Source organism: Callospermophilus lateralis, chromosome 8 (assembly GCF_048772815.1).
Source record: "Callospermophilus lateralis isolate mCalLat2 chromosome 8, mCalLat2.hap1, whole genome shotgun sequence".
NCBI classification, from domain to species: Eukaryota; Metazoa; Chordata; class Mammalia; order Rodentia; family Sciuridae; genus Callospermophilus; species Callospermophilus lateralis.
In genome coordinates, this window is record NC_135312.1 from 5,223,182 (window position 1) to 5,796,809 (window position 573,628).

A 573,628-nucleotide genomic window follows, 5' to 3' on the forward strand; every position below is an offset into this window, starting at 1 on the left:
TGTTGGTGGACGTTGGGGTGGCTTCAGGCTGTGGCCGTTTCAGGGAAATCAGCTGGGAACATTGGTGTGAGTCTTCGTGTGGACGTGTGCCAGCACCTCTCTTGGCCATGCATCTGAGTGGGCTGGGTAGCTCGTGTGGCACGTTAGAGCAGATGTTGTACGAATCTGCATCCGTTTTCCAAGCAGGTCACGCCACTTAGAGCCCCACCAGCAGCGCGAGCTCCAGGTCCCCGCATCCTCACCACAGTAAGAGCCCTGGACACGGCAGTCATTCCAGTAGGTCATTCTGATTGCAGGTTAAGTTGGAATTTCACGTCTGTTCTCTCGATTGCTAACCACACAGCTTTGGCGATGCAGCTGGTTATATCTTTTACCCACCTTTTATTGAGTTGCTTCGTTATGCTTTAGTTTTGAGATTCGCGGTGTATCCTGGACTCGAGTCCTTCATCAACACACGGTGTGCAAGTCCCCCCTCTGGAGCTCATCTCTGCATTCTTCTATTGGTGTCTCTTGAAGGACAGAAGTTCTTAATTTGTCATCGTTTTCCTTTATGGATTTTGCATTTGGGGTCCATCTAAGAAATCTTTGCTCAACCCAAGGTCACAAAGAGTTTATCCCGTTTTTTCTTCTAGAAGTTCTATGGTTTTAGGTTTTATGTTGACATCTATGATCCTTTTTGAGATTTTTTTCTTGTATAGAGCAAGCTGTGGATCAAGATTCTTCTTCATAAGCAGTTGTTACAACATCATTTTAAAAAAAGGCTTTCTCTGAATTTTCTTTACATCTTTGTCAAAAGTCATTAAATGCCTACGAATGAATTTATTTCTCAACTCTCTATTCTGTTCTATTGATGTATTGTGTATTTGACACCAGTATTGGTCTTGATCACTGTAGCTTTATGGTAAGTCTTAAATTAGGTCGTGTTGTACATATAATTTTTTTCTCTTACAAAGTAAGTTGATCCTTTGCATTCTCATATAAATTTAAGAATTTCTTGTCACTTTTGACAAAAATACCTGCTGTGATTTTCATTCAGATTGTGGTGAATCTGTAGGTCCAGTTCAGGGGAAACACCGAGTATCCCAGCTCCTGAGAACAGTGGGACCCTCCTTGGTTTCAGTCCCTCTGGACTCTCCCAGCATGTCTAGTGGTTGGCAGTGTGCACTTGTGTCAGGGTCATCTGTAAGTTCTAGATATTTTAATATTGCCAACCATTGCTGCTTTTCAAAATTCCAATTTCTGTTTTTTTTCATTGCTAATATATAGAAATGCAATAGATTTTTATGTTTCTGTCAGTGTGTTTTGGTTGTATATAATGATGAGGTTCATTTAATCATATTCATAGACGATGGGGTATAACTTGGTTCATTTTCATCCTCAGTACTTCTACTTTCCCTCCCCTCCGCCTGCCCCTTCTCCTCCACTGTCCTTCCTTCTGTTTATCTGTCTGTTTATTTTCATTGGTGGATTCCCTGTGGCATATTCACAGATATACACAGCATATTTGGTCAACTTCATTCTGCACTTCCTCCTTTCCCCGTGCCTCCTCCTTGCTGCTCACCACCCCACACCCCCATCCTAAGAGCCTGCTTAACTCCCTCATTGGTTTTAGTGGTGTTCTTGAATCTTCCGTTAGGTTTCTATTTAGATGAACATGGTGTCTTTGAATAAATACAATTTGATGTCTTCCGTTTTAATCTCTATGCACTTTATTTCTTTTCTTGTCTTATTTCACAGTGTAGGAACTCTAGGATGAGGATGAGTAGAGGTTCAGTTGGAGCAGATGGAGCTGGCCAGTCCTCAGTTGGGTTTTCACCCTTCAGTCTGTGAGCCGTGGAGTTTCCACCAATGCCCTTTGCTTACCACGTGGGGGCTTTTCCTTCCCTTCCTACTTCATTAATCATTATAGTCAAAAATGGATACTGGATTTTGCCAAATGCTTTGCCCACTCATTTATGGAGATGGCCACATGTTCTCCTTCCTCATCTTTCTGTAAGTGAATTGCATTGTAATGTGAATTGCATTGGCTGATTTTAAAAAATAGAATCAACTTGGCGTTCTTGGGATAAACTCAATGTGGTCATGATATATTTTCCTCTTAAAAATAGCATTATTGGTTTTATTTGTTGGAATTCTGTTAAGAACTTTTATATCTATGTTCATAAGGGATATTGATCTGTAGTTTTCTGTCTGGTTTTGGAAGCAGGGTACTGTGGAGGGCACTGATAGAAGAGTATGAAGAGAATTATTATTATTTCTTCCTTAAATATTTGGGCAAACTCACCAGTAAATTTTAGTGCTTGGTGCTTAGAATTTCTTTATTAGAAAATTTTTAGCTAAAAATTCAATTTCTTTGAAATGTAGAACTCATCCGTTTCTTCTTGAATAAACTTAGGCTGTCTGTCCTTCAAAGAATTTTCTCATTCATCTAAGTTATTGGCTGGAGGTCCAGGGTCCTCTTAACTTGCCTTTCTCTTACAGGGTCACGCATCTTATCAGAAATCAACACTTTTTCTTTCTGTGAATTGTCTGTTCACTTCTGAGCTCCCTTTTTTCTCTAGAGATTTTATTCTCCCCATGATTTTGGAAACATCTATAGAGACTTATGTATCAGAGATAATAACTCTTTGTGATTATTGTGATTTAAATCCCAAATATCCCTCAGTGTAATGTTTGAATTTTATGTTTTTTTGTCTTGCAAATGTTTTTGAGAGTTATTATGTAAGAAATCTTTACCTTATTGCTTCTAAATTATTAAATGTATTTCTCAAGAAATTCACAGAAGGGAGCCCATTAGATGCGAGCCAGGCGATTCAGGGGCTCTCCAGGCCCCGGGGAGGGGTGCTGAGCCCCTGAGGTGAGAGGGAGGCGTCCACAGCCCGCTGACTGAGAGAGGAGTGTCGCAGCGGCACGTGGCATTGCGTATTGCGCCATCTCTGCAGGGCCTGGCTGCCCAGGCTGGACGAGGGGACGGACATCTCCTAGGAATCCTGTCCTGCAGTGGAGCTGCGGTGGGACAGCCCGTGGGAAGGAATGGCAGATGGGACCCAGGAGGACAGGGAAGGTCAAGGCGGCTTCGCAGGGACATGTGACTGGGGGAGGACGCTTCCTGAGCACCTGCTGCGTGGCCGGCCCTGTGCAGGGCGCCGTGGGGAGAGGAAGGCTGCAGGGCGCGGTCAGCCCCGGCCGCTGTCCCAGGAAACCCCGCTGGCTGCATCAGGCAGCTTCCCTCCTTAGACTCAGGCTGCGGGAGGAAGGTTTCCGTCCCCCTCCTCAGTCTGCCCCACCCTCAGTCCGTGTGTCAAGTCCCTGAGGGCTTATGCGATGGCATTAGATGGTGGGTCCGGGAGGTGACAGGCTTGGATGACGTAATAAGGCCCGCCTGGGGTCCGTGCCCTGATGAAGGGGGAAGAGACAGAGGACCTCAGGAACGAGGCCAGAGCCTCACAAGCCAGCCTCCGCCCCAGACCTGCCGCCCGCAGGACGGTGAGAGGGGAGGGCACTGCCCAGCCCAGCCTGTCACACAGTCCAGAGGGACGGAGGCAATGGGACCTCAGTGACACGCTCTCCCTGCTTCCCTGGGGTCCCAGATTGGGCAGGTGACACAGGCGTCACTGGTCATCCTCACCCACAGCAAGCTCTGGTTTGGAGGGAGAGATGACTGGAGGAGGCGGGCACCGGGACGCTGGCCGTCAGGGACAGTGACAGCGAGGGCACTGAAGGAGGGCAGCAGGGCGAGGCTCTGGGCGCAGAGTCCGTCAGCACTGGGAGCCGCGGTCCCAGCTCAGGGGAAGGGCAGCTGTCGTCTTCTCTGGGGGTCACCAGCAGGGACGGGGCACTGCTCCGGTTCCAGTGGCCACCACAGTGGTCCTCAAGCCCTCGGGGGCCCTGGAGTGTCCCTTTAACCTGGTGCTGACAGCTGTCTGCCACACAGAGCTTCAGCCAGGGGACACCTTGACAAAAGCGGTCAAAAGAAGAGGGACACAAGGAGGAGAGACCCTTGCTTTCCCCGGGGAATGGGGTGGTTCAAACCAGGGCGCCACAGTCCCTGAGCGACAGACGCCCAACTGTCAGGGAGAGGCGGGAGTGGAACCCCCAGCCAGTGGCCAAAGCCCCCAGCACACGGGAGCCGTCTGGAGACCCCACGCACCTCCAGAGGCGGAGGTTGAAGATTCCCGACCGGAAGCCCAACCTGGTGATCGGTAAGTTAGCAGAGGTCACTCCCCTGATGTCACTCATGGGAAGCCACAGTGTGCACACTGAGTGGCAGTACTGGGGACGTCTCCAGATGGCCTTGGCCCCCATGGCTGAGGTAGGTCCTGTGGGCAGGGCTTTATGTGGGGCGGTGAAGACCCCAGGCCCTCACCTCGACGGGGTGCTCCGAGGTGCTCAGACCCTACGCGCCCAGTCCCCGAATCTGTGAACCCTGCACAGGGTTAGTGGGGCGTCCCCTGCCAGGCGCTGACTTGGGATGCAGACTCAGCTGTGCCACCACCTGGAAATCCCGCCCCTCCTGGACCAGTGGCATCTCCTCACGGCCTCTGCAGGGCCTCTGAGGACGAGGATCATTCCACAGGGAGACAGGATGCAGCTGGCCAGGACTTCCCTTTCCCAGGCTCTTCTCCACAGAGCAGCCATTTGACCTCATCTTGCTCCTCATAATTCAGCAGCATTTGTCTTCTCTTTGCTATTCAGTCCTCCAAGCCAGGCCTCACCACAGGGCCTTTGCACTATCTGTTCCTGAACACTGTCTCCATAGTGTTCAGCTCAAGTCCTCAGCTCATTCCTGTGGTCGGGTTTCAGCTCCAGTGTCCCCTCTGCAGGGAGGCTCTCTCGGACCTGTCCACCTTATCAAAGCGGAGCACGCCCATCTGGCCTTCCCCAAAGCCTGTTTTGTTTCTTACGTCCCTGTATCAGGCAGCTTTCTTAGGAAAAAGCAACCTGAACGTGGAAGAGCAGACTCCGGCTGATAGAGTGCCGAAGGGGAACGGGCTCAGCTCCATGGCCAGAGGGCCTCCCCTTTTCCTCCTCTGCTCAAAGCTTCTAAGAGCTTCCTGTCTCAGGCAGAGAGAAAGTTCATTCCTCTCTGCCTTGTGAAATCAGAGTGCTGGACCCAGGAGCCCCCTGAACCCTACTTCTTTCTGCTCTCTGTTCAGCCACCTGGGCCCTTGCTTTACCTTGAGCAGCCAGCTACCCCAGGATCTTTGCACCTGATGATTTCTCTCTCTGGAATGACCTTGCCCAACATCCACGCTGTGGCTTCACTAGTGACCCTTTTGAAAACTGTGATGCCCTCCACCTCCTCTTGTGTATCTGTGCCCTGGCTCTCACAGGCTGCAACGTGTTGTCGTTTGTTTATTTCCTGGCTTTCTGTCCATCTTCCCCACCACGTGAGAGGATCTGGGTCTGCGCTGAGGCCTGCTGTGTCCAGCGTGGCCTGCGGCGCGGGATCTCCACTGCCTCTAGACCGCCACTCGGGGTGGAAGGCCAAGTCCCTTCCTGACTCAGGGTCGTGAGGATGACGAGATGCCATCAGGACAGGGTTGGGCACGCTGCCCGGCGGTGCTGGCCCTCTGGGCCTCCTCCAGTTCAGCTCACAGGCTGGACTTCCCACCAAGGCGAGCAGCCCAGGGTTTCCAGGGTCCGCCTCCTGCGTCCCCAGGGCTGTGCCGAGAGAAGCCAGGGGCACCGCTGCTGCGCCCTCTGCTGAAAGGTCCCCGGAAGCAGCAGGGACCACACTGGGTGGCTGAAGGGCAGCGAGGACGAGGACAGGAGCTCAGCGGCTGGCTCACCGGCAGGTGGGTGGCCTGTGACCTCGGGAGCGCCCTGATTCTGTCGTCAGAGCACGGGCGGAGGGCTCTCCACACTCAGGACCTGGGCCCGGCCTCTGGAGTCTGGCAGTGGTGGTGGTTGCTGTCCCGTGTCCACGTGGCAGGGCCATGGTGCCCGGAGACTTGGGGGAGCCCTCCTCTGGGCTCTGTGGGGGCCTGTGGGTGACAGAGCCCTTGTCGGTGGGCTGTGAGTCAAGCAGGTGGCACTGCCCACCGTGCGGGGCCTCGTCCATCAGTGAGGGCTCCGAAGAGGCCGGCACCCGGGGAGGAGCAGCTCTGCAGCAGGGGCCTTTGTACCTGAGTGCACGTGGGCTCTGCCCTGGGCTCGGACCTCGAGCCTCCTGAGGGTCAACTTCTTTCTGTACAAACCCGTCCCACTGGTTCTGCTTCTCCGGGGAGCCCTGACCAGTCCATCTGCACACTGTGCATGACAACGACCCCAGAGTCAGCCACTCATCACCGCAAGGCAGCGGGGTGGGGGGCAGAGGCGCAGCCCTGGGTGCTGGACCACCCACTGCCCGCTCTCTCTGTAGCTCTGTGGCCTCAGGAAAACCACTAGGCTGCTCTGTGCCCCAGCTTCCGCTGGCTGGACTGACACGGGAAACAGTGCCCACCTGGGTGACCACGAGGACCACACACAGGTGCCCTGAGTGCTCAAGGGCTGGTTTCCTCAGGGCAGGGAGGGGGTGGGGAAAATGCACAGAACCGCTTAGCGCAGCAGCCAGCGCGTGGGCCATGGGGCCAGGCGCGGTCCTCAGAGCCTGCTGGGTGGCGCTGTCCACCCAGCTGTCATCTGTAAGCCAGCAAAGCCTCGTTCTGACTTGAGTCTGGGTTTAATCAGGCCCAGGAGAAGCCAAGACTATTTTTCAATCAAGAATTTATCTCGTCAGGCGGTCAGATGCCTGGGAGCGTCAATCACGGGAATTGGCTGCAAATCCAGGAACTGAAACGTCTTGGTGACGGCAGGTCAAAGGGCACAGACTGCTGGTCGGTCAGGATGAAGACACCTGGCGCTAACTCACAGCACGGGGACCGCGGTTAACACCCCTGCACTATAGACCAGGACCTGCAGACAGACTCTTCTCACATGCACACACCCACACACCGCACACACACATGCACAAACACACAGTGCACACACCATGCACACAAAGTGCACACACTCACACACCTATGCACACACACAGTACACATGTGCGCACACACACACTCACAAGCACATGCACACGATCACACACGCCCACACACGGACAGCCATTGTGTGAGGAGGTACGTGTTAATCTGCTCGACTGGGGCAGTCCCTTTGCCGTGTGTGGCAGAGCGCCATGTCTACACTTCCCACCTCTACCAGGTGAACACCTAGGGACAGGGCAGACATCTAGGGCAAGCGTCACAGGACGCCACACACTCAACCCAGGGTGATGCATGAAGTCCTGCTCGGGTCCCCAGGCTCTTGAAGCTGCAGGCACAACCTCATTTGTAAATTCACGCCTTGGAGACTTGATGACCTTGGGCCTGGGGTTCTCACAGGCAGTTTTAGGAGCCTGGTGCCTAGCCAGGCCTCCACGTGGCGGGCAGTGTGACAGTTTACTGAATTGCATATGAAATGACAAGTTAATATCAGCCAACAGATCTTTAAAATGGAAGCATTTAAACAGACTGGCAGAGGGCCATTTTTTTTGTGTAGAGTTGTTAGGGCTCGTGCCTATCAAAGCTTCCAGCGCCCCATTGGGAATCCCACAGAGGTTCTGGAAGACTGTTTCTAATCAGTGTTTTCTATTCAGAGAGGGAGGGTGGCGTAAACCCTCAGCCCCATGAGGACACCCTGTGTTTAGCTCCGATCTTACTTCGCAAACACTTATGGAGCACCTGCTATGTTCCTAACACCAGGTTGGAGTGGATGTTAAGGTGTGTTCTGCAGCACGGTGGGGTGATAACACTCCAGGACCATTCGTTGCCTCTTTTATAAAGAACCAGGAGAGCGGAGTGCAAAGGTCCCCAGCACAAAGAAAGGGAGAATGTTTAAGGGGATGGCAAAGCCGAGTACCCGTCCACCTCGTGGCACATTGTGTACCTGTGTGGAATCATCACGCTGCGCCCCATAAATACGCACGACCACTATGCCTTAATCTACACTCAAAAATCACATACAACCACGTGCTGTCTCCTGAAGGGGCCGGCAGTCCCGCTGCCTTCACAGGTCTCACAGCGCACATCGGATGTCAACAAAAAGTGACCAGCTCTGGACCCTCCTGGGCGGGAGCAATCCGTGGATTAGAGATGAGGCATGAGGCGGGGCTTCCCTGGGAGGGAAGACCACATCGAATCACACCATGAGGAATCTGCTGGTGTCTCGGAGGCAAAAATAACGCGTCTTCCTTTGTCTCCAATTCTGAACTAATGCAGACAGAGGAGAGGGACAGGCAGAGATGGAAAGGCCACCGTTAAAGGCCGCGTGGGCTCGTGCTCCCAGGCGGAGGTCACAGGGGTCTTCTCTGTCTTGGTCCCTGAGTGAGGAGGACGAGGTCCCAGGCACAGGAGCTGATGGCCAGCACCAGTCTCTGGCCTCGACACCGGCAGCAGCAGGAGCAGCTCAGGTCCCAGCAGCGGCCGCGGCAGAGCGAGGTGCTGTGAGGGTTTCTTCCAGCCCAGGCTTTGGTTGAAGGGCTTAGCATACAGCATCTCATTGAACCCTCCTGGGACTCACTTCCAAAAGTGCAGCAGGGAGATGACAAATGACACACTGTGATGTTTGTGATTCAGTCCTAAGGAACTCGGTCGCGCTCCGCACTTCTGGCTCTAATCCAGGTGCTCTGGTTACCTGAGCCACCTCAGCAGATCCTTCAACCTCCCTGCAGGTCAATGGTCACTCTCCACCTGGGGGAAAGTGCTGGTCTCCTCCACCTGCTGTGTGGACTCTGGGGTCCCTGGCTGGACGAAGCCACACCCAGGAGCAGAGGTCCTGGTCGGTCCCCCCCCCTGCTGTCTCTGCCCAGCGGGGAGCCTCAGCCCCTGGGAGGGTGGAGAGACCAGAGGCCTTTCATTCTGAGGCTTGTCCTGTAGCCTCTGGGGGCTCAGCTGTTTTCTCAGGGAGGATAAAACCCAGAACAATGGCAACAGAAGACCGTTGAGAAGGCAGGGCCAGCAGAGCAGCCGCCTTCCCCAGGAGACCGCCCTCAGAGATGGCAGTGGGGTGGGACCAGCCTGTGCCCTGCGGCCTGGGCTGTGTGATGTGTCCCGTGGGCTTGTTTCCAGGAGCAGTGGCTCAGGGCTGAGGCGGCTGAGGCCACTCCAGGGCTTGCTGTCTGCCTGCCCTTCAGCGTGGACCCCAGGTGCTGCGTGGGAAGGTGACAGTGTCTTTGGGAGCAGGGCCCTCTGTGGGCACCAGTCTGCTCTGAGCTGCCAATCACCTCATACTTTGGACGGGGAACATTTTAAGGGAAGGACATTCATTTTGGCTCTGGGAGGGGAGAGCCAAGGCTGGGTCTGGTGGTGGCCTTGCTGGCGGAGTCCCAAGGTGGCAAGGACAGAGGGTGTGTGCTCCCTCTTCCCATGGAGCCGCCAGGGCTCAGCCAGGGCTCCACTGAGGACCTCATCTCTCCAGCCACCTTCCAAAGTCCCTCGACCCTCCACAGCTGGATTGAGCTTCCACCCTCTTGATAACTCAAAATGGGGATTAAATTTCAACCCTGGACCCTCGGAAAACACCCCGACCATCCCCAGAGGGTGGCTGAAGCAGCCCGGGCTTAGGCCACCAGAATTTGTCTCTGAATTCAGGGAGCCCAGCCCTCTCTGGGGCCTGGGGGTGGGATGTCCTGGATCCACAGACAGCAGTGATGGGTCCCCAGGGGTTTCACCAGGTGGGGACTGAAGCGGCCGGCTCACTGCTGCGCTCACGGGCGCTGTCCACATCGTAGGTTGGATTTCCCCAGGAGCAGGTCCTGAGCTAAAGATTCAGTGCACGCAGCTATTCAGGAAGCCGGGAGGGCGGCGCACGTCTGCCAACTCAGAAGGCTGAGGCAGGAGCATCGCAAGTTCAAGGCCGGCCTGGGCCACTGAGTGAGACTCACGGTTTGGATCTGAAGTGTTCCCTGAAAGCCCATGTGTGGACGGCTGGGTTCCCAAGGCAGCGATGCCCAGGGGTGGGACTCTTGGGAAGCGGGAGGTCACGAGGACGGTAACCGCATCAGTGAGTCGACCCATCTGATGGGCCGGTGATTGGAGCAGACTCCTGGGAAGAGGAGGAAAGTGAAAGCAGGTGGGGCCTGGCTAGAGGAGGGAGGTCACTGGGTGTGTCCTGGGGACTGTATCTTGTCCCCGGCCCCTTCCTCGATCTCACTTTCTGCTTCCCAACTGCCCTGAGCTGAGCAGCTAGCCCCTGCCATGCCCTTGCCTCAGGACCTTCGCCTCCCTCAGGCCCCGAGCAGTGGAGCCAGCCACGGACCCGACTTGTGAAGCCACGAGCAGGTGAAACCTTTCCTCCTCTTGTTGCCTTGTCAGGTGTTTTGTCACAGTGATGAAAAGCTGTTCAACACAGGAAACCTGACTCAAATAAAAGTAAAACGCGCTGGACGGGGCGGCGTGGAGGGGCAGGCTGCCTTCAGTCCCGGTGCTGGAGGACGGGGTGGGGGAGGAACGCCCGAGAGCCCCGAGGGGTGCGGGGAGAGGCCCAGGGAGCGTGTGGTCTTGGTGGCATTTCAGCCTGCTGACCATGAGGAGTGGGAGGTGACATCTCAGGATTTGTGTGGCCCAAGGTGAAGGTGCTGGGCTTCTGTCCTCCTGCCCTGCTCGGGCACTGGCTGCGGCCTGGGAGGGTGGCAAGGGTTGTTCTAGGCTTGCCCAGCTCTGCAGGGCCGGCCCCAGGGCAGGGCAATCCCAAGCGGTCACAGGGACAGGGCCCTGAATGTCAAAGCATAGAGTGATGGTGTACCCAGAGCTGCTGGAAGGTTCCGAAGGCCGGGGACGGGGTACCACCAGGGCTGCTCTGAGGACAGTGTGGCGTGGGCCTGCGCAAGCCCCTGACCTGGGCAGTAAGCAGTGCAGGAGGCAGGGGTGCTGGGCTTTGAGTGTTCCTGGCTCAGCCCGCCCGCCACATGCGTCTGCTGTGTGGGGTGACAGAGGGCATGAGGCAGTGTCCCTACGTCTCCAGCATCATCTTTTGTGATCATAAAAATTTTTTAAAAATATGATAAAAAAGTTCACACAGCCCTGAATGGGATGAAGGAAAAGAGAAGTCCCCGGCCCCAGAGCCACTGCCTCTCCCCCGGGTGGCGGGGGCGTCCTGCAGAAGCAGGGCTCCACTCTGACTACCGCTCTTTATCCTTAGACCAACCAACTTACGCATGATGTCTGTGTGCGTTTGTGACTGGGTGTGCAAGTGTAGAGAGTGGCTCTGGTCTGTCTTTGTTCTGTCCCTGGTCTGTCTGCTCTGCCCACACGGCCCCCTCCTGGGCCTCCCGGTTCTGTTGATTTGGTTTTGCCTGCCTTTGTTGGAGGTAAACTGACTATAAACAGAAATCAACTTATGCCTCCAGCTCCTCAGTTGCTCAGGCTCCTTCCAAGGCCCTGAAGCTAATTTTGAACTTGCAACTCATATTTGGGTTCCTTAAAGAAGGTCCCCAGAGTATGTATGCTCAAAAATCCCTTAGAATCTAGATCTGCCCCATAACTTCATGACATCTACTGAACGACACTAAGATACAACCCTGTGCGACGACGAGGAGGATAAGCCTTCTTATTTTGTCACCTGCAGACTCCTCCCATTGTGAGGAATGAGCTGTGGGCCCTGCCAACAGTTCCCTCCACCTTCGCCCGTCCCCTGACTTCCATCAGCTACGTCACAATCTCATCCTCTGTTTCCTCCTCCATGAAACGGGGAGACTGACTGTCCCTGTTGGGGGTCAGGGAAATGAGTGTGCACAGCTGGGCGTAGACCAGCACTCAGTACCGCTCATGGCTAGCATGAAGGGAGGGTCAGACCTGGCCCCTGCTCTTTCCTCCAGTCTGTGAAATTCCTTCCACTATTTCCCCAGCTGTTTTATGGAGGCTTTATGTTGGCCATAATTTTTAATTTCCAGGAAACGCCTTCCTGTTCTTCTCTTTTTTCCAGAGCGGCTTGCCCTGTTGTTTTATGGCTGCAGTATCTGTTTCAATCTCTTTGAGGCTATGAATTCAATAGTTTAACGTTCTCTTCTGTTGGGGGAGGACTGCTGTCTGGGCTCACCCTGGACCCCTCTCCTGTGCTATTGATTGTCCTCCACGGCTGACCGTGCTGGCCTGACCTTCAGGTTTTCAACACAGGATCCAGCCGAGAGCCCAGGTGGCCCTGTGGGTCTCTGCCAAGTTCCCGTGACTGGGTTTGATCCCTTGGCTTTGCCCACAAAGGGAAGGTTTGCTGCAGGTTTTGCACCCGTTGGGGGGTCTGTCAGCCACGCTGGTCTGCACAGATGGACTGACAGACAGGGTGGCACCCCTCTGCCCAAATGAGATCGGGAGGTTTTCCCTCCAGGTGCATCTCTGTGTCTTTAGAAAGCAGAGCCGTGATTTGGGTCTTGGAAAGAGGAAGTGATAGACCCAACCTGATCTTTTATTAAAATTGGGAGCCATCTTGCCACAAAGCCATGAAAAGATAATTTTGGCTTTACTATAAATTACTGCAAATTCTGAACCTGCTTGGAATGCCTGCCCGTGCCTTGAACTCACCCAGGCCTGGCTCTCTGACCAGATAGCAGCCCTCTCTGACACTTAGTGACACCTCATAAATATTGGCCTTCCCTGGCCAGACAATGACCCTCTCTGAGGCTCTAATGGTCCTCATAAATTCTGATGTTGGGGCCAGCAAAAAATGTGAACTACCATTAGTGTGATGCTTGTCAGAGTTCTGTTATCTGTAACCCCCCTTTGTGTAACTTTCTGGGCTATAAAGCTGGGCTGCGGGAAAGCTGGGGTGCTGTCTTGTTCCCGCCGTTTTGGGAGGGAGAAGCAGCCCGGCTGGTCGAAATAATAAGCTTGCTTTAATTTGATTTTAATTGGAGTCGGTGGTCTTTTCTTGGGTCCTGGTCTAACAGAAGCTGTCGTGGGGTGGGTAGAGGAGCTGTGGCATGCCTTTTGTTTCAAAACCTTTTTGAGATGATTTTAGGCTTATCAAAGAGCTGGGAGAGGAAGAGCCCAGGGATGGCAGTGGAGCTGGGAGGAGACAGGAGGGCGTCCATAGCTGGCCGTCCCCGTGGGGCATCGCATGGGCTCCCAGGACATCCATTCAAGCACTGCTGACGGCCTCTCAGAAGATGGGCACTGTGGGGCAGGGCGGGTGTGTTAAGGAGGGAGATGGCACTAGAACTGGTCTCTGGGGGGCTCAAAACCCAAGTGGGGAGGCACAGGGAAGAGGACTAGGGAGGAGCAGTCGGGCCCAAGGACTCTGTGGCCAGGCGCCCCAGGAGTTCAGGAGAGGTCTCATCTGGTGAGCTCAGGACCGAGGGGACGGCCTTCAAGAGACGAATGCTGGACCGTGTCCACCCAGAGCCAGAGCCAGAAGTCATCACTACAGAGAGAAGGCGTGAAAGGCAAGGAGGCATGAAGTCAGGCGTCTGCGCAGGAGGGGCGTCAGCTCCTGTGGCCTGGGTGGTCACTGGGACAAGGGGCAGGTAGACCATTTCTCTCTGGGTAGAGAACTTTCTGTATTTTCCTCCTGGTGAATGGATTGTATCTCTATAAGTAAATAATGATGATGAGGAGGATGACCAAGTGGGGAGAGCATGAGTTGCCAAGCTCCATTTTTCTGTGGCAAAGTGGATGCAGGACTGATATGGTGTCCCCCACCCCTGCCTTGATTTGGACCTTAATATCCCCTAAAGGCCTATGTGTAGAGCTCAGTCCCTGGGTGGCACTATTGAAGGTGGAGGACCTTCAGGAAGTGGGGTTCAGAGAGCTGCGTGGCTGGGCGCGCTCTCTGTACCCTGGAGCTGGACCTGGGTGGTCAGCTTCGCCGCATGCTGCTGTCAAGTGGCCTCCTTCTCACAGGCCACAAAGCTGTGGTGCTCCTGATCATGGATCAGCACCTCTAAAACCACGGGAAGGAAGACAAAACCAAACCCCTTTCTCTTTGTAAGTTGACTTCTCTCAGGTATTTTGCTGTGGTGACCACACTGACCCACCCCCGTCCCACCCTGTCTCTATGCTGGATTAAATCTGAGCCCCTTCACTTGGAGAGGAGTGTGGCCCCTCCCACCCACCCTGAATGAAGAACCAGTTTGTAGGAAGGAACATCCAAGAAACAGTTTATTTTCAACAAGGAACGCAGACTTGAACAGAGCCAGGAGATCCACTGTCCCCAGGGCTGCTTCCACTCAGCTCCCACCTCCGACTCAGCCCAGTGAGAAACCCTAACGGCCCAGGGTCACAGTGAAGAGAGGGGCGGCCATTGTTTCCTGGAGGGGGCAGGACGGTGCCAGACGGGGACCAGAGACCAAGAAACGGGCCGAACACAGACTGACGTGGGCAGAGCAGGCTCCACAGAGCCCCAGTCCCAGGGAGGAAAACAAAGACTTTTTTCCTAAATAAAAATATAAAACCTTGTCATATGTTAAAATGTCCCTTAAGAATCTAGGGATGGTACCTAGACAGCCCCGAGGATCCATTTATCTCACGTAAAAAATGAAAAATGGGAACCCCATAAAAAAGTAAAAGCAATTAAACTCTAGGCAGGGCGTGCCGACAACAGAGCCTCGGGGAGAAGACGCAAGGAATCCCAAAGGCCAGCCAGGCCGGACCCGCAGAAAACCACCCTGCAGCCCAGCCCGCGCCAGGGGTCTCTCCAAAGGACGATGGGGCTGCACTGACATGGATGATGGTGATCACAATGGTGGCGTCCAGTGGGTCGTCCACCGTGCCGGGCCTGTCACCCCGCTGTTGGTCCTTTTATTCCATTTTAAAGTGAGGAGACTGGCACTCGGGCCATCACGTGCCTGGCCTGCGATCTTCTGGTTGGCCAGCAGCAGGGCTGAATTCTGCAGGCCAGCCTGACCATGCTCCAGCCTTCACTGCCAAGCCTCAGCATCTCCCAGGTCCAGGGCAGGCTGCCCCTGACTAGGCCAGAAAGCAGTCTTTAGCAAAAACTTTCTCTTAGCACAGACTTTCCAAACATGCACAATTCCTAATACAGCAACAGGAAGCTGCCCATCAGGGCTGGTCAGGTACCCTCGGAACAGTGAAGCCCACTAGCCCATCTCCAGCCCCCCTTGGAAGGAAGACGTGGGTGCACGAGCGGGTGGGAGTTCTGTGGCAGGGCTGAGTTTTGGGGCAGCCTGGTTGACACTGTGGGAGTAAATGCTGACCAGTGACCTGACTCCAGCAAAGGGCATTCAGAGGGGTGGGGAGGAGGGAGTGAGACTGCTGCAGATAGAGGTGGGAAGGTCTTCTGTGAACCCAGGAGGAGCATGGTGACCGTGGGCACCAGGCTGGTCTGCACCGTTCCAGAAGGCAGGGTGTCTGTGGCCAGCCGAGGATGTGAATGGAGACACGTCAGGGTTGCTCCAGGATTTGGGAGTAGAATTGCCGTAGGAGGTGAACACGTCCAGCATTTACGCTGTCCTCAGGGATGCCATCTTCTAGAGTGTCATCTGTCAAGCCAGGATGGGCCCAACTGCAAGGTCTCAATGGTCTCATTGTCTCATTGCTTTCGGGAATGGGAGTGCACGTCAAAGATGAGATTATACGTTGTGTGTATAGACAACTCTACAAACGCCTAAGGTCTTGCATGTCTGTTATCCAACTGGATTCTCACAATGACCTTGTATCTGGAAGTGGGGCAGAGAGCTGTTTGACCCCTTTGGCAAATTCAGAAAACTGAGGCACAGAAGATGTGACTTGTCCAAGGTCACACAGCGAATCAGTGGGACGCAGGGACCAGAACCCAGACTTTCCAACTCTAAGTCCAGGTCTCTTTCTGCATCTGATGTTTTCAGGGTGAGATGGGGACCGTCTTAGCAAGGTCTGGGCGGGGCTCTGGGTGGGCAGGGCAGAGGCGCCCATGGCCCACTGGGCATCTGCAGGTGGAAGCTTAGCTGCTGCAGCCCCGGGAACAGGCGTGGGCCAGGATGTTGTTGTTGCACCCGTCCTGGAGCTTGCTCTGGGTCTGACTCACAGCTCGGCCTTCCGTGTCCAACATCTGGCCACCTGGTCCCTGCTGCCGCCTGAGCCTGCAAACAAGAACAGCGTGGAGCTGCATTAGTGTTGAGGAGCTGGGGTGCAGCCGCAGGTTCAGGGGAGGCACCTGGGCAAGCACAGCCTTGGGCCCGCCTTCCTGCGAGGGGGGCAGGATGCTGTGCTCCACATGCTCTGTGACCTGCTGAACGCACAGAGCCTCGGCTTCTCTGTCTGAAATGGAGATGATAATCCCATCTCTCGGCTCCCCGTGGAATACAGAGACTGTATAGAAATTCACCCAGTTCACAGCCAGCAAGGTGCTGGGTGAGCCCCCCAGCATGGTTCAGGGTGTCCCTGCTGAATGCCTGCTGAGGTGCCCCGTCATGCCTGGGAGCGGGTGTACCCTGGCAAGCCAACAGCCATGATCCCCGTCTTCACAGGTGTACTGTCTAAAGGGGGAGATGGACACTGATCAAACAATCCCACAAGTAAATATCAGACAGTCAAACATGGACAGACAAAACACCCCGGGGTAATGTCAGGGACTGGATTCTGAACCCTGCATTTCTGAGCAGCTGGCCACCTGGCCATCGTCCACGTATCTCAACATCCTCCCTTTGGGATCTTCAAGTTCAGGTTCATCCTCTCCTGTACCACAGCTGCCACTGTCTGTGATTGGTGCAGGCCAGAGACAGAGTTGAGCCCTTCCCGGGGGCAGTGAGGGATTTTAGAATGTCCCTCAATACCCGCTACTTGGGTCACATGGCTCCAGTTGTTGAGCTTCGTCTGAGCCTCAGTGTCCTCGTCTGAAGGTGGAGATTCTACTGGGGATTGGCGGGAGGCTGGGGGTCGGAGAGCGTGCGCAAAGGGTCTTAATAGGGCTGGGAACGACACAGATGGCTCCTAGTTCTACCTTGTTGTTCCGGCTGAGAGCAGCCTGGCAGGACACTAGCGGGCTTCTGCCAGTCGGCCCAGAGCAGGCTGTCAGTTACCGCTGACCTCATGAAAATGATGTCAGCTTACGCAGCAAGTGTCTGTGTGCTTGTCACTGCAGGGCACTGTAAGTGACCTCAGGACAAGTGCAGCACAGCCCATGCCTTGGGTGGCCACAGCTGTGTCTGTGAACGTGTGTGACAGTGTTGAGCTGAGCGTCTGTGACAGCGGAGGTATTGGAGTGCGTCCTTTAGGTGACACAGAAGCACCAGGGACAACACTGTCTCATGAGGCCGTGAGTTGTGGCTCCTGTCCCTTGCTCTGTCCCCACAAGGCCTGGGATGGGGCTCTGTTCCTCTGCCCCTACAGCTCCCCAGGCAGGATGGCTGGCAAGTGGCCATGGCTAAGGCCCATCATCTGAGGACAGGACTGGGCTGTGAGGCAGGGCCTCCTGGTCTGGCTCACAGGGTGATGCTGCAGAGTTCTCTGCACATGAAGGACAAATGAGCCCCATGGGGATGGCCTTTTAAGTGCCCAGCCCTGGTGTTTGGGTGTTTTAGAGCAGGGCATGCCTACACAGCTCGTGTGGGGGGCCAGCGTGGCCCCCTGCAGACACGAGCTTCAGTAGTTATTACAGGACAGAGTCGAGACAGTGACAGGGGGCCCGTGAGTGTCAGGTGGGCTCTGAAACCTCATGGGGCTCAGGAGAGACTTTCTGCAGGAGACAGCACTAGACGGGCTTCTGCGATTGGCACGGTGGGTGAGTGAGGGGACACGAGGGCCAAGGCTAGGAAAGGGAAAGCACACGTCAGCAAGGACCAGGCCCTCCCGAGAGCTCAGGGCTTCCGCATGGCCCATCCTCTGGGCCAGAGCTGTCAGGAGGAGCAGCGGAGTCACTGAGAGCTGGGGGAGGGGCCAAGTGCAGCTCAACGACGGGGTCATGTCCTTGCAGCTCAGTCCCAGGCTCCCGTCTGAGCAAGAGACATAATCAAGAAAGATACGCCCCTGTTGTGGACCTGGAACGTCCCCAAAGGCTCATTCAGCTCAAGACTTGGTCCCCTGAGCAGCAGTGTTCAGGGATGGGGTGTTGGGCAGTGATTGATCAGGAGGACTCCGACCTCATCAGTGATTGACCCTTGGAAGGATCCGTGGCTCCGTGGATTACTGGGCCGTGGCTGTAACTGGGTGGTGGACCTGGCTGAGGGAGTGGGTCTGCCCCTTTCTCTTGCCCTCTGCCCCCAGAAGCTATGAGGTGTGCGCTTGGCCCCACCAGGGTCCTTTCCACGCTCTGAAGGAATTTGAAAAGCTCACGCTGCAAATGGGGGTTTGTGAACGGAGACAAAGGCCCAAATCCATCACGCTGCACCAAGGGCTCACTTAGAGGACGCACCTGCGGCCCAGGAATCTGACTCCGGAGGAAGTGGGGAGATCTTACACACACTACCAGTGGTAGCTCAATTCCATTCATGCAAATTGGCTGGTTATCTCCACAATGACAGGGACATTTAATTTCTCAGGAAACTCATCAGATTAATCGTCATCTTTGTGACCAGAATCCTGAGTGATGGGTATGAGCTCTCCACCTTTGAACTCCAGCAGTAAATGCCTGGGGGAAGTGCTCTGGGGGAGGACCCCGCTCAGCAGAGGGGCTCCGCAGGAGAAGGACACGCTGCAGTTGGTAATGAACCAGGCTCGAGGCAGTTTGCAAAAACGAAGCCCCATAGAGGAGAACAAGAGAATGCTGGCAGGCAAACCAGTTTCCACGCTCTGACCACGCCAGGACGGGTCCAGCTCAGCGCCACGTCGTTCTTAGGCAGCCAGCCACAGGTGAGGCCCCACCTCCCATTTGAGAGAGGCCGGCTTCTTTGTATGTTGCAGTTTAAAAGGCAAAAGTGTTTTGCAATGCTCTCACGTGACCCACGTCACCGGCTGGTCTCACCTGACCCTGTGGTGTTGGGTGGAGGGCTGGAGGGAAGAGCAGCTCTGCGGCTCCGGCCAAGAGCTTGCCCTCTCCTCCAGCCTCTCTCCTCATCTGTACCCAGGGGACAACTGAGTCTCCTCAAAGAGAAACTGAGGGTCAGTAAGGCCTCCTGACATGGCACCAAGGACTGTTTCCTGATGATGACCCCCGACCCCCAGCTGGGTCTGTAGGCCTCATCCTGGACGGGGGTCAGGGCAGAAACCCCTGAGGAGTGGTGGGTACCATTGGAATATGCAGGAGTGGCTAGGAGATCAGGACCCAGGGTGGACGAAACAGGGCAGCAGGCTGTGGGGGGGCGAGTCCAGCTCCAGGGATCACAGTGGGGGGGCAGAGGGGTCCCGTTATAGTGAGATAATGCAAGAAGGTCCAGAGGTGGAAGGACTGGGTCAGGAGAGCCGTGACCTAATCAGTACATCGATTCCTGATGGGGATTAACGGGGTGGTAACGGTGGGCAGGTAGGTGTGGCTGGAGGGGACATCACCAGGGACCTGCCTTTGGGATATACATTTCATCCCCCATGAGCGGAGTCTCTCTGCTTCCTGGAGGCCTGTCCTGACCTGCCTTCCCCCACGGCTCTCTTCTGCCAGGATGCTCTGCCTCACCAGTGGTCCAGAGCCATGGAGCCAGCCCTGCAGGGACGGAGACCCCTGAAACTGTGAGTCCAGCTGAGCTTCTGCCCCCTGTGCTGTTCTCGTCAGGTCTTTTGGTCACAGCAGTGAACAAGCTGATTAAAAGGCCCACAAGCCGGGAACCAGGGCATGGACCCAGCACCTAGAACCGGGTCCCTCTTCCATTGGGCAGAGCCACAGAGTGCCATCTGAGGCCTCACAGCCCCAGCACGGTGACCAGCCAGGGGCAAGTGCCCAGCACGGTGTGGGGGGTGGGTAAAGGTGTTGGCGGCCAGCCTGCGCCTCACCCTCATGGCAGCAGTGTGCCCAGGCTGGGGGCTGTCTCAGCACCCCAGGGGAAGGGAGGTGGCGGAGATTAACCCGAGTACACAGGGTGTCCTAGTGGGACAGTAACTGGGTTGCCAAGCTGGCAGCCCTTGTGGACCTTGGACGGTGTGAGCTCATGTGCAGGGGCCTTCTGCCCTCGTGGCTGAAGCAGTCGGGACACGTCATTATTTTGTGTGTATGTGCGTACCCCTGGGCTTAAACAGATGAAGACAGTGTCTGACGCAGTGCTTACTGAGTGGCAGTGTAAGTCTGTACATTGATCATTAGCCAACTCTCCTGCCGTGCTCACGATCCCATAGGGTGAGGGTCCAGTCGTCCCTCCTCCGGGGCTCCTGGGCGGTAGGTCTCAATGCCCTGCTATCGTTTGGACCCGAGTGACCCCTGAGGCTCCTGTGTTGAAGGTTCGGTCCCCAGGGCAACGATGTCCAGAGAAAGGGCTTTGGGAGGTGATGAATCACGAAGGCTCTGCCCCCTCAGTGGATTAATCCTGTGGTGGTTCATGGCTGAGTGTCCGTGGGAGGTAGGAGAACTGTAGGAGGGGGACTTAGTTATGGGGAGTGGGTCCTTGGTGGCTCTATTTTGTCCCCGGACCCTTATCTCCACCCCCACTCCCCTCTCTCCCTCTCTGCTTCCTGGCAAAGCAATGTAGCAGCCGTCTGTGCCCCGACATCCACAGTGATGGAAATGGTCCTCTGTAAGTAAATTCCACTTAGTGTTTCCTAAGGGGCTCTGAGGGGTTCAACATCCTTCTAGTCCCTGATGGGATTTCTCTTCCTCAAGTAAACTCCATACAACTCGCTGTTTCCCTTTGAGGCTCCTCATTTACTGGGATGATCACCTGGTAGCAATTCTTATCTCATAAATTCAATAAGAGCCCTTGGCCAGAAGCTGTAGGATTCTGTCTGCTTTATCCTGTGGGGCCTGAAGCAATGTGTATTTGAAGAAGCCTTTGCAGGAAGCCAGCTGAACTGTGGGTGGGGTGAGAGGTGGCAGAGCAGGGTTTGGTCGGAGTCTCCCTCACTCTGCCCCTTTGCTAATGAGATCCGCTCTGGAGAAAGGAAGGGGTGGCGGAGGCGGGTTCTGAGTAGCCAGGGCTGGTTCTGTTGGCATCTACCCACCCGGGGTCGGGAGGAACAGCACCCACCCAAGGGGGAGAAAGGGACCAGAAAGTGGATGAGAACTGGTTGTAGGTCACAGAGCTTTACAGAGGTGCCCTGGATTTGAATACAGGACCCCGCGGTTCCTGTCTTCCCAGCTAAGCACCCCTCCCCATGATCCTTCCTGGCCACTGTCACCAGAAGACTCCTCTAGACTCAGGGGTGAGGCTGAGCGGCTGTGTGTCTGCTGGGCTAAGGGTGGTACTTGCTGGGTCCTCCTTGACATGGGGAGGATACGGGAAGGGCCTCCACTGGGGGCTGACGGGTCGGTGGCCGATAGTTCCACTGGGCTGCCCCTCTTGGCACGTGGCAGGGTGACACTTCCCAGCTCCCCTGGGGTTGGGTGGGGCCGTATGACTGGTTGTGCCCGTGCTTGAGTCGCAGTGTGTACTGCTCCTGGGGGCTAAGCATTTAACCAGCTGTGCCAGCCTCTGGGGCACCCTGCCCTGCTCCTGATGCCCGCCATGCTGCAGGTGCCCACGGGAGTGAGGAGAGGAGGTGGCGGGAGGTGGCGGGAGCCGGCGGAGCAGCACCCCCGCTGAGCTCCACGAGGGACAGTGTGAGCAGGAAACAGAACTGAGGATGAGATGGTGTTGTATGGTGAGTGGAACCCCAAGCGACCTCCGGCCGGTCGCTCCCGAAGTCAACACACACTTGCAAATCCAGGCGGCAAGGAGGATTAACTGTGGAGCAAGTGAGATGGATCTCAAGCCCAGGGCACGGCATTCGGCAGCTTTCAACACTCAGGAATCACGGTGAGCTTTGTCCGTGTCCTGTTCATTTTCTCTGTTTCATCTTTTATTGGCTGCAACGAACACATCAGGATCAGCCAACCTCTTGAAACCAGGCCGCAATTTCCTCTGATTGAAACCTGAGCGAACCTGACACGGCCCTGATTTCCCATGCAATTTCTTGATTTCGAGTTTTCGCTGCACCATGAAGAGCCTGTGGACTGAGCAGCCTTGTGGCCGCCTTCACTCCCGCCTGAAGGGCCTCCTGCCAGTTGCAGGTCTCTGAGCTGATTGTCCCAGGCCACTTCCCCTCCTGTGGGTGCAGGTCTTGGGCCCAGCCTCCCTCTCCACCTGCACCTGGTGGGGAGAACATCCTCCAGGCTCATCTGAGGTTCCCAGCCACCATTCAAGTGAGAATCGTGTTTTTATCAGTTTCACTCCCTGAGAAACAGGAATTAAATACCCATGGATAGACCTGGGGGGAGGATGGAAGGAGGAAGGGGCTGCAGGTGCCTCCCGAGGCCCAGCTTACTGGAGGTGGCGCGACCTCTGCATCCTCAACCAGACACCAAGGTCTGGGCCGCCCTGTTGAGCCCCAGACCAGAAGGAGCCTCCGTGTGCCAACCTTGAATTCAGAAACCTGGGCTTTTTACGTTTGCTGTGTCCCGGCAACGGATGGGGTTTGAGAGGCTTGTGCCAAGGGCTTTCCCCACTTCACAAGCCAATCTGCAAACACAAGGAGTTGGGTCTCCCTTTCTCACTGTTGAGGCTGGTGATGAGATCAAAGAAATGTCAACGCACTTTGCAAATGGCACAGACCTTGGTGGGGTCTAGGAGCCATGGATACCCAGCCATCTTGCTGGCACAGAAGGGGAACCTGAGGCTCAGAGAAACTTAGGACCTCACCAGGTCACAGCACCCTGGGAAGCAAGACCAGGGTCTGCCCCCGTCCATCAGGTTCCCAAGCCCAAGAGGAGTCCCACTCCTCGATCATCCTGCCACGATCGGTGCCATCCACAGCCAAGAACTGACCAAGGGGACGGCAGATTTCAGGAGTGGCAAGATTGAGAAGCCCAGGATTAAAGGACACAACCTAAAACCATAAAATCACATAGGGATGTCGATTGCTGTTACTATCAATGGAATTAAGTGTGTTAAATGCAGTGTTAGAGTTTTAAGGTATAATAATATCCTTGCGGGTTCCAGAGGCAACTCTAAGATGATTTTAAATCTAAAAAGAAGGGGACAAGCCCCACTGTGCATTTCTCAAAATAAAGGAGCTTAGCCGGTCCCTGGAAGCAGGTGCTCCACCTGGCTTATGGCCTTTTGCTGGTTGAGACCAGTAGCCAATAATAAGCTGCTTTTGCAGGACACTGGGCAGAACTGATTTTGATTTTGCTCTCTGTCTAGAAACTAAGGTCCAGAGAGGGTAGGCCCAGGACACTTCCTGTGTCCCTGCAGCAGGCGCTGGTGACTGTGCCTTGGCAGCCTGCAAGGCTTGGTATTGCTCCCCCCATAGGCTGCAGGCATCCGGAGGACCTGGGTCCTGCCAGACTCACTTCTGCATCTCAGGGACCAGTCTAGGATTATGGTGTGATTGTCAAGTGACTGAATGCGTCTCCTGCAGGGGCCGGTGTGGTGATGGTCTGCCCCAGTGCCCTGGCCCTCAGGGGTTATGCAGATGGCGGCTTCTTCACTGTGGCAGGAGCTGCAGGGACCTTCCCTTTGCCAAGAGCCTTTTCCAGCCGAGGAAGCAGGCAGACCTGCACCGTGCGGGAGACAGGAAGTCGCACAAAGTAAGCCCACTAGTGTCCTTTGGCCAGGGAGGGAGGGCCAGGCGTTGGATACTCTGGGGTAGGGACAAGGGCTGGGAGGGTCTGCAGTGTTAGGAGATCCTATGACTCAACTTAGCACCAAACAGAAGCTGCTCAGTTGGGCACAGTGCTGACCGCAGACAAGGCTCAGGTGTCAGAATGAACAGGCATGTTCAAAAGAAGGTCCAGGCCTCCTCTGTCCACTTCTGGTTCAGAAGGTGTGAACCAGCGTGCTGTGTTAGGGGCAGGACACCACCAACTAGGGGCTTAAAGCAGTCGAAAGCTCTTCCACGGCTCTGGAGGCCAGAGACAGACACCAGGGTGTGGTGGGCTGGCTCCCGCAGGGAGGGCTGCGAGGGAGAGCCTGGTCCTGCGTCTCCTGCTGCTGGTGGCTGCTGGCCTCTGGGCTGCAGACCCACCACTCTGTCCCCGCCTTCCTCCCCACATGGCCTTCTCATGGGTCTGGGTCTCTTCTCCTATTAGGACACCAGCCATGTTGGACTCAGGGCCCTTCCTACTCCACAACAGCTTCATCCTAACTCATGACATCTGCCAGGACCCTATTTCCAGATAACGTCACATTCTCTGGTCCTGGGGGTTAGGACCTCAACACACCTCTTTTGGGGTACACAATGCAACCCATACCAGCTGCACAATTATAAGGTCACCCCAGATGATTCTGACTGGGCTCCTGGGCCCATGGTGCCCTCCACAGAAGAGGCCCACACCTGCTGCACGTGGGCAGGGGCAGTCTGTGGAGGCCAATGGCCAGGTCTGCAGAGAAAGAAAGGAGATTGACCCACAGGGCCCGGGCTTGGTCCACAAGCCAGGCTCCGGGCTCAGCATGCCCGGATATGTCCTCCCACATGGCACACGGGGGACACTGGGAAGAAGGGCCTTGGTCTAATTTTTCAGATACTTAAGTGACAACACAGCAGGTGCCTCAAACAAGGGATTGAGAGAGAAGAGGAGGACACACGGTCCCACGTTTTCCTTGGTTTCAGGCAGCTTGTGCATCCTGATCGACTTTTTTACAGTGGAGAAACTGGGGCAGGGCGTGCTGCGGGGGAGGGGATGTGTCTCCCATGTGACCAGGCAGGATGGGATCTGCCAGGGAGGGGGCTCGAGATGCTGGGGCAGCGTCTTGAGGGGACAAGGCCAGGCCCTCCCACCTGAGTACCTTCATACTGCAGGTGAGCAGAGGCACCCCTGTCCTGGCAGCCACCCAGGGAGCAGCCAGGTATGCAGCGAGGCAGATGCAGGAGCAGGACGGCAGTCCCGACTCACCCGTGCCCTCTGGCCACCTCATCCATTCCACCAGTGTGTGTCAACACCGTTCCCGCCACCCCTCTGTTTGGAAAATGACTCCTACTCTCTTCCTTGACTTTGCCAGCACCTGCAGACGGTGCCAGCCCTCACTGCAGAGCCATGACCACGAGTCTCCAAGGGCCGCTCGGCACACCGGGCAAGTCCACGTTTTCCTAATCGATTTCCCTCTCCACGCGGGGGGAGCATTGAATTGGGTGAAGCTACAAGCAGCCAGACTCAACCCCTAAATGACCCCAAAGGAGGAGCCCATTCCCATTTGCTTTCAGAGGGACACACTGTGGAATCCAAATTGAAGCATCTTCTGGGACACAGCGAAATGTGAAATGCGTTGCTGCCGGCTCAGGCTCTGCTCTGCTCAGCCGCTCCCATTGCCAGCCGGGCACTCGAGGTGCAGCTGGGCCATTCAGAGCAGATGCCTGACCCAGGAGGCTGCCTGAGCCCGTGGTCACAGACGGTTTCTGAGCTCAAGCTCCTGGGCCCAGTTGTCTAGGGCTGGGGAAGGGCTGGGAGCCTGCAGCAGCCTGGACTGCCCAGGATCTGCAATGGCCCGTCACTACGCATGGTGTCAGCTCCCCTTCTGCAGCCCTCACTGCGAGCACACCCTGCGGTGCCCTGTCCTTCACCTCCCTGCCCACTTTGGGAACTCAAGCGCCTGCCCATCCGCAGGTCCCCACCTGTCCTGCAGCCTCCCTTCTCTGTGGCTTGTCCCATGTCTCACCTGGGTGTCTTTCCCCTCTGCCTTGCTCAGGACTCAGGTGGCCCAGTCCCTCCAGAAGCTTCCCTGATCCCCAGGCTGGGCCAGGACCTGTGGTGGAAGCCACAGCCCAGGGCTGCCTTTCCTGTCGCGTGACCCCTATGCTCTGTCGTCTGTTGAAAATGGACGGTTGACCTACTGGAGGGGAGGGGATGCCAGGGTGCCACTGAGCTCTCTCTGTCAGCCCTGGGCCTGGGTCAGTTGGGTCCCATGGGGTGTCCCTCCCGTGCCTCTGGTCTGACAAACCGGCCTCTGGCATTTGAGCCCCCAGATCTTAACACCAGCTGGGCCCAAGTCTGTGTCCACCTCCTTGGCTGACCAGCTCCTGGGGGACATGCCGGGGCCTCGGGGCGGCCTTCACTGACCACGGTTCTCCCAGGAGGGGGTGGCCGAGCTGGACGGCTCTGCCGGGCTCAGTGTGGACTTACTTCTCTCTGTTGAATATGATGAATTCCTTCCGCACTGTCTCCAGACACTGCTGCAGGTGTCCGTTCTGTCAGAGAGCACAGAGAGGTGACTGAGCATGGAGCACTGTCCAGGGACACGCGGCAAGGGACACAAAGGAAGGAACAGGAGCTTCAGGTCTGGCCATGCGGGGCCCAGCCCAGCGCCTGGGGAGGTGCGGACTGAGTGGGCGGCTGCTTCTGAGGGGGGATGGCAGACCAGGGTTTTTCTCAGTTTTAAGCTTCACATCCCCCCCCCAAATGCCACGTTACAGGACGGTGGAGTGAAGGTCCCCAGCTTGGCTTCCCAAGCCCGTGGGTGGTCACTGGGCCTACGGGAGAGAAGCATGGGGGAGGAGAAGTACAAGACCGCGGTGCAAGGGGCTGGGGCCAGGAGAATCCTAGGGCTCCCCCAGGAGCAGGGGCCAGGACCCCCCACACCACAAATGCTCGCTGACACTGTCCCAGCGGCCCCTAAAGCCACACACTGATGCAGGTGGCGTGGGAAGCACGCTCCCCTCTTACGCTCCTCGCGCTCGAAGGGCAGGGGGCTCTGTCTCTGCCACACCCACAGCTGCTCAGGGCTGAGTGCCCCGAGACTTCAGAGGTGACAAAGGTGTTTATTTCCTTTTAAAATCATAGGAAAACAAGGAACCTTGGCATCACAGACTATATTCATCTTGATATCAATGCTTTAAAACCAAACCAAATTTTTTATAGGGAAGGGGCTGTTGAGGGTCAAAATGCATCCCACCAAATAGACTCAAGTCCCGAGCCCTGGTACGTGGGCACGTGGCCTCTCTGAAACGGGATCTTGCTGGTGTGATCCAGTTGGTGACCGAGAGTGGGTTAGGGTGGGTCCTAAAACCAGTGACTGGTGTCCTTCTGTGAGAGCCATATGGAGACACAGGACACAGAAAGAAAGGGAGGTGAGGATGGAGGAGGGTCCCCACGGCTGCAGGGCAGGGAACAGGATATCCAGCCCCTGCCCCTTTGCTGCGCCTGGCTCAGCACTCTCCCCCAGCCCTGGGGACACTGCTGAAGCACTCACCAGGGGGCAGCTGTCCTTGGTGCCATCTTTGGACCTGTGCTTTGCCAACCTCTTCTTCTTTTTGTGAAGGGGCTTGGATTCTAGAATCATCTCTTCAAGTTCAAATGTGGGGTCACAGTTCAACCTCCCTTTCTGAAGCGGGAAGAAAACAGGTCACCAGGCTGCGCTGTGACGGCGCTCCCACCCCGTTCTCTCAGGAGCCATGTCAGACACTCTGTTCCTGGGATGAAGGGGACACTTCAGCCCCTCGCTGCCCCGTTCAGTAGATTTCCTGATTCACCCCTGTGCATGGTTTTCAGGACAGTGAGCTCAGTTTCCCAATCTGATTTTCTCCACTGCTTAATTCATCACATTCACATCCTCATGTCATTTTTATCTTTTTCTAGAAATACATTGATTACATAAGTATTATAAATCACTTTATAATCATTATGATAGTTTTGATTATTTCATTTAAAAATGCCATTCATGATTGACATCTGCCCCACTCCCGGTCCTGGTGGCCTGTCCCCCACACTGGAGCCCTCGAGCCCTGACTTGCAGGCCTCAGACCCATTTCCCTAGAAGTCATTCTCTGTCCTAAGACCCATCCTGGATGACTGGCCCAGGTGCCAGTCCCCCTAGCAATGTGGCCCAGCGGCTATGACATCTGCAGCTCCAGAGTCACGTAGGGAAGACCCCCAGAGCTGCTGCTTTTTTACTTTGAACTGGTTTCACACCTGCCCGGGGACTCCGTCCCTCGCCTGCAGTTGGACAGCAGGGCCTCCCTTGCAGGTGCTGGGCAGTTGCCTCCAGGAAGGACTTGAGGTGGGCCAGGCGTGGAGCCCGTCCTCCCTGCTTTGGGTATTCCTAGACTGTTAGGACCCCGGTTGCTCTGACTGGGCCAAGAGGAGCAAGGCCAGCACAGCCCCAGGGTCCGCCCGCCTGGCCTCGCTGGGTGACGCGGAAGGCCCTGATGCCTGGCCTCTACCTCTACCCGTGTGAACTGCGGAGGCTCAGAGGCTGCCCAGGGCTCACTGAGATGGCGCATGCCAAGCTTCCAGCAGAGCAGCTGCCTGACCGTCAATAACCGCCCTTCTGCTGCTTCACAGGCCCCCCTGCACCTCCCCTGGGTTCCCAGCTCACTAGCCAGGTCGCCCTCCTGCCATCCAGGCTGCCTCACTGGCTTGGTGCCCTCAGGGCCCGGGTGGTGGCCTGAAAGCAGGAGGCAGAAGGGCCTTTGCAGACAGAACTGGGGCAAGTGCTGGCCCTGCCCCCCCTCTGAAGATCACTGAGCCCCTCTGGGCTGAAGAATGAGGGAGGTAATGCGGACCTTATGGTCTGCCTGAGAGGCCCAGACAAGCTCTTGGGCCCTGCTCGCCACCGTCCTTGTTATCGTCAGCTTCTTTCTCAGTCCCATGCACCTTTCCATGGGACTGCAGTGAGACCCTGTGGATCACCCAGTGCTGGGGTCTCCTCTCTGCTCGGGGCCTGGGGCTCCCTCCATCGTCACCAACTTCTGGCACATGCTGAGCCCCCGTCCCTGATTGCACGCACCTGTCCTCCTGCACGCGCAGCTTCACTTGGGCCCGCTCTCCCCTGGCCTGTTTGTCTGCTGTCCCTCCATCCACACATCCACACCTGTGCATCCCAGGACTTAGCCTCACCCAGATCACCCCTGGGATGCACTGCCCAAGTGGCGTGAGGCTTCCTGAACACAGGCAAAGCTCAGAACAAGGCCTGGCACAGAGGACATCTCAGTCGCTGCGTCACCCACTCGTTCACCCTCAGGACAAGCACACACAAGGCCTTCTAGGGCCTTCTATTGCACCTGTTGCTCTGCGTCTCTCAGACAGAGGCCAGCCAACACTGCGCTCTCAGGGGACCCTGGGCACCTGTTCAGTGTGTGTGACCGTGTGTATGTGAGTGTGTATGCGTGTGAGTGACTGTGTAAGAGAATGTGTGTGACTGCAGGCAAGTGTGTCCGAGTGTGTGTGAGTGTGTATGAGTGAGTGTGAATTTATGTGTGTGTGACTGCATGAAGTATGTGTGTGAATGTGCAAGAATGTGTGAGCATGAGTGCATGTGAGTACGTGTGAGCGTGTGTATGAGTGGGTGTGTATGAGCGTGTGTTCCTGTGCATGAGTGTAAGTGTATTAGAGTGTGAGTGTGCATGGATGTGAGTGTGTGTGTGAATATATGTAAGGGTGCGTTGGGAGGAACTTGAGCAGTGGCAGGTGAGGGGTGGCAGAGGCAGGTCCCTTCCCACAACGGCTCACCTGCCAGATGTGGCAATGCCATACGTTGTCCCCAAGCACCTCAGAGCTTCCCAGCACACATCCCCAGGGTTTTGGACGTGGCCAGGGGAACAATTAGCTGGTCAACAGGGTTGGCCATGCAGGGCTGCCTTGGTACTCGGGCTTCAGCAACGCGGATGAGTGGCAGGTCAGAGGCCCTGGGAAGTGCCAGCGAGTTTCTCTGGAGTTCCCAGGACACATCCCTGAAGGAAGCCAGCGAGGGAGCTGAGGTGGCCACCAGGGGTCTCGGGGTCACCCAGCAACGGCGCTGCGGGTCTTTCATGAGAGCTTGCTCTGCCAACCCCATGTGACCCTGCAGCAGCCTTGTGGCTTTACTGGCCCAGGCTCCAGGAGGGGTCCCCGTGACAGATAGGAGCAGGCTGCAGAGCACTCGGTCACAGAGATAGCAAAGCCAGCCGAACCTGTGTAGCCAGCGTGCCAGGAGCCCCATTGTCAACAGGGTCAGCTTTGTCCCCAGGGGTACTCGGTGGTGCTGGAGACACTTGGCCGTCCCAGTAGCGTAGAAGCAGGGGAGCTGCTGAGCGACCCCCAGGGCAGCCCCCACAGAGTTGGCCCAGGCTGAGCCTGACTGTGCCGTACTGAGGTGCCCGCTCTGGTCTGGGAGCTCCCACAGTGGGCACCATGATCGCTGCCCTCACCAGGGCCCACCTGGTGTCTGGCACAGGACAGGCTAGTGCAGGTGCTGGGGATTCAGAGCAGGTGACAAGGGCACTGTGGTACCTGTTCTGACTGGCCAGTGGGACGTGGTGGAAAATGGAAGCTGTTCTCACTGACCAGTGGGCCATCGCCTCTGGAAGCACAGACATTGTCACATCACATGCAGACACACTCACACACACACACACTCAGACACGTTCACACAGACACAAACACAGATGCAGACACAGAGTGAGCCAAGCAACACCTGAGCTTTCCCAGGAAGAACAGTGGGGCAGGACCTGCAAACCACTCCGTGTTAGCCTGTCCTGGCCCAGCCGAGGGGCGGGGAGCCAGGGAGCTCTCAGGCTGCCCTGGGGCCTGTGGGGGGGGGGGCTGGCCTGCTTAAGGACAAGCAATTGTGCAAGGCAGGGACGGGACACCTGCTTGTTGGGAGAAGGCAGAGGCCCAGGCAGGCTTTGCCCCACAGGCTCCCTGTGGAACGCTGGGCAGGCCATGGAGGAGCCAACTCTGAAACCTGAGCCTACGTTGCAACACGTTTGTGCGAAGGGAACTGGAAGCCCTGGACTCGGGGAAACTGATTTGGAGAAACATTACGCATTGTCATTACCCTATCATCATCATCGTCATCTTGCTATTTTGCAGTGCTAGGGATCGAATGGGAGACATTAGGGGCAAACCTCCCTGGCATGGCGGGCACCCCCCCCCCCGGCACGGCTGGCATCCCCCCGCATGGCTGGCATCCCCTCAGTTTACTTCCGGTCATTTCCCCTGTGGTTTTATTCTGCTGCAGCTATAAAATCTTTGAACTGCTCTTTGAAACCTGGGCTTTGTGCCACCTCCAGGTGCGTCATCCTGGTGGCCCCTCTGCCCGGGAGTCTCAGGACCCTCATGTGCCTGGCTCCTCTTTCATTCAGCTCTTTGCCAAGCGTCCCCACCTCCTCGCCTCCCCTGCCACCTCTCCCCTCCTGGCCTTGGCGTGTTTTGCAGGCTCACTGGTGGGCAGGCCCGTCTCTCTTCCTGTACTAGACAGTCCACGCAGGCAGGACAGCAGACCAGCTGCTCCCCGCAGTGCCTGCCTGCACCCCTGTGGTATGTGAGGAAAGAGGCTCAGCGGACCTTGAACTCCAGGCTCAAGTCCACCCTGAATCCCAGCGAAACGTGAGCCCACTGGTGCTCCAGTGGCCGTGGCCAGCAGAGGGCTCACTGGCCAGCTGCAGGGGTCATGCTTAGTGCCACAGTGGGAACCTCTGAGGGGAAGTGTGACATCAACGGGACCCCCACTCACATTGGGTACAAAGCCGGGTGTCAGCGCCTTCTCGAATACTGCGTCCCAGTTCATGTCAGCCAGGTAGGGTGCGCTCTGAACGTCACTGAGGCAGGACAGGCGGCTCTCGGGGTCCTTGGTCAGGAGCTGTGGTCAGAGGGCAAATGTGCTTCCTTGAACTGTGCGTCCACTCAGAGGGTGGGGGTGTCACCCGGGGACCATCAAGCACGAGGTCTCCCGGCTTGTCAGCCCATCAGTGTCCTGCCCTGTCTGGACTGCAGTGGCAGCACCAGCTACACGCCCCTCCCATAGCCAGGGAGGACAGCCAGGCCAGGCAGCTTCTGCAGGTCGTGGGCCGGGGGCTATGGGCAGGCCTAGATTCCCAGCCTCCACACTCCTTTCTGGGACTAAGTGCACACAGGCCTCCTCTCCCGGACGCCTGCAGACTTCCCGTCAGAGACAAGGAGGGCACCAGCCCTGACCTAGGACTTCAACCTGGTAAAGGAAGGTGCATTTCTCCCTGGATACCTAGGAGGTGACCCAAGGGGGGTGGCCCTGGGTACAGCCAAGGGGACTGTTTTTAGCTTCTCTTCAGATGGACCTTCTGCTAGTAAGGGAGAGGCAGCTCGACACGCTCAGAGGCTCCCCCTGGGCTCCAGGCGGGGCTTTCCGAGTGCTCTGGGTCACAGGTACACGGAGCATAGGGCTAGAGGTGAAGGAGCAGGGGCCTCTCCCTGGGGTGCCACTGAAGGGCCAGGTGGCCTCAGTGAGGTGCCGATATTCTGCACCTGTTTTCTCGTCAAAGCAGGAGAACGTGGCAGACCCTCCACGCCAGTCCCTCCAGGCCAGTCCTGCCATGCCAGTCCCTCCATACCAGCCGAAGGTCAGGGTGAGACCCCATGGTTGGCCAGGACCTGGCATGTGTCTGGGGAACTGTCTGCAGGTGGGAGCCAGAAGTCGGACCCCTCCCCACACCACCAGTTCACTGCCATTTGTCACCTGTCATTGCAGAAGTGTCCCAGCTATGGCTGCTGGGTAGGCTGCTGCCACACCACCTGAAGCCACCTGGCGGGAGTTGTATCTGCTGGTCACAGTGGCTCTGTTTAGGGGCTGTCCCCAGAGGATGGGTACAGGTTTATGCAGGCTCCATCTCAGTGCTCTCTGGAGTCCACCGTCTAGAGCAGCTGTTCTAGAGCATGCCAGTGGACACACCCGGGGCCAGGATTCTGCCTCGGTGGGTGGGTAGGGAGGGCGGGTTCTGGCAGCGCGGGGGACTTCTGGATGCTTCTGGTGAACAGTGAGGGTTGGGAACCACTGCCTTGGGACCAGGTGATGGGTTGCCTTTAAGATACCATTAACTGATTGGAAATTCACAGGCCACACGGCTGCCCCAGGACTGAGGCAGGAGTGAGGAGGACTCGGGCTCTAGACCTCCCTCCCTCTGCCTTTAGCAGCCCCATGGCGTCCACTGCTCTCCTGAGCCTCCCTCGCCTTTCCTCTCTCTGGTATGGGGACAACAGCCAGCCCTGACCCCGGGGGTCATAGGGATGAAACGGGAGCCGTGGTCCTCAACCCAGGCCCTCAGTCCCCACTGCTGTACTTCTCGTGGCTGTGCCGACCACGCGGAGGACTTGAGATGCCATGGCAGGACCACGGAGTCGACAGTCAGAGTGAGAGCCCTGGACGGCAGCACCCGTGGGCTCAGGTTGCGTAGTTAGAAGATGGCTTATTCTCACAAGGAGGGAACCCAGGTCTCCTGACTGTGCCAAGCTGGAGCCGGCCTCAGAGCCATGGGGATTAGGTCAAGACAGTCAGCTGGGCCCCCGCAGGAGCTCTGGGGTAGAGCCAGAAGGTGTGCATTTCTCACAGGCCCCCAGATGGCAGGTGGTGCTGGGCCAGGCCTTGCACCAGGGGACAGCCTCTTCCTCTACAGCAGCAGTCCCTGCCCCACGTCAGGAGATGCCCAGTTGCTAACAGCTCCGTGGGCTAAGAGCCAGATGCATCAAGCATTTGTATTTATCAGGAGCTTGTAGAGGAGTGAAAGGAGCCTGTGGCTTTGTGATCTGTGTGTCCTCATGGTGTGGCTTGTGCCTGCGTATCAGAGCCCAGCTGGGCGTCGACTCCGTGGTCCTGCCATGGTGTCTGCACTCCTCCACCTGCGGGCACACCTGTGTCTGCCCTAGATGACCGCAGGCAGGGCTGCCCTCCCTTACCTTCTTGAGCAGGGCCACCATGCCCTTGCACCACGTGGACGAGTAGTGGACACGCTCCACCTTGAACATGCTGAGGATCTCATCAATGGGTGTGGCCGAGTGGATCTCATACGGCCTCTGAAACCAAAGGACCACAGCCAGGTCAGAGAGAGCCCTGGAAGGCAGCACCCATGGGCTCAGATTGCGTAGTTAGAAGATGGCTTATTCTCTCTTTCAGGCAATGGTGGGTGTTCATCTTTCATGGTGGGGCAGGTGGCCTGGACATGTGTCGAGCACAACCGGGCCCAGGGAGCAGTGTCAGAACCCAGCAGGTGGGTGGCGCTGTTGTGGCTACAGTAGGTTAGTGACTCTCTGAGGTCCCCTGGCCCATAAGTGTCAGGCACAGAACTCACACCTGGCAGCCTGGCCATAGTGCTTGCTCTGGTCATGGGTTCCTGTGTGGACTCCCACCACCCCCCTGGCACCCAGGGACACCTCCAGTCACAGCTCCCACCCACTGGTGGACCTCAGTCACCAGCTTTATGTCCTGGTTGAGTGGGAAATGGTCATTCTTTGGGTCTGGTTGGCTTAGGGGTGGAGTGACCTGCCATCCTCCCTCTCCCGTGTGAGGATGTACAAGCTCTGCGCTCTGTGCAAGGTGTACCATGATGCCACCTGCTTTCCAAGCCGGGCCACCAGCAGCGTCTGACTTAGCTTGGAAAGCCTGTCTCGGCCGTGACCATGGAGACGCAGCTGCTGGAGCATGAGTCCCCTCCTTGCCCTGAAGGACGGCTCTCGCAGAGCCCCTTCGCCCTCCCCGTGGCTTTGTGGTCCACCTGGTTCCAGGTCTGCACAGTGAGTGACTCAGGGCTAGAGAAGCAAAAGCTGGTGCAGGACCAAGCTGGTCCTGGAGACATTTTGCAGAGTGAGTTCTAATTAATCCACATGGACCTGGATGTCTAGGGTGGAATTGCCGCATTCCTATTGGTGGTAAAATGACCGCTATCTCCTCCAGGAAGCCGAGGCTCCTTGAAGTGGGGGGTCTATTACCGTCTTCCCTGTTCTTGGAGCCCTGGGTCATGTCTGCCACTGAGCAGGGTCCTGGAGCATGAGGGCGGGGGTGCTGCATCAGGCCATCCACCGGAGGTGAGGGGCCACTGGCCATGAGCCAGGCAGCACCTGGGATCTGAGGGCACACAGTCACCTGCTCCTGCCGCCGGGGCTTCAATTCCACAGCGCTGGTGGTTGACCGGGAGCTGTCCATTCTGTTCTATAACACGCAGAGCAAACCCAAACCCGTGGGCTCTCTTGACGGCTGGTGAACACTAACTTTCTTCAAATACGTCTTTGCTTCCAGTGGCCTGTTCCCATCTGCAGGGGCCGCCTGCTGCGACCCAGTGTCCTTCACCAGCAATGATGACCACATCAGAAAGAGCAAAAGCCACCTCAGTTGAGGCTGCTGTCCATGTGACCAACACTCCATATCCTCATGAGTTAGTGACCATAAGTGTGGCCATTTTACAGAACACAAATCAGGGGCTCCACTTTCCAGAGCTGGTCACTGAGCTTAAAGCCCAGGTAGGTGACCCACTGAGGCATGGCCACAAGCACTGCTGTTCTAGGTGGAATTGATACCCCCCACCCCCAAAGAAATCTCACGGTTTGAAGTTCAAGCCTCCAAGACCTCAGAGTACAACCTTGTACTCTGAAGTTAACATGGGGTCATTAGAGTGGGCCCTGATCCAATACCACTAGTGCCCTTATAAGAAGGGAAACTGGGCACTGAGAGAGGGGCACACAGGGAAAAGAAGAGGGAGGAGACAGCCGTCCACAAGCCCAGGAGAAAGGCCCGGAACACACCCTGCCCTCATGGCCTGCAGGAGGAGCCGGCCCTGCCAGCACCCTGGCCTTGGACGTCCAGCCTCCAAAGCTGTGAGATGAGGAAGGCCTGTGGCCTAAGCCCTAGGCTGTGCAGCTTTGTTGGGCAGCCACAAAAGCAAATGAGACTCCCACCCTCTTCCAGCGAGGTCTGACGGAGGGGTCTGTGCTGTGCGCTGATGGGCCCTCCTGTGGGACTGCTGGGGGTGGGGAGTGGGGTGGTGACGTTGCTGGTGCACAACAGACAGGCAGCAGAGCCATCTGGTGTGGACAGAGGGCTGCGAGGAACCTGGGGGCTCCTGTGAGTGCAGGGGCAGGGGGTGCTTCTGAGTCCAGTGGGGTGAAAGGGTAGAGCTCGGGACCACCACCGGGACATGGGTCAAGGGCTAGGAGCTGGGCTTCTGGGCTGCTCAGGGTCACGTCTCCCCTTTTTCTTCTCATTAAGCTATCACCCACCCTGTGCCGGCCCATCCTGGGAACCCAGCTGCTGAGAGCCCGAGGACACTGGAGACCACGTAGTCTCACCTCCAACTCCAGTTTGAGGACTGAGGTTCAGAGATGGAAAGAGCTTCCCAGGGCTCAGATGATTCCCTCTTCCTGCTCTACCTGTAGCGCCCGACCCCCAGCTGCAAATCCAAGCACCCAGGGAGAGAACCCCCCGAAACAAATGAGAAGCCTCTTGTGGCTGCCATGTCATCTCCGTTTCCTTCTGGCCTGCTCCAGGCACTCCTCAATCCTGCTGTCCCACCGACCTCCGAGGGAGCTGCCCTCTCTGTCACCCTGCAATTCCCTCCACTTCTAGAGGGAACCAGACGGATCCCAACCAGGACCAGCAGGACCACAGCACACCTCCAGGCCAACGTGTCAGTGCTTTCAGAAGCACAGAGGCCTGCGACGGAGGAGCCAAGACTTTAGGCTGAGGTTTGGCCTACGTCTGTCTGAGTGGGTGTAGGGAACCAGGTCCTCTGACAAGAATACTGGGAAATGCTCAGATCGATATTCTGTCTGCTGGAGAAGAATTCTATTGATGCTTAGTTCTCACTCACTGGCCTTAGGACATGTTGACCCAGAAAGCCAGTTGTATTTATACAGTAAAGTAATTGCGTGCACAGCTGGTAAAGTGATTTTAGCAGCAGGACACTGGATCTACTCATTATGGAGTGCAGGTGTCTCTATTCCAAGAAACTCAGTTTACAAAAAAAAAAAAAAAAAATGTCAATTTAAAAGACAGAGAGGGAATGAAGAGGAAAAGAATTGCCAGAGACCTATTATTTTACCTGCTAGAGCTGAGCTGGGCTTTGGAGACCATTTAATTGAATGCTCTTGCCCCAGAATTCCACTACAGAACAAGGCACTTTAGATCTCTAACGCCTGACGCACGCTTTCCCCCTGGAGCCGTCCAGCCACCTCTGCTGGGCCCTGGAGTCCAGGAAACACAGCAGGAAGTCCCTGAAGGATTCAAGAAGCCCTACTCTCCTGTGGAAGGAGGGCAGTGGCCTTTGCCTCCCGGACTCCTGATTCTGGGAAAGTAGCTGTGAGCCTTACTAAGTAAGGGACAGTCAGTGCCCAACCCAAGGGCCACCTGGACCCTCCCTCAGGTGGAGCCGCCCACCAGGTGTGCGCCTGGTGGTTCTCAGTTCTGCACCCCAACCTCTAGGGGGAGCTCCAGAGTCTCCTCTAGTCACTGGCCTCTGCTCATGCCCAGTTTCTCCATCCGCCTGTCCCCTAGGAGTCCCCAGGATAAGCGCTAAGGTCAAAGGCAAAGGGAACACAGGTGAGGGAGGTGGTCAGTGGGCAAGCAAAAAGGAAGACCTGGCACCACAGAATATCATCCCCAAAGAAAAGGGGGCAGTGAAACACCACGTCTCTGAATGCCCCTCCTGTTCCCCCAACAGCCAAGTTGAGGGGACAATGAGAACAATGTCCAGACACACTGCATCTTGAAAGACCCTGCTTTCTCATGCACACAGGGACGAGGGCATGCTAGTGCCATCTCTAGAAACTGACTTTCCTGTGTGTGCAAGACAGCTGCTCCTTGGGATGCTGGTCAGACCAGCAAACTGTGCTGGCCCATGCAGATGACGTCACCGCTTCTGCACCTGACATACAAATGCCCCCTCTGAGTGGGGACGGGCGCAGGACTGAGGGCACTGTGGAGAGGGCACTTGTCCAGCCAGCTGCCCCTGGAGAGAACACCGTGAGGGAGAGGAGGCACGGGTTGGTGAAGCACCCTGAGGGACAGAAGTGCTCCCTGAGGGACAGAAGTGCTCCCTGCCAGCCTGTTGCCACCGAATTCTTTGTGAATGGCCACTGGTGTCCTGTATGTGTTCCCACATCTCCTGACCTCTCTCCCTATGCCGGTTGCATTAGAGGGCTGGTTGGTGACCCAGGGTAACGGGGAGCCTGCTCTCCAGGTGGCCTGGCTGGGGCTTTCCCTCGCTCCGCAGGCCTGTGGGGAAAGAGCTGAGAGTCCCCTTTGGCTCTCGGAAGCTGGATCCTGCCCCTGCCTCCTGCCTCCTGCACACCAGCAAATTCGAGGGCTTCTCAGTGGAGCTTTTGACTGCAGCAACTGTTCCAGAGTGAGTGCAGAGTAGCCCTTTGCATAGGCCCATTGCCTTCCGGGGAGAAGTTTAATCCAGACATAAGTATCTGGGACCAAGGTTTGCACTGTCCATAGCAGGTGTCCTTCATTCAGTTACCCTGTGCCCATGCCCAAGGCCCCGGGCTGACCATGTGCTTTGTCCTCTTCTGTTGAAACTGACATCTGGATCTCTGAGCAGAACTCCCAGGAGAATGAAAAATGAAGCCATTATTTTGAAGCAGCAAGATTCCCTCCATCCCTGGGGCTTCTCGCCAAGCCTCATCTTTGACTGTTCTGGTCCTTTCTGCTGGTGGGCGTCCAGCCAGCGAGGGCAGCTCTGGCCCAGGTCCCTTGTGTGGTGGGTGATGTATGACTAGCAACCGCTGGCAGACGCCCGCGTGCTCTGGTCCACAGTGTCGGGAGCCTCAGGTCCTCCTCTGAGCACGTCTATCCACAGACCCAAATGACGCAACCAGAAGCAAGTAAGATTGTGGGCTGTTAATTCTTTATTCAGTGCTGGAGAAAAAGAGGAAATTCACATTTCTTTCCTTTTTTTTTTTTTTGCATTCTAAAAATGCCACGTACTGTAATCTTGTTTTTGAGGAATTTAGGGAAAATAACTGAGATCAAGAGCAGAAAATAGTGGCCTGAACCAGAGGATGATGACTGATATTTGTCCTCCTGGAATGTTCACGGCCCACAGATGGCACCCATCATTCATTCACACCATTACCACTGCCTGTGGGGACACCCACCATGAATGACCCTGCCTGGCCCCCGGGGCAGCTTCTGCCAACAGGCTGCACACAGCTGTGAGAGCAGGTCACGGCCGCAACCGGTGGCAGGAGCTCTGAGCTCCAGTAAGACCCAGGCCCGGTCTCCCACAAGCAGCGCACAGACCCTCTGACCGCTGCTCCAGAGAGGACTGAAGGATGGTGTCCCCACCATACAGTGGAGAAAACTGTGGTCCTGAGGGGCGAGGTGGCCTTATTTTCAAACAATACTGGTTCTGGGAAGACAGGCCTTGGAAGTAGTTTTAGTCATAATGCTTTCTTCACGAATGAAAATGTGGGTGATTAGTTCATGTACAAAACTCAACTCAAAGTGGATCAAGGACTAGGAATTAAACCAGAGACCCTGCACCTATTAGAAGAAACAGTAGGCCCCAGTCTCCATCATGTGGGATTAGGCCCCAACTTCCTTAATAAGACTCCTATAGCACAAGAATTAAAATGAAGAATCAATACATGGGATGGATTCAAACTAAAAAGTTTCTTCTCAGTAAAAGAAACAATCAGTGATGTGAATAGAGAGCCTACATCTTGGGAGCAAATTTTTACCACCTGCACATCAGATAGAGCACTAATCTCTAGGGTATTTAAAGAACACATAAAGCTAAACACCAAAAACCCCACAAATGCCCAATCAATAAATGGCCAAGGACCTGAACAGACACTCTTTAGAAGATGATTTATAAACAATCAGTAAATATATGAAAAAGTGTTCAACATCTCTAGTAATTAGAGAAATGCAAATCAAAACTAAGATTTTTAGCTCATGCCAGTCAGAATGGCAGCTATTAAGAACACAACAATAAGTGTTGGCGAGGATGTGGGGAAAAAGGTACACTCATACATTGCTGGTGGGACTGCAAATTGGTGCAGCCAATATGGAAAGCGGTATGGAGATTCCTTGAAAAACTCGGAACGGAACCATCATTTGACCCAGCTATCCCTCTCCTTGGTTTATACCCAAAGGACTTAAAAACAGCATCAGGGACACAATGTTTAGAGCAGCACAATTCACAATAGCTAAATTATGGAACCAACCCAGATGCTCTTCAGTGGATGAATGGATAGGGGAATTTTGGTATACATACATAGTGGAATATTACTCAGCATTAAAAGAGAATAAAATCATGGCATTTGCAGGTAAATGGATGGAGTTAGAGAAGATAATGGTAAGTGAAGCAAGCCAATCCCAAAAAACCAAAGGCTGAATGTTTTCTTTGATATGAGGATCTTGACTCATAATGGTGATTTCGGGGGAGCATGGGAGGAATGGAGGGACTCTAGATAGGGCAAAGGGGAGAGAGGGAGAGGGAGGGGGAAGGGGTAGGAAAGACGGTGGAATGAGATGGACATTTACTACCCTAAGTACACGTATGAAGACACGAATGGCGTGAACATACTTTGTATACAACCAGATAGGAAAAATTGTGCTCTATGTGTGTAATATGAACTATAATCCATTCTGCTGTCATATATAACAAATTAGAATAAAAAATAAAAAACAAAAAAATAAAATATGGGTGATTAGTTGGTTGTCAAGTAGCTCTGTTACTCATCTCAGCTATTAAATGCAAATGAACTAAAATTAAAATGTGTACCCAACGCCCCAGCCCAGCTCTACAGCACAGTCTCTACCCTTAAAGGGCCTTGGTGGAGCCAGGATACCAGGCTCATTCAGAGGGGAGCTGGAAGCCGCAGGGCTTCTGACCCGGTGTTAACCGGCAGCAGAAGTCAGGGCTGGACCAGGAGCCTGCAGAGGGCCCTTTCTCATGCTCAGGGCCCTCTGGTGACACACCGCGGTGGGGACAGAAGCCCACAATCCACCCAGCCCACATGAGAACCTCAGTCCCGCTCCATGGTCCCTCTTGTCCCCACGCATCTCACCCAGCCCCGCAGCAGCTCGTAGGCCGTGACGCCCAGGGACCACCAGTCGACAGGGTACGAGTACCCGGGGCCTCCGTCCACGTACACCTGGAAGACTTCGGGGGCTGCCAAAGACAAGACAAAGAGAACACATGGCCAGTTACAGTTGGTGACCACGACCCTGGAGGGGGCGTGGGGAAAGAACCCGGCTTCTTGGGAGGTGCAGCCAGGATCCTCTCTCATGGCGGTTCCTGCCCTCGGTCAGCCAGGAGCAGGCTCCAGGGCAAGGTGCAGCATCCCAGGAAAGAGTGACCTTCTGGGCAGAAGGCAAACAGGCGCCCTAGATGCTCCTGCAGGAAGGGCGGTTCACGTGGCCACGGTAAGTGGGTGCAGTGAGCGGGTGGGTTGAGGGACGGGGCGGGCGAGACCCGCAGCGAGGAGGGAAAAGCTGAGCCTCCTGCCCAGCTCCCTGGCCAGGTGTCCCCCGGGAGGCTTGGGGTTCTTTGTGCCTGGAGCTGCCTCAGGAGCGGTGCTCTCTGGACACAGGGGGGATGTGATACGAAGCACCCAGAACAGGGGAGTGCACTGGAAGGCAGATGGCGGGTGCCAAGGGCTGGGGCAGGGGAGCGGGTGGAAGCAGCCGCCTTAGGGTTCTGGGTTCCCTCGGGGTGTGATCCTATTTGGAACTGCACAGGACTGGGGCCGACGGCATGCCACTGAACGTCCATTTGAAGTGGTCGATTCTGTGTTCTATGAATTTCACAACAGAAGACACAGTGAGAGATGGGAAGAGGGACAGAGGTGGCCCCTATCCTGCAGGGCACGGCGGCTGTCCTGGGAATTCCTGCCCATAGCTCCATGTTTCAGTTTCCAGAGATGACAAAGTCTGTCCCAGGGAGCCACATGGGTTGTGCTTGAAGCCATCTGGACTTCATTTCCAGGCTGGCACTAGGCATGGGGGGTAGGTGAGGGAGAACAGGGCGGCTGGTGGGGAGGGCAGAAGGGCCTGGGCAGCCTGGGCACGATGGTGAGGAGGAGGTGGGGGCAGGGCCAGGTCAAAGGAGCGTGGAGAGGACTTCTGATGAGGTCAACTTCCTGCCTGACAGAAGCACTTGTGGACACAAGACACAATCAGACAGGCGCTCCCCTCCTTGTGCTCCTAAGCAGGGGATCCAATAAAATAACTAAAACAGACACATGGAGGGAGGGGCACCCATCAACACTAGGAGGAGCACACAGCAGGGGAGCAGATAAGGGGACAAGGAAATTCCAGACCTTGAAAAGAACAGGCCAACCCTCCCCACCGGAATCCAGCTCTGGGGCCCCTTCTCTTTGGACAAGTCTGTCTGTGGCTTTTGCAATGACCCTGCGGCTGGCTTGCCATCTCTGCGTCCCGTTCTCTGCTGAGCAGAGACCATGCACCCAGCACCCCTCGACGGTCTGACCAGAGGCCCTGTCGAGACTCTCTGTTGGTTTTCCATTTCATTTGGTGCTCCTTTCCCTTCTCCAACTGCATCCAGGATGCGCCAGCGTCTGCCACCCTACACAGACAGATTCCAAGAGGGACCCTGAGCCCAGCTGCACAGAGCTGGCAAGTGCTCTGCTCTCCGCTGTGTCCCTGTTTGAATTAGGCTCACGCCTAGGATCTTTCAGTTTAAAACATGCTCTGGGCCTGGAGGGAGAATGGCAAAATCCGGAGCTTGAGGAAATGTCCCCTTGGGTTATTTGATCTTGACAAAGGCCTGTGGGAAACAGGCAGACAGTGGCTGGCTGGAGCAGAGTTCAACAAGCTATCCGAACTCCCTTGTCTATAAAATGGGCATTAATAGCAGAGGTTTATTCATTGACTGTCCTGAGGATTAACTAGGCTAACACAAGCCCGCCGCTCAGCAGGATGCTCAGCAGGATGCCCGGACCAGGGTGCTCTGTAAACAGCAGGCATGATGAAAGGGGGCTGAGGTGCTGCTCTGCTCTTCCTTAACCGCCCCACCACCTGCACAGTCACCCAGACCAGAAAGTGGGTCTGTCCTGAACTCCATCCTCCTCAGCCTCCTCTGGACCCTGAGGGTCTGCATTTTCAGCATCTTTTTGTGGGTCCCTTCCTGTGACCCCCAGTTCAGCCTGCCTCCAAACTCAACAAGCTGACCTGTTCCCGAAGCATCTGAGAGAACATATTTACTGGTTTTTCAACATGTGCTGGGCCCAGGCTGTGTTAGCCCACGTCCCACCTGGATCCCAGGACCTAGCCAGAAGCTGAGCTTGAGCCCACAGGGGCGTCCCACCCTGAACCAAAAGCCACACACCTGTCCCCCTTCCCTCTGTCCCGAGGGCTCTGGGAGAGGAGGAGTCTACGCATCCCCACATCTGGACAGCTGCTGGACAGCAGGACAGCCCTAAGCAGGGCAGCCCTGAGGAATTCAAGGTAGGAACTGCAGGTGACTGATCCTCCCAGCTGTCATGACCAATCAAGTGACAAACCCCCTCCTCCCGCAGCGCTTGGGGCTGATGATTGAACAGAAGCAACACCTATGTCATAACTCTTATGCCATCAAAATGACCGCTTTGGTGGCCTAGAGTCACAGTGCTTAGCCTCGAGGGCCAGGGCCAGGTTTAGAGCTAGAACGACGGGCACAAGCCGTGTACCGGACAGCAGCCTTTCACAGATGGGTGAGCGGCGGCAGGCGCTGTGTTGGGGGTCAGTGCACACGCCTGCCTACCCTCCCAGCTGCAGGGAGATGGGGGCCACGTGAGCTCCATCTTCAAATGAGGAAGCTGAGGCACAAGGGGGTGTGTGGAGGCAGCACCCTGAAAAGATATGCCCAAGCCCCAATGCCCGGTACCTGTGAGTGGGACTATATTTGGAACAGAGTCTTTTCAGATGTAATAAAGTTAAATATCTTAGGGAAAAACAAAGGACCCTGGATTTAGGTTGGGCTCTAAACAAAATGATTGATGTATTAAAAGACACAGGGGAGTGGGGTCTGGGACATTGAGGAGATAACTATGTGCAGAGTCTGGAGTGATACGGCCACCAGCCAAGGACACCTGGAGTAGCCAGGGGCTGGGAGAGGTAGGGGCTCCTTCCCTGAGGACTCCTGAAGGAGGGTGTCTCTGCTAGGGCCTTGGTATCCGACTTCTGGCTTCCAGAACTGTGGGAAAATAAGTCCTGTTGTTTAAAGGCAAGGAACTGGCCGAGGTCACCTAGAAGCTCAGCAGAGCTGCAATGAGTGTCTCTGGGCTTCAGAGAGCAGATCCTTTCCCTGTACCAGGGACCACCGGGAGGGGACTGAGCTTCTGGGATCACTGTCTGATACATTCTCTGCTTTCTATTCCTCCCTCCCAAGCTTGCTACTCAGCCAGTACCCAGTAGGTGCTTAATAAATTCATGTCACTAGCTCTTTCACCCTATGCCACAGAGCTGGTCCAGCTTGTCCATGTTTGTTTCAGAAGTAAACGCAGCTCTCAGGCTCTTGTTATGTCTGTGTGGCAGAGGTGACGGGTCCTCTGGAAACTGCTGGGCTGTGTCCCCTCCTTGTTAGAGTTGGCTCCTGGCTCAGGAGGAAGAGCAACTTGCCCCAGCTACCCTCTTACTCCCTCTAGGGGTGACTCCAGGTTCAGGAGTTTGCATTAATGCTGCAGGTGATGCAGCTGTTCATTCCAGGAAAGATTAACAATAGTGAATAAGAGTAAATGAGAGCACTCCTAATAACACGATATACTGTCATAAAAGTCATGGGAGTGCCATCTCCTTCTCTCTGAGAATATCTTCTTCTTCTGTATTTTATCTTCTCCTCCATATTCTCCTGCCCTCTCCTCTTCTTCTTCAATACAGGGGATTGAACCTGGGGTACTTTATCACGGAGCTACATTCCCTGCCCTTTGTTTTATTTTATTTTATTTTTTTTCACTTTTGAGAAGAGTCTTGATAAGTTACTCAGGAGTGCCTCAAGCTGTCAATCTTCCTGCCTCTGCCTCTTCAGTCATTGGGATTCCAGGCACACACCACTATTCCTGGGTCATACTTCTTCATGTGTGATATACATGAGCCACCTGATGAGATGAAGTGAGTGGAAGGCATTGCAATGTAGCTTTAGGCTACCAAGTAAGAGTTACACTGTGATACTGTTACTGTTGATCTGATAACATAGTGACTAATGGGAGGGTAAGCTATATAGTATAGATACACTGGACAGAGGCATGATTCACAGCCTGGTCTGGACAGCATATTTTATCACACTACTCAGAACAGCACAAACAATTTAAAACTTATAAACTGCTTTTTTCTAGAATTCTTCCTTTAGTATTTTTGGATCACAGTTGATCTTGGGAACTTGAGGCTGTGGAAAGAAAACCATGGCAGGAGGACAGCTATATTGTGCCACTGTGATTGCCCATGCCCTGCTGGCTCCACCGGCTCAGCTCTGGGCTGCTACTGGAACACCTCATCTCTCTCCGTCCCTCTCTCACTTCCCTAATTCACCAGGCCCTGTCATCAAAGATGTAGCTCCAGGGCCACATTCTCCAAGAACTGACCTGTTCAGACAAGGCTCTTCACACATGTGTGGACCCTCAGGATGGCGCACTGTGCTGTTATTGTCTTCTCATCCTGGGCCACCTGGGGGCTTCCTCTTTGCCCCCACACTCTCTCCACCTCTTTCTGCATTTGGCTTACTGGTCTGCTTTCCCTCTGGGCTCAAAGCTCCTTGAGGGCAGGGAACTTCTGTTTTCCCCGGTCCTCCATGCCTCTCCTGGCATGAGGACATACAGGGGAATCTGTTGACTGATTAAAAAGATCAACAATCATGATAGAAACAACAAGCATCCATACAGCCCTCCCCTCAGGCCAAGCCCTGTTCCAACCTCTTTACACACAGTTTATAAATAAGCTAATCTTGAAGGAGCAGCAGCCATGTGCAGGAGCCTATTGTAGGAACTTAGCAAGAATTCATCCACCTTCCAAACAACGTGGAGTCTGAGCCAGCCGTCACGTGTCCTACTGAGGAGGGAGCCCTACGCTCTGGGTCAACATTGTGAAGGACTCTTGGGGCAGGAGAACACTAATGACACAGTGAGCAGATCATCTGAGTAGGCTGTGCCCACACCCAGCAAGGCTGTCCAGGTTCAACCTCTGCATAAGCCTGCTGAGATTACGGGTGAATGGAATTCCTCCAGGTCATCTAGGAAAACACCAGCTGAAATTTCTTCCAATGCCCCATCAAAGGAACAGCCACGAGCAAGTCTGTCAGCTCCCGGAAATGCAACTGCAAACATCACCACCTGTGCACAGCTTTTGTGTGGAGCTTTGTAGACACAAAGAGTTCTACCTACATACAGTAAGCCATCCCATCCTGGAAGCAACCCAGGCCAGATGAAGAAACAGGCCCAGTGAGGCCCAGGGGCAGGTTCAGTGATAGAGATAGTGAGTGGAAGAGCTGGACAGGAATGGAGATAGTGAGTGGAAGAGCTGGACAGGAATGTCATTCTTATAACTCAAAACTCAGGCTCCAGACAGTGGTTCCCTTGTTACTATGAGAATGAGAAGCAGCTTTGTTATAACACCAAGAGTTGCCATGTTAATGTGGCCATTTACTGAGCACCTACCAGGTGCCGGGAGCTCTTTATGATTCTTGTCCTCCCCAGAGAGCTAACTCGACTCACCGTGCTGATGCCAGGGACCTACTGAGCTCAACCTGCTTCTTCTCATTTTATCCTCAGGAAGAACTTGCGAGGTGAGTACTATTATCATGTCTATTGCAGGAAATTGAGGCTTGGAGAGATTAAGTGGCATGTCCAAGGGGACCCAGCTACTGAGGCTCCAGGCCCAAAATGAACCTGGTCTCCTCCATTCTCCAGGGCTAACCACAACAACAGTCAGAACCTTGCTCTGTCTCCTGCGAAGTCCATTCATTTCCCAGCATGATCCCATCTTTATGTATATGATGAAAATACAATTCTATATAGTAAATATATATATACACACACACGTAACTCTGCATATATCTTATGTTTTATAGTGCAACACCTCTCCACAATTGATGTGTCAATTCAGTTGGAATCAAAAGCAAGTGCATTTATGAAGATCCAGGGACTTCACATTTGAGGAAATTAGGGTTTCGATACAACTCAAAAGAAAAAATAAGAGTCTCTCCATTGTCATGCACGTTAACAAGATGAGTGAAACTGTTTGGAGACTGGTTCTCCATCCCCCGCAGCGCCCGTCTCCTTCCCTCACCTCCCGAGGACTCATCCACCTTCCGCTGTGTGCTGCTTGCTCTGTGGGTTCTTGGGAACCATTAGCACACCGCTGGGCACTGTGGAGCCTTGGCTGTGCCCCCGGCATGGCCCAGGGCAAGTGAAGACCAGCTTTACCTCCTGCCAACCACCTCCACCAGCAGCTGAGTCTCTCTTTGGAAGCAGATTTGAAGTAAAAAGTGACTTTGGATTCCCAGGGCAGCAGAGCGCCACATAACTGGCCTTCCAGAGGGCGAGGGCACCCAGGGTCTGATGAAAGAGGCTGTCTTCCTTCCCCTGCTAAATGTGCGCACGCACTTGCTGGGATTGCCACCCTATGCTACCCACACGGACTTCACTTCTTCACTGGACCCAAACCACCAACAGCACGATGACTTCCTACAGTGACCTTGTCAGCCTGCCGCTCCAGGGCCGTGAGCGCTGCTGAGGGTCCTGGCGGCTGCGGTGGAGAGGGAGATGCCCGTCTGCCCCGGGCCTGCGCTGACAGCTTCCAGGACCTAGTTCTGCAGCCGTCACTCCCTGCTGGGCTGAGGACAGAGAACCCACGTTCCAGCCTGGAGGGGGCAGCGAGGGACTTTCCCTGGTCCCCCCAGTGTTCTGCCCTGGGAGGCAGAAGCTGGAGGAGTGAAATGTTTGGCCCAGCCAGGGCTGGCCTGCAGCTCCCCTTCCCACTGAGACTTTCACGGCAAGACCATGTCGCCAGCTTGACCGCCCGGTCCAGGACAGCCGGACTGTGCAGCTGGCATCTCCGCCTGCAGGTCCCTCGGGCACAGCATCCACCTGCCACGCCCACTCCCCCTCACGGGCCCCTCTCCTGGCTTCTGTCTCAGCCGATGGTCTGCTCCGTGGCGGTCTGAGGCCGAGGGGTCAGGCGGGCTGGCCCCTTGCGCGCCTCTGTGTCTGAGCACTTGATTCCCCGCCAGCCTCATCACTTTCCCTTTCGGGAACTTCCTCCCTAGCCTCCTCTGCCCTCTGCTCTGCTCTTCTTCATCTCTGCCTGCCTCATGCACTGGCCTCACCACCTCTGCCTCCACTCTGGGAGGCCCACCGCCCCCTGCCCCTGAAAGACCTTTCCAGGCCCACAGGACCAGCACCAGGGAGCTCGAGGTGCCGAGCTTTTACCACTGAGACTCAGCTCCCAGCCTCAGGCACGACGGCCTCGGGTCATTTGTATCTCAGTTTCCTGTTTGTAGGAAGGATAACGACATCTGCTACATCAGCCTTTTGGGAAAATGGAGCCTTGTGTATTGTTCATTGAGCACACAGTACCTGCCCAAAACGCTCTCCCATTGAATGACTGCTGGTTACTGACATGCTCAAAGCACTGGCTTAAAACCATTTCTAGTTTTACAACTGACTGTTCAACAAAGGTCAAAATCCTTATCACTAAAACTTTCTAAAAACAGGCCCTACCACCCCATGGCCTCCTACCCGGCCACCCTCCTTTCTCCATCCATTGTGCTGACTTTGAAGAACAGGACGCACTTTTTAACCTTCTATGACTTACTTGCCTGATAATCTCCACTCTGACCTTGGTACTCATGAACTCCTATTTACACTTCAAGACCCAGACCAAATTCATGCCCCCTGGGGAATAGTCATGGAGGCCCTTGTCATCCCCCTCCTGGACCAGCAATACAGCCATCCACGCTCTAGACTCTGCCAGACCTTGCCCATTCCTCCCAGCAGCATGCCCAGCGCGTGCCCCACAGCATGCCCTGGCTGTGTCTTAGTAAATGACACTCACACCCTCTTTCCTGGACTTTGACCTCTCTGAGGACAGGGGCAAGACTAAGTCAGCCCCAGACTCTCAGGGACTCTCACCAACCTGTTCTGGAAGTAAATGCTCTGTGCATCACAGTGGCAAAGAAGTTGATGTCACAGAGTCCTGGCTTGGGATCCTGGAGGCTACCTTTACTGGCTGTCCGTCATTGTGCAAGCACTTTACACCAGAGTAAGTCTCACAATAACACGGCATAACAATGGACCCCACCCTGTAACAATATATATAATAAATATATACATACACATAAGATGTGACAACTTCAGTTCCAGGGGTGGCACAAAGCATGTTCCAGACAGATGTGAGCTAGTTTTCAATACTGAGCAGGCAATAAAATGCATGTGTAAATGAAGGCCCTGCTCCATAGAGGCACCAGCTGGACATGTCCCCAAATGATTCAATAGCTCTGTCATAATTCTATGCATTAAAATGTACCAAGAATCTGTGGAAAATAGAGGTGAGCAGCAGGCTTACCTCTCCCTGGGTTCCTTGGGGTAATTTAATTTGCTCTGCTCATAGCTAGCCAGATGAACTTGGGTATCACATGCTTGCATAGTAATTTGAGATAAAAATGAAACCACCACATCAATCTGATAATTTTTCTCTTTCTGGGGATGTTATTAGCATTAAAAGCAACAGAAAAAGGGTTTCATTAACGTGTAAGAAACTGCTCAGCTATTGACCATTATTAGGACTTCACAATTGGCATGGGAAAAGGAAGAGGGGAAGTTTAGTTGGCTAATGAGTAAACAGGGACACACTGATAAGATGCAGAAATAAAACACAAACCAACACCAGAAAACCACTTCATGGTACTGTGTCAGAGTCAACTAGTAGATGGAAAAATCGGTTTCCATGGAGAGTGATAGTCTAGCTGGAAACAGAGGGTCAGGATCAGTGCAGTTTACACAGTTAATACGCAACACTGGGGATGAGCTTCTAAATACCATCTCAGGCTGATAGAAAAATCCACTTACATACAGGTTGAGTAGCCCTGAACTAAAATGATTGGGACCATAAATGTTTCGAATTTCTGACCTTTTCAGGTTTCAGAGTATTTTCACATACCTAAAGAGCTGTCTTGGGGATGGACCCATGTCCAAACATGAAATCCTTTTAAGTTGCATATATACCTTATACATGTAGCTGGAAGGTAATTCTTTATAATGTTTTCAGCATGCTTGTGTTTTCACTGTGATTTGTCACATGAGCTCAGGTATAAACTTTTCCGCTTGTGGAATCATGCCAATGTTGAAAGTCTTTTGAGTTTTGGAGTATTTTGACTTTCCTATTTTTGTTTTAGGGATGCTCAGCCCATAGCTCCAGTCTCTTAAAGGACTCCAGATTCTCTGTTTATATGGGACATTAATGCTTTCTAAAAATTTTCCATTGCACTTGCCGTAGGGACCGGAAGCTCCAACATGGCGTTCGGTACCGCGTGGTCCGGCCCTGTCTGTGAGTAGGGCTCCTCTTCCTCGCTTGCGTGGCTCAGGTCAAACTAGTTTTCTTTCAGTTCTACGGGTCACGCTCTTTTTGCTTCAGGGCCTTGGCAAATGCAGTTCCACCTCCACGCACTGCTTTGCCATCTCTTTAGAACAATCATGACTCGTCTTTTAGGGCCCGGCTGGAAAGTTAACTTTTTTTAGCAAAATTGCTTTGGGCCTCTCCAGTCTACTGCGTCTACCCTATCATCATCTCTCTTTTCCCTGATAATTCTTACAAAGATTTTAAACAATTTTGTTCGGTTTACAATGTCCAAGTTGGAGTGTCGTGCCCAGCTTAGCGATGGGAAGAAGCTAGAAAATGCACATGACCCTAACTTTCCTGGAACCCACTACCTTGAAGTCTGGAGAAAGTCTGCCTCCAGCAGAGAGGGAGGTGTTGCCTTGGAGTGCTGTGGAAAGAAGGCAGGGCTGCCAGCTGGAGGGTGGGGGACTTCAGCTGAACTGCTTGATGAAATGCTCAAGGTCGTGTTTGGGCCTAAGTGACAGGATCCAACCAATGTTTTTCCAGACACCAAGGGAATCTGCATCTTCTCACAAGGTCTTCTCTATAGCCCTCACTGAGTGGTCAGGAAAAAGACCAGGCCAAGAAAGGAGACGGCAGAAGCTGACCTTGATGGCCCAGGACTTAGGGAAGAGAATAACTGCTGTGACAGGAAAGGTAAGGAGTGCTTGACCCATCGCCCCGTATCTTGATGGAAAAATGTCTTAGGCTCTGGAGGAAGGCAGCAGATTCTTCAAAAGGCTCAGGCAAATACCCATGAAGGTAGGGGATTGAACAAAAATCATAAAACTCTCCAAGGGAAAGAGAAAGAAAATCATTCTGAGCTCAAGACAGTGATCTCCTCCTTTGGGGAAAGGGACAAGATCAGTGAGAAATACCTGTAGGAGTCCCAAGACCCATAGACACAGACCTTCCTGACTGAGCCTGCACCAAAACAACGATGATCGCGTACAGCCCCCACCAAACAAGATCAGCAAGTGTCAGGTGCCGGGATGCAGGAGCCCACTGCCAGGGCAAGGCGCACGGAGAGGCAGAGGCCTGCAGGCAGACCTCGAGCTGAGGTGGAACAGTGCCATGGAGAAAGATACTCACTCGTCTAACTCTAGAGGCGCTGAGGAGAACATAGCAGAACAAAACCCATGTCAAGCTCAACGCCTGACCAGATTGACTCATCCCCGGCCCACACCAACGCAAAGGCACAGAAGCAGAGAAGTCATGACCATTTCTAGGAATAGACACAGTCCTACACAATGTCCAGATTTTAACCCAAATACGGGACATGTGACAAAGCAAGAAACAAAACCCAGTAGAACCATATTCAGATATGAACTAGGTGTGGAGACTGATAGACAAAGAATTTAAAATGTGTCACTCTCCCTATTGGAGAACTGTGGAGCTTGTATTAACCACAGGAACGTAGGCATTCTGTGCAAATTCAATAGGTATTTCAGCAAAAAGATGGAAAGTATGAAAATAGTCACACAGAAATGCTAAACACACACACATACCAAAACAGAGTGACAGTCATGAAAAATGGTTCAGAAAGGCTCATCCACAGACCCAAAGGGAGGTCAAAAGAAGTTACTTAAAATGAAACTCTTAAAAAGAAAAAAATGGTGGTAGTGGTGGTGGTGATAGGGACAGAGTATCCAAAGGCTGTGGAGGAAGTTACCAAAGGTCTATTTTATGTATAATTGGAATCCCAGAAACAGAACAGAGAAATACAGAATGCATCAGAAAAAATTTTTGCAGAGATAATGACCAAGAATTTGCAAAAATGATGAATCATCAAACTACATATTCAAGAAGTTGAGAGAACATCAACAAGAAAAGCATTAAAGATAAAAACAAAACCTGATACATCAAATACATCAGATCTAAAAACCAAAGATTAAAAAAAATAATCTTGGACACAGCTCAAGAAAAAAAGCCGTATACCCACAAAGGAATAGAGATAAGAATCACAACAGATTGATTATCAGAAACACTAAGTCAGAGGCAATGGAGTGACATAAAGAAGACCTGGAGGAGAAAAAAGCTGTTCACTTAAAACATATATCCAGTTAAAATGGAAATCAATAGTTTCCCAAGAAAAAAGTTTTTAAAAAACAAATAAATTTACTCCAAGCATACTTGCATTGTAAAAATGTTTATAGGAAGTCCTTTAGGTAGAGTGAATATGAGGTGCTACCAAAAGAAAAAGTGAAGCTACACATCAGAAAAAGAATGCCAGAAATAAACAAAAAAGGTAAGCATAAAATTAAATTTAAAAATTTTTAACCACTATAAAATATAATTGAATATCTGAAGCAAAAATAAAATCAGTGAATTTTGAATTTATAGTAAATAGCACAAAAGATGTATGCAAGGATTTGAGAGCATGTTTTTTAGAGATTCTTACATTATTCATATTCAAGCATAGATTCCAGTTAATCGATAATGCACATTGTAAATCTACATCAAACTCTGAATTGTTGATTTTAAAAAGAGGTATCAATAATAAGCTAATAGATAAGTTAGAATGGAATCATAAATAATCATCAAGTAATTTAAAATAAGGTAGAAAAAAGGAACAGAGATAAAATACAGTGAGTAGAAGAAAGAGAAAGATGATATACTTAAATTCAGCCATATCAATAATTACATTAAATATAAATGGCCTAAATATCAATGGCAAGGCAGAGATTATTAGAGTAGATAAAAAATGCCATCTATATGAAGTACACTTTAAGTGTAAAGACACAGAGACAGGTTAAACAAGGGGCAGAAAGAGGAATTGATGGGAGTGTGCAGGAGGAGGCTTATCCTGTCCCATGAAAGAAAACTTTTAGCATCTGTTTTTGACAATGTCATGCATGTACCCTGAAGTCTGCCATGGTCAGAGTCCTTACATCACGATAAACAGCAAAATCTATAAATCAGTACTTTTTTCTTCCTCACCTGAGGACATTTGTTAAGCACTTACCAGAACACTACCGAATATATCATGCAAACACTAATCAGGAAAAGGCTGAAATGGCACATTAATATAGTTGTCCCTCTGCATCTGCAGGTTTCAAATCCAGATTCAACTAACCACAGAGTAAAAACATTCAGGGAAAATGAAAGTCTGTAATGAGCATTGTCAGCTTCATTTCTTGTTATAATTTCCTAGATAAATACAGCATGACATTTTTTTCATAGTCTTTATATTGTATTTATTATATACAATAATCTAGACAGGATTTCAAGTCCACAGGAAGAAGAGTGTTTATATAGTACTACACTGTAACATAAAAGGGCCTTGAGCATTTGTGAATTTTGGTACTCTGAGTTGGGGGTGTCCACTCAGAGTGAACCAGTCCTTCACAGACAGTGAGGGACAACTGTGTCAGGCAAAGTGGACTTTAGAACAAGAAATGAAAAAGGCATTACATAATGACCCATGCGGCAATCTGCCACGGAATGTAACTGTCCTAAGTATGGAGTCCCCTTGCATAGAGCAACAGAATACATGAGACCGTAGTGGAAGGAAAATAGACAAACCCACAGTTGGAGTTGGGAGTTTCTACCCTGTTAACTTGGTAACTGATATAAGAAGTAGGCAGAATGCAGCATGGATAGATAGAAGACCTGCGCTACACCGTAAAGTGCCTCAATCCCACGTTTAAAGAACGGTGACCCACAGGAACGTAGGCATTCTGTGCAAGTGTACAGACTACTCACCGAGACAGGCCATGGCGTGTTGTAAGACAAATGACATCCGCAAGACAAGTGAGAAGAAAGGGAGAGAAATCACGTCAGGTCTTTCCCCTGATCATTGCAGATTACACCAGACGTCAATGGCAGAAGGGCACATGGGAAAGCCCAAATATTGTCAAAATGTTTGTAACTGAATGAAAATGGACACGTAAAACATCAACATCTGTGGGAGACTGCTAAAGCTGGACCTCAAGTCTGTAGCACTAAATGCTTACGTTGGAAAAGAAGAGAAGTCTTAGTCAATTATCTAAACTTCTATTTTAAGAAATTAGAATATGGACAACAAATTAATGCCAAAGTAAGTAGAAGCTAGGAAGCGATAAAGATAAGAGAAAAAAACAATAAATAGAGGAAAACAATAAAGATAAAACCACTTCTTTAAGAAGACCAATACACTTGATAAACCTCTAACAAGAATGACAAGGAAAATCAAAGAGAAAGCAGTTACCAACTTGGGGATGGCAAAGGGACATCGTTGCTGAATCTTTATTCATAGGCCCTGGTTCTAAGTGTCCCCTTCTCTAGAGTGACCATATGAAAGGTTATTTAAAAAGTTAAATGAAATAGGCAAATTCACTCATCCCAGTGGCACATACTTGTAATCCCAGCAGCTGGAGAGGCTGAGGCAGGAGGGTTGCAAGTTCCAAACCAGCCTCAGCAACTTACTGAGGCTCTAAGCAACTTAACGAAACCCTGTCTCAAAATAAAAATATAAAAAGGTCTGGGGATGTGGCTCAGGGTTAAGAACTGGGTTCAAACCCTGATAAAAAAAAAAAGCAAATTCTTTGCAAGACATAAACTATTAAATCTCAATTAACTTATTTCAGGAAATTGAATTCATCCTTAAAGGCCTTCCTGCAAAGAAAATGCCAGATCCAAACATCTTCACTGTACAGTTCTACCAAATCTACCAGATCCAGGCAGAGAAAACACCACCCTACGCAAGTCCTTGTTTCAGAAAATAGAAAGGAAGACCCCCACCTCATGCTACAATGCCTGCGATACTCTGATGCCCCAACCACATGGAGTTTTTATGAGAAAATAAAAGGACAAGATTCCTTAGGAACCAGATGTAAATATTGTGAGCTAGACATGAGCAAGCAGATCCCAGCACTGTGTAAAAGGAACCAGACATCAGGACAGATGGATTTATTCCAGGAATGTGGAGGCTGCTTCAGCATTTCAAAATCAGCCAGTGTGTTTCAACAGACTATAGATGTTTGATCATCTCAACAGATTCAGAGAAGCTCTTTGACAAAATTCAAAATGCATTTATGATGAAAACTACAAACTGAAAATAGACGGGATTTCTCAACCTGAGGGAGAACAGGCACAAATACCTCACGGCCGACAGCAGCTGACTGGAGGAGCCCCAGATGATTCCCAACCGCGCAGGCCAAGAGCTTGTGGAAGGAAGTCTTAGCCAGAGCAAGCAGGGGGCTGCGTGAGGAAGGAGAGCACCCGCCCTGCAAAGAGGAAATGAAACTGTGGTTGCAAACATGGTTGTCTAGGAGTAATTCCAAAGAATTTACTTTTACAAACTGCTAGAACTGATAAACAAGTTTAGTAAAGTTGTAAGATACAAGGTTCATACGCAAAAATGATATCACTTTAACTTTGAAATTAATGATTGGGAACCCATGATTTTAAACAGCGGTACTTGAAGTAGCACCTAAAATCCATAAAATACTTAGGTATAAGTCTAGCAAAATATGTGTCAAATCTGATGCTGAAAACTAAAACATATTTGCAAAAGAACCCAAGAGGACTTAACTCATGGAAAGGTATTCTGTGTTCACAGGTGGAAGATTTGTCTCTCTATGAAGCACTTCTCTCTAGAATGTCACACAGAGTCACTGTAATCCTAACAAAAACCCAACAGGATTATTCTCTTGTAGAAATCAACAACCTGGTTCGAAAATTCACACGGGAGGGCGAAGGACATAGTAGAGTCAAGAAAGCTTTGGAAGGGTTGATGGTTTGTCCCTGATGTCAAGCATCATTACAAAGCTACAGGGAAATTATCAGTCCAAGGGTGGACGTTTGGCGGGAGCAGAGCAGAATCCAGGGGGAGACCTGCACATGTTTGGTCAACTGAGTTTGACGAAGCCGCAGAGGCACCTGGATGGAGAAGGAGGGTGCTTTCAACAGCGGAGCAGGAACCACTGGTCGGCCATAGGAGATCCCCGAAGCTTGGTCCACACCTCACACCACGTCCACAGGTTGAGCTACGTAGGCTCTGGCTCTAAATGGGAGACCCCAAAGTGTAAAACTCCCACAAGAAAGCATAAGAAAAAACTTTGTGACCTCGTGTAAGGAAAAGAGTTCAGTTGTGACAGAAAATTCAAGATCGATAAACGGAAAGTTGAAGCTGGACCTCACAGACATATAAAACTTTTGCTTTTTAAAAGATTATTGAAGACAATAGAAAGTCAAGCCACTGACTAGGAGGAAATATTGCAAAATACCTCTCTGATAAAGGAACTATATGCAGAATATGTAGAGAGCTCTTAACACCTAATGAGAACAACAGAAATCCGGTAAATTACTGGGCAAATGGTCTGAACAGGCACATCACACCAACAACATAAGGACGGCAAATAGGCAAATGGAAAGAGGCTCAGCCCTGTTAGTCGTGAGAGAACTGCAAATTAAAAACACGCCCCGCCTGTTAGAATGGCCAACAAGAGGGCAGGAGGAGGCCCTGCACTGTCCAGGACGCAGGGCAGCTGCATCTCCCACCTGTGGCTGTGGGAGGGGAACTGGCAGCTGCTCAGGGAAACCGGCTTCTCGGAAAGTTAAGCCTGCACTTACCACCAGAGCCAGCAATCCAGGGGAGGGGTTCACGCTAGAGAAGGGGGCACTTATGGTCTATAAAAACCCTCATGTGGATGTTCATCCTGGCTTTATCCACAGCTTTGCAAAACTGGTCACAACTCAAACGCCCTTCACCTGATGAGCGGACACATGTGCAAATGCCAAGGCGGACTGACTCCCCACAGAGAGGAGCCAGCTGTGGGTACACACAGCACAAGCAGGACCCCCACCCCTCCCCACCCTCCAAGCCTTCTCAGCAAGAAAGTCACGGAAAAGGCCATGCCCACGTGATGCCAAGCCCACGGCCTTCTGGGACAGGCAGAGCCATGGGTTGAACACCAGCCCCTGGTGACCGAGGCCTGGGGCGGGGGATCCTGGGAGGTGAGGGACTTTCGTGTATCTCGGTTGCAGGGTTCAGTTCACCTGAGCGAGAGCCTGAGAGAGGGAGCGCAGTGCCTAACAGCTACCCCTCAAAAATGGGCACCTCAGTCTACAAAGGTAGCAGCCTGTGCCTGTCCCCACCACGGCCAGACCAGTGAGGGTGGGGACACTGCCTGGCACGCAGGCGCTCCTCGAGGAAGGAAGGAGTGACACCTGCATGGCCCACTCTCAGGAAGGGCGGTGGGCACGGGCCTCCCTGCTGGGGCTGAGCGCCAGCTGCTGCTGCCTCTGGCACAGGAGCAGCTCCCCCACTGTCCTCAGCTCCATCGTCAGTATGCGGACAGTAGGAGTGTTGCCGGAGTGACCTACTGTGGCACCCTGGTGGGCTCACTGTGGCTGCCTTGGGGAGAGAAGCCGAGGTGTGGCGAGCCCCATCTTCCCCCGTGCACCCACCCTCCCTGGGCTCCGCCCACTGGTCACGCCCATTGGTGAGTGAGGATATCTCTGAGGCCAGCTGATTGGGAGCTCGTCCTGCAGGGAATGCGGGCGTGGCCTGGGCTGGTGCTCAGCACATGCTCAGTAAGCAACCACCTAAGTAGCCGGAAGGGCAGGGGTATCAGCTGCCAGGCTCCAACACCTGCCATCTGTCAGGCACTGTGCCTTGTGCCTCCTGTACTGCTGCCATCATGGCCCCTCCACACACCCCAGTGGGACACCCTGCACCCACCGCGAACCCCACTTCCCAGATGAGGACACGGAGGTCTTGCGCACTGGACGCAGGCGCTGGGCATGCACTGTGCCGGGCACTTCGTGCGCCTCTGTTGGGTAATGAGATGCAGCAAGTCCAGCACCGGCCCCTAGTGGAAGGCATCCAACTGCTCTGTGCGGGAGCCCTCACCTCTCTTGGGCCCACCCCTGGCAAGCCTGGCCCTAACGCCTGGCCACGGTCACTGTGAGGGCCTACTTAGAGTCTGGTTGTGACTGTCCCAGCAGTGACTCACACGCTTGCGCCCCAGGAGCACTGGGATCTGAGGACCAGGCGCCATTGCTCCCCTCTGTAGTCCCAGCGCCTGTGGCTGGCCCCGCATGCCCTGGAGCCCCGAGTGGCGGCTGGAACATTTCTGACTTCTAATCTGACATACTGCAGAGAGATTCCCCCCCCCCCTCACTTTCGAATCCCATGTGCTCTTTTAATTAATGAAAATTCAGTTCTATGCAAATGTTTCTTCTGGGACCATCCTTTGTGAGCAGCCTTTTGGGAGCTAACTCATCAGCCTCTTCCCTGAATCCGTGTTTGGAACATTCTGGGAACTCGTTATTGGGCCTTTGAACCAAGGAGCTCAAGTGAGCGAAATCAACAAGCCCTCCACTTGGCACTAGGAGTCGCAGGGCTGGGAACCGCAGGCTTTGTTTATTGAGAGCTCTTCACTTCCCTGTCTCCCCGCCAGACACCGCTGCCTGGTGCTGTTCGCCTTGCGCCTCTGAAAATGCAGCCATTTGGAAAAGCAGGCGTGCTCCAAAGCCCATGAAGGTCTCTCCTGTGCATTCATTCATTAATTCAGGCCTGAGGCTCCTCTAATTAGGACACTAGCAGCCCTGAGTCTCATGCATAGCTGGGACAACATATTTATTTTGTGTCTGACACTACAGCTCTACAATATCCGAGCTCAGTGTCATAAAGGTAAAAACCTTTTATCTCGGCAAAAGCAAAGACTTCACATCCAAATAGATGCGGCTTCAGACTCTGGCCCCTTCACTTACACCTGTGTGACACCAGAAGGGCCAATTGGCCGCTCTGGACCTCAGGCTCCTTATATACCAAATGAGAGGGATGGAGAAAGCTCTCAGGAACCTTCCAAGGATGAAATGTAGCAACAAAGCAGGCCCCATACAAGTGGGCTTCTTCTTCCTTTGGCAGCTGGGACCCCTGTGGGCGTATCCAGCGGGTCCACTCTCCTCTGCTTTCCTTCAGTGGGAGGCCAGGGTTTGAGGTGGAGGAAGGCCATACAGCTCTCCAGGGGCGGGCTCAGGAAATCTGCCAAGCATGGAGTCCAAAGCAGGCCGCCTGGTTGGAGCTGGTAGCACACTGCCTTGAATGTCCCCAGTGGTCCAGGGGCTACATTCCTTGGGATCATTTTGCTTTTTGGAAACAGCCTAGAAACAGAACTAATTTACAGGATTACACGGGAGGCTCCAAGTGGGGGTTCCTACCGCCATCTCCCCTCTCTCTTCAGCCCTCCCTTGGGGGGTCCCTCTCTGTCTCTACCTGACCTTTCCGGCAGAGCTCGCCTGCTTCCCGCCTGGGATCTAGCCCCTTCCTGAGGTTTGCTGATCTTGGTCCTGGAAACTGCACCACGCACACCTCCAGCCCTCCTCACTCCTGGAGGACGTCGACTACTAATACGAGGTCCCACGGCCACCTCACCTGCCCTCACTCCCACCACACCTCCAGCCTGCTGCTGCTGTGACCCCCTCCACAGGAGCTGGCCAGCCCAGAACCTTGCCTCGCCCCCTGCTGCCCCGTCAGCCCTGGGGGCCTGCCCATCGGATTTCTCTTGACTCTGAAGGCAGTGACCTCCTTGGTTGAATAGGCTCTGGATCCTTCTGGAAAGGGATTTCAGAAAGGTTGTCGAGCAGGGAAGCCTTGCGGGAGTGGGCAAGCATCCACCCACGGCCGGGGTCTTCACAGGAGCCGCTAGTGAACACGCACGTTGTCAGGCCCTTCTGCTGGAGGAGCCGCGACCCGAAGGCCAGGCTGCAGCCGCGCTGCTGAGTGTGGGGGTCCACCAGTGACGTCCACCGGGGCCAGTCACCCAACCTCTCTGAGCACCCCCCGCACCCCTCCCCGTCTGCTCACCTCCTAAAGGGGAATACATAACCGTGCCAGCCTGGTGTTTGTGAACATCAATGGAAGCCATCGGCGGGAAGCGCTCGGCTCTGTCCCGACAGTTAACACTATGACAAGCCGCCTGTGGCTTTGCCATGTTTTTACAATGTCATCTATTTATTTAATAAGATGAATGAAAAGAGCTTAGCTTCTGAGATGACAGCACAGATTTGGAATCTCCAGATCTGCACTAAACGCAAAGCAAACAGCTATATCAAAACCCCTTGATGCATCTGCTTCAAAACCAGGTTGTCCCCAAATACAAAACACTGCAGTGACGAGGGCTCCACAGGAGTGAAGCCTGTCAACAGGAAACAGAGAAGCCACAGAGCAGCAGCTGGTGGACAGAGGACAAAGAACCCCAGGCGGCCAGCAGGGTTCCCTGGGGCCTCAGTGGAGCTGGGGGAGCCCCGGGTCCCTGTGGGAGAGAGCCGGGGGACCAGCATCGGAGCAGCGGGCCCTAGGGAAGCAGGGGAGGGGAGCAGAGCCAGGCCTTAGAGGGCAGCTGCCTCAGGCCGTGCCTCCTCACGGCCCATTCAGCCAGCAGAGTTCTCCTGAGCCACGTCATCTTCTAAAAGTCCACAAGATTGCGTTTCACTTAGGAATGAGCAACAGGAAAGTATCAAATTCCACACAAAGTCATTGTAAGCGGAAGGAAAACGAAGAACAGAAGAACACACTCACAGGGCAGGTCCCAGAAAGAAGGGCCAGTAAAGCAGATCAAAAGTGCCATCCCTGCCGCTTCACCAGAGCTGAGTCAGGTGGGTGTTGTTCCACCAACGGTCCCACAAGAACCGGGCTGTCAAGCACCCTGGCCCCATGTGGTCCCTTCCACACAGCTGCACAGGTGACTTGCTTTGACCGACTGAAGTTCAGAAAATGTGACACAGCCATGCTGCTCAGCATGTGGGGATTGTGTGCCTCATGTTGAAACTACTGCCGCCGTGACAGGAGGCCCACCCCAGCCCCTGAGGATGGGAGACCACATAGAGAGAGGCCCCTCCACCTGAACTGACCCCCAGTGGAACTGACCCTCCGCTGGGGCCGAGCACATGTGACAGATTGAGCCCAGCTGAAATGCAAACAGAGCACCCACCAACCAACAGAATGGTAGAAATGACACCCTGTTATTTGTCCAAGCCTCTAAGTTTTAATGTGGTTTGTTGTGCAGGAATCGGTAGCTAATATAGAATTCAGAATTAACAACCACCAAAGACATTAAACAAATTTAAGCAAGACAGGAGAGTACAATACAAATCAGAAAAAAATGCCTCAGAAATCAGTCAAGAGAACTCGGGAAACAAGAGACACAAAGGGAAAATCATTTCAGAAGGAAAAACGTCATGGAAAGCACACAGAGAGACACACAGATAATGCCTTAAGAGAACCGTCGCAGTGAGGTCATTTTAAAAGAAACAGAGGAAGAGGTAAAAAGATCTGAGAGAAAGTCACAAATATTGAAGATTGGCAGAGAAGAACCAGCGTGCAGATAATAGGCACCTTGGCAGGGGGAACTATAGCCAGAGACCAGGCACCTACTGAACACAACCCTTCCACGTGTGACAAGTCCCCAGGGAAAACCAGCGGGAAACCACACACTGAAGGAGCACCGTGTACCGAGGCATGCAGGCCCAGAACTAACACAGGCCACATTCTGCAATGCTCCTGGCTCTAATGAAAAAGGAAACATGGTTTTGCTCCTACCTGGGCAGGCTGGACCCGAGGCTCTGGCTGAGTAGAAACTCCAGCAAACCCAGGGGCGTGGGTCTTGCAGAGGGGACAGCTGGGGAAAGGCCCAGGGCTGGAGAGCAGGGCACACACTGGGAAGCTGGGGTCTGGCGTGGGGCAGCCGAGGAGGGGAGGCAGGAAAGGCTCAGGTTGGGAGCACTCACCCATGTAGGGCTTGGTGCCAGCCATGGACCAGGCCTTCTCTGCTCCTCTCACCACCGTCGCTATGTTGAAGTCCGTGATGTGGACATGGCCTGCAGGAGACAGATCACCCCAGTTAGCAAGAGCCTGGCTGCCGGCCTGCGTCGTTGGGAGGCTTGTGGAAAACGTCAGGACTTCTGCTCAGAGAGATGTTTTCTCAGACATTTCAACACTGCCATTCTGTGTGCAGGTCTTAGAATTTGGATTCATTTGTACAACATACACGTTACTTATAAATACTGAGACTGAGGGGCAGTATGGAGATTCCTGGGGAAGCTGGGAATGGAACCACCATTTGACCCAGCTATTCCCCTTCTCGGACTATACCCAAAAGACCTAAAAAGAGCATACTACAGGGACACAGCTACATCAATGTTCTTAGCAGCACAATTCACAATAGCTAGACTGTGGAACCAACCTAGATGCCCTTCAATAGATGAATGGATAAAAAAATGTGGCATTTATACACCATGGAATATTACTCAGCACTAAAAAAATAAAAAAAATCATGGTGGCATTTGCAGGGAAATGGATGGCATTAGAGCAGATTATGCTAAGTGAAGTTAGCCAATCCCTAAAAAACAAATGCTGAATGTCTTCTCTGATATAAGGGGGGTGACTCAAAATGGGATAGGGAGGAAGAGCATGAAAGGAAGACTACCACTAAATAGGGAAGAAAGGTGGGAGGGAAAAGGAGGGAGAAGGGCAGTTGCACGGAAGATGGAAGGAGAACCCATTGTTATACAGAATACATATATGATGTTGTGATGAGAAAAAGAAAAAACAGTGTGTCACATTAGATTGGATAGAGAGAAAGGATGGGAGAGGAGGGGAGGAGTAGGGGGAATAGGAGGGGCAGCAGAACAGAATAGACAATATGATTGATGGATGTACATTCCATGTATGTATCATATGTCAAACACATTCTGCTGTCATGTATGACTAAAAAAATAAAAATACATCACATAGGGTTTTTATTTGGTTTTCTTTCCCTTCTCCCTTTCCTTCAAAAGTTTAGTACTTGCATCATAAATGTAATGCTAGCTCATTATAATAAGTTAAAGAAACAGAACATGATTTTCAGCCCACTCTCATCCCTCCCCAGTGACTCTCCCCACCATGCGATCACTCTGATTCGGCTAGCTTCTCCATTAGTTTTCTGTTGGCTTAGGCACATACGCTGGGCCTTTGGTCAGCTCTTTCAACAATGAGATCATGCTCCATGGGTCATTCTAAAAGCTACTTTTGCATTTAGCCATGTACCATGGATATCTTTCCACATTCATCTGCTCAGGTCTATCTACAAGACCTACAATCCCTTACCCTTTGTATTTGCTCTCTGTTGCTATAACAAAATACCTGAAATGTGATAATTTATTTTAGAAAAGAGGTTCTTTTAGCTCATAGAAAGGAGGCTAAAAGTCCACGTGTGTGTGGTCTCATTTCTTCAGCCTCTGGAGAGGGTCCTCTTGGCTGCATCATGACATGTGGATGATATTAGGGCTGGAGCCCATGCAGAAGGGGAAGACTACCTAGTGCCACAGGAGGCCAGAGAGGGATGCTGGGGCCAGGCTCATTTTTATAACTTGTTCTTGTGAGAACTGACTCACTCCATGAGATCAGCATGAACCCTGAGAACAGTGGCCTAAGGACCTAAACCCCTCTCCCAGGCTCCACTTGACAGGTTCCACCTCCTCTTGCTGCCACCAGTCTGAAGCCTACTCACGGAGAAGGCGGAGCTTCAAGTGAGCAGGGCAGTGGCCTCGAAGCCTGATCAAACCCTGCCTGAGGCCAGGCCAGGCCACTCCACTGGGCTTCGGGGCCAGCAAGGAGCCAGAGAGGGCAGGGGGAGTGTACAAGGAGCTGGGGAGGGGTGGGGGGTGGACTGCACGGCACGGGGCCTCTGGGCTGCGGTGAGGACCGGGGTTTTCAGTGCACACAGGGGCTCTGCTCTGCTCTGCTCTGCTCCAGGACGAGGACAAGGACAAGGGCAGGGAACCCGGTGGCTCACTAGGGAGAGAAGACAGGCAAACCCTCTCCAGTCGAAGCTGCTGCTCTTTAGGGCCACAGCTGGTACAGGACCAGACCTCACGTTGGCCCTCAGGACTCAGGGAGGAGGACGCTACCTGAGGGTCCAGAGAGAGCCACCTGCCCAAGTTCCTGCAGCTGACGGTGTGGACTCCTGCGGGGTTTCCAGGACCCTCACTCCACAGGGCCCAGTCCAGGGCCCTCATCTGTGTCCTCCGGGCCCTGAGTCAGGGGGCCCTGCTGCAGCGGAGGCAGACCCGCTGGCACACACCCTGGAGTCTGCGCACAGCGGTGACACCCTGTGTGACAGACAGCAGGATTCCATTTCTGCTTCCCCAGACTTGCTAATTGATGGACGCGTCACTCCCTGGCGCGTCCTCTGATGGTTGTGAAGATGTAGGAGGTGAAAATTAGCGTTGAAAAGCTTTCCTACGAGCGCCTTCTTGGGAGAATGGAAAATTGACTGCAAATGTGCAGGTGAGAACCGGGCTGCAGGTTATCTGCTTTTCATAAATGGAAAATATCCACGATTCAGAGGAAGGAGACCGGGGCGTCGCGAGGCCCGTTAGCGTGGTTCTAATGAGGGAATCAGCAATCAATAATGAAGACGAGCAGCCCCGCTCCGGGCTGTGCTCGGCCGAGTGCACGGGAAGCAGCTCACCGCCCAGCCTTGGGCACCGTGCGGACGTGCTGGGCTTCGCCCGCTGCCTGGCAGATCATTCTCCAAACCTGCCCTGTGAGCCGCCCTTGATCTCCTGCTTCCACTACCAGGAGCCTTGTAGAAACCCACAGGGGCTGGGGTTTCCGTGTCATAGTCAGTTTGGGTGACGGTAACGGAGTGCCCCAGACAGGGCGTAAGCCACAAGCACAGCTGCTGGAGTTTAAATGGTGTGGGTGACAGCAGCAGGCACCCTCTCAGAGGCAGAGCAGCCCTCCCAGACAGCCAACTGTAGACGGTGGACCCTGTGTCACCTTGATCTTGGGCTTTCCAGCCTCCAGAAGGGTCACACAGGTCTATTATTTATGGACGGCCCAGTCCAAGATCTTTGGTCACAGCAGCAGGAACAAACCAAGATGCACGCCCTGCTGGTTTACGGGTGGCCTCTCCTTGCTCTGTGCTCCCACAGTGGAGAGAGTGCTGGTCCCTTTGTCACCGGATAAGGACAGCAATCCCACAACAGGTGTCACCTGTGACTTCATCCAAACCGTGTGCCCAAACCATCACCTTGGGGGTTGGGGTCTTGCCATATGAACTAGGGGACACATTCAGCCCACTGCAGACCAGGTTAGGCCCCTCCTCTGGATGACCTTGCTCCCCTCAGTTGTCACCCATCCTAGTGTCCACTATTCTGTGTCAGTCAGCTCTGGCCTAGTCTGCAGAAGAGATTCTCTGAGTGTTTGTTGATTGACTGACTAACCACCAAATAACAGAGTGGGCACAAGAGGCCAGGAGGCAAACCCGTGCATTCCTCCTTCTAGAGACAGACCACGCTGCCACACACCAGTGCACTTTGGCTCTCCACCTTCACTGCTGTGGCAATGGCACGTTTTTAGCCTGACCTCAGACAGCAAGACTCAACCGCCCTGCCCAGGGTTTTTGTAACAGCCAGGCCAGGGTCAGGTTGGTGCCACAGGGAGCGGCTGCCAAGAACAGGACACCCGGGAGTGAGTCGGAAGGCTCTGTGTCATTCCTCCAACCGTCCTCTGGGGGCACCTACTGCCTGTGTGGGGGAGGGGCCGGGCCTGCAGATGCTGAGCACCTGTGACCACAGGTCACGGAACTAAAGAAGGAGGATGGGGACCAAAGTCCCACAACCCCACAGTGGGGCTAGAATTGCTGATGTGCAAAACCACCACAATGTTTCCCAGGTGACAGTGGCTTATGCCCTTATGCGCAGGCTGGTTCCGGGGCCTTCCCTACAGGACAAAGCACCTGGAGCTCTCCCAGGTGTGGCCGTGTTCACCTGCTGATCCACAGAGATGAGCCAACACGGTTCCTGCTCTGCCATGCTGAGCCTTTGCGCTGCGGCCTCGGCCTCTGGGATGCGATGTCCACTTCGGGCACTTGCCAGTGACTGAAGGCCACTGCAGCCTGGAGCAGCTCTTGCCTGGGGCTTAAAGGGTCACTGCAGGAGGAGATGCCTGGGCACAGTCGGCTCTGCAGGGCGGGTCTTGTTTAGTTGTTGTGACACCTTTTAGTCCTGTCCTCTGGAGTCACTTTGGTGGGTGCCTCACCTGCCTGGAAATTCCTGGGCGTGGGTGTAGAGAGGGGCCCACAGCCGAGGGGGAGCAGGTGTGATGGGGGGGGTGGATGTTGGGGGAAGGCAATCCACAGGCGGCTTCTCCTTCCCAGGAGTCTCACCCAACTTGGTCTGCCCCATCTCTGCTGGCCTATGGGATCCACATTAGGCCGGAGCCAGAGGTCAGAGAGGTGCTGCTGAGCCAAGCGACCGGAAGCCAAGGAAGAGGAGGACCAGGGCTGCTGGCCCAGCTGCTCCGCGGAGGACAGGCTCCTCCCGCTCTGCTCGCTTGCTGCCAAGAATCACCACGCTGCTCCGTGGTGCGCAGATGGATCCCCGGCTGAGGGACTTCGGCCAGCTTCACACCACAGGGCTGCGCTCCTGGGACCAGCGCCCTCCCTCTTCCTGCGTGACCATCACGGCTCACACTGTGGGACGGTGGCAAGAGGAGGGAGAAACAAGCTCCCAGGCAGGAGCCTGCCCAAGCTTCACTGGCCGCCTGGCGCCTGGAGATGGATTTTGGAACGTGTTTTGCCTGATACAGGAGGCGCAGGAAGCAGGGCCCAGGAAGCAATCTGTCTGCTCCAGGCCGCCCACCCGGGGACACAGGGAAACCAGCAGTCGGGGTTGCTGAGCCAGGGCTGAGATTTGGGAGGGGCACTCCCGCCGGGCACTGTTCCAGCCCCGCCCCTGGATGCCCTGGGACTCCATGAAGCTCCGCCTCGGCGTGCAGTCCAGCTGAGGGCCAGTGGAAACCCCTGCCCCAAGGCTTTGGTAGAGCTGCAGTTTGTTTCCATAACCTCTTCTCCACTCTGTGGCTCTCCAGGTAACGTTGCCGGATTTCTGCGCTGGTCAGGTCTCACGGCTGACCACCTCCCTGTGGGCTCTTCCTAAACCATGACCTCGGTCCCGGGTTCTGCGATGAACTCCAGGGAGTTTAGACCACAGCCCTCCCCGCTCAGGAGTTCAGGAGTAACCCAATTCGCTCACTTGGTTCCACGGGGTTCCTCTTGGCGGAGCACAGACTCCTCCGGGTCCCCAGGGGTGGGCGGGGAGCCCCTTCTGGCTCTCACACAGATCCAGCCTTCCTCAGCACAGAAGGGGGCGTCTTGGCCTCTGTCTGCCACGTTCTTGTTTTCTTATTTGTCAAAACTGATAGACCCAACCTGATCTTTTATTAAAATTGGGAGCCATCTTGCCACAAAGCCATGAAAAGATAATTTTGGCTTTACTATAAATTACTGCAAATTCTGAACCTGCTTGGAATGCCTGCCCGTGCCTTGAACTCACCCATGCCTGGCTCTCTGACCAGATAGCAGCCCTCTCTGACACTTAGTGACACCTCATAAATATTGGCCTTCCCTGGCCAGATAATGACCCTCTCTGAGGCTCTAATGGTCCTCATAAATTCTGATGTTGGGGCCAGCAAAAAATGTAAAGTACCATTAGTGTGATGCTTGTCAGAGTTCTGTTATCTGTAACCCCCTTTGTGTAACTTTCTGGGCTATAAAGCTGGGCTGTAGGAAAGGTGGGGTGCTGTCTTGTTCCCGCCGTTTTGGGAGGGAGAAGCAGCCCGGCCGGTCGAAATAATAAGCTTGCTTTAATTTGATTTTAATTGGAGCCGGTGGTCTTTTCTTGCGTCCTGGTCTAACAAAAACCCCACGTGGAGAAGATGGGGTGCGCGGCTTGAGCTTTGCGCCTCTCTTCATGTACTGAGATCTGAACCCCCAGGACCTCAGCATGTGACCTGGTTTGGAAACCGTGGCCTGCAGGTGTCATTAGTTAGGACGGGGCTGTGCTGGAACAGACCGGGCTCCCATCTGACCCACGTTCTGATAGGAAACCAGGACTCAGACATGCACACAGGGGGGACATTGTGTGAGGACTAGACCAGCCGCTGCCTGCCCAGAAGCCACCAGGAGAGGGACCTGGAGCCCGGCCCTGTCCTCACTTTGACTGTGGACTCCCAGGCCCCAGACCTGTGAGGCAGCATTGCTGTGGCTTAAGTCTCCCTGTTTGTGGGACTTTATTACGGCCACCCTAGAAAGCACAGGGGCTGTTATTGGGTGGCCTCAGTCTCTCGCACCAGGTCTTTAGGACCCCACGACCCTCCCCTCCACCACCGTCAAGCAGAAGCCTCCTGTCCACAGCCCCCAGCCCTCCCAAGGGCACCTTGAGCAGTTCTAAACCATCCCTGGCTTTGTCCCCAAACTCCTGAAGCCCCTTCTAGAGAGATGGCGTCCGCTGTTGGCGGCCCAGACTCAGCAGCACACCTCTGCCCCTTGCTTGTCTGGGCCCCACTTCCTTCTCGGCTGCCCCGGCCCTGCCTCTGAGCGCCGTAAACAACACCTGCCCACATTTTGAAATTCCTGGAGTCTCGCCTCCTGGCACGCTTTGACAAGGGAGGAGGTGTCCAGCTCTCTGTGACACGGCTGCTGTCACCAGGTGCGGAAGAGCCAGGCCAGGGTCCTGATCTCCACTGTGTCCCCCCAGTCCATGTGAAGAGCAGGTCCTTCTGAAGTGCTGGCCCCCAAGATGCTCCCTGGACCCCATTCACGGCCCTGGTCACAAGGTGGGCGTGCCCTCCTCCAGGAAGCCCTCCCTGGCCACTCTGTGGCCTCTGCCTTCTGCTTCCCTAGCCCAACCCCGGCCCTGCAGGGTCACGTTGGCAGTTTAGGTTTCTGCCCCGCCCCCCCGCCCCAGTCCTGGCCACACTAGGACACCTGGGAGCTGCAGTAAGTCCCACTGCTCAGCACCGTTCTGCAGGTTGGCTTGGCGTGCTCTTGAGTGCTTGTTGGTGATGGCAGCGGGGACAGGACTGCCACCCCAGGCCTCAAGGTCTGTGGCCACAGAGCTGGGCGTCCTTTGGTCCCCAGCTCAGCACCTGGGCTGTGGCAGGTCTGCATGACGAAGGAGCCACCTTCCCGAGTGTGGAAGGACATGAGGATTACGTCCCCTTGTTGTCATCCGTGAACATCGAACCAGGGCCCTCCGTGACACCACAGGGCACAATGTGCGTGCTTCCCTTCCGGCTCTGGCTCCCCTCTCCATCGCTCTTGGAGAAGTTGAGCTGCCCCTGTGAGAGGGACTCACCCACCCCTCGAGCCCATGACCCGCTCCATTTCCCCGGTGGCTTCTGTTGGTCTTAGTGGTAAGTGACCGTGTTGGCTACCTCACCACTCTCTGGGTCACCCCTGGGGCCAGGCCATGCTGCAGTGACCCCCCTTGACTCTGGTCTGGCCAGCGACTTGCTCTGCCCCCTGGGATGCTGGCCGACATGACATGGGCAGAGGCCTGGGGGACTGGGCAGTTCCTGCAGCCGTGAGGGGGCCAGGTGGGGTGACCCTGCCAGAGCATGGGCCGGGAGGGGCCGGGATGAGCTGCGTGGTCACGCGCGGGCCAGCGTGATGATCAGCCGGCCGCCAGTGGCCTTCAGTGCTGGGGACCCAGACGGGCCCAGCCAACTGGGCACGGGGCATCTTCACCCTGCAGCCTGCGAGCAACCGCTTCCCGTGCTTCCCGCTGCAGCGCCGGGGTCACTTACTGCCAGCCTCACGATGCCAGCTGGAAACAGCCGCTGCTCTCCTCCCCTGCACCTCAGACCACTGCTGCCTTGGGCCCTTTGCCCTCCTGGGCTCCCCAGCCCCCTGCTCCACCCCACCTGACGCACGGTCTCTGCTGCGGCTTCAGAGGCCGCCAATCCCGGGGCGAATGGAGGGGCGGGTTCTGAGACCCGAGACCACCCGGAAGGTCGGGCCGCAGAGCAGACAGGGCAGCAGGAGGCTGCTGGGTGCGTGAGATTTGTGTGACGAGCAGATCTGCGGTCACTGACATCATTGGCAACACCGCTGACCAGTTTGTTCTCTGAGATGGCCCTTAGTGACAGCAGTGAGGGACTCCTTAAATAGCAACGCTGAGCTCCCCTTTGCCAGTGGCTTGGTGATGTGGTTTATCAGAGGTGAGGTGGGTGTCACCAGTGTGGCCTGTGCCCACCGAGGAACACGCAGGCTGCGGCTCCTCCTTACGTGCGCTGTTGAGTGCTGCTGTGACAGCAGAGGCTCAGGAGTGTGAGGTCCATAAATAGAACTCACGAAATCAACGGCCAGAGAGGCACATGACTAAATTCTTGCCCCGAGATCTACAAAAGGCGCCAACGTTTTCCTGGGAGACAGCAGGGTGGAAGCCAATGTGGGTTTTCACCTGGCCTCAGAGCCAGGTGTCCCCTTAGCTGGGGGGCCATCACCACTGCCCCTGCTTCTGTGGTCTGAGCTCAGCTGCCCTGAACAGAGAGAGGGGCAGGGGACACCCGGCCTGAGCGCTTCTGCTCCGGGTGCCGCGAAGGCCAGCCTCGCTGCCTCCCTTTAGACCTTCCTCACCCGCAAGGATGTCCACTGCTTCTACTTTGCAGCTGGGAGGGCAGAGGTTCAGGGGCACAGCCACTGCCCAAGGGCACACAGCTGACTGGGCTGAGGACTGGCCGAGGACTGGCTGGGGCTCAGGGGCGCGGCCACCTGCCCAAGGGCACACAGCTGACTGGGCTGAGGATTCTGGGTTTTGCTTGCTCTGCAGCCTTGATTTGGGTTTCAGCTCTGCCGGGTCCCTGGCATCTTGAGGCAGTTGCTGACCCCTCAGGGGCCTGAGCTTTCAACCCCCCCGCCCCAGAGTGCTCGGCTGGTTTCTGTGGCTGGAAAATTCACCTTGCCCCGACTCCTGCACCCCAGTGCCCGTGTGAATGCGCCCCTCAAATCTCATGTGTTGGACACTCAATCCCCAACTTCATGTTACTGGCACCTGGAGGTGGGGCCTTTGGGATGTGATTAGAGAATGTCACGAAGGTGAGGCCCCATGGTGGCTTTAGTGGCTTCACAAGTAGAGGAAGAGATCCCAGCTGACAGACTTGCTGTGTCTCACCATGTGCCAGGTTAGATGCAGCTTGGGGCCCTCACCAGATGTCAAGAAGATGCTGGCACCATGCCCTTGGACTTCCCAGCCTCCAGAACCATGAGCTAAGCAGACCTCTGTTCTTATAAATCACCTGGTCTCTGGCATTTTGTTATAGCAACAGAAAATGGACTAAGACAAAGGGAATGTGCACTATGGGAAGGGACACCCCCAGCCACATGTGAGTTCATGGAAAGTTCTAAAGGAGCTTCCAGAGAAAGCTAGGGTCTTATCCTGCAGGGGTGGGAAAGGGACAGGAGGAGCTGAGTAGAAGAGGTGACAGACTTGTCCCCGAGTGAGTGCCTCAACAGCCCTGGAAGAATCCTGCTCCCCACTCCAGCCCATGCTGCGAGAGGCCTGGCGGGCTAAGCCCTGCAGCCACGCCAGGGATTTGAGTTGAGGCTACAGTGAGGTTGGCGGCAAAGCTGCCACTCGTCCCCAGTGTGGCCGCTTGTCTGTCCGCTGGGCGTCTTGGGCCATGCTCTTGACCTGTGGTTCTTAGACCTCACCAGGTGTCACGGCCCAGACTGCTGACCTTGACAGAGGCCCAGGCTCGCTGAGGACAGGGCTGGCCCTTGGTGCCTGCAAAGTCCCCACAGGTGAGCCAGGTGGGTGAGCCGCTGACCTGGTGGCTTGCCGCTCCAGATGTGGCCTGTGGACCTGCAATGTGGGCCTTGCCTGGAGCTGCAGCATGCAGAACCTCGCCCCAGCTCAGGCCTCAGCCAACCTAGGAGGGACCCTGGTCACAGGCACAAGGGAACTTGGAAGTCCTGACAGCCATTGACCAGGGACAGCCTCGGGGACTCTCCACACCCAGCTCTGGCTTGCCAAATACTCCATTGTGTCCCATTCCCATGGCAACCCCAGAGGGGCACTTTTTCCTATTTTACAGAAGATGACACTGAGGGTCAGAGAGGTGAGTGACTTCTGAGTCACAGGTCCATGGATGGGGACTGGGATTGGAAACCCAGAGGTCCATGCTGGTCCCCACTGCACCCCGTCACCCTTAAGCCAGAATATGAACAGCAACGACTTCAGAGCCAACTTCCCAATGAGTTCAGCTTAACTCACCGTGGCAGGACCTAGACCAAGAAACGACACGATGTTCATCCACCAGGAAGGAGACAGACAGGGCCTCCTCGTCGACCCTAAAGTCCAGCCCCAGGACAGGACCCCTAGCCCTAGTGCCGAGCCTCCCCCGAGAGTCCCTGCAAGAGCCCGCGGGCTTACCGTGCTCGTCCAGCAGGATGTTGTCCGGCTTGATGTCCCTGGAAAAGAAAACAGAGCGGCTGGCAGTGTGTTCCTGGGGACACTGAGAGGCACGTCACAGGCTGCGGGGCAGAGGTGACAACCCCCTGTGTGCTCGTCCCTCCCCGCACAAGGGCTCAGAGGGGGCGGGTGTGACCTGCAAGGGGCCCTGTCCTCCTTCCTGCCCTCTGGAGCAGCTAGCAGGTGGAGAATGTGCTTCTGAGCGTCACTGATGGGCGGCCTCCTGCCCCACCTCCATGGTCTTAGGAACCCTGGATGCGGACATTTAGATGTCAGTCTTCACCGTCACCCTGGACTGCAGAGTGGCCGGTGGTCTGTGTCCGCCCTGTGGGCGCCACTGCCTGGCCGACCCTCCTGGGTAGCAAAGAGCCTCGCACAGCTCAGCCAGGGCTGGGGGCTCTGGAAGGTTCTGCGCTACGTCCTCATCATAGCAAAGGCCCCCGACTCCAGCTGGCTCTCTTCGGCCAGGGTCTAGCTCCCTGCTCTTTGTCCCTGGCTCGGCTGGTCACTGTGAGCACAAGGAAACCCTGGCAGGCTCCGACATCCCACTCATCGCTAACGGCACGAGCCTGCTGATGCTCCGCAGGGAACCAGAGTGGACAGACACACGCCCCACACGGGCTGTGGCCAGCAGATGAGGCCCATGACCGCTCTCTCCACATAACAAGCAGTCGCTCCTGCGCTGGTCAGGTATCGCGGAGGTCACGTGTGACAAGGCCGTGTTGTCCTGGGAGGAAGGGGACCCTCAGCCGTGTTCTTAAGTTCTCACTTTCACTGTGACCTTTGAGCCGCTGGATTTTGATGAGATGAAGTAAATGGGCGCCTGCTGCCAAGTTCACCAAACCTCTGCTTGAATAGGGGATCATTTGGGGAGGTGGTTGGGGAGCCCACGGGGTTCCCCTGGGAAGGACGATCTTGAGAAGGGACAAGACAAAAGGCAGAAGACCCCACGTCACACAAGCTTGGACCCAGTCAGCAAATGCCGGCTCCCTCCCAGGGGCTCCCAGCAGGTTTCTCAGAAGACGTGAGAAGAGGGGAAACGAGGTGTGTGTCCAGCATGTCCACACGCAGCTGAGGCTGGAGCTCCTCCCACAGTGTCCTGCGGCTGGCGTGGCCTGGCTGGGCATGGGGGCCAGGCAGGAGGGGGCTGTGGTCCAGGGCCACAAACCACAAAACCCCTGGGAGGGCCACGGCCCCGAGACAGTGTCAGCACCAGGACAGAGGTGGGGTGCGTGGGATGACAGACCTATGCCCGGGCGTGCGCGGGGTTGAATAGTGTCCTCCACTCCCGTCCCCCGCCCTCAGAACACCACCACCTTCTCTGGAAACGGGACCTTCTGGATGTGCTTAGTCAAGGATGTCAAGAGGACACTCTCCCGGATGTAGGGCCACCCCTAATCCAGTGACTTGGGTCTTTACAGGGGAAGGAGACGGGGGTGTGGACACTCAGAGGAGATGTGGGGCAGACCCTGGGTGACACAGCCACAGGCCAAGGAGGCCCGGGGCCAGCAGTGGCAGGAGGCCCGGGAACCTCCCGTGGGCCTGTGGAGGAAGCACGGGCCTGATGAGTGTGTGTGTGTGTGTGCGTGTATGTGTGTGTGTGTGCGTGTGTGTGTATGTGTGTGTGTATGTGTGTGTGTGCGTGTGTGTGTATGTGTGTGAGTGTGTGTATGTATGTGTGTGCGCACGTGTGTGTATCTGTATCTGTATGTGTATGTGTGTGTGAGTGTATGTATATGTGTGTGTGTGCGTATGTGTGTGTGTATGCATGTATGTGTGTGTATTGTGTATGTGTGTATCTGTATGTGTATGTGTGTGTGAGTGTATGTGTGAGTGTGTGTGTGTGCACGTGTGTATGTGTGTGTGAGTGTGTGTGTGTATGTGTGTGCATGTGTATGTATGTGTGTGCGCATGCGTGTGTATCTGTATCTGTATGTGTATGTGCGTGTGTATGTGTGTGTGCGCGCGTGTGTGTATCTGCATCTGTATGTGTATGTGTGTGTGAGTGTATGTGTGTGTGCGTGTGTATGTGTGTGTGCACACGTGTGTGTATCTGTATCTGTATGTGTATGTGTGTGTGCATGTGTATGTGTGTGCGCGTGCGTGTGTGCGTGTATATGTGTGTGCGTGTATGTGTATCTGTATGTGTATGTGTGTGTGAGTGGGTGTGTATGTGTGTGCGTGTGTGTGTGCGTGTGTATGTGTGTGCGCGTGCGTGTGTGCGTGTATATGTGTGTGCGTGTATGTGTATCTGTATGTGTATGTGTGTGTGAGTGGGTGTGTATGTGTGTGCGTGTGTGTGTGCGTGTGTATGTGTGTGCGAGTGTATGTGTGTGTGCGTGTATGTGTGTGTATCTGTATGTGTATGTGTATGTGAGTGGGTGTGTGTATGTGTGTGTGTGCGTGTGTGTATGTGTGTATCTGTATGTGTATGTGTATGTGAGTGGGTGTGTATGTGTGTGTGTGTGTGTATGTGTGTGTATGTGTGTGTATGTGTATGTGTGTGTGTGTGTGTGCGTGTGTATGTGTGTGTATGTGTGTGTGAGTGTGTATGTGTGTGTGTGTGTGCATTTTTTGGTACTGGGGATTTAACTTGGGGTGCTTTACTACTGAGCTGCATCCCCAGCCCTTTTTCCTTTCTATTTTGAGACAGGGCCTCACTAAGTGGCTGAGGATGGCCTCAAACTTGTAATCCTCCTTCCCCAGCCTTCCGAGTAGCAGGGGTGATAGGAACGAGCCACGGCGCCGGGCAGTTCAGGTTATTGTAAACTACCAATGTTGTGGTCATTGGCTGTGACAGCTACAGGAAGCCAGTGGTGGAAGGAGAAGGGGCCACACCTCTGGAGGTAGCCAGGGCACCCACTCACCACAGAATAACTTTAGACAGGGCCACCACCCCTCCAAGCCCCCACGCCCTGCTGATGGCATCTTGTCCATGAGGATTGGGGGACAGACACAACCAGCTTGGTCACCAGACCCCAGACTCCAAGGAAGGGGGCTGTCCTGTCTAGGGGCCCAGCTTGGCACTGGCTCCCTGGTTCTGACCACGCTCACCCAGCCCCGCTGCCCGCTGTGCAAGTCCCGCCTCTCTGCCTCCTTTGCTGAGTGCGTAAGTGTCTGGATCATGGCCGGTTCCTTCTACAGCCCTCTCAGCCCAGAGCAGAGTCTCAAGCATTTATGGGTGGCCCTCGGTAGCTACCAGGGACAAAGAATAAGACAGACCTGGCCCAAAGGACCTGGTGTCTTGGCAGGCTGGGGACAGGACAGAGAGCGTGTGAATAAGTGTCAAGCAGGCAAGTTGGGACAAGTGCTTTGAAGAAACGGGACCCAGGTCTGGAACAGAGTCCTACAGGGGCCTGACTTCTGGTGCGCAGCCAGGGAAGCCTCTCAGAGGGGTGGCACAGAGCTGGCATGCCAGAGCAGGGGCGGCTGGCTCTGCACGGTACAGGGGGCAGGTCTGGCTTTGCAGACGAGGTTGGGGTGGTGAGGAGAGACTGTTGCACGGACAAGCTTCTGGCCCATGGAGTATGGCCGAGGTGAAGGGAGGCACTCCCTGATCTGTTGTAACATGGCAAAGTGACTGCCCCTGATTATGCTAGCCAGTGCAGACTGGGTGAGGACCGCCTTCCTGGCTTGGGATGGAAGCTGCCAGGTGGGAATGGGCCGTAGGCAGGACATGCAGCTACCCCCAGAGTCTGGTGGCCTCTGGCCAGTGAGTAGAAGGAGAATGGGGACCTCGGACCTCCAGCCACAGGGACAGAGCTCCGCCCACCACCGTGAGAGCTGGGAGAGGATGCTGGCCTCCAGGGAAGAATGCAGCCCAGGGCCACCGGCTTGCAGTCCCCTGAGACCAGAAGCAAAGGAGCAGGAGAGCTGGCGGCACCCTGGCCCGTGGCTGGAGAGGAAAAGCGTGGGTGGTTAAGCCACCAAGCTGTGCGGACTGGCGAGGCAGACGCAGCACCCAGGCTGAGACCCTGTGGTCTTGGGTGGGTTACTCCAAGCCTCATCTTCCTGGTCTGGGAAACGGTGGTGACAGCAGCCACCATGTGCAGTTGAGTGCAGGAACCCAGAGCAGCCATGCCGCAGGTCCAAGTGCCGAGGGTGGCGCCGGGCCGCGAGAGGTTCTCCTTAAAGGAGAGAGCTCTGAATCTCCAAGTTTGAGCAAGATGAATTTGGTTGCTTTTCCATGAGACTCATGGGGCAAAGCCGTGCGGAAGAGGCCGCGGGTCCGAGGCACTGGGAATCTAATAAGCAGAGCGTTTTATGGCAGAGCATCTTATCAGAGCTGCAGGGCCGTTTCCGCTAGGCCTATTTTTCACAGTGATTGTATCTCAGCTCCAGAGCGGCCTCCTGTTGAAAATGGGCTCCTACATCCAGAAAGGGCATTGGAAGAGCGGTGTGGATGGGGACGGATGGGACGATGTTTTCTGAGGCCAAACTCATAAATTCAGAGCTGGCAAAATGACACTGTGAGACAGAAAGCATGCATGAGAGGCTACCCAACCCTGCTCTCGAATTATCCCCGGCCCCCAGATAAAACGCGCTGTCAAATGTCAGCCAGGCCATTTTACAGCCACAGGGACGTGGCCGTGATCCAGCAGAGCCCGTGCCCAGGCTGCCACGGAGGGTCGTGAGGACGCTCCTGCCCGCACCCCTGTGGAGCCTCTGAGGGTGCCTGCTGCCATCTTGCCCAGCAGCAAAAGCAAGAGCAGCCCAGTGGCGAAAGGGCTGGGTGCTGGGCTGGTGCAGTGGACATCTGGGTCCGTTTCACCCAGTGCAGGGGACGCGCTGTCGGTGTGCATGGGTGGTCGGAGGGGCAGACAGACGCAAGAGACCAGTCCCCAGCCTGCCTCTTGCTGGCCGTGGAGACGTGAGCCCACCGGCCACCCCGAGCCTCGGTCCCCCCAGCTGTATGCTGGGTGGTTACACCTGCTCCATGTGGTTCAGCGAGGATTTGGAGAGCTAGTCCTCTTGGGAGGGACCGGAGCAGGGTGGCACAGGGAGGCAGACCTGCTGCTGCCATAGAGCAGGGCCAAGGCTGCCAGGGCTGAGGCCCAGCCCACAGTGCAGGCGCTGGGAAGGAGATGGGAGGCCGTTACAGGGAGTCACCTTGGCCGCCGACCCCTGGCTTGGCCAGCACTGATGGGGTAAGCTGATGGGGGGCAGGCGGCTGAGGAGCTCTCTGACGTTGGACTCCATTGGCAGGGATCCAGCTTGTGGAATCAGTAACAAGAATGTAGACGCATCGCTGCTCACTGAACGCCCTCCTTTCTCCTGCTTCCTGTGGCGGCAGGGCTGTCATGGACCTCACCCGGGCACCAAGCCTCATGTCAGTGGCAGGGCTGGCGAGGTTGAAGCTGTCCTGGCCGGTGTGCACTGAAGCCCAGTCTGTGGATTTCACAACGTGTGGCAGGGAACAGGGCTGGGGACGGTGGGCTCATTTTACACGACACTTCGCTCAGTGCTGACACAGCTCCCCGAGGCAGCCGTAGGAAAGAGCCATTCAGAGAGGGTCGACCGTGTGCCAGGCTCCCTGTGGCTCTCCAGAGACCAGACGCCAGCAGAGGAGGGGCGGTTCTCCAGATCTGTGCTCTCGGGCTGGGGTGTGGCCTGGAAGGGAACTAGGGATCTCGAGGCCTAAAGCCAGCAGCACTGATTCAGGGAGACACGCACAACAAATACTTCACTTAAAAATGACATTATTTGCATTTCTGAGTGCTTTTTATCTGGTACAGAAAACCTGACAAATAAGGCTGCGATTTCTCTTTTAACATGACCCAAATGGCCTCCCAAAGCCGAACTCGGCCCTGTCCCTCCTCTACCTAAATCCCCTTATGGTCTCTGTTGCCTACAGCACTGGTGGGCAGGCCCTGGGATTCTGTGTTCCAATGTGACCTCAGAAATGAAAAGGGAACAATGAGATGTGGTTGTCAACATCTAAATCTGTCAACTAGGGGTGCTGGGGACAGCCGCCGGCTCTGTCATGGTACGTGAATGAAGCAGTCACGGCTGTGCCAAGGGTGAGAAGCAAACTTCAGAGGCACACGGGGCCTGTCTCGGAAGCTCTGCCTCACAGAAGGCCCATGCTGCCACTCAATCTCCCTCTGGCTCCATCCTTGAGGCCGAGCCATGCGGGGGGCTGGCTGCTTTCCTCCTGCCGAGAACACACACCAGCACGGTGGGCGCTGTGCCCTCCCTGGGGCAGTCAGCTTGCTGTTCCCAGGTGCATCTCATGGAGATCTGGGAGCCTTCAGGATTCACACACATGTCCCGGGACACACTGGGTTCAGGGGATTCCTCCGTGCAGGAGTGGGTCACGTTCCCAACCAGCTCAGACCGCATCAGTTTCCCCAGTCGGTTCTTAGAAAGCAGAATGGCGAAGGTCTGTCCAGAGCTGCCTGCTCACCAGAGGGCAAGCTTCTACAGACAGAGCCATGGCAGCAGCCCTGGGAAGCCCAGGAGCGTGGGAGGGAAGTGCCCAAGACAGCCTGTGGGGACTGATGAGGTTTTAAAGGCAGGAACACAAACAACCACTGAAATCCTTACTCACTGAGCTGTGCAGGGCTCCGTGTTCCTCATCTGCGAAACAGGGAATCAGTGAGCTAATGTACTGCAGGAACCTAGCCCAGGTCCCAGCAGGGGGAGGGCCTCAGTGCTTCTCCACTCTGTGCCACCCCCACTTAGCAGGAGGTTGGACGGATCAGGAGGTGGTAGACAGGAGGACAGATAGCTGACTCCCAGGTGGCTGTGCCTGTCTCTCACCTTCGTGCAGTTTTACCACCCACAAAGCCCTTCCTGTCCTGCAGGTCACTGAACCTACCTGCCGGGCTCAGAAAACCAGCCCTGTCTTCTTTGTATGAGGGAAGAAGCTGGGGGCTTTCCCTCAGGCCCAGGTGAACAACGGCCGCAGCAGGATTTGAACCTGGTGCTATCCTTTCCCAGCCTCTGGGTGGGGCAGAGACGTTGGGCAGCAGAGCCACTTGACTGACCACAAACACATCGCAGTCCTTGTGCCTGTGAGCTCCCTCCTGCAGCGGACCTGACCCATCTCCACCAGGCCAGCCCTCTGCACCTGCCAGCTCTCGGCATGGTGTCACTGCCTCTGAGAAGTTCCCCCAGAAGCCCTGGGGACCAGGCTGCTGTCTGCGTTTTCCTCTTCGTTGCTGCAGGGGGACCACATGGGTATCTGTGCCGGAGTGATTATGTCATTGATGTTTCCTCTCCCAGTAGGAGCTGAGTCCACTGGAGCATGGCCCACAGCTGGCCCTGCAGGCCCGGCACAAAGCCCGACACACAGTAGGTGCTCAGTGGCAGTTGGAGACATTACTGAATCTGTCACTAATCAGGAGGCACCAGGTGGACCCTGCCTGAACTGCATGACATCTCAGTCCGCGGGTCTTGAGAAAGACCCAGGCGTATGTGCATGTGCCATTTAGCCTCAGGTCCCTGCTTGGGGCTCAGGCTGCTGGTCCAGACAGGGGACCCCACACTCCCTGCCGGGGCAGCTAATCACAGCCTGGTGTTCCCCAGACTCCGCCCCCTCCATTTTACTTCCCTGGCTTTGGGCAGCGGGGGAGTCGCCAGGGAGACTCGGGGCCCTTTCCTCTGGCCCAGCAGCAGGTCCTGGCTGCACCTTGGGGCTGCTGTGGCTCTTCCCCAGCACCCCGCTTCTGGGAAGATGCCAGAGGAGGCCCCCGTTCCCACTGAGACAAGCGCTGGTGAGAGGTCAAGTTTGTGTCCTATCTACGCTCAAGAGAGGTTCCTACTGGAGTCTGAGCGCGTGTGGCAGGGAGCCCCAAGGGCTGGAGCTCTTCAGGGTACCCAACACACAGCCATTGACACTCACCCTGTGCCAGCCAGCTCGGGTTGGAAAGTGCTCCCCGAAAGTCCGTGTGTTGGAAACCTCAGGCCCAGCTCATGTGCTGATGGTACTGGGATGGGGCCCATTAGGATTGAATGGGAGGAGCTCCCAGGATGGGACCAGAGGCTGGACCAGAAAAGGAGGAGAGAGCCCACCTACCAGCATGCTCTGTCTCCCATGTGACACCCTGTGCCACTGTAGGAGGCAGCGACAAGGCCTCCTAACAGATGCCAGCAACTCCACACTGGACTAGCCCACGGAACCTGTGAGCTAAACCCTTATTCTTTATAAATCACCCAATCTACTGCATTCAGTTGTAGTAACAGAAAACACACTAAGACCTGGTGCCTGAGTTAGCTCACAATGAAAGGCTGTAAGCCCTGGCTGAATCCTGGGAGGGTTCTTAATCTCTAGCCCCAGCATGAGGCATAGCCTCATTAAGCCACGGGGCTTCAGTGGCTGCCCTGGCCCCTTCGGGAAACAGGCAGGATGGCTGTGTCTTATCTGCTGAGTCCTTCAGGCTCCCGTGGGGCCAGGCACATTCAATTTGATTGGCATGATGGGGGTGGGAGATAATCACCTTGTGACTCACAGCCTGAGGACACTGGTGTGGGTGTGGGGCACGCTGGCACAGCAGGTGCAGATTAGCCAGAAAAGAAACAAGCAAATGCCCCCAACACTTGCCCACTCACCCGTGGTGGCCTCGGGACCCAGGGTGCCCCCCATAAGGAGGGATGTCCCTGCTTTGATTTTACTAGGAATGCAGAGTCTGTGTTGAGACATTATGGTGAATTAATATTTTAAGAGCTGCTATTTTTAGGGCTCAGGCTCTCTGTAACGATCTCCCAGGGGGACATGCTGCCAAGATGCATAAGTCACAGAGCCCCAGACAGTCCACGTGGGGAGGGAACTCAACTCCATCTGGAAGGAGCCATCCCTGGGCTGGCAGCCTCTCTGTGCCTGGGTCTCCCCACCTGGGCGGTGGGCTAATTGTGTCCACCCATCTCTGGGGGCCGTTGTGAGAATCAAGTGCAATGATGCATAGAAAACAGTTCGTCCAGCCTTGGCCTAATAAATGCATCCAACATTTAAGAATGCTTATATTCCCAAGTCAGGAAGCCCCCCAGGGTCCCAAGGAGAGCAGCAGCACTGAGGCCAGTGGAAAGGCATGTGGCTTTTCTGCCAGGTGTTGAGATTCGGCTTCATGGATGACACAGAGCGGGACCTGGGGACTCTCTCTTCACTCCTTGCCCCACAGCCCAGAGGGAAGGAGCCAGGAGCCCCTGCAGGAAGGAGGACGGTCCTACAGTTGACACATGGCTCTGTTGTGGGTGCTGTCCACGGGCATCACCTGTTCTTACATCAATCCTGTGTGCTGTCACCCCACCTTATAGAGGAAGAATCATGCCCATCATCAAGAACACGAATAAGAATGAATTGCGTGAGGCCGTGGGGACAGGCACACTTACATGTTGTTGGTGGGGCTGGAAATCAGTGCAACCACTTTGGGAAGCAGTGTGGGGATTCCTCAAGAGACTAGGAATGGAACCTCCACACGACCCCGCCATCCCACTCCTCGGTCTTTAGCCAAAAGACCTAAAGTCCGCACTCCACAGGGACACGGCACATCAGTAGTTATGGTAGCACAACTCCCAATAGCCAAGTTATGGAACCAGTCCGGGGCCCGTCCACAGGGGAATGGATAAATAAAATGTGGTCTGTAGACCCATGGAGTTTTACCCGACAATAGAGAAGGATAAAATGAAGTCATTTGCTGTTAAATATCTGGAACTGTAGAGTCTCATGCTGAGTGAATCAAGGCGGACTCAGAAAGTTGAGGGTTGAATGCTTTCTGTTCTAGGTGGGAGATAGAGAGGGGAAGGGAATAAGAAAGGGGACCCCATAAAAACAGAGAGCACAAGAGCAGAGGGAGGGGAGCCAGGGGGAGGGGAGCTGGGCAGGGGGAGGCACTGGGGACAAAACCCACAGATGATGCTGTGTTCATAAGTGACATACTACAGTGGGTCCTGCTTATAAGTATATAACTATAATACACTAGCTAAAGTGATGATGATGATGATGATAGTAATAATGGAAGGGAGGTCAACAGAGCAGAGCCAACAAATCAGCGGGAGGCCGGCAGAGGAGAAGGTGCTGGGAAGGAGGTGGGTCAGGTCGCCTTCGTGCAGATGTGGAAAAGCACCTGGTGCTCATGTATGCAATGAGCCCCAGGATCACACATGGTTATAATGCACCAATAAAAAATAAGCTGGATGTGTGGCACACACCTGCAACCGTAGCTGAGTGGTGACTGCACACAGCAGGGTGTGCTGGAGGGGTGGGTCACTGCCCTTTGGAGTACAGATTTTGTCCCTAGGCTGAGCTCTGCTTCCTGCTGCCATGTCCTGAGTGGCTGCCCTCTGCCGTGATTTCTGCCACTGGTTCTGCCTCACCTTAGGCTCAGAGCCATGGAGCTGCTCTCTATGGACTGAGACCTCTGAGACTGTGAGCCAAAACAAACCTTTCCTCCTCTAATTGTTTTTGTCCAGTCTTTTGGTCACAGTGATGGAAAAGCTGACTAAGACAGGAAACTTCATTGTGTTCATGAGTGACATGTTACTAGTCACTGTCCTCAGGGGGTCAGAGGAGTCACCGCATCGCCAATCACAAGAGGAACCCGTGAGGTCTGGAGAGAGCGTCTGACACCAGGGTACACAGACCTGGGACAAAAATGCAGCGGGTGGTTAGGAAGCAAAGCCAAGGAAATGGCCCAGAGAACAGAACAAAAAGCTCCAGAGACGAGATGAGAGAAGGCTGACCAGGCAGGAGTCGGTGCAGCAAGGCGCATTCAGCATGAGGAGGTGCAGGGGACAGAGAGCAAGGCCCGGGGGCCGGGGAAGGAGGCGGGAGCCGCCAGGAACCTGCTCACGCTCTGCACACAAGGGCCAGGGGCTGTCCTGTGGCGTTGCAGATGCTTGGAAGGGACAAAGGGCTCCGTGTGGGCAGCAGGAGTGTAGGGGGTGAGGCTGGGCCGGCAGGCAGGCGCAGGGGAGGACACGTGGCAGGGGTCCGCTGAGGCCTCACCAAGGGGCTCGCGAAGACCACGGAGGTGGGGGGCTGAGGGGTGGCTAGGGAGTGACTGAGGTGGCACAGACCAGCCTCACTCAGTCTCACTGGACTGCGGATGAGGAAGCTGTCCTCTAGATCCTCATTCAGTCCTTTAATTAGGTTCAAGGGAGCTCAGTTGTGTCCTGTATCTGACGCCAGGCGCTGGCTGATCTGCCCTCTTAATGAAGAAGGGACTGGCGCTCTTGGCAGGCAGCAGCATCTGGCCAGCCCTGACCTTGGGTTGATTTCACTGTATTTATTTTATGGTCTGAATGTCAAAACCTAACTCCCTATTCAATTAAAGGAAGTGGGGGTCCTTAGGGGGTGGTCAGGTCACGGGGGTGGAGCCCCCAAGTGTGGGTTAGCGCCCTTGTTAAGGAGGTCAGAGGAGCTGCCTGGCCTGTTCTCCCAGGTGAGGACACTCAGAAGCTGCCATCTGTGAGGACCAGGCCCCTCCAGGGACCTTGGGCTTCCCAGCCTTCAGAACTACGAGCAGTGTACTGCTACCATTCAAACCCATATAAGGTAGACAACCATCTCCTATTCATGACAAGCAAAACATTTCTTCTTTTTTATGTATATATATCTATGGTTTTTAGTTGTAGTTGGATACAACACCTTTATTTTTATTCATTTATTTTTATATGGTGCTGAGAATCGAACTCAGTGCCTCACACCTGCTAGGCAAGTGCTGTACTGCGGAGCCACAACCCCAGCCCCAGAGCATTTCTTCTTTAAAGGACTGGCAGGAAGTTGTCTGGAGAGAAGGTTAGTCTGTTATAGAAGGCTATTTAAATACCAGCGCCAGTAGTGTGCAGATAGGTGAGAGTCTAGAGGCAGAGGATTAGTCTCTTAGATAAGCTCCTGTAGAAAATCACCACAACTGGGTGGTCCAAAATCAAGGTATCAGCAGGGCCATGCTCTTAGGAGTTTCTAGGGGAGGGGGCTTTCTGCCTCTCCCAATGCAGGTGGTCCCTGGTGCCCCGAGCTGTGACAGTACCACTCCCTCCCCTCCCTGCCTCAACTCCTCAGGGCCCTCTCCCCTCTGTCTCTGTGTGTCCTTCACTGTCTTGGGACACCACTGGATTTGGGGCTCCCCCTAATCCAGTATGGCCCCCTTTCCATCTCTACATGAATAACGTCTGCAGAGATCCTGTTTCCAAATGGAGTCGTATTTCGAGGTCTTGGGCAGAAATTAATTCTAGGGGACCTCTTCCATCACTGGAAGTAGACTCTGGTGGCAGCAGATTTAGCAGAGATCATAAGGGTTGAAGCTATTGGCAGCATGACTGTGGGGGACACTGACAAGTCCCAGCCAGGGGGTGACACACTCAGACTGCAGGGGAACTGAGGTCAAGATCTGGAACAGGCGTCGGGGGGGGGGGGGTGTGCCAGAGACACTTCCTAGGGGCTCAGCAGGACAAGAGGGGAGCTCACTGGTACAGGCTGTCACGAGTCGCTGGGGTGGAAAAGGCCGAGGAAGGTCTTGCTTGAAGGAAGGACAGGGATTTCCTGAAACACGTGTTGATAATTGGGCTGGAAATTCCCGGTGGAGAGCATGGCCATGGAGGTGGATAGGTGCCAGCTGTAGGCCTGTCCTGGGCCCTCAGCTTTCCTGGCCAGCCACTTGGTCCTATCCGTAAGAAGGTGCCTTAGGAACCCTTGGAGACTGAGGGGAACATGCCCTATGGCACCTGGCTGTTCCTTGGAGTGGCAGAATAAGAGTCTTACCAAGAGAGCTGATTCAGGAGCTTTACTTGCTCGGAGAGGAAAAAATTCTATGGACGGTGCACAGGACGCCAAGTGGCTGCACAGTCAGAGCCTGTGGGCAGCCCACCCGACAGCCAGCGCCCCACCTGACACCTGACCCAGTCTGGAGAATTCTCCCACGGGGAGCTGTAACAAGAAGGAGAGTTTGGAAGCTCTGGAGAGACTCCCAATCTGCCTCCATGGAAGTCAAGATGGACAAATGGAAACAAATGACCAAGCCCGGCTACTAAGAGGACAAATTCCTTCTGCCCTTGAGCAGGAAGGAGGCGCTCTTGCTGTGTGGCTTTCGTCTGGTTTTCAGCATCTCCGCCCTGGGTCCCAGCTATGGAAGACCCTGACCCAGGGCTGCATCCTCAGCTCGTCCGCTCTCCAAGGTCCTGAAGGCCCGGCTGCTGCTGGCTGTGCAGCCGACCCTGCTGATCTCCCCAAGGGTTTACACTTCCCGAACTTCTCACACCACTATGCTCTAAAAACGGGTTCCTGCGAACCCTATGACTATTTCTCCTCTGGAGAACTCGGATTCCTCCAAGTCCCCGAGTCATGCAGCCTCTGTGACACCTCCTAGACACTCAGACACTCCCTACTCCTACTTCAGCATGAGTAGGGCCACTCCAGACCTGTTCACTGTGCGTCTCCCACACTAGAAGGGGGTGCTCCATGGAGGTTTATTGCATAGATTGATTAATAAATGGATGAATATGGATGGATGGGTGGATGGATGGAGAGGTAGATAGGTGAATGAACAAATGAAAGAATGACTAAACAAATGAATGAGTGGATGGATGGATGGATAGATGTAAGGAAGCAATGCAGAATCAGGGCATGGCGGAGGGAGCATCGGGCCTCTCCAGCGAGGTTCCCTAGGCCTCATAAACCAGCCAATAGCCAGCAGAGCACTGCAGTGAACCCCCAGAACTCTGGACTCAGTCATGGGTTTGACCCACTCTGCCCCCTCTGCCTGGGTGACCTGGGAGGCCTTAACTTATTACAGCTGTGCTGCGCCAGACAGTGTGACATCCGCTGCCTCACTCCACCCTCAGCACGATCCAGGGCACTGTCTACCTTTGGCATCAGGCAGGCCTGGGCTCCTGACCTGCTCCTCCAGCCACTGGGAGAAAGAAGCCCAGCTCATGCCCCCCCACCGTGTGTCTGGAGGGAGCGCCCTCTCTGGCCTCCTAGCCACACTCAGCACTCCGTTCTGATCCTCCTGGGCCCTTCTGGGTTGTGCTGCAGTCCTGGTCAGCCCCATCTGTCGTCCCCTCTGCCCGTGCCTGCTTGTGCTCAAGTGCATCCAACAATGGGATGGACACCCCTCCTCAGCCCTCCAGCTGTGAGATTCTTGGTGGCTCCACATTATATACTAGAACCCAGGACACAGGCTCTCTTCATCCCCCACCCCAGGCAGGAACCGCCTTGAGCCTACTTCTTCCCCAGCCCAGGGACACTTTCACATGAAGGGGCACCAATCCAGCCCTATTCTCAGCCTCACCAGCTCATTGGCCTCCTGCAGCATCCTAAGCAGAGTGTTTGAGCACCTGCAGTTGTTCCAGGTACTAGGGATCCAGGATGGGCGAAAAGAAAGCAGGCGGTCCCTGTTCTCGGGAAACCTGTGCTCCACCCCAGGGAGGCAGACCATTAACTGAAACAGCTAACGAGCTGCGGGCTCCCAGTGAGAAGTGACGCATCTAGACAAAGGAGAGACAAATGGACGCGGGAGGCGGGGTGACAGCTGATTTCATGTGTTAACTTTGCTGGACCGCTCTGCCCAGATGCACAGTCAAACCTTATTCTGGATATTTCTATGAGGGTGTTTATATACAAGATTAATATCTACATTAGTGGATACAGCCCTCCATTATGGGGTGGGATTCATCAAATCAGATGGTACCCCAAATAAAATAAAACCCTGGCTTTCACTGGTGAGAGGAGTTCTGCCCGCAGCCTCCAGGACTGAGCTGCCACCCTGGCTGTCCCCGAGCCTGCAGTCTCCTGGCTCGACCTGCAGACTTCAGACTTGGCAGCCTCCACAGCTACGTGGGCCAGTTTCTTAAAATAAATCTCTTTCTAGATACAGTGTGTCCAGCCTCAGGGAGAGGTTGGGCCCAGGATCCTGAACAGGAGTCCCCCAAATGCCCGAGTGTTGAGGCCTGGTCCCCAGAGTGGTGCTGTTGGGAGGTGCTCCCGACCTTCAGGATGCGGACCTACTGGGAGGTCTTTGGGGCATCGGGGGCGTGCCCTGGAGAGGGACTGCAGGATCTAAGTGCTTCCCGTGCCTTTTAGCTTCCTGGGCGATGCAGGGAGTTTGCTCCGCCACATGTTTTTTGCCGAGATGTCTGCTTTGCCAGAGCCCAAAGGACCCCTTGATCACAGACTCCAACCCAGGAGCCAAAATAAAATGACAAGTGATTATCTCAGACATTTCACTGTGGTGCTGGAAGCCAGCTTGGTCACTCAGGTCCCCTGTATAAAATAGTGTGAACTGGCCAAGAACCTGTGCACATCCTCTGTATGGTGTAAGTCGTCTCTAGAATACTCACAAAGCCTAATGCACTGCAAGTGCTATGTGAGCAGATGCTCACCTGCAGTGTTTAGGGGATAATGACAGGGAGGAAAGCCGATGCGCGTCCAGTACAGAGGCAATATTTTTCACATTTTAAGAATTTGTGACTGGTTGAATCAATGGATCTGGATCCTGTGGATATGGGGAGCCAACTCCCTGTATACATCCTATTGACTCCGTTTCCCCAGAGACTGATGCAGGGGAAATGGGTGGACTGGTGTGTTTGGCTGCAGCGACTTGGCAGCTGTGGTTGGGCTGGGAAGCTCTGGACGTCTGGCGTGGGCACTGGCTGCTGTCCCCCACCTGCTCAGCACCTTCTCTGTGACCTTGTGCTGCTTGCTCCTCCCTCCTGTCCTCTCCTCTGTCCTCCCTAAGTGGGGGTTGGGGTCAGCCTGGCCCTGGTTCTGGAATGTCTCTTAAAATTCTCTCCATCACTCAGAATTTGGGGCAAACTTCTTTCCTCTGAATTTTAAACTTCCAGAATTTCACTCTTTTAAGTGTGACTCAGGAATGTCTTGAGTGGATCCTTGGTAAGTGGCACGTTTATCACCCAAGTAGTCATGACTGAGGAGCAAAATAAATGAGTAAAGTGACTACAGGTGATGTATTGGATACTCAAAACAGTTGAAAGAGAGGCTTTCAAATGCCCTCACCTCAAAGAAGTGATAGCTATTTGAGGTGATGGATATGCGTTTAGCCTGATTTAATAATTCCTCGATGTGTTCATGTGTCAAAACACTACGTTGCACTCCAGAAGAACATATAATTATTAGTACAAATAACAAAAATTAAGGGGAATAGAATCAGAGGCCAAAATATTGCCTTTCTCACCAGGAAGAGTAGTGAGGGAGGATGAAGCAGAACAGGAGGGCCAGAGGGCCTGTGGCCTGTGCCCAGCCAACAGGCGAGGTGCCCACTGGCCGTGGGGACTCTGGGCGAGCGGAGAGCTCTCTGCATGGAGAGGGTCTGCTTAGTCAGATGTGTAGCACCAGGAAGAGCAGAAGACGTGGTCTGTGGGCAGGACAGAGCCGAGCAGGCAGGATTCCATCTACCGCTCCTGGTGGAGAGGGCCAGGAGCCCAGAGAGGCCTGAGTCACACTAACAGAGCTTCCTCCAGTGGAACAGAGGTCAGCACTGGGGCGGGGTGTCCATCAGTGCAGTGGGGCCAGCCACTGGATCGGTACACTGAGGAAACACACCCTATGGGTTAAGGCTGCCCAGGACAAAGGGGCTGGCGCTCTTTCCAGCTTGACTGTCTGAACAGTCTTCTGACCCCTGGGCGTTTCCCGGACTTTGCACTTGAACTGCATGATCAGCTCTTCTGGGACCCGAACCTGCTGCTCACCCTGCAGATCTTAGGACTTGTCGGCCTCCAGAATCACTTGCTGAGCCTCCTCTCCCGACACCCACCCCACTGGCTCTGTTCCTCTGGAGAACCTAATTCAGTGGGGCCAGCTGCACCCGCCAATGATCAGAAGCTGGGCTTCCTCCCCTCACCCCCTTCTCTTCCTGGTGACTCCTTCCCATATTGAGCCACGGCTCCAAAGCTCCTCCTCATCCTCCAGAGCTCTTGCTGCTCACAGGCTGACCCCACAGCTGTTCCAACCGCATCTTCCAATTGCTATGAGTTAGTATCCTGGTGAATCTTTGTAGAACTCAGATGAAGGAAAAGAGGATCCATTGCTGGAGCCGAGGGCCTTATATCTTGAAGGGGCTCAAGTGTTCTGGACTCATCTCCAACTCTGCAGGGCTCATGGAAGAAGACTCAGCTTTTAGGCTCTGTAGCATGAGATCTCTTGCAAAAATCAATCTGAATTGAGGAAAGAAATAAAGATGTCTAGCGGAGAGGAACCGCTCTGGTCTGATAGAAGCCCCTTCCTTCCTCCTGCTGAGGCCAAGGGCATGAAGCATGCACATACAGTTATTTTTGTTACGGTAGAGATGAAGCTGAAATCTTATTAAATAGTCCACTGATCCAGGAAAGGTGGGAACAGAGCCATCGTCTCCTTTTAAAACATTCGGAAATTTGAGGCCTCTTCTAGGATGAAATATTGACGACACTTTCCTTGGTGGATGGTATTGTAAAATAGTAATGGCACTGTCTTGGATGCACAAGGGAGCCCAGGGGAACGAGGTTCCGGGAGTCCTGGGCTACCTGAAGCACCAGGGCTCTGTGACAAGGAAGGCTGGCCCCTTAAGGAAAGCCAAGTGCAACACAGCCCAGCCAGCCCGGAGGCCCAGGCCTGGGGGCACCAGGGTCTCAGCACACTTGAAAAGAGCCCACTCCTGCTTCATGGATGGTGGGAAATCACCAGAGCTGCATCTGACCTTCTGCTTGTCCCCTCCCTGACGCCTCTTGCTGGCGCCCTGGTCCCCAATCCTTTGTCTTTGACTTCCCCAAAAGTGTACCCCTCTGACGACCACTGTGCGTCTGTCATGCATGAGGTTGGTCATTTGTTGGCTCATTTTCATTGGCTTCTGCTGCCCCTTGTGCTGTACCGCCTGCTCTCCGCAGGGTGCGGGGGCCCATGCTGCTCAATCCTTGCCTGTTTCAGGGCCACAGAGACCTGGCTGGTGCCCTGTGCTCATCTGTGCATGCTCTGCTCCCACGGAGGTGCAGCCACCCCTGGGTGTTGCCGCCACCTGCGAGACTACCCCTCCCTGCCCCTAGCTCCATAGGCCAGACCTCGTGAGGGCACATGAGACAATGCATTTGAAAACACTCATCCTCACTGTATTCCAGAAAGGTCTGACGGGTGACTTATGCAAATCCCCACTGGGTCACAGCAGATGGTAAGGACAACGGGAGGGAAGTAGAACACACGCCCCTGGCAGCCTGGCCTCTGTGCAGTGCTTTGGTGTGGACTGGAAAAGAGCGCCCTCTCCAGGCAGAGGCCCGTGAACTATGTTCTGGGGCTCAATCTCGTTTTTATAAATAAAGTTTTATTGGAACATAGTTACTCCTGTTCACTGATGTCCTGTTATTGTGGCTGTTTTTATGCAATAGTGACAGAGGTGAGTGACTGGGGCAGAGACCCTCTGTGAACCTGGACTACTTACTCTGGCCTTTAGGTGAAGCTGGGCACAGCGGCTGGATTCCAGCAGCCACACGCCCCCAGCTGCTGGCTCTGTCACCTTCATATCACCTTGTGAGGAGGCGAGGCAGGAATCAGGCTCAAGACTGGCAGAGACTCTTCTGGACCAAACTTGAGGCAGGCTCCTCTGGGCCCTCTCTTCCCCTGGGCCTCATCCTTGGCCTCTGACTGCAGGCGGCCAGGTCCAGGTTTACAAGAATCCTGTAGCGTTGGTTGCATTAGAAGCCACCCTTGATACCAGATTACCCTCGGGATCACATAGCAATGTCCCTGGCCTGCCATCAGCAAGAATCTCACTGCCTCCGTCTGGCAAGAAGCCCCTACCCTTGAAGTCCCTCCTAGTCACTTTCCACCCACTGATCCCCTCAGGCAGCTCCTGGGCTCTGATCCCTGCCTGTCCCTGCTGTTTTTGGATTGATCCTGCTGCTCCTCGGATGTCCTGAGTCTTGACGTTCACTGCAGTAGCCCTGAGTGAAATGAAGTCTTCCTTATAGTTTTAACAAGAGTCAGATTTTATTTATTTTTTAATCAAGAAGTGCATGCCTTGGCGGGGGTCCTGTGGCCAGGAAGCGGAGGCCCCACGGCGCCAGCTCAGCTCCTCTGGCAGCAAAGCCCCGGATGGCGCTCGGCGTCACCTGCCTCTCTGAGCTCAGAGCCTCTTTCACACCCTGGACCTGGCCTTGAACACCAGAGTCCCCGCTGCCTGAGGGACAGCTTGCTCCTCGCCACAGGGTGCCGACGTGCCTGTGACACAGTGCTCACTTGCCTTCGCCACCAGGGCCACCATTACTCATGCTTCAGGCTGTCACTCTCCCTAACGGGTCCCCCAAAGCTTCACCCATTTCCTCATTCATTGATGAGTTTCTGCACCTCCGAGGTGGCCGGTGCTGAGTCAGCCAATGAGATGTCACGGTGAGCAACAAGCTCTCTGCAGGAGCGCACAGCCCAGTGCCCGGGTGACCCGGTCCTGTCTGCGTGCTCCTCCACCGCCGCGAGGCAATTCACTGGGCCGGTAACTGGCCAAGCATGGAACAGGATCATGATGAGATGCTGCCTGAGAGCTGGCCCCAGGCTCCGGGAGTGGACTCGCCCTGTCGGCACCCCTGCTCCGACCACAGCAGCTGCTTCCCGCACAATCGGGGCCAGTGAGCGCAGAGAGCAGGAAGGCTCAGGCTGGCTCCCCTGCCCGGAGGAGGTGGTCTCGCCCCCCCTGCCGCCCAGGAGGACGGAGGAGGTGCCCCCATGCTCTGAAGTCAACAGACCCCAGATAGACGTCAGAGGGATGAATGGCATCCTGTCCCTGGTGCACACCTGCTCAGGCTGTGAGCCTGCTGCCGGCCTCTGCCCATCTGAACAGCAGAAGAAAGGACGAGAATGAGAGACGCAGATTAGCTGGAATTAGGTTTGGTCCCTAGATAACTGGGGCTTAAATAAAGAAGGAAGTTATGTATCTTCCATGTAGAAATCTAGAGGTGGCCAGTGCAGAGCTGGCTCAGCAGCTGGGGCCAGGGCATCTTTGGGAACCAGGGTCTCACTGCTGTCCTAGGGGTGGTGCCCTGGGTGGGGCTCCAGGTATCACGTCTCTCTCCAGATAGCAGGGTGGACCAAGGGTGGAAGAAGAGGCCAAGTGTCAGGGGAGTCTTGTGACACTCCTTAAAGTGGCCTGTGACATTTCTGCTCACACCTCATTGGCTGGGAGCCAGTCACATGACCACCAGGAAATGCGAGGGAGGCAGGAAGTGTGGCACCTATTCTGGAAAGTCCCGTGCCCAGCTGCAGTTCAAACCCTACAGACCTGGGAAGAGTGGCAGGGCGGGCACTTCACCACCTCTGCCCCGGCAGGGGAGTCCTCCCACCCGCCCAGCAGCTCCGCCGCAGGGACGCATGGGCTTGCTTGCTGCGTCCTCAGGGAAGGGCACGAGAGCAGCGAGTTTGGGGCATATTCTTCTGAGGCCTCCAGAGGGTGGGAGAAGCAGGATCCACTCTTGAGCCCCCATGTTAGGGAGTCCCCTGCCAGGCTCCCCAGGAGACCATTCATGCTCCATGACAGGTCAGGCGTCGGCCACCAGGACTACCTGGTGTACACACTCCTTGACCTTGGACATATTCCTGTCCTTCTCGGGCCCAGGGTCCTCATTTATGGCTGGCCATAGCAGTAGGCCTAGCTCACGGGTGGTTGTAGGATTAGTGAGTTGTTGAAGGTCAACCCTTAGCACCAGACCTGCCAAGGGCAAATTGGCTATTGGTGTTATTCAGACACCTCCAGGCAGCCGGTATTGATGGCCAGTCAGTGGAGAAGGACTAACGTGGGGATTATGAAACTTTCTTCCCATCTCTCTCCTCTTTGACCCAACATATCAGAGAAGCCAAAAGCCCAGAAGAGCGGGGAGTCAGGGGTGGGTATCACAGAGGCAGACCCTGCCCTCACACTCACATTCCAATGTGAGAGAGGGGGAAGAAATGACATAGCAGTAGAGCCCCTTCCCAATGTCAAGTTTTTCAAGTCACACTGGGCAGTGATGTGGGAGGGGAAATCTCCAACTCTTGCTTCAGATTCCGGTTTTAAACTGGACTAGGCTAGATTTGTAACTACACATCTTTCCTGGGATATAATGGAATCTTCCTGCTTTAGTCTGTTTTTCATTGCTGTAAGAGAATACCTGAGACTAGGTGATTTATAAAGGAAAAACGTTTACTTAGCATTTGGTTCTGGAGGCTGAAAGTCCAAAGATCAGGTGGCCACATCTGGAGTGGGCCTGGAACTGCTTCACAGCAGAAAAGTGGAAGGGCCAGAGGGCCCCCGCAAAAGAGATGAGGCAGGAGGGGCAGCCTTGCTTTCAAAATCCCACTGTCTCATTTCAGTTCAGCCCTGACAGCGAGAACTCCTCGACTCCTGGAGAATTAACCCAAACCCAAGAAAGTGACGTCGTTCCTGCATGGAGTTGGAGCCCTCGTGACACAGACATCCCTTAGAGGTGCCCTCACGTGTCCACTTCAGCCTGAGTTTGGGAGGGGCCCCCATCCTCCAGCCCGCACTCCCCAGGAAGGGATCTACCGCATAGAGAAGAACATGCACCACGGGACCGAGGGGCAAATAAAGAGAAAGATACAGCTACGTGACCGGGAAGCCTGACGGCAGCATCACATACTAACCCAGCTGTGCCCACATTTCCTTCCAAAAGTTAAGTCGTACTCTGCCCAGTTTGGCAGCCCTCTGGGTGGCTCATCTGTTGACATTTACAAGCCAGACAGGGTTGCCCTGGGGCGGCAGAGGCTGCCAGCCCTGCAGTCCCCGCTCTGCCCTGTGTGTCCTCTCCAGCATGCTATGCGAGGAGAAAGGGGCCGCGGGAGGCTGGGTGGCCGGCCACTAGGTTGGACGGCTCCACCTCCTTCCTCCTCTACAGGATGCAGATTCCAGCCAGCTTCCCCGTCACCACCACTCTGGGCTCCAGTCCTGTCCTCAGGGGCCACCTAATTTAGGCATCTTTCCCCTTCCATCTGACAAAGGAAAAGGCACAGTGAGCTGTCCCAGAGCTGCCCTGTGGAATTCCAAACCACGGGAGTGACTAACTGCCTCTCTGCTGGACGCTGAAACAACATCTTCAGCGAGTAACCTTTCTGTTTCTGCTCAGTTCTTGGGGGAAGCCCGAGTTCCTTTCAGGAGATCAAAACTAAAATCTAAAAAGAAGTGGAAGTGGAGAGAAGGGGGGTGCAGGCTGCCGGAGCCGACAATGTGGGGTTAAACCCCGCTCACTGCCCTCATAAACCTCCACAGCTTTTACCCTCCCCGGGCCTGGGCATCACAGGGCAAAAGCGGGAGGGGTGTGGTTAGGGAAGCCCGGCAGTGGGCGGGAGGACTAAGTGAATCCGGCGCCCTAAGGCGCTTAATAGAACCTGGGGATGCACGGGGCGTGCAAGAGATGGTGGCCACCCTGAGGTCCGCCACGGGGAGCGCCTACCCTGTGTTACTTCTTGATCCTGGTAGCCAAGGAATTTGGATCAACTTCAACAAAGACAAGATCAGATTTGGGACCCAGATCCACCTGAGTAAGGTTCCAAGACCTTCCAAAATATTACAAAGGCCACCAGGAAGCCAGACGCATCAACTGCCACCTGAGTGCCACCTGGGCCAGGTGACCGGCGCTTGCCCGCCTCTTGCCTGCTGCAGTGGGAATGCTGCGCACGTTTCTTTCCCTCACACGTGTTCCTCTGTCACTTCCCAGGCAGCAGCTTCTCACAAGCCATCTGATGTCACCTGCACTGTCAGCCAGGGTGTCCGCAGTCACCCCATTGAACAGATGAGGGAAATCAGGATAAAGAGATCAAAAAGCTGGTTCCTGTGATGCAGAGAGTGAGTGGCAAAGCCAGGCCCCATCTTGGTCTTTCTTCATAAATGTCTCCCCCTGTTTTAATTTATCTTCCTTGTTGAACCCTTCACAAAGGGAAGGGGAGGGGAAGGGGACAAGGGACCCGGTTGTGAAGGGACACTCTGTGTCTCAGCACTCAGGTCCTTTCTCTCATCCTGCAGTGACTCAGAGGCCCTGACCCATTGCCATTTCAAGGGAAGAGGCTGGTCGGGGGCCAGGGGTCGAGGCGACTTCCCCAGAGAGCCCAGCTACAGTGAGCTGAGCAGGATCTGACCCTGCAGTGGGCTTCTGTTCACAGAGCTCTCGCTCCTTCCATTCCTCGGCCCCTAGGTCCCCTGGCCACACATGCAGCTTACAGACACTAACACATGGCGGGAGGACACATCCAGGGTCTCGGCAACCTGGGCTGCACCAGCTCTCCCGCACATCTGCAGACACTGGCGCGTGCAGTGCTCAGCCGGTGCTGACTCAGGTCTCCTGGACGCTGCCCTGGGCACCCAGCGCCCTGGGCAGGCTGACTCTCAGCAGCACATCTTTGCCACATGCAAACACACACACTCAAATTTGTGCCAATTTCCTCTTCCCCAGTGACTCACTCATCAGTCCCTTTTGAAAAAATGAGTAACATCAACATGAAAAACGAGCTCCCAAGTTAACTTTTCATGTGTGTTGGAGTGTAAAAATGCCACCTGCTGCCACACTCCACAGAAAGCCTCTGGATGTTCGTGCGGTTGGTGGGGCTGGAGGCTTCCAAGCAGAAATGTTCCTTCCCCAGCTCAGCATCTCAGGCCGTGGTAAGGAAAAAGGGCACGGCTCTTGAAGAACGCAGGGAAAGGGCTGGGGCTGGGGCTCAGTGGTGGAGTGCTGGCCTAGGTGTGCGAGGTGCTGGGTTTGATCCTCAGCACCACATGAAAATAAATAAAATAAAGGTATTGTGTCCACCTACAACTAAAAAAATTAAAAAAAAAAAAAAAAAAAGAATGCAGGGACAGGATGAGGGAGGGAATGCCGAGGGATTTAAAAATGAGAATGAAGACAGTTTACAGATAAGGCTTCCCTTAGAGAAACTGTAGAGGTTCTCATGGCTCAGTTCACTCCCTTCTAGAAACACCTAGAACCTCCCATGTGCCAGGCACTGTGCTCACTGCTGACAGGGTGAGGTGCACAAAATGGTTCAGGTGAGTAAACCCACAGCCCGGAGCGGGAGTCAGATGTCCAGTGGGACCTTCTGCTATAGACGTGTGCAAGGTTCAGTGGACACACAGAAGGAGAATGATTACTTTGGTCAGGAATTGGGAAGTATACTAGGAGGAAACAGGCATTTTATTTTCCAGGAAGTGTTAATAAAATTGGGACACTTGGGCTAAGAAAACACCAAACACATGAAGGCCTAAAAGCTTAAGTGTGGGCGGTAGACGGGGTAGGACATTCTATCTGCTCAGCAGGGGTTGCTGCCCCTTCCTCTGGGAAGCCCCCACCAAGGTATGTGATCCCAGGGGGGCTGTCTGTGAAGTCAGACCACGAGAAGGGTGATTACATGACTTAACTGTCTATATTAGAATATTCTCTCGCTCTGGCTACAGGATTTCATTCAATGACTCAGGCAGAACCAATCAGAAGCTTCTCTGAGATAGATTTGTGACTCAAGAAGAACCAATCAGGAGCTTCTCTGAGATAGATTTGTGACTCAAGAAGAACCAATCAGGAGCTTCTCTGGGATTTGGTGAGAGAAAAGACCTTCCCCTTCTACTGGCATGGTCCAGATGGCCCAGTTGGCATTCTGACTTCATCCTGACTTTACAGCAACATAAATTGGCGAGAGCCCTGTTGCTGCCTCACTGGGAGGCAGCTGTCTACAAAATAAGCTAGAAGAAACCTAGAAAGCACAGTATCTGTTTCTCTATCAAACAAACAATATCAGATATGCTGATTTTCCAAGTTTTTACATAAAATATTCTGTTTTCATAACCTTCTAGTTGGGTTTTTATTACTTTGCATTCATCCAAACTACTATGACAAATTACTGTCCCTTAATAGCTTAAATGGAGCAAGGAGTTAAAAGAGAGTTAAGGGTCAAATCATGGTGGGCTTTGAACAACTGGACTAAGGAATTCTGACTTCATCCTGTGGGCAACTAGTCTTTAAAAAAAAATTTTTTTTAAATATCACTAGAGTGATAATTTAAAGAAGCAAAGTGACACAGTTCGCCTTTGTTTCCAAAAGATGTCTCCAGCAGAGGGTGAGTCAGCCTGTTTCCTATTCACTAATTTATGTAAATATTGGGAAAGTCTCAAAGTACTCAGTGGAGGTGGAGAGAAAAGAATGCACATTCTGAAACTGCTAATTTCACTTGACTATAGCAGGAGGCAGTTTTCCTCTTCAGTAACCAAGATTATTTAATTAGCAATGAAAATTGAATTCTTCTATGTTAACTAATGGGGTAAACACTTCAAAGGACATTTCTCACCCAGCAAATCCCTACAGGTGACATGACATGTGTCACAATTAGTAAGCACATCGATTAGTAAAGGAAACAAAGGCTCAGGGGGAGTCTCATGGATGCGTTTCTCTGCCTGCGATTCTTTGACTGGTGAGAGCAGCTTAGCGCTGAACTATTTGTTCCTCATGATCCAGGCCTAGAGGTTGCTTTGCCTTGGCCTAAAGGGCTCAGGCTGGCAGTCCTTAGAGTTTCTAAAAGAGATAATGCTAGGTGATTATTATTAGTGGCTGAGCCACGGCCCAGGGTCTAGAGCCAAGGCCCAAATCTGCCTTTAAGGGGCAAAGTCTGCCTGGCCACCTTGGGAAACACGAGGCCTGGACTCTGAGTCACTCTCCAGGGTCAGCACTTGGCTCACCCCAGGGCCTTGGCAAGTCATAGCCCTCATCTTCCATTTTCCATCTGTTAATAAGTAGCATCCTAAGATAGAGCCCAAGCTAAAGACAGACTGCAAGAGTTAAGTGAAATAACGCAAGACTTCAAAGTTCACGTTCGACCATCCAAACCAGTCTATAAAAGACCCACTCATGTCGGAGGTGTACGCCTTGATGGTGCGCACTCCACGATCCTGACAGCCAGGCTCTGTCAGGCACTGGGAGGTGTTGATGATAAACATGGCCAAGCTTTTAGGCGCAGAAACCTGGTGGGAGAAACCCACAGTGACCAGTTCCTGTTGTCCTTGAAGACAACAGGGACTGGTCACTGTGGTGGTGGAGGCGTCTTAGGAGGGACCTTGGAAACAGAGAGGGTGAAGCACTGAGCTCTTCTATGGGTTTTCCCCAAAGTCATGGAGGGGATGATGCCTGAGTTGGAGGTGACATCATAGCAACAGTGTTTTATAGGCAAATCACCCAGACTTGGGAGATGATTCCCAAGAGGGAACCTGACAATTTGCAAACAGATCTGAGAGCATGAGAGCTGGCGTGCCCCACCCAGGGCCCAGGGCTTGCTGGCTGTCTGGCATCTGTGTTTGCCTCCCCAGCTGCAATGCCAACCTCAAGTCCCAAAATCCGCCGCACTTTCAGCACCAAGGAGAGTTCCTGCAGCACCACAGGCCATTCTTAGTGCTCCAAAGAAAACCCCGGGGTGTACAGAGCTTCATGATGACAAAGTCTCTCCCCACTAACGAGAACATGTTTACTACTGCAGAGAGAAACTTGGTTTCCATGTCCGGGTGCTTAGAATTTCCAGGTCCCCTTCCTGGTGGTGACAAGGAGGAACCTAAATCAGCCAGGGTGCTACAGGTTAACTCTAATGGTTAACGCCTTCCAGAGCAATTCCATTTCAATTTCTCACTTTACTTCAGTGTCACAGGAGTTCACCTGTGTGGCCATCTGCCACTGGCCACCCTGACCTCAGCTCCTCCTATTAGAATCCCTGCTCGGTGGCTGCTAGATGTCTCTTTCCTAAGTGTATCACTAACTAATCTCCATCATCCACAAAATAAAGTCTACACTCTTTAGTTTAATAATTAAAGCTTCTCATTAGGGAGCTAGTCCAGATGGTTCTTCAAGAAATTAGAAACAGAATCAATGATCCAGCCATCCCTCTTCTGGGTCTGTACCCCACACAACTGGAGGCAGGGTCTTATCTGTGCCCGCAGGTTCACAGCAGCAGTGTTCCCAATAGCCGCAAGGTTGGAAGCAACCCTGAGAGCCACCGGCACATGGAGGGATAAATGAAACATGGTGCATCCATACAACAGAACATCACTTACCCTAAAAGAGAAGCAGATTCTAATGCATGCTACACCACACGTAAAACTCGGGAACATTCAACTAAGTGAAGTAGGCCAATCACAGAAAGACAAATACTGTATGATCCCACCAATATGAGCACAAGCAAAGTCAGATTCAGAGGCGGGAAGTGGAGCGGTGGTGTTCAGGGACCAGTGGAGGGGACAGGGGGTCTTCCTGTTTAGTGGGTTCAGGGTTTGAATTTTGCAGGATGAAAGGGGCTCTGGTATCGGCGGTGTAACACTGATACTGTACTAGAATTCTACACTGCGTGTAATCTGCCACCAATAAAAAGAAATGTCCCAGCTGAGCTTTCCAGCGTCATTCCCCACCCAGCTAACATCCACTGATCAACCCTCCCAAAGCATCCCTAGGCCTCCCGCCTCAGTAACGCCCCCAGCCTACACCACCTCTGGTCCTCAGAAGCAGCCTGCCCCTCTAAGGGGGTACACTCACCTACTGCCCAGTCATTTGGTCTCACCTGGCGCCCTCCCCAGAGCACGGCAGCCCTCCCTATTGTCACCATGGGTGTGTCTGAGCTCCCCACCCTGACCTGTGGGGACTGGCATGGTTCTGCCTGTTTCTGTCACTCTGGAATGTGGCTTTGGGTCTGGCACCCCACAGTAGACTCCTTCCAGGTGGACAACAGCCGTCCTCTGGGTTGGTCTCTCCAGGTAGCTGGGCTGACATGGGAACAGCCATGGAGGTTTCTGGAAGTATACTTCTCAGACCTCCAGCAAGAGCCCTGCCTTCTCTCACCCGTGGGGTGGCCGCCCCCCTGCTCCTGCCTGCAGGCCGTCTTCCACCCAGCAGCCAGTGTGAGATGGGAAGAGGAGCAAGCTAGGCTCCACTGAAGGCCTGGCCAGCCCACGCCCGTCCCGCTGAGAAGCTGCAAGACTTTCCCTGCCCACAGGTGAAGGCCAAGGCCACGGTCCCCATCGCCCTCACTTCCCGCCACTCTCCTGGTGCCCCCACTGCTCTCGCCCTTCTGGCTCCCCTGCAGCTCCAGAGACACCCGGCCCACCTCCCAGGGACCGCCATCCCTCTGCCTGGAACACCACACGTAGGTCGCCACACCTCACGCCCACTTCCTCCAGCTCTCTGTCTGCGTCGGAGTGGTCCTTCCCCGATGCCCTCCCCATCCCACACTCACCCACAGCATCTATCACCACCTGACACCTGACAGTCAACACTGCAGGTCACGTCTGCCTCCCTCCCCTGGAGAGGTGCGCCAGGAAGGCGGGAACTGGGACAGTCTTCACTGCTGCCTCCTTAGCCTTGCATAACGCAGGGGTGGGTGGAGGAGTGAGTAGATAGGTGGGTGGGTGTGGGAGTGAACAGGGGGTGGGTGGGTGGGGGAGTGGATAGGTGGGTGGGTGGGCAGTGAACAGGGGGTGGGTGGGTGGGGGAGTGGATAGGTGGGTGGGTGGGCAGTGAACAGGGGGTGGGTGGGTGGGGGAGTGGATAGGTGGGTGGGTGGGCAGTGAACAGGGGGTGGGTGGGTGGGGGAGTGGATAGGTGGGTGGGTGGGCAGTGAACAGGGGGTGGGTGGGTGGGGGAGTGGATAGGTGGGTGGGTGGGCAGTGAACAGGGGGTGGGTGGGTGGGGGAGTGGATAGGTGGGTGGGTGGGCAGTGAACAGGGGGTGGGTGGGTGGGGAGTGGATAGGTGGGTGGGTGGGCAGTGAACAGGGGGTGGGTGGGTGGGGGAGTGGATAGGTGGGTGGGCAGGTGAGTGGATACATGGATGGGGGAGCAGTTAGGTGGGTGGGTGAGTGGACAAGGGGGAGGATGGACAGGTGGGTGGATAGCTGGGTGAACACCTCAGCTTTCCCAAGACTGCTTAGGATGCCAGGTCTAACAAAAGGGAGGTAATGCCAAATTCCAAACTAGGAGTCACCAGCCCATAAACATGGAAAACACACGGTGGCTTCCTTTCCCCTTTCCTCATCTCAGTCCCTATCAATGCTGCTATAAAGCGTTATAAGGTAAGGCTGACGCTTAGTGACCCTTCGCTGAAGATCCCCTCCACACCAAGGGAGCAGCAGCAGAACCCTCCATGGTCAGCGAACCTGCCAACATCTTTCTTTGTCAGTTTCTCCCTTTTTAGAACGTTCCCTCATCTGCCACCATCAGAATGCTGTTCAGACTTCAAAGCCGCCTCCTCCGTGAGCCCAGGCAAAGGTGAAGTGTAGCAGCTCCCTTTGTTGGAAGTCTCAGAGCACCTGCCGCAGTCTCTGGCTGGGCACAAATCACGAGTCTCCACACAGCTTGTAGATTCAAACAGCAATTCTTTATTCCCGAACTCACACCGGCCGTCTACAAACACGCTCTGGGGGAATCCACGGTCTCTTCCCAAATCTCCATTCTGCCCTAATCCACTCTCTCCCAAATCCACTCCGCATGGGCTTCTGTCTCCCAAAATATACTGTTTTACCCTAAGCACTCAAGAGGAACTCAGCAGCAGGATACGCCCTATTCCAAAAGAGAAACACCCTAATCTCCTATTATACTAAACTGCCCTATTCTAAAGGGGAAACACCCTACTCTCCTATTATGCTAAACTGCCCTATTCTAAAGGGGAAACACCCTACTCTCCTATTATGCTAAACTGCCCTATTCTAAAGGGGGAACACCCTAAACAGGGATCCTGCCCTGGTCCTTGAGCAAGGTCACCTTTCAGAAGTCCTTCCACTAGACAGCATGGGAGTAAGCTGGCAAGGAATTTGTCATACCTACTTGGCTGATGGCTCCCAGCATCTCCCCCCTTCTGATTAATTAAACAACAAGTAATGTGGCTTAAGGACCGTGCCTGGTAGGTTGTCCAGTTCAACATATGGCTCTTACCCGTCATTGGAAAACTGACCTTTAGGTAACTGACCTTTAGGCGTCAGCCTCCTGTCTTAGGTTGATACCATTGCAACTGGATCATACCCGTCACTGACTACCGGTCCAGCATACAGCCATACTTGTGGATAGGTCTATGCACCAGTGGGGGGGTGAGGTTCTTTGCCTCACCTCTGTTGGCCCCCAAATTTGGCCTTGGTGCCAGTGGGGGAGTGAGGTTAATGTGGCTTAAGGACCGCGCCTGGTAGGTTGTCCAATTCAACATATGGCTCTTACCCGTCATCGGAAAACTGACCTTTAGGTAACTGACCTTTAGGCGTCAGCCTCCTGTCTTAGGTTGATACCATTGCAATTGGATCATACCCGTCACTGACTGCCGGTCCAGCATATAGCCATTGGCCCCCAAATTTAGACCATCACTAGCAGAAGGGAGGAGGATACAGAAATGCCACGACACCAAGCCAATTGACAGTTCCTTTGGAAAAATTGCATCATTGGTGACACCATCAGCAAAGATCACTGGTGACACCATCAGCAAAGATATGCCAGCATTACCACAATTTGCTGCACTAAACGTAGTTACATAGTCCAGGCAAGTTCTGTAAGCAGTTCAAAGGGGAGGAATCTATCAATTTGTCCGTCTCCTCTCAAAGTCCGTTTCCTCCCAAAGTAAGTTGACTCCTTGATTGAGCATACTTGTTGAGTTATATTCATTGGGATGAAGATAGGAATTCTGGCAATGATGCTAAAAAGACATTATCCTGAAAAGAATTATTAAATATAATGAAAAGGAAAGGTGAAAGTAAACAAACAGATCTGTTAACCTACTTAAAAAACAATCCTTAACAGCTGTTTACCTGATTTAAATTAGTAAACAAGCAGATCTGTTAACCACCTTAAAAAGAATCCTTAACAGCTGTTTACCTAATTTAAATTAAGCCATTTAAATCACGTGAATAAAAAAAAATAATAATTTGGATCCATTTTCTCATGAGCGCTCCTCATATATGAAATATGGACATACGCACACACAGACATATAACACAAAACACAAATGTGCAAACAAACGTACAACACATAAGATAATAATAAAGGCCTTGTAGCTTTACCTAGGTGAAATCTCCATTGCAATGTTTAAAAACTCCACAGTCAAAAAATAAAACTGATCAGAAAAACATTAACCTAGGTTTGTATGAGCTCAAAAAATAAAAATAGAACCTTATGATGTGGGAAAAATGCAATAATAAAATAGATATTGAAAAAAGCATCCTGGTTAATCACAGTCGCAGATGTAAGAATGGCCAAGCTGGAGTTCTGGATATCAGCTGTTATGGATTTGAGTCAAATCATCTTCTTTTCGATTCGTAGAAATTGCTTTAGTTAGTCTTTCTGGAATCCAAATCGGCTGCTGTTCTTCCTGTGGAAAAACAAAAAGAACCCCGACTCCAGAAAATCACTGGGTCAGGATCTTTCCATTGTCCTGTTAGAATATCTTTCCAAAGAACTTTAGGCTTATGCACATTTTTTGGATACATATGCCTTTCTGCAGCACTAAGTCCTGATGAATCCAAATTTAAAAAGTTTAGGGTAAAAAGTGTTATTTTAAGTTTATCTTTGGGGGATATATACCCCTTTCCAATTCCCTCTTTTTGTTTTAGTAAGTACGTTTTAATTTTATCTTGAATGTCTGTATCTAATAGTTGTCTTAGCTTTTTGCATTTTCTATCTGAAATACCTTTACTTTACATTTTTAACCATTTTCTATCTTAATTCTATCTTCTAGTTTTTTTTTTTTTTTTCTTAAGGTTTGTACATTCACCCTTAGTTGCTTTTTTTTTTCTTCCTAGTTTTCTTTTGTTCCCTATTTTGTGGGTTTAAAATTCTTGTCTTCTTATCTTTTTTATCTTCCTACATCTTCTCTTTTTTCTTACCTTTCTGTACTTCTGTCTTAAAGTTTTCCACTTAAAATTTTTAATCTTCTTTATCTAAATATCTTTTATCCTATTATCTTCCCATTATCCTGGTTTTTTTTTTTTTTTTTTCTCTGTCATGAAGGCATCTTAACCACCTTCAATTTAACCTTTTAAAGCCTTTTAATTATCATCTATACTGTACTTTTAAATGTACTTTTTCACCACCTATAGCTTCACTCTTTTAAATGAGGCTTAGATTCTGTTTAAATCACTTAATGTTAGTTTACATGGCTGCCCTTCAACCAAAGGCCTTTTTTACTCCGTTAAGAAGCTTTGTCTCAATCTGCCATGTACAAATATCTTTTTCTTCTTACTTCCTTTCTCACACTTTTAAGGTAAGTCTAGTTTCCTCAAAATCTTTTTAAATGGCATTTTACAACTTTTTACTTTACCACACAGAGATTATCTCATCTAGAAACATTTATTTTTCTATTAACCTTTTATATTAAAATATATTTTCACATCTTCAATCTTTTAATATCTCTTTTCTAGGCATTAACCCTTTTTATAAATTCACATTCTGAAATAACCCTTATAAAATTTCTGAATTAGACAAATTACTCCACTTTAAGAAGATGAAAGACTTTCATGTTTTTTATGATACTATAATACTGTAATTGAAACCCAACTGAAACTTCTTATACTCTTTGTATATAAATTACACCTGATAGACTCTTAACACTTAGTAACCTTGTTTCAGCAAAGACACAGACTAAAGCAAAATTAAACTTTTTTCCATTCACCAATTTATGAAGACACACATAATGTTTAAACATATTACCTTATGGAACTTAATAAGTAAAGAGTACTTGATTTCATATTTAGTGGTTGATATTTTAACACTTTAGCTTTGTAACTTGGTCAGATGTCTGTAAAAACCAAGATCTTAGACAAATGTAGTAAACAGAACTAGCCATCTCTTTCTTGTTGAAGAAAAATCCTTCTACAGGATACCATGATGGTCCCATTGATATATTTAACAACTTCTCGTTTAAAAGCCACGGGCTGCATTTTTGTATTGTATCAACATATGCCCTAGCTGTTCTTGGTCTTACTGGGGTGCCTTTTTTCTCTAACAATTTTTCTTCCTCAGAGGTGAACAACTTCAAACTTTGAGTCAACCATTTTCCCCAGTTTGCCTGAGAAAGTTCTAGGAACAGGCAACTTGAAATAAAGACAAAATAAATCAAAACAAGAACACATTGTTTTTTGAAATGCTCACCCATTCTTTTGCTCTCCTTCAGGGGTGAGTAATTTCACTTACTTCCAATTTTCAGGCGTTCCGCGTACGAGCCACCAAATGCCGCAGTCTCTGGCTGGGCACAAATCACGAGTCTCCACACAGCTTGTAGATTCAAACAGCAATTCTTTATTCCCGAACTCACACCGGCCGTCTACAAACACGCTCTGGGGGAATCCACGGTCTCTTCCCAAATCTCCATTCTGCCCTAATCCACTCTCTCCCAAATCCACTCCGCATGGGCTTCTGTCTCCCAAAATATACTGTTTTACCCTAAGCACTCAAGAGGAACTCAGCAGCAGGATACGCCCTATTCCAAAAGAGAAACACCCTAATCTCCTATTATACTAAACTGCCCTATTCTAAAGGGGAAACACCCTACTCTCCTATTATGCTAAACTGCCCTATTCTAAAGGGGAAACACCCTACTCTCCTATTATGCTAAACTGCCCTATTCTAAAGGGGGAACACCCTAAACAGGGATCCTGCCCTGGTCCTTGAGCAAGGTCACCTTTCAGAAGTCCTTCCACTAGACAGCATGGGAGTAAGCTGGCAAGGAATTTGTCATACCTACTTGGCTGATGGCTCCCAGCATCGATGCCGCAGTCTTTTGCTGGGCACAAATCACGAGTCTCCACACAGCTTGTAGATTCAAACAGCAATTCTTTATTCCCGAACTCACACCGGCCGTCTACAAACACGTTCTGGGGGAATCCACGTTCTCTTTCCAAAATCACACTCTGCCCTAATCCACTCTCTCCCAAATCCACTCCTGCCTAAATCCACCCCGCATGGGCTTCTGTCTCTCAAAATATACTGTCTGACCTAAGCACTCAAGAGGAACTCAGCAGCAGGATACGCCCTATTCTAAAGGGGGAACACCCTACTCTCCTATTATGCTAAACTTCCCTATTCTAAAGGGGGAACACCCTACTCTCCTATTATGCTAAACTTCCCTATTCTAAAGGGGGAACACCCTAAACACGGATCCTGCCCTGGTCCTTGAGCAAGGTCACCTTTCAGAAGTCCTTCCACTAGACAGCATGGGAGTAAGCTGGCAAGGAATTTGTCATACCTACTTGGCTGATGGCTCCCAGCAAGCACCTGTCTCTGCATCTCTCCGGGTTCTTCCAGCCCTATTTTGTCTTTGCTTCCAAAATAGAGAGGAGGGGAGGCTGCCCCGATTGTAATAATAAAACACAGATACATGTGTGCAACTGCAGGTGTGCATGTGCATGTTTGTGTGTGCTCGCGTGTGTGCGTGTGTCCTGGCACCTGGAGGTGAAAGCCAAAATGTGGTAACTGCTATTTTTAATAATCATGAGAGTCTCCCACAAGGATTGCATCTTCTCGAGTGTGGGGCTTCCCTCTCTCCTTCCTTCCTTAGTATTTTTCTTTTTCTGTGTCTGTCTCTGGTCTCAGAGCCCGAGCTTTGAAGCTTCTCCATTACTGCCTATGGAACGGCCCAATGAATGAGAGAGACTTGACCGGGACGGGAAGGGGTGATTCAGTGCTGCGGGGAGGGCGCGGGGAAGGTGCGGGGAGGGCGCGGGGAGGGCGCAGGCAGAGCTTCCGAGGCCTTGGTGTTCTTGCTGCATGCTGACGTTCCCCCAAAATGCTGGCCCGACTCCTGATGCTGCGCTCTTCGTCTCGCGTTTGAACATGTTCTGTAAAACAGCCTCTAATTTATTGGATCCTCTTAGAGATTTGTTTTTGGTTTTCATATCCTGCTCCCCGATTTCATCCACTTTCTTTCACATTTAGTTGAGACCCAGGTCCTTATTTCCAAAATTTATTATCTGGCATAAACACTTTCCGCCCAATTGCGGGTGCAATTTGTCCCTAGAAGATGGAACAATCCCTTTAAGGAATAAATTGGATTCTCTCATATCTCACTTTTCTATCATCACGAAGCCATAAATTACCAAAATGCTCGCCTTCAACAGAAGGGAGCCCAAAGCTCTTGCCTCGAAATAACCAAGTGACTCCTGGAATTGAATTGGAATTTCATCTAAATGACATTCTGGCATGTCTTCAATTTTTTTTTTCCATGTGAATATTTCTCTCTAGCTGATGACCTCAGAACCACAGGGGGGTTAAGGATCACGAAGCCGCTCTTAAACCTGATGGGAGTTGGCAATCTAGTTTTAGTTCAACGGGAGGAGAAGGGGTTTGGGAAGTTCTTCAGGATATGAAAATATGCCATATCAATTTTATCCTAGGCATGTTAATTTCTATTATTGACGTTGCTGGGGGCTTAGTATGGGTAGGCAGAACCGTGCCATGTGTTCTCTGTAGATTATTCCATCATCTTCACACAGGTCCCTTTTAAACCAACTGGCTAAGGAGTGGCACTGGGATTCCAGCTAGGTGGTCCCATCTAAAGTTAATTATGCTTTGATTTTCTTCATTAAAGGGATGATGTGCTCATTAAAGAAAACTTCAAAACGGAAAAAGAAAGAAAGGGGAAGGACACGGAATCTCCTTCCGTCCCAGTGCACTGGGAGTTGCTTCCCGGCCCTTTTTGAATAACAACCAACGTTTCTTTCCGTGGAATGTTATAAACAATGCTCCTTCTCTCAAGACTATAGAAATAACCCTTTTGGCTGCAGCAGGGTCCTCCTAGGAAGCATCCCATGTGGGCGAGAGAGCCTCCTGCTGTCTTAATAGGACGTACGCAGCCTACTCCGCCATTCCTTTTCTTAGGTTATCTCTAAACCATTGGTTATCACAGCAATGCCATGATAAACATCCTTGTGCCTAAAGCTTTCCTGCAGCCTGGACTAGAGTCTTAAGACACGTTCCAGTAAGTCAAGTTCACGGGCCAAAGTGTGCTGATATTTAAAAAGCACTTGACCCTTCCAGCTGGATATCTTCCCCACGGGGCAGGGGCAGTCTATGCTGCCTTGGGGAACGCACGCTCAGGTCTCCCAGAGAGTTCCCTGGAGTGTCTCACATCAGGAAGCAGGCTCCTTTCCCCAGAGGCAAAGTCTCATCTAGCGGTCATCGGGGGCTCACTGTGTCCCTGCAGAGGATCTGAGTTTTGAAGAAAGGATCCCGTCTGTGTGTATCTGTCAGGGTTTCCATCTTGTTCTTTAGATACTGAGTGGCCAGATGTGGCCCTGAGACTTGGTGGACTTCAGCCTCCCTCTTGGCAGAGAGAACTCACTCCTTGGGCCAGCATTCTCAGTTGCCTGGGCTTCAATCGTTCAGTCTTGAATCAGTAACACATTAAACCTCTTGTGTTCCAGGAGCCAGGAAATTGAGACAACCCTGAAAGCATGGGTGCTGCAGGAGAGGGGGCCCTGCTGCCTCTGGAGCAGACGGGCATCTTCACAGGGCAGTGCTCTTGCAGCTGGAGCGTGACGGTGTGGGCGAACGGTGCCCTGAGAGGCTATGTCCAAGTCCTCACCCTGAATCTGCAAAAGTGATGTTACTCAGAAGCAGGACCTTGGAAAACACAACTAAAATACCTTGAGATGAGGTCATCCTGGATTTAGGGTGACTCTATACCCAGTGACCGGTGCCTTCACATGGGAAAGGCAGGTCTGAAAGAGGGAGACGCGGGGGGTGGGCGGTGGAGAGGGGAGGATGCTGCCATCAGTCACCCCATGCCAGGAGCCACCAGCAGAGGTGCCAGGGGGCAAGAGCCATCAGAGAGAATAAGGCCCTGCTGGCACCTTGGTTTTGGACTTCTGTCCTCCAGAATTCGGAGAGAACTGATTTCTGTTGTTTTAAGCCATCGAGATATTGGTGACTTGGTGCAACAGCCACAGGTCACGAACAGAAAAGAGCAGCAGGCTCCTGACACCTCTCCCTTCCTCACCTCCCTGCCGGCCTCTACCCCGAGAGGTCAAGGTCGAGGCCAGGGTCCGGCACACCTCCTCAGGGCTGGCCTGTGTGTGGAAGCAGAGTGCACAGGCACAGCTCTCCCACCACCAGGCTCTCCCACCACCTCCTCCCTGACTCGTCCTCTCCCACACTGCAGCCCTGTCCTGGGGGTGACCGGCCCTGGTGAGCTGGTGTGCCTGCTAGCCCCTGCCATGGCCGACCATTCTCAGTGTCTGCTCTTCTTGGGGGAGCCTCCTGGCACTTCTGGGTGTGATGCATGGACGTCCCCCTAATGCAGCGATGCCCCACCAGGACTGTGCTGCCTGCAGAGCACATCTGACAATGTCTGGAGACATTTTTGGTGTCACTGTTCCCAAGTTGCCAAGTCCAAACTCACTAGGAGGAACGGGTTCTGCTTCACTCTGCTCTGACTGTAGGGACACCCTTACAGAGAGGTTTGGGGCCCTCAGCCAGCTAGAAGGTGGTGCTTGGGTTTCCTGCAGAGTCCTGTTCCTCAAGGAAGCTCTGCTCTGGGGTGGCATGGCTGTGGGTTGGGGCAGGATTCTGGGTTGACGTCCCCCTAATGCAGCGATCCCCCACCAGGGCTGGGCTGCCTGCAGAGCACATCTGACAATGTCTGGAGACATTTTTGGTGTCACAACTTGGGGGCTGGGGGAGTGCCTCAGGCGATAAGTGGGTGGAGCCGGGTGAGTGGGCCACTGGGGTCTGTGTGGGGAACCGGAGGAGGGAGCTGAGGCAAGTGGAGAGGGCAGGGGTGAGTGTCTGCCCAGGGGGTTCATGTAGCCGTTGTTGCAGAGGCTCACCTTTGCCGAGCTCTTACTAGGTACTAGGTTTACATGCGACAAACCTTATTTCAGTTTGTTCTCTCAGCATCCCAGGGAGGCAGAGTGTTAGGTTCCTTTGGTGAGTGTATCTCATTACCACAAATTTAGGGGCTTACAGCAAGAATGTTACCTTCAGTTCTGGAGTTTGGAAGTCCAATGTGTAACATCAAGCTGTCAGAAGACTGTGTTCCTCCTGGAGCTCTTGGGAAATTCTGATCCCTTCCTTTGTCCAGGTCCTAGAGGCAGGCACCTGTGTTTCTGGCTCAGGGCCCCTTCCCTACCATCGAGCCTACCATGGTAGGTAGAGGGTGAGTCCCTCTCTGTTGCATCTCAGTGGCTCCTCTTCTGCCTCCCTCTCCCACATTTAAAGACCTTTGGTTTGGGTGTGGTCCAAGTGTGCCCCCAAGCATTCAAGTATTGGAAGTTAGGTCCCAGTGTGGCAACGTTAAATGTGGGCCCTTTAAGAGGCGGAGCCTAGTGGGAGAGTTTTAGGTTATTGGGGTGTGGCCTTGGAAGGGATTAACATGGTTCTCAGGGGAGTCTGGCCTCCTGGCTTCTCATGCTCTGTCCCTCTCAGACATGTTTCCACCCTGCTATTTGGACTCTCAACCTCCAGAAGTATGAGCATAAGAACCTCTTTTCTTTGTTAAGTACCCAGCCCCAGGCAATGGGAAGTGAACTAATACAGTTAGGTCTACCTGGCTAATCCAGGTAATGTCTCTATCTCAGGGACAGCCGTGGATGAGCGTCTCAACCCATCTGCACCTTGATTCCCTTTCCCACTAGTGAAAAGTTGATCAAAAACGTTGAACCAAATCAACTTCCATGAGTTTTGAATCAGTGCTATGTTCGAAACAGTGAGCAAATGGTTGCTGTGCACAGCTTCATGTTTCTGTGACCCTAGATTTGAAAAAAGACCAGGAGAAGAGAAAGTGGCGGGGGACCCGAGCCTTGTGTGAGGTGTGAGGAAGTTTCCTCAAATTGGTTCTTTTCCTGTGGACAGGTGCAGTTCAAGGCGCCTGCCTGTCCACCAAGACCCCGTGACCCGTGCTTCCTTCTCTTTATTTGACTGAAGGTTGCTGGAAAACATTTCTTCATGTGAAAACATCATGACTATAAAACAGTGCTAAGCAAAACCGGAGAAGTGCTCAACACCGAGTTTGAGACGTCTAGGGAACTCTGGCTGTCATAGATGTTGGGTCCCCACTAACTTTTGAGGAGCTAGCTCCCCAGCTCTCAGAAATATCTCTCAGAGAAGTTCCCGACAGCAGGGCAGGACGTGGGCCCTGCCTCCTGCATGGGGCTTGTGGTTCTGAGTGGCTCTGAGGAGACCCTGCCCTTCCTGCTCTTCTCCTGACTACGGGCCAGGCCCTGTGTCAGGTGAGGAAGATTAAAAAGGAGCTAGAAAAGGAGGCATAACCTGCCAACACCCAATCTCACTACTACATGGGGACACTATGGTACCGAGCTCATTGTTATAAGGATTAAATGAGATGACTTTGCGTGCGTGTGCATGTGAGTGTATTTATCTATAAATAAGTCATATGTGCTACATATGTGCAATCACATGCATGTGCCACATGCACCTAGAAACACCCCCCCACACACACATGCCACCTTACACACATAAGCATGTGATTTCCAGTGGTCTCATCACACAATACATTTGATTCACTGTCGTCCTGGTTACTAATTGGATTTTGGATAACCCGTTCCTCTGGAAGCCTGGTGTAACTAATCCTGCCCTGGATGAAGAATCTTCCTGGAAGCACATTCTAGTGCTTCTGATCTTCCAGAAAAAATCACTCTGTGACAAATTGGACCACATCACCCCCATGCTTCAAACCCCCACGCTTCGATACAAACAGGGCCCCTTGTGGTCCGTCTCCAGCACCCCCTCCCACGCAGGGTCCACCCGCCCAGGGCCTTCTGCATTCCTGTCCTCTGGGCTAATTCTTGCTTGTTCCCCCAATTGCAGGCCAAGCTGGCAGAGTCTCTTCCTGCCCACTCTGTGCTCCTGCTCCCCACTGTGGGCTGGGCTCCCCGAGTACCTGCAGCTGCTGAGTGGGGACCCACCATGGTCTCATCCTTGGTGGCAGTCTTCTGGCCCCCGAGACGGGTGCCCCTTCCCCTGGGAAGCTGCTCAGGTGCAGGGGCAGCATCTCAGCATTATCGACTGCCCCCAGGGGCTCACTCTGCTCGGACCAGATAGAGGCTCAAAAAACCAGGAGACACTTTAGATGCCTCAGAGAGCAGATCCGATTATTTGAAGACAATGTCTTATTTTGAACCACGGTAGTGTTTTCCTGCTTGAACACTACACACTCACCAGGCTCCACCCTAAAATACCTTGTATTTTCTGAAGACCCACATCACCATCCTCAGAGGATGGAGATTTGCACAGGTCAGATGGAACTCCTGGGTTCAAAGTTAGGTCCTCCAAAGAAGAGAAGAGTGAGCTTTCTAAAAGAAGCCAAGACAACCACGTTCCTTGTGAACATTTTCTCATGGATTTTGCATGATAGCCCAGTGAAGTCCATGCCAAGAGGCCATTTTACAGATCATGAAACCGAGGTCCAAAGAGCTGAGTTGATGGAGTTAAGTAACTCACCCACGTCCACCCATGGCCACTGATATGGTTTGGATCTGAGGGGGTCCCCAAAAGCTCATGTGTGAGGCAATGCAGGGAAGTTCAGAGGTGAAAGGATGGGGTAATGAGAGCCTTAACCCGGTCAGTGAGACTGACCCCAGTGGTGAGTGAAGGTGGGTGGGGTGTGGCTGGAGGAGGTGGCTGTCCCTCTGAGGTTTATAAATGGTGAGCTGAGCTCCGCCTCTCTGCTGCTTTCTGGTCATGTCCTGGGCCGCTTCTCTCCACCACACACTTCCACCATGATTTTCTGCCCTGAGCCCTGAGGAAGGGAGCCAGCCTTCTATGGGCTGAGACCTCTAAAACTGTGAGCCTCAGAATGAACTATTCCTCCTTCAAAATCGTTCTTGTCAGGTGTTTTGGTCACAGTTCTGCAAAAGCTGACTAAAACAGCCGTCCAGCCCACACGTGCACTTACGGAGTGGTTCTCCCACTCCCAAGTGTGCCCACTGTCAATCAAGCCACATCTGTCTGTGGATATAAAGTATGGGGATTGAAAGCATCAGGCACATATGCAGAGCGGGGTTTATCAATTCAGCTGTTGAATTAATGCAAAACACCCCACAGCATTGCCATTCATCCCTATGCAGAGCATGAACAGACTCACATAATTTTGAATCTGTACACATTGGAAAAGGGATTTATGAACCATGTGGGAGGGGAAAGATGACTAATCTCTGCCAAGTCTCTAATTTTAGACTGGGTAAGGTAATTCAGCTGCACAGTCAGGGTTCTCCAGAGAAGCAGGACCAACAAGACATACCTAGATGTGTGGGGGCTGATGACTCAGTCCTCTGTCTGACGCTGGAGGCCCAGGACAGCCAGCGTGTGACTGCAAGACCAAAGCCTGAGAGTCGGGAGGCTGGGCACACAGGTGCAGCCTGAGCCTCAGCCAGGATCCCGCAGCAACATCCTGAGGACAGGAGGGTGGCATCTAGGCTCCCCATGGGAGGTGGATTCCTCTGCCTCCTCCATGCTCTTCCAGGCCTGGGGGTGGGTGCTGGGGGATGCCTGGCCACAGTCGGGAGGGCCTCTTGCTCTCCTCAGCTCACCTGTTGAGATGCTGATCTCCTCTGGAAACCCGCTCCCAGACATCCCCAAATACTGTTTCGTGGGCACCCCTTAGCCCAGTCAAGTTGACACTAATGTCACACATTTACTTAAGGACTCAAAGAATTCTTCAGATCACTGAACAGTCCCTTCTCGGGGTGTGTCTGAAATCAAAGGGCAGGTGAACCCCACGGGAGAAGTGTCTTTGAGAGTGAGTTTAAAACATTGCCAAAAGGAAATGGCTCCAGCCAGCTGTGCTCCAATGTGACAGTCCCCTTTCTGCTGGTCGGTCCTGGCCTCTGCTCTGGGAAGCTGGCATCTGCCTCTAAAATGTCTGTATGATTCTGTATCTCGGGGGTCTTGGGGACATGGGTCATTTAGTGCAGAGTGCAGGGATGGCTGTGATAGTTCACAAAGGACCGTTACCAGATGGGTGAAGAGCTCGCTCCTCTTGGGCCTTCAGTGAACAAGCCACAGGAGCATACAGTGCCCTGGCACCCTTCTGACCAAATGGCACAGCGCTCACAGACCGACCCCAGAACCACGGCGCCTCGTGCCGAAGCTGGTGACGGTTGGGTGAAGCAGCCTCACGCTGACCCTCTCTGCATGTCCCAGAACAAGCTCTCTGCTGCCCACAGCTGTGCTCCTGTTTCTTCTCCTCCTCCTCCTCTCCTCCTTTATTTCATTGTTTTCATTGTTGTTATTTGTATCAAAATTGCACAGGCAAATGGTCAAAGACAAATAGTTCTGCAAGTTTTGCTATAATACAGCTACCATCCCTACCATTTTCCCTCATTTATCCTTCCCCGTCCATCCACCAGGCTGTAATTGGGACATTTAACTCCTTCTCTCTGCATGCTCGATTTGTATCGTCCTTTCACTTTTTAATTTCAGGCTCTCTCCGTTGACAGGGAGGGCTTGACAGCCTTTCTTCTCTCCAGTCCTTGAGACACACACCCATCCTTCCCATCCCCTATTTTCTCAAAGGAATAGTATCGTATTTTTAGTTAGATCAATTTTCAGGTAATTATAATTAGGTATTATGTACACAGATGACCCATTTAGTGAGCTGAATGATACGCAGAGGCAGTACAAAATCCACTGTAGAAGATTTTCATTCCCTAAGAATAGTAATTGTTTTACTTTGAATCATTGACTTTTTAAAATTAACTTTTCCCTAATTCCAACTTCAGGTTCTTTACCAGCTAAAACCTCTCCTCTGGAGGCAGCCCTCAATTCTCTCCGTCCTCCCTGAAGAAGTCCCTCCTGGGGTCTTTGACCTACTCAATCACAGCTGGCCTAGGGCTGCCCTGAGGGACAGTGGACACCCTTCCACGCCATTCCCGGGACCTCCTGGCCCCTCTTCTTTGCTGGGCTCCAGCTTTCTGGATCATTTTTCTTCTTGATTGGTCCCTTCACTTTTGAGTCCCTCTCATTTTCTGGTACTCGAGAGAAGGCGTTTGGAAAGCACGGGTCTTGGAGACCTGGAAGTCTGGAAGCACAGCTTTGCCCTTGATTGGCATGTCTTCAACGCCTCCTGGACTCCAGGAAATGCAGCCCGCCCCATCCGTCAGCCTGGAAGCTCAGCCTCTCCTCTCCGGTGCTTGTCAGATCTGAGCAGTATCTTGCTGGGCTCCAGCCACAGCCTTGCGCCCTTGGGGTTCTTTGAACCTGGAGGCTCATGTATTTTAGGTCTCGGGGGTTTTCTCTCATGATTTCCTTAATGATTTCTTCCTCTGTGTTTTCCCTCTTTCTCATGCTGAAATTTCTGGGCTGGGCCTCTAATTTTTTCATATTTTCTTTCTAGGGTACTTCATGGGAGTACCCTAAAGAGACTTTGTTTTCCAACAGAGCTTCTGTTTTCAAACATATAATTTGCAAGAGCTCCCATGTTCTTGCATTTTTTTAAAAAAAATGCCTTTTCCTGTTTTATTCTTGCAAAACACTCTCCTATCCCTCTGAAAATACTGATCCTAGTTATCTGGATGCTTCAGAGCCTCCAGGTATTCCTAGTTCTCCGGTTTGTTTGGGTCTTGATGTTCATGTCAGAGGATTCCCTGGATGTCTGATAATCCCAGACCTCACAGCCCTAGCTGGGAGCTGATAATGAGCAGGGACTTCCAGCTCCACTCCAAGGTGCCCCGGGCCACCTGTGACATCACAGTTGCTCTCCTCTTGGCTTAGTCACATTGCCACGGAAACCTTTGAGCTTCCTGCTGGGGATGGGCCCGTAGCCATCACTGTCAGACCCCGGTAGGAAAGAGGAGTCGGCCACCTCGGCATCTGGCATGGACATGTTTAGGTAGTCTTGCTGTTTTTAGAGCACCCCAACCTGACCCTCCGTCACTCTCTTTAGGGGACCGGCCCTCAGCCTCCTGCCGGGGCCGGGGTGCCCGAGAGCAGGGGTTCCACCAGCTCCCCGGGCCGTGGCCTGTTTTCTCCCCCCTTCCCTCCATAGCATCTGCTGCCGATCCTGGAAACTCCAGGGGATTCTGAGGTGTTACCAGTCTTGGCTCCCCCTAAGGACAACTGAACCCCCAGTTTCTGGTGTCCTGAGTCATCTGTCGCTCTCCGTCTTCTCTCCAGTGCCCTCATGTGTGCTACAGTTTCTGTTCAGTGTCCCCATCTTTATGAATTTAAACATCATTTGTTTCTGTCATTGCATAGGGACTTTGGGAGGGAGAAAGTGTCGGGGTGTGTGTGTTTCCTTTGTCTTCTTCACCCAGAAGTCCAAGTCCTTGTCCCCTGAATCTTCCCAAATCACTCAAGTTAGGAGCAGACGGCCCAGGGCCAGAGCCCAGCTGCACACCTGGAGCCCCACCCGCCCCTGGGCTGCAGGCTCCCCACCTAGGAAACCGCTGCTTCCCAGTCGCTCCTGGAGTTCTGCATCTGCAGACAAACTCGCTTGGCTCACCCTGGTGCTGCCAGGGAGGGGTGAGGTCCCCAGGGAGGCAGCAGACACTCAGAGAGTTTATCCAAAGCTCAGAACCAGCTTTCCAAGGTGAAGAGACCCTCCCCAAGCCCAGCACTGACTTCAAAGCATGGAGAGGAAGAAGGCAGAACCCCTCCTGCTCCCAACTCAGTAGAATAATGCCACAGTGACCCTGCCAGCCGGGGAAGGAGGGACACAACCTCCGTTCTCCCCAAGACACCCTGGAGCAGGGAAGCTGAGGCCAACCGACCACGAACCCCCATGCCTTTCCAGCCGTGGGCACGGGGCAGTTGTGCAGGCAACAGGCAGAGTCCACCTCGACCGGGCAGTAGGGTGGGCTTCGGTCTGTAGAGAATGCGCAGCTCTGATCAAGCCGCGGGGCTTTCTCTCCTCCCCAGCTGCAGCCACTTCTAACTAAAGTGAGGGGTAGAGCCCACCCACGGTTCCTGCAGACCGCGACCCGGCTCAGACTCCCACCAGCAGCCGGTCACCTGTGGATGATGTGGTGCCTCTGCAGGTACTCCAGGGCCAGGGCCAGCTCACAGATGTAGAGCTTCACGGTCCCCTCGGTGAAGTGCACGCTCTGCTGCAGGTGGTAGCGCAGGTCCCCCCCCAGCAGCAGGTCCACCACCATGAACATGTCCTCCTCGTCCTGGAAGGAGTACCTAGGGGCACAGAGGGACAGAGAGAGTCAGGGCAGAGGCACCACCAACGTCCCCAAGACCAGTGCCCCTGTCTTACAGGAGAGTAAACTGAGGCCCAGGGAGAGGCGCTGCGGGGAAGCGGCAAAGGCTCTCGGTCCCCAGGCACCTCCCCACTGCAGGGCCTCACTTCTTGCATGGCCAAGGTGATGGCCAGCATTGGTGCCCAGGTGCTGGGGGACAGTCTGTGCTTCCACCAGCCCTGGATCCAACACAGTCTCATGTCTTTCTGCTGCTTTCATTGGACGCTTTAGGTCCATGTGGCTGCAGCTTGGATCTGGAATGCTCCCCAAGGCCCTGATTTGAAGGCCTGGTCACCAGCTATGGCACTATGGGGGGGGGGTCTTGGAGGAGGTGGGGCCTAGGGGAAGGAAGTCAGGTCCCTGGCAGTACGTCCTTGAAGTGGACGTTGGGACCCTCCCTTCCTGCCTCTGCTTTCTGGCCACATGCTCCCACCATGATGCTCTGCAATGCCACAGGCCCAAAGCAACAGGCCAAGTGACCATGACTGAACCCTCTGAAACTGTGACCCAAATAACCTTTCCTCTTTTGAAGTTGATTGTCTCAGGTACTTTGTGACAGTGGGGGAAACGTGTTATCAGGATGTCTTTCCTGTTCTTTGAAGACGCTTCCCTCTCCCCCGAAGCCCCACATACCCATGGTGCTGCTGCGTCCTACACAGAGCTTGGTTTGCTGTGATGCTCTGGGACACCCCAGGCCAGGAGCAAAAGGAACTGGCAGGGTTTACTTTACGGCCTTAGAAACTGACTAGTCAAACCCAGCCCCAGAAGTCCCACATTGCAACTGGGAGCCAGCGGGAGAGGAGACCCGCAGGCCTGACGTACTCGACTGCTGTTCAAACTGTTCAGGATCTAGGCAAGAAGGGGGAGATGTCCACTGTGCCCCCCAATCGTGAATCTCCCAGCTGTGTACCTTGTCACAGGCGTTGGGCTGTGTGCTGGGGATCCTCCCTGCAGGAAGGCACGGTCCCTGGGAGAGGGGCCCTGGCTGACTCTCACTGACGGAGCAGGGACGGGTGTCCAGGTGTCTACGGGGTGCCATGGAGATGAGGAGAGGAGGAGTCAGCTCTCCCGCAAGTGTGTGTGGGCTGGAGGGAACAGAAGGTCAGGAAAACACGGCAGGACTGACCAGAGGGACAGCCTGAGCCAAGGCCAAGAGGCTGGTTCAGGGACCATTATTCACACACTGAGCCACAGCCATGAGCCACTTGGAGTCACCATATAGTCACAGCCAGGCCAGGTAAAGTGAGGTACAGGCCTCACTGTTCATAGAGGAGAGATGGGAGGAGTCGTGGGAGGACGCATGGTTAGTCCCCTCCTGGACTGTGGGGTCGAGGACAGGCCGACGCTGCCTTCCCGGCCTGCTCCAGGCTCAGAGATATTTGCCTATCTCTGGGTCTGAAGATACCATTTCTAGAAGCTTCAGTGAGAAAAGGTTGCTTTGTACAGAAAACTTTAGTTTTTAAATTCTATTTTATGTGATTTTAAGGTTTACAAAATCAAGAAGTTCAAAACATACAGAAAAGTGATTCTATTGGTCCTGAGTCTTGGATCTATTTGCCTGCACAGGGCCAACATCACTCATTCGTTCAACCATCGTTTCCTGTGTGCCTCGGCTTGCCAGGTTCCCTGCGGGGCCCGAGGGGAGGGAGTGACGGAGGGAGTGACCGGCAGGCCGGCCCTTCTCTCTATGAGCTTAGATGCTTGAGGGGGAAACAGGGGAGCAGTCTCTCAGGGAGTAAACTCAGAGAGTGACAAGGACCACGAGGAAATGAGGTGACCAGGTGGGCTACCTTGGGAAGGGGGTCTGGGAGGCTCTGAGGATTGGAGCAGGGCTGGACACATGGACAGGAGCAGCAGCAGGGTGGGGTGGGACACTGAGCTGAGGAACAGTGAGTCCAAGGCTCTGAGACAGGACAAAGCCCAGGGAGGGACGGGAGTGAGAAGCCAGCGTGGCCACAGAGAGCCAGAGACTCAGCCAAGGCCTTGGGACCTCTGGGGCCAAGCCCTCTGGCTTGAATGTCCCGACCAAAGGTCCTGTTGAAAACCCACCCACTGGCAAGCTTTGAGAGGGGACCATCAGGAGGGGACTTGTGCCCTGGGTTAGAGGGTCAGAGGACTACGGGTTGTGGGAGTGGCCTGGTGGTGGAGGCTCCTTGGACAGGGGCCGGCTCTCCACGTGCTGCCTCCTTCCGTCATGACCCAGCGGGAAGACCCTGCCAGGTGCCAAGCCGATGCCAGCCTCATGCTCTGGGCTTACAGAACGGGGAGCTAAATAAACTGAACTTTGGGTGGTGAGTTTCCCAGTCTGTGGTCTTCAGTTATAGCAACAGGAAATAGACTGACATGGAGGGAAGGACCGGATCCCATTCCAGGAAGACGGAAAATCGCCTGGGGGGTGAGGCGAGGGGGTCACCTGCCCCGCTTCCTCCCCACGCAGCTCTCTCTGGCACAGGGCGGAGGATGGCTGAGAGGGGCATCCGGGCAAGTCAGCAGGGCTCCCCAGAGGACTGGCTGTGGTGGCCGAGGCCCTGTGGAGACTGCAGGTGCTGGGCGTCCAGGACCCCGGGAGCGTCTGGGGAACAGCACCGTGGCTGCTGCCCACCAAGGGACAGCTGTGGTCCCTCTGTTTCAGCTTCACTTTGGGGTTGGGGCAGCCACCTGCTCTGGCAGAGGACAGGTGGTCCAGGACCCTCTGGGGACACCAGCTAGGGTTTGGGTCTGTTTCGGGGCATGCTCTGCCTGGTGATCTCTGCTCCAATGGACACGCTGCATGTGTATAGGACTGTTCACAAGAAATGTTAAACTAAGGCTGGCCTGGGACCTCAGGCTGGGGACACGGGCCTTTTCCAGATGCAGCTGCTCCGAATTCACCCTTTGAATAATGAATGTGGCCTGGAAGACCACAGGGAGAGCCCAAGGAAGGGGCTCCCCACACACTGGAGCCCGGGAGGGAGGGCGCCAGCTGACGCCCTGGTGGCTGGGAGGAGAAACATCTACTCTCGTTTTTCAACGTTTTACTCATCTGGGTGCCTTTTCTTTTCCACAAAAAGTTAAAAATAGATGTTCCTAGTTTCTTTAGAATCTCTGCTTGATTTTTGTTAGAATGATATTTAATTTACAGATTAAAGAGAATTAACATGTTTACAGTGTTGAATATTTTTTTAACCATGAACATGGGATATCTGTCTTCTTTTATGTCTATCAATAAAGTTACAATTTTCTACCTGAAGGTCCAGTATATATATATATATTTTTTCATCCCAAGATTTTAAAGGCAGTTTTATTGCTATGATGAATATAATCTTTTTTTTTTTCTTTTCCTTTTCTTTTTAGTTGGCTAACTGGCCGTTGGGGAGGTAGGAGCGTACTCTGACATCACGTATGTTTATCTTGTATCCAGACACCTGTATCCATCTCTCAGTTTTAACCCTTTTTCCACTGATGCTCCAAGTTTATTTGCCACATAAAGATGACTAGATCTCCTAAAAACTGCCCTGTTATATTAGTCCAGCTCTTATTATGCCTGATATTTCCTTTTCTTTCTTAGTACACTAGCCTGGGGCCTCCAGGGAAATGCTGGGTATAAGACAGGACTGTGGGCACTTTCATCCCACACTGAACTTGAATGAAGCATTTCATCATTAAATGGTTGCTGTATGGATTCACATCATTCATCTACATAGGAAAGTTCTTTCTATAAGGCTAAGAATTTTTATCTTGAGCGGATGAAGATTTTTTAAAATGATAAGCTGTCTTTGCATTTCTACCTATACCCGACCTCTTGATAGACACGTGTGGGCACATGCACACCTTTCACTGAATCAAGATGCCATTATTTCATTAAGGCTTTCGAATCTCGTGCTCCAATTCACCCAGCCCTTATTTTTGACTTGAGCTATTTGACATTGTGCTTCTGTCACCTGGATCTTGCCTTTGTTTGTTTTCTTTTGCCATAATAAATACCCGAGGCTGCGTAATTACTAAAGAATAGAGGTTTATTTGGCTCATAATCCCGAAGGCTGGGAAATCGTCTGCACTGTGCCGGTATCTGTGCAGAAGCTGGTTGGGCTTTGTGCTGCACCCCAGCCTGGAGCTGGGCCTCCCAGGGCGAGGAGGGCAAGCTGCCAGCTCAGGTCTCTCCTCCTGGTCTCACAAAGCCACTAATGCCGTCAAGTCCCACCCCACGACCTCACCCAAGCTGAATCACATCCTCAAAGCCCCACTGCCAAATACCAGCACCACATGACTTTGGAGACTAAGTTTCTAAGACACGAATTTCAGGGTCACAGTTAGATCACAGCAGAACTGGAAGAGTCGTTGGATGCATCTGCTAAGCATGGAAGGGTTTAGAATTCAAATACAACACGCCTCCCAGATGCTCAATTTGTATTCGATAACTGACGGGCTATGAAACATTGCATTAATAACCAGCGTGCTTTGGACTTGTGATTCGCAGTGGAACTGTCAGAGGGCCTCTCATTCAAAATTCCATCAGATGGCTTTGGAGGAACAACGTGAATCTTCACAAGGAAACCTGCAGACTGGAATGAATTCTAACGAGGAAGACCAAACGTAAAAAGAACAATCATTTAAGCAATAATTCAAGTTGTGGCTTTTCTTGCTACAGATCCATATTTTGCCCTGGGCCACAGACCCGATGTTCCCAAGGAGACTCGGTATGATTCCTGGAGAACAGCGGATGACCTCTCACTGACCCCTCTGTGGCTTCCAGTGGTTCTGCTGTCTGCCATTGTCCTTTATGCAGCTGCTTGAGCTACAATCATAATTATGTCCTCGAAACAGCGCCGCACATTGTCCTGGACATCTGGAGTAGGCAGATGAGAGCAGTACAGCTGACCGCGGAGAAGTCTGGGTAGGAGGCTTTCCCTGCAGGGCCGCGAGGGCACACCCTGGTCTGGCTATTGCAATGTGCCAGCGTCCAGAATGCAATGTCTACCCTTTTATTTTTTATAAAATCATCAATTAACTATCTTGATCCAAACAGGATTCAAGTGACTTCATGAAACTCATAACATGATACAATTAAAAATATGAGCCAATGATTAGGTCAAAGAATAAAGTAAATCCAAGAAAATCAGGCAAAAGAGCCCCCAACTTACGCCCAAAGATCCCGTCTGCTTGCCTGAGATGGGCCACGAGTGTGTCTTCAACCTTCCCAGAATCCAGAGCAAAGGGAGAAATAAGACTAGCTTCATGATTCAAGGAAGATGCGAAAAAATCATTTAGGAAAAGCATGATTTTTAAAGATTGACACAATTATAGATATTCATGGGCACAGTGATCTTCCAACACATCTACAGTATGCAGAGGTCAGATCAGGGTATTCAGCACCCTTCCACCTCGAACAGTCATCATTTCTTCTTATTAGGACTATTAAAATTCCCTCTTCTAGTTATTTTCAAATATACAGTGAAAAGCATGTCTTTCCTACCACTGAAACCAAAGGGAAAATTTCCCCACTGGATTCTTATAAAGATGGTGTCCCACGATGTGATTATATGGGAAAGATTGTCTTCACAACCCTAAAGTCTCAACACCACTTTTTAACAGGGTGACATCAGGGCAAGTCTCAAGTTACATCCAAATACCGAGAGCGACATGTGAGAACCAAGTGTGGTCAGTTGGAAAAATCATACTAAGTGTCTGTTGCCAAAGGGGATGTGGGTCTTAGGTACAGCAAGACCTGCTCGCTGCAAAACAACCAAAGCCACCCACCGGGTGCTTGATCGTGGGACTGGAACACCGAGAGCATCCGACATGGCCACGCAGGCTCCTCTGACCTATTTATTGTGTTTATGTTGAAGTCTAAGAAACTGGGTTGAGAGATCCAGGCTGACGGTGATCCCTGTCATTTCCACTCTAGACTGTCAGGAGCCGCTCTGGGTCAGTGTGTCCATGGAGAACGAGTGGCTTGCAGAGCAGGAGGCTGGAGCTGACTGAAGGTGCTCACGTCCCGAGTGGGGAGTGGGCAGGAGGCAGATGCAGGCTCATCTCCTAGACTCGGGGGGGATGGGCCGTGTGGCAAGGGGAGGCCCAGGGAGGGCAGGAAAGGGCGTGAAGTGCTGCTGGAGAACGGTGTCAGAGCAGGGGGCTGGGGAAAGCTGGGTGACGCTGGCGAGTCCCTCGGCTTCTCTGAATCCCACTAGTCAAAAGGAGCTGATGGTACTTCCACCCAAGTGCAGAAAGCTTACCAAGGTCTCCAGCATCAGGAGCCCAGAGCCTGGAGCCTCACAAGATGGCACCCAAAAGTCCTCAGGTCTGCGCTCGTGCACAGGAGCATGGGCCTGTGGCTGTTCTCACGATTTCCTGTCCCATTCTTTTATCCTAAGACCGTCATAAAGGAAGGCAAGTTTCACGTTTCCTGTGGAACTCAGCCCAAGACAGAGGCCTGGCCCCTGTTGCCACGCAGACAGAGGTGGCCGCTCTGCTCTGCCTTGTTCCTGACCTGTGCACCGAGGGGGGTGGGAGCTGCTCACTGTCCATTGTCCTGGTGAAAGCACTTTCGCTCCCCCTTTGTCCCACCTTTTCCCTCCGGATCTCTTCCCGGGTCCTTTTCTTCCTGACCCAGGTTTGATAAGCCCCTTACCACCTGCAGATCCTTTAGAAGCCCAGGGGGTGTAAATTAAAACCAATGCAATCTCTACACCCGGAGAGCGGCTCTGCACTCACACCGCTCAGCCCCGAGGCCCGCAGAGCTCCTGGGTGGCAGGAGGGGGTCCGGCCTTGCAGCTGGCCTCTGCCTCATCATGCTCCTGCTCCTGCTCCAAACTGTCCTGAAGGGCTGGACCGCGTGAGCGTCCCTGAGCTGTCACCTGGACCTGCGGGAGGCAGAGGGCAGCTTACCCGCTGCCTGGACTTCCTGGGAGGGAGCAGGAGATGAGAAGCAGCCTGCTGGGAAGAACAGGGAGAGCCGTCACGTCCGAGGGCTGCAGGACCTTGGTGGCTCAAGTCGAGTTCAAAAGAAGATGAAGACGAGCTTATTGTGAAGGTCATTGAAGAGTCACATGTATCAGCAAGATCCAGGTTTGATAAGCCCCTTACACTTGCCCGGGGTGAGCGGGGGGAGTCTGGCACCCGGGTGGGACTTCTGCAGCACATTTTCAGCCCCCGTCCTGCTCAGTGTTGAATCTCTGGTAATCGCTGGAGGTGAGCCCTTCATCTGCACCCAGGAGGTCGGAGAGGAGTCAGGTGGTCTGTGGGTGCCACAAGGTCAGGACCCAGGAGATGAGCCTCGCAGACTGTGGCCTGTCCCGACGGCTTGGGTTTTCCCACTGGCCATCTGTTTTTATTAACTTCCTCACTGTGACCAAGAGACCGGACAAGGACAACTTACAGGAGGAAAAGTTTCCTTTGGCTCACAGTTTCAGAGATTTCAGTCCATGGTCCACCGCCTCCACAGCTCTGGGCCAAGCTGAGGTAGGACATCATGGCGGATGGGTGTGGCAGAGGGAAGCAGCTCAGGTCACGGCGACCAGCAAGTAGAGAGAGCCCCACTCACCAGGGCCAAAATATATACTCCAAAGGCACACCCCAGGGACCTACCTCCTCCAACCACACCCTACCTGTCTACAGTCGCCTCCAACCACACCCAGATGATCCATGTCAGTGGATTAATCCACCGTTAGTTTGCACCTCCCGTCATCTAATCATTCCACTCTGAAAATTCTCGCCTCGTCTCACACGTGAGCTCTTGGGGGACCCTCATATCTGAACCACAACACCAACCCCTGGAGCCAACTCTGGGCACTCAGTGACTTTTGCCGCAGGGAGAAAGAGTGGAGAGAGAGATTTGTTTCCCGTGGTCGAGTGACATTCCACGGCTAGAAGCCTAAGAAGGTCCAGGATTCTGTGCGGAGCCTTTCCGTTGGCACCGCCTCTGCTATGAACAAACTCGAGCTGTGGAGGGTACCTCCGTTTGTGGCAGGCCTGGGCAAGGTGGGGGGGGATCCTGTCCTCAGCAAGTAAGAGGCGAGCTGGCCTGAGATGCCCCCGAGGCACCAGCTCTCCCACGGGTTCCGGGTGGTCGTGTGTGTGGTCAGCACGGCTGACCTGTGGCTGCTGATAGAGAAAGTGATCGTCAGGAGTCTGAGGCCCCGCTTCCCTTCCTGAGTCTGGAAACAACTGGGAGATGGACAGGAATCTGAGAGATGGAGGTGGAAGCATGCGCTTGGCTGCGACTGGAGAAGGCGGCTTTCCACCTGCACCCTGACGGGCTTGCTGCTGCTTCAATCTGAGATGGACCAGCCTCTCAGCCGGGAAATGGTGGTGACTTGCAAGCCCCTCCACCAGGGGACTCCAGGTGGACACTGGCCGTGGCAGCGAGCAGGCAGGAGGCAGGTCCTTCACAGACAAATCCCAGGGCATGGAGGGAGCCCAGAGGGGCTGGGCGGGACCCGGCTGCTCCTTCTCCCAGGCTGGCCTGCAGAGAGGCCACTTCTGCTGCCTGGGCTGGAGTGAGAGGCTGTGAAGAGAGGCCAGGGTGGTCACTCAGACTAATGGGAGTTCAGAGTCTCTGACCAGAGGAGGCCAGGCTCCTGTAGGCGACGGCCCATCATGTGGCAGAGCTCCCTTCCCCGTCACCACACCCCGTCACCCTTTCTGCACAACCCCCACTTCTGTGGGCCACAGCTGACCACGGGCCACTCAGAACATAGGTGCTGTGGCTATTTGTGACACAGTCATTCTCGAAGGTGCATGACGCTCTGGCAGTGAGCTCTGGCAGTGAGCAGATGCAAGGGTACTGTGCTGGAGCTTCTGCCGCTGGTGGGGAGGGGCAACAGGGAGAGCGGACAGGCCCCCTGAGCATTGGGCAGCAGACGTGGTATGTTGTGGCTGGGATCTCTTGGCTCCTCCCACTCGGCCATTTCCTGTGTCCTCTCAGGTGTGTCTCTCCACCTCTCTGAGCCTTGAGATGTCTGAGGTCGAAGGTGATGCACAATGGCACCCACCGAATGAGTTGTTGGGGGAAGGAAGTGAGTTCACTTGCACAACGTACTTAGGAAGGGGCGCGTCACAGAGTAGGCACCTTGTCAGTGCTAACTGTTGGCACCAGGGGCCAGAGTCACCCGACTCAGCCTCCAGGGTTAGGGAGGGGCACTCAGGGTCAAGGAGTGACAATGTAAGCCAGGGCTTCTTGGCCTCAGCATGATGACAATCAGGGCCAGCTCAGTCTCCGTGGCGGGGGCTGTCCCCTGCACACCTGGGCTCTGCCCGCCACATGGTGGCATCCAGAAGGTCCCAGAAGAGTGCTCACCTGTGCTGCCAGACGCATCCCTGGACTAGGGACGCTCCCAGGAGCATGGCACGCAGATGGCCCATGGGCCATGGCTTTCACACAAAGGGACTTTCATGCCTTCAGTGGACCTTGAACAACATCATGCAAAGCGATTCCGGTTCAGCTTGTGCTGTTGAGCTGTGTTGGGAAGCCCAGGGACTCGCCAGCGTCACCCAGCTTTCCCCAGCCCCTGCTCTGACACCCTTCTCCACAGCACTTCACGCCCTTTCCTGCCCTCCCTGGGCCTCCCCTCGCCACACGGCCCATCCCTCCCGAGTCTAGGAGATGAGCCTGCATCTGCTTCCTGCCCACTCCCCACTCGGGACGTGAGCACCTTCAGTCAGCTCCAGCCTCCTGCTCTGCAAGCCACTCGTTCTCCATGGACACACTGACCCAGAGCGGCTCCTGACCGTCTAGAGTGGGAAGTGACAGGGATCACCGTCAGCCTGGATCTCTCAACCCAGTTTCTTAGACTTCAACATAAACACAATAAATAGGTCAGAGGAGCCTGCGTGGCCATGTCGGATGCTCTCGGGTTCCAGTCCCACGATCAAGCACCCGGTGGGTGGCTTTGGTTGTGTTTTGCAGCAAGCAGGTCTTGCTGTACCCAAGACCCACATCCCCTTTGGCAACAGATACTTAGTATGATTTTTCCAACTGACCACACTTGGTTCTCACACGTCGCTCACGGTATTTGGATGTAACTTGAGACTTGCCCTGATGTCACCCTGTCCACAGATTGGATTGCGTTTAGGGTTGTAAATATAATTTTCCCCATAAAACCAACAGCTGGGAACGTATTGATAGATGCACACGATGCTGAGGTAGGCAAAATCGTCCACATTCAACTGGTTTTGACTGTGGAAGTGACAAATTCATGTGGCTCAACCTAACACAGAGCAGCTCGCCATTTAAACCACCACGGTGACTTCCTGACACCTCTGGAATAAACTCACGCTTCCTTGACCAGGGGCGCTCACTGTGCCCGTTCAGCCATTGGACAGTTCTGCAGAGATCCTACTCCTCAACACAGTTTACCTTACACTCTGCTCCCCACATCTTACAGATCACTTGATTAGATATTCTACCTTTGTTGATCTATTGGGTATAGAATTGCAATGCAACTTTAATTTTCTTTGATTAAAAGAATGTGTTCGAGCCAGGCACAGTGGAGCACACTTGTAATCCTGGTGGCTTGGGAGGCTCAGGCAGGAGGATTGCAAGTTGGAGGCCAGCCTCAGAAGCTTAGTGAGGCCCTGACTCACAATTGAAAATAAACAAAGGGCTGGGGATGTGGCTCAGTGATTAAGTGCCCCTGGGTTCCATCCCCAATACCAAAAAAAAAAAAGGGGTATTTGTTTGCTGAAGCTGCTGCTACAAAGAACCACAAACTGGTTGGTTTAAACACAGAGACTTATTTTCTTACAGTTCTGGAAACTAGAAGTCTGAGGACAAGGGTTGGTTCAGTCTGAGGCCTCTCTTTAACTTGTAGATGGCCATCTTCCCCGTGTCCTCACATGTTGTCCCTCTTTGTGTGTCCTAATCACCTCTTCTTCTACGGACACCATCCATATTGGATCAGGGCCCACTCCAGTGACCTCACTGTGACTTCATTACTTCTCTAAAGGCTCTGTCTAAATACAGTCATATTCTGAGATAGCAAGCGTTGGGGCCTCACTACATGGATCTGAGGTAGAACAACTCAGAGTAAGGCTGGTGTATGTTGGGTATCCATTTGCCACTTGGGCCTGTTCTTATTCATTGCCCATTGTCTGGACACCGTTTCTTACTTATCTGTAGATGCTCTTTACATATTGGAGACCAATCCTGTATTGAGCATACCTGTTGAAAATATCCTCTCCGAATCAGTGATTTGACCTTTTCATTTTTTTATGCCGCTTTAATTTTACTCCTGTCCATTAGTTTGAACTTGTTAATTGTGTTTTACTTCCTGTCCCATTTGATCTACCCAACAACAGAGGTGAGCTAAAATGTTCTCACTAAGTATCGATTTACTACTTTTCCTTGTAACTTTAGCAGTTTTTTGCTTTAAAATGTTTTAGGTCACTGTGAGGAGCATCAGGTTCAGAAATGTGACTCGTTCTTTTTATCAGGCTGCGGTTGTTTCCAGGAAAAGCCTTCTTCCTGCTAAGTCCAATCTGCACTATGATCATTTCCTGGTCTATCTTTTACACCTTTGTTCCGTCTCAGTCGCGGTCATGAGGGCGCTGCTGTTGGTGTGACTCTCGAAAACAGGCCGCGCACAGGGTCATTACATACCCAGGCAGGAGCTGGGTGCTCCCTGGAGTCTGGCCCGTGGGATCCTATCGTGGTGACGGTCGCTGTCTTCTCTTCCTCCACACCTGCCTTTGATTCAGTGGGTGGCTCTATTTTCTTGGCTAGGGACCCTGTCTTTAAACTTCAGTGCTCACATTTAGACCACAGCACCCCTCTCCAGGAGGCACTGAAATAAACAAGCCCTCTACATCTCCCTTTTCTAACCACAGCAGGGCCTCTGAGTGGCTTTCCTATGACCGTTCCTTCCTGGGCATCCTTCGTATCAGCGTTGCCAGAGCCACTTTTTAAGAAAATTAAAAAAATTTTAGAAGTGAATCTGCCATGATCTTCCTCGGTTTCCTTGTCGCCCTTTAGCCCTGCTCCTCCCGCTCTCGCCGTCCGCCTCTGGGTTCGGTTCCCGCTGCTCTCCGCGTCCCCTCTTCTGTTTGTGCCACGAGTGTGGCTCTTTGCTTTGTTCTCATGACAGGACTCACACAAAACGTCCCCAGAACAGGCTGCTCTATGCTGTCATCACACGTGACCTCTCGCCCGACGTGTATGACCTCAGTGTCAGACTCACGTCTCTTCTGGGATTTGCATCCCCCAACAACGTATTGTAGCTCGGTTGTTTTGAAGAGTGCTGTCTTTTGACCTTCCTGGTAGGGCTTGGGTTGCTTTATATCCCACCCGTAAACCGCGTTTGAGAATTCTGAGTTGACTCTGTGTTACTCACACCATTGAGGTTTTTACTTTTTTGTTATTAATTACCATTTTCCTGTTTTACCTTTAAAAATTCCCCTTTGGTCACCCCTGTACTGGCCAAACAGTGGCAAGGTTCCTTTAGTGCTGGTTTGTCTGGGAAGCCCAGCCTGGCCGGGCGTCGCCCTCTTGCTGGGCAGTTCTTCACGTGCTCTGCCCGCCCGCTCTCTTCTGGCCTGCAGGGCTGCCCGGGAGCTGCCGCGGGCCCTCAGGGGACACCCTCCAACGGAGCACTTCTCGCTGCTGACTGGAGCTCTTCCGTGGTCTCTGGCTGTTGATGATCTGGTTGTGAGGCGTCTGGTGAGCCCCCTCTGGGTGGAACTCTGTGGTCACCTCTGGGAATCCTATACCTGGGGGTTGTCTTTTCCCGGGTTTGGGATCTTCTGACCATTGCTTAAACACACTTCCTGGGCCCGTGTCTTCCTCTCTGTGGGTTCCCATGGGGTGAAGGGTGGCTCCCTGGTGGTGCCCAGAACGTCCCCGGGCCCTCTTCCTTCCTTGCCCTGTGGGCTCCTCTAAGGGACAAGTACACAGTGGAATGACACTCAGCCTTCACAGGGAAAGCACTCTGTCATCTGCAAGGACGTGGACGGACCTGAAGACATCATGCTAAATACAGAAATCAGGGCCTGAGTGCGAGATCTGACACCCGAGCACCCAGGGTGAGCAAGAGGGTGGAGCGGCAGTTGTGGCTACGGGGTGGGGTCGTGACCAAAACGTAGGAGATGTCATGTAGACCCGAGAAACCGGTCCTGAGATCTGTGGCACAGCAGGGTCTATAGCCAATGATGACGATCATGCGTTTCAAAATAAAAGATACCCTTTAAATGTCTCACCATAAAAACTGATTTGTGAGGTGATGGACGTGTTAGTAGACTTAATAATTCCTCCTTGTACACATACATCGAAACATTATATCGGACCTCATGACTGTATGCAAATATTTGTTCATCAAAAATGATATTAATAGAAACAACCACTCTGGAAGATGGAGATTCCTCCCAAGAGGAGGATGGAACCACCATATGCCCTGGCTATCCCACTCCTGGGTATTTATCCCAAAGATCTGAAATCAGCCTACTGTCGTGAAAGATGCACACCAGTGTCTACTGCAGCACGGTCCACGAGAGCCGAGATATGGAGCCTCCCAGGTGCCCATCCACGGACGAGGGGGTAAGACAGTGTGGCATATGTCTAGTGGCGTCTGACAAAGTCACAGGAACGAAATCATGCCGTTTGTCGGGAAGTGGACGGAACTGGGGAGCATCACAGTAAGTGAAATGAGCCAGATTCGGACGGACAGGGGCAAATGTTTATAGTCCTCACAGGGAAGCTAGAGAGGGAAAGAAAAGGAAGGAAAAGGGGAATCTCGAGGAAAGGGAAGATCCGTGGAGTAGAAGTGAGGGATCAAGAGGGAAGGGGGAGGGAGGTAGGAGTGGGGGACAGGGGACGTAGCGAGCAGACTGTACTAGGTGCCTGTGTGGATGTACCTCCACGCATCCAATTCCATATATAACTATTACGCACCAGTTAAAATAAACAAATAAAAGATGATAGAGCAGAGGAAGAAAATCAGGGGAGGAGGAAGGGGGAGAAGGGGGTTGTGTTGAGGATCGACTTGGAGAAAACTTTGTCATATGCACTTACGAATATGTCAAAAGGAGCTCTACCATGATGTATAAGTAACTGTAATGTAATAAAATAAATGAGTAAATTTAAATGAAAATAATTCAGACAAGAACAGAAAAAAATGTATAGCGCAGATGTATGTGATGTGTAAATAATAACGAAGACCCCGTCCTGACAGGTGAGGAAACACAAGGCTAAGAGAGTAATCCATAAACTGGGCCACTGTGCCGACCCCCACACGCTTTCTTTTCCAAGAAGCAATTTACCTGCAGCCCTGCCTGGCTTAAGTGGACAGGCCATGTCACAATCCTCAGAAAACTGCCTGTTATCTATCTGCAGGAGAAATGCAGGCCCAAGGTAATGTCCACGGGAGGAACCCAGGACTTTGTGACTGGATCCTGAGACTCAGGGAGGTAAGGATAGTTCCTCCTAACAGTGAAACCCGTAAGAACGTGTGGTTAAGAGTCCAGTTAGCACTGGTCAGCGCGGGCACGGTGACCTAGCGTTGCCATGGCAGTGGGGACTTAAGAGTCAGCGGTCACCCTGCTGTCAGTCGAAAGTCAAGAGGTGAACCTGGGCGGGACTCTCTGGAAATGTCTCTGGGATCCCCAGTAAAACGTGAGTGCCGGAGAGGCGCGTGGTCCCTCTCCTCTCTGAGAGGGCCCACTCTCTCCCTTGAGAGTGACCCTTTTGCTTTTCCTGTCCCTTCAATAAACTCATCCCTGTTACCCTGAGCGACAGGTCTGACATCTTTCTGATTTGATCACGAGAATCGGGGTTTGAAGAGGGGTCTTCGTGCTGCCTCAGGTTCTCAGAGGGCCCCCGCTCCGTAACACAGCCACTACACAACTTAAGAGGCGGAACCTGTCCCGTAGCCCCCAAGCCCCGCTGGTGGCCCCCTGCCTGCATCCTTCTCTCCTCCATGTCCCAGATGGAGATGCTCTTCGGAAATTTAGATCTACCCCTGTATTGCTTTTTATAGCATTAATATCATTGTGCATATGTATATAATGTGCGGTTGGGTTCAGCATGTTTTTAAATTTATCTCATGGTATGATTGTCCTGTAGTGCTCCAGTATACACATGATAATAGCTGAAATGTTGATCGTAGTTATAATAACTGTGATAATATAAGCAATAGAGCTGCAGGCTCCAGTGCTTACGAGGAATAGTTCTGGGTTTTCCAATTCATGTGTGTGTGTGTGTGTGTGTGTGTGTGTGTGTGTGTCCTCACCAGAGCCCATCAGAGACCTCCCTGTTGCCTTCCATGCTGATGATCAGGTGTGGTTCCCAGCAGAGCTCACCCCTGTCTACCCGGGTCCGCGGCCTCCCCTCTTCGCCCACCTCGCAGCGTGAAGGCACCAGCCTGGGGACGTGCATGCTGCATGCTCTGCTCTCCAGGCCTCCTCCTTCCTACACAGGAAGTTGTCCTTTCTCTGAGCTCAGTTCTGCACTGAACGTAACTTCTTTGTATCATGTATCTCCCAGCCTCTCCTGGTGTTTCTGCTGAGGGGCTGTTCACATCCTGGTGGCCTCGCCTTGCTGGGTGGGCAGGGAAACTCCCGTCCCTGACTCACTCCCCAGGGGGCCTCGCTGTAGCTACAGGACTCCCTGTCAGTGACCAGCAGTGACAGGTCCTGCACAGGGGCTTCTCCGTCAGTCCCTCACTGAGGGCAGACAAGGCAGGCAGCCGAGGAGATGCCACACCCGGCATTAAAATCAGCCCCACCCCTGGGTCACCACTCTTCTATTCATCCAGCAGATGGTTGGCAAACCCTGCTGAGTGGCAGGCCAGCTGGAGGTAGCTCTCCCCGCTCCAGGGTGGCCAGAGGCATTGTTACTGATGGCCAAGGAAGTGTCCCAGAGGGCCCCATCACAGGCTGTCAGCACCGGGTCATTTAGAAAACCTGAAACTGGCAATCCGACCATTCCACACACGAAAGAGAGAACGGAAGGCTTGTGAACGCTCTCAAGCAACCTGGCAACTTGCACACCACGAACACCAGGGAGGGGTGGGCAGAGAGGTCCCCCTGAGGGGCAGTCCCTACACCATCTTTTAATTTGGGGGAAAACACATCCTTCTGATTCTCTCATCACAGCCCCGTAGGCAGGTGAGGAGGTTGCCACCCACATGTCACAGACGGAGACAGTGAGTCCAGGAGACCGCTGACAAGAGAGCAAGCACAGAACCTGGCTCTTCAAGTCCTCACCGCCTGTCCCAGGGGATCCGTGGAGACCCCCCAGGACCGCGACCGCCGCACTGGTGTCCCAACGCTGCTAAGGCGACTTACGAATGCACTGGCTGCATAAAACACCTCCAGATAATTTTTGTTTTTGTTTTGTTCTGCAAATGACCTTCTGTCTAACTGTCCTTCCACTGTCTTTTACTGAAAATGTAAGTGAGACCACACACTCCTGCAGATGGTTCCGATGGCGTGGGTTCTGCGAAGCCTGCCCGAGAACAGGCCAGGGCCTCCCCGCGCCCTCCGGCCCAAGGTTCCTCAGACCCTGAATAACGCCTCCCGAATGGTTCCCAGCTGCCCTGTGTTCACCTCAAGGGTTTGGAGCTGGGAGAACTAACTCCGGAAGACGGAGGCTCCTCGGGAGACGCCCCTGGCTGCTCCAGGGTGGGCACCACAGCGGGGTCCAGGCCAGGGATCAGCAATGTAGCAGGTACCCAAAGAGGGTCCTGGATCTGGGTGACCTCAGAGGAAACGTGGAGCCTGCAGACAACCTGGTGCGGAGGGAGAACAGGGCTGGGCCTCTGGACGGAGCCGGGTGGAGAGCAGGGCATTGGCCAGGGACGGCTCTCTGGGCAGGGGCTCGGGGTGTCCCAGGGGCATTTCCCTTCCGGGTCCTGTGGTCATTGTGAAGTCCTAACACACCAGCAGTGTTAGGAGGAGTAGGCCAGGGAGGCCCGAGCAGGAAGGCTGTGCAGTACGTAGACCCGACCAGGACTCCACTGACGTCGGAAGAACTGACAGCAGCGCACGAAGACCCCCGTGTGGTCAGCCCTTCAGCTTGACTCTCGGCAGGGACGCTGAGTGTGACGACCCTTCTGCTTGGGTGCCTCGTAATGTGACAGAGACCCCGGGAGAGCACAGTCTGTCTCCAGGCTGCGGCTCTGGGGTCGTGAGGAGGGGAAGCTGCGTGACAGAGGTGCCGACCCCGGATCAGGGCGCACGCCAGGGAGCCCGTTGATTTTTAAAGGAAATAAAAGCTTGATAAACGTGACGGCAAGTCTGCCGGGCTGTGGACCGACCATGCCCTCACACGGTGCTGCAGCGTAGGATGCCCTGGGGCCTGGATGACCCGGACGGACGGGGCGGTGCGGGACTCCGGCAGAGCTGAGAGCTGCCGCGGGCAGCGCGTGCTGCAGACCTGGGCCTTTCCGAACAGCCGGAAACCCGTCATGAGCTCCCCCGAGCTTTTTGTTTTAAATTGTACTTTTATATGTTATATTAGTGCCATGACCATGATACATAACAGTGGGACGCGCCGTGACACATTCACATGTGCGTGTAACAATACTGAGCACTGCCTTGCGTTAGAGGGCGCTGTCAGAGCAGGTCAGCTTTGTGAGCCCCTGCGCAATGTCCCCTGAATGCTGAGGCCGGCCAGCCTGGCTGGTGGCTGCAGGATGATTCTCAGTCCCCTGTGGGTCCATCAGTCCTTTGGGACGTGCTCACGCTGGCCATGGGGAGTTTGTCCCACTACACACTGACCAGCATGCCCCTGACCGTCCAGCAGGGCCCTCTTCACCTCAGTGCCCTGCCTGCACGCTCCCTGTCTGCAACTCTGTCCGACTGGCTGTCCACACCTGGGCTTCCCAGACCCCTGGACTCTCCTCAGTCCCTCTCCCTGAATCTCAGCCTGGAACCTCCCTTGAGTCTGTAAATGGGGATCGTCACCACAGCCCCTCGTTACCTTCCCCTCCCTCGGGACACTGTCCTCCAGGTCCTACACCCAGTGTCTTCCAAACCACCACGACGTGTTTCCTTGTTGGCTGCTTCAGACAGAGGGGCGAATTCCATCCTGACCAGAGGCAGAAGCCCCTCCCCTGCCGTCTGACACAAAGGCGATTTTCCAAAGAAGTGTTTATGCAATTAAGGTCCACGGCGTGGACTGGTGGCCGCACTGCAGAACTCCAGTCCAGTGAGGGGTGACGGTCACCCACCCTAAGCCAGCGTGTGGACCATGTGGACCATGCACACTGCTCATCAACAAGGCCACTTCAGAGGGTGCTGGCCACTCGGGGTGATCCCGTGGTGCCTGAGCGGCCGTGGGGGAAACAGCCTGACCCCTGATGGCCAAGGGCGTGTCTCTGAGGTAGTGAGAGGCAGAGGGCCGGCAGGGGTCCCTCAGCTTCCTCCCTGGCCCCAGGGAACTTGCGTGCCGTGGTGTGGAAGGGCTGCCCATGGGGCAGGAGGAGCAGGCGGCTGCCACCCCTCCCTCCACAGGGACACAACAGGCTCCAGGGGGACTGGCCACCCTTCCCACGGCTGCAGACCAGTCTTGGCTGCCCCAAGGGGAAGGGAAGGCCCTTGAAACAACAGCTGTCCTGTGGCTGTCCCTGCTCCTGGAGCAAAGAGACCGTCCCGCAGCACGCCCAGCACAGAGGGACGGTGGCGCTGAGGAGGACGAGGCTCCGACACCCTCTCAGGAGGTGTGGTGCCAACAGCACCCTGGACAAGCCCAAGTGTACCGAGGCTTGGCCTCCTTCCTGAGACCCCTGAGACCCCTGAGGCCACTGTCCTCTCCCATGTGCTCTGGGTCAGCTGCAGCCACCAGGACGGTGATGGGGTGAGCTTCCCCCCAAGACGGAGGCCCACTGTGCACACCTCCAGGTAAGGGAAGGGGTGCTGAGCTGAGAACAGGGAGCGGTGGGCAGGGAGGCGTCAGCGCAGCCTGTCAAAGTTCTCTTCCTGCTGCTCAGTGGTAACGACGCACACCCACTGGATTGAAGAGCCTGTCCATGGCACTGCACCAGGGCTCGGTCGCCCTGGACACCAGGCGCACTTCTGCCCTGGCCACCCGCTGTGCACGGGGACCTTGCAGACCCTCTCCCTCACAGTTTCCGTAGATGGCTGCCACGCGGCTTGGTCTTTTGCAAGCAGTGCACGTTCTGAGGGTGAAGTCCTCCCCCAGCTGTCCACACCATCCTGACTCCAGCGTCCAGCATGGTCTTCAGGGTCCCCATCTTGAGTCCTGTGTTGGTCCACAGGTTGCCCCTCTGGTTGGCCTTCCCTTAGCCTGTGTGTAGCGGCAAAATGCACCTGAGAGTGTCTGATGGAGGTTCAACCAGAGATGCGAGAGGCTGGGGAGCCCCTCCAGGACGGGTGACCAAGGCCCCCTGTTGAGGGCCACAGCCGAGGCGGGATGACGCATGGCATTTTTGCCAGAAGAAGTGGTTGAGAGGTGACGCCAGCGAGCCATTAAGATGATGACTTTTGAGTTCTCGCGGAGTTCCCGTTGAGCTCTCCCGGGGATTCCTGAAGAGTTCGCGTTGGTTGGGGAAGTGCCGGAGGAGGGACTTTCCAGTTGCTGGTTCCTGGAGGAGCCGCTTGGCGTTCGTGAGAGTTCCCGGGGAGCGTGTGTGGAGTGTGCTGGTGGAGTTCAGAAATAAAGTCTGTTCCTGCTTGTGTGGCTCGTGATTTGTGCCCAGCCAGACTGCGGCAGCTCCCCACAGCCTGGCCTCACCCTGCTTTGCAGAGTCAGCGTAACTATTGTCCCTCGTGTAGGAAAGGAGCCTTGGCCTCACAGAGGTCAAGGGGAACAGCTAAAGATCACAGAGATGGATGGAAGGGCCCCCGACCCCCACCACTTGCCTGCACTCCCCTGAGCAGGCCAGGCCAGGAAGGGCCAGGCGGGAGGACCTAGCACAGGGGAGACGGAGCCCGGAGCCCTGCTGCGACCTCCTCTTTGCATTCCTCGCCAACCACACGGCTCTTCAAGGTTTCATCACCTTCTCCCAGAGTTGACACCACCCCTTAATTGAGTCCCATCTGTGAATCTAATTAGCCAGCTGCTGTCAGAGTCTTCCAGATCATTAATTAAACCAGACCTACCTCTTACCCTCTGCCGTCCCCTGCAGCCTTCCGTGGGCTCTGAAGGGAACTGCTGATTTTAACCCCACGTTTTATGCTCAGTTTGCACGTCGAGTTGGGTGTTGCTACCAGCTCACAAAGTGAATTTCTCCAGGGACAGAGTGGGAGCCAGCTCCAAGCAGGGCTGATCAAAATCTAAACGCAAGAAATTGCTTCCCAGTGCTGCTGCTTTGTTGTTGTTAATATTCGGCAGTTCAAAGAAGTATCAATATAAGGCACCACAGTGGCCTGGCTTAAATCCTGGGGGATGAGAAGAGAATGTGTGAATCAGGAGCTGTCTGCATATTATCCCTTTCAGGAAGGACGTCGACACCCAGAAAATCACCTTGAAGAAGTGACTCAAAATAAGGGCAAGATCTGTCCACGCAGATGCGCGTGGTGTTCAGTGGTATCAGTGCTGGAGCTGTCTGAGCCTGCTTCTGATGACAGGGGAATGGGTAAGCAGGCTTTGGTGTCTCCAGTGGCGGAATAGTATGTACCACTAAAATCAGCCCTGCACTACTACAGGGAAAGCATTCGGCCTATTCCAGTAGACCATAAAGAAGATACAAATTTAAAGTCTGCAACAATTACATGTTTCTATGGCCAAAGACCACAATGACCAGAAAACATAAAAGGAGTCCATTTGTGGGAAGGTGCATTTCCACGTTAGAGGCTAAGCCGTTATTCATTCAATGACTGAAGGTCAGCCTGCCAGCCTTCAAGACATTCCTGCCCACCTGCCCTGCGGCTCCCTGCAGTGGGCCCTCGAAGTCTCCGGGAAGCTGGCCCCCAGCACTGCCGTCAGGCTGAGCCTTTCCCCTGCCCCACGCGCTCCCTGCCCCGTCTGAGGACACCCGTGCAGAAGGCAGGTGCACAGCAGGTTGGAAGGACAAAGGAGCAATCTCCTCTGGGACTCCAGACCCTCTGCCCCGGGGGCTGAGCTTCCCACCTCCACAGCCGAACCCTGAGGTGGGTCCACCCCACTGCCCCGATTCTAACCAAAGCCCAGGACACTGCTGGAGTAGGAAAAGATGCTGTCCCCTGCAGGACTGGAATGACTGATGGTCGGTACCGAATAAGAGGGCCTCAATCGCTACCTCACACTATATGCAAAAGAGGATCGAAGCTAATGTCAGCTCTATCAGTCACATATATTTTCTAGAGAAATCTAAGAAGGCTACCTTCGACCTGTGGTAGGCAAAGATTAGTAGTGGACAGGAAATAGTGGACGTAAAGAAGAGACCTGATACCTCCAAGTTCACCCAGGTAAAACCTTACTGTGATCTCACAAGGAGAGCATGGAGGGATTTAAAAGCAAGCCATCAACTGAGAGAAAAGATTCGTAAAATACATACGCAATGAAATGACTTTTATCAAGAATATATAAAGGACTTCTACAACTCAACACTTAAAAACAACAAAACAGACAACCGGTCTGGGCGATCATTCACCAGGAAGAGACAGAGGCACAAAGAAGTAGATGAAAAGTTTCCTACGTCCTTCATCACCAGGGAAAGACAAGTTCCAAGCATAAGGAAACCCCAGTACGTGCCGACAGGGAGGGCTGTGGTCATCTACTAACCACCCCAGGGCCGATGAGGATGTGGGGCAAACCAACTCTAGGCAGAAAATTCTGTGATGGCTTTAAAAAACTCTGCCCAGTCTTAGAAAGTGAGATACCTGCTGCCCGCTACTCAGCGTTTCCACCCGAGTGCTCACAGGAGAGAGAAGAAAGCTCAGAATGCTCACAGCAGCCCTACAAAAACCCACAGCCTGGGGACCGGTCAACAGAACAGAGCGACAGAATGTGGTATTTTTCTTTCTACTGTAAACTACACAGTGATAAAAGGGAATGAGAGGACTGAATCTTAGAAACATCACACGGCATGAAGGAAGCTAAGCACAGCCTTTTCTCACTGTAAGAAAATACCTGAGATCACTGACTTATAAAGAGAAAAGGGTTGTTCTGCTGCCAGTTCTGGAGGTTCCCGCCCATGGCTAGTTGGCCTGGAGCTCCGTGTCTGTTGTGAGGCACCAGGTCACGGGGAGACGCTGCTACTGAGCAAGACACTCACCTCCTGTCAGGAAGCAGAGGGGCACCACACCCTCGAGGAACGCATCCTCAGCCACCCAAGGGCCTTCCCTATGCCCACCTCCTCCACGTCCCATCACTCCCAACAGAGCCACAGCTGGGGACCACACCTTTGGGCTTCTGGGGATGTTCAACATCCAAACTATGTCAATGGAGGTGGCGATGGCAGCTGAACGAAGAACCCAGCACTCTCCTCATGCTCCACAAGTGCAGGAGGACTGGGAGACACGCCACCCTCAGACAGTGGGTCACTGGATACATCAAAGGGAAAGTTAAACAATTCTTGAAGCAAATGAAAATGGAAGCAGAACTCACCAGAACTTAAGAGATGCAGCCAAAGCAGTACCAGGAGGGACGTTCATAGCAATAGCAATGGATGCCCAGATCAGAAAGTATACTTCAAATGGATACTGATGTACTCACCCCAAAAGGAAAAGAAAAGTAGAAGGAACACAACCAAAATTAGTACCATGAAAGAAATGTTAAGAATCTGGGCAGAAATGAACAAAATTAGAGAAAAAAAAAACATGAAAAATGAATGAAACAAAGAGTTGCTTTTTTAAAACAAATAAAATTGATGAGTCTTTGTTAGACTTAAAGAAAAGAAAAAAAAAAAAAAACACAGATGTGGCCGAGAATGTAGCTCAGTGATATGGTGAGTGCTCAGAATGCACAGGGTCCTGGGTCAGCCCCTACCTGCCCACCCCCCAAAAAAAGCAGGAGAAGAAGGAGATGAAAGAAAGCAGAAAAAGAGAGGAAAACAAAAATTAATTAAGTAAAATCAAAGATGCACAGGAGACATTATAGCTGATGCCAAAGAAATACAAAAGATCATGAGAGAGTTCTGGGAACTCCCAGGCACCAACAAATTGGCAGACCTACATTCTAGACACCTACAGCCTACCAAGATTGAACCCTGACGATGTAGAAAAGCTGAATGGAGATTAGATCAATAATAAAATTCTCCCAAGTTTAGGACCAGATGTCTTCACAGCTGAATTTTGCCAAACTTTTAAGAAACAGCAATTCTTCTCAGATGAGTCTACAAGGTAAAGGAGAGGAAACTCTTCCAAACTGGTTCTATGAGATGAGAATTACCCGGCATAAAAATCACACAAGGACATTTAAAAAAAAAAAAAAAACAGTCAGGGGTGTGCAGGGAGTGATGTTGATCAAACTGGATAACACTGTGTGCATGTACGAATATGTTAGAAAAAGTCCCACCATTATGTACAGCTGCAATGAAACAATAAAAAAGAGAGAAAAAAAAACCACTGTAGACCAATGGAGATGAACATAGATGCAAAAATTCTCAGCAAAATGCCAGCAAATTGAAACCAACAGCACATCAGGAGGATCATTCACCACGATCAGTGGGATGTGTCAGGGAAACGCAAGGACGGTTCAAGGTACGTAGATCAAGAGCCTGACATATCCATCAGGAGAGAGAGAGGTCTAGCCCTTCCATGAGCAGAGTCAGCTTCCAGCAGAGAGCTCACCTGTTCCCTGCCTGTGCAGCCCAGGCCGACCCGGAGCCTGCGCCTCCCCTGAGCTGCAGGTGCACTCGAGAGCCCAGTGAATCAGACTGGTGCGTGCCAACAGAGTGGACACGGGGCGGGAACTGGTACCAGCAGGGATGGGGGTCAGCAGTTTGTCGGAGGCAATGAAACGGAGCGAGTCCCACCTTCTCCTGGATCACCATATGTGCTGACCGGGCGCGCACCAGGGATTGTTGGCTGCTGCGCATTTACATTTGATTATTATATTTGCCGTTTTAATTAAAGTTGAATATTTCTGCTGCTAATACTGTCAAGAGCATCACTAACTGCCATCAATTCTCAGTGCTTCTTCTGATAACAAAATTCTGACCTGCTACCAGAGCCTTTGTTTAATCCAGATAAAGATGGCAATCCTTGTGATAACAATGGTCATAAGGACTACTGCTTTCAGTGTCCACTGTGTATCAGCAGCTGTCCTAGCTGCTGGTCTATAAGAGACAAGGCATAATTTTATGTTTGGTACTACTGAGGTTCATTCCTGCCTCAGTTTTTTCCTAGGCAAGTTACACTGTTTGATAATTGGCAAGTTACTAAACCTCTCTGATCCTCAATATCGTTATGTGTAAAACAGCATACATTGTAGAACACTTGCATAGAGCCGTGAACAACAATAAGTTAAGCAGCATGATGCGTGGTCGGGACTTTCATGTCCCTCACGTCCCCATGGTCACTATCTTTTCAAATCGCCTGAACTGGCACTGCAACTTCCTAATGACCTTGCTACCTCCTTTCTCTCTCCACCGGTGAATGCACGGTCAGTCTTCCCAACCCTGCATCTGAACGCACGTCTTCCCCACGTGCATAGACTTCTAAAGACCCCCATGTGGCCTGCAGGACGATTCCCAGGCCTCATAACCTGGTGCCCGGCCTTGACAAGCCAGGCCATGCTGAGGTGACGGACGCTGCGAGACGCCCCCACCCCCGTCCCAGGCCGCAGACTCCTCTGCACCTGTTGAAGGCAGAGGCTGTCCACTAGCATTGTCTCGGCTACACAGAGCCACTCTGCCAAGGTGACCCTGTCCTGGGGCAGCTCAGTGACGGACTGGTCAACACGGGTGTAGCAAGCCTGGCCCCGTAGCCCTGACCTGGAGAGCTGCCCAGCCAGGACACCGTGGGGCATCTGAGGCTTTATCATGGACACGGGGGCCTTGGCCTCTGCTGCAGTCTGGCTCCTTCCCTCTGTTCCCTTCCGCAGATGGCGACCCCCAGGGTCTTCCCTAATTAAACACCCGTCCACCTCTTCTTGGGATTTCCACCTCAGAGTCTCCTTCCTCACAGCACAGGAGACTCCTCCAGGCTTCCCTCCACCTCTCCTGCCTGCCATGTGCCCAGCTGACCAGCTGACCCGCCATTGGCTGACCACACTGTTGGCTGACCAGCTCGCTGCCTTTCCCTTCTTTTCCAGAAGCCGCTTTCCAACTCAGCAGCCTTGGCAGCCCGCTGCAGCAGGGTTCGGGTCAAAGGGCACCTTCTCTGGGAAGCGGGCCCCGCCCATCAGTCCAGGCAGAGCCAAGGCCTGGTCCTCGGGGCTGTAGGACGTCCATGTCTCCGGGAGTGTCGACCTTGCTGGACGGCGGTCCCTGTTCAGCCGCCTGCTTCCCACACCAGCTGGTGCTCCTTCTGGCCCATCGCCGTCTCCGTGGTGCCCAGCAGGTCTGGGGCACGCAGGAGCTCAGCAACGTGCTGAACGTGGGGGAATCACCGCACGAGGTGCCGGGAGCCTGTGGGTGGTGGGAGAGGCTGCTGCTCATCAGCCTGTTGGGGAGCGAGGAGGCTTTGGAAGCTCCCTCCCTTTCAGAAAGCCTAGGGAGCTATGCCTTAATGCACAGGTCTCTGCAAAGAAGCATGCTCATGTGGCAGTGGCTGGCTCTTTGTCACCTTGACGACTTCCGACTCAGGCTGCTGATGGAGAAGAGGAAGTTAATTTCGCTCAGGTTTTGCGATTAGTCCAGGATCTGGTGGCCCCCTGGTTTGGCCTCTGGTGACATGCTGGATGGTGGCATTGTAGGCGTAGATGGTCCCATCTTGAACAGGAGCAGAGAAAGAGGGTGGGTGGGGCCGGACTTGCTCTTTGTAACAAGCTTCTCTCAAGAGCAACCAGAGGGAGGGCCGCAGAAACTCCTCAAGCTTCAGGACCTGAAGTCCTCCAGCTGGGCCCCGCCTCCTGCAGCTCCACCTGGGCAGACCCTGGTCCTCAGGGCTCCATGGAGCTACATTCACGCTGCCCAGTGCGTGTGCTGGCTGTGGCTTCCACGCTCTTCCACCGCAGGCTGAGGACCCCAGGCAGCTGGCCAGCAGGACCTGGCCCCAGCCACCCCCAGGCTCTGCACACTGGGCTCCTCTGGGTGGCGTCCCCTGACCCAGCCCCTCCTCCCACAGCTGACCCCATGCTTCTTCTGCAGGAGCCCTTCCTGGGCTCTGTGAGTGGGGCTGGGCGGCCAGGCTCTGCAGTCTGGGGCTTCAGGTTAACCCTGCTCCCCACCTGGCGTCCCCACTGGAGCTGCTTCCTAGGGAGGAGCCTGCCCAGCCCCCTTCCGGGGGTGCACTGCACCTGCAGCACCCTACAGGCTGTCAGAGGGTGGGAGGAGAGTCTGGAAGCCATGGTGAAGGGACATCTGAGCGCTTCCTGAGCCCAGCATCCTTCTCGAGCCGCGAGCACCAGCTCATTCAGTGCTTATCTGAATGACTATGAAACAGCGCGGTCACTCCCTGTGCCTTGGGGAGAGCGAGGCCCAGAGATGCTAGGTGATGACTGAGGCCCGCGGGGCAGAACCAGGGTGTGGATTCCGGCAGTCCAGCGCCAGGGCCTGCGCTGCAGAGCCGCCTGTCCGCCGTGACTTTACAGTCACTCAGCCAACACACACCCCACCCCGAGCACCTGTGCCAAGTGTGGTCCTAGGTGCCAAGAACACTTCAGGGAAGAGAGGAATGAGGATCATGTCCTTGGGGAGCTCCTCTCTGAACGAGGCTGACCGCAGATGACAGGTCAACGGCAAGCCTCAGGGGCTGCTGAGTGCTGGCGCGGGGGGGGGGGGGGTGTAGATTTTTGAGGGTGGTGACTCTAGATGAGGTGACCAGGAAAGGCTTTCTTGAGAGGGTGTCATTGAGCAAAGGCCTAAAGGACAAGGGGAGAGTGTGTGCAGACCTCTGGAGAAGCACCTGTGTCCTGGGAGGAAGGAGAGAGAGTGCAAAGGCCCTGAGGCAGGTGGGCAGCCGAGGAGCAGAGAGGGCACAGAGGGAGGGCGCAGCAGATGGCGAGGGCCAGAGCTCGCGGGGTTCTAGGCCACTGTGGGACTCCGGTTGTCCCCTGCATGTGAGGGAACGGCTGGGTGAGTCGAGAAGACAAGAGCAACGTGACCTGGCTGAGGCTTCCCAGGATCACACTAAGCTGCTCTGGAACCAGTGAGAGGGGCAGGCAGAGCTGGGGTGACCAGGAGAGAGGCTGCCCCACCCAGGAGGGAGAGAGGTGGCCTGGACCAGGTGCACGCCGGGAGGTGGTGAGGACACTGGGTTCCGGCTGCTCCTATGGGAGGGGCACAGTGTCCTCATGGGCCAGGTGTGGGGCCAGGAAGGAAGAGCAGCAAGGGAGCCCCGGGGTGTGCGGCCTCCGGGGGGCCCTGGGGCAGCAGGCAGGGGAGGCGCGAGCGGGCTCACAGGCACGCTGGGGCCGGGGAGACGGCGCAGGCCCAGAGCCTGGCGGGCTGGGGCTGGTCGCGTGGACACAGACCGGGAGAGCTCAGTGAGGGTGTCGGGCTCGCGCTGCAGTGACACCCTTGGGCATGTCACTCTCAACCCAGGAGGTGTGAGGAGCTCGGACTTGGAAGGCCCCGTGGTCTGCCCGTCACCTGCTGGTCAGCCAGGACTTGACCCAGGCCTGCCCACCGCTGCGCCCATTCTGCGGCCGCCGCTCTCAGCATTGTTCCACCCTTTGCTGCAACCCTCACGACGCTCGGAACTCGCAGCCTCCAGTACCCAACCATGCCCAGCACCGCCACAAGTGCTCTCTACAACGGGCTTGGTACTCTCAGTGAGGCCGTCAGTGGGACAGAGAGGGCAGGGACTGAGCAGGTCACTCAGACAGTGACGGCGGACCTGACCACAGCCGCCTCTCCCCAGTGCACTGGGGAACGAGGCGGGACCCGCGGGAGGATTCCGGGCTCTCCCTGCTCTGCACTGGCGGCAGGAGCCCCGTGGTGGAAGCAAGGAGCCTCATGGGGCTGCTGGCGAGGCCAGAGTGGCCGCTGTGCAGTGGGAGGAGCCCACGCTCTGGACATGGAGGTGTCTGCTCCATGCTGGTGCCGCAGACCCAGTGGGTCAGCAGACCCCCTCCTGCCCTCACACAGCCCACTCCTTGTAGGAAGAGGAGAAAAGAAACGCACCATCCCAGGAGCATTCTGAGGAAGTCGCGTTCACCGGAGCAGAGACCTGTGGAGCCTGGTTCCAGAGCCCATGTCCGCTAACAGGAAACCGCAGGAACCCAGGAGTCACTACGCAGCCAGGGGAGGCCTCCGGGCAGGCATCTGACCTCCGCCTTCCAGTTGGAAAAGCAGTGAAGGGGCCTTCAGGTGGACGGGGGCTGCGCTCAAACCTGGCTGAGTGTCTGCAGAAGGGCGGTGCTTAGGGGGCCCCGAAGGGCACGCTGGGTGTACAGGAACTGCAGAGCTGGGCGGGCAGGGCCTGCTGGGCATCCCCCCTTGCATACACCAACCCTTCCAGCTCCGCGTCCACCAGACAGCCTCAGGCCCCCGTCCTGGGAGCCCACGCCTGGACTCCGCCGATGGTTTTCAGCCTATGATAAAACTATCTGTCAATTGAATTTTACAGCTGTGAGAGGCAGCCTCTGGCTTCAAAGACATTATGTGTGTGAGATGAAGCACTTGCAAATCCACGGGGCCATCAGAAGCCACTGATCACTGTGTGGTCCCGGGAAGGTCGTGTCCTCTCTCTGGGCCTGGAGCCTGCGTCTCTAGCACAGATGGCCACCCGATGAGATCAAACATGACCACAGAGCTCACGTCCTACAGCTCCCTCCTCGCAGTCAGAGCAGTGTCTGCCCGTGGTGTCCGCTGCATGTTCAACGCCTCCCAGAACACCCCAGGAGGCACGCACAGCCCGAGAGACGAAGCGCACGTGTTCTCTGTGGCCAAGAGTGTTCAGAGCAGCTTTATTCACAACAGCCCAAATTATCAGCGACTCAATTGTCCAATAGCCATAGGATAATTTAATAAATTGCAGTACATTCATACAGCAGAACGGCCGTGCAGCAGAGAGGCAGAATGGATTTCTGACTAACAAGAGTCGACCAGGGAGGTTCCAACCTCAAAGACATTATGCTAGTGAAAGAGGTCAAACCTAAAAGGAAGCTCACTCTATGACTCTAGGCACCCACAGTTTAAAAGGGGCCATGCTCACGGCCAGAGCTGGGGCTTGGAGCAGCGGCAGCCTTCTGGGGAGGTCCTGTTGGGGAAGGGGAAAGAGGGGCCCTCGGGGCCCGACCTGGGTGGTGGGCACGAGGTGTGCATGTGTGCCGAGCCTAGCTGAGCTGAATGGGTTAGACAAATCCACTTTGCTTTACCTGGGCCACCTGGATTTAAAAACTGAGTTTACAAAATCCCTTGAGATGTTCCCTAATGAAGAGGAAGAGGAGATCAGATGACAGCAGTGGTCTCAAAATGACACAGAGCCCTGCAGAAGCAAGCCATTAGCCTGTCTTCCAGACACCACCGCATGCGTGTTCCTATGTACTGTGGCAACCAAAGCAGGCCACGGGCCTGCCATCTCCCACCTGAGTCCTGAGAAGGCAGGTGAGAGCCCTTGGTCACAGCCCACAGAGACCATGCCCAGAACTCCTGTCCCAGTCTGATGCTTTGAATGATATCTACCTGCCCACGGCACCACCCACTTACTCATCATAGACTCTTCTGTAGCTAGACAAGTGCCTCGTGTGCAGAAGGTGCTCAGTATTTTTTTTTTTTAAGGGAATGATGGCATCTAGCAATAAACCAAGAATCTTTTCAATGAAATGCTGGTTGAAGCATGAAGATAACTCAAAAGAAAAAACCCAAATCATAACATTTGCTTTATTTCATGAGTCTCATCTTTTAATTTGTTTATTATCTTACAAAATATCTGTGTAACACCTGAAAAATTCTATCAAAGAAAAACCACGTGTGGGGTCAGAGGACAAGACCCAACTGGTCAAGTTCATTAAAGCCGTCCAGCTTACATTCTGCTCCAGCTAGATCTTAATGAGAAAATATTAACCAGAAAATCCCCGAATGTTTGGGAATTTTGAAATATCTTTCTTAAAACTCACGGGCCAAAGTGGAAGGTACTATGGAAATTACAAAGTAATTTGAACTGAATAATAATGAAAATATGACACATTAAAACTTTTGTGATTCAGACAAAGCAAGGCTTGGAAGAAAATTGTAGCCTCTAAGTGTATTGCTAGAAATGAAAAAATACCCTGATGATGAGGGATCTGTACATCGAAACAAATTGGGTTAAGGATGTTAACTAAGGATCAGGAAATATTTTTTAAAAGACAGAATCAATGAGATAGAAACAAACATACACCATGGAAAATAGAAAAATAGAAAACAATATCACAGAAAATAGGAAAACAATATCATTGATATGGGGAATAAAAGGGGCATCACCACAGATCCCACGGTCATAAAAAATACAAGAAAAAGGTATGAATTTGAAATCCAGGTGAGATAAGAATTTCTAGGAGCACAGGGTTTACCAAAACTCCTGTGAAGAACTAGAAACTGAGTCCTCCTGGTTCTGTCAGAGAAAAAGAGAAGTTTTGCCAGTTCTGGGGCTCCAGGCGGAAAAGCCACTCTGCTCTCCCAGTGGAAACAGAATTGAAAACGTGCACTGTCGGGGGCCAGACCAGGTGTACAGAGGCTTCTCCAGGGAGAGGTGGAGGGAGTCCCTCCAGGTAGAGGGACAACACAAGCCCTGCCCAGGAAGCCACAGAGCAAGCGTTTGACCCTTGAGTGGGCAGGTGGCTTCCCAGGAGAGAGCAGGAGAGGGCACAGGTGGAGCAGCCAGGGTGAAGTCTGCAAGTATTTTGCCAGGTGTTTTGGAGCCAAGGAGCAGAGCAAGAACAAGCCCTTCCGCCGACTGAGATGATGGTGAGGGCAGAAGAAAGGGGCAGGCGAATGATCAGGAAGAAAGGGTTCCACGTTTACTATCCCTGACTGAGCTCCAGGCCACCCACGGGCACGCCATTCATCACGCCGTGACCCTGGGCTGCTCTTCCACCAGATGGGGAAGCCAAACCCTGGGCAAACAGGTGGACTAAGGTCACACAGCTACAAGTGGCACCGCTGCGTGCTGTGTCCAGGGGCGACTCCAACAGCCCAGTTCTTTCCCTTCATTCTTCCCCTCTCCAAAACGACAGTGCAGAGAGAGAAAGGGTGAGCAAACAGAGAGACAGGCTGGGAAGAGACCGGCCAAGCAGCAAGAACGAGGAGGAGGAGGACGGATCTGAGGAGAATCTGCACATGGGACCACTCATCAGCCACCTGGGCAGTGCCACTCTCTGGGATGACAGCAGTGACAGTCAGTACCATGGGCACAGGGAAAAACTAATGGGAACATTGTGTCCATGAGCTTCAGTTTTGATTTTTATAAAATGGGAACACGGAAACCAATGTCATTGTGTTCCTTGTAAGAACAGAAGATCCCTCCATCAACAGGCTAGCAGAGGTCCTAACAGGCTCCTCAGAGTGGAGCCCTTATGGCCAATGAGACCAAATGTCCAACAGGTGGGGAGGAGGGAAAGGAGGGTGACTTTGAGCAGAATGACATCTCCTGGCAGAAACCCGTTTCCCTCTCCTGTTCCTGGCGGCTCCTCCCCAAGGATGCTGGGGAGGCTCCAGCCTGAGCCTCCTGGGCTGAGCTCCTCTGCTCTCTGGCCAGCCAGCGCAGTGCACCTCCCAACTCACCTTGCAAGTGAGGACGCTGAGACTCAGGGCTTAGTGACTTGCTGGGGACTCATGGTGGGGATAGGCTGTGCCACCCCCTTCTTGGTCCATGACTGCCAGAGAAGACAGGCTTCATTTATGGTGGGTGGGTTTTCCTGGTGCCTGACTCCTGGTGCAGCAGTGTATTCGGGGTGCTGTGGAGGCGCCCCTCATTTTAACATGAAAGGCTTTGGTGTCTTATTTTAGCAAAGGCAAAATGTTGGCATCTATAGAAGGGACTCAGAGGAGGACTCAGTAGAACAATCTTGAAAGCAAAGTAAGAGTGGTCCCTTTATCCCCGACCGTGCAGAGAAAGAGTGTGAGCTCAGACACGTCCTCCAAAACCTGGGCAGTCACAATTATGGAAACTCACAGAACCAGCCTTACTGCCCACCCACAGATGAATGGATATGTGGCACATACACAACGGAGTTTCGCTCAGCCATAAAGAAGAGTGTAATTCTATAATTTTCTGGTAAATGGATGGAACTGGAGAAGGCGTGCCACGTGAGGTGGGCCAGACTGAGAGTCAGAGGCCGACTGTCTCTCTCACTGTGGAAGCTGGAGAGAAATGCAGAATTAAAAAGAGGAGGGTAAACAGTGGAGAAGAGGAAGACGCCGGAGGGAGAGAGAGGAGGGGTGGGGAAGGAGAGGAAATGCGGAATGAAACTGACCCAGTTACGCCATGGGCAAGTGTGAAGGCATCACGAAGAACTCCACTGAATGTGTGACTACAGTGCATCCAATCAAACACCATGAACAAATAGAAGGGAGACCACGGAGTAGAGGAAGGGGGGGGAGGAGAACAGGGGAAAGGGGTGGTTCTGGAGGTAGAAATGGACCAAATATGGCACGTGCACTTATGAACATGTCAGAATGAACCCTGCTATTCTATGGAACCATAATGTGGTAGCAAAAATATTGAAAAAGAAAGAAGCCTTTCAATTAGCTCTAACACACTCACAACTTTACACAAATTAGTCATCACCTCCTCTGTCTCCTTGTGAAAGAAGACGTGTCCTTTACTGCCCAGGACATCAAAGCCACCAGACTCCCCCAAGCATGGCCTTGGTAGCTGGAGACTGAATTCTGCTTGGAGAAGGATGTGTCCTTCGTTCTCCTTGACCTGTCACCTGGTCCCCGAGTGCCTGGCTCAGGCTAGGACGTTGTCCTGCACCAGGCAGAGCCGATGATCACAAAGGATGCAAGAACATGAAGGTGAACAAGCTGCAGCGGGTGGCCACTGTGGAGGCCTCTGGAGGTCAGACTGCAGGGGCCCTGCCGCGGTGCTCAGGGCTGGAAAGGCACCCAGGGTTTAGGCCTTGGTGACCTCACTGCAGATGCTACCTGGAAATGGAGGGAGAGACAGTAAACCCCGACATCTGCAAAACGGATTCCTAAGGGATACCCTAGACAGGGCTGAGGGACCGTCAGGAAAGGGCTCCTAGGAACACACAGAATGACAAGGACAGGCGAGGGCTGCAGACAGTAGAGTTGGTTCAGTGGCCTGTCATCCTAGCCAGATGGCCGGAGGGAAAGGGTCCGTGGCCACAGACCAGGTGCCTCCAGGTACACGGAGGTACCACGTTTCACTTAGTCACGAAACATCCATGCCAGGTGCTGTTTCTCAGAGGACAATGATGAGCAGTGACATTTAGAAAGGTCAGTAGAGAGAGGAGGCACCTGTTGAATGGGCAGCAGAGCCAGGACCAGAGCCCAGGGCTGTGACTGGGTCCAGCCCCACCTCCTTCGTGTCACTGCCACGGGCAGACAGACATGCCAGAGGGCACTGGGGAAGCCATGGCCCCAGCTTGTGACACCCCCCCCCTCCCTGACGTGAGCAGTCCCTCCATCACTGTCCCCAGCACAGCCACGTGGCTCACTTCAACCGCGATGCTGCAGCAAACACAAAGCCTGCAGGCGCTTGACCCACAGGTGTGCTCCTGCGCCCTCCTGCTGCGCCAAGCACCAGGCCCTGCCCAGGACAGCGCCCTGCTAACCTGCAGCATGGGCCCGCTGTCCCCGGCCAACACCCAGATGCAGAGCCACACAGCAGGTTGGTGGCTGCCTGCAGATGCTGCCAGAGCTCGGTGGAAACAAAGAGTGAAGCCAGCCCCAAGACCACGGGCCAAGCGGCCGGTAGCTGTTTCAAACCCCACATTCTGAAGGAGTTTGTCTGCAGCAAAAGTTCAGCAGTGGACATGCTGCTATGGGGGCTCTCCACTGGCTGGATGATCCAAACTGCCCAGAATATAGATTTTTAGTCAAAGAGGATGCCCCCCGCCGTGCGACATTCTGGATAAAATTCTGCTTCACAAGGGGCTTCTCAGCAGTCTTTGAAAAACAACTGACTTGTCTGACCAGAAAAAGGGCGAGCGCCTCCCTGCTGACCGGAAAGAGCCCCATCTCCCCATGGCTCAGAGGTGGGCCAGCCAGCCCTCTGGGTGGGGAGCTAGCTGCTCCAAGCCACGGAAGGGCCCGTCTCCTGGGCTGCCTCGGCCCAGACAGAGCTTCGCACCTCTGCTGCCCAGAGAGCTGCTCCCAGCCTGCGAGGGGTCAGATGGACTCCTTGTCCCCTAAGAAGCAGACTGTGCTGCCACAGGGGGCCCCCTCACTCGTGGCCTGCAGCAAGGGGACACAGCAAGTGCACAATAAATGGGGGGTGTCATTGAGGTCACATCTGCCGCCTGAGCTCAGTCCTCTTGCGTGGAAGACGGGAGGACCATAAGAACAGCAGCAGCGTCTACTCTCTGAGAGGCTTCCGGAGGCAAGAAGGGACAGCGCGTGTGCAGTCGTGTGCGCGTGCTGGGACGCTTAGTGTCTCCGTGGGAGAGGGCGCAGAGGCAGGCGCACCAGCTTTAACTCCGGCTCTCCCACTTGCTAACTGCACGTCCTCACAGTTTCCTACTCTGCTTGCTCCTATCTGAAGTGCGAACGGACACGCTAATTGCATGTTTGGCTGTGAGGTGCCCCCGGAGCTCCCGGGTGAACGCAGGGCCATTCAGAGGTGAGATCATCACGAGAGCTGTGACCCAATCAGTCATCCTGGCATGACTGGACCGGCTGGGTGGGGGCTGAAGGCAGGTGGGGTGTGGCTGGAGCAGGTGGGTCACTGGGGCCCAGCCCCGGAAGGGGGCCTATTCCTGTGGCCGGTTCCCTCCTGTCTGCTTCTTGGCTGCCACTGTCAGGACAGTGCTGCTCCTCCACACCCCACTGCCATGGTGTGCTGTGTCACCCTGGCCCAGGGCAGTGGGGTTGGCCCCATGGACAAATCTCTGAAACGGGGAGCCGGAAAAAAAAACCCCTTCCCTCCTCTAACTGTTCTTGTCAGGTATTTTCTCACAGCCACGCAGAGCCGACTGACACACTCACGCAAAGTGTTGTCTTAGGGTCTAAAGAAAATGTGTGTAAAAGGCTAAAAACAAATGCAAACCCACAATGAGATGCCAACTCACATCCTAGGGTGGCCACACACACAAACACACACACACACACACACACCCACAAGGATGTGGAGAAAGGGAACCCCTTGCACACTGTTGGCAGGGGTGCAAACTGGTGCAGCCACAGCAGAACAGGACAGTGGCTCTTCAAAACCAGAACCAGAGCCACCCCCATATCCAGCAGTCTCGATTCTGAGTCCTCACCCAAAAGAACCCAAAGGCAGATTTCAATCCTGCAATATTCGCAAGAGCCAGGAGGCGAAGCCCCAACGTCCAGGGACCCATGAGCCCAGAGGGGGAAGGGGCTGCGTCCACTGGTGGAAGGTTATTCAGGCCTAGGAAGAAGCCATCCTGCATGTGTGGCACTGGGGAGGAACCTGCGGACGCCGGGCTCAGGGAGCTCCGGTCACAGAGAGGACAAGCACCGCTGACTCCACTTACACCAGACCCTGGGGAACCAAGGCAGGGACAGGAAGTAGCGTGGGGACTGCGGGGGTGGGGAGGGGCATTGTGGCTCAGGGACATCCAGTTTCAGGTGTGGAGGATGAGAAAGCTCCGGGGTCCACTGCACAATCCACGAACCTCATACCACCGAGCTGCACGGTTGAGTGGCTGAGAAGGCAAAGGGTTTGTGTTTTTCTCTATTACAACTAAAATATGAAAAATAAAAAGCTAAGACCCATCTGGCCCCAGTCAATGCTCTGTCGATGCTTATTAAATTAAGGAAGGAAGGAAGGGGGGCTTAGATCACTGGTATAATTCATTCATTAATCCATGTAGGCAATGGAGTTCAATAAGGCTCAGCTTGGACCTTAGCTCCCTAATAAAACCCACTCTGAACCCCAGACTATCCTCGGTAGTATTTGGGGGATGGCCCCCAGTGGCCACAGTTCTCTTGGCAACTGAAATGGTGAAGGCAGAACCGTCCATAAACCACAAGATTCAGCAGCACTACGTAGCTTGGCCGTGGCGGCCGCGCAGCTCCTTATGGAAGCGTGAGAACAGAAGGACACAGCACTTTATGTGCATATTTTGGAAAAGTCCTTCAGTGAGTCGTTGAAGCATCATCCAGCAAGAATACTCATTGCATAAAAGTACAAATGTCTCCAAATATCCAGCGGACTACCAAGAACCGCAAAATGGACCAGCACAGCTTTTCAACGGGACCCTGTGCTTGGAGAGTGAAGGGGCAATGTGTCTCCTGGAAAACAGACACCTCCAGCCACTGTCCGGGTGACCTGAGACACAGGAGGGCAGCACCGTGGCCCTGGGGATGAGGGCGCAGCTGCAAGCTCAGAGCGTCTGCACCCGGAGCTCACCAGACAGAAAACAGGCATCTGACACAGAGCGAGGACCCTGCCGACTCCACTCCCCAGTGGGGTTACCTGGACAGAGACCTCACGTCCCTCTGTGCCTCATCTTCTTGTCTGTAACATGGGAACCAGGAGCTGAATTTCCAGCAAGAGGACAGATTGCCTATCCTGAAAGCACCCAGGGCGTCCCTGGAGCAATGCAGGGCGAAGTCACTGCATCCGCCTCTGAGGCTGCCAATGGCGAACAGAGTCTGAAAATAAGAGGGTTTGAAGCTGATTCATGGCTGTTCTGGGCAGATTAGCTGAGCGCAGAAGAAAAGAAGCATGGATTTTAATCACCCCAAGGTGAATGGATTTCCACCACCCTCTACTGTGTGCGAAGAGACGTCCTGGAGATGGCGTGAAGCCACACCTCTCCTAGGGCCACATGCCTGGGGATACAGCTGGATAGGAACCAGAAACAAAAGGCCATCGGCACACAGCAGTGGAGAAGATGAAATGGACAATAGTCCTCGTTGGCCAGGGCCGGGGGAGGCTGCTCTGAGAGTCTGTGACCCCTGACCGGCCACCCTACAGTTTTGGCCTCCAAGTGTAATCCACTGGCATGACCCTGAGACCCCCAAGCTCAAGAACTGGGAGTTGCGCTTGGTTGTCTGTAGTCCAGGTGCTGGTCAGGACCAAGGGCAAGGTCACTTTTGTGGGGACACGTGTTAAAGGTAAGGATAGCACACTGGAATAGTGGGGTGTGGGGCAACGATCCTCAGATCTTCTTATGATGCTGCGTCACTCAATACAGCACCCAGGTCAGGAGAGCTTCATTCACAAGCTCGGTTAACAGAAAATCCCTGAAAGAGCACATCAGGAACAATTGGAGACTGTCCCAGCCATGCACAAATAATGTGATATAGGAGAGTCTGCCAGCCTAATACACCACCCAGCAGAACAAAGAAGGAAAACTATGTACAGCTTTAGTACCTGCAGGAAAGAATATGTAATCAAATTCAGTGCTCATTCATGATAATAACAATCTACACACAATGAACAAACTGAACAAAGATTTCTTTCAAAAACTTATAGCCAAATATGTGAGCATTCCCTCTAAGGTCAGGACCAAGATGTTGTACCAATGGTGTCAGCTATTGCAGCATGATGAAAAAGAAAGTGGAAAACTATGAAGACTATCAAGGAAGGAGCATAACCATCATTGTTTGATTATATAATTATATAATTGCTTAGAAAAATACCAGATAATCTAAGACAAATTATTAGAATGTTTCTGCATATAAGACTAATATGGAAAAATAACTTATAATCCAGTTGCCAGCAACACACAGCATATACAGCCTTAAAAAGAACAGAAGTCTGTTAGTTAGCTTTCTGTCACCATGACAAAATGCCTGAAATAAATCAACTGAATTGCAGAAAAGGTTTTCTGGGCTCATGGTGTCAGAGGTTTTGGTCCATGGTCATTTAGCCCTGCTGCTTTGAGCCTGTGGTAGCACAGTACATCACGGTAGAGCATGGGATGGAGAGGGCCTGTTCACCTCCAGGAAGCCAGAAGCACAGACAGGAAAAGGAAAGGCCTGGGCCCCCAATATCTCCTTCAGGGCACACCCCCAGTGACCTAGCTTCCTTCTACTCAGCCCTGCTCCTAAAGGACCCACCACCTCCCAATAGTGACACAGGCTGGACCAGGCCTCTAGTACAGGGACACTCAAAATCCAAACTAGAGCAAAAAGTGAAAGACACTCGGGATTAAACCCCACAGTGGGTGTGCAATTGTGTAGGGGGGCAAATCACGGCCCTTTGACAGCAAGCCCTGGGGAAGCCTCACCCGAGGGAGGGAAAGCCCCGCTCGCCAGTTCAGCTACTAAGTCGCCTCTCGCACCATCCTCAGCTCCACGTTTCTCCTGCCGTTTGGTAGTTTAAAGAAAGTCGACTAATCGACGGTAAAGAAGAACAGAGTGGAAGAACAGAGTGGACGCCCAGACACACCTGAGAGGAGCAAGATGGAGACGCACGGTCGGGACCCGAGGCTCAGCATCGGGCTATAACTAGAGGACAGCGAGATGCCAACAGGCAGGGACCTGCAGGCCAGGGTCAGATTAAAGGACACAGACGCGGCCCACACAGAGACAGGGTGGCCAGCGGCAGACGCGGTCTTTGAAGATCAGTAAAGAAAGATGCAGAAAAGCACAACCATGAAGGGGCGCCCGGCGGGGCTGACTCTATCCCGCTGAAACTTCTGTGCATAAAAGGTACCAGGAAAGAAGCCAAGATAAGCCCCAAACTCAAGGGACATATCTACAATGCAATTAATTGATTAAAGATTAATATCCTTGCTGTACAAAGAATTTCCTATGTTAACTTTTTAAACATGAATGTTCACAAAAATTTTAAAAGTATAAAAGGGGTAAGAGAACAAAAGAGCCAACCTGAATAGCAACAAAATATACCCGGAATTTTAAGGTGGCTCCTCTTTTGAGGAAATTCTCACCAGAGAATTTCTCACCTCGATAATCAAAAATGATCCAGGAAAAAAAAATGCATCATCACAGTTTTCCTAACCCACGAGGGAGAACTGAACTGTAAAGAATATATGTGGATTAAATTCCGGAAAGTGAGGAGCCAGCCACAGGAGAGGAAAAGGACCCCTTTGGGGCTCATCTCTGGCAGGACAGCAGCAGAGGAGGAGTCCCCCGGTGGAGTCGCCGGAGTGCAGGGGAGTTGGCCAAAGCTTCAGTGAAGTGACAGTGACATGGAGCAGGGACCCGAGGAGCACCAGCCACAGAGGAGGTGGGGATGCTCACCTTCTCTGCCCCAGGATTGATGTCAAGGCTCAGGGGACAGAAAGGTTGCTGCTGAGACTTCTTCGTGTAGGAACATGGGGGCTTACACCAAGGGCATTGCAGCTGCCTTCTGAAAGTGGCGCAGGAGAGCAGAGAGGCCAACCCCAGGTCCATTGGATGTCACTGCCCTGGCGAGGGCTGCACAGGAGAAACCCTGCGAGACCCAGGTGGAGATCTGCCTGCCCCTTGGCACCGAGGGCTTGGAGGGACTGGGGGGCAAAGAGCCCCTTCCAGTGGGGCAAAGGCCAGCAGCCAGGCTGAGGAGCAAAGAGGAACCTCCCATGGCTCAGGAGGGACAACCCAGTCCCACGAGGAAGAACTTCTAGAATCACTGGTGCTACATCTCCAAGCCCAACAGAAGGGGGTCAGGAGCCCACAGCCACAGCACCAGAAGCCAGGAGTGGACTCAGACTGAAGCGGGACATGGTGGGGTGAGGAGAGCCACAGCAACCTGTGGGACGTTACGAAGACTCCAAAGAGCGAGCTCCAAGGCTCCAACCTGGAAAATCACGCACGCCGCTTGCCTGTGCTGCAATGCCACACTAATCCCCACCAGGCTGCTAGTGAGACACACGAACAGAACACCATGGAAAGAAGAGAGAGAGGGTTTTCTCCCATTAGCATTTTAATGTCTGGTTGGATTTCGTCACAAAATAATTACATTCCAAAAGGAAAAATTCTGCCTTCTTAGGTTGGAGGGATGGTATCTTTCAGATATCTTTGCCTCTTCACTGATCATTGAAAACACTCATCATCTACTTATTTTCACCCGGAAATAAATATGAAGCCTCTTTTATTGTATTTGTTGCTAAAGTGTAATTTTGAAATAAAAATATTAAAACTGTAACAAGGCGAAGACCCAGCTCAAGGAGAGAGGGATGATTCAGCCCTCTGGCTGTAGTCACGGGCCCCAAGAGGGACATGTTCTCTTCTGAAAACAGATGTTACTGAGTCCAGTATCTACCGTTTTCTTACTCAAGATTTCCAGAATGCAATCAGAATTATAAAACACAGCAAAAATATTCATGATTAAGGAAATATGTATAGACTACTCATACAAACAGTGCCCAGAAGCTGAGTTGTTAGAGAGACACCTTAAAATAACAATGAGCACCCAATGATCTGGAATAAAAGCCTGCTAAAAGGTGTGAGGGGATAAGGAGCTTCAACAGAGATGTAAAGCTGCAAGAAGAGAATCAAATGGAATGCTAGACATGAATGAGCTAGTATCAGAAATAAAAAAAGAAAAACCTCATTTGGTTGGCTGAAGAGCAGAGTCAACTATATAGGAGGAAAAAATCAGTTGGTTTAAGACAAGGCAGTAGAAAGCACTCAAAGCAAAATACATGCATCACACAGAGTGAAACAAACAGGCTGCAAGAACACCAAGTGCTATAGTTTAGGTGGACGAGGTGTCCCCCAAAAGCTCTTGTGTGAGTCAATGCAAGAAGGTTCAGAGCTGAAACGATGGGGTTAGGAGAGCCTTAACCTAATCAGTGGATTGAACCTCTGATAGGGATCAGCTTGGTGGTAACTGTGGGCAGGTGGGGTGAGGCTGGAGGAGGCAGGTCACCTGGGCAGGTTTTGGGGCTCACATTTGGTTCCTATGAGCCAAGCTTCGTTCCTCTGCTTCCTGATTGCCAAGCAGCTCTCCTCCCTCATGCCCTCTGCCCTGATGTTCTGCCGCACCTTGGGCACAGGGTGATGGACTCACAGGGTAATTGGCCCTCTATGGACTGAGAACTCAGAAACTGTGAGCCTCAAATAAACATTTTCTCCTCTAAAATTGTTCTTGTCTGGTCTTTTGATTGCAATGGTGAAAAAGCTGTCTAAAATACCAAGCACAAGAGTCAAACATCTCAAAGTCAAAGCCAAAAATTTTTGTGGTGTGTGTGTGTGTGTGTGTGTATTTGTGTGGGTGTGTGGGGGGGGCAGAAAATAACAAGTAGGTTCAATTTAACCTTTGTTTAAGTGACAACTGACTTCTTACTAAGAACAATGATGCTCAGAAGACAGTAGAACAACTTTTGATGTAGAGAGAAAAAATATATGTCAACTGACGCTATATCCAGTGAAAATGTCATTCACACATAAAGGTGAAATAAAACATGCCTGAACAATAGCTGAAAGAATTGGTCTCAAGCAGATCTGCATATTAGAAATGCAAAAAAATTAATTAAAAGAAAAATAAAAGGGAATGATGGCAAGTGGAAGATGAGCTCTTCCAGAAGGAATGAAGAGCCCAAAGAGAATGAGGCCAATATAAATCCATATGCACAGCTTTCCAAGTGATCTATTGAAAATGAAAGATAATGACCTGTGGGACTTAGAGAACCACAAGACAATAAGGACGGGGTGGGGTGGGGTGGGCAGGTGTCTTTTACTCCCACTGTCTTGCATTGTTCATTCAGAAGAAAGTAGAATGTGGATGTGCACTGTGGTAACTTAGAGACACAGAGGGTCATCTCTAGAGTGGCCATTTTAAAAGTGGTCCAGTTAAAAAGTCAGTACAGAACATAGAGAGGAACAAACAATTGGTATTTTAAAATAGAAAGCAGGAAAAGAGAGAAAGATGATGAGTAGATAGGCAAACACTAAACAGAAACCAACAGGGAGGTCAAACCCAGTCCCGTGGATAACTGCTGAACGCAGGTGGGCTAAGCCCGCCAAGGAAAGGCAGAAACCGTGAAAACGGCCATCAAGGAAAACCCCATCACACTGTGATGATGAGAAACTACTTCACGCCATATACCAGGACAGGCTTAAGGTGGAAGAGTAGAAAAACACCACCAAAAGTACAGAATGGCATCAAAGTACAAGACAAAGCAGGTGTCAAGGTAAGAATATGACTGGGTTAGGGACCATTTCATAATGACAAAACACCCATCTTTCAGAAAATAGCGATTCTAGATCCATATAAGCTTAATAAAAAACTTGAAAATGCACAAAAAATATTTGAAAAAGTTAAAGGGAAAAATGACAAATTCACAAAATGTACGAGAATTTTCACAGACCTTTTTCAATAAAGCAAATAGACCAAAGATCAATACTGCTTAAGGAGACTCCCACACCACAGTCACCCTCTCCGTCTAACTCTGGTTTGTAGAACACTGTGTTCAACAACTCAGAACACCTGATCAATCCAACCACACAAAGAACATCCCACAAACGGACCACATTCTAGACCATAAAACCTGTCTAAATAATTATCAAGGGGTTGAAATTATACAGATCTATTCTTTGATCAAGACACAATTAGATAAAAGTCAATAATAGAGTTATGTGGAAGACTCTCAATATTTAAAATTCAGTAGTGGATCCATTTACTCATTAACTACTCCACACGTCACACAAAGAAGAAATGACAAGGAAAATTTTAAATACTTTGAACTAAAAGAAAGAAAAATATCACTTTTTTTGAAAGCATGACTTAGAGGGAAATTTATACCTTTAAATGCTTGTGTTTGAAAAGATTACCAAAAAAGAATAAAATCTACAATCTAAATTTCTTCCTGACGAATTGATCCTAGTAGAAGGAAGGAAATACTAAAAATAAAACTGAAAAATCAAGTAAGTAGAAAGGAGATGGAACAGAGTAAATTCAAAGATTCTTGTTTGAAATGATTAATGGAGTTGAAAAACTCCTAGTCATACCAAAGCAAGAGAGAGAAAGACAAAAAGTAGAAATTATAACATCAGGAAATGTTGCGTGTCCTGGGGACAGTTCAAAAGATGATCACAGGGCACTCCGAGAAACTCTGTCCCCATAATGGTGGCAACTTGGATAAAATATTTCTTGAAAAAAAAATACAGCACAGAAGAAACAGGAAATCAACTTCCCTCTGTAAACAAACTTAATATTTAATAAATCCTAAAAGAAATCTTTAGGCCTAGATGGCTTCACAGGTAAATATGAGCAAATATTTATTTATTCAATCTTCTTGTGAATAAGGAAGGGGCGCCGCAGACTCGGCCAGCAAGGACAGCCGAGCCCGAGGCCAGAACTTGAAACACTGACAGAGGAGGGAAGAAGTCACAGATAAGGAGCCTCAGGAACACCCACGGGAACATACTCAGCCTAACGACGGGAAGTCGAGTCCAGCAAAGAGTGAAGGTGGTGACCAAGCGTGGGTCCTTGGGCAGGCGAAGCTGATTTAACGCTCAGTACTAACCAAGGAAACTCAGTGTGTAACTGACCGGGAAAGAAGAGCCGCCTGACCATCTTGACCACTTGGAAAACTAGGCTTTTGCGGTTGCTGTGGTCAAGGCTCCGTGCCGTCATGATCTCAGCAAACCAGGAGCAGAAGGGACCGTAACAGAAGTGTGATCCTGGAAAACCTGCAGTGAGTGTCACACGGAGGGGTGCAGGAGGGACAGCCTCCTCCCCGCACCAGGAACAAGCCACAGACGGCCACCTCACTGCTCGGGCACCCAGTCGGCCTAGAAAGGCCAACGCTACTCCAATGTCGGCGTCACCACAGAGGAGGAGCACACAGGGGGCAGAGAGGGAGCAAGTCCCCTGGCCACAGCCGACATCATGACGTGCCAAGAAAAACCACAGGGCCGAGAGCCCAGCGCCTCCAGCGTGCGTAACTCAGCCCGGGCACATCCCACCAGGAGCTGAGTCCTGCTGCCCCCAGCCGTCCCCACACTCAGACCACAAGCCAGGCATGCAGGGAGGCCAGTCACCTGGCCAGTGTGGAGCACCCGCCTCCTCTGACTCCACGGGCTGCTTGGCTTCCTCTGGGTGGCCCCCTGGGTGCCCCTCACCCCTCAGCCCACCACTCACCCAGCAGCTAGCGAAATCCTTTTACTAGAAATGAGAGTCCCTCTTTGCTGGCTAACCCCCCGGTGCTTCTCAGAAGAGCCCCGTCCCTGCCCACGCTCCTCTGTGGTCCTGAGTGCTGGGCCGGGGCGGGCCGATCCCTGCTCTCACCTCGGGTGTCCCGCGTGCTGCCCCCGCTCTCCCACTTCCACAGCCCTCCTGGGTTAGCGACTACCCTTCAGCCTCCAGAACTTAGCATAAACGTCACCTCTGAGCTACCTCCCGAGTCTCTCCATGAGCCTGAAGCAACCCCACCCCCTCCTGCCTTTCCCGGGGTACCACCTCCTTCCCTCTTACAGCACCTGGGAGTGACGTGGTGATTAATCACTCAGCCACCCTCCCAGCCTCGCTCCGCTCCCCTTGAGGTCAGGGACATTGGTGTACGCTCCTCTTTGCCATGGAGCCGCCGCAATCCCTGGTGTGCTGTAGAAGCTGAGCGCCCAGGTGTTGAGCCGACACTTGAGTGGACCATTTATGGTGACCTCTGCTGGGGGGACACTGCCTGCCCACTACCCATGCTTGAATCTGTGATGGCCAGTGGACTCCGAGGGGACTGCCACCAGCATGGGGCCTGTGTCTGTTTCCTGAACACATCCCGCCCACACCTGCCTGCCTGCCTTCACACGGGCTAAGATGCCACCTGCCTGCAGGCCGGGGTCACCCGCCCCCTCCATCATGAAGCCCTCCTGTCCTGGGTCCTCTCTTACGGGAAGAGAGGCTGGCTTTCTTAGCGGTAACTGGGACTCTCACCCCTTCAACCACTTCTCAGTGGAGAACTAGGACCATCTGGGCTGCCTGAGCGGTGGCTCTGTCCACTGGCCCAGACACAGACCTGCCAGGGGGAGTCCCCCTCTCCTGTGTGTGGCCCGTGGTCCACTCCTGCAGCCCTGTGGCCACCCCAGACCTAGTTTCCCTGGAGCTCAGTTCTGTCCCTTCTGCTCCTGCAAGACACTCAGTCCCCTGTTAGCTCTGAACAGCTGGCGTGTGACAAGGACAGGATCCAGACCCTGGGTGTCTGAAAGGCCAGTGCCTCACGAGCTGCCTCCCTGTCCTCGGGTCTGCGACTGCGTTTAGGAGCGGGGAGCTGCACGGGACCCCATGGCATTAGCCGTTGAGCTTCTGAAGTACAGCGGGGGTCAGAGGTCCACCTGGAAGACCTTGTTTAGCAAAGAGGAACGGGGACAGGCTGTGCCGAGAACAGTCTCCTCCATGTGGACAGGGTCTTTATTGCAGTGTGACTTGGATTCATTAGCGTAGGAGGCCAGCTTGGAGAGGCCATGTCTGCGAGACGGGCTGTGGCCTTCTGTACCATACGTTCTCGTCCTCTGGCAGGACCTGGGAGAAAGCTGGAGGCTGAGCCTGACTTGCCGTCCAGGATGACCTGGGTGCCCGGTGCCATCTGCTGTGCTCACCACACATGGGCCCATTTCACCTCCCCGTGACAGCAGGAAGTGCCCTGTTGTCCTTCCCTTTCTAACGGGAAGGAACCACGGCACGGGAAGGTCCCATAGCCACCTCACCCCTGCCACGTCACACAGCCAGTGAGTGGTGAGCCGGGATTTGAAATCAGGTATCCAGATTCCAGAGAGCAGCCCTTGACCTGCACCATTCTGCCCACACCTGCTGCCCACCAGGCACTTGGCACAACCACTTCGTGCAGCAGGCAGCATGACCACACCCCGTGGAGGAGGAAACTGAGGATCACAGAGGCTGAGCTTCTTCCCCAGGTGGCCCATTAGCAAAGGCTGGAGCCGAGACCACCCCCATCTCCACATCCACGCGTCTCCCACCAGCCCTGGGGAGGGACTGTCCTGGGGGCTTTAATGTCACAGTAATCTCAACCTCCGTGTGTAGAATTGCCTGGCACTGTGTGTGGTTTCTAGAAAGTTCTCAGCAAGAACACTTCTCTCCTTTCTAATTATGTGTTGTTCACACTCGTTCTTTTGGTTTGATCTGCAGATTGTATTTTCAAACTCTTTGGGGATAAGGATCTCTTGGAAGAGTGTGTCCTGCTGGTTTTCCCCACTCAGCCACTAGGGCTTTGTGTGCCCATGGGCAGGGAACAAGCACATGATTCTGTTCCAATTTCTTCCCTTCAAAGACAATGAGAATAACCTCGCTGATCTCCCATGGACTGTTATGGCCCCAACACCAAAGCCAGGTGCTTTGTTAAAATAAAGGCTAAAGCCTGGAGGAGAGAAGAGAACCGGTCCAGCCCTGTTATTTTTGCACCTATTCTGCAGAAGTAAAAAGGGAAGAGTTTGAAGACCTACCAGGTAAGTTTTATGAATTTTGATTGGCACTAACTCAATGAAAACCGAGTCTCTTCTCTGTGCCAGGCGCTGAGCTATGGAGTAGTGACAGCCCTTCCTCACGGAGGTTAGCTACTCTTCCTCTGGACCCGTCTATAAAAGATGCACAGTTAACAAATAGCTGCCATCTACCAAGCTCGTCTTGTGGTTGGCACCGCAGGGTGGGCCTGGCATGGAATAGCTCACTCAGACCTAACTGTTACTGTGCCCATTCTACTGGTGAGAAAGGCACGGCAGGCGGAGTTTTAACATGGTCAGTGAGTAGCAGAGTTGTTCAAAAGAACAGGCACTCCTTGGTGCACACAGTGCTCCCCACAACCCTCTTCCAGGCTCTACTGAAGAGTAGTTCATTTATAAGTGAGAGGAGGGAGCAGAACCAGCCTCCCCAGGTACCAGGAGGCCGGCCAGCCCGACTCTGGTGGGGCATCAAGAGCGCAAGGCACGAGTTAAGTCAGGCCCAGAGATGGGAGGCTGCCCCACACTCTCCCAAGAGGTCTCACCATTTGATGTCCCATCTTCCTTCTGTCCTCCTTGTGCCCACGCACCTCAGCTCCTGATCTCAGGCTTCTCCAAGTCCATCCTCCAGACTGGGTGACCCCAGCCTCCATGCGTGTGGCTTGTCCAACACTCTGGCCTCTGGGTCATGTGGTGATCCATCCCCAGTGACAGTCTCTCCTACTGTCTACTACTTTGGCAGCACCTCAAATATGACCATCAAGCAGTCAGTCAACTATTGAACCTCAGGCTCCAACCCTCCGCTCTCTGACCACAGCCCCTCCCTGCTGGCTTCCTTTTGCCTTCCCTTCACCTGCCCTTGAACTTCGACCTCATTGAGACTTCCATCCTCTCTACAGGCTCCACATGTCAGCCCTCCTTCCTCTGTCAGCTCTTCAATCTGCCCCCCTCTGTCAGGCCAACCATTCTCTGGCTTTCACCCATGGTGTGGTGGGAGGTGGGTGGGGCCCAGAGCAGCCCTGGAGGGCAGAGGAAGCTGTGGGACAGCTGTCCACACCCGTGCCCATCCTCAGCATCCTCCTCTCCAGCCCAGCAAAGATGCACACCACAGCCTGTCTCACTGGGCACTTGGGCCCCAGTATCCCCGACAGGGCACAGGACAGAATTTAGGGAATCCTTGAGCGACTAGCTGGCGTTAACACGCCCTTTGGTTAGGAAGCCAAGGAACATAGCTGACAAGCAGGGCCGGGCGCTCTGACAGGGGGAGGGTGCCCTTCATGCCCCCCAGGGACTCCGTGTGGCTCTGCCTTGCCCTGCCTTTAGATTTCCTTATTGAACACATGAATAAAGAAGCCCACAGATTATTGTCATTATTTATGTATTTAACACAGTGACTTCTACGTGTTTGACTTCCTTGGTGATTCTGATTCTACCATCTACGATGAAGAGCTCAGGGCACGCCTGCTTTGAGCTTCTGTGCTGGGCTGTGGGCTGGGCGCTGGCAGGAAGGGTCCACATGCGTCCACTGAGGACGGCAGGAACGAAGGAACCTGAACGGGGAAAGAGGGACGCATTCTCCCACCCTTGTCCCGGGCTCCTTCTCCTTCTCTGCTGGCTCTCCTGTCGGGCCCAGGGTTCTGCCCATCCTTCCCCTCCCTGAAATTCCCTCCCTGGCCCCAGATCCCAGTGCTATCGACCTCCCCGCCTTCTGCTCCTCCTGCCAGCTTCCCCATGCTCCTCCTCCATCACGCGCTTCCTCTCCCTCGCCAGGGAGAGCTGCTCCAGACCACGCCCCCTGTTCACCACCATCCAGTTATTGAGCGCCGGCTGCATGACGGGTGAGGTGGCCGAGGCACTGAGGAGCTGGTTTGGGGCTTTTTCCTCCTGGGCTCCAGGAAGGCAGGTGCCAAGTCACAGCGAGTGTGACGAGGATATGACAGGGGGCACCTGATGACCATGCCTGCTGGGACCTCCCTCTGTCAGATGACCTCAGCCATGCCACACAACCCCACACAGGGAGCTGGGGGGACCTGGGAGGCCCCACCTGCAGCAGTGCTCGACTGTCTTGCTTCCTTAACTGTCTCTGGACGTGGCCACACCCTTGTCCATAGGCCCCATGTGTGCACGCAGCCCCCCTCCCCACCGTGGTCAAGGAGTCCAACCACTCCTTCCCCGACCCCCCACCTCCACGGACTTCTTTCCAGTCCAGTCCTTAAACGCTGGGGTTCCTGAGCTCCCCTCTGAGGGCTTTTCTCAGCTCATCTGGGGAAGTGCCCGGGATTCACCCTCCTGGGCTTCTGCAGCCACAAGCTGGCACTGCACTGGGGGAGCTGCGGTGAGCATGCGCAAGGCTGTCTTCCACACCAGCCCACGGGGGGGTGGGGGTGGACCACGCTCAGCACACAGGCCTCTGGGGGCTCCCAGGCCCTGCACAGTGTTCACCAGGTCAAAATCAGTTTCATAAGATTCGGACTTAATGTGCCAGAACTTTTGCACTCTCTTGAACGTGTAGTGGATGTTTCCAGAGTTGGAGACACAAGGTGGCGAGATGCTAAGTGGGATTGGGCTTCACACTGTGCCCTGGTTCATCCTTTGGTGTACTGCACTTCACCATCCTCTCAGTTTGTCCTTGGGACTTCCTCTGTGCCTTCTTGATCTCCGTGACCTCATCACCAACCACCGACTCATTCATCTGGAATCCAGATCTTCTTACTCTCATTGAGAAACACAAGAGCCAACTACACTTTGTCATCTCGTTTTATGGTAACAGAAAATAATTTCAAAATACTCTTTAGAAAATAACAATAAAGAAGTGGAAATGTTACCTAAAGTCATTATCTAGTGATATTTTACTTGAAATAAAAATTATTCACAATCTTTTTTACATCCATTCACAGGTCATCTGCTTTAGAAAACTCGAATGCCCACCTCCTCAGCCCACAGCTGCATCACCTGCATCTGAAAGCCCTGAAACAGACTCTGATGAGTTGTGACTTTAGAGGAAGCTGCTCCAAAGAAACCGGGCCCCAGACTAGGAAACTGCACTGAAAACACACAACTACCTTCTGTCCTTCAGCTTTATAGACACAAATACGTTACTGCATTTTATGGAATGGAGCGTTTTAGAATCATAATGTACTAGTTAGGTTTTCACGTTATGGTGAGGCCCATTCATGATTCAGAATTTAAAGAGAACGGAAATAATTATGTTTAACAGGGAGGAACCCAGTGTATAAGAAGCAGAGGTGACTCGCTCACAGACCTGGGGCTGGAAGTCCCTGGTCAAGACACTGCTGGTAGCTGGTGAGGGCCTCTCTCCACTTCTAAGATGGAGCTCCACGCAGCACCCTCAGGGCAGATGCCATGGGCTAGTGTGGCAGTAGGTGGGAGGTGGAAGGGCAAGCTGGCCAAACACCAGGTGAAGCCTCATTTATAAGGCCCTGAATCCCATTCACCAGGGAGGAGCCCTCATGTCCCAAGTCTCTCTCATAGGCCCTAGCCCTTAACACCAGCCCACTGCCAACACCTGCAGTTTGGAGGGAACGTGTTCAACCATGGAAAGACCCCAGAAGACACAGGCAGGGGCAAGGGAACTGATGGCATTTGCTGCATCCCCATTTCCCTGCTGAGCCACGTTATCTTCCTCCCACCCAAATGTGTCTCCCTGCAAAGACGGATGGTATGTATAGGCATCTCTTATCCATCTCAGTAAAGAACACCATCTTCGCAAGTCTGAAATCGTATCTATTGATATGGCGCATTATGTAGGGCTCCCTCTTCCCTGGTCTTCCGTTTCCTATAAGAATTTGGCCATCAACTCTGTCAATTTTACTTCCTTGACGTCTCATGAGCGTGTACCTATTAAAGATGCTAGATGCATTTTCATTTCTGTGAAGTCGGGGTGAAGAATGTAGCTTCCTCTACTGATGGAAGAAGGAGTCCTACTATTACCTCCTTCCAATCACTGCCCTGGGGACTTCAACACTGGAAGAGTTAGAGCTGTATAGCAGACCCTTACCTACCATCCTGGGAGACCAGGATGTAGCAAGAAGAAAGATGCCATCCAGGTTGGACGTCTCTGAAGAAGAGAGAGGGCCAGGCCTCCCCAGAGCAATGTTCCAGTGGAGAAGGAGGCCTAAGTGATACTAGAGACCCTGTCACTCAGATGTCCAACAGGCTCTGAGAGGAAGGAAGGGATGCAAACAGCTCCTTTCCAGAGACTTCCTTAGAGGAGGGACTTTTAGTAGAAATTCTTATCTGTATGGCCAGCTTGATAAGAGGAGAGGGAGTGCTTCTTCCTGCACCTTCCGTCACACGCACCACCCCTTAAGCCGAGGACTGTTCATTTAGCTACCATTCAACACCAGCTCCTCCCCTGGAGGTCTGGCCAAGGTCAAATCACTTACCCTCCTCCTCTCTCTTGAAAACCTTCTGGGCCTCCTCATTGTCCCCAGTTCCTAAGCCTCGCTCAGGTGCTCCGTGATCGGCTTCCTGCCTGTCCAAGCTCAACTCCAGTCGTTTGACCTTTTGCGTCTTGTGTTCTTGTGATTTCAAGCCATGCACGTGTGAGATGCTCCCCTTGCTTCATCCTAACACAGGCCTGTCCTTGCTCTTCAGCACTCAGCTCAAATGTCACATTCACCAGAAAGCCTCACACACCCCTTCTAGGCCACCAGAGGGGACCCTTTTGCATTCTTGACTTCTTGTCAATCATCACAAGAGAACTGCAAGCTCATTGAGAGCTGGGGCTCTGTCCCATGGGTGGCCGGACCCCTGGAGTACATCACAGTGCCTGGCACACAGTCAGAGACCTGGGTGGATGAATGGATGAAAGCAGAGGAGAGACTTCAGCACCACGGACAGCCCCAGCCCTTTGCTGTGATGGTTTCCAAAGCCCTGGGAGCGGGTCCACTGGCCTGGACCCCTTCTCTCTGGGACTCAGGACTGCAGGGGAGCCTGGGATCCTTTAGACTGCCTCCATAGCTCTTAACCTCGGGGTCCGGCCCATCTAACAGTCGAGTCGACATCCAAACAATGTCTCAAATCCCTCCTGTTTCCCGCAAGTCTAACCCAAGACAGCACCAAAGGCCTCCTCACGGGGCCCTTCCACACCTCAGCCCACCTGCCCCCTAGCAGACAGAGTCATCTTTTAAGCTTACAACTCAACTTCGGGGATTGAAAATGGGCACCAAGTTCTCTGCCATCAGCCCCAGCAAGAGGTGGAATCCACTTTCTCCAAACCTGGGCTGGCCCAGCAGCCTGTGGAGACCGTAGGATGCAGAGGCTCTCCGTGCAGCTCCCAGGACGGGGCTGACTAGCAGTGGTGTCGATGGAAGCAGCTTACGAGGCCCTGCAAGAGTGACCCCAAGACCCTTGGCCCCCTGACGCACCACCACAACAGGGCGGCAGTAATGGTAATAACGGCATCGGGGAAGAATCCTCAGGAGGCCCGAGGACCGTCTCCTCAGCAAGCCAGAAACCAGCCGAATGGATGCTGACTGTACCTTCTGGCCTCCTGTCCTGGGTGAGGACTCTTCAAGTCCTGCCTTTCTATCAGGGGACTGTGACAAATGCCCTTCCCCAGACATTACACTTAAGAAACAAGTCTGACTGTTGATGAGATCTTATTTTCTCCAAATTATTAAAGCCATCAGTCAGATGGCTCTTGGATGCCACATTATATGACTGTGATATTTTTCCTGCCCTAAGAAACTCCCCATAAGTACAAGGGCCAAACCCTGTAATTGAGGCCATATGTCACCCCATGCCCAAATGCTTAACTTTCCCTCCTCCCATGTCTCCTGCTCTTCAAAGCATCCTAAGGGGGTGGAAAGGAACAGCACTCCTGCCTTGCTTCAGAGACGGCAGAGTCCGCGGTCAAGGTCACTTTTCAAGATGCCTCCTCCCCTGTGCCGCTTCCACCTCTTCTGCCCCACAGCCCTCCTTCCTCATGAAATGTAGGAGGGCCTCCGGGAGAACTGGAAATATTTCAGCTCTGTAGGTCAGCATTATTTTTATGAACCACATATTATATCCGTCAATCATAATCTTGACTCCAAGTCTGAAAGAATGCAAAATCATGCCTCCTCCAAATCAATTTAATCTTTAATTTAAATTGCATACTGCGGAAGGGGGCCAGAGCCTGGTGTTATCCATGCGGCAAGGCGTAATCAGCCAAAGGAAGCTGAGCACCGGAGGTTCACACCCGCACGGCAGCTGGCCTTCGCTGTGCCTGGGACATTTATTTACTGTGTCACTCGCACACACACACACGATGGATGCCCTGAGCAGATGCAGTGTTACACACACACACGCACACACACACGTACCACCTGAGGGATACTACTTACTGAGCCCTCACCTTGCACAGGATGGAGCACACAGGGGCAGCTCCTTGCACTTACAAGGGTAAGCGCTGAAATACAGCCAGGTGAGACTTGTTTGCACAAATTAGCACTCTGTTCATGTTACATGCTGGTTTAAAACTTGATGGCTTCCTGATAAGCTTGAGATACAAACTGAACTTCTGCAGCTGGTTCAGAGAGCCCCAAGGCCCCACAGCCTCACCTGCCTCTGCGCTGCCATCGCCCCGGCCACTCTGACGTGCCTGGCACTGACAATGCCATCCACCTTCCCCTGCTGTGTTCTGCCCTCCCTGGGTTCTCACTGGAAGCTCCTTATCTCCCTGCCCTCTTCTCATCTTTTCTGTCTTCCAAATTCCAACACATTTCTCAAGTCATAGCCCCAAATCACTCCTGCAAGGAGACCTCTCTGACTGCAACCCGCAGGCCAGATGGCGTCCCCTCCTGTAGTCTGAGTTCCTCAACCTTTCCCGATCCTCAGTCTTTCCAGTGAGTTCCACTGAATCATAAGCTCCATGAGCAAGGGCTGTACCTGCTATTCACTGACATATCCTTAGCACCCAGTGATGCTCTTTTTTTATTTTTTTTGGTCCTGGGGATTGAACTCAGGGGCACCATCCACTGAGCCACATCCCCAGCCCTATTTTGTATTTTATTTAGAGACAGGGTCTCACTGAGTTGCTCAGCACCTCACTGTTGCTGAGGCTGGGTTTGAACTTGCAATCCTCCTGTTGCAGCCTCTTGAGCCACTGGGATTACAGGTGTGTGCCACATGCCCCACCAGGGTACTCTCTGTAAGATTGGTTTTCAGTGTGATCCCTCTGCACCAGCAGCACAGGCATCCCCTGGGGACTCATTAGAAATGCAGATCCTTTGGGCCCAAACCAGATCTGCAGAATCAGAAACTCTGAGGCAGGACCCTGCAGTCTGAGTTCCAACAAGCCCTCCAGGCGGTCCTGTTACCCTGAAGTTTGAGAACCACTGGCCTATAACACGTAGGTGCTTACAGAACAAGGGGCAGAACTTACCCTGTGCAACTAGGAAAGACACAGCTAGAACCAGCAGGTTGACATTCTTTACAGGCTGCTCTGGGTAAGTGATAGGCAGGATTTCCTTGGGATTCAATTTCCATAAAAGAGTGAAGTTCATCGATAGTGAGGGCAGAACTCCAGGCTGCTGGGGTGCAGGCTGTTTTCTGGCTCAGAGGCAGAACTCTAAACGGTGACCTGGACACTGGGGAAGGCAGCCCGAGTCAGGCAGGGTTAGCTGCTGCTAAGCTCCCTCCCATCTGCAGGACTCCTGGAGACACCAACTCTGCCTGCCCTGGGGTGAAGCTGAGCTGGTGTAGGTCAAACAGCATCTAATGTGGAATAAATATGACAAAGCTCACCAACACTCCCGCCCCAGGAGTATAAATGACAATAAATAAGAACCCTAATAAATCCAAGTAGGAAGCTACTTGATAGAACAAAGGAGCCTCTGTCTCCAGGAGGCCTCAAGAGGAGAAGCGCCTGGATTGAGAATCAGAAGAGCCTGCCACCTCTGAAGGGCGGGTCCTGCTGCCTGCAGGCTCTTCATTGGAGCCGAATGAAAGGTCATCCTTGGAAGACCCAGGAAGTCCTGCTGTCAAACTAGAGAAAGACGGAAAAGCTGATTGAAGTGAGACGGTCTTCACAGGGTCTCCAACAACCATCCAGAGCCCCCTGCTCGGAAACTGCCCCTCACACACTGTCCCCACAGACAGCGGCACTTCGCCCGCTGACCTGGAGCCCAGTTGTCCTCAGAGTTGTCGGCCCGCAGTGAAGGGAGCCACCACACACCAGTGTCATTATCTGGTCCTGAAATGAACACTGGAATGACAATCCCACGTGGCACATGACTTGCTTCCATCCAAGAGACTTGGAAAATATCATGCAGACCTCTGACCCATCCATCCCCTTCAGGCCTCCCCTGCCAAACCTGAACAGGTGACTCAACCTTTTCTGGGTTCGGTTCGGTTCATCCATCAACAAGAGGAGATCCTCCTCACCATGCAGTTTGGAGAAAACAAAGTCTTCTCTGATTTCTCTCAAGCCAAAATGCTCTGTTGCTCCCTCTGTGAACCTTGACGCTCTGTTCACACCTCTCGTGTAATAAAAACAGAGATCTGGAGCATCGGTCCGTATGTACTGAAATATGATGTTAGGGAAAAATGGAAACTCAAGATTGTACAAGCAGTTGCTTCTGAAAATGTAAAAATGTGTATAAGCAAAAGGCTAAAAGGAAATGCCAAAGAATGGAGGCAGAAATCATGAATCACACGTGGTTTTCAATTTTTTTTTTCTTAACTTTTTTTTTTTTTTGCATGGTTGCCAAGTTGTGATCACCAAGATAGCGGGATCTTGGTGTGGGGCTGGACAGACAGACCATGGGAACAGGACAGACACCTGGCTGCAGACCCACAGTGAGAAGGACCCGTACCTGGCACTGCCACCAGTGGGCAGGGCACCCTCTATCCACCAGCCACTGTCCTCAGGGACTGGACTAAAGGACCCTCTAGGAAGAACAAATGGAATCTGGACCTAAATATCACCATATGCAAAAACCAACATTTCATGTCTACACAGACAGCGCTCAGACTCAGACATCGAGCGTGAAAAGCCACGCTAGAGACTGTTAAAAAAAAACAGAAGGAAATATCAATATGGCTTGGTGACTGGGAAGGACTTTTCAAAGCAGAAGGAAAATATACTTTAAGAAAAGTATTCATTTTTAATTCAAATAAAACTAGAATTTAAAAATCACCATCAATACAAGCTGCAAGCCAGGCGCAATGGTGCACGCCTGTAATCCTAGCAGCTTGGGAGGCTGAGGCAGGAGAATCTTGAGTTCAAAGCCAGCCTCAGCAAAAACAAGGTGCTAAGCAACTCAGTGAGACCCTGTGTCTAATAAAATAGAAAAGGGGTCTGGGGATGCGGCTTAGTGGTTGAGCACCCCTGAGGTCAATCCCCGGTTACTCCTCACCAAAGGGAAAAAAACACAAACGTCAAGGAGATAGTCAACAAATCTAACCCCCCCCCCCACAAGAACCATCAGGAAAGAGATGGCCTTGTTGGAAATGGGCAGTGGCATGAAGACAGAGGGGAGGCCTGGCCGAGGCAGGGAACAGGACACTCCTGGAGAGGGTCGTTCAGAGGCAGGCTTCTCTGAGCTCCCCTAAAGTCCTGTCCCCTGGAAGCCCAGAGCTGAGCAGAAGCCCTGTGCCTCCGCCCCTTCAGCAGCAGGAGTCCGGGAACCTGGACCCTTGTCTGCTCATCTCGGGGCTTTCCCCAGCTGGGTCTAAGCCAGAGCAGGGAGGAAGGAGGGGAGGTGGTGTTTATCAGATCCCAGTTCCAAAACCAGGGAGTCTGATTGTATTCCGATGTTGGGAACGAGTCGGCGTGACCAACTGAGACTTCTACAGCTGCATGAACTGCAGGGACCGGGGGAAGCGGGGGGGTCATAGCTGGCTCTTGCCACAACCCTGGGCAGGGATGACGGGAGCTGGCAGAGGTGGAGGCCAATCAGGCGTCGGAGCCAGTAGGGTGGCCACTGCACTGAACCGAGGGGGCGGGGGGGGGGGACAGGAATCGAGGATTAAATCAAAAGGAGAAGAAATGATGGCAGGGAAGGCCCCGCAGAGGTGCAGACGCCTAGCAGCTCCGTGACGTTGACACCCACACACACGCACGCACACACACACACACACACATACACATACACACGCAGAGGCTTCACAATGACAGGTCACACACAGCACGGGGTCCTATACCACCCTCATGGAGCTGGGAACCCCATCATCTCATGCTGTCTCCTGGCACCTTGGCACTGAGCATCATTCCTGTGTCCTGCCAATGCTGGCCCCACCAGTGTGTCCAAGACAATTATGTGTGTCATGTGATCCTCACGAGTGACAACAAGCAACTGTGTCTCGGACTCACTACCTCGCACAGCTGTCGGACAGTGTTCCACGTACACAGCTCGCCGTGTCGGGCCACGCCAGCAGCCGCCTCCCAGCCCCAGGTCACCCCGTCGCTCGCCTGCACCGAGGGCTGCCGAGGGCTGGCCTGCCCCATGCCATCTAGGAAGGTGGAGGGGATGGTTGTAGACAGAGGAAGTACAAAGAGGCAGACGCGTGCTTGGAGAGGACCCCCAGCGAGCGGTCACTGACCCTCTGCCGGGGTCTTGCACGCTGGTCCCCTCTCGGCCCTGGCCTCTGCGGGCAGCTCTGCTCTGAGCATTTCGGTCCCACAGTGACAGCAGCCCAGCCTTGTGCAAATATGACATTTATGTCCAAACCGAACACATAAAATGTCATTCTACCCTCAGCCAACACAGCGCCTTCCAATTATATCATGTTTTAAGGGACAATGACAAATGTGGGCGAGATTGCCTGGTGGCCTTTGCCAAGGTAACGGAATTGGAAAGTCAGATGAAATCACAGGACGTGGGGCTTTCTGACCTGCCAGGCGCCCGCCCGCCCGCGTTGACTGGGCAGTGGAGGGAGCTTCTCCGGAGCAGCCGAGGGGACGGGCCCAGCCTCTGGACCGCCTTGTGGGCAGGCACCACCACGGTGCAGAGTCGTGAACGATTTTCTGAGAGCTCGTAAAGTTGACGGTAGCAGCATTCTTCAGCGACTTGTCACAGATGAGCACTTGCGTGGACGAGATCCCAGCGGTCCTGGCTCTCTTCCTTGGTAGCCGAGCCACGTCAGGCAGGGTTTCTGCACCCGGTGCCTCAGTTTCCCTGCTTGTGAAATGTTGGTAGTAATCCTACCTCCCTGCCTACCAGTCATGAGGAATTAAAATGTGCACGGTGCTAGGACAGGGCCTGAAGTGTCGCAGACATTCAGTAAAGGTCAGCCTGCAGTGCTATGCGCACATGGGGTCACCACGTCACACTCCATTCAGAGCTGGCACACGGAAGGCAGAGCAGCTCAGCCTTCTGTGCCTGACGCAGGGCCATACCCCTCGCCTCCAGCTTCCTCGTTGGCAAAGCCGAGGGTCACTATGACCTCCCAAGGTGGTCACGAACTAATATGGCAAATGCCCAAGAAATGGCAGTCCATAAATGAGCCCCAAGAGCTCCATGCACTGGACTGACGTCATGGAGACTTGTCCTGGGTGGTTTTAGAGTTTGCTTGATTCACAGTGAGTTCATGTGAAAAGGACTCGCATTTTTAAACAGTGGGTGAGATCCTCTGTGGGGTCTCCTGGGGTGGCGGAGGCCCACCCACAGGGCAGCCGGGCAGGAGAGAGGGCTGATGGGCAGGAGCCACACCTCCCAAGTTCACTGCCACACCATTCACAGCCGCTGAGGGCCCCTAGGACTGGGGAGGGGACAAAGATGCCATGTCTCTGTACAACTCTAGGAAAGAACAAAATCCTGTGACTTGAGGGAAAATTGATGGAACCCGAGACCATTTAGTGAAGTAGGCTGCTGGGGCCGGGAAGACAGGCACTGTTCTCATTCATAAGTGAGCCCCAGGTGGAGCAGCAGCCACCACAGGCTAAGGTGGGCAGGGCTTGGGTCGGGCTGGCCCAGGCTTCCCCGGTGCCTCAGCCCATGGTGACCACAGTTCACAGAGATCGGTTGTCTATTCCACAAAGCACCAGAAGAGGAGTTCAAAGGTTCCCAGAACAGAGACGAGAATGATGCTCCTGGGGACGAAGTGCTGTCACACACATTGCATACACATACCAAGGGGTCGCACTGTGTGCCTTAAATGTGTACAACCACTGTGTCCAATGAAATCAAATACATAAACAAAAAGAGCTACTAGTCTGGAAATTTCTTTTTTAAATGTCCCTGACTGGCAGATCCCCTCCCTAACAAGCCACCTCCTGCCTTGTGCCCAGCCGGGAACCAGAGCCTGAGCGCTCCCTCTTCCTCCTCAGCTGCGGGCAGAGGCCACCCCGCCTGCTGTGGTCCCTCCGAGCAGCTCAGGGTGAGCAAGGCCTGGAGGTTCAGAGGAGGAAGCTGGGGTTGGGGGAGCCTTCACCCAATCAGTGGATTAACCCTAATGGGACACCTGAGCCTGACTGCAGCCGGGGAGGGGGTGGCTGGGGGGTGGGCATGGGGCGGGCCTTTGGGGCGTGTGTTTGTGTCTGGGGAGTGGATCCTCTCTGCTGTCTGACCATCATGTGAGCTGCCTCCCTCCGCCACTCTCCCACCAGGATGTTCTCGCTCACCTGGAGCCCCGAGGAGTGGAGCCTGCTGTCTATGGAGGGAGACCTCTGAGACCAGAGCCCCAAATAGACTCTTCCTCCTCTACCACTGTTCTTGTCAGGTCTTTTAGTCACAGCAGTGAAAGGCGGACTAAAATCATGCGACCCCCTTCTCCCAGGTTCTCTGTCCTTGGAGGGGAGTGATGTCCACAGTTGGCAGGCCACTCGGGACTGTGGACGTGGACCTTGGTCCCCTCGGCTGGGAGCAGCCCCCTCTCCACCACACCTGTACCCTTCTCCTCTAGCCCTGGACCGGGAAGGCGCTGTCTCCTGAATTTCACCACACACCCGAGGAAACCTTCTGGGGAGTAATGCATACGGTGGAAAATGAGGTCAAAAGATGAATGTTTGACAGTTACCACGTTAAAAAGCAAAGATGAGCTTGCTCTTCAGGCCTCCCCGAGGCTCTGCCACGTCACCAGCTGTGTGACTCTTCAAGAGGGGTATAAGACGTGTGGAAGCACTTCTAAAACCCACGTGAGCTTGCAGGCCTCAGGGTAGAAAGCGCTCCTGCAGCTGGGGCGCAGCCCTGTTCTAAGTAGCCCTAAAATCTCATTCACGGTTTGAAAACCTGCCGAGGTCTCCCGCAGGGTGGGGCAGGTGGCAGCAAACCTCCAGCTGCCTCCTGCCTGGGGTCTGAACTGGCACAGGGGGGCTGGCAAGTGGACTAGCCCACAAGCACAGTCATCCACACAGCACCAGAGGTCACGGGAGTGAGTGCAAGGGCACAGGATGGGCTCCAGCGAGGACAGGACAAGGATAGGAAGAGTTAGTGATCTTAATGGAAGCCGCACAGAGAGGGTGGGAGAAGGAACAGCTCAGACAGGCAGGGAGACGAGAAGCCAGGCCCGGCTTGACCATGGCACGAGGGGCAGGAGAGGAAGAAGGACTGGCCAGTGGGGCGCAAGGGGTCGGAGGATCCTAGGGAGAGGTGAAGGAGCCGGAGCGGGAGGAGGAGCAGGTACCCGCCCTACAATGGTAAAAAGACTCTACTACTATTTTTGAGCACCCATGTATTCTAATCCCTTTAATAGGCACCTGACATTTCTCAGATACTGTTGAAATCTCCCAAGAGCTCTCCGAGGTGGGGTGCACTCTGGCGTGGCTTGGCAACACAGTAACAGCACGGGCTTCCAAAGCAGAAAGCCCTGGGCTCAACCCTGGCTCCCCACTGAAGGCTGTGTGACATTGGGCGATTTGCTTAACTTCTCTGAACCTGTCTGTATTCATGAACAGAGGCTCTGTAGTCCACCCTGTGGTAATGTCGGGAGCTGACGCAGCGTGTCACTATGCTTGGCATTGCTTTTGCAAGCACTAAAGAAGCACTCCTTGACTGAGGAAGTGGAGCCCCAGGGAGGAAAGTGGCTCATCTCGGGTCACATGGTTGGTGAGTGACAGAGTGGGCATCTCACCTGTAGGCTACCACCAGACTTCAAAATTCGTCCCTTGGCAAACCTGCTGCACAGTCATAATAATGAAAATAATGACAACGCTGAAGACGGACGGCCAGTAGCCACGGGGCACTCACTGGGCCTCCCAAGCTCTCCGTGTGTGTGTGTGTGTGTGGACTCATGTGGCGTCCACGGCAGTCCACCGAAGCAGGCACCAACTAGTCCGTCCATTTAATAGATGAGGAAACTGAGAGGCGGGACCTGTGCAGCTTGAGCTGCCCTGAAAAGCCAAGGTCCGTCGTCGGAGATTAAAATGCACACACACCGACAGCAGTGCCAAAGACAAAGCACTTTACTGCAAGCTGGCGCTAGCTTATATAGAAAGTGAGAGTCAGTTATCTAAACCAGGAAGCCCCCGGGGCCAATCATGGTAAAGGTCAGGTCATCACCTGTTAGGGTCTGTAAACAAGTCAGGATGGCACCTGGCATTCTGCCATTGGGAGTGGTTTGTGAAGTGACGCCAGCGAGCCATTAAGTGTGGAGATTCCTGATTGGTCGACTGCTGTATCTATTTTATGTTAATTAAGATAAGCTGTGTGGAATGTGTATATACCCCTCCTGTCCTACAATAAAGGGCTCCCACCCCTGCTGTATCAATGTACACAAGTTGCTCGTCACTCCCCGGTTATTTTGCTGCAGCCGGACTGCGGCCAATACCTAGGGCCCACGCACATCCACCCTGCACAAGATTCATGGGGGGCACGAACTGTCCACGAGCTGGGAAGACGGGAGAGCCAATTAATTGGTTTTCAAAACAACTTGTTATCCGCCCACTGTCAGCTTGCCCACCACCATGTTACATTAGGGGCCCCTTATCTGAAAGGCCTGGGGGGGGGCTCTTAGGGAAACTCCCAACATGCCCCACACGGGGAAGGAAATGGCTCCTTCCAGAGCCTCTGGGGGCAGCACACACCCTCCCTGAGCTGTGCACATGAATGGGCCCAGGCTGGGCCCCCCAGGGCCTGGGCCTGAGGAAGAGGAGGTGTCCAGCCCTTCAGCACTGGCCCTGACCACACCCACCAGCAGGAAGCCTGCATTCGCGTTTGCATTCACAGGCTGGAGGCTTCCCTTCCAGGACGATAGCTGGTCCTTTGCATCTGTGCTCTGCCGGGCTGGGGCTGATGCTGGATCTCTCTCTCTCTCTCTCTCTCTCTCTCTCTCTCTCTCTCTCTCGGTGGAAGAGCTTCGGTGATGCTGGATTGAACCTTCCAGGAACCGCATGGTTGCATCCGACCCAGGCAGATGGCCTCCAACAAGTCCCACGTCGGACCTAAATTCCCGTATGAGCAATGTGAAGCCTGGTGCCCTCAGAGACACCCTGGGACGGTGGGGACCGCGGGCTTTGGGAGCAGACGGTGGTGGCCTCTCCTGATTCTGTTTCCTCTTCACCTTACAAGTCGGGACAAGGTCCTGGAAACTTCCCATCGACTTCCTTCAGGTGGATGGAGGCTTTACAAATGCTCCCTGGCTCCGGGTGCTGCAGGACAGGTGGAGGAGGATCCCGCCAGAGCCCGGCACTCAGAGGCACTCAGGGCTCTGCAGCCGCTGGGCATCACAGCGCCGTCATCAGCAATCCCGTTCTGGGCGAGGGCGTGTTCCAAGGCACCCAGGGAACTGCACACATCACAGAGTGGACCTCTGGAGTCATGGAACCAGAGACCCCAGAGGAAAGCCTGGCCCCTGCTTCCTGGGGCACAGTGGGGTGCATAAAGGACCACACCACGCTACTCCCTAGCACGCCACTTCCCTGTCTGTTGTCTCAGTTCTGGCCACTGGTGGCCCCACACAAGAAAGGCCCCCTGTGCTTCCTCATACAGGTTGCCAGCCCCTCTCCCTCCCTCCCTTTGCATCTGTGCTCAGCCAGGCTGAGGCTGACACTTGAACTCAAGGGTCGAAGTTCAGGCTCACATGTCCTCTGCCCTGAACACCTGCATTAAAGAAGCAGCCAGGGGCAGGCGGTAGCTGGGACAGTGGCTGGTACAGCACACTGCACAAGGAGAGGTGGCGGAGGAGGGGCACCTGGCCAAGCAGGACTTTGACAATCAAACAAACATATATGGACTTTATTTCCTGAAGGTGAGTCAAGATGAATTGCATAGAGGAGAGGAAATGGTTTCTAAAAATTGTAGTTTAATGAAGATTTCCCGTGCGGTGTTACAATTTGTCTGACACAAGGCAAAACAATCCTGCTTACCTGATGGGCTGGATTCTCATCTCTCTACCCACAGTGTTCATCGGCTTTGTGTCACTGTGACAAAGAGATTACTGGAAAGAGGACAGATGCATTTGGGTTCATGGTTTCAGAGGTCTCAGTCTGAGGTCACCTGGCCAGTCACTTGGAGGCCACAGAGGGGCAGCGTGTTACGGCAGGAGCATGGGCTGGAGCAAAGCTGCTCAACAGACGCAGCCAGAGACCAGAGAGCGCGAGGAGGGCTGGGTCCCCACCTCCCCAGGGCACACCCTAGTGCTGAATTCCCCCAACCAGCACCTCCCAAAGCCCCACCCCTGCCACATGGGCCAGGCTGGGGAGTGAGACTTCCACACCTGAGCCTTCGCAGGATATTTACGAGCCAAACCATTACACCCATGTGGGTGACCCATCCGCCAGGCTAAATGAACCCCCCCTTCTCCCCTGCTCCTGCCAGGTTCCCAAGAAGCCCTGAGATGACTCAGTGGCCAGCAGCACTGGTGACATCACAGGCAGGAAGCCAAGCCTGGGTGAGTGGGTGGGGGGGGGGGGCCTTGGGGCACCACGCCCAGAGCTATGCCTCCAGCCCTTCCTGCTGAGTGGCTGTAGTCAATTCATCTTGTCACAGCCCTGCCGCTGTGAACTGCGAGCAGAAATGGGCATGTGCCACTTCTGACTGGACTCTTTCTGGCCCTAATGGGAGCAGAGTTCAGGGACCACCATCAGTCCATACACCTGGGTCGCCATGGTGAGCACCCCTCCTGCCAGCCCAGGATGGACCTACTATAGTAGGAGTAAGAAATAGACCTTTGCTGTTTTAAGCCTTTGGGAAGTGGGGGCTGTTTGTTACTGCGGCATAGCTGAGCCCTGCTTGCCTGATACAGTGGTAACTGTAACATAATAGCAACCCAGAAATGTTTTGTTTTAACATGTACAGATGGTCCCTGACTTTCAAAGGTCCTACTTAATGATTTTTCAGCTTTACAATGATATGAAAGTGACGTGCCTTCGGTAGAAACTATACTTTGAATTTGGATCTTTCCCCAGGATAGTAGTAAGTGGTGTAAGACTCTCTGTGGTGCTGGGCAGCAGCAGAGAGCCATGGCTAGCGGACAGCCACGTGATCTCGGGGAGAAACCCCCAACTCTCTCGGTGCTCGGGGTGGCTGAGATGTGAGGTGCCGTAGGTCAGGGGAAGGGGACGCATTTCGACTTAGGGTATGTTCGACCTACAGTGGGTGCATTTTTCAGCTGTGTGTCTATTGCCACAGCCATCGCTGTGGACGCCGGGCCCCAGCTTCTTCAGTCTTTTAACGTGGCAGTCCCAGTGGCTCTCCAGGGAGCTTAAGACCTTCAGCCTTGGGCTGGGCTCCATGGTTGGTCCCTCTTCCTCCAAGGCTCTGGCTTCTTGCACTGAGCAGCTCCTGGTCCCTTAGGTTCTCCAGCCTGCAAACGGCCGTTGTGGGGCCACTCAGCCTCTCATTGGTGGCCGACCTAATAGCCCCCTCCTGAGGATGCTGGTGTGCTCCCTCTCTGAACCCCACCCTGCCCTGCCTTCCCCTTTTCAGACGCAGTCTCAGACTCTTTCTCAAGGGACGCTCCAGGTGGCCACTACCAGATAGTTTCCCTCCTGCTCTGCTATAGCAGCTTGGACTGTGACCAAGTGGCCAGGCGGGTGACCAAATCAGTCCTGGGCAAATCAGGACGGTGGCAAATCAAAAGAGAAACAGTTCCCAAGAAATGGAAGAGGAGGGACAGTGGGGGTCTCAGGGGCAGAGGCTGTGGGGCGAGCTTTAACTTTACCTCAGCAGTCACTGTTCCCAACCCTGGGGACCAGCAGGCTCCATCATGGGCTCTGCCACTGAAGCGTGAAAGCAACGTACACATGATGACAGAAACGAGTGGCTGCATCCCAAGAAAACCTGATTTACAAATGCTGGAGGCCCTCCAGACCTGGCCACAGTCCAGAGCTGACCAGACACCCTGGTGCACACACAGCAGGACAGACTGACTGGTCCTGAGGCTGGACCGTCACCCTGGCCTAGGAGTGGCTGGACAGGTGGGAAGAATGAGACAGAGAGTCAAAGAACAAGCACAGTGGAGGCCGGAGAGAAGAGGCTGGTGGAGGCCCCAGACCCAGCTTAGGGTGGGTGTGGGTCAGGCTCACTCTTAGACCACCCCTGTCCCACGGGCGCAGAATGGCCCTGGGGGATGTGGGCTCACTTAAGCAGAAACAGAACTGGGGTTATGGAAACGCTCCACAGATGGGCCCTCCCCACCGCCTCCGCAGCTGCTCCCACTCTGCCTGTGTGCATGACTCACTGTTTGTCATTTCAATTTCCAAGACCTCCATTCACCAGCCCTCCATCTGCCAAGGCTCCCACTTGCCAGGCCACCCGCTACCACCGCTGGGAGGTAATGACTGTTTTGGGGAGAAGACACGCCTCTGTGATTAGCTCCAGACGGGCACAGGGCTGTGCTCTCTCCAAGAGATGACCAACAACAACCACTGACCACATTATCATTTCAAGAACAATATGGCGGCTCAGAGAAGGCGCATCAGGAGCAGGGGAGGTTTACAGAGCGATGTTTAGTGGGGTATCCCTGCAAATGAACTCTCACGGGAAGCCACGGCTGCTCTGTTACTGGAACCGTTGACTGTTGAGGGAAACTCGGGAGTCACAAGGGAGATTCCAATTTATGGCCTCAGGGGAAGAAAGGCTCAGAAGGCATTGGAATACAGGGCTGATTTTATTTATATGTTTATTCTTTCTGGGCTTGTTGGCATGGGGAGGTACTTGACTATGACCCACAATAGCTCCGTATGGCTGTCACAGGCTTGAGAAAGCAATGACAAAGGACACAGCAGACCAGATCCGTGGGTTTCGTGCTATAAGGTGCTTTAGTCCGACCCCCATCTGAAAAGCCCTGGCCTGCCCTTGACTGGTACTGAGACTAGTCCTCCTGACCTTGGTGGAGAAAGCCCCAGGGACCTGAATTGAAGGGACCCGACGGAGAGAGGAAGGGTGGGGAGGGCAAGTGAGAGAGAGCTCCTGCTGTGGTTTAGGTAAGAGGTGTCCCCAAAACACACGCGAGACAATGCAAGAAGGTTTAGAGGTGAAGCGATTGGGTAATGAGGGGCTTAATCCAAACAGTGAATCAACCCACGGAGACGGATTAAGCGGGTGGTAAGTAAACGGGTGGGGGGTGGCTGGAGGAGGTGGCTGTGGGGGTGTGATTTTGGGTCTACACTTGTCCCTGGTGAGCCGAGTTCCCTCTGGGTTTCCCTCCATGCCCTCCCACCCTGTGTTGGCCTCACCTCGGGCCCAGAGCCATGGGGCTGGCCACCTGTGGGCTGAGACCCGGGAACTAGGAGTGAAGGGAGAGCGAGGAACGAGAGAGGGATGAGTGAGAATGAAAGACGGGGGCGAGGCAGAGGTACACACTGAAGAGTTCAGGGGTCAGAGCTGACAAATGAAGGCCGTCTCTCACAGACAGAGAGGCAAACAGGCTTGGTTCTGGGACTTTTATGGGCAGGCTCAGGAATCAGAGCTGGGCGGGTCCCACGCAGTGGTCGGGGTTGGGGTGGCACGAGGGAGTGGTGAGCCTTTCTCACAAACGCCCTGGGGTGGGAAAACAAGACTTTTTTCCTTAAAATGGCGGCTGTCACTCCAGATGGCCATCCAGGTGCTAAGCAAGGACCTTATAGGGAGCCCCAAATAAACTTTCCCTCCTCTAGAAGTGTTCTTGCTCGGTCTTTTGGTCACAGTAAGGAAAAAGCGGATTAAAACAATTCCTCTAAGGGTGGGCCGGATTCTCCCTGGTCCAGAGGGTGTGGTGAGATCTCCAGCCAGCTCTGGGCCTGCTTCTGCACCTATTCCATAGGCTCCACCGGGTGCTCAGGGTGCAGAGGGGCTCGGAGTCTCCACCCTGGCTGCACCTCAGAGCCACCGGGGGAGTTTTCCAATGGCCACTGCCTGGGACCCAGCCTCAGATTGATGGAAGCCCCAGGAGCGGGTCTCAGAACCTGCAATTTGTCCACTGACAGAGGCTGGGAATTCAGAGCCCCTGTGGGGCTGTGTGGGTGGGTGCTCGCCATGGTTCTCCCTGGTTCTGCAGCTACACCTGCATTCACGGGCCCCCCAACTAGACGTGAGCGGGAGGAAGAAGCTTCCCTTTTGGTTCTGAACCATAGCCAAGTTCTGCAGACCTGCTTTTGGCAGAGCAGTGCGCTGAGGCGTGGGGCTTTGCCAATATATTAATAAAGCAGCACTCTCCCATCTGCCGAGGGATCCTTGTGGACCTGTTCCATCGCCCCGAGCCCTGCAGAAGAGTGGCGTGTGGGCAGAACCGGGCACCATGATGCCCTCACAAACAGCACGCAAACTTGCAGCTGCTTTAAAAATAGAACTGCTTGTTTCCAGAGATCTCGGCCAGTTCTGTGAACGACTTTGGTGGCTGACAACATCCACCTGCAAAACAACATGAGGAACAGAAGAGAAATGGAGTCTGGACCAAGGACTCAATACTCAAGTAGTCAGCAAAGAGGAGGAAGAAGGGCAGAGGGCACGGACCCCAAAGCAGGAAAGGGATCCCTGGGGCGGTTCCCGGCGTGGCCGGTCACAGGGTGCCCTCGTCTTTGCATACAGACACTTAAATTTGAGAACTAGACAGTGTCTGTTTAGGAAATGACGCAGCTGAGACCTGAGACTCCACCCAAGCCTGCCTGTCTGCGGGACCTCTGTGCCATGACACCTGGTGGCTTCGCGAACGTGGGTTTGCCCAGAGCTGCTTTCTACCAGAGGGCAGAGGATGCTGTGTGAGTCAGCTTCCACACGGCAGCAATGGCTGAGCAGAGTGCCCACGAAGAGGAAAGGGTGGTTTGGGTGCACACCTGGGGAGGCTCCAGGTTCCAAACGGAGGACCCTGCTGCTTTCAGTCCCCTGGCAGGCAGCACGGCATGCTGGGAACACATGGCAGACTGCTTACCTCACGGCCAAGAAACAGACCTAAGGGGAAAGGGGAGAAGCTGGAGTCGCAGTTCTCTCATGGTACGCCCCTAAGACCAAAAGACCTCTCTTTAGGCCCCACCTCTTAAAGGGTCCACCACCTCCCAGTGCACCTTCCTGCAGACCTAGCTGACTGCCCCTCCAACACAGGAGCCTTTGGGGAACACTTGGGATCCAAACTACAGCAAGGACACAGCCAGACACAATTTTCATTTGCAAAAAGGTGGATACACTCTGGTGCCTCAGGAAATATACATATTTTTTTTTCCCCAAGCACTGAATTCAAAACCAGCATCTCTCAGGTAGAACTGGGAAGGCTTTGCAGAGACCCAGCAGCAGGGTTCCATGACACAAATAGCAGCTCTCCAGGCAGAAGCCATGGGGTGGGGGGGCATGCTGGTGAAGGGAACAGACATCCACGGACCAGATGCCAGGGAGCCCCTCATGTCAAGGCTCGGAAGAGGCCGTATTTGTGGAATGAGTCGTGAGACTGGCTAATTCAATAATGTTTTAAAGCTTAGTCAATTTGGAGAACCAAAGGGAAGTGAAAAGAAGATTGAATTTAAAGAGGAAGAGCAAAATCTTACTAAAATGAGTTCTGCTGATTTGGAACATGCAGTAATTCTGGGAGGTAAAAGGAGACATTAGCAGTGCAGATTGACGATGCAACTGAGATTGCAGGCGCCTGTTCAAAACCACAGAAGGCACCAGTGGGTTCACATAGCAACAAGGATATGCTAATGACAGCCCTTAATATATTCATTAAAACAGGTCCCCAAGGTCCCTCTTCTGTCTACACCTTATTAGTCTTCCTGCGTGGTGCCACCCTTGGTGCACACACCTGCCTGACTTAGGTTGCTTCTGTACAAATAGCCACCTTCCAGCCTAGATTACGGTGAGACTCGGTCCCGCGCCTGCCCTTAGTTGGACTTGTGGTTGAGAAGGGGGCCCACACCACCAATCTGCTTTCTAAAGGTTTCGGTAAGCCCAGGACTCCCTGGAGATTGATATCCAGATGCAAAACCTGCTCCAGGCTCCGGCTCCTTAGAACCCTTATTCCTCCCGGTACAGACCTTAGTGGACAAAATGGGACCGTCACAGGGTTAGAGTGATTTTCCCTCAATGTGTCTCCTGCAGAAGTGCATCATCAGGAGGGAAAGAGGGCAGCGACCACCTCTGCATGAACACGGGACTACGCCAGCCTGACTCTAAGGTCTGCCCTGGGTCTCCTAAACAACAGAGCCACCTGAACCCTGGGTGAGGACACAGGGCTGTGCACAGTATGGAGGCCAAGCCCCTGCACATCATGCTCCTCACCTCTCCACCTGGGCTGCCTGCCTCCCCTTGGCTGCCTCTTGGGACAGGGTGTGTGGTATTTTCCCCGCACCCCCCGCCCATATGCGTGTGCGCGCACACACACACACACACACACACACACGGTCAGGTTTGAACAAGCAGTACGTGGCTGCAGGTGCTGGGCTGCGAGGTCCGTCTCCACCTGTCACTCCTCAAAGCAGGTGGCTCCCCAGACAGCGAGGCGCGGCAGCTCACTTCTGTCTTCCAGGCCCGCCATGAACACTCACTCAGAAAGCTCCGACCCACTAAGGCCAGTGAGTGACCTTCTGAAAACGCTGTCAGAACCAACTGCCTTCTCCTCCCAGCAAATCAGCTGGTGGGAAGGTGGCCAGAGAGAATCTTGATGATTCTTTAAAAGGCCTGGACAAAGTTCAAAGTCAACTCCAGTGATTAAAAAGAGCCCCTTTGGGAAACAAAAAGGCGAGGAGGCCACCCTGCAGACGGCAGCACAGCTGAGCAGCCCCAGCGACCCGCACTGCCGCCTCCCTCCTGCGCCACCTGCCTGCATCTGAGTCGAGCCTGCAGGTGTGCGCGGCTCTTGGACCCAACAACATGAAGGTGAAGACCGTTTCTCAGGTCCACCTGCTCATGGGAAGGGACCAACTGAGGTCCTGGCAGGCTGGACACCTCCTGCTTCTAAAGACATTTGGAAGGAAAGCGGGGGACCATTCTGCACGGCTGCCACCATTCCTTCCAGTCTCAGCCACGTGACCCAGGGCGCTGCTGTGGGTGCCCGGGGGTGGAGCTGGGCTGACCAGGGCTTGGGTGTTTCCTCAGCTGCACTTTTGATCCCTACATCAATTCCTTCCTCCTTCTGTCTTCTTGCTTAGCAACATATTTCGCCTTGAATTTTTTAAGATTTGTAGTAGTAGCTTTAAGTTTGTTTTGGAATAAAACCATTGGAAAAAAAAAGAAGAAAGAAGGAGGCACGGAGGAGAGAAGGAGGGGAAGGAGGGTGGCAGCTGGCACTTGGTGGGCTTCAGCAGCAGTGTCACTGGGGCTGTGGCCTGTGTCCCACCCCACGCCACCAGCGAGGTGACCTGGGGGCCTTGGGTGTGGCTTTGGATGCAGAGCAAGAAAGCCACTCGCTCTGTTGCACTCCTGTTCCCATGGAGGGCAAGGCTCCGTGTGACACTGTCCTTCCCACGTCCCTATTCCTTGTCAGCCGCCATGGTAGATAAGGAAGGACCAGGTCAGAATGGTGGCAGGTTTGGTAAGTGGTTAGCCTTTAATGGCATCACATCAGTTTCTTGGTGTGTATTTTTAGGATTGGCTTCAATTTAGGGCAATAGAAGCTAGTTTTTTATTTATGGAGAAATACCACGTTTTCCAAATCCAGCTCATATAAACAAAAACGGGAATTGGTAAGAAAATGCCAAGTCCGTAAGGGTGTGGGTGGTTCTCAAGTACAAACAGCTGCCCTTGAGGCTGGGAGAGACCCCGGGCAGTCGGGCCTTCCAGTGTCCCTCTCCAGACGTCCTGGGGCATCACAGGCTGGCTGGCCCGTTGGGAAGCTGGCAATCTCTCTGCAGCAACATTTCCACAACTTTCCCTGGCATGAATGGGCCTCGGTGGCAGGCTGCTGGGCACTCAGGAAGGGCAGGGCTGTGGCAAGGCGGGCAGGCATGAAGGAGATGGGAGCGTGTCTACTAAATGCCCGTTTCCCCACTTCGGGGCGAGTGAGCAGCCACAGACTATCCTGCAGAACACACTGGCAAATCAAAGGCGTGTGCCCTCCCATCAGAATGAAAGTAGGCTTCTGTTATGAGTCATGGACAAATCAATTAAAACTGGAAACCGAGCGATGGAATTCCTGACTCCAGAAGCATTTAAGCTCGCCATCCCATTGCTCTGGCCCCACCTGAACAGGAACTCCAGGGCGACTTGTCATCATGCAGAGCTAAGGACGAGGTCAAGAGCAGAGTCCCTGCCCTCAAGGGTCACACAGCCCCCTGGGGAACAGGTGGCTCCTGTTCCTTCCAACCTTCTCGGCTGATGTCCCAACCTCGGGTCAGGTACAAACATCCAATTCAACATGGCAGCTGGGCTGTCAGGGAGGATGGCTGAGGACCAAGAGCAGTGGGTGGGGTTGTCTTTCCCAGAGGCAGCCACAGAGGGAGGGAATGGGGGAGCAGGGTTCACTTTGGGAGCTGAGAGTAGGAAGATGGGGGATCAGAAGGCTGGGGCCTGGCCCTCCCACTTAGATGCCCCTGTGTTGGAAGGTGGGGTCCATACTCACATGTGAGAGCTTAATCTCCACACACACACGTGGCATTTGGAAGTGGGGCCTCTGGGAGGGATCTGAGGTTAGATGAGGTCCTGGGTGGGCCCCACAGTGACATCAGTGGCTTTATAAGGAGACAGGAGGGACCCAGACAGCGGCTTGCTCTGTCCCACCCAGGAGGCCCTCACCAGGTGCTGCCCAGGCTCTTGGACTTCCTGGGATCCAGAGCCATGAGTCACATAACTTCTGATCTTTACAAATTATCTAGTCTTACCGTTTTTTTTTATCACCACAGAAAATGGACTAAGACATAGGTGGCCCTAGAAAGGTCAGACACATAGAGCAGAGAGCAGAATGGAGGTTACCCGGGGCCGGCGGAAGAGGAGCCGGTGGGGGCGGGGGGGTTGGTGGGAATGCACAAGGTTTCACTCACAGGATGGATAAGTTTGGGGATGCAGTGTGGAGCGTGCTAGCTGATGGGCAGCCATGCGTGTCCACTTGACCAGGTAGAAAGACTTTGATAAAAGTGGCAAAGTCTCTGATCATGTAAGTCACGGTGTGACTTTGATCTTGCAGGGCCCTGAGGACCAGGCCACCATTGCTGTGCAACCATATGACCTTGCCCCCTGGGGATGGACACAGCAGGAGTCTCACCGGGGATTCAATAGCATGAAAAATGCCTTATAATGGTCCCTGGTGATGGGCTTTCCGAGAAAATACCACTTTGGCCGTGGGATCTTGAAGGTGGTGGACTCTCTCACTTACCACCTGCCTCAGATTGCTCTCCCAGGAGGAGCAGCACCCACAGCCTTGACAGCAGAGCTGCTTCCCTGAGAGCAGACCCCACCCTGTCCTGCCTCTGTCTCTGCTGCTTGGTGAGAGTCCTGTGTCCTGGGCACAGCAATTCTCTCATCCAACAAGTGCTTCCTGAGCAACTACTATGTGCCAGGCATGGTTATGAGTGCTGGGGACACAGTGATGACAATGTGGGCAACATGCCGATAAGACAGGACCTCACACACATGATCTGACAAAAGTAAAGGGGTCGCCTGGCAGGTGTCTGGAGAAAACCACCCCAGGCAGAGGGACCTGTGGGAGGAGGCGGGCCTGGGTGTGGGGCTGCCTTGTGAGCTGCAAACCCCAGAGGACCCAGGGCCTCACCGTGCCCCATTGAATGACACCCCCCATTAAAATGCATTACATTCTAATGCAATTTTGGTGGCTCTTTGGGACACGGGCTTCACGTAAAACTGCTTGGTCACTGAACAACCTCAGGTCTCATCTGCACGTCCCACTGGCAATGACCTCCCACTAGCAATTTCAGGCACACAAATTGTCAGAGAACTTACAGGTCATGATTAATACCAGGGTTTCCTCAGGAGGAACGGTAATAGCGTGTATCCCTCTAGCAAATCTTAATTTCCATAAGGCTTTCATCCGCCGGATCTCAACAGAGCTGAACCTCACAAAGCACAGGAGGGAGGGAGGCATCGTATAGGGGTGAGGAAACTGAGGCTCCCAAGGATATGCACCTAGGAACAGGGAGGACCAGTCCACGTTGGCTGCTCCATCAAGTCCACGGTCACCACGCTCCCCTCTTGCGGGTGGGAAAGCACCCTGTTCCTGGAGGGAGGGAGGAACTTGTTCTGATATCTTGGAGCCTCACCCCGGGACTGACGCACAGAAGATGGGTCTCCAGGGCACTCAGACTTTGCTGTTGGATTCGGGACCCCAGAGCGGGGTCCGGCTCATCACCCAGGCTCTCAAGAACCGACTGCTGAATTCTCAGGAGTGTTGAAGCCGGTCGACATCATGGCAGAAGAGTGAAACAGACCACAGTGGAGCCTTTGCAACTTGCATAATGACAAATGCTGCACCTCAGAGCCTGACGTGCCCTGATGACCCCGGTCCTTCTCCCCAGGGAGCTGGGCATTGCCAGCCCACCATTGCTCCAATCCCAGCACTGCCCTTCAGGAGCTCTGCGATCTCCTGTGAATAACGTGAGCCCCTAGTGCTCACTTTTCCTGAGTGGAAACTGGAGATAATAACATCTGCCTTTTCAAGGTGGGTCTTGGGATTAGTTGAGATGAAATATGGAAAGAGAATCGGACCAGGGGTGATCAATAAATGGCGCTGTCACTACTGTATTGAATAAGTATGAGATGCATTTGACACTCCCATGGACCAAGGAGGACTCCATTGACACAACAACCCCTGGGAAGGCGTGAGGGCGTGAGGAGGAGGAGGGGCTTAAGGAGGAGGGGGGGCGTGAGGAGGAGGGGGGCTTAAGGAGGAGGGGGGGCGTGAGGAGGTTGGGGGCGTGAGGAGGAGGGGAGCCGGAGGAGGAGGAGGAGCCGGAGGAGGCACACAAGGTGCCGCGTTGTACACAGGAGGTATCCCGCGGACAGTCCTGGCTCTCCACAGGACCGTAGATGAATCCCAAGAACTCCGTGATGGACCACTGGTCCCCTACTCATAGGAATCTCCCGACACACCCTGGCCAGCTCCCTAGGCCCAGCTGCTTACTCCCGGGTCTTTGCTTGAGCTCAGTGTGACGTCTGGCTCCTTCCACAGCCTTTGCACAGCCCGCGCTGGCCCTCCGAGTGTCAGGATGCAGCCTGCGGCTCACAGTCATAGCCCCCACCCTGCCTGCCCTCCTCGAATAACTACCCTGTGCCACTGTCAAGAAAATGCGGAAACCGGACATCTTCCAAGTGTGAGCTGAAGCCACCAGTGCTGCGGCACAGGCTGCACAGCCCAGGTGACGGGAACCCCTGGACAAGTCAGCATAACTCTTCCCTTGGGTGCTGGAGGTTACCATGGCGATGAGGATGTCACAGTGGGTGCGGGAACTGAAGACGTCACTAGGAGGAATGGGGAAGAATGCACCAGCTCTCTCCTCTGCTTGTCACGGATGCACAGGACAGTAGATCCCCAGGGCATGGTGGGTGTGTCCCCAGGCCACCAAAGCACTTGTTCTGAGGACTTTGGGGAGCCCCTGCAGAGTTTTATGAAAGAAGCGGTGGACTGAGTTGGCACTCAGGTAAGACGTGCTCCACTCAGGGCAGACTGGTGATGAACTGCCCAGAGGCTGAAAGGCAGGTTGGGGGCTGTAGCCATGACCAGGGCCAGGGGTGAACTCTCCAGAAATGATCTGTTAACAACTGGCAGTTGCTGATGAAGTCCACGTGGTATCCTTTGTCAAAGGTCCCCTGGGGGCATCCAGCCTCTGTCCTGCCCCAGCCCCCGCCTGCCCCCCGCTCCAGCTAGAACAGCTCTGCCCCGACATGGAGACCACACTTCATCTTAACTGAAGATCCCAAGAGTAAGGTCTGGCCACTGATTTGAGTGGTTCTTTCTTGGCTCAGAGTGGTAGGAAGGCATCTGTATATTGACTGGTCCCATCAGCGCTTCAAGAAGGTTCTAGAAACGTGCAGTTGCTGTGAGAGCCGTCTGACTGACATGGAACATCTGTTCTTATCCCGTCCTGCCTGGGTCCACTGGTGGCAGTGACTGGTGGCAGGTGCCTCCCTCACCCAATTTCAAACGAACCACTTTGATGTGTGCAGTGAACCCCCAGCCAGGTGGGTGGAGGCGACCCCGTCCCAGGGCCTGAAGACGTGAATGGACCACCTGCCGCTGGCGTTCGGTCAGGGTCACGGCCTCATGGCATATCTCAAGATGTGTCCTCCCAGGCTGGCCAGGCCTCCCGCCCCCATGCTGGAGGAGGGTGGGAGAAGAATGGCCCTGTCACCTGAGGACTTGAGGCCCCCCGCGCCGGGGGGGGGGGCACACTGCCCAGGACTTGGGGAGGGTCAGGGGTCCTCGCATTGGATCCGAGGAACAACACTAGGCCATGCCATCTTTCACTTCTGTTTTACAAATAAGGAAACACGGGAGGGAGGCTGCTGGCCCTCGAGGCCCTGGCTGCCTGGACGGGCGGCTCCCCGAGCTAGAGGCTGGAACTCAGGTCAGGAGCCAGCGTGGTCAGGTCCCGGAGGGGCCCCCTCTCTGGCTCAAGGAGGACGACCTTCCTGCTGCGTCCTCACTGAGATGTCTCTGCTTCCTCTCGGGAGGCCACAGTCCTAACCAGATTAGCTCCCTGATGACCACATCCAGCCAGATGACCTCCCAGAGGCCCCCTCTGCAGACACAGTCCCCTGGGAATTAAGACTTTGATATGTGAATGTGGGGGACACACTTTGGCCGACAGCTGCCTCACAGCTGCCGAGAGGACGGGGAGGTCAGATGCTTGTCCCTTCCCCAGGCTTGCCCCCCCTCCCGGCCACCAGGGCCCCCCGCACATGGTGCCCCCACGCTTTGGGCTTCCTCTTTCCTTTCTCCTTGGCTGTGATTGTCTTAAGCACAGGAGAGCAAAACAGCTCCGCTCTGGACGGGGGAAATACAGCCCCCGACAGCTCAGCCTGCGCTACCGAGGCTCGGGAGCACCAATCAGTCACTCTTCAGAGCAAAACTGACATGGAAACTAGTCAATGCCGGGTCTTCGCCTGTGCCAGCTCCGGAGCCTGTCAGCCGGATAGAAGGATGGGAGGCCGGCGAGGCCGCAGTAATTCACCCTCGGGCAACGTGCTCAGGAGCTGACGGGTAATTAACATAAAGCACTGGTGTCCCCATGAACCCAGAGAGCAATTCCCACCACGTCCCCTCAGCAGGGGCGAGAGAGGCGGCAACAGAAGCCTGCAATGGGGTCTGTGCAGGCAGGCGGCGGGGTGGGCACAGGCGGTGAGGTGAGGAGGCGCAGGGTGAGGAGGCACAGGGTGAGGAGGCGCAGGGTGAGGAGGCGCAGGGTGAAGCAACCCAGGTTCGAGTCCCATGTCCTCCCCTGTGAGTGCTGTGGCTCATGGGCCATCTGCAACTGGGATTGGTGGGGGCAGGATCACAGGATGTGCCGGAGGCCACTGGGAGCCCAGAGGAAGCCCAGACCATGTCCAGGTTCCAGCAAAGGCTGGGGTCTCTTCCCCCGAGATGAAGACAGCAGGGCAGGTGGACCTGAGCCTGGGCAGCACACCAGCCAACGCAGGCAGTGATAGTGCCGAGAGCCCGCTGTGCAGCCGGGAAACAGGCAGGGCTGCAGAGGCCCGGGCAGGGCACGGCAGGCGGAGCGGGGACCCCGCAAGTGGCCGGCACAGGCTCTGCTTGTTCTCTGCCTTCCCTCTGGGGACCCCCTTCCCTCAACATCCGCTCACAACACTCGGGGCACCCTCCTGCCCTCCTTCACAGGAATGGGCCCTGACCACCCAGGCCCATCACGGCCTCGGGCTCTGCGGGGGCTGCACAGCCACTACTGGGGCCAGCGTCCGCCGTGGCTCTGAACACCAAGCTAACAAATGCAGGGGACAGCAGGAAGACCAGGTCAGCGCGAGTCCAGGCTTAGTTATGGGAGCCAAGAAAGTCCTGTGAGCTTCGGTAAGGTAAGCTGAGTTTCTGTCCCCACAGTCAAATCAACCCTGGCCCACGGCTCATGAACTCAGTGCTGACCAGCGGACCAGGACTCTCTTCCTGTTGATGGGGACTTGTTAGGTCATCGTCTGCCTGCCTGGGTGCCTACCATAAGCTGTTGACTTACTATCTATGCCATCATCCATCTGCCTAATCTATCAGCTGTCCGCCTATCTCTCATCTGTCTACCATCTCTGTATCATATATCTGTCACCCAGTACACACACACACACACACACACATACACATACACAATACACACAGACACATACACACATACACATACAGACACACATACACACAGACACACACACACATACACATACACAATACACACACACACATACACACACATACACATACACACACATACATACATACACACATACACACACATACACATACACATACACACACATACATACACACACACATACACATACACAATACACACACATACATACACACATACACATACACATACAGACACACATACACACACATACACACACACAATACACACACATACATACACACACATACACACACATACACATACACAATACACACACATACATACACACACACATACACACACATACACATACACAATACACACACATACATACACACATACACATACACAATACACACACATACACAATACACACACATACATACACACATACACACACACACATAGACACACATACGCACAAACATAGACACACATACACATACACACACACATATACACACATACACACATACACATACACACATACACACATACACATACACACATACACACACATAAACACACACATACACACATACACACACACATACATACACACATAGACACACATACGCACAAACATAGACACACATACACACATACACACACACATATACACACATACACACATACACATACACACATACACACACATAAACACACACATACACACATACACACACACATACATACACACATAGACACACATACGCACAAACATAGACACACATACACACATACACACACACATATACACACATACACACATACACATACACACATACACATACACACATACACACACATAAACACACACATACACACATACACACACACATACATACACACACATACACACATACACACACATACATACACACATACACACACATACACACACATATACACACATACACACACATACATAAATACACACATACACACACACATACACACATACACACACATACATACACACATACACACACATACACACATACACACATACACACACATTCACACGTACACACATACACACACATTCACACGTACACACGTACATACACACATACACACACATACACACATACACACACATACATACACACACTCATACACATGTACATACATACACACATACATACACACATACACACATACACACATACACACACATTCACACGTACACACATACACACACATTCACACGTACACACGTACATACACACATACACACACATACACACATACACACACATACATACACACACTCATACACATGTACATACATACACACATACATACACACATACACATACAGACACACACATACACACATACACACATACACATACAGACACGCATACACACACACATACACACATACATACACACATACACATACACAATACACACACACATACATACACATACACATACACACACATACACACACACATACACACACATACAGACACACATACACACACATACACACATACACACACATATACACACATACACACATACACATACATACACACACACACATTTATGGCCTCTTTCAGTGGACAACATTTTCATTTACAAAACATACACTCTCACAGCTTTTCTTTCGGTAATTCTCAAAACAGTCCTTGCAGTGAACAAGGGTCTCAGTGTGTCCATTAGCAAGGGAAGATGCTGAGGCCCAGAGTTTGGAGGTGACTCCCAAGTCAACCATGGATTTAGTCCTTCCTTCTAATGGTGGGAGCTCAGTGCCACCAGAGACCAACATTTACAGAGAAATTTCTTATCTTTCCAGCACTGTCTTGTTGGAAAGCCCTGTGTCGGTGTGTAGTGGCCATGAGCTCTCCTTTAGCACGTGTCCTACAAGCTCAAGCGTGCATCCCAGTCCCTGGGACCCTGAGCAGTCTCTCCTAAAGGCTGGGCTCCAGACAGTCATCTAAGCAGAGCCTACACTGGCAAAACCACCAGAAGCTGCCTAGTTATCCATGGGAGAGGATAAAGGTCAAACGGCTCATCATTCTTCTCTACAGTGGAATATTACACAGTCTTTGAAAACACATACTGTAAAGTGTCAGTGATAAGCTAGTGCTTCTGCCAGATCATCAGTTTGAAAGAGTTAGTTAAATACAAAATTACTATTCATGTTTCTCACACCTACAGCTCACACAGACGCCCACCATTGATATGAAAACTACGAGAAAAGGAATAAGAAAAGAAGATCAAGCCCCAAATGCAATCCGCTGAAAGGCAGGTTGGGGGTTATAGCAACGACCAGGGCCAGGGATGAACACTTCTCTGAGAATGATCTGGAAACAACTGGCAGTCGCTGAAGAAGGCCACGTGGTGGGATTCTGGGCAGCTGTTACTTTCTCATACTTTTCTTATACCTTCTTATGTGTTTAATCTTCTGTATTTTGCAACAAATGTATACTGCTTTTCTGATAAGAAATGTGTTTTTAAAAAATTCTCTTGTCCAGCCATCAAAGTCATTTCCCTGCGTGACGAGTGTCGGCTCACTGCCTAGAGCCAGGATGACCCTTCAGTTATCATGTGGACTCCTCTGGGCCACAGCTAGGCTGGGCTTTCCCCATGGAGATGCCCGAGTCTGGGCATGTGCCATGCCTGCCTCCGGGTCCTCAGACACAGCAACCTGGGGTCCTTCTTCTTCTCCTACTACCCAGGGCTCAAAGCGCTTCTAGGAACAGACAGCCATCAGCATCGTGGACGTCCCCATCAGAGTCTCCTTGTTGCCTACCAGGTCAGTGCAGTGAAGAGCCCTGGCCTCCTGGAGTAGCCATCTTGGCTCCTCCACCAAATCCCGCTCAGGAAGCCTTTGCCAAGGCCCCCCACAGGGACTCCTGGAGCCTGAGCACCCGGAAACAGCTGCTTCCAGGGCGCGCATATCTTAGAACAGACCAGCCATCCAATAAGGCGGGCGCGTGCCAGCAAAGACCGCTGGGTCAACACTGAGCAAGGCAGAAACCTCGGCTGCACCCAGCCTCTGGGTCACAGAGGGCCTGGGGCTTCCTAACTGCCACCCAGGAGTTGGCTGGGCCCAGGAGCAGACCAGGACGTGACTGCCTCAGGAGGAGAGGCCACATGCAAAGGCCCAGAGGCAGGGACCCACCTGCAGGGAGGGGTTTCTAGGATGCAAATTTAAAGTGGAGATAATGACCAGGGACAAGATAGAGAGTTCTGGAAGGTGAACCATAGCTGGCCTTAGTGGTCCTTCCTGCCCTCAGTGCTAAGGTGGCTTTCTAACAAGTCGGACTCCACTGAGAAGTCTCTCCTTGACGTTCCCTTATGACCTGCCACACGTTTTCTTCTCCATCTGCGTTCAGCTCTCATGCATCAGGAAAGAACATGACTGACCCAGCGAGTTCCCAGATTTCATCAGAAAGGGTGACCACAGACACTTGAGAACGCCTGCGCCAGACATCTCTTTCCTCTCTCTGTAGCTGGGGAGGAGGTGCCCGGGACGCGGCGGGCGCCACTCACCACAGGTTGACCAGGAACGGGTGCTCCAGCCCCTGCATGACCTGCAGCTCGCGGAAGACGTTGCGCACCTCGTCCCTCTCGATGCACTTCTGCTTGTTCATGTACTTCATGGCGTACATCTTCTTCGTGTCTCGCTTCTGCACGATGCACACCTGGGCAACGGGCAAAGGAGAGCGTTCAGGCCCACGTTTAGGAAAACCAGGAGCCACTGTGTTTCCACCCTGGGATCAAGTCCGCTGGCAGAGCAGCTCCAGCTAAACTGCACCCAGTGCCCAAGGGCAGTTGGAACCCTAGGTTCCTGCCCCTGTCTAGGTGCTGGGGAGGTGGCCTTGGGGTCAAGAGACAGAGGGAGCAGCTCACAGCCCTGGAGGAGGCCAGAGGGAGGGCCAGTGACCGCAGCCCTATCTGTGCCCCGCTGACTCCTGTTGCCCTCCCCACATGGCGCCCCCCTGCCCGACTTCCACACCCCAGCCCTGCACTTCTTCGCCCATGGACTGTCTTTTGCGGGCAGAGCTCCCATTTGCAGCCCATAAGACAGACCAGCAAAGCCAGGGAATTGGGGTATTCAGTCCGTGGCTGATGGGATGGGAGGATCAACACCCCAGCTCCCCTGCCGGGTGGGTGGGACAAGTCTGAGCTGCTGTTGGCACTGTCCCGTGTCTGGGACAGACTCCCCTCACAGCCCCCGCCCCCCCCCCCGCCCTCCCTGCTCCCTGGGATCACCCACGTGGTGCATCATCACTGCAGGCCGGGTGCTGTCACCTCTGTATCCCCTGTAAGCCCCCCGAGAACCACAGGGATAAAGCCTCCCTCCCTCCCCCGTCCACAGAAGGAGGCACAGCCCGCGAGCAGGCGGCGACCCACCAGGCCCAACAAGCCACTGCACACTGCGCCGGGCTCAGACCCATGGCCTCTGACTTTGAGTGACTCCCTAAATCCAGGGCAGAGGTGGCTTCCCAGGAATCAGTGCAGAGGGTGAATGTGGAAGAAAGGAAGAGGGTGGGGGCCAGGAGAGTCCTCTAGACAAAGGGATGGTGTCAAGGAGGGCAGGAACCCAGGGAGACACCGTGAGCTGTATGGTTTGCAGCATGCGCAGGGCTGGTGTACGTGGACGAGAGTGACCAAGATGGCGGGGCCAGATGTCCCCAGAAGCCGGGGCAAGCAGCTTCCTTCCTCAGCGGCTCTAACACACCCACAGGCCAGGCAGCCTGAATGGCAGGAACACGTTGTCTTTCCCTTAGGAGACCAGAAGCCCAGGTTCAAGGTGTGGGCGGCCCCGCACTCATGGGAGGATTCCCTGGCCTCACCTAGCACTCGCCACTCTCCCTGGCTCTCTCTGGTTTGCAGCTGGAGTGCTTCAAGCCCTGCCTCCCTCTTTGCTGGGCCTCCTCCCAGGTGCGTCTGCCTCTGTTCCCAAACATCTTGTAAGGACATAAGCAATTATATCTATACCTTACTCTTCTCTTTCCTTGACCTCAGCCACCTTCAGTCAACTGTAGCCTGAAAATATTAAATGGAAAGTTCCAGAGATAAATCACTCATTAAACCTAAGTTGCATTCTAAGTAGTGTGATGACATTTCACCTCAGTGCCATGGTGGCTTTCCAACAAGTCGGACTCCACTGAGAAGTCTCTCCTTGACATTCTGTCATAACATGCCATGCCTTTTCTCAGATAGACAAACCTCTTCTCCATCTCCCAGGACGTATCATCGCTTTGACCAGTGTATCCATGCTGAATGTGCTCTTTCCCACAGTCACTTAGTGTCCCTCTTGGTGATCCAATTGATGGGTGCACTACTGCAGTGCTTGTGTCCAGGTGAGCCTGACATGGCAGCCTACTGCTCGGCTACCTCATGGTGCCTACACCTCGATCCATCCCATCATGCAGGCATTGAACAATCAGGTCATCACAAGAAGGATGTGACAGTAAAATAACGTACTTAGAGAGAAAAGTATATAAATTGTAAACTGTGCCAAAAGTCTGTACGTGTAAGAATAAATAATATACATAGGATCTGTTCCATCTCAGAAGCATCGATACGCAGGATCATAGATATGCAGGATCCCTAGTCCGAGGTTCCAGGAGGACATGACTGTGGGACACTATTCCGCCCAGGGCAGTTCCACTGCTGTCTCTATGGACAAAGGAAAGGAGGCACAAAGGCTTCCAGACCTTTCTCCAGGTTCCAGATTCAAGCCCAGCTGTCCGGCTCCCCAGCGGCCCTCCGTCCACCACCCCCTAGAGAACAAGGCAGGTGGAGAGACACTGGCAATAAGGCAGTGGGCTCCTGGCTAGGAACCCAGGCTTCCTCCGGGCACTGGGGTGCTCTTCTGTTGGAGGTGGGCCCCTTCCAGCCCAGAGGTGCGTAGTTTACTCGTGGAAGAGGAGGACGGCTGGGAGAGGCCCTGAGTGCAGCTCCAGCTCTGGTCCCCTGAGCCTCAGCCTCAGCATGCGGGGAGCTGAGGGAGCAAAACCCACGCTGCCCACTGGGCAAAACTGGAGGAGGCCAAGGGGGTGGGGGCTGGCAGTACAAGGGGGACGAGGGACGTCAACTGCAGCTCGACGCGTTCACCAGTAGACGTCACGGGACCTCCAGGCAGTCAAACAAGTGGCATGAGGCTGCACGTCCTGGGGCTCCCATTTCTAGAGAACTTGAAAATACAAAATGCAGGGAGAAGAAGGTTCCTGGGAATGGAGCAGAGGTCTGATCCAGCCCGCCTCTGAAGGCAGCGGTGGCGGAACTGCCAAACTGGACCTCTCACCCCTGCACCCCTGTTCTCCCTGGCCATCTCAGAAGAGGAGCTCAGCTGATGCTCAGAGGCTCATCAAGCTGTGGAGGGAGGCTGCAGGGGACACTGGAGACACTCAGTGGTCACCAAGGCCCTCAGGGAGGGCGGCGGGCCCTCACCTCAGCTCAGAGTTGCTTAAGAATTGGAGGAGACTCTTCAAAAATAGGTGGGAGAGCCATCTTTGGTCCAAGAGCCCACGGTTAGAACGGGGCGTGGAAGGTGGACATCCCACACCAGGGGAAATCAAGGCTGCTGGCGGGGGGTTGGGAGGGAAGGCAGAAGTGTGGATCTGCAGGCCCAGGAAGAGGAGTCCACCAAGGGTCTTGGCCTCTGGGCACGGGGGGTGGCTGGGGCCTGTCAGTCGTAGGCCTGGACCCCTCCTGGGTATACTGAGGCCTTGGATCTGCCCCTGGGGGGCATCTTGGGAAGCCTGGCCTTAGGGAGCTGGCCGTCTCCTGCTCCTCTGGCCGACCCTCAGTGGGGCTGTTCACAAATCCTGTCTTACTTCCTCCTGGGCGGGCCAGGCTGGGAAATGAGCCCAAAGCCTAGTGCCTGGGGGACAAGTGGTGTCCAGAAGACAGAGGCATGGAGAAGGGTGGGGTTCCAGGCCCTCGGACCAGGGTGTGGATTCCATCTCTACTGTGTGACACCAGGCAAGTCACCCACCCTCTCTGAGTGTCAGTCGGCTCATCTGAGCTTCTGTGGACGCTCTTGTTCACGTGAGAACACAGCAGGAAGCCAGCAGTCTGGACCTGGAAGGGCCTGGCGGAACCCAACCAGTGCTGGCCTGCTCCAGTGCCGTCCACACTCCAGACTGGGAACTGAACTTTGTCATTCTGTCACCGGTCTGCCCTGGGACCGCCAGCACAGACTCGGGGAGCCCTGGCCCTCGACGGGGTCTTCTCTGACGTAATGAAGGTCTAACGAGGAGGTCGCCCTGGGTTAGGCTGGGCCACACCAGGTGACTCCTAGAAGAGCAGAGACGCAGGGAGGCACCCAGGGCTGCAGCCATGTGTCCCCAGGGCAGGTCAACACCTGGGGGGCCACGGGAAGGCAGGGTAGAGGCAGGGCACAGGCTCCCGTGGCCACACCTCCACGGTGGACTCTGGCCTCCAGGACTGTGAGGTACAGAGCTGGGCTACGTGACAGTCGGCACACCGCGCTCTCCGCAAGCCTCACTCTCCCCACCGCGGAGGGGGTCTGCAGAACGACCTCCCAGGCCTCTGGGGGACACAGTGCATGGGTGGGGCCAAGCGTGTGGCCCATGCAGGGAGCAGCCAGGGGCACAGTGGAGGGGTGGCAGGTTGATGTCGGGACCCCACCTGCAGCCCTGGCCTCACGTGCTCCCAGCCCCGGTCCCTGGTGACTGTCCACCCAGGGCATCTGCTGAAGCAGGAGCTGCTCTTGGCCTTGGAGCTTCGGCCAGGTGACGGAGAGGGCAGCCGGCTCTGCCCAGGTCCTGGGAACCTCGATGTCAAGCCGAAGACCAGGTCCCAAGTGGCCGCAGGGCTGCCCCTCCAAAGGCAATGGCAGTTAATGAGGCGAGAACAAGGAGTTTGGCCAGAGCCATCTTGTTGCCAAAAGGCAAGCACCAATTAACATCCCCATTAGCCTAATCCAATTAGGCCTGATGCTATCATTCCTAATTACAGTGTGGGGACAAATAAATAAACGTTAGCTAATGTGGACTCTGCTTGCCCAAGAAAAGCATGTGTCAAACACACTGAGCATCAGAAATTTGGGCATGGGCCCCGGTGGGTGGAGAGTGGGGGGTGGAGGTCAAGAGCCCACAGGGGCCAGCACCCGGGCCGGGCACCCCGACTTGGGATTCAGCGGGCTGACGGGCAACTCCACTGCTGCCCGAGTCCTGGAATCACTCCTCAGCACGCCCCGGGGAGGTGGACTCCCAGCCAGCCTGGAGGACTGCCTTGAGGGAATCTTCCAGAAACTCTTTGACTGGCTTCTGCTCAGGACTCTAACCCCAGCTGGCTCCAGGGGACAGACGATCACCCAGCGCTGGCCTGGGTCCTGAGGTCATCTGAGCACTGGGCAGGTCAGTGCTGGGGGCACGTGGTGTGCAGGGATCTTGGGGGGCTGCTCTGGTCGGTTGTCATGGGCCGGCCTTGGGAGCGGGGACGTGTGGGGAGGCGGGGAGGAGCTGTGACCCACAGAGGGACAGAGACCTGGGCCCCGCCAGGGCACATGCCAGCTCCTGCCAGTAGTATCCTCAGCTTCCACGTCTGCACAGTGGGGCTCGGAGCAGTGCTGACCTGCGCCAGTCAGGAGGGGTCGGGGGACCCCCGCAAGCCCCTTCCTGCGCTGCACTCAGGACCCTCCTCTGCAGGCGTGCGGAAGGCGGAAGCACAGAGCACGGTGCAGACCCAGGGCCACCTGGCCACCCAAGGGTGGTCTGGTGTGATTCTTGATTTTACGGCAGTCGACTGGATCACGTGCCAGATATGTGTCTGTGAGGGAGTCGGGATGTGGTGACACTTAAATTGGTGCACTTGGAGGAAAGCAGGTGGCCCCCTGCCCTGTGGGCCTCATCTAATCCACTGAAAGCCTGAAGAGAAGGAAAGCTGCTCTCCCAAGGAGGATGGAACCCGCAGGAGTAGGCAGCCCTTAGACCTGAGCCGCGGCCAGTTCTCCACCAGGTCTCTGCACCTTAGTGCCTTTGCCTTCGATGTGAGGGAGGCTGGGAGGCCGGCAGATTGGGATTGCCCTGTGGATGTGAAGGACCTGGGGAAGCCCTGCTGGACCCACTGAGATGTCACTGCCAAGAAGTGAAAGTCCACCCTGCAGACTCCAGGCTGGCCAGCCCTGTAAATGCGCCCGCCAAGTCTGTAAACATGTCCCTCTATCACACACATCCTCTTCTGCTTCTCTGAGACTCTGGCTGCTACATCTGGAACCAGCCAGCCAGGATGGGAGCTTGGGGCCTGAATCACACTTCCCAGGGGTCTGGGGACCCTCCAGAGCCTCCGGGGCTGGCACCCGGGGTTCCCCACAGTCCCCTGAAGGGAGAGCACAAGGAGCTCACATGAATTGGTATCTGACTGAAAACATCTGTCTCCCGTCACTGTGCAAAGGAGAAGGCACCCCAGGAAAGGTCGCCCTGTGGAGCATGGCCCACAGTGTGACCCACTGTGCCAGACTCAGCAGGCCTCCTGGTGGCAGTGAGAAACAGCCCTCCTGGCCCTTGTTGCAGGACAACATCTCAGAGACGAGGTGACAAAGACAAGCGAGGGACAGGTGGCAGATTGCCCTGACTGACATGCTTCACATGTTAGTGCCGTAGAACCCGCTATCCCACCATTTATCCAAAAGAACTAAAGTCAGCGTAGTCTAGTGACGCGGCCACGTTGGTGTTTATAGCAGCAGTTACAACAGCCAAGCCACAGAACCAGCTGCCATTAGAGATGGGTGAATACAGAAGACAGGGACACAGACCAGGGGGATGTCCCTCGGACACAGATAAGAAAGAAGTCATGGCATTTGCTGGTGCATGGATGGAACTGGAGGGCATCGTGCTAAGTGAGATAAGCCAGGCCCAGAAAGTTTTCTCAGATGAGAAGCAAGAGAGAGAAAAGGAAGAAGAGCAGGGGGTGGATCCTAGGAAAACAGAAGGGAGATTCATGGAGCAGAGGAGGGAGGTGGAGGGAGAGGGAGGGAGGGGAGAGGAAGGGAGGGGAGAGGAGAGGGAGGGGAGAGGAGAGGGAGGGGAGAGAGGTGGGAGGGGAGAGGGAGGGAGGGGAGAGGGGAGGGAGGGGAGAGGGGTGGGAGGGGAGAGGAGAGGGAGGAGAGAGGGGTGGGAGGGGAGAGGGGAGGGAGGGGAGGGGGAGGGGAGAGGGAGGAGGGGAGGGAGGGGAGAGGGAAGGGAGCGGAGATGGGAGGGACTGGGGAGGGAGGGACGGGAGAGAGGAAGGAGGGGAGAGGGAGGGAGGGGAGAGGGAGGGGAGAGGGGTGGGAGGGGAGAGGGGGGAGGGGAGAGGGAGGAGGGGAGGGAGGGGAGATGGGAGGGACTGGGGAGGGGGAGGGACTGGGGAGGGGGAGGGACGGGAGAGGGGAGGGGAGAGGGAGGAACTGCAGAAGGAAATGCATCAAATTATGCAACATTCCTACATGAAGACACCATGGGGAAGTCCCCCTGTATGTTTGTCTACAAATCACTAATTTAAAAAATGAATAAATAAATAAAATGAAGGCCAGTAAAGAAAGAGGAACAGGACTGAATGGACTGAAATGGAGCAAATCATACTCCATGATTTATGAGGGTGTCAGCCTGAACCCCACTATTGTGTCCGACTACACAGCGCTAATAAAAGCATGCAAAAGCTAGTGCTATGGGTTAAACTATATTCCCCCAAATCCATGGCTGAATTCCTAACCCCCAAAGCCTCCACATGTGACCACATGGACAGAGGACCTCTGAAGAGGTCAGCACAGCAAAATGAGGTCACTAGGGTGGCCCATCCACTCCGACTGGAGTCCTGAGGGGGAGAGATCAGGACACAGACACAGAGGGACGGCCCTTGAGGACGCAGGGAGAAGGTGGCTGTCTGCACCCACGAGTGCGGCCTCGGGGGAGTCTCCCATCTCTCCTGGGTCTCCCAGAGCCGGGGACACCTGTCTGCACCCTGCGGCTGTGGGTGCTGTCCTGAGGGCACGGGGAGCTGCTGGAGGGTTCCAAGGTGGATCTGTGGAGGCCGCGGAGGATGGAGGCAGTGACACACAGGCGATCACAGTACCACCCTGATCACACCACACTCAGCCATTGCCTTCACCCTGAGGGAGGCCGGGAGCTGGAGCGCCCTGTGGAGGTGAAGGCCTGGGGAAGCCCTGCTGGACCCCCTCAGGTGTCACAGAGAAATGAGCCGTCTGCCAGACGGCCAGCCAGCTCTGCTGCAGCCACGGGGCCTGCACTTCCTGTGACACTAGCTCTCGGTGCAGTCACCCCAGGAGCCAGCGAAGTCCTCCGAAGCAGCCCTCAGGCCAAGCACATCTTCTTAGCACGAAATGAATAGTCATCTCATTTAAAGGAATGGGCTCCATCCTTCATGAAGATGTCTACAGAACAACGAGGGCTTCACATAAAAGCACCATCTTTCAGGATTCCAGGAATGACTCTCACATCATGATAACAGCCAACCCAAGGCTCAAAGAAGTTAGGCAACTTGCCCTGAGTCTCATAGTCAGACTACACTCTGGAGCCAAAGCTCGTTAAATGAATTAGTTAACTCTTGCAATTTCTTGAGAAGAGCAACTACTTATTCTGAACCCTGCTTGTGGTGGACACAGTGCCGGGCACTGAACCTCCTGCCTAAGGCTAACTCTGCTCCTGCCCCAGGGCCTTTGCGTCTGCTGGCCTTTTCTCTGTCCCACTCTGCCCCGTCTTCACCTGGCGTTCTCTTCTTACCAGTGCAGTTTCAGCTTAAAGGTCTCTTCTCAGTGAGGTGAGGCTGTCCCCAAGCTGCTAGCTCCATGGTATCAGGGACCCTGGTGAGCCTGTCCCCACATCAACACAGGAACCTAGAATAATGCCAGGTCAGAGCAGCTGCCCATAAGCATTATTGTCCAACCCAAACCCCTGCTGGACATTCGCTGTGCCCCCATTAACTTGGAGACCCAGAAACTTAAAAGACAAAAAAGATCCTAAAAGAATATTTTTAAATAGTGAACAAAAACCTTGATAAGCCAATTTTTTCCCTGGACATTCAAACTGACAAACGCAAATGTGAAGTCTTGTCCTTGCTTAGCTGCTACACGGACTAGTGGCGGTCTGGGCACTAAGTCCGTCAGCCTGCTGTTACTCAGTGTTTTTCTCACTGTGAATCCGCAGGCAGCTGCGCACGCCTGGCGGTGTGGATCGCGACCACGGATGACACGCTGGCGGTGGGACTGGTCTCGAAGGCAGTGAGAAGGCGTGTGGAGTCTGGGAGCATCATCTCTGCAGCTCCTGCTCAAGTTGGTCCAGCACCTTCCTTGGAGAGACACCAAGAGCTATTCTCACAGAACTCCAAGTCACTCTTAATGAGCAGACGGCCTCCAGGTAGTCCTTGGAGTTTAACCAACTCTGCGTTTATTCTGCTTCAAATCTGTAGCCCTGTAAGCAGACGGTCCACTTGCCAATCAAGCAAGATGCCTCTGCAGCAAGCTGCCCAGAGTGCTCCCGGGTGCCCCCTGCCGTCCCTGGGCAGGGACCCAGCCCTGTTGGTGTCTGAGGGAGTACCCAGTGGGTCACTTCACCCTGGCTCTCTCTGCTGGCTCAGCCGTCAAAGGGGTCGGGCGGAGCCCACAGAGGGCAGAGAGAGAGAGGGCTGGACCGCAGGGAGGACGCAAGCAGCAGGTGAGAGATCCCTCTGGGCTCTGATGGAGAGGCAAAGCCGTCCAACCAGATCCCACCTGCTGTGTGCTAGTCACTGGGTTCTTCATTTCTACGAACCCATTTCTATTCTGTACTGTTCGTGTGTTGAGTGGATCACGTACAGGATAGGCTGTAGGTATACCAACGAGTCTGAGCGTACACGCACACACTGCCCAGCCGGCTGGTGGACCCACGTTAGAGCACCCGTAGGTGTGTATACGTAAACATCCTGCTTGGGGGTGGGTGGGTGTGTGCCAAGGTCTGAATATGGATGGTGACCCTCAAGGATCCATGTATAGAGGCTTGGTCCCCAGGTGGTGGTATGGGAACTTAAGGGGTGGTGGGGCTTCGTGGGAGGTCCTGAGGTCATGGGAGAGGTGCCCTGGAAGGTCTATGGGACCCTGGGAGAGGACACCCTGTAGGTGTCTGAGGGGACACGGAACTCCTGTGTCCTGGCTCAAGCTGCGTCCCCCACCACGGCCAGGGGCTTCCTCACCAGGAGCCTAGAACAACAGGGCTGCCCAGCTCGGCCTTGAACCCCCAATCTGTGAGCTCGTACAGCGATTGACAGACCCACAGAGAGCAAGGGAAGCGTTCTTCAAAGGAACAGCCGCTCTCGTGGTGAGGAGGGGGTGGGAGTCCAGAGCAGGCAGGAGCTGGTGCACCGTGGCCCCCCACCCCCGTCCTCTCCATCTCTCGAGGTGCATCTGCTTCCCAGGTGCCCACACTCCTACGATCAGAATCAGCCGGATTCCCAAATGGACATAGAGAAATTGACCAGCTGTTTCACAGCGACCCCAGGATGCGGTCACAGAAGGGTTACAGCAGCCACCAGGACATTCTTGCTAAGCACAGCAGCCTGCCTGAGGCTGGGTCCTTGGGTGCCACATGGGAGGCGACTTCTCACATCTCCAGAGTAAAATGAGATTTCTGCGAGTTCACATGTGCTCCTGCTGATAACCAGGGCCACTGTCATCATTCACAATGGAACGTCTCTCTCGAACACTCTTAATAAATGCCGGATATCAGGGCAGCCAGAGGCAGAGAGAAAACCCAAATGTGCATTCACTCTTAGGAGGATGGTTTTCTTCATCTGACGCCAGCCCACCTGCACTCTAGTTTAATAGTGGCCATGTGGACTTCAGCTGCCTCCCTCATGGAAAGCAGAAAGTATTTGGATTTTGATGGGAACAAAGCTTTTTTCTGTTTCTTTAAAGGAAGCCAAGCTCATCCTAAATACTGGGTATTTGTGTTTGTTACACATAAATTTGCGTGTCATCAAGCTATTGCTAAACCTAAGGGTGACATAAAACATACCCTCTAGAAAGCTTGGATGTTTCAAAAGATCAATTATGACCACAGGTTTAAGATATTTTATGTCTAGATTTGGTTCCGAGAGCCAGGCCAGTAGCCAACCAGCATCACAGATGGGGACAGAAAAGGTGGGCCAGTTTTTCACGAGCTGACTGCAGGCTGTGCCAATTTAAAAATCACACAGCCACGAAACAGATTTGGCAGAATGTCATGAAGAGGTACAAGTGTTCAGGACCCAAACCATGCCTGCCTTGCGTGCTGATGTGCTTCCAGGGGACACCAACTCTGCTGGAGACTAGAGGGGCTGCTTCAGCTTCCTCAAGTCCACAAAATCCCAAGTCCAGTAGGATTTTAAAATGTTTTGCTGCTTGGGGTTTAAGTGCAGCCAGTGTCCGTGAGATTACAGAGAAACCTCCTAAGATTTCTGGGCTAAAATTCTTCTGAGAAATTCAGAGAAGAATGACCTCAAATCTGGTTCATAAACTCAGCCCAGTGCTTGCTGGCCCCTAAGATCACATTCAGGAAATAGATGGAAAGGAATCAGCCAGGAGAAAAGAGACGTAGGCTGAGATTTGTGTGCCCACACAAGAGGCCAGAGCGGGCAGTGTCAGTCTGACCAATTACCTGTTTGTTAAAAATATATGTTTTAAAAGGAGTGCAATTCAAAGTTTCTACAACTTAACATTCACCATGTCCAGGATGCAACCCCAAAATATCTGATGTACAAAGAACCAGGAAAATGTGGCCACAATCAATGGAAGTGTAGCTTAAAATGACCCTGACAATGCTGTAATTAGCGTAAGGAGCAAGGCAGCACTAAATGAAAATGCTTCCTGTGTAAAGGTCAAGATGGCCGAGATCCATGAAATCACGGGAAGTCCCAGCAAAGGGGAGCTCTCTTTAAAAACCAAGAAATCCCATCTAGTCACGTCATAGTTAAACTCCAAAAGTGGAAAGAAAAAAAAAACAAAAAACCTTTAAAAGGAAATTTTTTTAAAGGCGAGAGACAAAAGAAGCAGAGCATATCCCAATAATATTGACCTAGAATTCAGTGGCTTCTCATGAGAATCATGGAGGATGGCGACATGGTCCAAGATCTCTAAAGTAAACCAAAGAAAATAAAAACCTGTCGACTCAAAAATGTTTATCCAGCACAAATATTCTTTAAGAAAGAAGGCAAAATAAATACATTCTAGATAAGATGAAATAAGAAAATGAGTTAACAGGAGCACTGCACTCCCAACAAACTACAGAAAATTCTTCAGTCTGAATGGAGATGATACCAGGTGGGAAGTGAGTCTCCATAAAGCAATGCGTGAACCTCAAGGACAGCTTTCTTTCTAACTTTTATATACAAGGGCATTTGTATTATCTGGCTCTAGTTACACACACGCATTTCAGGTCCAAACACTCTAGCATTCTATTGGATATTTTAAAATTAAGAAGATGTTATGCATTTGACAACTGTAGTATAGAAGCTGACAGGGTGGTAATGAGCCCTACAGTTAAGATTACATGTTATGTAAAGTGTGACTTTAGCAGACTGTGAAATAAATTGTGGATGCTTATATAATTTCTAGAGCAGTAGTTCAAAAAAATAATAAGGAGAAGAACAGTCATACAATTAATAGAAAAATTGAAAGGGGTGGGGCTAGGGATGTGGCTCAAGTGCGCTCGCCTGGCATGCATGCGGCCTGGGTTCAATCCTCAGCACCACATACAAACAGGGATGTTGTGTCCCCCGAAAACTAAAAAATAAATACTAAAAAAATTCTCTCTCTCTCTCTCTCTCTCTCTCTCTCTCTCTCTCTCTCTCCCTCTCCTCTCTCTTTAAAAAAAAATTGAAAGGGGCTCCAAATATTCAATTAAATCAAATCTCTCTCCCTCTCTCTCTCTCACACACACAAAAAAAAAAAAAAGAAAAGAAAAGAAAAAAGAAAGGAGAAGCAGAAGGACAAAAAATAGAGGAGTAGCAAGAAAACAAATAAAACTATGATAAATCTAAAGTAAACTATACTAATCATAACACTAACTGTGAATTAACTAAACAATTTAATTAAAAGGCAGAGCTTTTCAGATGAAACTTTTTAAAAGAAAGACCTAACTACATGTTGTCTTCAAAATATTTATGTTAAATATAAAGAAAAAAGTGAAAATAAAGGCAAAACAATGACATGTGAACAGCAAGTGTAAGTAGGTTAGAATGGCAATATTAACCTTAGAACAAATATGCTTCAAAATAAAGAGTATAAGCACATAGAAATTATCTCCTTCTCCTTCTTCTTCTTCTTCTTCTTATTATTATTTCATAGTGATAATAGAATCAATCCATCATGAGGACATAACAATCATCAATGTGTATGCATCTAACAATGTTTTATATCTCAAAGTAAAGAACCAAATTTTGACAGAGTTAAAGCAAGAAGAACAACTTTGCCCTCATAACTGGAAATTGCACATGACTATCTCAAAAACTGATAAACAGTTAGAGCCCCCAAATCATCTGGGTAGAGTTTTCTTTCTGATAAGTGTTTTGACAACAAAATTAATTTCTTATTCTTTGTCCCATCAAGGACATGGAAGATCTGAATAACATAATTGAGCACCTTGGCTTCATGGGTATTTATTGAATCACACACAGAACTGCTTTGAAATGCACATTTTATCAAGTGTGTTCACTAAGATCATAAAATGAGTCTTGATTAATGTAAATGAAATAAAAGTATATAGCATGTTCTTAGAACACAATAAAATAAGTTCAGGGCTGGGGTTGTAGCTCACTGGTAGAGCACTTGCCTAGCATGTATGTGTGAGGCACTGGTTTTGATCCTCAGCACCATGTAAAAATAAATAATAAAATAAAGGTATTGTGCTCCTCTACAACTTAAAAAAAATTTAAAAAAAACAAATTAGAATCAATAACAATAAGAAGTTTAGGAGAAAGCAAAGATTTAGAAATTGAACAACATATACCTAAATAATCATGGGTCAAAGAAGAAATCACAAGTTGAATTAGAAAATACTATGAACTAAAAAAATAACCAAAATACAATATTTCAGTTTTTATAGAATGTAGCTAAAGGAGTACTTAGAGAGAAATTTATAGCTTAAAATCTTTATGCTATACAAGAGAAATATCTAAAGTCAATGATAAACCTTGAAAAGTTTTCACCTTGAAATGCTAAATGATCAAGAAAATCAGAGAAAGAAGATAAATTGGTTATATCAGAAATAAATGAGAACTTACCAATACAGATGTCACAAAATTAAAGGGATTATATTGGATATTTTAAAATTAAGAATGTCATGAATTATTCTATGTGCCAAATTTGCCAATCTAGAGAAAATTTTTTAATTCCTTGAAAAAAAAACAATTTATCAAAATTCATATAAGGGGGAAAAAACAGAAAATGTGAGACATATGTTTATAAGGTTGATTTGTAGTCAGAAGCCTAAACTAAACCTAAAGCTAAAGCCATAAACCTTTTGGAAAATAAACTTGAAAAACTTCATGACTTGAGTATGCTTTCTTAGCCAAATTTTCTTATGCAGGTTACATAAAGCAATGACCCTAAAAGGAAAACGTATCAAGAGATTAAACCTCACCAAAATTCAGAACTTCCATGCATTAAAACATACCAAAGAAAGTTACAGCAAACCAGTCTTCTGAAAATAGTTTCATATCTGACAAAGGACTAGCACCTGAATATCTATTCCACAATTCAATAATAAAAAGACAAACCACCCATTTAAAAAAAGTGGCAAAATGTTTTGAACAGATTCTTCAGAAAAGATATATAACTGGTCTTAACTTAGCACATGAAATGATGCTCATCATCATTAGTCATCAGGGAAAATGCAGGTCCAAACCACAGTGAGTTGCTACAAGACAGCATCAGAATAGCTCAGATTGAAGATGCTGGCCAAGATGTGGAACAAATGGAACTTTTAGTGGGAGAAAAAAGTGGCTCAAACATATTGGAAAAAATTTTGATAGTTTGGTATAAAACTAAAGACATACTTACTCTATGATCTAGAAATTCCAATCCTAGATTACCTTAGAGAAAGAAATCATGTCCACAAAAAGCCTTCTACACAAAGTTTCTTAGCAATTTTATGCAAAAAAAAAAAAAAAAGAAGTTACCACTAGGGAAAGTCCTGCAGCATATCATGTTGAAAATAGGTGAATGAGTGGGTTCATGGGTGGATGGGTGAGTAGATGGATGGGTGGACTGGTGGGTGGGTGGACGAGTGGATGGAGGGGTGGATGGGTGGATGGTTGGGTGGATAGGTGAGTGAATGGATGACTGAGTGGATGGTTGGATGGATGGGTGGAAGGTGGGTGGGTAGGTGGATGGATGAATGGATGAATGAGGAGGTGGGTGGGTGGATGAGTAACTGAATAAATGAGAGAATAAATAAATGAACTTATTTTGACTTTTTTTAAAATTAACTCCATACAAACTTCTAGTAACAAGTTAAAATACAGTCTTAGAAAAAAAGCAGTGGCAAGTGTACTGTTAAGCCCAGAGCTTTCTGATTTCCAAAAAGGATGAATGTCATGAAAGACCGTGAGCCCTGCTGGACCTTGTCTTGCCTCACCACTTATCAACAGTGACAGGTGTCAAGCGTGGTGAGATATTTTAGGAATTAAATGTACACAACAGCACTTCCTGTCCCAGTGCCATATTTGTGTACTAAAATTTCCTCTCCAAGCCAGAACTCTCATGCCACAGACTTCAGAAAAAGCACAGGCAGTTAAAGTCTCCACTTCCCCGCCCCCCGATCCGCTGGGGAGCTTCAAGGAATGACCGAGGTGCCCACTTCTTAGGCGCGGCAACCGTCCAAGCTGGGCTCCACCCAGGCTCCCACAACACCTGCGCCCCTTCTGCCTGGGATTGACGTACTTGACCTTGATGTGCAGACGGCACAGTGCCGGCGACTTCTCCAAGGGGAGCCTGCTTCCCAGAGGTGCTGTGCAAGGGGGGCCACTCCTCATGGACAGACCCCTCAGCCAGTCCCTCTGACACCCCTCTCGAGTGCAGGCAGCCCTACAGGGGTGGGGAAAGCGTGGTGACAGGGACCGAGAGCTTGTAACTGGCACCCCCACCCCAACTGTGGGGGCTGGAGTGAGTGTCCAGAGGGCAAGTTACTTCTTTGGAAGGACCCCAATGGAGGAAGAGGCCAGCATGGGCTATGGGGGTCAGGGACACAAGGAGCACCTTTGGAGGAAAGCTGTGGGTGTACCCAGGCCACCTTCAGGAGGGTGGCAGCCAGCACTGGGCCCTGGAAACCTGAAGGTTCTAGTCCTGGCCTTTCCTGCCACATCCTTAGACTTAGGAAGTGCAGGCAAGAAGGATGGGGGAGACCCCGAGTCCAGGTCCTGGTTCCAGCCAGGGAGGAGGCAGGGCATGCTGGGGGCCAGTGCGAGGGCCAGGCAGAGGACAGCAGGCTGGGGGTGGGTGACTCAGGGAGGTAGCAGAGGTTAAGGGATGTGTCTGAACAGTGCAAAGCCTGCCTACAGGGTCACTGCGGCTCCTCTTGTGGGAACCTCCATAGCTCCTAACCCCATGGCCCAGGCCTGCAGGGCTGGTCACCCTTAAGTGGAGGCCGGGAGGCTGGGTGGGCTCCACAGCAAAGCAGGCTCACTGGGGTTCTCCAGTGCTCCCCAAGTGGCACATATCCTGTCTGAGACCCATTCCCAGGGACTCCAGCTGGGTGCAGAGAGCTCCCAGGACTGCTCAGACCGTTCCCCAAGCCACGGCCTCTCCTGGTGGCTGCCCCCCAGGCCCTCCCTCACCACCTGGCCAGAGCCTGTGGGTGCTCTCATTCTCTTGCCTTCTCACCAGGCCTCAGTCGGGGATCTTCAGAGGACAGCCCTAAGGTGTGTCTGCAGGTAGACACAGACAGACAGGTTCATTCCAAGGAACTGACGCAGGTAAGCGTGGTGGCTAGCAAGTGTGACCTGACTTTGGCAGGGCAACCGGCAGGCTGGACACGCAGAGGAGGGCCGATGCCAGCGCAAGGCCACCAGGAGGCAGAGTGCTTGTACCCCACAGAGCTTGGTCTCCTGGGAGCGCGACTGGTTGGATGAAGTCCACCCACCTCGGGGAGGGCCGTTTGCTTCGCTCAAAAGTCTCCTTGTTGAAATGCCAATCTCACCTTTGAAAAGAGGACCTTCACAGTGCCATACAGATCAGCGCTGGACTGAACACTGTCTCCCACACAAAACCACCCGTCACACACCACATTGTAACTGACCCATTTCCACGCTGCTCTCTGAACAGGACTCCTGCCCTCAAGATGCCCCGTGTTCTGTAAGGATGGCAAGGTCTAACGCAGCTCAGGGCCCCGGTCAGCAGCCTGGAGGCTGTCTGTAAGTTAGCAAGTGCCCCATCCCACTGGGCAACATAAACAGCCAGCATTTTTATTTATTTACTCAGGGCCTCTCTAAGTGGCTAAGGCTGGTCCTGAACTTGTGATCGTCCTGCCTTGGCCTCCTGAGTAACCAGGACCACAGGCGTGTGCCACCAAGCCCAGCTTGGCCAACATTTGTAATGTGTGTATTGAGGACTCAGAAATGGGATTCTGGCAGGGCAGGACGCTCTTAGTACCACACTGTGCCTGCGGTTAAGACTGGACCATGTGACAGAGAGAGTCTGGAGTTTCAAAACTTGGCTCAACTCCAGAACGTTCTGCTAAGTGCATGACGCCTAAACACACCATTTCCAGAAAGGTGCTTGGGCCTGCTTGGGTTAGTACTGATCCATGACAGAGTCTAGAATGGCACCCGGCACAAGGTGTGCACTCCGCGACTAACCAACCAGTCCTGGGATGCGTTGGCAGAACGAGGAGATGAGGGAGGCAGGGATGGGGAGGCTGGTTGAGCTCTCCAATGTCTCGGCTGAACTCTCCACATTGTGAGTGGGCTGACCAAGGCATGGGGTTGTTGAAATAGCAGTCCTGGGTCCTCAAATGGACCTGGGTTCAAATCCCAGCCTTGACGCTGCTGGTGAGACCCTAGGTAAGCGGCCCTTCTTGCATGTAAAATGGAAATACTAATCACCGCTTAAAAGGACGAGAACACCTGGCCTTCAGTAGGTGCTTGAAGCAATGGTGCCCCAAGGGAATGGCTGAGTCAGCAGGACAGGCCAGGACTTGCTTGAGGGGCGCCTTCTGCTTTGTCAAAGCCCCTGCCCCCTTGTGACTGTCACAGTCTCTCACCCGAGACAGTCAAGGATCACCAACACAAACTTCCCAAACAACAGATGCCCCTGGAAAGAGCTGCCTTTGTGATAAGTCTGAGGAACTTCCCCGTTTCCCCCCTGAGGTCTGGAGGGCGACCTGACGTTATCAATCGTGAAATAATCACCTCCCTAATTCCCCGACGCAGGGGCAACTCGGCTTTCAAAGTAACATCGCACCAGATCCAAAGGAGACCTTTCAGACTTCCTTCCACGTTTCACATCTGTCAAGTTGAAACCTCTAGTGCCAGGCGAACACCAGGACGACCCGTGGGACCCAGGTGCGCTCAAGCCCAGGCTCTGGACAGCTGCGTCGGGTGGGTGGGTTGTTGAAATGCGCCAGATTCTTACCTTTCCAAAGCTCCCTTTACCAATGGCCCGCAGGATCTGAAAGTGGTCAAAGCTGACTGCAAAAGAGAAAGAAAAGAGGGACCAGTCAGGCTTCAAGACCTGTCCCCCCTCCAGGGCCTTGGCCTGTGCCCGCCCAAGGCTTCCTGAGGGGCTTCTGTTCCCACCACGCTCCCCTGCCACAGGGCCCTCCACCCTACGAGGGGCTCCCGAGCTACCGGCCCCTTCCGTTTTCTCCCCACACACTGTTGATACACAGTTGAGCTCGCACGCAGGATGGCCGTGTCTTGGGGGCCCAGGGAGGACAGAAAGTGCTGGCTATCTGGTTTTCAGACTCTTCTACACGCTGCTCCCTTCTCTGGGAAGACCTTTCCCCACCCGAGACCCCCAGGCCAGTGTCCCTGCAACAGGTGCCACCACTTCATGGCCCCTTCCTCTCTGTCTAACCCAGCACTGTGGCCACAGGCAGACGGACGCTGTCCACACCATCCTCCTGCAGTGCTCTGTCACGCACCTCCCCTCTGCCGTCACCCCCTGGATGGGCCCCACATTCTGCTTCTACACCGTCATTCCCCACCCTGCTCCGACTGGCCTCTACCTGTCCCCATGCCACAACAGGTGAGCAGTGACCCCCAGACCCCTGAGCTGTCCTCCTGGTACTGACCACTGCCCACTTGGCTTCCTTGGCAGTACACCCAGTGGTTGCCTTTGCGCCTGGCTTTGCCACATTTGACCTTATCTGCTGGGTATCAGATGCCTCCTCCGTCCACACTCTGTCCTCCTCCCTTCCTTTCCTCCTGGTGTCTGACCTTTAGGCTGTGTGGCCTGGTGCCTACGCCCCAGCTCCTCAGAGGCCGAGGCCCTCCAACCCAGCAGGGGAGCAGACCCAGGAGGGCGCAGGGCATCCCCGGCTGCTGCGTCCTCTCCTCATTCTGTCCTGTGCAGGTTGGGTCCACGTGGGCTCTTCCCAGTGCCCACATCTGTGCACCCAGAGAGCCCCTCTGGTCTAAGCCACCTTTGCCACTTGCACCAGGGCAGTGGCCTCTCAAGGTCCCTTCGGCCTCTGCCAGCTGGGTCACGTGAGCCTGGCAGAGCGCTGCTGCTCTGCTCACCCTCCCCGGCCTCCTCTCAGTGGAAAGAGCAGACTCCTGTCAGGGCTGCGGGGGCCCAGCTGCCCCTCCCCCTGCCTTCCCACCGCGCCCCACCCCCTGGGCTCCAGGCAGGGTCTCCTCCTCGCGGGAACCACCGCCCTGTGCCTGTGCCACACGCTCCCTCCTCTGCCTCCCAGGAAGGCTGCAGTCCCCCCAGGAGCCCGCGGGCCCTCAGGACACCCTCTCGCAGCACCACGGAGGGAGCCATGGCCCACGTATCGGATGAAGTCGACCTTCCCCGGGACCCCAAGCCCCGAGGTCAAAGGCCGTGCTTGTTTTATCACTGTCCCCAGGACCCAGCGCAGTGCTGGGAGCACAGTACTCAACACACATTCGTTAACTCAGGAAGCACTGACTCAGCTACCTCCGCCTGGTGCATGGTAAGAGTCTGGTGAATATTTCTGACTGAGACTGAATCGCAGCCAGTTTCCAATAACTAGGAGAGACCCGCTGCTCACAAAGATGAAGGGATGGACTGGTCAGCGCGGGAGGGAGGCAAGGTGTGGGGAAGGAGGGGAGCACAACCGGTTCCCCGTCTGCGAGGCCTGGGCCATGGAGGTCATCATGGTGAATGGTGTCTGTGCCAAGCCCGAGTCAGAGCCCAGCGAACGCCAGCCTGGGGCCCAGCACAGAGGCGGGTTAACGGTTAACCCAGAGGACCTTGCTGCTTTGACCTGGATTTGTTTACCTTCAGAATGATCTGCCAGAAGAAATTCCTCACCCTCACCTCCTACTCACTCACCAAGGGTCAGGGGAAAGGAAGGACGCAGAGCCCGGCCTGCAGCTCCTGGTGTGACCAGCAGCGGGCTAGCAGACCCACTTCCTTCCAGTGAGCCCCGGCTCCACAGGTGCACAGCCACCTCGCTAAGGACCTGCAAGCTGTGGTGTCTACCGTGACCCTCTGGAAGGCCAGCCCTCCCCGCCCCATCTGGGGACCCCTGTGGCCGCGACGTGCTGCCCCGGGGCTTGCCATCTTGGGAAGCTTCTCCTGCACCTGCAAACCATGTCCTCCTGGGAGTATCCCGGGGCTTTCCCAGCTGTCCAGCCAGACGGCTTAGGCCATGACCCACGTGGCCACGCTCGCTGTGTCCATGGACGAGCCACCCGACCCTGTGTGCCTCAGTCATCCTCCTGTAAAACAGGGACAAGGGCTTCTGCCTTCACAGAGTGCTCAGGACAGGCCATGGGGATGAGAAACATGGCTCCCTCTACTCTGGTGTCCTGGGGTGTGCGGGGGGAAACACATGTGGCCTCCTGCTCCGTCAAGTGATGTGAGCTGCTGGCACTGAGCTGGTGAGGGTCTGCAGGGGTTCCCACACACCCCCGGCCCTGCCATGGCTCTGTCTGTCTCCATCCTGCAGAAGCCGGTCAGGGCCACCACGAGGAGCCGGCCGTGGGGTCCAGACTTGCCTCTGCAGGTGGGCGGGGCCAGCCACCTCCAGCTTCCATGCAAGGTGTAAGGGAGCCCTGGCTGCTGCCCTCCTGCTCTGTCCCCAACCCAGCCCTGAGCCTCCTAGATGTGACACTGGGGTCTCCACCCACCTCCTCTTCCGTCTTGTCTAGGAACAGGCAGGTGTTGGGAGTTAGCAAGAGAACCGTTAAAGGCCAAAGCCGCTATTATTTAATACGCAGCAGTGGATGGGTCATGTGGGAAGGGTCCCCACCCATCCACGCGGGTTCCTGGGGGGACTCTGACCAACAGGGGAAAGGTTCTGGATTGACGCTCATTTGCTTGTTTAGCTACGTTAGTGTAAATGACTTCGCGCATGTGGCTGAAAGTGACATCTCCTGGTACCTGGCATGCTGATACGCGCACCACAGGCCTAGAGCACACAGGGAACTAGTGAAAGCCACCTGGTGGGTGACGGTTGGGAGAGCCAGAGGCCAGGCCTAGAAATCTCACCATCATGTAGGGCGTTGGCTTAGACTGGGAGGGGACGGCCAGAGAGTGGTCAGTCACTCTCTAGTGACCCTCTGCCTTGTTCTGCCTAGAACCTTCTAGGTCAGCCCGGAGGTCCTGCATCCCTGGAACCCCTGGTCTGGGGAAGGGGCAGCTGGTCACTACTAACTGTGGCACCTGACGCTGCTGCAGCCCTGCAGGTCAGGGGGTGACGGGGACGCTGAGGTGCGTTCTGGAACAGAGCCCTCTGCACCTCCAGACGTGTGTGGTCACCAAGTGTGACTCCCTAAGTGTGCCCCTAAGTGTGCCCCCAGTGGAAACGGGCAGAGCCGAGGTTGCCAGTGGCCTCACCCCACCCGTGGGAACCGTCACAGCTGCCCTGAGAGCCGCCCTGGGCACTGTGAAGGGGCACCTGGGCCCTGACTGTTCACCAAATGCCGGGCCCTCTGCTCGGCCAGGCTGACCGGCCTTTCCTCTGGACCCCCAGCTCTGTCTGGCATCCGAGAGGCCAGCCCCAGCAACGGGACGTAACCCAGGAACCCAGTGGGACCCCCTCGTGAGGACAGGTGGGTGGGCCCCAGGTCCCTAGCTTCTGGGGAGGGGCCAGAGAATTTGCATTTCCAGCCCAGGTCCAAGGCAGTGCTGAGGGGCCACACTGTGAGAACCACTGAGTAGTGAACCTGGACACTGTGTTCCCCACATTACAGCCACTTCCACAGCCAACAGTAACCTAGTAGCTGGGCCTCATCGGTGACAGCTAAGCAGAGCACTGTTGGAGATATTCTAGGAAGCATTTTTTTCTGATGAGAGAACAGATACACCTGAGTGGCCCTTTAACCTTCCCACTTTTCCTGCCCTGAATGTGACTGCCGTGTCAGTTCCATCCTGAGCCCTCTGGAGCTGCAGCAGCCATCTTGTGACTGAGAAGCAACAAACACAGAGGCAGAGCAGTCACTCCTTGTGGTGAGCCTCTGTGCCAGGCCTGCAGCTCCTGACCTCTGCATGCACTAGATAAGAAAAAGACAACCTTCCTATTCAATGAGTCAGGTGAGCCATTGCCAGAAGCATTTCTTCCTGACTCTCAAGCCCTGGCACATAGAAAGGGCTTTGTAAATGCTACTTTACTGTGGAATTTACAGCTCCTTTGTGATTTTACTTAAGGCAAAAGAACAGGAGTTGTTTGGGGCATGAGTACAGGGCCAGGTGCCTGGATTCGAATCACCAGCTGGGTGACCTTGGGGAGGTTGCTTAATCTCTCTGGGCCTCCGCTTCCCCTTAATGATGTACTCATTTTTAGACAGGAAACACCCCCTGGTGTGGCTGCTGTGAAAGGTCAACAGGTCGGCACAAGCAAGGTGTGCGGGGCCTGAGCCAGTGGCTGCAGGCAGTCGCCCTCCTGTCAGGCCATGCTGAGTGGCTCCCCCTCACCTCCCCCCACTGATGAAACACTGGCCTGATGACGTCACAGGAAGGACCAGGTGAGGACAGGGAGGCCCACTAGGGCCAGCTGCCACTGCTGTGAGCGTGGCCTGGCTGAACCCAGGCGCAGGCCGAGGCCTCCCCACCACCTCCTCCAGGCCTGCGCGTCCCGAGGAGCGTCCCTGCTCTCCGGAGCTGATCTGGGAGGCTCTGGTGGCCAGCCACCCCAGCAGCGTCCTGGGCACCGCCCGGGGAAGCCAGCACGTCCCTCCTGTCCTGGAGGCGGGAGCCCTGAGATCCGCTGGCCGGGCTGGTGCCACCAAGTGGCTTTCCCAGGTGGCCGCCCGGCTTGCTGGGTGGGGTGACGTGTGTGAGGTGACCGCCAACCACGCCACTGTTTTCTGCCTGATCCTCTAGGCCTTTGGGCTCGGGTGGCCACCTGGAGTGGGGGAGGCAGGAGGCACGGGGTGGAGAGCAGTGGCCGTGTCCCCTGGGCTGGTTACACCTCGCCTGCCCCAGGTCAGCACGGACCCGAGGAAGTAAATGAACCTCCTGAGCCTCAGTTTTCCTGTCTGTAAAGCGGGGCTCGTGGCACCTGCTTCTCCCAGGCAGGATGGGGGCCTCGGACAATGGCTTAGCCAAAGGCCGACTCAGCAGAGCCGCCTGAGGAGCGTCCACCAGAGCTGGCCAGCTGCAGACCCTCGACCCGTTCACCAGCGTGGCAGAGTCTCAGCTCCCTTCTCTGTCCATGCTGACTCCCAGGCGCCGGCAGGTTCAGTGGTCAGCTGAGACGGTCACCAGCCCTGCACTGAGAGGCAGGGGCAGGGCCTGGGGAGGAGTCCACTGCTACAGAACATGGTGAGGTCCCCCAGAAGCGGGAGACCCGGCATCAGTCACCCACTCAAGACGTGCTGCGGGGTGAGGGGACAGTTTTCTGTGGAGGGCACGTGCTGGGGGAAGCGATGGCTGAGGCTGCGCTGTGTACCAGGCCGGTCCCAGGTACCCGGAGCTGGCAGTGAGCTCCACACACCAAGTCCTGCGTCCAGAGAGCTGGCCTTCTGGTGCAAGGGACGTTAAGTAGGACTCGACGGTGGGAAGTCCTGGTGCAGCGCTTCCCAGTGCTGCTGGGACAAAAGACGAACCTGCTGGCTTCGTAGAACGGTCCTCACTGTGGGCAGGGCTACTTCTCCTGGAGGCCCTGGAAGGGAGGCTGCCCCTGGCCTTTTCCAGCCTTCAGAGGCCACTCTGGCCTCAGTGACCCCACATCACTCTGGCCTCTGCTCCTGGTGGCACCTCTCTGACCCTCCTGCCTCTCTGTCAAGGAACCTGCGATTGCGGTTAGGGCCTATCTGGACAGTCCAGGGTCATCTCCCCGTCTCAAGATGCTCACCTTAATGACCCCTGCAAAGTCCCTTAGGTCACGTAACACAGTGTACACTCAGTCCCATGGTCGCAGACAGGAGTGTCCTTGGGGGCAGGTGTTCCGCTGACCACCTCAGGTGAGGGGCAACTAGTCAGGAGTGCTCCTTCAGATAGGCGGTCAGAGCTGGCCCTCCTGAGGAGAGGACGGCGGAGCTAGTCATGAACACAGTGAGGACAGACGGGCAGCCACGGCGCAGGTGGCCCTGCAGGCAGAGAACAGCTCCCTTGTCCGGACCCGTGTGGCAGCAGGTGGCAAGGACGGCCATGGGACAGACTGGGACAGCAGGGGTGGAGGGCTGCCAGGAGCCAGGCTGCAAGGCCAGGGCTCTGGGGGGTCTTCCAAACACGCTGAGGAGTGCTAGAGGGTCCCGAGGAGGGGAGAGGGGTGCCCGCTGCATGTCTAAGTGTTGGGGAACATCCAGACCTCAGGGAGATGGAGATGCCACGTGGACGGCAGGAACTCAGGACGTGGGACCCTGGCACCTGATTACAGCCTGAGAGCGCCAGGAGACCAGAGGGCAGGAGGGCAGGAGGGCAGGAGGGCAGGAGGGCAGGAGGGCAGGAGGATAGGAGGGCAGGAGGGCAGGAGGGCAGGAGGGCAGGAGGGCAGGAGGATAGGAGGGCAGGAGGGCAGGAGGGCAGGAGGGCAGGAGGGCAGGGCCGGGGCAGGAGGATAGGAGGGCAGGAGGGCAGGAGGGCAGGAGGGCAGGGCCGGGGCAGGAGGGCAGGAGGGCAGGAGGGCAGGAGGGCAGGAGGGCAGGGCCAGGGCCGGGACGGGAGGGCAGGAGGGCAGGAGGATAGGAGGGCAGGAGGGCAGGAGGGCAGGAGGATAGGAGGGCAGGAGGGCAGGAGGGCAGGAGGGCAGGAGGGCAGGAGGGCAGGAAGGCAGGAGGGCAGGAGGGCAGGAGGGCAGGGCCAGGGCCGGGACGGGAGGGCAGGAGGGCAGGAGGATAGGAGGGCAGGAGGGCAGGGCCTGCGCAGCGTGGAGGCGGGCCCAGACTGGCCACCTGTGGGGCAGGGTAGGGCTTTTCATTATGGGATTCAGCCGGGGCTGCCCCAGCTTGCTGGGTGTCAGTGCTGTGTCCCTCCCAATGGGCATGGTGACAGGGCTTTGTCTCCAGGTCCCAGTGTCACCAATCAGGGGGACAGTACAGGGCAGCGTCGGGCATAGGGTCCAGGGGAGGGAGCTGCTCATCCTGTCAGGGCACTTGGGGACAAGCCCCTGCACAGGGTCTGGGGACAGGAGCGCTCCAGGTGGAACTTAAGGGAAAGCAAGACCCTGGGGGCTGGAGACGCAGGGTGCACAGGAGAGGGGTGAGCAGAGAGAGGGACGAGGCCTGACCACCAGATGGAGGCGAGTGAGGACCAGGCTCCATGCAGCCCGGAAGATGGTAGCTCCAGGGAGCCACTGTCCACGTGATCAGCTGCTCCATGCTCCTTGCTGACGGTTCTGCTGCCCGGGGACGGGGGTTGGAAAGGGTTACCCTGGACTGGCCATTAGACCACAGCAGTCCTCAGAGAGGGGTGACCTCACTGTGATCCACTGGCTCTGGGCACTGACCTGCCCACAGTCCAAGGTTAAGGGAACCTGTCCTGCCCTCCCAGGAGCCCAGTCGACCCCAGTGCCCTGGGCTCTGCAGTAGCGCCCCCCAGCGTGTGCACAACATCCAAGCTCCTCGCCCCCTGCCCTCTACAGTGGCACCCAGGCCTGCTCCTCCACCTCGCCTCTCTGCAGCCACAGAGCTGACCCTCTGCCCCTGCCAGGAGCACTGGCCCAGGGGCCCTGTCACAGCAGCCTCCCACCCTCAGGTCTCCCTGGAGGCAGCCAGGGGCCTCCCCACCCTTCCTGCAGATGCCTGCAGGGAACAAGCAGAAGGCACCCAAGTCACAAAATTCCCGCCAGAGTCCAGAAGGGTGGGGAGCAAAGAGCATAGCCAGGCCGGTTGACAGGCCCGGGGTGGCATCGAGTAGGAAAGAGGGGTCCCCTGTGGGCAGGCCGGGCAGAGCGGCTAGCTACCTGGAAAAACATGGAAGTCCAGTTAGTGTCTCTCCTCTCACCAGACTCCAGAATAAACCCCTAGAGGGTCAGAGTCAAATGTGACCATATCAAAACCACAGCCCACTGCCCTCCGTGGAGGACCTTCTGGTCTCTCCCCTTCCCTGTCACCACGGTTGAGGTGCGTGATTTTGACTCTCAGCAAGTCATCTACTTAGATCCAGGCCACAACCTCATGGGCTACCCCGGGGCTGGGGTCGGCAGCTGCCCACAGGATAGCCGCTATCCTGAGTGACCACGCAGCTGTCCAGCCACCTCGGGCTCAGGGCTCCACAACCACAGATTCAACCAGACATTGAAAATACTTGGGGGCAAAACTGCATCTGCACTGAGCATGCACAGAGGCCCCCTTGTCTATTCCCTGGATGACGCAGTGTGACTGCTGTCCACGCAGCACACACCTTGTGTGAGGGGAGCTGAGGAACCTGGGGTGCAGGAAGGCCAGGGCGCTCTCTGCAAATGCTGAGCCACTCCTGTCAGAGACGTGCACATACGGGCACCTGGTATCTGAGGGGTCTGGAACCAAACCCCACAGACACTGGGGGCACTGCACTCACTCCAAATGCTGGAAGTTATTGGTTTCACCCCAAAACTCCAACTGCACCTGTTCACAGGTGTGTTCCAGTGTTCCGACCCTGAGCAGGGCTGTCCACACACACAGCCTCCCTCTGTCTGCAGCTCCTCCAGAACAAGACGGGCCTTCTCAGAGCTGAGGTTCAGATGCAGAGAGACTCAGCTCCCGGCCAGTGTCTGCTCCGGCCAGCAGAGCCAGCGCCCGTCCAGCCATTCCAGGAGACATTTTCCACGCCGCGCGTCTGGTACCTGGCGCTCTGCCTGGAGCAGGATAGACAGCCAGTGTTTGCTGCGCTGAGCTGGGGCTGCTCCTTGAAGTCTCATTAAAAATTATTTTGTTGTCTAGCTGACAAATGTGCTTAATAAAGCCCCCAAACCTTTCTTTTTTATTCACTGTACCCTCTTATCAGCAAAAACACTGAATGTCTAAGCAGTCAGAAAGTCGCATGCCTAATTGGGAGGGGAAAATATTATACTGCAATAAACTCGGCACAGAAGTTAATTTGGATGCTGGTGGAAATGTGGAATCCGTGATAAGAAAAGCTTCAGGGAGATGATAAGAATTAAACTATCAATTCCCTGAAAGCAAAGACCCTTAGACCTGCCTCTCTCCTGCCTGTGCAGCCTGTTCCTCTCTAGGACAGAGCAAATTCCACCAGCTATGTGGCTCAGTGCAACAGAAACTTACTTTCCCATGGTTCTGGAGGGCAGAATCCGCACCAGGGTCTTGGCCGGGCTATGCCACCACTGAAGGTGCGGGGACCCTTCCTGTCTCTTGTGGGGGCTCCTGGAGGCCAGCAGCCCTGGGGCTCCCTGGCTGGCAGCTGCATGGCTCCAGCCGTGCCCTGACTTCATGTGGCCTTCTCCTCGGTGTGTCTCTGTTTCTCTTTTTATTGGGGTACCAGTCATTAGATCTAGGGTTTACCCTAAATCCAGAATGATTTCATCCCAAGACCCTCCACTGACCACACTGCAAACACTCTATTTCCAAATATGGTCCCATTCTAAGGTTCCAGGCAGATGTGGCTCATGGAGAGCCCTTCAGCCCACCACACCCACAGAGCATCTGGCACGGAGGGTGCTGAACGGGGTCCGGATGATGACTAAGTGACCAGAGCATGGCCCACGATCGGGTGCACCTGGTGGCTGCACACCAGCATGTGCACCCGTACAGAGATAATCTGGAACCAGAACTCGTCCTTCAGCTCTTCATGCTGGGTGAGTAGAATCAGAGCTAACCAGTCCTGGGTGAGCTGGGCTTTGGTCACCTCTGAAAGCCTCTGCAGCTGTGGACCGAGAGTGATCTGGCCACATCACTGGTAAGGTCCCTGGCTCACAACATGGTGGTGGAGAGGGAAGATCCACGGACGGCTGAACCACGGCCAGGCATCCTGAAAACCAAGTGGCCCCTCCTGATTTTTTCAGGGAACAACCACCCTGGGATGCAGGGCTTCATCTGAGGCTCAGCATCTACTGGTACTTCAGCTCAACTGCTGGGCAGCGGGACGGGGCAGGCGTGATGGGTACCATTAGGAAAAGGCCAGTGCTCTGCCCTTCCCACGAGAGGCCGCAGGGTCCCGGGTGCTCAGTGCTAACAGGAAGGTGCCTCAGTGCCTCATTAGGAGCAGCCCGGGCTCAGCCATCGAGGTACAGAAGCCAATATTATAATGCAGACGCCGACGCTTTACATATCTTCTCCTTAGACATAAACATGCGCTGCCAAGCACTGGGAGGTCCTAAGACTCTCAAAGGCCCTGCTTGCACTTGCCGGGCACTAACCACATCCAGTTACACTGCAGACTCCTGGGAGCAGGCCTCGACAGTGCCGGTGGCCCCGTGGGAGGGTTCCGCGAGCAGCAGGGGTCTCAGGGCTGCTGTCCAAGTGCAGGGGTGCAGGGAAGCACTGGCCGTGGTGACCCACAGCACCACCTCCCCAGCTCTTCACCCCATGGATGCATTGGTGGGGGGAGCACAGGCCGCCCAGGGACCCTCCATTCAGCCGTAGCACTGGGCTTGATCTACCCTGCGGGTGCCAGAAACTCCTCCAACTGGCTCTGGCCCTCAACAGGAGACACCTCCTGATTCTCCTCTCTGGCCTCTGAGCCCTGTGATTGTTGGCAACACCATGGACAGGGAGGGAGACGGGAAAAGGCAGGAAGAAAGAGAGAGACAGGCCCCAGGGCTCTCCTGAGAGGACAGCTGAGGAAGAGCCGCAGTCTCCAGGGAAGGGAAAACAGGAGGACCCGCTCTGTCCAATATTAAGGTCTGCTGTGTAGCTCCAGGGCCCAGACGGGGGTGGCATGGTGGGGACAGAGCCAGGGAGAACCCGGGCAGCTGAGGGCAGCAGAGAAGGAGCTGGAGTCCGGAGAGTGGCCAGATAGGAGGCCACGGGAGAATGCCCCAGGCCCCAGGCCAGGAGAGTGTAGAGGGTCCCAGCAGTGAACACCCAGGCCCGGCCAGCGGTCAGCACAGCCTCGCGGGAGCCAGGGCCTCAGGCAGCAGCCTTCAGCATCTCGAGGGCTCAGGTGAGTGAATGAATGACTGAAGGAACAGGTGGGGCAGAGTGAACTGCCCTCACTCCCCCATCGCCTGGGGGGGCTCCTCCTGACACCCCACAGGCCGGCTGCCGTGGTACCCAAGACAAGTTGCCTGAAGACGATGGCTGTCCCCTGGCTGTCGCTGGGAGCAGCCGTTCCCCGAGCTCTGGCAGCAAGACCCGACACAGACTTTGGAGCCAGGCAGGCCTGACACCAGCCCACCCCCCCCCCCCACCGTGGCCTGGGGCTGTTTGCAAGTCTGTCCCAGGAATAACAGCGTCGCTCACTTTCAGAATGACTGCAGAAATTAGCAGTGACTCTCAGGAGGCACCCAGTACAGCGCCTACAGATCAAACCTGCCCCCTCAACTTCGCCTGCCAGCACCCTCTGGCAATCGATGTCACTCTGGCTGCTGGTGTCACTAATATGGTGGTAATGGTGTGACCGCACACACAGGATCTGAAGCCAGCTCTTTCCCACTAGTTGCGCGACCGGCTCCCTCAGCCTGTAACGGGGAACCGTAGCAACGGCTGGGTGACAGGGTCGCTGTAGGATCAAGTAGTTCAGCATGCGCCAAGTTCTTCAAACAGAGCCAGGCAGCGGGAAGCTCTCTGGCTCTGCCCCTCATCCTTCACTGTGGTTTTTTAATGGATGGACAGAAAAATCCCAAGTTCCCCTGACTTCCCAAGCTGCTCTAAGTAACACAATGATTCACTTAGTATAGGCCACTTGCCCTCAAGTCCCTGCCGTCTGTGCACACAATAATTGGATACTAAATCACGCAAGAGGGAAAATAATCAGAATTTTGAGGAAACAATGGAGGCTATGAAACCAAACCCAGCAACTTCTGGAGCCCTTAGCCACATTAGCTTCAGAACACGAAAACGTGTCATGGGAAATGGGTCTTGCTCACCCGCAAGGCCCCTTCCTCCTGTGCAGAAGCTCAGTGCCTTCCTCGGGAGCTGAGAATGCTCCTATTGAATGTATTTTTTAAAAAAAGACATTCTCGTAACAGAATTTTGCAGTCATGAAATCAATTGCTGAGCATATCCTTGGGTTTTGTCAGATTCCTGGAAGGAGAAGGACCCTGAGAACAGAAGTCTGAAAAGAGTGACGACGCTGAGAGAAAACAGAATGGAACGACAGCTTTCCAGGATCCTCCTGGCTCCCGCTGCCAAGGAGACCTCCCAGACTCATTTGCATGAAGTTGCTAAGAAAAGGATGAAGCGCGTTTCCTCTCTTCCGTGGGGAAATGGAGAGGCTTCGGCCGGCACTAGAATGCTCTTGACCCCTCCTTCAGCACCGAAGTGCTGTGGAAACCGCTCCAACCTCCAGCCTGCCAAGGTGCTGACCCTGGCCCTGGACATCCTCCCACAGCATCCTTCTCAGCAGGAAGGGGGACGGGGGCTGGGGCATCACCTCACTTGCTGATGGGCGGAACCCCAAAACACGAATCCTCGCAGGTGATGTGAACAGACACTGTGTCTTTAGAATCAAAGTTCCATGGTCAGAGGAGAGGGAGACAATTAGAAAAACACTGTACCTAAAAAGGCCCCTGGTGGGTGAGTACAAAGGAGTTTGGGAGCACTCAGGTGCACAGCGAGGCCAGAGCAGGGGGGAAACAACCCCACACCCTCTCCTGATGCTTTTGACCAGACATTTGTGCAAGTCACACTAGGGTGTTTGTGAACAAGATGTAGAATAATAGGGAAGCCACTGTGCCAGACACGGGACAGGCACCTGGGAATGAATAGTGAATGAAGAGCATAGGGTTCAGGCTCACGAGATTTCACACAGAAATGAGGCCTCCTGGGAACTGGACTAGAAGTCCTTCATGGTACATTCTGCTAAGCACTTGCCTACAGCTGTCCATGCCCTGAGGCCTTGTGTGAGGCTGAGTCTGAAGGTGATGGACTAGTTTACCTGGAGGACATTTCAAGACAGCACAGCATTCAGGCCCTGGCCCTGGCATTGCTAGCTGATTTTACCCAATTCAGAATGACATTCAGGAGCAAAAAGCAGAGTGGAAAGATTTATAAAACTGGCAGTTTAACCAGAAAAATAGCATGATTAAAGTTGTAGCTAAAAAGGATGAAGTTGCTGAAGAGGTCAGTACCTTTGAAAACAAACCAAGTACTTTGCAATAGACAATCAAAAATGTCTTGAGGGCATCTCAGGAATGGCAAGACCCACCACCGGGTGGGGTGTGAAAGTGTAAACTCATTTTCAAGACTTCACTTTGAAAGGACAGTCTTTCCTGTTCCTCCAGAGCTGCCAGGAAATGGTTTCCCTGGGACTTTGATTCATTTCCCTACATCCTGACATCCAGGCACCTGGAGGCCACCATAACCATGGCCCCAGCAGGCACAGCCACTGCCGGGAGCAGACCTTGGTGTCATCCACAGGAGGCTGACTTTGCAGGTGTGTAGAATGGGAGACTTGGAGGGTCGTGAAGGCCTCTGCCAAGATTTCTAAGGAAGGCCCAGAGGCCAGGTGACGTGGGGCAGGCGCAGAGTCCCTAAAGCAGCCCTATCAGGGTGGAGAGGGCCATGCATGGAGCCATGGGAGGAAGGCAAAGCTGCGATGGAGACGCAGGAAGCTGCAGAGGTCAGGGTGCGGATACCTGCCAAGGGAAGCTGCAGGCAGTGGGCAGCAGCAGCCCAGGGAAGAGGCCGGCTGACTGCAGTAGGCAGAACCATGGGCGCCCACGCCCTTCACAGCCCACACCCACCCCAGAGTCCTGGGGGTTAGACGGGACCCACAGGTTCTCACATTTCCCCTGCTGGTGATTGATCTGGTGCTCCCTCCCCGTTATTTCCCGTTCCTCTCCTTTACGATGGGAATGTCTGCCCCGGGCCACGGCATCCTGGAACTGTGTGTCTTCCTTTTGATCTCACAGGGGCTCAGGTAAGGGTTGGCTTGGGGTCTCAGAGGGGACCTGGACTTGGACTCTGGAGCAATGCTTGACCCAGGAACCCTGGGAGTCAGACTGACTGCATTTTGCTCTGTGAGATGGACATGAGCCTCTGGGGAGCAGGGTGGTGTGTCGTGGTTTGGACCTTAAATCTCCCCCCAAAGCGCTTGTGTTGAAGGCCTAAGGCCCAGCTGACGGCACAGTGGGAGGTGGTGGGAACTTCAGGACGTGGAGTCTGGCTGGGGGAAGTGGGTTATGGGGGGGGTCCCCTCAAGGGTATATGGGGAAATCATGTTGAGTAAAAAAGCCAGACCCCCCCAAATGTGTATACCCTACAATTCCATTTACATAAAATTCTAGGAAATGAAAACTTATCTCTAGAAACACAGGCATTTCAGGACTTGGCTGGGGATGATGGGAGATGAAGGTCGGGAGGGCAGGAGGCGAACCCAAAAGGGTGAGGAAATTGGAGACGGATGACGTACAACCTTCACTGTGGAGGATGGTTTCACAGACATATACGTAAGTGTCTGTGTATATGAACACACAGATACGCAAATATCCATATGTGGACAAGAGAAAACTTTAAACACATTCATTTAAAACACATGCTGCTGTTGTCCATCACTGTACCTCAATAAAGCTGTTTAAAAAGAAAGAAGGGGGTCCAGGGAACCCTGTCCTTCTCTCTGCCTTCTGGCCACCACGGGGTGAGCAGCTGCCTCACTAAAGACCAAAGTGAGGGGACCAGGTGACCGTGGACAGAGGACCCTCAACTAGGAGCCAAAATCAACATCTCCTCCTTTGCAATTGGTTTTCTGTGATATTTTGTCGCATGAACGCAAAGCTCACTCAAACAGGGGCTGATAGGCAGAATACATGAAGAATTCCCACCACTCAATAGCAAAAATTAAAATACGAGCAGAAGACTGAAACAAACTTTTCTCAACAGAAGCTATGAATCTGGCCGACGAGTGTGCATCAGTGGTCACGGGGAAATGCCATTGAACCACAGAGCTCTCCCCCCCCCCCCCCGTTGGGATGGTGGCCAGCAGGAAGTGGGCAGATGGGGCCGGGAAGGATGCACAGGAAGAGGGTGGCTTGTTCCTTGTTGGAAGGGACACAAATTGCAATTGCCCCCACCCCTGGAAAAGAGTAGGGGGCTCTTCCAGAATCAGGGCACTTCTGGTGCCTATCCAAGGAAATGAAGCCAGAACCCTGGAGGGACACGTGTGGACCCCTGCTTACTCCCTCAGGAGGCAAGAAGGGAAGCCACCTGAGGCCATCCACAGATGAATGGACACCAAAGACGTGCAATGTCCCTCCACACTCACACGCACACAGAGGGACACTCTCAGCCTCCGGAGGGAGGAATCCTGTCCCTGGAAACAGAACGGCACGGACGCACCCAGGGGACCCTGCGTGACTGAAATAAGACAAATTCCACGTGGTGTCTCCGGGCAGCATCTAGAAAAGAGACCTCCCGGAACCCAGAAGGACGGTCACCAAGGGCCGCGTGGGGCACACAGAGGACGGAGGAGCTGGGGAGAAGCTGCCTGAGAACACAACACTCAGCTGGAAGGAGGAGCCAGGGACCACCGCACAGCCAGGCCAGCGGAGTCGGGAGCAACACGCTGGACGCTGGGAAGAGTGGACGCTCCTGTTCTAACCACAAAAACGAGTAGACGAGGTGGCGCACGTATTGCCCTTCAGACTGGGTGTGTCTATGTAATATGTCCACATTTAGTACAAATAGCAAAGCACCATGTTGTTCACCATAAATCCACACAACTTCTATTTTTCAGTTTAGAAAGCGAGATGCACAACATGAAAAACAAGCTGTTAAAAATATCAAGAGGGCGACAAAGCATTGAACCAAGCCCATGGCCCTTCTCAGTGTGAAGCCTGTGCCACTGCCCAGCTCACACCCATGCAGCTGGCCTGGCCTGCAGGTAAACAGGAGGAGTGTGTGTGTGTGTGTGTGTGTGACATCTGAGTAGAGCAGCTGGAACCGTGTGCTATAATTTGGATCCACCACTCTCTGCAGTCTCAGGTCCTACCCTCCTACTTACTGGAAGGAAGGAAGCCAAGGAGAGAGGGGATTACCATCAGGAGACGTTCTGCCCTGTATCAGCCCATCTGTATTCGTAAAAAGCTGGGTGAGGCACTCTACCAGACTCACAGCTGGGAAGGCCGAGGCCTGGAAAGGTCACTGCCAGCAGTGCCCCAGAGACCAGAGCCACATGCTTCGTGGTTCTTTATGGTCCAGAAAGCATCTCCGCCCCACAGAGCCCTGGGAGGGGCAGAGCAGAGATGCTCGTCTTTGTTTAATGAGTAGTCAAGGGACTTGGCCACGTTTCCCTGACAGGCAAGGCCACAGCAAGCACCAGCTCCTGATGACACGTCCAGTGGCTGCCCCCCAGGGGAGCCTCCCCCGGGGCTCAGAGCCAGAGTGGCACTCCTGGGTGCCCAGTAGGGTTCCTGGGAGGCGTTACTGCACAGGTTGCGCTCTTCACTCTGGCCACAAGGAAGCTCGCGTCTGTGTGAGGGCTTCTAAGGACACGTCTTGAGCCCTGCCCAACACTGTCTCTGCCCGTTTTGCTCTGTCTAGATCACATGACCATCTGTGCCATCCTGTCACACTATGGAGCCCTCTTAGACCTTTCCTGGACAGAGGGTAGGAAAGCAATTTCTCACACTGACACAGGAACACGCCCTCCTTCCTGAACTCAGATCCTTTCTAGGGCAGAGTCTCGGGGAAGCACAGAGATGCACGGGTTGGAATCAGGTTGGGGCCCAAACCACTGAGTGTCCATTACCATGTGAGGCTCTGGGGATCCGGGGAGAGTCCCCAGGGGTGGAAGGCAGGCTCTCTCCTGTCTAGACGGGCACAATCCCAGCTGGACGATCAACAAACACAACAGAGCCAAGGAAGAGTGCAGGGTGATGAGCACGTGACAGCCACGCAGAGCCACCCAGTCCCACGGTCCCCAGTGACACAGCAAGCCCATGGGTACCTGTGCAGTGGGATGCCAGTCTCAGGGACCTTCTCCACCCTCACCCCTCACGGCCTCCTGAGGTCGTTCCGACAGACTCTCTGCAGGCTAGATCTTCAGGGGTCAGGTGCTGAGCACTTAGGACCAATGACAGGCTCCAACCTGCGGCACAGGCAGCAGGCACCACCCCGACAATGAGGCGGCTGCAGGATCCCAATCAGGTGCTCCACCCTCCCCCGTGGCTCGGGCCAGGGAGGCGGCTCTTGGGTCTCTGCGCTGCTCCTTTTATTGGGAGACAGGAGAGATTTGTTTTAAAAGATATGATCTAAATAGAAGTGAGCTCTGTGTCTACTCCAGACAGTTTTTAAGAAAACCCAGCATTTAATTAAAGCACCTAGTGGGGAAGTGTCAGGAGGGTCCTGTGTTCAGTCATTGAGCGCGTGTGCCGGGAGCTCGCATCACCTGGTGCCAGGAGACTCAAGCGGGAGACCTGGGGCTGACACCATCCCCGGGTCTGGGAGTCTAGGGCAGAACGGGAAGCCTCACCCACGCGGAGGGCGCCCAGCGCTGTAAGAAGAGTGGAGGGGGCCGCACGCAGAAGTGAACTTTAAACTGAGCCTGGACAATGCCCAGGAGCTGGACGATGTCCACAAAAAGCACAGGACGAGGATCCTCCTGTCACGTGTAACTAAAAAAATAAATAAATAAATAAAAGATAAAGGAAAGGATATGAGGCAGAACTGGGGAGGAGAGGACGGTTCCAAGCGGTGGACAGCTGGCTCAGACTGAGATGGGGAGAGGAGCTGTCCCTGGAGTCACCCCAAGGGACTCACCGGACTGGGCTTGGGAGGGCTTGGTAAGGATGGTGTCCTATCCCAAGGGAGGTGGGGAACCCGGCAGGCCTCTGAGCGGCATGTGCACGTGCGTGTGTTAAAGGTGTGGGTGACAGAATTGGTTGTGCCATGTAACAAGTCAGCTCATCTGCCCAACAGCCCAGACCCTCCGGGGATCAAGAACTCTGGCCTCTAGTGGCACCATGTCCCCAGGCCAGACCACGGCTCTGCTTACCGCGCTCAGTGTGCTGGTGTGCTGGGCTGCTCGACAAACGGCCATGGACGGGTGGACACTGCCTTCTCGTGCCCTGGAAGCCGAGAGTCCAAGCCCAAGGTGTGGGGGGATCTGGTGTGTGACGAGGCCCCTCCTGCTTCCATACTCTTGGGGCCCCCTCCCTTGGGAAGAGGACTGGGGATCGGGCTGGCGCTCTTTCGAGGGCACTAACTGCATTCCCGAGGGCTCCATCCCATGACCTCCCAACCATGCTCCTGGTGATGCGGCTACACCACAGGATTCTGAGGGACACAGACAGCCTGGGGGGCCCAGTTCCCTCCTCTGGTCACCGTCCCTCTCTCCCTGCAGGAGGTGAGCTGACCATCATGTGGCTCCCTTGCTCCGGGGCCTGGGTCAATCTAGGGTCAGTTGCTGCAGTCAGGCCCACTCACTGGCCCTGCAGCAAGCCCCGCCCTGCCCTTCCCTGCCTCCACTCCCGCTCCACATGGTGACCTGTGCTGGTGTCACCTCAAAACTTTAGGTAAAGTGCAGCTGCAATTTATTAAACACATGGAATTTACAAAAACAACGACCTCACCATGAGCGTCATAAAAAGAAAGATCTCACTGGATAACAGCTGGATTTGCAAAGAGACCAACTTCCCTGAAATTTGAAGACCAAGGGGAGAAGCCTCTGAGGGTCTAGAATGATCTGTACTCCAGGGTAACTAAGCCGCAGAGGAGTTCCTTCACCTCCAGGGGCAAGGAGAGGGGTCGGTTTCACCATCGTGCAGCTCTTAATTAAGAACAATGCCGGCAACGTCGCTGCTGGATGCTCTGATTACCAGGCGGAGGAGGAGGGAGGTTATAAGGGAGAGTCCACTCGCCAGCCTGGCCACCACGAGGTGACACAGCCCAACAGTGCACAGCCCCACGAGTGAGGAATTCGTGATGAAAATCATTCAATCAGACCTAATCCATACTCCACACAAGGGCCAGGGGAACAAATGGGAGAATGATAACGTCCAGTGCACTAGACATTTTTAAGACCAAAGTAAATGTCACGGAAAACTAATTTTTAAACAGATACAATAATTGTGGGCAAAAGCAGTGATGAAAATGGAGAAATACAGAATCTCAACAACAGAAGGGCCGGCGCTGTGCACACACTGCAGTTCAAGGGCTCAGGAGGCTGAGGTAGGAGGATCCCAGGCTCCAGCTGATGAGCGAGGCCCTGGGAATTTAGCAAGACCCTGTCTCAAAGTAAACATTTACCAGGGCTGGGGATGAGGCTCAGTGATAAAGCACCCCTGGGTCAATCCCCAGTACCAACAAGTAAAAAATAAGAAAAACAAAACACAGAGAACGGATGGACCTTTGTTTGGACCTAATTTCAATAAACGACCTATAAAAGGCACATTCTAGACACTGGTGGAAATTTTACCATGGACTGAATGACATTAAGTAACTTTCATTAGCTATTATAGAGGGGCTGGAAATTAAAGAGTTACAAATAGGAAAAGAAGAACTCAAACCATCCCTATTTGCCTTCCACATGGTTCTATATTTAGAAGACCCCCCCCCCCGAAAAAAAAAAAAAGACTCTTTCAGGAAACTCCTAGAACTCATGAATGAATTCAGCAAAGTAGCAGGATATAAAATTAATTACCATAAATCATTTGCATTCCTATACATCAATGAGGAATCAACTGAAAAATAAATCAGGAAAACTACCCCATTCATAATAGCCTCAAACAACAACAACGACAACTTGGGAATCAATCTAACAAAAAAAGTGAAAGACCTCTACAATGAAAACCACGGAACACTAAAGAAAGAAATTGGGGAAAACCTGAGAAGATGGAAAGATCTCCCTTGTGCTTGGATAGATAGAATGAATATTGTCAAAATGGTCATGCTACCAAAAGCGCTCTACAGATTTAATGCAATTTCTATTAAAATCCCAGTGACCGTTCTTCATTGAAATAGGACCTGAGTTCGATCCTCAGCACCTCATAAAAAAATAAAGGCATTGTGTTGTGTCCATCTACACCTAAAAATTAAATATTAAAAAAAGAAAAAGCAGCTATGAAATTCATTAAAAAAAAAAAAAAAGAGAGAGATAGAATAGCCAAAGCCATCCTTAGCAAGAAGAGTGAAGCAGGAGGCATCCCAGTACCAGACCTTAAACTGTGCTACAGAGTCACAGTGAAAACAGGCATGAAGAAGACCAACGGAACAGAAGAGCGGACACACAGACAAACCCCCCTAGACACAGTTACCTCATATTGGACAAAGGCGCCATAAACATATTGGAGAAAAGATGGTCTCTTCAACAAGTGGTGCTGGGAAAACTGGAAATCCTTATGTAATAAAATGAAATTAAACCCCTGTTCCTTACCCTGCACAGAACTCATTTCAAAGTGGATCAAGGCGTAGTGTTAGACCAGAGACCCTGTGTGACTTTCCACCACGTCACTTATGAACCGACTTCCTCAAAAACGCTCCTAAAGCACAACAAGTGAAATTGAGAATCAATAAATGGGACACATCAAACTAAAAATCTTCTTCACAGCCAAGGAAACAAGAGTGTGAAGAGAGAGCCAACAGAATGGGAGAAAGTCTTTGCCACCTGCACCTCAGATAGAGCACCAATCCCCAGGACATATACAGAACACAAAAACTTAACACCAAAAAACCAAATAACCCAATCAATAAATGGACAAAGGAGCTGAACAGGCACTTCACAGAAGAAAAAATTGAAATGGTTAACAAATACATGAAAAAATATTCAACACCTTTAGCAATCAGAAAAATGCAAATTAAAACACCCTGAGATTCCACCTCACTCCAGTCAGAATGGCAATTATCAAGAATACAAGTAACAATAAATGTTGGCGGGGCTGTGGGGAAAAGGCGCACTGACACAATGCTGGTGGGACTGCAAACTGGTGCCCCACTCTGGAAAGCAGAATGGAGATTCCTCGGAAAACTTGGAATGGAACCCCCATTTGATCCAGTGATCCCACTCCTCAGCATACACTACCCAAGGGAATTAAAATCTGTGTAGTGCAGTGACACAGCCTCATCGATGTTTATAGCAGCTCAATTCACAGTAGCTGAACTATGAACCAGCCTAGGTGCCCTTCAACACATGAATGGGTAAAGAAAATATGGCATGTATACACATGGACTACCACTCAGTCATAAAGAAGAATGAAATTATGGCATTTGCCAGTAAGTGGACGGCACTGGAGACTCTCATGCTAAGTGAAACAAACCAGTCCAAAAAATCCAAATGCCGGATGTTCTCTCTGTCATGCAAATGCTGACCCACAATAAGCAAGGGTTAGGGAAGAACAGAAGAAGAGAAGTTCACTGCATTAGACAAAGGGGACTAAAGGGAAGGGGGATGGGAACGGGAAAGACGGTGGAATGAATGGGACCTCACTTTCCTATGTTCACATATGAACGCACGACCAGTGTGGCTCCACACCACGGACAACCACAAGAATGGGGAGTCGGACTCCATGTGGTATGATGTGTGCAATCACGCTCTACTGTCATGTAGATCTAAAAGAACAGTAAAAAACTATATTAATAAAGAAAATTTTCAAATAGATAAAGGGTTGGGGGTGTGATTCAGTGGTACAGCCTTTGCATGAAGTCCTGGGTTCCCTCCCAACACGCTGCATGGTGAAGACCTACTCCAGCAGGTGGCAGATCTGCCTGTGACGGAGAACCATGCTCCTGGAGGAGGCTGAGGACGTGGTGAGCGTCTTCAGCGGGTCAGAGTGGGTCAGAGCTCTGAACAAACACCACTTCTAACGTCAACTTGCCAACAGCACTTCCACCAAGTCAGGAGGGACAGGAGCCTTCCTATCGCTGACGCCACTGAGGGATTCCACCTCCTGAAAGCAGATGGCGGGCAGAGGACGTGGAAGGTCGGTCCTCGGGCCGTCTGGAGCATCTTCAGGATCTGAGGGGAAGCCACGCAGCCACGAGGGGCAGACGGATCAGTTCCCCTGAACCGAGAGCATCTGCTCACAAAGACCCAGGCAGAGTGTGAAACGCACCGCCCAGGAGAGAGGGGGGCCTGCCACCACGGAGCTAAGGTCCCTGGGGGAGAGGGCACCTCCAGAGGGCACAGAGGACGCCGTCCGTCAGCAAGATGGAAGCAAATGAAATCGAAAAGCTGACAGAGATCCAAACAGGGAAGTCGCACAAGAGGACATCGGAATGCAAGTGAGTGTATTAAAACACTCCGCGCCACTGGTGAGGAGAAACGTGAACCAGGACTGCACAGGGGTGTCACCACCACCGACCCGTACGGCCAAAATCAAGTGTCAGGGGGTCACTGAGGGAGGGAAGAGAGGCCTCCTCAGGACGAGCGCAAACCCACACGGGTGCAGCTGCCGCAGCCATGGGCACAGGCACAGCCCGGGACCAGGCGCTCACCTGGCCCACGTGATGCTCACCTATTCCCGAGGTGTGTCCGGATCAGAGCTCAGAGCAGCACAGTCCTGTCAAGGGACATGACGGTGGAAACCAACTGAGGCCACCCAGGACAAGGTGGGTGCATGTCACGGACTCATGCAAAAGTTTGTGCTTGTGGTTCTGTTCATCCAGTTAAGGCAAAACCAATCCACGGGGTAGAATTCCTGATGGGACGCAGCTTTGAGCAGGTAAGGGGTTGGGCTCTGTGAACGGCCGCCACTCACGCAGGCATGTGGACCCCCTGAAACGTGCCCCGCTGGACTTTTGCCTCATGCACATTTAGATACATAATGTCTCACTAAAAACATAAAGTCAGTATCCATTCATCATAGTTCATAAAACGCTTAGCAGCTGGGAATATAGTGAGCTTCGTCACCTGCTCATAGTTCAATACCAACAGCCAACAGCACGCATCATTCTTGAGGTTAAGACTTGAGAAGAGTTTCCAGGAATAAACAAGGGTGTCCTCTGTGGTGGTGGCTATTGGAGAAGTGGGCAAAGACCCAAATGCACCAGGTCCCTTTCCTTGGAGAAATCAGAGTGGACAATAAGTATTTGCCAGGGGCTCAACCTCAGTAGTATTGGGCGATGCAATTTGAATCCACAGTGAGCGACTCGGTCATCTCACTGGCCAAAAAATTAAAGCCTGGTAGTATCAAGTGTCGGCTAGGTACAGGCCAAAAAGAACTATCAAAATTACAGGAGGAAATGCAGAGCTGCCCCTCAGGGGAATAATCTGTCAATAGCTTGTTAATTCCAGGATGCACAACTCCACCCCTTCTCAGTGTGTGGCCTCTGACACAGACCACCCAGACTCCCATGGATATCCTCAAGGAAACCCAAACAGAGTGCCCACCCTCCTCAGCCACAGGAGGATGTGTCAGCAATTCTGACTACCGGGGAGCAGAGAATGAAGTGTTCACATCCTAAAGCAAACATTAAAAGTAATGGCCAATGAGGAAAATCAGAGGCAGAATGATCTAATTTCATTTTGGTAGAGTTTAAAAATAGGACATGATGCTCTGGGCTACAAACTAATCAGCAGAAGGGTAAAAACCTGCATAGTAATGCCCGTGGTAACCCTAGGGAGGGAAAAGGGTTAGGGTAAGTGCTGTAATTGTGTATGACATTTCATTTCTTAAACTGGAAGGGTAGATCCACTGGTGTGCATCACATTGCTACCTTTGTCTGTATGCTTGACACATTTCATTCAAATGTTTAACAAAAGACTTATGAACTTATGGATCCTCAAATTCATGAAGGACTCTAGACATACCCTTTGCAAATGGTGAGGGTTGCTTCATCCGCTTACCTTTAAGATCTCACAATTTCTCCACTGGGAGAGAGAAAGACTGATACATTGAGAACATTTCCCCCCCTGTGAGTTGCCAAATGGATGCTGCTTCTAGAACACGGCTTATGTTAGCTTTCTGTTGCTGTAACACAATACCTGAGATAATCAACTTATACAGAAAAAGGGTTTATTTTGGCTCAGAGTAATGGAGGAGTCCATGATCTCTGGGAATGTTGCTTTGGGGCTGTGTGGAGGCAGCACAGTATGACAGGGGCATCCTGTGGAGCAAAGCCACTCGCACTGCTCACAGCTGAGATCCAAAGAAAGGAAAGGAAATGGAGAGTCCTGCAGTCCCCGTCAAAGGTACCCCGGGTGACTAAGGACCACACCACCTTCCAGCAGCAGCTCCCTGGGGCCCAGCCCTTCACACATGGGCCTCTGGGGGACCCTGAGGGTCAAAACCACAGCAGAGGTCATGAGACAATGGCAGACACAAACATCCAGGATGGCCGAGGTCCACGGCGTGTCGGCTGTCCCGCTGAGAAGCCAACCCGGTGCCCTCCTCGGAAGCTGCTCCACCTGGTCTTGTCCTTCAGAAAGCCTTTGGAGTCCACCTCCTCGCTGCCACACGGACTCCCTGGAGTCTCAGGGAGCAGCTGGGCTGCGGTCAGCTCAGGGCAGCCCTGAAGGAAAGCCAGGGAGGGGGCGGCCCGCAAGCCCGTGGCCAAGTAGCGGAGGAGGCGACCCAGGTGTGATGGCACCTGACTCTGCAGCTCAGCCACCTGGACCTCAGGGAGGCCGCTAGGGCAGGGACAGCCATTCAAGGCGCACGGGCGGGTGGCACAGACAGGTGGTGCCCACAGCCCTGGAGACGGAGGTCCACAGGGCTGTGAGGGCTGTTCCTCATGCAGACTCCGAGGACTGGCCTGGCCTCCCTCCTGGGGCCGCCCCTGCCCTCATCTCCGCGTGCTCTCCACCTGCACACATGTCTGCATCCAAGTCCCCCCTCTGGGTCAGGACCCACCCACTGCCCCCGCAGCAGCCTGACTGTCCCTGGGAAGGCTCGGCCTCCATCTCCAGGCACATGCTGAAGGGCTTGGGGTCAGGACCGAGCCCAGGGATTCTGGGAGGACACCGCTGAACCGCAGCAGCCCCCGGACTCCGGAGCTGACCAGGGCCTCCCTCTGCGTGGACCTCGTGCGCCCCGTGGCCACAGGAGCCGGCGTCCTGCCTGCGCTCTGGGTACAGACTGCTCCTCACTCCCCAGGGACTGCCCAGGACCGTCCACAGCCCAAGTCGGTTTCAGAAAACATTTCAATTATTTGTTAAATGAACCCATCAAAACGCCTTTGCTTCTCGGTCGGCCACCGGTGGACGCAGACTCCCGCTCCCCTCCTCCCACGCGTGCACGGGCCAGCTGTGCTCCCTCCGTTCTGAGGAAACACTGCTACAGTGGGCAGGGGGTCTGTCCCTAAATGTCCAGGTCCTGGAGCCCAGGTCCCCAACACAATGGCTTTGAAAAGCAGTGTCACTTTGAGAGAGAGGGCTGGGGGTGACAGTGGGGCCACTGGGCCCATCCGTGGAAGGGGTGAACGCCATCTCACAGGAGCGAGGAGGTCTCAGGGCGAGTAGCCGTGAAGCAGGTAGTGACAGAGCAGGGCCACCCCAGGAACCGCGGATCAGAGCTGCAGCACAGTCCCAGCTCAGCCCGTTAGGAGGGCGATGATCAGACAATAACATGCTGGTGAGGACGGCGGAACGGGCCCTGGGGGCTGGGCGGAAACGGCACCAGCTATGGGGGTCCCATCTCAAGGTGCACCTCTGAAGGCATGAGGCCAGCAGGCAAAGAGACCCCGGTTTGTCACGGCACCGTCACAACAGCCCAGGTGTGCAGTCAGCCCAGGTGTCCGCCAACAGGTGGATGGATAGAGATTATGTACACACACATGAGCACGCACACACATGCACACAATGAAACATTATGCAGCCCTAGAGAAGAATGAAGTCCTGTCTGTACGGGAAAATGGAAGGAACTGGACTATATCATCTTAGGAAAAATGAGTTATTCACTGAAACACGAACATCACATCTTCTCTCATATGTGGAAACTAGGAAGGCAGAGAGGGGGACAGGCAGGCCCCAGGGACTATTAGGGACTGGAAAGGGTGGCAGGGGAGAGAGAGGGAAGGAACAGGGGGGTGGGTAGAAGGTAGATGGACAGGATCCATGTGTGATATATGTGTGTATGAAAACATCACAATGAATCCTATTAATTTAAACTAGGCTACTTCATGCATTCTGGCCCTCACACATGCTCCTGTTGGGCTGTGATGCAGGATGAGGCTCTGGCCAAATGTAGCTGCTCAAACTTGGACTTTCAGATCCCAAAACCATGAGTGAAAACAAAGCTCTTTTTTCTTATAAAGTAGTCATCCTCAGGTATTTTGTTTTAGCAGCCCAAACAGACTTTGATGATGACTCTAGTAACTAATGTCGAACCCGTGCTGTCGCTGTGCCAGGGGCTATGTTGTGTGCCCTAGGCCACCTACTCCTCACTACACCTTGCCAGGTACATGCAACCACCTGCATTTTATAGATGAGGACACAGAGATGAGGTGATACTAAGTGTTGTCCCAGGTCACAATGCTACAAGGTGATTATGACAGGAAAGGGCAGGGAGGGTCTATCTATCATGGCTTCCACCAGAGTGGGAGCAGGACGGGTCCCAGAAGAGGCACAAGGGACACAGTACAACCTTTACGTCAGCACTGGAAGCAGGACACTTCTGCAAACAAAAGGGGACATAAACTCAGCCAAACCCCAGTGAGCCAGGAACTGAAGCCAGTGCTTTGGTGAAGGGACTCAGGCTGGCCTCTTGTGGGGACCTGGACTGTACCCACCAGGTGACCTGGAGCAAGGCATATTTGCAAAACTGAATTTGACTTACAAGAGGCATTTGCTTAAGAAAAGTGTGCTCCTAAATGTAAATCTGCCACGTCCACATGGGCAGGAATCTGGGTTGCATTTCATCTCTGCATCCAGCCCCAGAGGGCGGAAATGCAAATTAAAGAAATGTTCTGAATTCTTTAAGAAACAACTCTTCCCCAAGCCTAAGCCACTCTGGTATGTAATTGGGGTAGGAGACGTGCCCCTGTGTCGTGATGGAGACCTCCTCTCCGTCACTGCAGTCCTGAATCAGAGCAGTTTCCAGTGAACTCCAAACAGCGATGCTCCTCCTCGGTGAGCGCCAGGCTGTCTCTCTGGGCTTTGACAAAGAGGTCATTTTGGGTTTTCTGTCTTTTTCTGCTCCCCCTTTCTTTGGTTACTTGCTTGCCTCCTCCCTCTTCTCTCTCTTTCAGAGAAGCAGCTGTGGTGCCCAAAGGCCAGACAGCCACCAGCCCCTGCTGCGTTGCAAAGGGCCAGCGCAGCGCGGCCCCTCACGGAGCCCAACCTCCTGGCAGGGCGGCATCCCAAGGTCCAGGGGACTCTGGTGCTCTTGCCCCAAGGCTCCGCAATGCTGCTCTCCAGTCACCTCCTCTTGGCCCAAGCATGCTGTGGACACCCACTGTGGCCACTGAATTCGCAGTACTGTACCAGGAGCCTGAGATTGCTGGCTCTGCTCCCCTTGAGCTGCTCAGCTGTGTGGCCTCTGTGCCTCCATTCAGAGGTCAGGGACTGGAGACCTTCTGATGTCCACTTGACCTACTCAGTGTATCTCTTTAAAGAACTGAATTAGACATGAACTTCAAAAATCAAAACATTTCACCCAAATATCCAGATTTTGGCCTCTTCAGAAAACCAGTCACCTGGCCACTCCCGGCACAGGGTCCTGCAGGACAACTCGGTAGAGCTGGGTAGCAGCTGCCCACCCTGGATGGGACAAGCCACTCCTGGAAACACAGGAGCTCGTGAGTGGCCAGGGGCCTCTCACACCCACAGCCACTGCCCCCGAGGGTCACTGAGCTGGGGACCAGCGTAGCGCTCATCCTGTAGCAGTAACTTTCTGGCCATCTCTGTGCCTAGAATGTTCTCCCAACCAACCTGCCACCTCCCAGGCCAAGGTCACAGACAGACCATCTCCACACAAGCCCCTCTGCCTTCCACCCTCACCTGAAGCCAAGTTCCTCTCCCACGTGCTGGAACTCCGAGGGACAATCCTGCCACAGCACCTGCCACAACAGCCCTTCCCTCCACCCGGTCGTGAACACATGTGCATGTGTGCATACACACACACACGCACACACACACACCCACATGCACACACACGTGCACACACTTGCGCACACACATACACATACACACACGCACACACGTGCACACACATGCACACACACACGCGCGCGCGCACACACACACACACATGCACACACACACATGCACACACACGCACACACATGTACACCACCGCCAGGCTGTGGAAGTCTCCTGAGGGCATGCGATGGAGAAACCAGACCCATTATCAAGTGAAATTCTAGGAACAGCACGGTGAAGAGCTAATGGCTGGGAAGGGCTCACCCGCCCTCCTGTTGGCTCCTAAGAGAACCCGCCTCACCACGGTGCCACCTGCTGGACTGCACCCAGTGGTCTCTCGCAGCCCGACTACGCCCTCTGGAAATGTGGCACCCAGGCCAGAGAGCCAACAGACGCTGTGAGAGGGTTCTCCCCCCACTCGTAACTTCCTGGCCTCTGAGAGGATGCAGGGCCTCACTCATCGCCAGGCCCCTTACCCGCTGTCTGCACAGAACCTCGTAGGCCTGGCTCTTAGGAACGCAGCCCTCAGGGAGGGATAGCCAAGCCATCATGAGCCACTGCGGCCTGTGGTGACGGCCACTTCTCAGTAACACTGACTAGTGGTGCCCTGTCTCTGTCCTGCTCTGTGAACTACCTGCCACACACTGTCTGTGCCCGGGCCTGGGTCCACGCAGGTCAAGAACTCAAACCCACCGATGCTGTCATGGTTAAGGAACAGCCCCTGGAACCTCAGCTCAGGGCCCCGAATTCCAGAGCACTAGCTCACTGGGTCCCCGGGGCAACTCAAGCTGAGTCCTCCAGCCCCTGAGTGGTGCTTGGCCGCTTGCTGAGCGCGGGGTCTGTACCAGGTGGAAAGCACTAACTCCCCCAGGACCCGCGGGTTAGAGGATCCCTGTAGTGGGCAGAATAACGCCCTCCCCCAGGAGGCCACCTCCATTTCCTGGCACCTGCCAACGCTGCCCTACATGGAAGGGGGATTCCGGGTGCCATGGACTGGGCCTGCCAATCCCCTGACCCTGAGAGGGGGCAGCACCCTGATGGTCTGGGTGGGACCAGTGGAGCCACCAGGATCTGAGTCCGAGTGGCTGATGGGAGGACTCCATCGGCCTCTGCTGGCATCGAAGACGGAGGGGGCCGAGAGCCAGGGGGTGCAGGCGGCCTCTGGAAGCTGGGAAAGGCAAGGGATGGGCTCTCCCCACTTCCCACAAGGTCTAGCCTGCGGACCTCGACCTCGGGGTATTACTCTAGAAGTGCAAAACAGAGGTGGGGGAGGGGAGCGGGAGAGGAGAAAGGGGAAAGAGACAAAGGCGTGCTGCTTGAGCCCCTGGGGCGGTGACCTGTTACGGAGCCACGGGAAGTCCCTCACAGGCCCTTCACACCGCAGTGCTCACATGCTCTGCTGAATCGGCAGCCCCTTCTTTCCCTGGAACCCACCAGGACTGACTGAGGTGCCGCAAGTCACCCCCACTGCTGAGCTAGTGGGGTGCACAGCAGGGTTCCCACAAGAAGCCAGCTAGCGAGAGGCAGGACACCTGGGAAGAGGAAGAGGGCATGGTTTGGCTTAGGTGGGTGGGGCTGTGCCGCAGTCTCTGGCTGGGCACAAGATCACGAGCCACTCAAACAGGAACAAACTTTATTTGAAAGAACCGCCAATAACACGTCCGCCCGGGAAGCTTCCCGATCCACCCACGCGGCGTACTCCCGGTTCCTTCCCGGAACTCTAGCGCAAGCGCCTCCCCGGAATTCCCTCCTACTGCACTTTCCCAACCAATGGGAACTCTCCAGGAGTCCCGCAGCAGGAGTCCGGTATCCATATGAATGTAATTTTTAACATAATCATATCATCTCAATGGCTAGCTGGCATCACCTTTCAATCAAAAATGCCATGCATCATATTAATTGGCTGTGGCTCCCAGCATCTCCTCCCTTCTGTTTAATTAAGTAACAAGTAATGTGGCTAGGGACCGTGCCTGTTAGGTTTGTCCAATTCAACATATGGTTCTTACCCGTCATTGGAAAACTGACCTTTAGGCGTCAGCCTCCTGTCTTAGGTTGATACCACTGCAATTGGATCATACCCGTCACTGACTACCGGTCCAGCATATAGCCATATTTGTGGATAGGCCTATGCACCAGTGGGGGGGTGAGGTTCTTTGCCTCACCTCTGTTGGCCCCCAGATTTGGCCTTGGTGCCAGTGGGGGGGTGAGGTTCTTTGCCTCACCTCTGTTGGCCCCCAGATTTGGCCTTGGTGCCAGTGGGGGGGTGAGGTTCTTTGCCTCACCTCTGTTGGCCCCCAAGATTAGACCATCACTAGTAGAAGGGAGGAGGATACAGAAATGCCACAACACCACATCAATTGACGACTCCTAGGGAAAATTGCATCACTGGTGACACATCAGCAAAAATACGCCAGCATTACCATAATTTGTTGTATCAACAGATAGATCACAGTGCATACAAGTGATACATAGTCCAGGCAAGTTTTGTAAGCAGTTCATAGTGGAGGAATCTATCAATATGTCCATTTCCTCCCAAGATCATTGATGTATCAGTTTATACAGTTTGTTGTGATAATTATAGAAGAAGTTGTAGTTTGGTTTCATCTTTGTCTTCACCGGCACTGGGATGAAAAATAGGAATTCTGACAATGATGTTAAAGAGAGAAAGAAAAAAAATGTAACATTTTAACAGGTACTAAGAAAACATTTTTTTTTTTTTTTTGGAACAATTTACATTATCTTGAACAGAATTATTAAATATAATGAAAAGGAAAGATGAAAATAAACAAACAGATTTGTTAACCTGCTTATTTGTACACATATTAAAATAATTTTTAACAGCTGTTTACCCAATTTAAATTAAACCATTAAAATTACGTGAATAATAAAAAGTACTTGGATCCATATTTTTTATGAGCACTCCTCATATATGATCTATGGACATACGCACATATAGACACATAACACAAAACAGAAGTGTGCACATATAACATACAACACATAAGACAATAGTAAAGGCCTTGTAGTTTCACCTAGGTGAAATCTCCATTGCAATGTTAAAAACTCCACAGTTAAAAAATAAAACTGATCAGAAAAACATCAACCTAGGTGTGTATGAGCTCAAAAATAAAATAGAACCTTATGATATGGAAAAATGCAATAATAAAATAGATATTGAAAAAGGCATTCTGGTTAATCACTGTCGCAGATGTAAGAATGGCCAAGCTGGAGTTCTGGATATCAGCTGTTATGGATTTGAGTCAAATTATCTTCTTTTTGATCTGTAGAAATCGTTTTAGTTAGTCTTTCTGGAATCCAGATCGGTTGCTGTTCTCCCTGTGGAAACACACAGACAGAGCCCCGACTCCAGACAATCACTGGATCAGGACCTTTCCATTGTCCTGTTAGAATATCTTTCCAAAGAACTTTAGGCTTATGCAGATTTTTTGGATACATATGCCTTTCCGCAGCACTAAGTCCTGATGAATCCAAATTTTAAAAGTTTAGAGTAAAGAGGGTTATTTTAAGTTTATCTTTGGGGGATATATACCCCTTTCCAATTCCCTCCTTTTGTTTTAATAAGTACATTTTAATAGTTTGATGAGCTCTTTCAACTATGCCTTGTCCCTGTGGATTGTATGGAATTCCTGTTATGTGAGTAATGCCAAATGATGAGCAGAATTGTTTAAAAGGGGTAGAAGCATAACCGGGACCGTTATCTGTTTTTAACTGTTTTGGAACGCCCACAGTGGCAAAATTTTGTAAGCAATGAGCTATAACATCTTTAGTTTTTTCTCCGGCATGAAGGGAGCCCATCAAAAATCCAGAAGAAGTATCAACTGTAACATGCAAATATTTTAATTTTCCAAATTCTGGCAAGTGTGTGACGTCCATCTGCCAAATATGGTTAGGTATCAGTCCTCTAGGATTGACTCCAAGATTAACTTGTGGTAAAAATGTCACACAATTTTGACATTGTTTTATTATATGTCTGGCTTGTTCTTTAGTTATTTTAAAACGTTTTTGTAAAGTATTAGCATTGACATGAAACCTTTTATGAAAATTTATAGCTTCTTCTATTGTGGAGAAAATATGTATGTCATGTGTAGATTTATCTGCTAATTCATTGCCCAAACTAAGGGCTCCAGGCAATCCTGTATGTGCCCTGATATGTCCTATAAAGAATGGATCTTTTCTGTCCCAGATTAGACTTTGTATAGTGGAAAACAAAGAGAAAACAGTAGAAGAAGGGGAAATCCTACCTGCATCTTCAAGGGATACTATAGCATTAACTACATATTGACTATCAGAAAATAAATTAAATACGGAATCTTTAAACATCATAAAAGCTTGTAATACTGCATTAAGCTCTACCTTTTGAGCTGATTGTTTGGGTACTAAAAATGTAAAAGTTTGATCAGGGGTAACTACTGCTGCTGTACCATTATTTGACCCATCAGTGAATATATTTGGAGCATTCATGATAGGGGTCTTTCTTGTCATTTTTGGAAAAACTACAGGATGCTTAGACCAAAAAGACAACAAAGGATTAGATGGCAAGTGATTATCAAATGAAACATTAGATTTACACATGATTATTGCCCAAGTATTTAACTCATTGGCTAACTCATCAATTTGATCCATAGTATATGGAGTAATAATTTTATTGGGAGAAATCCCAAACACTCCCTTTGCTGCTTTTATTCCTTTGAGTATTAACTGTCCTACAGCCTCAGGATATCTAGTAAGAATAGTATTAGGAGAATAAGATAAATGTATCCACAATAATGGACCTTCTTGCCAAAATACTCCTGTAGGAATATTTTTTGTTGGTAGTACAATAAATAATAAAGGCAAACTTATATCAATTCTATCCAAGTGCATATTTTCCATATATGTTTCAATGATTTTTAATGCCTTTCTTGCTTCAGGCGTTAACATGCGGGGTGAATTTGGATCTGATGGACCTTTTAGGATATCAAATAAAGGTCCTAGCTCTCCTGTTGGTATGCCTAGATAAGGCCTTATCCAATTTATGTCTCCCAATAACTTTTGAAAGTCATTAAGTGATTTGAGTTGATCTACTCGTATTTGAATTTTTGGTGGACGGACCATGGTTGAGGATAACAGAACTCCTAGATAATTAATTGGAAGATTTAATTGTACTTTATCTATTGCTATCTCTAGATTATAACCTTTTAATAAATTTGTAAGTGTGGCATAACATTCTAGCAGTGTGTTTTTATCTTTATGTGCCAATAACATATCATCCATATAGTGAAATATTTGTAGTTCAGGATTTTGATTTCTAAGTGGTTGGATTGCTTTGTTAACATAAATTTGACACATAGTTGGACTATTAGCCATCCCCTGAGGGAGTACTTTCCATTCATATCTCTGATCAGGACCTTCATGATTTAGTGCAGGGATAGTAAATGCAAAATGTGGACTATCCTCAGGATGAATAGGAATTGAAAAAAAACAATCTTTAATATCTATAGCTAAAACATACCAGGTTTTTGGTAAAGCAGACAATTGGGGAATCCCTGATTGAGCAGGTCCCATAATAACCATCTCATTATTAATGGCTCTTAAATCTTGTAATAATCTCCATTTACCAGATTTCTTTTTAATAACAAAAATGGGAGTATTATGGGGAGATATGGAAGGTTGTATATGTCCTTTCGCTAATTGTTGTTTAACCAGATCATGGGCTACTTGTATCTTTTCTTTAGTCAGGGGCCACTGAGGAACCCACACTGGTCTTTCTGATTTCCAAGTAATTTTTATTGTCTCAGTGGCCCTTTCTGAAAATCCAACCCATGTCTGTCTGTTCCTTGATCTATTTGAATTGGTGCTGCTATATTTTGTCCTTGTTTTCCTAATCTTTTTTCTTTTTTAAAACCTTGTTTAGCCCTAGTAGTGGGCGCATTAGAATTGATGTTATTTGTTAACGTTAAACCTAATTGATCTAGGACATCTCGTCCCCATAGATTTATAGGAAGATGATCCAATACATATGGCTGTATAGTTCCCTCACATCCTTCAGGATCCTTCCAATCTAATACCATTGCACTTCTATGGGGATTAGTAGCCACTCCTAGGCCTCGAAGCGTTTGAGTGGCTTGTTGTAATGGCCAATGTTTTGGCCATTCCTGACTAGATATGATGCTAAGGTCTGCACCTGTGTCCAGTAGCCCATTAAAGTCGTATCCTTGAATATTTAGTTTTAGCATGGGGCGAGAATCTAAATTTAAAGACAGCATAGCCCAATCTACACCTGTGGAGCCCAATCCCCTGGTACCTCTTTCTACAGTACGACTGGAAAATTTATCATGTAGGCTGGGTATTATTAGTAACTGTGCTATTCTATCCCCTGGTGAGATAACTGATATGCCTCTTGGAGAACTAGCTATAATTTTTATTTCACCTTCATAATCGGGATCAATTACCCCGGGACTTATCATAAGTCCTTTTAGTGTGGAAGAACTGCGTCCCAATAATAAGCCTACCGTTCCTTGGGGAAGAGGTCCTTTTACTCCTGTGGGAATGATTTGAATTCCCATCTCTGGAGTTAGTACTGCTCTTGCGGAGGCGCAGATGTCCAGCCCTGCGCTCCCTCTAGTTTGTCTGATGAGGGATTTAATGGATAATGTGTCCTGGGCACTACCTTGATGGTGCTGCTGGGTTCCTCCATTGCCCCGTATATTTGTGGTTTTGGGCCCCGGAGCATTGGGCCCTCCAGTCCGTTTTTTGGCAATGGAGCCTGATGCCTTTCTCCACGATATCGTGGGTAAACACTTGATCCTTGTCCGTTTTTTGATAACGGAGTGCCCTCTATGGTGGTTTGAGAACGGCATTCATTAGCCCAATGTCTCCCTCTACGGCATCGTGGGCAAATACCTGGTATTCTATTCCTTTGATACCTAGCTTTGTTAAACCCTCCTCCTATGGGGCAATTCCTTTTAAAATGTCCTGTCTGATCACAATTGTAGCATGTTTTTGGCCTGGCATCTAAAGCCTGTTGTACTGCTGCTAAGACTTGTCCTTGTTCATTAATGTCTCTACATAATTTAATATATGTGTTTAAATCTTCATGTTTCCATGGTCTAATGACCTCTCTGCAGCAACGATTTGCTTGGTCATAAGCCAGTTGTTTTATAAATGGCATTGCCTGTTCTACATCTCCAAATATTCTAGAAGCGGTCTGAATAAGCCTATCTACAAATTCAGCGTAAGGTTCGTTAGTTCCTTGTATTACCTTAGATAACTGTCCTTGTAAATCTCCATGCCCCTGTAAAGTTTTCCATGCCCTAACTGCATCTGCAGCAATTTGTGCGTATACACCAGGATCATATTCAATTTGTTGCCGTTGACCCTCATAAGGTCCCTTTCCTAACAACATCTCCAGATTTCTTTGAGGGTAACCGGCTGCTGTATTTCGCCTAGCTGTCTCCATGCAGAATTCCTCATTGGCAACCTTCCATAACAAATATTGTCCTCCATTTAGCACAGATCGACACATGTTAGCCCAATCTGCTGGTGTCATGTCTAAGTTGGTAATAGATTCGACCATGCTTATGGTGAAGGGTGCTTGTGGGCCATAGGTTGTTACAGCCTCCTTTAATTGCTTTACTGTTTTGAAATCTAAAGCACGGTGGATTCGTTGCCCTCCTGCCTGCTCAAGTACAGGGCATGCTAGTCTTTGGGATCTTGCCTTAGGATTTTGTGTATCAACTACGGGAGTTGAGGGCCGCTCAGCTGTTACGCCCTCTGGTGATAGAACGGAGTTAGTAGCAGCCTCCTGTTGTAACTCCCCAACTGATGGTCGTTTTTCCTCTAAGCTTTCTTTCTTCAAATTTTCCTCTGTCTGACTAGCTGGAGAGACCTTCTCTTTTGCTTGACCTGACATGTTTTCTACCACAGTTTGGACCTCTAACAATTTACTTAACAGTTTTTCGGTTTGTTTTTTACTAGTTTCTAATCTACTATAAAGGTAACGCAACCCAGTAAGGTAGCATAAAACAAAGCCGAAACAGAATGAAACAAAAACGGAGCAAAGAATAGTTGTATCAATTTTCTCTTTCTCCGGGCCAAACAACTTCAAGCCTTGAGCCAACCATTTTTCCCAGTTTGCCTGAGAAAATTCTAGGGATAGGCAGCTTGAAACAAAAACAAAATAAATCAAAAGAAGAACACATTGTTTTTTGAAATGGTTACCCATTCTGTCGCCTTCCCTCAGGGGCGAGCAATTTTACTCACCTCCAAGCTTCAGGCGCTCCCCGTACGGGCCACCAGTTGCCGCAGTCTCTGGCTGGGCACAAGATCACGAGCCACTCAAACAGGAACAAACTTTATTTGAAAGAACCGCCAATAACACGTCCGCCCGGGAAGCTTCCCGATCCACCCACGCGGCGTACTCCCGGTTCCTTCCCGGAACTCTAGCGCAAGCGCCTCCCCGGAATTCCCTCCTACTGCACTTTCCCAACCAATGGGAACTCTCCAGGAGTCCCGCAGCAGGAGTCCGGTATCCATATGAATGTAATTTTTAACATAATCATATCATCTCAATGGCTAGCTGGCATCACCTTTCAATCAAAAATGCCATGCATCATATTAATTGGCTGTGGCTCCCAGCAGGGCTGAACCCTGGCCCACCCCCTGGCAGCCATGGTGGCCTGAAGCAACATACTTCACTCTGGGGACCTCAGTCTCCCCTCCTGTGACATGGGGCTGGCGCATCCTCCCACTGAACTGCGGCAAGAAGTAACGGTGCACACTCATGATGAAGCCCTCGGGCAGCACTGGGCCCTCTGCTGTGGACAGTGGGTTTTGAGACCAGGGACCTAGCTGTGTTCTAAGGCAGCACAGCCTGGGGTCCCTGTGCCAGGAATAATCAAGGCAGCTGCTACCTCTCCACACTCCCTGCACCCCATGCACATGCCGGCTCTGCGCCATGGCTCACCCCCGCTGACCGCAGCTTCCCACACACTTTGCAACTCCTGCCACAAAGAGGTAGAGTTCCTTTCTGTCCTCTTGCACCCAAGCTGGTTGGAGACTTGATTTGGCTCATGAAATGTGGAAGTGATGTCATATCAGTTCCAAGCCTGAGCCTCAAGACACTGATGTGACTGTGCCTTTCCTGATGGAGCCCTGGCACCACCCATGACCAAGCACAGGACAACCATTAGGCAGATGACCCACCACGTGGAGCAGAACTGCTTCACACAGCCATGTCCATCCTAGGCCAATCAGGGCCTGGATGACCCACCAACGAACAGCCAGCTTCTAGTGATCCAAGCCTAGCCCACATAAGCAGCCTACCCAGCTGACTTGTAGACACATATGCAATGATGAAAGCTATCAGTCCAAGCCACTGGGTTTTGGGCTGGTTTGTTATGCAGCAATAACCAACTGATACACTATCTTCCTTATTTAATGATTGGAGAAACATCTTAACTGTACTCACTGGGTGACCAATGAGTGGATTATCAGGGTCCCATCTTGACTGTCAACCTTCAAATCCTTCAGGAACACCAACTACATTCTTCACAGAAACAAACTACAACAACTCAAACTCTCGGAATCCCAAGAGACCTCCCGTCATCAAAGCAATCCTGAGCAGAAGTACACACCTGGAGGCATCTCGCTACCTGACTTCAAATGCACTACAAGCTGTAAGAGCCAAACAGCATGGTGCCGGCCCAGACACCAATGAAACAGAGAAAAAGAAGCCAGTCCACCTAAGTACAGCCCAGTGTTCAACAAGGGCACCAAGGGCATGCACTGGGAAAGAATTCTCTTGAATAAATGGTCCTGGGAAACTGTATGTCCCCATAGAGAGGAAAGAACTAGAACCCTCAACTAACCACAGACGAGAGTCAACACAACTGGACTGAGCACTGGGCCCTGAGACCAGGTCGGTGAGCAGCAGGGGGAAACAGAGAAACACTCAGGACATCAGTGGGGGCAATACATTTTTCATGGATTGGACCCAAGAGCACGGCAACCAAAGCAAAAATTCACAAATGGCTTACATCAAATTAAAAAGTCACTTCAGGGCTGGGGATGTGGCTCAAGCGGTAGTGCGCTCGTCTGGCATGCGTGCGGCCCGGGTTCGATCCTCAGCACCACATACAAACAAAGATGTTGTGCCCGCCGAAAAACTAAAAAATAAATATCAAAAAATTCTCTCTCTCTCTGTCTCTGTCTCTCTCACACTCTAAAAAAAAAAAAAAAAAAAAAAGCCTCCATGAGGCTTTCCTTGGTCACCCTACTTAAAATTTCTACTCTCCTTTCAAGTCCAAAAAGTCACTTCACAGCGAAGGACTTTTCTGTGTTGATAACTGTTCTGTGTAACACCAAAGTAACAGGCAAGTTTCAGGAAGGGAGAAAATACTTGCAAACCATTCCTGTGACAAGGGACCCATATCCAGGATACCTAAGGAACACACAGACCAGTAGCCGATGGGTTCATGAAATGGGCACAGCACTAATCATCAGGGAAAGGGGAGGCAAAACCACAGGGAGCGATGCCTGACCCGTTAGAACGGCTGCCCTCACAGGCCCCTAGCAACACGTGTGGGCAAAGGGGCAGAGAAAGGGGAACCTTCACGCGCCGTGGTGGGAACACGAAAGAGCATCACTGCAAAAAAGTCAGAAGACTCCTCAAAAAGAGAAGGAAAAAAAACGCCAAAAATAGAAATGCCATTTGACCCAGGCATCCCACCACCAGGTACACATCCACAGGCATGAAATCGGCTCGTGGAAGAGATGAGCGCACTCCATGGTAACGCAGCACGGTTCCCAACAGCCAGGAAGGAAGTCAAGCGCGGTCTTCACTGATGGGTGAAGGGATGAGGAAAACATGGCCCCACACATAGCAGAGTCGTACTCAGCCAAGCCAAGGAGGAAGTCCCGCCATTAAGTGAGATAAGCCAGACAGACAGTTGAGCACCGGGGGACCTCACCCACACACGGAGACAGACAGCTGGTGGGAGCCAAGAACTGTGGGTGCCTGTCTTGGTCAGCTCCCCTGAGCTGGCACTGAAGGGCCCGACCAGCACTAGTTTAGAGCAGGAAGTTCATTTGGGGGCTCACAGTGTCATGGTCTCAGCCCATAGATGGCCGGCTCCATTGCTCAGGGTCTGAGATGAGGCAGGACACCATGGTAGAAGAGGGGTGGAGGAAAGTGGCTTAGGACATCAGACCAGGAAAGAGAGGGAGAGAGAGGCCCTCCTCTCACCAAGGACCAAATATATACCCCGAGCCCCCCCCCGCCGCCCCCCCACCTGCCCCCTCCAGCCACACCCGACCTGCTACAGTCACCACTGAGCTACTCTCTATCAGGGGAGTGACAGACAGATTAGTTCTGCTGTCGTGACCCAATCTGTTCACCTTTAAGCCTTCTTGCATTCTGTCTCACACATTAGCTTTTGGGGGGCACCTGATATTTAAGCCATAAAGTTCCACCTCGGGCCCCCAAAAGCCTACACCCATCTCACATTGAGAACCATATTTAGTCCACTTTCAGGAACCCCCTAGTCTCAACAGCTTCAGTCAGCACTGCCCAGGAGTCCAAGTCCAAAGTCTCCGGGACTCCAGGCAAACTCTCAGCGTGAGCTCCTATAAAAATCAGAGCAAGTTGCATGCATCCAATAAATAAAGGCACAGATTGAACGTTTCCATTCCATAAGGGAGAAACAGAGGCATAGATAGAAGGGAGGGGACCAAAGCAAGACGGAAATCCAGCTGGGCAAATAGATCCTGTGGGCTCCAGGTTGAGCATCTGGAGCTCAGGGCAAGTGAGGCTCTCTCCAAAGGCCTGGAGAAGCTCTGGCCCTGGGGCTTTGCTGGTTGAACCCACAGGGCCTCTGTCCTGCTGTTCCTTATGGAGTCCTGTGCTTTCCTCAGCAAACACCCCATCACACTGGCATTTCTTAATCTCGAGGGTCTGCCCTGCAGCTTGGGCTTCCCTCTCACATCTCACACACCACCCTCTCGGGAGCAGCCTACGGGAACTCTGATCCTGCTGCACTTTGCCTGGCCCCTTAGGACATCCTTTGAAATCTCGGTGGAAGCCTCCGTGACCCCTAGTCCAACATCCAGCATTCCTGCAGACCCAGCCCCAGGTGGTCAGCACAAGGTCTGCTGCTGTCTCAAGCAGTAGCCAAGCCTCCAGGCACCATGTCTGCAGCAGCCTCTGACTGGCTAGGTGGCTGAGCATAGTGGAGCAAATTCCTAAGTCCCCTGTGCAAGTAGGGTGCCCCACGGGTCTCTTCTCAAAAGAATTTTTATTTTTACTCCCTGGAGCCTGAGGTGAATGTGGTCTTGCCCATTCCCAGGATACCCTCAAGCCATCTCCCTATTGTCTCTGGACAAAGTCTTTAGCATTTCTTTAGTGGTTATAATGTCTTTAATGTCCATGCATTCTTTAGCCTGAGTTTTATTCAGTTTTCTGGTCAAACTGCAAGTTTTTCAAATCTTTCTGCTCTGCTTTCTGCCCCTGATTATCACAATTGATTTGTCTAAAAGCTTCCAGCAATATCTACACAGTGTCCTGAATACTATGCTGTCTAGGAATTTCTTCTGCCAGATTAAGTCCATCACAGTCAAATTCAGCTTCACAGAGTCTCATGACATGGACAAAATGTAGGCCACTTCTCAATCGGAACGTAGCATGAATGACCTCTAGTCCCATTTCCAGCAGAGTCCTCCTTTTCCTGAAACCCCATGACTTTACTGTCCGCAGTCCTATCAGCATTAGGGTCTTCTGGACTCCCACCAGAATCGTCCATTAAAGCCCATTTACAACATTCAAAAGCTTTTCCTGTGTGCATCACCAAACTTTCCAAAATTCTCCCTACAAACTTCTAAAAGTTCCAAAAGCTTCTGAACCACGTGGTCAGGGTCAGGTTAGTCACAGAAACAACCCCACTTCTCAATACCCATTAGTCACCTTTTTTGTTTGCTGTGACCAAAAGACCTGCCCAGTACAATTTTAGGGGAGGAAAGTCTATTTGGGGCTCATGGTTGTGGAAGGCTCAGTCCTACATGGCAGCTCCGCTGCTGTGTGCCCAAGGTGAGGCAGAACATCATGGAGAAGGAGTGGGGGAGAAAAGCTGCTGAGAACATGGCACCGGGAAGAATAAAGAGAGACTAAGCTCAGGTCACAAAATACATACCCCCCAGAGAATGTCCCCAGTGACCCTCTCCTCCAGGGACACCCTACCTGCCTATAGTCACCACCCAGTTAGTCCCTATCAGGGAACTGACACCTTGATTAGGTGAAGGCTCATAACCCCATCATTTCACCTCTGAACTTTCCTGCATTGTCTCACACATGAGCCTTGGGGGACACCTCATATTTAAACCATAACATTACCACAGACTAGGAAACAGGGGTGTGGGGAGAGTGTGTTTACAGGGGCAAGATCACCATTGGGAGAAATGAGTTCAGGAACGGCACGGTAGGGTGACTGCCGTGAACCGTAATGAAGTATGTATTTCAAATGGCGGGATCTTAAGTGTTTCCAACACAAACAAATGACCAATGTCACAAGTGACGGATATGATCACCACGCCGATCAGCCTCACTCATTGTACACATGGATCAAAATAGCATGGTGTACGCCAAATATGTACAATTATGATGTGCCGATGTTTTAAAATTTATGAAAAGAATCTGACTGCAGTCACCCACATCAGAGACTAAGACTCACACGTTACTATCTGGAAGACCCTTGTCCCTTACCTCCCCTCTGGGCTACGTGTGAGTGCCCTGCAGCCAGAACTTCAAGGACGACAGAGGGCAGGGGAGAGGCAGTACTCGGCAGTGCCCTAACGATCTGCCGAGGATCAGCATGTGTAGACAAGCCTATCAAAAAGCATCTGTTAGATGCAGCTAAGGTGCCCTCCTGAGCAAGCGAGGAGCTGGGTGACTTCCAAATCCTGCGAGGTGTTGAGGAGGAGTGGCCAGTTAGCAATGACAACAAGAAGCAGCACATGCATGGGGGAGGTGTGACATTCGCTCATCAGGGAGCCCCGAGGAGACCTGCGTCTGTGTTCTGCACAATCTGCAAGAGGGGTCATCTCTAGAGAAAAGCAGCTGACCCCTCACAATCTGAAGCCTGGGAGGTCCAGCATCAGGGACTGGCATCCGCAGAGGGCCTCTGTGCTGGGTCACCAGGCGGAGGGCACGACGTGGCCAGGGAGCCTTTGGAAAAGGCAGAAGATCCCTCCCTGGAGACGCTGCACTCCTGTGGGACAGGGTCCTCCACTGTGGGCTGCAGCCCTCCCGGCCCTGGTCCCTAGGGCCCTGAGCTACTGTGGGGACTCTGCCCCATCCGCCTCAGGCGGGAATCAGGCAGGCTCCGCGTTCCTTTTCCCTCCAACAGTGGAGATGCCAGGAGCAAGAAGGCCAGTTGGAATGACGGCGCCTCCCGATCCTAAAGCCGCAGTCAGGACCAGGAAACAGGCCCGGGGCGCTGGGCCCAGCCCCGCCAAGCTCCCTCTTTCTCAGCTTCCATTTCCTCTAAGCACCTCCCCCGGGGCTGGGGGCCCAGGGGCGACTGTGGCTTCCTTGGCTTCTTCCTGGAATGTGCCTGGCACTCCCGGGAGTTCACAAATGGCCAGGGCATGAAATCCCACTCTGGTTGCTCTGAGGATTAACATTTGGCCCTGCCTTTCTGCCTGTTGGCCACAACCCAGGCTCCTAAGTGGCAGCAGAAATGTCCACCTCTACAGGGGGCAGGTCTCTGACTGTGGGCTGGCAAACGTGGCCGCCATCCCGTCCCCCACCAGCTCAGGTGAGCTGCCAGGTGTTCCCAATTGGCCCCAGGTGCAGCCATTGATGCCAAGTTTCTAAAAGTTACCAAACAAAATCCACGGAGGCTTACAGCCAGACCAAGAGCACCCTCCCAGTGACAGTTTAGAACAAAGCCTCCTCCAGCAGAGCCACGTGGGAAGAGGGCACCACATGAGCGGCTGTGCGCTGGGCCTTTGAGAAGCTCCCTCTTTGTTGTCCAGAGGCCTCGGGGAATGAGGAAAACCCGGAGATGGGTTTTCTTGGATCCCATGGTCTCCCCCCAGCGGTTCTAGGAACTGCAGCAGGTGGCGGGCTGCCTTCTGCCAGGCTGCACCAGCGGCTGGGGAGGGCAGGAGGCTTCCTCATCCTTCCCAACAGGAAAGTGCAGAGAAGGGGCACCTTGGTGCTCACACCTGCAGCCAGCTGCCTGAGAACCCCAAGAGGGCATTTTAGTGAAGCTCCGAAGCTTTAGCTTTTAGAAGAATAATGTTCTCAACAATCGCGTTAGAGCACTGGCTCCTGGTAGGAAATATTACTAAGGCATTTAAACCCTTCCTAGTGCTAAGGGCACACGCTTATTGTAGAAAATGCTTCTCTACCTAGTAGGAAATACCGAAAAATGCACGGAAGACAACGAGAACCTTTGTGATCCCACCACCCCCGAGCTCACTTGCGCCACAGGCAGCAGTGAAGATTTCCCTTCCCATAGCCACCTGCTCTTTCACTCCTGCCTTGAACGTCTCCCACCACCGTCACCCGTAGACGTTACTTTCGGTGAGTAATAACAGTTCGTCATTCCCCTCTGCCACCCCAGTGCCCCTCTCAGGGGCTGCCAGTCGGAAGGGGAGCAGCAGACGGAGTTGCATGACTTAATTCGTCGAGGTACCTGCTGACTCAAACAACTGGGTGACAATCTCAAAGAATAAACACAGAGAGAAACGAACACACGGCTCTTGACTTTTGCTTTTTCCTTTGTCCTCTATTATTTTTTCAACAGTTTAGTTGATTTAATTCACTGTTTTATAATGCCCCCCTCCTTGGGTTTGATTGAGTATGCTCACATTACTGTGCAACTGGGCCCTAATTCCTTCCACCTCCCCAAGAAGACGCACGGACCCATTAGCAGTTGCTCCCATTTCTACCCTCTCTCCATCTCCTGCGCAAACATCAAACTACTTCCTGTTCCTTCTGTTTTTTTTATTAACAAAATCATAAAACGTGTCCTTAGGGGACAATTTTTTCAGTTAGCATGATGTTTTCATGTGCCTGGAATGACACAGCACGTGCCAGGAGTCTGCTCTTTTTATGTCTGAATGATAATCCACTTAGGGATATACCTCATTTTGTTTATCAGCTGATAGCCATTTGGATTGTTCCTACTTTCTGGCTCTTAGGAATAATTCTGTGTTTTTGTGTGAGCATAGGTTTTCAGTTCTCCTCAGGATACACCCAGGAATAGAACTGCTACGTCCAGTTGTGGTTCTCTTTTTCCTGGTTTGAGGAAATGACAAAGTGCCACTTGCAACATCTTACACCCACCAGCAAGGTGTGAGGGCGTAAGTCTTGTTATTCTGCTTCACCACAATTCTTATTGCATCCTACCGAGAAGGAAGAGGCACATCACTGTGGTTTGGATCCACATTTTCCTAATGACTCACGATACACAGCATCTTTGCATGTGCTTATTCATCATCTATATGGATGATAGATAAGTGTTTCCTCAAGTCCTTTGTCCATTTTGAAATTATCTTATTTGTCTTTTTATTGTTCGATTACGACAGTTTTCATATATTCTGTAAAATAGACCCTTATCAAATACATGATCTGTAGAGTTTCTCCTGTTCCGAGGGTTGTCTTTACACTTTCCTAATAGTATCCTTTGATACCCAAGTCTTTAACGGGGATGAAATCCCGCTGACCTACTTTTCTGCTGGTTGCTTGGGCTTTTGGAATTGTCTGTGGGAAACCTTGGCCCTGTCCAAGGTCTGGCTTTCAATAAGGATACTATTGGCCTCATAGAACCAGCAGGAGGTGTTCCCTATTCTCATATGATAAGAAAGACTGAGAAGGATTGGTATTCAATGATTGCAGGATTCACCAGTGAAACCCTCTAGGCCTGAACTGTTCTTTGTTGGAAGCTTTTTGATTACTATCCAAGAGGAATCTACCTTGATTTTCTATTTGTTCTTAGGTCAGGTTGGTAGTTTCTGTGAATCTGTCCCTTTGATATAGGTCATATAATTGATTGACACACAACTATTCCAAGATTGCCTCACACTGTTTTATTCCTACAGTTTCCGCTCTCGTTCCTGACTTCAGAACCCTTAGTCTTCTCTCCTTCTGAGTCTAGCTAAAGCCTTGACAATCTCAAAGAATAAACTTCCAGCCCTGTGGGTTTTCTCCTTGTTTGGCTGTCTCTTTTGTCATTTATGTCCCTTCTGATCTTTATTATTCCCTCCCCTGTTGCTTATTGACAGCTCCCAGGGCCAGCCTCCTGGCCCTGCTGAGAAGCCCCAGCAATGTGTGGAGCAGCAGAGGGGCCCTGATGGGTTGGAGCGCAGGCCGCAGAGCTGGCCTGCAGACTCACGGAGCCCACTGCGCAGGCCTGCTGGGCCCGAGGCACTGCGGCCAAGGCAGGTCGAACTGTCACCCTTTGGTGGTCAGGCCTGGGGACTCTATAGAGGCACGGTGCAGAGCCTGCTGCATGCAGCACCACAGCCTGGAACCTGCAAGCACAGACCATCCAACGACCTCAGCCTCCTGCTTCCTGACCTCACATTAGGACTCTCACGTTGGCCAACAGTGTTAGGACTGTTCCCATCCCTAACTAGCACAAGGTTGGGCCAACAGCAGTGACCCTCGACTAGCACCCTCGGGTGGAGAAAACCTGTTATCGGGTTCCCTCTTGCGCTGCAAGAGTTCTGTTCCTGTTTCTGTTTCTTCCATAAATCCTACTCTTACACTCACCTGTCCTGGTCTGTGGGTTTCATTCTTCAAATTCATGAGACAAGAGCCCGGAAAGAAGAAGAAATTGATGGTGGGCTGCTGGGGTCTGCTGCAACCCTGGAGGGCCTGGCCCATTAAGAACTGCCACACTTCTGGGCTGCAGAGGCCTGCAACCTTCCACAGATCCCAGCCACCAGCACAAGCAGAGAAACTCCGGCCTCACTGCCAGCAGGAACAGGGAACTGAGTTTCATCTCAAGACTCTGGTTTCATTATCACCATGTATTATAAGCTTTCTATATCATATTTGTATTATATTTCTATATTATGTGCCCATCCACATAGTCCTATAAAAATTACTTGATGCAATTATCTTTTAGTACAATAGAATAAAAATAATTATGAAGAAAAATGCATTTACGCTGTCTCATACATTTATCTATGTAGAACACTTCACTGGTGTTCCTGATATTTCATGCAGATTTGAGTTACTCTATATCATCCATACATTTCCTTTCTGAATGGTTGTCTAGCAGTTATTGCAGGTCAGGTGGTTGCTAGCAACACATTTTCAGTATTAGTTTGCCTAGAAATGTCTTAATTTCTCCTTCATTTCTCAGGATACATTTTTTCAGACAGATAATTCTTGTTGAAAGAACTTTTATTTTTCTTTCAATCCTTTGAAGATGTCCTCTCACTGTTTCTAGCCTCTATGGTCTTTAACAAGAAACCTGCTGTTAATGTCACTATACATGGTAAGTCACTTTTCTCTTGCTACTTTCAAATTTCTGACTTTAACTTTTGACAGTTTGATAGATATGGTCTTTTTAAGTATCCTACTAGAAGTTCGTTGAGCTTCTTGGACATGTAGACCAACATTTTTCATCAAATCTGAAATTTTTTGGCTGATATTATCTTCAAACATCCAATCTTCCTTGGCTCTTTCCTCTCCCCCAGGGCTCCCGTGGTGAGGTTGGTAGGCTTGTTGGCACCCCCTACATCTTTGAGGCCATGTTAATTTCTCCTCGTTCCTGTTTTCATTCTGTTTCTTAGACTGGACAGTCTAACTGACCGAGGTTGTCTTCACATTTACCAATTCCTGCTTCAGTCTGCTCAGATTGGCAGTTGAGCCCTCTATTACATTTTTCATTTCAGTTTTCATACTTTTCAACTCCAGACCTTCTGCTTGGCCTCTTTTTATTAGTTCTATTTCCTCATGGGCTATTCTCTGCTTGGTGAGATGTGGTTCTCACACTTTCCTTTAGTCTTTAGATGGGATCTTCCTTAGCTTGTTAAGTATATTTCAAATACCTAATTTAAAATCACTGCCTAGAAAGTCAGATGTCTGGGCTTTTTCAGAGGCAATTCCAGTTGATTTTTTCTCCACCTATAGGTTATTCATTCTTATTTATTTGTACTCCTAGTAACTCTTTGCTGGAAACTGGAAAGTTTAAATGCTATAATGTGGCCACCTGGAAATCAGATTCCTTTCTCTTCCTAAGGTTGTTCTTGTTGCTCTTTGTTGTAGTGTTTGGTTTATCTTCAGTTTTTGTATAGTGGTTTTCTAATTAATTCTGCAAAGTCTACTTTTTATCACGTGTGGCCATTGAGGTTTCTGTTCTATTAGCTAGTGGTTCAGTGATGATTGGAAAGGGATGGCCATGAACTCCCGGACTAAAGACAAAAACAAAACAATTCCCAGTTTTTACCAAAAAAGGTGGGGGGCTGTGTGTGCGTGTACGTCTGTGTGTGTGTGTGCATGCGTGTGTGTGTGTGTGTGTGTGTGTGTGTGTGTGTATCCTGGTGCACCCCTTTAACATTCAGCCAGACAGTTGATACTTCTGTTTTAGTGTTCACTTCCTGCTCAAGTTAGTCAGAGGTGACAATTTAAGATTTTCTTGAGTCTTTCTTTAGCATGTGCACAGCACTGAGAATGCACGTAGCCCTGTAGGTTTCTAGAAATAGGTAGGAACTTAAAAAGTTCTGTTTCTTAAAAAGTTCCTATTTTCCAAATCATCTCATTCCTCAGTCTTTCTTCCAAAGTATTTCCATCTTCTGTTAGTCCCACCTATTATCCATCACCTCATTCAGTTATGACTAAAACATCTGTCCATAAGTGTTTTAAACACAGGCACCTATTTCCTCCCAGGTAGCAGCGGGCCAGTTCCCAGCCAGGTGACATAAGGTTAAGCCTTTTCAGCTAATCGTCTTCCTGGGCACCAACAGATAAACAGGTGATGGTGATACTTGTGTTTGGCTCCCTCTAGAACAGGTGTGTGGCCATTGTTCTCAATAAGGCTGAACTAGGGAGCAGGGAATGAGACAAGAGTACAAAACCCAAAGTTGTTCTTGGCTCAGCGGCTTTTCTTAAGTAAGTATCTCTTGGTTGTGTATGCTTTCCATTAATTTTCAGAGTTCCAGGGAGTTGTTTCTGGCGTGTTCTGTCAGTTCTCCTGGCCGTCAGGGAGGATGGAGTCTGGGAGCTCTCACTCGGCCTCTTCACTACTGTGCTGTTGGTGTTTGTTCTGAACACGGTGAAGTGGGGTTTACATGGTGCACTGGGCTTCCTTGGAACCCTCTGAGCCATTTCCCAACATTGTTCTCCATGGGAACAAAGGGTGCCACACCCATCATGAGATGTGTTTGTGACGGGCTGCTTAAATAAGATCAGACGCATTCCCTTACTGCATGACTTTCAGAACCCTTGATCTGCGATCGCGTGAATCCTGCACAATGTCAAAGGAGGACAGAGTAGAAACATGAGTATTGGAGTAGACCGCTGTGGACCAGACACGTGCAGGACGTGCTGTATTCAGGACCTCCCTGAATATCCATGCCACCATTCAATGTATTTCCATTTTACAGACATGGGAGTTTAGGTAAACGATCTCAGCTAGTAACTGCCAGAGTCGAGAACTGAATCAAAGCAGCTCCAGACTGTGCCCTGAGCCAGTCCCCCACAGGACAGGATCTCCCTGACTTGATGTGGCCTCAGGACCAGTTGTTCACGGAGGATCTTGAGCCTTAACCTGCCTCAGAGTACATTCTGGAAAATGCTGATCTAAAGCACCCATGATGGCTGAGGAGCTGACGTGCGCTGTTCTCAACAGTCTCTCTGTCATAAGTCAGGCCACAGGCCCTCACAACACGAGATATTGATCGAAGCGTGGGGCACAATCGTTCATCCTATGGATTTCCAATACGTCAGAGCGTCTGTATCTGGACGTGTCCTCTGGTATAGAGGAACTAAAGCTGTCTCTAAACAGACAAACAGACATAAGATTCTACCCTGAGGCAGAATGGAACAACATAATTTTAACTTACAAAACTATAGAAAACTTAGGTGGACTAAGTTGAACTTTCAGATTTATTTTCCTCAATTTTTATGCAAGTTATTTTTTTTTCAACAAAGAAACTAATTAGCCCTCAGTATAGATAGAACATTTTTAAAAATTAGGTAAAGGAGCAGAAGAACCTCAAAACCTTCCACTCAGACTTCATTTCTCTCACTCCATCTCTTTTCATAATTTTGAGTATTTTATTTTTTTTCTGAATTCCCACCACAACCTTAATTTTTTACTACAATTATTTTCCATGCCATAAAAAACTCCATGAACATTATTTTCATGACTTCAAATATTCTAATATAAGGAAGCGTCGGACTTTACTGAACCTCCCTGCTCCTGTTGACTACTGAGGCCGTGCGGCCTCCCTGTGGTAGGTGATGCCGTATGGCCCCTCTGGTGGTGCACTTCTGTGACACAGGAGTGGGCACTGACACAGGGAGGCCAGCTGACAAAGCTCCCAGTGGCCGCCACTTCCCAACACTGAGAAGTGAGACAAAATAGGTAAACACGGTGGGGAAACATGGACGGAACTCCTAAACTCCCCATAGCGATTACATCTAGCCTATGAGACCTCCCAGGAAGCAGAAATATCTCAACACAGAGTCGGAGGGACAGCTTACCGACAAGCCTCGTCTTGAACAGCCTTGGAAAGCAACCTAGGAAAGCACGCAGAGGCTGTCTGCCCTCTGCATGTCTATTATAGATGAATAAACAGGAGTTCGATTACTGGTTTGGGTCCTTAGTGAATTCTGGGGATGGTTCAGGTCCTCAGAGTCTTAAACAGCAGCAATGTCCACATCCATTTATTGAGCATGTCCTATACACCTCTCCCTGTGGAAGGTGCTATGTGAACTCCATCTCAGTTGGCCCTTGTGATGAAGGGAATATGATTCTAGATGGCTGATAAATACGGAAAGTGAAGCTCACAATCAGAGCAGCCTGCCTGAAGCTGTCGACAGCAAGAGGATGAAACTCAGGCCAGAGCCTGTCTCATTCGGTAAAATCAAGTGGTCTCACCTCAACACACTCCACAAAACAAAGTGAAAACTCCTCACAGAATACTTGAAACCAAGAGGACACAGATTTCCAAATACTTTCTGAAGAGCCACTATTAGTTGAAGCGTGATTTCAACCTTCTCCAGGGCCTGCCAAGAAAAGTGGTAAAGTAGAAAAACTGTCAGAGGTTTAAAACTGCTCATCAGCTTCTCAGCTTTAGAAAATCTAGTGCAAGAAAATGATCTGAAGGCAGAGACAGCGACGGACACTAGGCAGCTCACCACAGCATCACTTGGAATGAGAAATAAGATGGAAACAACGCAAATACCCCTCCTAAAAAGGCAGAGAATTCATGTCCAATCCCTGAAGATTCTATGTAAGGCTTATTATCATAGCCTGGAAACCACACCCCAGTCACAGAGAAAAAGTGGAAATTCAAATGCGAAGGGTACTGAAAATGAACACCTTGTGAAAATATTTATGCTTAACGAGTCAACTCAAAGGAGATCAAAGAATTAGACCAGAAACTTTGCAACTGCTCAAAGAGAACATGGGGCAGTACTCTGCCAACTAGGCTCAGGCAGTGACTTCCTCGATACGACCCCTACCACTCAGGAAATAATACCAAGATCAATGAACAGGATGACATAGATCATAAAGCCTCTGCACATCAGAGGAAATGATTAAGAGTGTGAAGAGAGAACCTGCAGAATGGGGGGAGATCTCTGCCACTTCTAACAGAGGATTAATATCCACAATGTGTATATAAACCCCAAAACCGTAACACACACACACACACACAAATACTCTAATAATACAATCAGTAAAAGGGCACATGAACTCAACAGGCATTTCTCAAGAGAAGAAATTCAAATGGTCAATAAATATGTGAGAAAAATGTGCAACGTCTTTAGCAATCGGGGAAATGCAGATCAAACCCACACTGAGATTTCCTCTCAGTATGCCTGTTAGAACGGCAGTTATCAAGAATACAAGTAGTAATGAATGCCGACAAGGATGTGGGGGAAAGGAACACTTATACCCTGTTGGTGGGATTATGAATTAGTAAAACCACGGTGGAAATAATAGTTTCCTCTAAAGACTAGGAATGGAATTGCCGTATGACCCAGCTGTCCCACTCCTCTGTATTTTTATGAAAGAATTAAAGTCAGCCTATGATACCAACGCACACATGCCCGAGTTACACAGCACGATTCACAATTCCCAACTATGGGACCAGTCTAGGTGTCCACCAACAGATACGTGGATAAAACAATATGGTGTCTATGTATTCATGCCATAAAAATGTGTCATTCTCAGGAGAACGGATAGAACGGGACAAAGTTATGTTGAGAAAAGCAAGCCAGACTCCAAAAGTCAAGGTTGATACCTTTTCTTTCATATGTTGAAGCTAGAGAGAAAGGGACTTCATGAAAATAGGAGAGAGACCATGATCAGAGGGACAGAGGGAGCAAAGGAAAGGGGAGGTATCTACTAGGGAACAACACTGATAAGATCATGTCATGGACATGGATGAGTGTGGCATAATGAACCCCACTGTTACATATGATCACGATGCACCAAAAAATAAAGAATTATATTTCTGCCTAAAAAAAAATCCTTCCAGTAAATGAAGCAAAATTTTACCCCAATATCTTTTCAAAGTTAGAATCCTACAAATGATTTTTTCCTTTGGGATTTTTGGACTTTTTACAATTCACTTGTGATGAACATACATTATTTTTATGATGGGAAAATTTCCGTGGGTGTACCAAACATCCCAGTGCAAGGGGGGTCTAGGTAGGAAGGGCGCTGGCAATACACGTGCTTCCCTCCTTGGTAGAACACTTGCAGCTGCTGCCCCAGTGGGCGGTAGATGATAATGATACAGGGTGAAAGGAAAAAACCTTCCCGGGACCTCCCCAGGAGAGGGCTGGAATCCCCACACCTGCCTGGCAGACTCCGTCAGAAGGGCTTCTCAGGCTGGTGACATGTCACCTGTGGATCCCCCACTGGGTACCCACAATGCCCTGCAGACTGCACACACCTGCATGGACTTCAGTGTGAGCTTCTGCAGAAGGTTTCCCAGCACATGAGGTTTCCGGCCTGACTGTCAGATGGTGCCTCCCTGGGGGGCACCACGGAAAGCTCTCCGCACGGGCCTGACTGCGGAGCAGACCACGAATCATGAAGTCAAGTAGAAAAACAAGAGAAGAGATGATGTATTCGTTCTCCAGAGCGAGGTAGGGGTTCAAAAAGGGGGTAAGTATTAGGTCGGCTCTCACAGCCAGAAGCTGGACCGTCCACAATGGCCATCCACAGGCTGGAGACCTGGAGGAGCCAGTAGCTGTGCAGTCCGAGAGGCCAAAGCCCCAAGTAAGGGGGATCAATGATACCCCAGACTGAGACCAAAGGCTTCTGGAAACTCCTGGACAATCACTGGCAGAGTCCACTTTGGAAGAGGGAAGGATCAAGGTCTGAGGTCCTCAGGGGTCGTAGCACAATCACAAACCGTTCCAGAGGGACCGAGCTGGCATCTGTGCTGCTTCCTCGTTGTTCCAACTCTCCTTCCACCCAGGCCTTCAGCCTGCTAGACAGCGGGAGGGTCTCACGTCAGTTCCTACCCACTGCTGACCATTGCAGATACACACTCACTGACCCACACAGAAGCCTCGCTATTTAAGGGAGTGGGTTAAAGGGATTGAACCTAGGGGCACTGGACCACTGAGCCACATCCCCAGCCCTATTTTGTATTTTATTTAGAGACAGGGTCTCACTGAGTTGCTGAGGGTCTTGCTTTTGCTGAGGCTGGCTTTGAATTCATGATCCTCCTGCCTCAGCCTCCAGAGCTGCTGGGATTATAGGCCTGCGTCACCGCACCCAGCCCCACAAGCTTCTTAATCTTCAGCATCTCTTCATCCAACCAAGTAGGCAAATCCAATTAACCATTACAGACACACAAGGCCAAAAGATGGTTTTGAAAAAAAATGATTAAAATAATAAACTTCTAACTAGGACTAAAAGGAGAAAAAGAACACTCATTACATGTGGCATCACTGAAACACAAATGGTCTGAAAAGACCCCTGGGAACAATATATATATATATATATATATATATATATATATATATATATATATATATATAGAGAAAGAGAGATTTTTAATATTTATTTTTAGTTTTCGGTGGACACAACATCTTTATTTTATTTTTATGAGGTGCTGAGGATCGAACCCAGCGCCTGGCGCCTGCCAGGTGAGCACGCTACCACTTGAGCCACATTCCCAGCCCCAACAATTATATTATATATATTATCCTGACAAAGATCATAAACTGGAATAAGTGGATAAAGTCCTACAAAAATAAGCCTACCAAGATTAAACCATGAAGAACAGAAAATCTCAACACCCTGATATCAAGTAAGAAGATTCTAGCAGTAATAAAAAATTTCCCAACAAAGAAAACCACAGGACCCAAGGATGAATTCTGCCAAACCAATAAAGAACGAATATCAATCCTCTTCAAGTTCTTGCCAAAAATTGAAGAGGAAGGAACACTTTCAGACCCGTTTTATGAGGCTGGCGTTCTCCTGAGGCCAAATCCAGACTAGGGGTCTTTTCAGACCATTTGTGTTTCAGTGATGCTGATGTAATGAGTGTTCTAAGAAAATAAGAGTGCATAAGTCCTGTGCATAAATTCTTGTCTGCACTTTGTGCTCTTTTCTTCATCACTTGAAGGGAAATAAAAAAGGTGAAATTTGTGAACATGCTAAGAGTCTTGATTTTTACTCCCAATTTTTTTTTCCATAAAATCAATGCCAGCGCTTGGTTCCCCACATCTCAGCCAGCAAAGAGGTACATAATATCGTAAATCTTTGCTAGTTAAAAAGGACAACAATTTATCTGTTTTTCCCACATTTATTGGTGCATTAGAGTCGTGCACAATGGTGGGACTCCTTGTTACCCATTCGCACGTGCCCACAACATAACAATATCATTTGGCCAATATCATTCTCCATTTTCACTTTCCCATCTCTCCCCTCCCCCTGGTCCTCCTGTTAGAGCTTCCTTATGCCCCAGTCCTCTGCTGATCTCCCTCTGATTTTCATGAGACCCCACCTTTCTTTTCCTCTTCCTGTCTCCCACATACGATATAGGATCCTCTCCACGTGCTGTTGAACTGGGTTTGCTGCCCAGGTTGAGAATCTCTGCACCTATGTTCCTCAGAGACATTAGCCTGTGATTTTTCCATGTTATACAGAGGTGCATTCATTTTGACAAAATCGTATCTGCAAGGAATCTGAGTTCAATCCCCATCCCCCACTTCCCTCCCCTCCTCCTCCTCCTCCTATTCTCCTTCCTCTACTGACCTTCCTTTCTCTTGTTTATTTATTTATTTTTGATTGGTAGTTTCTACATGTACATAAAGGTAAATTCCCCTTGGTGTGTATATATGCATATAACGTGGTTTCCTCCCCTTTCCCGACATTTTCCCTACCTCTCAATCTCAGTCTTCTACTCCACTGATCTTTCCTGTGTGTTTATGAGACCCTCTTCTCCACCCCGTCCCCACTCAGTGCCTTCTTTCCCTAGTTTTGCTCTAACTTCTGCATATGAGAGAAAACACGCAACCCTCAATGTTCTGAGTCTGGCTTACTTCACTTAGCATGATGGTCTCAATTTCCATCCATTTACCAGCAAATGCCATTATTCATTCCTCTTTATTGTTGAGTAAAACTCTATTGTGTGTGTGTGTGTGTGTGTGTGTGTGTGTGTATTTTTTTAACCCATTCATCTACTGGTGGGTATCTGGGCCGACTCCATAATTTGACTATTACAAACATGTTGCTATAAACACTGAAGTGACAGTATGCTGATTTTAGTTCTCTTGGATAAATACCAAGGAGTGGGATAGTTGGGCTGTACAGTAGTTCCATTCCTAGTTGTTTGAGGACTCTTCATACTGCTTTCCATAGTGGTTGCACTAATTTACAGTCCCACCAACAGTGTAAGAGTGTACCTTTCCTCCCACCTCCTCACCGGAATGTATTATGGTTTGTGTTCTTGGTAACTGCCATTCTGAGATGAAATCTTAATGTAGTTTTGATTTGCATTTCCCTAATTTCTAGAAATGTTGAACATTTTTTTTCACATATCTGTTGGGCATTTGTGTTTCTTCTTTTGAGAAATGTCTGTTTAATTCTTTTGCTCACTTATTGATTGGGTTATTTGGAGTTTCTGGCATGTAATTTTTTTTAGTTATTTATATATTCTGGACATTAATCCCCTGACAGAGGAAGAGCTGGAGAAGACGTTCTCCCACTCTGTAGGCTGTCTCTGTGCTCTTCATCATCTCCTTTGCTGTGCAGAAGGTATTAATTTGAGGGCATCCCACTTATTGATTTAGGACCTGTTGAGGAAGTCTGTGCCTGCACCCATATGACAAACTGTGGACCCTGTTTTCTTCTAGCACTTGGAAGTTTTCTGGTCTAATTCCTAAGTTTTTGATCCATTTTGATTTGACATTTGCAGAGTGAAAGAGAGGGATCTGATTTCATTCATCTACAAATGGATATCCAGTTTTCCCAGAACCTTTTGTTTAAAAGGCTGTATTTTGGGTGCCTTCGTCAGGTATTTGAATGCTGTTGGTATGTGGGTTTCTCTCTGGGTCTTCTGTTCTCTTCCATGGTCTTTGTGTCTATTTTGATGCCCACAGCATGGTGTTTTGTTATGACAGCTCTGTAGTGTAATTTGAGATGGGTATTGTAATGCCTCCTGCTTCACTCGTCTTATTCAGAGTTGCTGTGGTTATTCTGGGTCTCATGTTCTTCCAAATGAATTTAAGGATTGTTTTTTCTAGTTCTCTGAAAAATGGCATGGGTATTTGATGGGGATTGCCTTGAATCTGTATATGGCTTTGGGTAATATGATCATTTTGACATTGTTAATTCTGCCTATCCAAGAACATAAGAGATCTTTCCATTTTCTAAGGTCGTCTTCAATTATTTTTCTTCAGTATTCTATAGTTTTCATTGTAGAGAGCTTTCACCTTCTTGATTTGTATACAACCAGAGACATATTAATAAAATACATAGGTTTTTTTAAATTTTTTTTGAGGAATGGTTTTCCTGAAATTTTTCTCAGCAGAATTGCTGTTGGAATGAGGGAAAGCTATTGACTTATGAGTGTTGATCTTGTATCCTGCTACTTTGCTGAATCCATTTATCAGCTCTGGAAGTTTTCTGGTGGAATCTTCAGGATCTTCTAGATGTAAGATCATGTCATCAGCTAATAGAGATGGTTTAACTTCCCCTTTTCTTGTTTGTATCTCTTTAATTTCCTTCTCTTGCCTGATTGCTCTGGCTCGAGTTTCAAGAACATATTGAGTAGAAGTGGTGAGCGTGGACATCCTTATCTTTTTCCTGATTTTAGAGTAGATTCTTTCAGTTTTTCTCTGTTCAGTATGTCGTTGACTTTGGGTTTGGAGATATAGCCTTTACGATGTTGAGGTAAGTTCCTTCTCTCTCCAGTTCCTCCAGTGTTTTTAACATGAACGGCTGCTGGATTTATGGAAGGCCTTTTCTGCATCGAGTGCAAAGATCATATGATTCTTGTTCTTAATTCTATTTAAGTGGTGAGTGACACTTATTGACTTGCATATGCTGAACCAACCTTGCATTCCCTAGGATGAAACTCACTTGACCAGGTGTATCACCTTCTTTGATGTGTTTTTAAGTGCAGTCTGCTAATATTTTACTAAGGATCTCTGCATCTGTGTTCACCAGGGATATTGATCTGCAGCTTTCTTTCCTTGATGTGTCTTTGCCTGGTTTTGGTATCAGGGTTGTACTGGCTTCACAGAATGTATTTGTGAGTGTTCTCTCCCTTTCAGATTCATGAAGACTCTGAGAAAGCAGCTTAGTTTTTCTCTAAAGGTCTGGCAGAACCCAGCTGAGAATCTATCTGGTCCTGAGCTTCTCCTTGTTGGTAGGTTTTTAATTGCTGTTTCAATTTCATTACTTGGTATTGGTCAGTTTAGTGGACCATATGTGCCTACAAATTGGTCAATGTCTTATTATAGATTTTCTAGGTTATTGGAGTATAAAATTTCATTTTTAAAAACAAAAAACTGGAAAAGCCCAAATGTCCAATAGGGATAAAACTCAATACTGGAATGTTATGCAGCCAATAAAAGTTTTATTAAGTTGAAAACACAACCTTAAAGAAAATAGTAACATAAAATATAAAGCACCGTGGCTACCATGCAACATAGGCCATCCATGCTGAGCAAAACCACTTGGGGAGGACTCAGTGATGTGTAACCGTTATCTCTGGGCCATGAGAATTTTTTTTCTAACTTCAGCATTTTCAACATTTTCATTTGAATTTATAATGGAAAACAATTTCATCTCCATGTGAATGGTGATTCTAATTTCACAGGCGGTTGTAACAGAGTGAAATACACTCAAACCCGGGGGAAGGCCAGTTCCACTGAAGTGCTTCCTTCCTCCCTGAGGGCTCTGCTCCTCAAAGGCAGAGAGATGGCTCTTCTGGAGCCAATGAGCGGTGGAGGAGAGCTGGAGGCTGGACAGGAAGTGCTGGTGACGTGGCCTTGGAGCAGGAGCTGGGCGGCCCCCATGTCCCTGGTGCTGTTCCTGAGACCAGCAATGGAGGCATCTGGGTGACACTGAGACCCAGCAGACACAGCCCTAGAACGTGGACCTTGATCAGAGTCACACTCAGCAGATAAACCCCAGTGCGGGCACCGGGGAAGGGTCACACCACACACGTCACCCACTCCACCAGTGAAGTGCTGGCTCCCCGTTTCCCGTCATGGCAGCGTGCTCTGTTTTGCTTTTGTAGGCCGCAGCACACACTGCAGAGGTCTGCCCGACTCACCTTCTTCCTGGCTGGCAGCTCTTTTGGTGCAATCCCGGGGAGCATCCCCTTGATGGAGGACACACGGGGTAGCTAGACACATTTTTTAAAATTTTTATTCTAATCTGTTTTTTTATATGACAGCAGGATGCATTTCAGTTCATATCACACATACAGAGCACAGTTTTTCATGTCTCTGGTTGTATACAAGGTAGAGTCACACCATTCTTGTCTTCATACAAGTTCCTAGGGTCATGATGTCCATCTCATTAAACCATCTTTTTTTACACCTTTGCCCTCTCCCTTCCCCTCCCACCCCCTGCCTTATCTAGAGTTCGTCTATTCCTCCCATGCTCCCCCTCCCAACCCCACTGTGAATCAGCCTCCTTATATCAGAGAAAACATTTGGCATTTCGTTTTTGGGGATTGGCTAACTTCACTTAGCATTACCTTCTCCATCTCCATCCATTTATCAAATAATATTCCATGGTGTATATATACCACATTTTTTTATCCGTTCATCTATTGAAGGGCATCTAGTTGATTCCACGATTTAGCTATTGTGAATTGTGCTGCAATAAACACTGATGTGGCTTGTCCCTGTAGTATGCTGTTTTTAAGTCTTTTGGGTATAGACTGAGGAGAGGGATAGCTGGGTCAAATGGTGGTTCCATTCCCAATTTTCCAAGGAATCTCCATACTGCTTTCCATATTGGCTGCATTATTTTGCAGTCCCACCAGCAATGTATGAGTGTACCTTTTCCCCACATCCTCGCCAACACTTATTGTTGTTTGTATTCTTAATAGCTGCCATTAAGACTGGAGTGAGATGAAATCTTAGAGTAGTATTGATTTGCATTTCTCTAATTGCTAGAGATGTTGAACATTTTTTCATATATTTGTTGATTGATTGTCTATCACCTTCTGAGTAGTGTCTAATAGAAGAAAAAGTAGGCCCCAGTCTCCATCATATCCGATAGGCCCCTACTTCCTTAATAAGACTCCTACAGCACAAGATTTAAAGTCAAGAATTAATAAATGGGATGGATTCAAACTAAAAAGCTTTTTTTCTCAGCAAAAGAAACAGTTAGTGAAGTGAATAGAGAGCCTACAGCTTGGGAGCAAATTTTTACCACTTGTGCAACAGATAGAGCACTAATCTCCAGGGTATATAAAACTCAAAAAGCCAAACACCAAAAAAATCAAATAACCCAATCAATAAAGGGGCCAAGGATCTGAACAGCTGGGCACATTCTGGACAGTGACTGGTCCAGGGTGTGTAGTGTGACCTACTCATGACCACTGATCTGCCGTGAGGCAGCTGTGGCCAGCAGGGAGCTCCCTGGGGGAGAGGCAGACCTCCTTGCCTCCTCCACCCTGGATGCCATCTCCAGGAACACGCGGAAGCTGTGGAGCGCACTGGGACCCCAGGAGATGGTCCTGAGGGAAGAGGCCACACTCAGAGGTGGGTGGGGCTGGACGGAAAGAGGCGGGTTTCAATGGCTTTGCATCCTGAGCCGTTCCTGGACCACTTCCTTCAGAGTTCTTGTGAACCACACAAGAAAAGCCCTCACAGTTCACTCTCTGCTGCATTTCCTGTTACCTGAAGCCAAATGCATCCTGCAAGACACAGCCCCTGCCAGAGTCTGCCCTAATGTGGGCTGGAAGCTGTCAGAATGCTTGGGCTTCTCCAGCACCCCAGGACCCTCCGCTGGCAGAAGGGGAAGCCCGTTTCCTGCCTTCCCAGCAGCCTCTCTGCTAAGGGAACACTAATTGCACAAAGTGCCAGGTGCCTCAGGCCCAGAAATAAGTGCTTCAAGCATGTGACTTGGGTGGAGAGAAAAGAGTGGAGGCCTGGAAGAGAGGCCGGGCGGGGCGCTCACAGGAAGGCTGAGCAGGGGGTCCGGTGCGAGTTCTTCTGTCGGGTGCCTGTTCTAACCATTGGAGGGGACTTCCTGGAAGAGCCTTGAGGAGGACTTTGAAGCTGAGCTGAATTCATCAGGGGTTCACCCCCACACTGTGGAGCTCAGCAGTGACATCTTTGTGTCAGGGGGGAGACTGGGGGCTAAGAAGCTCCAACAGGAGAACTGGGCTGTAAGGGGACGTTCCTCCAAGCAGCAGAAAGATGGACAAGGCTATGAAACAAGCCATATTTTTGCTGGGATTTTTTTTTTTTGGTCATGTCTCTGGTAAAAACTGACATGGGACAGGCCACAATAAACATGACAGACCCTGGCAGGCCCACTTACTCACTCAACAAATACTACATAACAACTACCATGGGCCCCACACTATTCTGGGAGCTGATTGAAAGAAACATGGTAAATGAGGGTCCTGCTCCCATAGAGCTGATGGTCCAGGGATGCAGCTCAGAAAAGAAAGAAAAATCACTGCCCGGGAGAGTTTTATAAGGAAGGAATAAAGATTTCCTCTCTGACCTACACATAGTTGCAAGAAAAGCCCCAGTACCTGATGATATCAATATCTCCTCCATAACTGTGCTCTGTAACCATGGCAAAGACTTAGACACACAGAGTTTACCATCATTACCATTTTGCAACCTACAATTACCATATGCACAGTTCACCAGCTTAAAATTCAACATCTTCTTAGCACATTTTCCACAGAATTAACTGAAAAGATGCAAAATGAATATTATGTCAGTATAGATCAACCTTATGAATATGCAGTATTTACTAGTCAGTAAAAAAAAAAAATGTAAAGAAAAAAATTTTGTCAGTGATCCAGAGTGACATTATGATTCATAAGACATTAAATATGGCCCTGTGCTTGGGCCCAGTGATTCCACCCTGAGGGATTAGCAGCTGTAAGAAACTGATTTGGGATGCAAAGAGAAAGAATTATAAACAAAGATGGTTAATTTGGGATCATTTATAAGAAAATGAAGTAGGTAATAAACTCTATGCCCCCAAAAGGGCACAAGTTAAGAACATTGCAGTACATCCTCACAATGTGACAATATGCAATTGTTACAATATACCCACTACCTTTTTATTTTTTTAGATTGGATTATTTGTCCCTATTCTTCACTCCCAGGCAGTTGTGCTGTGCATTCACCTGGATACCATGACCTCAGGGTTGGCACAGTCTGCCTCTGGCTTTGACTTTGGGGTTTCCTAGTCACGTGACTTGCTTCAGCCAATGGGATGGAAACAGACACAACCCAAACATGACCAAGCAGGGGTTGATCCTCCCAAGCCCCACGTTTCTGCTGCGTTTCCAGCCTGGTCGCCATCCCACAGATGCACGATCCAGAAAGAAATATGGCATGTCACTGGATGTTGGTGGCAGGCTACAAGCAGACACTGTTGGACAAACAAGTAGCATTATGGACTCTGGCGCTGGGGAAAGCAGACACACAGTGATAAATATTCTTTGAAGAACATGAGATTCTTTATGTGACATCATTCAGTGGAAAGTAGGATTGAACAGCATTTTCAGCATAAAGGGCTTAAGAAGACTAAGAAATCCGTCAAAATGGGGCTTATTGGCAACTTTTTCAAGCAGCTACATTTTTTGGCAATAAGAATGTATGAACAGTAAGAAGAATTGAAGTACTGCACAAGAACTGAATTTGGTAAGCATTCAATTTATCCAGAGACAAACTAATCTTAAAAGAAGGAAAAAGTAGCTGGTTGCAGTGGCCCACGCCTCTCATCCCAGTGGCTCAGGAGGCTGAGGCAGGAGGATCTTGAGTTCAAAGGCAGTCTCAGCAAAAGCAAGGTGTAAGCAACTCAGTGAGACCCTGTCTCTAAATAAAATACAAAATAGGGCTGGGGATGTGGCTCAGTGGTCAAGTGCCCCTGAGTTCAATCCCCGGTAACCAAAAAAAAAAAAGAGAGAGAGAGAGAAGGAAAAATTAAATTGGATATGAGGTAGACACAAGGGTTACTTGCTGAAATGGGTTAAGAGCCTATTTAGATATATGTTTCAAAAATTTTTTTAAACAGAAAATATGGGCAAACATTTAAAAAGCAACTTTCACAGAAGAAATATGTAAACAAAAGTTATATTGTCTGGAAATCAATATCACAAGCATTTCATTACACCTTCAAATTCTAGCTTAAATCTTTTAAATTAAGAAAATAAATTCAACAATGCTAACACTTCTTTGAAGGGAAGTTATGGCAGAATTATTATACTGGTGCTGGTGACAGCAAAACTTGAGACAGATGTTGTGAAATGTCAGCATCTTATGAATTATAAATTATAATGATATTAACACTCTTTGGTCTAAAAATCACATTGCTGGAAATTTATATGAAAGAAATAATTCAACAGAATACAAAAATTAATTTTTGCGTTTCAAAATGTGCACACAGACTCCCTTCGGACCCTTGGCTGATTCCTGAAGTGGCAGGAGTCGGGTGAGACTCGAATAAATCCAGTCACAGAGACAGGTGAGAACCCCAGAGAGCTGAGCAGAGACCACAGCAGCTGCCCAGTGCTGGAGGCGCAGAATCTGGGGTAAATTAAACCCAGTTAGAGTGAGTACCAAGTCCCAGCCGGAAAGGCTGCCCACTAGAATGAAAACGAAACAGAAACAGCTCTAACCAAACAAGGTCTGAAACCAAAAATTAAAGATCAAAATGAACAGCAAGTCGTTTATTTTCCTACTAGAATAAACCCAGTTCTCTTCAAAGAAAGATAACAGCCAAGTGAAAGGACTACGACCGAAAAATACAATATCTAAAATTAAAAGGTCACTGAATTCTATTTTATAGCATAGAATTCACAAAAATGTCCTACAATAAGAAGGCCTGCTCATACTTAATCTGCCAGGTGGCATGGAGTGCTTTCTGTGCGACAACTTTTTAAAAAATTTATTTATTTTTTTAACATTTTTTATTTGTCCCAATTAGTTATACATGACAGTAGAATACATTCCGATACATTGTACCTAAATGGAGCACAACTCCTCTTTCCCTGACTGTATGTGTGACATCTTTACAAGGTACCATCTACAATGTCCAGCAAACAAGGAAAATCAGCGGACATGAAGAAATACAAGAAGGTATTCTATGGTGAGAAAGACCACAGAAACAGACTTGAGATACTAAGATGTCATAACCATTTATTAGTTCCTCTAGGTGGAATTTGTGTATCCTCTAGGTATAGAATCATGTCATCAGTAAATAGTGATAGTTTGAGTTCCTCTTTTCCTATCTGTATCCCTTTAATTTCTTTCTTCTGTCTAATTGCTCTGGCTAGAATTTCAAGGACTATGTTAAATAGACGTGGTGAAAGAGGGCATCCCTGTCTTGTTCCAGTTTTTAGAGGGAATGATTTCAATTTTTCTCCATCTAGAATGATGTTGGCCTGGGGTTTAGCATCGATAGCCTTTACAATGTGGAGATATGTTCCTGTTATCCCTAGTTTTCCTAGTGTTTTGTACATGAAGGAGTGCTGTATTTTGTTGAATGCTTTTTCTGTGTCTATTGAGATAATCGTATGACTCCTATCTTTAAGTTTATTGATGTGATAAATTATATTTATTGATTTCCTTATGTTGAACCAACCTTGCATCCCTGGGATGAATCCCACTTGATCATGGTGTACTATCTTTTTAATGTTTTTATATTCAACTTGCCAGAATTTTATTGAGAATTTTTGCATCTATATTCATTAGAGATGTGGGTCTGAAGTTTTCTTTCTTTGATGTGTCTTTGCCTGGTTTTGGAATCAGGGTGATATTGGCCTCACAGAATGAGTTTGGAAGTGTTCCCTTTTTTTCTATTTCATGGGATAATTTGAGGAGTATTGGTATTAGTTCTTCTCTGAAGGTCTTGTAGAACTCAGCTGTGTATCCATCTGGTCCTGGGCTTTTCTTGGTTGGTAGGCTTCTGATGGTCTTCTATTTCATTGCTTGAAATAAAACTAATAAATGCATTCAGCAAAATAGCAGGATAAAAAATTAATAATAAATCAAAGGCATTTCTGTATATCAGTGAAAAATGCTCTGAAAGGGAAATGAGTAAAACTACCCCATTCACAATAGACTCAAAAAAAAATACTTGGGAATCAATGAAAGAGGTGAAATACTTCTACAATGAAAACTACAGAATACTAAAGAAAGAAATTAAAGAAGACCTTAGAAGATGGAAAGATCTACCTTGTTCTTGGATAGACAGAATTAATATTGTCAAAATTCCCATACTACCAAAAGCACTATACAGATTTAATGCAATTCCAATCAAAATCCCAATGACATTCCTCATATAAATAGAAAAAGGCAATCATGAAATTCACCTGGAAAACTAAGAGACCCGGAATAGCTAAAGCAATCCTTAGCAAGAAGAGTGAAGCAGGAGGCATCACAATACCAGACCTTAAACTATACTACAGAACAATAGTAACAAAATCTGCATGGTATTGGCATCAAAATAGACTTGTAGACCAATGATACAGAATAGAGGACACAGAGACTAACCCACATAAATACAGTCATCTCATACTAGACAGAGGTTCCAAAAACATATATTGGATAAAAGATAGCCTCTTCAACAATTGGTGCTGGGAAAACTGGAAATCCATATGCAGCAAAATGAAATCAAACCCCTATCTCTCACCATGCACAAAACTCAACTCAAAGTGGATCAAGGACCTAGGAATTAAACCAGAGACTCTGCGTCTAATAGAAGAAAAAGTAGGCCCCAATCTTCATCATTCAGATTAGGCCCCGACTTCCTTAATAAGACTTCTATAGCACAAGAAGTAAAATCAAGAATCAATAAATGGGATGGATTCAAACTGAAATGCTTCTTCTCAAAAAAAAAATCAGTGGGGTAATGAGAAAGTTGACAGAATGGGAGCAAATTTTTACCACACACACATCAAATAGAGCACTAATCTCTAGGATATATTAAAAACTCAAGAAACTTAACACCCAAAAAACAAAAACAAATAACCCCATCAATAAATGGGCCAAGGACCTGAACAGACACTTCTCAGAAGATGATGTACAATCAATCAACAAATACATGAAAAAATGTTCAACATCTCTAGCAATCAGAGAAATGCAAATCAAAACTACGCTGATTTCATCTCACTCCAGTCAGAATGGCAGCTGTTAAGAATACAAACAACAATAATGTTGGCAAGGGTATGGGGGAAAAGACATACATTGCTGGTGGGGCTGCAAATTGGTGCAGCCAATATGGAAAGCAGTATGGAGATTCCTTGGAAAAGTGGGAATGGAACCACCCTTTGACCCAGCTATCCCACTCCTTGGTCTATACCCAAAGGACTTAAAAACAGCATACTACAGGGACACATCCACATCAATGTTTACAGCAGCACAATTCACAATAGCTAGACTGTGGAACCAACCTAGATGCCCTTCAATAGATGAATAGGTAAAGAAACTGTGGCATATCTACATAATGGAATATTATTCAGCATTAAAAGAGAATAAAATCATGGCATTTGCAGGTAAATGGATGGAGTTGGAAGATAGCATGCTAAGTGAAGTTAGCCAATCCCAAATACAAAGGCCAAATGTTTTCTCTGATATGTGGATGCTGATCTATAACAGGGTGTCGGGGAGCATGGGAGGAATGGAGGAACTTTAGATAGGACAAAATGGAGGGAGGGGGAGGGAGGGGGAGGGAGGGGGCATGGGGGTAAAAAAAGAAGGTGGAATGAGTTAGACATCATTACCCTAGGTTATATGTATGAAGACACAATGGTGTGACTCTACTTTGTGTACAATCAGAGACATGAAAAATCGTGCTCTGTATGTGTGATATGAATTATAATGCATTCTCTGTCATGTATAGCAAACTAGAATAAAAAAATAAATTTAAAAGATGTTACAATCAGCAAAATCACTAAGGAATTATAGGGGAAACAGAGGATAAAGATAGGAGGAATTTCTGGAAAGATCTGGAAAATTTGAAAAAGAGACAAATGAAACCCTAGAACTGAAAAATATATCTTAAAAAATTTTAAAGTCCACTAAAGAGAAAGAACAGACTGAATAATGCCGGAGGGAGGGTCTGTGAGCTGGAAGACAGGTCAATAGAAAGGCTCCCGGCTGAAGCAGGGTGGAAGATAAACCTCACACGCACACACACACATGCACACACACATGCACACACACATACACACACATGCACACACACATGCATACACACACATGCACACACACATGCATACACACACATGTGCGCACACACATACACGTGCACACACATGCACACACATGTGCACACACATAGACACACATATGGTCTCCAGGAGCCTGCAGAGTGTTGTCAAGTGGTCTCACATAGACGTTGTTGGAGTGATAGAGAAGAATGTGGCAGAAAATGGGAAAAATATTGGCCATTTTTCCAAATTTGATTAAAAATGTCAATGCACAATCTAAGAAGCTCTGCAAACCTTAAGCAAAATAAAAACAAAGAAAACCACACCGGGACACATCATAGGCAAAGTGATAAAAGCCAAAGATGAAGAGAAATCCTCAAAGCAGCCCAGGATAAGACACGCTACAGAGAGAACTACGGCGTGGATGACCACTGGCTTCTCATCAGAAGCAAGAGGTGAGTAGACCCAGTGGAGGAAAGGTGCCATCAAAGGCGGAAAACCTGTCAACTCAGAACTCTGTCCAGTGAAAATACTCTCCTAAAGTGAAGGTGCAATATAAAGGTAATTTAGTTCAATAAAAGCTGGAAGATCTGCTGCCATCAGCTTGCCCTGGTGGACAGGTAACGGCACATCCTCAGGCTAAAGCAAGCTACAGGACATACTAGGACACTGGAAATTTATATATGTGGGTGAATAAAAGACATTTGTCTTTTCTTAGGAGCAATTGATATTAATGAGAATATCAATCACATAACATGGTTTTTATATCATATGCAGAAATGAACAGATATGACAAGGTAGGACAGATAAAGGAATCACGCTGTTGAAAGTCTCTTTTACTACATAGGTAGTGGGATCCCAATGAGAATCAGACTGTGGCAAGTTAAGGAAGAATATTGTGATTCCTGCAGCAACCATTTAAAAATGCAAACAGACTTAGCTAGAAAGCCTAGAGTTGAAATAGAATGGAAAGCAGAAATTATTAGACTAACAAAAAATGCTGAGAGCCATTAGCCAAATAGGTATGACAATTTCCTTGCCAGCGGTACGTACCCATGTTGCTTACAGGAAGGACTCGTGGTAAAATGGACTTGCCTTAGACATTTTGCACTGACATTGCATGTAAGGTGACCTTGCTCAAGGACCAGGGCGGATCAGGGTTTAAGGCTCTCCTTGGATTTAGGGCGTTCCCGGTTTAGGACAATCCGGGTTTAGGGTGGTTCCAGGTTTAAGGTTATTCCTGCTGGGAATAGGGCGTATCCTGCTGCCTGAGTTCCCCTTGAGTTCTCACGGGATTCAGACAGTATTTTTGGGAGACAGAAGCCCAGTGGTAGAGTGGATTTGGGCAGAGAACGTGGATTTCCCCAGAACGTGTTTGTAGAGGGCCGGTGTGAGATCGGGAATAAAGAATTGCTGTTTGAATCTACAAAGCTGTGAGTGGCTCATGATTTTGTGCCCAGCCAGACTGTGGCAAAAAAAGACAAAAAGGAAAAAAGACTAAGCAAAAAACAGTAGAAGTAAATGGAAGACAAGTAGGTAGCAGAATTAAACCCAACCACACCAATAACTGCATTAAATATAAATGAACTAAACATTCCAATTAAACAGCAGAGAGTTTCAGACAAAATACTAAAGGAAGGTCCAACTATATACTGTTTAAAATAAGACTTAAATTCAAAGATAAAAATATAGTAAAAGCAGTGACCATATTAATAGGAGCCATGGAGAATTCAAAACAAGCAGCATTTCCAGAGGTAAGGAAGAAAACTTCACACTGCTACATTAATCCACCAAGAAAACATAAACACTGACAAAACTAAATAGAAAAATTTGCTATTATACATAAAACCGTCAACACTTCCCTCTTGGTAATTAGCTTTTTAAAAACTCAGCAAGGGTATAGCCAGCATGAACAACCAATGACCCACAGTGACATTTGCAGAATACCATGCCATCACCATGTGATGTCCTCTCCAGTGGAGGTGGCCTGTCTACCACGGCAGGTCAGGTGCTGAGCCCTGAGTCTCAACAGATCCAAAGGGCTGAAAACAGAACCGGGAGTGGGATTCTGTCTGGTCTCCTCTTCTAGCTTTCCCAGAGTCCAGTGTTGAAGTGGTGGGGATCCAGGGACAGGACAGCAGGAGTACAGGTCGGGGACATGTATGATGTGCAAGTCATGCAGGGTGACTCTGGATGGCAGCCTGTGAAGTAGGGGAGGCTCAGGGGGCAGTGGACTTGAGCACAGGGAGAGAAGGGAGGGTACAACTGCAGGACGTTAGAAGTCAGTTTCCTCCCAATAAGCCAATTGCCGGGTGTCTGTTCGCTCGACTAAAAGGCTCAGGGGTCATTCCAGTTGAACTGGGCTGACTGGGCTGCATGAAATAACCACACAAGAGACACAAATACCTTTTTCTTTGGGGTCGCTGGGACGGCTCCTCTGACCTTAAGGGTCCGTGGGAAGAAAGAGAGTGAGAGAGCGCGCTGACCCCTTTTATTGAGGAGAAGCTATTCAAATGAGGCAAGGGGTCAGGTTTCAGGGGGCTGAGTCTATCTTCATGATGTCCACTGTCACCAGGTGACTGACACCTGGGTAGGCCACACCCAAGGGCACAGTAGGAGAAGGGGACACACACAAGGCACTTCCATGGAAGATTCTATCCTAAACAGGGCAAGGGGTTATAGTACAAAGGAACAGGTGAGCGAGCTCCACCCATGGGGCTGTAGCAAGACACACCCATGCACCAGACACCGACCCTCAAACCAAGAAGGGTGGGAGAAACTCTGCCACATTTCTGTGACTGAGCACCTCAGCACCCAGCCGGGGAGTGTGACCCAGTCACGTGTAAGGTTGGTCTCCCACAGTTTCCCAGTTAGAAAGCCATGTAGAAATTTAGGGTCATCAATTAAAAACTGGAGTTTGCAGGTTATAGGCTGAGCCTGCTAACAGCAACATCATAAAAACAGAGGGGCAGAGGGGGTGGTCAGCATATGGCATACCAGTGGATTTTAAAATAGATGTTACTTTCAACTCATCTCAAACCAACATGACCTTTAGGAAACTCTGTCCAAAAGACCTCTGCCATGAAGTTATACCAGAATCCATTCTCACCAACCATGAACAGATTAATGCATCCAGAAAGAGGACGCCGAGGGATAGTCAGCTTTCCGTAACTGTGATAACACAACTGAGAAAATCAAATTAAAAAGAGAAAAAGTGTTTTTACTCATCATTCAAGTTTTCAGTCTATAATCAGTTGGCCCCATTGCGTTGGGTCTGTGGAGAGGCAGAGCATCATGGGGGCTGGGGAGAGTTCATGACAAGCAGCTCACCTCAAGGCCCCCAGGAAACAAAGAGAACAAGGGCCAGGTCCCAATAGCCCCTCAACCTCCTTTCACCAGGCCCCACCCTTGAAGGTCCCACAAGTTCCCAATATCCCCACAGACTGGTGACCAGTCCTTGAACACACTAGTTTTGATGGACATTTAAGATGCAAGCACGATGAGGGGACACTGCCACAGGGATATCACAGGCAGAAACCACGAAGCAATCCAAATTGCCAATCAATGTGCCAGGGCCTGATCTTGTACCTTCCTGGCCAAGAAAGGCAAATAATCATGAATCACAGTTTCATTTCTCTCCCTGATCGCTGCCGTCCTCTGCATCACAGAGTTAAAGGAGCTGACATAACAGAAGTTCTGCAGGATTTATAACCTGGATTTAAGACCATGATAGCCCCAAAGATCAGAAGCATTTGTTATTTTCTGGGAGGAAACAAAATGCCAATCCAAATCGCTTTCAAATGCAAATCCAGAGCCACCACAGTTCTGGTTAATGCTGGAAAGGTGTGTTCTCCTAAACCCCTTTGATTTCTCCTGCAAGATTGATGAAGTAATTACACTCTGGGGAGGAGGGTTAAGAAATGGTGTTGGAAGTTATTAAACATTACATGCAGTGACTTTTAGATTTTGTTTGAAAAGTGTGCTTTAAAATAATTACATTTTTAATGGCATGTATAAATATCCTGCACCACTTACGCCATCAGCAGAGAGTCCAGCGGCTGCACAGTTCCGTTGAGTTTGATGAGCTGCGCTGCCTACTGTGGGCGCTGAGTGGCGTTCTCCATAGGCTCCAGGGGCTAGAGGCTGGGGGAGCCTGTGTGGGGGCGTTTGTGTTAATGTGTGCAGTGGTGTGTTGTGACAGCGGGAACAGGGCACAGGCCTGCCAGCAAGGCCAACAGCGTGGCCATTAAGGAGCCTCCCTGTCTTATGAAGTCCTCCAGCCCCAGTTTCCTCCCTCCAGCCCAGCAGGATCTTTATAAAAATGAAGATCTGGCAGCCTCCTCTCAAGAGGAAGCTGAGTGCCTCCCAGCTCCCCTGGGAAGTACCCCGAGTGGCTCACAGAGCTCTACGGTCCCTGCTCAGTTGACACTCTGCTCTTCCGCCTTATCTCCAAGATTTTCCCTCTAGCTCCCTATTCCCTCTGGTGCCTATAGCACTGGGCAGCTTTGGATGCCCTGGGGGCCCGGGATTCTGGGGGACCCACGACATGTGGAGGTTTGGCAAGACCCAGAGGGAGTGGACAGGTCAGCAGGATTCGTCTGCAGCTGAGTCACAGAGCTAGAGGGAGAAAGAGAAAGAGAGAGAGAGAGAGAGAGCACATGGGGCCTTAGGCGGCTGCACTCTGCCCCAACCAGAACCGCCCTGCTCCACACAGAAGCAAGCAGGGGTGCGCTAGACCACAGTGACCACAGAGCCCTGCCCCAGGCTTTCTTGCTGGTCGCTGACTTCACATCCACCCGTCCTGCTGGATCCAGATCTCGTCCATGACCTTGCTGCAACTCCATGCCTCTGTACATCCAATAAGGTCATGCTCTGAAGTGGGGGGGGGGGGGTATACAATTCAGCCTCCACTGCCGGGTACCCACAGTCTTTTCCTTCCAGCACCTGAGATGACAGGTCCCCTGAAGGACGAGGCTCCACGGCTAGCCCTCACTCACCCTGCATCCCCCATCTCTCCTCAAGGCTGACGAGAAATTTTGTAAGAAAGGGCTCATGACTATGGAAAGGCCTGAGGGCCGCCAGCGTCCGCCAGCTGCAGAGCACCCCGTTCCGTTCCAGGCACCCGTTCCACATGACTAGCCCCAGTCAGGCTTCTAGAAATGGGTCCGCCTTCCTGACAGGGTGACAGGACTCTGGCAGAGCAGCTCTGAGGACAGAGTCCTCAGCACAGCCGTCGCCTAGGAGAATGGAAATGAGGAAGAGCCACCTGCCTGGTTGGAGGAAAGTGGGCTGGAGGAAGCCACGGCCATCCATCGTCCCCTGGCGCATTAACAGCCCCCTTCTCTGCTCGTCCAAGCCCTGGTGTGGACCAGCATCTCCTGAGGAAGACCCGGAGCATTTCTCATTTAAAACAGAAATGCAAACCAAGTTCCACTGCAAAACCTCTATTAGAGCAGGAGCCGCCAAGACGAGAAGAGCAAGGAGCAACAGCACAGGCAGCACGTGGCTGTGGAAAAAAAGTGAAAGCCGCCTAATTCTACAGGCGGGGTGCAAATGGCTGAGTCTTGGAGAGACTGGCACAGGGACGGTGTGTGTAAGCCATACAAAGGAAGTGAGGGCAGAACCACGGTTTTATCACCTGAGATGACTCAGTCCACCTCAACCTCCCCAGGTATCAAGTGGCACTCACAGCACCTCCCTTTCACTGTTGTTCTAAAGACTGGACGCCACGGGGCATGCAAAATGCCCACAGTAGGTGCTTATTAAACTCCATTCTGCTTTCCCTTTCCCCAGGGTCTGTCCTTTAGATACCAGAAAAGTAACAGTGATTTTTCTTTGTCTTCTCTGACACTCTCAAGGGCAAGCAGGGACAATGGCAGACACTTTCTACAGTGGTGGGACCCTCAGGAGACACCTGAGAGCCACCCGGATTCATGGGGGAGACACACATCAATGACATGTCACAGAAATGACCGTAAAACTATTCTGTGGCGGATGTTGCAGGGGGCATGCGGGGACTTGAGGGACTTAACGGAGACTGGGCAGAGTCCAGGAGCCAGGTGAGGGCCTCTGAAGCAGGACTAGTGGGCTGCCACCAAGCTGATGGGCAGGGAGACTCAGGCAGAGAGGAGAACAGAGGGTCAGGGCCTGGAGCAGGAGTGAGCGTGGAACTTTCAGGAAACTAGGAGAGTCTGCGAGGTTGAGAGTGTAGCACTACCACTGACCGTGGAAGGCAGAGAGTGGTGCCCTGGGGCAGAGACCCCCAGCATGCTGACCGACTTCACTCCCGCGAGCCAGGAGACACTGTAGGTTCCAGGCCGCGCAGGGCCTGGAAGACCATATGACAGTCTAACCTTTACCTTGAGTACACTGTGAGCCCTGGACACTGACATGGCCACGTAGGGACCCAAAGCTATTCTGGCTATTGGGTGGAGGATGTTCTGAAAGCACAAAAGGGTGTTCAGGGGGCCCAGTTAGCAAGGCCCAGGGGAGTCCAAACGAGATGTGGCATTTGAATGGGGCGATGGCGGTAGGGCTGGAAAGACAGGCAGATTTGAGACGTTTAGGAAATAAAATTCAGTCCAGCCAGGTGCCCAAGGGGATTTGTGGAAGCGAGGGAGAGGGAAGCGTCCAGGAAAACCTGAGCTATCGTGGCCTCTACAACTGGATGGACGATGACCCTGCGCACTAGGCTGGCAAGCTCCGGAAGACCGCGAGGGAGGCGCAGTCATGTTGACTGGGGTGTCTTCCGAGCCATCCAAATGCAATTAAAAATAGGAACGCAAGTTTGGAAACTAGAAGAGAAATACAAATTAAGGTAATAAGTTACTGAGCCACTGTCATATACGATTATGTGCCAGTGATTCATTGATTGTCCCTCACCTCCAAATCAAACTTGTAATGCCAGAGCTGGGCCCTGTGGATGGGGCTCCTTTTGCAACTGCCAGTAGGGGGCGCAGGAGAGACCTGCAAGAGCAAGTGGAGGGCGGTGTTTCCTTTCTTCTTCCAGAGTGCATTCTCCACTTGACATCTGTTAGATGGGAGGGTGGGTGCAGGCCTGCCAGGCCTCACCTCAGGGCCATCACCTGCAGCTGGTACCCTCCAGGAGGTTTCTCTGCCACCCAGTGCCCTGTCTGTCCCTCTGGTAACCATGCTTTTTCCCAAAGAGATGGGTATCCCAGCCTTGGGGGTGGGGGTCAGTGTGGGCCTTCTCAGTTTCTTTTCCTGCCCACTCTCTCCCAGCCCCCGAAGGAGTAGCCACCTTGCTGGAGCTGCCCCTGCTGGGCCCCCTGGAGCCCTCTTTGGTTTTGTTTAGTAGTGGACCTTCTGACTGGTTGGCAGCTCTCTGGATCACATTTCCCCTAGTGTGGCTTTGGGCTCCTGCTGCACGTGATGATACAGAGTGACCGAATGCATAGAAGTCGACCAGATCACCTAAGAAGGCAGCAGAGAGCTAAGGAAGAGACCCAGGGGCTCAGTCTAGAGACCCCAAAGCTTTGCTGCCAGGGAGAGAGAGGAGGCTGGCCTCGCAGAGATGAAGGACGAGCAGACGGAGGCATGGAGGAGGCCCAGGAGCAGGCCCAGCTCCAGAAGCCAGGGACAGCAGAGCTTCAACAGCCATTAAGCATAAATCTCTAGGTAGAGGCTTTCTGATCCATAAAAAGTGAGCCACAAGAAAAGTTTAATAAATATGATTACATTAAAATGAATCCTTGATGTCAGCAAACATGATAGAGAACTTGAAAGGTGTCACCGCTGTGTTGGTGAGCTTTGCATCACTGTGGCCACTCTACCTAAACAGAACAACCAAGAGGAAGAAACGTTTGTTTGGCTCACAGTTCAGCAATTCAGTTCATGGTTGGCTGGCTCCACTGGTCTGGGCAGAGGTGAGGCAGAATGTCACCGTGTCAGGGTGTGACGGACAAGAGCTGCTCAGTTTCGGGCAGACAGGAAGCAGAGACAGCTTGAGTGCAAGAAGCCAGGCACAAGAGATGACCCCAAGGGCACACCTAGCCACCTATTTCCTCCAGCCACGCCTACCTTCCTAGAGGTACCGCCATTAATCCATTCAAAGGATCGATCCATCACATGGCTTAATCCACTGATTAGGTCACAGCTCTCATAATCTAACCTCTTCACCTCCCAAAATCCCTGCATTGACTCACCCATGAGCTTTCTGAAACACCATTAAACCCTAACAGTCCCAAAACAGGAGAAAATATCTGTAACAGGTAACTGACAAAGATGTGCAATCTAGAATATGTTAAAGACTCTACAAATCAAAAAAGCAGAATTATAATAGAAAAAAACTATCAAAGCCATGAACAGGCCCTTTCACAAAAGCAAAAACATCCCTGAAAACCAAATACAAGAAGAAACATCAACCTCATTAGTTAGGAAATGAGTTTAAACCAACAACAAAATACCCTTTTATGCTCATTCAATTGGCAAATATGAAAAAGTCAAGATAAAAAATATTGGCAAGGCCATACATGAATGTAGTCCTGTAGAGAAGCCAGTAGCCACAGTGGCGTTTGAGTGCTTTAAAGACAGCTAGTCAATGGAGACATGCTCTGTAAGTGTAAAGCTCAATTTCAAAGATTTAGTATTAATAATATAAGGATGTAATATAGGTGACTGTATGACCAATGTAATTCTGCAATCTGTACAATCAGAAAAATGAGAAATTATACCCCAATTGATTCAGATGTATGAATTGCCAAGATCATTGTAATGTCATGTGTAGCTAATAAAAAAAATAAAATAAAAATAAAAAATAAAAGGATGTAAATATCTCATTAATCATTTTAAACTTCATTTGCACATTGAAATGATAATGTTTTAGGTCTTTTTTTTTTACTAAATGACATATATCATTAGAATTTGGGTCACCTCTTTCTTTCTAATTTTATAATAGTACTACTAGAAAATGTATAAAGACCTATGTGGTTCATGTTTACTGATGGAATCTAATTTCTATAAAACTGTGCTGACGGACAGAAATGGCTGGCATAGATTGTCCAGGTGTAAACTCATCCTACCTCTCTGCAAAACACCTGTCATTATTTCAGGAAGCTGTACGTGTAGCCACTCCATGAACCTACAGTTCTCGCTTGTTACACACCCTAGAGAAGCCTTGCATATGAGCATCAGGACACACACACAAGACTGTTGAGAGTTCGTTGTCCGTGATCCTCAGAACAGATGCCATGCGAATATCCAGTGTTGGAGGAAAGGGTGAGTGCACTGGGGACAGAGACCTGATTGGAACTAGAACACAGCAGTGTGGGTGGATCTTAGAAATCCAATCTACAGAAAGAACAGCAAGCTCTGGAAGAATACATAAAACATGCTACCATCTTTATAGATTTCAAAATGACACAAACTAAACACTGTCTTGCTTAAGAACGAGAAAGCATGGGGAAGGGGAAGGAGTTAGGGGGCTGGTCCAGGAAGCGACGATTGAACTGGGCGTGATCCATTTCTTTACTTAAGTGGTGAGTTCGTGGGTGACTTAATTCTACACTCAAGGGGAAAAAAAACTTACCTTTTTCTGCTATTTTTAAGAACAAAAAGATCACAATGACCCTCATCAGAACTGTTTCCCTAAAATGTTAGAGAGGCCAGATTTAGGGGTTTGAGGAATGAGTTGTTGAGAAAGTTAGGGCACCAGAGGGACTGGTCTTGCATGACACGCGGCTGTGAACACGAGGACTGCTGGGTGGGAAAGGCCAGGGGCACAGGCATCGGGAGAATGCACTCTCACAGTCGAAAGCTCCCTCCTGGTGATGGGCGTTATTGATAGATGGGGGCTTCTGCTTCTGGGGAAATGGAGTATCTTGGGTCAACCTTCCTTCTAAGAGGAGCTGTAACTAACTGTTCAAAACCGATACTTGAAAAAATTGTTTAAGGAAGAAACTGCAGGCCAAACACCTAGGAGAAAGGAAGCTCAGAGAAGTGGGCCAGCATTGGGGGCCACTTGTCCTCCAGGGTCACCTGTCCAGTCTGAGAGGCCGAGAAGCCAAGCAGGTGTGGAAGCCCCACAGACTGTGGGGAGGGAGCAACTGTGAACGTCCCAGTCTGCCAAAGAGAAGGAGGCTTGCCGCATCCCCCATCTTCCTTTAAGGGCACCAAGGGACTAAACCGCGTCGTAGGAGTCTGTGTGAATCAGAGTTAGTCCAGCCTCGGGGGTTTCAAACCCCTTGATCGTTGTGAGGATTAGGATGAAACATGAATCCTAGCACCCGTAGCAGAGCTGCCTACAAAAAGCAAAAGGGAACCCTTTCTTGAGAAAATATCACTCAAAGCCTCCAATTGTCTCCACTGCTTCCTGTAGAAGGCCCAGCAGGGTGAACGGGCACATCACACAGAGGAGAGAATGCGCTGCCTCTAAAGGGAGACAACAGACGATAAAATAGACCCACAGGGTTCCGAATAACGGAACTCTCCAACCTGTCTTCCAAGGAGCTTGATAAGTATGCTTACGAAATTAAAAGGGAAGTTGTGAGAATTTCATCAGGGAATTAGAGACCATTCAAGAGGACAAACTGAAAATTTTAGAGCTGAAAAGGACAATGATTAATGTTAAGAACTTAATGGTTGAACTGAGCAGCAGAAAGACAGACTTGAAGTGATTAAAAAATAAGGTTGTCAGAAGGAAACATTCAAATTATATATAAACAAAGAGAGATAAAAGGGCAAAAAACATATTGTCGGAGCCACAAGGTGGCATAGTGATAAGGCATAATATCTGTGCAATTTGAGTTTGACAATGTGAAGAGAAAGAGAAAATGTCAGAAGCAATGTAAAAAAATAAAACATAAAAATCCTCCACACAGTGGACTAACACGTCACTAAGTCACGGATTCAAGAAGCGCTCACCACAAGCAGAAAACAGGCAGAACATCACACTGTGCTCACTGTGGCTAGATTCCTGAAACAGGATGCAAAATCTGAAAAACGGCTGGGCAAGAAAGACATGAGAGCTTAAAAGGAACAAAAAGTAGTACTGATAGTTGTCTTTTAATCATAAACAAGAAGAACAAAAGACCAGAAATACATCTTCAAACTGCTGGGAAAAAAGCTGCCAACGTAGAACACAGCCAGAAAAATAATCATTCCTGAAATCTAAATAGAGACCTTTTCAGACAAACGGGAGTTGAGAGAAGTCGGCACCAGTTGCATACACTGAAGGAAATGCTAAAGAAAACAATTCAATCAAAAGGAAATTATTTCAATGGAAACTTGTAAATGAGCTAAGGAATAAAGAATAGGATCTATGAAAAAAATACAGTCCATGATCTAATACTGTCTCAGAAACCTAGAAAAAGAACATAAATTAAATCAGACAAGTAAACAGAACAGAACGATTAAATTTAGAGCAGAAATCAGGGAATCAGAAAGTAAATAAATTAGAATTAAAGCTGAAAACTGTATTTAAATTCAAAAAAAGGGCTGATAAACCACACAAGACCAATCAAGAAAAATAAGAAAAAAAATAGGTGAAAATTAGCAAAATCAGAACTGAAAAAGGAGAAATCACTACACATACTACAAACTAGGAAAAAGACAATAAGAAGATACTATGAACAATGTCATGCCAATAGAAACCTACCAATAATAGCAGTCCTTCACAGACTCTTCCAGAAAATTCCAAGCCACAGAATACTTCCCAATTCTTTTAAGGAGACCAATAAACCTCCTTAAAATAATGATCCAATAACTTGATAAAGCCATCAGAAATGTGTCATTTCTTCCTACTTACTGGAAGAGTTTAGGGAAGATTATTATTATTTCTAACATGTGAGAATTCACCGAAGAAGACATTGAAGTCTAGACTTTTCGTCATAGCAAAGCTTTATTACAGATTCAATGGGAATTCAGCTATCGAGTTTTTCTGATATTTAAATTCTCTTCTTGTTATTTTCAGTAAGTTGTGTTTTTTCTTGTATTGACATCCTGGTCATAATATCTTCCCATGAAGAAAGTTATCATAAAATATTAGCAAATCAAATTCAACAATATACCACATCTGACCAAGTGAGGTTTACCCCAATAATGAAAAGCTGATTTAACCTTTGAAAACCAATCAGTACAACAATTATTCTGAACAGAAAAAGAAAAGTTCACGATCATTCCAATAGAGGCAGAAAATCACTGCTTCAATTCAACCCCCATTGATGATTTTAAAATCTCAGTAGATCAGGATAGAAGGAAATTTTGTTGGTAGGATAAAGTGTATATACAATAACACCACCACTAACATAAACTTAAACCATAAAATAGGGACTGCTTTCTGCTTGGAGGAGGGCTGATTTTGGTTCATGTTCCAGTCAGGATAGGCTAGGGTATGCTTTGGGTAGCAAGCAACCCCAAATCTCAGCAGCTTAAAGCAGCAAAGGTAAGGTCACCTGTGCCACATTCCACTGTGGATTGCAAGGTAGAGCGTATGACCTCTGTTCTATGTCCTCACTCTGAGAACTGGGCTGAAGTAAGTTCCATCATGTGGGTCTTTGTGGTTGTCCCAAGGTAGAGAGAAATGAGTGACGTGCCCAACATAGGACGCGTATCACCTCTGCTCACTTCAGTCAAAGCAATTCACGTGGCCCCCTGACTTCAAGGGGACAGGGATGTATCATTATTTTTGTATGCATGGAAGTAAAAGTGAGCAAGATGTTGGTGAACAATGGCAATATTCCACATTCATGGACCTTTTATATTAAGGATTTCACAGAGGACTTCTGTGAGCTGGGACAGCTGGCTCTGGCTCAGAGAATCGCCTCAGTCTAAAACAGTAGTTTTAATCAGCTGTTTCACCACGGAGGTGAAAGGACCCAACCAGGACAAACATGGGGAGGAAAAGGTGATTGGGGGCTCACAGCTTCAGTGAATCAGGATGGAAGGAATGATAAAGTGTATATACAATAACAACGCCACTGACATGATACAAACCATAAAATAGGGAATGTTTGTCACAGTCCATAGACGGCCGGCTCCTTCCTTGGGACTTGAGGTGAGGCACAGCATCATGGCGGAAGAGTGTGGTGGAGGGAAGCCGCTCACATGGTGATGAGGAAGCAGAGAGAGACTCCACTCACCAGCCACAGATAGATACCCCAAAGCCTCGCCCTCAATGAAGCACCTCCTCCAGCCACACCCCACCTGCCTCCAGTCACCACCCACTAATCCCATGGAGTGGGGGGTTGATCCTCTGATTGGGTTAAGGCTCTCATAACCCAAGGGTTTCTCCTCTGAGCCTTCTTGCATTGTCTCACAGTGAGCTTTTGGGGGACACCTCGTCTGATCCATAACAGCAGTCTTCACCTACTGGGTAGCTCAGGTTTGCCGGTTCTCCTGGGGCATCCTAAAGGGCTCATCCTCATTACCTTCTGAACTAGTATGGCCATTAGGGTGGGAGGCACCAGGCTCTGTGTAGAAGAGTGTCTGCATCTTGAGGTGCCTGGACTGCTCTCTTCCTTCCAGTTCTCTCAGGAACACGTCTAGGCTCAGTGCTCGCTTAAGCTGTTTGGCTCCCCAAATACTGATCCTCCTTCTCTCCAGGGCTTTGACCTTCCCTGAAACCTCAACATGATTCTGCCTCCATCCTAACACCAGTTCATCCCCACTGGAAACCCATCTCCCCACCAAAGCAAGGATTTGGTCTTTCCCAGAAATGGAGGAAGGCTCTGCTGTCCCTCTCAATGGGAAGAGGTCAGTATCCAGGGTCATGAAGCGCAGGACTCTGACGGTGGCCAGTCCTTCCAGGCCGCTGGGCAGGGGTGCCCCGTGGGTTCTCTGAGCACCAGGACAGGGGGCCGCCAAGCTGCTGGCAGGGTGGGACCCATTCTGCAGAGTCGAATCTCTGCTCCAGCAGCTTTCAATATGGAAATCGGGGGACAGAAGCAGAAAGGCCATTCTGGTCTCAATCTCAGGGCATGAGCTCCAAACAAAGTTTACCGGTAACAAATCTGAAATGTCTTCATTTCTCCATAGTTTCAAAACCAGAGGAATGCAGGAAATTGGCCCCTGAGAAGTGATTGCTTTCATCTTTCATTAAAAAAAAAATAGTTGCCATATGCTTTCTGTGGCCCTGTTCTAGCTCTGCAGATGGAAAAGTTAGAAAGAAAAAAAAAAAGATGAAAAGTAAGTGCTGCTCTTAAGAGGCCTCCGTCTAGTCAGAATGTGGACACTGACGTCACCTGGAGGTCAGAAGTTCCCCAAGGGCCTATGGGAGAGTTGCCCTCGGTGGGCTGTTGGGAGGTGGTAGAACTTTTAACAAGTGGGACCTGGTGGGAGGTCTTCAGGTCGTTCAGGGTTTACCTTTGAAGGGATGGTGGGACCATCTCCCCTTCCCACTCATTTACTTCCTGGTCATGAGGTGACAATAGGACCCACCAAACATGAACTGAAAACTCCAAAACCGTGAGCCAAAAAGAGACTTTTTTCTTTATACATTGATTATCTCAGGTATTCTGTTATAGTAGTAGAAAACTGATTAACACGGCATGGAATCAAAAAATTGAATGAGATAAGACCAAGTGTCACAATCTGTGTTCCAAAGAACACAGCCATAACCGGTCTGGAGTGAGCGGGCTCTTTGCTTTTATCTGCCTGCCAGGAGTATGCACCCGCCCTCTATTGATATTCCAGTATTGTTTAGGAAACTTTTTAACATACACCCTTAGTCCAAATACCTTGAGTAAAACCAACTCCACTGCTTGAATTCAAGCATGGCCTGTGATCCAGCTTGGCCAGTATGGACTTTCTGTCTCCCAGGTTACAGTGATCCGTTCAAGAATAGCCCAAGACCTCATCAGAACCAATAAGCAGTAACCCTGGTACGTTCTCGTGGTTACTATGAGAAAGATGATGTCTTCACTCTCTGCGAGGAGGCTGTGAGCCTGGAGGTGGGGAGTAGGGGGTCTCCTGAGGGGAGAGAGCCTGTCGGAGAATAATACTCAGAAAGGAGAGCAAAGAATCCAAGGCACAAGATTCCTAATGTGATTCGGGAACCTGTGTCCGGCTGCGGTTGATGAGATTGGCATCTTCATTCATTCACTTGCCATAAACCTACCGGGCACCTCTCACGTCCCAGGTGTTACTTGGGGCCTTGGAGATACAGCAGGGATAAATCCCGCCAGATCCCTGTAATGCTTTAAGGGGAGGCACTGCCACAGAACCTCTGCTTCATGCTGTTATTCAAGATTGCTCAGTGCTCTAGCTGAGCCACCTCCCACCCTTTTTTTCGATTTGCTTGCGTGTTTCTGCAGTGCTGGGGATTGAACCCAGGACCTCGCGCCTGCGAGACAGGTACTCGGCCAACGGAGCTATGTTCCCAACGCTTTTTTATTTTCTATTTTGAGACAGAGTCTTGTTAAGTTGCCTGAGCTACCTTCAAACTTGCCATCCTCCTGCCTCAGCCTCCTGAGTAACTGGACAAAATCCCCGCGTTAAGGCACTTGCAACTGAGATGGGAAGACAGACCACACTAAGAAAATAAGTGATAAACCCAGGCAGGAGGGTGAGACTGCCACAAAGAGAAAAAGGAGGAAGGGATGGGAGTGAGCCCACAGAGAACCCCAAGGAGGTGAGAGAGGGCTGTGGGGGGAAGCCTCAGGCAAGAGGAGCAGGGGCCAGCAGCAGGGGGCCAGGGAGCAGGGGAAGGCAGGAGGGCGGGGGACAAGGAGGGAAGTGAGGTCCCAGGGCAGGGTCTCTGGGCATCTGCCAGGACTTCCTCTGTTATCTCCCCCTCAATGTGTGCTGCACCTGGGGCCAGGGACGGGGAGACCCTGGGGGAGCAAGCAGAGGCGGGATGGGGTGTGACGCAGACAGGTCACCTGGCTGCTTCATGGAGGTGACTCTGAAGAGGGTGGGGCAAAGTGAGGAGCCCAGGGAAGGAGGCTAAGCAGGCGTTGTGACCGCAGCTTGACGCAGACCCACGGTAATGAAGGGGGTGAGGACTGGCAGTCAGTTCCCTTAAAAGCACTTCATGTTGTTTTTCTGTCATTTGCAAGTCAAGGAGGTTCCGCCACTGCACCCCGGTCCACCTGACTCAGACGCCATCCACAGAAGAACGCTGGTATTTTATGCACCACTAAGAAGCCATGGCGCCACTTAATCTATGACTTGATTCTTTCTCATCGCCTGACAGAGCTCTGGCCAGCTTGTTACGTGGTGTTAGCAGAACAGCAGTGCTCACACCGGGCTACACCGGGCCCTGAGAGTGGAGATGGCCAAGGCACAGCTACGCAATGGTGAATTTTCAGCTGTGGCTTGGCATTAAAGTACTTACGGATCAGACTGCTCAGGTGCTTGCGCCTCCAGCCACCTGATGGCTACCGTCTGGGAGCGTGCACATTCCTCGGGCCACGTCACTTCCCTGCCTAAACCTTTCAGTGGCTCCAGAATGCCCACAAGTTCAGGTCTGAGCACTCTTTCCTGGTCACCAGGCCCGTTAAGACTGGGCTGGCATTTCAGGGGCATCTCTTGTACCTTCCATCCTCACAGTTCACACTGCAGGAGGATCAACCACCCCCAGGCCTGGAGTCAAGCCACACTCACTCTTCGCCTCTGCCTTTGCACATTCTGTTCCCACCTCTGGAAACACCCTTCCTCTTCCACCAACCACCCCTTTCCCTGGGTACCTCCTGCCATTTCTGCAAGACTGAAATCTAAAAGGAGCAGTTCTCTGACTTCTTCCCCCTCCTCCCAGGGCTAGGGATCTTCCATCGCCACTATGTTCCTGGCATCCAGTACAGGGGAGGGTGCAGGAAAAAATGACCGGTAAATGCTTGTGAAATTAATGAACCTGTTGGTGACGAATAGCATGGTTGATTTGCACAGGGAAATATGTGAGAAAGACGCTGGCTAAAGCAAACAAGTTAATGTTTCACGGGGCTGGAGAGTCCAACCTTGTATTTCAACCAGCACCAAAGTACGCAGCCAGCTGAGGCTCAATCCACTCAATCAGAATGAGGAACCCCAGTGGGAAAAGCACAAGATTGTACCCCAGACATAAGCATTTTGTCAATAAATACTTTAGAGCACATTTTCTGGAATAAAATATAGAGATAGTTGTCAATATAAAGACAGTGGATGTTCTCTGAAAATAAGAGAGAATGAAAGGGAGAAAAGGAAAGAGGCTTAGAAAACTACCCACAGCATGACCTTGACCCAGGCTAGAACCATGAACCCTTAAAACTGAGGGTGACACTACACAGTGTCCAAACTCTTCCCGGACACACCAGAGCCTCCACTACCCCCCCTCTGCCGCCAGCTCCTACTCGCCCATACTCTAGCCTCAACACCAGGAAGAGCTGAGTCCCCCCACCCCCCAGTGAGCTGGCCCTCACTGCCCTTATCACCACAGAGGGCCATTCAGTTTCACCAGATCAGGAACCCTTGCCAGGAAGGACCCAGGGGCCTAGCAGGCACCGGCTTAACTGACACCCACGACGTGCCCACCTGTCCTGTTCTGGGGGCATCTGAGTAGCACCATGGCCTGGGCAGCTCTAGAATCCACAGGCTGTGTGCACACAAGCCTGCACCCTGGGCAGTGATGACCAAGCACAGATCCCAGGACAGACTGTCCAGCCTCAGAGCCAGCTTGGCTCTGCCTAGCCATGACTGCCCACTGGTATACAAAGACAACCAAGTACAGTCCCGTGGGGAGCCACAGGGGCCTGGTGAACACCCAGGCAGTGCCTGGCACCGGGCAGGCTCGAGGTCTTGGGTCTGATTTGGGACACAAGGGAGATGGGTCAGCACAATAGGAAGCAGCCACAGTGGGGCAGCTCTGGGCTGCCTGCACTTAGCTGGGTCAGGGCACGCGGAGATTCTGTAATTCTCATCTCACAGGTGAAGGAAATGAGCTTCAGAGAAATTAGGTAAGTTGTCCAGGGACACACAGCATTGGAAACAGAGTTCTGCTGTGGCCAAATACAGAGCTATGTCCACCTGAGCCTCAAGGCTGGGCAGCCTACCCCATTCCTTGACCAGGGAGGCTGCCGCTAGGAAGCCCTCCTCAGAGCCCTGGAGTTTAGCCAAGAAAGTTTCCCTAAGCTGCCCTGGAAGGCTAAAGAGAGCGGCCTCCGCTGTGCCAGGGGCGAGGGGCGGCACGCTCACATGCTCGCTCGCGCTCTCTCTCTCTCTCTCTCTCTCTCTCTCTCTCTCTCTCTCTCTCTCTCTCTCGCACACACACACACACTCACACACACACTAACGTGTGCTCGCACACACGGTACAGCCCGCCAACCCAGGCCACTTTCTTCTGCTTCCAGCTCTGAAGGCGATCTGGGCTCCCGGAGCCCAAGCCGCAGCAACCTCCGGACTCGCCCGTGAAGCCAACTCTCCCAGTTACACCCCCAGTGGACACTTGGGTTCCACTCCGCCCACCCCGGAATCTGCAGCCCCAACCCCGGACTCAGCACCGACCCAGCCCCTCAAGGGCACCCAAGGCATAGAGGTGGCCTCGGTAGAAGCCCAGCGCTTGGCACAGGGCCCGGCGCACCGCTGGCGCGCGGCGACTTGGCTGCGCCCGGGTCCCCGCGCCCAGCTGCGGCGTGTGGCACCCCGCAGGCGCTCGGCGAAGGATGGCGGAGGAAGGGATTCCCGGCCGACGCCCGAGCGTGGCGGGGAGCGGCGGCGGGTGCCCTCTTACCTTCTTCATTCTCGTCAAACACGGGGGGCTTGTGGGAGTGGTTCCCGCCCATATTCCGCCGCGGCGGCCTCCGCTGCTACATGCCCGGCCGCGGAGATGTGGGGTGCGGGATGCTCGCAGGGATGCGGGGTGCGGGGTGCGGGATGCGCTGGGAGCGCCCAGCCCAGGTTGGAGCAGCGCGCGGAGCTGGAGGGGGCCGAGAGCCGTGCAGGGGAGGGGACCGCGCCGCCGCGCCCCCTGCTCCCGGGCGCCCCCAGGGCCGCGCTCTCCCCGCAGCCGCGCCTAGCACCAGCGCTGGTGTGGGAACCTGGGGACTCCCCGCGCCTGGCCACCGTGCCTCGCGGCCGCCGGCTACAGAGGGCTGGAGACGGTGGCGGCGGGGGCGGAGGAGGAGGAGGAGAGGGAGGGAACCGGCGACGACCGTACGGAGGGGGCGCGGCGTCGGGCGCAGCCCGGGGCGGCCGGGGAGGGGCGGGGACCGCAACTGGGCGCACGCCCCTGGCGGGGCGCGGACACCAGGCGGGAGCCGGCGGCCGGGAGGAGGTCGGCAGGACGGCCGCTGTCGGCGGTCAGTGTTCCTAGCACCTACTACCCGGCCAGGGCCAAGCCCTTTGTAAGCCACCCCAGATCCCCTCTCATCAGCCCAAGAGTTAGAAACCATTGCTCCACGTTAGAGCTGGTGGGCTGAGTTCGGGGTTGGGGGGCTCTCCATCCCAGGCCCCCGCCTGGGGTGTCGGGCCTGGGACGCGGCAGCAGTCGGTGGACCTGATCGCCAACAGGCGGGTTTGTTCTTTGTGTTTTTCTAGATACGTAATGAATGAAAAGTGCAGCCTAGACCCTCCAGCGCCTCGGCTGGCCCCTCCTTGTACATCAGGAAACTAAGCCCGAGACATGGCGCTTTGCCCTGATCCGCCCTCTCTGGGAATGGCCAGGCGTGGACCTCGGGATTCCCCCAAACTGTGCCGCGTTGGTGGCCGACTTGGAGGCGAGGGTTCTGGTCTAGGTGCCTGTGCAGTGCAGGTGGGAGAAAGGCGCACCCGGGACAAAGGTGCCCCAGGAGTGGGGTGAGACCCGTGCACCCCCAGGCTTGCGGGTCGGGAGTGAGCGGGCACGGGCTCCGAGCACGCTCCCTGAGCCACAGGCTGGCAGCGGCGCCCGCGCTGTGCTATCCGCTCTCCGCGCGGCCTGCCTGGGATTTTTGGCCACATCCTGCCATCTGCTGGGCGCCTGGAGCCACTGTCCGTGCTTTGGTAGAAAGCAGCGGTTCTTTTTGTCTTCCCATCCTCTTTATCCCCACCTGGGTGTGTGTCTGTAGGTCTCTCTCCCCTCGCCCCCCTCCCCTCCCCTTCCTTCCCCCCTCCCCTTTCTCCCTCTTCCCCTCTTTCCTCCTCTCACTCTCAGAAAGTGACTTAGCTCTCTAAGGCTGCTAAAAACATCCAGGGACAATAAAATGAGCTGAACTTGGAGCCAGCCCCATGCAGCAGGTTCCAGCCCAGGTTTTAGTCCTCATTTGCAGACGTCAGCCTTGGAGTTCTCTTCTGTGGAATGGGGTGGTGTGCCCAGGGCTGCTGTTAGGGCTGTATCAGCCAAAGAGCAGGGCACAGTGCCTGGCATGGAGAAACTGATGGATAAATACGTCCTCCATTTCGCTCTACTGGCAAGCACTGATGATGTGTCCAGTCTGCACCAGGCCTTGCGCTGACAAAGGGGACCCTCATGAGGCAGAGGAGGAACATGGATAGGCCCTGGGCTGGACTTTCTTCCACTCTCCAGTAGGTAAACTTGAGTAGGTCTTTTAACTTTTTCTGGCTTTAGTTCCCTCATCTGTAAAATGGGGCTAATAATAGCACCTCCCCTTCCAAGGGTTTTTATGAGGAATAAGGGAATTGATGTTGGTCCTTGGAACACAGTAAGCCCAGCTCAAGCATCAGCTGTTATCCTCAGCAACAAGCTATTGTGTAAATTGTGCCAGTTGCTCATTTTTTTCTCCTTTCCCTGACCTGGCTCTGCTGTCTGGGAGCAAGTGACTGGGCCACTTCAGAGATGTCACAGCACTTCCACCGTGCCCCACAGAAGAGTTGACCAAGAAAAAGACACCCAGGATGCAGACCTGAACCCCACATGCATCCAGAAACAGCTGCAGGTTCACAAGCAAGAAAAACGTGTGCTCTTATAAGCCACTGAGATGGAGGGGGTTGTTTTGAAGCATTATCCCAGAGATAGCTGACTGATACGTATGTGAAATTAAGAGCCGTGCACATCAACAGAGATCCTGAATGTAGTCTGTGCTGTTGTTGAATGAATCCCAGCAGGCTTGGGGACAGCAAGGGTACCAGCCCTAGCTCTGAGAGACCAGGAAGGCAGCGGGTCCCCAGGGATAGAGTTAGCACCGTTTCTTGCCAGTCAGAAGGGCAGTGCTATTGCCCCCAGTTTGCAGATAGAGACAGGGAGGCTCTGGGAGACTCGTGGCTGGCCCTGCATGTCACAGTCACTGTCTTCGCTTCCCAGGCTGCTGTAACAAGTTAGCACACACTTAGTGGCTTGAAACAACAGAAATTCACTGTCATTGTTCTGGAGACCAGAAATCCAAAATGAGCCCCTGAGCAGGCAGGTCTCCCCTAGACAGCGTCAGGGAGGACGGGCTCAGGCTTCTTCCAGCTTCTGGGGGCTGCAGATGGTCCTTGGTTGGGCCTCAGGACTCTGCTGTCTGCTGCTGGCTTCCTGTGGCCCTCTCCTGTCTGCCTCCCTGGGCCTTCTCCTCTTCAAGGGCTCGAGTGGTGTGGCCGCCACGGTGAGAAGACCCAGGCGAGGGGAGGCTGTGAGCAGCAGCACTGGCTTCGGGCTGCATATATAATGCAAGCAAGAAGAGATGGCGTGGGGTGAACGGCAGGGGCATTGGGGACAAGGGGTCAGGTCCCACAGAGGCAGGGCTCATAGGTTTTCCTGGGAGATGGGTTGAAAGATACAAAAAGAGGAATCCAAAGCCAAAGGCTTTTTGGCTTGAACACCTGGAGGGATAGAGCTGGGGAGGCCGTGGGTGGACAGGCCCCTGTGCGCTGGTGGGGGGGGAGGGGGGAGGTGGAGATCAAGAGTTTGTTGTGGGTCCTGTTAAATTGAAGGGATCTGTTAGGTTAGTGCAGGCTCTGAGCAGTTGTGCGTGAGGGTCAGGGGAAAAGTGGAGACTAGAACTTTAAGTGGGGAGTCCTGATGTTTGAGGCCCTGAGCATCTGGGGGATATAAGGACCAAACCCACAGCCTCCAACAGAAAGAGGCTGGGGAGGTGCAGGGGGAGCAGCACAAGTCAGCCGCATCTAGTGAGGGGACAGGAGGCGGGCCTTGGAGGACGCCGTGAGAACTCTGGTGCCTGGAAAGCCACAGAGCAGCTCCTGGCACATCGCAGACCAACAAAATGTGCTTACTGTTGGCCAGGAGGACAGCAAGAGAAGTGGAGCTCACAAAACCTAGTTGCAGGCGGGGTCTGGACGGTTGGCAAAAGGCTCCTCACCGTCACTGACTCCTTAGCAAAATGCCCTCAGCTGGTGTGCATCAGAGCCCGGCTGGAGCAGCAGTGGCCAGGTACGAAGGACATCTGCCTCCTGTGCAGGTGCTCAGGTCCCCAGGAAGCGGAGCAGACACTCTGCATCTAGTCACACAGAAGGCATCGGCTCACTCTGCGGGATGCAGAGCCCAAGATTCATGGAATCCCAGGAATCTATGCGCCAGCAGACACTGGAAAGACGCTGGAAACCCAAGGCTGTGTCTTCACGTCTCACAGGGTTCAATTCTGAACTTTTCCTCATTATGAATCTCCAAAGGATCCACAAAAGGGATTTTCCAGGTATTTGGGGGAAGAACTTGAGACAAGAAAGACTCGATAGGCATTTGCAGTCAAAAGCCCACTGCCTAGGAAGACAGTTGAAAGTTCCATTCTCCTACAGGCGCCTGTCAGGGGACAGTGTCAAACATTTAACCTAGCCACCCTAAACCAGGCTGCCCCCACCCTGCAAGGTCCACCAGGAAGTCCCAGGTGTGAGTAGGGATGGACAGACAAGCCCTGCCCTCTCTCCCACCTCTGCTCTTCTCAGCAGACTGCAGAGAGTGGATCCCCAGAAACCCTTGCCATGATGCCCCATGGGCAAAGGCACTGGTCCTGTAACACCGATGCAGTCTGAAGGGATATTCTAAGTACACACCCTTCCTACATCCTGCCCAGTGTCGGCTGCCAGCCTGTCTCCGGAGAGGAGTTCTTAAGTAAATTCAGCAAGAATCATGCAGCCTTTTAAGGAACTGTGAAAGATTTTGATTCTCTCCCTACAAAAACAGTCAAATGCACACACATACAAGTTCAAGTACAGTTTCAGTGTTTTCCTGATGACTCCCTTATGCCCCTAAGAATCTTATCAGCCCAGGCAGAAATGTAATGAGATGCACTCTGTGGACGTTGCTAAACTTGACTGAAGCCAGCTGCAGGTCTTGCCCTCTTGGCTGGCTCACAACTGATACCTCTGCGAAAAAAAAAACAACATAACATAATGCAAAATAGAAATCGACGTACATCTGCTGAGCCTACTAGGCTTTCCAGAGAGGAAGACTCCCGTGGCACAGGAGTAACCCTTTGGGACTTCTCCCTTCACTCTGAGAAGGGATTAAGTATGCGATGAGTTACTTTCAACCCCAAGTGCAGACACAGAAATGAGACTGCATTCTTTTTCTGACCTGACCTTAAATGGACTCTTGCAGTGGCCGCTCCCACAGCCGACAGCATGAGTCAGTACTGGCCATACTTGCATGTGGAGCTATCAAGGCCAATGGCGGTGACATTTAAGTTTAGTAGCAGGGGGCTGCTCTCAGGAACAGGATGTCTTCTGTGCCGAGCCAGTCTTTAGAGTCTTCTAGATCAGGCTTTATTATCATTTTAAAGCCTGTTTTATTTAAAACTCGGGTCTGGTTTGCTTAGAGTAAATACCGCCTGCTTGCACTCTGTTTCAATATGTTCTGTTTGGCAGCATGTGCCTCAGAGAAAAAAACGAGAAGGCTGTTGTGTGTCATGCCAAGATAAGGGATGGTTTGCACATGCAGTTCTGCTGTTGAAAAGTCTCACCCAGATAGCAAATCATCCCTGATGGTTGAAAATGGTAATTTTAAAACCAATATCTTATTAAGAGTCTTCGTGTGTGAGAGTGTGTGTGTGTGTGTGTGTGTGTGTGTGTGTGTGTATGTGTGTGTGTATGAGAGAGAGAGAGAGGGAGGGAGGGAGGGAGAGAGGGAGGGAGGGAGGGAGAGAGGGAGAGAGGGAGAGTGAGCATATGCACATTCACTCCAAGTAGGGATCCATAAATTGCACGATGTGTGTGTCTACGTTTCTTGGCATTTTATGAAACTTCCCTAAAGGCGTTTTCATAGAATTGGGACTTGGTAGCCCAGCAACTCTGAGCTTCGTGTCCTTACATTAAAACAGTTTGCGTAGTAGCTCCATGGTGACTCCTGATGAGGTGTTGGTGGAGAACTCCAGCTGTGATGCAGACCAGGCGGGTCAGGGAGGCTCCCTACTGCCAGATGCAACATCCACCCATGCATCCCCCTGTATTTCTGCCTGGGCTTAAAGATTCTTGGGGGCATAAGGGAGTCACCAGGAGCACAATGAAACTGTACTTGAACGTGTGCGTGCGCTTGCACATTTGACTGTTTTTACAGGGAGAGAATCAGAATCTTTTACAGTTCCTTAAAAGGCTGCATGAATCTTGCTGGAGAACAGGGCTCAGGAGCACTTTCCTAAAGAGCATTCTATACGGGTAGAAGAGAGGTCCACTGCAGGGAGCAGGAGCTGCATGTAGTAGAAATAATGAGGACTTCCAGAAGGACAGCGGGTACTGAGGTGAAATGAGCGTGGCCTGGGAGCCAGGAGACAGCCCTAGCAGGTCTGTTGCCACTGCCTCATCAGATGACCTCCGGCAAGTTTCTCTCCCTGCTGGGCCTCAGTTTCTCAGTCTGTAACCTGAAAACCAATGAAAGAGCTGGGCCAAGTGGCCGAGATGGCTGCAGGCTCCTTGCCATCCATTTGCCCCCCCCCTCTCTTTACAAACAGACACACCCTCAACTCCAGCTGAGCCCAGGACTTCCCGCCATATGCTGCTTTTCCCAGCTTCCTCTGCAGGCAGGAGTGGCCACATAACTAGGTTTCTGCCAATGGGCTGTGAGGAATGACGGGCGCACTGATGCACTTTCCTGCCACTCCTACAGGCCGCCGTGCCTACAGGCCAACACGAGACCCCTTAGCCAGGCAGAGGACACAGCCTGTCGGGTGACAGAGCGATCAGAAGCAAGAAGTCATGGTAGGGGATGCTTCTGGGTCAGAACCCCCACTTGCCTTGGCCGGTCCACATGCCTCTGCTCTGTTGAGGGAATAATGCGCCATCTCCATTGTACCACGGGATTGTGGGTTTGGGGGTTCCTTTGAGCCACTTAGCTCACATCTTAACTAATGCAGACTGGGTGAGGCCAGGTCATCACGGATCTCCCTCACATCAGGAAAGACAGGGACACACCCCAGACACTCGGCAAGCTGAAAGAATGAATGAACCATGAAGGACTGAGCCGTGTTCGTGGGCAGGTCAGGAATGCGCGGTAGGATTCACGAGCCAGCTTGGCATGGCTGAGAACGGTTCCCCACCAAGATCCTGCCGTTTTAGCACTGACCCTCAGGACCGGGGTCGCTGGGGAACACAGTGGTGACTCTTTCAAAGGAAGGGTGGAGGAGTCCTAGGGAGAGAGCTGTAGGCACATGCCCCTCCCCGCTACCTCCCTCCCTCCCGCTATTGACCACTCACTCCACCACGGTGGGTCCCACCTGCCAGGCCCCAGTGAGCACAGAGGTGAATAACCGATCCTACACCTGCCCTCCCGGTCAAGGCAGGAGACGGTGCCGTGATTACAGGAGTCATGCCGAGCCTGCCTGAGGCTGAAACAGGACAGACAGGCGAGGTTTCCATGGGAATCTCCAGAGGTCCCCAAGCTGCTTTCTGTGTGCAGTGGGGAGCTCTCGCCATGGGATCCAATTCTTGGCGTCCTCACCCAGGTGTGCCCCTCAGCTTAGGGCACAGCCTCGGCCTGCAGAGCCGTCAGTACCTATTTGCCATGACCTAGGGGTGCTGGAGGGGCAGCTTCCAGCCGGGGATGGGAGGATCCAGGGTGAGTGGACACCCCCACAGCCTGGACAGTCATTCACTTATTTAGTCATTCAACTGGAACAGGTCACATCTTTCAATGTCTTCATTTGTGAAATGGGCATAATTTTTCCTAAATGTCTGGACTCAGAAAGTCAGACCCCAAAATGTGGCACTTGGACACACAGAGCTGCAGGAAGAATTTCAGAATCACCATCTCTCTGATCTCCCGCCCCATCTCTCAATCGCTTTGATCCTCTTCCTTTGGAGAAGCCATGCAGAGAGAGGTCTGCTCTGAAGCTCCCTTATCTGACTGAGGACACTTCTTCCAAGAGAAATGCAGTTGTCTAGCCCACCCCCCCTCCACCCACCAAAACCCACCCAATAACATGGAAATGCTCATCACTGGAGAGGAGGAGGCTGGGAGCCCTCACCTGGACAGGCAGGTTGAGCCCGCACCCTGATGCAGCTCTCGGAGCTTACCGGGGGGACTTTACCTGCAGAGAGACCACCTTTGTTGGGTGCAGTTCCACCCCTGCCTTCTCCAGGAGCCAGAGACACTTTGTCACAAACTATCATCTGTGCTGGGCCCATTCGCTTGCCCTAAAAACCACCTTCTATCTGTCTAGTTTCCTGTCCCCCATGCCCCTCCCTCACATGACAAAGTGTATACATGTTTCTGAATCTCACTGGATTATTGGATAATCATTCTGTGCTTGCCTATGCTTATGCACTTTAATAACTGTGTATGCGTTTTCTTCTGTTAATCCACATTCTGTCCGTTGATCAGACAGCGTAACCTTCAGAGGAGGGAGGGAAATCTCCCTGTCCCTACACTGTCTTATGGTGTTCTTGGGAACTTTGCATCAAAATACCCTACAGAGTGCCTGCCAAGGGTTCAGGAGAGAAGCTGCAGGATTCTCACCTATGAATGGATGCTGATTTGGTGGAAATCTGATTTTGGTAGAAACGTGCCCAGGAGTTACTCTAGTCACCAGGGTGTGATTCCCCACCTGGGGACAATCGGTGGTGCCTGGGGATAATTCTGACTGTCATGACTGAAAGAAGAGAGAGAACAGTGCTACCAGCCTCCAGCAGATGAGACCAGAGATGCTGCTCAGAGTGGGTCTCGAGTGCACAGCCCCCCCCAGCAAAGAAATCTCCTTCCCGTGTCAGTAGCATCAAGGCTGAGAAGCCTTGCAGTGGCCAGTCAGAAATGACTGTTTCAACAGGGTGCATTCACACTCTCACTAGATACCTGACCTGAGCAATTTTAAGTGCCATCCTTGCCTTGGAATTCAATATATAATTATAAAACAGTATACCTGTGCCTGCCGACCGGAATTCTGCAAGCATTTGTCTCCAAATGCTATAGCATATGCTTAGTTCTCCTCTTCGTGTGTGAAACACGCCTGGAAGGACCTCACCCAGCTCCCCAGGCCCGCAGGAGCAACCTCTGAGAGGCATCCCGGTTTCCTGGTCTGTCCTGCAACTGTGGAGTTTATATTCTGACTTCAGGGACACCAGGACCCAATTTGCAACATCAGAACCAAAAGGAGCCCAGAGAGAGGAGAAGTGAGAAGTCAGTGACAACTTCCAGTGTGCATTGCAATTCTGCTGCGTGTCTTCAGTTGATATTCACTGAGCACCTACTGTATTTCAGGGCCAGCTAAGTACTGGGTATTCAGTGGGAATAAGATACATATAGTTGCTCTGCTCCTGTGGCTTTCTGGTGGCTTTAGCACCCAGACTTTTGAGATAGGAGGAATGGCATTTGTTACAGGTGAGAAAATTGTATATTTTGAAAACAAACAGGAAGAAATATTTAAAATATTTGTCACAATTACTTTAATTTGCATTTCTGATAAAATACATTCTAATTTTATAAAATGTAAATGTTTAAAAAAAAAAAACTCCTTTAGATCACTGAATGTGAGTCTGAGCCTCTTGCAGGGCCCCAGGGCCCCTTTCCTGGTGGACCCCAAGGTACAGCTCAGCCACCTCTCATCTGGAGAGCAGTCCTCTGGTATCCCCACCTCTGACGAAGCACAGAGATTCCTCCACCCAGCATGCTCTGGACCTACCATAGGTAGGTCCTTGTAGGAGGTGGGGTTTACCCAAGCTGTTGGGTAGCCAAGCATTGTCCTATATATTTCCCCTGCTATGACTCTTCCTCCTGCACGGTGTCCCCATCCCTCCCCCAGGACTAAGAGCATTAGCCACCATCCCCATTCCCCAATCACTATGTGTCAACTGTTATAATCAAGATGCTACAAGCATCTTTTTAATGCCAGCTTTTGGCCACCTGAAGACATTCCATTTCAGTATGTGAGAAGTAAGCCTCGGGGATTGGCGGGTAGATTCACCCCTACGGTGAACACGTGTTCAGTCCAGCTATGAAAGGGCACTGCCAGGCGTGGTGGGTGAGAGGCTGAAGGAGTCCTGAGCTGCTTATACCCAGTGGCCAGTGCACAGCAGATGGACGTGAGCCACAGGGACACGGAGGTGAGGGATTCTATAGACCGGGCGGCTCTGCTGGCCCTCCATGTGTTTTCTTTTAAGCAGCAATTTACCCAAGGCCACTCTGGCCCTGCTCTGGCGTGTGAGTCAATAGAATATGTCACAGTCCTCCTCAAGAACCTGTTATCAGCAGGGTACTCCTGGGGCTCAGGAATGTTTGCCCAAAGACTCCTCCAGATAAGAACACAGGCTACCCTGAAAGGGGCACTTGGTGACCTTTACGCAGACCAAAGATCCAAACACAGGAAAAAGGATAATTAAAAGCAAAGCCCACCGACCATAAAATCTGTTAGAACAAGTTCCAACTAGAACCAGTCAGTGCAGGCTACAGTAACCAAGAGCCTTTAGGCCCTTAGCTGTCTTTTAACTTCATTGTAAGGGGGAAAATTTCTCGGCACCCCCTAGGCTTTGCTGGGGTACCCCTGCCCACCACCCCCGCTGGGCTTTGCTTGGGTACTTGTGGGTAAAATCATGCACAGTAGGAACTTAAAAATCTGATGCTTTCAGTCAGAAGTGAAGAGGTGGTGCTTGGGCTGGACTCTAGAAACTTCCTAGGACCTAAGGAAACTAGGAACAAAGTTGGAAATGCTGTTCCCCTCTCAGTGATGCCCCAGGGTCTCCTTGAGGGTGCTCCTTCTTCTAATAAACAGCTGCGACTGTTAAGGCACTATTCCAGAATCCCAATAAAACGCCAGGTCTTTTACAGCAAAGAAGAAGGATTTATTCTGTCCAGGGCCATGGGAGCAGACGGTTCTGCAGGCCAAGACACTCAAGGCTGGTAGGAGGCAGCTTATAAACAGAAAAAAAAACACAAAGAAGGGATCAGGAGAGGCGAGTGCAACCCTAAGACACACTTCATAAAGTGGGAGGCACCAAGTCACGTGCCTTCCCAGAATCTGCCCTTTTGTGCCTACTCAGGAAGCAAGCACCAGTTCCGTCGTTTAAAGATATTGTGGTTAGGGTGAACGCAGGTGAGGGTGGATTTGTCCACGTCTATGGGAGTGGGCTCCTGTGGAAACGGGGGCTCATTCTGCGCAGGTTGAGGTGTCTGAGCAGAATGGGGTCAGTCTGACCTAATTCCCCCAGTGGGGCTGACAGCTGGGGGTGCTGGTTTGCAGACATCGTGCAGGCTCTTCTGGGAATCCGTGGCCAAATCTACATGTCACCAGGCAAAGGCATTGTCCACACCACTGGACGGAAGCCTCTGCTGGTCAGCGGGAGGGGGAACAAGCAGAGAGCAGTGCTCATTAGCCCTGTCTACTCCCTTAGCTCAAGACCCCTGTGACCAGGCTGCCACTGACTCCATTGACCAGTGCCTCCGTCACAGCTGGAGAAGACACCCCCAGTCCACCAGCGGATTTGTTCCAAGGTTTAGATCAACTTTAGAATCAGCTGAGTGCGGGGGTGGGGGGGGGTCTCTGTTCTGCTTATTTGGGGATAATAGGTTCAAGCAGGAAAATGCGGAGATGTCTCTGTGAAACCCCTGACATGGGCACAGCAGGCCACGTTGCTTGTAAGGGTTGAGATCAGTGTTTGCAAAGCACAAATCAAGAGCTGGGTGCCAGCCTCAGCAGCAGGGAGGAAGCCCGGCGGGCAGCCAGGGAGCGTCTGCCCAGGGAGGGGGGTAGGAGGGGCCCTCTGTCCTCCCCTCAGCCTCTCTTTGGGGGAAGGGAGCCCAGAGAATATTTTTAATGGCCCCAGGCAGGGGGCAGCTCCAGAGACCCAGGGGCTGAGGGAAAATAGCACATGGGGCACATGTTTCGTAGACTTTGGACGCCCACGATGAGAGGTTATTATTTTAGTGCATCTGGTGAGAAAGATAGGATTCATCTCCTTCATTTTCTGGTTCCTTCTGTGGTTGTGAGGGTGACAGTGACCACCTAGTGCCTCCCTGGTGAGCAACTTGCTGAGCACTGAAATAAGAGTCCCCAGCTCCACTGGGTGAGATGGAATTCGGGAGAGCCGTGTGGCGTAGCAGGACAGCTCTGTGACCCCCAGAAGTCGTAGGCCATCCTCCTGGACCAGCTTCCCCTCCCTCTCCTCTGGGCAGCGCCCTGGTGGATGGCTTTGCCATGTGCTCAGGGCCGCGTCCCTCCCGCGACAGCGAATTCAGCTCACTTCACAGAAGGCCTCCTGAGCGCTGTGGCCAGTCCACAGCCCCCAGGTTTCTGCGTGTGGGTTCCCTGGGAACAAAGCTGGCTTTCACACATCCCGGGCCGTGGCGAGGTGGGTCTGGGGTCAGGATGGGCTTATTGCCACCGTCAGCAGCCGCAGCCGAGCTTTGGCCGTCATCTGGCTTCCTCTTCCAGCTCCGAGCTTCCGGCGGAGTGGGCTTCTCTGCCCTCTCTCAGGGCCTGGAAGGAGAAAAGCCAGGAAGTGCAGCCTTGGTGTCCGTGTTCCGCCCTTTCTGCCTCTTGTAGGCCCAGGAACTCCATCTTCCTCACGAAGGGGAAAAAGGAGCTATTCAAACAGAAGGTCTAAAAAAATAAACTGGAGGTCACACTTCACCCAGCCTGGCGTGCCAGCGACCCCGAGACGCTCAGCCAGTTTCTGAAACGCCTTCTGACCGAGGCTTCGGTTACTCTCGCCCACTTCCTGCCCTGGTGTGTGTTGGCTGGGGGGCTTCCTGGAAGGACAGAGGCCAAAACACTCAAACCGCTTCCCCAGGGAGGAAGCCTTAACTTCACAGAAGCTGGAGGCCGCGGAACTGGAGGGAGAAGGGGGCTGCCGGGGCCGGGCCCACAGGGAGAGGTTGTTTATGGCTCTGCAGCTGCGGACTGAGTGGCTGTCCCTGTGAGGGGGACGGCAACAAAGGACACCATTTATTCCTTCATTCCCCCAGCCTCCTCTTCTGCCTAGTAGGCCCCAAGTCCTGGGCTCACGTGCCACCCTCACCCGGAGCCCCTTGGCCTAGCATGCATGGGTGTTAGGAACTGGGCTTCTGGGGTGGAAGTGACGGGGATAGTGACAACAAACCTGTGGCGCTCGCCCTCCACGGGCCCGAGTCTGAAGGACCTGCACATACCGGCCATTAATCCTCCCAGGGGCTTTGAACATGCTGATCACAACGTGGTAAGGTCACACTGACCACCCTGATTCCATCATTATGCAGGGTGTGTGTGCGTTGAAATGTCATACTACACCTAGGAAGATGGACAATTGTCCTACGTCAACTCTAAATAGAATTGTTTAAAAAGTTGAAATCCCCTCCACCCCTGTGTGTGTTGGAAAGGGGGGTGGGGGTGTATACCAGCATTGTCTCCATTTTATAGACAAAGAAATAGGAAAAGTTGCACAGCCAGACAGTGACCAAGCTGGTACACGAGGCCAGCTGGACTGTCTAGTTTGAGTTTAAAACTTTAAATCACACTGAGCCTCTGAAACACAAGGATTAGAATGGGGATTGCCAGGGGGCTGGCCAGGGAGTGGAGGGTCAGTGTTGAATGGGGACAGGGTTTTAGTTTGGGGAGATGAAAAAATTCTGGAGATGGGTGATGGTGACGGTCCCACGATGTGAGTGTGCTAAATGGCCCTTAACTGGAGACCTTGTGAAAATGATGTTTCTGTGTACGCATGTTTTACTGCACTATTTTTTCCTCAGCTACAGAGAAATAGCTCCAGAGATAATCATCCCATTGCACAAGAAATGGATCACCTTCCACTATAAAAGGCATCCATGAGGAGGAAAACCACAGGCTGGGATTTTTGTAGCCAGCTGCTGGTCTCAGTTTCTGGTTAAGGGGAACCTGCAAGTAGCTGTTGACGTGTGACACAGACACCACAGACATATCTGCCCATCCCAGTCAGTTGTGCAAATCAGGTGAGCTACAGAGAGCAAATGGCAGAGCCATGTGACATCTCCAGATAGGACATCTAACACAAGCTGGGACTCTTTGGGGACTTTCTAAGTGCTCCTGAGACGCAGGGCTATGCAGGGAGGCGGACACTGAGGGCGGACACCACTCTTTTTTTTTTTTTAAAGAGAGAGTGAGAGAGGAGAGAGAGAGAGAGAGAGAGAATTTTTAATATTTATTTTTTAGTTATCAGCGGATACGACATCTTTGTTGGTATGTGGTGCTGAGGATCGAACCCGGGCCGCACGCATGCCAGGTGAGCGCGCTACCGCTTGAGCCACATCCCCAGCCCCAACGGACACCACTCTTGAGTCCCCACAAACACAGCCTGGTGAGGGGTCTGGGGAGAACTTCCCTGCCTGGGCCAGGCACCTTGCAGATATCACTCAGCGTGGCACTGGACGGGCCCTGTGCTGCCCACGAGCCACACTCTGGCTTCCGAGGTGCACAGCCTCATACTCTCCCAGGAAGAGGATTCACCGTTCTGATGATGGAATCCTTGAAAGTGACGGATCACCACACGTGGAAAGGAGTCACAGAACCGTGATGTCATAGTAAGGGAAGACCCCCCTCATTTCCCAAGAAAAGTGAAGTTCATGAGTCTCCCAGGGTCCTGCAGCGTGATGGCTAATCTCATGTATCAACTTGGCTGGGCCACGGTGCCCAGGTGTTTCTTCAAACATTCTTTAGGGGTATCTGAAGTTCCATGTGGTCAACATTTAAATTACAGATTTTGAGTAAAGCAGGTGCCTCTCCATATCATGGGTGGGCCTTACCCGATCTACCAAACACCCACAAGAGGAATGAAGCCCACCAAAGGAAGAATCCTGCCTCTCGATGGGTGGACCCGACCTGCAGCATTAGCCTTCCCTGGACCTCGAGTGGCCTGCCGGCCCTACAGGCCTTCGGCTTGCCCAGCCTCCACCATCACCTCAGCCAATTCTTCAAAATCAACTAGTCCCCACCGGTGGATGGAAGGATGATTGATACATGGAAAGTGTTGTGGTTTGGAGGTGAGGTGTCCCCAGACGCTCATGTGTGAGACAAAGCAAGAAGGTCCAGAGGGGAAGTGATGGGGTTGTGAGGGTCTCTCCCATCAGTGAATTGATCCCCTGATAGGGATTATCTGAGTGGCCACTGACGCAGTGGGGTGTGGCTGGAGGAGTGGGACTGGGGGCATGGCTCGGTGTGTATTTGTATCTGGAGAGTCGGGGGAGTCTCTCCCTCTGCTTCCTGATCACCATGTGAGCTGCTTCCCTCTGCCACACTCTTCCACCGTGTTGATCTGCCTCCCTGGAAACCTGAGCAATGAAGCTGGCTCTCAGTGAGCCCTCCCACTTTCCCTCATCCGCAGTTGTCCGGGTCCTGTCTTTCAGGCACAGAGGTGAAAAAGGTTGACTGAAACAGACAGAGGCAGCCAGAGAGAGATATCAAGTATATGCACAAACACAGGTGCATTCCCACACATATATACACAACACACACAGCCCCTTAATGTCCCGTCCCCTTGTCTGTGAAGTGCGGATGGGACAGCAGTGGACCTGCCTCAAATGGTTTTAACTAGTGTCATCCTGGTTGAGGTACCTAACACCCTAACAAAAGCACCAGGCACCCAGCCCCTGCTGGGTACCTGCATTAGCTAGAACTCATTTCTAGATTCCAGAAATGTGCATGATGGGGTGTGGCAGACGGGCAGGAAAGTTCCACCAATGTCTCAGTGTTGCTGAATGTCAACCTTTGGAGCGTCTGTCTGCTCTGCGTGAGTGGCAGGACTAGGAGGTGATCAGCACCACGCCTGCCATCAGGAAACCCCAAATCTAATGCAGAAATCAGCAGGTAAACCCTGGTGAGGCTCTATGGATGGGGACTATACACGTGTGTCACCAGGTGGAAAAACTACAGTCCCCAGTGAATAACTTCAAATAATAACGTATTTGTCTGGCTATCAGTTTTCTATTGCTGGGTCACAAATTGAGGGCCTGAACAGCACCCACTTATGGAAGTCAGACACCTGGGAAGAATCAGCAGAGTTCTTGGCTTTGGCTCTCCTAAGGCCAGAATCAAACTCTTAGCCGACCTGGGTTGGTATTGGGGAGCTCTGTAAAAAACCTGCCGCAGGCCCCTTCCAACCAGGGGTAGAGCCCAGTTCCCCACAGCTTCCAGTCTGAGGCTTCCCTCTCCTCCCTGGCTGGGTACCAGGACCACTGCCCTCCTGAAGGTTTCCCCCTCTCTACTGCCTCCCCACACACACACCTTCAAGCCAAAAATGGGAGGCTGAACCTGGATTCCCTCCGACTCCCGCACCACCTCCTGTCGGCCTGCAGAGACCTGTTCTTCAAGGGCTCTTGTAGTGGATTAGAAGCTGGTGATCTCTTTTGAGGAACCGGAAGTGAATGGATTAACAACCTTTACCATGACTGCAGGATCCCTTTCGCTGCACGACTAACCCAACCGCATGAGGCATATCCCACCCTATTCACAGGGTCCCCCCACGTTCAAGGGGAAGAACATTACATGCCCTTGGTAGAAGTTGCCCACCATGGTCAGGATAGGCTAGGCAAAGCTGCAGTGACAGAAAGCCCTTAGTGCACACCACATGTTGGCTGGGCGTTGCTCTGGGTCATCTCTACATCTGCATGAGGCTGATACGTGGGGTCAGGTGACGGAGAGAGAGACACGGCATGGCAGGGTGCATGGCAAAGCACACACAGGCCCTCACAGCTTCTGCCTGTGGTAAATCCCAACAGTCCTTTCCCATTCCTTTCCCTTGGTCAAGGGGCCACCCAGTCCTGACCTGGGTCCATCACATGTCTGGTGACCAGCACTAATGACTGGCACACTGAGAGAATCCTCCAAAATGGAGCAGCCCCGAGGACAGCCAGCTCCTCCCAGCTCTGCAGGGTGCTGTACTGATTGGACTCTTCATTTGCAAGAGACAGAAAGAAACTCCCAGAAACCAGCTCAGGCCAAAGAAGTCAGCTCTGCAGCCATCAGCTCGGTGGCTGGAAATGGCCTGGACAGTTGGCAGAGTCGCAGGACTCGGAGACTTCTGGAACTGGAGCCAGGGCGCAGCTCCGTGCTGGTCCTCCTCCGCCTGGCATCTCTGAGCTCTGCTTCTGTGTTCCCGACCTTGCCCAGTCCTCCTGCAGACAGGCCTGTGGCCACCACAGCACAGTCTCCTCAATGAAATGAGCAGGTGACCGTCCTCCTGTGCTCATGTTAGCCCCAGGGAAGACTCTGGCCTGCCCGTCTGGTTCATATGCTCACCACCCCCACAGCAGGAGGCCAGAAATGGTCCAAGATGAGGTTGAGGAGCAGGTCTCTAACCAGAAGGAAAAAAGGAAGAGGGAAAGGCGGGGACGCCAGCAGTCTCGTGTTTGTCTTCACAAAAACGGTTTCCAATAAACGCCGTAATCCCTGCTTATCTGAGGAAGCCGAGTGATGTCACGATCAGCTCAGTCGCAGGTAACAAAGGGAGCTCCGAGCTGTAGCACCCTAGGCCTGTGGTCTTTCTTCCCAGCCCAGCTGGGACCTTCTTGGAGAGCTTCTGCTGTCCTTCCTGCGTGAACAGGCCCAGGGGAGCTGTTTGGGACAGAGCTCCTGCTGGATGCGCTGCCCTCTGAAAGCTTGAATCCATGTAGGGGCTTATGTGGGGGTCGCTTCTAAAACACGGGGCTCTTTTCTTTTTTTAATTAATTTTTTAATTTATATGTAACAGCGGAAGGCATTACAATTCTTATTACACATATAGAGCACAATTTTCCGTATCTCCAGTTGTATACAAAGTATATTCACACCAGTTTGTGTCTTCATACCTGTACTTCGGATAATAATGTCCGTCTCATTCCACCATCGTTTCTAACCCCATGCCCCCTCCCTTCCCCTCCCACCCCTCTGCCCTATCTAGAGTTCATCTATTCCTCCCATGCTCCCCCTCCCTATCCCACTATGAATCAGCCTCCTTGTATCAGAGAAAACATTCAGCATTTGTTTTGTTGGGATTGGCTAACTTCATTTAGCATTATTTTCTCTAACTACATCTATTTACCTGCAAATGCCATGATTTTATTCTCTTTTATTGCTGAGTAAAATTCTGTAGTGTATATATAGCACATTTTTTAAAATCATGGGGCTCTCTTCATAATCCCTGCCCTAAGCAAAGCCCAGCCTGGGTGTTTGCCTTCTCTCCTTCATGGGCTGGGCCAGCTTTCCATGTGGGTTTGCCAAGAGCCAAAGTGAAAGCTCAAAAACATGTCCCACAAACATGGGGGAAGTACAGCTTCTACGAAGGATGCGAGGTCAACAGGAACCACGGAGGCAGCGCCTGGCTGAGCGCTCACCCTCTCCCCACCCAACACTCCTGGCTGTCACTGCTGGGTCAGCTGCCATGGGCTCTTGGCTTCTGACCCCAACTGCTTGCAGAAATGGGGAGGCACCCAAGGGCCTCTGCCCCCCAGGTGGCCTCCAGCCCAGCTCTGGCATCAGACCCAGGCTGTATGATCTAGTGCACTGTTTTCTGCAGAAATCAGGCTGCTAGCGGCTCAGGTTGGGCGACAGGAGAACTGGCATTGGCTACATCCATTTCAACCTCAGATGCCTCAGAAGGCCACAGGGTAGGAACACCAGGGGCACGCAGGAAAGGGGCCTCTCTGTGTTTCAGCCAAGGTGCATGGGCCAGAGCAAACAGCCAGTTCCTGTTTCTTATGGCCCCTGGGGTTGAGAACAAAGAGTGTCTCCCTGGCCTCGGCAGCGCTTAGAAACAGGCTGCTGTGACCAGCCAGAGGGAAAAGTCCAACCGCTCTTGCTCTGTAAATCCTGAAAAGAGTCCCAGGTCCTGAAAACATAGTCACAGACAGAAAACACAAGGACACTGTCTCAGTCTGTTTTCTGCTGCGAGAACAGAACACCTGAGGCTGGGGAATTTATAAACAATAGGAGTATACTTAGTGCATGGTTCTGGAGGCTGAGAATTCTACCAGCCTTGGTGCTGGCATCTAATAAGGGTCATCACGGTGGAAGGTTGAAGGGCAAGCACACACAAGACAGAGGGGACAAGAGGTTGTGCACTTACACTCCCAACATAACCACCCAGTTCCTCAATAATTCATTCACGAGAACAGAGCCCTTATGACCTAACCCCCTCTCCAAGTTCCACCGCTGAAAACTGTTACGATGGCAATTAGTGTCTTAGAGGGAACCTTCAAACCACATCAGAAGTTAAGCTGTGACAACTGAAATTCAGTATCTGCCAAAATGGTGTTCTCTTCCTGTGCAAGTCTCAACTGAAGAAAGCCTGCAAAGGAAGGGAATTGTGGATGCTTAGAGAGGTGTTGGCCATGGACATGGGCTCCTGTTCATAATGGACTGCTTTAGAGTGAGATGAGGGCAGTGGGCATTGTGGTGACCTCTGGATGGCAGCCTTAGCAGGAGTGAGCTCCACATCCAAGGAAGTATACAAGCAGATTCTGGATAAGCACTTAACAGGAAGGCTATAAAGAAAGCATAAGCATCAGACAGGTTAGTTTAGATGATTTCTAAAGTTCTACTTCATAAGTTTATTTTCTATTACTATAACAAAATACCTGAGGCTGGGCATATAAAGAAAAGAGATTTACTTTTACTGACAATTTTGGAGTCTGAAAGTACAAGACCAGTAGTTTTATTGGCTCAACTTCTGGGGAGGGCCCTTGGGCCATGTCACAATGTGAAAGATGTCATCACAATGGCAGGAGCACTTTTGAGATAGAGATCACCTGGCAAGAAAGCCTGGCTGCCAGAGAGAGACTGTGACTCCTTGGGCCCCAACTTGTCACCGTGTCCCAGTTGGAACCTGGGGGCCTCTCACCCGTTCTACCTACAGGTGCCAGGAACTGGAGGCCCCCTGCAGCACTGAGCTCAGGAGCCCAGCCACACCCATGCCACGTCCTGGTGGGGAACAGGTCTGTCTCCCAGCCACTCCTCTGTCTCAGCCTCGCTGTCCTGGAGGTAAGGGTGCAGCACTTGTTTTCCTTCCCTGGACTGAACTCGACGCTCGGATGAAAGGTCCCTAGAGCCTCTCAAAGCAGACCTAGAGTCCAGGCTGGGGCCAGGGTGTGACCAGGGAGGCACAGGCCCAGGGCCCAGTGCAGAGAGGAGCGAGGTGCAGACTCCACGCGGAGGCAAGAGGCCTGGCGGGGCGGCCTCCTGGGGCTTGTGGCCTCCTGGCTCTCCCTGCGGGGCTGCCCGACACAGGCTCCTAACGGAGTCTGGAGCACACGCTGCTGCGCACAGAGCAGGAAGGCACAGCTCGCCATCCTGCGCAGGGCTTGAACACTGGGAACTGGTAAACGCGGGGGTGATGGAGGACCAGGGGCAGGGCCAGCAGGGCCAGCTGCTGACCACGGGTCGGGAGGCTTTCTCCAGGCGGGAGAGGCGGGGCCCGGGTGCCTTCCCTGTCTGAGCCCTGGCTCCCACTCCCTGGGGTCTTGTCTTCGGCTGTGTTCCTATGGGACCCTGCGGCCCCCTGGTCCCCCTTGTGCCCTGCCTCTGGAGGGGGCGTGGGGCAGGCCTGCCCAGACCTGGGTCCAGGGCCCGCCGCTCGCCCCATCCACTGTTCAGGTCCGCGCACGACTCTCAGCATTTGCACTGGCAGCGGCTCTGGGGGCTGCGGGAGCACGGGCACCGCTCAGGTGCCATCAGCCTTCCCCTCCTGGCAGCCCCCGTCCCTTGCCTGCTCCTGGTGTCGGCAGCCCAAGGACCCAACTCATCTCTGACTGCAAGACTCCTGCTTCTCAGGACTCCATCCTGAGGGGCAGCAGGACAGGAGGAGGACAGGGCAGGGCCCCTCACCTGGGCGCTTGGCCTCCAGCTCTGTGACCCCTGTCGGGCTGCTGGAGCTCTCTGAGCCCCGGTTTCCTCGTGGAGAGAGGGACTACTTTCTGTGGCCTGTGCCTGGCAGGGACCTCGCAGGACTGAGTGGAGACAGCCATGTGAGCTCAGACCTTGTGGAAACTCACAGCACGCAGGCGGGAGCTCTGCCCAGGTCACATGGCACCTCCCTGGCTCCACAGTTGTCCCCAGAGCTCCCACCCCACTGCGCACAGGAAATGAGGGAGACTTAAGAGCCTGGCCTCGGCCACAGCCAGAGGGCACGGCCCTGCTTTGCCTGGGCATCTAGGTGGGAGCTCACTCCTTGAGCCGGGCTGCTTCCGCCCTGACAGACATGCTCAAGTGGACAGCCCGCCCTTCCTGCATCCTCGTGGGTCCATGCGGGGGGCTCAGGGATGCTCACACAGCCAAGGCCACCTGCGCAGTGTCAGCCTGGCCTCCAGGCTACAAGAGGGCACAGCTGCTCAGGAAGGGTCAGCTGCCTGGGGTGGGGGTGGGTGACCAAAGACAATGACGCTCAGGCCGCTGGACCCCAGGCAGGTATCACTGTCCCACCCCGGCAACCAGAGGGGATGGCGCTTAATCCTTCCCTGCTGGTCACTCCCGCCCCAGCTCTGCTGCAGGAGAGCAGCCAGCTTTATAGAGTCAGCCCTCCTGGCCTCTGCCCCACCTCCCTCCTGGCCTCTGCCCCTCACTGCTGCTCTGTGTCAGTGTCAGAAAAGTCCCCAAGGAGGGACACCGCTGGTGGAAACTGTGCCAGAGGCAGGGCCCGCTTCCCCCCAGATGTCGCCCCAGGTGCCGGCAGCCATTCTCACCTCATGGGATCCTAATGAAAGGACTGAGTGTCCCTGCCCAGGTGGGCGTGCCAAACCCCCTCTCCCACCCACCGGGCAGGCTGGCTCTGGCGGGGGCCCACAGGAAATGGAGGCGTGGAGCCATGGCCCTGGGCCACCCCCAGCCGCTGCTTAAAAGGGAGGCTGGCCAGGCTGCAGGGAGCCCACACCATGATGGCCCGGACGCCCCTGCTCCTGCTGCTGCTGGCCGGGCTCCCTGCTGCACGGCCCGCTCCCCCGACCTGCTACTCCAGGATGCTGACCCTGAGCAGGGAGATCACCAGTGAGTTCCAGGGGCTGCAGGCCGCAGAGCCAGGGGTGAGTCCCCCCACACCCACCCGCCCCCGAGCCAGGCCAGGAGGCTCGTGAAGATGCACCTCCCAGACACGTGGCTTTGAATGAAAAAGAAAGAAAGGGTGGGGAGAAGAAAGAAGGAAAAGAGAGAGAAAAAGGAAAATAGAGAAGACCGACTGCCATTCTTTTCTAGTAAAAGATAATCTCAAGGGCTTTTGTATATTCCCTCCTACTAACTATGCCAATTATTTGCCCTTTTAAAGATATAAGGAAAAGTAACCAAAGACATCCCAAGTTTTGTTTGAACTTATTAGCAAATATCAGAGACGCTGTAGTAAAATGTACCAAAAGAAAAGACCCCTGTGTGCTGAGGGGTGGTGACCCCTTACCTGCTGGGGACCCTGGGCAGATCACTCAGTCTGCTATCTCAGCTTCCTGCCTGTAAAACAGATGACAACCCCATGCCCACCCCACCCGCCCCAGGCACGCAGAGGGTCAAAGGAGTGAGCAGGGGTGGCTAGCTGGGGTCAAGAGGACACCCAGGAATTCAGAGTCCAGAAGGGTGTCCAGAAGGGTGGCTGAGTGGAGCATCTGACAGAGAAAAGCGATGAATTAAGCTTCATTAAGAGCTTCAGCACAATTGAGCAGCGTCTCTTGAGCTTGTAAATGCTTCAAAAAGAACCTAATGATTCTCAGATGTTGGGGTTTGCAGGACTCTAGCACCCTCTCTGTGTTTTCTTTTTTAAAGCCAAATAACATGTGTTTATATCTCACTATAAAAGTACCATACTTTGTAGACCGGTCGGGAAACGCACACAAAGAGGAAAATAGGCATGGCTGTGACTCTGTCACCCAGAGGCGACTGCTCCCATTACATTCCAAAGGCTGGCGTTTCTGCCTCATGTCTGTGCCAAGGTACCCAAGCGCCAGGTTGCAACAAAATTGGGATCAAATGGCACAAGCTGTTTTGCAACTTGCTTATTAACGACATTGTGGAGTAAGTTAATACCTTTTGGTACAAAAGAACTTGGCTGGGTAGGTGCACCAGGATCCCTTCCTTGGAAGAGACTGAGCAATCGTCTTTTAAAAGAATCCGATTTTTAAAGGGAAAAAAAAAAATCCATAGGCTCAGAATGTTAGAACTAGAAAGAAGTGGAAAGATTATACATTCCAGCTCTTTCATTTCCCAACTGAGAAACTAGGTCACAGAGGAAGATACAAGCCCGAGGTCACGCAGGCGGGCAGAATTGAGGGCTTCATTCCTGAACCATGGGAGTAAGATGTGGCAATAGGAAAGTACCACGCGGGGGCTGCAGAGGGTCACACAGGACCCATTTTACTCTATGTAACTAATTTATAATGATACATATTTATGTATATATCTGTATATTTTATACTTGTTATATATTACGTGTTCTATACGTAGGTGTAGAACTATCATATAACTAAACAGCTATAATTTTATTATGTATACATACATGGTGGTTATTAAATGTTACTATGTGTTTACGTGTGCATCAAATGGTGCTTTGATTCAGAGTAAATATGATAATTCTCTGTGTTCTAAAAGGCAAAATTTGGGAGACCAGTTGTCCGCTTGGGGTGCATGGACATGTAAGACTAGCAAGTTTTTCAGGTGTCATAGCACCAAGAAAGACCCCAGGATCTGGGCTGGGCTGGCCAGAGCCTCTGTGGCCAGGCTGAGCCTGTGTCCTTTTTGCAGGAGCCCTGTGTGAGGTACCTGCCCGGGCTGCACCTGGATATCCACGTAAGTGGGCTCTGCCTGGTGGGGGCAGTCTGCATCCCCTGCTGCTGACCATCCAGCATGGGGTGGGAGAGGCCCCATGGGGTGGGAGAGGTACAGGAGGACACAGGCGCTCATTAGCTCCTGTCCCCCTGGCTGCCGACTTCTCCCGTGAACCCTCTCCTATTGCCCACTCCCAGAATTACTGTGTGCTGGCCAAGCTGCGGAACTTCGTGGCCTCACCCCACTGTTGGAAAATGGCCCAGGTGGATGCCCTGAAGGACAAAGTGCGGAAGCTGTACACCATCATGAACTCGTTCTGCAGGAGGGTAGGTGACGCCATTGACCACCCCTGTTCGCCTGCTGTCAGCAGAGATGTTCTGAGCTTTGCAAGGACGAGAGCTGGGGGGAGGGGGCTTGAGGAGGAGCAGGGGGGCTTAGGAGGAGCTCGCAGCCACAAAGCCCTTCTGCAGCACCATCTCCTCGCTGAGTGATGGGGATTTTTGAGACAGCTACACGGGGCGCCGCTCCCGGCCCCCTGAGACAGACGGCCGCGAGCCAAGCAGGGCCTGTGGGGGGAGCTCTCTGGAGGAGCAGGGCCCCAGGAGTGCTCTGTGTGGGGGAGCTCTGGTAGGAGAGGGGAGGGGAGAGCCATGGGATCCCAGGGCGCAGGCTGCAGCCCCAGGTGGCCCTGAACTGTGGCTTCATCTTCCCCTACCCAATGCAAACATGTCAACTGGGGACACATAGTCCTCACCTCATGACATCACTGGAAGGGTAAGAATCACACCCTCCCATGCACCAGAACCATCCTGACCCCCTTGATCCCAAGACACCCAACAGAGCAGCCACACCTGGGCTCTCCAGCCCCTGCCTGGCCAGAGTGAGCCTCGGAGAAACCACTGGCGATTAGTTGACATTTCTTTGTGTAGCAAAGATTTGTCACCCATTTCCCCATGTCCAGTCCCTCCTGGTCCCCCTCTCCCCCTGGTCTGTGGGGGGCAAGATGGCAGAAGCAGGTGCAGTGACTGTCCAGCAGGTGAGCTGAGAGCCACCCTGTCCCCAACACGACCCCAGTGCTGGGCCCCAGGTGTTGCCAAGAAGCAGGGTGAGCTCGTCCCTTGCTCCATCACCCGTCCAACCCACGTGACATGAGAGTAGGACAGGAGATCCTGTAGGGATGTGGAGAAAGTAGGGACCGGCCCTCCTGGGAGGAGGGAGTGGAGGTTTCCCTCGGGGAACACTTGTGTGACCTTCAAGGACAGGATGACCGAGAGTCCTGGAGCTGCGCCTGGCTCCAGGGCCCCCTCATTGCGCGTCTTTTGCAGGACCTGGTTTTCCTCTCTGATGACTGCAGCGCCTTGGAGCACCCAATCCCGGTGACCACGGGCCCTCCTGAGGGCCAGAGCTAAGACTGGAGAAAGAACCCAGAGGCCTGAGGCTGTGCATCTGCCCAGATGGAGAGCAGAAGCCACAGCCCCACAGGCCTCCCGCGGCGGGCCTCAGCCCCCTGTGGAAGGCGCGCTGCTGCTCGGGGCCTGCCTTGAGCACGGGGTGGGAGGCCCGCTCTGCTGTGCCTTGGTGGTCAGATGCACCAGGAAGAGGGCTCACGGCCTCTCCTGCAGGGCCAGGAACTTGAGCCCACACAGAACGGTGGTCCTGACCATGGCGAGAACAGGGTACACATGCACCCGCCTCTTCCTTGTTGGGAACCTGCCGACCCGGACCAAGTTTCTGTTTTATGCCTTCCCTCATCACAAGCTCCCAGTCCCTTCTTTCATTTTTAAAGAAATGTTACTGCTTTTAAGATGTATTTGTGAGGTTTTTACGTAGCGCTGCAAAAACACTCTTCTCCTTGAATGCTGATGAAAATCAAATAAAAACATCTTCACTGCAAAACCCGTGTTCTCCGTGACTTGCTGAAATCTCCTGCTCTCCACAGGAGAGCGTCTCCCTCCCCCTGTCCATCAGGAGCAGGAGTCGGGGTCAGCTGCACTGGACTGCATGAATGTCCACCCCCACGGCTTGGGAGATGTGCCAATTTATGCTGGAGGTGGGAGGTCCCTTGGGGTGTAGACGGTGGGGACAGATTACATGCCCCCACAGACAGCTTGGGGCCCGTGGGGGCCATGTAATCTGTCCTTCTTTCAGTTCTTTGGCTTCAGTGACAAACGTGGAGACAGGCATCTCACGGGGCTGAAACTCAGGTAGGTGACGCGGCCTGAGCTGCGTGAGTGAGGGTGGGGAGCAAAGCCCCCACTCTTCCAGCAGCCCCGGAGGACTGTGCTTGTTTAATAATTTATAAACCAACAATAAAATCTCAGCTAAGTAGCTGGATTGTAGAAAAATGTCTCCCATGTTGATTTTGTGAAATTCCACTTTATATAGGGTCTTCTCATTTCTTTGACTCCCTGCTGTGTTGTGTACGAAGGGGCCGGCTCTTCCCCCTTGATCTTAGCTGCCTCGGGCTTCTCAGAGGATTCATGAGATGCAGCCACTAGGCTTTTATTTTCTATTTGGAAGCACAGGCCCACAGGATTGCTATCCTAGCCTCCTAAGGGGTGCCACAGCATGGCACCAGGAACTGGGTGGCTTGAAATAAGAGGAAAGTGTTGTGCTGTGGTTCTGGAGGTTGAAAGTTCTGGATTGAGGTGCCAGCAGGCCAGGAGCTCTGGAAGCTTCAGGACAGGGTCCCACCTTGCATCTTCTAGCCTCCTGTGGCAATCCTTGGCATTCCTTGCCACAGTCTGCCTGGGCACAAAATAACCGAGCCCCCACACAGCCTTGTAGGTTCAAAACAGGAACTCCTTTATTCTCCGCACTCCCGTGAACGCCATGCATGCAGCCTTCTCCGGGGACACACCACACACCAATGGGAAATCCCTCCTCTGGAAATCCCTCCTCCGGCACTTCCCCAACTCCCCAGGAATCCCCCCCCAAAACTCCAAAGTAGCGGACAGCAGAGGGTCTAATATGCAATTGAATACACAGCTTAACATAACCATCATCATCTCAATGGCTTGCTGGCCTCTCAACCACTCCATTCTGGCAAAAATGCCATGCGTCATCCCGACTTGGCTGTGGCCCTCAACAATTCCTGGTGGCTGGTGGCAATCCTTGGCATTCCTAGATGTCAGATGCATCACATCCACCTCCCTGTATATATATGTCTGTGTCCATCTTCTTATAGGTATGCCGATTATGGGGTCAGGACCCACCTCATCCAGTATGACATTTTGTGGGTGTGCGTGTGCTGGGGATTAAACCTGAGGCCTTGTGCACATGAGCCAGGTGCTCTTCCACTGAGCTACACCCCAGCCCTTGACCTGGTCTTCATCTGATAACATCTGCATAGTACCCATGTCCAGTTAAGGTCACAATCACAGGTACAAGGGGTTAGGGCTTCAACATATATTTCTGGGATACCCAATTCAACCCACAGAATGGAACAACTGGCCCTTTCACATAGGAAAGTACTGCAGTGGCCTGGGTCTTGTCCATGAGCCCCTCAACCATGGGGCACTGCCTGGCCCAGGAGTGGCCCCCGCCAGCCCACTGCCTCTTCACCACGACGCTGCAGAATGGGCGTCCTCAGCCCCCATTGATAGTGGAGGAAACATCCTCAAGTTCAAAGGTGGAGTGATTTCCCAGACAGCTAACGGGCAGTAGCAGAGGGATTCCGACAGGTGGACAAGGGCCAGAGTCTCCCCGTCACTGCCGTTCTAAGGAGTGGAGGAGGCCGTTGAAGACAGGCCCGTGGGAGCATTTCAGACATCTCCTTTCTTCCATCTTTACCAAGAGCTCATTACCAATTCAGCAAATTTTGAGATGAAAGGTGAAGAGTTCCTCTCCTAGTTCCCCAAGGAGACCTTTGCAGAATCTGGGAGATGCCAGAGGAAGGAGCCAATAACTCTGAGATGGGGCAGGAAGTTTTCTTAGAGGATTTGGAATTTGAACAAGGACTTGCAGAAGGACGGGGGACTTGCTGGGCTGGAAGCTGTGGAGGCAGAAGACAAGTCAGAGCCAAATGCCGGGCGACTGCCTCCAACACAGGCGTGTGGCTGGGAGCCAGGCGAGGAGCGACGACGTGGAGGGGTCAGAAGGCCAACAACACTGACTATGGGAAAGCCTGCGCCAGGTGTGCCCAGGAGAATCCTTTCCTCACAGAGCAACCAGGATGACAGTCCCCCTTGAGGCTGTCAGTTCCTGAAGGGGCCCCTGTCCCAGGCCTGGTGTCTGAGCAGGGCCCTGGTCTCTTCCTTTGTCTTTCTGCATTGCCAACTGGTCAACCCTGACTTCTCTAGGTCTCCTGACTTCTCCGTTTGCCCTTTAACAGTTGGTCAGAACCTTCTCAGAACTCACGTGTCACCCGGCTGTGCTCAGGATTCGACCACCCTGAGTGAGGGTCTGCCTATCTCGGGTCCTTCTGCCCAGGGCTCCCCATTGGAAGGGGATTGTTTTCTTCTGGGGGCTTCTTAGCAGCTGGAGCCTAGCTTCTGTTTCTCCAGCACCTTTAATGCACCTGGGGAAGCCAGCAGAGGCTCAGGGGCCCGGAGGGACGCGCTTCTGAGGAAAGACCTCAGCCCAGCTCTGCTGCTGTAGTTGTTTAGGTGGACGGCTCACTTCGACGCCCTGTGCCTCAGACCCCTCTTCTGTAACATGGCGGTGGCGATAAGACAGGTTTGTGGGTCTATTTGGGGAACAACATGAGTTGGTGCAATCCAGATACTAGGAGTGCGGTCCCCACCAGCTGCAGTTAGCATCAGCACAGACGTCGCTCTAGAGTCAAGTCCAGGCCACTGCTGTCCATCAGGCACCTGCAGGCCCAAAGCCCATGCGCCCCACCTTTTCTAGGCAAGATCACAGGTCAAGGTGAGCCCTTCTCCTGGCCCGAAGCCTGTGGCATCCCTCTGCCTCTCAGTGTGGCCTGAGACCTTCGCTGGAAGAATGACTCTTTCCTGGGCGGTGTTTCTCCTGGACGCGCTCCAGTCCTGTGTGGTGACCCATCAGGGACAGACTCACTGCAGCGGGCCTCCCTCCATGTGCTTTCCTCACCTGGCACCCGAGGGCCTGTGGTGAGGGCTCATCTCATGGTGGAACAAAGTTGCTCACCTCGTGGGGGGGTGGAGGGGGAGAAGGAGACTGTGGCCCACAACCTCTTTCCAGATCATGCCCCAGGAACCTAAAACCTCTCACTAGCCCCCCTTTTTACAGGTTCCACCACCTTCCAAACGGAGGGCCAAGCCTTTCGCACAGGGCTTTGGGGGTCATGAGAGCTACAGCAACCCCCAAGCCTCCTCAGAGCCACGGCACCCACCGCCCCTGGCTTTACCCTCCTCTGGTGGCTTTGTCTCCTCCTTTGCCAGTCCCCCCTCCCTCACCCCATGTCTAAATGCCTGGGCCAGTGCCCCTTCCTCTCTGTTCCCACCTCTGGGGGTCCTTGTCTGCCTCTGCTGCCCTCCCATGTGGTCATAAGTCTGTGCCCCCTGCTCAGACGCTCCACGAGGTGGACACTCGTGTTCCAACCACCCCGCGAGGGGCCTGGGAGGGCTCACAGATACGCACACATCACCTGTCTGTCGACGGTTGGTTCCTCTTGCTTGATGGTCTTCCCTGTCCTGGTGAAGGGGCCCTCCGTACCCCCTGGCTTCTCCCAGGCTTGTGCCCACTTCTCTTTTTCTACCCGCCCACCTTCACAGTAACCAGCAGGTCTAATTCTTTATGCTGTGAGGTTGACTTTATGTGTCAACTTGACGGGCCTGTGTCCCCAGATGTCTAGTTAAACGTGATCTGGGTGGGGCGGTGGGGCGGTGGGGCGGGGGCTCTGGGCAAGAGCACTTCAGTTGGTGAGGTGAATAAGCCGGTCCTACCCCGTGTGTGGGCCAGAACAATCCCTGGGGACCTGAAGAGAACAAAAAGAAGAGAAGGGAGAATGTGTGCTCGAGCTGGGACACCTGGCCTCTCCTGCCTTTGGACTGGGACTTCCACAACCGGTTCTCCTCACTCTCGGGCTGTGGGCTTGGACAAGGGCTTCCGCCACCTGGTCTTCAGGCCTTCAGACCCTTCTAGAGCTTCGCCACCCGCTCTCCTGGGCTCCAGCTCACAGGGGGAGACTGGGCCTTCCCAGCCTTTGTGATCACACGAGCCGATTCCTTACAGTAAAGTACACACACACACACACACTCACACTCACACACACACACACTCCACACACACACTCTCTCTCTCACACACACACACACACTCCACACACACACTCACACTCACACACACACACTCCACACACTCTCACACACACACTCACACACACTCACACACACACACACTCTCTCTCTCACATACACACTCACACACACACTCACACACACTCACGCACACACTCTCACACACACACTCTCTCACACACACTCTCTCACACACACACACTCTCACACTTACACACACTCTCTCACACACACTCCACACACACACTCACACTCACACACACACACACTCACACACACACTCACACTCACACACTCACACACACTCTCACACACACTCACACACACACACACTCACACACACTCTCACACACTCACACTCACACTCACACACACTCTCTCACACACACACACACTCACACACACTCTCACACACACACACACACTCTCACACACACACACTCACACACACACCCACACACACACTCACACACACACACAATTGGTCTGTTAACTCATACACTGAGCCTCTGCTTTTTCCTCTCTACCCATGCTGGCACCCGAATCAAGGTCACCATGACCTCTGCCTGGCCCAGCGCCATGGCCTCCTCACCAGGCTCCAAGCTCCACCCCCTCATCTGGTTCCACACAGTACCCGTGAGACCACGCCCTCCCTGCTGACGGCTTCCTGTGGCTTCCCACTTGAACACAAATGGAGCTTCTCCCGGGCTACGGAGCCCCACCACCTCTGCTGCCCACCGGCACCCTGCAGCACCCGTGCTGGGACCCACATCTCCTCCTCACTTGTTTGGTCTCCCCTGCTCGACACTCCAGAGAGCAGGGCCCACGGCTCCTTTCCCCTCATCTCATCCCCTGCACCTGCACCTGCATTGGTGCCTGACTCGGGAGGCTGGGTGAATACGCTTGGGACATTTATGGATTCCACTTACTGTAAGGACCAAGAAAAGTCACCAGTTAAGATCCTGCAGTGTCCTGGTGGCCCAGGCCCCTTCTCTCTTCCCGAAAGACAAGTGATCTGCACACAAGGAGAGACGCACACCCTCAGAGGGGGGCCATGTGTTTTCAGAAACTGCTGGTTCTCATGGGTTTGGTCATCTTCGACCTCTCTCTCTCTCTCTCTCTCACACACACACACACACACACACACACACGCACGCTCACATGCACCACCCCCTGTGGGGCCCGTTCTCATGGTGCTGGGAGCTCCATAAGACAGGCTGTCTGGACCATCGCCAGGAGCAGTGGCCCTGAACGAAGCCTGTCTTCCTTCCTGCCCACATCTCAGGGCCTGATCAGCAGCCCTGGCTGTCTGGGAGCGCTTGGCTGAAATCAGCAGTGCACCATCACGCCCAGGGGTGATGGCAGCCAACTGAGAATTATTAGGCAAAAATCCCCCTCCTTGAAGCCTCCTTGAGGTGCAAAAGTGCTAAGGGTGCAGAATTGCCTCCTGGTTGCAGAGCGATCGGGCCTACAGAGCGTCAGATCAAGAACTTGCAGGACAGAGGAAGGAGCTCTCCTGACATCCATCAAGTGCGAGACAAGAAGGAGGAAAAAAATAGAAAAATGGAGGGCAATTATGTGGGAACGGTCAAGTCAGCAGGAATAACTCAGATTTATGTTCTTCACGGTGAGGCATCCCAGGAATTATTTGGGCACCAGACACACATTTCTCAAATGTTTGCAATCAAGTTTCTGAAATGGAGTTCTGCTTAGTTTTCAAGAATTTTCTGGCTGTCAGACAAAGACAAGGAAACGTGCCCGCAGTCACTGCCCTTCAGTTCACTTGATCTTGATCCGACTGCTACAGCACCAGCCCAGCTCCCCGGTGGGACAAGGGCTTCTTCTTAGCACCTCTGCACACCAGCCTAAGTGACAGGGGCTTTTGCCTAACAGTTCTCCACTGGCCTCCGTGTCCTGGGTGTGAGCATGCAGAGCTGACTCTACGGGCTCTACTCAGGCCAGGGTCACTGTCACAGCAATGGGCACCTTCCTCTGGCCTGGGAAGTTGCACAGACTTTCAGAGCGTGGGACTCGTGGAGCATGTGGGGGAGGGTCTCAGTCCCACCCTGACATTGCCCACCTTGCTTTGGCTCCTTGTCATTCATGGAGCAAAGCGCAGCCCCCCTGTGTGGAGAACTTCGCAGTTTACTGTCTATTTTCCTGACTAGTTTTCCTTTGTCAGCCTCCGTTTCTGTGCTAACATTGGAGAGTGGGTGCATCAGGAAAGCTCATCTCTGTCTCTACGTTTAAAGGCCAAGCTTCAGATACATACTGACATCCACACACTTACAGTTCTTAAATCTGACAGAATCGAGTGTTGACGAGGACACGAGGCAGCCAGAACACTTCCGGCTGCTTGGAAATAGGACTGGTGTCTCTTAGTGAGTTTGGAGTCATGCCTCCCTATACTGTGACCCAGCAAACTTTAGCCCTAAAGTTTACCCCAGAGAAATTCCTTCCCGTGGGCACCAAGAAAATGTGTCTAAGGATGCTCACAGCTGAACTTCACAATAGCAAATGACGGGAATTGACCCCAGCGCCCGCCATGACGGCACACGATGGCTCTGATGACGAATGCATTGCAAAGATGAGCAGTTGTGACTGAGTAGCAGGGCGGACCCACAGGTCCTGATTTTGAGGAAGGAAAAAGCGCAAAAGAGGTAAAATGACTCAGTTTACGTTAAGAACAAAAAGAGGCAAAGCACAAAATATCTATTTGGGCGATAGAAGTGAACTCCACCTTTAAAGAAGACAAAGAAAGTAGTTGAAACAAAATTCAGAACAGAAATTCTCTCCCCAAAGGACAGAGAAAGAGGGTGACATTGGGGAGAATAATACAGAGGACTTTAAAAATGATAATGACACTCTGTTCCTAAACCAGTGACAGGTGCCCCATGGTCCTTGCTTTTTTTACTTGTATAATTAGCTGATACTTAATAATAAAAGTGAAATTCACTGGCACTCAAAAAACATCAACAACTAATTGGAAAATTCAACTTTAAAACTAATCTCATTTACAATGGTAGCAAAAACTCCAAGGTACCTGGGAATCATACTAAGAAAATATACGTACAAGTCTCACAAAGAAAATCATGAACTTTGTTAAAGGATATAAGACAGTGTCCTGTACAGAGATAAGCCATGTTTGAGAAAGTCAAATGAGCAAGAATGCTCATATCCAGTGGACATCCGAACAGGACGGGCCTTCACATGCTGAATGCACCAAGAAATGTCAGAATGCACCAAGAAATAGCACGGTGGTAAGGATGGACAGGTGCTGAGGTGACCCAGCGAGGGATCAAGACTCCTTACAAAGAAATGGATAAACTGGGTACTGTGCCCACACGGCAGATAACCAGTGAGCCAGACAGACCTACAGAAACGGGGTCCCTCGCTGCGATTTCATGAGAGAGTTGCTGTTCTGGCTTGGAGCAGAGACAGGAGGGAGCGTTGCGGTAGGACGAGTTGGGACAGCAGCCCCCTCTCTGGAGGGCAGAACATCCTGGTTAAGACACTCAGTGAGCAAAGAAAATGAATTGGGATGCAGTTTTGATGATGAAAAATTGATCCGGAGCTCCAGCCCCGCGGTGGTGATTGAAAACGCTTTTCTGAGGAGAATCACCTTGGGGTGAGGGGCCACCAGGGGCAGGATGCCCTTGACTCCGGCTGCCTGGCGGTCCCCAGCCTGGAGACGCCTCCCTCTGGCCCTCTGGCCCTGTGGCCCTTGGTGGCCCCCCAGCACAGCTCCTCCGGAGTCGTGGGGACAACACGTTCCCATTTCCTCTTACCAGTGCCGCAGACCCCCTGAGGCGGCTGATAAGCTTCCTCTGGCTCAGCCTGTCCTGGGGTGCAGCCTGCCGTGGGGGGTGCAGCCTGTCCCGGGGTGCAGCCCAGGTGCCATAAAGCCGTATGATGTCTGGGGGGATGTGACTCTGGCTCAGAGAAGTGGATTTATAGCCCCTGCTTATCTCTGGCCAGAGGGGCTGCCCTCTCCAAGGAGCCTGGAGAAAGGAGGAGGGTCTCCTTCCAAGCACAGACACGGCCAAGGGACAGCACCTGAAGCAGCATCAGCCAGCTCCCCGTGGAGCCGCGGGTCTGAGCAGCCCGTCCTTGCTGCGCCAGGTTTTCCCGCAGTCGATGGTGCGCAGGCACGCACGCGGGTGCGCGCTGCATTCTGTTTCAGGACGAGCCTGAAATTCATCTGGAATAAAGCAGATTTCTCCATCTTAAAGACGGTGGAGCGCAGCCTTCAGAAGGGGAAGCCCAGGTTGTCTGGCAGAGTCCCTGAGCCAACCTGACAGCGCAAGGTCACCTGCGGCAGTTCCCAGGGCGCCCTTGGACCTGCCTCGGCAGAACGCCCCTCCTCCCTCAGGCCCGCATGTTCTTAAATACTATTTGGACCAAGCTCTCTTGGGTCCCGTGTTTGGGGAGTGAGGGGCTAAACACTACCACTTGTAGGCTGGGAAGGGGGGGGGGGCGAGGTGGACAGGAGGTGGGACTGGAGACACTTCAATGGTCCGCGGGAGATGTCCTTTGCTCTGCTGCAAAGCGGGTTGGCTTTGACCTTGAGATCAACCCGACCTGCTGGTCACTTTCCAGTCAAAAAAAATCAAAGTGGACAAACCCTCGGATTGTACGCTGGGCTCACAGAGGGGACAGAGTGCCCAACCCACAAGAGGCACCTTGGAAAGGTGGCAGGAATGCCTGCTGGCGGGCACAGGCCAAGGGCACAGACGCAGCAGGAAGCAGCGAAGAAGAGCGGTCATCACGGGCGCCTGAGCACAGGTGCAGACCGAGAAGTCCCCACAGCTGCCATCGAGGGGCCCGGCAGTAGGAAGGCTTCCTGGAGGACGGCGGCCAAGATGCTGCGGTCCCGACGGAGGAAGGAGGGGCAGGGAGTGTGGTGGGAGCAGCCGACCCCAGGGGAAAGCCCCTGAACCCCTCACCTCAGGAGGAAGCTAGAGGGACCCGCTCTCTGGCTGGCACAGCCTGGCCAGGAACTGGTGCCCGTCACCTGGCTTCTGCTTCTACACATTGTAACCTTTCCTGCAGGAAGACAGAGGGACTGTCCAGCTGCTTCTCCCCAGCTGGACCAGACTGCACCCGACTCACTTTTCCTGTTTACAGTGTTGGCCTACTTCTTATGCAGTGGACGACAGAATCCAGCCACCCAGGTTCCAGGCAGGTTCCCCGGCGTGACCCAGAACCGAGGCACAGAGCGCGACCCCACAGAGCACCCAGGAGCACCCGATGGAGGGCACCGCACCTGGCCAAGGAGATGCTCCTGGCAGCAGGGAGCTGGCTCCAGCCTACTGTCCCCTCTAGGCAGCTCCTTGCCTCGGTCTCCACATCTGTAAAGAGGGGGTCATAATGACACCCACTTGACATTGCCAGGGAGGGGTCGGAGTGCACAGAGAGGGAGAGGGCTGGCACTCGGCCGTAACCGGGGCCCGGCAGTCTCTGTCAGTACCTGCCATCCCACACCACACCAAGGCCATGGGACGGATAGAGCAGAAGGGCAGGGGGGTCCTCCCGGGCATCGCCTGTCGTGAGGAGCAGGAGCTTGGCTGGACACACTGACCAGCAGCAAGAGAAGGCTGAGCTGGCTGCAGAGACCCTGACGATTGGCATGAACGACAAACAGAGTCGCACATGCAAACCAGATTCTGGCCAGCAGACACCGGGCGGGGACTTTCCAGACCGAGTCTCAATGTGAGGCTTCTGTGGGCGATTCTGAAGTGACCGAGCAGTCTGGAAGGTCACGCTGCATGGTCTGTAGATGCTCAAAAGTCAATCCTCATTCGTTGGTGCCATCGACAACCAAGCCCGCTCAGCACGCTTTGCCTGTAATAATCACTGCTCCCAGTCTCTGCCTAAAACACAGACCAGAACCTGGACAGCGAGTGGCCCCAGGTGAGCTTCCCTGGATGAAAAATGGCCCCTCTGCCCGCACTGTCCTCACGGGAACCTGAGTGTCCTCTAAAGACCTGGTGCACCCGGTACAGCCCTGCGTCACCTGTGATGACCGGCCCACCTTCGGTCCCAAGAGCGGTGTCCTGGGAGAAGGCTGGAGCTGGTCCCAGGAGACTAGCACCAGCACAGCACCTTGTCCCCTGTGGCCTCTGCCAGTCCCTCCTGCCCTCCTTGGCCTTGGTTTCTCAGGCGTAAGGGCCGCCACTGTGGGTCTTGAAGGTCTTGTGCAGTCTCCCTCCTGGGTCCTTGGGAGGGTTCTCTCCCTCCAACCCGGGCAGGGGTTGGGATGCATGGAGGGGTGCTTACGGACAAGCCCCTCCCTTCCTAAGGCCACCTGGGATCCCAGGAGATGGGCGGACAACTCGGGACCACAAACTCCGCAGAGGGAAAAGCAACGCCGCCCTCTAGTGGCCATGGGCCAGAACGACCCTGCACTGCGCAGTGGGCTCCCTGCGTGGTACAGTAAACCCACATCTGATGGCCTGAGACCTACTGTGTGCAGGACCCAATGTGATCAGCGAGGGGGACAGCACGGCCAGGCATGCCCGCCTCCTGGGGGACAGGCGGGTGGACTGCATGGGTACCATACACGGCCCTTTTTAGCTTTGTGCTCTCTAGCAGCTTTCTTAACCCTCTGTGTTCCCACCTCAGCAAGACAGACTGACAATCAAAGGACTCCCCACTGCAGCGGGTGGCCCACGACCTCTGCCCTGAGCCGCCCCTCTGCACCCCCACGGCCCCCTGCTGGACCAAGCCCAGGCCCCTCTGCTGGGTCCCCCCACCCTCCTGTCCCTTCTGGGCACAGCAGATGGAGGGGTCCTGCTGAGTCCCTTGTGAAGGCTTGTCCCCTGCCCCCATCCTCCATGACTTTCCATCCCACTTGGAAGAAGCCCAAGTCCCAGCCAGAGCCCCCAAGGTCCTAGAGGAGCTGGGCTGCTGTGCCCAGCCGCCTCCCAGCCCACTGCTGCGGCCACAGGGGCGGCCCTCCAGGTCCCGGGACACGCCGGCTGGCCAGGAAAGCACTGCCCCAGGAGGAGCTCGCCTGCCCCTGGCCCCCTCCAGGACCTTCCTGCACCCCCTGACCTCAGTCTCCAACCCAGCGCCAGCCCCGTCCGCCCCTCTCCGGCTGCATCCTTCTCTTGATGGACTCTGTCACGCATTCCGTCTAATGGACACCTCTCCCCACTAGAATGCCAGCTCCAGGGACAGGGCCTCTGTGCATTCAGTCCCCTGATGTGTCCCCGGAATCTGTTATGGTGTGTGATAACAGATTTACCAGCATCTGGTCAACAAGCGCATGGGTCAGTGTGAAGCGAGTGACCCTGAGCAGCGCTCACTGCCTGCTAATGGCGTCCCTCCTGCTCACACAGAATCTGAAATGACCCACAGAGGTGTCCTCACTGCTGTGGGGTGCTAGAGTGCCCGGGACAGCACCCAACCAGGGGGGCTCCCTGGAGGAGGCAGCAGGAGAATATCAGCCTGAGCTGGAGCAGGAAGGATGAGCCTGGGCCTCATTATGGTCAGCCTGTGCCTGCCCCGTCCCAGCCCAGCCTAGTCCAGCCCGGCCCAGCCCGGCCAGCCACATCCTCCGAGTCACCAGCCTCTCAGCCCCGCTCGGCCCTGGCCGCGAGCTTCTGTTCCCAGAAAAGGTCGGTCCCCACGCACATCACGGGGTGACTCATGACATCGCCAGCCAGCGCAGGGTCCCAGGGGCACTGCTTTACTTCATGGGGAGCCCAGGCCGGGGTGGGGACAAACTTGTGGCGGGCCAGCCTCAGCTCCCATGTCCAGTTCTGCCCAGCGCTGGGAACCTCAGCCGGGCACTGGGGCCGTCCAGGGCGTGGGGCCGCTCAGCAGCCCATTGCTCTCGCCCACTAGATGCTGGGAGTGGCACCGGATGACCACCCGGTCATGACAACCCAAAATGTCTCCAGACATTGCCAATGTCCCCAGGGTGGTGGGGCAGATCAGCTCCAGCTAAGAAGCCTCAAGCCAGGACCAAGGCATCATCCCCTTCTGCCTTGGAGGTCCCACAGAGTGGGGAGGGGACAGTTTTTGTGTTGGAACATGTACATTAATGGGTAGGCAGAGACCTGGCTTGACCCTGGGAGGGGGAGGCACTTCTCCACGGTTGTCACACATGGACATCGCCTAGTTAGCACCCGGAGGCATTGAATGTACCATCCCAAATCCAGTCCACCTTCTCCTTTCATGGAAGAAGAAACAGCAGCCCAGAGAGGTTGTGCATCCAGCCTGAAAGCACACAGCAGCTGAGCTGTCCCCGGCCCCACACCAAGCCTGCACCAAGTCAGCTCCAACCAGGAGGCTGAGGCTTTGGAGGAGGCAAAAAGTGCCCTTTTGACAGGCCAAAGACAGGGGCTGGGAGAGTGTCGTGGCCCATCCGCCAGGCCAGCAGCGGACGAATAAATGCTCTTCTCCTTGCGAGCAAGCGGCTAATAAAAGGAAGAGCCCAAAATTGTTTGTTGCTATTATAAGGGTCATTTTTCCCCTTATAAAAAAGAGTAATTTTCGTTTACAGGGACCCTGGGCAGCTTTCCATCCAATTTGGCGTTTTATGACGTCTGCAGAGCCGCACAGCCTCCGCGGGCTGCGGGAGCCGGAGACATTTTATTTTCCGATTTCCAGGGTTATTGGTTCATCAAGAGCCCTGGGCTCAGGCGCTCGGGACAGTCTGGTGACGGGAAGCCCTGGCCCCCTGGAGCGTCCCAAGGGCAGGCCAGCAGGCGGGGAGGCTGGTCCTCGCCCAGGCCCCGCAGCCCCCCAGCACCTGGCACCTGGTGGCGCCAGGCCCCTGCCCCACCCTGCCAGGCACCACCCGGCTCCGCCTGGCCTGTGGGATCCTGGCTCTCATTTAGTCACCTCAACAGCCTGGGGGCCGTGGGGCAGCAGGCCGATGGACCAGGGAGGTGAGTTAGGGAAGTCGCCTGTGGCGTGGGGCTCCCTGTGCCCACCGCCCCACCTTGGCTCCCCATTGTCCTGCTCTCGGGGCTGCCCTGGGACTGGACCCCACCCAGTGGTGGCAGCACAAAGCACTGGTGGCTCAGGGCAGAGGGCACAGTCCTGACTCCAGACGCGGCCAGATGGCTGGAAACTTGGAACAGGCATCCACAGTGGATCCCAGCCTCCAGCTCATCCCGAGGGCCTGGATTCCCCTTCTTTACCACGGGCATGACCCAGTCCGTTTCCCTGGGAGGCTGGGAGGCTTCCCTGAGGGGACACAGCTGGTTGGGGGAACCTCACAAGACATGGCCTGGTTGGGGTCTCCGCAACAGGGCGCTGCTGCCCTCTTACCCAGTGAGTGAACGAGGGACTATGGGAGTGAGGACTAGACCAAAGGGCAAGGCAAGGTGGTGTGTCTAATAAGGACGAGGAAGGGGAGCAGCCGGAGGCCCATCTGGGAAGGACACAAGGCAGAATGAACAAGACCGGTGTTTAGTGAGCACCTACTACGTGCATTAAGCCATTCAATTTGCACATGTGAACAGCAGAGGCTAGTATCTCTTTTTGCAGAAAACCCTTCCATGTGGGGGCATGATGGGAGATGTCTCACCCCAAGGGAGACACAGTAGGTGCTCAGCCCAGCCCGGGGCCTGGGGCCTGGGAGACAGGTCTTGGAGCAAGAGGAGGGAACAGTCTGTTTCCCAGCTCCGGGGGTAGACCCATTAATTCCTAAGAGCTCTCTTTCCAGCATCGTCTCTGAGCCCAAGAACCCAGGCTTGCTAGAGACAGGGAGGAACCCTTTTTAATGAAACGTTTGTTTTACACAATACCTGCTGTTGTGGAGTTAAAGATCCTGCAGAGGACCCCAAACATTCAAAATTGTAATAGACCAACTCCAAGACATATAATTATGAAGATAGCCAACATACAGAACAAGGAGAGAATATTAAAAGCTACGAGAGAAAGGAGGCAGATTACATTCAGGGGTAAACCAATTAGGTTAACGACTGATTTTTCATCACAGACTTTGAAAGCAAGAAGATCCTGGAACAATGAATTTCAAACGCTGAAAAATAATGGATTCCAACCAAGAATACTGTATCCAGCAAAATTAAGCTTCAGATTTGACAATGAAATTAAAATCTTTCATGATAAACAAAAGCTAAAAGAATTCGCAGCCAGAAAATCAGCACTGCAAAGCATTTTGAGCAAAATACTACAAGAAGAGGAATTGAAAAATGGTGCCCAAAACTAACAGTGGGAGGTACCTCAGTAAAGGGGGAGAAAAATAACCAAAAATTAAAAACTAGCCAAACTAAAATAAATAAATAAATAAACATGACTGGAAGTACAAATCATATTTCAGTTGTAACCTTAAATGTTAATGGCCTAAACTCACCAACCAAGAGACATAGGCTAGTAACCTGGATCAAAAAAAAAACAAATCCAACAATATGCTGCCTTCAGGAGACTCATATGATGGGAAAAGACACACACAGGCTGAAGGTGAAAGGTTGGGAAAAATCATACCACTCACATGGCCCTCGGAAGCAAGCAGGAGTGGCCATACTCATATTGAATAAAATCAACTTCAAACCTAAGGTAATCAAAAGGGATAAAGAAGGACACTATATACTGTTAAAAGGAACCATCCACCAACAAGACATAACAATTATCAATATGTATGCACCAAACAATGGTGCTGCAACGTTCATAAAACAAACTCTCCTCAAGTTCAAGAGTCAAATAGACCACAACCCAATAATTATGGGTGACTTCAACACACTGCTATCGCCATTAGACAGATCCTCTAGACAAAAGCTGAACAAAGAAACTATAAAACTCAATAACACAATCAATAACCTAGACTTAACTGACATATATAGAATATATCAACCATCATCAAGTGGATACACGTTCTTCTCAGCAGCACATGGATCCTACTCAAAGATAGACCATATATTATGCCATAGGGCAACTCTTAGTAAATATAAAGGTGTGGAGATAATACCATGCACCATATCTGATCATAATGGAATGAAACTGGAAATCAATGATATAAGAAGGAAGGAAAAATCCTACATCACATGGAAAATGAACAATATGTTACTGAATGATCAATGGGTTACAGAAGACATAAAGGAGGAGATAAAAAAATTCTTAGAGACAAATGACAATACAGACACAACATACCAGAATCTATGGGACACAATGAAAGCAGTTTTAAGAGGGAAATTCATTTCTTGGAGTTCTTTCCTCAAAAAAAAAGAAAAATCAACAAATAAATGAACTCACACTACACCTCAAAAACCTAGAAAAGGAAGAGCAAAACAACAGCAAATATAGCAAAAGACAAGAAATAATTAAAATCAGAGCGGAAATCAACGAAATTGAAACAAAAAAAAAACATTGAAAAAATTGATAAAACTAAAAGTTGGTTCTTTGAAAAAATAAATAAGATTGACAGACCCTTAGCCACGCTAACGAAGAGAAGAAGAGAGAGAACGCAAATTACTAACATACGGGATGAAAAAGGCAATATCACAACAGACACTACAGAAATACAGAAGATAATTAGAAAGTATTTTGAAACCCTATATTCCAATAAAATAGAAGATAGTGAATGTATCGATAAATTTCTTAAGTCATATGATCTGCCCAGATTGAGTCAGGAAGACACACACAATTTAAACAGACCAATAACAAAGGAGAAAATAGAAGAAGCCATCAAAAGACTACCAACCATAAAAAGCCCTGGACCGGATGGGTATTCAGTGGAGTTTTACAAAACCTTCAAAGAAGAATTAATACCAATACTTTTCAAGTTATTTCAGGAAATAGAAAAAGAGGGAGCTCTTCCAAATTCATTCTATGAGGCCAACATCACCCTGATCCCACAACCAGACAAAGACACTTCAAAGAAATAAAACTACAGACCAATATCTCTAATGAACTTGGATGCAAAAATTCTTAATAAAATCCTGGTGAATCAAATACAAAAGCACATCAAAAAAATTGTGCACCATGATCAGGTAGGATTTATCCCTGGGATGCAAGCCTGGTTCAATATACGGAAATCAATAAATGCTATTCACCACAACAATAGACTTAAAGATAAGAACCATATGATCATCTTGATAGATGCAGAAAAAGCATTTGACAAAGTACAGCATCCCTTTATGTTCAAAACACTAGAAAAACTAGGGATAACAGGAACTTATCTCAACATTCTAAAAGCTATATATGCTAAGCCTCAGGCTTGCATCATCCTAAATGGAGAAAAACTGAAAGCATTCCCTCTAAAATATGGAACAAGACAGGGATGCCCTCTATCACCACTTCTATTCAATTTAGTTCTTGAAATACTAGCCAGAGCAATTAGACAGACAAAAGAAATTAAAGGCATAAAAATAGGAAAAGAAGAACTTAACTATCGCTATTTGCGGATGACATGATAATATATTTAACAGACCCAAAAGGGTCTACAAAGAAACTGCTAGAGTTAATAAATGAATTCAGCAAAGTGGCAGGATATAAAATCAACATGCATAAATCAAAGGCATTCCTGTATATCAGCAACAAAACTTCTGAAATGGAAATGAAGAAAACCACTCCATTCACAATATCCTCAAAGAAAATAAGATACTTGGGAATCAACCTAACAAAAGAGGTGAAAGATTTATACAATGAAAACTACAGGACCCTAAAGAGAGAGATAGAAGAAGATCTTAGAAGATGGAAAAAATGTACCCTGTTCATGGATAGGCAGAACTAACATCATCAAAATGGCGATATTACGCAAAGTTCTCTACAGGTTTAATGCGATGCCAATCAAAATCCCAATAGCATTTCTTGTAGAAATAGATAAAGCAATCATGAAATTCATATGGAAAAACAAAAGACCCAGAATAGCAAAAGCAATTCTAAGCAGGAAGTGTGAATCTGGAGGTATAGCGGTACCAGAGTTCAAACTGTACTACAAAGCAATAGTAACAAAAACAGCATGGTACTGGTACCAAAACAGGCGTGTGCACCAATGGTACAGAATAGAGGACACAGAGACTAATCCACAAAGTTACAACTATCTTATATTTGATAAAGGGGCTAAAAGCATGCAATGGAGGAAGGATAGCATCTTCAACAAATGGTGCTGGGAAAATTGGAAATCCATATGCAACAAAATGAAACTGAATCCCTTTCTCTCGCCATGCACAAAAGTTAACTCAAAATGGATCAAGGAGCTTGATATCAAATCAGAGACACTGCGTCTGATAGAAGAAAAAGTTGGCTACAATCTACATACTGTGGGGTCGGGCTCCAAATTCCTTAATAGGATGCCCATAGCCCAAGAGTTAATAACAAGAATAAACAAATGGGACTTACTTAAACTAAAAAGTTTTTTCTCAGCAAAAGAAACAATAAGAGAGGTAAATAGGGAGCCTACATCCTGGGAACAAATCTTTACTCTTCACACTTCAGATAGAGCCCTAATATCCAGAGTTTACAAAGAACTCAAAAAATTAGACAATAAGATAACAAATAACCCAATCAACAAAAGGGCCAAGGACCTGAACAGACACTTCACAGAGGAGGACATACAATCAATCAACAAGTACATGAAAAAATGCTCACCATCTCTAGCAGTCAGAGAAATGCAAATCAAAACCACCCTAAGATACCCTCTCACTCCAGTAAGATTGGCAGCTATTATGAAGTCAAACAACAATAAGTGTTGGCGAGGATGTGGGGGAAAGGGTACTCTTATACATTGCTGGTAGGACTGCAAATTGGTGCAGCCAATTTGGAAAGCAGTATGGAGATTCCTGGGAAAGCTGGGAATGGAACCACCATTTGACCCAGCTATCGCCCTTCTCGGACTATTCCCTGAGGATCTTAAAAGAGCATACTAAAGGGATATTGCCACATCAATGATCATAGCGGCACAATTCACAATAGCTAAACTGTGGAACCAACCTAGATGCCCTTCAATAGATGAATGGATAAAAAAAAAAATGTGGCATCTATACACAATGGAGTATTACACAGCACTAAAAAATGACAAAATCATAGAATTTGCAGGGAAATGGATGGCATTAGAGCAGATTATGCTAAGCGAAGCTAACCAATCCTTAAAAAACAAATGCCAAATGTCTTCTTTGATATAAAGAGATCAACTAAGAACAGAACAGGAAGGAAGAGCATGAGGAAAATATTAACATTAAACAAAGACCAGTGGGGGGAGAGAAAGGGAGAGAGAAGGGAAAGCATATGGAAATGGTAGGAGACCCTCAATGTTACACAAAATTACATATAAGAGGTTGTGAGGGGAGAGGTGGGGGAAACAAGGGAGAGAATTGAACAACAGCAGATGAGGTAGAGAGGGAAGATGGGAGGGGAGGGGAGGGGGGATGGTAGGGGATAGGAAAGGTAGCAGAATACAACAGTCACTAATATGCCACTATGTAAAAATGTGAGTGTGTAACCGATGTGATTCTGCAATTTGTATTTGGGGTAAAAATGGAGTTCATAACCCAATTGAGTCAAATGTTTGAAAGATGATATATCATGAGCTTTGTAATGTTTGAACAACCAATAAAAAAAAAAAGAATTTCACTTTGGGGGGTGATAAAGATTATATATTTAAAATTTTGACATGCACATATTCATTTATATATATAGAAATACCATTGATTTTTACTTGTTTATCTAGTCTTCTGTAACTTTGCTGAACCAATTTAACAGCTCTGTTTTTTGTAGCTTTATTGGGATTTTATATGTAGACAATGATGTCATTTAAAAATAAGGACAGTTTTATTTCATCCTTTCTGATCTTTAAAACATTTATTTATTTATTTATTTTGCCTTATTTTCCTTACTGTGTTGGATAAGATTGATGAGAATGGGCATCCTTGCCTTGTTTCTAGTATTAGGGAAACATATTCAGTCTTTCAGCACTTAATACAGTGTAGCTGTAGGTTTCTGTGGAGGCTTTTTATTAAGTTGGGGAAGTCATTCCTACTTCTATTTTTGTGAGAGTTTTATGGCTGGGTGTTGAATTCTGTCAAATATTTTTATGCATTGATTGATATGACTGTGTAATTTTTCTTCTTTAGCCTATTAATATGATAGATTACATTGATTGATTTCCTAATATTGAACTAGCTTTGCATCCCTAGAATAAAACCCATTTGGTCATGGTGTGTGATTCTTTTTTGTATACTGCTGAATTCTACTTGTTAATATTTTGTTAAAGATTTTTGCATCTACATTTATGGGGGATATTGGTTTATAGTTTTCTTTTTTTAATATTGTCTTTCTCTGGTTTTATTAGCAGAATGATACTAGCTTCATAAAATAAATTAAAAAGTGGAAAAAAAAAAAAGATCCTGCAGATGAGCTCAGAGAACACTAAAATCACCAAAATCCCGATGGGTAGACATAGCGGCTGCATTTCCAAACATATAACCAGTGGAGTCACAATGCAGATCACGTATGGAAAGTCCTTTCTGAAGTCAATCATGATGATGAGCGACTTTCCACATCTGTTTATATTGTCGTGAGGCATTTGTGGGGCAGCAGGGCGTCCCCCACGGCCGAGGCAGGGTGTTCCCTTGCCACCTCCAATGGCTGGACACTTAGGTCGCTCTCAGTACTTCCTGGGGAGTTGGAAAGCGGAGCTGGACATCCCTAACCAAGGTGCAGACTCATTTGCAAGCACCTCTTAAATGCAGGCAGGATGGCCCAAAGGCTTGGCTCCCAGGAAATCAGACCGGCCCACCGCCTGCTGCGAGGGGCAGGCCAGAGCCCGCCAGGACCTGCCCCTGCAGTGCTTCCTGCCAGCTGGGAGGACGGGTGTGTGTGGACACATGATCCTCCAGGCCCCAGGAGGAGAGGTGACTGTCACTGGGATGAGAACCTGTCCCAAAGCCGAGACCCGCCAGGGAAGAGAGCCACCGGGGGAGGGGAGGGCGCAGCAGCCGCAGTTCCCGCCAGGCGCTGGGCGATGCTCAAAGCCCTGAGAACCTGAGAACCGCAGAAGGAGCCTTGCGCAAAAGCACCGGGAGTCGTTTTCGCCCCCAAGCCTCTCCCTCGCTGGTCCCGAGGCCCCTGACTCCAGCCACCATTCTGCCGAGTCGTGGGGGCCCTCTGTGTGTGCCCGCCTGGCCTGGAGGGCCTCCAGGACCAGGACCGTGGTCGGGTCACTTCTCTATCACCGAATGCCCCATGCCAGACCCGGCACAGGGTCAGTGACGGGGAATGAGCACTGGACAAGTGGCCCCGGGAGAAGCTCAACAGGTGCTGAGGGGGACACAGAGACACCAGTAGGGGACAGTCCCCCAGCAGGGTTCTGAGGTCCAGGGAATCCGCAAGATGCCGACTTGGCCCCTCCCTGCGGCTGTTCCTGTCTGTGACCCCCTAGTTCTCTGTTCAGTCAGGTACCCAGCCGCTCAGCCGTCCAGGGTCCTCGTGGGTCAAGGGAAGGGGCTAGGACTGGTGAAGAGGGTGCCTGTGGCATTGTGCGCAGTAGTTAGAGAGAGAGGACAAACGAGGTTCAAGTCCCTCGGTGGCCAGGGGCCTGTGTGTCCCGGGGTCCCCAGCCCACCCGAGGGTGAGATCTCACATGCAGTGAAGTGGCACAGACACCACCTGATGGTACCAAATGAAGGAGGTTTTACACCCCAGATCTCTAGGACCCTGAGACAGGGCAGTGCCCACCCTGCCCAGGGCAAGTGGGGTCAGCCGGAGCAGGAGGCTGTGGGGGGCCTGGATGTGGTTTCCATGGGCAAAGGGAAGGCAGTGTGGCCAAGGAGCGGGCAACTCTGGGACATAGGGACTGTGCCTTCTTGTCTGGTACCTGGACCTGGGGAGGGGGAGGGGAGAGTGCCCAGGATGTGAGAGAGGTGGCCAGGGTGTGGGCCTGGACTGGTGGGCTGACCCTGGCACTGGGAACTCTGGGAGGACAGTCCCTCCTGGATCAGCAAATGCCCAAGGTCAGAGCAGGAAAGCAGAGGCATTTCAATACCCCAGAGGCCCAGCCCAGACGGAGATGGGCTCTGGGGTCCACTGAGGTCACATTCCTCTCCATCACGGACCAGCCCTGGGGCTCTTAGTGAGTGGCCTCTCCTCCCGGCTGTGAACAGGTCTGCTGGACAGCCACCGTCCGCCTGGACAGCCATCAGCAAGGGCGTAGACCAAGAGCCCAGTGCCGAGGCCCAGGCTCTGCCCAGGGCTTACACAGGGACACGGTGGGGCCTAGCCTGCCCTGCGGTTGGGGTGCAACATGGAGTGGAATGAAACACGCCCCCCGGGGGGACCCACCTTTGCTGGACAGGGCTGGCCAATGGGCGCAGACCACCCCACCACAAGGGGGCAGTGAGGCAGCGGGTCCCGGCCAGCTAGACCAGAAGCAGAACCAGGTGCCTCGTGGGCTGCTGGCCTCAGAGGAGGGCTCCAGGGTATTGTCTGCACTCTAACACTCCTCCCAAGGTGCCGCCCGGTTTGGACGATCACCTCTGATGACTGCACGGGATAAATGCCTTATTCTCATTTGCAAAAGGAAGCTCCTCTCTGCCCCACCAGATAAGCCGTCAGCTAGCATTTAAAGAAAATCCACGGCAGGGATGCTGGCTGGCCAGCTGCTCAGAGCAGGTGGACACTCCCGGGCCTCCTGCTCACAGGTGGAGGGTGTCCTGGGCGGGGCCAGCACTGTTCCCCTCCCCGTGTCCATGGGGGTGTCTGCATTCCCCGCCCTGGGCCAGTCCATCCACTCCTGCTGTCCTCGGAGAAGCCACACAGGGCACAGCCCCTCCTTTATCTCCCTTGTCCTCAATGAGACCCCCATCCTGCCATCTCTGGGCTCTGGGACTCCTGGCTTCCTCCTCCTTCTCAGACCCTGAGCCGGACGTCCTGGGACAGGGAGGGCAGACGCCCTGGGCGTCCATTACTGGGGGAATGGAGGGGGCCTGGGCTCCCCTGGGGTTTAGAAGTGCCGGGTCATCCTGCACGGCAGGACGGTGGGTCTTAGGACCCCACCCAGGCGGGGAAGGAACCCAGTCACCCGCACTGGGTCGTCCAAAGAACTAAAAACATGGTCACCCACAGCAGTGCGTGGTGCACAGTGAGAAGACGCAGAGCTGCAGAGCGGCCTCTCAGGGCAGGGTGAGCTGGGCTGCGGGGGAGAAGGGAGAAGTGAACGGGAATGAAGTCACCCAGCCAGGTCCCCAGTGACTCCACCTCTGCCCCCGAGATCCAGTAAGAACCAAGGAAAAGGAGAGACCAGATGTGCTCCCGAGCTCCTGCCCAACACGGCTTCAGTTACTGCGACAAGCCCGGCTTGCAGCTGCCCCCGCCCTCCGTCACTCCTCCTGCCCCCGGCCTCCTCCCGTCTCCCCCGCCCTCCCTGCCGGGTGCTGTGGTGGGTGGCCTGGCCTGCCATGGTGGAGCGCCACAGACCAGGTGGCCCAGACAGCAGAGGGCAAAGGCCTGGCGGGCAGCGCTCTCAGGACGCGCTCGCATGGGCTCAGGGGGAAAAGCTCTGGTGTCTGTCCCTCCCATCAGGTCGGCCCCAGTGGGAGAGGGCCACCCTCTGACCTCCTTGGATCTTATCACCTCCTGAAGGCCATAAGGTCTCTGTGGCCATGTTGGGGCCAGGTTAAAGTAGGAGTGGGACACTCAGTCACCTCCCTCCTGGCCCTGCGTGCTCCCTCGAGAGCTTCCGTGACACAGGACGTCCAAGCCTGTCCTCTGAGCACCCCAGGTCTCAGCTTCTCCGCCGCCACCCTCAGGCCTCTCTCCTGCAACCTCATGGCCACAAACCCCACAGGTTCCTCTGACCTCCTTCCACTGGCAAAGCCAAAGGCCCCTCGGTCCCCTCAGTCCTGGGCCTGGCCAGCGCCTGCTCTGCCGAGTCCAGTCCTCTGTCCCCAGTCCTCTGCTCCCTGTCCGCCCTGCTCCCGGGTAGCTGGGCCCTCCACACCATGGTCTGCCTCCACTGACCCCCTGGCCGTGTGGATGTGCTGACCCTCAACTCATTAGACCCTGCGGAGGTCACCGTCCCCTCCTCCAAGCCCACTCCCCTGTCTGCACCATCCCTGAAGAAAGTAACGCCCGGGGTCATCTGGTTCTTCTCAGCCCTCCTCAGCCGTTGTCACCTGCCTGTCCTAGAGCTCGTCTTTGGTGTCTCAGGCCCATTGAACAGCTACCAAGCGGTCACCCCCACCCTGTGCTGGTCCCCTCACAGGATGCCTCACTCTGGGGTCTGGGGGGCTGAAGGGTGGGAAGCTCCAGGAGCCCTTGAGGGGGTGGGATGGGGGCTGAGACCTGCAGGTGGAGTCTGAGGGAGGGGGGTGCTGAGCGGGTTCTCGGGTGGCGGGTCGGCAGCAGGAAGGGGGTCTGTTCTTGGTGTGCAGGCAGAAGCCTGGCGGGAGGCAGGCCTCAAATGGCGCAACTGAGAGGCTCCTGATGCAAATACTGTGAAGGCGGGGACCAAGTTTGGGTGCCCAGAAAGGGACAGTGCAGAACCCAGGGGCTGACAGCAGGGGGCTCTGTCACTCTCCTAGGCCTGCAGGAGAACCAATGACGTTGGCCCTGGACACCTAGAGATGGGAGACAAGAACTGTGGGGCTGCCGGAGGGGGGACAGCCTGCAGCAACCATGTGGTTTAATATCGGCTTCAGGATCATTCAGATTGGGTGAGGCCAACAGGTAAGGAGCCGACTGCCTTGAAGGGATAGCTTGTCCTGGTCACAGATCCCAAAGGAGGGGACACCATTCCGTGGAGGGCCACCCAGGGAGGCAGAGGGAGAGCCTGCCTGCTGGTTTCTCTGGGACTCAGGCTTGGGGTTGGCCGACGGGGATAGTTCCAGCAGGCTCCGGGACATGCAGCTGCCCCTAGTTGTACCTGGCCCTGGGGTGATTAGGGCCAGTGCGCGGCTGCAGGGACACGAGAGCCCACAGAGGCGGTGTTGGAGGACAGTTCAGGGGCGGTTGCTTTGCATCTGAAGATGTGCTGAGTGAGGTGCTTATTGTCTGGGGAGACTGGCCCTTCAGGGTCAGCAAGGTCAAGGCATCAGAAGACATGGTCAGTACACTGCCCGCAGAGGGAGCTGGAGGTGCCCATGTCCACTCCTCACTCTCCTCTCACTCCCGGATCTCTGGAGTCAGGCCCTGTGCTGGCGAGGTCCTTCCACCTTCTGAGATGTCCCAGGGAGCGCCCGTGCCGGCCCGGGGTCCAGGAGGGCTGGTGAAGGAGGCCTGTCCCTGGCTGGGATTGAGGGCTGCAGAGGCGTCTTCCAGGCCACGCGAGGCAGGAGGCTGGGTGAGGTGGGGGCACAGCGCAGGGTCTGGAGAGCTCCATCTTATGCTCCATCGGCCATCAGCAAAGCAATGCGTCCTGGGCGAGAAGTGCTTCTGGGGACTGGTTCGGTGTGGCCGCCCAGTCAGGGCTGCTTGGTGCCACTATGACCATGAGTGGGACCGATGGGGTCCTCCAGGCCTGCTTCCCAGGGCTCTGGGGAGCCTCCAGCAGGACAAGCGTTGGACAGGGCTTTGCAACCCAGAGCACCCGCACAGCCCACCGCAGGGGCAGGGACACTGGGCTCAGAGAGGCCACTACTGGGTGTCAGGACAGGGGAGCCAGCCAAAGGCCCTGGCACCTTGGGACGGGCAAAGTTGACCTCTTTGGGCACACTGGCCTCATCCATCAGATGATCCAGTGGACAAGGGAGACTCCAGGGGCCAAGTCCCCTCTGTGGTCAGCCTTGACTCTAAGCCCACACTCCACACCCAGTTTTCCGGTAAAGAGAAAACAGCCCTCAGGGGCTGGAGAACGCAACACCCTTGGACGCCCCTGGCCCTGTGAGACCGTCTGCGCGGCCTTTATCAGTGCCCGTGGTGGCTGCCAAGTCGGACGGAGCCCCTTCCCGGGAAATTCTTGGCTCTGCTTGAGCGTCCCGCTCTCTCATGGAATTAATTTCAGCCGATGTGCTGCTGACACCATGCAAACAGAGACACATAAAACAGCACTCCTGGGCCTCCGCAGGGCAGTCAACGCCGAGCCGAGCTCAGTTTGCGCACATTGTAAGTCGGCCCCGCTGCAGGAAAACACAAAGCCATCCCGCACCGGGGCTGCTGGCTAAGGGGCACTGGTGCTCTGAGCCTTGCGGAGGACACTCACTCCCTCTCTCCAGACCCCTTCCGTCTTTCTACTTGGACTCAGCCCTGGCCTTTATCAGTGGGTAGCCAAGGTGGAGGTCAAGCCCCAGGGACGTGGGGGGAACAGGTCTGTCCTTAGGTCCAAGGGAGCCACAGGGGAGTTTCCTCTGCGGACTCGCAGGCCTCTCTACAGAGCGCCTCACAGCGAGTCCAGCCCACTCCAGTGAGCTAAGAGGTTTAAAATGGCCTGGCCAAGGACGCCCAACACACTCGTGGAAGGCCCAGAGCCTTGGATGAGAGTGGAGGACAAGGTCAAGACGCAGGGTCAGATCCCCCAGGCTCAGCGCCCAGCCTGACAGGTCCCGGCTTTCTGACCTCCAGCAAGTGGTCTCGACCCGGGGTGCCTCGGGCTCCCTGGGCACAGGGTGGATGGGGGAGGGTCACAGGAGCCAGTGTCTGTCCAGCACAGTCACGATGCCCCGCACTCAGCGTGCCCAGGGAACCTTAGTTGGAGTTTATCCCACGCAAAGGCCAGATTTAGGCCCGAGGGGATTCTCGGTAACCACAGAAAGCAGGCAGAAGGAGAAGGAAACAGGAGAGGCAGAGGAACACGCATACGCCAGCCATCGTCCTGCTCCTCTCCCGCTCTGCCTCAGAGTCCCCAAACAGTGGCTCACGAGCAGCAGCCGCTGTGTCTCCTGGTTCTGGGGCTAGAAGTCCAAGGTCAAGGCCAGGGGTAGACTCAGCACCTGGTAGGCCCCACTTCCTGGTCCACAGATGAGCTTCCTGCTGCGTCCTCACCTGGCTGCAGCACCTGGGACCCCTTTTATCCCATTCATGAGCACCCCACCTTTGTGACCTCATCACCTCCAAGGCCCTGCCCCCAAGCACTGTCACCCTGGTGATGAGGTTTCACCCAAGGTGGAGTGGGGGGCCACGGGGTGCGCTGTGGGCAGTGGGGCTCACTTCTGCTGGGAGGCTTTGTGGAGGGTGCTGTCGACCTTTACAGAGCCTGTGAGACAGGCTAAATGACAGTGAGTGGACACAGGGACGCCCTGCTGTGGGGTCAGACCCCACCAGGGTCTGATCAGGATCAAACTGCCCTAGGTCCTTGCTTCAGAGACAGCTGGGATGTGGAAGTGAGCGGCTTCCTCAGCCTTCCGGGGTTTTAGTGTCAGAAACGTGGTCCCTGGAGTGGCAACTTGAGAGGTGGTGGGATCCGTAAGAGGCAGGGTCTGGTGGACAGGCCAGGTCACCGGGGGCCTACCCTCAGAATCAGAGTAGCTCTCCTGTGACCCACATGGTTTCTGAGATATGGGTTTTCATAGAAGAAGCAAGACTGGCCCGCCCACTTTCTGGCTTCCTGTCTCACCAGGTGAGCTCTTCTGCAGGTGGTGCTTTACCGTGTGCCACTCCTCTGACACATTGTGGTGCAGCCATGGGGTGGGGGCTCATCAGAGGCTGAACAGAGGGGTCTGCCCAATCTTAGACTTCCAGCCTCTAAAATGATGAGCCAGATAAACACTTTTCTTTATAAGGCATCTGACCACAAGTATTTTGTTATAGCAACAGAAAGAGAAAACAGACTAGAACAGAAATTAGTATTGAGAAGTGGCGTTTTTGCAATGACTATCCCTGAAAATGTGAAAGCAGTCTAGAAAGTGGCAGGTGGGCAGAGGGTGGAAGAGTTTGAAGGTATGGGAAGGAAAAGGTCTGTATTATTATAAATAGAGAGTCTTGGGTGAGTCTGGGGAGGGCTCAGAAGACTAGGAGACAAGGAGGCTAGCCTCAGGTGAAAATGAGGTTCTTACTGGAGTCTGGGTAAGGCCACCCTCCTTAGAAAGTAGCAAAGAACTTGGCTGGACGGTGTCTGTGTCCTGGGGCGTCAAGGAAGGCTGGACTTTGGAGTGCTGGAGGCTATCACAGAGAGCCTGAGAGCAGGCTGGAGGCTGGGGGAGGATAGAGAGTGTCCCTGGAGGTTCATGTGCTGGAGACCTGGCCCCCGGGTGGCCGTATGAGAGACGGCAGGACCTTTAAGAGGTGGGACCTAGTGGAAGGTGACAAGGCTGTTGGGGGGGCTGCCCTTGCAAGGAGTCAATGTTCTTCTCTTGAGGATCCAGTTAGTCCCCAGAAGGGAGGGTTGGCCAGCCCTCCCTAGTCTCTGGCTTCCTGAATCACCTGTGATCACTTATGATCTGTCACTATCGTGAGGCCATCGCCACGAGTCTTGCATCAGAGCCGAACAAAGACCAGCAGCACAAACTTGAACCTCCTGAACTGTAAGCTAAGAAAACCTCTTTTCTTTATGTATCACCCAGCCCTCCTGTATTTTGTTAGAGTAATGAAAGTGAACCAACACAAATTCATCATCCAAGGTTTTTATTAAGAGCTGATCACTCAGTTGTCATCTGCCAGGTTTGTATCAAATTTCCAGACTCCCAGAAAAAAGCAGGTAGTTAACCCGAACCTGTGGTGTATATAGCCGTCAAGAGTGGTAACCAAGTGCTAGTTCCAGGTGGAGTCCCAGGCCAGCCTCACAAGCTGGCCTTTGTCCCAGACCTGCCTGTTGTGTGAACACTTCTGCACAAGGGGAGTGGGCCCTGCAAGACAGAGAAGCTTCTTATAGCACTGTGTTAATTAAAGTAGTGTATACTGACCCAGGGACAAGACGGTTCATGAGAACACAGAGGAAGCCCTAAGTAAGCTCCCAAGCCCTGTGTATAGGAGCACGTTCAGCACTGCAGCTCAAGAGGAGAGCATTATGCAAGAAATGGCTTTGTCAGTGTGGAGACTCCTCAGAAAACTTGGAATGGAACTTCCATCTGACCCCGTTATGCCACTCCTTGGCATGTACTCAAAGGACTTAAAATCAGCATACTACAGGGACACAGCCACATCAATGTTTATAGCAGCTCAATTCACAATAGCTAAGCTATGGAACCAACCTAGGTGTCCTTCAGTGGATGACTAGATTTTAAAATGTGGTAGATATGCACAATGCTTTACTACTCAGCCATAAAGAACAATGAAATGATGGCATTTGCTGGTAAATGGATAGAACTGGAGACTCTCATGCTAAGTGAAATAGCCAATCCCCCCAAGCCAAAGGCAGAATGTTCTCTCTGATATGCAGATGCTAACACAATAAAGCGGGGGAAGAATAGAAGTTTATTGGATTAGACAGAGGGAAATAAAGGGAGGGGAGAGGTGGGAACAGGAAAGACAGTGGAATGAATCAGACAGAACTTTGCTGTGCTCCTATGTGAACACAGGACCAGTGTGACTCCACGCCATGTACGACCACAAGAATGGGGAGTTATACTCCATGTGTGTGAGAGGCATCAAAATACACTCTACTGTCATGTAAAAATTAAAAAAAAAAACAAATTTTTTAAATTAAAAAAAGAGAGAGAAATGACTTTGTCACAACCCAGCAGCCATTTGAAGACAAAATTAGATTCCTTCTCTCTCCATTCATAAAAATATATTCCTTTCCAACAAAAGAGCACAATATGAAAAATAAAATGAAAACATTCGCTCTTGAGAGCCACAGCCCAAGGGGCCCCAGCAAACTTCCAGCTGCCAGCAAACTTCCAGCTGCCAGCTGATGATTGGCTCACAGCGGCCCAGCAACTTCTAGCTGCCAACTGATTGGCTCCTCTGCGGTGATGCTCATTGGGCTGTTTCCCCGCCCCTTTCAGACCATGGAGCTGCCCATTGGGGGACTTTTTTGACTCCGCCCACACGACCCAGCCAATAGGCCTCAAGAGCAGGAGGAGTGGGGGAGGTTGAGAGGCTTGTGGGAAGCCGGGTGTGGCAGTTGGGCTCTGAGGGTTTTTTCCTGAGGAGCTGTTTTGTTTGGCGTGTGTGGTTCTAAAAATAAAGTTCGTTTCTTTTGACAAGTGGCTCCTGAAACGTGCCCAGCCAGACTGCGGCAATTCACAAAGGCAAAAATCGGAAAACAGGAGAAAAGCTTCATGATGTTGAACTTGACAATGATTTCTTGGATGGGGCTCCAAAAGCATAAATTGGACTTCATCAAAACTAAAAATATTTGTGTGTTAAAAAGCACCATCAACAAGTGAAACGGAATTCTACAGCGCAGGAGAGAACCTGATAAGCAACAGATGTCCGGAATATGTAAAGAACTTCTACAACTCAACAACAACAGCAAGGAAATTAAAAAATGGGCAAAGGACTAGAACAGATGTTTTCCCAGAGAAGATGCACAAAGGACCAACAACACATGGAGAGATGCTCAACCCACTGATCTCGAGGAGGAAGCAAACCAAAGTGACCAGAGACCTCCTCACACCCACAGGCTATTATGTAAATTAGGAAAGAAAAACAGTAAAGAATTGGAGCCCCTGCTGGTGACAATGTAAAAGAGCCCCAGGAGCACAGTGTAGCAATTGCTCAGGAAATATTAGAAATATGGTCCAGCAACCCCACTTCCCTGTGTGACACCTGGGGAACGTGTATTTGGTCTCTCGTTTCCTGGCATTCGGCCCTTGGCGTCTCCAAAGTGGTGGTGTCTCTATGCTGGTGGCAGCCCTGAGGGAGCGTCAGGAGGGGGCTGGTCACCAACTGACCAAGGCAGGGTCAGAGGGTGGGCTTTGAGCTGCACCTGCAGACAGGACGGAGGGGCTGAAGGCCACTGGTCGCAGTGGCTAATCGTCCTGCCTGCAGGATGCCTCTCCAGGAGCTCCCGCAGGCAGGGCCCAGAGCTTCCTGTAAGTGGACACTGGTCCCTGGGGTGGCTCCACTCCCCACGCCAGGCACCTCTGGGACCCTTGGAACATCCTTTACAATCAACCTGTCGGGGTAAGGCAGTGTCCCCTGAGTTCAGGGAACCACTGGAGCTCACTGGTCAGACCTGAGGAGGGAGATGTGGGAACCTCGATTACACGCGGGTCACTCCTGGGGACTGGCACGCGCCTCTAACGTGGACGAGGGTCACGGCCTTGGGACTGAGCCCTCATGTGGGGTCTGAGCGCTGGGTTGGGTGGGAGGACACCGGGCGGGTGTCGGCAGCAGAGGGCGGCTGGCTTACTGTGGAAGAGAGATCCCCGCGACTCGGAGGGCCACGGAAGGGTCTGTGCTGACGGTGGTGAGAGAGAAGAGGACCTGCAGGCAGGCGGTTGATCAGGAAAGTGGACACGAGAGGAGCAATGTCCTCCCAGGAGCATTCCTAAAAATCAAAGTCTGGAAGCAACTCAAGTGTGACCCACAGATGACCGGATGGGCGAGCCACGTATGATGGTGACGAGTACGTCTGTGTGTCTGTCTGTCTGTGTGGCAGATCAGCCCAGCCTTGATAAGAAGAAAACCCTGGACCCACCTGGAAAGCATCCTGCTAAGAGAAACTTGCCAGTCGCAGAGGACAGCTGCTGTGCCATCTCAGCTATGAGACCATCCCAGACAGAGCAGAGGTGGTCCCCAGGGCTGCCGGAAGGGGACGTGGGGACGCAGTGTTGAATGGCACCTCAGTGTCAGGGACGATGAAGTTCTGGAGCTGGGTCACAGGGATGGTCACAAGGGGCACAGAAACAGGGCAGAGGTTGCAGTCACATGGTGTGTGTTCTACAACAGTAAAAAGCAAGAGAGACACAAAGCCAGACAGATGCGTGGACCACATAAAAATGCAATGTCTGCATGGCAAAAGCGCCACAGAGATTTAAAAGACAGAAGAGAATATGTATTTAGGCAACAGATTGAAACACCTTTAAACCAATGAGAAGAAAAGGGTGAACAATGTGATAGAAAATAAATGGACAAAATGTATGAGCAATTCACAGAACAGGAAATCCCTGAGCTCATAGAAGGTGCCCATCACACCAGGAATCTCAGAAGTGCAACGATGGCACCACGTCACGGTCCCCAGGCAGGCACACGGGATTGAAGTCTGCTGATGCTGACATTTAGGGGATGGGGGTGCTGCAGCCCCATGGCAGTAAGTCAGTAATATTTGGTAGAATGGAAAATGCACTCGGTTTGGAGAAGACGGTTGCCGTATGCGGAACTGACATCGAATTTGTACTAAAATATATGTATATATAAAGAACACTGCAGCCACAGAACCCTCTAAGCTGGAGTGTGTCTGCCCCAGATCCCTTAGGAGGACTGGCACCCCCAGAGGGAGATCAGGAAGACCCTCCATATCAGGGACAGGGTGGGTTCTCCAGCAGGGAGGGGAGGTGGCTAGACAGAAGCTACACCGTTTCCAATGCTTGTTCGTCACTGACATAATGAAGGCAGCTGCGGTGACTCAGTCTGTGCTGCTCTGACACAGTACCTGAGAGAGGGTCAGAGGAAGGCAGACTTATTTCCCCAGCTGAGGAGGTGGCAAGTCCAAGGTCAAGGCTGGGCCTCTGGGGAGGGCCTGCTCCCCAATTCCAAGATAGTGCTGTGTGCTCACATGGCAAAGGCAGAAGGGCAACAGGAGAAACCCTGGGCCCTCCCACGGTAGAAGAGGTCAGAGGACAACGTCCCTGCACCTCATACTCTTTTGTAAAGGTCCTGACCTCGTCCATAAGGTCCCCGCCCTCATGACAGTCATGGGCCACCAGTCACCCTCCAAAACCAGCACATCAGAGATTAAGTTTCAACACGTCAACCCTAGAGGACAGTTTCAGACCATAGTGGACGGATGGACAGATGCATAGATCTGTAGATTCGATAGCAAATAAACAAGTGGCCCATGCAGGGACCGATAGTGAGGATCTGTTCCAAATTGAGAATTTGGAATGGTTGTGTGTGCTAAGAAGGAAAGGGAGGGGAGGAGAAGGTTGGGGGGGATGCTGTGGCCCAGTAGCTACACTCTGTGGTCCACATGCACAAGGAAGCTTTCCACAAGAAAACACAGACTTCCACTGCAGCGCCACGTACAATATCGGAGCACTGAGAGCAAAGCCCGCGTCCCTCAGTGGGAAACCGAAAGCCCGGCAGTGTGGACGACGGCACTGGATCGTAGAAAGCAGATGGAATCAGTCAGCTGGCCTCTTGTGCAGACCAGGGTGAGGACACAAGATCGGAAAAGACGAGGTGCCCAGAAGCATTTCTAGCATGGAATCTGTCCCATCCGAAGTCACAAAACACTATTGTGGTTGCTTATGAATATCTGCACACACACCAGACAATGACAAGACCCCGCGGGCGTCACCCTCTCCGTCAGGTGACAGTTCTCCCTGGGGCAGCAGAGGGAGATCAATAGAGGGGAGACCCCAACTGCCTGTGTCTGTTTCTTTCAGAAATGAAAATCTGAGCAAGCAGGACACAATGCTGACACCTGACAGCTCTGGCGGTGGGGCGTGGGGACAGGTGTGCTGCTGGCAGTACTTCTGGGTGAATTGGAACATCTTTGCCTAAGAACAAAAAGGAAGGAAAGAGCTGTCCTCTGCAGTGTCCAGGGGCCCTTCACAGCCACCCTCAGTCCTATGCGAAGCCTAAAGCCCCAGAAAGAAAACCGGATGTCACCGGGCGCCTCCAGCTGAGGGATTCACCGAAGGGAGCTGTAACTTGGGCCTGGGTTCCTCGTGGATGACACGGGGGCAGCGTCAGTGCCTGTCCTGGGGCTGCAGGGAGGATTAAGGGCTGTGGCTCCTGGCACAGGAGATTGCCCAGCTAATGCTGCCGCCTCCCAACCGTTGGCTTCATTCTGCCAACTAGTGACCTCCGTCCCATCTGTCACCAAGTGGGGGAGGAAAGCAAGTGACACAGTGTCTTCTGCATCCATGGCCTTCCTCCGTCGAGCTGGAGGTCACCTGCACTTCTTCAGTATTGGAAGTTGGCCAACGCAGAGCCACCGCATGCCATCTCAGGCCACCAGCCCAGGATGAGCACCGGGTGCTGCAGGCCAGGGCCGCCTGACCGGCGGTGTGGGGGCTCCTGGAGGAGTGGAGGCTGCGCTGGACGTCAGGACTCAAAGAATCCGCAGAGACTGAGGGGGCGACAGGGAGGGAGGGACCAGGAGAGATTCATCAGAGGCTCCAGAATTACAACGAGGAGGGACGGGTTCTGATGTCCTGTTACGCGGCCGGGCGACTGGAGTTAGCAGTAATGCCAAGTGTGTTTCGAAACAGTCGGAAGAGGTTTGGAAAGTCTCACGGCGATGATTGGCAGGCGGCGGAGCTGAGGGCAGTGCTGACTGCCCTGACTCGACCCTTGCAATCATTTCCCATCGAGCTGCTAGGAATAAAAATAAATTAAGTAAAATCGGAGCCTCAGAGAATGACTATCTAGTCATCGTGTCAGATTCAGAGGAACTGGAACCAGCCCCACACGGGGGCCTGCCCGGGCTCAGCGCAGATCCCGAGGGCCCGGCCACATCCTCAGATCCTGGGAACGGGCCCATCTCAGAGCCGGGCTGACTTTCCTTCCAACACGGCCAGGAGCCCCGCCCTGGTCAGTTGAGGCGCTGAGCCACAGGCCATGGGCCCAGGCTGTGTCCTTGAGTCAGGCAGATGAGGCCCTCAGGGCAGGGCTTGGCCTCGAGTCTGTTAGTCACTCCAGCTTGGTCCAGAGTTGATCCTAGGAGCTCCACGTTCCCAAAGTTCCCGTCAGGACATGCCCTGAAAGCCCCGGGCCCCTGGGTCACCACCTCTACCTCTGCGTGTGCACGAAGCCAACCTTTCTGGGCAATGTGGAAGGCGGCAGTGGTCACATGGGTGTGTTTTACGTGCCGGGATTCACTTGGTTTCCACGGGGTGAGTGCGAGGAGTGGGCGTCCCCTGGCCCCTTCTTCAGGCCCCGTAGCTGAGCTTGGGAGGGGGCAGGCCCCATGCCCACGCTGGGCCTGGGCCTGGGCACTGCAGACATGTGACCCACTCTGTCCTCTCCTCCCTGGGTCAGTCCAGGTCCTTCAAGGGGCAGACACACAGGGACACTGCAAAGCCTGTGGAGGAAATGCCTGAGTGTGGGAAAGGGAGGCTGGAGAGCCCGAGCCAGGGCACCGGTCAGCCCAGCGGAGACAGCATGGGGAGGCCCGTTAAGGTCCTGGGGGCCACACCGTCGAGAGGCTTCCTCCAAGCCAGCGTCAGAAACGTCAGCTCCCGCTAGGCACGGTGACAAACTCCCCAGAGCATTGCTGGGGCCAGGGTCCGCGGGTTCCTGTGACAGCAGGTTGGGAGAGCACAGTCTCCTGTTGGCGACACTGTCTGACTCTCCTGCCTTTCAGCTCAACGTCTGAAGAAGAACTCACCAGTACATCTCAGGAGCCCCCAAAAGATCCAGCCCCTCCCCAGCACACTGCCCTGGTGTCACTGTGTCCTGAGGAATATGGCCTGCTCCAGGGAAACCCCGGGAACAGCCTGGTCGAGGACAGAGTCAGTTAGCAAAATGAATCCGTGTGCCAAGCCGCGTACACAGAGATGGTTCACCTGAGGGCAGCATGCCCTTCCTCCGTGACATTCTGCCTCATCTCAGGCCCAGAGCAGTGGAGCCAGCCGACCATGAACCGGAACCTCTGACACCACGTGTCAAACCACACCTTTGCTCCTCCAAGTTGCCTTTGTCAGGTATTTTGGTTACAATGAATAAATGACTAACGCAGAGACCCTGACTCAAAATTTTAAAAATAACGAGTTGAGGCTGTAGCTCAGGGGTAGCTCACTCCTGGGTTCAATCCTCAGCACTGGAAAAGGAGAAGTTGCTATGGACAGAATAGAAGAGCAGCATGCAAGAGGGAAGAGAGAATTTCCAATCACGGACGCAATAAGGAATCAACATCCAGAACCAGACTCCTGAAACTCAACACCAGTAAGGAAACACTCTTCAAAAATGGGCAAAGGATTGAATAGGCATTTCTCCAGAGAAGATATACAAACAGTCCCATGAGCAGTGCTCCCACCAGCGGTCATTGGGAAAGCAAATCTCATCTCCGTGAAATGCCAACGTCAGCTCCCTGGAATGACGGCTATCAAACAAACGGGAAGAAAGGAGGAGGAGGTGGAATGATCGGACCATGAGCAGCGTTGGTGGGTGTGGAAAACGGGGCATCATGGAGAACCCTGCGGCCACTCCTTGGAAAGTGAGGGAAGAACAATCTTGGGATCCAGCAATTCTGTTTCCGAGTCTATTCTCGGAAGAATTCAGAGCAGGGAGATATTCGGGCACCATCGCTGATGCTGAAACATGGAAGCAACTCAGGTGCCCATTGGAAAATGAGTGAGTTCAAAAAAACGTAGTAGAGCCAAACAATGGAATGTTGTTCAGCCTCAGAAGAGAAGGAAACTGTGACATGTGCTAGACCTGGGCGAACTTTGAGGACATTATGCTAAGAGAGAGAAGCAGGCACAAGAGGGCAAGTGCGGTTGGGCTCCCTCCGTGTGAGGCCCCTAAAGCAGTCAAAACCACAGAGAAGAAAGCAGAACGGGGTTGTCAGGGCTGGGAAGTGGGGAGTTACTGCTCCATAAGCAGCAGGACCCTGGGTGCCTCCACCCAGGAAGCTCGCTACAGTTTCAGGCCACAGGAGGCCAACCTCCTGAGATGGGGGATGGCGATCTCTACCGGCAAGGGAGGCTTGGCGGAGTTTGGGGTTCACAGTTCTGTCTTCAGAGTCTGCATGTCTGTCTGTCTTTCAGTTCTCAAGGGCCCATTCTTTCCCAAAGAATGCTATAACTCTAACATTATATAATAAAAATGAAAATGTATGCTAACAAATATTTATAGCTGTATTATAATAGCCAGAGCTGGAAACTGTCCATTAATGGAAACACAGGTAAACAATCTGTGGTATTCATGCAATAATTTACTACTCAGTAATAAAAAAAAAAAAAATGAACTTCCAATAGACCCACCAGGCACAAAGAATCTCCAAACTATAACGTGCACAAAAGAGGCCTCAAAGAATATGTGCCGTGGCCTCCGCGGAAGAAGCTTTAGGCAGAGGCAGCCTTGGCAGTGTGGCTGCAGGGGTGGCTTGGGAAGGGGTGGAAGGGTGTAATGGGGAAAATGTTTAGAAACCTGCTCAGCTAAATTTCCACTTTCAGAGCTGACAAGTTCTGCTTTTCCATTAAAGTGGGTCACGAGCCCACAAAGTCCTCTGCCACCGTCACAGGACTCTTTTCACTCGGGTTCCCAACAGCAAGCTCCAAGTTTCCTCTGAGCCTTCACCAGCAGCACCTTCTAGATCCAGGGCTCAACTAACAGCTGATGGCAGTGAGCCAGATGCTCTCCAGGACAATGCGGGTTTCTCTGCTGCCCTTGCCTGATCCTGAGGACCCACCACACACTTGCTCACGTCTGTATTTCTGTGACCAGGCGGTTCAGGGCAACTTGGACCTTTCCTAAAAATCCCAGAATGCTTCTGAGCTGTGCCTCTTGTCCAAAGCCACTTCCACACATTTCAGAGTTTGTTAGAACAGCACTTCGCCATGGTGCCGGATCTGTATCATTGTTTCCTGTTGCTGCTGTAACAAATTGCTACAATATTAGCAGCAAAACCACCTGGGGCTGGAACCAAGGTGATGGAAGAGGACAGTTACCTCTAGATGCCACAGTTTCTTACCTTGCCTCCCCAGCTTCTGCAGACTGCCCACACTTCTTGTTTGGGGCCAAGCCCTTCTCTCTCTGCCCTCTGTCTGGCTCTACCACTGCCTCATTAACCTCCTTTCTCATTAACCTTCTTCCTCATTAACCTTCAATGATCCTTGTGGTTACAGGGGTCCTCTCGGATGATCCAGGATAATCCCCCTTTTCAAAGTCAACCTGATTAGCAGCCTTACTTCCACATCCAGCCTGAATTATCCTTTGCCAAGTAACATAACATATTCATAGTCTCTTGGGATTGGGATGGGGGGTCTTTAGGGGGTCACTTTGCTGTCTGTCAAACTCAGCCTCAGGAGATGTTCTTGGAAGTGGCGGGAAGCAGTAGCCCAGGTGGAGCCCAGTGAGCTCCCTGAGTGGGAATGACCAAGCTGAGGGCCCAGGGAGGCTAAGCAGCCAGAGCTCACAAAGAGACAAGGGGAAAGTCAGAAAATGGGAGGAGTGCAGTGACTGAGGCTGGGAAGGAAACTCAGAAACTGGGAGAGGGTAAAATCTCTGGGTCTCATGCACATCTAGGAACACCTCCTCTTCCCATTGGCTACAGGGCAAAGCCTAATTATTTGTGCAATGGGGTAAATGCTCAAGTGGGGAAAAAACCTTCCCTAAACTAAGTGGTGTCCTTCTCCCACGTAACAAGACTTTTAAAAGTACCCCAAAGAATTTAACTGTTTCCAACTAGCTTACCTATATCCCAAAAGAAAACTCGTGATGACTTATGGGCATACTAAAATATCCAGCATCCAGCAAGGTCAAATGCACAATGCCTGGAACCAAATGAAAAATCACTAGGTATGCAAAGCACTATGAAAATATGACCCATGAATGAGAAAGATCAATCAATAGAAACAGACCCAGAGATGGCACAGATGTTAGGACTGGTAGACAGGGATTTCATGACTGTGGTTATAACCATATTCCGCCTGCTTGGAGATCTATATGAATGATTTACATCTTAAAAAGTAACCCCCCAAAATCAAACTTTTAGAGATGAAAAAAACCACAGTGTCTAAGACTAAAAAATACACTGGATGTTATTAATGACAAATTTGACATTGCAAAAGAAGTGACTAATGAAATTTATGACATAACAACAGAAACTACCCACAGTGACACAAAGATAGAAATAGACCCCCCCCCACAACAAAAGTTAACACACATGTGAATAGAACCATAGAAACAGAGGTGAAAGGATGGGAAGGGAAAGTATTTCAAGAAATAGCCAAAATCTTCCAAAGTTGGTAAAACATCCTTAACACAATTCAAACAAAAGAAACTAGAAGAAAACAACCCTGAAAACTCTCATAAACTGACTGACTTAAACCAGAGGTAAAGACACAACACTAAAAGCAACCAGAAGAAAGAACACACATCACACAGGGTGGAGATGCGGTCAGGATGACCTGGAGACCGCTGATCAGAAAAGGGGTGGGGCATAAGACAGGGAGCAGCATCTCAGGTTCTGAAGCCAACCACTGTCAGCCTAGAATTCATGCTTTACAAAAATACCTGCAAGAAATGAAGGCGAAACAGAAGTCTTTTAAAACATAGAAAAGCTTAGAGGAAACATCACCATCAACATCAAACCTCCCCTAAATAAATGTTTAAAAAAGAAAAGTCCCCCGGACAAAAGAGAAATAAGCCCTAAACAAAGGAAGCTAATGAGGCTGTATGAGCATCTGACCGAGTAGATTTCAGCAAAGAATATTACCAGGGACTCAGAGGGCTACTTCACAATGATTAAGGACTCAATTAATACAGTGGATATAAAAATTCTAAGCATTTATACACCTATAATATCAGAGTTTTAAAACGTTAAGCAAAAACTGACAATTAAAAATACACTTAGGCAAATCCACAGTTATAGTCAAATTCAACACTCCATCTCGGTAACTGGCAGAAATGATAGATAGAACACTGAGGAGGACAGCAGTTATTTACCATACCATCAACCAACTTAAGCCAACTGAGATTTTAAAAACACTCAACAACAGCAGAATACATATTATTTTCAAGCATACATAAACATTCAGCAGGAGCTGGGGATGCAGCAGCTCAGTGGTAGAGTGCTTACCCTGCATACACAAGGCTCTGGATTCAATCCCAGCACTTTAAAAACATCACCAACAAGTGCATCTGTTGGCCATAAATCAAGTACCCAGAAGTTCAAATTCTTTCAAATACACAAAGAATGCTCCCTGATTATAATAGAATTATATTAAAAATCAATTTTAAAAAGGTATCTGGAAAGCCTACAATATTTAGAAACTAAATAACACACTGATAGAGAAATCCATAGAATCAAAAGAGATATTTAAAATGTCTTGAATTGAATGAAAATGAAACCACACTACATTGAAAGTTCCAGAATTCGGCTAAAGCAGACTTGTTGAGAGCCACAGCCAAAGGGCCCAGACTGCCAGCTGATGAGCTGAAGGGGCCCCAGCAAACTTTCAGACTGCCAGCTGATGATTGGCTCACAGTGGCCCCAGCAACATCTAGCTGATTGGCTCCTCTGCGGTGATGCTCATTGGGCTGTTTCCCTGCCCTTTCAGACCATGGAGCTGCTCATTGGGGGACTTTTTTGACTCCGCCCATGCGACCCAGCCAATCGGCCTCAAGAGCAGGAGGATTGTGAGAGGAAGAGGTTGTTGGGGTGTGTGGCTTGTGGGAAGCCGGTGGTGGCAGTTGGGCTCTGAGGGTTTTTTCCTGAGGAGCTGTTTTGTTTATCTTGTGTGGTTCTAAAAATAAAGTTAGTTTCTTTTGACAAGTGGCTCCTGAATTGTGCCCAGCCAGACTGCGGCACAGCCTCTGGGGGATAACACAAAAAGTGTCTATATTTAAAAAAAAGTAGAGTCTGAAATCAATAATCTCACCTTCTTCATTTAAAAAAAGTAGGCAAACAGTGCCATAGACTAAAATTGGAACAATACAGAGAACATTAGCATGGCCCCATCCAAGGAGGATAGGCAAATTCAGGAAGCATTCTGTATTTTGGTGTCCTAAATTTCATACCAAGAACATAATTAAATGACTGATACATTTTTTAAAAACTAGAAAAATAGGAAACAAAATCAAATAAAATAGAAGAAAGAAAATAATAAAAGTCAGAATGAAATCAAGGTGGCAAAAACTTATGAGAAAACATAGTAGATCAAAAAACTAGTTCTTTGAGAAGTTCAATATTATTATCAACTCCTCACTGGACTGATCAGGACAAAATGATAAATATATAAATCACCAACATCAAGAATGAGGGAGGTAACTTTTCTAAAGATTCTACAGTTAGTAAAAAGAAAATAAGAGATTATAAGAAAATTTATACCAATGAATTCAACAATTTGGATGAAATTTTAGAAATTCCTTAAAAAGATGCAAATGACCAAAGTTCTCTTTAAGAATAAATAGCCTACATAGTCCTATATCTATTAAAGAAATTTAATTTGTAGTTAAAAGACTTTCCTCAAATTAAACTTCATGCCCAGGGGGCTTCATTTATGAATTCAACCAAAAATGTAAGAAATATATAATATCAATTCTCTACATAATCTTCCAGAAAACTGAGCAGGAGAAAATATTCAACATCTTACCCTTTGTAGCCATTATTACCCAAAGAACAAATATAATCAAAAATAAAGAAACCATGACCAACACCCCTCACAAACAGATGCAAAAAAAATATTAAAACTTTAGAACCAACAATATATTTAAAAGGTAATAAATCATTACTAAATGGGGTTTATCTTAGGAATGCAAGCTGGTTTAACATAAAAATTAATTCAAATTATCAATAGAATGAATAAGTAAAAACATATCATCATCATAAATACATAGAAACATGTTTTACAAAATCTAACATCCACTTCTGGTTTCTGAAGATCTCAGCAAACTCAGAAGGTGAGAACTTAATCTGATAAAGATAATTTTTAAAATCTACAGTTAACATTATAATTAGTGGCAAACATTCAATGTTTTTTTCTAAGATCCAGACTAAGGAAAGAATGAATGTTTTTACCTCCTCTGTTCAACATTTTATTGGAGATTATAGCTATAATCTATAATCTATAAATTATAATAAGACAAGAAAAGGAAATAAAATATACCCAGGTAGGGAAGGGAAGTATAAGACTCTTTTTTACAGATTACATTGATCCCCTATGTACAAAACTCTGATGGAATCTACCAAAACAAGTTAATAAGAAATAATAAGTGGGTTCATGAAAATTACAAGGTAAAAAATCAATACACAAAATCCACTTAAGTCTTTTTAAAATTTTTTAAATTTGTTTTAATTAGTTTTACACTACAGTAGAATGCATTTATGCACTTTGACATATCATACATAAATGGGATATAATTTCATTTTTCTAAGTATACATGTTGCAGAATCACATTGGTTATGCAGTCACATATATACATACAGTAATACTGTCCGTTTCATTCTACTATCTTTCCTATCCCCACATCCCCTCCCCTCCCCTCCCATCACTTCCCTCTACCTAATCTAAGGTAACACTACTCTTCCTTAGTGCCCCCACCCCCTGCCTTATTGTGAATTAGCATCCTCACATTAGAGAAAACATTTGGCCTTTGGTTTTGTGGGATTGGCTTTTTTCACTTAGCACGATATTCTCCAACTCCATCCATTTACTGGCAAATGCCATAATTTCACTCTTCTTTAAAGATGAATAATATTCCAGTGAGTTTATAGACCACATTTTCTTTATCCTTTTATCTATTGAGGGACACCTAGGTTGGTTCCAAAGTCTAGCTACTGTGAATCGAGTTGCTATAAACATTGCGTGGCTGCATTACTGTAGTACGCTGATTTTAAGTCCTTTCAGTAGTATATGCTGAGGAGTGGGATCACTGGGTTAAATGGTGATTTCATTCCCAGTTTTCTGAGGAATCTCCACTTACTTTCCATAGTGGTTGCACCAATTTGCAGTCCCACCAGTAATATTTGACTGTACCTTTTCCCCCACATCCTCGCCAACATTTATTGTTGCCTGTATTCTTGATGATTGCCATTCTGACAGGAGTGAGATGAAATCTTACAGTAGTTTTGATTTGCATTTCTCTAATTGCTAGAGATATTATTGAACTTTTTCATATATTTGTTAATCGATTGTATTTCTTCTTCTGTGAAGTGTCTGTTCAGTTCCTTAGCCCATTTATTGATTAGGTATGTGTTATTTTGGTGTTATGTTTGAGTTACTTATATATTCTAGAGATTACTGCTTTATCGGAGGTGCATGTGGTAAAGGTTTTCTCCCAATCTGTAGGCTCTCTCCTCATGTTATTGTTTCCTTTGCTGAGAAGAAGCTTTTTAATTTGAATCTATTCCATTTATTGATTCTTGATTTTACTTCTTGTGCTTTAGGAGTCTTGTTAAGGAAGTCTGATCCTACACTGATGTGGTGGAGATTTGGGCCTGTTATTTCTTCTATTAGGCGCAAGGTCTCTGTTCTAGTGCCTAAGTCTTTAATCTACTTTGAGTTGATTTTTGAGCAGGGTGAAAGACAGAGGTTTAATTTCATTTTTGTATATTTGGATTTCCAGTTTTGCCAAGACCATTTGTTGAAAAGGCTATCTTTTCTCCAGTGAATGTTTTTGGCACCCTTGTCTAATATGAGATAACCATATTTTTGCAGGTTCATCTCTGTGTTCTCTATTCTGTACCATTGGTCTATTTTGGTGCCAATACCACGCCTTTTGTGTTACTGTAGCTCTTTAGTAGAGTTTAAGGTCTGGTATTGTGATGCCTCCTGCTTCACTCTTCTTGCTAAGGATTGCTTTAGCTATTCTGGGTCTCTTAGTTTTCCAAACAAATCTCATGACTGCTTTTTCTATTTCTATGAAGAATGTCATTGGGATTTTAATAGGAACTGCATTAAATCTGTGTAATGCTTTTGACAATATTAATTTTGACAATATTAATTCTGCCTATCCAGGAGCATGGGAGATCACCCATCTTCTGAGGTTTCTTCATACTCTCTTTAGTGTTCTGTAGTTTTCATTGCAGAGGTCTTTCACTGCTTTTGTTAGATTGATTCTCAGGTGTTTTTTTTTTTTTTCTTTTTGAGGCTATTGTGAATAGAATACTTTTCCTAATTTCTCTTTCAGTGGATGCATCACTGATGTGTAAAAATGAGTTTGACCTTGGGGTGTTAATTTTATATCCTGATACTTTGCTGAATTAATTTATTGGTTCTAGGAGTCTTCTGGTGGAATTTTTTGAATTTTCTAGGTATAGAATCATGTCATCAGCAAATAATCATAGTTTGAGTTCTTCTTTTCCTATTTGTATCCCTTTAATTTCTTTCTTGTGTTTAATTGCTCTGGCTAGAGTTTCAAGGATGATGTTGGATAGAAGTGGTGAAAGAGGATATCCTTGTCTGGTTCCAGTTTTTAGCGGGAATGCTTTCAATTTTTCTCCATTTAGAATGATGCTGGCCTTGGGTTTAGCATATATAGCTTTTACAATGTCAAGGTACATTCCTACTATCCCTAGTTTTTCTAGTGTTTTGAACATGAAGGTGTGCTCTATTTTGTCAAATGCTTTTTCTGATTCTATTGAGATGATCATATGATTCGTATCATATGATGAATTACATTTATTGATTTCTGTATGTTGAACCAAACCTGCATCCCTGGGATGAATCCCACTTGATTGTGATGCACTATCTTCTTAACATATTTTTGTACATGATTTGCTGGAGTTTTATTGAGACATTTAACATCTATGTTCATCAGGGATATTGGTCTGAAGTTTTCTTTCCTTGATGTTTCTTTGTCTGGTTTTGGTATCAGGGTGACATTAGCCTCGTAGAATGAGTTTGGAAGGGTCCCCTCCTTTTCTATTTCATGAAATACTTTGAGGAGTATTGATGCTAGTTCTTCTTTGAAGGTCTTTTAGAACTCAGCTGAGAATCCATCTGGTCCTGGGATTTTCTTGTTTGGTAGGCTTTTTTTTTTTCTTTTTTTAGAGAGAGAGAGAGAGAGAGAGAGAAGTTTTTAATATTTATTTTTTCAGTTTTTGTGGACACAACATCTTTATTTTACTTTTATGTGGTGCTGAGGATGAACCCAGCGCCCCGCGCATGCCAGGTGAGCACGTTACCACTTGAGCCACATCCCCAGCCCGGTTGGTAAGCTTTTGATGGCATTTTCTGTTTCATTACTTGAAATGATCTGTTTAAATCATGTATGTCCTCCTCATTCAGTTTGGGTAGGTTATATGTCTCTAGAAATTTGATGATGTCTTTGATATTTCCTATTTTATTAAAGTATAAATTTTCAAAATAGTTTCTATTTATCTTCTGCATTTCAGATATGTCCATTGTGATATTTCCTTCTTCATCTTGTATTTTAGTAATTTGAGTTTTCTCTCTTTTCCTCTGTTAGCATGGCTAGGGGTTTATCTATTTTGTTTATTTTTTAAAGAACCAATTTTTTTGTTTTGTCAATTTTTTCAATTGTTCCTTTTGTTTCAATTTTATTAATTTCAGCTCTGATTTTAATTATTTCTTGTCTTCTGCTGCTTTTGGTGTTGATTTATTCTTCTCTTTCTAGGGCTTTGAGATGTAGTGTTATGTCATTTATTTGTTGACTCTTTATTCTTTTAATGAATGCACTCAATGCAATAAACTTTCCTCTTAGTACTGCCTTCAGAGTGTCCCAGAGATTTTGATATGTTGTATCAGTGTTCTCATTTACCTCTAAGAATTTTTTTATTTCATTCTTGATTTCTTCTACGATCCATTCATCATTCAATAGTGTACTATTTAGCCTCCATTTTTTAAAGTATCTCCTATTTTTATTTTATCATTAATTTCATTCCATTGTGGTCTGATAGAATGCAGGGTATTATCTCTGTTTTTGTTGTTGTTGTTGTTGTTGTTGGATCTTCTTGTAAATACGAAGAGTTGCTTTGTGGCATAAGATATGGTCTATTTTAGAGAAAGATCCATGTGCTGTTGAGAAGAAAGTATATTTGCTTGTTGAAGGGTGAAATATTCTATGTCTGTTAGGCCTAAATTATTGATTGTATTATTTAGTTCTATAGTTTCTTATTTAGTTTTTGTTGGAAAGTTCTGTCCAATAGTGAGAAAGGTGTGTTAGAATCACCAAGTATTATTGTATTGTGATCTATTTGACTCTTGAAATTGAGAAGGGTTGGTTTGATGTACCCAGATGCTCCATTGCTTGGGGCATAAATATTTATAACTGTTATGTCCTGCATATATATATATATACTGCCATTGAGAAGTATATAATGTCCTTCATTGTCTCTTCTGATCAACTTTACCTGAGATGAGGATGGAACCCCTGCTTGTTCACACAGTCCACACGAGTGGTAAGTTTTTTCCCATCTTTCACCTTCAGCCTGTGGCTGTCTGCCCATGAGGTGAGGCTCTTGAGACACCTTATTGTTGGGTCGTGCTTTTTAATCCAAACTATGTCTTTTGATTGATGAGTTTAGGCTCTTGACATTCAAGGTTATTATTGAGATAAGATTTGTACTTCCTGACATTTTTTTTCTGGTTTTTGTCTTAGTTTCTCATTTTGTAGAATGTCTGCTTAGTATAGACCCTCCCTTTGCTATTTTTCACTTCATCCTCATGGAATGTTTTGTTGAGAACGCTCTGTAGTGTAGGCTTTCTAGTTGTGAATTCTTTTAATTTTTGTTTATCATGGAATGTTTTAATTTCATCTTCAAATCTGAAACTTAATTTTGCTGGGTGTAAAATTCTTGGTTGGCATGTGTTTCCTTCAGGAAATAATTGAAATATATTATTCCAGGACCTCCTAGCGTTAAAGGTCTGTGTTGAGATCCAATTTGGTTTTGCACTATATGTAATTTGATTCTTTTTCTCTCACAGCCTTTAAGATTTTATCTTTGTTCTCTGGGTTAGTCATTCTCATTATAATGTGTCTTGGTGTGGGTCTGCTGTAGTTTGTACATTTAGGGACCTGTAAGCCTCTTGTATTTGATTTTCCATTCCATTCTTTAGGTTTGGGAAATTTTCTATTATATCATTGAAAAGAGTGTGCATTCCTTTGGTTTGTGTCTCTGCTCCTTCATCTATTCCAATAACTCTTCAATTTGATCTTTTCACGTTATCCCATAATTCTTGGATGTTCTGTTCATGGTTTCTTACCATCTTCTCTGTATGTTTAACTCTACTTTCAATATTATATATTTTTTCTTCATTGTCTAAGGTTCTGTCTTCCAAGTGGTCTGGTCTGTTAGTGATGCTTTCTATTGAATTTATAATTTGGTTTACTGATTCCTTCATTTCAAGGAATTCTGCTTAGTATTTTTTTCACGATCTCTAACTCTTTATTAAAGTGGTTTTTCACTTCCTGTATTTTTTCTTTGATTAGACTCCTTATACTACCCTTTACTTTACATATCAGTTTAACTATATACAGTCTGAACTTCGTTTTGGACATTTCTTCTACTATGTTATCAGTGGCTTCTGTTGTTGAAGCATCTTGGTTTGTTTGGGGCACTTTATTCCCTTGTTTTTTCATGTTAGCGTGTTTTCCCACATAAAAGTATGGATCTAAGGCAAGATAAATTCTACCCTGTAAACGTATAGTGTCCCTGAGGTTTCCAGCACTTTACCTTTACTGGTGAGACCAATATCAGCAGCACCCAGTGTACACAATATACAGCCTTAAACCTAATAGCTCCCACCTAGGTGTCTACTGCTTTCTCACATTCAACTGAAATGCTGAGTTCAGTAAGTATCTATAGTATACACAGAATATTTGTTAAAACAATTTACAATTTCAAGTGGTAGATGAGAGAACAGAGGGTGGTGTATTATTTAATGTTTGCGAGGGAGGAAGAAAGAGAAGTAAAAATTCACAGGAAGAGTGGAAGAGGAGCCAACAGAGATTGGCTGTTGGTTGGAGCAAAGTTGTAAAATAGACAAGAGAGAGGAAGAATACGAACAAAGAGAAAAAATAAAAGACATAAGAATACAACAAAAATGCACAACACCATTCATGTACCATTGTCCTCCACACACTGATGCATAAAAACATCCTCTTTCAAATATGGTAAAGAGATCAGTGAATCAAAAATAAAATAAATCTTGCTGGAAAGTTGAACTGTCTGTGTCAGTGTTCAACAGTTTCTCAGCCCTGACCCAGATCAGCCTTCACAAACCCAGTCTCTATCCCACTGACCTGGGCTTCAGATACCTCAGGCTCAGCCACACTGCAGTCCCAAGACCTCAGTGCTGCCCCTACTTGCAGAGAGACCACCAGGGATCCACTCATGTAAAGGAGCAACCCCGAGATGCAGCAGCAAGCAAGGGCCACCAGCGCTCTCAGCAGGAAGACCCCACGCTCGCTCCTCCAAACCCACAGGCACCCCACATTAGACCTGCAGGTCCCAGCTGGAGTCCCCAGGCAGAGGCTCTTGTGTGGTAAACTGCTGGCACCCGGGCCCCAGGTCCTGGCTAGTGTCCCAAAATGGGTGCAGCCACATGCAACCAAACCTGGAGTCTCCCCCGCAGCAGTCCCTAAGCCATGGTAGCAATGGTCATGGGGGTGGTTGTTGGCAGCAGGCAGAGGGTCAGCAGCAACAGTGGCTGCAGCTGCAGCTGGGGGGGGGGGGCAGCGTAACCAGGCGATCCCTGGGGGTCAGCAGCAGTGTCGGCTTCAATTGCATGGGGGCAGCAGTTTCTTCTGTGGCAGCAGCACCCAGAAAAAAAACCTCCAGGTGACCTCAGGCTGGCGCAGTGGAATCAGAGGCAACAGCAATGGCGGTAGCGGAGCAGGCGGCTGTTGATTGACAGGAGACTTCTGGTTCAGCAGCAGCAAACGGCGGTGGTAGAGTGGGGATTCCCTTCAGAGGTTCCTGTTCAGAGAATAGACCTCAGGGCACAGCAGCGGCTTCTGTGGCAGCCCCCATTATGTTTCTAAATGCCAATTATTAACAATGAGAAATTGAAATAAAAAGAAACATTTATAATGCATCAAATATGTAAATCATCTTGGTGGATAAGACTGTCAAAAATGCATAAGTTTTGTTGTGAACTATAAGTACTGCTGAGAGAAATTAAGGAAAAGCTCAATAAATTAAGAGACAAACTGCATTTGGAAGTTCATCGCCTGTGTTTGCAGATCAGGAGACTACAGTGTTCAGACAACAGTTCTCCCCAGACTTATTTATGGAGTCAGCACTCTCCTAATTTATTCCCAGAAGACTCTTTTGGAGAAATTGGCCGAGTGATTCCAAAATTCATATGTACATAAAGCAAAAGACCTAAAATGCCAAAACAAATTTGAAAAAAAATTAAGTTAAAGAATTTACATTCCTTGACTTCAGGACTTACTAAATGAAAACTGATCAAATGAGTACATTGCTGTGTAAATGCACTACAAATAAACAAACCAATGGAACAGACAAGTGTCCAGAAACAGAGGCACACGCCTAGACACGAATGGTCAGTTGACTTTCAACGAAGGTGCAAGGACTATGCCATGAAGCCAAGGCAGGCTTTTCAACAGAGGGTGCTAGGAAAACTGGGTGACTTTGCACAACAAAATGAACCTTGTTCTCTTTGTTGCAATGCATGCAATAATTATAACTAGGGTGTTGGAGACCTGAATGGGATAGCTAAAGCCATTAAGCCTTCAAAAGAAACCATTGGAGAAAATCTGTACAACCTTCAGTCTGGCAAAGGTCTCTTAGATATGACACCAAAAAGCACAGTCCACAAAAGAGAAAAATGATAAACTCATCTTCCTCAAAATGTAAAACCCCTGCTTTTCAAAAGACACTGTTAAAGAGAGAAAAATACAAACCACACAAATGGGAAAACAGCTTTGCAAAGCATATAGCTGATAAAGGCCTGGCATTTAGAACATAGAAAGAAACCTCCACTGAGTACATCAGTGCATGCATAGGATCCCAGCAACTCAAGAGGCTACGGCGGGAGGATTGCAGGTTCAAGGCCAGCCTCAGCAATTCAGCAACTGTCTCAAAATAGAAAGTAAAAAGAGCTGCTTATGTGGTTCATGACACAGCACCCCTGAGTTCAATCCCCAGGACTGAGGAAAAGTGAGAGAGGAAGGAGGGAAGGAAGAAAGGAGGAAAGGAAGGAAGGAGTTTCAAGATTCAATAATAAGAAAATAAGCAATCTAACTTTTTAAATGGTCAAAATAATGCAGGAGGCACTTCACCCAAGATGATATTTGGATGTAAATAAGCAAGTGAGAAGAAGATGTTCAACGTTATCGATCACTATGCAAGCAAATGACATCACAAAGAAATATTACTCCATAACTATCAGTGTGTCTGGAATTAAAAAGACTGATGTCACCATGCTTTGGCCAGGGTTTAGAGCAACCAGAACTCTCACATGCTGAGGGTGGGAATGTAAAGTGAAGCAAGAGCTGCGGGAAACATCAGTTTTTAACATTGAGCACACATCTGCCATCAGATACACCCTTCTACTCCTAGGTATTCACCCAAGATAGGTGAAAATACGTATCTGCACACATACTTATACACAAACCTCCAAAGCAGCTTTATTTTTCAATACTAAAAAAAAGCAACAATCCAAATGTCCATCAACAGGGAAGTGGAGAGATGAACTATGATAAATCCACATGATACATTCAGAAATGCAGAAAATCAAAATAATTACACTGAGGGAAAGAAGCCAGGCATAAATGAATGCACACCATATGATTCCGTTTATAGAAAATTTGTGAAGATGCAACTTGATCGGTAATGACAGAAAGTAGGTTGATGACTACCTGGGAGTGGAGGGGAGTGGGGGGTGGGAAACAGGGGTGTAGGTTGATGACTACCTGGGAGTGGAAGGGAGTGGGGGGTGGGAAACAGGGGTGCAGAGGGAGGTTTAAAACATGGAACCCCATGAAGTTGATCTCACTGAAGCTGAGAGGACAGCAGTGGTTATCAGAGGGACAGAGGAGCTGGGGTGGGCAGCACAGGGTGTAGCAGATGGGAGGGGACGGTCCTAGGGTCCTGTCACACAGCAGTTAGGAGAAAGGATTCTGAATGTTTTTGCCACAAAGAAAGACTGTATGTTTGAGAAGGTAGATTTGCCCCATTTGATCATTTCATTACACAATGTGTGTGTGTGTGTGTGTGTGTGTGTGTGTGTGTATCACACATGACCTCCTGCAAATATGTACAACTTATGTCAATGAAAAATAAAATCAAAACAATTGTTTAAGGGGCTGGGGTTGTGTCTCAGTGGTAGAGCGCTCACCTAGGGTGTGCAAGGCCCTGGGTTCGATCCTCAGCACCGCACAAAAATAAAATAAAGGTATTGTGTCCAGCTACAACCAAATCAAAATATATTTTTTAAAATTGTCTTAAGGGGCCATGTGGAAGCTTGGGGGTGGTGATCTGTCACTCTGGGGATGTTTTCACGATACATTCGTCAACCCTGAAGCTGTGTGTGTGACATGCAGCACATCATGTCCATCACGCCCAGTAAGGGTCCCCTGCAGCGCCCATGCTACAGAAGTGACCATAGAAAGCCCACATTCAGGCTCGCCCCAATCCAGGCTCTCTAGCTCTTGGCGCCACTCGGCAGGCCACGTGGTTGGTGTGGGTTTTCTCCTCTGCCCGCTGAGCCTGCAGAGGACGGGCACTTGGTCCACTTCCACGGAACGGTAAGCCCTGGGGGAGTCCATTCTCCTGGAACTGAGTTCCTCTGAGAAGGGCCCTTGCTGGGAAGGTGGCTTGATGGTGCTCAGGGTCAGGCTGAGGATGCAGGGACACATGAGAGCTGGTACTAGACTCTGCAGACCTGGGGAAGCTGCAGGGACAAGGTGGGGACAGGAAGTGGGTGGCCAGAGAGTGGAGTACCCCCTGTGACTCCACACCTTCTCCACCCACTTTTCTGAAAATGCTACAAACAGATCAATGCTCAGGGCTGTGGATGTCTCCCCGCCCCTCCCCCAGCACGCCTACCTGGGTCTCACTTGAGGGGACATCCATGAGACCCACTTCACAGAGGTGGGTGGGGCTGGGTGAGGCCAGGAGTGTGGAGGGTCAAGGTCACACTGAGGGAGCTGAGCCTCTTGCTCTTCCAAGGTCTCTTTTCTCAGGGCTCATCAGAGAGAAAAATCATTGTATATGTCTTTGTGGTGAGGCATAAATATTGGAAAGAAAGAGAAGAGAGTAACAGCCAGCTCCTCCCCCAGCCAATTAGTCGCGGAGAGAAGCCGCTTTCCCGGGGCTGGGGACCCCTGGCCAAGCAGCCTCCTGGAATCCTGGGGTGAAGGCTCCAGACTTGGGGGAAGGCCCCCTGGGTGGCGACTAACAGAGTCTGGGGGAGAACCAGCCAAATAATCAGGGCATTCACTTGAGGGGCCTTGTTTGCTGTTTCAGTGCAAATTAGCAATTAGCGGGGGCTGGCACTGGGCCACCTCCCTTACAAGGCCGGCTGGCAGCACGCGTCGTTTTGTTCTTGGCTGGGGACCCACAGGCTGGGTGGCAGGGAATAGGCCCTGTCGACCGCAACCAGAAGCATCAGGGCGCTCTACCTAGAGAAGGGCTTCCATCCGGGGCGTCTGCCCAGGGACCCCCAGCAGGCCACCTTCCCTGGTGGTAGAACACCAGACAGAAGGGACTCTGGGGTCCTGAGTTCTACCATCGTTCCCGACAGAGAGAAACAGAACAGGAGCTGCCTCACCCACTGGGGAGCCTGGAGCCAGGGACCCTCCCGCTTCCTAGTGCAGGGTGGTTTCCCTAAACCAGGATTCCCAAACTGAGCAAGGTGCCCTGGAGGATTGTGGAAGTGCACATGGCCGGACCACACCCCGTTTCCATCATTTGCTTTTCCAAGAGGTTGCCAGCGAGCACGGTGGGTGCTGGTGCTGGTGGTCCTGAGACCACACCTTGAGAATCACTGCCCTGAGATCTCTTAAGATAATGAGGGAAAACGTTTCCTTCCTTTACACACACACACACACACACACACACACACACACACACGCGCGCGCAGTGGGACATCAGCAAAGACTAGCAGGAAAAATGGGGTGCTAGGCAGATTATTTGATTGGCATGGGAAAGCAAGCAAGAGAAGCAGGGATTCTGATAAATGATCCACTTCATCAACTAAACACACCTGAACGTGGGGGCTTTGCAGATAATACACAGGGCCTGTGCAGAAAACTAGAAAAACAGACTTGGAGAGGGTAGGGACTTAACCCAGTGCTTTACCACTGAACTACACCTTCAGCACATTTTAATTTTTATATTGAAACAGGGTCTCACTAAGTGGCTGAGGCTGGCCTTAAACCTTTGATCCTTCTGCATAGGCCTCCAGAGTCACTTGGGATTGCAGGCATGTGTCACACACCAGCTGCAGAAACAGACTTAAACAGAATGAATGATTTGCTGATGATCTCTTTGGGATAGTCAAAAAAAGAACCAAGCTCTCAGGAGGTGGGAAGATGGCCTGGAGCAGGCACAAGAGTGCCTTCCCTCCGGGCAGACTTGCTTGGCAGATGGAAAGCTTACCCCTGCTGACTCTCCAGGTCCCTAGCACCCAAGGAATAGCACACAGGAGCCTTAACCTTTGGTGTTAATGAAGATGGTCACCAGACCTGCAGTTGTTAGATTTAGCAAATAAAAATACAGTGCTGAGAGCCATAGCTAAGTAAGAATGACGCAGGGCAATTTCCTTGTCAGCCTACCCCATGTTGCTTAGAGGGAGGACTCTCCATTGTGGATATGGGCTTGCCTTGGACCCAGGTCATTTGCAGTGACATCGCATGTATGTTTGTGTAAAGTGACCCTGCTCAAGGACCAGGGTGGATCCGGGTTTAGGGAGGATCCTGCTGGATTAGGGTGGGTCCAGGTTTAGGGTGTATCCTGCTGGGAATAGGGAGTATCCCGCTCCTTGGGTTTAGGGCGGTTCCAGGTTTAAGGTGGACCCTGCTGGGAATAGAGCATATCCTGCTGCCTCAGGGGCCGCCGCTCCTTGAGATCCCGTTGAGTTCTCGGGGGATTCAGAGAGTATTTGGGGATGCAGAGCCTGGTGGAGGTGTGGATTTCCCCCAGAATGTGCGTGTAGAGTGCCAGTGAGAGGTCGGGAATAAAGAATTGCTGTTTGAATCTACAAGGCTGTAAGTGGCTCGTGATTTTGTGCCCAGCCAGACTGCGGCAATACAGGATGCCCAGTTAAATCTGAATTTCAGATAAATGACAAATAATTATTCAATCTAAGTATGTCCCAATATAGCCAGAGTGAAATTAGACTAAAAACTTTATCTGACGCCGTCTCCAGCCCTGCTCCTGCCCGTCTCAGCTCCAGGGCATCTCTGCCCAGAGGCGTCTGGCCCCCTGTGCAGCCTACCCGCCCTGAGGAGGGCCGGGGATTCAAGGCTTAGTTCAGCATGTCTGGCCCAAGGGAAGTGCTCCAGGAATGGAAGCTCACCCCAAGGCCATTGTCCCTCTGCTGCACCCAACAGCACACCCTGCTCAGCTGAGCAGGGTCGTGAGGCTTGAGGCTGTTCAGGGGAAGCTGAGGGCCCTGGGGAACGTGTCGGTGTCCCCAGGGCTCAGCACAGGTGTGCGGGGCTCTTCTCGCCAGGTGCTTCATAGACGCTGGTGAGGGGCAGCCTTGCCCTGGAGGTGCCAGAGGTCTCGGCTCTGCATGGTGGGGACTGACTCAGAGAAACAGCAGGTAACTGTCAACGGACCACGGAGGTGGGGGTAACCAGACCTGGCCTTTGACCCCCAGCACGTGACCTGGGGCAAGTGGCTTGACTTCTCAATCAGCTAATCTGAAAAAGGCACTAAGCCCGCCTGTGGTTCTGCCCCTGGACTGCAGGAGGCTGGAATGGCTTCCAGGGGTGGTGAGGGGATGTCAGGCCGCTGGTGACCCTGAGGCCTTGGGGGGGGCACTGGCTCTGGAGTCCCAGGCCCAAGGGCATCTGGATTTTCTCCATCTCCCAGAGACATCTTCAACCAAGGCCCGGGAATTGTGCATTTAGCCATGGTTGGAAGAGGCCGCAGAGCTGGGTGGTCAAGGACTTGAATGGAGGAGTCCGCTCGTCTACGATGCTCATCCTCACGGGGCTACTGGTGTGCCCGCTTGCCCAGGGCCAGGGCACCTCCTGGCGCACAGACTCCGTTTCTCAGCTGAACTGAGACAGTGGGTCCGTCTAGTTACTATCATGCTTGGCGTCATTCAACCGCTCACTTTAGTCTGAGCCCTCTTCCTAGCTTCACTTGTCATAGCCCTTGCCCACACCCTCGCCTCCTGTGATAAGCAGTTGTCATGCTGCTCAGACTGCGTGGAGTCCACGGTGGCTGTCCACTGTGTGTTTAGGGCCTCCTGCTTCCCTGCGAGGTGCACGTTGGAATTCCCGGGGGCTTTGGAGAATTAATACATCTCCCTCCCTCTCCAGGGATGGTGACCCCCGATCCTCCCATCTCTGGCAGGTGGTCAGATCCCCAAGCTGCTCCTGGACAATGAACCCTTCATCCCAGGAACTGACCACAGCAGAGGTGGAGGAAAAGCCTTGGGAAGAAGAAACGTGGGCCCCTGCACCCTCTCCCACGAAGAGTGCTCGCTGCGAGCAAACCAAGTGCCACCTTCCACCCTCCCCTGGCCCGAGCAGGAGGAGGAGCAGAACCCGGTGCTCGGTCCACATTGAAACCCACGGACCACCGCAGCCCAGCCAAGTGATTAAAAGCTGCGGGGTGACCCCGGCGTTCCAGCCCGGCAGGGCGTGGGTTAGAACTGTGGCTTTGTTGCTTTGTTTCGCTCATTAATTCAATCCAGACCTTGGGTTTTTAGGAATCCTAATGTTCTCGGCACCCAGAGAGGGACCACAGAGGTTGGAGAATGAGCTCTGAGAATCAGACACTAAGGAAATCAGCCCAGAGGAGGGCTTGGGAGTCGGAGAGAATCGGGTCAGCATCCGGGCTCTGCCTGTGCCCAGGGAAGGGCCCTGCCTTCCCCAGCTCTGCCACCCGGACCTGCCTAGCTCACATGACTGCTGTGACATTGAGGGGCAGTTCCACAGGTGGACAAGGAGAGCCAGGCACACGGAGGTATGTGAAGGGGTCATAGTGCATGGTAGTGACAGGGACAGGGGCCTGGCAAGGACAGAACCCCTTCATCTCTGTTTAAACAAAGACTTGGCAAAACACAGAAGCCAGCAATTTAGGTATATTTCTGTGATAGAATCATGGATATCTTTATTTTAATATTCTTTTTTTTGTACTGGCAGTTAAACCCAGGGGCATTTAACCACTGAACCCCATCTCCAGCCATTTTTATTTTGAGACAGGATCTTGTTAAGTTGCTTAGGGTCTCACTTAATTGTTGAGGCTGGTTTTGAACTTACAATCCTCCTGTCTCAGCCTCCCAGACATTGGGATTCCAGGTGTGTGCCACCATGCCTGGCAATTTTAGTATTCTTATAACCCCTTTTTACCTTTTGAGACATTCAGGGAGCGCTGGTCATAACAAAAATAAGAACATAATGAAAACAACGCACTCCAATGGGCTGCTCAGTACCTTCCAGAAAATGTAAGCAAATGCAGGAACCGGCCACTTGTTTTTTTTTTTTTTTTAATATTTATTTTTTAGTTCTCGGCAGACACAACATCTTTGTTTGTATGTGGTGCTGAGGATCAAACCCGGGCTGCATGCACGCTACCGCTTGAGCCACATCCCCAGCCCCAGAACCAGCCACTTTGAATGATCCTCCCAGGAGATAAAACAGGAGACACAAGTACGGGCAATCAAGATGTCTGTCCCTCCAAACCACAGACATTAAGATACACCAAGACTGAACGTCTTGCCTGGTAAAGGTGGGACTAGAACCGGGCATGGGTCTCACTGTCTGCACTCGTAATGTCCTGGTCTGGGGTGGGGGCCAGGCCAGGAGGTAGGGTTCCCCTGCGGCCTGCCCAGTGGAACCTGGCGTGTGAGAAGGGGTCCAGGCAGACCTCCTGGGCCACGCAGCAGCAGAGCTCTAGGCCTGAGATGAGAAGCCCAGGTCCAGGGAATTTTGTGGTTTCTACAATAAAAACCTCCTGGGCCTGAAACAGCATGTAAGTGTGACGGGCACTGGACGGTCCCTTCCCTCCGCCCTCTCCTCCCACAGCACCATCCTCTGACCCAGCTGCCTTTTGAGGGCCAGCAAGTGACAGTAGGGTGAGCAGGACAGCTCTCACTCTGAAAGGGAAATGGGGAAATGCTCAAGAAGGCGCCGAGGGAGGAAATCCACACGTGGCTGGGGTGAGCTGGCCGGATGAGCTGGCCGGGGCTCCAGTCTCCACCACCACACGGCCTGCAGCCATAAACAAGAGGCTCCAACTTGCTGTACTGGTCAGTTAGGTCTGTGTGACAAGTACCGCAGGCCTGGTGGCTTCAACCTCAGAAAAGTATCATCTCAGTTCTGGAAGCAGGAAGCCCAGGGTCAAGGTGAAGGCAGGGCGGGCTCCTTCTCAAGGTGTTGGTGAAGGATCTGGAGATCCACCTTCTCCCTGTGAGCTCACCTCATCTTCCCGTGTGTGTGTGTGTGTGTGTGTGTGTGTGTGTGTGTGTGTGTGTGTGTCAGGGTCACCCTAGGGACCTCATTTTACCTTAGTTTACTCTTCAAAGCTTGTGTCTCCAAATACAGTCCCATTTGGGGGACTGGGGGTTGGGATTTCCATGTATGAATTTGGGGGGACCATGTTCAGCCCATCACACTCGCCAAGCCCCATCTTCCTGATCTGCACAATGTTGGACCTCTTTCTCTCTCTCCACCTCTTTATTTGGTTAAAAACTTCTTGTACCTCCCCATCCCGGACTTCATATTTTTCAAACGACTTTTACCCACCTCCCCTCATGCACCAGACCCTGTGCTAGGCTGAGCAGGACCAAGATGGCCCTGGAGGGCTCCTTTGGTCAAGAGGGGACCCACACTCAAAGCAGATGTTCATACAGAAGAAGGTTTGGTACCGTGGTTACCAAAGCGCCATTCTTTTAAGGGGTAAAGAGGTCTCCGTAAAGGAGGGATCCCAAATGGGTCAGAAGGAGTGAATAGGATTCACCTACTCAGAAGAGCTTGGTGCTGCGGGAGGGTACTTGAGACCAGGTGATTTACAAAGAATAGGGGTTGGTTTGGGCTCTCGGTGCTGGAAACCAGGAAGTCTCCATTTGGATAATGTTTCCATGCACAGTTGAGCACATCCATGGAGAATGTGTGCAGGTATTTATCCAGAGGGACTTAAGGCTCCCTGCCAGAGTTTGAATATGGGTTGTCCTGTCCATTGTGCTGGTGTTGGAGGTGGGCCTTTCATTAGGTCAGTAAGAGGGGTCCGTGCCTTTCTTGTGGAACAGGACTAGTTACAGGGAGACCAGCCCCTCTTGCTTGGTTCTTCAAGTACCCATTCTGTTTTCCATCAGGAGCTGGAGCCGCATGGCCCTCACCAGGAACGAGGGGCACGAGGCACTTGTAGACTTCCTGGTTTCCAGAACCATGAGCCAAAACCAACCCCTATTCTTTGTAAATCACCTGGTCTCGAGTACTCTGTTACAGCAACAGGAAGGGGCATCAGTGTCTCAGACCAGCAGCCTGGTCACTTCCCCAAACCTCAGATTTCCTCATCTGCAAAATGGGAAAGCATAAGATCTAAAATCTAACGGGTTCGTTTATGCAAAGTGCTTAAATGTGCTCCACGAATGTGCACACTCATCTGCTATTTTTATTTTTAGTGCTGTTACTTCATAGACCAGTTGCAATGCAGTGAGGCCCATGGGCCAGCCCTCAGAGCAAGGCCACTGAATACCTGGGTGCTCCATGAGGACATGATGTCAGTTTTAGGAAAAAAGTAGAAATGTCACGTTCAAAAATGCCTCCGTTCAGGTGTCTGCACAGAGCTGAATTAGCCCAAGCTCCCCATGGTTGGCATCAAGATCCCAGTCCGGGGAGAAAAGCAGCCACTGTCTGGACCATTCTGAAGCCCCCCCACCCACCAGTGGCACATGAGAGTAGCCGGCGTGGCCCAGCCCCCGCAGCCTGCCAGAGCAGACTCCCGCCACGCCAAGGCTGGCTCCCGGTGCGCACTCAGCCAGCCTCAAATAACCATGGCAAATCCATTTGCTCTGACAGCTCCAAGCCCAGCTTGTCCCTGCTCCCTAGCCTCTGCTCCTCCGCCAGCCCCGGTGCCCTTCATAAGGTTCCTCTGGGAGCCAGTGGGTCCCATGGAAGGCTGCACAAGTGGCAGCTGCTGTCTCAATGTGTTAAGTGTTCCTAGACCCCCTCTGCCTGGGGGCAGGGCTTCTGCACCCTCCAGCAGAGGGGGTGATGGCTGGGGTCTGGTCACTCACTGCAAGAAGCTGTCGGTAACCCCCTGACCCAGCAGCCCCTTTCTCTTGGTGGTGGAGTATGTGTGTGCCTGTCCGTGTGAGAGGGACAGCGACAGAGAGCTTCCTGACAAACCGACACTAACTAGGCTGGTGACCCTCAAAACTCACATGTTTGGAGCTTGGTTTTCTCACGGAAAATTGATGGGTTGGGTTACGTCAGTGTTTTCAAACTCAGAAGAATTCTAGAAACTTCTGGATGTGCTTGCCTAATTTAAATTCCTGAGCTGGATGGAAAGAGAATCCTATTCTAAAGACCATTGTCTGCTGAGAAAGCGCTTCACGGAGCACCGCTGTGAGCCAGGTGGTGCCCTGAGAGCTGGGGTGCCAAGAGCCACCCATCTGTCCCCCATCATGCCTCATGGCACATTGCTAACGCTTAACAGTAGTCTGCTGACTCCCAAAGCAATCAAATAGCAAGTGTCTAATGCCATGCTGGCCAGGGAAGCTGCTGGAACCTGCTGAGCTGGTCCCTGAATTCAAGTCCCACACGCACTCTGAGCCCAGAGCCCCGTCTGTTGGCCGTGGACACTCAGAGCCGTGAGATCTGAGCAGCTGGCGTCTGGAAATGCCCAGCACACCGTGGTGGTCACCAACAACATGTAAATCTTCTTTTCTAACATTACCAAGTTTGGGGATTTGATTGGGATGGAGAATGGAGAGAAGAGCTCTGGGCAGAAGAACTGTTTGATTAGGCCAAAGTGAAAAAGCAAGCATGCTCAGAAATGTTGAGGAAACAGGCACACACATTTACAATGCATCTGCAGAAATGAGAGTCACTTCTCAAAGCAGGTGAAAGTCGGGCTTCCCTGAGTGCCTCCTCATTGAAGGGTTTTTCTGAAGTTCCCATTTGGGACTAATTTTAAAGCTAGAGAAATGTTTTCAAAACAATCACTGTGAGGGTCATTCATTCATTCATCAAACATCCATTTGAGTAAGTACTATGCCTTAGTATTTGAAATAAAACTGTTCCTGTCTTGTTACTTAATCATGCTGTGGTTGTTTCCTCCCTGTTCTAAAGCTTTCAATAGCCTAGGTTTTGTGATTTCTTAAAGTCAAATGTTATTTGCACTGGACGTAGTGGTGCACACCTATAATCCCACAGACTCAGAAGACTGAGGCAGGAGGATCACAAGTTTGAGGCCAGCCTCTGCAAAAAGGTCTGGGGATGTAGCCCAGTGGTACAACACACTGATCTGCAACTAAGGAAAACAGCTCAAGAAACTGATTAATAGTAACACCTTCATAAAGCTTTCTAAGGAAGAGCCCCTTCATACAGCTGTTTACTTTATCCTGCTAACTACCATGAGAAAGGAATTATTGCTCCCACATACAGATGGGGAAAGCAAGGCTCAGAGAGAGCAGGGTTTTGTCAGAGGTCACGGGGCTCAGAAGTAGCTGAGCTGCTGCAGAAATCCGGATCCCCTGCTCAGGTCTTCGGAGTGACCCCGGAACCTGGCTGACTGATTCATGCTCTGGGTTTCTTAACGGCCCCAGTTCCCTTCCCAGGATACTCGCTCCCCACCAGGTGATCTTTCAGTTCTTTGCACTGAATCAATCAATCAATCAATACCTTTCCCTACTCTGACTGTGGGTTCAGCTGTTGCTTGCTCTGGCCAGTGGGATGTGAGCAGGGGTGACATGGCCAGTGGCTAGGCTATGTTTGGAGAGCAGGCACAGCTGAGGGCCTGGTCCCTGGAGGGGATGAGAGACACAGGGAGCAGAGCCAGGCCAGCAGATCCAGGGCCGCGTCCAGCGCAGGTCAGTGGGCCTCCAGCTGGGTTCTGCTGAGATTCCCAGCATCATGGCGGGAATGTCCACCACCCCATCCCATTTCCAGGCCACAGTGGTGGACGTGGCAAGTTACAGTCCACCTCAGTGTGAAGTTAAGCACTCCGAGGGCCTCCCCAGTGACGGGGACCTGGGTAAAGGTGGTAGGCCTTGGAACATGCTGTCGGAGGAGGCTTTCAACGCGTCGTTCTGTGTTAAACACACACCTGGTCACGATACACGGCAAGATGCCAGGTACACGAATCAAGACAAAACTTCAGTCACATCTCCTCCTTGGAGGACTCCACAACCCCAGACTGCCCTGCTCTCTGGCAGGAGCACTTCTGTGGAAGATGGAGGTCTTGGTCTAAGGGAAACGTGGCCCAAGAAGCACTGGAGAAAGCTCTGGTGCTTTCTAATTGTATGGCCGCCCCAAGTCCCCTAGGGCTCCGGAGCCTCCGCTTCCCCATCTCTGGGCTGCCCAGCATGCACCCAGGAGTGTGAAGGTCACATAACACGAGGACACCTATAGTGCAAGTGCCAGGTATGGGCAACACCTGTGACCTAAAAAATGTAACAGGAGGACAAGTTTCTGTTGGCCTGGACACGCCCTCCCAGCTTCCCAGAGCAGCCACGGCCTTGGCGGCACAGGGCGCAGGGGTGGGCTGGGTGCTGGCACTCACGGGCTCCCCCTGCTCAAGGGGCTCCTGAAGTCATGGCGTGCAGAGCCGAGACCCTGACAGGGTGCGACACCAGCCCTAGTGTTGTTTACCATCCAGCAGTGTTTACAGAGGCTGTGGGGTTTGGGGGTTGTACAGAACCTCCAGGCAGACACGGTCTCTTGCCGGAAAATAAACGAAGCCTTGAAATCCTATATTTTTTATGTGTGCCTTGGGTTTTCTAAAATTCACCTTGCCCTGGGCAGGGTTTTCTTTTCTTGCTTAAGTGCCCTGCCCTGAGCAGGGGGGGTTGGCAGTGGGGGGGCCTGGCGGTGGTCAGGATCAAGGGATTTCAGAGGAGGGAGAGGTCAGGGAACGGGGCTGCCCGTGGGACTCCGGGCTGGCACCAGCCTCCACTGTCTCCCCCACCTCTGCTCAGAGGCACCAGGCTCTCTTGGTGGTCCCTCTTAATTCTCCTCCAACGAAGCCCACCTGCCAGCCCTGCAGCCCACCCAGTCCAGACCCTGCTCCGCTACCTGCCCTGCTGCATGGCCAGCCCAGCCTCCCTGCGGCACGGTCCCCTTTCTGAACCAAGATCCCCCACATCTTCAGAGGCTGCCTGTTGCCGTAGGCAGAGGCCACCAGCTTCCTCTAGAAGAGACACCTTTCCAAGCTGGCTCCAGTGTCTCTCTCGGGTCCATTAGCCTGCCCCACCTGGCACAAGACCATCTGGCCAACGTGGCTGCGCTCGCCTGTGCCACCGGCTCCTCCTGCCCCTGCCCAACCCCCTTCTCTGTCTGGGACACTTCCTCTCCACTATCTGTCCTGAGTCAAATACAGTCCCCTGGGGAAAGGCTGCCTTCCTCTGCGAAAGTCGGCAGAGGCCTGGCTCCGCACGGCAACGCTCTGTGGCCTGTCTTGACTGTTTTTCTGGTTTTACTCATAAGTCGATATGAACAGGGCAGGAACTTCTCCCCTGCAAAATACGAACCAACCCCACACCACCCACGTAAGGCCACCTTGTATGGGAACTCGAATGCTGCTCAGCAGGGGCTGGAACCAAACAGCAGAGTGACACCCAAAGTATGGACCATTCCCCACCAACCCCTGGAGCTGTCTGTAGGCACACCTGAGCGCCACAGCTCCCGGGAAATGTTCCTGGCAAAGATGAAGCTCGAACACACTGAGTTCAAAGTGGCAACCTACCCTGAGAAAAATATAAGGCACAATCAGGGGTTGGTCTTTCTTGAGAAGATACCATGCCTCAGCTAGCATCACCCAGGAAGCACATCCCGCCCGTCTTTCTGAAATCAATACTCTGAATGATGGACGTACCTGATGTTGAAATGGTCAATGATTTTTGTCTTTGAACACGTGACCTGTAAGGAAGACTGCGAACACAGTGGACGCCAGCCACCCTGCTCCTGGGCGCACTGACCAGCCCAGCAGTGCAGGAGCCTGTGTTCCGCCAGACTCCAAGTGGCCGCTGGGTAAGCATGTGGCATCTGTGATTGCGGCTGGCATTCCAGCAACTCCTGGAGGCCAGGCTTTGTCACAGCCAGGGCTTGCGCGAATGCAGGAGGCGGAACCTTCCAGAGGTGGGACCTAGTGGGAGGAAGTTAGGTCGCTGAAGCATACCTTTGGAGGGGCTGCTGGGGTCTGGGCCCCCACTTCCTTTTTCTTTGCTTCCTAGCTGCCCTGAGGAGAGCAGCTTCCTGCTACGCATTCCCCACAGGATGTCCCCTCTCTCCACAGGCCCAAAAGCAATGGACTGACAGGTCATGGACTGAAACCCCTGAAACTTGAGCCTAAAGAAGAATCCCCACCTCTTTTTAAGTTGATTTTCTCGGGTATTTTGTTACAGTAATGTAAAGTCACCTAAGACAAAGGGTGAGGAGTGGTGTGGAGAAGTCACCGTGAAGGGGATTAATCTGGGCAGAGTCAAGGAAAGGCTTCCCCATGGAATTTGCACATGAGCTGAGATTGGGGGATAAGTAGGAAATACTCAGGTAAACTAAGGGGGTTGGGATAGAAATAGGGTCCTGAGATAAAACACAGGGCACCCAGGTAAGTCTGAATTCCCCATAACGATGAACAACACTCAGTGCACCATCGCCGTGTGGCACGGTTATGCCGAGAACTGATTCGTTCCTTGTCTGACACAGTAATTCAAGGGCACCTCCTGTTTGTGTTTTGTTTGCTTTGCTTTGTGTAAGTACCTGGCAATCCAAGAGGAAAGGGACTCAGGACAGAGAGAAGAGCTTATGCAAAGCTGTGGTCACAGGAGGTGGCAAGGAACTGCAGGAGGTCCAGGTGACTGGCACGGACAGCCCCGGTCTCTTGGCGTGTGCCCTGGGAGTTGTCACCGTCTGGAGCCCACGGGGTCGCCTGACTGCGGCAGTGGTAACATCACCTGGCTGAGGTTAGCTGCTCCCTGCCTTGTCCTCCTCAGCATGTCTCCCACAGTGCCATGTGCATGTCCGCACCCTGGCCCTCGCCTCCTGGCTGCCTTCACTTAGGAAACAAACGTCCAGTTCTGACCCATAGCCCTGGAAGCTGAGGGTTTTGTCTGGACTCAGGTTAAGCTACTGTGGAAACACTGGCTCTATCTGGGATCTGGAGCGCCCCCAAAGGGCCAGGAGTCAAGGGCTTGGTTCCCAGCTCAGCGCTGCTGGGAGGTGGAGGAGCTGCTAGGAGGCTTTAGGTCACAGAGGCTGTGCCCCTGAAGGAGACGGGGACACTGGCCTCCTCCTCTCTCTCCCATTTCCTGACTTCCCTGCCATGAACAACTTCTCTACCACAAGCCCCATCAGGAGGCACTGCCTTGCCCCAGGCCCCAAACAACAGCCGACAGACCATAAATTAAACCTCCAAAACTGTGAGCCAAAACAAACCTCCCCTCTTGCTAAGCTGGATTGTCTCAGTTATCTGTCTCAGTGATGGAGAGCCAACGGGTGTCGGTGCTGGTAAGTACATTATGCACCCACACCATGGGAGACAGTAACTCATGAATGGAAACGGCGGCCACAGAGGGCCTGTGAGAGACGGAGAGCAGTCAGCTGCTGCAGAGAGGCCAGGGTTGCCCGTCCTGCCCCTCAAGGATCCAGGCTGGCCAGGCAGCCCCAGGCACAGGACCTGTGCATCGCCCAGCTGGTTGCTCTCTCGTCTCCATGCCCATGTCGTCCGTCTTCCTCTGGTCGTTCCAACATCTGACATCCTTGCGGGGCTATGGCTATCATCTACTGCTTCTGCTGGCCATCCCTCGGGGAGTCTGGCTTCCTCGTTTGTTGATTTTGTAGTTAATGAATGAACAAACACTCCAGAGTCCGGCGACACCACGTTGGCATTCCAGCCAGCGGGAAGGAATGAGGGACGATGAGGAGGGCAGACTGTCCCTCTAGTTGTGCCAGTCTCTTCAGACCCTGTGGGTAAGGTTTAGCCAGCGAGGCCCAACTTGCTGCAAAGAATGCTGGGAAATGTCATCTCTATCCTGGGGGCGGCCATGTGCTCAGCCAAAATGTCAGGCTTCTGTTACCCAGAGAGGAGCTGGGGGAGCTCGGTGTTGGAGCGCAGCAGCCTGCCGGCAGCTGAGACACAGAAGTCACTGGAAACAGACGCAGCTGGCGCCCCTCCCTCTGGGCTCTGTGCTAACTGCAAGGAATGAGAGGCAGGGGCCCTGGGACCAGGGTGGCCGCTGGGGATGTTGGCGGGTAGCAAGACAGAGACAATCTCAGGATAATCAGGACAGGCAGCTAAATGTGACGTCGACTGCAGGTCTCAGCGAAGGAGCAAGTTTTCCATGCAGTGGCTCATAAATTCAAAACAGCTCCAGTGGAGCAGAAAGAGGCTTAAAACCCTCTGTGAGCGTGTGTGTTTGTGTGTGTGTGTGTGTGTGTGTGTGTGTGTGCGCGGGTGTGTGGAGAGACACTGACAGAGGCGGCAGGCCACAGCTTACCCTGGAAGGACATCAGCGTTGGATTATGTCACATAACCAGAGACATCAGTGATTCTAATGAGAAAAGTCACCACATTGTACACAACGTGATTGTCATTCTTTTAAAATCGGTCCTTGTTTTCTGTCTGTGTTTATGTCTGCCAATTACGGGGCAGCTGAACATTTGTGTTGCTATTTAAATAAAAGCAGCCCTTGTGTGAGCTCCCCTGCTAGCTCCCCGGAGCTGTAGCGGGTGCCTGATCTCTGCCACCCACGGCTGCAGGCCAAGAGGGGACGCGCACATGGCAGGGGGCCTCTCCTCAGGGAAGGGTAGCCACCACGCTGTCTCCCCACTCCCAGCAGCAGCACGGGGATGCAGGGTTCTGGAGGCTCCCTCCATTGTGTGTAAACAAGAGGAAACAGACTGTAGGAGGGCCTCCCGGGTCAAGTCCTTCCTCCCTGCTTCCCGCTGGTGTGGCCTTGTGTCCTGTGTGAGGCTGTCACAGGAAGGAGGCCAGTGGCTGGCATGGCGGGGAAGAATGACCACCAGGCTTCGGGACCCGGTGGTCCTGGCTGTAACCGTGGCCCTGAAGCCTCGAGGGTGACCAGCCGCTGGTTTGTCCAAAACTGAGAGTTTCCAGGGAGGTGGACATTTCAGTGCGAAAAGAGCCAACTGGGACAGTTGGTCACCTGCTACTCAATGTGTGGTCCTGGGCAAGTGACCAACCTCTCTGAGCCTCAAAGCACACATGTCAAAGTGGGGATGCAGCAGTGCCCCCCTCGTGGGAGAGCTGCAGGGCAAGGTGCCTGGGGCAGAGCCGCCGGGGGCTCCCTGCTCCTGTTGGTGATCTCCCCGTCTGGCTCCTGCACTCCTGGTTCATACGTGCCCTCAGTGACCAGGGGAGTCCCCACAGCCGAGGAAAGGCGGCCATGGTGAAGGGCTCTCTCCCTGGGCATTCCTCCAGGAAGGAGCTAGGTGTTTCCCAGCCTCCAGGGCCCACCAGGGGGAGGAAGCCGTGGTGTCCCCATGCTCTTCCAGCAGGGGTCGTGGGTCATGCTCTGGAGGGCAGGGTCAGTGAGGAGAGTGCCTGCAGCCCCAGCCCATGGCTTGTTTGTTACGGCCCTTGCTGGGCTCTGCACTTCTGGGACCCCAGGTCCCACCTTGTCCGCCGGCCCCTTTATTGCACTCAAGAGTGTGTCCTAAAATTAACTGCCAGAAAGAAAAGCCAGAACCTGCTGGTGTTTCTCTGCCGAGGGAGGAACGTCCACCCTCCATGCCAAGTAAATTGCTTCACAGCGCAGTGACCTCATCCGGGCTCCCAGTGGGAGCCAAAGTTCTTAGAACACAGTTAGCGGGGCGCCCGGGGAAGGTGAGAATTGGCCAGGATGTGGGAGCTTCTTCCTGGTTCTTTCACAAACGAGCGCCCCCCTCTGCCAGGCGGCCCCCAGGTCCTGGAACGAGAGGCACACAATAAGCTGCTGCCACACTGCGTGGGAGAGGGAGGTGGTTCTAAGGGACACCAGCACCGGTTTCTCCTTTTCTTAAAGAAATGCGCCGCTGATCCGGAGCTCAGCCCTGCTTTGGGTCCCTTCCTGAGGAAGTCTTAGGGGCCACCTTGCAGAAGTGACAGAAGGCTGCCCCTGTGGCAGCTGAGACCTGAGCCACAGAGACTCTGGAGCCCTGGGGCACAGGAGCCCGGGGCCTCCCTGAGGTGCTCGGCTAGGCGTCTGGGTTGGGCACGGTGCCATCTGACTCACAGGGCAGGAAGATGAGTCCTGGCCCAGGAGAAGGGAAGGCACTATGGTTGGCGGAGACCCCAGTGCTGGGTGGCAGTCAGCACCCCACGAAGCGACGGGCGTGAAGAGAAGCGCTGGTGTGGAGCAAACCTCGGGCGTGGTGGAGACCGAGGAAGCTGGGGTGGAGATGACAAAGAGCTGCCCCCCATGCCAGGCACCATCCTAACACTGACACCCCCTCCTGCGATGCTCATGTCACCTGATTATTGGACACCCCTATTACTGTCCCTATTTTGTGCGGGAGGCATCCGGTTTTCGGGAATGCCAGATGTGGGGATCTCCTCACTTGCAGAGGTGATAAATGGTGGTGGGAACCAGGTCTGATGCTCTCCCTCGGTCCACCAGCTAGCCGGTGGCCATCCGAACCATTTCTCTTTTCAGCAACCAGATTGATGGGGGACTCAGCACAGCACAGTACTGCCAATGCTGTTGCTAGGTGACCACGATGCATACACATCCCCTGCATGGGGGTCACCAAGCCCTCCTAGGTCACAAAGTCCATCCCACCACTATCTCCTCTGAGTGCTGCATCACCCTATGAGGTGGGCGGGAGGATTTCTTGCCCACCATTTATACCCATGAGGACACAGAGACCTTGGGGTGTCAAGTGACTTCTCCGAGGCTGCACAGCTAGAAGACAGGATGAAGAAGGGACCAGAGAGCCAGCCCCTGTCTGTATCACAACTGGCTTGATAAGCAGTGCTGGTGTGGGGGTCCATGACAGTGAGAAACCACGCCTGAGTCTGCAGGAACAGAGGCCCCACCCGGAGGACTCACAGTCATGAGTCAGTTTCAGAGGAGCGTTCTCTCCTGGGTCCTCCTGCAACTGGCCAAGTCAGGAGGACACAGCCCAGCTGCCGGGGAGGCCAGGCCAGCTCAGACTCCACAGCAGGCCTGAGGAAGGGCTGGGAGGCCAGTTTCTGCCTGCAGGTCCAGAGATAGAGCTTCTGAGAGCACCTAGAGCCAGCAACCCACGGGTGCATCCGTTAGAGAGATCTGGCACCAGGTATGCTGGGACACGTGCCCCCAACCACCGTGCCACCAAGGGGCTCAACAAAGAAGAAATGGGAACGGAGAAGCTTCTGGAAGGCTGTAACTGGCCAGGCTCTTAGAATCAGCATGTCCAAGACTCTTATTCATAGATCAGGGGAATGGAGGCCTGAGAGGATGACTACCCACCCCAGGTCCCACAGTGCTCCCAGCTGGGAAGTCCGAGCTCACAGCCTGTGCCCCACGGCCATCTTACATTTAATAGGAAAATCACTGTTTGTCACACTTGAACCTCCCTCGTCTTCCTAGCATCCCCGTGAGGCTGGCAGAGGAACTATTTTCCTCTTTCCTAGGAGAGGAAACAGGCCCAGCCTCACTTGCTGAGGTCACCCAGGCCACTGGTACTTGTTACCAGCTTTTCATTGCAGAGACCAAGACAGCCAACAAGAACGACTTAGAGGTCTATGTCGGCTCACAGTTTCTTTTCTCTTTTTTTTTTTTAAGAGAGAGAGAATTTCAATAATTATTTTTTAGTTATTGGCGGACACAACATCTTTGTTTGTATGTGGTGGTGAGGATTGAACCCGGGTGGCACGCATGCCAGGCGAGCGCGCTACTGCTTGAGCCACATCCCCAGCCCCTAGGCTCACAGTTTCAGAGGGTCAGTCCATGGTCAGCCAACTCCACTGCCCTGAGCCCAAGGGGAGGCAGAGCATCATGGTGGAAGGATGTGGCTGAGAAGCAGTGTTCCCTTCATGGTGGCCAGTAAGCAGAGGGAGGGAGGGGCCATGTGAAGATGTACCCTTCTAGGGCATGCACCAGGTGACCCACCTCCTCCAGCCACACCCCACCTGACACAGCTACCACCTACTCAGTCCCTTCCAACTGGGGTGGACTGCTAAGGTCACAGCTTTCATAGTCCAATCATGTCGCCTCTGGCCATTCCCACATCACCAGGAGCTTTGCAGGGATGTCTCATCTGCACACCATGAAGGGTCTGGGGTAGTCAGAAGACAGTAAGCGAAAAAAATTGAGGCAGCACTGAGTCTCTGGTCCACATGGCCAGGCCAGGGGCTCTCTGCAGCTGACTTGTGGAATCCTTGGACCCAGCAGCCTTTGAAGGAGAAAGGCCTGACTTGGACAGAGCAGGGGCACAGTGTGAAGTTCTTGAGGACGAACCTTCTCCCCACTTTCAAGAATCCAGCCTCTATGGTTACCCAAAGAAATCTTAAAATGAATATTGAAGAAGCTGAGAGACTCGAGAGCATCTGGGTGCCCTGCCCCCCACCCCACACTCCCCTCACTCCCATTCCCACAAGGTGCAGGCAATGGAGGGCTCACAGGATTCACCAGCTGACGCATCACAGAAACACCCATGGGTCTCCATTCCACTTCTCATCCCCACTGGGACAGTCCACACAGAACTTGGAGCAGAAGATCATGTCCCATGTTCTCCCATGGCCAGAGGCTGTCAGTGGGTGACTGAGCAGGGCCTGATTTGGGTCTTCTCAGAGCCGCAGGTCCTCAGATGAAAAGTGAGACCTGGTAAGTTCCCAGAAAAAGACCCAGGGTTGGAAGGTCTGCCCTCCTGATTGCCAGGCCAGCATTTCCCACTTCTGCAGGGTCTTTGTTCAGGCTCCTAGAGTGTAGAGGACCACCTGGGGCTTCCCTGCTGTGCAGGAGCTCAGCAGCCCCAGGAGGCGCTGGCAGCTCTCACGGGGCAGAGAGATGGGCTGTCACGAATGTGCACATCTGAGTCTCCCTGGGGCACAGAAGAAGGCAGTCAAGTCACCTGGGTGGGGGCAGGCTAGGGAAGGCTTGGCGGAGGAAGAGCTGAGGACCACCATGGACACACGGGGATGGAAGAGCACATACATTCCTGCCATCTCTGATCTCAAGAGGAAAAGGGGGAGAGAGGCCAAGGAAGGGAAGGCAGATGGTGGAGTCAAGGAGACAGGGTGCAAGGGCACAGGGACTCGGGCCTGCCTGGATGACCAATGGGCTCTGCTGGAGCCTAGAACGTTCCACAGTCCTAGAACCTCAGTGTTCCAGGGTTCTTTGTGTGTGTGTGTGTGGTGCTAGGGATTGAAGCCAGGGCTCTGTGCATGCTAGGTAAGTGCTCTACCAACTGAGCTAAATCCCCAGCCCGGGAATTCTAGGGTTCTAGAGCCTGCCTGGAATGTGGGTGTCACAGTTTGGAAATGAGGTGCTTCCCAAAATCTCCGGTGTGAGACACTGCACAAACATTCAGAAGCGAAAGCCTTAGATCACGGCAGCTGTGACCTGATGGATGGGTGGGATTAATTATCTGAAAGGACTGCTGTCCTGGGTGGTAACTACAGGCCGCGGGATGTGGCTAGAGGAATTAGGTCACTGTGGGGCATCCTCTAGGGTTTATATGTCGTCCCTGACACCTCACCCTCTCTCTGCTTCCTGGCTGTCATGAGCTGAGCAGCTTCCTCCACCACGCCCCTCCGCCATGATGTTCTGCCTCACCTTGGGCCAGAGCAATGGAGTCAGCCGACCACGGACTGAACCTCTGAAACCATGGGCCCCAAATGACCTTTTCCTGCTCTACGTTGTCTTATCTGTATTTTGGTTGCAGCCACACCAAGCTGACTGACTCAGTTGGGGAAAGCCGGCTGAGAGAGGGTGAGAGGTGCTGGCGGGGACCACCTAGTAGCTCTCCTGAGAATTTAGACGGCCTCAACCTGTGGTCAGGATGAATGGGGTGGCAGGGAAGGTGGACAAAGGGGCACAGAGGGGAGCCCAAAGCCCCAAGGACAGCCGAGGGGCCTTCCAGGTGGCCTGTACATACAGTGCTAGCTGCTCTGGACACTCTCCATACACGTGGTCACCTGGTCCTCCCCAGGGGCTTGAGAGATGGGTTCCCTAGGACCAACCTTTCATAAACGGAGATGCTGGGGCTTGGGAAAGCCCCCAAATGCACCAGGATCCCACAAATTGGAACTGGCTATCCAAAACCTCACAGAGAGAGGGACCACTGCCCAGAGGCTCGCACCGCAGGCTGACCCTGCCTTCCAGCCCCGTTTCAACCTGGCCTCAAATAACCGCATTCTTCCCTCACTTCCCAACCTCCATCAGTCTCTGACAACAGCAATGGCAAGCGAGAGGCCCAGCAGAGCCCAGGCGTGTTTGAGAGGGCCAAGTTCTTAATGCTACCCAGCTGTGTAGGGGGTGGGCCGGGGACCTGGCCGGGCAACCAGAGGCAATGACTCGAATGGGCTGGGTGGGAGCCAATGAGTCAGGACCTCAGCAGCCAAGCAGGCCTTTGACCTCAAGCTCCAGGCAGTACAGAGCATTTCCTCTGGACTCCTGGCACAAAGTGGATGCTGAGAGGCTGCTGCTGGGGCCAGACTTCCTTTACATCTGTTTGATTTAGGTGGAATGTAGGACCTGCCCTCATCACCTGAGAGCTTGTTTCCAATGAAGTAAAGTCAGGAAAAGCTACCAGAACCCTGATCCTGAGGTCATTAACTCTCAGAGAGTTCTGGGACGGCTTGGCCTGGCCAGCAAACCTAGTTGCTTAGTAAGAATGGCCCTGGAGCTCCTCCAAGATGGCCCAGTGAAGGGAGTGTATCTGAGCCCCACGCACCCCCAAGAGCCTTTCCTTCATTTTCCCCAGCCTGCTGGTCCCTGGGAGGTTCCGCCCGTCTTTGGGCACCTGTGGCCCAAGTCATGTCCTTTCCTTGGCCTCTACACCCTGGGAGGCAGGCAGGGTGCACCAGAGACAGACACGAAAATACTTCCCACCCAGACACCAGCCCTGCGATGGCCGAGGGCTGGCCCATGGAGAGCCCTGCAGACAGGAGCTCGGACTCGGGTCTGCCCTGCCCCGCCCTCGGGGTCCTCAGTCTGCTAGGAAGCAGTGGGGACAGAAGCAGTGACTTCCAAAAACACCTGGAGGAGCTGGCCCTGCTGTGGGACCTCAGAGCAGCAGGAGTTTGCTGGGCCGGGGTCGAGGGCAGGGCACAGCGCTCTGCCGTGGAGGTGGGGACAGAGGTGCCTAGACGCAGACGGGACAAGGGCTCGCCTGCCCCAGGCACCGACCTGTAGCAGGCAGAGGGATTCCGCAGCACGGACTCCCAAGAGGAGGGGCCATGTAGGTGGCCCATGGTGGGAGGTGAGGTCGGCAGACCAGACCCCAGGGGGTGACTGGAGAGGCGGTGACTTCAGGTCGTCCTCCCCCTTCTTCCTTCTCCCCATCACAGAGCTGCGCGTGGGACCTCTGCTGCCCAGTGCCTCATCCCCAGGTCCAGGGGAGCTCATGACCAGCCAGGCTGACCCTGTCCTCCCCCAGGATTCACAAGACCCCTGAGACAGAAGAGCCTTTCCTCCCAGGCTTAGAGCCCCTGGACCCGAATCCCTGACAAACCACAGCCAGAAGCACAGAGAGAGGCCGGTGCACACACAGCTGCAGAGTCCCTTGTTGTTTGGCCCCTTGGGAGCCTCCACTCTGCAGCCTCCACTCTGCAGCCTCCACTTGCTCTTCTCCAGTTTGACAACTTGAGCCAGATGTTTCTCTTGGACTTCGACTGGTTACATTTGGGTTTGGGCACCTGGAGCCGAGGACATACAAGCCCAGCCAGGATCCAGCTCTAGAAGGCCATGGAATTGTTGCCTCCCAAGGCACCCCAGGGCCCAGGCCCACCCCCAGCCCCTCCAATGCTTGTTGGTCTGTTTGCTTGTCTGCCTTCCCCCATCTCCAGATTTTAAGCTTAGAGGACAGACCCACCCCTTGGAGACCCAGAGCATTGTTGGTGGCATCATGAGTGTCAGTATCAAAATGGAGTCATTCGTGTCCACCCTAACAAAGCACAGCCAGGGAAGGGGACACTCCTATAACTATTGCCATCACGAGAGTCCCCAGAGCCACAGCCTGGTGCAAAGGTGACTGTGGACTTACACGGAAATAATTCCACAGGGACGTCTGCCCAGCCACTGTGTCCCGCATCAGAAAGACACCACGCTGTCGTAGATCCTTGCAGCCAGGGTCGCTGTTTCACGATGACTTCTGTAACCAGCTTCGCTTCACCTTTAAGAGCCCTCGCCGTCCTTTTCCTCTCTGAATACACCCAAGCTTCCCGGTGCACTCAGGGGTGCGATGCGCTGCTCCTGAGCAAACTCTCCATTGTCACCAGGTTGATGGCATTGGCTGATTAAGGCGGGTTTGCAAGCCCACCAGCAGCAGGGAACGTGGTGTCAGGATTTCCAAAGTCGGCAGTGACCAAAACCAGGGTAGGGCATGGGTTCAGGGCAGTGCAGGGGAGCAGCGGGGCGGGGGGTGGGGGGGGTGTGACTGACAGCTCAGAGTGGGGGTGGCACCTGCGGGGACAGGGAAGGACAGATTCCTCGCCAGCAGGAGGCGAGAGGTGCATTCACAGGTACCCCTCATTTAACAAGAAGCCCTGACACCCATTGGTCGCAGACGCTATTCCAGACACAAAGGACCCAGTGCTGAGCAGGGGAGTTTCGGTCCCTGCCTGAACTGACCCTCACTGTGTGGAGGGAAGACAGACAATGAAAACACAGGCAAGGCAACCTGTCACCTTGCAAACGGTGGCCGGACTCCAAGGACAGAGGAAGCCATGCAGAGGGAGCGCCAGGGCAGAGTCCCAGGTGGCCTGACTCTCCAGGGGCCCAGACCCTTGGGCCAGGAAATGCGTCCTTCCTCCCCCCTCGGCCTGCCCAAGCCCACGCGAGGTAAGAGCAGCTGCTCCTCTGCAGACCCAGACATGGGGAAGAGGGGTCTCAGGAGTGAGAGGGCCAAGCGGAACCCTGGACAGCAAGGAGGTGCTGGGCTGAGGGGTGGGGCTGGCGGGACGGCATGGACCCCGCCTGTCCAGGCGGAAGACTCCAGATGGGAGTCAGGGCATGATGTCTGAGTCATGAGTGGTGAGCCAACCTGGCAGATGTGCAACCAATCTGGTGAGATCTAAAGCTGAAAGGGGTGACCCTGCCCACATCCAGTCCGCCCAGTACCAGGACAGACCTGCGGTAATGGGGTAGATCCCAGCTCAGTCCAGCCCTGCTGCTTGTCCCTCTGCAAATCACTCCTGAGCTGCCTTCTGCGCCAGGGCCTGGCAGGGTGGCCGGGAGCTCAGGGACACTGGCTGCGAGTGTATTTTGAGGCTGGTGACACCAGAACTAAAGGGAGGGATTGTCACTGATAAAAGGTCAGAACTCAGACTTCTGCCGGTCTGCCTGCAGGGGACGGCAGCTTTCTTGGCCAGCTGTGCACTAGGAGATGCTGGCCCAGAAGTGAAAGCTGGTGCTCGCTGTGGACCAGGGGAGGCGGGGCTCCGCAGGGCTCTCCGCCCCGTGTCACTGGCCAAACGTGTCACATCCAGCTGGAGTCTGGGGGCATCACTGTAGAGGGCAAAGCATGTGCCCCCAAAGATGCGCCACAGGGGCGGGAGGGGTGGGAGGGGGCTGTGTCTGGTCCTGCTCTGCTCACCCTGCAGGGTCCTCGTCCCTGGAGCACGTGACACATTCCCATACCCAGGCAGGTAACATGGATGAGTGAGAGGCCCCGGGTAAAACACAGGGGGCATTGGGCAGGCCACCCAGCTGCCCAGACAAACAGGCAGGTGGCTCAGCTTCAGTCCCTGCCAAGCAGAAAGCAGGTCCCATGATATCAAATTTTCCCAGTTTCTCAAAAGAAGCCAGAAACACAGATTTTTATGTGATAGCGCCAACTCTAAATGTTGGCAATTAAGCCTTTTTTTTTTTTTTTTTTTTTTAAGAAAACAACATGGTTCAAAGCAGACATCTTTGGGGACTGGCCCACAGACTGCGTCACCCAGGGTCCCCTGCACCCTGCCTTCCTGGTGGGGCCAACCCGTGAGGGCACTGGCAGGTGGGGGTCAGAGGGGGGAAGAGAGGAGGAGAGGAGGGTGGGAAGGCTGCTCGGTTTCCTGATGCCCAGGTTGCAAGCTCACAGCCCTCCAGGGAGGCCCTTCCAGCTGTGGCTGGCACCGGGTAGCCCCTGTCCCCACTACTGGCCTCCAGTACCACCACGGACCCTGTCTCTTGAGTCCCACGTTGCTAGTCCTGGGGCCTCCACATCTTCACCCAGTGTGTCGACCCCCCCCCCCCCCCCGACAGCCCTATGAATGGTCCTTTCATTACAACTAGCCTCCCCGGGCTCTTTGGGTGGAATTGTGCTTCCTGTGGATTCCTGGCTTGCACAGTGTCATGCTTCTTTGCTAAAAATCCTTGCAGGTGCCCCAGGGAAGGAGGGAGGGGATGAACGCCTGGCTCTTCCCCAGGGCTGGGTCACACATTCTTTGTCTGCCTCGGTTTCCTCATCTGTCACACACCGGAGGACCACAGACAGGATTACTCATGGTGATGTTTCCCAGCCAAGGAAGGTAGGTGAAGTGACTGGCTTTGAACCTGAACTTAAACAACAGTCCATTTGCAAAACCATGGTGCTTCCTGGGATTGAAGGGCCAGCAGTCTTCAGACAGTGTGACTGACCCTGAACAAGGCCTGGCACTCTGTTTCCCTCCTCCAGCTCAGCCTCTACACTGGGTCAAGGAGGCCCCTTCCGTTCTGAGAGCCAGGACATTTTGAGTACAGACGACGAGAACAGAATTAGTTTTCCTGAGCCCCAACTCAAGTCCCAGCTTGGGCACTCCGTGATCCTGTGCAGGTCACTTTCCCTCTCTGGGCTATGTCCACGTCTGTCTAAAATCTGGAGCCTCCGTGATTTCTACCAGTTTCCTGGTGCCAGGGTCCATGGTCTTACCTCAGCAGACCAAATGAAACTTCTTCTGCACACGCTGTACGACACTTTATCTTAATTAAGCATAAAAATTAGGAAATTCCAAGCTAAGCTTTCCTGAATTGTGTGGGTAGAAGAAATGTTTGCATCTCTCCTTTCTTGGCTGAGTCTTTGCAAGGCAAGCGTTTCCAAATGTTTGGCCCAGTCCCTGGGCCTCGGCCTCCCCCTCGCTGCCTGGCCTCGGGAGGAAGGCTCCACAGATAAGGGGGGCAGGCAGGGGCCAATCAGAAGGCCCCCCGCTGACCGCGGGTGACCCGTGGGCTGCGCCTCCCCAACACCTGGATGGCTGACTCTGTTGGATTTCCTCTGTGCCAGATGTGGCTGGCAGCCGCCCAGTCAATCAGGGCTCTGGGTTTGGAAAACTGGAGCCACAAACAAAGGCAAGGGTGAGAAGGCGAGGCCTCTTAGAAAACACTGAAACGCATCCTGGTTGCCTTCCAGCCCCAAGAGCAGGCTGCTCTGTGGCTCCCAAGGACCACAAATGAGCGAGAGTAGGCCCTTACGTCCCATTGAAAGTGGCTCAGCCGCCATTTTGTAGGATTAGTGAAACCCTCTGCTCTTCCCTTACTGGCCTGCTCACCTGAGGGGGCAGCACCTGAGGGAGCAGCACCGAAGGGGATGGAGTGGGAAGGACCACAGCTTTGGAGTCAGGCCCTCCTGACCAGAGCCGCCTCTTGCTGGTTGAGAAAGTGGGGCGAGTCACTCAAGCCTTGCTTTAGTTCACTTTCTGTTGCTGTAACAGAATGCCTGAGACTCGATGATGTAGCAAGAATAAATGTTCAACTCGGTTCACGGTTCTGGAAGTCCAAGATCAGGGGTTTCATCTGGGTGAGGGCCAGCAATTACTTTAGCTCGTGGTGGACAACTGGCAAGCAGATGGTGTGGCAGAGACAAAACTCAAAGGCGGAGCAGCCTCACTCTATGACAAGGTACTCTCGTGACAGTGAATCCAGTCCTGCTAGCGTGAGAGCTCGCTGAAGAGAGCGGGGCATTATATCCTCCAGAGCGCTCTGCCCTGAACCTCAGTCACCTCCCCAAGCCCCGCTCCTGCCACACTGCAGACCAAGCCTCCTCGCGAGCTTCGGGGGAGGCTAACGGTGTTCCTATCACCACAGGCCTCTTGGCCCCCACTGGAGAGTGATGCCTCCAGGGTCGGCAGGAGGGGCACTGCGGACCCCCCTGGAGGGCTAGACAAGGTGCGGTGGGTGTGTCATTGCAGCATAAATAGCACTGCAGCCCCCAGCCCACCCGGGTAGTATCAGAGGCTCAGGGGGAAGAACCGAGTGTGATGAGAAGGTCTCGCTCTTCTCCCAGATACTCTGAATCGCCCCCTCCCCCCAAGAGTTCTGCTGAACGTCCACTGCGGGGCGACCAGTCGCTGCATCAGGACTCCTGCAGGAGCCAGGCCACTGCAGTTCCCGGATGGCATTGTTGAGGACACTGCTGTCTGCTCCCAGTGTCATGTTCAGAAGGCCCACAGAGATGCCTCTCTGAGCTCCAGCATCCAAAAGGGCTGTTACCGCCGGCCGCGTCCAGGGGCTGAGCAACTGGCTTAGTTTTACCTCTCAGGCCTTGAAGTCACGTGTCCGGGGCACTGGCTCCAGACAGGCCGGACAGGATCTGGGGCCCGGCTCTGCCAAGTTTCCTGACATCACTGTCCAACTTCTGTGGACCAGTTTTACCCTTCTTATCTTGGACTGCTCCCACCCTTATTTCTCCTCAGTCTGTTTCTAACCCAATATTTGAAAGTTACCGTAGATCTTATGGGGACAGCTGGATTGTTCGATGACAGGAGACAGAAGTGCCAGCCTGTGCTCCGACATCGGGTGGTCTGTCTTGGTCTGTTCAGGCGAACAGAGCAAAGTCCCGTGGACCGGCTGGCTCAGAGAACACAGACTTCAGTTCTTGAAAATTTCCGGAGGCTGGAGGGACGAAAGCAAGTGTCCCCGTGGGTGGGTCCTGGAGAGGACCCTGTTCTGCAGTGGTGGACTTCCAGCCAGGCCCTCCCAGGTGGCTCTCGGCTCCCCTTACTAGGACTCTGGTCCCACCCCAGGACTCCAGGACCCCATCACCCAAAGCCCCCTGTTCTAACACCATCACTTTAGGGCTTAAGACCTTAACACACCGAGTGAGTGACACTGTCCTTCTCCTGTACACTCTGTCACACACCAGTGATGAGGGTAGAAACCGATTTCCTTCCTTAGACCAAGGGTGGGTGGGGCTTGCAGGGAACCCTCCTCCTGTCCCAAGTCCTCCCTCCTTGCTCTCCGCTGGTGGCATCCTAGGACATCACAGTGGGTGCAGGGTCAGCACTGTCTTCTTCATGCCTGGCTTCCCCTAGGTGGCCCTTGGTCCATCAGCTCTTGGTCCTCAAGCCCCTGCCTGGCCACCGCCTGCTCCCTCCCTGCCTTTAGCCTTTGGGAATATATCTGAGGAGCCACACCCCGATCCAGTACCGGCTGGAGTCTGCCTGCAGTCAGCTTCTATTAACTTGTAGGTACAATGTTTAATGGGTGATTCAACTGGGAGCACAGAAGCCCAGAACACTGATAGGAATGTGGACAATAAAGACTGTGCTCATGAGATTTTAGAGGGGAATGAGAACTCTATTTGGAATTGGACTAGATGTTATCCATGATACATTCTGCCAAAGAACTTGTCTACATTTCACCATGTCCTGAGACTTTGAGGCTGAATTTAAAATTGATGCACTAAGTACTATGACAAAGGAAATTTTAAGGCAACACTGCATTTAGACTGTAGTATAGATATTACTGGAAGCTGTTAGTCAGGTTTGATGTGAGAATCAGGATTAAAAAGTAGATAAAATGCACTTGAAACTTACAGCCATAAAAGCACATGTAAGATTGGGTCCAAGGAAGCTCTGGTTGTTGAAGAGATTACTACCACTAAAGAGAAGCTAAGTACTTTGCATAGAGACAATAGGAAATATGCCTTGAAGGCATCTCAGGAATCAGCAAGACCACACCCATTGCAAGCTCAAGAGTGTAGAAGTAAAAAGTGGATTAAGAGATCTGGGGGATACCCTGAGGGGTGCCTAGGAAGCTGTTTCCTGAAGAATCATGTTCAGCCACCTAGGCACTCAGCGGCCACTGTTGCCATGGCCCAAGGGGAGCCAGCTACCGCTAGAAATTGTGGCAGACCTTGTTGTTATCCACATGGTTCTGATTCTGCTGGAGCTAAGGGATCATGGAGGCTTCCACCAAGTTTTTAAAGGAATGCCTGGGAGGCCAGGCAAAGTGCAGCAGGGTTAGAATCCCTGTGGCAGCTCCTGAGAGGCTGAAAACTGTTAAAACCCAGGGGATTCCTGGAGACGACTAAATGCATTTTGCCTTGTAAGAAGGACATGCAGTTTGGGGGGACAGGAGTAGAATATTATGGTTTGATATGAGAAGTCCCCCAAAGCTCCTGTGTTAATGCAGAAATGATCAGAGTTGAAGTGATGAGACTGTGTTAGCTGTAATCTAATCAGCTAATTAATTTATTTAGTGGATTAATAATTTGAATGGACTAACTAGGTGGTAACTGTAGGCAGGTAGGGCATGGTTGAAGGAAATTAGGTCTCTGTGGAATGTGCTCTTGGGGATTACATCTTGTTCCCTTGGTTCCTCTCTCTCTGTTTCCTAGATGTCCTGAGCTTTCCTCCACCACACTCTTCCACCCTGATATTCTCCCTCACTCAGACCCAGAACAATGGCGTTCACCGACCATGGACTGAGACCTCTGAAACCATGAGCCCAAATCAAACCTTTGCTCCTCTGTTATTCTTGTCAGGTGTTTGGATCACCGTGGTGAAAATATGAATAACACAAAGACTCTGAAAAAAAGGATGGAAAACTAAGAGAAGTGGACATGTCATAATATCATATATCTGACCAGCAAGCTGAGGGCTGGCTCTGGTCTCCAGGAAGGCTTGGAAGATGCCCTGTCTACCACGGCTACAGGAAATGTGCTGGTAAGTAGGGAGAGGCATTGTTGAGAAGCTCCTGAATGGCTGTCCTCTGTAATCTGGGACTAATGGTAGAAGATGCAGCTATAAACTAGGATATATAGCAGTAGCAATGGGGATGATAAGATCCCAAGATGTCAGAGAAGATGTGGTAGCACTCTCCTAGGCACCTGGGAGGCCCTAACTCACAGATGTCTTGCATGTAACAGGACTTGTGTTCCTAAAGTAAAACAGCTAGGAACCCAATAAAGGGCATCACTTAATGCACAGTCAAAAGAAGCCAAGAACAAGTAAATAGAAATGTGATAGCAGCTACTTCAATAGAAAGCTAATGCCTTGCCCATTTTTAAGAAGGGATCCTCAAAATCTCATTCATTATAAAACAGCCTGAGTTTCCATGGTCAAGATCACGTAACACCAAAGAATGTATAGAAATGATTCTCTATGATATTTCCAAAAACAGCCTATAGAGATTTTGTTGGCTAATGGTATACTAGAGAAAGGAAACATCCAGATCTTTTGAGAACTGTTGAATACATGGTCTAAGTCCACTCTGATAAGTGTCAAAGTGTTTCCTTTGGGCACAGAGGCATAAGGGGATCAGGTGTGGGTGGAGTCTGGGTTCAGATTCACATCACAGTAGACCTGTTCAGTAATTTCCCTGGTGCCCAAAGTGTAATCAGAATGACAACATGGTTGGAATGCTCCCATTGGCTCCTTAATCTGTGGAGCAAGAAATATTGTCATAGGAAAAGTCTTAAACAGCCTCTGCTTCTGGCAAGGAGAGCAAATCAAAATCAATTTCACATACAGGGAGATTAGTACCACCCTCAAAGGCTTATAGAATAAACAGATGATAATCCCTGCCACAACCCTGTTGAATTCAGCAGCCTTTTCTTAAAAAAACTGGAAAGATCATGGCAGACAACAGTAGATTATCACAAATGTAGCCAACTAGTAGCCCTACTGCAGCTGCAAAGACACCTTTTTAGCACAGCTTCTGATGTGCGGTCTCTGTCTATTGGTGTATTATTGTAATGCATTACTTTTAACTATTAGAAAAAGAGCTCAGAAACAAAATGCATTCATGTGGGAGGGGCAATAGTACACACTCACAGCTTCTCCCCAGGTCCAAGTTCATTCTTCCACCTCCTGTTCCAACATGAAGGAACCTGGACCATCTAAACATATCTCAGAATATCATATTGGTCCCCCACATGATGGCCTTAAGTTCATTGAATCTGATTTCTTGCTAAGATGCATGAGTTCCAAAGAGCAGGAACTACCACCATATACTCAAAGTTTTGAAAGGTTTAGTGACATAAGATATGCAGGGACATCCCCTCAAAGAGGCATAGGCTACTGAACTGTGCATCTCCTACCACTCCTGCACAATTGCTAGACTGCTTTGGGCTATGAAATCAGCATATTCCACACTTAAAATACAGCCTGATCTACTTATCAGGCAATACAAAAAAGTCTGCTAGTTTTGAATGGGACTATGATCAGGGAGCAGCTCAGCAGCAGATCCAGGCTGTGGGAGAAACAGCCCTGAGCCAGTGACCACATGAGTCAGGGGACCTACAGATCTAGAGATACTGTAATAGGAGAAGAATGCAGTCACATGGGCGAGGCAATAGTACAGTCACAGCTCTCCCCAGGTCCACATTTATTCTTCCACCTTCTGTCCTAACATAGGCTGAAGGAAACTGGGCCATCTAGGAGTATCTCAGATTTCATATTTGTCCCCCTATGGATGACCTCATTCACACCCCACTGTGTGGGATATCTACAAACCCCAATACAAGAGTGCAGACCCCTAGATTCTGGAGTAAGTCCATGCCATCTGTGCATCCGCCATCTGACCTTTTGGGAAGTAGAAGCAAGCATGCCAATAGACCCTGATGGAGGGGGTCTGACCTCAGGACCCTGGGTGATGATGCAGCAGAACTGCCTGTCACGTGCTAGATGCTGTCAGACTCTCCAAGCCTTGAGGTCAGGCATGGCCCTCAGTACTCCCCTAAGATGCAAGGGGTGCAGCAGAAACTGAGATTCAACACATCCCCAGGGCACAGACCCTATGTCATCTACCACTATTCATCAGCAGCTCTCCTGCAGATCATCCCATGCATGGGTATTCCCTAAGACAGAGGGAGCTCAGTCCAATACCTTGGTGAGAGACAAAAATGGACTGCCACTGCCCCATAGCCCACTCAGAGATGGCCCTGAGAGCCCAACAGGCAGAAGCTCCAAGTCAGCACTGCATGCAGTGGTTCAGCTGCTCATCTTCTGGGGAAAAGCAGTGGCCAGGGCTCAGGACCAGCATTCACAGACAGTAGCAGTGGCTTCTCTGATTCATCAGTTTCAATGGCAACTGGGGAAAATAGAGCTATTAACATGTGGCTATTGCTGCTATTGTTTTAAAAGAGGAAATATCCAAAGGATTTTTTTTTTAGTGGCTGTAGTAGGTTGAGTGGTGGTCTCCAAAGGTATGTTCACCTAGAACCTCAGATATGGGTCTTTGCAGATGTAACTGGGGTAAGGATCTTGAGAAGGAATCCTCCTAGGTCGGGATGCACCCTAAATCCAACAAGTCCCCACAAGAGAGAGGAAGGGAGAAGGCAGAGAGACACTGACAGAGGAGGCCATATGAGGTCGAGGCAGACTGGAGAGACGCAGTCCCCAGGAACACAGGAGCCACCCACAGCTGGGAGAGACAGAGGGTTTGGAGGCAGTGCAGGCCTGTCAAGCCTGGGTTCCGGGGAAAGTATAGCTGGCGGGAGGAACGGGTTTGTTGTATTGACCTGTCACCTTGGATGAACACTGAGCGTGCCTCCTGTGCCCTGCTCTGGCCCTCATGGCTCAGTGGTCTACTCCCAAGCCTGGTATGGTGCCCAGCTCCCAGTAGTGGCAAGCTGACCACATCCCACCCTGGCATTTGTCTCTCAATGCTGGGCTTAGATGCCACAGGAAACAACCTTGTGCCCACACAAGGACCGTGAGGAGTTGACACCACATGGATCAAACTTTGGTCAGCAAGGAATGGCTGCCAACAGCAAATGGCTCTGCTCTGTTCCCCAGATGATCTCTCTGAGGTAACTCATGGGGCAGCTAGAGGTGATCAGGTGGCCAATCCCCAATGGTGGGGCCAGTGAGTCCTTCCCTGCTGCCCTGGTTGCTGTGCCCCACGGCCACTCCCAGGGCCACACTCCCCAATAATGGCCTCACACCAAAGCTCTTGTCTCCCAGGTCTGCTCTCTGGGATCCAGGCTCAGGCAGGGCACACACATGGCTCTTCCATTTATCTCTCTATCCTGAGCAAATGATGTTCCTCACAGCCAAGGCCAGGAACAGCCCCGAGTCAAACTAGATCCAGATGAGGCTGTTGAGCAACAGCCCTCAAGTTCCCTGACTTCAAAAGGAAGAGGTGGATTTTTTCATTTGTCTCAGAATCTATGTGGATGGTGCAGGGCGGGAGGAGCCAGGGAGCAGGCTGCCTCCGCTTCACCTTCCGCCATCAAGGTACCTGTGCCCAGGCTTCCTCCTGTCACCGTCCTGGTGGCAGCAAGAGGAAGAGGGAAGGGGACTCACGTCAGCACTTCTACTCACACCCCCTTGATCAGAACTAGGTCTCATGGTGGTTCTTGCTGCACAGGGGTAAGGAAAAGTTGTTTTATCTAGTTGATCATGTTCCCAGCAAAAATGGGGTGTTCACTTGCCAGCGGGAAATAGGAGGGTGGGTACCGGGAGACAAGAGCCTCCTCCACTGCACAGCAGACAACTTCCTGGAATCCACAGTTACCGACGCCCTTCGTCACAAACACAGAGCCAGACCAGCGGCAGTGAGTGTGAACGACACTGACCACCAGCAGAGTCCTCCACGTTCAGAGTCAACCAGAGTCCTCAGAATAGTAGAGACGGGTGCTCCATCATTCCCATTTTACAGATGAGGAAAACCTGGCTCAGTGGGCTGAGCAATTTTCCCAAGTCCAGGCTGTGCCATAGTTGGGATCTGACCAAAGCACTTTCCCATGTCACCTTGCCATGCTAGAGTCACAAAATTCCTGCTTCCGCCTCTTAACCATCTCATCTAGGGCAATCCCCATGAGATGATGTCCATCCTCTGGCACGATGCCCTCCCCTGGGATGTACGCGGGGCTTGTGATATTTAGGATCACTGTACCTACAATTGTGCCTCTGTCTCCGGACGTGAAGAGGCACCCCCCACACACCCCGTGCAGTGAGCTGTCCTATGGAGGGTGGCTCACATCATGAGCTAGGGCTCCAGCCACCAGCCTCCAACCAAAAACAAAAACAAGACTTTCCATCCAGCAGCCTGCAGGAAGCAGCCCAACCTGCATGCTGGGCAGCGGACCCCTCCCCAGGCAATCCCAGGGGGAGGCGCCAGCCCATCATCACCTTGAAGCAGCCTCCCCGCCAGCCCGGCCTAACTCCAGACCCCAGAAATCAAGAGATTATCCGCTGAGTTAGTTCAAGCTGCCACGAGTGTGGTCACAGTGCCACAGAGTCAGACTTACCCTAGTCAGCCTCCATTGCCCCTCGGAACAAACGAGCCACGGGCTTTCAGAAGCACACTCGGTGGGCAGGAAGGAGGCCATCTCCTGCCCAGCTATCCCGGTTCCCTGTTGATGTCCATAACTAAAGACAGCTCACTTAGGGGCTTAATGCAGCACAAGTGTATTCACTTATTTCGCTTGGGCTGAAGTCAGGTGCGCGGGGCTGGGGGGCTGGCTCCGCAGGCTGCAGGGAGGACCCTCACCGCAGCTTCTGCAGCTTCTCACGGGAACCTGGGTTCCTTGGTGTCCCTCCCTCCCTCCTTCACAGCCAGCAGGGACTCCAAATTCCACCTCCATCACTGCTTCACTTTTCTGCCTCGGCCTCTCCGCCTCCCTCTAATGTGATCACCTTGGGCCAACCCAGAAAACCTGGGATGGCTAATGTGTATTGTTTTAAGATGTTAAACTTGTGGAAATGTTGTTACAAAATAACAAAAACTAACACTATCTGTATAAAGGCTCCTGGACCTAAGAGCCGTTATGTCCCCACAGATCATGGTAAATTGAAAATAGTATAAATTGAAAACCCACCAAATCCACCTAACATACCATCACGACTTAGCAGAGCTGCACAATGCAGAGACCAGTGCTTGTGGGTGTTGAGAGCCACAGCCAAAGTGGCCCCAGCAAACTTCCAGCTGATTGGCTCACCGTAGCCCCAGCAAACTTCTAGCTGCCAGCTGATTGGCTCCTCTGTGGTGATGCTCATTGGGCTGTTTCCCCGCCCTTTCAGACCACGGAGCTGCTCATTGGGGGACTCTTTTGGCTCCGCCCACACGACCCAGCCAATTGGCCTCAAGACAGGGGGGCGTTGGGAGGCTTGTGGGAAGCCAGTGGTGGCAGTTGGGCTCTGAGGTAATTCCTGAAGAGCTCCTGTGGTGCAGGGTGTGTGTTCTAAAAATAAAGTTCGTTTCTGCTTGACAAGTGGCTCCTGAATTGTGCCCAGCCAGACTGCGGCATGTGGGGAGCTGCAGCTCACTGCCACTGCTGAGAGAGAGAGAGAGAGAGAGAGAGAGAGAGAGAGAGAGAGAGAGGAGGAGGAGGAGGAAATTATAGCCCTGTATGTCATTAACCTGGGAAGATCGAAATTCAAAATTCCAGGTATAGTCTCTACTAAATGCATATGAACTTTTGCATCTTTATAAGCAAAACACTAAAAGTCAAACCATCCTAAGTGGGGGACCATCCCTGTCAGTCAGGCTCTCCAGAGAAACAGAACAACTAGGATATACACAGGTATAAAACAAGGATTTTATTATGGGACTTAGCTCATGTGATTATGGCGGCTAAGACCCAGAATATGCCATCTACAAGCTGAAGACCCAGAAAAGCCCCTGGTGTACTTCAGTCTGTGTCCAAAAGCCTGAGAACCAGAGGAGCTGATGGTGTAACTTCCAGTCCAAGGCCAAAGGCTAGGGGCTGGGAAGGAGTCATCTTGCTGTAAGTCCTGGAGTCCAAAGGCCCGAAGCTCTGACACCCAGCAGAAGACGATGTCCTCTCTGGAGCAGAAACAAGTGTGCCCTTCCTCCAGCTCAATGGGTTGGAAGATGCCCAGCCACATCAGCGAGGGCAGAGCTTCTTGGCTCAGTCTGATTCCACTGCTATTCTCTCCTAGAAACACACACACATACAGAGAGAGAGAGAGAGAGAGAGAGAGAGAGAGAGAACTGTTTGATCAGCTAGCTGGGTACTCCAGTCAAATCAACACACAAAATTAGCCATCACACTTTCTCAGGTCCTCTATCTTAATCACCTGTGCAGATTCCCTTTGCAACTAAGGTAACATCTTCACAGATTCTGGGCACTCGGATGTGCACGTCTGTGGGGGCCATTATTCAGCCTGTCACACGACCATCCATCAGGAATGCAACCCATGTTGCCGTAGCAATTAGGTCTTCCTCTGTTCTAGAAGCCTAGGTGTGCTTGGCATGGCTCTGATCGCCGTGCGTTTGCGCTTCTGCCCTCTAGGGGCCAAGAGGAGGAACCTCTGAACTGCAAGAGGAACACGCCCGGTGCTGTCTTCAGCCCTGCTCTGTTGGCTGGTTTTCTATTGTTCCTGTGCCACCAACTTAGTAGTCCAGATCCACAGAACAGATGTCCTCATAGCTGTGCAGGTCGGAGTCCAGCAGGAATCTGGCTGGGATAGCCTCCCGGGGCCAGCAGGGCACCCTTCCTTTCTGCTTTGCTGTCTTCTCCGGCTTCTTCAGGCTCCCCTGTTCCCTGGCTCCTGATCCTCCACCATCCTCAGCAGTCACTTTGGACCAAAAGCCTGCCATCTCCAGAGCCCTCTTCTGCCTTCCTCATCTCCTCCTGATTGCAATGGGCCACCAAGATAATTCACGACAATCTCCTTGTCTCCAAGGTAGTGGGTGGGTAGCCAAATCCCCCACTCCCCGCCGCCACCGGATGACACCATGGTTTCCCTCTGTCATGAAGCCTAATGCATCCTGGGAGTAGGGTATAGATGTCCTCAGGGGCCACTATTCTGCACCACGACATGCCACACTGGGTGCCAGCATTTTGAAAGTACCATTCCACTTAGTCCTGGGAACAGGGAGTACTCGAGCACAGTGCAGAGGGCACATGCAAACTCCAGAGCCCCACTCGGGGGCGAGCACATTTGAAACAGTGTGGCTCTAGAGCCCACTCTTACAGACACCTCCTGCCTCCGGGAAACGCCTTCCGCGAGCCAGGCCTGCGGTGTGTGTGTGTGTGTTTGTAAGTGGCGGTAAACAGCCAGTTTCCTTATCCAAAAGAAACTCTTAAAGTTCAAGTCCTAAACAAGGAAAGAAGAGGGATGGGGTGGGACCCACAGGGCCCCGGCACTCTCCGCTGCATGGACCTCAAGCTGCTGGCTGCTGCCAGCACGATCCACCTCTCTGGTCTCAGGGAGGCTGAAAGGAGCAGGTGTGCCCCTTGGACATCCTGGACAACTAGAGTAAGAACCAGGTGCTGGGCGGCCCCGGAAGCCAGCCCGGGAGAGGGACAAATCATCCCTGGGACAGGAAGATGAAATAATCACAGAAATTCTGTGGAGGGCAGCGTGGCTGAAAGAATTCTGAGAGGGCCCCGTGGTTGAAGGATAAGAACCCTGAAGGCCGACTGGGAGACGGGCCGGTGGTTGGTCTAAGCAGCGGCTCAGCTCGTGGCTGCAGTGAAGCTGCAAATTTGGGCCAGAGCAGAATCGCTCCGACTGCAGAGGCGACCTGGAGACAGACACCCACTGCACCTGCCACCCCTACCCACCCCCCACCCACTCCCCCCGGCACAGCTGTGAGGTCAACTTGTTTGAAGGGCAGGTTGGCGGCCTGCTCGGATCTCCCGGGGGTTTCCAGTCTCTTTACAGTGGCTTCCCTTTAATACCCTATAGCATTGTGATTAATGACTCGAAGTTTCTATCAAGATTTTTTTTTCCCCTAAAGACCAATGGATTTCAAAAAGGAAAGAAATGTGGAGAGCAACTGAAGTATCATCCTGTGGGCTACACCACCCTGGCTGCTGACTCTTACCCAGCACCCTGGCGAGGAAGTATGGCACAGTGAGCACTGTGCAGGCAGCTTGTCCCACCCCCAGGGCTCAGGACACACTGGAAAAAACCCAGTAGAGGTGATGAGCAGGTGAGCCTAGAGGCCATTTCTGCTAAATCCTTTTTGATAAGAGACACATGCAGACCAGAAAGGCCACACAGCACGTTCCTGGGACTCGCAGTCACCCTCACAATGGTGCAATGAAGCAGGCACTCTGGGTCTTTCTACATGGTAGGCAACTGAGGCTCTGGAGATGAGGGGATTCTGCAGTCCACAAACCTGGCTGCAAAGCTACAGTCTGACTAGGGGCTGGGAAGGAGTCATCTTCAGACTGCAGAACCCACGCTGCCTCCCTAGGACAAAAGAAAAGCAAATAAATAAGTGCACACAACGTTTTTGGCCTTGCTACCCTGTACCCTTCTCAAGTCACCACTTAATATTCAAATGTGCAGAATTTCCACACTGGAGAATAAAAAGCCCAAAGATTTTCCCTAGAAGGCCTCGGAGCTTAATTTCTCACAAATGGCCCCAAGGATGGAAAAAGTCTCCCAAATTGAGATTGGCAGGAGAGTGGGGCCCATTTTGTCTGAGTTTCTTCTCTCCTTTCTTGGCACCAGTAGGTTCAGCTTGCGCCAATGGAAAATTCCCAAGTGCCAAGCAGTTCTCAGATAATCTGCATGAAAAAAAAAAAAAAAAAAAAAAAAAAAAAGCAGGCGGTGTTGGAGGGAGAAGGAAAAACGAAAAGAAATCCTTAAGAGAGGTTAGGGCGGGGCTCCAGCCAAAACATATTTTTTCAGATTCCTGACATCCTTTTCTTGTGAATCAGGATGTTTGCAGGCAGCCTCAGCCTTCAATGGCTCCAGTCTGCCACTGAGACCAGCACTGGACTATACCACAGCCTGAATCTGGGGTCAAGAGGGCCCCTGGCCCAGAGAGTTGGACCTTGGGCAGGCCTGGGCATGAACGAGCCATGGATAAGAGAGAGAGACCTGGTGAAGGGTCCCACAGATGTACTAGAGGATGAAATCTAGCAAACAGTGCTCAATCCATAAGACAGAAATCTGTTGATTCTATCTCACGCAATCTCCTGTTACCAATGAGACCAGTATATTCATTTACCCAGTATTCATTAAGCACCTATGTGTCAGACACAGCTGGAAACCAAATTCCACAGCAAGTGGAGTGAGGACCTGTCCACAGGCAACTTTCACCCGACAACAGAGACAAGCACTAAAAGTTACAGAGGCCGGGGCACTAGTGGAGTGCCGTCCCAGGAGTATGAGAGCGCACCGGATGGGCATTGGGTGTGTGTGTGGTGTTGATGTGTTTATAAGGCACATTCCCACCCGCTGTCATTTTTAGGTGCTGCTGTTGCGTGGTGATTGTAGTTGTCACGTTAGAGATGCGGCCCTGAGGCTCAGAGTCCTTCAGGAGCTGAGGACCCATGGGGCAGTCCAGAAGCCAGGCACAGCCCTGCCCATGTCAAGATCCTCTGCACAACGCAGGCCCCCCCATGCAGAGGGTGGATGGCTGGCTCCGTGTCATGGAGAAGCTACCCTCCTGCCACACACGTGCCCAGAGCCCTTTTGGGGGAGGTGGCCAGGACCAAGAGAGAGATGTGGGGGACTGACCTGAAGACCCTGCAAGCTGACCCCTGGTGCGCAGGGCTGGTGGAGGGGTCCCGCTTGGGTTTGGCTCAGCCACATCTATTCTTTTTCTTCCCCTTCTTCCACTTGTTCCTTCTGTCCTCAGTAGCAAGGGGCATTCTGTCCCTCCAGCCCCAGCACCCAGCATGGGGCCAGACATAGACGAGGCACAAAGAATTTCTTTAATAAGATGGGTTGATTTTCTTCTGTCTTATTTTCATCTAGTGACTCTAATGTGGGATTTGGTCACGTTGACTCAGCCCACACATGGACACATGGAGCAACCATGATGGAAGCAGGAGTTTGGAGTCAGGAGACCCATCTCCTGCTGAGGCTCAAGTTCCAGGTCCCCTGTCATTTACTTCCCAGTGTCTTTGGGCTGGTCACTGCCTCAGTGCCTGATGGTTGCCCAGCTCTTTCCCACGGAGCTCTTGTTCAACTTTCTCATGTGACGGTGATCACCAGCCTTCAGAGGAACATCTCTTGACACAAAAGAGGGAGGTGAAAGCCAAAAAGAGAACTCAAAGAAGAGATGCAAGGCAGCAACCATGAAAAAAAATGAAATCTAGGATTCTGAGCCTCAGAGAGAGGAAACGTTGCCCCCGGGCAGTAAGAGCAGGACACCATGAGAGAGGGCATCCAGGGAACCCGGAGGAGCTCGTGAGTATTGCCAGTGTGGGAACCGACATGCAGGCACCGCGGAGGAAAAGAGAAGAGACAAAATGGGAGGAATCTCCTAGAATAGAACACAGGAGAGAAGAGGGTTAGAAATATTTAAAAAAAAAAAAAAGGATAGATCTAAGCAGCCTAAGATCCAAAAAACAGGACATGATGAGAATTCTGAAAAGATAAATGATCAAATGAGCAAGCCAGGGTAGCCCCAGCTGACGGCTGTGAGTCTCCAGATTGAAAGGATTCATGTGGGTCCAACAGGAACAGTGAGAACCACAACAAGGCAATGCGGATGAGATTCCTAAGCTACAGGTCCAGGGGAGACCCCAAAATCCTGCAGAGAGAAGAATTAAGAATCAGAAGGACATTGACTATCAATAGCAGGAAGTTGGATTACAGAGAGATGATCTGGTTCCGAGGTTGGAAGAGCTACAGTTCTACTCATGCTGACTGCCCCTGAGATGTAAGGGCAAAAATGAGGACAGACATGCAGACATTTGAAAGTTTTACCTCCAAGGCAGCCTGTTTCAGGAAGCAATCGAAAGATGTGCTCGCCAAGACGGGAACAAACCAAGCAAATGGAAGGGTTAGAACCCAATAAGTTAGGGATTTGGCCCAGGAGAGAAGCATAAGACTCTTGTGATGATGAAGAAGGGAAACTCAAGACTAACACCTGTGCAGTGTCTAGAGGACACCCATCAGCGAGAGTAATGCTCTCTCCAGGAGAAATAGCTCCAAGGAAAATAATGGAACTGGGAGAGGAGACAGCCTGGCATGGTGCAAGCTTGCCAGAATATTTCTCCATGTCAGAGAGAGTAAGGGGATTAATCAATGACAGGCATGTAGGAAATTAAATAAAACATAATGGCAATTGTTAACTCCAGGAAAAACAAAAGGTTATACAAGACAGGAAGTGTAATTAAAGTTAACATATTGTGTGGCCTGATTGTGGACACTATTTACATGGTCATAACAGTAAACCCTGAATATTGACTTAACAAAAAAAAAAAATGAGACTTTAATTAGATTGGTGAGAGAATAATTAGGGAAGCAGTATAAGAGTAAATCTTCATCTTTGTAGTAGGAAATCCATCAACAAAATTACCAGAAAAATCAAGGATTTTCTGTTTAAAGATGTTATTAGGAAAAGGTTAAAAAATGCCAGAATAAATAATTACAGGTTGAAATTTTACATTTGGAGAAAAGAGTTGGGGGGTCATAGGTGGGGTAGGACCTGCTCTTTTTCACTGTAACGTTTTTAGAACCATTACTTTCAAAACTATGTATGGCTTCCTTAATTTAAAAAAAATCTAAATTAACATTACAAACAATTTTTAAAAACTGAAAACCTCTAGGGAGAAGAGTGGAAAATATGTTGTCTCTATTTTTTCTTTATTTTTGGTGCTGCAGCTTGAACACAAGGTCTCACACATTCTAAGCACAGGCTTTATCACTGAGCTACAGTCCCAGCCCCATAGGCTGTATCTTAAACACGTGTAAATGTGTTTAAGTGTAATTTGCATCAAAAACTAAATTTTTAATGGTTAAGAAAAGCAGCCTAGGGGTTGGGATTGTGGCTCAGGGGTAGAGCGCTCGCCCAGCACGGGCGGGACCCGGGTTCTATCCTCAGCACCACATAAAAAAATAAAGGCATTGTGTTGTGTCCATCTACACCTAAAAAAAATAAATATTAAAAAAGAAAAGCAGCCTAACTTGAACCCAGGACTCTAACCGTCACTGGGGACAGGGCTGGCATCTAAGGACAGTAGAGAAGGAACATGGATCGGCAGGACAGGGAGGACTTAGACCAAAAGAGAGAGGGAGGAGGGAATTCCCAGCTGGGAAAAGACATGGAATATTTGGCCCCAAACAAGAAACCCACACAAAGATTTTGGTTTGAAGCTTCGGAAAACATTTGTTTTCATTCCTCATAAAAAAAGTGGATGACGAACGGAATTATTTGAAATGAGATTTTAACAAGAAAAAAACTCATAACATTTCATTAGCATTCTCTACCAGCCCATTATGAACAAGTCGAGGGCTGATTTTACGAGTCTCTGCCTCTTTATGTTCTCTAGTGAAAGCCCAACAAGAGAAGGGCTTCAGTTTGTTTGTTCTTGTTTTATTTATTTATTTTTTTAACATTCTTTCTTCTTCCTTTAAGTATGTTACTTGATTTTCTTTCCGCAGCCACTTTCCAGAGTGCTTTTGAAGTGCATTTATGGGTTTCGCGGCTCTTGAAGCACACTTGGGCCCTTGGTGTGAGTGCCTTGGAAGAGCCCGGGCCTGAGGGCTGCACAGAACCTAATCTGAATTCTAGATCTGGTCCCTGAACAGGTGACTGGCCCACGCTGAAACCCAGTGTTCTCTGAAAAACAGCAAAGGGATCCCTGCTTCTCTGGGCTGTTGGCGTAAATGTTAAATTCAGGAACAGGCGCGACGAATCCAGTAGGCGCTCGGCAACCAGAAATTGCGCTTTCCTTCCCCTGACTGCACACAGAAAAGCACTCAGGGGCTGATGAGCTAAGTGACTTTTACCACAGTCACCTCCAAGCTGGATTTCCTGCTTTTACCCACATTTTGAGCCACTCTTGGAAATCCTTGTCCATAATTATCAGAGGAGTACCTGGTGAACCCCTGTGAGGCTTTAGAGCTGCGTGCCTGCAGGTGATCTGGCCCAGGGCTAGCAGCCCAGCAAGGTCTGCCTCTTTCCTGCGTCTCAGGGCTCCAGGTCTTGCAGGCTGTGGTGAAGACATCAGTCAGCTGTGAGCAGAGGCAGCGCAGCACATCAGCTGGATCAGAAGCAGTGGTTAGCTCAGGACCCTGACACCCGGCTCCGAGTCTGGCCTGTTCTTCACGGGGCAGCCTTGGGCAGTCCTCCAAACTTCCTGGTGGTCTCCTCATGGGGCAAAAGGGAACTGCACCTGTGCTCTGTCCGCCTCACTGATTTGTGGTGAGACTCCATGGGAGGTCAGTTGGGGAGACATTTGACATCTTTCTCCTACTGCTCCCCTCTTGCTTTTCTGCTTCCACCTGGCTGATGCTGGGTCCCCTGACTCACCCCCTCACCCACCAAGCAACCATGGGCAGCCGTGGGGCCTCAGTTACCTCACCTACAAAATGGGCACAGTGAACACCTACCCATTGCAGCTGAGGACGATGACCAGGGGAAAGGAGGTTTGGTTTGAAAGCAGAGGGGCCCGTCCGCTGGACAGATCATCACTGAAGCCCGTTCCGTCTCGTGATTCTGCACGCCCCGTGTCCCTCCTCAGGGACATCATCCTGCTTCATTCTCGACCTGGCTTGATGCAACACTTTTCATCTCCTCAGTGTCAGCAGTTTCTGCTTTTGTGAGCTTCTGGGAAAAGGGGCACCCAGCCCAGCGCCGTCCTCAGGTCCTCCCAGCCTGCCTGCACCACGGTGGTCACTAAATCAATCAGTGTCCTGGAGCCAGGGTAGCTACCTTACACCCTTTCACCTGAGAAAGCCTGTGAATCACAGTGTAAAGCTGAAGAAAAAGAAATTGGGGGTCAAGGGGTGAGAGGAGAGTGGGGAGAGGCCCTCCTCAGGGCCCTCAATCCTGAGCTGCCACCCCGTCCACAGCCCAAGAGCCAGGGCTTGCCAGCAGGAAAAGGGTCACAAGGTAGGCACCACGCTGCACACCGGGGCTCAGGGGTGCACCCAGCAACCCCCACCCACAGAACCCGAGCACTTCATCATGCCAGGTAGTCTCTGTGCTCAGCCCCGCCTGCCCAGGCCAGAGCAGGCTGATTTACCACTGGGAGGAGCTTCGGATTTCAACCCAGGGGAGGTGTGGCTTCTCCAAGGAGTTTTATGAGCAGAAGCTCTGGGTGGGGGGTGGGAGCGCGGCAAGGTGCCTCCCTGTCCCTGCAAGGGTCACCGAGCAGTGAAATTTCCATCTCAGCCCCACTTTTTGAAGTTCCCCTGGGAGGGCCCCCAGGGCAGTAGGGAAAACTGGGGATCTGAGCTGAGAGTCCAGGCTCTGGAGGTCACTGCTTGGTGACTTTGGGCATGTTACTTGACATCTCTGGGCCACTATTGACCTGCCCCTCAAAGAGAGCAAACTGAGCATTTTCTGATTGGAAATCAGGGTGTGGGTTAAACAAGATGATGCCTGTGGGGCACCTGGCCTAGACGTTGGCTCAGGGCGAGTCTCCCTGGGGACTGCAGTAATGGACTTCCCCACCAGTCATACTGCAAGCCGGCATGAAAACTGTCAAGCTCCATCAGCCCAGGCTGCCCTAGGTGGCTCATGAAAGAGAGGGTGGACAATGCACCCGGAGCCACAAGTGGAGCTGAATGAAATCTGGGGTTCTGGGAGAGGCAGGGAGCCTGGCAGAGACCAAAGACCAGAAGAATCTCTGATTCCAGGTCACCTCTGTGAAATGGGCACGGTAACTACCCCAAGAAAGCCGTATCCAGACAATATTCAGAGAATTAGGCTAGGCGAGTGCCTTCCTCCCTGGATGCCCTGCTGCCCTTGCAAAACCCTCCCTTAGTAGGCGCCCTGGGCCACCCGCTTGCCTTCCTGAGTCGGCCTGTCCAGGAGCAAACCTGAGACCCTCTCTGAGCCCCAGGTGGCTCCTGGGTTCAGTGGGATGCTTATTATTATCCTCGTGGGGATCAAGGGGCACCGTGGCACCCGCTCGGTCTCGGAGTTGCGATCCCCGCGCTGCTCTGCGCAGGGAAACCAGGCCTCGCCCTTCCCAGTTTGCGACGTGCGCTTGGGGAAGGGCCAAACGAGGACTGGAGCTCTCGGAGCGCACGTCTGCCGGCAGCACAGCTGGCGAACAGCTGGGCCAGAGGCGCTGCGCGGGTGTCAGAGGGAGGGGCCAGCGCGCAGAGTCGGGAGCTGCGGTTGACCTGGTGTCCGCGGCGGACTCCGCCCCGCAGATGAGGCCCAGCGGCCCCCAGCCCCAGCCCGCAAAGCGGATCCCGAGGCTCCAGGGCGTGCGCTGGGGGCTCGGCCCGGGTCTTGGAAAGGGCAAGCCCAGGTGAGCTCAGCGGGAAAGAGAAACACCCGTGGGTCTTGGGCCTGCTTCATTCCAAGAGGCTGCGAAATTTCTCCCAGAATCCATTTGGACCTTGTTGGGGGACACAGCAAAGGAGGGATTTTCTGAGGGAAAGACACCTCTCCAGCCGCCACCGATACCGGTGTGATCCAGCCACCAGCACTTCCCCTTCCACCACGAGGACATCTCTGTCCTCCCAGGACCCACAAAATGCAAAGCGGACCCTTTGGGCCCCTCCTCCAAGCGCCAGAGGTCAGTTCCAGCCTCCCACTGTCTCAGGACCTTGGTGGGTCCCCTCTATGGGAACCCCTCTTTGAACTCCATTTCCTCTTCATTCTTCGGGTCTCAGCTCACAAGTCCTCTGTAGAGAGGCCCACCTCGACCACTCTGCCCCAAACAAGCCACTACTGTCCTTGGAATCAGCCTACTCTCCCCTGGAAAGCATTCCTCCCACCTGACATTCTTTATGGTGGGGGGGAAGCACTGGATTGAAGTAGGGATTTCGACTCTACCCACACTTTCTGTGTGATGGTGACCAGATTGCATGACCCCTTCCAGCCTCAGTTTCTCATCTGTAAGTCAGGATAGAGAATGTCCCATTGGTGACATGGCGCATCTCCCAGATGGCATTCAGAAGGACTTCTCCACCCAAACCTAGACAGGAAGGGGATGCTGCCAAGTGCAGGAACAGACCCAGGCCGGGGCAGCAGCACTTCTAGAATGCCTTGTGGGCACTGGATGCACTTCTGTATCACACCATAAGCAGAGGTGAGGTGAGTGGTACACACAGATGGGTCTTAGACCCCTGTGTGCCCTATGGCAAGCCACCTACCCTCTGCCTCCTTCTCCTCACCTGTGTCATTTGGAAGATTAAAAGAGATGTCTTAATTCTGGGTCCACGGTGGCACAGAGACAAAGTCTTCCATCCTTCCTGTCCCAGCTCAAAGACAAGAACACCCCTGTCCTTCCAACGCCCTCAACCCTTCAGCCTGAGACACTTCCCCCACAGCCTCAGCTGATTGCACAGAGACTTACACATAACTTATGTTATGCCCAACTTGCCAGTGGAGTGCACCCTACCCTGTGCAGGTGGCCCTGGGCAGCAAGTTCTCATTCTCCCCCTCCTCTGCCCCTACCTGGGCAGCTCCCATTCCAGGAAAGAGAAGCTCAGAGCATCTAGGCACCTCCCAGCAAAGGCTGCCTGGGTGTGGAAGCTCCAGTCTGGCCTCTCTAGCTGGCGACCTTGCCTGCGACCTTGCCTGCACTATTCATCCGAGCTGGGGTTCCTCCTCTATGGAGTGGGGATAACAACGGTGCCAACACACCTGGCCAGCAGAATTCATTGCTAGGATCGAAGTGGTGACTTTAGCGAGGTCCAGCACCTGCCAGGATTCCACACCCGTGGATCTGTTGCAGTCCCATCAGGGAGAAGGCTGACACGACTCTGGGGAACCCTGCCAGGGCTGGTCATTCTGCCCATTTAAGAGATGGAGCCTGAGTCTCAGGAAACCTGAGACATAAGTGAGCCCACCTACCTCTCAGCCTGTCCCAAACACTGGCTTCCAGTCTGTGTGGCCTGGACCCTCAGATTCTCCGGGAAAAGCCCCCCTTCCCTGCCACCCAGAAGCCTAGGGGACACCATCCAGAGAAAACGGGGTATCTTTTTTAAAATGTAGTGTCATCAGAGAGGCCGCGGCCCAAAAACGCCAGCGTCCCTCCCACCCTCCGGGCAGCCTGAGCGGCGACAGAGCAGAGCCGCAAGGGAGTCCAGAGAGCTCCGGACGGAACCCGGGAAGTGGCCCGGGAAGGGGTCGCCTGGATCTCCCTCCCTTTCGGTAGACATGGCAAAGGCCCGCAGCCCTTGCCCGCGAGTGCACACCCACCGGCACAGATCCGCCTGGGCCCCGAAAATACCCATCTGGGTCGAAACCGGGTCTTGAAACACGGGCAGAGGCGGCCCGGGCGGCGCGGATCTAGCCAAGCTCTCCCTGCCCGAACCTGGACCGCAAAGTCCCCGACGCGAGGCTGCTGCTGCGCGCAGGGATTAAGATCCCAGGACCTAGAACCCTTCATTTCATCACACCCCGCCCGGCTCCCTCAGACCCCCAGTGGAGGGCCGGCCTTTGGATTCGCATTTAATAGAATATCATCAAAAGCACATCTTTAGAGCACCAGCCCAGGAGGGCTAAGCCCGGAAAGGTGGGCTTTAGGGCCCGATTTCAAAGTCTGGAAGAGGCACAAAGACTTACTAGATAGAAGTGACCATACAGAGGAGGGTAAACCTGGATTTGAGCCCTGTGTCTCAGTCCTCTCTGGACTCTGGAAGTCTCCTGGGGAGGCACGACACTACCTGCCCTGGTTTAAAATTACTGCTTTTTAAAGTACTCATAATCAGTGTTTATTGCTGGAAGTGCCAAACATCTCACCAAGCATTTCACAGGAAATAGGAAAACATCGTTATAATTCCACACCTTATATGTGGGGAAAGTGGGGCTCAGAGAAGTTAAGTAACTTGTCCAAAACCACACAGCTAGTAAATGGAGATGCTAACTCCAGGCAGGCAACACTACTGGTGGTCTGCTGGCTGCCAGTGGCGGCACTACTTTCCAGTCTGAGGAGAGGCTGGACAGACATTTCAGATCTTGGACCAGGTTCCCCAGGAGCATAGGTGGGACATAAGATCTGATCCTGGGACCCTCTGCATAGGTGGGAGGTGTGCAGGAGTCCTGTCTGGCCAGCCACCCAGTTGGGAGAGAGGAGAGCTTTATTTGGAAGAGGGCTCCCAACTTTCCCTTGGGCAATTCTAGAACTGTCCCGGTAAAAATTCTGCATCCTGTGACTGACCCCATACCTATGTGTGTCTGGGAGCCTGACTGCCCCCACCCTCCTTTCACACCTGCACCCACACCCGCAGGTGCTGGGCTGCCTGCCTCACTTTCGAAGATGAGCTCTGCAGGGAGCACCCTGACTCTGGGGGAGTCTTTGTGTCTGTTTCTCCAGGCTCTGTCTCTCCATCTGTCTCTATCTCTGAGAGTCCCTCCCCATCTATCCCCAAGATTATGCATGTCTCTCTCATTGTCACCAGGTCTCAGATCTCACAGCCCCTGCACGCACAGTGAGAGGCGACCTTGGGGTCTCCGTAAACTAGGACTGTGGAAGTTAGAATCTGTATTGGTGGTGGGTGTTGGTGTGTGTGATTGTGTGTCCTTTGGGTGTGCGTGTTGGTCTGAGTTGTGAACGTGTGTTGTGTATTTGTTGGCTGTGTATTTGTGTGTATGGGCTGTGTGTGTAGTTGGTGATGAGAGCTGATTTTGTGTGATGTGCTTGGTTGGACATGTGTGTTGGGTGTCTCTGTGCGGGTTGGGCATGTGGGTTGCATGTATTTTTAGGGTGTGTGTGTGTGTGTGTGTGTGTGTGTGTGTGTTGTGGTGCGTGCTGTTGATGATGTGTGCATGCGCTTGTAGGCTCTGTCTGTCACCCAGAGAGCCGAGTCCAGCGTGGGATACACGGGACTGGGAGGAGCTGGGGCTGAGGCGCGCAGGGCCGCGTGGCGGCGCTGTGGAGGAGGCCGGCAGTACGCGGCGAGGGTCCCCCAGGCCTGCGCGGGCGCGGCGGGCGCCGCCGAGTGGGAGCTGTCGAGTGGAGACGAAGGCATTCGGAGAGCGTGGGGCGGGAGCTTGGGTTGCCCTGGAGAGTGGGCATTGGTCGTGGATGCTGGGGATGGGGTGCTTCCCGGGGCGCCAGGGGACTGTCCCGGCTGTGTGGCAGTGCTAGCGGCTGGGAGGGCGGGACGGAGCCAGGGAGACCGCGCGGCCCCGGGGGCCCGGCCAGGCCGGCGCCAGCTGCCGAGTTGAAAGGCGGCCGCGGCCTCTCCTCGCCGCTTCCCATTGCGCCCCCGAGGGCTCCGGGCGGGGCGCAGGCTAGGGCCCGGCTGGGCTCACCTTGGGGTCTCGGGTCACTAAAGGAGGCACAGCGGTGGGATCACGCTTGCGGCCCCCGCCTCGAGAGCCACGGTTTTCATTAGGCCTCCTGAGCGATCTGCGCGGTCATCCGCAGGGCCAGCGAGCGGAGAAACGAACCCTAAAACAAGGCGCTCTTCACTCAAGCTCTCCAGCCCCCCACCCCGGGCCTCTAGGCCCCGAGCTGGGACGCCCCAATTCCCCTGCGGTCGGTCGGCTAACCTCTCTCCGGCCCGGCTTCCACGCCATGGGCTGCTCTAGTCTTGCCATCGCGGTCTGTCGGAAGCTGAGTTGCAGACTGAGGCTGGGTCTCCTCCCCTACGAAATGCAGACGGCGGGAGGGCAGGTGAGAGACGGCCCTCTCGCCGCTCCAACGCTTGCGTGGTCAGGAGGGACTCAAAGGGGTTAAACTCACAACTAAGTCCCAGGTCCCTGGTTGCAGATATTCCCAGGGATTTTAGGCGTCCTCACGGAAGAACCCTTCCAGCACTCGGAGAGGAGACCCTCGAATAGAGGGACATGGGGACTAGGGGGAAATCGTGGGTCCCTAGTGGAATCTGTGTTCGAATCCCTGCTCTATCCGGTAATCAATTCTGTGACCTCGAGAAAACGCGCAATCCCTGGGCCGAGGTCCTCACGCTGTAAAAATCTCTAGGTTTAGGTCCATGTGTGACTGCACAAATGGAGCGGGGCTACATCCTGTACAGCCAGAGAAGTGAAAAGTTGTGCTGCAATTGTGTACACTGAATCAAAATGCATTCTGCTGACACATATACCTAATTATAATAAATAAGTTGATTAATTAAAAAAAATCTCCAGGTTTGATGGAAGTCGCGGGGCCGGCGCCGTGTACGCAAACTCTTAGCACACAGTAGGATGGGGAAGCTCCCGGCTCCTCCTCCAGCACAGCCCCCCCAGCGTGGTAGGTGGCGACTTCGCCGCCATGGATCCGAAGTTTCTTGCCAGAGCACCAAATTGATCCGCGAAGGACCTGGTCCCGGAAGCCCCAGGCCACCCTGCCCTCGCTTGATAAACAGAACCGAGTTCGGATGGCCCGCGTAGGTGAGGAGCGCCCTGGGCACTGTCGCGAATTCCCGCTGCACCCGGCTGAACATGGCTCGGGATCTTCATCCCACACCAAAAGCCGCTTCGATCCAGGAAACATTTATTGAGCACCTTCTGTGTGCACACCCTATCGAGGAAGGGAATTCGGAAACGGAAACGGAGAACAAAGAAAGGGCTAGACGAAAAGAAATAAAAATGGGGAAACGAAGGGGCCCAGAAGTGGAGGGAAACCCCGACCCAAAGCCTGCAGCCAGGGCGGAACAGCGCGCGGGCGGGGGTCCCGGGTGGCGGGCCCCTTCCACCGGCCCCTGCGCAGGGAGAGGGAAGGCGCGCCGCCTCGCCTGCAGCTACCGCCTCTCTGGAGCCGCGGCGCGTCTGCAGAGCGCGAGCCGTTGCTCATTACGGCAATTATGTTGCTCTAAATTTGCCTAGACCCTAAATTGCCAACTCGGGGGAGCCAGAACACCCCGGAGCCTGGGCCGGAGGAGACACCCGATCCAGTCCTCCCATTCCTCCATCCCGGATGAGCGGAAGGAGCCAGCGGAAGACCATGAGCTGAGAAAACTCGGACCCACCGGGTATTCCCTGGGAACCTTGGGGGGGGGGCGGCTCCTTGACACCCCAAATACTGGGGGTGGGGAATGGGAGGAGTTCCAGGCCATTGGGCAGGTGAGAAAACAGATGTATGGAGAGATGGCAGGATCTTGCCACGGTCAAACTATCGGTAAGTGGTAGGCAGGCTCCAACCACCTCGGACCCCATGGCTTGTCTGACTTGCAGCTCAAGGCTTGATGTCCCCAGTGGAGCCCTAGGAAGGAACCCTGAAGAGTTGTTCTGGGGATCAGGGTGTACACACACCATCCCCCCAGCACTGCTTAAATCACAGAGAACAGTAAGAAAGGGGAAAACCTTTTAGTGGGTGCCAGGTACAGCAGGCCCCCAACTTCCATGCTGACTTAAAGGGCCCTGTGGGGTGGGAGTAAAAGACCTCCTAGGTGCAACCCCACACTCTTGGGGATGGGGAGGCCCAGGTCCCTGTCCCGCAGTGCTTCTGGAAGATCGCAAGGCCCAGGGTCTCCCCCACTCCTGCTATGGTGGAACTGAGCTCCACAGGGAGCCATCTTCCTCCCTCAGAGAGGCTGCTGCCACAAGCTCAGACCCAGCACAAGACTCAAGCTACAAGGGTCTAACGGCAGGGAACCCCTGAACTTGTCCAGAGCCCACACACGCTGAAGGGCAACACTGGGCACTCCTGAATTCCAGGCCAACCTTGTGCCCCTGGGGCTAGAAAAGCACATTGTGCCCTAGACTCCATTTTTACTCTTTCTCTACTACAGGCATGCGCCACCATACCCAGCTTCTATCTGTAGAAATGATGGCCCCTAGCCGGGCGCCGTGGCACATACCTGTAATCCCAGTGGCTGGGGAGGCTGAGGCAGGAAGATCATGAGTTCAAAGCCAGCCTCAGCAAAAGCAAGGTTGCTAAGTAATTCAGCGAGACCCTGTCTCTAAATAAAATACAAAATCGGGCTGGGGATGTGCTCAGTGGTCAAGTGCCCCAGAATTCAATCCCCAGTGCCAGAAAGAAAAGAAATGATGACCCCTTTCTAAGTCCAGGTACTGGGGTCCTAGTTACCCTTGGCCTACTGGAGGACCCTCTTAGTGGCTGAGGCAGAGGTGTCCCAGGCTTCCTGCGTGAAGTTTTGGGCATGAGGCCACCACCAAGTAGTTTGGGGAAAAGGGGGTGAGCATATTCGGTGAGAATTTATCAGGTGGCCTCCAACAGGAAAGAGACTATTAAGTGTGGGGAACTTAATAGACTATTTATTAATGGGTCATTTTCTGTCTTCAACATCCTTGCGAATTCTTCCCAGAAGGCGAAACTTGGCACTTATACATGAATATTCACCTTTGGAAGCCTGAACTTGACTTACTGCAGAGAAGAAAAAACAAATTTGTGACTGTTGGGAAGCCAAGCCACACAAGCAGCAACCAAGGTGAGATGTGTGGTGGCCTTGGGTTTTCTTTGAAGTTTGACGCAGTTGTGTTGTGTGTGTGTGTGTGTTTGTGAGTTGTAAAGGGTCGTGACAGGGGTGCAAAGGCACTCACATTCTGGCAGCTCAAAATTGGTTCCACAATCTACACAGTCAGTCATTCAGAGAAGCAAAGCAATTGCTTCCATCCCCCCCCCCTCCTGTGGGAAAAACAGGTTTGTGGGGGGTGGGAATTGTCTGGATTAGCTGTCCACAGTCATCAAACCATTTGAGCGATTCACTTTGTTTTCACAGACAGGTTAAAAGGGGAGGAAAAAAGAAAGAGTCGGTTATGGGTCGCCTGAGCAAGTGTCGATTTCAGCTTAAAGTGAATTGGAAAATTGAGCCTAATTATCCTAGGTAATTGCTTCAATTCTCCACTTGACTTTGCTAATGCAGATCTGTCCTGTGTGTTCCAGAGATATCCCCGCCATCTCTGCAGATGCCTGTTGTTGCCTTTGAAAGTTGCTAGTATAAACTATCAAATTGAAAAGCAATTGTTGTGTGTGAAAAGACAAGAAGTAATATTAAAATACAGGACTAAAATATCAAACAGATAATTTCTTGTAGCTTAAAATTAATTTATTTAACAAATATAGCTATAATATAAATGATAATAAAATTTCAAATATACAGTATATTACATAGTACACAGACTCCCTTCCAAAGGGAGGCTCGAGAGCCACGAGAATGTACTGTTAAATAGAAACAGATTTTTTTTTTTTAAATTTTACAATATTTTTCTGGCACTGGTAAGAGAAGTCCCTTCAACCTACCTTTGCAACGCATCTGTATGCCCTGCCCCCAAAGCAGTGCTTGGCTGCTGAAGCTCTTAAGGGTTCCAATGGAAGGAACTGGGGTCCATCTCCCCAGGAGGTTCTTCTCTTTCAAACTGTTTTCATTTCTAGAATCCTCCAACACTAATTTCTCTGAGCTTTTCCTGCCTGATGTCAGGCCAGGAAGTAGCTCTGCAGGAGTCACAACCTCTGCTTCTCAGTCTGCTGGGGACACTGGGCACATCTCGCAGCCTCTCCAGCCTTAGTTTCCCCACCTGTAACTCCAGGGTGAAGATCTAGATTCTGGAAGAGAACGAAGGACCCTTCCAGCCACTTTTTTCCGAGGGGATCAGACATGAATGAGAGTGAACTCAGGGAGAAACCAGGGGAAATGGGAGCAGCGTGGGGAGTAAAGGGAAGGGACAGGTGGTGCAGAGCAGGGGAGCCCCGCCACGGGACTCCTGCTGCTGTAGAAGACGGGCTGGAGGAATCAGCTGGTACACAGGTGGGCCACCCTGGGGCCACCTATGTCAGGTGGTACATGCTGTAGCCCACGTGAGCCGTGTAGAGTCCCACAGGTGCCACCGGCAGCGCAGCACGCTGGAAGGGGCCAGAGGCACTGTAGAGTGAGGCACCCGCCGCGGCGGCCACTGCGGCAGGACCGCCCAGAGGGAAAGAGAGGCCGAAGGCGGCGGGCGGCAGCATGGGTTTGGCCGCCATCTTCAGCTTCTCCAGCTCTGCTTCCTGCAGTCTCTTGGCCTTGGCGCGGCGGTTCTGGAACCAGATCTTCACCTGCGTCTCGGTGAGGCTGAGCGAGCTGGAGAACTCGGCGCGCTCGGCGATGGACAGGTACTGCTTCTGGCGGAACTTGCGCTCGAGCGCCAGCAGCTGTGCGGTGGTGAAGGGCGTCCTCGGCTTGCGGTTGGTCTTGTGCTTTCGCAGGGTGCAGGCCGGTGGGCTCAGCCGCCCTAGGGAAAAACAGGCAGGGGGTTAAGAGAGCGGCGCTGGAGCAGGATCAGCCCATAAAGTAGTAATAATCGTCAATACCCAGGTTAGCTACTGCTTTTCGCCACGTGCCTTGGTGCTGGGCCCTAGGGAAGGTACTTGAAAATGCTTCCTCAGATGCCCACTGCAACCCCGCAAGGAAGCTCTTGTCTACTTTGTGCAAATTAGTAAACTAAGAGTCTAGATAAAAGAAAGTCATTCAAGGCCGATGCCCACGACGTTCAAGGCCAGAACAGAGCTGGGCACCTTTATGCTCAAAGGCAGCTTAGGAAGCAGTTCGCAGCAGGGCCTCCTCCCAAGCCAAGCACAGAAGGAAGGAGGTATTAATACAGACGACGGCATGTGCAGAAAGAGGCCCTTAAGCAGCCCAAGGTCACATTGAGTTTCATGCCTGGCCAAGCACTTATCTGTGTCTACCAAGTGCTCAGCTTTGGGCTAGGCCTCAGTGTGGCATAGAACCCGTGTCTCCAAATCCCACTGTCCCTGGAACATCAAGTTCCTACAGGGCTTCACGGACAGGACTCTGCAAAACAAAGGTGGAGAATCCTGGCCATCACAGAGGTCACACTGTGGCCACCTAAGTATGTAAAGAGCCACATGGGGCAGTGAAGAAGCCTCTTCATATCAACCGGGTTCCTCCAGACTGTCTCAGCTTTCTCTTGGGCCTCTCCCTCCCACCTGTAGGGCTTTTGCCCTGGGCCACACTTAAACTATAGGATAGAGGTAGGTGGGGACACAGCTTGTGACTCAGTTTGCAAAGACCAATGGTGCCCAACTCTCCTTTTGGTTTTCAAATACACTTCGAGGATGAGCAGAGAGGCACATCCAGACCCAGGTCAGGCGCTGGGCTGCTGTGTGCACCCGGCCCTGCTACAGAAAACACACAACCAATTACTACCAGGAAAATGGGAATCGCCTTGACTTTGGGGTCCCAGGATCCAAGGCCCCAAGCCAAGTTCTCAAGTCGTGGGAAGGATGCTTTTCCTCCACAGCAGGATTTCCTCACGGAAAAATGAATCAAAATCGAGGATGTTTTACCATGCGGGTTTTGCCCAACTACACATTGTTTTCGTGCTTTAAAAAATAAAAACACCCAAAACAAAAACGATCCTTTGGGTTCTCCAGCCACTAGGATGTGAGTCAAACGAAATCCTGGGTTAACATCCCCCTCTTCCCGGCTGGAGGCCTCTGCGGGAAGCAGTTGGCTCGGGGCTGGCTTTCCGCTGGGCTGCGGGAGAGGCGGACGCCCAGGGACACTAAGTCTCTTCAGCAGCGACAGCCCAGCACTAGGCCACCTTCTCTGGCCACTAGGCCCAGGGAGGGGCTGGCTTTTCAAAGACGTTTAATCCCCAGATAAAAATCATTCCTCAGCATCACGCCATTGAATTCGTGCTGCTATTATGCCGCGCAAAATAATCGGAGGAAACGAGGAAAACTTGGGAATTTCCCGTGCTCCTGAAATATCTCCGAGACTGTTCGCTGGGCAAAGCCAGGGGCCCGCGAGGCCTTGGAACCACCCGGGAACGTGCCTTGAGCTGCTGGAGTCCGTTTGGATCACCCAGTCCGCGACGTTGGCGAGCGCCAGGCAAGATTAGAGAGGGCTCCGTCCCCAACTGCCTTGGGGCCCCGCCCCCTGCTCGGGAAATTTAGTGCCCCCTTCCCCTAAATCGTCCAACCGCCCAAAGCACCAAGTATTGGCTTCAAAATTGATGGGGAGGACGGAGTTCTGTAAGAACTTCGGCACCTCTCCGCTGGAGGTACCTTCAGTGAGAGGGGCAGCAGGCTTCCTCCCTGAGAAAGCGAAACTCCGCCCAAGGGTCAGGATGTCCGTGCCACACCGACCCATCCCTTGGGGTCAGGACAAGTATCAGAGTTTCGGGTCAGATGGGACCGCAGGGACTCCCGGGGTCGCTGGAGTGGCAGGAAAAGAGGGTGCCTGGGTACCAGCGTCCTGCAAGTGAACTTCTAAGGCAGCGTCACCGTGCCAAGGCATAGAGCCCTGAAGACGGACCGCGAGCTGGGCCACAGCCAGGTCTCTAACTGGGTGGGAGTGGGAAGAGGCTAAAACCCGGCCTCTCCGCCAACGCCTGGGCAGCTCGGCCTCCAGGTACCCAGCTGCAGGTACCAAGACGCCCGAGACAAGCAGGCGCCGGCGCGCGGCCTGGCGCCCTCGGTCCCACACCCTCCCGCGCCCTCCCTCGCTGCCTGAGTTCTGGCTACTCACTGGCTGGGGGCGGGGAGAAGCGAGGGCTCTGCATCCACTGGGTCCTCTCGGGCTTCTCGGGGCTCTCGGCCTTGACCAGAGCATCCTCTGGCAGCTTGAGGAGTCCTCCCACGGTGAAATGGCCGAGCGGCCGCGGCGAGGAGGGCGCGTCCGGAGCGCCTAGAGACCCGGGCCGGGCGCCCAGCGGCTGTACGGAGCCGCCCGCCGCCTGCGCGCCCTCGGAGGCCGCCAGGGCGCTCTCCTTGGCCCCAGGCTTCCTGTGGTCGGCCATGAGTGCCTCCACGCTGAAGGGTAGGAGCGAAGGGGATACTTTGGGCTTGGCCCCCTCCTCATCTGCGCCCATCGCGGCCGCCGTGGCCGCGGCAGTTGTGGGGGCCTGGCCCGCGCCTCCCCCCGCCGGCTTGCCGAAGGCAGAGTCCTCCACTTTGACACTGAGTGGCAAAGAAGTCATATCAGCAGCCGGGGCCATGCAGAGCCGGGCCCCCCCTCCTGCCGTAGCACAAGCCAGCCGCCAGGCATGGGCTGCGGGCGGGCTGGGAGCGCGGCGGGCCTCTGGGAGCGCCCGGGGCCCTAGCCCGGCGGGCCCTCCCGCGCGCGCCTCTCGCCTCCCCCCAGAGAGCCAGCTCTGGCGCGCTGGGCCTGGCTCTCCGCTGCCGCCGCCGCCGCCGCGCAGGCCGAGTTCCCGGGCGCACGAGCCGGCTCCGGGTCCGGCCGCTGTTCCCCAGAGAACTTGTTAATAAGGCGAGGCCAGCGCGGCGGCGGCCAATCAGCGCGCGAAGGGGCGGGCCCACAGCGACCCATTGGGCCACGCTCCTGGGGACAGGCCCCTAGGCGCGCCGGCCTGGGGGCGCGCAGGGCTGGGCTCCGCCGGGACCCGGGGGCAAAGGAGGGGAGGGTGCCAGGGAGACTTTCCTCCACCCCAAAGCCCTAGTGGCGTCCGTCCCTCCGGGTGCCCGGGGTCCCTATCTTACTGTGTTCCTGGGGCTTCTCTCTGCCCCCTCTCTCCTGCCCTCCCTTATCGCCGCTGCCCCCTCCTCCCCTTTCTCGACTTCCCTTTTCCTCCCCTCTCCCGCTTCTCCCGAGTTCTCCTCAGTCTGTCGTCGCTCCCGTGGCCCTCTCCGCTATCTGCCCGTCCTTTTCTACCACTACAATCTGAGTTCATTTCTCACAAATTCCTTTTTCATTTGAAAAAAGAAAAATCGCAGATATTTGTCCAAGTGGAAAGACATTTTTAAAAAAAGAGAGAGACTTCTTTTTAAAAACGCAGTCACGTTGTTCTTTCAAAACTTCACCTCAGGACCAAAGCCGGCCTTCGACTCTACCTAAAAGCTGGGCTAAAGTTTGCCAAAGGAAGCCGGCTCCTGGCGGTTCTTGGCTGTAAGAATACACACCATGACTCGTAATCTAGAATCGGTTTTCGTACATGACGTGTACTTTCCCTGCTCCGAGCATCTCTCCCGAGGGTTACATCTACACCACCGACCGGCTGCGGGAAGGAGCCACTGGATCCTTTTGAGAGAAATTTATTGGAATAAACCCAGCAGAAACGCCAACAAAACACAGATCTGGCCTTAACATGACCTCAGACAATGCGCCCGTGGAAACAATAACACGTCCCTATCTCTGGGTCGCTGATCTGAGGGGAGAGGCAAATATGGGGAGGGGGCCAGGAGCAAGAGGACGGTGCCTGGAGGTGGGTCCTTGGTGCTGGGCTTGAGAACTTTTGTTTTGCCAATTTCGGAGGAAACGTGATTTTATTTTTGCTGTTAAAAAAAATGAGTTGGGATGTGCTCTTAAAAGTGAGATCTAGGCAAACAGGGATCGAGGTCCGGCGGGTTTCTGTACCATCTCTTTTATGGCCTCTTATCCCCGGGCCCAGGCGGGCGGCTCCCGGGGAGCTAGCGGAGGTGATTGGCGGCTCACCGGGACCGGCCATTGATGACTGCAGGGTTCTAATCTCCAGGAAACACAAGGGGCTGCAGTGGCCATTTAGGGGTAATTATCCGAGCGCAGAGGGACAGCGAATTCCCTCGCCTTTTAACTGGGAGCAATAAAAGCTGTAGATTAGGGGCGTCCAGATTAAGGGAAATGAATTACTAGAGCAGGAGCTTTATTACCCCGACGGCGTCCGGGGTCTGGCAGGAGGGGTCGGGCTGCGGACGCCAGTGAGATCCTCGGCCTCACTTCTGCCCACAGACTCCTGAGATATGTGAAGGCCTGGGGCGGGTTCTGGTGAAATTTAGGCGCCTTCTGAGATTCTTAGGATCCAAGATGCGTTTTAGGCACTGGGCTGGGGCCTTTAGGTGGCCCGGTGGACTGGGGGCCCCTGGGTTTGCCCGAATATACTTGGGTATATTTTAAAGCTGAGCGAGTGGAAGCTGAGCACAGATGTGGACCCAACACCTTGCATGCAGCGCAGCAGGGACGGACTTCTGTCCCTAGCAGTTCTAAGTAAACTGTAGCGGACCAACAATCCACTCTGCGTCTCAGTCTGAACTGAGAGAGAGAGGAACAGAGACTCATATGCTTTGGGGGCAACATTTTAAAAGCGATGAGAATACCTTTCAGGTCCGGGGCCTCGTCCCCCAACTCAAAATGTTTGACTCCCAGTTCACTTTAAGAATGATATACTTAAAAACTTTTCTCGGAATAATGCACATCAGCCAGAACACAGTCCACGCAACTGGGCCGACGGCTTCCGGGGCTCTGAACCTGCTTGGACTCCTTTAGGGCCCAGGGGGCTCGAACCTGAGAGTGAGCACAGGCTCAGAACGACCGGGATCCCGAGGAACTCCCGACGGTCGCGGGTGACCAGAGCAGCGAGGCCGGGCGCGGCGGGCCAAGGGGCAGGCGAGCGGCCTGAGAAGGGCCGCGTCGCTAATTGTGGGGGTAAACAATCTGTCACGATCCTTCAGCGCGCCTAATAGGCAGACGAGGATGTTGTTTTTAGGCGCCAGCGGCGGCCAGATCAAAGGCTGCAGCCGGCGCAGGGGCCCTTGAAGTCGCGCCCCCGCCTCCAGGGAGCCAAGAGCCTGTGCCCGCAGCCTGGGGCTCTGCAGCCCGCCGCTCGGGTCCCGGGCCCAGTCCCGAGCCCCAGCGCATCTTCTTGTTAGGTTCCCGGTGCCTTCGTGTCCGCTGTCGCTGGAGCGGCGGGGTGGCCGAGGGCAGGCGTCGCGCGGCCGGGGCGCGCGTCTGCGGAGGGAAGGGGCACACTCCACGGCGAGGCACCATAGCGCCGGACTCTGGCCCGTAGCTGCCACTGGACTGCGGAGGAAAGATGCCCGCGCGCCCTCGGACTCGGAGCAGGGAGTTAGAGAAAAGAAAGAAAGTCGGCGCGTTGTGGGTTCCCGCCGGAGGAGAGGCTCGGGTTGGGGAGCAGAGAGAGGGAGCATTCTTTGAGTTAATTTTTTGTCCGGGCCTTTACTGATTTCCCGGTTGGTGGGTTCAGCGAGCTGACAGGCCGGGGTGGGGGTGGGGGGGCTGTGCCTGTTATCTCGCCGGCAGCACTAACCCGAGGCGCTTCTACCCCGGCATTGCTTCGGGCGGCCGCTGCAGCCGAGAAAGCCGGGCTGTAATTCACGCCTGGCCAGGGCAGGGCTGGCCCGCAGCAGATAAAGCTCGGGACTGGCGCTCCGCGTGCATCCTCGCGCTCCCCTCCCCTCCGCCTCGCTCTGTCGCCCCTCGTCCTCTGGCCACCTAAGCCCCCCGCCCAACAAAGCACCTCTGGAATTCGGAATCCAAAGTCAGTTTGTCCGGCGTCCACTTTCTAAGCCGCTAAACTGGTTGTGCCCCACCACCGCCGCTTGTCTTACGGGGGTGTGCAACGGCGGGGGCAGAACAATGTTGTTCCTAGACATTGTTACCCCATGGGCAAAGGTTAACTTTTAGAAGGACCTTCATCTTACGGCTGTCACTCGCTAAGTATTGTCCTACGGACTGGAAGAGCCTGCAGGCTGGCCCATCACTTCTGCGAAGTTGTTGTCGCCTCCATCGTTTTTTTTTTTTTTTTTTAATGCCCCTTTCCCCCCTTTCCTCTGCATTTTGTGGCCTCGGCCCAGGAATCCCGCGTGCATTTTTTAAAATGTGTAGCTCAGTGGGATCCCCCGGCAATTAGCGAGCCCCAAACAGTCCTCTTTAATAGAATGAATGTGCTATGAAAACCGATTACCCGGAACGATTTATTTTGGTGGGAATTCACCAATCGCCAGGAGGGCGGCCGAGGGGGAGAAAGAAAAGGTATTTTGTCCCGGGGTGGGGGTGGGGTTGACGGCCGACAGACAGCGTCGTCAGAGGGTCTTCTAACCTGCCGAGGGGCCCTCCCGACCTCCCCATCTCATCTTTTGGCCTCGGTCGCCAGGGAGTGAGGCGCTGGGAATCGTGTGTTAACAACTCTGTGCGAGTTGCTCACTCCAGGAGGATTACACTGCTTTTCAGAGAAAAAGCCCCCAAAGAGCAGACGGAATCATCAGCAGATCACAGATGCGGCGACCCGGGTGGAACTTGTGCCTTTGAAGAGCTTGGGTACCTTTCCTCAACATGACGGCAAAATAAAAGTACTCATAAAAACTGTTTTCTCCTCGAAAATTCCTCCGCTGGGCCGGCCCCACTAGGGCGGTGGGTTTCGACTGCAGGCTTGGGCCCCTCTCCCCACCCCCGCACTGGCCTCCTTCCCCCCTCTCAGGCCGGCCTTCCCTGTGTCTTTAAATTCTGGAGGGGGCGAGGGGGCCAGGATCCGCGGAAGAGAGAACCCCCTTTCAAATGGCCCAAATTAATGTGATCGCGACATGAGGGTGCACTTGGGGAAGATGAAAGCGGAGGCCGGCCGGCTCCTCCTAGAGCTCTATAATTATAGATAATATATCCCATTTCAAAGCAATTAGACCAATCAGGCGTAACGAAGCACTTTGCTGCCGACGAATAACAAAGACGCTGGGTTATTTAAGCCTGGGGATGTCAGGCGGACCCCCAGGCTCCGGCGGCCAAACATCTTCCATCCTGGCTCCGCCACCCCCAGCGGAGGAAGGCTCCTCGGCTTCCCCCAGGCTCTGCCCGGCCGCCGCGGGCCCCATCTCAATTCCAGCCGGGGCCTGGGAGGGCAGGGGGGATGGAGGGATTGGGAGAAAGAACTGGCTTAAGGAGTTGAGTGTCAGGCCTGCCCGAGGTTTCACAAATTTTATCTGATTCAATCCTCTCTACTCTGGGAGAAAAAGTATTAATATTGGCCACCCCCAACCCCATGGAAGAACAAAATCGCAGGGGTTAGCATCTTGCTCCGGGTCACACCACTAGTTAGTGGTGGTGGGCAGGGGTGGGTCTGAACCACCAAATCCCCTCTTTCAGCTCCTAGAAGCAGTCTCAAAAATCCAGGAGCATTAAAATACAGCGGATGCCTGCAGCATTTTGGTGGAACAGCTCCCAGCCACACCCCCCAATTCAGGAACTAGGTCTTGGGTCCAGTTTACTACCCCTTCTCCTGCTCTCCCTCCCCCTCCACCCCCTGGCTGAGGTCTCTGAAGGATGTGGAGTTTTTTTCCCCATGAATTTACCAAATGTCTAGGATATCAGGTCTGAGAAGAAAATAGGCCAGGACTCTAAGCTGCAGGACCAGGCCAGGGCCTTAGTTTGTGGGCTTTAAAGTGCACAGAGATGGGCAGAAGAGTGATGGAGAAACTCAGGAGGCAGAGAGGCTGGGTAGAGGCCCAGAGCACAGGAGCCCTAGGTACAGCCTAATGAGAACCAAGGCCCCAGGCTCAGAGCTGGGGAGTCCTAAGTGTTGGAAGCCCAGGAGGGGGTGCCCAGAAGGCCAGAGTCAAAGCTGGAAAACGGGGGACTCAAGGGGAGCCCAGCGAGAGTGTCCCTCGGAAGTGGGGATCCACCCCACTGTCAGGGACGGGGGCAGCTGGACTGCAGGGACCCACTGGGCAGAGCAGGGCATGGGGAGGCCCCCTGGACCACGGGGACTTCCTCCCCATTCCCTTATTCCACCCTGTGGGTTCAGGCTTTCCACATTCCTCTCCTGTGTCCACTGGATTCTGAGGCCCAGTCTCTAGTGGCTCTCGGTGTCTGAGCTGGCCTCTGGGTCTCTGCGGGTGGATCTCCCCACAGCCAGGATGCCCCATCTCTCTGCACTCTGTGAGTACTCTGTCTCCGTGGTTACCATTTCTCTTTCCCTCCCTGCCTTTCAGTCACTTCCCCCAAATCTCCTGCCCCCTGCCCTCAGCTGTCCTGGCCCCGTGATTCAGTCTGAATCACTCCTTCAAGTCACTCAGAAGCTAATGTGACTTCCTCCCGGCAGGCACACCTTCAGGAGCGCCAGGAAGTGCCCCTCCCGCGGGTCCTGCCACTCCAGTCCTGCTGGGGCCTCCAGCTAGTAATTTCTCTCTGGAGCCTCCGTTCCCAGGTTACCGACTGGCCTGGGAGCGCACCACGGGCCTTCCCTGGTTCTCTGGTGTTCTCATGGGGGCCCCAAAGGCAAAGGCTGCAGGAGGCCTGGCAGATCTAGGGGGTGACAGCTTAGTCCTTCACCCCCACTGTTCTAGAACTCCAGGGTGGAAATAGCTAGTGAAGATGGAACATTCTGGAGGGGACCAGGGTGTCCAGACTGACCGGGACAGCAAGCAATGCACTTTTCTGGAGAGAGGTCCAAGCTCAAGTCGGTAGGCGGGCCCAGTCAGGTCCCCTGTGGCGACTCACTTCCCCTCTCCAGGGCCCTGCTACCAGAGTCTCCAGCCTCTTGCACTTAACCTCCAGGCCTCAGAGTGTCCAGGAAAGAGGGCGACCAGCCTCCACCCTGCACCCCACTCCCGGGGGCCTTTGCATTCGCCAACCTGGATTTTGCTCACCCTGGATCACAGAGCAGAGGAGCTCAAAGAAGCGAAGAGGGGTGTGCACACCAGGGCTTCCTGATTCCACAGCAGTGCCTCAGGTGGGCACCCACTTTCCGGTGAGAAGAGTGACACTCCAAGAGTTGAAGCAGCACTCCCCTGCACAGCTGGCCTGGGGACAACAGGACTGGCAGTGCCAGGGCAGTCCCCGCTGCAGCTCGCTGTGATAGGGCTCCAGCTTTCCCGCCTGGCCTCTGTCTGGGGAGGGCGGCAAAGCCTCCAGCTTTGGTTCAGTTCCCTGCCAGGGTGAGCAGGTTTGGCTCTGGAAGGTGGGGGTTGCTGGAACTGCCTCTGTCCTGCAGGACCCAGTGTGAACTCTCTGCAGAACCCTGCTAGGACTGGGCTCTGCCACGGCCTCAGAGCATGGGACATGGGCAGCCTTCAGTGGGTGTGATGGGCAGCTGCTCCTCTGTCCTCCTCCCTGTGAGAGGAGGGACTGAGCCCCAGAGACCAGGAGGAGGAGGAACCCAACACCAGGAGTAAGAATAGCGTTTCTTAGAAGTCAATGAGCAACGCCCTTGAACACGCACTTTGGCCAAGGGCGCTTCTGAGTGCTTAATAAGATTTAGCTTAGTCTTCACAGCGACTCTTTATCCCTAGTCAACACGTGGGAGCAGGTTACACTAGCAAAAACACACACAGTCGGTGTCCTAAGACGTCTCCCGGCACCCAGGGCTTCTCAGTGTGCACCACTCATGAACCACCCCTACTGAGGACTCCCTGATGCGGCACAGGCACAGGCACAAGCCTGGGGGACTGGTGCTTGTGGCTGCCCCAGCTCTGATCTCTGCAAGGTGGTGGCTGCAGCTGCACTGGTCCCTGCCAGAGGTGGCTCCCCAGAGCCTGTGTGGGCCTTGAGGTGGGAACAGAGCTTGGCATCGAGAGGGGCCACCAGAGGGACGTGAATGGATGGCAACACCTAACCTTCACCCCCTGCCAGGCCTGACCCTGAACACCCCCTACCTGGCCAACTGCTCTGGGGTGAGGGTCAAGGCCAGAGCTTGAGGTCAAGTGTGAGAATGGTCCACCCAAGTTCTGATCAAACAGTCCTTCAGAGCATCTTTAAAAGCAACCTAGAGCCAGGTCGTGGATCACTCTGCGTGCTGTTTAGTTCTCTTCTAGACCTGAGGATAGATCCAGCTTCCTGTTCTGCACAGATAAGCCATGGCCCAGAGTGGTCAGACAGATGCCCCAAGTCACTCAGAAAGGTCTGTGTAGCCTCCAGGCCAGTGGCTGTCTCTGCCACGGGGTCCTGCCTCACCCTGGGGCACTTCTCTGGGCGGCTCAATTCCTGGTGTGGGTGGCATGGAGGCAAGCGGGGGAGGCCCGGCCTCCAGAGAAGGCAGGGGAGAGGGAGTTGTCCTGGTAGCTCCCTCCCACTGCCCAGCAGGGAGGAAGGAGCAGGTCCCCCAGGGCCCTCCTTGTCCTGGGGTGCTCCCAGCCCCCTTTGGCTTCTCCTGACCTGCCAGGGCTGCAGGAGAGCCCCACCTGAAGGGGACCCATTCCATCTCCAGGGAGACCCCCTATCTGATCAAATGGTGGGCTCCTGGCCACAGTCCAATTAAGTGAAAATAGATCTGGCCTTATCAGGTTCAGGCGTAGTCCCTGGGGTGGTCCCCACAGTGGCCCTGGAGGGTCCCTGTCTGTTTGATTTTCCTGCTCAGACACACTTGTTTAAACAGACCCCCGGGGCCTTCAGTAACCTGAGCCGCCTGCAGCATGATTGCCAGGTAGGGAGGCCAGTTCAGATGCTGGGTGGGTGGGGGGGCGTGAGGAAGAGAAGGGAAAGGGTCCTGGGGAGAGCAGGGCCAGCCCCCTTTAGAATGCCTGCCCAGATTCCCTGGAGTGCTGTGCAGTAGATTCCAATCCGAGCTCTGCCCCTTCAGCTCTGTGGCCACTGACAAGTTACTGAGCCTCTCTGGGCCTCCATTTCTCAGCATGGTGAGGATTAAATGAGAAAGAACACCTTTAAAGTTCCTGGAGTGGTTTGACCCAGGACAAGGGCTCTGTGATGGAGAGTCCGGTGCCCTGAGCTTCTGCAGTCTCAGCAGTCCTGTGAGGTGAGTGTCCTGCTCCCACATTCTGTGGATGGCTCCTAGGAAGGTCAGCGAACTCCCCTCCCCATCCCTAAGTCCTTGGCTCCCATCCTCCCCTCTCCACCAAGTGAGGCCCCCTAACAGCCAACTGGGCTCTTGCAGTTGCCCAAAGGTGCCAGGTGCCCTCTTGCCTCAGGGCACCTGTACTGTCTGTTCCTGCTGCTTGAAATGCCATTCCCTCTGTGGTCCTCATGACCCCTCCTGTCCCTCCGGGGTCTCTGCACAGATGCTACCTTCTCAGAGAAAGCAACTCTGACTTTCTGGAACGCCCCCACCACTCCCTCCATCCCGCTTGACCCTTCCTCAAAGTGTGCATTGCTACCCGACATTTCTTCATCTCAGTTTATTCTCTTCCTGCTTTGGAACCGCAGCCCTGCGAGCGCAGGTGTTCTGTTGGCTGATGACTGTCTGTCCACCCAGCACCCGCCAGCCCATAACAGATGCTCAGGAAATATTTTTGAATGGCCAAGTGAATCACAGACCCACAGTGACTTCTGTCTCTTTTCTCCTCCTGTACTGGGGCCTGGTCAGTCTGCCCACAGTACCAACGAGGAGCGGGGGCATGCTTGGGCAGTGCCCAGCCCAGAGGAGGCCTGCAGGGAGTGTTTTTTTCTGACCAAAAGAGGACAGTGGGTTTTCCAGAAAATTCTCCTCTTTGAGAGAAGCAATACCAAGAAAAAAGTCTTGGGCCCAGGTTTGCACAGGACACCTGGAAGGTGCCACCTCCACCCAACCCCCGTCCATGCCTGGAGTGAACCAGGAGGTGTCTGGTCTTTTTGCAGGTGGAAGGACAAGGCCCAGAGAGGTCAAGACGCCGCCTGAAGGTAACACCGCTGAGAAGCTCCTTCACGTCCAGGAGATCTCTCAGCCCTGCTCTAAGTCCCTGCCCAGGGGCTGGCAGCTGCGACTGACCCTGCCTCAGTGGCTATTTAGGAAAGCAGGTGTGGGGAGGGCGGCCCCTTAGCAGGGGTGGGGGCCAGGGGGTTTCCCCAAGGAGGACGCTGATGAGGGCAGCCTGGGAAGTGGACCAGGAAGACGGGAGAGGGTTTGCACAGTGAGGGCAGGAGGACAAGGCAGCCACCTGGGGACAGCCTGAGCAGGGCCAGCTCCAGCAACCACCCTGGCTCCTGGCATTCCCAGATCTCCCGCCTCCGGGAGAGGAGGGCAGGGGCGGGGCAGATGCGGCCTGTGGCAGTCAGTACAGCTGCCTCCCTGGCCTCGCACCTGGGTTCACACCCCCTTCAGCAGGGAGGAAGGAGCAGACCCCCACTGGGCCCTCCCGCCCCTCCGTCCCCACGGGCAGGAGTGTTGGCTCCCCTCTCTGAGGGCAGAGAGCAAAGCCCCCTAGAGAACCCTGGGGAAGACAGTGGTGTTTGCAGGCTGCCTGGGGTGAGTGGGGTGTGGGGGGTCTACATCTTCTGTTTTGTTTCTGTGATGCTGGGGCGCAACCCGGGCCTTGTGCATGTAGACCAGCACTCCACCGCTGAGCCCACCCCAGCCAGGGCTCATGGGAAGCAGCTTTGGACCACCATTCAGACTGTCCTCTCCTGGTACACAGAAGGCAGTGAGCACAGGAGGAGAGGTGAAGCAGGCTCTGGGGGGAGCCCTCACTGGTCTTCTGATGCACTCAGTGACTATCAACCCATTGCACAGATGAGAAGACTGAGGCCAGGACTGGCTTCATGGGCTGTGTTTGTTCTGACACATGGAGATTAAGGGTACAATACCACCACCAAACTCACCAAGGACCTTCTATGTGCACCCTCTTCACACACGTCACTGGCCTCACAGGTGTGTGACGTGGTCACAGGTGGAGAGAATGGAGAGGTCATTCTGGGGGAAAGACTGTGGGGTGGGGGGAGTGTGAAACTAAAATGGAAGAAGCAAATGTTAGTGTTGCCTTATGCCTGGCAGGGAGGGCTTCCTCTGTGCAGGGCATCAGTGGGTGCTGTGGACAGGATGCCCTGAAGTCCCGGGTGGGTGGGCGCCAGGACAAGAAGAGGAAGAGAAGGAAAAGGAGGAGCTGGAGGAGGGAACAGGAGGGGGGAGAACAGGGCGGGAGGGGTGGAGAGGAGGAGCAGGAGGAGGAGGGGGAGGGGGAGAGGAGGAGGAGAAGGAGTAGGAGGGGGAGGAGGAGGAGGAGAGGGGGAGAGGAGGAGGAGGAGGGGAGGAGGAGGAGGAGGGGAGGAGGAGGAGAAGGGGAGGAGGAGGAGGAGGGGAGGAGGAGGAGGAGGGGAGGAGGAGGAGGAGGGGAGGAGGAGGAGGAGGGGAGGAGGGGGGAGGAGGAGGAGGGGGGAGAGGAGGAGGAGGAGGGGGAGAGGGAGGAGGAGGAGGAAGAGAGGAGGAGGAGGAGAGGGAGGAGAGGGAGGAGGAGCAGGAGGAGGGAACAGGAAGGGGGAACAGGGTGGGGAGGGGTGGAGAGGAGGAGCAGGAGGAGGGGGGGAGGAGGAGGGGGAGAGGAGGAGGAGCAGGAGGAGCAGCAGCAGGAGGAGGGAACAGGAAGTGGGGAGAATAGGGTGGGGAGGGGTGGAGAGGAGGAGCATGAGGAGGAGGAGAAGGGGAGAGGAGGAAGAGAGGAGGAGGAGCAGGGGGAGGAGGGAGAGAGGAAGAGGAGGAGGAGTAGGAGGAGAAGGGGGAGAGGAGGAGAAGGGAGAGGATGAGCAGGAGGAGGAGGAGGGGGAGGAGGAGCAGGAGGAGGAGGCGGAGGAGGGAACAGGAGGGGGATAGAACAGGGCAGGGAGGGGTGGAGAGGAGCAGCAGGAGGAAGAGGGGGAGAAGGAGGAGGAGGAGGGGGAGGAGGGAACCGGAGGAGGAGGAGAAGGGGGAGAGAAGGAGAAGGAGGGGGAGAGGAGGAGGAGGAGGAGAAGATGGGGAGAGGAGAGGGAGGAGCAGTAGGAGGAGGGTGAGGGGAGGAGGAGGAGGAGGAGAAGGGGAGAGGAGGAGAGGGAGGAGCAGTAGGAGGAGGGTGAGGGGAGGAGAAGGGGGAGAGGAGGAGAGGGAGGAGGAACAGGAGGAGGAGGGGGAGGAGGAGCAGGAGAGGAGGAGGAGGAGCAAGAGGAGGAGAAGGGAGAGGAGGAGCAGGAGGAGGAGAAGGGGGAGAGGAGAAGGGAGAGAAGGAGCAGGAGGAGGAGGAGGATGAGGAGGAGCAGGAGGAGGAGGGGGAGGAGGAGCAGGAGGAGGAGGGGGAGAGGAGGAGGAGGAGCAAGAGGAGGAGAAGGGAGAGGAGGAGCAGGAGGAGAAGGGGGAGAGGAGAAGGGAGAGGAGGAGCAGGAGGAGGAGGGGGAGAGGAGAAGGGAGAGGAGGAGCAGGAGGAGGAGGGGGAGGAGCAGGAGGAGGAGGGGGAGAGGAGGAGGAGGAGGAGGAGAGGGTATCCCCCTCTCTGCCGGGGTTGGCTGTGCCTCTCAGGGCTGGGTCCAGGTGGGGGCCTTGGAAGCAGGCCCGTGAGGAACACCACCTTGCACGGACACCTGGCCCCATGGTGGACTTAGGACTTCCCAGGGAGGACTTCAAAGGCCACTCTGTGAAGCACATAATCCCATCCGCTGCGTGGCCCTGGACGAGGTGGCCTTCGGATCCCCCATTCCTGAGGGTCTGGGTTAAGTGACTTGGGGGACACTGTTAAGCCCAGGGGCCTCTGGCAGTGCCCCCCAGCCTCCCCACGTGGGGTTTGAAGTCCTGGAGAGCGCCTCCTCCCCTAGGGCCTGGTGGCACAGGGCCGCAGACTGGGTGGCTGAGAACATCAGCTTCCTGGGTCTGCTGCATGTCTCTCTCTCAGGCAGATGTCGGCCCATGGGATGAAGGGCCACCCCACGCAGTGTGGTGCACCTTAGTTACTTCTGCAAAGACCCCATTTCCAAACAAGGCCGCATTCCCTGGACAGGGGTTAGCTCTTGAGCCTGTTTGGGGGGTGACGCGAGTCAACCCATAACAGGACACACGTGTCTCTTCCACACACGGAGCATGTGGTGCTGCTGGTCACCCAGGCCATAAAGCTCCGGCACAGAGGAAAGCGGTGTGACAAGCTCCTGGGGATGGGCTGCACACGCCCATTATCCCTATTTCCACAGGGAACTCTGAGTCTGGAGAGCCTCACCAGCAAAGCCAGCACTGAACCCACCGTCCGCCGGCCCCCTGGGCCTGGCGTGGGCAGGCAGGGGTTAAGGCCCCGCTGGGCCGTGGGCTGGCCCAGGCCCTGCTGACTCATGGGCAGGCAGGCAGGCATTAATGCCACTGCCCTGCAGCGTCAGTTGCCTGGGAGCTGATTAAGATGTCATGGAAGATTATGATGTCAGGTGCAGGATCACACTCCAGGGGGACTGCTGGGCCCAGAGGGGTTGCCTAGCAACAGAGACAGGACAGCCGTGGCGAGCTCTGGTGGGAGGAGAAGGGGCTCCAGGGTTACCTGTGCTGGGCACAAAATCCGGCTCCTCTTCTCCACAGCGGGTTGACCTGGGAAAGCGGATTTCTCTCCCGAGCTTCCCGTTCCTCATCTACAGACTGGGAGGGAATAATCCCACCCCTGTGCGATGGCACAGGACAGGCGGAGAGAATCCCCTGCCTCGAAGCTGCCAGGAGCTAGTTCCCAGAGATCTCCGGGGGGGCAGGTGTCCTGGAACTGGGGACGGGGCATGGCCAGGCTTGCCCTTAGGGGACAAAGAGAAGCTGCAAGACGCCCTGCTGCCAAGCGCTGAGCCGCCCGCCCTGTGGCCTCCTGTGCCCATCAGCAGGCTGGTGCAGCAGGTCCGCGGAGGCTCTTCCTGCACGGCGCCTGGACTGCCCGCTCCAGAGCGGCAGCCGCGGCTGCTTCCACCGTCCACTCATTTGTCCCTTTCCCTGTCCACAGACCTAGTTTCTTTTGGTCCCTAGAAACTGGAATTCTGCAGAGTAGATTTTTGAATAAACAAAGGGACAAGTGGCCCTGATTCAGGAGAGCCTTCCCACTCACCAGCGGGTGACCTGGATCCCCAAGCCTCCTGCTCCCCTCCGCTGTCTCCAAGGCTGGCCCTCACTCATCCAGCCACTCCCTCACCTGTCCACCACCCACCTGTTCACAGTCCGTCCACCACCTCTGCATGTGAGGTCCATCCAGGCTGCAGCCCCTCTGTCCATCACTTCATCCACCCCCACTCACCCCCGTCTTCACCCACCCACCACCCCCCTACACCCGCCCTTCCTTCCATCCCACTCTGTCCATTCACAACTCCTCCCCAGCTGCCCCTCATTCCTACCCCCCTCTTCCCCACTCATCCGTCCACCCAGGCCACAGACACTGGCTGAGTAGCCTGTCCTGTGCTTGTCCAGGGCAGACCAGCACTTGGCCCTAATCTGTGGGACCCGTGGGAGAATAGGCAGCTGCCCCAGGGGGAGGGGGAGGCAGGGGCCCAGGGAGGAAGGACAAGGACACTGTCTGGGGATCCAGGAAAGCCCCCGGGGAGAGGGGCAGAGGGGCATCTTCTGGGGGAGAGAACTGGGGCCCCGAGGCCTAGGATGGGGTGGGAGCAGCTCCTGGCCCCCCTGCAGCCTGGAGTCCCCTCTCCTCTGTGGAGCCCTCACGGAGGATCCAGGTCACCGCTGGTGAGTGGGAGGGCTCTCCTGGGCCATCTGCAGGTCTCACGCCACCTACTTCCTGCCCTACCAGGTCCCCTCTGTACCTCACTCCCCTGCCCCACGTGGGCCTCTCCTGGCACCTGCCCTGTCCACAGTGCCCGGAACCATGTTAGGTGCTCAAAGCATCCTTTCTGAATGCGGTGGAGACCTCGTCCTGGGCCTTGGGCCAGGGCACCCTCCCTGGTACTTGCCTCCTTTCTGTCCTCTGCTGTCCTCTCCCGGGGCCTCTATCCCCCCCTGCTCGGTGGCCTGTGACTCTGCCAGGCGACTCTGGGTCTTCCATGTGTGTGGGGTCCACGAGGCACCCACTCCCCAGGCCTCCCTGCTGCCTGCTGCCCATCACAGGAGACCCACGCTGCGCAAGCAGATAATTGAAAAGATGGCCCTGAGATAAGTCTCCTGGCGGTTGATTTGCTGCGTGTCATCCCCACTTCAGAGTTTTATTAGAAATTGAAGAATGACTCTCCAGCTAAGGCTGTGCGTCACCTCCAGCAGCCACTGGGACCAGCTCCCGGGGTCTGCAGAGACGCTGTGCACGGGCTCTGGATGTGACCTGTGGCAGCCATAGCTGCTGTCACCCTGAGATGGAGCGCCTCCTCTCCTGTGCCCTTCCTTCTCCCACTCCTCCCCCCTGCGGCCTCTGCTCTTGGGGCGTTGGGGGGCGAGGTCAAGAGCAGGCTCTCAGGGGCTCAGCTCCTGGTCAGCTGGGTGGCACATTGTGTGAATGATGCTCCCAAAGTCCCTGTGCTGGAAACTCGACTCCCAGTCCCTGCTTGCTGGTAATTGAAGTGACGCCTTTGGCAGGTGATTGGGGTTAGATGAGGTCATGCGGGGGGTGGGGCATTAGTGGCTTTAAGAGAAGAGGAGGAGGAACGGGCAGCTCCGCCTTGCTTGTCTCACCTGGGGATGGCCTGTGCCACCTTAAGCTGCAGCACCAGGCCTCACCAGGTGCCCAGCAGATGCCGGCACAGTGCCCTGGACTTCCAGGCCTCCAGGACCTGGGCCAGATGAGCACCTATTCTTTATAGAAGACCTGGCCTCAGGCATTTTGTTATAGCCACAGAAAATGGGCTAGTACAGATTGGATGGGGCTCGATGGAGACCACGGCCCTCACAGTGGGGTAATGGCACCGCCTACTCTACCCGGCCACCCCGTAGCCCTCTCCAGAGCCCTCTTGCATGAGGGAGGGCCCCCTGAATTCTGCTCCTTCTCATCTGAGGTGGCCCCTTCTCCGTGTGTTCCGCAGCTCTTGGTAGGTCCCTCTGTGTGTGGCTCCTGTCCTGCCCATCTGTGTTCACCATCAGTGTCTGTCTGCTCTTCAAAGGCAGAGGACACATTTTCCCTGGTCTTGGGGGCAGGTACATGGGAGAGCAGCGAGGCAGCTGCCAAGCACGGAAGGCATGGGGTGGGAGCAGATAATGTGTTGGGCTGCGCAGGCCACCAGGAAGACCTGCTGGGGACTGGCACCATAACCCGAGCGAGGTCACAACACAGAGTGCACGATGTTTAGCAGCTGTGTGTCTTTTCAAATCGTGGCACCTCTCTGAACCGGCATTCCTCCTCCTACCCACCCTGGACAGCAGCGCCCAGCAGCTAAGGAGAAGGGAAGCTGCAGCCCTGCGGGGTCGGGGTCCTCAAGCCCTCCAGGGGCTGGGGCACAAACTGCCGCAGTGACCGGTCAGCTGGCTGGAAGGGCAGCCCTCAGAAGCCATCGCTGGGAGCTGGACGTCCCCGAGCCCATGTCCCCGGCCCTGGTGCTACTGGGGGGTAGTGGAGGGGGTTTGGGGGCTAGTGGGAGGGATTTGGACCCCTTGGGGGTGCCCTTGGATGGTGGGACCCCCGCCCCTCCTCTCTGTGTGCCTCCCGGCTGCCAGGAGTGGAGGGACCTCCTCTGCTCTCCCCCCACCACGGGCGGAAGCAATGGGGCCAGGCAACTGTGGACTGGAACCAGGAGCCAAAAATCCTTTCCTTTCTCTGTCTCTTTGTTAGTTAAAAAATGAAAAGGAAGAAAACGTGTATGGCTGCCTTCCTATGGGCCCCCCAGATACAAGGTCAAGTGCTTTCGATGGTGAAGAAGAGCCTTTATAGTTGAGTTATAACCTTTTCTCTTTTTAAGCTGATTATCCCAGGTGTTTGTCACAGTATGGGAAGCTGACCAGCACATTAGAGCTGAGTAGCTACGGTCCTCCAGTTGGCTCAAAGCACGGTCCCAGACCATCAGCAACAGCCTCACCTGGCAGGTGCCCCGGAAGGGCTTTCTCAGACCTCCCGAAAAAGAGATCCCCAAGCAACCTGACTGTTCACTGGGCTCTGAGGCACTAGCTCAACACAGCCTACAGAGCCCTTTGATGGCATGGCCTCCTTCATGGGGAATGCCCCTGCGGCTCATCACGGTGACCAGGCCCGGGTGTGAGGAGGGCGGGCGGGGACCGCAGCCCTGACTGGCTCCTGCGGGGGATCACACTGGGTGTGGGCTTGACCTGGCTTCTCTGTCGCCTGGGACCTGTCTCCCTCCATATTCCCGCCTGGCCAGAGACGGACCCCCAATCACTCAGTCCTTAGGGAGAAAGGCCGTCCACCCCGCTGCCCACTCAGGGCAGAGGTCAGGGTCAGGATCAGGATTTGTGGGTAACTTCCACTGGTTGAAGGAAGAGAGGTGTCAGGTTCCCCGTTTCTGCCCTGCGCCTTAGAAAGTGACGTTTTGTTCCTGTTCTGAGTCCATCAGCCATAGGCTGGCCTCGCAGCCGCTCACCCTGTTATCAGCAGCTTCCACCTAACACGCGCACTCACACGCACATGCACTCACACTCACATGCACACATGTTCAAGCACTCACACTTGCACACACACACCCATCATGCTCCTGAACACATATGCACACGCACAGCCTACACATGCACACACATGCACACTTGTACACTCACATGCACACACATGCACAAACACACTTGCACGCACACATACACACCAATCATGCTCCTGAACATACACCTGCACACACATGCACACGCATACATGACTGCACACACACAGCTGCACTCACATGCACACTCACATGCACACACACACTCCCATCATGCTCCTGCACACACACCTGCACACACACATACACACCAATCATGCTCCTGAACATACACCTGCACACACATGCACACACATACATGACTGCACACACACAGCTGCACTCACATGCACACTCACATGCACACACACACTCCCATGCACTCACACACCCATCATGCTCCTGCACACACACCTGCACACACACACGCACACACACACATGACTGCAGCACACACACACAGCTGCACACACACACATGACTGCACGCACACACACACACACAGCTGCACACACATGCACACGCACATGCACACACACAGCGTACACATGCATATGCAAGACTCAGCGCCCAGCACTCCCACCACCCAGGACTCCCGAGCTCCAATGGAGCCAGCACAGAGACAGCCCACCCCCGCCCAAGACCACTGACCCTGTCAGGGACCCTCATGGCCCCCGATCCAGGGAGGCAAGCTCACTTGCCCCAGGGGCAGGTTACGGGCACTGGGCACACCTCTGCTGACCTGCGCAGGACTGACCGCCTGGGAAAGTGGCAGCTCTGGGCCGTGTGGGAGCCCTGGGCAGGCGGGCATCTCAAGAGTGGCTGGCTATTTCCATGAGGAATCCCAGCTTGGAAACGCAGGCCATCAGTCCCACTGACACCCCAGGGAGAGCCCCTCAGGTGAGCCTTCAGGGAGGCGGAGCTAGGACCTCCTGGCAGGGCCTGTGCACCTGTGTCACAGGGAGGCTGAGGGGAAGGTCCACACGCCCAGGACTCGGGCTGAGATGGTTCAGGCGTCTCACCAGTGGGAACCTCTAAGTCTGGATTATTCACCAAAAAAGTTAGGAAGCTGACCAAAGTGGTCGCCCCCCCTGGATCCAAAACTGACACCCGACAGCTCACGTGTCATCAGACTGCCCTTAAGAAAGGGCCCCCTGCCCTCGCACCCCGCCTCCTAGATGACAGCCCTGTTTCGGAGTCTGCTCCTGGCAGAGGCTCACCCTTCCTGGATGTCCCAGTGCCGCTTCTCCATCGGAAAGTGGCAGGGCTGGAACTTAATGGTCACTGTAGCCATAGGAGGAGGAGAAGCCTCGCGGGAAGCGGGTGAGTGGCCCTGACAGCCTGCGAGCCCTCACGAGGGGCTAAGAGCTGTTCTGAGTTGAAGATAAACTGAGGGGTCGGAGCCGGCGCGTGGCACCCACCTATACCCCCAGCTCCTCAGGAGGCTGGAGGGGAGGATCGGGAGCTCAAGGTCAGCCTGGGCAGCATAGGAAGACTCCATTGAAAGAAAACAACGGGCCAGCTCCTGTCCTCTGCCGTGCGATGCTCTCCTGCCCTTCTCTCTGTCCCCAGGGGATGACCCAGCTCTTGGAATTTCCAGCCTCCAGAACACTGAACCTAACCAATTTCTGTTTGTGTTGTTCCGTTTTTCATCACGGTGACAAAGTATCAGAGAAACTAACTTAAAGGAGGAAGGATTTATTTTGGCTCTTGGTTTCAGAGGGTCCAGTCGATGGTCAGCCGTCTCCATTGCTTTGGGCCTGGGGTGAAGCAGAACTTCATAGGGAAGGGTGTGGGGGAGGAGTTCTTCACCCGCGGCAGCCAGGAAGCAGAGGAGGGGGAAGGAAGGGACCAAGGACACGTTGTAGCCCTCTGAGACACACCTCCGGTGACCTACTCCTTCCAACAAGGTCCCACCTCCCACAGTTTCCACCACCTCCCAGTAATGCCACCAGACCACGAACCCATCATCGGCTAAGCCACCGATGAGGTCAGAGTCCTCACGATCCCGTCGATCCCCCAGATCCCACCTCTGAGCACTGAGGCACTGGGGACCAATCCTTTAGCACATGAGACTTTGGGGGACATTTCAGATCCAAACCATGATACTGTCCTTTATAAATTATCCAGTCTCTGTATTCTACTACAGCAGCAGAAAACAGACTCAGAGGTGGACATTCATTCCCCTGGGTGTATGGGACCATGTGACTGTGAGCAACAGTAACCTGTGCTGCTCCCGGGTAAGAGTTAATGGCTATTGTAAGAATCTCCAGAACACTCTTTCCTGAGGGCTGGTGACCCACACTGTTTGCCCTCAGTCTGGTCCTAAGTGATGAGCAGAGGCCTCCTGGTGACCCAGAGTGGATGTGCAAGATGAACAAGAAATAAACTTCTTTTAAGCTTAGAGCTTTGAGGAGTTGTTTGTTACTGCAGCATAACCTATCCTATCCTGACTGATATGCTTTAAAAAAATTAAAGTCTCAATATATTTAGAGCAGTTTTTGCTTCATACTAAAATTGAAAGAAAGGTGCAGAGTTCTCCCATCTGCTTCCTGCTCCCACATATCTCAGCCTCCCCTATCATCAATAGCATGCCAACCAGGTGGCCTGATGACACATGCCTGTACTCTCAGCTACTCAGTAGGTTGAGGTAGGAGAATTGAAAGTTCAAGGCCAGCCTGGGTAGCATGGTGAGACCCTGTCTCAAAACATAAAAAATTAACACTTGTCCCCTCACTGAGTGGCACATGTTAGAATTGAGGAATCTTTGTGGACACATTATCACGTAAGTCGATGGCTTGCACTGGAGCTCACTCTCGTAATACAGCCCTTGTATAATGTGTAATGATGTGTGGCCAGGCTGCAGCTGCATGAGGCCACTCTCATGCCCTCAGAGTCCCCTGTGCTCAGAGACCCGACCATCCCTCCTGTCCCCCACCCCTGCCAACCACTTACCTATTTTGTCCCCCAGTTTTGCCCTGTCCAGAATGTCACAGAGTTGGGCTCACCCAGTCTGTAGGCTTGGGGGGTCAGCTGCTCCCCCCCACCATCTTCATGTGGCCTGCTGGCTCACTCCCTTCAGAGCCGAATCATGAGCCGCTGTCCGGTTCTACTGCCGTCTATCCATTCCCCTGTGGTAAGACATCTTGGTGCTTCTCAATTTTGGTGAAAAACCTCATTTATTGGCTGTGGACGTTGGTGTGCCGTTTTTGTGTGGACCTAAGTTTCCAACACCCAATGCCAAGGAGAACGATTGCGTGGCCACGGGGTGAGAGGGTGCCAAGTTTTGAGGAGACGGCCAAGTGTTAGGCCGATGGCCCGACCCCAGCACCCCAGCATAAGGAGCTGCTGATGCCCACGTCCTTCCTCCCAAGCTTGGTGTTGGCCATTCCGATAGGTGTGTGCTGGTATCTCGGGGCTGTTTTCACATGCTTTTCCCTGATGAAATGGAGAATCCTTAACATTCTCATTTGTCATCCGCATCTCTTTTATGGCAAGATGTCTATTAAGACCTTTGGCCCATTTTTAATCCAGTTCTTTGTGTTCTCATTTTTAAAAAATTTTTCAGTACTAAGGGTTGAACCCATGAGTGCTCTACTACTGAGCTACATCTCCAGACTTGTAATTTTAGTACTTGGATTTGAACCCAGGGCCTCATGAATGCCAGGCAAACACTCTACCCCTGAATTACACCCTCAGCGCCAGCCCCAGCCCTTTTATTTCTTACTTTGAGATGAGGTCTCACTAAGTTGTCATGGCTGACCTCAAACCTGTGATCCTCCTACCTCTCTCCTGGGTATCTGGGATTATAGGTGCTCCACTGAGCCTAGCTTCACTGTTGAGTTTTAAGAGCTCTTTGTAAATATTGGATTAGACTTTCACTAAATGTGGCTTCTGAAAAGACTTCTGCCAGTCTCTAGTTGATATTTTCATTCCCACGACAGCCTCTTCTGTCGAGCAGACATTTTTGGTTTTAATGCAGCCCAACTTAGCAAGTCTGTCATGGATCAGGTCTTTGGTGTTGAACCTAAAAAGTTGTCACCAAAGTCAAGGTCATCTAGGTCTTTTCCTAAGTTGTTTTCTAGGGATTATATGGTTTGGGGTTTTACACTTATATCTGTGGGATATTCAGAGTCAATTTTGCGCAGTATAAGGTTGTGTCTGGATTTCTATTTTGGCACATGGCTGTGCACTTGCTCCTGCGCCATCTGTTGAGAGGCCACCTTTTCTTTACTGTATTGCCACTTGTCAATGATCAGTCGACAAACTTACTTGCGTCTCTTTCTGGGCTGACCTATTTGTGGGCTCTTCTGCAGTTACGGGGAGATACCGATGCAAGCCTTGAATACCAGGGCCATGGCGGGCCCTGAAGTTGGCTGGCGATCTTCTCCAGCACCGTGTCAGCGATTCCTTGCTTTCTGTCTCTCCACAGAAACTTTGGCATTGGTTTGTCAGCATCTACACATTCCCTTGCTGGATTTGGGTTGAGATTGCATCAAACCTGTAAACCTCTCCGTTTATCTCGCCCTTGGATTTCTTGCGTCAGGTTTGTACCTTATCTCACTTAGGTCAGAGACATGTTTTATTAGATCTATTTACATATTGCATTTTGGAGCAAGATAATGTAAATGACACTGTTTTCAATTTGAAATTCCACCTGTGTGCTTCTGGTGTGTGGGACAATTGGCTTTCTTCAGCCTGTACCCTGCCATTCGGCTGCCCCTGCCCTCTGCCCAGGCATTCGTGCGGGTGGGTGTGGACTGATATGGTTTCAAATGCTCATTTCTTATTCTTGCAATCTAGGAGAGAGGCCACACCTGCTTTCTTAACTGTTGATTTCAAGCAAACCAGTTGATCTAGACGTTTAGTAAATGTCTGGCACCTAGTGAATACTTAATGAATATTTGTCAATAATGGATGCATAAAAGAGCACAGCCTTTAAAAGCAGACAGACCCAGACTGGAAACTAGCTCTGCAGTGTCACCTGGAGCAAGTGACAGTCTGTGGGCCTCACTTTCATCTCCTGTAAGATGGGACACTGAGACCCGCCTTGCGCGGACGTCACACGGCGGCGCTGCTCTGTGATCACGTGTGTTCTCTGCACGGCGCCTTGGCTGGGTCCGTGTGCCGGGGACAGCCTCAGAAACAGGAGTGGGGCATCCTCATCAGTCACCGGATGCCTGCAGCCCAGGAACCGCTTCTCAGCCCCCCTCCAGGCTCCTGTTAGAGCTCCCTCTGCAGGGTGCAGTCCTGGGAAGTCAACCCAGAGCGTTTCACCCGCCTCCTGGTGATGCGGGTATCTGTGCTGCACTAGGAAGAAGCCGGCCCGAGGTCAGACTGGTGAGTGACTGGCAGGTAGGAGGCGAGGTCTGCTCAGATTTGACCGACATGGCGTTTGCAGGGGCTCCCGATTGCCAGTACTGGAGCTCTTCATGCTCCATTCCCTGAGGCGGGAGCTCTCAGCCCATAGCTCACCCCATCCCACAGACGAGGAAACAGCTCAGAGAGGGACGGCAATGGCCCCAGCACACACAGCCACGGGGTGCAGAGCCTCTGGAAACACAGTTGGAGCAGGGAGGCCTCAGGAGGGACCCAGCTGCAAACGCCATCGACACAGGTGAGGAGGGTCCATGTGGAGTCCCTTGGGATCCCCAGCACTCCCACCAGCAGGAGGGGCTTAACCAGATCTTATTGGGTGCACTTCAGTCTAAACATTGAGATTTACTTTAAAAAAAAAAAAAGCTTTATTAAGATATAACCAAAGTCAATAAAATATATGTTTAAAGTGTATGATTTGTTGAATTTTGTCAAATGTGAACTCCCGTGAAGTCTTTATAACCCAAACCCTGCACACGATGTTCGTCTTCACCTCCATGGGCTGCCGGGACTAAGCACCCCACACCGGGAGCTCAAGCCACAGAAGGGTGCTTTTGCAGAGTTGTGGAGGGCAGGAGTCCAAGACTAGGTAGCTCCCTTCTGGCTTGCGGATGACATGGGCTTTCCTTGGGACTCTTCCCCTTTTCTTATGAGGACACTAGTCCTATGGATTAGGCCCCACCTGATGAACGCTTTCATCCTAAATCACCTCCCCAAAGCCTCCTTTCCAAAGACAGCCACACCGGGGTCAGCCCTTCAGGATAGGATTTTGGGGGTGCACAACTCAGCTTGTTGCAAAGTTGAATTTTTAAAATCTGTTTATCCAAGTGTGGGCAGGAATTTTTGCCTATAACTTTACTGTGGAATTATTATCCCAGGAGAGAGGCTGAATAAATCATGGTGCTCTGTAGAGTAAATTAGGAATGTGAACTCACATTTGGGACAGTCCCTGACACTTAGTAAATGCTTAATAAAAAGAATTAGCCGCTGGGTGCAGTAGTGCACACCTGCTCAAGGATCACGAGTTCAAGGCCAGCCTCAGTAAAATAGAGGTGCTAAGCAACTCAGTGAGACCTGTCTCTAAATATAATGCAAAATGGGGCTGGGGATGTGTCTCAGTGGTCAAGTGCCCCAGAGTTTAGTCCCCAGTACCCCGCCCCTCCAAAAAAAGTTAGCCAGGCACTGTGCTGCACGTCTATAGTTCCAGGGGCTTAGGAGGCAGGAGCATCACAAGTTCAAAGCCAGCCTCAGCAACTTAGCAAGGATCTAAGCAACTTCTCCTGACCCTGTCTCAAAATAAAAAATAAAAAATAATAAGGGGCTGGGGATGTGGCTCAGTCAATAAGCACCTCTGGGACGGATCTCTGGTACCAAATAAATAAGTAAAATTTAAAAAAATTTAACAACTAAAGAGCTATGCTTGCAAAGAGTTTCTACAGATGTGGAGAAATGCTAAAGGTGTAGCAGGAAGTGAAAAGGGAGGGTTTAAATCAGCGTTAGACCTGGATGCTAACCCAACCAATATAAGCAGAGAAAAGGAAATGGAACCATTTGAAGGGCGCGTCCGGGTGATGGGACTCCTAGAAATGATCTGCTGCTTTAAATACATTTCTTTAGTTTCCTAATTCTCTAAAATGAGTCCACACTATTTTCATAATGCAGCCTGTCTTTTCATATTAAAAGCAGGATCGTCCAACTTGATTGCCCAGGAAGGACAAGAGCCCCCGACCGGGCAGATGTTCAGAGGATGACCTGAACGCTCGGAAGACCAGGACGGTTCACAGAGGCGCCATTGGGGGTGCTTCTCCTGAACTTCTCTGTGAGGGGGTGTCACACAGATGTCCCGGGAGCGTGCTCCGAGCCCCGCTGACTGTGGCTCGCCCCTCTCCGTGCCCGGCTTGCTCTCTCACCTGTCTTCTGTTCTTACTTCATTGATTACATCTCTCATTAATTTCCAATGAGCATTTATTGACACAGCTTGTTCTGGGCTCAGACTGGCCTCTGAGATGCGAAGGTGAATGAGAGGTTTCCCTTTGTCCTTGAGAAAGAGGAAAGGTCACTGGTGAGCCAGGGTCAGGCCATGGCTCCTGGGACCAAGGGCTTCTCCTGGTCAGGAAAACATGCTGGCTCATTCACCCACCAGGAAGGAGCCCTGGACAGCCCTCAGGTGGGGACAAGTGGGGCACTGGACAGACTAGGGACCTTGCTGGGGTGGGGGTGGGGTGGGGTGGGGTGTCAGCAAGCCGAGGTATCTGCAGGCCTGGGAGGGCAGGAGGGGGAAGAGGCCGCCACTGGTTGAGGATGGAGTGGGAAGTAGGGCCCACGGGGTACTTGACCATGCCCAGAGGGCAGGGAGCAGGATGTCACAGCTAAGGGCAGGACACGCTTCCCAAAGGGCTTTGTAAATAGTGCTCTAAAGGCAACGGGGAGAGTGGAGGGCAGGACAGAGGGAGGCACTGGGTCAGATCCTTAGGCAGAGCCTCCTGGGCTCATGAAGAGGCTGGGCTGGGGAGGGACAGGAGCCAGAGTGGGGGGCTGTTTTGCAGTACGGGGGGACTGTGGGATGAGGGGACGCCCCAGAAGACATGGAGAATTGACAAAGCTTCGTGATTGGCTGCGTGCGGCAGAGGAGGGAAAGGCTGGGTGGCTGCAGAGGGGTCTTCAAGTCAGGGGAGGAGGGAGGGTGGGGGGAGAGGGAGGGAGGATGGGAGGGTGAAGAGAGGGAGAGAGAAAAGTAGGGGGGCAAGCATTAGGATGGGAAGGGAGGAAGGAGAGGAGGAAGAGGGAGGGAAGAACCGGAGGGAGAAGAGAGGGGGAGGAAAGGAGTGGGGGAGGGAAGGAGGGAGGGAGCGGGGAGGAGAGGGGAGGGGGGAGGGGCAGGGGGTCCGTTCCTCCTCCAGTGAAGTCAGTCTGTCCCCCTGCCCTTGGGCGAGTGTCCCTGCCCTTCAGAGGTCCTGCCAGGCCTAATGAGGGCCTGCGGTGTGCAGAGACTACCCATTACAGAGAGGAGTTTATTTTGAAGTCCAAGATGGGAATGGTGGGGTCTTGACCAGGTCCCTGTTTACACCTCCAGGCCAGGGAGGCCAGAAATAAACACTTTACCAAGGCCCTGACATTGAGCTCCGGCCCCAAAAGATGCTGTGCTGAGTCTGCCCTCGAGACCCTGGGTCATGGGCTTGAAAACAAGCATTTATGAGACTCCACCTGTGTGCCAGGCAGGCCTGAGACCCAAGAGGGAGAGCATGAGGAACTTCGTGGGGGCGTCTGAAGACCCACACTCCCAGGAGGTGCACCTGCCAGCAATGCCACCGGCTGTTAGCATGGCGAGACGCAGGGAGGAGCTTGGGGCTGGAGACTCAGAGAGAGGTGGTATCCCTGCTGAGGATCAGAGGACTCCTGTGTCCCCCAGGTGACTGGGGGCCACTGAAGCCCGTGATGACCTGTGCGCTTGCTTCCTGGGACTGTTGAAATGAACAAGCACAAACTGGTGGCCTCCCCCAAGAGAAGCGGATTCTCTCGCAGCCTGGCGGCCGGAAGTACAACTCCCAGGTGTTGGCAGGTCTCCAGGCCTCTGAGGGGAGGGCCTGTCTCGCCCTTCCCCACTCCTGGTGGCCACCAGCGACCTCCGTCCTGGACCCTCCGCTTGGCTCATCACCTGAGCCTCTGCCTGGGCCTCCGTGTGGCCCTTCCCCTCTGTGTCTATTTCTGCTCTCCTAGGAAGGACCCCACCTGCCCTAATCCAGGAGGACCTCATTTTAACCACATCTTCAGACCCTGTTCCCCACCAGGGTACCATTCTCAGGTCTCAGGTGAAGAAGAAATTGGGGCACACTTCTCAACCCAGCACAGGCTAGAAGCTGGGGGTGGCTGAGACTTCCTAAGATGTTGGGGGGTGTGCTGTGCTGGCCAGGGATGAGCTGGAAGGGGTGAGCAAGAGCCAGACTTTGGGGGACCCAGAAGACCACGCAAAGAGTCCTGGACCCCACGGCACAGTCTGTAGACAAACCTCCCCTCCCCGAGCAGCACCGCTGGACGGACGCGTCTCTGAGCTGCACCCTGCGGAATGAGGCCGAGAGGGAATCCGATCTTGACCTCTGAGCGCTGTCTGACTTGAGGGGCTCTGTGGCACTGACCTCATCCATGCCTGCCACCTCTGACACCTCTCAGATGTATTCCCCAGCAGCAATTAAGGTGGAGAAACGTGGCCAGAGCGGAGGCAGCTCCTTCCTGGAGTCTGGGGCTCTTCTCCTCCTCCTCCAGGGGCAGACAGAGAGGTCCCTGCTCCGTTTCAGGGACCACCTCCCTCAGCTTTGGCTGATTCTCCTAGTCTCCGATTGTCATGGACTCCCTGATCCCAGGGGGCCACGTGGGAATTTATGGTGACCTGGCTCCCAAGCTCAGTCCCCTTCAAGGAGGCTGGGGACCTGAGGGCTTCTTTCTTACCTCTGTGCTCTGCACTTCAGATGCACTTGGTTTGAAGTCTGCTGACCATTGCATGCCACAGATTGGAACAGCCCCTTGGACACAGGCTGGCGCCGAAGGCCAGAGAAGCCGAGCAGCCCGCGAGCTCCTGCAGCCAGCGAGATGGACGAAGCTTAGCCGCATGTCAGCTTGGCGAGGCTGCAGTGCCACGTATTTGGTTGAAAACTGTTTTGTAGATGAGATGAACACTGAGAATCAGAGGGCTTGCTTGAAGGCAGTGACCCTCCACAACACAGGGGGGTCTCAGCCAATCATCTGACATCTGGAGAATACAGATTGAGACTTCTCCGTGAGGAGGTGATTCTCCTCACACTACGGCATCAACTCTCCTGAATTTCCTGCCTGCTCACCTGTTTCAGATTTCCAACCTGCCAGCCCCACCATTGCATAAGCCGATTCCTTAAAATCTCTTCCAGACGACAGGTTTTGATTGACAGATGGACAGAGAGAGAAGTTGACTGGATACTTACAGGCACACATATGTGGATGGGTACTTAGATGGGTGGATAGACAGGTAGCTGGATAGGTAAGTAGGTAAGTAGGTATGTACGTACCCACATACGAACATAAGTACATGGTGGATGGATGGAGGAAGACACACATACATATTAGAACATATGTACATTTATATGTTGGGCGCGTGTATGATGAATAGATACATACATACATATGAACATGTGCACACAATACATGGTGGATGGATGGATGGATGGATGGATGCACAATGGGTGGATGGATTGAGAGATACATGCATATAAACATATGTTCAATACAGGGCGGATGGAAGGGTGGATGGATGCACAGTTGGGAGAGTGGATGGATAGATGCATAAATACATATTTACACACAAGGTGGGTGGGTGGATAACGTGCTGGCCCTACTTCTCTGGAGAGCTCTGATTAATGCAAGCAGTAAAGCAGTGACTCCAACGCAGGACCGCGTGACACCAACTTTCTGTCCCACCCTCTCCGTCCCACAGCCCCTCTGAACGAGCCCAGCCAGACCCACAGGGTCCTCTCTGAGCCATCGCGGAGCTGGGGTCCCTGGGCAGTGCAGTGCTTCAGCACCCTGGGAGCTGGTCGACCTTGTGGTGCTCGGGGCCAGCTCGCCTGGAGCATCTGCAGGAACGGGTGACGAGGAGAGCAGCTTCTTCCCTCCGTGGGTGGAGACCCTCCCCTGCACTGGCCCCGAGGGTCTGCTTTCTTTCACATACAGTAGGCACTTAATAAATGTCGGTGGGATGCTTAGTTGAGCTGTGTCTGGGTTGGAGCTTTAGACTCAGCCTTTCTGTCCACTCTGTCCTCAATTCCTGTCCAGACCTGAGTGTGTGGTGCTGGGGACTGGACTGGGCCTCGGGTAAGCTGGGCAAGGGCTTGACACGGAGCCACACCCTGCCCAGGTCTTGGCGGGTGTGAGATAAAATACTTAGAAAACTGACTGTTCAACTGTTCTTCTGGTGCGGTTCAGGGGCACGAGCTACCTTCACATGGCGCTTCCCCCTTCCCCGCTGGTATTTATAGACCACACTCTGCTTGTCTGTTGTTATGGTTTGGAGGTGAGGTGTCCCCCAAAACTCATGTGTGAGACATTGCAAGAAGGTCCAGAGGAGAAATGATGGGGGTTTTGAGGGCCTTATCCCAACCAATGGATTGGTGTCTGATGGGATTAATCGGGTGAGGGCTGGAGGCAGGCGGGGTGTGGCTGGAGGAGGAAGGTCCCCGGGGACGTGCCGTTGGGGTTCATATTTGTATCTGGGGAGCGGGGGGGTCTCTTTCTGCGTCTTGATCATGTGACTGCTTCCCTCTGCCACACTCTTCCGCCACGATGTCCTGCCTCACCTTGACCCCTGAGGAATGAAGCTGTTGTCTATGGAATTAGACCTCTGAAACCGTGAGCCCCCAAGTAAACAATGTTTCCTCCTCTGTGGTTGCTCTGGCCGGGTCCTTTAGTCACGGCAGCAAGAAAGGTGACACATCCATCCACCTGTCGGTGCAGCGGGTCCTGCCCTCCCTTGGCCAATGTGGCTCCTGCTGCTACGAACACGGGTGTGCGGGTAGCCACTGGAACCCTGCTTGGAGTCCTTTGGGCACACCCAGGAGCGGGGGTTCTGCACCGTGTGTTAATTCTGCGTTGAAGTCTGGGGAGCTGCCCTGCTGTGCCCGGGGGGCTGCACCCTCTCGCGCTCTCACCTGTGGGCAAAGGCCTCTGGTCTGTCCACCTCCTGGGCGACACCGGTTATCATTATTTCTCATCGTGGCCATCCTGATGAGGTGACCCTTCTTTGTGATTTTGAGGCAGAGGAAGGAATCCTGTTGTTTCCCTGCACCCCCAGTCCTGGCACCACGCCAGACTAAGCGGAAACCCCAGGGCGGTGCTGAGTGAAGGGACGAGGCGGCGGGTGACTGCAGGGCTGGGGGACTTCTCGGAGGACTCCGTGGGCCAGCCTGGGCGGAGAGACTCTGTGTGACCCAATCCATCTGCTTTCCTCCCTTGCTGCGGGCGACCCAGTATCAGACGGGGGAACACAGTGCTTCTCCCATCACCCTGAAGTCTGGGGAGGTGACAGGTGAGAGCCCGGGGCCAGCTCTGGCAGTCAGGGCAGCATCGGTGAAAGCCTCCGGTTCAGAGTTTTTTTTCTTCCTTCCCTGTTGTAATTTTCCCCTGTGGACCCATAATTTCAGCAGCGATCATGATGTATGGCGAGGCGTGTGTGCCTATGCACGTGTGTGACCTCCCTCCCTGGCAGCAGCCCCCAGGGCTCCCGAGGGAGCAGCATGGCTGTGGACCAGGTGTCTCAGGCGGGCACTGAGACAGGCCTGGGGGGGGGGGGCGCCAGCCGGCTGGCCTCAGAGTTGGGAGGATCCTGGGGGTCGTGGACATTCGTGGATGTAACGGTGCTTCACGTGTGCTGATTTGGGTGGGTAGTGGCGTCTCTGCTTTGCAGAAGAGGAAACAGATGCAGGAATCCAGGTGACCTGCCCAAGGTCAGGCAGCTAGAGGCAGCAGGGCTGGAGTTTGAACCCGAGGATGCCACCCTAGGACACTCCCACTTGGTCCCTTTGTGGTGCGCAACAGGAGTGCGCCAAGCTCCCCAGACCTCTTTCTTGTAAGGTGAAAGCTGGGATGCCCGTGGCCAGCTGGAGCGCCAGATGCCCAGAGACGGTGAGTGAGTTTTCTCAGGGTCACACAGCTGGACCAGGATTCAACCCAGCTGACTTTGAGGCAAAGCCCGAGTTCCTGGCACTGTGCCAGTCCATGGCTCCTGGTGCCCACTGTGCTCTTGCACCAGCTTTAAGAAAACTGAGTTGGACTGCATGGCCTGCTAAGCCGGCTGTCACCAAGGTCCCCTGGCAGGGGCCTTGTGGGGGGCGAGCTGAGGTGCTCATGTGCAGAGCTCTGGCTAAGTGGCCTGGGCTGGGATTACCTGCTCTCGGGCCAGCCGGGCGCCTGGAGCCTGTCCCCATCCTGCAGGCAGCCGCCCCCTCCACCCCCACCCCGCCCTTTGCCAGAGTTGTCACAGCAACTGCTTGGGCATCTCAAAGGCGTCTCCTTCAATAATCTGGGCCTCTGATCTCCGCTGCCTGTAATGAAGGGACAGTTTGTTAGCGCTGACATGAACATCGGGGACTCAGCCGCCTATTTCATGTCATCTGAGAAGTCGGCCCGACAGCCGAGCGCACTGGGAAGATATTTATTTGCTCAGCTTCCTACGGTGAAAACCAAAGCCGAGGAGGCTAGTTTTTTTTTGTTTTTTTTTTTTTGGTAGCTGTGGATTTTTTCTCAGAAAGGAAGGAACAAGCTCTCGGAACCTGACCACGTGCCCTTTGCTCAACCTGCAGCTGAGGCAAGTGGCTGCCAGTGTCTGAGGAGGCCCACGGAGTCATCTCTGGCACAGACTCTGGTTTGCTTCAGTATCACTTCGGTTCTGAGAGAGGAAGCTCCTGTCCCCTTGGGCCCATGTAAAGAAAGCAAGCAGAGTGGTCAGGACATTCCCAGGGTCACAGCCAAAGAAGGAGGGACCCAGGGCTTGCATCCCCCAAGGCTCTCGATGAGACACCCAAGATCTTTCTGCCACCCTGGTGCCTGCTCCAGGATACCTGAGGAGCCCGACGGGTTGACCCAATGTCCACAGCAGCAGCAGCGGGGGAAATGTGGGTTCTAGATCTTTCAGGTATTATTATCATTATTATTACTATTATGAATTGTAGATGGACACAATACTTTTATTTATTTCCTGGGGTGCTGAGGATCACACCCTAGTGCCTCACATGTGCCAGGCAAGTGCTGTACCCCTGAGCCACACCCCAGCCCTCCAGGTATTATTCTTTAAATTAACCTGGTTATTGGGAGGGGCACCATAGGAAGGGTCACCACAAAAAAATCTTGGAGAGCTGCTGTTGGTTTCACTTCTTCTAAACTCGCCCCTTTACCAGGATCCTGGGGGGAGAGAGCAGGCTCCAGATGCCAGGGGCCCAGGGTCTGGGTCCGTTTGGTCATCGGTCTCTGGCTTCGATCTTCAGGTCCCTTTCTGCTTGGGTCAAAGGCTCCAGCTCGGGCTCCAACACTGGCTCAGGCAAGTCGCCCAGCCCCTCGGAACCTCAGTTTTCTCATCTATAAAACAGAGCAAGATCCAGGCTCGTTTGGCAGTGTGGGCCTCTGTTTGGTAAAAGTGCTTGCTGAGCATTTCACACTGGGCTCGTGGACAGTGCCACGTGGGGAAGGAAGGGCCATGCTCCCGCGTCAGAAGCTCTGAGCGGAGCCTCTTTCTGAGGGACTCCTGCTCGGGCCTCTCCTTTTTACCCTAGGAGACAAGTGTGGCAGTGAAGGGCCGAGTGCACGCACGTGTTTGTACCTCCGTCGACTCTACCTGGAGCCGGGTTCTGCACCCAGCTGTCAGTCTGCCTGGGCTTCTGAGGGTTCTCGAGCACAGGCACCCATTTTACAGGACAAGAAGGTGAGGCTTGGCAAGGCTGAGTGCCTTGTCCAAAGTCCCTGGAGGCCTCTGTGGCAGATCTGTGATGGAAGCCGACCTGCCCAGCTTGTCCCATGGGGACTTGCTTCAAGGGGATGGTAAACCGCAAGGCTTGCAAGAAGGGGTTCACCAGTGATCTTAATTTCCCTCTCCTGTCCTTCCTCCAACTCAGGAGGCTCCTCTGCCCCCCAAAATAGAGGCCACCGGACCCCGATTTCCCAACTGCAGATAGAAGACAGCAGGGCCCTGGGGGGAGCCACCCTGGCCACAGGGCGGGGTCTCTCAGCCACAGGCAGCAGGGGGCGGGGCATGCCCACTCCTCTGGCAGCGCTGTCTGCAGGAGCCCGGTCCCCAACTGTCCCCTGGGGTCAGATCCATCACCCGCGGCTGCACTCCATCAGCGCACTCAGCCAGAGGGTCAAGTGGCCCGCCGCCGCCGGGCGCTGGGAGCCCATCACAGCCATATTTAATTTAATTAAGGCTGTCAGCACTATTGATTCTGGCAGTTTCAATTACTAGCCTGTTATGGTTTCTGGATCAACTGATCTGTGATGGGTCCTATCAGCAAAGACACACATTGAGGAGAGGGCCCTTCATCTCCTTTAAAACCTGACACTCGCTGCCGCGGGCCGTAAGTTATTGCTTTTATCCGGCTCGGCCCCCTTCCCTTCCTCATAATTAATTTCTCATTAGACAGCTCTTTATTGTTTAATTTGTGCAGTTTATAATCAAATTGGGCACATTAATTGTCGTTGAATTTAAGGCTAATGAAAAATAAAGGTTTTCAATAACTTATTCTTCCATTACTCCCGACAAGATAAAATAAAGCCCTCTGAGAAGTGTCAGCTTTTTAAATTATAAATTGGGTTTTTTAAAGAGCACGGGCATTTAAGGAGCAGTTATCACACATTTAGTAATTATCAATCCTATGCTGCAAAACAATTATTAAGATATAATTATGCTGCTGTACGCCCGGGCAGCCCCGAGAGCGGGTTCAAGGCTTGACTCCTCCTGGTCGGGGTCGGCGGGTGGGGTCCTGTGGGGTGGGGAGGAAGCAGTTCCGCAGGAAGCTGCATTGCCAAGCCTGGGCCAGGATAAGGCCCCTGCTTCTCATGGAGCCATGTGATGTGGGGAGTGTGTCACATGCTCCCGACTGCCCCTCTCTTTTCCATCTTGGAAATGCCCTGTGGACCCCGCTGCGTGCCTGTCCTGTGCCGAGGACACGGGCCCAGACTGAGACACAAGACGGTAGAAGCACAGGCCAGTGGGGGCCAACTAGGAAGGTCAGACCCACCTGTGGGTGGTTGGCCTGGTGGGGAGGTGAGGTCCTCCTGGGGTTGGGGCCCACTCTTGGGGGTGGCTGGATCCACCTGTGGGAGTGGCCACTTCGGCCTTCCTAGAGGAGGTGACGTTTGAGAGTCCAAGGCCTCCAGCAGGCGAAAGGTGAGGGGGCTCTGCAGGCGGGGGTCCCAGCCCCCGACAGAAGCTTCAATATGGTGGTTGCTTTGGAGATAAAGAAAGTGACTGGGGTGGAGGGGTGATGCTAGGACCTCAGGAGCGTCTTCTACTTTCTAATCATTGCATCCTGCCAAGTAGGCCCAGGTTGGGGGTTTCTGCTCCCCTTTTATCTCTAGGGAAACCGAGGTCGGGGGCAGCAGGGGGAGAAGGCACACCTGCCAGCGCTTTCCTAGGAGACTGTCTTGTAGCTCAGGAACTCAGAAAGAGGTCCACATGAGCATTTTCGGTTAGACTTTCACGAACGCTCCTCTCTGCAGGGGACAGTTGTTTCTCAGAGTCATCTTCCAGCACCCCAGGCCCAGGCCCAGGGGCCTCAGAAGGTCGAGAGGTCTGCTCTGCCCTCAGGTCCACCTGTGCAATCTGCACACGCTCCCTGTCCTGGGGTTGGATCTCCCGGATGAACTCCATGAAGTCATCAAACAACAAAATCATTTACTGGGTAGGAGTCTTTCGTTTTTCAAGGACAAGAAGCTATTTTCGTTGTCTAAAATGTCTTGAAATGAAGATCTTATTAAAAAATCACGTTTCCTGCTGCAGCTTCACCACCGCTTGGAGCTCCGTGCATGTGCAGCCTCGGGCTTCTCCACCGAGTGGCCAGTTCCCCTCCACCGATGGCAGTTTTTCTGGCGTGTGCGCGAACCCGAGGGCTTCTTCATGGTAGGAAAACTTACCTTCATCATGTCTGAGTTTTTCATCCTGAATCCTTTGCTTACCTCGCCAAGCGCCCACCGGGCTTTCCATGCCCCTCCACTAGTCCTGGCAGAAGCTATTATCAAGAAAGCGTCTGCAGATTCTGTTTGTCTGCTCAGGGCATTTGTGAAGAAACAGATCATATTCTGTGGGCCCCAAAACCCCATCCTCATTAACAAATTTTGAAATCCAGTGAACATCAGGGAAATCCTTGGAGCTGGAGGAAGGTCCTCCAGTTCCTGAAGTTGTACGCTCTGGGCTTTGGCCGACATTACTCTAAGGTGAGACTAGACCTGGGTGCAGTTTTTGCTGCCTCTCTCTAAAACGACCTCCCCAGAACAGAGCCAGCTCTCCAGGGGCAGGAGAAAGCCAGACACTGAGTATAAGGAGACCGCTCTACTCCTTCCTGCAGGGCACCCTGGTCTTTGAGCTAGAAGGTCTGGCTTCTAGCTCGTCTTAGTTTAATCAGAAACTTCTATGAGCCTGGGCAAGCTACTTATTGTCTAGAGCCTCGGGTGCACTAATTTATAACATATAGTTAGATGAAATAAAGATGATTTCTAAGATCCCTTCTGACTCTTAGGAACTATTAGGGGTCTCTCTCGAGACCTCAAGAACACCTAGCATAGTGATCTACATACTTAGCAAATACCCTATGCCACAGCCCTGACCTTAGCCCCGACAAGATGCATCCTCCTCCACCATCCCCAGTAAGAGACATAACGGAACCCATCCAGCCCATGGTGGGATCCTGGGCAGTCCACCCACGTCACACGAGGCTGATCCCTTCCCTGAAGGAAAACTCTTCTGCTAATCTTAGACCACAGAATGGTTTCCCATTCACTATCTGCTCAGAGAGAGTGGATTTGTGGTGACACATTATGGAGCACCTACTGTGTACCAGGAGCTGGAGAGCAGAGAGCCCAGAGCCCACTTCGAGGTTTGGGGCACACCAATGAAATCCATTTGGAGGGTGATAAGAGCAGGCAGGAGACACTCGGTAATGTGAGGAGAGCTGGGTTCAGGAAGAGGCCAGAGATGGAGGGGACCAGGTGGGGAGGTCTCCTGGGAGAGGTACCGAGCCCTTGAAGCCAACCACTTGCACAGACTTAAGCAAATCCCCTAACCTCTCTGTGCCTGGGTTTCCCCATCTGCAAAGTGAGGGTGCACAGTGCCAGAGCGTGATCTGGAGGCCTGAACAAGGAGCAGAGGAAGCACTTGGGACAGTGTCCTGCGCCCAGGATGCATCAGCTGCCTTCTTGATGACTATAGGGTGTCCAGAGAGCTCTTTCTCGGGAGTGACCTTTGAGACCTCTTGGGCCATTGTGTGGGCTACGAGGAGGCCAGAATGGGTGCTCTGAGACAGAGCAGGAGCAGCTACAGTGGTCCAGGCGGAACCCCCGGGGGCTGGGGTCAGGGAGGACCGGGGAGATGGAGCCCCCAGAAGACCTGCAGGGCTGGGTGGGGATGAGGAAACAGGGGTCCAGGACGGTCCTGAGACTTGGGCCTGACCAGTGGATGGAAGGCATGGTGCTGTTGGGGTCAGGATGGAGGGCCAGAGGGAGAGAGCGGGGAGGTGGGGCGAGTTTGGGGAGGAAGTGCTCAGTAGGATGCAGGTGACTCCCAGAGGAAGACACTGAACCTGGAGCACGGAAGGGACCCAGGGACACCCAAGAGAAGAGACAGAGGGGGAGGGGAGGAAGGGAAAGGCAGGGGTCCAGGGTGCACTAGCACTGGCAGATCTGGCTAAAGGGACAAGCAAGTTGAAGGGAAGGCCCTGAACACTGACCTCAGAGGACCCAAGGATCAGGAAGCCCCCCGCTGGGCCAGGCTTTTACCCTTTTGTTTCAGCATTAAGAGGAGCCCCGGATTCCTGGGCAAGAATCCCTGGAAAGGGGAGGCTGAGGGAGGCTGGGGAAGCAGCTGGCCAGCTAGCAGGACGCATTCTAACCCACCACCATCAGTGCCCAGTGCCCACCCGGTGCCCACTGAATATACCCTGACTTCAAGACCCCCTGGCAGGGGTGGTCCAGGCACCCCAAGTTCTCACATCTCCATCCCAGCCGGGACATTGGCTTGGCTACCAACTGGGCACTGCTTCCAGCTCCCGAGTTTTCATTAAAACCTGGGCATTTCCCCAGAGCTCAAAGGCGTCCCGATTAATTACAGGCAAATGTTGGCTCTCCCCCCGGAAATCTGCTACCCCAGCCTGGCTCCGTCCCCTATGATTTTATTAAAATCCACCTTGCCAGCCAGGGCCCCAAGATTTATGGCCACAGCTAATAGGCTGCCTCCCCAGGAGACATAAATCTGGGGCCTGCCCAGGGAGCTGCTTGCTGCTAAGAGGCCGGTTAATTGTTCCACCTAGAGGGTTCCACAGAGGAATGTTCAATTAGGCCTCTCAGAAAACTTGGAGCATTAAATAGGGTGAACAGGGATTTGGGCGCCATTATGTTTCTGAGTGAGGAGCAGCGCTGTTTTGCTCCCCTGGCCTGTTACGGCTCTGGGCCTGCTGCCCTTTGCAGGGCTCTTAGCAGGCAGCTCCATGCAAGGTAGGCCCAGGACTCGCCATGCTACAGAAGCCCTTGGAACTCTCTCACCCAAAGTCAGCTAGCCAGATTGTCCTGGGGGAGTTGCCTCCATCCTCAGAAACTCTGCTTCCCTTTCTATGAGATGGGGCAATCTGTCCACCCCACGGCATGGACAGAGGGTCAGATCCATTCATTCACTCACTCTCATTCAATAACTCTTTGCTGGGGACGGTTGTGCTGCCTTGGTGCACTCAGACCGCTGGGGCAAAATGCCAGAGATTGGGGGGCCTGAGCAAGTCATTCTTACTTCCCGCAGCTCTGAAAGTTGGAGACTTCGAAGTTTCATGGTGTCTGTGGGGCAGGCTACCTGGTTCACAGATGGCGCCTTCCACTGTGTTCACATGGAGGAAAGCAGACGGAGCTCTTCGGGGCCTGTGCTAGAAAGGACTGGACCCCATCCATGAGGGCCCTACCCTCATGACCCAACCGCCTCCCCCAGGCCCTGCCTCCATACGTCACACTGCGGATTAAGGTTCCCACATATGATTTTGGGGTGAACACAAGCATCCAGCCTGGAGCGCCTCCCAGGTGCCAGGAAACATGCTGGATCTGGTTGCGGGCAGAGCCATGAGAGGAAAAGGCAAGGTCTGTGTCCTCAAAGAGCTCACAGGGCCAGGGGGAGGGAGACAAAGGGGCCCTGAAGACTGGACTCTTAGATGCCGTGAGTGGACATGGGAATGTGGGAGCCCAGCAGAGACACTTGGCTCAGCTGGAGGGTGGCACCCGTCGGGAGCACTTCCTGGAAGCAGTGACGGGAATTACTTCATCGAGTCTGCAGGGGTGAGCTCTGCGGTGTCACCCAGCGCTTACCTTCATGGCGATTCCTTCCCAGAGGGTAACGTCACGAGCACACTGGGGGCGACCTTACTTTCACAGGTCAACAACTGCTGACCTGTCCACGCGATGGATGATCCACCTGGCGCTCAGAGAGGTCAAGTGACAGGCTCGTAGCCACACGCTGGCAAGTGGCGGATAGACTGTTGGATCATTGCGGTCTGACGAGCTAGTCAGACCGCGTCATCGGCCTGGCAGTGATGGCCACAAGCTCTAGAACACAGTCCCTGCGGGTCCCCCTGTGAAAGCCCTTTCTCTGGCTCACCGTTTCTGGAGACCCGAATCCTGGGCAGCCCCCTGCCTGAGCCCATCTGCCTACCAGCCTGGGACCTTGGCCTGACCTTCAGGTCACCCAATCTTGGTCAGTGGCTAAAGGAACCCAGTCTCCCCAGTGGGCCCTTGGACCGCTTCACTTTGCTCCCAACCCCTGCATTCAACCGAGACCGGGCTCCGGGCTGACCCACTTGTTATGAAATCCTCCTCGGATGACAGTACCTGAGAGTCCCTGGGTTTCCTATTGGCTCCTGCCTGATGTCAAAGCCAAGTAAGACGGGTGCTGGCAGACGTCACCTAGGACTAGGCCCAAGTGATGAGCATATGATTCCAGCCTATGGGGTCTGTCAGCTTTGGTCCCTGCTGATCTGATGGGTCATGTCCCTCCCAAGGTCACCTAATAGCGTAACGTGACATTACATACTGATGGCCCATTCTTGAAACCCAAGGCCTAGAGTCACAATAAAGTCCAGCTGCCAAGCTGAAGGAGGCTGCCTTTGGGGCCAGGCAGACGTGGGTGAGGCCTGGCGTCTTGCTTTGCTCGCCTGGGCGTGCCTCAGTTTACCTTCCTGTTGTTAGGAATGAAGCCACCAGCCTGCGGTGCTTGCCTGAAGGTCCTCAGTGAACGTGGCTGGGAAAGATACTGCGCAGCTGGGAAGTGCCAGGAGACAGAGGGATTATCATAATGCTTTGCATTTTTATTTTTAACCTGCGTGAAATCCTGGAAGCCACTGGCTGCCAAGAAATGCTAAGCTGCGTTTATGCTCCGTGGGGAAATCGGGTTTATTTTCGGTGGAGATTTGCACGGTGCACAACTTATTTATTTGGGAAATGTAGATGGTCCAAGGCAGCCCCAGCCACCCAGATCTGTCCTTGGCATCGCCTCCTGGTGCACCACCGGTCCGTTTGTCCCTTGTTAAGGCACTTTCCGGAATCTGGGCCGGCTGGCTTTCACCCACGGCCAGGGCCCCATCACTTCCTCACCTGTTGGGAGGGTCAGTGCAGCCTTGCACAGCCTGGCCGGAATGGCTGCGCTAACATTTTGAACCAAGGTTGCCGTGACTGCTGGAAAGAGCATTGGTGAATGTTCACAGGCTCATAGCCAAGGAGGAGGCTGAGGAGGGAGGCCCTCAGCCCAGCCTCAGCTGTAGGGAGCTGCACTGACCAGGGCCAGACCTGCTCTCAGGGACAGCGCCCTCTTGACCAAGGTGGGACGGAGGAGCAGGCCCCACAGCCCGGAGGCTCCGGGTCTCCACCCCACAGCAGCCGCCTCCTGGTCCTGGCTGCATCTGTGGCCGGGCTCCTCCTCCCTCCTCCTTCATGCTCTTCCGTCTCAGCACACAAATCCCAGTCTGTTCCCAGGGAACTCAACTGGTGACGAGCCCTACAAGTAGCTGTCCCCACCACAGAGGTGGGAAAACCAAGGCCCAGAAGGTCGGTGAGTGGCCGAGCTGGGACCTGAGGGGAGGGTGTCTGGCTCCAGGGAAGGGGTGCGCACCCTGCTCTCCCCAGGAACAGAGCCCGATGTGTGCCGGGCACCTCCTCCTGCCCACGCCCCACACCTGGCCACACAGAAAGCACGGAGCATGCAGAAGGCAGCCAGGCACCTGCCTGGCCTCAGGGACCCTCCACCACGGGCCCCACTGTTCCCTCCTCCTCTGCCCAGGCCACACGGCACCTGCCACTCTCCACACCAGTGGAAAGTCACAGGAACCCGGGTAACTGCTACAAGGCCTGCCAGTCATAGCTCTGGGACCAGCTTGGGAAGACGGGTGCTCTAAGCACAGAGCTGGATGCTGGGACACAGGGAAGGACAATGTCCTGTCCCTCGTCCCCTGCCCCAACTCTCCACCCTAGAGCCAGGCAGCATTGTGCATGAGACACGACAGGTACCCACAACCAGGGCTGCCCGTTCTGAGTCAAGGGAGTCGGCTGGTGGCTGGGGTGGGGGTCTGGAGGGCAGCAGGGGGTGTGCCCCTGGCCAAGGGGCAGCACCAGGAGCAGCTGCTGACCTCCCTGCCCTCCAGCACCCCCACAGCAGCCGTCTGTGTCCCCTGTCCCCTGCCCAGCCAGGCCACGCAGCTTATCACCACACATCAGCCTGTCATCCCCTGCCCCGCAGCCTTCCCAAGGCCACCAGGGGATCCCCATCTCCAACCCCCAGGGCCTCCTCTGCTCTCCTAGTGGGTGGCTTAGTAGAGGGGACGCGGTCACTGGGAAGACTGGAGAAGGGGCTGGAGGCTGAGTCTCCTGGAATGGCCCCCAGGGTGGCTGTGTCCCTTCCACAGTCATGTCTGCGGCCAGTCTGCTCTAGGGCACGTGACCCTGGGGAGGTGGAAGTGTCTTTTAGCCGGACAGGGTGGGTGCGTGGATGTATCTATACACATAAAAACTCATCCTGCTCCCGTGTTTGTGCCCTTGACCTGGTAAATTGTATCTCAACTAAAATGAACCACAGCTTCAGCGGCCATCAGCAAGCAGGGAGTGGACATCAAGAGGTGACCACCACTGAAACTGCCTCTCCACACCCTGGGAGACAGAAAACGGAGCCTGAAGCGCAGAGTCCAGCCACTGCCCAGGACTGCAGCCTGCAGGAAGCCCCTCCAGGGCAGTCCCTCAGGCGGCAAGAGCACCCCTGGACACCAGCAAGAAGCCACCCAGCTCCGAGCCCAGAGGGCGGCTTGCCCCCGCTCTGCAGCTCCCGCTGCGTTGCTTGGTGGAACCTAATTTGTGTGGGATCTCGTGCTGCAGGGAAGGCTGGGAAGGCAGGGTCCAGTTTCCAGCCCTGCCGCAGAAGGAAGTGGGCCAGCCAACCGCATCCACCCACCCACCCACGGCTGCTGCCTCCCCTGGCAGCCCTGCCAGCCTCCTGCTGTCCTGCCCCCGCCCATCGGCCGCCTTCTCCCCACCCTACCTCAACCCTGTCACTCATCTCCAGAGCCCGCCCGGTGCTTGGCTGACAGTGTCACTCAGTGGATGAACAAGGTCTCCCTGAACCAATGCACCTGGCTTCAGGATCTCTGTCCCAGTCCCCCGCCATGACCACCAATTGCCACCAGAGCCCCAGCCTCCTCAGTAAGCCGGGCACATCCTCCCTGCTTGAAGCTCCTGGCCCAGCTGGCGGGAGCTCCTTGTTTGTCTCCTCGGAGAGGCAGACCTTGGAGGCCAGTGACCTCAATCACCTCTGCAATCCCTGAAGCCACGGGTGGCACAAACAGGTATGCAGGAGACAGGAGACGCTGGATGGCTGAAGGTCACGCAGCAGATACCGGACAGTTGAAGGTCATGCAGAAGATGCTGGAGGGCTGAAGGTCACGCAGGAGATGCCGGCTGGCTGAATACCCAGGACCGGTTGGAAGCCCAGCGAGTGCTGGGCTCAGGGAGGGCTGGGGAGGGACACCCTTGGGGAATGACTCGAGTGAACCTCCTGACCTGATCTGGGCCTCTGGTGCCTGGGCTCTCAGCGGGGTTGTCGTCCATTCCCATTTTGTAGGTGAGGAAACGGGCGTGAGCAGGTCGGGAAGGTGAAGGGCAGTGGCAAAGCCCAGACCAGACACAGACCCAGGCCCAGGAGCAGCGTAGCGCAGCAGCCGCTCAGCTCGCCCCAGGGCAGCGCGAAGTGCTGCAATTAAGTCTTCACCCAGAGGGGTCTTTTGATCCAAATTATATGGCCCCTGTGCTCCGGAGCCATTAACACTGCAGCCACCGGATGGTGTTCACAGCTGGCGCGGCCGCGTGGGCGACAGGAGGCATTATTATCTGGTGCCACGTCGCCTGCCCCGTCCTGCCCCTGCCGAGGGTCCTGCAGTGCCCAGCACGGCTGGGGGGTGCAGGCAGATCGCATGAGAAACACTCGAAGGCCAATAACAACCCGTGTGACTCGGAGCAAGTCACCTCACCCTCTCCAAGCCTCCTGTGCCCTCTGTAGAGTGGGGAGCGTCACCCTACGTCCCTGTGGCTGCAAGGCTCTTGGAGGTAACAGAGGTGGGGGTGCTCGGCATGGGGCCAGGCACAGTGTGTTCTGAGACCTTTCTTTTTACCCTTCTGCTCTGGAGCTGTCCCCTGCCTGCAGTGGCACTTGCTAGTCACTTAACATGACCTTAAATCTCTGAGCAGGGGATTCAGGTTACCTGCTGCTGCATGGCAACCCTATAGCTACAAACGTTTTATTCTGTGTCATGACTTGGGGTTGAGCATTAGGGCTCACCAGGCCGAGTCCGTGGTCCAAGTGGTATTGATGGAGGCCACTGGCCGGGCCAGGCCACTGCTGTGCAGGCACAGAAAGGCAAGCACAGAGTGGCCCTTTAGTTCTGGAATTGTTGTACAGTCCTGGCAGGTACCTGCCTAAGGAAAGCAATGTCTTAGTGATAGAAAGCTCCCGTGTGCTGACCATTCATAGCAGCAGCCCAGCCAGCAGCCTCCGCCCAGCTGCCGCACTCACCTTGTGAAAGCCATGAGTCAGCATCTCTCTGCCCATCAGGTCAGGCCCAGGGCCGTCTGGCTTTTAGGCCTGCAAGCATGCAATCTAATATTTGCTTTTTTTCTGTGGCGTTTCCTGAGAAATGGTCTCCGAGAGCTGCTTTGCTTGCAGAAAATTTACTGCAGAGTTTGAGGACTGAGGGCAGCAACCCCGGGAGGGAGGGAGGCCCAGCCCTGGGCAGAGGGAGAAGCTGACTGTGATGTGGTGGTGAGGGAGCACCAGGAGCCTGCAGCTGGGCCAGACTGGAACGGCTCCCATCAAGCAGGACTGTGCACACCGCTCAGGCTGCCCCAGGCCAGGCTGCCATCTTCCACTGAGGGCGGTTCCTGGGGATGGGGAACAGCCTGGTGGGACAATAGGAGGGGCAGGGGCAGGGCAGGGGGCATCCCGCTAATACCAAGCCTTCAAAATGAGTTTAAAGTCTGCAGAGCCGCAAGGCTTCCCAGAAGTAGGTAAAAGGGAGTGTATGCAGGAGCCTCCTCCGCTGCCGCAGCAAACTTGCACAAGTGTAGCCACTGCATCCCTCTCATGAGGACCCTGGCTGACACTGGGACACCTGTATAGTGCAGGGTCACCTCCCACCCACGGGTCCTTCACCTCATCACACCTGCAAGTCCACAGCTGGGGGCGTGTTCGTAGGTGTCCAAAGGGGACATACTGCCCGGTTCTTCAAGGATTTCTCCTGTCCAGCAAAACGGGGCCAGTGCGGGTGTGGTGGAGTGAAACCAGTGAGCCCACGGGGAGAGGCCCAGGACCTTCCAGGGGGTCGACCTGCCGTCCGAGGCCTGAGAGGCTCCGGGAGCACAGAGGGCGCCCTGGACCAGGGCACCCCGGCGTCCTGCATCAGGACACCCCAGAGGACCTACTCCCATCTCTTGACAGGCCCCAGGCATCGGTCCACAGTTTTAATCGACATTCCAGCCAGGCTGCGCAAGGCTGCAAGGCTGCAAAATATAAGATGAGCTGTGCTTCACAGTCGGAATTTTCATTTACAAGAAGAACCCACCTAGCCTCCCTGGCCCACGTTGCTTACCTTTTGGTGCCTCCCCTGCATCCTCCACAGCCGGGCTCTCCAGCAGACGCTCCACGAGGCACAGGACACAGAGAAAGAGTGGCCATCTGCGTGGCCAGGAGGTCCATGAGCCCTCACAGAGGTGAGGCACTGGCTCAGCTGCCAATCAGGCAGGATGGTTACAAGAGCACAGAGGCCCCAAACTGCCCAGAAGGTTCTTGAAGGCTCTGGAAGGACTTCCAAAGGTGTGCCGCTGTGTTGGGGGAGGCAGGGAGAGAGAAGGAAGGAAAGTGGTCTGAGGCTCACACTGGAAGGGCAAGACCCCTGGACCTTCCCCAGAGGCCCTGCCTGTGACGTTGACAGCAGACACATAGTGGCTGCCACAGCTGCCTGAATAAGGACAAACAGAGAGCCCAGGGGGCGGGGAAGGGTGGCGGCCAGGAGCCCAGGCTGCTGAGCGCAGCTTGGGTGCTTCTTCAGCTGTGTGACCTTGGGCGAGTGACTTCACACCTCTGTGCTTGTTTCCTAGTCAACAAGGACAATACAACTGTTATGTGTCCCCAAAGCTCACGTGTGACACAATGCAAGAAAACTCAGAGGTGAAATGCTTGGGTTATGAGAGCCTTAACCCATTCGGCATGGTGATCAGTGCGGTGATCCCTGGTGTGGATTAACAGAGGGTGCGGGAGGAGGTGGGTCACGCGGGGCGTGCCTTTGCTGTTTATATTTTGTCCCTGGTGAGCACAGCTCGCTCTGTTGCCACGTCCTGAGCTGCCTTCCTCCGCCACACCCTCTGCCACTGTGTCCGGAGCTCGGCAGACCTGGACCGGCACCTCTGGTCTGGGAGCCAAAGTACACTTTCTCCGCTACGTAGTTCTCCTGGGATCTTTTAGTCATGGCGGCACAAAAGCTGCCTAAACAACACCTGAGGACCGGGGACAGTGGGCTCTCATTGCCCCTGAGTCCAGGGGACACACTTAGACATGGAAGGGTCTCTCTCTTCTTCAGACCTCGGGGTACCTTGGCACCTTGGTCCTGTGCCTTGGACACCGATCACATCTGGAACTCACACTCGCGTTGGTGCAGCCCTCCTCTCCGCGATCCCTGTTTGTCTTTCTGCCTTTCCTTCCTGCCTTGTTGAGAGACTGGACCTTCAGTAAGCTGCATTTTAAGTGTATGATAAACACTGACGTAAGTGATGACCTCGGTCTGTTGTCACAGGAGGTTAGATGACATCAGGTCATGCCTTCCCAAAGTCTTCTTCCTGTTCATCAGCCCTTCCGGCTCCCCCCAGGCCACACCCCCACGGCCACTGGCCTTCTGCGTCCCTACAGAATTTCTAGCATGTGGGTAAACGGAGGGCTGTGGTTAGAGCCTTTCCCTGCCAGCAGTGCCTGAGAGTGTCGCCTCTGTCCTGTGACCCCGCACTTGGCATGGCCTGTCTTTTTACTCTTGGCCATTCCGGTTGGGTCTCCTTATAGATTTGACTCTCCAGTGATTGATGCTGGACATTTTTCATGTGAATATTTGCCATCGGCATACCTTTGATGAAGTGACCATTCAGATCTTTTACTCATGTAGAAAATTAGTTTGAATTTCAGTGACTCAGGAGGTTGAGGCAGGAGGATCACAGGCTTGAGGCCAGCCTTCGCAACTTACTGAGGCCATAAGCAACATAGCAAGAACTTGTCTAAAAATAAAAACTTTTAAAAAGGGCTGGGGAACGTAGCTCAGTGACAAAGCACTCCGGGTTCAAGCCCCAGCAGCCAACCCCCTCACTGTTAGTTGTTTGCCATTTTCATTACTGAGATGTGAATTGTAAGAATATTTATATATTCTAGATATAATTCCTTTTTTGGACTTGTTTCACACACACACACACACACAAAACCTTTGTCCAATTTGTGCATCTTCATTTGTGAAGTATTTGTTGAAAAGTAAAAACTTATTTAAATAAATATATATATTAGTAGTCAATGGACCTTTATTTTACTTATTTATATGTGGTGCTGAGATTCGAACCCAGTGCCTCACATGTGCTTGGCAAGCACTCTGCCACTGAACCACACCCCCAGTCCAAAGAGTAAAGTTTTTAATGTCAAAGAAATATGTTTTGTTTTTCTTTTATAGTGTAAGGCTTCTGTGTCCTATTAAAAAATATTTGAAAAGTCTAGGGTCACTCTGGTTTTCTTCTGTGATTGATTCTTGTACTTCTATAATTTTAGCTTTTATATTTTATATTTATAGTCTATTTCAAATTAGGTTCACAGTGTTTCCAGGTAATGAAAGGGTTTATTTTCTTGCATATGTCTCTCCAACCCACAGGAGCCCACACTACAGAAATGGAACATCTTTTCTCTCATTTCTGTAACATGGTCCCAAGCATGGGGTCCACCTTCCTTGCTCCCACCCCTTCTCTGTTCTTCTGCTGCTTGATTCTAGATGTAGGTGTGGTTTTGTGGAAGGAAAGGCAGAGAAGATTAATTAAGTTTTCAATTTTCTGACCAAAAGACTAAAAAGGGAAGCCCCTGGGAATTTGAAAGCACTTGGAAAGTCAGAGAGCGAGAGGGACTTCAAAGTGACCTCATGAATCTCATTTTGAATTCCTAGTCCTACCCTGTGAGTGTGTGGTTCTTATCTCATTAAATGTACCTATGGTTTTGAGAACTGAAATATCAGGCCATCACCCAAGTGATGGCTAATGCATACCAACCATCAATGAAATATGTGGAACAAATTGGAATAGCATGGCATATGCTCAGGAGAAACTAAGCTCATAGATTAGAGACTCTTTCTAAAAAATCTCATTTTATTGCTATGAATTTTCCTTTACATACTGCTTTGACTGCATCTTATCAACTTTGGTAAGTTGTGTCCTAGTTTCTCAATTATTTCAAACCCTTCATTCTAATTTCTCTTCTTTCTTTCATCTATTGGTTATTTAGACAAGTACATTTAGTTTCTAAATATCCTTCTGTTATTGATTTCTAATTGAATTTCCTTTTGATCAGAGAACATACTTTCTGTGATTTGAATCCTTTTAAATTTATTGAGATTTGTTTTATGAAGTGTCATCTATTTTGCTAAATATTTTATGTGCACTTAAACTGTTTGTGCTGCTCCTATTGGATGAAATATTCTAGAAATATCAATTGGGTCAACTTAGATGAAGGGGCTGTTCAAGTCTTCTATGTCCTTAGTAATTTTTACTCTGCTTATTCTATCAATCATTGAGAGAGGTATAAAAATCTGTGACTAATTGTACATTTATCTATTTTTTCTCTCAATTCTTATTTCAAGTATTTTAAAGCTTTGTTCATAGAAGGATAAATACATAGGATTATTTTGTCCTTTTGAATGGCACATTTGGCATTTTAAAATTACCCTTTGATCCTTTGTGATGTTCTTTGCTCTGAAATCTACTTTGGGCCCAGTGGTTCATGCCTGTAATCCCAGCAACTCGAGGCTGAGGCAGGAGGATCACAAGTTAAAGGTCAACCTGGGAGAATGTTCTGGAACGTAGATGAGAGTAGTCCCTAAAGTCTCATTGCAGGAGAAGGCAGGCAGAAAAAGGAGGAGGTAGAGGCAAAGGAGGAGGAGGAGGAAGTAGAGGAGGAAGTCATGCCAGGCAGAAATATCTGTGGGAGCAAAGCAGAGATGGGTTTTCCCAGGATGTAAGGAGCCACGTAGAGGTAGGGCTGGTTGGAAAGGGCACCCGGACGCTGGCGTTCTCAGAGCTTGGAGGAGGGCCTTTCAAGAGTTCAGCTTGGACCATTGGCACACGAGCCCTGTGATAAGGACAGGTAGATCTCAGGAACTCACCTGGTGGTGTGTGCAGGAGGACTGCGTGGAGGGCGCACTAGGCAGCTGGGGTGCTGCTGGGTGCTGCTGCCGAGGAAGGCAAACCAAGGAAGCAGGTCGGGAAGAAGCGACAGAAGAGGGCAGGGAGTAGGAGGGAGGTCAGAGCCCACGGGGTGAAAGACTAGGGGGCCTAATAGCCAGTGCTGTCACGTCCCTTTGCTGCACTGGAGATTTCTTTGGAGCCTACAGATGAGAGCAGCAAACAGAAGGAACAGTGAGGTGTGGTGCCTGAGAGACGGCTGCGAAAGGGAACAGGCTACGGGCTGGGAGACGAGTCTGCTGCCACCAGCCAAGTCAGCTTGATACAATCTCTGGGGGATTTAATTTCCTCATCTATGAATGAGAAGAAGTGTATATAGTATTGTCATCACAGGGGGACTAAAGAGTAAGGTTGGTGGTTAGCACAACATAAGAGCAACGATGTAAGTGGTGGTCACTGTTATCACTACCACTACCATTTACCTCCATCACCATCACCACCACCATGACCACCATCACCACCACCATCACCATCAGCATCACCATCACCATCAGCATCACCACCATCACCATCACCACCATCACCATCAGCATCACCACCATCATCACCATCATCACCATCAGCATCAACACCATCACCATCACCACCATCATCACCATCAGCATCAACACCATCACCATCAGCATCAACAGCATCACCACCATCATCACCATCACCACCATCATCACCATCACCACCATCATCATCACCATCAGCATCACCACATTCACCATCAGCATCACCACCATCATCACCACCATCACCACCATCACCACCATCATCACCATCAGCATCAACACCATCACCATCAGCATCACCACCATCACCATCAGCACCATTAGCATCACCACCACCACCACCATCACCACCAGCATCACCACCATCACCATCACCATCACCACCATCACCATCACCACCATCATTTTATAAAAGGGGAAATAGAGACTCGGAAACAAGCCCACGCTTACCCATCAGCATCACCACCATTACCACCACCACCACCACCATCACCACCATCACCATCACCACCATCATTGCCATTAGCATTATCATCATCACCACCACCCATTACCACCATCACCACCATCAGCCTCACCACCGTCACCACCATCAGCATCACCACCATCATTACCATCACCACCTTTACCATCACCACCATCATCATCACCTTCAGCATCACCACCATCACCATCAGCAACACCAGCATCATTACAACCATTGCTGTCACCACCGTCACCACCATCATCCCCTTCACCATCACCACCATCACCACCACCATCACCACCATCACCACCACCATCACCACCATCACCACCATCACCAATGCATGGTAGAACTAAAGACTGTCTGGGTAGGAAGAGCCCAAGGAGGTTTCCTAGTCAAAAATTCATTTTATAAAAGGGGAAATAGAGACTCAGAAACAAGCCCACGCTTACCCAGGGATTTGATGCCAGATCTGGAACTAAAACTGAAGACCCCGGCCTCTGCGCAGGGCTCCAGCTTGCACACAAAACCACACAAGAGCACCGCCAAGCAGCAGGCCTTCCCCACAGGCTGGGGGCAGTGGAGGGAGCCCCAGCAGCCCTCCTCCAACAGACCGGCTCTGTGCTGGGGCCGTGGTCAGGTCCTCTGTGGGATCAGCGTGAGGATGGCTCTGACAAGCTGATCTTTCTGTTCTTTTCTTTCTTTTTTTTTTAAGTGGAAAGAAAATTTAAATGAAACAAAGAAAAAACCAGGAGGCTGTTCTTCCTGAAGCCTCGTGAGCGGTGCTTAGAAGTCGGCGTTCTGATGTGTGTGAGCGCGCAGGGAAAGCAGGACGGTTCCCCTGGAAGACGCTGCCGTGGGTGCTGCTCGCAGTGTCACACGCCCAGGAACTCCCAGGGCTCCTCAGCAGTGTGCCTGGGATCCTGCAGAGGGTCCTCTGGGGCCTGTTCTGAGCCCTCCCAGGGCCCCGCCAAGCCTTCCTGGGCCGCTCCCAGGCTGTTCCTATCAGCTGAGCTTTCCTGTCCCGGAGTGCTTCTCAGGTTTTCCAGAATGTTCCTGGAAGACTGTGGGAGTCTCAATGGACTGTCATGAAGACCTCCAGAGTGGCCACGGGACCCTCCATGGAGTCTCCCAGAAAGACCATGTCCCCTGGAGGACGTGCAGGCTTCTCCCAGGGAACACCCCTGACGTCCACAGGGCTCTTGACCAACCCTCGTGGCACACAAAGAAAACTCCCGTGGAATGTCACAGAACCTTCACCACACTGCCTTCGTCACCACAGAGAGGACTCCAGGAAATCAGCGGATTCCCTGGGAACGTGCACCGAAGAGCCTCACAACCAGGGGATGAGACAGGCCCCGTCCTGGGGTCACGCTGTCGAGCGGTGCTTGGGACAGTGTCTTTCTTCAGGCAGATGAGTCCCCACTGTGCCCTGCCCTGTCACCTGCCCAGCAGGTCCATGCAGGTCAGCCCTGTTAAGTCTTTATGCTATGGACCCAGCCACCCCCTGCCCTGGAGCCCCAGGCTCACCGTAGGGCTCTGGGTGGTGGCACTGATGGGTGCCATCTGTCGAGGTGACGATTCTCTTCAGGCTGGAACACGCGGCGTGCGGGGCTTGGTTCTCACTGAGCCCCCCAGAGCCTGCTGTTTTGGGACAGTGCTCTGGGCTTGGTGACTCAGCCTCTGCAGAGGTCGGACCCCAAGGTGTCGGCATGAGGGCAGTGCTGTCACACAACAGAGGTGCCCGGGATGGCAGGGGCAGCAGGCAGCCCACCTGGCCATCTGCACTCAGCTCTGCCTGGCCCTGTCGCAAGCTCCAGGCCTGGGAGCCGAGGCCTGGTGAGTGATTCCCGCGGCTGCCCCAGTGCCCTTGGCCACCCTCCCGCCTGGTTTGCTGAGCAGCTTGGGGACGTTCTGGGGGCCTCTGAGTCCTTGCCCCCTCCGCGGTGGGCGGACTCCAGCTTGTTCCTGAGGACTCAGCGCATGACCACTGCTCCCCAGGGACACCCAGGCTGTGCTCAGTGCCCTGCAGGACACCCCCACACCTGGCCCGTATCACAGCCTACTCCGGGTCACCTCATGTCTGGGTTCCCAGCGGGCAGACCCTCTGCCAACAGCACAGTGCCAAGGCAGTGCCTGGCACACTCGAGGGTGCAGTCGGTGCCTGCTGGACAGACGGAGGGTGCCGATCTCCACCAGACCTCCGTGACCACGGTGACGGCAGTTCACACTCAGGGAGCCCATAGGGCGGCAGGCAGCTGTGGGAGACTCACACCCAAAACACATGTAATGAACAGTAAGTTCAAGGGAACACACTCAGGTGGGACCGGCATAATAGTAAACAGATACTAAGGGCCCACTATGTGCTCTTGCACTTTGCTCTTTGACCATTCAAGGTCAACGCTGCTGCGTGAGTTTCTTTTCAGGCTGGTGGGGCAGCCTGTGGCCAGTTGCTCAGGTGTGTGTGACCCTGAAACCAACAGAACCTGAGATATGGCATCAATGTCACTGATAGGAACACAGTGAGCCTCCTGGGCTTTATGGTTTTAGTGATTATACCTCATTGACCAGAACTGGGGTGCTGGGTCACCTCCAGCTATAAAGGGAGGCTGGAAAGGGAGTGTCTTGGTCTGTGTGTTGCTATAACAGAATACCTGAGACCAGGCAATTTATAAACAGTAGAAGTTTATGTGGTTCTGGAGGCTGAGTAGTCCACGGGCACGAGCACCACAGGCGTCTTCATGCTGCATCGTGCACAGAGGTTCTGCATGAGACAGCACCACCTGGCAGGTCCAGCCTTTTAGCCATTGAACCCGTTCCTGAGAGATCACAGGAGCCCATTCGAGAGGGCGCCACCCTCAGGACGCATCTCCTCTTACAGGCCCCACCTCAGGGCTGTTGTAGCTGCAGTGGGACTTAACCTGAGCCCCTGCTCTCAACCCAGAGCAGGCAGGGCTGGGCGGGGGGAGAAGCAGAGCTACTGGGGCTGTCCACCCAGGGCTGCCTGACCCTGTGGAGGGCCCAGGGGGATCGGGGAGCCCTGGCCTGGCCTTCTTGCACAGAGGAAGGAAGTGGTGCCCGACCTTAGCGACCTGAGGTCCTGAGAAGCCGAGGCTCAGGCTGCTCCAGGTTCGCCATGGCGGTTGGTAGCGCACCTATCTGCCCGCTGGACGGAGGTCCCAGTGATTCTCTTCCACTGACTCATGTAGTAAACACTTTGATCTCATCCTGAGCAGTCGTATCAGCAAAATCACACTCCGGCATGTGTGCATGTGTCTTCCTACGGTAGCCATGCTCTCCTTCTTCACTGTGAAGAGACCCTCGTTGGGATAAAGACTTCCTGACTGGCTTCTCTTGAGGCTGGAAGTGGGTTAACAACTTATGATGTGTGAATTAAAGAAAAGGGATATGTCTTTCTCCCTTCCTGTTCTCCCTCCTGCTATTGGGGGAGGTGGGCATGATGGCTGGAGCTACAGCATCTAGATTAGACCCTGACGTGACCTTTAGAAAGAAAGTCCTGTGCAGTAGGACCCAGACTGAAGGAGGTGGGCCTGGCCTTGTGGCGTACGACACGAGGCCTTGAATTCCAGCAAAGAGGAAGTGAACAGTCTTGCTGATGCCGCTGGCTTTCATGCTGCTGTTCCCTTTGGTGTTTTGATTTGTTTTGCCATTTGCAATGAAACCCGCTCCCAACAGAATGCACTAGAAAAAAATCTGAACACATATTAAAACAAAAACATAAGTATTAACATTTTGAAAGGCTGATTCATGTACCACTGAGGTCATCCTGGCTGCCCACAGAGGAATGCTACCTTAGGGGACACTGACATCCATGTCTTATTAATCTGTTCCAGCTGCTGTAACAAAATGACGCAGGCCAGTGGCTTCGATGACAAACATGTATTGCTCCCAGTTCTGGAGGTGGGAAGCCCAGGGCCACAGGTCTGGGCCTGGCGAGGCCTGGCTGGGCTTTCCAACTGTCCTCTCCCAGAGACAATGTTCATGCCACTTCTCTTTATCAGGGCAAACTCCACCACGGGGCGGCCTCCATGGTCTCAGTCCGCCTCCGCTGCCTCCCGCTGGCCCCTTCTGCAAACACCCGTCCCACTAGGATCTAGGGCTTCAGCCAGCAAAACTCGGGGGACTCGAGCCTTCAGTCCAGAGCATCAAGCAAGTGACAAAACACGGAGATTAGAAAAACAGTCCCCAAATCTCAGGGCCTCATGCTTGGTGCCCTGGGTCCTCTCCAGCTTCCACACAGAAGCTGCAGGACACGGCTTCTCTGGAGGGTGGGAGCAGAACAGAGGCAGAGCTGCTCTGAACATGTGAGGCGCACACGGGGCCCTCGGCTCCTGCCCAGGAGGACCGCTCTCCACCTCCATGTTCTGCTGCATCGGCCACCTCAGAACTGACCCTGCAAGTAGGAGCTCAGGTCTCGCACCCAAGCTAGCAGCCTGAGTTCCAGTCCTGGGCTCTGCTGCTGGCTCCCCAAGTGACCGTGATCCCTCGGCCACTCTGGGCGAATCCCCTGCTTCCTGCTTCCTGCTCTGGCCCTTGCCGGGCTTGTAGCCTCGTGTGTGTGGACTTGTCCCTGAGAAAACCAGGAGAGGAGTAGGACACAGGCCTGAGCTGCCCCTGGGCTCCCTGAGAGAAGAAGGCAGGGGCTGCTGTCTGGTGGGTGGTCCGGAAGCACCGACGTGAGCTTCGGTGCCCCAGGTCCCTGGTCCAGGAAGGGGACCTACTGGCAGCGCCTTTTCCCAGCTGGGCTGTGAGCTGCCGGTTATTGGTGTGATGGAGCCGTCCTGAGAGCCAGCTGTGCCCCTGCCTTCCTGACGCCCGTCGTGACCTTGGCCTTGGTAGCGGCCACGCTGGGCAGTGGGGGGCTTGTCAGTGGAGACCTGGACATCCTGCAGACTGGGTCTCCTCCCAAGAGCTGGCTGTGGACAGAGGCCTGCATGGCCCTGGCTACTGTCTGGTGCACACAGTTGGCACCCAGCACAGGGATCTCCCGTGCAGCCGGAGATGGCAATCATGGCTAGCACAGGGCAGTGAGGGCCACTGGAGCCCGGGCCTGGGGACCTGAGGACTCTCTTAGCTCCAAAGGCACATCCTGCTCTCCAGGCCTTGGACAGACCCCCCGTCTGCTCGGAGCCTCCGCTGGCCTAGCAGAGCAGGACCGAGGCCTGCACAGGGCAGACGGAGTCTTTGCTATCAGCAGTCAGCACAGCGTGCGCTGGAACAGCCCTGGGTCCAAGCAACCGGTGGCTTGGCTTGGCTGCTCTGGCTGGTCCCATGACCTGAACAAGCCCCTGGGCCTCTCTCACACACGCGTGTGCCACACACACACTCCACTATCCTCACACACGCGTGTGCCACACACACGCTCCACTCCCCACACGGCCACTCAAGGGGCACAGCCGACGAGGCCTCTGCAGCCCTGGGAAACCACACGCTGCAGTCTCCCCGACCTGGGCCTGGCCGAGCAGGAAGATGGGAGCTGGGCAGCTGGCCCTTTGCCTGCCCCCCACTAGACCCAGCACCCAGTAGGCCCCACACACGGCTGTCCGGCCCCGTCCAGCTGCAGGTGACTTTGTGTCCCCTCCTCCCAGCGGGAGCCTCAGAAGTCAGTGCCGGACAATGGCACTCTCTTTTCTCTTCCAAAGAGGGTTGAGCTGCGGGGCCTTTAACAGGGTGGGCTACGTCTTCATTTGTGGGTAACAGGATTAGCACGCCCCGACAGAGCTGGGGGGCAGAGCTGGCGAGGACCGGCAGGCCTGCCCCAAGGAGGGAGAGGGGCTGCCAGGCATGGACTCTGGCCATGGCAGGGGCCCCTGGCCCTTGGACAGACACAGGGTCCAGACAGTGGAACTAGCCCCATCCCAAGCAGGGAGGCCCGGCAGCCCGACTTGGGATGTGTGTGCGTGTGTGCGTGTGTGCGTGTGTGTGTGTGTGTGTGTGTGTGTATGGGGGGTCTTTGAGTCTTCAGTCCCTGGACATCCCACTCAGGAGGGACTCGGCTAAGGTCCCAGGTTGGGGTCTGTGGCCACTCATGCAGCTCCCAACAGCCCACCCTGCACCGGCCAGGGGCACTTATGGGGCGCCCTCCCCAGCAGCCCTCCAGGTGGCCCGTCCCCCGTGCAGGCTTTGTGTCCTGCACTCTGGGTGAGTCACCTCAGAGAATTCCCACTGCGTTCCAGTGAGGATGTCACCAGCATTGTCCCCAGGGTGCCTGGGAAGCTCAGCCTGGGACGCCAGGACATGCCCTGTGTCCTCGAGTCTCCTACATCGGGCCGTGGCCACTGGACAGATGGACCTGTCTGTGGACACTGTTACACTTTACGTATTTGCTTGACTTTTCAAACTTTCCTCTTGTAAAAATTCTATTGTATCCTTTTTCCAACTTTTTATTTTTAAAAATGTCAGAGTAAAAAATCACAAGCCTGGTGCCTGGAGTCTGGATCCCCAGGGTGGACACTGCCACACGCTCCCTGTCTCCACCAACAGTGCACCTGTGCATCTGCTAGCCGTGTGTGTTGACACTAGTGTACGTGTGTGTGTACGTGTGTGTGCACAGGCGCGCGCCCCTTTCTGAGAACCATTTGCCAACATCGTGATGAGGGATGGACTGCGGCAGCCCACATCTCCCGAACCCACAGTAGTGAGTATCCCCCTCAGGAAATTCAGCAGGAATCAGTTCCACTATCTAATCTTGATCCATACTCAATCCCCCCTTTAACGCAGTCCTGCCCCCCAGAGCTTTCTTCCTTTGCAAACCAGGATACAATCAAGGGTCACTTGTTGCATTTGGTTATCACTTCTCCAAGACGGAAGCCAAAAAGCCGGAAGCAGATGGACCCAGGGGGTGCTCTGGCAGTGTGACCGCGGGGCACAGTGGCAGGGCACGAGAGAGTCACTCCTCTGTGCACTGGATTTCTGGACACGCTGACCTCTGATATTGCCTCAAAAAGTCAGTACCAAGGGGTTGCTGTCTCTTCAGCTGGGTCTGGACTTCGCAGAGAAATAGGGGGCACCTTTTGTAAATGTTCCCCTCCTTCCCTTCACCCAGGCTTCATCCCGCAGCCGTGAACCCCTCCTCATTCTACAACCAAGAAAGGCCTGGGTGAACGCCTATTTCCCAGCTTCCCTTGCAGCCAGGGTTGGCCATGCAGCCAGTCAATCCAGCCAATGGGGCGTAAGGGGAAGCTTGTTGGGATATCTGCCTCTGGGGGCCGTTTCACTTTGCTGATATAAGGACACACTCCAGAAAACACCCTTCCTTCTTTCCTTCTTGCTTCCTGCCTTTGAACTTGTTTGTGATGCCTGGAGCTGTAGCAGCCATTTGTGACCATAAAGCAACAGGCTTTAGGACAAAAAACCAACTGACTAAGGGTGACAGAGCAGAAAGGGGAAACAGCCAATGCTCCATTGCTGCTCCGGGTCTGAGCTGCCACCTCCCACTTCTGTCCTTATTACTTAAGCTGCTGTTGAGAGCATTCCTGATAAGTCTTCTAAGAACCTTCTAGACACCATGGAGGTACAAGGCACCTGGGGCTCAACACAGGGGCCACCTCCAGGTGCATGAGCCAAACATCTCTGCCATGGAAAAACTCCTAGAAACCAAAAAACTCGGAACTGCTGGGAGGCTGGGGAGACATGGGTACATAGCCACATTTATTCTATTATTCATCCCACGGATATTTGATGAACAGCTTCTCTGTGCAGGTCACCCAATGGACACTTAATGAGCACCTATTATGCTCCATGTGCTGGTTCAAGCTCCTCAGGCTCTGAAGAACACCAGTCCTTCCTGTGGCAAACTCGCATCCCAGAGCTTCCCTGGAACTTCAGGCACCTGCCGCCATTGTTGCTCAGCAGTCAGGGTCGTTTACACCATCTCAGATGAGGAAACCAAGGCTCACAAGCGTTGCACTGCCCCCGGCCACCCAGCCTAGAGTCGGGGCACCAGAGTCCACGTGGGCACAGGTGCCCGCACGGAGGGGCTACTGCTGCTGTTCCGGGATGGGTCACGTGAAACATCAGTGAGCCCCAGCCACTTCTCAGCTGCACAGGGCTCTGGAGGACAAGGTCATCCCGGCTGCTCTTGGGAATGTGTTCCTGATTTCCATCACTTTATCAGATGCATAAACTGGATTATCTGGAGCATGGACGGCTCAGCGGTGCATTATCAGCCAATAACCTTGGCTTTTAACTTCTCAGGCCTAATGGAATTAGCACGCTGAGAGGCCCTGGCCGGCCGGCACACCCCTATTTATTTTTATGATCCCCTCTTCTTTAGCTACGCAGGAGACTGGGGACCCACATGCAGTTCCCATCTCCAGTTGGGGCAGAGCCGAGGAGAGCGTCAGGGCCAGGCCGTGTGGGCTCCTCGCCTCGGTGCCTCGGCTCCATAGATGAGGAAAGAGGCCTGGGCAACGGCATCCAAGGCCACGCGGCCTTCAGTGCAGGTGGGTGGCAAGGCCTGTGGGGGACCGTGTGCTGGGCGTCGCTGTCCCGTGACTCCCAGTGCAGAAGCCACGTCCTCTCCCTTTGCAGCTGGACCCGCGTAGTTCAGGGGCTGGAATGTAATAAACGCGTGTAGAGTCCAGGTGCTGTCCAGGTGCTGTCCAGGTGGCTATCGAGGTCCCCTGGCTGCTGCCGACCGTGTGGCCTCCATCTGAGAGGGACGTGCGGACCAGGGCAGAGGGCAGAAGGAAGGGCAGAGGGTCTCCTGTTCCAGAATAAGCGCAAAGCCCTGGCCAGGGCCTGGAGCCGAGGACGTCCAGCCCCGCAGGTCGCTCTCCACCCGGTGAACGGAAGCTGTTCCTAAGGCAAGAGCTCAGGGCAAAGCCCCGGGGCACAGCGCAGGGAAGCAGGCGGGCAAGCGCTTCTCTTTTCTGGGCCTTGGTTTCTCCAGGTGATGGCGTCAGTGTCCCTGGATCGGCTCCTCTCAGCAGAGCCACCCAGAGCTGAGGCTGGGACTGTTTTCCAGCTCGGGGCCTGGCCTGCGGCGCCTGCCCGTCACCCATCTCCAGAGCGGACAACGCAGCAGCCCCCGGGGTGGCCCGCGGCTGCTCAGCTCATGACAGGTGCTCCTGGCGGGGGCCCAGCGGGCATCACATACCCTGCTTAGCAGGGGAGGAAACTGAGGCAAGGGGACAGACCAGCCCGGGAAGCCTCGACTTCTCAGTGGCGTGGCCTGACTCCCGGAGTCCTTGCCCCTGACCAGGACCCAGCCACTCCTTCCAATGTGGTCTCCGACGAGTGCCAGATCTGGAGCCAAACCCCCGTGCAGACCCGTGTCACTGACCCATCCAGCTGGGATCATCTTCAGAGAAGGCACCTGGTGCTCACGCAGGGGACAAGGTGGCTGAGCTTGAGCTCAGTCTCCCCTGTGAGCTTTACTCTTGGGACCCTGAAGGTGCCAGTGAGCAGGCCGTCAGGGGCTGGAATTCCGGCCTTCCACCTAGCTCTGTGATTTCGGGGAAGCTGCTAACCCTCTCTGATCCTCAGTTTTTCTGTCCTGAAGTGAGCAGAGCCTGGGCTGGTTCTTTGTTCCAGCCACTTGACTGGAGGGCAGGGAGTCTCCTCCACCCTGGCCAAATGTTCCCCCTGTCACCAGGCAGGTGACAGAATGGCCCTCACCATATGGTGGTGCCATATCTCCTGACCCAATGCAGGGAGGGAGGACATTGGAGATGCAGCCATACTGGTGAACCACTGCTCTGTTTGGAGAGTTTTGTGGGCTGGGCTGGGCCTGGAGCCTGGCTCGTTACCTTCCAGGTGAGTACGTCCCTTTCCCAGGTGAGGAGACCCACGGTTTCCATGTGAAGGTACTCTGGTGCAGGCCACCTGGCCCCCACCTGAGGCCACTCTGCCCCTGCCACACTGCATGGTCATAGCTTCCCGGTGGGTCCCGGCTGTGAGCACGGGTCTGGGCTCCCAGAGAGCAGGGCAGGAGGCTTGCAGAGGCCAGGTCCCCAGGGGGCCTCTCACTCCTCGTTCACACACGTGCTGAGCGCCTTCTACCTGCCAGAGGCTCTGCAGCCAGGCCGCCCACCCTCACCCTGACCCCTGGCGGATGGTCACCTTTGCCATTTCCTGAGGGTGCAGAGATCCAGTTCTCCCCAGCTCGGTCCCTGGCCAAGACCTCGTGGGGAAAATCTCCATGATACACACATCTCCAGACCACCTCCGTGTGGCCTTGACGTCCTCTGTCACTTCCATCCTTCCAACCATGCTTTATGCTCCTTGTACAGCAACAGAGCTGAGACCGGAGGGAGACGTGTCTTGAGGATCATAACTAGAAAGGTCCAAGTCCCGCTGAGCCCACGCGGCCCTAGTTTCTGTCGCTGAATGCCACGGAGTCTTTATAAAGAACAAAGCTCTGCGCAGCTCTTGGCTCTGGAGGCCCAAGGTCAAGGGCTGCACCTGGTGAGGAGTTCTTGGAGGTGGGGACCCTGCAGAGTCCCACGGCGGCACACGGCATCGCAAAGTGAGACAGGCCACCTGGCCCAGGTCTCTTTTTGAAAAGCCACAGCTCTACTGGGTCCCATTGTGCCTTGGCTAACCTTAGTGACCTCCCCAGGTCCCTCCTCCAAATGGATCAAGTTCCTACCCTCTTCTCATCCCACAAGGAAGGTCAAAATTCCCGATGGGTTCAGGTGGGGATCCTCAGCCAGAGCGGACGGCACAGGCCCACTGCCCCGCCCTGCAGAGCCAGACCCAGGAAGCAGAGGGGCTCTGCTGACCCAGCTCACTGCTGGTCCTCTTGCTCGGCCAGGCCACCTCCGGGAGGCTGTGACTCCTCCCAGGGCCACTGAGAGGGTGGCTGCCCCCAGTTTCTCTGCTGTTCAGACCAGTTAAGGGGACAGGGAGTCTGGCAGGGCGGTCGCTGGGCAGACCTCTGCTGGTGGCAAAGGGGCCCACATCTGTCCCTAACCGTCTGGGCTGCTTGCCCATCTGGGAGGGCAGGAGTTCCCCAAGGGCCTCCTGAATCTCCGGGACCATGCCCACTCCATGCCAGGGGCCCTGGCACAAGATGATGCTTTCTCCCACTCAGGCCCAAGACGGAGACCACGCTGAGCCCACTTTCCAGACGAGCACACAAACTGGGGACGTGCAGTCACCGGGACACACAGCCTGGGAGCGGAGCTTGTTCACACTCAGACCCGGGCTTAAGTCCTGTGTCCAACCCGTGCCACGTGTCCCTGGTCTCCTGGGTGGGTACATGGTGTCGCCCCCCTGCCCTCACACTGCTGGGCCCCTCGCCAGGCCCGCTGCACAGCAGTGAAGGTTGGCCCCGGCTGCCCAGGACGGCCACAAGGGGAGGCTCCGGAGGGCGAGTGAGTGGGTCAGAGGCGGGTGTCCTGAGGGACACTAGAGGGAGGAGGAGGGAATGGCAGAAGGGATGCAGAGAAAGTCCCAGAAGGAAGCGGGTTGCACAGAACCCTAGAAAGCCAAGAGAACGTGCCTCAGCCAGGGAAGCTCTCCGCCAGGACACAGGAGCCACCTGGGCAGGCGGTAAGGCCACACCTGGAGGTGTGCAGGCCGGGCATGGACCTGTGTCGGCCAAGGCGGGGGCTGTCGGGCCTGCAGGGTGGCTGCCCGGGTCTCTCTGGCCCTGAGCCCTAGGGTCCTGGTCTCCTTCCTGGACAGGGGTGTTGGGGGCTCAGCACCTTCCTTTTGCACTTCGGGGGACAGAGAAAGGCCCCGCAGTGTGGGCCTGGGCTGCTCTTCCGAGTCGCTGCTGCTCAGCTCTTGACCCTGAACCCAGCCAGAGCGGGGCTGGTCTTGGAGAAGTGCCCTCAGAGGGTTGGGTCTAGGTTCCTCGCCCTGCGTCCAGGGTGCAAGTGGCTGGCCCTGGCCCCTCTGCAGCCTCATCTCCGTCTACGTCCCCTGAGCACCACAGGATCCTGAGCTCAGCCGCCAGGCCTCCTTTCCCCTCTCCAGGTAGAATTAGGGGATGGCGGTGATGCGGGACCTCTGCTTAATGTCTCCTTCGGCACACCTCAGGGAGGTCTGTGAGCAGGGCCACATCTCTCTCCCCAGGGACTTTCTATGACCCTGCACACTGCCTGAGTCTGCGCCTCCTGGCTGGCCCCACCCCAGGACGCCCTCCGAGTACAGTCCAGACCAGCCGAGGCCGCCTCGTCCACACAGGCGGGGGCCCTGAGCTGGAGAGGGGAGTTCAATGACAGGGACACCATCAGCGGTGTCACTGGGTGCCCTGCTCCCTAGAGCGACTTCAGGAGGAAAGAGCATCCTTATCCCAACCTCATACGTCGGGAAATGGAGGCAGAGAGCTGAGTGGGCCAGGGGTCGTGAGCCCAGAGAGGACTTCTGGAGCCACACCCCAAACTCTAGGCTGAGGTTCTGGGAGCAGGAGAACAGAGGTGGGGGCTCCCCGCCATGACTCCCCCTAAGGAAGGGTCAGAGTGCCTGGGGTTTGCCTGGAGCCCCTTCTTCTGGGTCTGGAGAAACACCTGTCCTGGGGCGTGCGTGCAGAGGAAGGCTTGGAGGTGACTCTATTCCCTCTGGACAAGTGTCCCAGGACCTATTTTCCCAGACCACCCAGCTGCAGGAAGGCTGCCGGCCTTTGTGTGGCTCCGTGTGGCTGTCAATCAGCCAGCCACCGGGCAGACTTTGGGCACTCGTTTGTGAATCTCAAATAGTGCCACTCAGACCCTCTGCCGGTGCTGGGACACCTCCCAAGTATGAAGGAGGGTGAACTGGTGTCAGGGAGGAGGCCGGGGATGGGGTCTGAGGCCCCCAGTTGGCATGCTCACAGGCATGACGAGACTCCCCGGGAAGCAGGCTGTGAGACTTATCAGCACAGGAGAGGATTCTCAGGGAGCTCGGGGGGCACCGCACCTGTGGGGCAAGGAAGGTGCGGAGTCTCAACACCAGGCCCAGGGACTCTGGAGCTGGCATGACCCTTCTTTGGGTAAGAAGGCCTAGGCCTTGCCACCCCTGGCTCAGGCACTGGATGGGGCTGAGCTGCACACGCCCAGGTCTAGTTTTCTCCGCCAAGAAGTCCCCAAAGAGCGCGGGTGGCTGAGGTCCCTCTTCCAGGAGCTGGAGGCGCTGGGCAGCACATCAGCAGTGATCAGCACCATCATGGGCAGTTTTCTGGCACCGTGACCCTGGCCAAACTGCCTGACCTCTTGAGCTTCTGTTTCTGCAGCTGCAAAGCAGAGAGGCAGCTTCTCCCGCGCTTTTTTGTCTCAGGACACCTTTGCTCTCTGAAAAACTATCGAGGACCTCGGAGAGCTCTGGTTTCTTTTCTAAATGACTGATGTTTAGAAATTTAAATAAAGATATTTAAAAATGCTCATTAATTCATTAAGAATGATAACAAGCCTCTTGCATAAATAGCATTTTTATCTTTAAAAATATTCCAAAAACCTTTGTGAGAGGAGGGACATTGCCTTCTAATTCTGCAAAGCCCTTTCCACCGGGTTTAACGACTCGCGTCTCTTCGCCACCTCTGTAGCCCGTTGTGAAACGCTGCTCGCGGGAACACGAGGAGAGCCCGGCCCCACGGCTGGTTGGGCAAGGGGGCAGTATTGGCGCAGCCTGTTCAGGTAATTTGTTGACATTATCTAAATTTGACATGTCCTGGTAGTTTAGCAGGTAGTTACAATGTAGAGTACGAAAAGGTACCAGTGAACATTTTGCCCTTTGTTATATTGAAATCCATCCGTCTGTCTGGCACTTTGAATGGACCTTTTGCCCAACTGCGATTCTGAAATACCACACCTTAGTGAAGAACACTAGCAATCGGACTTTTGAGACCTGCCAGATGGGGGCACTTTGAGTTTTACAACATGAAAAAGAAGTCATGTTCATCAACATCACCACCAACATAGTCTTTAAATCTCTGGGAGGAAACTCACCTCGGTGGATGTGAATTTTCTAAAATTCTAAATCTTGTTAAAGGCTTAAATCTCACAGGCAACAAGTACTCACAGTTGATCAAAGTGAGCTGGCTTTGCTCACTTTCAAAAAATGTGCAGAGCATGCCTGAACAGCCAGCATCAACCTGTCAGTCATTCTTTCAACTAGAAATGAAACTCCATGAAAAAGCAGTTAGTTCGGCTTCCAGCTCACAGTAATCTGTTTTTTTATTGCTATAATAAGAAAGCAAAGACTGGGTGCTTTATGAAGAAAAGAGGTTTATTTAGCTCTCGGTTTTAGAGGCTGAAAATCTAAAATCATGCAGCCTTCTCTGGTTGGCCTCTGGTGTGGGCTGAAGGCGGATGACATCACAGCAGCAGGAGCATGTGCAGAGCCATCTCAGGGCCAGACAGGAAGCCGGAGGGATTCAGGGACCAGCTGACTCTTCTAAAACCTGGGAACCGACCTGTGTGCCTTGAGAACGGCATCAGTCCCCTCCCAGGGCTCCAGCTCCACTCTTAAAGGTCCCACCACCTCTCAACATCGCCACACTGGGGACGTAGCTTACAGCAGTGAAACTGTAGGGGACACACTTACACCACAATAGCACAATTTTTTAAAAAAAGTTTTTATTTGTTCTATTTAGCTATGCGTGACAGTAGAGTGTATTTTGACACATCATACCCACGTGGAATATGACTCCCCTTTCTTGTGGTTGTCCGTGGTGTGGAGTCACACTGGTCGTGGGTTCATATGGGAACATAGGAAAGTGAGGTCCAGTTCATTCCACTGCCTTTCCCATCCCCCCTCCTCTCCCTTCCCTCCATTCCCCTTTGTCTAATCCAGTGAACTTTGTTCTCCCTCACCTTCTGCTTATCGTAAGTCGTCATCTGCCTATCAGAGAGAACATTCGAGCTCTGATTTTTGGGAATTGGTTATTTCACTTAGCATGATAGTCTCCAGTTCCATCTATTTACTGGCAAATGCCATCATTTCATTCTGTTTTATGACTGAGTAATATTCCATTATGTATATCTACCACATTTCCTTTATCCATTTATCTGTTGAAGGGCACCTAGCTTGGTTCCATAGCTTAGCTATTGTGAATTGAGCTGCTATGAACATTGACGTGGCTGTGTCACTGTAGTAAGCTGATTTTAAGTCCTTTGGGTATATGCTGAGGAGTGGGATGGCTGCGTCAAATGGCGTTTCCATTCCAAGTTTTCTGAGGAATCTCCATCCTGCTTTCCAGAGCGGTTGCACCAATTTGCAGTCCCACCAGCAATGGATGAGTGTGCCTTTTCCCCACATCCTCACCAATATTTACTGCTCTTGTATTCTTAATAATTGCCATTCTGACTAGAGTGAGATGGATTTCAGTGTAGTTTTAACTTGCATTTCTTTACTTGCTAGGGATGCTGGACATTTTTTCATGTATTTGATGACTGATCATTCTGTGAAGTGTCTGTTCAGTTCCTTAGCCCACTTATTGATTGGGTTATTTGGTGACTGGGTTATTAGGCTACTTTTTGGTGCTAAGATTTTTGAGTTCTTTATATATCCTGGAGATTAATGCTCCACCTGAGGTGAATCATAACATAATCTAAACAGTCACACAGTTATTTTCCTAGGTGACCATAATACTCCAGTCAGCAGCAGAGTGCTTTACACAGACTTCGCTTTTTGCCATTAAGAAAGAACATTAAGGGGCTGTGGCTGGGGCCGGGGCTCAGGGGTATCGCACTTGCCTGGCCTGTGTGAGGCACTGAGTTCACTTCTCAGCACAGCATGTAAACAAAAATAAAATAAGGGTCTATCAACAACTGAAAAAAAAAAAAGACATTAAAAAGACATAGACTCCCCAGTGACCCATGAGGCTGGGTAGGAGGGTCACAGGTTTGAGGCCAGCCTCAGCAATGGAGTGAGACCCTGTCTCAGAAAAACAAAACAAAACAAAAAAAAACAAAAAAGAGTAGGGATGTAACGCAGAGGCAAAGGGCCCAGAGTTCAATCCCCAGTGCCCAAAACAAAATAAAACAAAGCATGTACTCCTCGGGGTAAAGATTTAATGAACACCAATGGCTTTCACCACTGTCCAGGACAAGGTCCGGGTCCCTGTCTGCACAGCCGCGGGTCACACAGCGATGTGCAGAGTCGGGGATCGGCACCTCCAGTCTTGCCGCTCACTGGTTTGCAGTGAGGTGTCAACCAAGAGCTGCGACCCAAGGTCCTGGTGTTCCTACCGACCCTGGGCACTGTTGCGATCAGCACACCCGGACACTGATGCTAGTATCAGTCTGAGCCTCCATCATGCCTGACGGACCTCAGAGACTCCCCAGGGACCAGGGGCCATTCTTTGAAAAACACTGACATTTTTTATAAAGTGAATTTGGAATCAGATGTGAGCTGGAATATCCAGGTGATATTGAGCCACCAACCCCTCTGAGCCCCGTTTCCCCATCCCTAAAGTGGGGATCATGCACCTGCGCAGAGTCATCGTGGGACCCTAATGGACCATGTCTGTGGAAGTGCTTGGTGTGGCACCTGGCACGTGTGGGTGCCTCATAAATGTGACTCTTCCCAGTTGAGGACTGAATTACGTCCCCCCAAACCCATACATGGAAGCCCACCCCCCCCCCCGGGACTGTATGTAAAGATGGCGAGGTCGTGGGTGGGGCTTCCCCGCAGCCAGCAGGTGACATCTTCGTGCAGAGTTCTCACCGGGTGCCTGTTGGTGGCTTCGGCCCCCAGAGCTGGGGAAGCAGACGGGTGTGCTCCGGACGCTCGGCTTGGGGTTTGCGGTGGCGACCTGAGGCGGACACAGCCTCCCGCGCCCCTCTCGGCCGAGCGCTGTGTCGCTGGCTTGGTGTTTGCAGGCCGCCGTTAGCCGGCCGCAGCTGGGTAAGGACAGACAGTGTGTGCCAGCGCCGTGCTGCCAGATGCCCTGGGCACAGTGCCCAGCCGCGAGAGCCTGCTTCGGGACTCCTGGGAGCGCATCCCCAGATGCCAGTGGAAAACCCTGAAGCCGAGGTTTGAGAGCCATATTGGGGAGAAGGCAATTTTCTAGTTGATTTTCTAAAACAATAAACAGTGGAAAGAATGCCAGGGCCGGGCCCAACCACCACGAGCCAGGAGGCCTGGAGCCCGAATCCATGCAGCACACTTCCCGGGGGCCCTGTCCGGAGGGGCACGGCAGCCCATCTGGTGGCAATGAGGTGACGACGATGGTGGCCATGGTGGTGACGGTGCGGAGGGTGGTAATGAAGATGATGGCGAGGCCGACTGTGATGATAGGGAGCCATGGCAACCGTGACGGTGGCGGCAGCTAGAGTGACGATGGTGCTGGGATTCACAGAGATGAGGGTGACTATCGTGACGATGGTGGTGACTACGGTGAAGATGATGAACGCCACCCACAGTGACGAGGATGACGGTAACTCTAGCGGCAGTGGCGGTTCCTGAGGGAGGGGGACGGCAGCTGTAGTGAACGTGTGGGTAGTCACGTTGGTGACGGTGCCTACAGTGATGTAGACGGTGGCAGGGTGACAATGGCGGTAGGCACAGTGATGATGATGACGGTAATTGTCACTGCAGTGAGGATGCGATGACAGTGAGGGCGATAAAATAGCACCTGTCCAGAGGGCACTGAGGAGCTCTGCTAAGTGGTTCCATGAGCACGTCACACACTTGATGAGGGTCATCCCCCAAGGTGTGCCCAGGTACAGTAAGGAACAGCCCAGCAGGCTAAGACACCGCCCAGGGCACACAGCCGGGCACACTCGGGGTGGCTGAGATGCGGCCTTTTCCTAGGTTCAAAGGAGGAAAGCCAGGGAAGCAGAGCCCACGCCCTCAGGTGGGGCTGTGCCGGAGGCGGTTCCCAGGCGGGGAGCCCTGAAGGCTGCAGACCCCTGCCCTGGGGAGGCCCCCCACTGTGGGTCTGGGAGCTCTGGGAGGGAGGCGGGCCTCAGAGGGCTCCTCTGGGGCAAGGGGTGGCTCTGTCTTCTGCGCTCTAAGCCTTGATGATGGAGGCCACACAGAGCCTGGTGGAAGCAGCCGAGGCTCAGGCTCTGGGCTCAGAGCACCCAGCTCAGATCCTGGCGCTGCCTCTTGTGAGCTATATCCACTGGGAAGCGCCCCCATTGCCTGTTTTGGCTCCCAGTCTTTGAAATGGGCTAAAAGAGCCCACCCTGGATTGTGTGGGGACAACCTGGTGTGACACATGGAGAGCTGCAGAGCAGAGTAAGTGCTCAGGAAACAGGAGACCAAGAAGCACTCAAGCCCACACAGTGGCCAGGTCAGGCTTCCCCAACAGCGAACAGAGCTGAAGGCAGTGAAGCTTGCTTATCTTTTATTTTAAAATAACGTCAAGCTTTTGGAAAATCCTGGGCTGGTATAAAACACCATTTGCACACCTTCTGCTGGCCATGGTCACCAGTTCCTCACGCGCTCATTGTTTGGTGGAATACTTTGGGAATGAGTGACAGGCAGCGCATCCTTTACGCCTGGACTCCAAGGCAGGTTGTCTGCCCAGAGACCTCCACCACTCCTCCCATCCTGTCCACATGTGCCACACAGGTGTGACGTCCACTCCCCAACCAGAAGAAGGGGGAACAAGGACTTGTGGTGAAAAACAAATCATGTCAGAGTGGCACTGTGCCGGTCTTCTGCTCAGGTTTTTAGGAGATGGCAGCTACTGCTTGTCCCCCCTGGGATCCAGGCACCATGTAAAGAAGCTCTGAGTGGACTAGGGAGAGGTTGGAGACGGTGGGGCCCAGGCTGGTGAGTCACTCCTGCCGTGTGAGTGAGGCCACTGGAAAGTGCTGGCTGCCAGTGAGTGTGGCCATGTGAGCGACCACAGGAGCAGAAGAGCCGCCCGGCTGAGCCTTGCCAGCCCAGGGAAGGACAATGAGGTGCTGCTGTTGTAAGCTATGGTCTTTGGGGACCAAGACACAGAGGCCATCCCAAGCACTGCTGCTTGCGTTTCTCAGAACCACTGTAGGGTTGGAAAGTCAGGACACTCAACGTTGGCGTAGTGTCATAGTCCAGTGCACAGTCCTATTCAGAGCTCACCACGTGCCCCAGTGATGCCCTAAAAGCCATTTCCCCTCCAGCACAGGAAGGATCTTTGTGGGAGGGGAGGCCATGCAGGAACCACTGCTCACCCATCCAAGCAGCTGGCCGTGCTCAGAGGGGACAGGGAGCAGCCACCTGGGCCCGTGCAGCACCCAGAGCCGGGAAGTCCTGGTTGGGACCCCGGGTGGAACAGAAGGGACTCACTGTTAGGCTCACAGAGGGGTCTGTTTTCAGATCTCGCCCCAAGCTGCCCTGTGACCCTGCACATGGTACCCCACCTCCCAGGGCCTCTGATGCCCACCTGCAAAGTAATCACTTTCCAGATCCCTGTGATAGTCCGCATGGCCTCCCTGGGCTGGGCGCGGCAGGAGGCGAACGCGCTGTCAACGGGTTTTTTCACGGTTCCTTCCCTAATGGGTTCAAGTTTATGGCTGAGCTACATACAGTTTGGCTCAAGAAAGGCTCAGCACCCACAGGATGGAACACAAACATTCTGTGTTGAAGAAACCTGCCTGTTCCAGTGACCGCGCGGCCTTCCCCAGGGAAAAGCACACCCCCCGCCCCGGGGAACATGCTGGAGCAGTGCACAGCTTCATGAGTGGCTTCAGAGACAGACTCAGGTCACAGCGGCCGATGCAGAGCCTTCTAGATCCAGCCTCACCAATAGCCCTTCTTGGAACCCCAGAGTTAGCAGGGAGTGCAGTGAGCTCTCCAACCCCTCACCCCGGATTCCCGCTTATAAATCCACTCTGTCTGTCCACCTCCTGCACAGAGCCTGCTACAACTCCAAAAGGAATCCCCGCCCCCAGCAGAGGGCATGGCCTTGTCCTTTGACGAATAGGGAACTCTCAGGGCTGGGATAGGAGGCTTCAGGGCACGTCAAGGGCAAAAATGGTGGTGCCTCTGTGGCCCAGGTTACCCTCGCGGAGCACCCACCCTCCCACTCCTCCAGTAACTCATCCAGAGCTGCAGGAAGCCAGAGTCTCTCTGTGGGTCTTGGCTCCCAGGCTCTGGAGCAGGACTGTGTGAACCAAACTCCCAGCTCCGGCCCTCTGTATACGACCCTGGGCTATCACTGCACCATCGGGCCTCAGTTTTGTGAAATGGCCATGTCAAGGACAGCTCAGTGACAGGGTGGCTCTGAGCACTGCAGGAGATGTCCAGTGCTCAGCAGGGTCCTCCCTAAAGAAGCTGCTACGTGACTGAGCACTTGGTCCTCAGTCAGCGCAAGGTCCCAGTGCTATTCAAAAGTCCTCAGACACAAGCGGGGAGGTTTTATTTTGATGGAGGCAGCGTGCAATGAACCACTGTGAGGCACACCATTCAGTGGCCCCTAGCTCCATCAGGGCTGTGTGCCTACCTCCTCCACCTGGGGATTGTCCTGCCTCCTGGCACCGAGTTGCTGCTGTTGGCATCTGTGGGTGAGCGTTGTGTGGACGCCTCTCTTGGGCTTGGTGCACCCCAGGAGGGAGGTCTCTGTCCTGTGGGTAACTAGCGGACAATCACCAAGCTCTTCTCCCAGCGTCGTGAGCCTTTACCACGAGAGAGCGCCGGGTTCCCACCCCTAAGCCAGCACTCATTCTCCTCTGCTTGTGGCCACCCTGGGGTGTGGCTAGGGAGTGGCGTGGCTTTAAAATGAAGCCCAAAGTCTGACTTTTCCACAGCCTGGGCTCCACAGCCTTGATCCTCTGTGAGCTCAACAAGGATGGCTGGGGCTGGGTTTCCCTCTCTTGGCCTCAGTTTGCCCGTCTGTAACATGAGGCCTGTGGAAATGTCAGAGAGAGGAGACCTTTGTCACTCCAGGGGAGCTGTGCCCATGTCCTCAGTCCCAGGGGCAGAACAGCTGAGCCTTGAGGGAGGAGATGGCCAATCAGTGGCAAAAGGCACCTCCAGCCCAAGCCCGACGTGGACAGCACCCGGCCCTCAGCCTGCTGCCGGGGCTGGAGCGGAGGCAAGTGTGGGGCGTCGCACTGCAGAACCCGCGGCGACCAACGAGGCCCATGGCTGACACTGCCTCCGCGTGGGCCACTGACGCCCCCGTCCTTGGTGGTCAGAGGCTGCCCGGGCGGCTGGAGGGAGCCATCCCTGGAACACGCAGGGCCTGCGGCTCTTCCCCTCACCTCCGACTCCTTTCCCTTGTTCACTGTGATTTAGTCCCAAACAGAGAGACGCCAAGCAGCAGCTCGCGGTCCGGAGGGAAGAGAGTGGGAAACACTTCAAAGGGTGTCCCTTCCCAAGGGCTGGGGGGGACAGGGGCTGAGGGGAGGACCCCAGAACCCGTCGAGGTCCCTGCTGAGGGCAAGGTCCACTCCAGCCAGCAACCTCGGCATCAGAGGGCGCTACCCGCTCAGTGATGGTGGACCCTCTCTGTCTCCTGCAGCCTTCCAAAGGGGGCCCCAGGTGGATCCATGGCTTAGACGTGAGAGTTAAAAGCATGAAGCTAATCAAGCCGACATCAAAAGGTGTCTTTGTACCCGAGGAAGGAAAGATGTTACTCCAAAAGACCCTGACTGCACAGCACAGAAGGGAAAAAGGACTGGCTTTGACTGCATCCCCAAACAGGCATTCCTAGCAGGGCGCAGTGCCACACGCCTGTACCCCTGGCAGCTCAGGAGGCTGAGGCAGGAGGATCGCAAGTTCAAGTCCAGCCTCCGCAACTTAGCAAGGCCTTGACTCAAGAAGTAAAAAGGCTGGGCTTGTAGCTCAGTGCCTGGGTGCTTGTTCAGCCTCCAAGGACCAAAAAAAGAAGTCGAGGATGTGGTGGGAAAGCCACAGGGAGTGAAGGGCAGAGAGTGACAGAGACGTCCCGGCTCCCCCGAGCAAGGCATCTCCACCAGCAGAAGAGCCCACTCCGGCTGGACGTCCCCCGAGCTGGGCATGCTGGAGCCCTGTGCCGCTGGCCAGCACAGAGAGGGGGTGGGCCTGGCGCAGCCCACGACCCTGAGTCTCCACCCAGGGCGGAGATATGCCAGTGCAGTTGACCCACAGGGACAGGACACAGATGCCCGAGTGGCACTGGTCCTGTGAGCAGGGACTGGGGACACCTGCTAGGAAACACTGTGGGTCAAAGGGGGGAGCTCCAGGCACACCCCACTGTGGGGCGGGGCAGGAAGCTCAGGGAAAGAAGGGGCCTGTCTGCAGGAGGTGCTCAGGGAACACGGATCCCTGCAAACGTGACCGCCACAGAATGTCAAAGCTGTGCATAGTAAAGCACTTGCCTGGCTTCTCTGGGATGGCATCATCCCCAGGCCGTGTCCTCAGGGCCGTGTGGGCGCCCCGTTCTTTATCCATTCACCTCTTTCTGGTTGCCTTCGGTATCCCTCTGGAGTGTGCTGGGCGCTGCACGGACCCCACCCCGCCCCCAACCCCAACCCACAAGTCCTGCCACAGGAAATGCAGCAGGGCTGATCCTGAGGTCAGAGTGGCCCTCTGCAGCGGCTGTTCCTTCCGGGCCCCCTCCCCGGAGCCCCCCACTCCAGTTGTTGGGGGCTGTGATTAGCCCGGGTATTGAATGACCCCTGCTCTTCTTCCCCGCCTCACCTAGCAAGGGTTAATCAGCCTTCCTGCGGAGCGGCTGGGCAGCTCGGAAGGAGGCGGCTGGGCAGCCTGGCGGCAGGCGGCTTTCATTACTTTGATGGGATACATGTGCTCGGCTTTATCTCCGGCCCTTTCTCCGTAATTCAGCGCTTGAACGTCTCAGCTGTCGGCCGATCTGCAGACAATTGCTCGGGGTAATACTATCCGGAAAAAGCTGATAAAACGCAGATGTGCGGAGGCCTCTGAAACCTGCGGTTTGCTAAGTGGCTTGCTGCGATCTTGCCCGTGGCCAGGGCGGCTTCCCCGAGGCTGGGAACCCAGGGCTGGGATGGGAATTTTTTAAGTGAAAGGTTGAGCAGAGGAAGTGACTGTAGAATTTTTTTTTTCTTTAATTAGGAAGATCGGCAAATAGAAAGTGGAGGAGGGGGATGGGACTGTACCCAAGGACCCGGCAGGCGCACCCCCACCCTCGGGTCCCCTCCTTCCCAGCCTCCTTGGGGCATCTCCAGAAACAGGGCATCTGGGCTTCTTCTGGAGTGGTCAGGGACACAGGACCCTTGGAGGAGGCCACCATAAGCGGGGGACCTTGGGGAAGCCACTCAACCCCCTTGCTCAGCTAGGATCACCCACAGCCCCACTACTGACGCGCATGAGGCACAGCAGGGTGCCTGGCATGCAGTAGGTGCTCAGAGAGTGACAGAGCGTCCTTTTCCTTCCTTGTACTCACTCAAGGTCCCAGATGGCCTTGGGAAGTGACAGAAAGCTGATGTGGTGAGGGACGGGCTGTGAGTGTAGACTGGGACTGCCCAGGTCAAAGTCCCCAAGCTGGCCGTGGGGAAGCAAGTCACTGGGTCTTCCTGGGCCAGGAGCGCAGCAGAGCTCCCCAGCCCCGGCCCTGTGCCTGAGTCACCAGGCCTTGGGAACATGCAGATGCTTGTTTGGAGGGCAGAGACTGAGACTGCATTTTCCACAGTGTCCCCGTGACGCTGGTGCCACAAGAGCAGGGAGGACCCCCGGCACCAGGCTGGAGAGGGGACTTCAGGTACATCCAGCCCTCTTCTCTCAGGCTCAGAAGGATTCTGCTGACCAGAGAGGGCAGGCAGTGTGGCTGGCGTTGCCCAGCAGGTCAGAGTGACCTGAGAGGGGCTCACGCTTTTCCCAGGCTCTGGTGACAGATTTCCTTAACAGGCCAAGAACTTGTCAGCTCTGGGGGAGGCCTGCATGGAAGTTCCCAAACACAGGCACTTCCTGATGCTCTTCCCAAGTTCCTTCTGTGGCAAGGGGTCAGTCCACCTACAGACGCCACCAGGTGCTGCCCAGAGCCTCCCTGGCGGGTTCTCAGGACATCCTGGCCTGTCACACAGCAGCAACTGCGCTCCTCGGGGGCTCCGAGCCCCGTCTGGGTGCAGACATGCTCCAAGGGATCCCCTGTCTCGGAACGAGAGCGTGAGGAGAGGGCTGCAGACGCAGGCGGTGGCTGACCTTCATGCCAAGGTCGGAAGGCCGTGGCCCCTCTCCTCGCACCTCAGCGACCACACACATTTTCAGGTGAGGGAAACTGAGGCTCAGACAGGTTATGTCACTTGCTGCTCCAAGTCTCCCTGCAGGTAGGATGGGAACTAGGATTCGCACCCAGGGACATGAGGAGGGTCTGGCTCCAGAGTCACCAGCTTCTGTCTGTCGAGCCGAGTGCTCAGGCTTAACATTTGGGGCATCTCCTGGCCTAGGATTTTGCCTTGAAAAGACCAATCTGCCATCAGAGGGTCAGTTTGCAGTTCCCGCCTTTCCAAGAAAGAGGGCGTCAGAGCCCCCGCTGGGGTGTGGGCAGACCTGGTAGCAATTTTCCCACAATGTGTAAATTAGTCAATCTCCGAGTCTGTAAACGGGGCCTTTGAAGCGACCTTAATGAAGCACTCCATTAGGGCGTAATGATGGCTGCCTCCAGCGATACTGCGCCAAGTGCCTTTTGATGTCTTGAGGCCACGGGTTGGAGCTCAACTTATCTAAATGTCCCGGCAGGCTTAAAAAAAAAAAAAGGCAAAAAGCCCCCTTAGAGAAGTTGAAAAATTTTTAATGAAAAAAGTTAGCCCTGGTCTGACTGATGTTGGCACTTCAAAGCCAGTGAGGACTAAATTGCTGCAGACTGCTTAATTCAAAAGTGCTCCCTCGCGGGTGACAGCCCAATGGTGACAAAATACAATTGGCAACAGGAGCCGGCAGGATCAAAGACGGGCTATTGTAACAGTTTTGTTCCATGAAGAATTGCCCATTGTCAGGAGTTGGGAGCCGTTTTCTTTCTTGCTTTTCTCTCCTCCTCTCCTCTCTCTCTCCTCTCTGGGCCCCAGCGCCATCCGGGATTCTCCACCGGTTTGAGTCTCTGGTTCAGAATCAGTGCACGTCGATCCCTGCCCTTGGCTCCTTCCCACAGCACATTTCAGTCTGCAGGGGCCGGGCTGCCTGGCCACCCCTCTCGAGGCCCACTCATTGGATCGTAAGAACCACCTCTGTGTTTCTGTTAGAAAAGTCCAATCAGAGCTGGGATCCGCTCATCATGGCGAAGACCATTTTAGGATCTGCTTCAGATGAAACTGCTTCTGGCCTAGACCCTGGGGGTGCCCGGGTGGAGTGGAGATGGCGTCAGGGCCACTGCTGTGGGGTCCTGGGTCCCCCTGGGCAATACCTGCTTTTCCCAGCCTCGGTTTCCCCAGCCCAGCCCAGGACTCGTGGACGCACTCCTCAGCATTCCTGGGCTGTGACGTAGGGAAACGGTTCCCAAGGAGCCCGGGGACTGGGAAGAGCAGGGAGAGGAGGATACCTTGGCGGCTGGAGCTGCCTCCTCTCCCACCCTCTCCCCCTGTCCGAGGGTCTGCTCTCAGAGTCTGGGGTTCGCTTGCCTCGGGGGCCCTGATCCCCCCCGGGACACGGACCTTCCCTGGGAACATTCTGGGGGCTCAGGAACTTCTCTTGGAAGGGGCGAGTGGTGGAAGGCAAGGGGTCCCCGGCCTGGGATCCACTCCTCCTTTCTCCCCTGCAGGCGATCTCCACCCGGCCGCCCAGGACCTCAGTGTCCTGTCTTGTGGATGGGACGGACGCCCCCTTCCTGCCAAATCCGTGCCTTTTTCTGACTCGACCCAGGCAAAGGCCAGGGAAAGGAGGCAGAGCGCTTTACAAATGCCCAGGATGGCTGACCTGTCACAAAGTCAGTCCAGGCCACTTTCTGAAGCAAGCAAGCGGGAGAGGCGGGTGGTTTGAGCTGGGTCAAGGGCGGGGACAGCTGGGGACTTTAAGAAATGAGAAGGTACCGGCTCCTTTTATGGCCTCCACTATTAGTCCCCAGGAAGCCGCCCCACAAAGCACACGGGGCCCTGTATCATTGACTTGTCTTGAATTAATTAAGAAGACGCGTATGGGGACAATTAGAGACCCTTGGGCTGATGACATCTCGTCTCCATGTGACGGAATTTGCTTCTGCTTCCCTCGGCCTGCCCTGCGCCCCCCCAGGTATTGGCAGGTTCGTCTCTCCCCCCAGTGTGTCGCTCCTGTCCCAGGCTGGCTCGGTGACTCCACGACTTCCTGCTAACCAGGAGGGGACACGCCATCGCCACAGCCCCTCCTGCTCACCATAATCATGCACAAGTATGCATGGACCCAGCTGAGCAATTATGAATAATTAAATCAATTAGAGACAGTCTGGCACCAGGATCACGGTCGCCGGTGTGGCCCCTGTAATATTTTAACAGTAAATGCAGGAGCCGCGGCGAGGCCTGTGGGGAGAAAAGAACAAAAGCGTGTTCAAATGCCGAGCCGTGTTGCTGGGTGACCTCCTCCGCGGCACCGGCGGCCTTCCCAAGGACAACAATGGCAACGAAATGCCAATGAAATATTCCGAGGGCAAGTACGAAAGCTTCAGAATGAGTTAATTAAAAGCGGATAAAACACGACTCCCTGAAAGTATGTGGGGTAACTTTTGTGCTTGAAATTTTGACAGAAGGAAAAGTTTCTGCAGCAAGAAGCAGAACTTTAAAGTGGCAGAGCTGGGCCACCAGGTCCCTTTCCTCCATGTGCATCTCGCTCCAGCTGTCCCCACCAGGAGCCAGGCTCAGGGGCGGCTTCGGGAAGCGTCATCTACAGCCTTCCGTGGTGGCCCAGATGGGCCAGGGCAGCTCTCCAGGGCCTTCCAAAGAGCCATGCTGTGGATATGGGCAGTGGGCACACAGGACGGTTCTGAAGGGAACAGCTACCCATCTAAGGTGTTTGCAGGCAGGATCTTGACTTCATTTACACCTGCTTAGCTCGGCGTGGGCACACGGGACAGACTGCCGAATTAGCACTGCGGTTCCCTAAAAGGGGACCGATGGCCCCCGATGAAGAAAGAGATGAGACCCCTTTGCCCTCTTCCGCAGGGATGGGCTGTCTCCCAGCAGCCAGGTGAGAGCAGCAGCGGGGCTGGCCTCTTAGGCTCCACCTCCCTGCCCCTGGGGACGGCCGCGACCACCCCTGCTAACTGTGTGGCACGGCGGGCTAACAGGACTGACATGCACTTGGTGAAACCCACCAACGGGGTGGATTTTCCGTTTTCTCAATGAGAGAGACAAAAGCATTACATACAGCCTGCTTTGGCCCAGGAGAGAGATTTGAATGGAGCACTTACAGTCACAAAGGATAACGATGACTTTGACTGACGGTTCATCCAGATTCATTGCTGGGATGTAAAGGTTACATACTGCAAAAATTCCATGCAGTCCCAGGAAGAATCCAGTCCCTGTCTGCAGGGTGCACGGACAAGCCCTGTCTTCCCACCGCTCTCTGAGACTGAGATATTAAATGCTAGCCCCACTGTGCCAGGGATGAGGCTGCCGATGCCCAGAGAGGGAGAGGAACCTGCTCGAGGCTGCACAGTAACAAGTGGAAGCTCAAACTCAATCGTGTGTTTTTCTGGCTTGAAAGTCCCCATCCGTGACTGCTGCCTCGGTGGCTTCTCAGTGCCCACATGACGATCATTGTTAATAGTCAGGTATAAAGACGTCTCCAGTGAAGGGCTTCATCAAATGCCCAAGTTCAGAGTCATTGTCTGTAATGTTCTCAGGTGGTGTGAGGATTAGCAATCGTGCCCCTGAGCAAACCTGCTTCCCCAGGTCCCGGTGACACGGGGCATGGTTTCCTCCAGTTTCCATACTCTGGGGGCCCGGGGCTCACACCATCATTCCCCCTCAATGTCATATCCCACCTCTCTGGCCCAAGCAGGCCCCTGAGAGTCTCGTCCCCTGGCCTCTAAAGGGATGGCCAGAGAGCATTCTTGGGGGCCCTCAGAGTCAAGGCCCTTCCCAGGCCCAGAGAAGGCTCCTTTCCCACATCTGCTCATGCCGGGTCTCCCGGGTGCCCCTGCCTTGTGGGGCGGCCCTAGGTCCCTCCAGGCTGCTGCTCCAGGGCAGCAAGGCAGCGGGGATGGATCTGAACGAGGCTGTCCTCTGAGCCCCACTCACTCTGGTGGCTGGCTTGGTTACTAGGTAGTGGTTTTGTCCAAGTGTCAGAAGGTCACAAGCAAATCACATGTCCCAGCCTGTTCCCTGCGGATGAGCTGGGGTTCAGCAAGCCCCGAGCTGCCCAGGCAAGGAACTTGGTGTGTTCACACACGACTGGGCAAACACGCCCAGAGAGGCCTGCTTGCAGCGTGGATGCCCCCCGGCCCGTGCCGGGACCCCCGCTGCGTGCGCACAGGGCCTGTGCCTACCAAACTCGGGATCAGGAGTAGACAGCCCGCCTGGCACGTGAGGGCCCCGGGTTCCTCCCTCAGCACCACCATGCGATTTAAAAGACGGCTTTACTGCTACACAGAGCTGCTGAACGCCAGGTTGAGGGGTGGCCATGGGCTGAGCAAGACTGGCATACGTCCAGTGACCCAGCTGACCTCTAATGACACTCAGTGAGATCAAAGCACCCCTTGGTGTCCGAGGGTGGAGGGAGGTCGCTGCTCCGTTTAGTTGGGCAAGTCCCTGTTAAACCCTGGCAGGAGGGGGCGCCGCAGCCCTGCTCAGAGTGGCTCAGGGGCCAGCGCCTCTGAAGGACCCTGGAGCTGCTGGCCAACACGTTGTAATGGCAACGAGGAGGCGGAAAGGGCTGGAAGATAACCTGGCTGGCCAATTTTCCCCAGTGGACCTGCCCCAGGGGGCAGAACTTCCTCCTGCTGTGGACAGGCATCCTGCCCTCCCCAGGCCAAGAGTCCTACCTCCAGTCTGGCCACAGCCTTCTCGCCACCAGCAGCCTGGCCATCAACCAGCCCCGCGGGCAAACTGGGTAGGAACTGGTCTTAGGTGAAGGGCACAGAAACCCGCACTTTTGTCTAGGGCCCACCCTATCCTCACCCCGGATGCCCTCGCCCGTCCAGGGAGCACAGGTGACAACATAACTAGGGGGACGTCAAGCTCGTTGGCCAATGGGCTCGCAGTTCCAAGTTTCGGCTTCCTCATCCATGAAATGGGGGTGACCCTGGTGCCAGCCAGAGCATCTCATGGGAAAGGGAAAGGGGATGGTGAGAGGGCAGGCGGAAATGGAGTCCAGGCCGCCACGTGGGTGCAGGTCCGAGGCTGCCTGCTTTACCAGAACACTGTGGACTCGGTGGGAGCCGGCAAGTCCCAGTTGGTACTCCCCACACGGCGCTGAGCGCCAGGAGTGGGAGGGGCCAGGGAACCTGGGAGCCACGGTGAGGGGAGGTGGGAAGAGAGGACCAGGAGGGCAGAGCCAGGGTCCACCGGCTCAGCTCTGCTCTCTCTGCCTTCTAAGAGGCGAGACTTGGGCACAGAAGGTTCTAGTTCTTGACACAGATGTCAAATCACAGCGGGGCCTCCGCAGACTTACTGGGAAGACGGACCCCCTGGATGGCCCCAGGCAGGACAGGCAGGGCTGCCCTGCAGGGTCAGCAGAGGGAGAGGCCGAGCTCCTTGCTGAATGAAAAAGAAAAAGCAGATCCCATTTCCCAGGAGGTCGAAGCCCTTTGAACCCCTGAGGCTCCAACCTGCTAGATTCCTCCAGGTTCCCAGGTCCCCTGCCGCAGCAGTCCCTTTGGCTGGTGCCACATCCCTGGGGGAACCCTGATGGAGCCCCTCCCCTCGCTGCCTCAGTTTCTCCATCTGTGTCACGAGGGGAGGGTGCCCGGTGACGGAAGCACCCTGTGAGCTCTGGCAGGCGGGACCTCGTTCCAGTGCCCTTCCTGAGCCCCTGCCTTGTTTCCAGGGCCTTCCAGCAGCCCCCTTGGGCCAAAGCCCCTACAAATCCAGACTTTCCCCTCTCCACCCCCCAGGTTCCCTATGAGGCCACCGCAGAAAGCGCCGTGTGGACACAGAGCAAGGATGTTTTCATTACTCGATTAAATTGCCATGTGGACAGAGGCTCGCGAAGGAATCTGCTCTACAGAACTTTTCGTTTAATAGAATTAGTTGAAACCAGATCGGCGAGCCCCCGTTCCTGCAGGCCATCTGCCCAGACAGGGAAACAGCTTCCCTAAGTGGGACCCCATGCCGCCGGAGCCTCGCCTCGGCAAAGGGCCGGCAGGGAGCTGCCCCTGCGCCACGCCTGTTCCCGTGGGTTCAAAGTCCTTCCCTTTGGGGCCAGCGGGGCCAGCAAAGCTCACATCCACTCTGAGCTATGGGCTGGGGACCTTTAATCAAATTCACATTCAGCTCCACCTGTGGAAGTCTCACGCCAAAATCAGGACCGCAGAAGGCCATGCCAGCTTAGAGCTGCCTAATTCAGAAAAGACATCTGTCCCACCGTTTGCCTTGGACTCTTTAGGAAAATTAGATAAACTAACATTTACTCAGCGTTTTACAGTCTCCCAAGAAGCCTCCGCACGTTTATTTAATCCTGCGACAGTCCTTTAGGAAGGCTCTTCAGTGTCCTGCACATGAGCGTAGGGGAGGTTTAGTAACTTGCCCAAGGCCACACAGCCAGGGACCAGGACCAGCAACTCTAACAGAGCAAGCCTGTCGCCACAGTGCCCTGTCCTTCTCCTGGGCACTTGAACTTAGAACTGCTGGCTTGAATCCTGCCTCTGTCCGCAGCAGTTATCAGGTCTTGGGAAGCTGCTGAGTCCCTCTGGGACTGGGACAGGAATCGCGCCTTTCTGCCAGGGTCCAGGAGATGGTGCGGGGGCTGCACTGTTAGAAGGCAAGAGCCCTCACGGGAGATCCCAGGTGCCAACCCAAGCCCTGCAGACCCACTGCCTGCCACTCAGACAAGACGCCTGTGCAGATACACTTGAGGACAGGGTGCACCATTTAGATCAGGAGCTGGTGAACTCTGGCCCGCAGGTCAAGTCCAGCCCACCCATTTTTATAAATAAAGTTTTATTAGTTAATATGTCGCCTGTGCCATTCTTGTCCTATAAGAGCAGAGTTGGTAGTTGGCACAAAACCCCGTGGCCTGAGGAGTCCCTCACAGAAGTTTGCAAAACCTGATTTAGAGGAAGAGGACAGTAGCACCCTCAAGCCCCAAAGAGGCTGAGGAAAGGCAGGAGGGAGGGGGAAGTCACCCAGGGAACATTTTATTCTGGTTTTAATGAGCTCAGGTAACCCCTCAGGGTCCTACTCCCGGATCCCAGAAACCAGGTTGGGTCTTGGGTGTTTCCATGCAGCATTCCTGTTTTAAAAAGAGATTATTAAGGGGCCCCAGCTGTTTGTCACCGGGAGCTTTAGGGAAGGGAAGTGCGTGGGGAGTGTCGGGTGTCATGGCCTCTTTACAAGGCAGCGACTTCCAGTGCAGGGAGCCTGCTGTGTGGAATTGATGCACTTGGAGATTTATAAGGTCAAGTTTTACGGGCCTACAGCTCCTCGTGGTGTAATTACCACATCCTTATTACAAGCTCATGCTGCTGTCCAGTTAAACCCACGGAGCTGATATATTGCTCCTCGCCTGCCTGGGCCGCAGACTGGAAGGAAACGGTGCGGATAAAATATGGCCTCTGGGAGGCGAGGGGGTCCTGGCTTCTCCCACAAGTGACTTGGCTTGTCTTCTCCCTCACCCAAGGGCGTGAGGGCTGCTGGGTACACCCCGAAGGAGCCCTTGGGAGTGGCTGGAGGCGCCCAGGGTGCCCCGCAGGCAGGAGCAGGCGCAGGAAGAGGTCCGGGCAGCCGCCCTGCCATCCACTCACATCCGGCCAGTTGTGTGTCGTGGGCCAGGGCTGTCTTAATGGAAAGGACGAACCAGGCCTGATCCAGGATGTGCCAAGCCCGTGTGGGGGCTGTGGGTGTTGGACCCTCTGTTCGGGGCTTCTCAGTCCTTGCACAGGATGGTCTGGCAGGAAGGGACTCCAGGACAGCTCAGGCAGCCGAGGCCAGAGTGCAGCAGGCCCACTCCAGGAGGGGCCCAGGGACCTTGTGGCTGGAGGAAAAGCCTCATCGAACCGAGTGCTAAGGAGCGGGCCGCGTGGCTTCCCGTGGTACAGGACTTTCCCTGGCCAGTGGAGCCCTGACCAGTCTGGACCTGGCTGCATCGGTCAGTGAAGAGTGTGGCTGACCCCAGAAGCTCACTCTCATCTCCCATGGCCCCAGGAAGGGGCTTGCATGGCACCCACCGGTGTCCGTCAGGAAGGCCCAGCTGCCGGGAGTCTCGGGGGAGCAGGAGGCCTAGTTCCACCAGGAATCAGCCAGCTCTTCAACGGGGGCCACGCGGGGTGCGGGGTGGGGTCTAGAAGAGCAGCCAGAGGATCCAAGCAGTTCACTGAGCAACTTGACATCGCAGCCGACACTGGCAGGGCTGGGGCCTCAGCTGGCGGGAGAATGACACTGGGACATCAGGAAGACACCAAGGTGAAGAGGCTGGGGGTGGTCCCCAGGACCACCTGGGGGCAGCTCTGGGAACTACACTCCTCGGCAAGTGCTCACTGTTGTCTTTCAGACCCTGTGAATCTTTCCCGTGAGCGTGTTTACCCTTTCACTTTGGCCACAAGGAAGCCCAGAGTCATCTTTGCAGCTGGCTGTGGCAAATCCGCAGCACCCCTGCCTGCCTCCCCAGAACTAGCCTTGCCCTTGTTTATGTTCCTACCCCTGTTCTCATGCTGTGCCCAAATGCCCTGTGTCCCCCTTTCCTCGTGGCACTACATGTATTCAGCGCAATGTCTCAAATCCTTCTTAATGTGAGGCAGGAGGCTGAAAATGAATAGAATATAAATAAGTTGACTGGATCCTCCTGCCCCAAGATCCTTCTCCCCTCCTCCTCTCCCCATCCCCCCTTCTAAAGATTCCTGAGAGCCGCGTTGCAGCGTGGTGATGGGGAGCACCAGAGCCCTTCAAATACCACCAAGAGCTCCGGAAAAGCCCCAGTCTCACCGGGTTCTCCTCCTGACCTCCCTTTATTAAGGATGAAGATGGCCTCGGGCACCAAAACGACTCCATGCCCGGGTTTCCCACGGCTCCTTCCAGCCCTGCCCTTCCCCGGCCCAGGCAGCAGCAGGGACTGGAGGGGCGGTGGCTCTCGTGACCAGAGTGAGGCCAGGAAGGAGGGAACAGGGCTCACGGATCAGCCAGAGGCCCCTGGGAAGCCTGCCCTGGACTTTTCCAGGGGCTTCCTTCTCAATGGAAGTCCCAGAATTGTCAGGAATCAGAGCGGGCTGTCAGCCAGCCTTCTGGTCTACCAGCTGGGACCTCGGAAGAACTGAGTCGACTCCTGCCCAAGGGGCAGGCTCTGTGACCCGCCTGCTTTACCCGAGGGCCTGGTAAGCCTGGGAGAATGGCCCCCGCAGAACCAGCCCTGAGGAAACCTTGACCTTGGACCTCCGGTCTCAGGACTGTGAGGACCTAGCTTCTGTGACTGAAGCCACCGAGTCTGTGGCATGTGCTTTGGAGGCCCCAGCAAGCCACCACCCTCACCCCAGGAGGAGCGCTCCAATTTCCCTCTCCCGATGGGCAAGGCAGGGACTTGGGGAGGGAAACCACGGTCCTTGGCCACGTGGCCTCCAGTTCCTCTCCCTGAAGCAGCGGAGCCCGTCTCCCAGCCCGAGGTGCAGACTCACTCACGCACAGGCCTGTGCCCAGGGGAAGGCCAGCAGGACCCACAGAGGGCCAGAGCAGGCAGAGAGAGCCCTTCCCTCCTCCTCACTCCTCCTTCTTCTCTCCCCAGAGGTCCCTGGGCTAGCCTCATCCGCCATGTGGACTCTAGCTGTGATCCTGACCTGGCCCACCCACAGCCACAACTGTGAGCTCCCATTTCTCACACACAGCCCTGTCCTCCAGGCCCTCGGGGAAACCCAGGCTCCAAACGCCAGGGATAGGCTGTGGGGTGTCCAGAGGCCACAGGGCAGGTTCCAGAAGCACCATCTTGGAGGATAGGAACCCTGGGGCGGTGAGGTAGGACTGTGTGGAGAGGGCCAAGCGGGGAAGTGCAGACCAAGGGCTCCCAGGGTCCAGGCAGGAAGCGGAAGCTGAGCAGGGGGCAGGCATGAGGCAAGATGGTGGAGACTCCCAGTCCTGGCTGAGTGTGGCCAGAGCTCCTGTTTGTCCAGAGAAGTTCAGAAAGAGGCTTCCTGGTGACACTGTTTGAGTTTTGGTCACTAACAAAGATTTTTTTGAAAAAGAAAACGCATCTGGGCCATCTCTCGATCAATCGTGCTGGGGACTGAAGCCAGGGTCACCTTACCACTGAGCTTCATCCTCATTCCTTCTTGGTCTCACCAAGATTTTGAGGCTGGCATCAACCAGGCAATCCTCCTGCCTCAGCCTCAGTGGCTGGCATTACAGGTGTGTGTCACCGTGCCCAGCTCTCTGGACTATTTTATAGCCCATGGCCACCACCTTGAGTCTGAGGCAGCATGGTTCCATGGCTTCTCACTGCCCTTGGACAGACCGCGCTGCACCCACCCCCTGGTCTCACCCATGCCCGAGCACTTCCCTCTTGTCCACATTTACTCCTGGTGGATTTCATTCCATCCACGGCTTTAAACCCTGGATGCTCCCCAGACTTGGCTCAGGCCTGCTCTCCCACTGAGGCTCAATGGAGCAACCTCGCACTGGACACCTGGCCTGGGTGTCTAGCGGCTCTCTAAATGCAACAGCCCTTGACTCAGCCTCGGAAGCACCCATGCCCAGCCTATCATCTGGTATCTTCTCCATCTTAGCAGACACCAGCTCCGTCAGCAACCTCCAGTCTCCCCTGTTATTTGAAGTCACTGGATTGGGGGTGATTTGTCACACAGCAATAGCTGACTGATGAACTCCTTATGCAGCAGGGTCCTTCCTCCACCACAATCACTTCTCTTGTTGTGGTTTTCCACAGGCAGCACCAGGCAGGAGCCAGGGCTCACTCGGAACAGGCCGGCAGATGCCCAGCAGCACCAGGATGGAGCACAGGAGAAGAAGGGGAAGGCCTCCTTGGGACCAGCGTCTCCCGAGAGGCACGCTCCCTCTGCTGACTTGTGGCCGTGACAGCAGGTGGCTTTCATTGGAAATGTAATTGGAGACTTTTTCTACTCGTCATTTTATTGAGGGAAAATGTTATATATACTTGAACATAATCATAATGTCTTCTGAAATGAATACTGGCTAAAAATTGGATTGGCATGACAAACAAGTGGCCTTTCAAATGTGGTATTAAAACCAAAGGCAGCCCCCGGGAGGTCGTTCACTGACCTGGGGTCCTGGGGGCAGAAGCTAAGGCACCCCTGGGGACGAGAGGCTCCCTGAGTTCAGCAGCAGCTTTCCCTGGGAGGAAAGAAGCAAGTGCTTCAGGGTCTGGGGGCAGGAAGGAAGGTGGACTGAGATGGTCATCACCACCCCAGGTCCATGTGTGATGCACATAGGGTGCGACACTACATCGAGTACAGCCAGAGAAATGAACAGTTGTGCTGCAGTTGTGTGCAGTGAACCAGAATGCATTCTGCTGACATATAGACCGAATCAGAATAAATTAATTAATAAAAAAAAGAAGCGAATGCTCATGTGTGTCCAGATGTGGACACCAGGATTCCCAGCCTTGAGGACACACACCCACACCTGTTCACAGACACGCCTGTGCCAAGACATAGCAGTGGACCCACTTGAAATCCCCAGCCCATGCTGGATGGCAGAGTCTGGGGGGACCCAGGGGGTCCTTCCAAGCACCCTGGCTCACTTGGAACAGAGCATGGACCCACCGGGCTTCCATCCATGTTGGGCCCAGATGGAGGCCCAAGTGAGCTCCACCAACTGCTTCCCTGAGCTCTAGACGGGAGTGTGCCCTGTCCTCAGGACCGCGTGTCATGTGCACCACAGTCTACGTGTCAACGGGTATCTGCTTCCTGGCCTCCCGCCATACTTGAGAGTCAAAAAATTGATTTTTTTTTTTAAATTCTGGAAGGGAATTTGGAAGTGATTTGTGTAGGAATGGCCAGGGTGGTGAACTGTGAAATCACTTTCTGCCTCTGGGCCTCAGATGGCACACCAGTGTGGTTCCAACATCTCCAGCCTGGTTTTCTCTCTCCTCCGCCAACTCAAGCAACCACGGATCTGCTTTATGTTGCCATAGATTAGTATACAATCTAAAATTTTACATCAATGAGACCACACACACATGCTGCTTTTAACCTGGCTTCTTCCACATGGTACAATGCTTTTGAGATTCATCTGTGTGTTAAATGTATCACTCATTCATTCCTTTTTGTTACTGAGCAGCATTCTACTTATGGATGTACCACAGTTTGAGCATTCACCTGCTGATGCACATGTGGGTTGTATTCAATTCCAGCAATTACAAAAAAAGCTGCTATGAGTGTTTCTATACTAATCTTGGTGTAGACATGTGCCCTAATCCTCTTGGATATAACCAGCAGTAGAATGAGTGGGTAATATGGCATGTACATTAGTTAGCTTTACATCACTATAACAAAATACCTGATGCAAACTAGTCATATGGAAAAAAAGGGTTATTTTGGCTAACAATTCTGGAGGATCAAGTCCAAGATCAGCTAGTTCCATTTGACCTTTAGTGAGGGCAGGATATCTTGTAGTAAATGCTCACATAGCTCTTGAGAAAGGAAACAGAGAGATAGAGAGGACAGGCTAAGGTTTAATGGTCCCCTTCAAGGGCAGCACTCCCAGTGACCTATGGACCTCCCACGAGACCCTGCCTCTTAGAGACTCACAGTACCTCCCAGGAACCCCACCTTGGGGACCAAGCTTTACACATGGGCCCCTGGGGAATACTTATCCCCAAAACAGCAACAGGCATTTGTCTAACTTTTTAAACAAGAGTCTTCAGAGCAACTGTGCCCATCCATCTTCCCATCAGAAGTGTGAGAGCCCAGCTACTCCATGTCCTCACCAGAGCGTGATACTGTCTCTCTCCTTAATTCCAGCCATTCTAGGCAGGGTGCAGTAGCCTCTCCTTGTGGTTTGATTTGTGTTTCTTTAATGAGTGAATAATGGGGAACATCTTTTAATATCCTTGTTTTTCATCTGAATATTTTCTTGGTGAAGTGTCTCTTCAAATATGTTGCCCAATTTGTAAGCTATTTTCTTATCACTGAATTCGAAGCATTCTTTATATATTCTGGATTCACGACCCTTGCCAATATGTGGTTTACAGATATTTTCTCTCACTCACTTCCTGATCTTTTCAATCTCTCACCAGTGTCTTGGTGTTCATGAAGAACAGAGGTGGTTCATTTTAATAAAGTGCAATGGATCCATTCATTCTTTGTGAATTGTGCTTTCAAAGTTCTTGGCCTACATCGAGGCCACAAAGATTTTCCATGATGTTCTAGATGTTTTATCATTTTCCATTTTACATTGAAATCTGTGACCCATTTTGAATCAAGTCTTCTACATGGTGGAGGGAAGAAATCGAGGTTAAATTTTTGCATCTGGAAATACAATTTTCCGGTCCTATTTGGTAACGCTGGGTTGCCTTCACACCTGTGTTGAAAATCAGTTGGCCACACACAGGCAGCATGGGTAGCTCTATGTCTTAGTTGGTTCAGGCCATTATAACCAAACACCATGGACTGGGTGGATCAACAATAGACATTTCTTTCTCACGTTTCTGGAGGCTTAAAGGTAAAAGCAAGGTGCCGGCAGGTTTAGGTACTCGTCAGAAGCCTTTCCCTATCTGCATTCATGCAACCTTCCCTTTGTGGACACGTGATGAGAAAAAGGAGATCTGTCTAACTCCCTCTTCCTAGAAGGGCACTAATCTCAGCAGGAGGAGGCCATCCTCAGGCCCAAGTTCAATTCATTACCTCCCAAGTGTCCCACCTCCAAGTATCTTCATATTGAGGTTTTGAGCTTCAATATGTGAAATCTGGGGACATAAACATTCAGTCCATAATGGTCTATTTCTAGACTCTACATTCTATTACTTTGGGCATGTTTCATCTGTTAGTCTATTTCATGCTGATAACACATGCTTTTTTATTGCAGTATCTTTATAGTAATTCTCAAAACCTCACAACCTCTTTAAAAAGTTGTTTTAACAAGTCAAGAGCCTTTGCAGTTCTGTGTGGATTTTAGAATCGACTTGGGAATGCCTCCTGGGATTTTTGACTGGGCGTCACTGAATCTGTAGAGCAACTTGGGAACAACTGACACCCCAGCAGTACAGAGTCTTCCAATGCATGAACAGATCCTCTCTCTCCATTCATTTCTCTCTTCTTTCATTTCCCTTTACAATGTGTGGTGGTGGATAAGTCTAATGGATAAGTCTTGCACATATTTTGCCAAATATATCTCCAGAAATGTCATATTAAGGGGTGGAGCAGGGCTGCTAATTCAGGATGAGACAGATGGCCATGAACGCTCACGCCCAGCATTCAAATTCTAGGAGTTTGGATCAGATATAAATGCACTGGGCTGCAAGTAACAGAATACCCAATATTGGTTTAAGCAGTATGGCCCCCAAGTTGTCTCCCATAAGAAGAAGCCTGCAGGGAGCAGCTCTGGGCCAATACATCAACTCAAAAGTGATCTCTGCTATTCCCAGCCTGCGGACTTTGCAGCCTGATGACTTTGCATTCTCCTGCTTATCGCCTAAGTCAGAAGATGGCTGCTTGAGGTCCAGACATCAAAACTGCAGTTGAAGACGAGAAGCAGGGTGTATGTGCACTGTGTTGGAGTATTGGGGGAGAGATTTTACTCATACCACTATTGCTGTCTCTTTTTTTTTTTTTTTTTTGGTACTAGGGATTGAACTCAGGGGCACTTAACCACTGAGCCACACCCACAGAGACAGGGTCTCACTGAGTTGCTTAGCACCTTGCTGTTGCTGAGGCTGACTTTGAACTTGTGATCCTCCTGCCTCAGCTGCCTGAGCTGCTGGCATTACAGGTGTGTGCCACCACGCCTGGCACTATTGCTGTCCTTTAAAGAGCAAACCTTTTTACTCTTTCTCTCAGCAAATCTCCGCTCCGTCTCGTGGGCCAGCCCTGTCAGATGGAGTACACAAGTGACTAAAAGATAAGCTTGAATCACTCCATGTGAGTTTCTCAACTGTCTGACTCAGTTCCCTTATCTGTAAAATGGAGGGGGTAACATTTGGCGCACAAATCTCTGGTGAGGGCCAGATTGAGGAAACGACTGTGAAAGTGAGTTTTGAACTTCCAAGTGTCCAAAGAATGTGTGTTACAATGGTTCACCCTCTGTGTTAGTGTCAATTCCCTCAGGACTGGGAATTGTGAAGCTTATCAGCACTGTTCCCTGACCCCAGGACAGCATCCGGGGCATAAAGCACTGAGTGGATGAATGTGTCTGGGATCGCAGGTGGAGGCTCCAAGTGTTTAACTCATCAACTGGCTCCTGGGCTGGCTGGTGCTCTGGGCCAGCCTGTGCACTTTTCCAGGGCGGGTACAGGGTTCTTACTACCTGAGGATCATCCACACAGTATTTCAGCTCTGAGGATCTCCTGTCATGACAAAATGGAAGAAAGGATGGGAAGAGCACACCACTAGTTGTACCCAACCCTGCCTGAAGTAATGTTTTAATAATCAGTCCCTGCCCCTCTCCCTGGACCCCTGGAGGGCTCAGCCAAAAGCTGATGCCTGGGGCAGCTCTTGTGGAGAGTCCTCCTGAGTGAACCTGAGGAGCATCCCATGCCTCATTCTGAATCCAAGCCTTTGGACAGGTCAACAGGCTCCACAGCCACCAAGCCATGCCGCCAGCCCACCAATCCCCATGAGAAGCAGGGGTGCAGCAGGGGGTGGGAGCAGCCAGCCATCCCAGCATGGGTGTGGCTGAACAAAGCCTGTCACACCAGCACAGGCCTGAGGCACCATGATCCAGAGCCCAGGCAAGCCAGGGCACACCGACCTGTCACCTGTAGTGGGCCTGATGACCAGGCAGATAATAGAAGTGGGGCAGACCTGAGGGAGATTGCATGAGAGTTGCTGGGGGGCTAACCAATAGCACTGGAGCCTTTCCAAACCTGAGTCGTGTTGACCAAAGAGCTACATAGAGCCCTGAGCTAGCACATCGGAGTAGCAACCTGCTATGGGGTCTCCGCTTGCTCGCCCTGAGAGTTCTTTTCTTCCCACTTGAATAAATCCTACTCTTCTATGCTCACTCTTCCTTGTATGTGGATTTCACTCTTCAAATGAGCAAGACAAGAACCCTGAAAGAAGACACCGGCCGTGAGCTGCTAAGGTCTGCTGTGACGCTGGAGGGCACAGCCCGCCATGAAGAGGGGCAACACTCCCCTCCACGGTCGTGGAGAAGAAGCGGCTTTGCTGGCTGAGACCCTCAGAGCTGAGGCCAGCAGGCACCTCCCGCTGTGATCAGCACTCAGGCCTGCAGCTTCTGCAGACCCCACCCACCGGCAAAAGTGGAAAGTCCAGTTCTGATCCAGGTCACACCGTCCCTAGTCCCTCGTCCCCTCCGGGAGGGGGAAGCTGCCGGACACTTCTGCTCGTGGGAAAGGGGCATTTTATTGGGTGGATTTGGCACACTCTGCGTTATAAGCAACAGGAAGGAGCCGGGGGAGAGGGAGCTCTGGGCCCCGCACAGGCAGGGCACGCTGAGCAGGGCCAGGGGCTGTGAAGGGGCAGGAGCTCCCTTTCTGCCTCGTGTCTTTGCTTCTCACACCATCCCACTGAGAAAAGCTCCATCCCACCGAGAAAAGCTCCGATTGTGACCAGGAGCTCAGCTTCTGACGCCTCCCCACCTTTGCCTCCTGAATTGCAGACCACCAGGAAAAAAAAAAGTCCAGGCTGCAATTTAAGAAAAGCTGGAGGCCACTGATTGGCCAGGCTTGGTCATGGGACACTCTTGGACCAATCAACAGTGGCGGGAGAGGAGGAGTCACATGGGCAAAGACTGCCTCTGGAAACCACGTGTTTGGGGGAGGGGCCTTTCTGAAAGGCGGGGCCAGATGGAGGTGGCCGGTAGAACCGAGGGTGGCCTACGCCCACTGTGCACCTTAGCGACCATTTTGAACCAGAGCAGACACTTATTCACTTTTTGGCCATCTGCAGTGCTAAGCCTGGCCGGAGCTTCGTTGCCCTCATCTTCTAGGTGAAGAAATTGAGCTGAACTAAGACAACCTGCTCCCAAGCCCAGCGCCCTCCCCTGTCGCGTGCCCGCAGTCACATAGCAAGGTTAGCATTGTCGTGGTGTTTTCCATGAAGACGTCAGAGTGCCCAGAGATTAAATGACAGACCCAGGGCCACCAGGATGAGCTGGCCGAGGCAGGGTTCCAGCTCCACTTCCGCTCCCTTCAATGTAGCAGGGGGAGGGAGGCCCGCGTAGGGCCAGCACTCGGACAAGGAATGACTCAAAACTGAACAGCTGCTGAAGCCACCAAAGAGATGCTGCACAAGCGGGACAGGGACAGACGTGCCCACGAGGGCACTGAACCAAAAGCCTTCCCCTCGCCGCTCCGTGCTGACGTTCGCTATTTCCTGATGTGCTGAGTTTTAAAATCCGCTTGGGCTGCTGCTCACGTCTCAGTGCGTGGTGCCCATTGACAACGCACCTGTAAGAGAACTGAACTCACGTGGGAAAATGCAGGAGCTGCGCGCTGGTCCGTGCACACACTTGCCCTTCCTGCGACAAGGGTGGGAGCGGCCCAGCTGATCAGCTGTTGGGGTCCCTCCTGGACTGCGTGCTCTCGCCCCCTTACCCAGCCTCCGGAGCCCGAAGCGGGGACTGTGGAAAAGAAACTCACTCCGGGCTGCCTCATCTCTCCTCTGCCGCCTTTGCCATCGCCTTGGGGCCCACCCTGGGAAGCCACATTAGAAAGCAAGGTGACAGCTGTGGTGGCACTTCCTGGAATGCCACGTCTTCTTTGGGCGTTGGAGGCAAGCTCCAGTTGGACCTGAAAGTGCAGCTTTGGGGCTGTAGGCGCCCCCTGGACCCCTGGCTCCCCATCGAGTCTGAGACGCAGCCTGCGCTCCTTGGACTTGAGACTCACTGAAACCTCATCAGACTTCTCCCCCCGGGGCCTCCCAGATGCTCTGTGTACTGCAGGGGCGGCCAGGAAGGGGCAGCACTCTGCATGTATCTCCCCTGCTCTTGCCGTGCCCCATTGTCCCTTCCAAAGGGAAACTGGGAGTTCGCTCCTCCAGGCTGGGCGGCAGGCAGGGGTGCCCGAGGTTCTCCTCTCACTCCACCCCACGGGGATCTTCCTGGCTCCTCTCTCCCCAGATGCTCTCCAGGTCCCCAAACACACTGGGTAGAGGTGGGCCCAGCTCTGCGGGGCCCTTCCTTCTCCTTGGATCACCCAGCACACACTCTGCCCCTGTTGGAGGAGCAGGGCTGCGCCGTCCCACCTGGTGGCTTGTTGTCTTCTCTGTCGCCTACCTTTACCAGCGGGCAGCTCTGTGCCATGGTGGGAGGGTTCTGGCACCTCAGGCTGGGCTTGAATTCCAGCCTCCCAGTTCCGGGGAACTCAACGGGCTTGTCTCTGAAACAAGACGGGGACTGTACTGCAGGTGACAGGGGATGGCCAGGGCCTGCTCTGGAGCACACTGAGTGCGTTTGTCCTGTCATCCCCACCGCAGCTCCAGAGCGCAGGCTTCTGGGAAGATCAGCCATCTGTCTTTGCAGTCCCTGGACTTGGCTTGGCTCCTCTCACCACAGTGCGCTGGGTCTCTGTCCCTGCTCCTGGGAGCCCTGTGCAAGCAGGAGGCAGGAGGACCCCTGGACTCTGGATTTTCCCTCTCTCCTGAAGCCACTCCATGCACAGGACTGGAAGGACTCAAAGTCGATGCCAGCTTCCTCCCCCAATTTCCACCCCCGCCTCCAGATAGCGTTCCCTTCCTGCCCATCTTCATGTCTGTCCTGGGCCAACTTTCTGCTTATGTTTCTCTGTTGACGTTCGCCTCCCTCCCAGACCCCAGCCCCACTACGGCTCCCCAGCCCCCTCCCCGCCACCCCCCCCAGCCCCTTAGGGCAAGCGCCAGTTTACTTTTACAAACTTAAAAAAAAAAAAAAAGCCGGCCACAAATGCCAAAAGCTTCCACGGAGCCCAGACACCATAATCATCTGGGGATCCGCTACGTAATCAGAGGCCTTGCCAAGTTTCTGGTTTAAAGGGGGGGAAATACTATGTAAATATACAATATATCAGGCTAATAGGAATTTTCAGGGTAGGTTCCAAATTATTTGCAGCCCTGAGAAGAGGTAGGAACCCTGGGCTGGTATCCCTCCTCTGCTGCTTCTGGGCTGAGGCAAGTGGTGGCCACGGACAGCCTCCACGTTCTCATCTGTGAAATGGGCTCATCTGACAATCCTGCAGGGACCGAATGATTTCAGACAGACTAAAGGTAGAGCCCCTCACCAGGGCCTGGGAAGACACCGAGTGCACATTCAATTTCTCCACCAATTGAACAAAACTGAAAAGAAAAGAAATGAGCAAGAGTTTACAAGCAGCCACTGGGGCGCCAATAAAACCCAAAGGGCAATTATTTCAAGCAGGAGCGGAGATGCTACTGGAAGGTCCGTGGGGTTAGGTAGAGCCAGCTCCTGAGAGGCTGAGCCCTCTGAAGGGAAAAAATAAATAAGTGGTTTCTCTAATACGGGGCCATCTGGCGATTTGATAAAAGTATTGGGTTTCTCAAGGCGATCCGCGAGTGCTCCCTGGGCGCCACCGTTTATGGCTTAAATATGACTTGCATGTGGAACCAGCATTACAAATGGGAAACAGCAGCTCCCGAGCTTGTTCCCTAATGGGGGCCTTTCATCACCCAGTTACCCTTAAGCGTCTCCCTTCCTATTGTAATTGGCCCTAAATGAAAAGCATTAGTCCCGTCAATAAAAACTAATGGTTCTACTTACTAAAGAAGAAGGGGGTGGGGACAAGAAGAGCGGTCTCTTTAAAAGGCAGGAAGGGACTGGCATGGCCTCCCTTCAGGACTTCAAGGTTTGATGGTGGGGTGCAGCAGGCTGTGCTGGGGAAAGTGCCCCCACATAGATTCAGCAGGCAGGGTGCCGGTTCTGGTCTTGCTGTGTGACACTTGATGAGTGGCTGTCCCTCTCTGTGCCTCCCTTGATGGCTGTTAAAGTGGATACAATGAGGCCTGTTCACCGTAGGGATGGTTTCAATGATCAAAGGAGAAGCTGGATGTGAAATGGCTTTGAGGACTGTGAAGGGCTGAGCCCTGAGTGAGTCATGGTGATTTTTATCCTCCTTGGCTATGGAGAAGTCCCCAGGTGTTTTAAACCGTCTTCTGCTGGGACCCAGCGGTTAACGGAGCCAGGGTCACTGTGCTCCGGCCTGTGGCTGCCAGGCACACACTAGGGGCTGTTTGGAATTAAACTGGAAAGGCCTTCTCCAGACTCACTTGGGGGAGCTGCTACTCACCCTTTGCTCAGGACTCCTGGGAGACAGGGGGTCCTTCCTCTCTTGCCGGCAGCCACCCCCGCGGTGCATAGCTGTGCACACAGTGGGAAGGAGGTCCTCAGGCAGCACGGCTCTGCTGTGGTGCTCCGCGGAACCCAGGCCAGCGCTCTACCCCCCGCTGGACCCCGGGGCCCAGGGAGCAGTGTCAGAGCCAGGAGGTGACGTGGTCTGGGGTGAATGGTGTTCTCAACGTCCACTTCAGACTTTGCACCAGGCTATTTTGCACCCCAAGCAGGTGGGGGCCTGCAGCACACCTGCTGGGTGGCCTCCTAGCCCCGGCCCCAGGCGGGAGGTGACCCCGTCCTCTCCACTCGCAGCAGCAAAGGAGGCCGCGCATTCAGCCTGGGCGAAAGCATTTCTGTCCTTTAAGGTGGCTCCCTCGGGACATGGGGAGTGGGAAGGATCCAGCCGGGTGACCGCCACTGTGCACGTCACATCCACAGCCCCCTCATGCTCACCATTTTGGAGCGAGCCGTCCCATGGCCCAGCGCCACCCTGTATGTTCCTGCCTGATGGCTTTCTCTGGCCACCACAGGGAGGCGGGGTGGCCCTTGGTCGGAGAAAGCCCAGTCCCTCTCCCTTGAGTGGCCTGTCTATGGCTTTCCCAGAGTTCCTGGCAGACAGGCCAAAACCTGCCTGGTGACACTCTTCATGACCTCTTCCTGTCCCCACTCACTCTTCCCTTCTTCTCTCCAGTCAGAGCCTCAGATTCTGCCTCTGGGAGAAGGTGACGTGTGAGGTGGGGCTGATGCTGCGTCCTCCACGCCAGGTCAGCGGGTGCCCAGACCAAGGTTAGGATGCGTTCACTTATTCACTCAACATTAACGTGTGCTTTTGATGGACCCAGGTTTCTGCTGGATACGGGGTTTCCTGTGAGAAGGAGTCAGAGTTTACCCGTGACCTCCTGGAAATCCGGGACAGACAGGGGAGTCCATCAAGAAGCAATAAGCAAAATAAGCTGAGAGAATGGTACAAGAGAATGGTGTGCCTGCCTGAGGGGACGTGTCCCAGGAGGCCTGCAGGAATGGAATGATCCAGCCACACAGACAAAGGCGGCCCCCAGGGGAAGGTGTGGCTGTCTTAAGCACACAGGGGGAAGTGCCCCTAGTAGGACTCTGGCTTGTGTCCCTCACTGAATCCAGACACAGCTGCCATCAGAGTCCAGACTGGGTCTTCAGAGCTGGGTTTGTCCGTTGTCTTCTTGGTTCATGCCTCCGTGCTGACACCTGCGGCCCCCCAATTCCAGCAAAGCGCTGCAGATTCACCGTCGCTGGACCTGCTCGGCCTCCACCTGAGCAGCTCCTGCGAGCCGAGGCAGAGGGATGCACCGATTGACTACGGCCTGGTCCAGGTGACCCTCTGGCAGCTTGTGAAGGTGGGTTCCAGGGGAAATCAGTGCCTTGTTCCAAAGCAGGGAGCTGACTTCTGTGGAGGGATGTCCTGGAAAACCCCACGCTCTGCCGGAGTGGCTAGGTAAAGGCTGGCAGCGCCGGAGGGTGACGAGGATGTGAGCCACAGGAACTGTCCCATGCCGCTGGTGGGCGTTCTACAGGGTGCCGGAATGAGGGGGAAGGCAGCCACTTGTACTAACCCCGAACACACGCACACCTGACCCAGCGGTGCAGCGCTGGGCATGTGCCAGCTGCCATGAGTGCTTATGTCCGTCCCCCTGGGACAGATGTCCAAGAATGTTCATGGCATCGTTTTGCACAACAGCCATAAAGGAGAAATGGCCCACATACCCAGCACCAGTGGTTGTGGTTTGGATCTGCAGTGTCCCCCGAGTCTCTGTGGTTAGCATGGTCCCCAGACAGCGAGGATCAAGTGGGACTTTTAGGTAGTGAAGGATCACGAGGCCTTTGACCTCGTCAGTGGCTCAATCCCTTGGAAGCTGAATGGATGCTGGGGGTGGCTCCTAGTGGGGGGTGTGGGGGTGCCCTGGAGGGGATCTCTGGTCCACAGCCTTTCTTCCCCTCTGTGTGGCTCTCTTGCTCCCTCCACCCTCTCCCCTGACTGAGCAGCCTTCTCTGCCACTCCCTTCTGCCATGATGTCTGCTTCCACCCAGGCCCAGAGCAGTGGGGCTAGCCCCCCAGAGACGGCGACCATGAGCCCAGAGGGACTCTTCCCTGCTCTGCGTGGCCCTTGCCATGTGTGTTGGTCACATCAACGCAAAGCTAACTGGCCCACGGGTATCATGGATGCGTCCTTCGTGGCCTGGGGGATCCATAGAAGAGGGCACCACACAGCGGGACGGGAGCAGAGCGCGGCCCCTGGTGCCGTTGTGGACGGGTCTCCTGGATGCAGTGAGGGACACAAGCCGGACATGAAAGGGCATTTTCTGCACAGTCCCATTTTCTTGAAGCTTCACAGACAGCAAATGAGTGAATGGTGGGAAGAGTCGTGGGAGCTCTCTGCCTGGTCCTGACGGAGGGGGTCGGTGACCGCGTCCAGAGGTCCTGTGTCTTCACGGGCGCTCGTCACCTGGCAGAATTCCAGCTGAGCTGTGCCCTGAAGACCCCCCCTTAATGTGTTTGTATGCTGCACCTCATTTTTATTCTTTTTAAGATTAACAATGTCAATGTCCTCTAGAGCGTCCCATGTGTCCCCTGGGGGCTCTGTATATTCCACAGATCATCTTTTCTCTGGCTTTGCTCTATCATTCTACCCGATTCCCCCTTCTCTCTGGTTTCTTCACCTATTTATTTTTATCCTATCATATTATGTCTCTGTAAATCACCCCAAACTCTTTCATAATGAGAGAAGAATTTCAGAAGGAAAAAAAAAAAAACCTTGAGCAGGCGCCTGCTTTTTCGACTTAATGAAAGTGATTCTCCTTATTGCCTTACTTCGTGGCTTTTAGTCCCAAATCAAGATGCTCCTTTGTCTGCCAATTTACAAATGGACCAGTTTCTAGCAATTGGCCTTAACATACACAAATCAGTCTCATCAATAAAAACAAGTTTCCCAGCCGACCCAGCCTGGTTCTCTGTCTCCACACCCCTACCCCCCCCCCCCCCCAGCGCAGCCAGAATCCTCATCTTTCCCTGGTTACGGCTCCTACGCCCACTGCCAAAGCAGGCCCCGCCTCATTCCATGAGATTCCACAGGGAGCTGCCTCGCTGCTGCAACCAGAGACCCTTCAGCAGACCCCATCCTGAATGCACATTTAATCCGGGCCCAGGGAAGCGGAGCTGGAGCCGCCCGTGGGGACAGCCGAGCCCACCCCAGGGAGGCAGGGAAGAGCCCCGGACCTACCACAGGCCAGGGACAGGCAAGATTTCAAGCGCCGCTGGCCTCCGGGCTCAGGGATGACACCTGAGGCTGCTTCTTTTCCACAGCGCTGGGGAGGGAGCCCAGGCCCTGAGCCTCCTCCAGGCCCTCCCCTCCACCATCTTCCCTCACAGTGGCTCTGGACGGGAGCTCCAAGCCCAGGGCTCATGCTCTCGGGGCCCAGCACAGTGCTGGACTTGGACCGTGTGGTTAGGTGACTGAATGAGGACAGACACAGGGGTCTCCCGACTGCAGGATGTAAGGTGCCAGGGAGGAGGGGACTCAATATGGCAGGGGATAATGGCTTGAAAATGGGTGGCATGGTGGTGCCGTGTCCCCAGAGGAAGGGCAGAGGAAGAGGAGCAAGCCTTGGAGTGAGAGCAGGCCTTGGGGGATTACCAGCTCCCCTCCACCCAGACCAGAGGAGACTCCGGAATCGCTCTCGAAAACACTCCTTGTTGGGACAACGAGGCCCTGTCCCTAAGGACTGGCCCAGCCTTCCTAATAGAAGAAATCACTGCTTCTCAGATGGAAATTGTCCTCGGAGTCACCCTAAACAAATGGCACCCATCTCTAAGATGGATCACAGAAACGGGTGGCAAGCCTGTGGCTCACGTGGAGGGGAAATGGAAGTGGACGCCCAAGTCATTGCATGTTTAGCCTGAGAAGAGGGCACCCTGGGGGCCAAGCAGGGAAGAGCTCAGGTGGCCCAGCCTGAGGCTGAGCTCATCTTCTCCTGCAGGGCTGAGGACCAAGGAGACTCCAGCTGTGCCGGAACCCTTGTCTCTGGTAGGGGGTGGAGTCGGTGGGCTGCGGTTTCACAGGAGCCTTGGGGAAGGAACCACGTGGGACCTAGGGCAGGGCGGGGGTAGGTGGGGGATACCCCCAGGTGTGCCAAGTGTTGAGTGTTCCCCTGTTGAGATGTGATCCCCAGGGGATTGTCCTGTGAGTCCTGTGAGAGCCGGCACTACCCCGTGGGTACCAGGGGAGGCTTCCAGAGCAGGGGGAGTAGGAAAGGGTGGGCTCTACCCTGTCTTTCCAGACTCTCACAAAGGGAATGGCCCTGTGGGTGGACAGCAGGCAGGAGCTACAGAGCAAGTGGGGCAGCCAGGAGCCATGCTGGACATATACCTCCAGAAAGGGCTGCATAAATTCCAGCCCTCTCAACACATCCCATGGGCCAAGACAGGCACTTTTCTCTTTGCTTTCCAGAGGTCTTCCTCCTTGGGGCTGATGACGAGCCCACAGGTCAAAAGCTGCTGCCCAACATCTGGCTGCTGGAAAATGGCAGAGAGGGAATTGAACACAGAGGCTGGCTGTGGAGGCCACGCACCGAGCCTTGGCACTCACCACTGCTTGGGGCCACCCACACACCCACCTGTCGGCCCAGAGCCCAAGGGGAGGGCACTCTGCTCCAGCCAGCGCTGCTTCCATTCATCCTCGGGGACACTCCTCTGCTTCGTCCTAAGATCTGTGTGTTGTAAACCCAAAACATACCGCGCCTGAGCTCTGCTCCCTGCACCTCGGGGAATGCAGTCAGCCCCCAGAGCCAGCGACAGGAGATGGTACAGCCACTGTCACAGAAGAGGAGGCTGAGGCTCCCAGGATGGCAGGACACGCCCCATCTGGTCAGGCTGTGGACTCAAGAACCCCTGTCCCCAGAGCCTAGGCCGACGATTCCTCCTGAGGACAAGATCGTGTTGGGAGAAAACATTTAAAGAGACATTTTTGGAGGGTGGGAAGTGTTGGGTGCAGAGCAGGCTGAACAGATGTTGGCTGCAAGATAGCCCACGCACTCAGACCCCCTCGATCTGGTCCTTTATCACCTGTCTGTGTCAAGTCCCACTCAAGGCTGAGCACTCAACCCCCCCTTGGGCCAACAAGGCAGCTTGCAGACCCAGAGGCCCCATTAGATTTGGGCGATAAAAACTCCCTCCTGCCAGGCCCCCCCCTCGCTCTTGCTCTTTATCTTTCTTGTGCGCTCTCTGTCTCTCTCTTGCTCTTGCTCTCTTCCTGTTCATCTCTTCTCTTCTCTTCTCTCTCTCTCTCTCTCTCTCTCTCTCTCTCTCTCTCTCTCTCTCTCTCCTTCTTTCTTTTCTCTTTGTTGCACTGCTGCAATAAAGGTCTTTTGGTTGCTCCGAGTGTTGTGGTCACTTTCCCTTCAGGAAGCAGTTGGGTGACCTCAGCATGAGGTAAACTTGTGTGATGGGACCCTGTCCGAGGGTCTGAGGCACAGAAGGGGGAGGTGGATAAGGCCCCTTCTCTGCCTCTCAGCTGGGTCCTCAGAGAGAAGCCCAGGTCTACTTTACCACAGTCGGGGGAAACTTTCCCACCATGTTGTAATTGCAGATTGCTGGGTAACTGAGCCATGAAAAACGATCAGACCCACGTTCCTCCACTTGCCCCAGAGGGGAAAAGCCTCCTAAAACAAATTGTTGTGGTGGAAAAAATACTGTCCACAGGCCAAGGAGCTCTTGAGGGGTGAGGGGACATTCCCATGCTCTAAGAAAGCACCCACGGAATTCAGGGGTCTCCAGGTGGCTTCAGCACGGGGAATCATCCTCTTTCCCAGGTCCTGGCGCCATTGTGACCATGGATGGGCCGCTGTGCCTCGGTTTCCCCACTCTGCATGCAGAGGGGCGGCTCCCTCTGCCATAGCTGAAAAAACGAGCCATTTCCTTATATTTACGGACTAAGCCAGACGCCTCCCAGGCCCCTTCCCTGCACAGAGAGGATGTCCTCACACAGGCCGGAACCCCAGCCGGCTCTAGCACCCCGGCAGGCACAGGCGGGAGGTTTGAGGGTCAACTCGATGCGCCCACACCTCCAGGCAGGGGCGGGGTTCAGAGCCAGGTGAGGACAGCAGGTGGGTTCCTCCTCCAGGTCACGCAGCCAGCCAGCAGCAGAGCGGACGGTGCGGCCCTCGCAGTTTAGACAATATTGTAGCAAGACTGTGATTTCTTTTATAGAAAAGTAAACTTGGATTGGGGCCTCCATCTTCAGCCTGTTTGGCTACCTCGGGGCCAGACTGCACTCAGACTTGTAAAGCCCTTTTTAGATTGATTAGCCGGGAATCAAACAGCTTCCACGGAGCGCTCTCCGCAGCCGGCGCTCAGCCTCCCGCCCCAGCCCCCCATAATGCTAAAACCAAAGCTCAGTGCTATCTATTATTTATCATATTCCCCATCATCCCGTCAAGAAAAGTGGACGGGAGCCCAGAAACCCTAATTGCCATGTTTCTTCCAGATGGGAAAAATAATAATTTTCTCGGTTCTGCCCTTCTCGAGTTTGAGTTTATGGGGAGCTGGGAGTTTAGTCCACCTGGCGCTGTGGGAAAACAAGCACTTGGTGTCTTCCGAGTCCTTGGGCCAGTCTACCTTGAACCACACGGACGATTTGGGAGCCACACTCCTCTCTCGAGTCTCTGTGAGAATGAGGCAGCTCTAGGGCCCCTTCCAGGTCCATCCTCCTGTGGTTCTGCAAACACCCCTACAGGGTCCAGCCGGGGGCCAAAGTCGGCTCCGAGGAGATGGGGCAGCCCCTGCCCACACTGGCCACACCTTCACAGCCACAGCATTATAAGGCCCGGATGTCCCCCTCCTGGCCGAGCCCCATTGGCTAGGAGATCTTGGACAACTCGTTTAGTACCTTGGCGTGTCCTTATCTGCCTTTCCCACAGAGGTGCGGCAGCCATGATAAGGCCAAAGCCGACCATAAAAGCACCAGCGTCTCCAACATTCAAGCAGCCTAACCATATACAGATTTGCCAAAAAATTGAATTCTTAGGCTGCACAAATGGCTATTTCTACGTTCCATGAGCTGATGGCCAGTGTGAATTTTTATCTAGTAGCCCAGAGGTTTTGCATGGATTACGAGCACACAGTGAAAATAAGATACAGCAAGGACCCAGGGACTACCTGTGAAGTGTGACTTCCAGCTTATGACTTGAGCAACTGGGCAGCTGCTGATGTCAGTTCTTGGATAGGGAGCTCTGAGCGGGCTGGTGGGGGGCGGGGACATGCGTTCAGTGGGGACTTTCGAACTCGCGGGCCAACACCTGACAGGCAGCTCATGGATTGCTCGACATCGATGTGAGCACAGGTACTGTTGAGCACCTGGGGGATCCCTTGAACTGGCAGTACGGGACCCGACCCAGGCAACCCAAGCCTCCAAGTTGATCTCCCCCCCGGGAGTGGGAGAAGAATCCAGAGTCAATGGAGCAGCGGCCCCAGAGAAGCCGTGTTCTAAACCAGGACTGACCGAGTCGGTTTGAGTCCGAAAAAATATACTGACCGCACAGTAAAATGGGAGGGCCACGAGGCAGGCGAGACAGGCGAGTTGGTTCCCTCACTAGGAGAGGAAGAGAAAGGGGAGGGGGGAAGACAGGCTGCAGGCCGGGGTCCGGGTAACCACGGCCACTGAACCAGAGCCGAACGGTCCTCACCCTCTCACCCCATGGAGGAGCCAACGGGAATATGTAGGCAAAGGTGCTTTGCAAGTTCAAAAGCGCACCCCTTTGGGTAATATCACAAAATATGATTTTTAAAAATCAGTGTTTTACTTTGAAGTGTAAGTTCATACACCCTCATAGAAAGTTGTTTGGTTGTCAGTTCTCCAACTTATTTTTTTAAAATTTTGTAAAAAAAATTGCACATTATTATTTATTGATTGATTTCTTTATAAATTCACTGCATGTCCTATTATTGGCTTATGACCCAATAAATTATATAAGGCAAAACTATAGAAATGATAAAATAAATTAAAAAAAAAAAAAACAGTAGCTGCCAAAGGTTGGGGACGGGAATGAGGGCAGGGTGGAGAGGTGGACTCCAGGGGCCCTTGGGCAGTTCAGTGGGATACAGCGAAGGGTACACACCATCACACATTTGTCCAAACTTACACAATGTACAACATAAATAAAAGCCCTAATGTAAACTGTGGACTTTAAGTTACAATAAAGTAACCGCATTGGCTCTCATCAGCCCTTCCAAGGTCCCCCTAACATAACATATTCATAATAAGGGAAGCTGGGGCGGGGTGGGGGCTTCGTGGGAACTTTCTGTGTTTTCCATTCAATCTTTCTAACAGCATAAAACTGCTCTGAAAAGCAAAGTGCATTTTTTTAAAAAGTCTTGCTGACAAGTAACTTTGTTCAAGAATGTCGCATGTTTTAAAACATTTCAGGGCCCCTTAGAAAGGCTTTTAGCAGGTCCCGGTTAGATGAACGGGAGGCTCTGCCTCATCCGAAGGCCAGCGGCCGGGATCCCCATGGAAATGCCCAGGCCCCGTCCCCACACTGGGAAAGTTGGTTCTTTTCCATCCCCCAGTGAATTCGATCCATGTTGCTTTCATCCGCGGCTGGAGTGCGTCTAAGGGGTGGTCTCCGCTGCTCCTTGTTATTTCTGGAGTTTGAAATCAGCTCCATGTTGTTATGGGAGAGAGGAGGGGACATGAAAAGCTGAACGGGTTCATTTCATGTTCCAGAATCCAAATACTTCAAAATCAATTATTCAGCTTTTCACTGGAGTCTTCAAAACACGTCCTCTAAATCATAACAGAGGCCCCTGCGGGGCAGGGCTGGGACGTCCCCTTTGTTGTCATTCCGACAGACACTTACAAGTTCACTGCCCCCGAGCCTCTGCCCCGGCGCGGCAGCATTTCCTCGACTTCTGTTACGCTCTGTCCTCTCCCTTTTACACTTGCAATCACTGCCACTGCCCCCCACCCCACTCACTGCCCCCCCCACCACAAAAAAACACTGAGAAAACCTACCCCTGCACCCTACGGCATCCACCACGCCTCCCGGCCCTCCATCCACAGGCGGAGGTCCTGAAGCCCAGGTCTCTGGGCTCTGCCAAGGACACGCATTACATCAGTCACAGGTCAGGCGATCTCAGAGGTGGAGCTTCCGATTACCCCGTTTCCCAGATGAGGAGACTGAGGGCAAGGATGCGAAGTAGCTCTCCGCTTTAACATAAGCCACAGGTATTCATCGCGGCTCACTTTGGTTCTGTTCCGTGCTGGGAGACGGAGGAAAAGACACGAGCTGCCATCCTGGGCCTGGGCAGGGTGACAACAGTGGCCATGGACTGGCTGCACGTCTCAGGAGGCTACTGTGCAGCCCAGCTGTTCTAAAAGTCCGCTGTGTGTCTGCGAATGAGGCAAAGCTCACTCCTCTGAGAGCAGATGCTCTTCAACACCCAGCAAGCCTCAGAACAAAGTGAGTCTCACGTGCTATTAGAGGCTGGTGAGTGCTCTGGCAAGTGGCCTGGGCAGTTGCAAAGGGCTCCCGGTCTCTATCTTGCAATCGTAAGTACTTTTGAATAGTGGATCCCTGATTTGGTTTGCCCTGGGCCCTGCCAATGATGGAGCCTGTCCTGGCTCCAGAAGCTGAAAATAAAACAACAAGGAGTCGGAGGCTTGGGAGGCCTGGTGTTGTGCAGGGGCGGCTTACAGTGAGGACCAGTGGTTGGGGTGGGGTCCTGGAAAAGTCAGGAAGGGGGTGCATGTTTCCTAGAGCTGCTGGAACAAAGTACCACCAATTTGGTGGCTTAAAGCAACAGAACTGAATTTTCTCACCACTCGGGAGGTCAGAAGTCCAAAAGCAAGGTGTAGGCAGGGCCGCTCCTCCTGGAGCCTCCAAGGGAGAGAGTCCGACCCAGCTCTCTGCATCCGGTCAGTCCTCGGTGCTCGGTGCTCCCCAGCCTCTCCCTCTTCTCACATGCCATTCTCCCTGTGTCTCTGGGTCCCTGTGTCTTCACTTGCCCTTCTAAGGACACCACCCTGAGCCAGCGTGGCCTCATCTGAACTTAATCACATCTGCAAAGACCTTATTTCCAAACAAGGTCATCTGTGGTCACAGAAGCCAGGGTTAAGACTTCCGTATGCTTTTCGTGGGTGAGAAGGTCACGATTCAACTCACAACAGGAGGTGGCCAAGGGGACATAGGGGAAGGGTGCTTCAGGCAGAGGGGACAGACAGCACAAGGGCCCGGAGTGTGCAGCCATAGTGGAAAATGTGAGTGGAGCCCGGGGCAGCTGGAACAGCATGAGGGAGGGAAGAGAAAAGGCAAAGAGTTTGTGCAAACCCGGCTGGAAGTGGCTGCCCTCCTTCCCATTTTACCAACGAGGACGCTGGGCCCAGACCGCTTCTCTAGGGAACAGACGCCCTCATTTGGACATCTGGAAGCAGCTACAGGAGGGCACGACCCTCTGGCCAGCTTGTTCATTCACAAATGGGGGCTGCAGGCCCAGGGTGGACAAGAGCTTTACCCCAGATTGGAGCCCTCAACCAGCTCTTGCTGTCCTGTGGGTGGCCTTCAGAACTGCTAAGCCCAGCATCGTTCAGGGGGAGACAAGACCACCTCCCACTCCACCCTGCTGCCTGCCTGTGGTGTGGACACAGGGTCTCCCCTAAGGCCCCCTGTTAAAGGCCCCATCTCCAGCTGTTGGGAGGAGGGGGCCTAGAGGGAGGAAGTCAGGCCACCCAAGGGGAGAGTGGGGCCCAGCCCCTGCTCTCCTTTGCCTCCCACCTGCAGTGAGGTGAGAAGCCCATCCACCGTGCGCCCACCGTGCTCACTCTCACACCTAAAAGCAAAGGGCCGGGCTGAGGATAGCTCCGAGGCAGAGCCCTCGCCCAGAATGCTCTAGGCTCTGGGTTCAATTCCACCAAAAAGAAAAAGCAACAGGGCCAACAAACCATGACTAGAACCTCTGGAACCACGAGCCCAGAGAAGACTTCTTTCCTTCAGTTGCCTTTCTCACTGTGCTTTGTCACGGTGGTGGAAAGCCACACAGGCCCGGCTCTCCTCCAGCTCACACTCCACAGGACGAGTTGGCGAGAGGATGCCGTGGGGGGTCAGTGGGAGGGTGGCTTGGTGTGGGATCCCCTGGAAGCAGATGGTTGATCTGGGAGTCGGTCGTGGGAGGCTGGCTGAGCGGGGAGAGCAAGACAGGTCAGGGATGAAGGAGCTGCAGTGTCTTACTGCTAGGGGCACCTGCTCAGCCCCGATGGGGTCCCCCTGAGGACCCAGGGTGCACCTGCCTGAAAGTATTCCAACAAGCCAGGGGCGGCATGTACCCATCCAGACTTGCCTTTCCAAGGGTGGACAGGTGGACAGGCCAGTGTCAGGCACCTCAAAAGGCTGTGGCATAGAAATGGAGTGCCTTGGTGCTGAGGTAGGAAGCAGAGGTTTCCGGGATTGTCAGTCATGGCCACGGGTGAGGTCAGAGGATGAGGGACAGCACCCAGGCCCTGACGGTAGGCTCTGCAGATTCCCTTCTGGGAGCGTGCCGTGTCCTCTGTTTTCGGCCCCTGTGAACGCACTAAGCACTGCCAAGCTCAGGTTCGCACAGTCCCAAGGGCTGGACGGTGCTCCCCCTCCCAAAATATGCCCACGTCCTATTCCTCGGACCTGTGAACATCACCTTATATGGTAAAGGAGGGAAGAGTATATATTTTATTTGGCGAGATGTGTTTAATGATTTTAGAGGGGAAGCTTATACGGGATCACCCAGGTGGGCCTGAAATCCATGTCACGTGTCTGAGACAAGAGCGAGAGGGAGACTTGGCACACCCCAGAGAATCCGCGGGAAGATGGGGGCCTCTGCCTCCACGGAGCTTCAAATCACACAACCCCAGGAGGGCCACAGCTACCAGAGCGGGGAGAGCAAGGAAGGGGCCCAGCCCGCAGCTTCTCATGGCCCCTCGGCTCTGGACCTGCGCACTCCAGGCTGTGAGAGACTAAGATTCTGGCTTTTTGAGCCACCGCAGCTGGTGGTGGTCTGTTCAGCATAGAACATTCACACAACCCCCAAATGGAACCCAACACACTCTGCTTCCCTCAGAGGTCGGGTCAGCCCCTCTCCTGGGGAAGTACCCTCCTGATGGCCTGCCTGTGAGGCGAGGACCACAGGGCCCTGGTCACATGTCCCCAGGGCGTGGTGCCATCTACTGAGTTACCCTCTGTGTCTGAGTCCTTGGAGCCCGCGCAGTGTGGACTCCATGGGTCCAGACCTCAGCTCCAGCACTGACACCTGGTGTGCCCCCTCCTCCTGAGAAGCTTAATAAAAGCCTTCAATGGCATTAGCCTCTCGGTGCTGTTGGTCAGTCACCTGTGTAGCTTAAAACCCTTCAGGCACAGTCAAAGCAGAAGCCAGGCCTTTATTTCTCCACCAACCAGCTATTGGATGTGGGTTGTCTCCAGGAAGACAACGTGGCTTTGGCAAAACAGCTCTCATCAGTCAAGGGCAACATGCCCAAGAGACTCAACTAAGAGCTGCCCGCAACCAGCACTCCTAGCAACTGGGAAGGTGAGAACGTGGGCAATGCAGTACTTCAGGCTAAACATCTCCCTCAAAGTACACCTTTAGCTGCATCCCACTCACTTGGATGTTCATTTGCATTATTATTTGAATCTTCTAAATTTTATTTAAAATTTTTAGATATTTTGAAGTATAGTTGCCTCATTTCCTGAAAGTTGTGAACTTCCCAATTGTCTTCCTTTTAGCTATTCTTGCAGCCATTACCCTAACCCACTCTCTGGCTCTGCTATCTAGAACATTTGTCGGGGTTCCTCCTGACCTGCAGGAGAGATGGGGAAAGCACGCCCCAACCAGGAAGAGCCAAGAAAGGCCAAGGTCAACTGACCGCCCCCACCCAGCCCTCCCTCGCCCTCCCTCGCCAGATGTGCCAGGGAGAACAGTCAAAGCAGGAGCTAGTTTATTGAGGAAGCACACACAGCTAATATAATGCACAGGAGCCAATCAGGATAAAGGTCAGAGGGGTGGAGCAAGTTCACGTGTATACCCACCCCATGGTCTCTAACGGAAGCACGAGCTGTCCACCAGGGCGGAAGAGTCCTGGACCTAACCTGGAGGTGGGTCTGTTTTTTCGTCACCACCCACAGCACCGCCTCCTGGCTGACCGCCAGGCGCTATCTAGCAGGTATGGCCCCAGGACCGGAAGCGGGTAGCAAGTTAGATTTCCTCCTTTCTGATGCAACATGCCCCGCATATTACATCATGCCCTACAAACATTCAACTGGCCAACACGTTTCTTCCTGCGCCTTCTGGCTACTCACCCCTGTGTTGCTCCACAGAGGGGCAGTCACTGTGCATTCTGTGTGTCACTCATGCTACCCTCACATCCCTTGCCTCCTATTGCAGACCAGGCATGTGGCCTTGGAAAACGCCTTCAAGACCCCAAATGCAAATGCACGTCAGAAGGCAAGGAAAAGCAAACCTGCCCTAGAGCAGGGAAGTGGATAGATGATCCTCAGGAGCCGCTGATTAGGACAGCTAGGGCAGACCGAACTCGCCCACTAGCAGGCTGCCCCTCCCCCGCACAAGCTCAACACTCTCAGCACCACAGGGAAACTGTTATCCCCAGTTGACAGCCAGGAATCTGAGGCACAAAGAGGTCCAGACTTGTGCCTGTCTGCTGTCCCCGGCCAGCAGACAAGAACTCCCAGAGCTGGGATTCGAACCCAAGCAATCTGTGCTTGGAATCCACATCTTTGGCCGTGGCGCCTGAATCCCTCCAGGCAAGTCAAAGATGTTGCGAGTAGTATATTTTTATTTCTCAGGAAATTCATATAGTAGCTCAAAAATATGATTTTCTTTTTCATCCTGTTTCCCATGGAGTTTGCTCCAAAGCAGAATTCCCTTCAGGCCCATTTAATTTGGAATCAAGAATTTTATTGGTCAGACATCCATTTTATTAACATTTCATCTTATGAAAGCTCAGCATAATTGCACTGGTTTACATTTTCTCACAAAATTATTTTCACAGCAAAAAAAAAAAAGAAAAAAAAAAAAAAGAAAGTGCAGCTTAGCAGAACCTCTGTGCTTGAAATTTCTTCACCTCTGTTCCCTGAAAAGGGGGCTTTGAAAAATCCCAACAGGGTCCTCCTCACAGTTCAATTTGAAGACCTAAGGAGACGTCCAGGGAGGCTCATGGCCATTCCCAAGCTCTGATTCCACGGAAACTGTGAATCAGGAGCAAGGACTGTGACTTTCCCGCATCACCCAGTCAGCCTCGGCTCTGAACGTGTTTTTCTGGGTTTTACACGAGTGTCTCCCCACTAGTGCAGCCCAAGGGAAAAGACGGAAAAATCAAATAAGGCCAGGCTGAGTCCATCTCCAACCACGTGGTGGGATTGAGTCTTCAAAAAATTCAGTTCCCAAAAAAACCAAAATAAGAAAATGTCACGGGAGCATACGCAGGAGAGCGCGGTGAAGAAAGCAGTCCAGAGGTCTCCCCCAAGACAGGACGGAGCACCAGGCCTGTCACTGCTCGGCTTCCAGAGAGGACAACGTGCAGTACTTAGCGTGACCTTCAGGCCTGTGTTGGCAAGTCCATAAACACTTCAAAAAGGCAGTGTGGCCGTTCATTAAGGAGTTCTTGATGGCTTGAAATCCTAGCTCCAAGGAAATTAATGTTCTCTTAAACAACTCCAGGTTTCTCGGTCCACGCCAGAAGTCTGCAGTGCTTGGAGAGATATTCTGGTTTTATTAAAGATTATATGGAAAGAAGGCAGGAGGCCAAGTCTGATTGTCCTTGAAGACTGGCACCAGAAGAGCTAAGGCTTTTCACACGCTCATGATGGAGGCACAAAGTGTACACAACAGACCAGTGCACTGAAGAGAGGACTGGGGTTTGGCAGAAAGATGAGGGCCCGCCTGCTAGGTAGATCTGGCCTGCCACTTCCCAGCAGGTGGCCTTGAATAAGCCTTGTCACCAGGTGAGTCACCTGAGTCTATGAGTAGAAAACATGGCAGACAGACCTCCAGGTGGACTAAGACCCGATCAAAATCCCTGCTCTGCTCGTACCAGCTGTGTTGCCTCTGAGTGGCCACCTGCCCCGTCTGAGCCAGCATTTCTTTATCTGGACGATGGGCATGAAGAAGCAAGTGGGCATAGAGCTGTTAGGAAAGTCAATAGTGTATTGAGTAAAATGTTTAAAGTCCTCTCATTGATTACTGTCTCCCTTGGTTATAGTATCAGCTGGCCTAATGACCACATGAGAGTATCCATATTCTAAGTCAAGAGATGTGGTGCATACTCTGAACACGGTGAGAGTTAGAAAATGTTAAAAATAACACAGTTTAGGTCTGATGGAGTGGGAACTATGGAGTCTTCCATGGAAAGCTTCTAATAAAAACAATATTGAATCAGGCGTCTAAGAAAGACTGGTTTCACAGAATTATGCCCAATAAACTAGAAGATGGACGAGATCAACACTGAGAGATCAGCTCAGAGATGATGCTAAACGTGCAGGCAGAGACAGAGGAAGTGGGAGGAAACCACAGGCATTTAAGGAACCTTCTAAAATGAAATGCCGAGACACAGATGAGGGGGAAAAGGAGCTTGAGAACACGGACTGTGGAAGGAAAAGCAAAGCTGTTGCATTCATGAAATAAGAACAGGCTGCTATATAAAAATAACAGAAAAGAATTTCCTCCCCCACCCCCCACAAAAAAAAATTGTCTTGGGATGGACAATACAACTGCAGAAAAAATAAGATCAAAGATGTGAAAGATAAATTTGAGATACTAATCTAGAAAATAGAGGAAAATGGCAAAGAAAAAGATAAGAAAATGAGAGCTGTTTCCAGGAAGTATTATGTATGGATAATAGAAATCACCAAGGAAGCATAAACCAAATGGGAAATAATCTTCAAACAAAAAAGTTCCAGGATATTTTCCAGACATGGAGGCATGAGTTTTTCAGACTAAAAGGTTCTGCTAGCACCTGGACAAAAAGGGATCCACTACAAGGTACGTGACCAGGAGATTTCAGAACACTGAAGACAGAGAGAAGATGCTAAGATCTTCCAGAGAGGAAAATAGACCCATGAAAAGGGCGAAGAATCAATTCTATCAGCACACGCCTCGTCTGGATAGCAGTGAGCAGTACCTTGGTAACTCTGAGGGAAAGTCACCGTGAAACGAGAACTCTACTTCCAGCCAAGTTTTCTATCAAGTGTGAGCATAGGATATCTCCAGACATGCAAGCTCTCAAAATATTTATCCCCCGAATGCTTTTTCTCAGAAAACTACAAGAAGATGTAGTTGCTGTGCCCAGAGGTCTCTTTGTGCAGGGCCTCGACTACCTTGGATGCAAATTCCAATGCTACCTGCAAGTCTCCTGTCAATCAACCACGGCCTGCCCCGCTATCGCCATTGCTGCTGCCTCTCACTCCATGGCTGCCAGCCTGAGAGGCTAGAGGTCTTCTTTCTGGGTGCTGCTTCCACAGAAGAAACCCTGCTGCTGACCCCTGGAGACCGCCTGGTGACACTGCCCCCACAGCTGCAGTTGCAGCTGCAGCTGCCGCAATTGATGCTGGTGACCTGCTGCCTGCTGTCAGCACCACCGCCACTACCGCTGCCACCATGGCCTAGAGGACTGCTGCAGGGGAGACTCCAGGTTTGGTTACACATGGCTGCACCCATTTTGGGACACCAGCCAGGGCCTGGGGCCCGGGTGCCAGCAGGTTTACCACCACAAGAGCCTCTGCCTGGGGACTCCAGCTGGGACCTGCAGGTCCAGTGTAGGGTGCCTGTGGGTTTGGAGGAGCGAGCGTGGGGTCTTCCTGCTGAGAGCGCTGGTGGCCCTTGCTTGCTGCTGTATTTCAGGGTTGTTTCTTTGCATGAGTGGATCCCTGGTGGTCTCTCTGCAAGTAGGAGCAGCACTGAGGTCTTGGGATGCAGTGTGGCTGAGCCTGAGGTATCTGAAGCCCAAATCAGTGGGATAGAGACTGGGTTTGTGAAGGCTGATCTGGGTCAGGGCTGAGAAACTGTTGAACACTGACAGAGACTGTTCGACTTTCCAGGAAGAATTATTTTATTTTTCGATTCACTGATCTCTCTACCACATTTGGAACAGGATGTTTTTTATGCAACAGTGTGTGGAGGACAAAGACACTTTTGTTGTATTCTTATGTCTTTAATTTTTTCTCTTTGTTCGTATTCTTCCTCTCTCTTGTCTTGGATTTTCTTTCCAAGTTTTCTCCAACCAACAGCCAATCTCTGTTGGCTCCTCTTCCACTCTTCCTGTGAATTTTTACTTCTAGCTTCTCTCTTCCTCCCTCACAAATACTGCATACTACACTACCTCTGTTCTCTCATCCACCTTTTGAAATTGTAAATCATTTTAACAAATTTTCTGTTTGTACTATAGATAGTTATTGAACGCATCATTTTGGTTTAATGTGAAAAAGCAGTAGACGCCTAGGTGGGAGCTATTAGGTTTAAGGCTTTATATTGTGTACACTGGATGCTGTTGATATGGGTGTCTCACCAGTAAAGATAAAGTGCTGGAAACCTTCAGGGACACTATAGGTCTGCAGGGTAGAATTTATGCTGCCTTAGATCCATTCTTTCAGACGGGAAACACACTAACATGAAAAAACAAGGGAATCAAGTGCCCCTCACAACTCAAGGTGTTTCAACAACAGAAGCCACTGAGGACACAATAGGAGAAATGTCCAAGAAGGAGCTCAGACTGTACATAGTTAAACTGATATGTGAAGTAAAGGATAGTATAAGGAGTGAAATCAAAGAAAAATATGAAGTGAAAAACCACTTCAATAAAGAGTTAGAGATCGTGAAAAACAAACTAAGCAGAATCCTTGAAATGAAGAAATCAGTAAACCAAATTATAAATGCAATAGAAAGCATCACCAACAGACTAGACCACTTGGAAGACAGAACCTCAGACAATGAATACAAAATATGTAATATTGAAAGTAGAGTTGACCATACAGAGAAGATGGTAACAAACCATGAAGAGAACATCCAAGAATTACGGGATAACAAGAAAACACCAAATTTAAGAGTTATTGAAATAGGTGAAGGAGCACAGATACAAACCAAAGGGATACACAATCTTTTCAATGATGTAATAGCAAAAAAATTCCCAAATCTAAATAAGGGAATGGAAAATAAAATACAAGAGGCTTACAGGACCCTAAATGTACAAAATTACAGCAGACCTACACCAAGACACATTATAATGAGAATGACTAACCCAGAGAACAAAGATAGAAATCTTAAAGAATATGTGAGAAAAAAAATCAAATTATGTATAGAGGGAAACCAATTCACATCTCAACTGATTTATCAACCCAGACCATCAAAGCTAGGAGGTCTTGGAATAATATATTTTAAGTTCTGAAAGAAAATGGATGCCAACCAAGAATTTTATATCCAGCAAAATTAAGTTTCAGATTTGAAGATGAAATTAAAACATTACAGGATAAACAAAAATTAAAAGAATTCACAATTAGAAAGCCTACACTACAGAGAGTTCTCAACAAAATATTCCATGAGGATGAAGTGGAAACCAGAAAAGGGAGGATCTACACTAGAGTCAACCAAATGAGAAACAAATCAAAAACCAGAAATAAATCAAGATGTAAGGGAATACAAATCATATCTCAATAATAACCCTGAAAGTTAGCAGCCTAAACTCATCAGTCAAAAGACCTAGACTGGCAGATTGGATTAAAAAGCCCGACCCAACAATAAGCTGTCTCAAGAGCCTCACCTCATGGGCACAGACAGCCACAGGCTGAAGGTGAAAGATGGAAAAAACTTGTCACTCATGTGGACTGTGTGAACAAGCAGGGGTTTCCATCCTCATCTCAGGTAAAGTAGACTTCAAACCAAAGTTAATCAGAAGAGACAAGGAAGGACATTTCTTACTTCTTAAAAGAAGTATATATAAGCAGGACATAACAGTTATAAATATTTTTGCCCCAAACAATGGAGCATCTGTGCACATCAAACCAACCCTTCTCAATTTCAAGAGTCAAATAGATCACAGTACAATAATTCTGGGTGACTCTAACACACCTCTCTCAATACTGGACAGATCTTCCAAACAAAAACTAAATAAGGAAATTATAGAACTAAATAATACAATCACTAATTTAGACTTAACAGACATATATAGAACATTTCATTCATCAAAAAGCAAATATAGTTTCTTCTCAGCAGCACATGGATCCTTCTCTGAAATAGGCTATATCTTATGCCACAAAGCAACTCTTAGTAAATACAAAAAAAAAACAGAGATAATACCTGCATTATATCAGACCACAATAAAATAAAAAATAGGAGATACTTAACAAATGGAGACTAAATAATACTCTATTGAATGATGAATGGATAGTAGAAGAAATCAAGGATGAAATTAAAAAATTTTTAGAGGTAAATGAGAACACTGATACAACATATCAAAATCTCTGGGACACCCTGAAGGCAGTACTAAGAGGAAAGTTTATTGCATTGAGTGCATTCATTAAAAGAATAAAGAATCAGCAAATAAATGATATAACACTACATCTCAAAGCCCTAGAAAGAGAATAGCAAATCAACACCAAGAGCAGTAGAAAACAGGAAATGATTAAAATCAGAGCTGAAATTAATGAAATTGAAACAAAAGAAACAATTGAAAAAATGACAAAGCAAAAATGTTGGTTCTTAAAAAAATAAATAAAAAGATAAACCCTTGGCCATGTTAATGAAGAGAGAAAACTCAAATTACTAAAATCAAGATGAAGAAGGAAATTATCACAAGAGACTCATTTGAAATACAGAAGATAATTAGAGACTATTTTGAAAGTTTATACTATATATGCTAACTTATAGCTACATATGCTAAACCCAAGGCCAGCATCATTCTAAATGGAGAAAAATTGGAAGCATTCCCTCTAAAAACTGGAACGAGACAAGGATGTCTTCTTCCACCATTTCTATTCAACATTATCCTTGAAACTCTAACTAGAGCACTTAGACAAAAGAAAGAAATTAAAAGGGACACAAATAGGTAAAGAAGAATTCAAACTATCATTATTTGCTGAGGACATGCTTCTATATCTAGAAGATCCAAAAAATCCCACCAGAGAACTCCTAGAACTAATAAATTAATTCAGCAAAGTAGCAGAATAAAAAATCAATATCCATCAATCAAACTTATTCCTATACATCAGTGATGAATTCACTAAAAGAGAAATTAGGAAAACTACTCCAATCACAATGTCCTCAAAAAAAAAAAATACTTGAGAATCTAACAAAAGAGGTGAAAGATGTCTGCAATGAAAATTACAGAAAACTAAAGAAAGAAATTAAAAAAAAAAAAAACCTCAGAAGATGGAGTGATCTCCCATGCTCCTGGGTAGGCAGAATTAATATTGTTAAAACGGCCATATTACCAAAAGCATTATACAGATTTAATGCAATTCCTATTAAAATCCCAGTGACATTCTTCATAGAAAAAGCAATCATGAAGTTTATTTTGAAAAATAAGAGCCCCAGAATAGCTAAAGCAATTCTTAGCAAGAAAAGTGAAGCAGCAGCCATCACAATACCAGACCTTAAACTCTACTACAGAGCTATAGTAATAAAAATGGCATGGTATTGGCACCAAAATAGACGTGTAGACCAATGGTACAGAATAGAGGGCACAGAGACAAACCCACATAAATATGATTATCTCATACTAGACAAGGGTGCCAAAAACACTCACCAGAGAAAAGATAGCCTTTTCAACAAATAGTTCTGGAAAAACTGGAAATCTATATTTACCAAAATGAAATTAAACCTCTACTCTCACCCTGCACAAAAATCAACTCAAAGTAGATCAAAGACTTAGGCACTAGAACAGAGACCCTGCGCCTAATGGAAGAAAACATAGGCCCAAATCTCCACCACGTCAGCCTAGGATCTGACTGTCTTAACAAGACTCCTAAAGCACAAGAAGTGAAAAATCAAGAATCAATAAATGGAATAGATTCAAATTAAAAAGCTTCTTCTCAGCAAAGGAAACAATAACATGAGGAGAGAGCCTACAGATTGGGAGAAAATCTTTACCACATGCACCTCCGATAAAGCAGTAATCTCTAGAATATATAAGTAACTCAAACAACTTAACATCAAAATAACACATACCCAATCAATAAACGGGCTAAGGAACTGAACAGACACAGAAGAAGAAATACAATCAACAAATACATGAAAAAGTGTTCAACATCTCTAGCAATTAGAGAAATGCAAATCCCACTCTAAGATTTCATCTCACTCCTATCAGAATGGCAATCATCAAGAATACAGGCAACAATAAATGTTGGCGAAAACATGGGGGAAAAGGTGCACTCATACATTGCTGGTGGGACTGCAAATTAGGTGCAACCACTATGGAAAGTAGGTGGAGATTCCTCAGAAAACTGACAATGGAACCACCATTTGACCCAGTGATCCCACTCCCTGGTTTATATCCAAAGGACTTAAAATCAGCATACTATAGTGATGCAGCCACATCAATGTTTATAGCATCTCAATATATGCTACCATATGGAACCAACCTAGGTGTCCCTCAATAGATGAATGGAAAGAGAATGTGGTATATATACTCAATGAAATATTACTCATCTTTAAAGAAGAGTGAAATTATGGCATTTGCCATAATGGTTGGAGTTGGAGAATATCACGCTAAGCAAAATAAAACCAAAGGCTGAATGTTTTCTCTAATATGCAGACGCTAATTCACAATAAGGCAGGAAGAATAGCATTATCTTAGATTAGGTAGAGGGAAGTGATGGGAGGGGAGGGGAGGGGATGTGGGGATAGGAAAGATAGTAGAATGAAACGGACAGTATCACTGTATGTATGTATGTGACTACATGACCAATATGATTCTGCAACATGTGCACTCAGAAAAATGAAATTATATCCCATATATGGATGATATACTCAAGTGCATAAATGCCTTCTACTATCATGTATAACTAATTAAAACAAATTAAAAAATTTAATAAATAAATAAATAAGCAATTAAAAACAACAACAAAGAGATGTACATTATTTTAAAAATAATAGATTGAGTCAGAGGAAAATGTGGCATATAAGAAAACAAGATCCATCACAGGAAACAGGCAGTGGGAATCCCCAGGATAATGTAAAGGGGCATCCTGGAATATACCTCCGCGTTTATACTATGGCTTGGATGTGGAGCGTCCCCCAAGGGCCCAGGTACTCAGAGCTTGGTTTCCAGCCTGGGCACTATGGGAGATGGCAGAAATAAAAGCTAGGCTTAGTGGAAGTTTGGGGGCCATCAGGGAATGCCCTGCCAGGAGACTGTGAGACCCTGGCCTCTTCCAGCTGTCACTTTCCAGCCACAAGGGAACCTTGCTCTGCCTCATACTCCGCCATTTTGTGCTGCTTGGCCCAAGGCAAATTGGGCCAATTGGTCATGGACTGAAACCTCCAAAGCCTTGAGCCAAAGTGAATAAGCCTTTCTCTTTATAAGTGGCCTATCTCAGGCATTCGCACTAGTGACGGAAAGCACAATTCCCAGACCGGATCCCGTCAGAAGCCTCCAGGAGAGGTGTCTTCAGAATGGAACCACACACGACCTGAAATGGCCAACGGCTCTTACGCCACCACAGTCAGGTGAGGCAAATGGCCACCTGAGCCAAAGCCAAGCAGGACGCTGGAGGCATGCACTCCTGGGGGATGGGAGGGGACAAAGATGAAAGGAAACCCACACCTCATTTTCCGTCCCGGGGAGTCAAAACAACTTTCAAGCAGTGGTGGCGTAAGCGTGCTATTTAATAATATGAAGATCATCACCCGCCCCACCCCCAAATTAATATAAAAACCACAGGAAGGAGTTGACAGCTGTGAGCCTGGGGACAGGGGCGAGGAGGGGAAGATGAGCCCCTGGAAATTGCTGGATCCTTTAAGTTGATTACATGTAAAATTTTGAGAAAAGCAAAACTTCAAGAAGAAAGAAAAATAAGGTTACGTTTCACCAACTTAGAACAAACCGACAATCTCATTCTCCGCTCAGAGGAAAACTCAGGACTAGAAATGCAGCTTTGGGAGTGGGGACAAAGGGATGCCAAAGCCTGGGAAACCTGCAAACCTACTGTGTGATTTGGGACAAGTCCCGTGAGTCCTGACTGAGAGATGAGGCCATTCCCTAGCCAGACGAGCCAGGGTCCCTGTGTCCTGCGACCACGGAGGGGACAGCCCAGAAGCCCCAGCCTCTGGTGGCCCGTGTGGCCAGTGATGGTTGCAGAAATGGGACGTGAGGCAGCAGGTGTTGGGCTCAGATCCTCCTGATAACAAGGCTGACTGCCACGTGGCTGCCTAGGCGTTTCCTGTCCCCATCCCTATGGGCATACAGTGACCTTTGTTCCTTCCACAGTGTGCCCAGGACAGGTAGAATGCTAGACACCCAGCTGGTGGCTGTCCTGTGCTCTGTGGCTTCTGGCTTGACGTTCACCCCCAGAACTGACTTTGCCAGAGCCACGTGGCTCCAGGGTCCCAGCATGCACAGTGTTCTGCAGGGAAGGCACCTGCAGGGCCCGGAGCGCCTCCCCAAGCCGAGGCTGTGGCCCGAGCGCTGGAGCTGGCCGTCAAGAGTCCACCCCCCAACACTGAAACGCTCTCACTTTGGAACAAGAAAAAGAGACTGGAAAGTTCTTTGCGACAAAACAAAACATCACACTTGGACTGTGGGTTATTTATTGAGAATCACAGCGTTTTAAGAGCGGCGGAGAACATAAGTGCCTGTGGACTTTGGCAGTCCCTCTAAGAGTTTCTGTGGCAGCCAGCACACGGCCACTGAGGGAAGGAGGCTCTTGTGTGGGAACTGTGTGGCCAGGAACCCGCTTTCCAGCAGGGAACCAGAAAAGCCCTCGGCAGGCTACAGAGTATGGATCCAGATGGTCTCTGAAATAAATAAATAAAGGAGACCCTTTGCACTCAGTGAGGGACCCCTCATGCCTCCTTGGGTCTTCTGGAAGAAGTGACCGCCTTCTGCCCATGGTGGAAATGGCCCCTGTCCCAGAACCCTTCCCTCCCCCTTCTCCACTCTCCTCTTTCAAAATATCTCCGCACAATCCAATAAAATAAATGAGAACTAAAGAAGTCTGAGTTTAATATTCAGGGATATAATTCATGTGTAGCCAGTTGGACAACTTCCCTGTTAATCAGAAGAATAACAGTTTTTCTCCTTGTTTTCCTTGTAGAACATAAAGTTAATACTCATCTAGGAACGCCACATGGGTGTGTGGAAAGAGTGTGGGTGGGGAAGGGCTTCCAAGAAAAGGCTCAAGACCAGACTTCCCCCAGCCTGCCGGTCCTGGAAGTCGCCAGGACTTCTCGAGAATCCAGATTTCCAGACCTCACACCCACCGCTGAGTCTCGACTTTCAGATAGAAGGGCCCCAAGTCTGGGCTTCCTCGGGCCCCCAGAGCGCTCTCAGCAGCCCACTCAGCACCAGGGAGCGCTGAGCTCCAGGCTTCTCCCTGCCCTGGGTTCCAGAGCAGCCGACCAACATGGCAGCCACAGGGCTCAGTCCTGGGCTGGCTGCGCTTCAGACCAAAGCAGAGTCCCACAGGAAAATGAAAGCCAAAAAGAGGACCAGAGCCCATGCCACCAGGCCGAGGAGCCCCAGCCCGCCCTCTGGGAAGGTCCTTCTTCCTGGCTTTGGAGACTGGAAGAATCCTCTCATTCAGACTGGGGCAGAAACCCCCTCCCCAGCGCTGCGGCCACTTGGAGGAGCTGTGAAGAGCCTTGGTTCGTCTTTCAGGGGGATTTACCTCGGGCACTCCTCGCTTGGCTGAGAATGGCAGAAAGAAACCCGAGGGGCAGCTGAAATCGTCTCCCTTCTGTTCCAGAGCTGTCAAGGTCTGGATCTGGAGTGTCTCCCGAAGCCTCATGTTGAAATCAGGGTCCCCAAGGCTCGGGGTGGGGCCTTCAGGCAATCGGCGGTAGTTGACAGTAGTCCCTTGGCGGTAGTTGGACCCCTGGGAGGTGGGACTTGGTGAGGAGGCAGGGGCCGGGCCCTGGAAGGGCACTTCTTGTTCACAGCCTGCTCCTTTCTCTCCCTGCTTCCTGGCCGCCATGAGCTGAGCTGCTCTCCTCCCCACACCCTTCTGCCACGGTGCTCAGCCACACCTCAGGCCCAGAGCAATGGAGCCGGCCCACCACAGACCGACACCTCTGAACCTGTAGCTGCATACGCCCTTCTCCTCCAAGCTGTTCCTGTCCCGTATCTTGGCCCCAGCAACAGAAAGCTTACTAACACAGTGAATCCAACACACTGACCAGGCCACCCGCAGCTCCCTCAGGTGCCTGTGTCCTCCTGCTCTGGCCTTCCCGTGGGCTCCCCTCTGCTCTCAGGACTGCCCCAGCCCCTGCCCCCCTCCCTCCTCCACCATCCACACAGTAAGACCTCCACTCACCCGACCACGCGCACCTGGGCCTCCAAGAGCGCCACCTCCGCAAGGTGTTGATGACACCTTGTCATTTCCTCCTCTGTTCCTGAGCCTTCTCATTAACAGGTCAAAGTCCAGTGTGTGGCAAGTCTTTGGGGACTAAGTGTCCACGTTTGCCTCTGTGTGCTCTCTGGGCTGTGTTGGCCCTCGGGACTCATGTTTGGCCTCTGCCAAGCTGCTCTGCACCCAGGAGGTGACACCTGTGGGTTGTCTGCCTTTGTCCTCGGGCTCCTCCTCACCACCTCCACCTGTTCTCAGACCCAGGGAGCTTTCCTGATGCTTCCAAACCACTGCTTCTCTCACCTTCCATCAAAGAGTTCAGGCTTCTGAGCAACAACAACAACAACAAAACGAACAGTTGAGGGAAACCTTTCACTGCGATAGCATGCTCATTCTCTCTCTGTGATAGTCTCACCCATGTATACATATGGCAAAACTGCTCAGACAGTACAGTCTAAATATCCGCAGTTTGTTGCCTACTAATCATGCTTCAATAAAACAGGGTCTGCTTTCAGGCTTACAAACGCCTCCAAAAGCAGCAAAGGACAAACATGCCTATCAGAGTCCGGGCACTAGGCCACGATGACCCAGGCTTCCCCACACACAGAGGCTCAAACAAACCAGAATCTTCTTCCTGAAAGTTCAGAGGAAGGCAGGTCGACCAGGGTGGACGAGGACCCCTGCTCCACAGAACCACTCAGGACCCCAGGTGCCTTCCCACCTGTTGCTCTGGACCTGTACAACGGAAGCTGACCCTCCGTGGCTACCCAGGACCACACTGCCACCAGGGGAAAGAGCCGGAACTTGGAAGGCCAGCAATCCCCTTGGTGGGTGCACACCCACATTCCACCGGTGAGAGCTAGTCACCTGGCCGTGCCTAGCTGCAAGGGAGACTGGGAAGGGTAGTCTCTGGCTATTCAGGGAGGGTATTTCTATTAATAATTAAGGTATTAGAAGTCAGAGAACCAAACCCAACACAAGGACTTCTGTTGCCTCAGGAAGGAGAGTTGGCTTTGCCATGAGAGCCATATCCATTTCCTGGGGCCGCTATAAGAGAGGACCACAGACCAGGGGCCTTCAAACGCAGAGACCTATCATCGCAGCTCTGAGTCAGGTCTGGAATCACGGTGTGGGCAGGGCTGGCTGGGGAACACTGCGGGGGGACCTGTCCCAGCATCGGGGCCTCCGGTGTTCCTTGGTGCACAGCCGGCCATCTTCTCCCCGAGTTTTACACCGTCTTCCCTGCTAAGCGAGTCTGCCTCTCTGTTGGCCTTTTTTAAAAACGAGGACATCTGTCACTGGATCTAGGCCCGCCCTACTCCAGTGTGACCTCATCCTAAGTGATCACATCTGTGACAAACCTACTTCCAAATAAGGTCACATTCTGGGCTACTGGGAATCAGGGTCTGACCATGGGAATTTTTGAGGGATACAAAACGTGGGGAGAAAACTAATCTGAAGTCAGGAAACCTGAGTCCATGTCCCAGCTCTGCCACTGGCTGGCTGAGGGGACTTAGGCGGTCACCTGACGTCTAATCTTCTAGACTCAACTGGGGGTCATGAAACAAGCGCCCGTCCTCCCAGGCCGAGGTGGACACAGGGCAACAACGTCTGTGGAGCCTGAGCAAACTGTAAAGTGCTGCATGCAGCCTTCCCTGACCAAGGTCGGCTCTGGGACCAGGAGCTGCAGGCCTCGTCCCCTCCCAGAGCACACTCTTTTTTGAATTAAGTCTGCTGCAGGATTCTCCACAGCACTCAAGTCAGAAGGGGCCTCTCAAGAGAAACTACCACGGGCAAAATACCTCCGGTTCCCTTAAAGGGGGAAGAGAGCCCTTTTGGTCCACAGATGGGTAATTGTACTCACTGCTTCCAAATGTCAAGATGCCAGCCTGGGCCAGCTTTCCTCGGAGATCAAACGCGCTCCCTGGGCCTCCGTCCGACTGATGTGGAGGCGCGTTTAGCCATGGTGGAAAAGCTAGTCCCAAGCACACTGAGCCGGGCGGCCTGCGCCACGTACCAGCAGAAGAGATGGACGCCAGCCTCCCCACGTCGGGCACCCGGGAGTCACGTCCACACCAGGGAAAACCCGGGAGCAGCCAACACCGCAACACTCACGCCACCCGATATTAAGAAGCAAAGCAGAAGGCCTCCGACCGGTCTGTCCAGTCCAAGTCTGTGACTGGACACCACTGCTCTGACCAGGAATTGATTGTCGGAGTTTTAGAAAAGGAATCAGCAGCACTGATGAGGGTCGGGGGTCCCTCCTGGAGAGAGCGAAAGTGGATAAGAACTTTCCAGAAACGATCCCTGAAGAGAGGCCTTATTCTAGGGGAAGGATCAGCCTCTGAGGCCCACGGAGGTTGTTGCGGTCTTGTTTAACAGCAACGAAAAGACAACCTGAGTATCCAAGGGCCACTGCCCCCAGGGCTCAGGGTCTCTACTCCCAGGGCTCCAGGACACCTCTCTTCTGTCCCTGACTCTCCCCAGTGGGGGTGCTTTGCATTGGCACTCAGCAGTGTTTCTCTTTTAACTGCATCAGCCTTCGGCAAAGCACGCTGGGCCAGCTCTTCACTTATTTTCATGAATTAAGGTTCAGAAAATATCCACTTTTTTACATGTTGCCTGTGGATCTTTTAAAGGGGGCCATCGGACCCACAAAATTCAAATACTATCTGTCCCTTTGCAGAAAAAGATTTGCTACCCCTGAACTATGCTATAGACCCATCCTGTGAGGCCTCCGGGGGTCCTGGCGTAGAGGAGGTACCTGGTAAAGGTGAGCTGGGTTGTTGGAGGAACTTGAACTTCCAAGCGGGAAGAGGTCCTCACACTTAGGGGCGCATCAGAATCCCTGGGGCATTTGTGCCAAGGTCTGATTTGGGAGTTCTGGGTCAAGCCAGGGAGTGCACGTTTTATGTATTACACATTCCCAAGGTGACTCTGATGCTGAGGGACCTTAAATCAGTCCTGTCAAGAGATGACGACTTAGGGAAGCAGGCAGCTTCCCAGCAGCAGTGTGGGCGGACAACCTAACACCCTCCTGCCGCGCTGAAGTCAAATAAAGGAAATCTCGGGGCACACAGAGGCAAGAAGTTACAACCACAACAAAGAGATCCGTGTTGCCCTGGGGGAGCAGTGGAGGGCACGTTTTGGTGGCTTAGAGGCTGTGACGTTAGCACGCTGACAGCAGTCACAAAATACAGCCTTGGGCCCATACCTAGTGCAGAGTAAGAGGACCCCTCCTTCAAACAGGGACCCCCAACAGGCCACAACCTCAGAGAGGAGAGGGTAAGAAACATCATGCCACCAGCTCTAGGAGCTGACCAGCAAGCTAGTGTCCCCCAACCTTTAGCATGCTGAAGCTTTGGGGGACATTACCTTTATTCCTTTGGTGTGGTTTCTGGTGAGGGTGGTGGATAGCAAAGGGGACCCTCTGCTGAGCGCCTTTGAAAGGTGCACAACACCTTCCAATATTACCATCCTGGGAACCCAACCTTTAGCAAACTTTGGGGGACATTACCTTTTTTCAAACTTCAGTCCCAGTGAGGATGAGGGTGGGCATCTGGGGTGCCTGGAAAAAGTACGGAAGATCTCCTTGAAAATGCAACCCTGAGACCCAGCCACCAAGCACGCTCCCTGCAAACCAATGGCGCTCACCTCCACAGCGGGAGGGGTGGGCAGACACAACCAAGTGCAAATAACAGGGCAGTTGTCCTCTCTCGTCCCTCCCCACAGTCCCCGGCCCACCTAGTCTGAGCCACCACCCCGCGACCTGGGATCCCTGCTGCCTGGGCCTCACTGCAGGGCACTGCCAGCCTTGGCCACCCGAGCGTCCTGGTAGAACACGATCTCATCTTGTCTCTCTGCTCAGAATCCCCCAGTGGCTTCTCCATCTCCTGAGACTTTACGTCCCCCAGTCTGCACTACCTGTTAGAGGTCACCTTTCACATTCCTCCCCTCCCCTCACTCCCAGCCCGAGAGCACCCTCTGCTTCCCAAACATAAGCTCGTCTCTCTGTCGTCCATCTAAATAGCTCCGTGTTTTACTTACTCACCTCACCATCTGTTTTCTCTATTGTACTGTGAACTCCAGGCAGGACTTCTGTTCCTTTGTCCCTGATACCTAAAACAGTACCTGGCGTACATGAGGTGCTCAATAAATGTTGAGAGAAAGAGGAAAACACTGCAGAACTCTAGTACAACTAACCCGATCCTATAAATGTTCTAGAAATTCAGCAGAACCATGATTTTCGCTCACCACCTTCTGTCTACCTGGGTTGATTTAATTGCCGCAGCTATGTTACGAGGTCAAGGGGATGGAATCTATTTTTACTGATATTTTGTAGAAGAGTCAACAGAGGTTCAGAGATTGAATGGCCCGACATTGCACCATGGGGGGCTGTGGGGACCTGCACTTGGGGTGCCCACTCTTCTCCTGCTCTGTGCCACCAATGTCTCCCTAGTGCTGCGTTCTGGTGTGAAAGACCTCTTCACAATGAAGGACCAGAGCCTGGCGAGACCAAGTGCTCCTCAAAGAGCAACCTAGGGGACACAGTGCCGCTTTGGGCGGGGGGTGTCTCCTGGTGGGATTGCTTGCTTCACACAGGAAGGACATGGAGCTGGAAGGGCTGCCTCTGGAGGGCCGGGGTTGATGGTGGAGGTGAGGGTGTTACCGTCTAGGGGTGTTGGGTGCATGGTCTCTGTTCGCAAAAACTTGAAGACACAGAAATGGCAAGCCAGCTGCAGGGTCATTGCAAAAGGAGGTCCCTGCTCCCACCTTCAGGACAGCCTCACTCCCACCTTCAGAAGATCCCCACTCCCGACCTTCAGGAGGTCCGCACTCCCACGTTCAGGAGGTCAATGCTCCCACCTTCAGGAGGTCCCCACTCGCACCTTCAGCAGGTCCTCACTCCCACCTTCAGGAGGCGGCTGCTCCCCAAATTCAGGAGGTCCCTACTCCCACCTTCAGGAGGTCGCCACTGCCACCTTCAGGAGGTCCCTACTCCCACCTTCAGGAGGTCCCTACTCCCACCTTCAGGAGGTCCCTACTCCCACCTTCAGGAGGTCCTCACTCCCACCTTCAGGAGGTCCTCACTCCCACCTTCAGGAGGACCCCACACCGACCTTCAGGAGGTCCCTACTCCCACCTTCAGGAGGTCCCTACTCCCACCTTCAGGAGGTCCCTACTCCCACCTTCAGGAGGTCCCTACTCCCACCTTCAGGAGGTCCCACTCCCACCTTCAGGAGGTCCTCACTCCCACCTTCAGGAGGACCCCACACCGACCTTCAGGAGGTCCCTACTCCCACCTTCAGGAGGTCCCTACTCCCACCTTCAGGAGGTCCCTACTCCCACCTTCAGGAGGTCCCTACTCCCACCTTCAGGAGGTCCCTACTCCCACCTTCAGGAGGTCCTCACTCCCACCTTCAGGAGGTCCTCACTCCCACCTTCAGGAGGTCCTCACTCCTACCTTCAGGAGGCCCCTGCTCCCCACCTTCAGGAGGTCCTAACTCCCGCTTCAGGAGGTCCCCACTCCCACCTTCAGGAGGTCCCCACTCCCACCTTCAAAAAGTCCTCACTCCCACCTTCAGGAGGTCCTCACTCCCACCTTCAGGAGGTCCTCACTCCCACCTTCAGGAGGTCCTAACTCCCGCTTCAGGAGGTCCCCACTCCCACCTTCAGGAGGTCCCCACTCCCACCTTCAAAAAGTCCTCACTCCCACCTTCAGGAGGTCCCTACTCCCACCTTCAGGAGGTCCCTGCTCCCACCTTCAGGAGGTCCCTACTCCCACCTTCAGGAGGTCTCCACTTCCACCTTCAGGAGGTGCCCACTCCCACCTTCAGGAGGTCCTCACTCCCACCTTCAGGAAGTCCCCACTCCCACCTTCAGGACGTCCTCACTCCCACTTTCAGTAGGTCCCCACTCCCACCTTCAGGAGGTCCTCACTCCCACCTTCAGGAGGTCCTCACTCCCACCTTCAGGAGGTACCCACTCCCACCTTCAGGAGGTTCCCACTCCCACCTTCAGGAGGTCCTCACTCCCACCTTCAGGAGGTCCTCACTCCCACCTTCAGGAGGCCCCTGCTCCCACCTTCAGAAGGTCCTCACTCCCACCTTCAGGAGGTCCTCACTCCCACCTTCAGGAGGTCCTCACTCCCCAACTTCAGAAGGTGCATACGCCCACCTTCAAAAGTTCCTCACTCCCACCTTCAGTAGGTACTCACTCCCACCTTCAGGAGGCCCCTGCTCCCCACCTTCAGGAGGTTCCTGCTCCCACCTTAAGAAGGTCCCCACTCCTACCTTCAGGAGGTCCCCGCTTTCACCTTCAGGAGGTCCCTGCTCCTCAACTTCAGAAGGTCCCTGCTCCCACCTTCAGGAGGTCCTCGCTCCCACCTTTAGGAGGTCCTCACTCCCACCTTCAGGACGTCCTCAGTCCCACCTTCAGGAGGTCCCCACTCCCACCTTCAGGAGGTCCACACTCCCACCTTCAGGAGGTCCACACTCCCACCTTCAGGAGGTCATCACTCCCACCTTCACGGGGTCCCCACTCCCACCTTCAGGACGTCCTCACTCCCACCTTCAGGACGTCCTCAGTCCCACCTTCAGGAGGTCCCCACTCCCACCTTCAGGAGGTCCACACTCCCACCTTCAGGAGGTCCACACTCCCACCTTAAGGAGGTCCTCACAACCCACCTTCAGAAGGTCCATACGCCCACCTTTAGGAGGTCCTCACTCCCACCTTCAGGAGGTCCTCACTTCCACCTTCAGGAGGCCCCTGCTCCCCACCTTCAGGAGGTCCCCGCTCCCACCTTCAGGAGGTCCCCACTCCTACATTCAGGAGATTCGCGCTTTCACCTTCAGGAGGTCCCTGCTACTCAACTTCAGAAGGTCCCTGCTCCCACCTTCAGGAGGTCCTCGCTCCCACCTTTAGGAGGTCCTCACTCCTACCTTCAGGAGGTCTCCGCTCCCACCTTCAGGAGGTCCTCACTCCCACCTTCAGGAGGTCCCCACTCCCACATTCAGGAGGTCCCCAATCCAACATTCAGGAAGTCCTAACTCCCACCTTCAGGAGGTCTCTGCTCCCACATTCAGGAGGTCCTCACTCCCACCTTCAGGAGATCCTCACTTCCACCTTCAGAAATTCCTCACTCCCATGTTCAGGCGGTCCTCCCTCCCACCTTCAGGAGGTCCTCACTCCCACCTTAAGTACGTCCTCACTCCCACCTTCAGGAGGTCTCCGCTCCCACCTTCAGGAGGTCCACAGTCCTACCATCAGGAGGTCCTGACTCCCACCTTCAGGAGGGCCTCACTCCCACCTTCAGGAGGTCTTCACTCCCACCTTCAGGAGGTCCCTACTCCCACCTTCAGGAGGTCCCTACTCCCACCTTCAGGAGGTCCTCACTCCCACCTTCAGGAGGTCCTCACTCCCACCTTCAGGAAGTCCCTACTCCCAACTTCAGGAGGTCTTCACTCCCCACTTCAGGAGGACCCCACAGCCATCTTCAGGCGGTCCCTACTCCCACCTTCAGGAGGTCTCCACTTCCACCTTCAGGAGGTCTTCACTCCCCACTTCAGGAGGTCCTCACTCCCACCTTCAAGAGGTCCCCACTCCCACCTTCAGGAGGTCCTCACTCCCATCTTCAGGGGGTCCTCACTCTCACCTTCAGGAGGTCCTCACTCCCACCTTCAGGAGGTCATCACCCCCACCTTCAGGAGGTCCTCACTCCCACTTTCAGGAGGTCCCTACTCCCACCTTCAGGAGGTCCCTACTCCCACCTTCAGGAGGTCCTCACTCCCACCTTCAGGAGGTCCTCACTCCCACCTTCAGGAAGTCCCTGCTCCCACCTTGAGGAGGTCCCCACTCCCACCTTCAAGAGGTCCCCACTCCCACCTTCAGGAGGTCCTCACTCCCACCTTCAGGACGTCCTCACTCTTACCTTCTGGAGGTCCCTGCTCCCACCTTTAGGAGGTCCAAAACCCACCTTCAAAAGGTCCCCACTCCCACCTTCAGGAGGTCCTAACTCCCACCTTCAGGATGTCCTCACTCCCACCTTGAGGAGGTCCCTACTTTCACTTTCAGGAGGTCCCTAATTCCACCTTCAGGAGGTCCTCACTCCCACCTTCAGGAGGTCCTCACTCCCACCTTCAGGAGGTCCTCACTCCCACCTTCAGGAGGTCCCTACTCCCACCTTCAGGAGGTCCTCACTCCCACCTTCAGGAGGTCCTCACTCCCACCTTCAGGAGGTCCTCACTCCCACCTTCAGGAGGTCCTCACTCCCACCTTAAGTACGTCCTCACTCCCACCTTCAGGAGGGCCCCACTCCCACCTTCAGGAGGTCCTCACTCCCACCTTCAGGAGGTCCTCACTCCCACCTTCAGGACGTCCTCACTCCCACCTTCAGGAGGTCCACAATCCCACCTTCAGGAGGTCCTTACAACCACCTTCAGGAGGTCAGTGCTCCCACCTTCAGGAGGTCCTCACTCCCACCTTCAGGAGGTCCTCACTCCCCAACTTCAGAAGGTGCATACGCCCACCTTCAAAAGTTCCTCACTCCCACCTTCAGTAGGTACTCACTCCCACCTTCAGGAGGCCCCTGCTCCCCACCTTCAGGAGGTTCCTGCTCCCACCTTAAGAAGGTCCCCACTCCTACCTTCAGGAGGTCCCCGCTTTCACCTTCAGGAGGTTCCTGCTCCTCAACTTCAGAAGGTTCCTGCTCCCACCTTCAGGAGGTCCTCGCTCCCACCTTTAGGAGGTCCTCACTCCCACATTCAGAGGTCTATGCTCCCACCTTCAGGAGGTCCCCACTCCCCACCTTCAGGAGGTCCTCACTCCCACCTTCAGGAGGTCCTCACTCCCAGCTTCAGTAGTTCATCACTTCCACCTTCAGGAGGTCCTCACTTCCACCTTCAGGAGGTCCTCACTTCCACCTTCAGGAGGTCCTCACTCCTACCTTCAGGAGGTCCCCACTCCCCACCTTCAGGAGGTCCTCACTCCCACCTTCAGGAGGTCCTCACTCCCAGCTTCAGTAGTTCATCACTTCCACCTTCAGGAGGTCCTCACTTCCACCTTCAGGAGGTCCCCACTCCCCACCTTCAGGAGGTCCTCACTCCCACCTTCAGGAGGTCCTCACTCCCAGCTTCAGTAGTTCATCACTTCCACCTTCAGGAGGTCCTCACTTCCACCTTCAGGACGTCCTCACTCCCACCTTCAGGACGTCCTCACTCCCACCTTCAGGAGGTCCTCACTCCCACCTTCAGGAGGTCCACACTCCCACCTTCAGGAGGTCATCACTCCCACCTTCAGGAGGTCCTCACTCCCACCTTAAGTACGTCCTCACTCCCACCTTCAGGACGTCCTCACTCCCACCTTCAGGAGGTCCACACTCCCACCTTCAGGAGGTCATCACTCCCACCTTCAGGAGGTCCTCACTCCCACCTTCAGGAGGTCCTCACTCCCACCTTCAGGAGGTCCTCACTCCCACCTTCAGGAGGTCCACACTCCCACCTTCAGGAGGTCCACACTCCCACCTTCAGGAGGTCCTCACTCCCACCTTCAGGAGGTCCTCACTCCCACCTTCAGTAGTTCATCACTTCCACCTTCAGGAGGTCCTCACTCCCACCTTCAGGAGGTCCTCACTTCCACCTTCAGGAGGTCCTCACTTCCACCTTCAGGACGTCCTCACTCCCACCTTCAGGACGTCCTCACTCCCACCTTCAGGAGGTCCTCACTCCCACCTTCAGGAGGTCCACACTCCCACCTTCAGGAGGTCATCACTCCCACCTTCAGGAGGTCCTCACTCCCACCTTCAGGAGTTTCCCACTCCCACCTTCAGGAAATCCTCACTTTCCACCTTCAGAAGGTCCATACGCCCACCTCTAGGAGGTCCTCACTCCCACCTTCAGTAGGTCCTCACTTCCACCTTCAGGAGGTCCTTGCTCCTCACCTTCAGAAGGTCCCTGCTCCCACCTTCAGGAGGTCCTAGCTCCCACCATTAGGAGGTCCTCACTCCCACCTTCAGGAGGTCCCCACTCCCACCTTCAGGAGGTCCCCACTCCCACCTTCAAAAAGTCCTCACTCCACCTTCAGGAGGTCCTAACTCCCACCTTCAGGAGGTTCCTGCTCCCACCTTCAGAAGGTCCCCACTCCACACCTTCAGGAGGTCCTCACTTCCACCTTCAGGAGGCCCCACTCCCACCTTCAGGAGGTCCCGGCTTTCACCTTCAGGAGGTCCCCACTCCCACCTTCAGGAGGTCCCCACTCACACCTTCAGGAGGTCCTCACTCCCACCTTCAAAAAGTCCTCACTCCCACCTTCAAGAGGTCCTCACTCCCACCTTCAGGAGGTCCTCACTCCCACCTTCAGGAGGTCCCCGCTTTCACCTTCAGGAGGTCCCACTCCTACCTTCATGAGGTCCTCACTCCCACCTTCAGGAGGTCCTCACTCCCACCTTCAAAAAGTCCTCACTCCCACCTTCAAGAGGTCCTCACTCCCACCTTCAGGAGGTCCTCACTCCCACCTTCAGGAGGTCCCCGCTCCTACCTTCAGGAGGTCCTAACTCCCACCTTCAGGAGGTCCCCGCTTTCACCTTCAGGAGGTCCCTGCTCCCACTTTCAGGAGGTCGTCACTCCCACCTTCAGGAGGTCCTCACTCCCACCTTCAGGAGGTCCTCACTCCCACCTTCAGGAGGTCCTCACTCCTACCTTCAGGAGGCCCCTGCTCCCCACCTTCAGGAGGTCCTAACTCCCGCTTCAGGAGGTCCCCACTCCCACCTTCAGGAGGTCCCCACTCCCACCTTCAAAAAGTCCTCACTCCCACCTTCAAGAGGTCCTCACTCCCACCTTCAGGAGGTCCTCACTCCCACCTTCAGGAGGTCCCCGCTCCCACCATCAGGAGGTCCCACTCCTACCTTCAGGAGGTCCCCGCTTTCACCTTCAGGAGGTCCCTGCTCCCACTTTCAGGAGGTCCTCACTCCCACCTTCAGGAGGTCCTCACTCCCACCTTCAGGAGGTCCTCACTCCCACCTTCAGGAGGTCCTCACTCCTACCTTCAGGAGGCCCCTGCTCCCCACCTTCAGGAGGTCCTAACTCCCGCTTCAGGAGGTCCCCACTCCCACCTTCAGGAGGTCCCCACTCCCACCTTCAAAAAGTCCTCACTCCCACCTTCAAGAGGTCCTCACTCCCACCTTCAGGAGGTCCTCACTCCCACCTTCAGGAGGTCCTCACTCCCACCTTCAGGAGGTCCCACTCCTACCTTCAGGATGTCCCCGCTTTCACCTTCAGGAGGTCCCTGCTCCCACTTTCAGGAGGTCCTCACTCCCACCTTCAGGAGGTCCTCACTCCCACCTTCAAAAAGTCCTCACTCCCACCTTCAAAAAGTCCTCACTCCCACCTTCAAGAGGTCCTCACTCCCACCTTCAGGAGGTCCTCACTCCCACCTTCAGGAGGTCCCCGCTCCCACCTTCAGGAGGTCCCACTCCTACCTTCAGGAGGTCCCCGCTTTCACCTTCAGGAGGTCCCTGCTCCCACTTTCAGGAGGTCCTCACTCCCACCTTCAAAAAGTCCTCACTCCCACCTTCAAGAGGTCCTCACTCCCACCTTCAGGAGGTCCTCACTCCCACCTTCAGGAGGTCCTCACTCCCACCTTCAGGAGGTCCTCACTCCCACCTTCAGGAAGTCCCTGCTCCCACCTTGAGGAGGTCCCCACTCCCACCTTCAAGAGGTCCCCACTCCCACCTTCAGGAGGTCCTCACTCCCACCTTCAGGATGTCCTCACTCTTACCTTCTGGAGGTCCCTGCTCCCACCTTTAGGAGGTCCAAAACCCACCTTCAAAAGGTCCCCACTCCCACCTTAGGAGGTCCTAACTCCCACCTTCAGGATGTCCTCACTCCCACCTTGAGGAGGTCCCTACTTTCACTTTCAGGAGGTCCCTAATTCCACCTTCAGGAGGTCCTCACTCCCACCTTCAGGAGGTCCTCACTCCCACCTTCAGGAGGTCCTCACTCCCACCTTCAGGAGGTCCCTACTCCCACCTTCAGGAGGTCCTCACTCCCACCTTCAGGAGGTCCTCACTCCCACCTTCAGGAGGTCCTCACTCCCACCTTCAGGAGGTCCTCACTCCCACCTTAAGTACGTCCTCACTCCCACCTTCAGGAGGGCCCCACTCCCACCTTCAGGAGGTCCTCACTCCCACCTTCAGGAGGTCCTCACTCCCACCTTAAGTACGTCCTCACTCCCACCTTCTGGAGGTCCTCACTCCCACCTTCAGGAGGTCCTCACTCCCACCTTCAGGACGTCCTCACTCCCACCTTCAGGACGTCCTCACTCCCACCTTCAGGAGGTCCACAATCCCACCTTCAGGAGGTCCTTACAACCACCTTCAGGAGGTCAGTGCTCCCACCTTCAGGAGGTCCTCACTCCCACCTTCAGGAGGTCCTCACTCCCCAACTTCAGAAGGTGCATACGCCCACCTTCAAAAGTTCCTCACTCCCACCTTCAGTAGGTACTCACTCCCACCTTCAGGAGGCCCTTGCTCCCCACCTTCAGGAGGTTCCTGCTCCCACCGTAAGAAGGTCCCCACTCCTACCTTCAGGAGGTCCCCGCTTTCACCTTCAGGAGGTTCCTGCTCCTCAACTTCAGAAGGTTCCTGCTCCCACCTTCAGGAGGTCCTCGCTCCCACATTTAGGAGGTCCTCACTCCCACATTCAGAGGTCTATGCTCCCACCTTCAGGAGGTCCTCACTCCCACCTTCAGGAGGTCCTCACTCCCAGCTTCAGTAGTTCATCACTTCCACCTTCAGGAGGTCCTCACTTCCACCTTCAGGAGGTCCTCACTTCCACCTTCAGGAGGTCCTCACTTCCACCTTCAGGACGTCCTCACTCCCACCTTCAGGACGTCCTCACTCCCACCTTCAGGAGGTCCTCACTCCCACCTTCAGGAGGTCCACACTCCCACCTTCAGGAGGTCATCACTCCCACCTTCAGGAGGTCCTCACTCCCACCTTCAGGAGGTCCTCACTCCCACCTTCAGGACGTCCTCACTCCCACCTTCAGGAGGTCCTCACTCCTACCTTCAGGAGGCCCCTGCTCCCACCTTCAGGAGGTCCTCACTCCCACCTTCAGGAGGTCCTCACTCCCACCTTCAGGAGGTCCACACTCCCACCTTCAGGAGGTCCTCACTCCCACCTTCAGGACGTCCTCACTCCCACCTTCAGGAGGTCCTCACTCCTACCTTCAGGAGGCCCCTGCTCCCCACCTTCAGGAGGTCCTAACTCCCGCTTCAGGAGGTCCCCACTCCCACCTTCAGGAGGTCCCCGCTCCCACCTTCAGGACGTCCTCACTCCCACCTTCAGGAGGTCCCCACTCCCACCTTCAGGAGGTCCCTGCTCCCACTTTCAGGAGGTCCCCGCTCCCACCTTCAGGAGGTCCCCACTCCCACCTTCAGGAGGTCCTCACTCCCACCTTCAGGAGGTCCTCACTCCCACCTTCAGGAGGTCCTCACTCCCACCTTCAGGAGGTCCTCACTCCTACCTTCAGGAGGCCCCTGCTCCCCACCTTCAGGAGGTCCTAACTCCCGCTTCAGGAGGTCCCCACTCCCACCTTCAGGAGGTCCCCACTCCCACCTTCAAAAAGTCCTCACTCCCACCTTCAAGAGGTCCTCACTCCCACCTTCAGGAGGTCCTCACTCCCACCTTCAGGAGGTCCTCACTCCCACCTTCAGGAGGTCCCCACTCCTACCTTCAGGAGGTCCCCGCTTTCACCTTCAGGAGGTCCCTGCTCCCACTTTCAGGAGGTCCTCACTCCCACCTTCAGGAGGTCCTCACTCCCACCTTCAAGAGGTCCTCACTCCCACCTTCAGGAGGTCCCACTCCTACCTTCAGGAGGTCCCCGCTTTCACCTTCAGGAGGTCCCTGCTCCCACTTTCAGGAGGTCCTCACTCCCACCTTCAGGAGGTCCTCACTCCCACCTTCAGGAGGTCCTCACTCCCACCTTCAGGAGGTCCTCACTCCCACATTCAGGAGGTCCCCGCTTTCACCTTCAGGAGGTCCCTGCTCCCACCTTCAAGAGGTCCTCACTCCAACCTTCAGGAGGTCCTCACTCCCACCTTCAGGAGGTCCTCACTCCCACCTTCAGGAGGTCCCCGCTCCCACCTTCAGGAGGTCCCACTCCTACCTTCAGGAGGTCCCCGCTTTCACCTTCAGGAGGTCCCTGCTCCCACTTTCAGGAGGTCCTCACTCCCACCTTCAGGAGGTCCTCACTCCCACCTTCAGGAGGTCCTAACTCCCGCTTCAGGAGGTCCTCACTCCCACCTTCAGGAGGTCCTCACTCCCACCTTCAGGAGGTCCCCACTCCCACCTTCAGGAGGTCCTCACTCCCACCTTCAGGAGGTCCCCACTCCCACCTTCAGGAGGTCCTCACTCCCACCTTCAGGAGGTCCTCACTCCCACCTTCAGGAGGTCCTCACTCCCACCTTCAGGAGGTCCCCGCTTTCACCTTCAGGAGGTCCCTGCTCCCACTTTCAGGAGGTCCTCACTCCCACCTTCAGGAGGTCCTCACTCCCACCTTCAGGAGGTCCTCACTCCCACCTTCAGGAGGTCCTCACTCCCACCTTCAGGAGGTCCCCGCTCCCACCTTCAGGAGGTCCCACTCCTACCTTCAGGAGGTCCCCGCTTTCACCTTCAGGAGGTCCCTGCTCCCACTTTCAGGAGGTCCTCACTCCCACCTTCAGGAGGTCCTCACTCCCACCTTCAGGAGGTCCTAACTCCCGCTTCAGGAGGTCCTCACTCCCACCTTCAGGAGGTCCTCACTCCCACCTTCAGGAGGTCCCCACTCCCACCTTCAGGAGGTCCTCACTCCCACCTTCAGGAGGCCCCTGCTCCCCACCTTCAGGAGGTCCTAACTCCCGCTTCAGGAGGTCCCCACTCCCACCTTCAGGAGGTCCCCACTCCCACCTTCAGGAGGTCCCCACTCCCACCTTCAGGAGGTCCTCACTCCCACCTTCAGGATGTCCTCACTCCCACCTTCAGGAGGTCCCCACTCCCACCTTCAGGAGGTCCTAACTCCCGCTTCAGGAGGTCCTCACTCCCACCTTCAGGAGGTCCTCACTCCCACCTTCAGGAGGTCCTCACTCCCACCTTCAGGAGGTCCTAACTCCCGCTTCAGGAGGTCCTCACTCCCACCTTCAGGAGGTCCTCACTCCCACCTTCAGGAGGTCCCCACTCCCACCTTCAGGAGGTCCTCACTCCCACCTTCAGGAGGCCCCTGCTCCCCACCTTCAGGAGGTCCTAACTCCCGCTTCAGGAGGTCCCCACTCCCACCTTCAGGAGGTCCCCACTCCCACCTTCAGGAGGTCCCCACTCCCACCTTCAGGAGGTCCTCACTCCCACCTTCAGGATGTCCTCACTCCCACCTTCAGGAGGTCCCCACTCCCACCTTCAGGAGGTCCCCACTCCTACCTTCAGGAGGTCCCCGCTTTCACCTTCAGGAGGCCCCTGCTCCCACCTTCAGGAGGTCCCTGCTCCCACCTTCAGGAGGTCCCTACTCCCACCTTCAGGAGGTCTCCACTTCCACCTTCAGGAGGTGCCCACTCCCACTTTCAGGAGGTCCTCACTCCCACCTTCAGGATGTCCTCACTCCCACCTTCAGGAGGTCCTCACTCCCACCTTCAGGAGGTCCTCACTCCCACCTTCAGGATGTCCTCACTCCCACCTTCAGGAGGTCCTCACTCCCACCTTCAGGAGGTCCTCACTCCCACCTTCAGGAGGTGCCCACTCCCACCTTCAGGAGGTCCTCACTCCCACCTTCAGGAGGTCCTCACTCCCACCTTCAGGATGTCCTCACTCCCACCTTCAGGAGGTCCTCACTCCCACCTTCAGGAGGTCCACACTCCCACCTTCAGGAGGTCCTCACTCCCACCTTCAGGATGTCCTCACTCCCACCTTCAGGAGGTCCTCACTCCCACCTTCAGGAGGTCCCTACTCCCACCTTCAGGAGGGCCTCACTCCCACCTTCAGGAGGTCCTCACTCCCACCTTCAGGAGGTGCCCACTCCCACCTTCAGGAGGTCCTCACTCCCACCTTCAGGAGGTCCCACTCCCACCTTCAGGAGGTCCTCACTCCCACCTTCAGGAGGTCCTCACTCCCACCTTCAGGAGGTCCTCACTCCCACCTTCAGGAGGTCCCTACTCCCACCTTCAGGAGGTCCCCACTCCCACCTTCAGGAGGTCCCTACTCCCACCTTCAGGAGGTCCCCACTCCCACCTTCAGGAGGTCCTCACTCCCACCTTCAGGAGGTCCCACTCCCACCTTCAGGAGGTCCCCGCTTTCACCTTCAGGAGGTCCCTGTTCCCACCTTCAGGAGGTCCTCACTCCCACCTTCAGGAGGTGCCCACTCCCACCTTCAGGAGGTCCCCGCTCCCACCTTCAGGAGGTCCTCACTCCCACCTTCAGGAGGTCCTCACTCCCACCTTCAGGAGGTCCTCACTCCCACCTTCAGGAGGTCCTCACTCCCACCTTCAGGAGGCCCTCACTCCCACCTTCAGGAGGTCCTCACTCCCACCTTCAGGAGGCCCTCACTCCCACCTTCAGGAGGTCCTCACTCCCACATTCAGGAGGTCCTCACTCCCACCTTCAGGAGGTCCCCGCTTTCACCTTCAGGAGGTCCCTGTTCCCACCTTCAGGAGGTCCTCACTCCCACCTTCAGGAGGTCCTCACTCCCACCTTCAGGAGGTCCTCACTCCCACCTTCAGGAGGTCCTCACTCCCACCTTCAGGAGGCCCTCACTCCCACCTTCAGGAGGTGCCCACTCCCACCTTCAGGAGGTCCCCGCTCCCACCTTCAGGAGGTCCTCACTCCCACCTTCAGGAGGTCCTCACTCCCACCTTCAGGACGTCCTCACTCCCACCTTCAGGAGGTCCTCACTCCCACCTTCAGGAGGTCCTCACTCCCACCTTCAGGAGGCCCTCACTCCCACCTTCAGGAGGTCCTCACTCCCACCTTCAGGAGGCCCTCACTCCCACCTTCAGGAGGTCCTCACTCCCACATTCAGGAGGTCCTCACTCCCACCTTCAGGAGGTCCCCGCTTTCACCTTCAGGAGGTCCCTGTTCCCACCTTCAGGAGGTCCTCACTCCCACCTTCAGGAGGTCCTCACTCCCACCTTCAGGAGGTCCTCACTCCCACCTTCAGGAGGTCCTCACTCCCACCTTCAGGAGGCCCTCACTCCCACCTTCAGGAGGTCCTCACTCCCACCTTCAGGAGGTCCTCACTCCCACCTTCAGGAGGTCCTCACTCCCACCTTCAGGAGGTCCTCACTCCCACCTTCAGGAGGCCCTCACTCCCACCTTCAGGAGGTCCTCACTCCCACCTTCAGGAGGCCCTCACTCCCACCTTCAGGAGGTCCTCACTCCCACATTCAGGAGGTCCTCACTCCCACCTTCAGGAGGTCCTCACTCCCACCTTCAGGAGGTCATCACTCCCACCTTCAGGAGGTCCCTACTCCCACTTTCAGGAGGTCCCTACTCCCACCTTCAGGAGGTCCTCACTCCCACCTTCAGGAGGTCCTCACTCCCACCTTCAGGATGTCCTCACTCCCACCTTCAGGAGGTCATCACTCCCACCTTCAGGAGGTCCTAACTCCCGCTTCAGGAGGTCCCCACTCCCACATTCAGGAGGTCCCTACTCCCACATTCAGGAGGTCCTCACTCCCACATTCAGGAGGTCCTCACTCCCACCTTCAGGAGGTCCCTACTCCCACTTTCAGGAGGTCCCTACTCCCACCTTCAGGAGGTCCCTACTCCCACCTTCAGGAGGTCCTCACTCCCACCTTCAGGAGGTCCCTACTCCCACCTTCAGGAGGTCCTCACTCCCACCTTCAGGAGGTCCCTGCTCCCACATTCAGGAGGTCCTCACTCCCACATTCAGGAGGTCCCTACTCCCACCTTCAGGAGGTCCCTACTCCCACATTCAGGAGGTCCTCACTCCCACATTCAGGAGGTCCCTACTCCCACCTTCAGGAGGTCCTCACTCCCACCTTCAGGAGGTCCTCACTCCCACCTTCAGGAGGTCCCTGCTCCCACCTTCAGGAGGTCCTCACTCCCACCTTCAGGAGGTCCCTGCTCCCACCTTCAGGAGGCCCCTGCTCCCACCTCTGAGAACGCAGACCTGGAGTGGAGATCTCCCCACAGCTTCCTGACAAGAAGTCTGGAGTCCAGAACTAGCTTCAGGGTGAACCCCAACCTGAGCACCCCCGACCCCTTGCTGCTCCAGCTCCAGGGGATTCCGGAGGCCTCTGACATCACCCTGAAGTCACCCTGAAGGAGGTCCCCACCTCGTACCAGGGGACGGCCCTGTGGTGGTATAATGGCTCGCTGGTGGTGACGCTCATGGGTCCCCTTTCCTTCTCAGTTCTGTGGGTGCTGGAACTCCACAATTTGCCTGTCTGTGTCTGGGCTTTCTGGGGTAGCTGGGGAGTCGCTGGCGGTCACCTGGCTGCAGGGCTTTCCTGTGAGCAGCCAGGCCCCCAGCCTCTGCCTGATGCGGACAGTCTGATGGGCTGCAGCACAGCACAATGGCACTCCAGGGGCCGGCTGGAGGGAAAACAAGATTACACAAATCCCCAGCTCAGGGACTCATCAGGGTAATGAGGCTTGAGGCCTGCTCAGGAGGAGAGGAGGAGGCCGAGGAGAGAGAATGAGGAGTTAATTGTGGGCCCAGTGCCCTCCTCCCACACAGTAGATGGCCACTCCCATGGTATATCAGTGGGCAGCTCCCAACATGCTGGTCTTGACTATGGCCTGGTCCTTCATCCATCTATCCATCCATCTGTCCATCCATCCAAAGTATATTGGGCAGTCAGTCCTCCTCTGAAAACTCCCCCTCTCTACCTGTCTGCCTCCGGGTCTTACGTAACAGGTTTACAGCGACAAAGCCTAATGTCGGAGGGTTCACCGAGCCATTCACGGGCATTTCCCCAGATAACACCAACAGAAATCCTATCAAAAAGGGGCCGATCCTGCCCGAGGAGGCAGCAGAGGCTGAGGAGGACCTTTGCCAAGACACGGAGCCTGAATCTGACCCAGGCCTCAGAAGTGCAGTGGGGCACAGGAGGACAGTGGCTGATGATGTCACAAAGGAGGCCCTGGGCGGGCTCTCAGGGCCTTGGTCTCCTCCCACGATGGCCAGGAGCACCAGAGACGGAACGCAGGTCAGGGGGTCCCAGCACGGGCCACGGAGAAACACAGAAGAGTGGTCTCCACTCGCGGCCCTCGGGGCCTAACAGCTCAACAAGAAGGAAGGCCACCAGGTCCAGGAACAGTGGCCTGCTGGCTTGGGGCCGGAGCCCCAGGTTGGAAGCCTGGCCCCTGAGTAGCTGTAGGACCTTGGAAACAACCGTGGCTCCTCCGTGTGGTCCCTGGCTACAGGCCTCCATCTGTGTCTGGTGCAAAGCCCAGGCCTGGCACATAGGTGGGTGGGTCTGGCTGGGAAGAGGATGGGTGGATGGACAGACGGATGGGTGGGTGGGTGGAAAAAGGGGTGAAAGGCTGAGACCAGGATGCTGGGGACACGCCTGGGTGGATATGGACGGATGGGTACATAGATGGTGAGTGGATGGGTGGACAGAATTCCAAACTGTGAGCATCTGGCTCAGTCTAGCCCTTTCTCTTCAAGTGACCAGAGGCCTGAAGAGGGGAAGTGACTTTCTCAAGAACATGCAGTTCATTAGGCCCCAGGCCGAGGGCTCCTGGTCCTTTCCTCTGCACCCCACCCTCCCTACAGGTTCCTGGAACCTTTATTACTTACTTATCTTGAAGCAGAGAACCTGTATTAGTTGGCCTGTGGTTAGGAGTGGGGGGACAGGGAGGGAGGGTGGGACACCCTCATGTCTGGCCTGAGCTGTGTGTGGGGAAGGTGAGGTCAGGTGCACTTCATAGCTCTCCTGAACAACCCAGGTCCTGGAGTCATGAAGTCAGCAAGCCTGGCTCGGTCCCTAACTGGCTGTGCAAGTTGAGTCAAGTTGCCTAACCTCTCTGGTCTCCTAAATAACATGAGGACTGTTCTGTCTTTTGGGGTTATGTTGGTGCAGTGAGATTCCAGCCCAAAGGTTTTCCAAAGCCAGCTGGGGGGGTCAGATGTCTTGTCACCAAGTGTGGAGGAAAGGCCATTGGAAGAGGAGCGGCCTAGCCACAGGGGCAGGGAGCCGAGGTGCCTCACCCATAAAGCTTCCGTGCAGCAGAGGGAACCCCCAGCAGCAGGCGGGGCGTCAGATGACCTGGTGACAGGAGGGGCAGCCAAGATGCCTCCACCGTGGCTCTGGAGGAAACACCATTAGGGTCGTCTCAACATCGGCCCAGCTGCCAAGGCCACCAGGGCGTCCCATGAGCCCAAAATAGAGAACCCCACCACAGTGGCGGGTTCTGACAGCCAGGGCACTGGGAAGAGGCTGCCGTGCCGTGGCCCTGAGCCTGTCTGTCCCTCTGCTGAAGCAGCGTGAGCCCTTGTGAGCAGGAGCCAGGATGGAAGCCCTGGCCGAGGTCAAGGACGGCAGGAGGGAAGCCACTGGATCTGCAGAACCCACCAACGCCTGCGGCTGACCTCAGCCTCCTCTGGGGCCAGCGGGTCTGCTGGAGCTCGGGCAGGCCCATTGCAGGTGGACACTGCGGTCACCCGCCTTGTGTTGAGGACGCTGGGCCAGCGGGCAAGGCAGCTGCTCAGCACGAGGGGCCTTCAGGACTTAAAGCCAGGCCCGTGGACTCGGGGCCAGTGGGTCCTCACTGGCTGCACGTTCCTGCTGCTGGCCACAGGGACTTCCAGATGCCGCCCCAGGCCCACGGGAAGGACTGAGCACAGTCACTCCCACCACACAGGCTGAGCGGGTGTCCCCACAGGTGACAGACTCAAGCGGGAGGCGGCCAGCCTTGAAGACACCAGAGGTGTCCCTGGAGCGATGGCCACATCTCGGTCATGACCCCACCACCCCAGCAGCTGGGGTACAGGAAGCGCAGTGCCTACCCTCCATCCTCCAGAACCTCAGGCTGGGGACCCTGGGAGGGGCAGGAAGGGACACCAAGACCAGGCTCCAGGCAGAGGCTCTGCGGGCTTCATCTCTGGCTGCATAACAACAGCCCCAAGTCCTAGCAGCTAGAAACTCCACCGCGTCATGGCTTCCGGGGTCAGAAATCCAGGCCCAGCTTAGTTCCGCCTCACGCCTCTGACTGGATGCCTCCAAGGTTCTGCGCAGGGGCCGTGGTGTTCCCCAAGGCTCCAGGGGAGCGGGGTGCACTCACTCGCTGGTGGAGGCAGCCCTCGGCTCCTCCGGGAGGTTAGCCGGAGTTGGCCCAGTGTCTCTGGTGGGCCTCCCACACCCCTGGCTTCACCAAAGCGGCCAGCCGTGGGCCTGCCAGGGAGACGGGAGGCCCCATCTTAGAGCCCACCACAGAGGAGGCGTCCCAGCGTTCCGCCAGGTCCCTGGTTTGGAGTGATCCCTGGGTGCAGTCTCCCAGGGCTATGGTGTCTAGGTGGTGAGCACCAGGAGGTGGAGATCTTCAGGGACTTCTCTGGGAGTCACCTACTGCAGGTGCTGAGCCAACCTTGGTGGACACCTCAGTGGGAAGGGCAAGGGCAAGAGGAAAGGAGCCTGCTGTCTGTCCGGGGGAACCACCTGCCACCCTCCCTGAACTTCCCGTGGTCACAGATCCTGATGGCATCGCTGGCTGAGTCCCCAGAGGTGGCCAGAGTGTACAGTTGGAGGACAGAAGCGGACGCCTGACTGGATCCCATGCATGTGCTGGGGGTGGATAAGCCACAGGCCACGTCCCCTCTGGAGAGGCAACCAAAAGGTGGGCCCCCAGTGTGCATCAGCTGGACGGCATGACGTCGCTGGTCTCAATTTGACTCAATTTTCCCCTAGCTCCTCAAAATCTCCCCTGATCTCTTCCCCATGCTACAACCTGGGGGTCTCTGTCTTGGGTGGTTGTGACAGAGGCCTGTTCCCCGTGTGCCCAGGCCCTGCACTAGGCAATGGGAAGAGCCAGGAAGAACTGGGCAAGCAAGACCCAGCCTGAACCCAAGGCCCCTGGGGCCCGGTGCCACTCTAAGGATGACCAGAGGAGTGGGGGCCGCGGTCCTGCCCTCCAGCCCGGAGACACCAAAGGGCTTCCACTGCTGAGTCAGGAGAAGAGGGGACAGATACCAGGCCCGTGACTCTCCTCGGGCAAAGCAGGGGCCCTGGGGGTGACAGACACAAGCAGATCCACGAGATTAGGGAGGGAGCGGCCTTTCCAGGTGAGCACCACTCCATGCCGCAGTCTGGCTGGGCATAAATCACGAGCCACTGAAGCAGGAGCAAACTTTATTTCTGAACTCCACCGGCACACTCCACACACGCTCCCCGGGAACTCTCCCGAACGCCACCCACACCGCTCCTCAGGAACCATCAACCAGAAACCCCTCCTCAGGCACTTCCCCAACCAACGCCAACTCTTCAGGAATCCCAACCGGAACTCAACAGGAACTCAACAGGAACTCCGCGAGAACTCAAAAGTCATCATCTTAATGGCTCGCTGGCGTCACCTCTCAACCACTACTTCTGGCAAAAATGCCACGCGTCATCCCGACTCGGCTGTGGCCCTCAACAACTCCGACCTCCCCAAATTTGGATAAAGAACACCAGGGACTTAAAAACAGCATACTACGGGGACACAGCCCCATCAATGTTTATAGCAGCACGATTCACAATAGCTAAACTGTGGAACCAACCTAGATGCCCTTCAGTGGATGAATGGATAAATAAAATGTGATTATATCTACACAATGGAATATTACTCAGCAATAAAAGAGAATAAAATCATGGCATTTTCAGGTAAATGGATGAAGTTAGAGAATATCCTACTAAGTGAAGTTAGCCAATCACCAAAAAACCAAAAGCCAAATGTTTTCTCTGATATGTGGATGCTGATCCATAACGGAGTGGGTCATGGGAGGAACTTTAGATAGGACAAAGGAGAGGGCAGGGAGGGAAGGGGTGGAAAGATGGTGGACTGAGAGGGACTTCATTACCCTAGGTACGTGTGCGAAGACACGAATGGTGTGACTCTGCTTTGCGTACACCCAGAGACGTGAAAGATTGTGCCCTGTATGTGTACTCGAATTGAAATGCATTCTGCTGTCATGTATAACAAATTAGAATAAGTAAATTTTTAAAAATAACTCAGTGTAGGGGGGCATCTTATTTTAGTCTTTGTCTACACTGGGGAACAGCAGCTATCCTTAAAGGGCAGACAAGGACGGGGCCTGAGGGCAGGGTCAGGTAGCCTCCTGCCTGCCACCTCGCCTCATGCCATCCTGGAGTCCCAGCCTGTGACCCTGGGCACCCACCCTCCTGAGGGAGCCTGCGGTGTGGGCTGGGTCCCCGCCTGGGGCTGTCCTGGGAGGCTGCCTCCCTCGGGCCTCCCAGAGCCCAGGAGGAAAGA

At 52.9% G+C, this 573,628-nt stretch overlaps 3 protein-coding genes and 1 pseudogene across 4 annotated transcripts; 2 read left to right on the plus strand and 2 right to left on the minus strand.

Annotated features, from left to right (window-relative positions):
• Positions 1 to 15,888: 15,888 nt before the first annotated feature.
• Stk32b (serine/threonine kinase 32B) lies at positions 15,889 to 300,886 on the minus strand. 2 transcript variants are annotated; one of them, XM_077110166.1, is made up of 12 exons: positions 300,835 to 300,886; positions 216,045 to 216,100; positions 197,981 to 198,132; positions 117,273 to 117,446; positions 72,386 to 72,423; positions 61,910 to 61,999; positions 40,672 to 40,775; positions 33,559 to 33,675; positions 31,367 to 31,492; positions 27,125 to 27,256; positions 26,059 to 26,123; positions 15,889 to 16,027 (listed from the first exon to the last, which is right to left on the minus strand). In XM_077110166.1, the coding sequence occupies exons 1-12, from the start codon at positions 300,884 to 300,886 to the stop codon at positions 15,889 to 15,891; spliced, it is 1,245 nt and encodes a 414-aa protein (XP_076966281.1). The 2 variants fall into 2 exon arrangements, with proteins under 2 accessions (XP_076966281.1, XP_076966282.1); XM_077110167.1 differs by lacking the exon at positions 61,910 to 61,999.
• A 21,356-nt stretch (positions 300,887 to 322,242) lies between these two features.
• Positions 322,243 to 325,521, plus strand: Cytl1 (cytokine like 1). The gene is made up of 4 exons (XM_076865078.2): positions 322,243 to 322,389; positions 324,089 to 324,133; positions 324,310 to 324,438; positions 325,438 to 325,521. Exons 1-4 carry the CDS (start codon positions 322,243 to 322,245, stop codon positions 325,519 to 325,521), a joined length of 405 nt encoding a protein of 134 aa, XP_076721193.2.
• Positions 325,522 to 365,858: 40,337 nt separating this feature from the next.
• LOC143406651 (U6 spliceosomal RNA) lies at positions 365,859 to 365,958 on the plus strand (annotated as a pseudogene).
• Positions 365,959 to 428,428: 62,470 nt separating this feature from the next.
• Msx1 (msh homeobox 1) lies at positions 428,429 to 432,482 on the minus strand. Its single transcript, XM_076864596.1, has 2 exons — positions 431,792 to 432,482; positions 428,429 to 429,530 (listed from the first exon to the last, which is right to left on the minus strand). Exons 1-2 carry the CDS (start codon positions 432,258 to 432,260, stop codon positions 429,088 to 429,090), a joined length of 912 nt encoding a protein of 303 aa, XP_076720711.1. The 5' UTR covers positions 432,261 to 432,482; the 3' UTR covers positions 428,429 to 429,087.
• Between the last annotated feature and the right edge of the window lie 141,146 nt (positions 432,483 to 573,628).

Coding starts and splice junctions, on each gene's coding strand:
- Cytl1 (XM_076865078.2), top strand. CDS start 322,243: ATGATGGCCCGGACGCCCCTGCTCCTGCTGCTGCTGGCCGGGCTCCCT. Junction 322,390..324,088: donor TGCAGGCCGCAGAGCCAGGG/GTGAGTCCCCCC, acceptor TCCTTTTTGCAG/GAGCCCTGTGTGAGGTACCT. Junction 324,134..324,309: donor GGCTGCACCTGGATATCCAC/GTAAGTGGGCTC, acceptor GCCCACTCCCAG/AATTACTGTGTGCTGGCCAA.
- Stk32b (XM_077110166.1), bottom strand. CDS start 300,886: ATGGGCGGGAACCACTCCCACAAGCCCCCCGTGTTTGACGAGAATGAA. Junction 216,101..300,834: donor GTTTGACGAGAATGAAGAAG/GTAAGAGGGCAC, acceptor TCTCTTTTGCAG/TCAGCTTTGACCACTTTCAG. Junction 40,776..61,909: donor TGGCACCAAGCCCTACATGG/GTGAGTGCTCCC, acceptor TGTCTTTGGCAG/CCCCCGAAGTCTTCCAGGTG.
- Msx1 (XM_076864596.1), bottom strand. CDS start 432,260: ATGGCCCCGGCTGCTGATATGACTTCTTTGCCACTCAGTGTCAAAGTG. Junction 429,531..431,791: donor CTTCTCCCCGCCCCCAGCCA/GTGAGTAGCCAG, acceptor GTTTTTCCCTAG/GGCGGCTGAGCCCACCGGCC.